This window comes from Camelus ferus, chromosome 12, assembly GCF_009834535.1.
Source record: "Camelus ferus isolate YT-003-E chromosome 12, BCGSAC_Cfer_1.0, whole genome shotgun sequence".
In the NCBI taxonomy this organism is placed as follows: domain Eukaryota; kingdom Metazoa; phylum Chordata; class Mammalia; order Artiodactyla; family Camelidae; genus Camelus; species Camelus ferus.
In genome coordinates, this window is record NC_045707.1 from 61298802 (window position 1) to 61875517 (window position 576716).

The following is a 576716-nucleotide window of genomic DNA, read 5'->3' on the forward strand; positions in this document are numbered from 1 at the left end:
TCCTTTGCTCATAATTGTTCTGGAATACTGGAACGTAGCCCAGGCAGAATTAATTTACAAGATTATAAGTTATACACATCTCTTCTGGGAAAATTACTTTTCCATTATGCACCCTATTTCCTAGAATTTATCATTTTATAGCAAGAAAATATACCTTATATGACAAAGAATGGTATGCTCCAGCTTGTGTCAGGCTAATGAAATATCAGTTAAAGGATAATATTTATTCACCTGAATTAATTGAATAACCATGTAGCTCCATGGTAGGGAGGGAAGGAGTTCTTAAATAGTCTTGAAAATTACATTATAATCTACATCTTGAATTTCTGTTTTCGGTGCATTTTAAAGTAAAGCTACTACATGTGATAAATCACTTATTTTGCACCCTTCTGGCTCCATAGCCAAGATTGGGTCAAATCTCAGAGCTTTTAGGACCTGACTTTAATAATTGGAACAGGCTCCTAGAGGTTTTTGTTTGTTTGTTTATACATATTTATTTATTGCCAAATATAGTAAGCAAGAGAAGAATTGTGAAAATATAAAAAGATGAGTTTAAATACTGCTTGGAGATTTATAAATTTAAGTCTTAGCATTCATCTTCTTATACTTTGCTGTAATTCCGTATACAATTCATCAGTTCGTGATTTTTGATGAGTTATGGATTTTATGGCTTTTTATTTTGGTGTGTGTGCGTGTTTCCTAATAGAAGCATGTGTTTTTGCTAATATATGCGGAGAAGGTGGCAACAAATGGAAAAGGCTACTTTAATGCAAGCCAGTGAAATAGAACTCAGGGGGGCTATGTGCACAGTAATTACCAAATACTGTTAAGAACTTGTGAGAGGATTTTTTTAAGAAAAAAATGTTTGATAAAACAATGCTTTTTGTAATTGGAGACAAAAACATTGGCCTTTCATAAGTTTTGATCCAGGTGTTTTTCAGGAGAGACTTACTTGGGAAAAGGGCATTTCTTCATCTCAAAGCCCTCCTAACTTTGTCCCTGACCCCAGCCTCCTCTCCCAGCCCAGGAAGAGTTGTTCCATTATATTTCCATGGAAACTTGTGCCCATCTGTGTCCCCCAGTATTGAAATATGTATTTATATTTCTTACTTCTCCACTGTACCAGAGGATCCCTGAAGTCAAGTTCTATTTAAACATAAACAGGATAAAAATGATCAACAAGGAGAGAAAATAGTCAGGAGACCAAATGGCAGGGATGGAAGAGTAAGAATGAGAGAGTGTTATCCTTGGGCAAAGTGTGAGGCGTTCCCAGAAACTTCAGGGTGCCTGAATACAGAAAGGACCAAGAGTAATGAAAATTCTCCCAGATGCCTTTTCCAATAGTCAAGAACTTTTGTGAGCAATGGAAGAAAAAAATCAAAATGTCTATTGATTTAAATGCAACACAATCCCAAGACTAGACCACTAGGGAATTGTATCTTTGTATGCCCCCTAGAGAGAGTTTTGTTCCTATTGTGGGATTTCTCAGTGCTTAGAGCAAAGCTTGGCTTATAGTAGGTGCTCATATGGTACTATTGGTTGAATGTTGAACTGAACAGCTTCACGGTGTGACGCTCTCTGCTTTGCATGGGCTTGTTGCCATCCCTTGGGAATGGATGTTTTCAGATGATTCCCTCCTTTGTATTTTGTATATTCTGGCTCCATAGTAAATATTAGGTGATGATCAACTGTTATTAACCCTTTGTTCCCGAAATTTGTTCCAATAATGCTGAAGTTGCTTAACAAGCAAATTTTTCGCTTGACATTTTGAAGAGGCATTTAAGGTTTACATCTGTGTTAGTCCTAAGAATTACAAGTATGGCAGAAACTTTCTCTTATTAGATAAAATGACTGATAACCAGGAGCCTGTGTGGTGACTTTCTGGATGTTAATTTTATATTGTTTTTCTTTTTAATATCTACACATAAGCTAACATTTGGTTACAAGTTTCTCCTTCCTAAGTATTTTAGTGCTAGGAGGCGGTGGCGGGGGGAGGGGGAAATAAATGATGCAGGCAGGTTGATTGAAAGTCCATGTAGTCAAGAGAGAATTTTTAGGGTACCAGACAATGCAGGGGAGAGTGGACTTTCTAAAAGCATTTATGGAGGCTTCCTTTAATTTGAGGTAATTTGAGGCAGATAGGGTCATTCATCCTCCTTTACTGGTTCTGACTATCTTGGCTATTCTGATCTCTTAGCCACAATAGTTCAGTGGGAAAGGTGGGTAGTGATAAGGGCAGTGGAAGTGATACAGAGGGAAGAGATTGTGGTGGGGGTGAGGACTGGACACTGTTGTAGATGGGGTTAGGAGGAGAGACAGGGAGAATAAACATGACCATCTAACCATGGGAGCCTTCAGCTCTATAATGATTAGAATCAACATCCACACTAATGGTCAACTCATTATTTACCCACTATTGGTCCTCTGTAATGACCTTAAACCCTTCACTTTCAGATTCTCAAACTGTTGAGATTAGACTGTTGAGATTAGGGTAGAGCCAGACTGATTGCAGAGAATTTGTGTCAGAGGGCATTCCAAAGTCAAACACAAGTGATTTGAGAACTTTCTTTTGCTTTGTTAAATCTGCCTCTTTCCATTCTTCAGGTATAGTAAGTCAAATATTGGCTCCATGTTCCTGTAATAATAGTAATTTAGCTACTACTGTTGCTTTGACTTTTCCAATTCGCAATCTCCCTAATACTTAAAGCTGAGTCTTACAAAAAGACTTCTGGCTTATATTTTCCCAGCAACTGTTAGTGTATGTTGCATTTGGTAATCCATTTTGAACTTTCAAATAATACCATAGTAAAAATCTCTTGTGGGACGTGTTTGACATCACTAACATTCATTCTGTTTTCATGTATAACCCCTCATATACATTTGTTTTGAATAATATATTTCATGGCTTAAAAAGCTGAAAAGCCTCCTAATATAAATGAATGGAATTGCTTGAATAATGTGTTGAATCTATTTCCTTCAGTTGTTCAGTACTCTGTTATCATTCTCTGGTATTCTAATAGCTACAGGGACAAAGGACACATTTTGCTTTATGGGTTAGATTTTATTCTAAATATTTGGAGACTGCTTTCTCTTCAAAATGTTCATAATAATTTGTGGATATAGGTTTACAATAGCAGCACTAGAAGAGCTTGCCTTCCTAGATTCTTTTGTTGATGATTTGAATATACTGTAAGAAGGTCACTATAGATGTTTTCATAATTATGTCAGTTGGGATGTTTTCAACTGCAAATGCTAAAAGTAATTTAACCTTAACTGGCCTAGGGGATTTGTTCATTCACATTTCTAAACAGGCCAGAAATAAAGCTAGTTTTCACATAAATCCAGGGCTTCAAATGACTTTGGTCCTCCATCTATCAGATTAATTGGCCCTATTCTTAGACAGGTTCATCTCTAATAATTAGAAGATTTTTTTTTGAAGATTTCAGATATATATTCTAGCTTTTGCAACAGTTCCAATAGAAAAGAGAATTTCCCAACAGTTAGGAACAAATGCCAATTCTAATTCTCATTGGCCCTGAACATGCATTTCTCTGAGGTAGCAAGAATGACAATATTCAAAAAAGAAAGAGGTGAAATTAGTTTTATTAATAACAGTTGACCCTTGCACAGCACAGGTTTGAACTGCGCAGGTCCACTTCTACCAGGAGTGTATTCAATAAGAACAGTACCACGTGATGTCTGGCTGATCAGATCCATGGATGAGAAACCACAGATTTGGAGGGACTCGACCATCAGTGTTGAGCATCCATGGCAGGTCCTGGAACTATATGTGGATTTTCTACTGTGCAGCAGGCATCGGTGCCCTTAACCCCTAAGCTGTTGAAAGGTCAACTGTATATTCAACTAATATGTGAAAATAATACAGTTTCAGCACATAATTGATGTAAAACTTATTAATGAGTTTTTGTTTTTTTTTCTGTACCAAGTCTTCAAAATCCGATGTGTCTTTTACACTTAAAGCCAGTCTCAATTTGGTCCACCTGACTTTCAGGTGCTCCATAGCCACATGTTGCCAGTGGCAATGCAGAGCTGCTAGTCTTGGACAGATTCTCCTAAAGAGCAAATATACAGATATTCATACATCTCAGATACACTACTCTTTAGCATGTCTTGCTTAGGAACAATGGTCATAAATTATTCTGTTCTCAAAAGAAGTCATTAAATATCAGGATGATGTTCAGACCCCAAGTTGATGGGGCAGGGAGCAGGGATAGCATAGATTGTCCCATAGTCCCCCCATAACATCTCTATGGACTTCCTTCATACTAATTTTGTTTTGTTTTATCTTGTTTTGAGCTTTAAACCAATTTCATATCAAAATCATTACCTGTGTTTTTTTTTTTAGTGAGACAGACTGACCTGATATCAACCAATTTAAGAAATGGACAATAATCAGCTTCTTAAGACTTATGGTTGGGGAGAGGGTCTAGCTCAGGTGGTAGTGTGCAATGCTTAGCACGCACGAGGTCCTGGGTTCAGTCCCCAGTACCTCCTCCAAATATAGATAAATAAACCTAATTACCTTCCCCTCATGAAAAAAAGAAAGAAAGAAAAAGACTTATGCTCTTGTTTTCTAGGTATCATTAAAAAAACTACTAAGGGAGAAGAAAAAGAACATGTCTCTTCCTATTCTTGGATAACTTTTCTTTGATTTGATACATTTATGCCATTGTCCCACAGTCAAAAATTTGATTAGCCTCATTATTACTTTGTTCATTTTTCCTCTTTTTCTTACATCCTTCCTTCCAGGTAATATGGGTTTGATAAAATGAAACTTAAATGTAATTTTTACCATAATAATAAACTCTTAGATAATATATTGAGGTAACAACCTTATATGAAAACACTTATTGTTAAATAACTGTTTTCCTTTTTATTTCTAAATCTCAGTTTATACCAGAGTAACCTTTTAACAACACCTGAACAGCACTTAATAGTGATTTTTAAATGAAAATATAAATTAGCTTTACTACAATTATTTTGCCTTTTGAAAATGCTTAACAAGATTATTAATAATTTGCCATCCCGATGTTGATATATGATACCTGCAGGAGATACCTGTCATTTGTAGCTGCCTGTATTAGTTTCATATCTTGCATAACAAACTATCATGAAGCTTGTAGCTTAAAACAGCATTCATTAATTATCTCATAATTTTATCCATCAGAAATTTGGGCAGGTTGTAACTGGGTTCTCTGCACAGGGTCTCACAAAGCTGAAATTAAAGTGTCAGCTGAGGTCCCCCTCTCATCTGAGGCTTAGGGTCCTCTTCGAAGCTAATGTGGTCATCGGCAGAATTCATTTCCTTGCACCTGTCAAACACATGGACCTTATTTCTTCAAGACTAGCAGAAAAACTTCTCTCGTGCTTCAAACTACCATTCAGAAAAAGCAGATTTCTTTTTAAAGGCTCACCTGGTTAGGCCAGGCCCACCAAGATGATCACCATTTTGATGAACTCATGGTCGACTATTTAGGGCTTTTAATTACATCTGCAAATCATTTTTGCTATATCATGGTATAAATGCTAGAGAGTAGAGATCATTGGGGCATCTTAGTATGCTGTCTACCATACCTCCCACATGCCTTGAACACCCTCTTTCTATTTGACAGTTCTTCACATTGTGAACTCCATCTACCCAGGACAGTTTACAAAAACCCTGCATTTTCGGGCTCTTCTGGGGCTAAGCTGCAGGCATGTGACCTGGGTATTAACCTTCATTTCATGTCATCTCCCTCCCCTCAATCACACTAATACCCTTAAGAGATACATATGTATAAATCATTATTACTCAATTTTGTGTTATCTTCTTCAGGTAGTGAAAAGTCATCAATTAAACTGACTACAGCTTGCCTGGAAATGTTCCTCCCATTAATGTATTTGTATTTGTTTAATGTTGACTGTCAACAAGCTAACTGTCCATGCCAAATTCTTGTGTAAAACTTTTCTTTACAATTTCTAAAATTCTAGATAAGTTACATTTTTACTACCCTCACAGTTCTTCTCTTCAGGTTTATCATGTATGATTAATTACATTCTAAATTCCATGAGAAAAGGTATGAATAGCTACAGAGTATCTTGTTAACAAACTCAGATTAGGCAAAAATGCTGCATTTTCTTTCATTGACTTTTAACTTTTTAATTAGAATTTTTTAAACTTCTTTTTTTTTAATTTTTAACTTTTAATTAGAATTTATTGGTTTATTTTATGTCTACCATAATAATATTTTTAATCAGTGTCATATGCTTAAACTTCATTTTTTATGGGAAGTGGCTTATCTCTAATGATAAATAATCTTGTCATTACATGCACACACAGATACATACAAAAGACACATTCATTATTAAATATTTTGCACCTGAAGTAATTTCAATTGGTATTCAATTCTTATTCAGGTTATTTAATAAATGATAAATATTTTTGCAGATTGGCCTCAGTATAAGGTAAGAAATAATTTTCAAAATTTTTTGTCAGATGTAGAGCTCTTTCCTTCATAGTCCAGAACTCACACAGCTGTTCATACCTAGATTTGCATCCTGGTGCTGCTGTCAGCCACCTGAGAGATCGTGTTTAAGTTGGTTACCTTGTTGATGCTTTGTTTTCTCATCTCTAAAACGAGGCAGGAGAATCTTTGATTCTAAAATTCACCTCTAGGTGGCTATTATGTATCTATAGTAGTGTTCATAGTATTACTAAAGACATCGTTCTCACCATGTTATCGTTTATCAGCATCAGTTTTGCAAATGTAATGTTTATTGAGAGTCTGTGCTAGTCTACTATTTTTCTTCTGTTCCCTGTTATATTCTGAAAACATCTTAGCTGGTAGATTTTTTTTCTTTTTCAAGAGCTTTTCTTGTGGAGTTGTGTGGAAGGAATCATCAAAAAGATCTTAGGATTAATGACAATTGTTTAATGAAATTACTGTATTTAAATAGTGAGCAGGTTCATTAACGAGGTGCTAGTAATCTATTTGCACCATTTTTTAACAAGCTCCAGTCGCTAGCCAGTGTGTACAAATAAGAGTGGATCTCAGGAATGGAGGGAGAAAATTATTTTACCTAAATGTTCCATTAGATGAATATATCGATTTCCAATGAATATATTTTGGATATTTTAATGACAAAAAGAATATTTTGCCAAATATTCTTTTAAAATTTCTATCCCAAATTGTTGCTGGGATATTTCACGCACAGGGCTAAGTGCCCAGTCATTTCTAAACGATAAAAAGAGGAATATTTATAAGCTTGATGCTTCCTGGACCTTTAAACACCCAGAATCCCTTATTAGATGTTATCAATTAGAGATTGTTGGTCACAAGCTAACATTTAATGACTAAAATAGAAAAGGGAATTTATTGGAAAAGTAACAGCTCAGAGACGTAAAAGAGAAGCTTTAAGAGCGAAACTGTAGAAATAACAGGAAACAGAATAGCTCAATTATCTCTAGGTGTTTATGTGCAGGAACAAACACCTTTTAAGAGTAACAGAGAGGCGTTCACTCAGCACCCATTCCAATCCTGTCTCCTTTCGTCCACTATTGCAGGTTAGGAAATTAACGTACTTAATTTCCCAGTCTCCCAGTGAGGGCTGTCTGTGTGACACAATTCAAGTCTTGGGCAGAGTTTCTCAACCCTCTGTTTTTTTCTACCTGGAAGGTGGGAGTGATGCCTGAAAGTGCAGAAGCCAGGCTATTACCACAAGAGCCTCAACTGCATACTAAGGATGGTGGTGCAAGAAAATAAAAGAGGCTTGGCTGCCTGACAATATCAGTGCTCCGGCATACCTGCCATGGCCTGCCATCCCCAAACTTCTCATTTTGGACCTAAAATCCCTTGCTCAATTATGCCGCTGAATTGCTTTTCGTTTCCTATAAGTGAACACATTTTAACAGCCCCTGGTAAATGTTGGAACCTAATCCCCAATGTGGTGGTATTTGGAGGTGGGGCCTTTGGGGCGATTAGATCATGAGGGTGGAGCTTTCGTGAATGGGATTAATGCCCTTATAAAAAAGGCCCCAGAGAGATCCTTTGTCCCACCTGCCATATGAGGACACGGAGAAGACAGCCATTTATGAACCAGGAAGCAGACTCTCACCAGAAACAGAATCTGCTGGCCCCTTGATCTTGGACCAAGCCCAGGCCTCCAGAACTGTGAGAAATACATTTTTGTTGTACATAAGCCACCCCGTCTATGGCACTTTTTATAGTAGCCCTAATGGCCTAAGACAGACATTGCCTTATTCATCAGAAATTGGAGAACATACACCCAGCTTCCTTGACACAGCAAAATTACAGATTCTCTTCTATACCTCAGCACAACTAAGACCTGTCTGAGAACCGGCTCCTGGTCGGCAGGGGCAGGGAGAGGCTGGTGACTCAGGAGGGGAGAGGAGATCAGACACTCAGGAGGGAGAAGAAGGTCCTCCTTGTGGTCACAAGTTAGTAAACCTCAGAAGGGTATTGATAGATTACCTTACAAAAGGATTACAGTATGTAATTGTTGATTTTAATTTCCTTCCTTGAACTCCTTACTGAAAAGCAGCACTGGAAGTGCTGGCTTTTCTCATCATTCTCTAGTGCCCAGAACAATGCCTGTGATTGGTCCTCAACCTATATTTGTTTATTTTTGTCTGTGCCAGGCACTGCTCTAAGGACAAATTCTTATAAAAAGTCCTATTCAGACAGCTCAATTATCCTGATTTTAAGGATGAGAAAAAAGGCTAAGAAATCTTATGATTGAAACTAAGACCTAAAACTAAGACTGACTATGAAGCCCATTGTTTTAATCATTCTATTAGACTACGTTTATTAGACCTGTGAATGATCCAGGGATAATATCCAGCAGCTAATTGAAAGCAAATAGCTGAAGTTCAAGAGAAAAATCTAGCATACAGACGCGCGTTTCAGAATCATTGGCATTTAAGTTGCAGCTGAAGGTAAAGGTGTAGAATAACATCACTGGGCGGTGACTTACAATCCTTTTGACTACAGTTAGAAATAGAGTTTTTAATAGTGATCCACTATACACATACACACACACACACAGATGCCTGTGCGTCTCCCGTAATAACACCTAATCCTTAGAACATGTGATGCATTCTCTTATTTTTTATTATTTTCTTCAATGCAGTTCTATTTCACTTTTTCACTTAAAAATGCTACTTGCAATCCATTAGGCTGATTGCATGTTTACTATGATTGCATAGTAGATTGTGCTCTGCAGTTTGAACTACTTAAACTACTGCTGTCAATAATCTGTAGCAAAGAAGCCACCAACTGGTGACCCACTGACTGTATCTGCGTGGAGACGTGTTCCCCTTGGCCGGCTCTTTCTGGCAGGCAGATACGTTAGGCTCGAGCAAAATTTTAAATGTTGGAGATTTCATATGAAAGTCTGGATTTCTAGATTCTTTTGAGACATGAAAACCTTTTGCTAATAGTCATTTGACTGACTGGCGGACATTGACTGAAGCTGAGAAGTAGCTGCTTCCTGGTTCCACAGGGACTCAGCCACCTCACATTCCCTCCCTGACACTGAACATCAGCTGTCACTTAAGATTGTGCTGGTAATGGGGTTTTTTTGTTTTGTTTTGTTTTCTTGTAAGAGAAAAGGTAGTTCTTTACTGTGTCAAAAAGCAAGAGAACATTTGTCTTGCATATGACCTGCTTCATTAATTTATGTTACGTTCAGAGCCCTGTAAGCACCTGGGTTTGTGCATCATACTATAGAGCATTAAAGGCACGGCACCAAGGAGGGAAGACTGGGCAATACTCGCCATAAAAGAGGACAAAGAGCCCTAGAAAGATACTAAAAAAGAATAACCAGAGGGTTCAAAGTAAACCCATAAAAATAAGACATTAAGGACATCAGGGGTTAAGAGCATTCAGTTCAGGCTATAAGGTCTTTTTTAAGTCAAAGGCATTTGTGAATTTAATTGGCAAAAACTGCCAAAGAAGATTCTGCTGTCTTAGCTGATTCATCTCAGTTCCTGATCCTCGCTGTCAGGAAGAAACATAAATAAAGGATTTCATAGAGGGATACCTGTCTTAATGTGCTAGGATTTAGAGGATGAGGATGCTAAATGCAGTAGCCAGGTATTACTTTGGTGGTGGGATGTTTTGAATTGAATAAGAATGTGGCTTTCACACATGTTCTGCTGTTTAGAGTGAGGTTCGTGAAAAAGAGGTGGTAACATCTCAGGGTGGGTTGGAACTGAGCACACTAACATAACTTTAGCATCACCTCCCACTGCTGGGTCCAAAAGCCTGGCATGATTATAAGATCAGAAGCATTATTTGATAGTATTCTCATTAAGCTTTGAGTCTGTCCTCGTGGTGGCTTACCATCATGGCAGATCATTGGGGTGTGTATATAAGATGAGTTCAATCAAATGTTAGGAATAAGGCTTTGAGAGGATTTAGAACACATAAGGAAATCATTTACAGACAGCATTAACTGCAGGTACTGCCTATAGTGCCTGGAATAATAGATCATTTGAAAAAAAACTGGAGGTCTTAAATTCCATTGCGTCACCAACCAATCAAAATCCCTTGAGAATTAACAACTAGTTATTGCATTAAACAATTCAAAGGAAGGAAACAAAATAAGTTCTGCTATAATTGTCAGAAGAAGTAAACGCTTTCCCCCAAACAAAAATAATTTGGAAAAGGATTTCTGCCTTACCACTAATCTTTTTGTCTAACAGTAAAGGAAGAAGAAGAAACAAAAAGAAAACACAGACTATTCTTGCCTAAATGTCATTCTTGGAAGCAGGGGAGTGTTTACTTTTCTTTTGTTCTTTCCAAACCCAGGGGAGCAGCTCTGGCTGGAGCATCTCCTTTACCTTGTCATCTGCTGGGAAACAGCACACAAAGCAGGGCTTCTCCATGCAGGCAGAGACATTCGTGTGTTCTTTCTTTCTATTCCCTGTTGAGCTGAGCTTTAAAAAAAAATTGCCCACTGTGCTTTTCTTGTGTTTATTTTTTATGGATCACATTTTCCGTGTCTTACCATGTTAGCAAGTTAAAGGGAATGCATATTTTAAAGTGTTCACAAGTGGCGAGTCTGTGTGTCTTTGATTGTGAATAAAGGCAGAGCTGCTAAAACACTACAAGGGTAAATTTGCCTGGAATTAATACACAGAAAATACTCCAGGCGTTTACAGTCAGCCATAGCATGAATTAGTCAACTCTCCAAGACCTAAGAGTTTACAATGAATAAAATAACGCATCTAGTTATGCATAGACAAATAATACACATTATAACGGGAATTTCATTCCCTGCAGGGGTATTGTCAAGTGTAAGACAGAAATGCCAACATGATATATGGGGGAAGGAGGGGAATGACTTAGTACTTATTAGTCTAAGAAGTTTACTTTCTTATTGCAAACTCTAATCAAATAAATCCCTTCTCCCCTGGGGAGGGAGACCATGAGTATAGCTGGTTTAGCTGACCTCTCTCCATATGAAGCATGAGGTCAAGAGGGAAGGAAGAGAGGCTCTTGAGGGGATCTAGGAGATCTGGTGGAGATCTAGTAGAGATGCTTGTACTCAGGCACGCTGGCAGGAGAAAACAGAATGAGAGAATGAGGGGTCAGGCATGTTTGGAGGACATAGCAGAGATAAATGGGGTCTGTCGTGATTAGACTTCCAACTGCAGTAGAGTCTTGCTACTTATGGAACAATAGTAACTTTACATGCATTGTGCATATCTTTTATTCTTTGAGGCATACTCATGTACTGTCCTATACAATCCTCAGAAAAACTTGGTGAGGCAGTTATAGAAGGCTATTATAATTTTATTAATAGTCTCATTTGGTAAGTAAGGAGACCTGCCCATGGTCGCTCAGGGAGGGTGTGCACTGTCTGGATCTAGAGTCCAAATCTTCTCCCTCTACTGGAAGGGGTGCTCACAGCAGGAGGGCACATGGTTATGAACTCTTGGCTTGCGGTGGAGGTATGTCTTTTCATCAGCTTTTCAAAGCTCCCTGTAGTTACATGAGCTCATTAACATTGTGTAGGGCTTTTTATCTTTTATAGAGTTAATTATGACCAGTCTTGAGATTGTGGTCAACTTTCCACAGTCATTCATTGACTCAGTAACTATTTATTACAAGAGGAAATAGGAGATATTTCATATATGATTACTGAATACATAGGAAGACCTGACATGGGCATGGCTTGAATAGTGTACTTCCAGGTCATCTCTCATCATAAACCATAAAGAGCAATGATTTGCTTTTCACATTTTATGATTTTATGATAAGATCTACCTTCTACTACAAAAGCCCCAAAGAACAGAAACTTCTTTTTTTAAACTTAAGCTTAACTAGGGTTACAGACTATGGCCAAGATTATTGCTGCAAGGAAATGCAAGCCTGGAGAAAAGAGGAAGTAAAGAAACTTGGGCAGTGAGGGTTCAGGCTGATGGTGACAGAGCAGCACCCATCTCCCAGTAGCAGTGATGGCGGGGGCAGCAGTGGTCGGGGGCCCAGTGGCCATGACTAGCAGGATGAGGTATCGTTCTGGTCAGACTGTCTCTTGGTGACGTTGTAGTTAACAATCCTGACCCTCTAGCCTTGGTTCCTGCCTATTTTCTAAGTCTATTCCTCTTCTGACTCTTCTGTGAGTCCCAATAAATATGTTTTCTGCCTAGAGTGGCTGGATTCAGTTTCTGTTGCTTGCAAATTAAAAAAAAAAAGCTAATTGATGAGTGGCACAGCTGAATTTAATTGTTCATGTAACAAATATCTACCAACTGAGTAATAAGAGCTCGTCACTCTCCTGGATGTTAAGGATACAGCAGTGACTATGATCAACCAGATACTTGCTTTTACGGAGATGAAATTTCAGTTAGGAGTAAAAAGACAATAAACAAGAAAGTAAATACGTGAATAAAAGAATGTCAACTTGTGATAAGTGCTATGGAAGAAAACAAAGCAGGCCTATGGGAAAGCAACCAGGGAGCAAGGTGGTTCCACTTTGAAATGAGAGGTTAGAGGATCTCTCTGCAGAGATGACATTTGAGCTGAGGCCTGAGTGCAGAAAAAGAAGGCAGCCACGGGACAGTCCAGGGGCAAAACATTCCAGGAGGAGGGAAGGGCGGCAGCAAGGATTCCAAGGTAGGAATGGACTTGGTGTGAACAACAGTAAAAAGAACAATATGGGTAGAGCCCCGGGAAGTTGCGGGGAGGGTAGTGCAAGATGAAGTCAGGCGGAGCCCAGAGCTCACAGAGTCCTGTATAAGCCATGGTAAGGGGTTCAGATTTTATTCTAAGCACAGTAGGCAGGCATCTGTGGGTTTTAGGTAAAGAAGTGAGAGAAACTGATTCACATTTTTAAAAGATGGTTTTGGTGCTCTGGAGAGAATGGATCCTTAAAAAAACAAGGGTGGAAGCCAGAAAACGCCTGTTGGGTACCTACTGCAAGACTCCAGGTGAGTTAAGACGGACACAAAGGATTTTTCCTTCAGGGCCTCTCAGTTGTACCAGATGGAGAATTTCCAGAGATGAAGTGAGGAAAGTGTGTGCTCTAGCTGCTTATCTTACACCTCTGGAAAACAGTTTTTATTAATCAAGGGCACCGGGAACCAGGGCCAACATATAAATGCTTGAATAAACACTTCCATTTCCAAGCAATTGAGAAGGTCAAGGCAGTTTCTTTGTTCCATTTTTTTGTGTAATTTTCCATTCCATTCAGCTGAAAAGAGTAGGCAGGCAAACATCACTGCTCAATTCTTCGGCTTTGGCATAGAAAGAAATAGAGCATAATGCCCCCCAAAACAAAATTCATTGTCCTCACACAGAGATGTTTCCTTCGTTAATTCAAGGTTTCATGACAAAGAATGTTTGCTTGAGATTGTAAAAAATATAGGCCAATCAAAGTCATTGTACAAACAATTGTCTTAATCTGGAATGTTTATGTACAACTGTATAGTACTGTTTTGTGTATATTTAAACAAGCCAGATATTTTAGAAACATGGTACCTGGTGTACCCTCCAGTTCTTTATCAACTTGGCCAAATCAATTTAAAAGTTATCAGCAGCATATATTAATTACATATCACTATTTATTGATTCTATTAATACATCTGTGAAACTATCCCTAATCTTAAATAAAATAAGAACTCATAAAAACAGTTTAGGAAATAATTCAACAAAAAATGTTCCTTTTTTTCCCCCTTACAGAAATATGGAATTTTTTGGTCCTTTTAGAAATTCCTGATAGTGAAGAAATGCATAATTAGGGTATTTTCTAATTAATAAATTGATTCACTTTAATTGTCTCCATGTGCAACTGGTTTGACTTGTAAATGAAATGATTAGTAAGATCAGTCAAATAATTGTCAATTCAACATATTTTCTACTCCTTTTTGAATGAATTATGTTCTCCATTAATTAACTGTGCCTGAAGGAGATGTATTTTTGTATTCAGCTGTGCCAAATGTCATTTTAAATTTACCTTACGTGGCTCTTACCTGGATAGGGCTTTCTGGAACCAAGTGTTAACTGGCCACGGTGGAAGTGCTGGCTACGTCATCCTGATCTTGGCAAAAAATCAAAACTAAGAGATCAAAAGATAAGATTTCGGTATTAGTAAGGGAGTAGAATCTAACTTCTGTGGAAAACCTACTCTGTGTTAGCCTTTCATGCTAGGTACATGAAATATGTAAGCTCATCTATTTCAGACAAGGAAGAGTTTGTAGCCTACAGATAAGGAAGCTTCGAATCTGATACATCTAAAGAGTGGCTGCACCAAGTTTAAAATCTATGTCTATTTGGCTCCAAATATTCTGTGCTTTCTACATGTGCTTGTTAATTCTCCAGCAATGTTTCTTAAAGTGGTAATTCCAAGTTTTTCCATTAGTTTTACTCACTTCTGTTCTAATTAGAGCCTTTCACACTTTAGATAAGTTCATCTGATCTCTTAAAAAATAGTTGTTTTTCTTCTGAAAGTTGATATATAGTTGCAGAAAACTTGGGAACCACAGAGAAATTTAAAAAATAAATATCATACGTTCTTAACAACATAAAAATGACCTCTGTAAATGTTTTGATCTCTTTAATGTCTTTCTCTTCAGTATTTTTCCTATGGAGTTGAGATTATGTTTCTTCTCCAGTTTTGTATTCTGCTGTGCTTATATATTTTTGTATCATTGTGTGTTTTTTTTTTCCTATTTCACTAAATATCCTTTGAAAATGTATTGTTTGTATGGTGCAAAGCACTCTTTTGAATAGATATACTAGAATATATTTAATCATCCTCTCCAATATGAATACTATTATTTTAATGAACTTATCCTCTTTTTAGCCATATTATAATAAACATACCTCTTCACCCACATTTCTGATTATTTGCTAGAAATACATCCCTGTAAGTAGAATCAATCACTGTATTAAAAACACATATTTTTAAAAGGCTTTTGATACATCTTACCAAATATTGCTGATTGCTCCCCAAAAAAGTTGTAACAATTTGTTCACTTATCTTCAACCATCCTACATTCACAAAATAACTGCAAATTTGAGAAGAAAAATGGCAGCTAATTATGGTTTTAATTTGAATTTTAGGTTACTAGTGCAATTGGATCTTTTTTCATATGTTCATTTGTTCTTTCTCACCCACCCCACCCCCTTTTCTTTGGCTTTTTCCTACTAATTTCAGTTGGGTAATGTTTGTTCCCTCTTTATTTTCTTGAAAGCTTCTTATAAGATTGGAATGATCTGGTTTTTGAATGTTTGTTAAAGTTCACTTGTAAATCCCTTTCAGCTGATTTATGTTTTGTGGGTAGATTTTTAAGTGTTTGTTCAACTTGTTTATGGCTAGAACACAGAAAATATTTTGCGTTAGTTTGGTAAGTTATGTTTTTCCCGAAATATATTAATTTCATCGAAGGTTTACATTTTATTGGCACAAAGTTAACTTTTAAGATTTCTTTGGAGATTAAACAGTTTTCCTGTTTTATTTGGCTCTTTGTTTAGCTTAGAATTTTTATAAGAAACATTAGCTTTTTGGTAGTTGTCTTGTTGTAGGTGGTTAAGCTTACCAATCTTTATTTTCTTTGACAACATAAAAATACAAGATGTTCTAATCAAGGTTCTCAGTTTTTCTTTCTTCTCTTTTCTTTTTTATGTAATATATAATTTACAAATCTGCTGTGGAATTGGAGGGAAGAACCTATCCCATGAATTGATGGACTATATCTGTGTTGATTTACTAGAGCTGCCATAACAAGATACCACAGACTGGTACTTTGGGGGCTTAAATAACAGACTTTTTTAAACCCCAGTTCTGGGCGCTGGAAGTCCAAAATCAAGATGTTGGCAGGTTTGGTTTCTTCTGAGGCCCCCCTCCTCTGCTGTGGATAGCCGCCCTCTTACTGCTTCTGCGCAAGGTCTACCCTCTTTGTTCATGCATCTGTGGTGTCTCTGTGTGTGTCTTAATTTCTTCTTCTTAGAAGCATACCAGTCAGATTGGATTAGAGCCCACCCTAATGGCCTCATTTTAACATAATCACCCCTTTAAAGTCCCTGTTTCCAAATACAGTCAGTTCTGAGGTAATGGATTTAGGGCTTCAACATACAAACAGGGGCAGGACATATAGCCCATATGGCGTATAGCCCATAACACCATTTTAGAGAGACCTGGTCCCAAAGACTTGTGGATTATCACCCTGGAACTCTCTTAGAAAAAGCTCCAAGAGAGGTTAAAAACTTGGATCTTCAACAGAAATGCAAAAAAAAAAGAAAAACAAAAAAAAACCACCCATATTTTCAACATGATTACTTATATTATTCAAAACCTCTATGTTATTTGTTTTTACTACTCCATCTAACATGGACTGATAATAGAGTGAAGTCTCTCACTATGATTATCTGTTGGTTTCCGTGTGAATTTCTAATAGATTCTTTTTATTTCTGATAGGAGGATGCTATATGAATAAGCTCTTAAAAGTGTGTGATGACTAGTTTCAGTTTAGCAGTAAAAATATGTCATGAAATGCAAGGACTTACCTTTTGATCCAACAAGAATACAGTTAAAAGAAATTCCCTCTGAACTTTGATTCGTGGTCCTCTCATATCTTCACTCTTCACTGTTCTTTCGAGTTTTAAACTCTCATTGTGTTTTTTTCATAGGAATTTTAGTGGGTGGCTCGTAGGCATAGTCAGGCATGTCTGGTCTACTTTTTTGTTTAGCCAAAAATCCTTTATTTGATACCTACTAAAGTGACCAGTGCCATCTGGATATATAATGACTGCTTCTTCTATCTTGCCATCACCATATTATCTCCTAGTTTTTATTGTAACTATTCTTTCCTTTTTTCCCTGACTCAGAGGATTACTAAAACTAAACCCTTTACCGACGTTCCTTTTGCTGTTCCCTCCCACCTCCCAGGGCACTGTTCTCAACTGCAGGGTTTAGGTCTCCTAGGAGCCAGTAAGCATTCTTCTGGGGAGCAGAAAAAAATGCTAGAACTACTAATTATATTTATTTTTACGTCACCTCAAATTGTTTTTGTTTATGTTCTATAATTACATTCTATGATAGTCTATAATGCATAATTACATAGTACAGGTATAATTTACCAATAAATAAGCACACAGGCAAATGGTTTTTATTGAATGAACAGAAGTCATCCGGGTGTGCCACAGATCTGATGATTAGTGTGGGAAGTTTATCAGGGAGTGTTCTCAGGATCAACACCTGCGGGGGTTGAAGGGGACAGGACTGCACCATGGTTCTCCCCTGGGGAAGATTTTGTACCCCAGGATATATTTTGCAACATCTGGAGATATCCGGGCATCTAGTGGGTAGAGGCCAAGGATGCTGTTAAATATTCTGTAACACGCAGGGTAGCCCTCAAAACAAAGAATTATTCAGCTCAGAATGTCAATGATGCTGCATTTGAGAAGCCCTGAGGGAGGAGAAGCAGCTGGTGGCAGTCAGAGTCAAGGCTTCGTTTCGTTCAGTAGGGAGCTCTGGGGAGGGAAGGGTCCTTCACAGGGTCCTACATGGACCAGTCATTGGACACAGGCTGCCTCCAAGCAGGAGGCAAGACCTGAGGAATGGCATGTTGTTAAGAGCTGTATAAACGCCTGAGTAGGTATTCTTTTGCTTATGGCTTCTTTTGCTCAGCATTATATTTGTGATGTTCATGTTATTGTTGCTTGCAGCTGTGGTTAATTCCTTTTTATTGCTGTTCCACTACATATTTATATCACATATGATTTATCCATTCTACTCTAGGTGAACATTTGAGATGTTTCTAATTTTTGTCTATTACAAATAATGCTGCTGTGAACCTTCTTACACAGATGTGCATGTGTTTATATTGCGTATATATCTAGCAGTGCAAGTGCTTTGTCACTGGTTTTACATGTTTTTCAACTTTAGTAGATAATGGCAAATGGTCTTCCAAAGTGGTTGAACCAACTTACACTCTCACCAGAAGTGTATGAGTGTTCCCATTGTTCCTTGTCCTTGTGAACACCTGGTCTTATCAATCTTTTTAATGTTACCATTTTGATGGGTTTATAGTGGTACCACAAAGATACCAGTTGCATTTTCCTGATTACTGATGAGGTCATTGTGTGTTCTTGAATCATTTGGAGATCGTATTTTGTGTAAACCTGTTTAAGTCTCTCTTTTTCTGTGTTGCCTATTCTTTTCCTTAATGATTTAGAGTTCATTATTCTGCCTGTAGCCCCTTTATTAGTTATATGTTTTGCAAGGATCTTCTCTAATTTTCATGTTCTTAAAGTCTTTTCATGAAGAGAAGTTGTTAATTTTAATGTAACCCAAATTTTTCATGTCTTTCTACATAGTTAGTATTATTTCCTGTTTAAGAAATAGACTAAGAAATGAAGCGGTACAAACTTCCAGTGACAAACTGAGTCACAAGGTTGCAATGTACATTGTGGGGAATATAATCAATAATGTAGTATCTTTCTATGGTGACAGATGGTCACGAGATTTATCATGATGATCATTGTGTAATGTATAGAAACATTAAATCACTATGTTGTGCGCAGGAACTAATTTAGTGTTGAAGGATAATTATCCTTCAAAAAAAACACAACAAACTCATTGGAAAAAGAGATCAGATTTGGCGTTACCAGAGGCAGGAGGCTGGGGGTGGGGAGAATTGGATGAAGGTGGCCAAAAGGTGCAAACATCCAGTTATAAGGTATATAAGCACTAGGGATGTAATGCACACATTATTAATGTCATTGACACTGCTGTATATTATAATATGAAAGTTGTTAAGAGAATAACTCCCACGAATTATCGTCACAAGGAAAAATTATTTTTTTCTTTTTCTTTTCTTTTGTCTCTGTATGAGATGATGGATGTTCACTAAACTGTCGTGGTAAAAATTTCATGACGTAGGTAAGCAAATCATTATGCTGTACACCTTAGACTTATACAGTGCTGTGCGTCAGTTATGTCTCAAGGAAACCAGAAGAATAATTAATTAATTGATTTTTTAAAAGAAAGAAATAGCCTAGGTGATAAAAATATTCTATATGGTCCTCTAGATACTTTATTGTACTGTCATACTTAGATCTGCAGCCTACTTGGAATTGATTTTTATATATGATGGAAGGCAGAGAGTTTAAGATTTTATTTTGTTTTAAAACAAATGTCCAATTTAGCCAGAATAACTTATTCAAAATATTGACTTTTCTTTATCGTTCTTCATGCCTATTTTGTTGAGTATCATGTACATAAGTGCAAAGTCCTTTCCTTTTTTATTATGTTTTACTAGTATATTTGTCCATTTTTTTGTTGTTATTATAAGTCTTGATATCTGTAGAGGAAATCATCTGACCTTGTTTTTCTCCCTCAAGAGAGTGAGTATTGATGGTTTTTGGCCCCTGGACATTTTCATTAAAATTTTGCAATCAGCATGTCAAATTTCACAAAAGGTACTGTTTGTATCTTGATTGGAGAAAGCAGATATCTTTGTAATGTTGAAACTTGCAGTCATGCACAATGTGTAACTTTCCATTTACATCATTTTTAACTTATCTCAATATTTTATAATTGTCTGTAAAAAATACACATCTAATTCCAAGAGAATGTTTATTTTTTCTTTTAAAAAATATTATCATTTAAATTTTTTTATTTTTCTAACTTTTTATTGCTGGTACATAGAAATGCCATTAATTTTTGTATAATGACTTTATATTCAGCAAATTTGTTAAACTTACTTACTAATTCTGAATAACTTCTAAATATTTTGGATTTTTAATTTACATAGTCATACCCACAAATAATAAAATTGTATTTTTTTTAGTCCAGTGCTCATGCCTTTTATTTCTTATGGTTAAAATTTTTTTGTCTTATTAAACTCACTAGTACTTCCAGAGCAGTGTGGAATAAAATTGATGACAGTGAGAAACTTTGTCTTATGCCCTATCTCAAAAGGAAAGCTCTAAAATAATCCCCCTTAAGTAGATTTTTCTGTAGACTGTGTATGCATGTACCTGCGTGGGTAATTTACTTTAGTTTAAGAAAGTTCCCTTCAATTCTCAGTTTTCTAAGAGTTTTATAATGAATAGATCTGGCATTTTAAAAATGTTTTTCTGCAACTATTGAGTTGAATTGCTTTATTTTTCTTATTCTGTTAATTGCTAATCTTATTCTGTCAATGGACTTTTAAATTTTCCAACATTTTAAACATACAGAGAAGTTGGAAAATGTTACCATTTTGCTAACTTGCTCTGTTAGATCCATCTGTTACCCATTCATTAATCTATTTTGTCTATTAATTTCTGAAAATTTCAGATACTTTCAGATTCATAAACTTCCTCCTGAAGACTTCACTATGTGTATCAACAGCTGAAGTTTAATTTTTTTTGAGTTTTCTTTGGTTCAACATACAATTAAATGCACAAATATTAAGTGTATCACTTAACAAGCTTTGAAAAAATGTATTCACCTGAGTAACCCAAAATCTTATCAAGATATAAAACATTCACGTAACCTCAAAAAGTTGCCTTATGTCCCTGCACCATCAGTCTCTGCCTTTACACTTCCAGAAGGAACACCATTCTGATTTTTTTCCGCAATAGATTAGTTTTAAATCTTCTAGAACTTCATATAAATGAAGCTACATACTATATACTCTCTTGCCTAAGGTTTACTTTTTCAGCATAATTTGGAAATTTATATGTGATATTGAGTATATCAGTGTTTTTTATTACTTTTTGATTGTTGAGTAATATCCCCTGAATGTATTACATTATGTTTATTCTTTCTACTTTTGATGGACACCTGGGCTGTTTCCAGTTTTGCAATATTACAAATGCTGTTATGAACATTCTTATACAAGTCTTTACATAGACAATACTTTTTATTTCTTTTGGGTAAATACCTAGGAGTAGTATTGCTAGGTTATAGCATAGGTATATGTTTATACTATGAGAACAGCCAGACAATTTTCAATGGTTATACCGTTTACATCCCCACCAACCTTAGGAGTGTTCTGATTGTTTCACATTCTCGCCAACATTTGGTGTTGTCAGTTTTTTAAATTTTTGCCATTCTGGTGATCATATAGTAAAATTTCACTGTGGCTTAAATTTGCATTTCCCATATGTATAATTAAGTTAAGAGTATTTTCATACATTAATTGACCATTGGTATATCTTGTTTTATGAATTGTCTGTCCAAATCTTTTGTCTGTTTCTGAATAGGTTGTATGTCTTCTTAATACTGAGAATCTTTTATATATTCTAGATGCTAGTTTGCAAATATTTTTTCCCAGTCCGTAGGTAGTCTATTCATTTCTTAATAGTGTCTTTTGATAAGCAGAAGTTTTGGATGCAGTATAATTTATCAATTTTATCTAGTTGATACTGCATTCTTTGGCTTAACTGTATTATCCTAGGTTTTGTTCTGAAAGCTCTGTGATTTTAGGTTTTATATTTAGGTTTATGATAGGCCTCAAATTAACATTTGGATGTGGTGTAACATAGGGAGTGATGTTCAGCATTTTCTATATCCAGTTGTTCTAGCACCATTTGGTGAAAAACATTTCATCACCCAGTGCGTTTTATTAACGTTTAATGTAATTGTTGACATGGTTGGATTTAGGTCTACCATTTCGTTTTCTGTTTTCCATCTGTCTCCTCTGTTTTCCTTTCCTATTTTCCTTTGCTTATTTGAATAATTTTTAGAATTTCATTTTAATTTACTTACTGACTTTTTGGGGATACCTCTTTGCCTTCATTTTTATTGGCTGCAGTAGGAATTAAAAAATACATCCTTAACTTTTTACAGCATATTTATAAAGTAAATATTATATCACTTCACATTACATAGCAGTTTTGTAACAATAGGGTATATTTCCATTTATCCCCACTCCACTCAGTCCTTTATGTTATAATTTTCATTTGTATTACATATATTTTTTTTCTAAACCCTATAAGACAGTGTTTCAAATTTTGGTTAAACAGTGATATGTATTTTAAAGAAATTAAAAGAAAAAATGTTTTGTATTTACCTACATGGCCAATCAATTCTAAGATCTGTCAAGTCTTTCTTTGAAAGTGTATTTTATAGCATTGTGTTTCTCTTTATTCTATTGTCTTGTTTGTCCCTACAATACCTCATGAATAAATGATATCTCCTAACGAATCACCTTTCCTTCAGACTCCCTGTTCTCAAATTTTCTCTCCCAAACATTGTAATGAGAAATGAAGTGGCAATGAGGAGTCCCTGAGCTCTTCGTTGCAGTAGAAAATGAAAGTCAATATGTAAAATCTAATCCAGTGAATGGCCTCAGACTAGAGCCTGCCTAAAGACGATTTTATATTCTATGCATTGCCTTTTGTTGGGCCTTGCACAAAGAAAGCACTCAATGAATATTTATTAGATTGTTGGATGAACAAAGAAAGTCCTTTTTTTCTTACCCACAATGAAGGAGAACCTGTGTTACTGAAACAAAGTTACCACTCTGAAAACCAATAAGGACAACTAAGAGATGTATGTATTGCTTCTCAGTGCATAAACAATAAACAAACAATAGTACTTCACTTTGTACATAAAATAAAAAATGATTGTAGCCAGTTAAGAGAATCTGATTGGAAAGGGGATGAAAACTTATAAATCTTCCAGAAATCTATCATATATCATGTGTCATGTCATATCGTGTCATATCATATCACTCAATCACGAGCAGTTTAATTGCAGAATGAAGAAAGCTAGAAGTTGACTTTTTTAAGGACATTAAATTATCACCTAGCATTATTGTCACAAGCATAGTGTCAGCTTACGAATAAAACAGTACCTGTTTTATTTTCTAAAATATACGAACTGAGATGCCAAATGGTCTTTACTTCTTTTCCCTTTTTAGTTCTTGTTTTCTTTTTGTGGAAGCAGGTACATTTTATGCTCATTCAGCTAAAATAAACTGCTAAACTTACAAACTGAGAGGAGACTCCTTGAAACAACAGATAGGTGGGGGGGCGGCAGGTCTCAGATGAACCCAACAGCTGGATTCCTACAACTGTGACCTGTTACGAGAAATGAGCTATGGGGAGCTAAAGAGAAAAGGAGGACAGTTTAATTAAAACTGGCTTAGGATGGAAACCTTAATGAATTGCAGTCCTGGGGCAGAGCAGATCTAGAGACCCCCAAACCCTAAGGGAGCCGTCAATAATAAAGATGCAATTATCCAAACGGATTGCTCACCCTGAGACTTCACTTCTTTCTGATAGTGTCACGTGTTGTTTCCCAGGGCATAATGATTTGGCAGAGAAATAACCTGGGCAGAGTGTGCTGAAAATAGCTGCTGTATAATTACATTGCTACTTTCTGTAAATCTGATGATGAGGTAATAGCTGATATGCAAAAATTAATCATGCATTCAGAGAGTTCTATATTAAATGTCACATGAGTAAAATTTCCACTCAGTAGATACAACCTCTGGGAAACTGAGTTCAAAAAACTAATTATGGATAAAAGAAACCAGACTTGCCTTTAAGTCTACAGTGCCATTCTCATTAGATCAAGGGGAATTTTCAGTCTGCTGAAAGGACACAGCCTCATGCTTCCCCTGCAGTGTCCTAAAGGGACCTGAGGGGTGGCTGGAGGCTGAGTGATCATTCGGGGAGTCTTGCAGGAGTCCCGTGTGTTCATCTTGTTGTTAATTAAAAGCTCCTGAGTTAGTTTGCTACGCTTCTGTAACAAATTGCTACCAACTAAGCATTATCATAATAAAAATCTATTATTTTACAATTCTGGAGATAAGACGTCTAAAATGCGTCCACAGGGCAACATTACTTCTGGGGAGAATCTATTTTCTTGCCTTTTCTGTCTTTAGGGGTTGTCTTCACTCCTTGACTTGTGGTTCCTTCTCCCATCTTAAAAGCCAGTGGCATATCATCTTCTTTCCCCTATGACCTCAGCTTCCACCCTCACATCGCTGACTCTGAGCCTCCTACCTCCTTCTTATAAGAACCCTTATTAACTATATGAGCCCGCCCGGACAATCCAGGATCCCCTCCCCATCTCAGGATCCTTAACTTAAGCATGCCTGTAAGATCTCTTTTACCAAGGAAGGTCACAAATTCTCAGATGCCATATTCACAGGTCCTGGAGACAGAGTGTGAACATCTTGAAGGACAATTATTCGGCTTTCTCTACCTCCCAAAAGGGCAAAATGACCTGCAGTAAAAATTGGTGACTTTTAGGAACCAAGGTACAGAGTTCTGGTATTTTCTACTTCCTTGATGTTATGATAGCTGCATCCATTGGGTTGTGTCAGAAAAACCCTACAGAGAGGATTCAGTAAGGTAAGGCGTTTACCTGTCTCAGACAACAGGGAGCTCAGGCGTAGGCAGTCCACGGTTTCTCATCTTCCTCTTTTCCTGCTCTGTCATCCTTATGGGACCTCAGGCATCCTCCTAGCTTTACAGGCAGGAGAAAGAAAAGCAGAAGGGGCAGCACTAGCAGGATTCCACTTACGCCCTGTTCTCTAGAACCAAATAGCAGGGCCCTCCTGCAAGGGAGGCTGGGAAGATGGGTTTTTCACCTTCTGATTTCTGCTTTGGAGGAAAGCAGACATGAAGGGGGTTGAGTCAACAACCTGCCATACTGTCTACAAAAGCCAAGGAGAATCCTAAGCCTCTAAGTTCCGCCACACCTTACCAATCAGTGACTGGATAAAACCGGCTGTCTTATGTTATTTTAAATATGTCCTCCTGGGGGAAGGGTATCGCTTAGTGGTAGAGTGCATGCTCAGCATGCAGGAGGTCCTGGGTTCAATGCCCGGTGCCTCCATTAAATAGATAAATAAAGATAAATCTAATCACCTCCCCTGCCTATTTTTAAATATTAAAAAAGTCCTCCTGCTCACCCAAATTTTCCACAAGAGGCCCCAATAGGCAACTAAAAATAACCAGTGTGTTCACACATGCCCCCAAACTGATGATTTTTAAAGTTATTTAAACAGACCCCAATGATAGATATATATATATATATATTTCAGTGACTGAATCATCAGATCATCTCATCACTTTGTAAGAACCTCTTACAGTGCACACCACTTTTCTTTTCCCCTTCCCCGGCACAATGGCGGGGGAACTCAGGGCAGCCATCCTGTCCATGTCCATGGTCTCGGTCCACAGTTGTTAGGCTGGGTCAAAAAATCCCGTTCTCCTCTCTGGACCCTCCTCCTAAGCCAGAGTTGATGCATTTAAGAATGGACAACTGAAGAAAACTAGCCAGTCTTTTCAAATTGGGACTGAGAGAGAATCAGTCTCTCTCTGGTTGGCTGAATTATGACACATAAATCAGTGAGCTCTGGATCTCCATGTTTCATATGGTGACTGAGAAACGTATGAAGCTAGTCTTCAGAGGAAATCTGCGAAGCAGAAGGGCAGACAGAGCACAGACAAAACCCTGCTTCTAGATCATTCTCAGGGCCCAGCCATATTCCTGTGCTCTGTTCGGTTACTGGCCTTTAGTTTTTGTGAGAATACTGGGGTTAGTTCAATGTAGTGCTCTATCATTTACAACCAGATATAAATGTAGGATGTAGAATTATTACTGGTCCGTAAAAAATTATGTCTGTAAAAGGACTACTTATGTTACAACAAAAGAAATTACTCTGATTAATCAAAAGGCAGAATTATAACTGCTGGGCTATAATTAATCAAACTGTAGTCTTACTCTTTCTTCACTAACTCTTAATACATCATACAGTATAGCAAAATATGAGAAAGGATTTGAAATGGCAATAAGAAAAGTCAGGACATATGCATAATATTTGGATGAGTGCCATAGATCAAAAAGGAAATGAAGTATTTTACAGAAATGAAATAAGTGTTAATTTCAGACTATTTCCAACCTCTAGGATAAGCTAAAGAGGACTTGCATGTAATACAAAAAGATTTATTGTCATGTGAAGGTTTGGTTCAGGATTTGCTAAATTTGGAAACTAAGAAAGTGCCATATTTCCATTTCTCACAGGAAACCAGCTCTTAATATGAGATGAAAATAACATTATCAATCTTATTTTTAATACGGACTTTAAGATGCTGAAATCTGACAGCTCGGAGACCAATTACGTTTCATTGAAACTGTAGCTATAATATAAGGCACTAAAACCTGGGTCTGCAGGGGTGAGAGAGTGTACTATATTACATATTGCATTGCTAATTCATAGCACTTCTTCGTAAAACTGCAAGCAGACTTCTTGTTAATGAGCCTTATTCTGCCTCCTCTGGGGATACAGATGGGGTTTTGCTTCCAGCCCTTCTGGAGGCAAGTAAGGAAATGGAACTGACTAGGTTATAAATCCAGATGAAACCGTCATATGAAGAGATTCTCATCTGTGCCATCTGCTCAGGCTGAGCTGGAGATGAAATATAAGGTGTCACTAGCACAGTCCCTGGAGAACTGTCACCAAATGATCTTCCTTCAAATTTGCCTTCAACTTATCACAGGCTGCTTTAGTTCCTTTCTACCATGTTCATCGCCCTGTCATCTGCCTCAGATTTCTCCATCCCTGACACCGCTGATCAGCCCTTCCCCTGGGCTGCTCTGACACAGAACTTTCTGGGCACACTTCCAGAATTTTATCTGTCTTCTCAGATGCTTGTTTTCCCTCCCTATCTGCTAAATTTGAATATTTTGAAAGCTTTTATCTTTGGCCACCTCTTCCTTAATCCCTGTACTTCTCCCTGGAAGAACACATCTACTCCTTCAGTGTCCACTGACATCTTTGCAAATTCCCAAATCCTCTCTTGAGTTTTACTTCTATTCCTCCACGAGCCAACTGGACACTTCCAACTGGATTGACCCTCCAGATTTAATAAATCATAGACGTCACACATCTTTGAACCCCAAAACGTTTATCCTACTGACTTTGCTGATACTATTAATGACACTGCCATATTCAGTATCCCAGGTTTTAAAGATGGAAGTGGCTTTTTATTTTGCCTTCTCCTTCCCTTCCCATTTTAAAAATTGACAAGTTCTGGCTAGTCTTTCTTAGTAATTTTGCCCCTGTTTGTGCCTTCCTTTTTATTCCACTTTTTACTGCCATAGTTTCAGCCCTTGTTAGCTTACATTAGACTGTTCGGGGAATGTTCACTGCTACCATGACGGCTAAGGCTGAGCGTTCCCTTGGATTGCCATGGTTCTCAGCTCCACGACTCAGCCACTGAATATGCACCAAGGCTTTCCGAGTCTAAGAAATAAATCTCAGGAGACTTTGAACTTGACAAAATCCTGTGCTTACTTGGTCATAGCATCTCAGAGGCCAGACTCAATGGGAAAACAACAAAGAGGACTTCTTGGTGTTGCTGGTATACTGCGAGGCAGACGTTCTGCTACCTTCTTGTAATTTGGCCATATCAGAATAAATGTTTTTCAGTGCAGAGAGGGAGCTTTTAGTGAAACTAAGATACCAGTTACTTGACAGCCTTCAGAGATGTTCGATTAGCATCCTTTTAGCATGGAGTGTGGCTGTTAGATCTCCCGTCTACCTGCGTTTTCTAATAACACTTATCAGAGAGTTTGGTGGGCAAGTAATGATTGTTTACATGATGAGTAGCCCGCAGTAAGAACACTGCTACACTTCCTTTCACCTCTCTGCTTTGTACTCTCTGCGTAGAGTAAAAGCAACTCATCAGATGGTTCCTAACCTACCAAATAAAATAGGCACCAGAACACATTATGACCAGCAATAGTCAATTTTGGAACATATGCTAGGGTTATCCTTGTGGGACACACCCTCTGAAATCTAACAAAGCCAAACAATTTCTGGTATTAACTTTGTTTGCAGACTTAATCCTGTAGCTTTCTGTCTGATAAACCTGTTCCTGCATCTTCGGACTGATTCTGCAGTTTGTCTGGGAAAAGGAGGTTAAGCCTTCATTGCTGAATTAGCTTATGCTTTTTTTTTAACTAGGAAAAAGAACATTTACTAAGAACATGCTAATTATTTATGTATACTAGTATGTGTGATATAAAAAAAGCCCCATTAATTCAGAAATGGTACTATTTCCTTTATGCAATAGTAAATATCTTATTTTAAAAAATTCTATGTAAGACACAATTCCTCTGTTCAGATAAAGTTACCTAATTGTTTTAGTGTTCTTGAAAAGTATACTGAAGAGCAATGTAAAACTTGGACTTATAATCTTAATTTTTATTATAAAATACCTTTCATCATATTTGATTACTTCTAAAATCTGGATAATTTTCCAGCCGTCAGGGAGAAGTTAAGTCAATAAGTAGTTGTCAATGACAAGATACAGACAAATTTAACATGTGTACATGCTGTTAATCATTCAGTTGTCACCTCAGTTAAGAGTTTTGCATGAGTAACATCACACTCTGGTGAATTTTAAATTAAACTCAAATCCCTAACTGTCACTTAAAATTCTTTGTAAAATTGACATTATTATGCAGTCTTCAAATAGAAATTCTTCTGTATCCAGAAGATCATCCGTTTTGCCCCCAAGTGATATATTGAATGGCGGTAGAAAGTGTCAAAACTTGGGGAATAGAGAATTTTCTAAGACAGCAAAGATTGGTGTAGCCAATGTAAGCATCATGGAAGTCTAGTGCCACGGTATTAAACATTCATCTGTTTGAAGGTCCCAGCTGGCTTATAAAACAAGCTATTCAGTTCTCAGTGGTACATCATTTAATTTCTAACAGCAAAACTACAAATGTAGCTAAATAAAAAGTTCAGAATGATTCCCTGGTAATATTTAGGATGTCTCCTAAGATTGTGATCAAGCCTATGAAAAACAGGGTGTCATTATGGTGGTACACATGAGGGTCCAAGAGTGATTTAGAAAAATCTTTATATTCCAAAAGGGAATAAGGCTTAGCCCTATCTTTCTCAGTGTGTGTTGGTGGACTCCTGGCATCAGAATTCAACTGAGATGCTTGTCTAGAATTGATTGCATCCCTGGGCTCTTCTGCTCATCCTCAAAGTTATAAAATGAAGGGTGAGGGCAGAAATATGCATTTTAATAGGCTCCCATGATGAGTCTGATGTACCTTACCATTTGAAGACCCTCCTTAGACTCACAATTTGAGTGTAATCCTCAGAAAGAAAGTGGAATGCAAATATATGTAGCATTTGTGGTTAATTAAACTAAAAAGAAGACTTGTGAACATTTAATATAATGTTTCTTAAGTAAGAAGAAAGCTAAAATGGTGAATCCTACAACCAAAGGTATTTCACACTGAAAGAACTATGATATTTTAACAACAGGGAGCATATATTAAAAGGATGCATTTGAGTTGCTTTATAAATGTTCTCAAAAGAACGATATGATCATGGTCCATGTATAAACTCTAAGCTAAGTCACTCTCGTCACCAAGGCATAAGGTTCAAGATACAGCCTATGGTTAGAACTGGGAAAACTCAGTTTGCTTGTTCAAGGAAGTGGTCCGAGTCACCTAAGCTGGGGCAAAATATTTAAATACTGTTTAGAAAGTGAAGTCAAGGGTAACATAGATGTAAATCACCTAGTCAAGCGCCTGGCAGATGCACTCACCCAGGATGGTTTTAACCCTCAGGAGACATTTTTGGTCGTGACACTGGAGTAGGGGAGAGGAGAGATACTGGCAGCCAGAAATGCAGCTAAACATTTTTGAATGCACAAGATAGACCCCACAACAAAGAACTCCCTGGCCCACAATGCCAGGAGTGCTAAGATTGCAAACCCTAATCTAAAGAAGAACCCTCTGCAACCGCCATTTTTTTTTTTAAGGCTGATTCTGGATTTGGAAAAGAAAAACAAGAATGAAATATTTATTTGTCTTCAACAATACAGCAAAGCTATTATTTTTTAAATGTGGCAGAGAAGAAGCAAAGTCCTGACACTTCTGCCTGAAGCATTTTTTTCCCTCATAAAATGAAAGGCATTCTCAGAGTGGCCAGTGATAGTTATGAAAGACCAACATGTAATTGGGAAAACTGAGATTCATTAAGGAGAATGAGACAGGAGACAGAAGAGAAAATAAAGGGGGAAATGATGATGAGATGACAGGATGAGAGGGAATGGAAACCCACGATGGAAATAGCAACAATTAGGATCAGAACAGAGGCAGACGGACGTCACTACTTTGCTTACCGCAAAGAACTTGTGTCCTGAGGGCTTAAAATAGGAAGACAAACAACATAAAGCACAGCTATGGTCATATTCTACATTGTCTAATTTAATCTTGACACTAGCACTATGAGATGGATACCAGTGTACCCATTTTCCAGATGAGAAAACCAAAATATAGGCATATTGAACTTGGCCAACTGGATTCCTTGGATTCTGCCAAGGAATCTGAATCTGGAGGGAGGAATGCAAAAACAAAAGGATGTTGAGAGATTATTCTTGGAAGCGAGGGCAGTGGAGTGAGTTGGGAATCCAGTGGCCAGCAGCCCCTGACAGTAGTGCCAACAATGTGGATGGAGTAGTAACTGTGCCCGGCTTGGTGTCCTAAGCAGATGCTCACGTCAGGGGCTTGGCTTTGTTCTTTGCTGACAAGGTCCCCTTGTTTCCTGTCAGATTTTTAAGCTAATTCCCTAGCATTTTCATCAGGTGAATAAAATCCTCATATCCTTCCAGTAATGAATTTTCATCTTAAGTCCATCAGGTCAGTGTCAGTAGTTTGTAAACAAGGAGGCTGACTGGTTCAGAGCTGGAAGAAGATGGAGAGCTCTTCAGAGTTAGTTAAATGGCATTTGAAATAAAAATAAAGAACTCTATCATCTCACCTCTCACACTTGACGGACTTGCTCTTCTGATCATGAGGTGTTGATTTTATGCTAGGCAAGCAGTGATTCTGCTGGGGGTCCACTGGGTGGTAGGTGGGGGAGCAGGAGCCCTGCAAAACCTTGATGGTACTCATCACTGGCCTTCAATGGACTTGCATTTCCTTAAAGTGAAATATTTGAACCCTGTCTTTTAAAACTTGATGTTACTGGCCCCAGCTCATCCTTCCCCCAGTTCTTCTCTTGTCTGCTGCTTCCTTTTGTCATCGTGTCTTAGCCTAAATGCGCCGTCCTCAGAGATGCCTCCTCTGACCACCTAAAGGAGGCTCTCTCATACCCTCATCTCTTAGACAAGCTCCTTTTGTTTTTCTCAAGAGCACTTACCATTTCTCCAAATCTTTTTTTTTTTGTATATATATTTTTATTGATGTATAGTCGATTTACAAGGTCATATCAATTTCTGGTATACAGCACAATACTGTCACTCATATAGTAACATATATATATTTGTTTTCATATTCTTTTTAACCATAACTTGCTACAAGATACTGTGCTATACAGTCTAAACTTGTTGTTTATCTATTTTACATATAATAGTATTTGCAAATCTCAGACTCCCAGTTTATCCCTTCCCACCCTCTTTACCCTCTGATAACCTCCAAATCTTTTCTGATTGTTTGTTTACATGCCCCCTACTCTGCACTCCTGTGTGGCCTTTTCTGTCTTGTTTCTAACTATATCCTTAGAACCTAAAACAGCTCTGGCATGAGGTGAATATTTTTGGATGGATGACTCAGTGGATGAAGTCTATTCTTAGCCTGTCATATACGTTCTATAGTTTCAAAATAACTGAAACTCGTGCGCTTTGGTATTCTTGTCATGTGGAAATTAATGCCATGTGGATCTGCCTTAATTATTTAGTTGGATACCACTTCCAAGTGTTCTTAAAGCAGAGTTTTAAAATTAAGGAGATATAAAATCTTACTAGCTATAATTTCTCTATCAAGGCACTTTTGAAAGAAGTTGAATTGTGCCGAAAATCCAGTATTTGACCCAAGTCCTCCTCTCTCATAAAACCTATTTTCATTTGATGTAGCAAAATATCATGATGGGAGCCATACAAAAATTGATTACTGAGCCCATATAGGTATCAGTGACCATGTTAGTTTCTGGAGAATTAGTTGTGAACAAGTTAAGCACAGTCTTTGCCCTGAGGGAGCCTACAGTTTTGCAGAGGAACCAGATGAGAAAACTGTTCAAAACCTGCCTGATAAGTGTGGGGACAGATCTGTCCAGAGTTCCATGGGTAGTGCGTCAGCTGGGATGGAGGGTGGGTGACGGGCAGTGAAGCCATACTTAGCTGAGATCTGCAGGTGAGTTGGCTGAGCCAAGTGGGGGAAGTGGGGACAAGAGGCAAAGGCATCAACAGGTATGAAAAGGATTCCCCTGAAGGCATCCCATGAAGACGTCAGGCCAGAGTGATGCACACCGACCATACCACACAGAACCAAGATCAGTTAGTGGGTTCTGGGCCACTGGGGTCAGAAGCAGCCTGTTTCCTTTAGCTAAATTCCTCTCACCATCATTCTGACATGTGTGTGTCCAAATCCTTTCCATCAATGCACAGTTTAAACATCACCGCTTCCAGGAAGCCTTTCCTGATGTTCCAGATGGGAGACACTTCTCTCTCCTTTACATTTCAATTGTCCATCACTTTTTTTACAGGCTGCCTAGACAACCATGCAGGTCGTGCACTGCACAGCTTACCCAGCCACGTGGGGCAGCTCTCCCTAGACGTATATAGATGTGAATGCACCACGTATTTCCCAGTAGTCTTTAAGCAACTTGAGGACACAATTCTCATTGATTCTATCTACGTATTTCCTTTTGTGACAAAGACATTTCACTGGGTTGATAATCTAATTGTATCAGTATGAATTTGGAATGTCAATGATCTATTAACTCAGCAAAAAAAAATTAAGAAAAGCTATAAATATATATTTTGGAAAATGGATGAGAACTTGTTCACAGTGTGTTCTGAACGCTGTTCAGACGTGGTGGGAGTGAGAGACTGACCTGGCCACATGCCGGGAAGCTCAGTTCATTCAGCCACTTCCTTTTCAAATTTCAGAGTTTGCTTTATGTTGTCTCGTGACTTCATGACTTCAGAGGAGTCACAGGAACCCAATCTATTGAAGTTACTATTGAGTTTATTATCTTTGGTAATTCCTCAAGTGTGTTGTGCCTCTCCGCTGAAAAGTTGTTCCAGTAATGCATATTTAAAACACGAAATTATTTACACGGAGACATTCTAAATTACAGGAGCTACCTTATTGTTTTTTTTCTTTTCTTTTCTTTTCTTTTCTTTTCTTTTTTTCTCTCTCCTTCCTTCCTTCCTTCCTTCCTTCCTTCCTTCCTTCCTTCCTTCCTTTCTTTCTTTCTTTCTGTTTCTTCCTTCCTTCTTTTTCTTTCTTCTTCTTCTTTTTTTTTTTTTTTTTTTTTCTTTGACAGTGTAAGAGTCATTTGAACTACACATCTGTTAACCAGAAGGCCAGCCTGACCTCAACTATTAACTGCCTTCCTGATGGCTGTATTGATGCCATCTGGTGTCGTTACCTCTGAAATCTTTGTAGGCAATCTGAGCTAAAGGCTGTGTGTGTGTGTGGGGGGGGGGTGTTCAAATATATTCTCAGGGTAATTTTTTTTTCTTGAAATTATGTTTAGTAACTCACAGAAGTTTAATGTGCATCCCCCTTCCTTATTCTGTTAAATGATGATGACAGCATTAGGGGTTATAACTGTTAGGGATGGTGTCCATCTCCACGGAATTCAACTTTCCTCTCGTGGCTTTTTCACTCACGTACAGTTTGTTTTTTCAAAAAAATAAACGTCTTCTCCATTAATCTATCTTGGTGGATTTGAGAGGCTCCAGGAAACACGTCCCTGAGTGATGCCATGTTTGTGCTGGTGATCCTCTCTCCTGGTTAATCTTGTGTTTGCAGCACCAAAGGCAGCTGCTAAAAAACAAATATAATCTAAGAACAGCATCACCTTAAGCCTTGAGAACTGAAATTAGTTCATTAAGGAGACACATGGCCCAGGACATGGGAAGCAGCACAATTTAGCCCAGAGCGAAAGAAGGGAGAAGACATGAGTGTTGCCAGATGGTCTCAATGAAAGCCCTGGACACACAATTAAACTGTGTAGAAAAACATACATATGGTGTTGGAATCTTGACAGTAATCTACATTATATTTTGCAGTTTACAATAGACTATACAACATTTATCAACTAATTATTTTTCCCAAAGCAGGTTAAATTTTTAAAAATCAACACATTAACTTTCCTACTGACTCAAAACTTAACCTGCCAAATTCATAGAGAGATGGACTACTCGGGTTGCAGTAAATCCTTCACTTTAGCAGCTGTCCCTGAATGGAAACAGGATATTGGAGAGGTGGTGTTTTTGCTGGGGGTGGGGGGTGGCCATGGGGGAAACACATGATGGATTATCAAGCTGTGCTCCTCTTTCAAAGGGAATGGACATCTTGTCCAGGAAACAAATATCTAGCAAAAGACAAAATCACCCAAATTTGGAGGTGGCTCCTGCAGGGCTTACCTACGTACATAACTATAGAGACAATGCTTGACTGAACTCGAAGCAGTGGAGAGAGTTGCTGTATTCTCTGTCTGGCCAAGAGCAGTGATTGATCAGATTTCCCAGAATAAGCCCAAGTCAGAACATTACAAAAGAATTTTCGATAGGAAACTTCTCTGGATCGTTGAAGACCTCTATGATGTAGCATTTCAGAGGTAAATGTTTTAGGTTTTGAACTTCTAAGTGGTCTTTCTATGATGCAGAAACACTTTTTATAGTGACAACCTTACTATCAGGTCCTTTTCTCAAAATATTTTGAAAGAAAATCTACTCCACAAATGCTTTTTTAAGTGTCTATAATGTGCCAGACATTCTTGTAGGTGCTGGATATGGAGAAATATATGAGGCAAAAGGAAAACAGAGATACTGAACTAAATGAGAATTTAAATGAAAGATTTTATATATAAGGTTTTTTGATGAAGCTACCCAACTGCCTTATAGTTTATGAATATTTAAAAAAATGAGATAACACTATCTTGAATTATGTGCTGATAAAACAGAACTAATTGGCACCACCGCACAGTTTTCCCCCACCTGGCTGGTAGGTAACACACACACGTGAATCAGGACCTGTGTTTCGCCAGGCGGCTCCGCACAGACTCCTGTATTGAGATGCCAATAAGACCAAAGTAAATAGCAAATTGGCCCTGGAGCGTGTGGTGCAGGCCCAGAGAGTAAGTGTGAAAGCCTCTCCAGGGAACGTCTGTCCCCAGAGCATGTCAGATTTGTAATAACAATACAGTTTGCTTAATTAGGAAATTGAATTTTTATTTAATTTTTTTTTTAATTTCATGGGCAGAAACCTCTGCTATCAACTGTCCACATCATTCCAAGGCACTTGGCCAACCTAAGTGAAATGTACATAAAATTGGGTGTCAACCCACCTGGTTGTCTGCAGCCTTGCACATCCAACAGGTGAGTAAGTTTACAGAGTCCCCAAAAGTAGTGACACTATATGGTGTGTAAGGAAGAAGAAGCAAAATTTAAGCAGAAGTCTGGAGGAACCCAAAGCCAAATGTGACTGCTTTCACATATTTAGCTGAATTTGGCCTTGAATTCATTCTGAATACCCTTCAATCATTGAACGGTTCAGAGAGATGCTAAGTGTGTAGAGGGGAAGAAACCGTTGAGTTTGGCTGGAAACACAGGGTTGTGAGGGGGGAGCAGTGGCTGGCAGAATAATTGGGTACCTTACCGAAAGGGTTCTGAATGGCCTGACCAGTTATTTGGACCACAGTCAGTTATTCACTCAATGAGTATTTATAGAACATCCTGTGTACATCAGGAGTTGTTCTAGGCAGTGGAAATTCAGTGGTAAACAAGACGCAGAAAGGCCCAATGTTTGATTTTACTGGAGGTCGGTAGGGATTAAAAAATCAATAAGAAAACAAATGAGAAAATACCAGGGGGAGATAGGTGCTAAGAAGAAAATGCAATGGACAGTGAGAGAGATGACAGCACGGATGGGGTGGCTGTTAGGTGGTCCAGGAAGACCTCTCTATGGAAGTGACACTTAGGCAGAGACTAGGATGACAAGAAGGGAGCTTCCATGAGAAGGTCTTAGAGAAGAACTGTCCAGTGAGAGGGAACTGGCTCTCAGGTGGGAATCCGTTGTCTGGCTGGAAAGCAGTGATCGAGGGGGAAGGACAGAATCAAATGATGAGGTCAAGGGAGGTAAGCAGGGGGCCAGCCCACAGAAGGCCCCCTAGGTCGTGGTCAGGAGTTTCTGTATTTCCCTACGTGCGTTGGAAGGTAATAAAATGTTTTAATTAGAGATGTGTTGAAGTGTGAATGGATAGTTTTGTTTTTTTTTTTTTAAGTCCATTCCATTGCTCTTTTATGTCAAAAGTGGATTTGAGATGGGCACGGCTAGAAATAGGAGACCAGCTTCAGTAATTAACAAGAAGTCTATTTCAAACGTTGAGTGAGGGGTGCCGGCACCTGGAACTAATGAAGTAACAGAGGGAGTGAAGTGAAGTCTTGAAGGCAGATCTGATAGGACTTGATCATGAATGATAGGAGGGAAAGAGAGGAATCAGCTGTGACTCCTGGGTTTTGTTGGAATGGGGTGAACATGGAGAAGACTGGGGAGGAGCAGGTTTTACGGGGAGCCCAGAGTTCTCCAGGTGACTGGAAGCAACTTATTTTAGTTGATCTTTTTTTTTTTTTTTCTTTTTTGAGCAGGAAAATGGCACGATGAGAGTTACACTTCAGGGAGACAGCAGGTATCTATGAAATTGTGTGTGAAAGAATTAGGGCTGTGAGTTTTTAGTCTTGGTTCTAACATTATGACTCAGCCCTATAACAGTAGAGGTATAAAGTAAAAGGTACTTAAGTTCTCTTTGGATTATTTGTATTCATAATTGTTTATTAAAGCTCCCCAAGTACCAACAATTAAGCTAGGAGCTGTGAATGCCAGGTTGGATGAGACGTATTCCCTAGTGGTAGATAAACTATATCTGGAGTCATAGCAAGAACACATCTAACTGGAATATTGAGCTTTAATTTTCACTGTTGTGTTTTTGGCACAAAGCCAGTGTTACGGGAGTTCCAAACCTGGGGTGATTATGTCTGCCTGGGGTGGTTGCAGTGGGCTGGGGAAGTTATTTGGTGAAGTTCTCAGGTTTGGGGTAGGAGAAGAGGAAGTTGGTCACTGTTACAAAGTCACCCCAATGTCCCTCTGCATGATGAGCATATGTGGTCTGTACCCTCCCCACCATGTTTGCATATATTTAAATTTTCCCCATATTCTTCTCCACAGTGACTGATGGCTTTCTGAATTTCTTTTTAGGTCTTCAGGTATTGTTAGGGGGTGATATAGTTAAGAAATAATCAACAGATCACATGCTCTCTTGCAGAGGGATGTTAAGCCACCTTAATGGGCAGAGGAAATATTCTGAATAAGGCCATAGGGCACAGTGAGATACTGAGAGCCTCAGACGTGGAAGCTACTTCGGGTGAAGCCCAACTTCATTTCTTCCTGTGACTCACCAGTTTGTACTGTGAAAGGCCCGAGACTCTGTCATCAAAGATCCTACATTGTTCATCTCTCCAGGGTCCAGCCTAGTAAAAAATGGGCACTCGAGAAGGTTTACTCTTTGTTTCTTTGTGTTGGCAAGTCCTGTTTGTTGTCGCTGCTGTCGTTTTTGTTAAATTGTGCCACTGAGACAACTTGAGGGAAAGCAAAAACTGGAGGCAGGGTGGGGACCAGCAGTCCTTCCTTGGCTTTTCTTGTATTGAAAACAGCTTTCGAGTAGCTTCCTTTACTTTCCAACCCTTCAAATTGTTACCCCTTTCAATGGCAACAGATTCCTCAGGGCATAATCAAAAGCAGGCAGATGTCATCTCCTCTTGGATAGATGAGAAGGAGCAAGGAGGAAGCTGCAGGGAGCATATTGCAGGCACAGGAGCTGCTATTTCTAGAGACAAAGAGGTGCCTGCGGGCCATGTCCCGTCTTGCCCAGCGGAAGAGTGTGTTTCTAATGGGATTATTCCTACCTAATCTAGAAACTGCATACTATTATTCACTCTCTGACTCCATTTTCCACGGGTCATATTCTCTCTCTTTTTTTTCCCCCCAGAAAACCTTTATATTCTGCTTAAATAGAAATCATAGAAGGGCTGAGCATGGAAGTGCTCACCTGCAGAAAAGAATATGGGAAGGAGGAACAGAACGATCACATTATCTTGCTGGGTCATTGTGTCCCTGCTTTTATAAGTGACCCTGTCCTCTTTTGCCTTCTTTTCTCTCTCTTCCTCAAGTGAGCACACTGAAATAAGCATAATTTGTTTTTCCTTTCTTACCAGTTTTCCAAAAAAAAGCACATCCTTATAACTTGTAAAATTTTTATAAGCTCAAGGATTCCTGGTTCAATGGAAGAAAACTAGAAATGCAGATAAACACTAATTATGCAATACTACTGAACTCACAGATCAGCATCCCTTTGTGTGGTATGCAGGTATCACTGTGCCACATTGGAGAGGAATTACGTTTCCCTTGTACGCTGCAATAAATATAAAGAGTAATGTAAAGATGTTCAAGACTCACGAAGATTGCACAATGATTTTTCACTTAACAAAATAAAAGAAAAACAAAGCTTCAAAAAAAAAAAAAAAGAAATACAGATAGACAAAGATGAATAGAATCACTTATGGGAGGATGTAGCTCAGTAAAAGAGTATGTGCTTTACATGCACGAGGCCCTGTGGGCAATACCCAGTACCTCTGTCTAAATAGGTAAATAAATTAATTACCCTCCTCAATTAAAAAAAATTTTTAAATAGAATCACTTATCAAAATAACTACTATGAATATATTGTAAATAAATTTCTTGTCCTTTCCAACACATTCATGCACATAGAAGCACGAATTTATACACGCGCATCCATAAACTGCTTTTCTCTCTTAGCAATACATCAGTTAATGTTTTTAAGTGTGATTATAAAATCTCAAAACAAATGTATAAGTGTAAATTTTGAGCTTTTCTCAAAAATTCCCCAACTAATTCAGAGAGTTTTCTGGGGTATCTTGTGTGAGCTCTAACAATAAACCTCTTGGCTATTTTTTTCTCTCTAAAGCACCAAGCTCTTTTCTCCTTTATTGCTTTTCCTTAGTGCTATGAAGAACAGAAGTGTAACTGTTTTCTCCCCCCCCACCTCCCTCCCAGAGACAGCATCTTTGCTGCTGGTGGGGGCATGGAGTGTCTCGAAGAACGATCTCGACGTTTGATGCTCAAGATACAGCTATCTGCGCTGAGTGTGCTGTGTCCCACTCATATGAACGTAATTGAAACTAATGGAGATGTTGATTTTTTTCTCAATGTACCTGGTATTTTGTTCTTTATTCTCTCTTTTTATCAAAGCCCTCTTTCCCCCAGTACTCACACATTCATCTGTTCAGTCATTCAGTAAGTACATGGGCCAGGTAATAGGGAGACCAGGAAACAAAGCAGAAGTGATCCCTGGCTTCACGGAGCCTCTGGTCAAGCAGAGGAAACAGACATTAAGATGGTAAACACACCAACAAATACATACTTTGATTAGGAAGGAGATTATAGACGCTGAGCAGGAGAATAATAGACGGTGCACAGTTTTTATTGTGGACTCAGGAAAGCTGCTTTCAGAAACAGAGTCAGTGGGTGCCAGGAAGATGATTAGCTCAAGATCCAGCACCATCTTGTCCCAGAATCATCTTCACCCTGACACCCTGGCCCTTTTTCCTCGCAGTCACCTTCTTGCCCCAGCCTCTCAGGGCGAACTCTTCCTCCAAGACTCCTCTGTCCTTTCATAAAAGGATTCTGCCGGGCTGTCCCCCAGATCTCTAAATTTATAGAGTCCTGGAATAAACAGTTTCAAATCTATCCATTTGCATACCTTCCTATACAATCTTGGTTAAAAATAGCTACTCAGTAAAAAAAGACCTAATTATCCAATCTAGATAATTTTTCTTTTTTTCTTTTTCTTTTTTTTTTAATTGAACTACAGTCTATTACAGTGTATCAATTTCTAGTGTACAGCACAATGTCCCCATCATGCATATACAAACATATATTCATTTTCATATTCTTTCATTAAAGGCTATTACAAGATATTGAATATAGTTCCCTGTGCTATACAGAAGAAACTTTTTAAAATCTATTTTTATATATAGTGGCTAACATTTGTAAATCTCAAACTCCCAAATTTATCCCTTCCCACTCCCTTTCCTCAGTAAGCATAAGATTGTTTACTATGTCTGCGAGTCTGTTTCTGTTTTGTAGATGAGTTCATAGTGTTCTTTTTTTTTTTTTAGATAATTTTTATAATTCAAGTGACTGTTTGATGACCTATCTGTTGGAGGGCTAGTGCTAGTTGGTGGTGTTCTGTGGTACAAGGGAAAGATAATCGCTTTCACAGTCGAAGACAAATAATGGATTGGAAGAAAAGAGAAGTTTTATTATTTTTCCTCAAACAGATTTACTTTGGTCCTTTGAATGATAGAAAGCTTTCACATGAGGGACAGAGGAAGACTGAGGGAGGGAGAGAGGGAGGAGAGGGAATAAGGGACAGAGGATGAAATGCTTAGAGCATTCTAAGTACCAAGGCTCTTAGTCTTCCTCTGTGTTGCCTGGTTTAATGACCTAATATGAATGAGATACAGTTATACTCCCGTACCGTTCATTTATCAGACGAGGCAAGTGTCTTTTGCCTCATCTTTTTGAACCATTTCATTTTTCTTTAATGGCATTTCTCTGGACTCTCCTTTTCTAGGCACAGACAGCGTGGCCGGGGCTGATAATGGATAATGAGTTGTTTCATAGTAGAAATTTATGATAACCTTGGCCTCATAAAGTCTTCCCTTCACACAGGAGTCATTTATGAAAATCTATGAAGAAATTATAGATGCACTGTGTTACAGGAGAATGGCAGCTGGAAGTATGGCGGTTTTAAACAGCTTGTAAGCTTCTGAGCATGACTTGTGTGTGGAAATAAAAAGATATATACACACGGCTCAGCGAGCTATCAGTGGGGATGTTGTAAATCAGAGCAGAAGGTCACAAAAATTGGAGGGTATTTCTCTGCTCGTTACTGAGTCTGGGACTGTTTTTTACCTTGGCACTTTGTAATCTTCAATCATCAACTTATCTAAAAATATCTTATAGGAATGTCAAACTGCTTAGGGTTTAATTCCCTTTTTTTTTTTTTTTTAAGAGACACTTCTTTTGGTTTAAGTTGCCTGAAAAGTCACCTTGTTGTATCACTGAATTCTGCTGTGCTGTTGAATTTTTCATCTGCTTTCCTAGACTTGCTCCTGCAGTGGTCAGTGAAGTGAGGCGTCAGGAAAAGGGGGGCAGGAAAGGCAGATGTAAATGCATATGCTGACCTTGAAGCAGACCTTCAACTCTGAATGCTGTCAGGGGAGATGCGATGAGGGCTTAGATCCCTTCCGCTGGGCAAGATGTTGGAGATCCTCTTGCTTCAAGAAAACTCCCGTATCCTTGCTATAATATCTCTTCTCCCTGTTACTCAGAAAATATATAATTGCCTGTATTTAGGGCAATGGTTCTGTGGACTATTCAGTGGACTGTCAGCCTTTCAGCAATAAGAGAGACCATAACAAGATTTCTATCCCAGGATCCGTAAAACCTTGTTAAAAAGACAATTCACAGTTCAAGCGGAATTTTGCTTTCATAAAAAAAAAAAAAAAATTCCTCTGATTATTCAATCAGTTGGTATTGTAGAAATTTGGAACCTCTTTATGAAATGCAGTATGCCTAAATGGACTTTCCATTTACCATTTTGTTGATATAATTGCAAGTGTATTTCATCAGAAATAATACTAGCTATCTCATGGATTGATCACTTACTCTCTACCACACTTACTCTCTCTATGCCCAGTGCCTTTTATGTGATCTTATTTAATCCTTACAAAAACCTTTTGAGTAAGGATGTTGGTACTATTCCTGTATCACAGATAGAGAAACTGAGGTTTAGAAAGATGCAGTAACATGTTTATTATTTTATATGGATAGTAAGTGGTAGAGCCAGAATGCAGACCATGACCTGGGCCCTAATTACTAATTTCAACCTCAAAGAATTAACATTAAATGACAGATTTGAGGAAAGAAAAGATATTGTTAAGGGCATCCCTTGAGGAGGAACCAGGACCTGGCTTTATTGCCACACTATTTTTTCTTGATTGCTCCTCCTTTGTTTCTGCATTACCTCCCCTCCCTAATTAGAGAATGCTGAATCTGCTCTTTGGAACTCAGGGATGGTCCAGGAGGCTGAAACCTTTTTCCTGCAAATAAGAAATGGACCCAGAAAGGATTTGAACCTGGGAGGGCCCCACAGGATCCTGCTCAGTTTCAAGAATATTCCGGAGTTTTCTTTCTAAAGAGAAGGGTAAGTATTCATGCTCATTAATATTCTGCCTGATGTGTATACACACATATTGCAGAATTCTCAAACTGGAAAAATAAACTGGCTTGGGATGAGTAAGAATCCAGGTCATCTTAAAAATACTTCAGTGCTTTTTAGCTCTTTTTAAGTTAAGATATTTTTGTTCTGATAGAAATGATGTAAGTAGAACATATTCAATGGTCCTGAGAGCTAAAAAAAATCCTCACAGTGCTTTCAAGAGAAAGCTTTTGTTATTATTCCCATTTTATGTACTAAAGGACAGACATATTGAAATATGTCAGTACTGATTGTAAAATAATGCCGAATGTTTATTGAGCACTTAATATGTGCCAGGCACTCATTTAAGTAACTCTATTAAGTAAATACTCCCCCATGTTATAGACGATAAAGCTGAGACACAGTTATAACTTCCCAAGGTCATACAAAGTATCACAGCCAGAATGGAAGCCAGCCAGCCATCTCTAGAATCTGTGCTCTGAATCACCCTGTAACATGGCCTCTCCTTCTGTACATGCTACTGTATTTACATGTTAACCACACCCTATGTCGCTGTCATGTTTCAATAATGTATTACATTTGTGTTTTGCAGTTGCCATCCATGGTGACCAAAATTTATAACACTGGCTCAAGTCTCTTTAACGATCCAATCAGTTCAGTAGCATTTTTGGTTTTTATTTCTTTTGGAACACAATTATCATGATCTTACTCGTTCGTTAATTTACTCAGTCATTTTTAAGTTCATTGATTAACTTACTCAGTCAATAAATAGTTATTCAGCATATACTGAAATGCACTATCTATAATTTGATTTGCTAGGCATTTGGGGGAGTTATAAAGACTCTATTAATGGATTCCATAACCCACAACCTAAGGGAGGGCCAGTGTAACAGAGTAAGGCAAATTCAAGTAATAGAGCTAACTTGACCACGGTTCAGGATAACGTATTATTGTAACAGAGTTGAGAATTAAGCGCTGTAGGGATTACAAGAAGGGAAACATATTGTATCAGGATAGAGGTCAGGAAGGATTTGTGAAGAAAATGAAACTAAGAAGGATTTAAGGCTGTCTTAAAGGCTGAATATTTGCTATTGGAGATGTTACATTCAGAAAAGACCTTAGAGACATTATACCTAATTCTCTCATTTTAAATTTGAGAACACTGAGAATCAGAAAGGTTAACTGATTTCCCAAGGTCACATATCCCATCTGTAACCCCTTCTTCAATTCCAAACCTGAATGCTTGCTTAGCACTCGTTTTCAAATAGCTTTGACAGTTTATCTTGAATTCAGTATTGGTTACCTTGTTTAAGTACTCTCAAGAGGCAAATAAAGTAAAACAGACTTTTAGTAATTAGTAAAAATCATTAAGGAAATGTAATGCTGACTAGGCAAATCTAAAGTAGGGTCTGACAGATTTAGTGCCAAGACAGGCTTGGAAGAGAAGAGGAAGTAGCAGATGGAGTTTTATGTTAGTCATGACAGCAGGTGGGAAACAGGTAATAGCAAACAGATGGGCCCCCTAATATAGAAAGACCACCAGCATCACATCTTCCACTGCTTTGTTCCCAAACAGTAGTGAGATTGAATAGATAGTTCATTGCAAAAATCTTATTGAGCACAAACTCTTAGAGGTATAACGCTGAGTATCAAGAGGAAAGTATAAAAATAAGACCGTTTCTTTACTTAAGCTCTGTACTGAGGCTCAAGAAGAATAGGAAGTATAAAACAGGTACAAAAAGAGAGCAACATAATGCAAAAACGGACAAATAAATGCTTAAAGAGAAATATAACCAAAATATTTATGGAGAAGGTGGCACTCAAGGTGGGTCTAGTATATGGGGCCAGAAAAGCAAAAGGAAATGTTCAAAACGAACAAAAGCTCAGAGGTACAAGTGCTGGGAAGGATTTGCTTAACTGCAAATGGCACACGTAGTTACAGACAGGCAAATCCATGTCCTAGGTGGCTCAGGCTGGAACCAAGTCACTTAAAACTCTCTTAATTTCCATTTCTTGATTTCTAAAATGAGCTCGTTTCTACAATCCCTTCCAGGTTTAGAAGCAAGTAATCTCTTATCTAGAATCTAATGCAATGTCAGATTAATAGTTTCCAAAGTGTGGGACAGTCTGTGCTGCCAGTGGACTGCAGACTTCAAGTGGTATGTATGTAATATTTATGTTAATAATTATATAATTTTTAGCTTTTCTTTCTATTTAAAACAAGTGACACTGATTTCCTTTTTTTTTTTTTTTTTTGGTAAAGTTAGACATTTAAAATTTCTGTGTAAGTGCAAAATGTGTACCAAGTTGTAGAAATGATTGTTGTGCAAATGATTTCTCGCCAAAAGAGAAGATAATCCCAAAGGTTATGCTCTGATTGTCATGCAGAATATTAACCAGCTTTGAATCTAATTTAGCCAATCATATTCCAGCATTCTTTCTCTTACTGGCTTCAGTGCTTTATATCTTAGAACTATCTATGCTGCCTTGCTGGTTTCTCATTAATAAAGCAAGTCAATCTTTCCCATGCTCACGATTTGATTTGAGTTACATTTGTAGCTTTTCAAAAATGATGCTTTGGCAAACAATGTATCATTTAGGGTTTAAGCAAAACCATATGTATATTTATTTATATGTTTATTATTATATATGTATGTATATATATAGTTAATTACAAGGATTTGAACTTACTGTACTATGGCAGCTGGTTAGGAAGTCTAAGTAAGGCTGTACGGTTGTTTCTGTGTCTGGCATTAGCACCTGAGTCTGCAGGCAGCTGGGAAAAGAAGATGGATGTAAAGCAGAGCAAGCAAAGACAGGATGGATGAAGGAGAAGCTGGTGCCTTCCATCATGTAGCTAAATATGCACCTGGTCCAGGAGTCAGGGATGTTAATCCAGCAGGAGGACCTGGCAGGGGCCCAGCTGCTGTCCCATGCCAACGAGGTGAGCCTGCAGGTAGGTAACACCACTGGGTGAGTTCCATCAGTGCTTCGTACCCCATATCCACCTTTCAAGCATAAAAAAAAAAAACCCAAAAAAAACAAGACGGCCACTGCTTCCTTTCTACTTTCTTAGTCTCCTGCAAAATATCTTTGAGGCCACACTGTCCGGGCAGAGAAGGGAATTCTGGAAAATATAGTTCCAATGTAGCCAAGTTGATACAATACAAAATCGTCACACACTGTTTATCGTGAAATTTGATGGGGTAGGGGGTTCACAGACCCCAGAAAACCCACCGATAGCTAGCCTGGGGGCTCCAAGACCCCTGGGTTATTACAGATCTCTTTCCTAGTGGCACGTGATAATAGGAATGGTATCAGTGGTTCAATTAAGAAAACACTGCCATCCAAATTTAGGCTTATCAGCATCAATAAATTTTAATAACTGAAAGAAACTATCATATTTGTTGTCTTTCTAATTTTCTCTTTATCCCAGAACAAGAATTTTAAGAAGCTTGTTAGTTTTCTCTAGGTACTAAAGAGTCACATCCTTGAAAATTTTTTTTGCAAATGTAAGCTTTTTTTCCCCAATTTTTCAAGCACATGCACACATTAGAGATTTATCATATCTGCCACTGACTTTAGTTATAATTACATGAAATAAGTGAGTATTTTTTTCTTTGACGTCTAATGTTTCAGATATTTTTAAGCGATACAAATTACTGAAGATATTGCTATTCCTTTTGGATTTTCAAACTTCTTGAATGCTGGGTGCCCTTTCATTCCTATCCTAGCATCTTGGTTTTGAGTCAATGGGAACATTTTAATTAGACTGTCTTTTGATCTTTCAACCAATCTTCAACTCCAGAGAAAGGAAGCAGCCCCTGCCCATCTGCTATCTGTAGAAAGGCTCTAGTACAGAGCTGGATAATAACAGCAAGATGTCAGATTTTTATGCAGCGCTGCTTCATTGCTATGGGAACCTGGACAACCCTCCTTTCTGAGAATTGTTTTCACAAGGAAATTGCTCCATGAGATTTCACTGAACATTTCCATTTCCATTGTCGGATGATTCTGAACATCTCACCTCTTACAGAGGACTGTGATGACACAAAACAGAAAGATGTCTGTCTTTTTACCCATGTTCAAATTTTAACTGAGCTTTCTATACCTTCTGGTGTTATTAAAAAAAATTATGATGGGGGTAAAAAAAATAGCAATTGATGGAACCATGACATCAGGGCAAAAGTTATTTTAGTTTTTTTAAAAATTTATTCAAAAACTATGGCCTTTGAAAAAAAATTCTTAAAACAAAGATATTTAGTTAGAAAACAAATAAGATTGCTTCAGTTCTGGCCTTGTTATCTAAATGGAAAGTTTCTCTTATGTATCTTAGCTGTAAAATTATATTTATAATTTCTTAATCTCATATAAGGACCAAATTTTAGTTACTAGTCTTGTGAACTTATGCATAGTGGAGCATCCCATAATACGCAACACTCAAAAAAAAAAACAAAACAAAACACCTTGCCAAATGAGATGAACACATACCTTTACAATACTATATTGGTTTAGCATCCCCACATTTTCAAAATGAGTCAGCACATCAACTCCTAGAGCACCTTCCCTCAGCTGAGACGCGGCCTCGTTTCTACCCCGGTGCAGCACCACTGCTGCTGCTGAGAGATGCAGTGCAGCCCCTGTGGCCAGACTACAGCCTTGAGCTCTGGTCCGTCTGCAGGAGTCTTCGGGAACTACGGGGAACAAAAATCGTATTATTGCCATCAGTGAGGATCCCCACCTCCCTGAGGCCTTCTCTTCACTGCCTCACCCTGAAGAACTACAAACCTCTATTTATACTGGGCACCAACTAAGCCCCATGAAACGTCTACTAATCCACACTTCTCCTTTCCCTTGTTAGAGAATTTACCACAATACACTTAAGCCCTCGTCACCAGTCTCGGCGTCAGTTTCTGCTTTCCCTCACTCTGAAATGCCTGCGTGTGTTGTGATCATCTAAGACTTCTATACAGATGGACCTATGCAGGTACAGGTCTGTTTAGCAGATGCAGGCAGAATTAGTGCTACAAAAATTAGGAAGGAGGCACCATTTGCCTTGTGTAGATTCCCTTCCTCCACCCCATCTTCTACCGTATCTTGCTTTCAAGCTGTGAAAAAGCACTTTTAACAGGATGTCTGATTATCTTTTAAAAAGGTATATCTGATAATGCCCTTCCTCAACTTTAAGTGGACCACCATTCCTACTAAGATAAAGGCCAAACTCTAGCATGGTCTCCAGGCCTTGCAAACTCTTGTCCCAGCCTGGCCTCTCTAGCCCTGTGTCCCCTTGGTCTCCCTGATACCTCTGCCATCCATCCACACTTCCATCCACATCCTGCCATCCGTCCACACTTCCATCCACATCCTGCCGTCCGTCCACACTTCCATCCACATCCTGCCGTCCGTCCACACTTCCATCCACATTCTGCTGTCCGTCCACACTTCCATCCACATTCTGCCGTCCATCCACACTGGCCACCTTCCAGTTCCAGGAAGGGATCGTGCTCACTCCTTCCAGGAGGAGAGCCTTTGAACGTGCTGCTCTCTCTCTCTTTTTTTTTCCCCCAATTGTGGTAAAATACACATAACCTACAATTCATCATTTTAGCCATTTTAATGTAGACAACTCAGTGACATTTTAGTGGATTCACAGTGTTGTGTAACCAAACCATCACCACTACCAAGTTCCAAAAGGAAACCCCATTCCTATTCAACAGTCCTTCCTCATTCTTCCCTACTCCCGACGCAGGCTACCACTAATCAGATTTCCATCTCTGTGGATTTGCCTATTGGGGATATTTCGTATAATGGAATCATACAACACATGGTCTTTTGTGTCTGACTTCTTTCACTCAGCCTAATGTTTTCAAGGTTCAGCCAGGTTGTGGCCTGTATCAGTACATCATTCCTCTTTATGGATGAACAATATCCCATTTAATATCCATTGAACATATGTTATTTTGCCCTAAATGACTTACCACTCTTGTCTTCACTTGGTTGTCTCCCGTTCAGCCTTCAGCTGTCAGTCCACATCCTCCGGGAACTTCCTCAAGACTCCTGCTGAGGTGAGGTCATATGCACTTTTAGGCCCAGCTTTCTCTTCTGCACAGCTCTCATCTCTGCAATGAAACACTTATCCAGGGTGTCTAATTACCAGCCATCCTCCCAGCTAGAACTGAAGATCCATGAGACAAGGAATCTTACCTGTGTTAGCTGTGTTAGTTCTATACTGTAGCCCTAGTGTCTATTACAGGGCCTGGTATATAGATAAATGTTTGTGAAATAAATGTTGTGAAATTATTTCCTACTAAACAGTAAATAGTTGGCAGCTGCTTAATGTTCTTTCATTATGAACATTTTGGCATTTTGAATCTGAATAGAAACAGCATTTTGTGGAGAAACTCCACGGGGGAATTTCCCTGGCAGGGCGTGAAGGGCAGAGTTGTTCTGGGGGAGGGACTCCTTCCTGCTCCTTGAATTGCAACATCCAGTGTCTATTCCACCTGTAAGTTCAGCTCTCTGAGTCACCATTCCATTCACTCTGAATCTGTCCTGCTTCCTTTTCTTCTGAACTGAAAAACAGACATATTTGGTTTCATCAGCATCCTTATCTCATCTCTCGAAAAACAGTGATCTGTTATAGGTAATTATCTCTCAACCAACCCTCCTCTCCAATATTTATAGCAAAAGCCTGATTGAAATTTGATGGGTTTCTGTGAAGTCTGCCACTGCAGGAGGCTTTTCTCTTAACTGGGATTGTAATTATGTGTTGGAATGTAATCTTCATTAACTCAACGGCAGTGTTTCTTCCCAGTGTTTTCCTGATGTTTGTAATGGGTGTAAAAGTAGTATTTCCTCTTTCATGCCCTTACTTTTCCGCGTATGCAAACCATATCCTTTGTGCAAGCGTTTGCAGTCTACACAATGCTGTCCTGTCTTTGAGTAATTACATCTGGAAAACTGCCAGTCATTATCTTCTTAAAGTGATGGTAAATTCTTCTCTAGTATTTACAGACAGATGACAATTAAATCGAGGCCCTGATACAGTAAGAGTACAATTTAACAAATTTACTTGGTGGCAGCGTTTTTTATTTAATTTTTGTGTAATTACTTATGAGAACATTTCCTCCAGAATGACAGTTCTATGCTACAAATGAGCTGCTTGAAATTTTTCTCAATGAGGCATCAGATTAAGGGACAGTTGTGCCAAATAAATATATCATTTGCATGTAGAATCACTATTATTTTAGTTTTGGTTTAATATCTGACTTCTTATGTCCATCCAATGAAAACTGGATTTTCTGTTGTCCCAGATATAGCTAAAGCTCTCGAATGGTTCTTTTTTCCCAAGGTAGGCGTAGGAGGCTCACTTTAAATAAAGTTAATGGCTACTCTTTGAGAGTTGAGCTGTGGATATATATATATATATCCATATAGGTATATAGTGGCTAAACATAAATTTTTTCAGAAAATCTAAAAAAAAAAATCAAAATGGGTTCCTAAACTCAAGGATTGTCCATAGCCTAATTCATTGTGCTAATGCAATAAATTAAAAAGAAATTACCTAACCATAGAGGCATTGGGAAAAGGAGATCACCAGAGGCAAACATGGGCAATCTAGATCTAAATAGTCAAGGCTGACTGAGATCTTGGTCCAGCAATCAAGATGAATTGATTAGTTGGCCCAAGTAAACAATTCCCAATTGTGTGGCTGGCTATCAGAGTCTGGTTTGGTATATTTTAGGATATTACACAAAATCTTACTTACGCTGATCCTAATTTGGCATCTCAGAAAGCTTATCTCTGGGAAGAGGATGTGCTGGGAAGGCTAACGTGATTGTCCTGTCCACTTGGGTGTTATATTTCTCATTTTATAAATTTAAAGATTGTTTTGGTTTTAAACGCATCTTGGTGATGTTTGAGAGAGTGAAAAAAATATGCTCCATCTATATCAACTTTGGAATGAAGAGAAGATTATATTTTTTGAGCTTGTCAGATTGAGAGCCAGGCCCCTAGCAGTGCTGAATTCACCAAGGCAAAAGCCGACCTTTGGTACCTTTCTGCTCCTAATGGTGGCCAGCTCACTCTCCCAACAAAGAACCTCTCTCTTTTACTGTAGGTCTTCTTTTAATTTATCTATCTTTCTTTTTACCCCCAAGGTTTCTCTGAGGACATAGAGAACCTAATAGGAAGAAAAACTCTTTAAAGAATCCCAAGGTGGAATATTCTTCCTGCCAGTGGTAAGTGACATTAGGCAACTGAAATTTTTTTTTCCTTAATTTCAATTTCATCATATCTTTAAGCTGGAAATGCGATGTTGTGGTTTCTTCTGGGTATTAAATTAAAACTGTTTTTGAAGTGCCAGCTTAAGATAGCATTGACATAATGCAGTCCTCAGTAATTCACCTGACTGGGTTTCAGCTTATTCTTAAAAAAATTGGTTGACAAATACGTACAGTTCTTTGGTTTGGAAAGATAGGATTATAGAAGTGCATTCATGGAAGGCAGCTGATGTTTTTTCCCAGGAAGAAGACTACAGATAGGCACATAGATTTGGTCATTGGGCATCCCTTCATGTCTAGACTTAGAAAATTAGGAGCTTTTTGGTGTCTATGGCACAAAAGCCTAGACAAGTATAGAAATAGCCTCAGAGCATGGTCACGTGCCAGGAATCGCCTAAGACTCTGAGTGTGTGAGAAAAAAATGCAGAAAAACGAGGACAGTCACATGCCTACATTCAGTTCCAGAATATGGCTTTAAGATAAGCATATGCTATCTCATATCCTGATCTCTTTTTTAAGATCCGGCCTCTCTAGTTCTATTCCCTGAGTAACCAATTACTGGATCAACATGATCAGCAGCTTCCTAAGACGTCTGTCTTTCAGGCTGTGGCCAGCACACTCTGGTTTTTAAATCCACTCTTGGTATGCAACGCCATGACTGGGAAAGAATCATTCCATCTACTGTAATAGGATAACCTGTGAAAAGATTTATTTAAAGTTGCACGTCAGAAACTTCCATTTACTCGAAGTGTCCTTTCATGTGGGCACTTTTTTTTTTTTTTTTTTTTTGCTTGAAGGTGGGGTGTCTTTTAATGTTGATGTTGGAAGCCTCCACGAGTGAGGTCTGTGGCTTTTATAATTATACAGGCTTTTAGCAGAAACCACTGGGCGCTTTCCTCTCTAAATCTGCCTGACTGAAAACTGTCTCCAGCCAAATGACCAATTTAAAGGTCAACGTAAATGCTAACATTAGCTGTTGAAGAAAGACATTCAGCTGCAGTGGAAGGTGGAAAAAATGTGGTTTATGTACTGTTCCTCCAATTCTTCACAGAAAAAAAGTTTCTTTGGCTTCTTCCTTTTTCAGACTGGGCTTTTATTGTCTCACATTGTCCGAGGGGTTTTTAAAAATGGGGTTTTTCAATGTCAACACACCCTTGGCATTTAGGGGTTTAAATTACGTAATTGGGGCTCTAAGGAACTTGCAAGGAAGAACACCAGACTCCCTCATTATGTTAATGGTTTCCCTGAGCTGCTAGGCACGGGCCTCTTTGCAGCTTGGCCTCTCTCTGGGGGCTGTCCAGGTGCCTTTTCTGAAGTTCAGGTGGACAGTGAGGAAGCGCTGTCTAAGGGACACCCGCAAGGAGAGCGCAGGCTGCTCCGCTGAGCAGCGCAGGCACACAGGTATTCCGCTAACCGAAGCTGCTCGGCGCACGTAGGGACCGAAACCATTAACTGTACCTACCGAATGTCAGGGAACGTGCCGTTTGTGCCTACACGATCGTGATTCTGAATGAAGCATGGATGATCCTTTATTCAAACCCTCAGGAGAGCTCTAGGACCTCACTTTCCCTTCGCACTGCTGCTGTTTTGATCTTTCGTTTCAGTACTTCCCCGTCTCTGTACGGATTCCAAGTGGGGTGCGTCTGCGCACGCGCGAGTGTCGTGTGCGTGTATGTTTGCGAGCTTGTGTGTGTGTAGTATATATGTCTTCGTATCTTCATAGTTCTCTTCTGGACATGTTATCCTGGATCCCTCAAACTGCTCTCAAGATTATTTCCTCTACAACCTTCCGTTCTTCTTATGCTTCTGGTCTCAACGTATAGCGTCATCATTCACCCATCACACTTGCCTTCGGTCCCATTCACTCTCCCAAGCCCCTTCTGGGCCACCTTATTCACTCCTCCCCAAGGCAGTATCATATTGCCCACTTCATTTCCTCCACATCATTCATCCCGTATTTATACAATTAAGTTAGTTTCTTGTTTACTTATTTTTGTCTGTCTCTCCTACTAGGATATAAGCTCAAGGAGGCAGGCGTCTTTTCTGTGCTATTCCCTGCTATAGCCCTGGGACAATGCTTGACGTGTGGTAGCCACTCAATAAATGTTGATTAAATAAAAGAATGAATCAATACTTACCCTACTGACTTCTATCTCTGTAATTTCTGGCAAATCACTTTTCCCATCCCTGCTGCACCTATGCCAGTTAGAGTCAGTACAATGTTTCAGATTGGCGGCTGCATGGGCCTCCATCCTGCTTTCCTTGCATTCATGCTCACGATTCTCTGAATCATTATCTACCTTGTAACCTGGGATCTTTCTAAACTGCAGATTGGCTCTCGGTCATTGGTCTGTTCAAACACCTTAAGTAGTTCCCATTACAATGTGCTTTGCAAACCTTTCTACAAGGGTCCCCTAATGGCGGAGAAGAGAATGGGGCTGGAGGAGATAGAACCTCCAGTTACCCAGTTACATCACAAGCACAAAATATCTTAGGAATCTCATGATTTATCTTACAAATGAATGCAAATTTTGCAGTCTACTCCTTTAGTAACAGATATTTTAAATGACTCACCACTAAGCAGAACCAATGCTTCAGGAAGACGTTTCTTGTTTATCCTGTGGTTTGGGGATATAGGCCGTACCAGGATATCAAAGTCTTGAGAAACACAAAGGCAGATGAAGTTCAGATAAATTTATCTGGTGCACAAGGCCCTTTGAAATCTGGTTCCTAATTACCTCTCTGCCCTCACCTCTTGCCATTCTTTTACACTCGCCTAAGCCCTGCTTATTTCAGTGCCGCGCTCGTGTTCAAGGCTGGGTTTGGTCCTGGTCCCCCTTCTCTGCTCTCCCTTAGAACCTTGTGCATCTTCAACCCAGGCATTATTCGACCTTACTGTTTATTTCTGTGTCTGTAGCACTAACCTGTGAACCCTTAAGAAAAAAAAAAGATGTACCTTGTTGTAACCCAAACCTGGTACAATGCCTGGTATATCTCAGACACTCCATAAACATCTATGGAATGAATTGGTGAATGAGTGAATGGATTATCACTTGTTCTAAGCAAATACTCATTTAAAGCTATAAGGATCCTTATATATGAGAATAAGTGATACTGGATTTCATTACCTCTCCACCTCCCTCTTTTACCCTTCCTTCCCGATAAAGACATGTGAAAAGATAAATTCATTCAGGGATGATTTGATTGCCAGAACTGAAAACTACTATATTGCCCAAGACCCATGCACCAATCAAAATTTACTAAGGGGTGTAAATTTCAAAGAGCTTCTCTCTCACTTGAGAATTTGAAGAATTTTTGAAAGCACAAAGGCTCCTAGCTTGAAGCATCAGTTAAAGAACGGATTTTTGATGGCATTGTTTTTCCCGATCTAGAAGACACCTCGGAATCAGATGTAATCTGTAAGGGCTTCAGAGGGGAATTGAGCCCAGGCTTAAAAAAGACAGTCAACCTGGCTGTTCCATTGTCACATAATATGTGACAATGTCAAGAATCATAACTTGTCCACCCAGTATCACATCTGTTTCTAACACTTACTATCACATGTTGTCATTGGGACTGTAAAGTCTGATCAGCTGGGTTTTCCTTGAATGGTCTGATGAGCTAATCCTAGGGTTCAGTGTCTGCAAAAAAAAAAAAAAAAAAAAAAAAAGCAACACTTTGCCAGTGAAAGTACAACTAGTGGGGCCCCTGTGCCTTCAGGGTCTCTTAGAATTATTTTGGCTAAAACCAAACATCACCTGCATTTTATGGAGTTTTCAGTCCTGCATGACAGATGCTCAAGAGGAAAGTTCTGCAGCTGCAGTCTTTTTACACAGGAAAGTGGTTTGCTCTTATTAAATGGGGACCAGAGGGAGACGAGGAGGAAGAGGAAGCAACAGAAAGGGGTCTGGCTCCAAGGCCATCCCATCCCTAGGTGCCGGGTGCATATGGCAGTTGGCTGAGAATTGACATCTAGCAGCTGTGAGTCCCATCCTCTGAGAGCTCAGAGTCCCTGACCAACACTGGCTCTGATACATGATTAAGCACCATTCGGCCAACTATACAAATATTCAGCAATCAAAATGGACTGAAATAAAAGTACAAGCAAATAAGTAAGAATTCTCCACCCCCTACACTGCAGTATAGAATATAAATTGAGATGCTTTCTTTATAAATAGCTCACAGTGGACTTTTCCTGAACAACTTCACTCATCACCGGCTCAGAGGGTGTCCTTTCTTATGCACGAGCTATGATTTGGAGGATGTTGAGCACATAGGATTCATCATTTAGAGTGTTTGGTAATTTTGCTACAGTGTTTCCAATCAGTACAGATGAAAAAGGAGTGTATATTTTATTAATTAATGATAATAAATTATTAATTATCTCCGGTTTGGCAAAGCAGAAGCAGCCTATCTGGAGACTGCTCCACAGACTGGTTTGCAGGCACTTCGTCCTGAGATTACCAGAAGCAGGGTCACAAACAGTCTTTTAGGCACCACCATCCGTTTTCCGAACAGTGGAGACCCGTGTAGGCTTCTCCTCAGTCACAGCCAGAGCATCTTTGTTTTTATGTTACATTTTCCAGATGTGATTTTTAAAAAAAAATTTTTAATGTACAGCTGAAAAAGTTTTGGAAAACTACTCAATAATTAGAAAGATAAACAGAGTTAGGCAGACAGAGCGCATATATAGAACACTGCAGTTCTGTATTAAAAAACACTGCTTCCAGCCATAAGACTTTGTGAATTTAAACTCTCCTTCACCAACATCCAAATATATTTAAAATATTCTTTCCCACTTAAAAAAAATAAAAGAATTAATAAATGAATAATGGCCTCCAAATATCCAGTGTCTACCTGTTTCTTTAAATTAGGGGTTATGATTAAGTTACTAAATTTATGTGCCTATTTTAGATGAGTTAATCTGAAAACCATTGTTTGTATCCATTCAAGCGACTTTCACTAATTTATTTCATGGAGGAAGCAAAAACCTGTGACTGTGACATGTAAATTCATAGAAATTAAATGCCACTGAGTCCATCCTTGAAGTGGTCTTTTTCAGGACTGAGATTATTGACTAACCCCCAACACTGAGAATCCATTTCTCAAGCATCCTGACTGACAGACGAGAAAAGCCAAGATCAGAGAGCCGGCTGGGCACTTAAGCAGCCGTGCTCTAAACAGAGGCGAACGTGGAGATAGCCGAGCACTCCATTTCTCTCTTTCTGGAGAGAAGATAATCCTCTGCTTTCTATTGCAGCTTTTTTTATTTTAAATCACCGTGAAATGAAGTTCTCACTACATAAGACGTCTCCGAACTCCAGTTATTGACAGGGTTTTACAGGAATCAAAGTCAGGCATCTGGAGTAGACTCTGAGGTCATTTCTCCCCTATACCCTGTGTCCCCCTAGTCATCCACAATCCTGCCAGGACCATCCTGGAGGTGAAGCAATCTTTTTTATTTGTAATAGTTCCAGCACAAGTTATGCAACAGTTTATTTCTTTAATTTTAATTGGAAATTTACATATATACATACTTCTGTACATTCTATTACCTCCTTTCCTTTAAAATACACAGATACTTTCTAGGAAATATTTCATTTCACAAATGTTATACCCTTTATGAATATCGACTTTCTATTCATTCCCTAAGCTTTCCTTTATTCTGAATTTCTTCCTTTCTCCATTCCTTTTTCTCCTTAGCTAAACCATCAAATGACTCTCCTACTCTTTTACATTTTTACTGATAAGCAGTTCCTGTAATTAATAACCTTATCTTTCTGTCTGTGAGAAAAACAAATTTAATGCATTTTAATAAGGAAGTTGGAAGGCTAAGGAGACATTTTATTGCCATGTTGATTTTGATAAGACTAGAAAAAACCAGGTGGGCTGGTGACTGCTTATAATAATTAGTATTTGCGCACTCTTTTGTTACTCTTGACATTGGCACTTCAGTATTTTTCATAGGTGTGTTTCTAAATACCTAGTTATATAAAGTAGAATTCATTGGCAAGCAAATCTCATTGAACACAGGATGGTGTTAAAGTCACTTTATCTTTATATCTGATTGGAATCTTGTGTTTATTACTCTCAGCTGACCAACCAACAGGGCTGAGCCTCAGAAGACATGGTTCCAGCTCCTCCAAAAATGTGCTTTTGATTTGGGGAAAACAGCCTGATTGTGTTTCCTTTTCTATAAATCAGGAATGAGTGCATGTGTGTGTGTGTGTGTGTGTGTGTGTGTGTGTGCCTAAAAGATCTCTAAAATCTCTTCCAGATCCAGCATTCTGCAATTGCAGCTAATTCATTTGAAAAGGAAAAAAAGAAAAAAGCCTATTTCAAAAAAAAATTTTTGCTTTGAGGCTTTTAAAGTTAAAAATCCTTTGAAATGTGAATAATTGGGTCTCCATTCATCTGGGGCTAAATGTTTGTACATCCGAAAAACAGGCTGAATAAAGCCGATTCCTTTGAAATTGGTGCAGTCTGTGAGATCATGATGGGTCCTGAACAGAAAGAACTCTGTGAGGGCCATCAGAGTGGCTCTGCCCTTATTTCCTGCTCATCCACACACTAAATCCTGTGAAGTGAGTGTGTCTGTAATTTCATTCTACAAAGAGGAACACTTCCAGTGTTGCACAGAGTGGCTAGTTGTCCTGGGCAGGGCCATATAGAGTCACACAGAGTAGGGGGAAGTGGATAAACATCCTGATTGTCCAGGCTATGGTGACTTTTTTGGTACAAATCTTACTTTGGGTGTCATCCCTAGGACTGTTCCCTTCAAGTTGAGGGCAGAAAATGAATGAGAGTAAACCCTCTTCAGAAGGGACTGCCCACCAACTAGGAAAGCAGATGGTTAGTTGGGTGTCTGACAGATCTTCTCCAGTAGGCCGTAAGCTCTCAGAGGGAAGGGGTCCTATTTTATTGAATTAAGTGAATTAAGATGGAAGTAGTACCCTTCATTCCCCCATGCTCACATCTGGCCTCTTTCCACTTTGGCTGTATCCCTCATTTTCCATTTGTAATGTTGAGAGTGTTCATTTATTCTTCAGGGCAGGGAAAAGACAATTTTTTTTGTAACCTCCTATAGTACCCAGCACTTTGCCAGGTTCTCCAATATTTTCCAGCTCTGTGACTCTGAATAACTCCTTGCTGATTGGTGAATCACCTGGGCTGACTCCAGGGAAAATGAGAAGTTTTGGATTTGGAACCCTTTGATAAACTCCTGCTTTAGTCTCCCATGGTAGTCCTCCCCTCCGCCATCCCCACTAGTCTGTTTTGAAAAGTATGAATTCTCAGTTAATCCCTCAGGGTCCCAATCACCCTTAAAGCAGAGGTCAAGACTCAAGGACTGTGGGCTTTAATCATGGTTTAAGGAAACAATTGCCCCCACTTTGGCATCCTGTCTCATTAGTGACACTCTCACTGGAAGATTCGAGCAGGTAACCAAAAGGAGTTTCTTGGCAAGGTTTCACAGTTTTTAAATCTGTCTTCAAATACCAACTACTCCTTTTCTACCTCTCATCTCTTCTTCAGAGGCCAAAGCTTTAACCATTATATAATATATATATATTTGAGCCTGTATTTTGTATTATACATCATGTGTGACTATTACACTAATTTAAAAAAAAAAGATGTTTATTGAAATAAGTTGTTCACTACTGTAAAATTCTAATGATAATCAAACCAGAGCAACAGAGATTACTTTTCTGAGCATTTGGTCACAGCTTCAACAAATATTGTCTCTTTAAGAAATTATTATAAAAGGATTTCACCTACATTTATAAAGATGTCTTCTTTTATTTATTCTTTGGTGCTTCTGAATGTTAAATTTTACTGGCATTTCTTTGTCCGTGCTCAGCAAGTTAAGACAGCATCATCATTGATTTCTGAGGCATCTTAGAGTAAATATATTTATTCCTTCTTTTTCCTCCAAAGAAATAAAATCTATGTGCTGTGCACGTGGGTTAGGGGAAGTAACAATGGGGGGATTGTTCCAGTCCTTGGTACTGCCTAACCTCAGAGGTAAGGACTGTAATTCTTTCAAGCACTGTCCTCTAGTGGGGAAAATAAATATTAGCACTTTTAGAACAAGCATTGCTGTTCAGAGACTAGCACTTGCAAAGTGACCTTCACTAACCCACTCAGAGCTTTTCCTTTTCCTAAAATTGACCCTTTTTACTCATGTGAGTTAAAGTATCTGTTAGTAAGAAAAGTTCTGTCATCACGTGTGCCTTTCCCTGTACCAGCTCATCAGAAACTACTGAATAGATAGGTAAAGAGGGCTTGCAGTGAAGTACAGGTCCCCTGAGCATCATGGTGAAATGCGAAACAAAAAGAGCACAGTGCCTGTATTTTTAAAAATCAGTACTTTAATGGAAGGACTGCTGTGTTGGCAAAGTTGCCATTCTGAAATTAATGGTTATGTGGAACAAACATGTGCATTTCTTTGACTCCACGAACAACTCAAGTCTGGCTGGCCATCTAATGGGACAGCTCAGAATTTGTCTTTATACACGTCCCTTTGGGGTCCAATGATTATTCACCTTTTACAGATGGCTATTTCTTAATGTTATTTAGTGCAATGATTAACTTTGAAATTATGAGTGACTGTAAATCAGGGTCTATCAGATAAAGGTTTTGGGACACTAGAATCAGACAGACCTGAATTAACCAATTATTGGTTAGTTGGCCTTTTAAAACCTCAGTTTCCTCAACTGTGAAATGGGGTTCATAACAGTTCCTTCCTCAAAGAATATAATCATGAACCCAAGAGATGATGCTGGAAAAATGCTTAACACAGCGTCTGGCTTTTCACAAATACTAAATAAACATTAGGTATTCTTTTATATAGCTTTTGTAATTTTTTTTTTGACATGGCCTCTAGAGAGATCTTTATCTCTAATCCATCTCCCAGTAGAGCACGTGGAAGACTATTTAAGAGTCATTACTGAGTTCCCTTTCTCCAGTTCCAGTCTTTGCTCGCTGTGCCTGCTCAGCTGGACTCATGCTTCTTCCTCTCCATTGAATTTTCATGTTTGACACCTCCTTAGGGGACTGTTCCATATCAGGTGTCATTTCACGTCAAGAAGCCAAATTTTGTGACTGCTTATAGACACTCTAGAGCATGCACACAGCCAAGCTGACTGGTCCTGCTATCAGTTCCCAGAATAGTGTTCCGACCTCCACATCTGAAGGAGCACAGACCACAGGCTTGTAAAAAGGGTGCTCCTGGGAAGCTAAGCTGGGGAGTTAACCTGCGAAACAGTCTACTTTTCATGGCCTCATAGACTATGTCTAATGCCCTGCAAGGTTAGAAAATAATTTTCAGTGCATCTCTACCATAAACAGCTTTATCCTTCCTATAAACCAGGTCAGTTGCCCAGCGGGAAATGTTTTCTGCAAGGCTGTTATGGCCAATGGGGGGCTTCTGCACAGCTAAGCTCTGGACACAGTGCTCACCCCTGCTTTTCTCTGAAAGATGCCCTTGAGTCTTCATTCTTGCTCAGTGTCCTGTGAAAGATGCTAAAGTCCCTGCCACCTGATCCCAGTGTTTCATTACTGCCTGACCCTGACCTGCCAGTTGACTCTTCCTTCTTCTTTCCTCATAAACAAAGCTCAGATCTCCCTTGGGCTGGAGAAGGGTTGATGGTTGAGGTTAGAACAAGGGTGAGAAATCCAATTACTTGTTGCAGAAGCAAACCTATTGTGAATTCCTCAAAGACAGGTATACTGTCTTGTGCTTAAGGGGGGGGAAATCCCGAATGGAAGACTAAAGGGAGGATGCAGTGAGGCAATCAACTTCCAAATCTGTTTCTCATAACTGACACTTTGGCACAATTGAGAGAAATGACAAAGTGTGCTCTTATACTTCTTAGAGCTGAGCTCCAAAGACAGAAGGAAAATGAATCACTAAAAGGCCTTCCCAGTACAGGCATACCTCAGAGATATTGTGGGTTCTGTTCCAGACTACCGCAATAAAGGGAACATCCCAATATAAAAGTTACGTTTACGTGACACTGTAGTCTATTAAGGGTTCAACAGCCTTATATCTAAAAGAAACCACTGTACATGTCTTAATTAAAAATACTTTATTACTAAAAAAAAATTCTAACCATCATCAGAGCCTTCAATGAGCCATAATCATTGCTCATGGAGGATTTAAAATATTTTGAGAATTACCAAATGTGACACAGAGACTGTGTTTGTATTATATAGGGATGTATTTGCCTGCAAGTAAGAAAAGTTAACCAATAATGGTTTAAACAAATAGGGTTCTCTTTTGGACTTTGCAAGAAGTCTGGATATATACCATCTCAGAGCTTGTGTAGCAGCTCAGACACATCATGGGAGATTTAGGCTCTCTCTGTCTTAACACTCTGCCATGCTTAGCATCATGCTTGTTTCTCATAGTCTCAGGATGGTTGCTGCAGCTCCTGCCGTTATGTCTGTGCTCACAGCTGGGAGAAGGGGAGATAGGTGTGAAGCCAGCTATGTCTATGTTTTATTTAAAGAGGAAAAAAAAAAACTTTTCACAAAAACTGTAGTAGCATACTTCATATTATGAGTCCTTGACCAGAATTGTGTCACAAGACTTATAGAGAGGCTGAGAAATTGAGTATACAGTATTTATAGCCTTGATAGTGACGGCAATCAAGAAAGAATGGGATTGGGAATGAGTGTCAAGCTAGGTAACCTATAATGTAGATCACAATATTGATTACCAAACCAAAGCAAAACAAAACAGGGACTGCAATGACATTTCAACATAAAACTGGTTGATTTTTGCATCTGCTAATTTTCTGAATGAGTAACTAAATGCATACATGTCTCGTCAAAGTGTATAATGTTCCAGTATGTAGAAACTTGGATAAACGAACGAATGAATGAATGAATGTTCTGAGGAAATTGGCACATAGAAAAGACTTTCTGAAACTCTACCCAGACAGCTGTTTTGACCATTTGACTTTCCATTGCTTATTTCAGTGAAAATTATTAATATGCCTGAATATAATCTTAATTGGTGAAGTTGGCATGCTTTTTTCTCTTTATCAAATTTATTTTACCCATTATAAAAGCAATACATGTTCATCATAGAAAATTTAAAAAATAAAGTAGACATAGGAAATAAAACGTCCTAACTACCCACCACATATAAACTCTAGTTTTTTAATTACATTTCGTTCTAGTCTACTTGCTGTGCATTTTTTTAATTGAAGTATAGTTAATTTATAATGTTGTGTTAGCTTCAGGTGAACAGCAAAGTCATTCATATATATATATATAATTCTTTTTTAGATTCTTCTCCATTATAGGTTACCACAAGATATTAAATATATAGTTCCCTGTGCTATACAGTAGGTCCTGGTTGTTTATCTATTTTATATACAATAGCGTGTCAAGTTAGCATGCTTTTGAAAATTCCATTCAACAATCATTAATCAACCAATGGTTATAAGCTAAGAACTGTACAAGACCAGGGAGATGCAAAGAAAAGTACGACAAGATTCCGACACTGAAGGAGCAAATGGCCAAGAAGGATAAAAAAGTAAGCAAAGGGGTTTCATAGGACCCTAACATGGGCCGCCTAGCTCTGCCTGCGAGAATGAGAGAAGTCATGAAGGGCTGTGTGCGTGCTTTTGCATGGTGTGTGGAGAGGGGGATGAAAGGAAAAGGAGGAAGAGAGAAGAGAGGGAGGCTTTTTCAGACAAAGGGAAAGGCATGTGAAAGGCACAAAGGCACGTGAGTACACATCAAATAAGACACATGTTTGGGTACGGCTGTGTGGCATAGTAAGAAGTTAATGGATGTTGGCATCAAACATACTTGAGTTTGAATCCCAATTCAGGTTGTTCCTTGTGAGACCTGTTAAGCTCCTGAGTGTCTCAGTTTCCTCATCTCTAAAATGGGAAAATACCTCCACGATAGGGAATTTGGAGGATGAAGTGCAATAATATATGCACAACATTGGCTACAGTGTTTGAGACAAAGGACTCAGTGACTGTATGTGGTAGTGGTTGGCGTTTTCATCAGATGAACAAGGCTAGTCATCATCATGTGAGAAGAATGGGAGACAAGGCAGGAAAGGTCAGCACGTGTAGAGCAGGAAGGACACAGTGAGGCATGGTCGACTGCAAGTTATAGCCACAAAGCCCTCACACCCCTCTAGTCATGCCCCTTTGCAATGTGACGCTGCTCTTCTTTCTACTAGGAAGTGAAATCTGTTTCTCCAACCTGTCAGATCTTGTGACTCATTTTGACCAATAGGGTGTGGGAGAGGTGACTGTGTGAGCATCTGAGGTCCCAGGAAACATTTCCAGCTCTTACATTCACTCTTTTGGAATCCAGCTGCCCCACGAGAAGATCCCAGCCAGCCCCCTGGAGAGTCCACATGGAACAGAACTGAGGCACCCTGTCCGACATCCCCAGGTGACTGCCACCTTGGGCCTGCCAGTCCCTGTCTGGGCTGCCACCTGACCAGGAAACACATGAGTGGGTCCTGCAAATACCACCGGGAGACCCAGAATTGTGATGAAATACGTGGGTGTTGTTTGGAGCCACTGAGTTTGGGGTGGTTCGTTACGCAGCAATAGATAACTGAAAGAGATGCCTTAGGAAGTTAGATATATCCTAGGAGATAACGAAGAATTGTTGAAAGATTTTAAACAAGGTAATGACCTCAACAGAGTTCTTATTTTACAAATTTAACTCCCATGTAAGCATAGAGGATACTCTGAATAGGATGTTACTGAAAGCAGACAAAGGAGGCAGGAGGTGTTAGGAGCATAACAGTAAAACTTGACGAGGATTTGGAAGATACCAGGAGAACAGCCAAGACAGAACTACCTTCCTGCACATGCATCCTCAGAAGGGTTTAATGCTCTGCAGAATCCTTCTTGAAATTCTTAATAATTTTTGAACAAGGAGCCTGTGTTTTTACTTTGCACCGGACCCACAAATTGTGTAGCTGGTCCTAAGGAAGGAACTAACAGAAACACCTCCAGGCCTGGCCCATCACAGGAAACAAATGACACAATATATTCCTGATTGTGGCAGCTTTGAATTGTCCGAGGCCCAAGTCAGGATCCAAGTGAAGGTCTGAGTCCCTCAGGAGCAGTCAAGCTTTGGTTACTCCAATGCTAAAATGAGTGGCAATTCCACACAATAGAAATAGCAAGAATAAGAAAAGTGTTTCTAATCTCCCTCCTAAAAGCTTCCTGAGCGGCTTTGAATGAGTCAAGTTTTTCCAGCTTCCTCATTCATGAAATAAGGTGCTGGTCCTGTCCTTACCCAGCTCACCAGAGTGTGACAGTTAAAAGACATGTGAATGAAGCACTTGAAATTCCCCACAAAGGAATGCATTCAACTAAACAGAAGTACTAAAAGTAATTCAAGTAACAATAATAATCCTCACGCCAGTGTCCTCAACCCAGGTCCTCCTGGGGTGGCTATGACTGCATCCTCTTCAGAATACTTAGAATCAAAAATGCCTGTGGCTTTTCTGAGATAAGGAGACAATAGTAAATCGATAAGCACTTGACAGGCTGGCTCTGTGTTCACATGGTGTTGACTGTTTTGTTCATTTACATTGTCTTATACTTTATGTCTTCTGCATTCATTCATTCATTCATCCATCCAACAATTATTGAACACAATTGATTATGTACCAGGCATCATGTTAGGTGCTAGAAAGAAGAACCAGAACGAGTCCCTGCATTTAAGAAGCTCACAGTGTGTAAAGGAGACTGACACACACAGAAAGCAACTAGCGGGTAACATGGCAATGTTAAAACAGTCACAAACCATAAATGTTAGTGGAACACATAGAAGGAAACTATTGTCATTGGAAGAGAGAATGAGAGCCTCCCTGAGGAATTAACATTGAATTGCTAGGAATTAATTTTGGCATGTTAAGAAGAAATAGTGAATTTTTAAGATTAGGGAATTATTCAAAATTTGAAAATAATCCTGCTCTCAGAATGCCATATACATATGGGCATTATTATTTTTTTTAACAACCATGTTGTTTTTGTTTTCTGAAAAGCCAATCAGCCTTATGACCTGATAATCAGTTGCTGTGTGACCTTGGCAATTCACCCAAACGTTTATCAATGAGTATTTTGAGTCCCTTAAACCTTCTGAGCTTCAGTTTCTTCTGAAAATGAGAGATTTAGAAATAGATAATGCATAAGATGGCTTTGAGATTAAAAAAAAAAACAAAAACCAACCCAACAGACTGATCTTACTTATTTTCTTTAATGGAGGTACTAGGGATTGAACCCAGGATCTCCTGCATGTTAAGCATATGCTTTACCACTGAGCTATTTCCCTCCCCTCCCCCACACAAGGCTGCTTTTAAAATGAATAATCAGGACACACTTATGAAACGTTAGCGATTTCAGTATGGTTACTGAATACTGAGGGGTGGTACTTATACTCCAAAGGTGCCACCATTGTTCAAAATATTTTTTGCAGCTAAACTTTGGAACTAACTTAATGATTGGAGGACTTTAGTGGGAACAAATCTAAGGAATAGGGGAAATTTTTTTTCCTAGAGTAGGAAATCCCTTTGTATGGACTTCACCATTCAAAAGATGCTTTCCATAAACCATCTCATTTGAGCCTAATAGCAACACTGCGAGGTATATTTTAATTTTATTCTCAGTTTACAGATGAGGAAATTGAAGATTATCTGTAAAAGGATACTGGGCCAGTTGTTAACCTTCTTGAGCCTTAAATTAGCCACAGGGCAGAGTTTCAGTCCCACAAATCCCAAATCTGAAGTTCTCCCGTGCTCACACACATACTTAGACTACTAGACATCTTCATTTCCCTGATGAATTTATTAAAGCTATGTCAAGCTTGTCTGGATGTCTGGAATTGTCTGAACAGCCGCGTTTTCTCGCCCCCTCGAGATGCCAGTGATCTGGGTTCATGACAAGTTTTCACTCATTGGGGAAGGGGCTGCTTCCTATGATAAGGTTTCACCTGGTGGCCATGTGGCGTATTATGACTAATAGAGGCGGTCTAAGCGTGGCTAGAAATAGAGATGTGACTTGCGCATTCCTGGCCTCCTCCTTCAGTTGTGCTAAGCGCTCACCTTGAATCAAGCTGCCTTTCCTTAGTGCTCACACCGCAGGCTAAACAAGCCAGGGAGGAGGGGCTCCTAATGGGCTCCTAATGGACTCCCGGGCTGCCATTCATCCTTCTCTTGATTTGCCAGCTTCACCCAGAAACTCTCTTGTCTTCCTCTGCACTCCCGTTCTCTTCCTCCTTTTGTCACACACTCTAAGTGTCCACAGATGTCAAGTGTGGAAAAAGACATGTGGTGTTAATGCGTTAGTGCTGGCACAAAGGGACTTCCTGGGGAAGATACGGCCCCTCGCGGAGCTGTTCTGTAGGCTGCGCGTCTATATTTATCACCGCCCGGTGCTGAGTCTCGATTCAAATAGCCTGACAACTTTCGAGCTGGCATGATGCCACCCAGGATATCAGTCAACGGGCCATCTAGCCGTATCAAGTGCGGCTGTTAAGGGCAGGAATCCTGGCCAGGAATTTCTAAACTGCTGCCTGTGAAGAGGTTCTATGCATTTTGGCTGGGGGAAGCTTCCAAAAATAAAAGCTAGATACTGCGGCCATTTGTTTGGGACTTTGTAGGGGCGTTATTAGTCACTGGGGGCGGGGACAGGATGGCAGAGAAGACAGCATGAAATTAAATCGAATTAATCACTCTGACAGGCAGACAGGCAGACGAGAACTGAACCCACGCTTCCCAGAACAATCCATTCTAGGAAATGGAAAAAGAAAAAGAAAAAGAAAAAAAAAGCATTTAGCCTCACCGAATTGTATTTATATTTCTTCAGAATTGGAAAGCCCAGATGAATACGAGTGTGTGGAGAGTAAACAACATAGTGGTCTGAGGAGTGTGTGCGCTCTCAGAATTTAGGTAGAAGAGGGTCAGGCTGAAGTTTGTTTCCATCTTCTGTGATTTACTTACCGCACATGACGTTTGCTAATTGAGACCTTCCTGATGGAGGAGCAAATCCACTGCCTTTTAAGTTGGAGCTCCAAGTGGCTTTTGAGGGTTGCAAGCCTTTGAAGGGTGTGAGGTCTCGCACTGGGGCGTCAGGAATATTATATACTTGTTTAAGAGCGGGGGCATTTGAGTCAAACAAAACTGGAGTTAATCCTGCTTTCTCACTGGCAAGCTGTTTTCCTTCTCTATGCCTGTTTCCCCAGTTGTCCAAAAGTAATAATAGTAATACAACTTCCTAAGACGGTTGTGAAGAATAAATAAGAAATTACAGATAAAGAGTCGCCTGGCTTTTAGTAGGTTCCCAACGGAGATTAAAGAATATCTAACTGACCCACTCGACACATGACTCACATAGGCTAGGAGCTTTTGTCTTTGCCTGCATCTTCTCGTGGGTTTGGATGCCTGTGCTCTTTTTCCTGGTCTCCCAGTGGTGTGATAAAGAGCCAATTGTTAAGTTTTTAGGAATTTTGAGATCTGATTGTTAAATACTGCCAGTATTTCAAAATAAATAATTAAATGAAAAGGAACACATGATTAACTAAATTATATTTAAAACCAACTTGATAAATACTTGAAACTCATCACTTCCTATTTCACTGAATTCTACTACTATCTGTACTCTTGAAGTTATTTATGTCTGTTTCGCCCGTTAACACATCATACAATGGCGTGTTATCACCGCGCACGCTTCCCGGCTTATGTTCAATGACATCCCTCTTGTGGCTTGAAAACAGACATCCCTCTAGTGGCTTCTGTAGGCCATTGCCTTAAAGAATCAGGCAGATACTATAATTCAGCACCTTTTCCCCAAAGAGCCAATTATTTAACACTTACCGTAATTCTTAACTCTACACGTGGAAAAATTGGATTAATTTATGTGAGAACTTATAAAAAGTAATTCTGATAAACTCTTTATGCTTTGTGGGCTCCAACTCTTAAGAATCAAATATATTACATACCTTGGTATCAGTCTTTCATGAAGTAAAAAAAAAAGTGCCAAACAACACAATTTCCATTTTTAGTGAAGATGTAATTTCTGTAAAACGTGCCACTTAATAAACTTTTAAATGAGTATTCATTAATCAAATCTTTTTATTTCTTACTGGTTATTTTTTAAGTACCTGAAAGTTTACCTATTCTTGATTTGGGGTATTTTTGGTTACTAACAATCCTAGAATTACTCCTGTTGGTCTCCAAGTATGTGGAGATGTTTCAAAACAAAAATATTAATATGTAACTGTGCATCCATGCTGCTTTGTTTTTAAAATTTAAAAGTTACCCAGTTCAGTGACTTGCATAGATTAAAAATTGAGTGGAACAGAGGAAGGAGAATGATATTTTCATTTGGAAGATTTGGGTTCAGGTCCTGCTCATCTCTTAAGTGCTGTGTCCTTGGACCAGCAATCAGTTAATCTTCTATAAAGTCGGCATAACGTGGGTACATATGCCAACATACCACGTGGCATTGTGAGGATTAATTATGTGGAGGACTCTGGCACACAGTAGATTCTCCAACCCATGCTAATTTACTGTACTATCTAATTAACATTTATTGGTTAAATAAATTCAGATCAACTGATTATGCGAGAGAGCCTCAGTATATGCAAGGGGAAAAAATCAGAAGACCAAATTACTTTAGAGTAATTCACTTCCCTAATTTTGTCTGATTAAAAAAAAATGTCTCCTAACCCAATAATCTGATGTCTCCAAGTGTTATTTTTCTTCTTGGCAACTGCCCTTCACCTACAAAAGCAAGCTTTAGACTCTCTTCTCCCTGGACTCCTTTACATGACCCTCAAAGTCCTCCAAAATCCTCCTTCAGTCTCCTCTTTCTTAACTGCTCTGCTGATCCTGCCCAAATGCTCCACTCCAGCCAAGCCTGGTCCTTAGTAGTCTTTAATTCAGCAATGTTCTTGATTTTCTCTCTCTTTTTTTTTTTTTTTTTACCTAAAACGTCATCCTCTCCACTTTTCTAGTAGGAAAATAATGATAATCTTTTCAGTCACAATCTTTCTTCCTTTTTTCAATACTTCTTGGTGATCTTCTTATACCATCAGGATTCTCTCTTGATTTCCCCAAACTTTAAGTTCCCAAAGTCCTTACTAACAACACTTCTCATTGCACTGGTGTTTCAGTGGTGCATGAATCAGTGTGAATATATTTATCTCATCACCTAGAGGGTAAACTCCTTGATAGTTTCGATTTTCCGTAACTTCTCTCCTCATCACCCAGTGCCTAGCACTCTGCCAGGCAAACAATGTACCTTTAGTAGATGTTGGAATCTGCATGTGTCTGGTGTTCAATTTGCTTTTTTCCTCCTCAACTATCTTTTTCCTTCTTTTACTTTTTTATAGATTTGAGAGGAAGATTACAGTCTGGGAGTCCAATATTCCAGAAGTATCTAGTTTTTACTTAATATAAAACAATGAACCTCTTGTTATTAGCTAGATTCAAATAACATACGGTCACTAAATTATCTCATGAAAGAACATGAATCAAGATATTTTTCTTACTAGTGAGTAAAAGATAATTTTTGTTTATACAGGGTTCAGAAAGAATGAGTTATGTGAAAAACACTTCTAAGACCAAGATTGATAAATCAATTTGTAATTTTATAGCTATTCAATTGGCTCTCTTTCTAAATAATTGGTCATATCTTTAATATATTCAGAAACTTTTTGAAATTGAGACTTGCCTCAATTTTCATTTAAATGAATAAAGGAAAAAAATATATATATATAGTAAGCAGAGGAAAATTCAAATTTCAGATATTTTTCTATTTGATTCTGCATAATAAATTATAGAGTACTAGGGTAGAATTAGGATAGCTGACTAATGTTCATCAATTTACATTTGATTACATTTATTCTCTTTCTGTCTAGTTGACTTATTTTTCAGGCTTCACAGGTATTGTTCAGTTTAGGCTGCTGGGGATTTTTTCCCTCCTACGGCCAATCCTCTCACCCACAATCCAAAGAGAGCCAGGTGGAAGAGTCAGAAGTAAGAAAGGAAAACAGAGGAATGACGTGCAACTTTTTTTTCCTTACTAACCTCTTTCTTTTTTTCTCTCTTCTTTCTCTCTACTAAGCCATTAAGATAATCCTGGCGCAAGTGCTATGAATACCTCTTTTAAAATATGGCTTGCATTTTCTAAAACAATGCAGTTAAATGATAAATGTAATAGAGCTAACATAGACACAAAGTCAAGCCAGTCCAAGTTGGTTTAAAAGAAAATAAACATGTAAAGAGACAGGGAAAAACAGATCTTTAGTGTCACGCAGTGCTAATGAGATAACAGGAGGTGTGTAGCCTTATGATTCAACCGTATCCCTCATGGCTCCACATATTATGGTTTGCTTACAACCTCATGAATCAAAACATGTGTCACATTCATAAAAGTTTATCCAAGATTGAAAAATAAGAGGGGAGGGTATAGCTCAAGTGGTAGAGTGCATGCTTAGCATGCATGAGGTCCCAAGTTCAATACCCAGTACCTTCCTCTAAAAACAAATAAATAAGTAAACCTAATTACCGCCCCCCCCCCCAAAAAAGTAAAACAGTTTTCAGAAGACAGTGTAGGAAACAGGGTATTTGGTATAATCAAAATTCAACTGGCTTCCAACATGAACTTTTTTTTTTCATGGCAGATAGAGAGGCATCTTTAATTGATAATCCCCCTGGTGTTTATGGAATTAGAACAGGGATAACCACTTGTACTTGCAGACTTTAATTATTCTGTCCAGATCGGATCAGAAAATCATGAGCATGTCCTTTCATAAACATGAGGGTTATACAGAAGCCAGTAAATAGTCTCAACAGGGAGGTCCAGCAAAATGTACTGGAAAGAATAAAGAATTCTGCTGTCATCATTTCTGCTTGTTAACTTGCCATCTCAAAACCCCATATTTGTATTTTTTGCCTTGCACTAAAAATAAAGTCAGATTGCTTCGAACAATCAGTTATTCCAAGTATATAAATGAAACAACAAAAGCATCCCATTGTTACAAGGTCTCCCCTCTGGCTCATTCCCCTTAATTTTGTTTTTCCAGTTTCATCTTAAAAAAAAAAAAATCAGATGCCCTTCTTTATAAATTGCACTGGCTTCATTCCCATTTCCTACCAATTCTCATCTATTTTAAAATCAAGTTTCTGGCCCATTTAGAAGTAAATTTGGCTTACTGACTGGCTGACTGTTTCTATGCCTGCCATATAAATTTAGTACCGCAACTCAAATGGAAGCGCTCAATGTTTTAGAAGAAAATCAGAACAGGAAGAACCCTTTAATTTCATCTAAAGCCCTTCATTTTACTTGTAAATAGAAAATGAAGCAAATCCCTTTCCTTTCCCTTAAAGACTGGTAAAGAGAAAGACTCTTGGCTATAAACTTAATCAGATTTTTACAACTGACGGACAGGAGGGAAGGGGGCAGGGCACGGCCATTAAAACAATGACACAACAGTTAGCACCAAGATGGCGGAAGATCAACTCCTAGTAAACCTTGAGCTTCAATATACACTCATTGAAATACAATAGCATGCTGAATGGTACTCCTACAGGTGCCAGGAGAGTTTTAAGGCTGATAATAGGTCAAAGGGTGGGTGATGGCCCAGTTCCTGGGAATCACCCCACTTCCCCAAAGTAGTTGGAATAACCTCCCACCTGTTAGCATATGCAGTTACCGAGACCGAAAAACTCGCAACACCTGCCTGTGGTGGCGGCGCTCCCTTCTGAGTGAGACCACCCACACTTAGTCTATGGAGTGTGTATCTACTTTGAGCACTTAATCTCCACAACTCATGGCCTTTCTCTTGCCTTCTGAAACAGCCTGCACTCTGTCTATGGAGTGTGTATCTCTCTTAATAAATCTACCTTTACTCAACTGTGGCTCACTCTTGAATTCTTTCCCGCAAGAAGCCAAGGACCCACACTTGGCAGGGTGCATCCCAGGGACTGAACTGAGATCTGGGACACAGCCATCTTCTCACCCCACATTTTTCCTGTATCATGACCACCTCACATTTGAGCGGGGTCTTTGTGTAGGTGAAGGGGCAGCTATAAGGAATCTGTGCCCCAGTCCCCTGATTCTGACTTGCTCTTTTTCATCCTCCTCCACAATTTCAGAGTCTACTTCTTTTGTTTAAAAAAGGATTGCTCATACGTAAGAAGCATCATACTTAAATAAGAAGGAAAAGAAAGCTACTTTAAAATATTCTTCATTGTTTTCTGTTTTGACTAAAAGGAACATGTAAGTCAGAAAAAAATGTTTTCTTCATTTTTGGTGTCGTTCTTTTTTATAATTCAATCAGAGCTTCAAGTTTTAAAAAAAAAATGTTTTAACTTATAAGACATTTGGAGAATACAACAAAGGATTGAGTTGACCTCTGGTACCCAATTGAATTCCATAAATAATAGTTTTTATGAAATGGAAGCTGGGAATATTTGTAGAAAGTAATATACCAAAAGAATCCTAAAGACACTGAAAATCATGAATGTGTCCCAGGTAACTTTGATCTGTTTATGAGGACAAAGTTTCAATTCAGCTTTTTCTTGCCGTCTCCCCTGACAGTGGGAACATGAACTCTCTTAGAGTCTGTTCTTATTTTAAACATTTTTGCTTATGTTGTACATCTTTCTTGAAAAAAACATTTTTCTTTCCATCATTAACTCATGCTAATCAGATCTGTTTTACTCCACATGAGAATTTATAACAGGATAACATAGCTTTCACCCAACGAGCTCCGAGCAAACAAATTCCTCTATGGGACCTCTTCAAAGGCGTCATCAGTCTCCTCTCTTAAAACATGTCTTAAATTCGCTGAACTCCTTATGGTGATGTGTGTTAATTGGTTTAGGCAACTTCTGTTCATTTCATTGACTTCCTGTCCCACTTTCCCACTTTTCATTGACTAGAATAGCCTGTCTTACTAGGTACAGAAACACCGGCAACTTCATAAACAAAGCAAAACAAATAAGCAAACAAACAAAAAGCTGTGACTAGGCCTTGACTCAGTGTTGTTTTGCATTCATGGACGAGATTGCTAATCTCTCTAGGAACACAGTCTTGAGAAACAGCCTAAATACTGCATCAAACTCTTCCCTGCATGCACTCTTCAGCTCCTCCCAATCCCCCTTGCTGTTATGTTTTTCCTAGTTTTGTTTAATGTGGTCTAGGATGTTCTCATAGTTTTAAATGAATACATTAGGAAATTTGTTGAAATGTTTGAGCCTTACGACCATGGAGATACTTTTGAGGTCAAAGGAATTTTTTACCTATTTAAAGAAACAAAAGTCCTTTAGACAATGATTCCTTAAATCAAAGCGTGGTTCTTTAAAACAAACAAACAAACAAAAAAAAACCCCTCTTCAATTAAAGATTTCTTTACCAGTTACTACACATTACATGAGTGATAATAAAACATCCCATGAACAGTTATTATTGGTTAAACCGATTGAAATAAGAGAGAATTATGGGCAGCTGCAAAACACATTCACGAGTGGTGAGAGAAACAGGCAGCTGTGATCCCATTTGCTATAAATATTTTTAATTAAAATCTGCTTCCTGGTTTTCAGTTTGCATAATAGCAGGGATACTTAGTTACGAGAAGGGTAAAGGGATGTCTTTCTTTTTCAAGAATAGCTTTTTAACTCTTCTATTAACAATAACAATAATGGTGGTAATCCCGCTGGATGATAAGAAAATGAGCCAAATAATGAAACTCTCATTCCTTTCTAATTCTGCACCCAAGAATTTCAAGGTTTAATCTGTTTGCTTTTAACACTTTCATTTCTAGATTAAAAGTCCCTGCTGTCCAGCAGGAATGTTTGCAAAGATTAAAGACAGTGCATAGATGTATCTCGGAATGCCTACATGGGACCTGCATTAGAAGCACACATGCACGTGCCCCCCTCCACACACACACACACACACACACACACACACACACACACACACTCATTTTCTCACTGAGATTCTGGCTTTTTGGCTTATAGGACTTTCTTCCCACTTGTAACAGTTCCCTTTCATCTCATCATCCATTTGCTCTCAAACATTGATGCTTTTTAGAATCTAGTTCCCAGGTCATTCCTACTCTGCTTGCGCCACTCCACCCAGATCTACTCAGTTCTTCGTGGTATTAGCCGTTGTCTATATATTAATAATACAAAAATCTCATTCTCTAGCCCTGTCTTCTCTCTTGAGCACTAAGGATGTATAGCTGGAGTCCCCTAAGCACTTAAAACTCATTGTTTTCCCCACATCTGCTTCTCCTTCTGTCTTCTAATACCAGTTAATAGCCCCACTGGACACTACATCACTGCAGCCAAAAGCCTTGAGGATACTTGAGACTTCTCTTTTCACCACATTCTTCACTCCATTTTATGGGTCTCCACATCCTCAAGATTTTACTTCTTAAATATTTATCAGTTCTGTTCCTTCCACCTTTATCTTCATTGCTACAGCCCTTTATCTGGACCGGGAACATCCTTCCCTTGAATGTTACAATAGCCTTGTAACTGGGCTCCTGGTTCTTGGGTTTGGCTCCTCAAATTTATCATCTGCCTAAAGTGAAGTCTGGTCACATCACTCCCTTGCCTAAAATTTTGCAGTGGCTTTCCACCATTTAAATAAATAAATAAACCTAATTACCTCCACCCACCAAACAAACAAACACAAAATGAGATACTTAAAAGAGAAAAGAAAAATATGAAAAAGAACTAAATCAAACTTACAGAAATGATACAAATAAACAAGGAAATGGTGATTTGGAAGACACTTCTAAGGAAATGGCTTAGAATGAAGACTAAAGACACATAGAGACATCAACTGTCAAAGAGTAGTTAGGAGAAATGGAGGACAGGGTGAGAACTGTAAAACTCTAATGAGAATTTCACAGAGAAAAGAAACAGTAGGAAAGAGAGAATATTTAAGTAGGAGATAGATGTTCAATATTAATGAAAATATGAATTTACAGACTGAAAATACAGGTCCTGAGTAGACTAAAGAAAAAAAAATCTTTATATAAATTTATTGTAGTGAAACTATAGAATTCCAGAGGCAAAGAAAAAATATTAAAAGCACCAAAAGGAAAAAGCACAGAGGAACAATCATTAGACTGATGGCCATGTTGCCATCAGCAAAATAAAAGCAAAAAGACAATTGAATAATTTCCCAGGATGCTGAAATACATAAACCTAGAATTCTACACTCAAAAGAATTTCTTCAAGAGTGAGAATAAAATAAAGGCATTATCTGCAGAAGGCTGGGGGCAGGGTTTGGCACCCACACACTCACACTGAAAGAATTACCCAAAGATATATTTTAGTGAGAAAGGAATTGAATGTGTGGAGTGAGAGTGTAGGAGTGAGCAAAGAAATGGTAAATGCATAGTTAGATCTAAATAGGTAATGACTTTAAAATGAATATCTACGTGTGTGTGTTATATTTGAATAATTGGAGGGTATTTTAAAACAATGTGTGATACCTGTATTCAACATTATATTGGATGTCCAAGCCAGCATGGTAAGGAAAAGAAATGAAAGGTTAAGGATTGGAAAGAAAGAAACAAAACTATTGTACAGAGACTACATTATTGATTATGTAAAAATCCCCTGAGAATCTGCACATTAATAGAATTAATAAGTGTTCTGAATGCTTGTTCTGTATGATATTAATATCTAATTATGTTCCTAATTACCTACAATACAGAAAATGTAATTTTAAAAGATATCATTTAAAATAAGAACACAATTGCTAGATGCCTAGGAATACCTGTTAAAACATGCACAAGTGTTTGAAATGTTATGGAAAGACATTAAAGAAGACCTAAGTGAGTCGGAAGATCATACCATGTTATGGATAAAAAAAAGTCAATACATAAAGATGTCAGTTCCTGCCAAGTTAATTTTAAATTCACTGCAATTACAATAAAATTCCAATGTGTGTATGTGTGTGTAACTAGAGAACTGATTCTAAACATCTAATTAACCAACAAAGGGACAAGAATAGCCCTGGCAGTTTTTTTAACGGACTGAGATGCAGAAAATCTCACTACTAGATATTGTACCTGTGTGTGTATATATATATATATATATATATATATATATATACTTTTTTTTAAAGCATGATGTTATTACAGGAATAGCTAAGCAAACCAGTGAAACAGACTAGACAGCCTGTATATGGAAATCGATCTACCACAGAGGAGGCATTGCAAAGCCACAAGAAAGGACAGTTTAATCAATAGTCTCGGGACAAATGGTTTTCCATTTGGAAACGATACAATTTGATTCCCACTTTACACCACACTGGAAAAATCAGTGCAAGATGAATTAAAACCAAAATGTAAAAATAAAGGCCTGAAAGCTATAGGGGGAAAAAAATGAGAGTATTTTATGATCAAATGTTATAAAGAAGAGAGGAAAAATTTTTAAAAGACAGAAAATTGCACATCATTAAGGAAGAATGTTATAAAGTGGAGTATATTAAAATTTTAAATATCTATTCATCAAAGGATGCCACAAAAAGGTGAAAAGAAAAGCTGCATACCGGGAGAAGCTGTTGGCAGCACAATGTAATGCTAATTAGTGACTATCTGATTGGTAAAATGTTGATGAGGATATATACTGAGTAAAAAAGCATGTTGTAAAATATGTTCAATATAATGCTTGTGTAAATTAAAATCGCGCAAAACAATACTGTATGATATTATGCGTGTATTCATATGTTATTAAATTATAAAGAAATGTAAGGCAAAGACACTTGACAGCCTTAGGACAGCGATAGTCTTTGGACATAAAGGATTAGAAATTCTGAAAACCAATGTGGCAAAATGTTATTCTAGGTAGTAGGCACTAGCCAACAATTTATTTTTCCTGTACCTTTCTGTGTGTCTACAATATTTTATAATTAAACAAAATCTAAACAGACATTGACTTTTAAATAAATGATAAATATATGCATGTGTGCCTATATTTGTTTGGAAGAATTTGAAAAACTGTGTGATACTTCTATTCAACATTACATTGGATTTTTTAGAAACAGTGGAAAAATTATTCTTATAAAAGTCTTATGCCTTGATCTGGACAGATTACATACATTACCCAAGTGTTAAAGCTATACTTGGTAAACAGCTTTGATCACTAAAGAATGAACAACCGTGTTCTCAGCCCTGGTGTCCCTCTGTGTCTCTGTGTGGTGCTCTCTCTGAAGGCGATGAGGGAACAGAAGATGGTCAGGATGGAATTGAAAATTGAAGGTAGATTAATCTAGTCTCCGAACAAATTGAACTACTGAAAATGTCAAAAGACCTGTGCCTCACTTACTGATATTAGCCAATTCAGCATAAAGCAGAGAGTTGAGGATGGTGGAGTCAAATTTATGCTTGGAGAGATTTCGGTTTACGTTTTTCTTTTAAATGGTGATGCAGGAGAAGGCATGAAGAACAGGGCTATTTCAGTATTCTTGTGTCTCGGTCACACCCGGCTGCCCCTCTTTAGGCAGGGAGGCTCCAGCCTTGCGTGCTTGCTAATGAGGTGTCCAGCTGCTAAGTACCCTTGGGTTTTTCCTCTTCACTCTCCATAAGCCAGATTTAGGAATGTCTACAGGGGAGGCAGGAATGTCTCAAAGGCGCTGTTGGCGAAGCTGGTGAAAGATGTGGTCTGTCTGAATGAAAGTTACGGGCGCAGTGGTTTTCTGCCATGTGGCACAGGACTCTCAGGCTCTGCCAGATCCCCTCCTCTCAGCCCTGTCTCTCTCACAGTCCCTGGCAAAGACGGCCACCAGCTCCTCTGATTCCCCTCCTCCCCCACCTGTGTTTACTTCTGGGCTAGCCCTTGCCCCTTGGAACATGGTGTGTGTCTTCAGAGTTCTGTGTTGTGGATTTGAGGCTCTATTAGGGCCAGAGCTGCATCTTAACAAATATTCAGGTGACTTGCTCATTGAAGACCTAGGATGTTTGTGAGAAAACATAGCTTTTGAATGGATACAATTAAAAACAGAAATTATAGAATCACATATTTTGAAAAAGTCTTTATTCCAATTTAGTGATCCTGGAAGACACACACATATACACACACACATGTGTGAACATATTTTTGAAACTGCTTTTTTAATATTAGTATCTCTGTTACATCTTCCCTAAGTTGTTGTAGCATTCTATATTACTTTTTTACTTTTTTTTTAATCAAAGTATAGTCAGTTTACAATGTTGTGTTAATCTATATTACTTTTTAAAAATATTCTAAATTGTGACAAAGCTTTGTTATTTAAGGGTGAATGTGAGTTTTGGAATTAGCTAAGAGCTACATAGAGTTCATTTTAATCAAAACATAGCAAAGCCATCTCATGGGATCTTTCAAATCTGCCAAAATTTTATTTAAAATGCATGAGTTTCTCCCTAGTCCTGGAGAGAAAATGTTTATCAAGAATGTCTACACCAATCTAGGACTGCTTAATTCTGACTCCTTTACATGAAAGATAAGTAAACTGTCTAATTTAAGCTGTGACTATTTAGAGTTATTTTTTAATTTGTAGCCAAACAAAATTAATTAATAATAAATAATGTATAGAGTACCCAAGAATATGTCCTATGTCAACAAAGTGGTAGATATCAACTTTTTATCTACCCTGAAGTTCAGAAAATTGTGATTTAGTATCTTCAGAAATTTTACCTTTTTTAACATTATTTTTGGAGGGGCAGGTAATTAGGCTTGTTTATTTTTGGAGGAGGTACTAGGGATTGAACTCAGGACCTCATGCATACTAAGCATGCACTCTACCATTTGAGCTATACCTATACCTCCCCCTTAGGAACTTCTTTATTCTTCCTGTTCTGTAGTGACAAAATCTGAAATAATTTACTGTCTCTCTTTGCAAGAGTTTCTGGCTACCCCCAGCATGCCCAGGGTAATCAGGGACATCTGTTGAACTCACTTCTCTTATCAGTTTATATTTTCATCTATAATTAAAGTTTGAGTTCATGAATAATGAATGCCAGTCAACTATAGCCTAAAAATTCTGAGGGCCTGATGTTGACCAAATAATTTTTTTATGATTTTTGTTTAAATTTATTTCTAAGAGTTTTTGTTTGGATTATTGTTACTAAAAAGCATTAATCTATTGTTACTAAAGTGTCTAGGTTCTATATATGGTGTCAGCAGAAACCCAAAACTACCTTTGAGAATTGATGAAATTTGTTTCTTGTTCTATGTTTCTGCTCTTTCCTGCTTGAGAATGTTAGATTTTAATGAATAATTCAGTGGCTTAAAGTTAATTCCCATACCAACACTATCCCACTTTAACAAACCAAACAACCCTAATAAATAAATAACAAAGAAAACCCAGGCAATTTGAGGTCTTTTCATAATGCTAATAATACTGCGGCCAAAAACAAGTTGTGGGAACTCAGAAATCAATAGAGACATCGGGGCCTTAATGATAGCTGTTGTATTTGGCCCTTCAGAAATGTAGTGAGATTTAAAAAAAAAGGTTCATGGGAATTCCTTTTACCTTCTTTCATAGCATCCATTCAGTTGATTATTTAATAGATGTTTATGACACATCTACTATGTGCCAAACACTAAATTTGACACTGAGCAAAAATATTTCTTGCCTCCAAGGAGTTCCAATGACTTCAACGAGTCTAGTAAGCTTACATTTCATCTATTAAAAATATTACTGATGGTCACTTACCCATAAAGTCTGATGTAACTTAAACAAATGAGAAGAAATTTTATATCAACCTAAAATGAAATATAGACAGAACTTCAAAGTTAATCTTCTAGCATGATAATTATAATAATAGATAATATGTGAAAATCTATAATAATAGATAATATGTGGAAATATATTATACGTTTTGGTCAGTTTGTGCTGCTGTAACAAAGCACCATACACTGGCTGGCTTATAGACAACAGGAATTTGTTTTCTGCAGTTCCAGAAGCTGGAAGACCAGGAATAGGGGGCTAGCATGGGTGGGCTTCTGATGAAGACCCTTTTCCGGGTTACAGATGTCTATCTTCTTCTTGTATCTTCCCTTGATGGAAAGAGGGTTAAAAGAGCCTTTTATGAGGGCACTAATCCTACTCATGAGGGTTCCACCTCCATGACCTAATTACCTCCCAGAGACCCACCTCTCAGTACCACCACATTTGAGAGCAGGATTCGACATATGAATTTTGGAAGGACACAAACATTCCGTCCACTGCACAATATAAACGGTCTTAGGAGATAATTGCTGTTATTACTCCTTTATACAAATGAGGGAACTGAGCGTTACTGAAGTGCCATTATGTGTCCAAAATCACACCACCCAGAAAAATGTAAGTAAGGATTCAAGTCAGGTAGTCTGACTCTAGAGCCTAGAGTGGAGGTATTTTCAAAACTCTTTTTGTTTAATAAGGCACAAAGCACTTCTCATATTCTCCAAATATTTAGATATCTGCCATATGGCTTCTCCAGAGTGAGAACTTGTATTTCATATGTCCCAGATGCAGTTTGTGGCAGCCTTGCATTTTTAAAAGCACATATTTGGGGGAAGGTATATAGCTCAGTGGTAGAGCACATGCTTAGCATGCATGAGGTCCTGGGTTCAGTCCCCAGTACCTCCATTTAAAAAATTTTTTTTAATTAAAAAAACTAAAACATTTATTTTCAGGCTCAGACTCTATCCCTCTGAATGGGACACAGCACCTCACCATTGAATTCAGAGTGGTCACAACTTTGGGTTTCTTAAAATGGAAAGTATTTTCATCTCCTTGTTGAGATAGGTTGGTGCTGGTAGCTTTGTTTCCATTTAGTTTAAATATTTCAATATTTATTGGTTGAAATCTCATACTTAAAAGATAAACTTCTATGAAAAAACCAAGATGATTTTACACCACCCAAACACATAAAAGCATGTGTGATCAATTTCAGGCTCCTGCTAAGTACACCAGGGCTACTCTGAAATTTCTATACACAACCCTTCTGTATATAATAACCACTATTAGTAGATGTTGATAAGTTAGGATGATATTCATCTGTGAGAAACAAAAACCCAGTAAACATTTAAAATATCAGGTTTACTGTAGATTGCCCAAGGCTAAGGCAGCATCTCTAAAATGTCATCAGAGAACTAAATTTGTTCTCTTTCTGCCCCTTAGTGATGACTTTCATCCTCATGGTTTCATGATGGCTGCTATCATTCCAGCCATCACAGGCATGTTTCAAGCAGGAAGAATGGGGAAAAGCAAAGCAACAATAAGCTCTCTCAGTCCCTAGGGACTTCCGTCTACATCTTATAAGCCAGAATTGAGCTACATAGCTACTCTTAGCTGAGAGAAAGGCTGGGAGTTGAACATACTGGTTTTCTAGTTTCAACAGCAGTGAAAACAAGACAGAAGGACTGGAGAAGGGTATTGGAAGAGACTTACAATGGCATTGACTACAGAAGTTATTTGCATATTTACCTCAGAAACTATGGGAAACATAGGGATGCTTCTATGTCTCTGTTTGTATGTGTGACTCATCACTTATTTTGGTAATGAAAGGTCTAAGAAGATAATTTGAGTTCTTGCTAATCCACTTGGTTACTTCAAGGAGAAAATGATAGGGTGCAGCCTTTTGAAGTGGCACCTATGGGGCATGTGACAGCTCATTATGAACTAGAAGACAGAAGTATCCCCACCCAGCTTGGTACACACACAGGAAAGGGGGCCTTTGGGAAACAGAAACTAAGACCATCTAGGGTACCACCGGGACCTTATTCCCAGAGCATTTCCACAAGAGGCTGTTGAGCACCTCAGGATTCTGAATTGGAGCTTCATAGCTGCCACTCTAGAGATGACCGAAGACTTAACTATTATCTGTACTTAATCCCTAAGAAGATCTCAAAGTACTGTTTCAGAAAAAGACCTTAAACATGCCATGGGGACTGAAGAGATTTGAATAGAATTCTAGTGCCTTATCACTGGAAGGAAACTCCAGAATTCATTTAGTCCAAGCCCTCTTACTTTCATCTGAGGAAATTGAACCCCATGAAATTATTTGCACTGGAATGCCCAGATGAGGGTCACTTTGGTGTCTTTTTCTGTTCTACCAGTTAGAAGAAGTAGGAACACTCCTGCAGTGTACCGCCCCAGCACCATGAGTTTCCCCCATGTAACACTTCACTGCAAATCCTTGTTCAGTAGCCTTCACCTTTCCAGCATAAACTCTTATGCAAGTACAGGTTATGTCCACCTCATTAAATTCAGTATTTTTCTAGGGCCCAGTACAACTTTAGGGATAAGTAGACACTTGATGTATTTTTATAAAACAAGTAAATGGAAGAATAGATGGTCTGAAGGATGCTAAGTGACACCTAATGGGGGTTGTAATCTTTTTTTCCCAACCACTAGTATTTTCAAGGCCGTTGTTACTCAGATCATCAGCAGATATTGGGAAAAGAGCCATCACAGTGTTCGACTAGGGAAGATTTCCTACCTATTCCATTTCTGACCCTACTCATCAGCCACTTTCCCAGGACTGAGGAGCCTTGAAGCCCTTCCTGAGTGTGAATCTGTGATTAAAGGGAAATAGATCTTTAGTAAAATGTTCCATTGTCTGACACTGACATAGACCCAGAAATTCTGGGTAGAAATTGAGGCAACGTATACTTTAGAGTGCAGAGTTAAAGAAATTATAATAGTGTCTGTCATGATAAATCCTAAGGAATCTTCATTGATCTGTCCAGGGTGATATGGAATGTGGAACCAGTCCACACAGTCGTACACAGTTCACACAGCTTATATCTGCTATCGAGCTGGAGCTCAGTGATAAAGAAACACCTTATTTTCTTCTTGCCATATCCTTGGGTTATCTTAGGTTTTCAACGGCTTACTTTTGGGAGATGGTGACGTGTTTTTAAGGTTACAGAGGTCATTGTTCTAATTTCATCCCAAACAGAGATGCTCTAGAATGCTGAGGGCCAGAGAGCACCCTCAGATTGCAGACTGCCTAGTCGGCAAGGCATGGGAGTAGTTGGAAATCTTTCAGCCATTTGTTTCCGAAGGTAAGGCTGTTTTACAGGAAGAGGAATCATCTGTTGTTGCTATCTCTGAATCTGTTTACAAACCCTTACGTTCATGCAAGATGAGGCACGAGAGAATTAGGAACCGTACAGATTTTGAAAGATCAGAATGCTTATTTCAGTAACTCTCGAGAGCAGATAAGCTTCTTTCTAGTGGTTAGAGAAGAAAAGTTTGAATCCTCTTAAAGCCTATAGTTTCTACCACTTAAAGAGATTATCCTGTAAATCAAATATCATCCTGTTGTTTCCTGTTCAGTTACAGTCTAAAACAAATGGCTCTTAATATTAAGCGATTATCCTAGTCATAGTTTTTTCTCAGTATCATTTGTTTTAAAACATTAGCAAATCTCAGCTATTGTATGTTCTCATCTTGCCAAATAAAACTTATTGTCTAATTACCTTATTTGAATTTTTTCAGATATTGTATCAATAATCCCTTACCCACTTATTCCACAATATGAGATGAACATAAAAAATGAAAAAAAACCCTCTATTTGTGTCATTTTTTTTCTTTCTAGGTAATAGCCTTTCATTGAAAACATATTTTTTTCTGCTTTTTATTCCTTTATTTTCTACACCTTTTCTTCACGTGTTTTCTTTTCTTTTCTATTTTTAAAAGAATAAAGTCTTTTTAAAGATTTTACTCTTTTAGAGCAGTTTCAGGTTCACAAAAGAATTGATCAGAAAACACAGAGAGTTCGCACATAGCCCTCACCACGCACACATACATGAAGACATATTTTTTCAAAGTATCTACCTGAGGCTTTTTTTCGGCAAGGATGTATCACTTATCCCATTAACATCATGGGACTTTACAATGAGTTTCCCTTGAACAGACATATTACAATGAGTTCTTCTGGTATTAGACTCTAGTTTGTAAAAGGAGTCAAGTTTGCTGTTTCTTTTCTCTGTCCTTCTGACACCTTTGCCTCAGCAAACTTTGGGCAGTACATCATCAATTTAAAATTTAATATTACCGTTTCCAAAATAGTGACTTGATAAATTATAATGGATGCTCAGATATTGCCAATTAATAGTGGCCAAATAAGAAAGTTATCTTAGGTGACGGGAGAGTTTGAAAAGTCACCATTTAAATTTAAAAACATCCAAATTGAATTCTGGCAATAGTGATTGTTCTAGTTCGTTCAAGCTGCCATAACAATATACCATAGACTGGGTGCCTTATAACAACGGTCATTGGTTCTCACAGTTGTGGAAGTTGGGGAGTCCAAGATCAAGGCACTTGCAGATTCAGTGTCTGGGGAGAGCCAGCTTTCTGGTTCATAGGCAGCTATCCTATCAATGTGTTCTCACATGATGGAAGGAGTCAAGGGAGCTCTCTGCCTTCTTTTAGAAGGGCACTGATCCCCTCCACCTGGTTACACCTGAGCACCTCCCCAAGGCCTCACCTTCTAATACCATCAACATGGGGGTTAGGATTAAATATATACATTTGGTGGAGAAAAGAAACATTCAGATCATAGCAGTGAGCTTCACTTTTCCCAGATTTCCTCTAAAGGCAAACAACCTCTTTGTGGGGGAGTGGGGGTGGACCCTACATTTAATTAGCTTCAACACAGACAACTTTTGCATTAATTACATTATATATGTATTATATATGTATGTATGTATGTAGGTATGTAGTTAATTTTTATTACAACCAATCATGTAATATATTATTTTTCCTACTTTACAATTGAGAAGATGGAAATGTAGAAAAATTAAGTAACTAAGAAATATTAAGTAACACGCTGCTAGGAGGTTGCAGAGGTAGAGTTCAAATGAAGACTCTGGTCTCTTTATCCAATATCTGCACATTCAACAAACATTGGTTAAGCATGTGCTATGGGAGGGATATTGTGTGAGAGGCTGAAGAGTCAAAAAAAAAAAAAAAAAAGTAAGTCTGAGTCTCTGCTTTCAAAGAAGTAACTGTTAATTTTAAAAGAACATGGAAGTGCCTGACAGTGGACTCACGGGACAGCACAGAGAACCATGTTATGTATGAAAGGAGTGATTTTGGCATTTGAATTCTCTTATGAAAAATACCCTTTCTTCAGGAGAAAATTAGTAAGTTAAGCCTCCCAGAAATTTAGGACTGTAGGATATCTAGTTCCTGGTTTCTTTGCTAATGCACTTATTTTCTTTGAGCACAGAAGGGGCCATGGCTCAGATACTGCGTTAACAGATGCGCGCGGGGCCAGCACAGCACCTGTTCCCTCGGTGCTAACACACCCACCTGTACCTCCCCCAAAGCTCATTAGGTAGGAGAAGAAACCTTCCTTATCAGATCTGCTTCAGCGTTAGCGAAGCCACAGGCACGAAGTCCAAAATGGGAAGGCTCCGAATCGTGAGTGTACGCCCTTACCAGGAAACTGCTAGTTAGGTTGTGGGTAATTAAACTGTATTACAAGCTCAAGGGGGACATTTTCTTTCTTTTTTCTTTCTTTCTTTTTTGCCTATCAGTTTATTGTGGATACAGGAGGCAGGGACCCTTGGAAAGACTCTGATAATGCTATCACATTTGCAATTGCATTATCATTAGCTGAAATAATCTTTTTGTTGTAGTTTGTTTTCTCTAATTAGGATGTAAGCCCTATAGGTGCCTCACTCAGCACTGCATGTCCAGAACTGTGCCAGATGTACAACAGATAATACATTTATTCAACAAATATTCACTGAGCACGAATGAGTGAATAAAGGCAGGATAAATGCTCTATTTGAACAGAACTTTTATGAGGCTAAAAACTGTATCCTCTAAAAAAGAATTAACCACCTCCATTTTACTGAACTGTGAATTTTTTTTTCATTTTATGTCTCTGAAGGAGTAATCTATTTCACTTAGCAAAGAGAGATTGTCAAGAGAGATATGACCCTATTTAAATTGATGATAGGTGTGTCAAATTATCTATCGCTGTGTAACAAACATTCTGAGGACATAATGGCTTCACAATACCAAGTATTTATTAATTCTCCTGTCTCTGCCATCTGAGATGGAAAGTTCTTTTGCTCCATATGGTGTCTACTGGAGCTGAAATGTCTAAGATTGCTTCTTTTCTCCCTCCTGTCTAGAACATCAGCTTTGATGACTAAAACATCTCTCTTTCTCTCTCTCTCTCTCTCTCTCTCTCTCTCTCTCTCTCTCTCTCTCTCTCCACTTGGCTGGCCTGGGCTGCCTCAGAGTGACATGGTCCCTGGGTATTTGGACTCCTTAAACAGCAGCTCTCTTCTGGGAGAGGAAGAGAAATGGCCAGTCCTCCTGAGTTGACCTGGAATTAGCAGAGTCATAGCCACAGCAACCTCCTGGTCTAAGTAAGTCACAGGGCCAGTCCAGATTCAAGGGGAGGAGAAATAAGCTCACTCTCTTGGTGTGAGGAGTGGCACGTCTGTACGAGGAGAGGAGGGAAGGCATCAGTGGTGGCTATCCTTGGAGAGTATAGCAATAAGCTAGAACAGCAATAAGCTGGTTCTCCTAGGGTTGCCTGTCTGCCTTAGAACTGCTGTGACTACGCACCAGTGTGTGCCGGGCAGGGATGATAATCAAAGCAGTGTGTGAGTTGGGAGGATATTCCACCTGCCTCACTCCTAACTTGATGCTGCTGACACGTTGACATTCATTCATGGCTTTGGTGTGGCCACAGCTCCAGCCAAATCACTGCTGCCAGACACCTGCCCATCTGTCCTAAAATATGACTAATTGCCATTAGAATGATTCTTCAGCTTTATTAAACACCTGTCTTCTGCAAAATCAAATGAGATCCAGAGAGACATCCTCATTAATCATCATAGCGTCCCTGTTGAGAGTCTGAAGGAGGTAGGTGTATTCTCATTTTGGAAATGAAGGAGGTGCAACAAAATGAAGCTCTAGGAAGGTTAACCAAAGTCACACAGCGGGTCAGCTAGAATGAAGGGAAGAGGCAAGGAGGAGAGAGAGAACTGAGAATCAGTCTTCTGGGAAAAAGGGAAAGAGAGTCATCAAAATCATTCTTTTCTTTTCTCTTCCAATGCAATATGGCAACCACTTAAGTATTTTAACATCCTGGAAGATGTTCAGAAATGACAAATTTCTAGTATAATCAAAGACTGAGCTGTTCCCCCCAAAATTATTGTAATGAGATGTAATTGTATCAGATTCAAATTTGGCTTCTTTCTAGCTGTGTGTCCTTGGAATGTATTGATAAGTATAACTTTCAAAGGTTTGTAGTGCAGATTAAATGACATGTGGAGTATAATGTACAGGAAGTGGTTCATAATGGACACCCAATCAATGGGAATTGTTGTTGTCATACCTTCTTTGGGCTTAGGGATATTAATAGCTTAGTTGAAATAGAGAGGATTTTTAAAAGCTTGCTTTCTTTATTCTATACCGAGTGATTAAAAAAAAAAAACAGAATTGATTAAGTTACCTGGTCTGCATGTTATATATGCAGCTGAGTTTGTATGTTTAGACCAAAATCTGTGTGACGTCAGACCAGTTAATTAATGTCTCTGGGCGTTAGAATCCTCACCGGTAACTTGACAGAGCTGGACCAGATGATCTCTAAGGATTTTTGCATCTCTGACATCTGTGGTTCCCTGGAAAGAGAAAAAGCCTTTCAATTCTTTACTTGTCATCATTCGTGACCATTTTGCCCTCTAGTGGCAAGAATCAAGGAAAACCGTTCCTCCCGAGAAAAAGTTTCGCGTCCTCACCCCATCAACATGTGATAAATGTTTTGCTGAATTCTTAGACTTGCTTCAATATTGTTCTAGTTTTGCCTATGCAAAAATCACCCCCAAATTAGCAGCTTGAAATAACAGACACGTCTATAGTTTCCAAGGGTGGGGAACTCGTGAGCAGCTTAGCCGGGTACCTCGGGGTGCTCCAAGCTCTCTCACAAGGCTGATGGCAGGAGGCTTTAGTTCCTCAGCACGTGGACCTCCCCACAGGGCGGCTGAGGACATGGGGCTGGATTCCCCCAGGGTGAGCACCAGGGGGAGGGAGGGAGAGACCAAGCCAGAAGCTGCCATGTCTTTTACAAACTAGTTTCACAAGTAATATGCCCTGAATGAATTTGAATTACATTTCTTCGACATGAGTAAATCTCCAAACTATTCCACTAAAAAAGCAAGTTGTACAGGTACATACAGCATTTATTTGTATACAACTTTGCACAGGTATAGTGCATATTTTATGTGCATCTGATGAATATAAAATACTTCTAAAATAATTAATATAATTATATACATTTATTAATGTACAAATATGTCATATAAAATATTTAAAGCCTATTTCATTTTGATTAATGATTGTGTGTGTGTGTACATACATTGGACCATAGAAACAAAAATACGCACGTTAGTGATAAACACCTATCTCGGCATGGTGGTCACCTCCGGGGGAAAGGGGAGGAAAGAGATTAGGGAGATGTTCACGGGGGCTTTAGCTGACAATATTTTATGTCTTAAAGTTTAATAATGACTAGAAAGCATTTGTTATATTAGTCTGTCTACTTTTTTCTAGGTCTGAAATAGCTTCTTAAAAAAAACCAAATCATATACTTATTGCCTCTAGAAAAGAAAAGAGAAATAGGACTGTGGAGAGGGTGAGTTCATTTTGCATCTATGTAAGATTTTATTATACAAAGATTTATGTAAATCCAGAGCAAAAATGACAAAATTCTAACATTTATTAGTAATAGCTCAAGTGGCAGAGCGCATGCTTAGCATGCATGAGGGTCAGGGTTCAATCCCCAGAACCTGCTCTAAAAATAAATAAGTAAATAAACCTAATTATCTCCCCCCACCAAAACACAAACAAACAAACAAAAAGAATAAAACAAGAAAAAATATATTTAAGTGGAAGGCTCTTAGATGACAGTTGCATTTTCCTTTTTTATTCTTTTTTTCCCCCAAAATTAAAAGAAAAGAATACAGCCATTTCTTGCAGGGAAATATGCTACATGGGAGGATAATCCTCAAAAAAAGACGATTACATCAAATCACCATGAGGACAGCAGATCACCTTTTCAGTATCACCACATGTACCTGGAGAAATATAAATCAACTTATTAACCAATCATTGCATTTTAAAAACCTCATAGCAAATATAGAGAATGATTAACCCCCTTCCCTGATACAGTTTTAGTGAATAATCTCTCCATCTATCTTGTGACTGGCCTAAGTCATTCTTTAAGTGTGTGGCTCATCTTAGTGAAATGGTGGCATAGGACTGAGGGATGAGGATGACAGAGGAACCTGAAATTTTATAAATCCCTTGGTAACTTACTCTGAGAACTGTAGCACACATGATGTGTTTTTGCCCCCCTGGCCAGCATCCATTCCCCTCCTTTTGGCAACAGCTCTCCATTTCCCCCATTCCTTCTCGTGCCCAGCCCACAAGGCTTATGACCCACCGCTGACTCCGGCATGTGACCCAGGCCTGGGCCCGGAGACACTTCCTGGGACTTCTTCTGGAACTCTTAGAAAGAAACTCTTCTTCAGTTGAGGATTTAACCCTGGAGCTGCTGGTAGATTTTACTGCTTCAGAATAAAGACAACAGAGAAAAAGCAGAGCCAAAAGATAGGGGGCGGGGGCCGGGGGGAGGAGAGACAGGGAGAGAATTTCCAGGTTGTGATATGAGAAAGAGCTTGAATGTCCCCATGACACTGTTGAGGTCCTAGGTCCAGTTCTCAGGTATGTAGGACAATAAATCCTCTTTTTCACTTGTTACTTTGAGTTTGTATGACTTGCAGTCAAAGGAATCTTGAGAAGTCTACCTATCTGCAAGTACTAAAGCATACTAAAATTCTAACTGAACAAGGCACATGCCTATTTAAGGTAAAGGGGCCCCTCCATCCCCTCTGCCTACCCTGGGGGGCTCTAAGAGCAGGGAACTCAAGTGCTCATAAGATCAGATTCTGAGATATTCTTCTTGTGTTGCTTTGAGGCAAGTGTCCTTAACCTGATAGCCTCTTCCTCTGGGGGTTCCATGAAGAGTGTGACAGGTGTGTGAACATCCTATCAAATTGTGGGTAGAATGTCATGTGTACCCAGATATATGTGCTCTTCTGAGGAAAAGGGTCCATAGAGTTCATCATATTAGTAAGGGGACTGGTAGACCAAAAGAGGTTGTAATCCCAGTTAGATGGTTAAAGGCAAAGTGTAGTGTTAAAAGTGTTACAGTTTTCATTCACATCTTTTAAGTGTGTCAAGTAGCTAGACTGTTTAATTAGAGGATTTGAAACAGAGAAGAAGCAAAGTCACCATCTTATTAACACCATGAAATGACTTGTTTAAATATAAATCCATTAAATGTTTAAAATACATCATCTAAAAAGTTCATTTCACTGTGGGCCATCTGTGGTTACCACTATCAGAAGGCGTATAGATTTAACAAATGACTAGAAATTGCTTCCTGGGAAAGTTCATATATCCCCCTAGTGATGTGCAAACAAATAAAAAGACTGTGGTTTTCTTGTTCTATCTGCATAAAATAATAATTCTCATCAGTATCAATACATTTCACAGGGTACTGATTAGATCTTGAATATTCATGCATGCGTTAAAAAGCCTTCTGTTGCTAAGGTGGAACGTCATATCATGAAATGTGTTCCAGCGTTCCTTTAGGGAGAAGAATCTTATAACTGAAAATGAAATCAAAAGTTGCAGCTTATCGACAATAACAATCAGGAAGAGAAAGCGGGAAGATTGCCCTGGAAACTGAAGAGGCTAGATTAGATTCCCAGTGAAATATTAATGTCTTGTGGGCCTGGGGCCTGGAAAGACTAATATTCAAGACATTCATTCAATTCAGTGAGTGTCTTTAGATCCCACGCATCCACCGTATGTACAAGTCTCATTGTTCATTTGGGTAATAAGACAACAAAATTCCAGATGGTCGAGGTAGAGTTAAGGGAAATGGAGCAGGACTTGTCCACGGAGGATCCTAGCATAATAACGAACAACCATCTGGAAACACTGGCTTTTAATACCGGGCAAGCTCTCCCCTAGGTAGAAAAAAGGGTGGAAAACAACTTGGCTTTCACTGCATATCTCATTAGGAGTGTAAAACCCCAGCTGTTCCTTTGAGGGAGAACCCCAGAAATTAGGAAGCTCCTGTAGAGCTGTACATACTCATGTCTTACCCTTAGCACTACTGACATTTTGAGGGTTGTATAATGCTTTCTTATCAGGGCTGTAAATTCTTGGACCTGCTGAACTTTAAATCTGGAGCAGGGTCACCCCTCCACGTGATTCTGATGTTGGCTAAAGCTTAAGAAACAGCAGTCTAACTCAACTCCTTCATTTCACAATTGGAGACACAGAGGTTAAGTGTCTATTGCAGAGCCAACCGCTGGTCAGCAGGAAAGCAGTAAGTTCATCACATCTCCTTCCCCAGAGAGGCTGCTATGCATGGCCTTGCAGGAGAGGTGGAAATCCTGCAAAGATATTTCCCAGCACCATGACACATGAAACGCCTTGCCGCACAGCAGAAAACATTCCAAGTCTGGCTGAATATGTTTCTCAAATCTAGTTTCTCTCCTGAATTCCCACATCTCCTAAGCTTTCACGCAGAATACTTCACTTCTATTGACATTATTTTTCTAAAGATAGTTTAATAAAATGATTAGTTTACAGCTAGGCTGCTCAATTTTTTTTTAATTGTTATCACTAGATCCCTTTTTAATGACAAAATCACTTGGAGTTAGAAGAGGCCTCAGTTTCACAGCCACAGTTATTATCACTGTTATTAATGTTGATAGATAATTGTTGGTTTAAGATTTTAAACCTGTCTGTGAGGTTGGCTGGAATAGAAAGCAGCTCAGATGTGTTAGAAAATAAAAATGTGTCAGCCTCTTGTATTTGAGAAACTTTTTCTTGATTGCTTATTTTTTTAATTAGAAAAACATATAGAATGCTGTGAAAAAAATTATTTTTAGCCCTAGTAAATGAGTTTAGAAATGTTACATGGAAAATAAGTCACCCTTATTTGCCCACTTTTTCCACTTTTTAAAGTGAGATAAAGGCACACTTCCCACCCCAGCATCGTTAAGCCACATCCTGACTTCTCTGCCCTCTATCTTCTGGGTTAATTTTGTGGGAATTAAGGTCTCTAATTACCAAGGAGAGTGGGGAGGCCAATTTGCTTTCCATGGGAAAAAGAATAAACAGGGTAAGAGCTGGTGGAACGTGTCATCTACAGGAGGGCGGCTGCACATGCGGGTCTAGGTTGCCTAAGAGGCCAAGGACGCAAGAAATCACAATCAAAATGGGTCTGTCTGCCAGAGAGGGCTTTCGCAGCCTGATCTGTGCCATGTAACTTTAGAAACAGCAGTTTTTCTTTCCCTGTTTAATGATATTTGTGCAGTTTCTGGAAATAACCTTGCAGATCTGAGTCCACATTTACATTCAGATTTCCAAGAAAGTTAAAATAAAATGATGCAAATAGCGACTGATTTACAATTGTTTTGCTGTTTCAATTGCCATCCTTTGAAACATCTCTATACAGAGAGGTAACATAGTCAATATTTTGGTGACCATTTTTTAATAGACTTCCCTATGCACGTGTGCACACACACATAGATAGCATAAATAGATTCATATGTTTGATGTTTTATCATAGTCATCTTTTTCTTTTAGTTTTGCCTAATTCCTTTTTCTTTTCTAATCATCTTCATCTCTAAGGTAGCCCTCCTTGCAAGCTTACTAGATAGCCTTCCAAGTCTTTGTTCATTGTACAATCACATACACACACATAATTATTATTATGTCCAGCACATAGAACAGAACCAAGTATTTAAAACAGTGCCGAAAACATTGTAGTTACTCAATAATATTTGCTGAATGAATGAATGGGTTGCTTCATAAAAATGAGACAATTATATCTGTATATATAATTACTATAAAATTATTATTATTTTATATACATATAATGATCCCATCTTTCTGTATATGGGTTTTATCACTCAATGCCTCTAGGTAATCGCTCCATATAGATTTAATTAATTCTTACTCATGGTTGCATAATATCTCACAGTTATGAAGGCAACACCAATTTAATTTAGCTATATCCCTAATAAATAGTCAAGATGATTTTACTTTCTTGCCACTATAAAGAAATGATAACTAACATTTATTGAGTGTGTACCACATGCAAAGCATTTTTTTGGTAAGCACTTTCATATATAAAGTCACTGAATTAAGGTTATTCTCTCCATCGTAGGAAACAAACAGGGGTAAGAAACTTGCCCAAGGCTACATAGCCAGTAGATGGCAAACTAGTCAGCATGGCTCCAAAGTACCTTTCACTGAACTGATTCTAAACAAGGCAGTAATCAACACAATTGTCCGTACATCCTAATGGAATGGTGCTTTATTTCTAGTTGACAGTTTCCCAGGAGTGGAATTACTGTGGAGGAGTATGTTCATATTTTATATTAATAGATTGCTTTGCAAAAAGGCAGTAACAGTTTACATTTCCACCACCACTGTATGAGAATGAGCTTTCCTTCAGCAGATTATCATTTAAAAATTTTTTTTAAAAATGTTTTACCAATGAGGTAGGTGAGAAGTGATTATTTCATATGTCTGTGCTTTTCTGACAGTAGTGAGGTTGAGCACCATGTTTATCAGCCATCTGGATTTGCTCTGGTATAAACTGCTGTATCAGTCAGGGTTCTCCAGAGACACGGAACATATCATCACTCACGTGGTTATGGAGGTCTAGCAAGTCCAAAACTCTGCAGGGTGGGCCAGCAGGGGAGACCCAGAGAAGAGCTGACACTGCAGCTCAAGTCCAAAAGCTGCAAGGCTGAAAACCCAGCTTTCCTGTCAACACCTTTAGAACAACTAATCCTTTTGGTATAGTAGCCTTTCTAAAGCTGTTAAAGTTCAGGCTGCCTGGATTTGAAGTCTAGCTCTCCACTTACTAGTGACTGAATTCTCTAAAGTAAGGATATTAAAAGCCTGTTTATAGAGTTTCTGGGAACACTGAAGGAGTTGCTTCTCACTTAATAACTTTCACCTGTTGTTGTTTGTTCTCTTTTAGGGATTTGTCAGTTTCTTTTTCTTTTCTTTTCCCTTTTTCCTTTCCTTTTCTTATTTTCTTTTTTAAAGCAAATTGTTAAGAATATAGGGATGAAATCACTGTCTGTCATTTAGAAGATACATAGGATAAAAGCAAAAAATTTAACATAATCATGTGTCCTGGGATCTTCTGTCTCTAAGTAACTTTTATACAGGTACCTCATAAACGAAAATCTTTTATAGAAGACATACAAAGGAGGATTTCAGATAAACGTTCCCCATTTCACTAATGCAAGGAATCCACCTACTAAATATTTTCCCTATTTGTGTTGCAAAAAAAATCTTTTAAATGGCAAGAAATAAGGCCAATCATCAAAAGACTTCTTAACTTTGGCGTATATAGGAACGTTTAGGTTCCTAAGAGTGTAAAAATTTGTAGTAGTGATGAACCTCACATCTTGACGTATGGGTGTCGGGGTAGACAGGATTTAGTTATTCTGAGAACTGTTTGGCTAGGTGAAATATTTCATAAGTGGCGCTCAGTTACTATCCCTCTTAGAAAGAGAAATACCACGACCCTAGAAAGCTTCCCATCAGAAACAATGACTTTGAAAAATTAACTTTCCCCAAAATTATCAATCTTAGGGAGTTTGTTTTAACTTTGTTTTTGTTTTAAGGACTAGAAATAATGTAAAGTGCCCACTACAAAGAAGCCTCACAATAAATGGTAGCTGTTATCATCACTCCTTGCCGTCAAAGACCGTATATTATCATATCCGTACCACCTCCCAACGCCTTGCACGTATTTGACGATCATATAAATATTTATCAAATAAGTGAATGAGCGATATCAATGGGAGGTTGCACTCTGGCTAACGCCTGGAGTCCGGCGTTATGGGTTAGACACTGAGGCCCCGAGAAGACGGGAGATGAATCCGTCTCCAACTTGTCCACTGTCCGCAGTACTACAATCCCCAGCATGCAGTGCATCCCGGAAGAGAAGTTTCCAGCTCTCCATTGGACACGCAGGAGAAACGTAGTAGTTTATGCAAATACGCGGGCTCTAGCGTACGCACGCACGGAGACTGCGCACATCTCCTCGTCTGAGTTCTGCGGAACTCATTTTGAGTACGGGGATTTTAGCCGGTAGAATTTAAGGAAGGTTCACTTCCGGGAACACCGGAAGCAGTTTGAAGATGGCGTCCTCCAAGCTGGATTCTCCCGCCGCGGCGTCTGGGAAAAGTGAGTTTCGTAGCCAGAAACCGAAGCCGGAGAACCGAGGTGAGCTTGTGTGAGAACCGAAGCTTGGTGTGTGTGGATGTTGAGTTGAGATTTTTTTCTTTCTCTGGCTGGGAACGTGCAACGCCGTCTTGAGTCTATTCTGTAAAATTGCTTACCTGTAATTCCTAATGATTGGAGTTGGCGGGATTTGCTGGAACGATTGGCCGGTATGGTGCTAGCTGCGTGTTCCTAGCTAATCGCTTTTGCTAGAAGTCCCCAAAGTAGAGGTGTTTCGGAATGTGTTTTCTGTAAAAGGGTGAGGACTGAAAAATTGAGAAATTGAGCAGGGCGCTTCGGGCCTTACCTTACATTCGTGGCGGTATTGGCAGCATGAAGGATGGGATGAGGTGGGAGTAGGAGGTTATTGAGTGAACGAGTGATAATGAAGGACTAAGACAGGCATAGTGATAGAAAGAAGGAGATACTTGGCGTGTCCTTAGTGCTCGTTTGTCAGCCAAGAAGAAATTTTAGAACGTTTATCATTATTCCTATTTGTTAGGTTGCTAAAATATTAGTCGACGCAACTCCTACTCTTTCGACTGCGTTATTTTTAAATTGCTCTTTTGGTTTGTTGTCTTGTTTTATCCCTTTTGTTCAGGAAAAATGACATGAAGAGAGGCCAGAGAAATAGCCTGGGGCCTGCTCAACCGGTCTTGTTGAAAGTGTTAAAAACCTTAACCTCTCATTCTACAGGCATTAGGGAGGTATTAAAAGTATTTGGTTGGTGGTGTTTTAATTGAGTAAAATATATAGCAGAGAGGACAGTGTATGTACACCTTAAAGAATAAAACCAGCAGGTGGAAAGGAACACTCGGACCGTTATGTAGAAAAGAGCATTACCATACTCTCAATGCCCCATGCATGCGCCTCTCAGGTCATTCTTTTCCTTTAGGGACGCAAAGTAACCTATTTGGAATCGTGTTGATCATTGTCTTCTCTCTTCATAATCTTTACCACCTATGCACAAAATGTTTTAATTTTGTCTGTTTCTGAATTTTGTATGACTGAAAGAGGACTGTAGGCATTCTGTGTCTTGCTTCTTAGGCTAAACTTTATTTTTATTATTCAACAGGGCAGTGCATGTAGCTGTAGTTTATTCTTTTTCCTGCTATATGATGTTACCTTGTATGAATATACACTAATTTATATTTTTGTTTGTATTTTTATTCTACCGTTGGTGTACATTTGAATTGTTGCCATTGTTCGTTGTAAATGATGCTGCTATAAACATCTTTGTACGCACCTCCTAGTTAACATGTTAAGTGCTTTCTCTAATTATGTATATGGGATTGGAATTCATGAAGTGTAAAGTATGTGCAAGTAATGCTAAATCTTTCCCAAAGGAGTTGAGTCAATTTACACTCCCACTAGCAGTGGGTGAGAGTTCTCATAGCTCACCATCCATGCTAACACTTGCTATTATCTGAATTTTGAATTTCTGTCATTTTGGTAAATATGAGATGGTATCTATCTGGTTGGAGTTTTAATTCAAACTTTCCTGATTACACGTCTTTACACATGTTTTGGGGTTACTTGTACTTCCTGTATTGTGAAACTCCTGTTTATTTCTTTAGTCTTCTTTTTTTTTTTTTTCTTTTTCTTTTTTTAAATTCATGACCATTGAAGTGTTTAAATTGGATTGGGACTTGGTCAGATATGTATTTTAAGTAATCACTGTTGTAGAAATTGAGGTTTTTGTTTTTTTTTTTTAAGGATATTGAGACATGAATGGTATATGAAGACTAGCTAATTCTCTGTGATTTGAACCAGAAATAACAAAATGGATGTATCATAAAAAGAAAACAAGTTTATCTGACTAGGATGTGTAACATAAAGATTTGCTTCTCAAATTTCAGTATGCGTAAGAATTTCCTGATGAGAATGTTAATTTCTGGTCCTCATCCTGGAGATTTATATTCAGGAGATCTTTGGAGGAGCCTTAGAATTGCATTTCTAACAAACTCAGTTTATGCTGATGCTACAAGACTATGGATCATATCTTTGAGTAGTACTGAATTAAAGTATGGCTGTTGAATTTAAGAGATTCTTGAAATCCAGGACCAGGACTTTAAATAAATGATAGGGGAGATAATTTATGGCCCTGAGGAGGCATTTTGTTTTAATGAGAGGAGACCTAGCCTGAGTGAGCTTTTTGCTCCCTTGGGCCAATTACTTAAACTTTTTGAACTGAGTATCTTTTATAAAACGGAAATAATAATACCTGTTCTTCCTACCTTTCATAGTTGTCATGAAGGGTATACAGAAATGAGGCACATGAAAGCTCTTTGGAAAAGCTAAATCCCTGTACTAGTGAATATTAACTGAAAGTGTACACCAGAATCAACTTTTAAAAGTTTTTGTTCACACACGAAAATACACATAACACATAGTGTCCACTTCAGTTAGATCTGAAAGGCTGCTTATATTTGAAATAGTCATGTAAGCAAAGTGGTGTTTGAATCTCTAACTATAAGGTAATGTAATGAAATAGAAGTTTCTTGAAAAGCCACTGTCTGCCAGGTATATGCCAATTAGTGTGGATCAAAGGAGACTCCCTGCCCTTAAGGAACTTTGTCTTATGGGGTGACTGGAACATGTAATTTAAAGATAATTTTAATACAGGGTGTTGATGATAATGACAGAGGCATGTTCTTTGACTGTTGAATAATGTGAAAAGCAGGGGAAAGGGAAATGCACTGAGAGTATTGGGAAGCTTGTGGCTGTATGCGTACAAAAAGTGTCCGAAAGATCACATGGAGTCTGATGTGTAGGTTTTTTCCCTTCTGTAGATGAATCAGAGCTGCTCACTGTTCCTGATGGTTGGAAAGAACCAGCTTTTTCCAAAGAGGACAATCCCAGAGGACTGTTGGAGGAGAGCAGTTTTGCAACTTTGTTCCCTAAATACAGAGAGGCTTACTTGAAAGAGTGCTGGCCTTTGGTACAGAAAGCCTTGAATGAACATGTATGCATATTTTATGTATTTCCTTGAGATTTTGCTCTTGCTTGTATCTTTACTCGTAAGTAACTGAATGTGTGCTGATGGATTTTTTTAAAACGTGCTAGCATAGCTGCTTAATTTTGTTCCTTTAGCATTTTAAACAGACTGGGTAAGCTTTATCCTTACTGTTTATTGGTTTTTAATTTTGTGAGTAATAGATTATTTCAAAAAAATTACATACCTTTAAATTTTTAGGAGTTTCACAGACTTCCTGAAACTCAACTGTGAATTCCACATTTCAGAATGCCCACCCTGCTATAATAGTCCCCATGAACTTGTATAGTTTGAGCTGAGGCATGCTCCCGATGTAATTGCTTAACTTTTCATTATAAATGAAATATGTGGATGTGGCCACCTTTCCAGTTTCTTGCTGCTGCCATGCCCCTAGAGTGGTTGTTTTTGTTTTATTTTTCAAACTGTGGATTGAGACCCCTTCAAAAAGTCAATTTAGTGGATATAATGAGCCTTAAAAAAAATCAACGTGTTACATTTGGTAAGGATAAGTATCATTTTATGAAGCTTTTGGTTCATCTGTGTGTGTGTGTGTGTGTTCTAGGCAGTGATGGAAAAAGTATTTCTCAATTGTGGGACTGCCTTCGAGTCATGCATGCCCACTGGATGTGAGCGTGCGCAGCGGCTGCCAGTTGTATTTTATAGCTGTTCCCCCCCGGGGTTGGACTCTTTTTTTTTTTTGTAAACTCAATGACACCCAACCTTATGTTGAATTGTTCAGTATTCACCATATTGAAATATTCTTCAGATTATGCTCACAAGGTAGAAAATAGCATTTTTATTTGCTTTGTTGAAATCTGGTTCTTTCTTTCAAAAATTAATGCATAATTTTCCTAATTATTGCTTTTTTTTAAACCTATGATAGTTTGTTTCTACTTTGTATTTAGCTTATACAGACCAGCTAGAGAAAACTTTGAAAGGGACAGTCCGTTCTTTGGGGAGCAGGTTATAGATTAGAGCTGGGTCCAGCCAGGGTAGGGGAATTACATAGCTTTACATTTTTACCTTATGTAAATATGACCTCATTTTGATAGATACATATTTTTATTCCAATAAGTACAGATTATTATAAAGCCAACTATAAATGGTTTTAATTGCCTGAGTTTCTTATGTTCTTTGAAGTCTGAAAGTAATCAAATATTCATTATTAACTATCCAGTCTCTTCAAGGAGAGATTAATGGATTTTGAGAGATCGCTTAGTGGCACAGAAATGAATAGTTTGGTTAGGATAGGCTCTATAATTTTCTAAAATTGAATACATTTTTAGACAACTGCTTGTTTGCCTTTTTTGTAGCATGTTAATGCAACTCTGGACCTGATCGAGGGCAGCATGACTGTTTGTACAACAAAGAAGACTTTTGATCCATATATCATCATTAGGGCCAGAGACCTAATAAAACTGTTAGCAAGGAGTGTTTCATTTGAACAGGTAAATTTAGAATTACAGAGGCTTTGCTTTATGTGCATCAACATTGGAGAAAACATACAACGCTGTTGCCCGCCGCCACCCATAAAGTTTACGTTTTTGTGCTTGTATATAATTGTGTGCTTAATTTCTGGGTTTGGAAAAGAAATACACTTGTAAAGAATGTTGATGGAATATTTTCTTTATTTTCCCAAAAGGCAGTACGAATCCTTCAGGATGATGTTGCATGTGACATCATTAAGATAGGCTCTTTAGTAAGAAATAAAGAAAGATTTGTAAAAAGAAGACAACGGCTTATTGGTCCCAAAGGATCTACATTGAAGGTACTTCTTATTAGTGAAACAGCGTGTCTTCCTCTATCATTAGTTTTTCAGTGTACTGACCCTCAGCTTATTGCTCTTTTGATATAGGCATTGGAACTCTTAACAAACTGTTACATTATGGTTCAGGGAAACACGGTTTCAGCCATTGGACCTTTTAGTGGCTTAAAAGAGGTGAGGACTATTTGCTCTCTTAAGTTAATTTTCAGCAGAAAACGAATGAAATAACATGGGTGTAATATAATAGTTCATTGGATAACATATTGTTTTGTAATTTTTTTTTTAGAATGTGCTTTGTTTGATTTTCTATTAGTAAATTCTTTGTACTTCATGTAATTTGAGGGAATCGTCACTCCTGGACTCTAACATATCATGGCCAGCCTTTGGTAACTACAGAGATCTGTTTCTGAATTAGAAGGTCTGCACATCATCCCTCCTCCACTGTAGATTTTAGGTGGGCATTTAAGATTGTAGTCTGTCGCACACATGAGAAGCACGATGTGATTGTAGGTCTTCAGATTACTGGAGAGTTGAGCAGAGAACTTGTTCTTTGCAGTAACGTATACAGCCAGTAGAGGTCAGCCTCAGAAAAACTTCCCTTAAGATACATTTTCTGTTTGAATTTTAATGTAATGTTAATTCAGTGTTTTCATGAACATTTTATTTGGCTTGTTACATTAAATGTTATGAGAAAGTTTGTGGAGCAGATAGTGTTCCTGTTAGTTCCTTTTGATGCTGTTGCCTGTATCTGGCTGTGAGGTCTTGCTTCCTTTCCAGGGCCTTTAACAATAATTCTGTTGGACCTGTTCCTCATAAGTTACCTGCTTTTTTCTCATGGGGCAATACTAACTTAAATATATTGAATATTTTATAGTTTTTTTAAGTCTAAATGTATTATCTAATTCTTAGAACAGACCCTTAAGGTAGTTTTATTTCCATATTATAAATGAGAAAGCTGGAACGGGAAAATTAAGTGACTTTCCCACATGAAGTGGCAGTCTCATTATTTGAGCCCATATTTTCTAACTAACTCACTCTTCCCCCTGAATTGCACAGCTGCAGAGTGTTGTGCTAATTCTGTGTATTGCTTCTTAGCAATAAAGTTGAGAAATTTCACTGTATCCAAGGGAGGCTGACTATTATGAAAGATCCAGAAGCCACTCAGAACAGCTGAAGGAGCTACTGTATTCAGTTTGGTCGCCATTGCCTGGTTCATAGGCTATTCTGTGATGTATTAATCCTCTTCTACCAAGTTCACTAAAATATAAGTGACTGATTCATTTTACTTTGCCAATTTCAGGTTCGAAAAGTAGTCCTAGACACTATGAAGAATATTCATCCAATTTATAACATTAAAGTGAGTGTTCATTATATTTTACTGTAACAGTGGTTATCCATTTTTTTTTTAGCCACAGAAACTTTTCTTGAAATTAAATCTTTTATGAAAGCCTCATACACAAAGCAGATGCAGCAGAGCTGCTCTGGGTGAAGCAGGGGTAGAGCTTAGCCCATTCAGCTCTGTCCCAGTCCTGTAGTGGCTGCCTTGGAAGCTTAGGTCTCTGTGGAGTTACAGTTTGAAAATTATTGAAGGAGACCCTGGAATATATTGACATAGTTTTAATACAAAGAAAATAAACTTCATAGAATTTGTTGTACATGGTACCAATCCAGTTTTCTTAGGTTGTGAGCCCATGTACTATATTTAAAGATGTGATCTTTCAGAATTCTGCCTTTTTCTATAAATAAAGTCTGGAATATTTCAGATTGCATTCAAACCTTTTTTGAAATTTAACACTCAAATGAGAGGCTCACTGAGAGAGATCTGCTATATATCTCTGTGTCTACTCCGTTCATGATTGTTCTTGGAAACGTAACCATGGTACAGTGAGCTGTTTTGTGATGGATATTTGTTTAGCAGTCCACTTAAATTTGATGAAATTAAGTTAAAAAGTCACTCAGATTGGAGTGAAAGAACAATTTTGAGTTACATTGGGACATTAAAGATAAAGAGAGCTAGTCTTGCTTTTGATGCCTGGTTTACATCCTCTGATGTTTCAGTTCTATAAAATTCATATGGAGTGGGGCAGTGTGAAAATACTGGTTTTGTTGATCATGAGAAACAATATTTTTTTTTCCCTGTGATATTCAGGTGCCACTGAATGCTTCCTGCTTGTAGGAAATACCACTAATTAAGGACTCTCCCTGCTGTTTTTAAGTTGAATTTTAAAGGTTTTAATGAAATAATGGTTGAAAAGCTGAGTTAGTCTTAACTTTCCTCTCAATTTATTGTAACAATTCTGCATTTCTTAGTCTAAACTTGTAATGGTTTTCTGATTATTCGTTAATTATGCATATTTGAGATTACATATTTTTTCCTTATGGATTTGTTTTAATCCTACTGAAGAGGCTAAGAACTGTTCTTTTAAATTTTATTATTTATAGGAAAAATGTCTATAATGTCTTAGTTTGAGAGATGTATGACTTTTAAAATTAAATATGTTTACTTTGTTCATATATTGCCATGATTGAAGACCTTAATGATTAAACGAGAGTTGGCAAAAGATTCTGAGTTAAGATCACAAAGTTGGGAGAGATTTTTGCCACAATTCAAGCACAAAAATGTGAATAAACGCAAGGAACCCAAGAAAAAAACTGTTAAGAAAGAGTATACACCGTTCCCACCACCACAGCCAGAAAGTCAGGTCGGTATACGGTGCTGAATTTCTTTACATGAAGGGGAAACCATTTTCATCTGCTTTGTCAGAAACGTTGAGGGTACTTTAGGTGCGGTTTCTGTGTGTGTGTGTGTTTGGGTGTGTAGACATACAAGAAACTGAAGGTAATAATAGGCTTATTTCAAACTAAGTGGGGTGAGGAGTAGAGGCTTCACACTGTGAGTGCAAACTACATCACAGTGGTTGGTGTCAGTTGTGAAACTGTAGCCAGTGTGAATGTTCCATGGATATAAAATTCAGTGATTTAGTCCACAGTTCTTTCTACTCTGCTGTAGTGTCATTCGTGTGACCAGGTGCTGTATGATTGCTTCGGTTCTGAAATCTGAAATTCTAACATCTGTCCTTTTTCTAACATATGAATGCCTCTCATTTTGTCAGCTGTCTTCTGACATCATTTCCTTTCTAAAATTTCCTTTCTCTCTTACCCATCACTGTTTTCTTTCCTGCTCCCTTTTCCTTCTGTCTCACCTGCCCAGCAAAACTCTGAAACTTGACTCCTTCCCCATAACGTGGCTACCAGACACAGTTGGAGAAAGTCGTATCTTTGGATTATATCCCCTAAAACTTCTTGCTTCCAGCCTCTGATAGGTCTTCAGTATTGTCTGGCAGCTCTGTGTGTCTTCTTAATTATTAGGCACCTCCCGCTTCTAGCAGATGACGTTGCATTTTGTTTTATTGAAGCATTTGAGCCCACCAGGCAAGAACTCTTTCAACTATCTCTTATCTCAGTTTTTTTTTTCCCCATCTGCATCAATCCTTTCTTTACCCATTTCTTGAATTCTGTCCTCACCTGTCTTCTAGGTGAGGGGTCTTGTGTCATTATCCCCTCCCTTGGCTGCATGTTAGTCTCCCCTCTCTACTAGTCCTTTGTGCTCAGCAGGTAAACCCATCCCTTTCTGGGTACTGTCTTGTCTTTCCCACAGCCCTGTGTTTGTAGTTTTTCAGGGAGGGTTTGGTAAAAGGTCAAAGGGGAAAAAGGAATGATGATTGTCATAGAAAAAAATAATAGTAATGGAAATGTTGGATCATAAGGTCTGCTCTGGAAGGGGAAGAAAGTGAAGCCGGAAGGAAGCTGTTAGTTGGAGGAAAGTGGAGTGATCCAGTAACTAAAGCATGCTTTTGAAACACCTGAAACTTTTTGTATGGCCCTGCCTCTAGTCAGTAGTTGTCTCACCTTCTGCCATCGCTTGAATCAGTGATGTCTCATTTGACTTACTCGGCCACTTCCTTGCTGTGTAATTATGGGCAGTTTATGTAACCCACCCACGCCTCAGGTTCTCCATACATAAAACAGGGATAGTGATAATACCTATCTCAAAGACTTGTTAATGAGGTTAAGTGAACTAGTAACTGTAAATAGCTTAGTGATAGTAAACAGTTAAGAGCACTGCCTTAGAGATAATAATGCTCTGTGAGTATCAGATCAATTATATTATATATTGATTACATATTGAGTGAGTGAGCTCTTGCTTTCTCTGATTAGTATTTAATTAGTCACCGTATCCTGACAGTCCTTGGCTTTTCATTTTGTGTGCCACAGCCTTTATCCCAGGCTTTCATCTCTTCTCCTTTTTTCTGCCCTTTTATAAAGTGCTGCTTTGCTCTGTTGTTCACTCTTCTCGGGAACCTTCCGGCATTTCTGAATCACATCCTACCTCCTTTATCCATCATTCAGGTTTCTTCAAGCTTCCCCTAAACCAACTTTCCAGTTTCCTCTCACACTTTTCTGAATCACTGACCTTCCACCCACCTAAGCAGACTGGATTCCCTGGACACATCACTGCCATCCTCCCTACGTGCTCTCATGCATGTATTCTTCTCAGCTTTGAGCACATTTCCTTCTTTTTACGTCACTACCTGTACATAGAGTTTTGACGCCACTATCTTTACCTCAAGGTCATTGTGACTTTCTTAGGAATTGACCACTCATCTACATTATTTCTGACGTAATTGTAAATACTGATTTCAACAGATTGATAAAGAATTGGCTAGTGGTGAATACTTTTTGAAGGCAAGTCAAAAGAAACGACAGAAAATGGAAGCCATAAAGGTAAGACTGTGTCTAGCTTACAACATTAATTGTAAATTTCATAGAAACTTGAATTTGTATTTAACTATAAAATGTTTTACTAACGTATTTTTTAAATTAATGATGTAGGCTAAACAAGCAGAAGCTCTCAGTAAGAGACAAGAGGAAAGAAACAAAGCTTTTATTCCACCTAAAGAAAAACCAATTGTGAAACCTAAGGAAGGTAATGCTTGTTCTCCACCTCTTGGCGTGACGTCAAAGTCTGTCATAGGAAGAGTAAACCCTCAGTGAATTGTCTGAATCTGAGTGTTACATAAAGAAGTAACCATGTCTTTCATCACTTCTCTTAGCATTTCACTAATCACTGATCCTAAGGACAAGAGGTGACAGGTAATTTACAGTTGAGTAGCAGCAAATGCCAATTTAAGGATATCCCAGATTGGCAGTCCCTTCCTGACCTTTTGCTTGTGCTGAGGAAGGACTCTGTTGTGAAAGATGTCAACCAGAGCAGTGAATCCTCTGTAAAAATAAAAGTTAAGCAGTAAGATCGCTGAGCTCTGCTATCACGGCTCTCAAAAAGAGCTTATCAGAAGCTGTGCTTTGCTTTACGTGTGTGATCTGTGGCCTAAATTTTGATTCCTGTATTGTTAATATGGATTTCTCATCACCTTGGGCTAAAAGACCCCAACAAAACAACAGGAAGATCTTTCTTTTTCAGGGGCTATTTAAAAAGGCACTCAGAGAAAACACTGCATTGCCTTTTTGGCTCGTCCCTAGCCTCATTTTGATCTTTCCTTCCTCTTTAGCATTTTCTTTTCCACTAGTAACACTTGCACTCTTCAGAGTGGTCAGTGGCGCAGTGAGGAGAGGAAGGTCACCAGCGGCACTGCCCATGACCGGTTGGCCAAAGCCAGATGTAACATCGCCATTTTAGTAATTTATATCAGTGTTAACGGCTTAAAAAATACTGTATTCTACTGTCTAAATCATTGGTTATACAAAAGCTAAATAGCATGAGCATGGTAGTTTCTGGCTGGTGCAGTGTGTCAGTTGTGTACGTTGAAGGTACTCAATAACTAGTTTAATCTGTTTATTACTGATGAGAAGTGTGGCTGTTCCCCTGGAGCAGAGGCTTTAAATCTACTCTCGAGGTCCTGGGTAGTTTGTATGATACTATTCTTTTTTCCCCCCTTCTGAATACTGTTCTTTAAATGATAAAGAGAAGCTGCATGTTCTCATTGCTTCCTTTCTCCAGTTTGTTCAAGCTTTTGGCATTAATTAGATGGTTGGGCTCTGTTAGGGGGACCTCCAGATACTCTCAGATTATCTTTATTACCAAAATCTTACTAAATGAAATACTGCTAGTCATTAATTGAACTAATATCTGGAAAACTACTTTTAGTTTTTAATGTAGTATTAGATGAAGTAGATTTTGACCTATAGCTTCATGATTAGCTAATTAAAATGACTGAAGCTAGGAAAACTGCATGTCATGTAATTTTAAATAATTTTAATGTGCAGGATGGAAAGTTGGCATATTAAGGAATACTCTAAAGTTCCAAATGTGGAAAAGAATATAACTAAAATAATCTAATCTCAAACAATTTAAGAGAAAAGATGTAATTTTAATAGTTGAATCAAGTAAATGGCTCAAATAACTATAATGCCATTTTTGTGTATATTTTTACTAACTAGTTTTTTTTAACTGTCATTTTTTAATCAACTTTTGTATAATTTATTTTTTGTTTTTTATATTTTTATTGAAGTGTAGTCAGTTAATAATGTGTCAATTTCTAGTGTACAGCACAAAATACTTTAGTCACACAGGAACATACATGTATTTGTTTTCATATTATTTTTCACCATAGGTTACTGCAAGATACTGAATATAGTTCCCTGTGCTCTACAGTAGAAACTTGTTGTTTACCTCTTATATATATAGTAGTTAGTATCTATAAATCTCAAACTCCCAGTTTATCCCTTCCCACCCAGCTAATGTGTTTTTAAAGTACTTTTCTATTTGTTTTCTCCTGGTTTGAAGTTTCTTTCTAATATCTAACTTACCTTTAGGCAAGTGCTTTATATTTTATAACATGACCTTTCAATTACAACACTACTCTGAAATTACTGTCCTAAGTATGTATTCTTTGTTTTACTTAGTAAAATCTAAAGAATTACATGTATTGTTTTTGATTTGTTTAGCTTCTACTGAAACTAAAATTGATGTGGCTGCCCTCAAGGAAAAGGTTAAGAAAGCAAAGAGTAAGAAACTGGGAGCTCTTACAGCTGACGAAGTTAAGCTTAAAATGGAAGCAGATGAAAAGAAAAAGAAGAAAAGAAAGTAACATACAAAACCCCAAAACCCCGATCTAGAATTTATTAAGCTATCTCCTTTTGTAAAGGATTTTGCGATACTAGGGCATTAGTTGCCTTAACTGTGAGAAGTAATACTCTGATCACTTTTTTCTGTTTGTTTTGTTCTTTATAACAATGCTTCTATAAACAGCTATTCTTTATAAATTATTGTATTCTTCATGTGTTTTTTGAAAAATTTTACACTGGAAAGTGGTATATATGTGTTTGTATGCATTGCACCTAATCTATTCCAGGCAGGTTTTGCCTAATCATGATTTTAGGATTAATTCTTTAGGTTGTCTATGTGAAGATTTTTGGAATGTGGCTATTATAATTCTCCATCAGATCCAATGTCTGATGCCATTGGTTAGTCTTACAAATCATGGCCCAGCATTTGGTTTTGAGGAAAATACATGCAGATTTTTCAGTGCTCTCTCTAATGACAGCAAGGAAACATTTAGGCTTATTCCTTTTTATAATCGCACTTTATATTTTGTCCCAAGATTAACCCCTAAGCCAAAAAGGCAAGGCCTCGTACAATCAATCCCTTAATTGCTACTCCATTCTGTGTCTGAGGAAGCAGTAAGCCAGAACGATATCAGAGTGCAAGAGAGCAGGGAAACGAGATCTTTGGAGTTGAAGCAGCGTGCAAGAGGTCATGCAGAGATGTTTTTACTAATGAGGGTCAGTGCAGTTAGACTCACGTAAGTCTAGCTCACTCATTTTACATGTTTAGAAGCTGAGGCACGCAGGGGATAGGTTATTTATGGAAAGTCACAGCTGTGGCAGCCTGAAAACAATGCTTATTCAGAGAAATTGGAAAGTAAAGATGAGTTTCTCCTATAGCATTAGGAAGTCGAACAGTTTCTTCTTTTGGGTAATAGTTTGCTGCAACTATTTTTTTTTCTGAAATATTTTAAAATTAGAAATACATCCAGTTGTTACTTTTTTTTAAAAAAAAAAGGCCATACATGAGGGGTTTTTTTCCTGTTTTTCTTTTTTCTTTTTTTTTCTTTTTTTTTTTTTTTTAATGGAAAGGAACTAAATGAGGGTATTTGTACTTGACCAAAATGATAATTATAACAGTCAGTAAAATGATTGGTGGACTAATAACGAGAAAGAGAGACAGGTGTCTGTTACGTGGATATATCGGCCAATCTGGAAACACAACAGAATAGTAACCTGTGAAACAAACATAAAATAGCCTCTTAACTGTTGTTGCTCATAATGCAGTAACATAGCTCACATAGATCTTAAAAAATTTAAGGTTTATATACATACGTGTGACTTTATCTCGCTGTGGGTTAGCTGTAAAATCAGAGAGAAGAAAGAAAAAAATTAAAAGGGTGGCTGCTGGCGTGGCTTTTGTTTATTTTTAAAAGCCAAGTCTCTTAATTATAATCATTGACTGTTCCTTTGGCTTTATTGCAGTGATATTCAGAGGTTAATTATGTAAGTTTTTTTGTACTAATGATATTTTTAATCAACTTTTTATATAAACTTAATATATAAACTTTTTATATACCACTATTATAAATGGAAAATCATTTTACATATCATATCTGGCAGATAATAAATACAATTTAAAATAAAATTAAAACATTAGAATTAAAAATAAAAATAACTAAATATTAGTAGTAATCAATGTGAGCAATTTATTAAAACATTTTCCTGAAAGTAAGTTGCTCCCTGGGAAGAATGATGCTACTTATAATCAGTCAGTGATACAGAGACAGGGGTCTCTCATGCATTAATTTATCAGTAGGGCATTTGGTTCTCATAAACTCATAATTACCCCTCTTCTTCCACTGAGCTTTATTCAGATTTTAACATTCAGAGCACCAGGAAGAAAATTCCCCATCTGCCATGGCCTTCCTACACTTTTTTATTAAATGGTCAGACACCTTTTCCACACCAGCTCTGTGGCAGCTGCTGTTGGATTCCTGTGGTGGAATCCATCAAGGAGCTGGCCCTTTGGGTACTTGTGAGCGTCCTCGGTCATCATACATGTGACCGGGCTTTGTCTATGATGAATTGCCACAAAGCTTCTGCTTCTTTAACTTTTCTTGGCAGTTATATCCATGAAGTCAAGGTATGATGTGCTAGTTATATTTTTTTCTTACCCACATTTTTTTTAATGTTAAATATTCAGCTTTTGAATAGTGAAACAAATATACATCCACACACTAGCTAAAATCAGCTTGTGTACTGTTGGTGTGCCCAGCACATTTATGCAAAGCTGCACTGGTCTGGCCTCCATTGGTATTTATTGAACCTACCAACAGTATCTAGAAGACCACAAAGGGATTTTTTTCCTCCAGTGTTTGCCATTATTTGTCAGAGATGGAATCTGTTAGATAAAAGTCTTTATCCTCTAACATTTACCCCCTGTAAATTAGGATGTCTTTTCCTTTGTTTTTCTTAAGAGCCCAGGGGCTTTTCATTATTGGACTACCCCTTAAATTTCTGGATTTTATCCCACAGAATTAGAGACCATTTCAAGCTAGATCCCCAACCAAGAGCAAAAACTGAAACTCCAGCAATTTTCTTCTTCTTACTGTGCTGGTGGTGGTGTTACTAATTATGTAGATTTTTAAAGAGAATGATTTTTTTTTTTTTTTTTTGAGAAACATGCAGTCAAATTAGTGCTTATTTGCCGGCCAGACTAGGCACTTTGGTTACCAAGGTGCATTAGATAGCCGTAATTCCTGCCTGTTTGGAATTCACAGTCTAGTGGGACAGACAGGTAAACCGGTGACAATTAAATTATTCTTTACTCTGATTTAAAGTAATTGTCTCAGGTTTTGTCACTGACTTTACGGAAGCATCATGAGGATTATTCACGAGCATGAAAACGTCACCTGAAAGTTCAGGCATAAAGAAGACACTAGCATACAAGGTAAACCCAAGATTGGGGATTACACGGAGTATGAATTTGGGGATGAAAGACAATGTTTATTGATTGATACTGTATGCCAAGCACTTTTCTAAATATAACTTTTTTCTATTCGTTTCATCAAACCCCTGAGGATGTGCCATTGTCTGCATTTTATTGTTGAGGAAATAGGTCCAGACACTTGCCCAAGGTCACAGTGGTGGAACTGGAGACTGAACTCAGGCATATTGTTTCGAAAATCTGTGATTTTAACTCCTATGTCAAACAGCGTAACTTGAGGGAAAAATAATAATAATACACTTTGCAGTGTTGCAGCAACATGAAAAATTCAGCTAATATATTGATACTCTGAGAAGAGATTTGTCATACTGTGGGTACGTGTCACTGGGTTCTCTTAACAAAACTCATATGAGAGAAAAAAAGGAATGGCTGAACTGGAGAGACATGACCAGCTCAGAAAGCTGGGCGATAAAGTGTTGCTGTACGTGGATTAAAAGTGAGAATTCAGTGTTTACAATCGGGAGGAAAGGAACACACAGTTTAAAAGAATTTTACAATTTTAGACCTGGAGGGGACCTTGGAAAACGTGTAAGCAATGAAGCACTTTTGCCAAACAAAAATTTATGCAGTTAAGTTCAGTCTACTCTCTCCTTTTTCTGCTCTAAGCACCCCTGCAGCCCTGAGGGGTTCAGCTGGTTATAGATGTGGACACAGAAGTACTACAGGATTTGCACAGCTGTAATAGCTTAATTGAGGTTTCTCTTTTCATACCATGGCAAAAACTTTAAAACATACTGGGATGGAAAACTGCGTCTGGAACAGGAGCCGTAAATACATTCTTGGCTAGTTGTGTATTAATATTTCAAAATTACATAAAACATCCTTGGAAAGTTACCTTCACTTGCCTTCTACATGATTCCTCATTGAATGCCTTCTGTCTTACTAGTAAAAAGTGCCACATTGCAGCTTCACTTCATTTATTTAGTCCTACAGATGAAAATGCAAGTCTTGGGTGCTTTGGGCAGGTATCACAAAATTCAGATTCTTTTGGGTGACTTTGTTATACAAAGTCTAATCTTGCTGAAATTAGCAAATCTTGGGTCTACAGTTTCCAACACTAGAGTCTTTTGTTCTTGTTCTGATTAAATAAAAAGGATATTATTTGCTTCTTTAAATTTCTCTTGAACGTGTATTCATTCCTAGGACAGTAAGCCATTGATTTAATTGCTACCTGATGTCACTTTCTGAAAATAGCTGTTAGGATAAAATAAATAGCTCTGTAGAGAGTTACAAGAATTTGAACACACTGTATTACTGGTAGACTGTTTCTTTTACTCACCGCAGAGGTTGTCCAGACACTTGTCATTACTGGGGCAGGCGCTGCAAGTGGACCCTTTTTTGTATGGCCAGGTGGGGTAATTTCCTCTAGGAAGTAGAAAAAAGATGTCCATTAAAGTTTTGGCTTTGTTTTGTTTTGCTTTTTCAATTGCTATTTATTACGAGTCCTTGGCTAGGAGAAAGTCCACCGATTCAGAGGGTTGGAGAGAGGAGTGGAGAGAGGCAGAAATGGAAGCCTGCTAATGTTTGCAGAGTTCATTCTACGTGCCAATGTCTTTGAACCTGTATCTTAATCATCTCACTTAATTCTTAAAACAACTTGGGGAGGAAGTGATTTTTATTTCTGTTTTAGTGATGAGGAAACTAAAACTCTAAAAGATTAAGTAACTTGCCAAAAGTCACAGTGTACACATACCAAAGAACAAAACCTGGATTTGTCTGGCTTCAGGGCAGTGCTCTGTCTGCTTACTGTCTGGCCTGTGGGATCACTTGTCCATCTTAGAAAAGCTATCATGACCCACATTTGTTCTCAGTCTAACAAGCCTTCATAGTTTTTTACTGAATAAGACCCATTTGACTGGGGTAACTGCCTTCCAAAAGAATAACAAGAGATATGGGGGAGTTTCTAAAGTGCAGTTTGTTCTCACATAAAAGATGTGATAGGAATAACACCATAATTACTGAGCACTCTTCATGTGCTAGGCACTGTCCCAAGAATCCCTGAATAAACCAGTCTTCACAGTAACCCTGTGACAAAGATACTATTATTTTTTTTATCCCCAAAGCTAGAGGCTGAGGCAGAGTGTAAGTCATTGACCAAAAGCACAGATTAGAAAGTGAAGTAGTATCCAAACATTTTATATCCCCAGGAATAGCTTCGGCGTAGCCACAATGGGAGGCTGTACGTTTATTTCAATGAACCTGCCATGGCACTGATCTCTTTTAGGACTCTGCTTTTGGAAAGGAGTTCTTAACTCTTTTGTGTCACGGTACATTCTGGCAGCCTGGTGCAGCCTATGGACTCTGACTCTAGTTTTTAAATGCTTAAAATAAAGCTCGTGGAATTATAAAGTTAACTGATTAAATAGAGCTAGTTATTAAAATGTTAAAAAATAGTTGAGATGTACTAACATGTACTTCTCTGTTAAGCATTAGATAAGCTCTAGCAGGGAGCCTGATTATAGTAATTTCAAAGTAGTGATAAATAAAAACTGAGACAAATGCAGTAAGGAGAATGTGATGTGAACATAGCTGTGACATTTACAAAGAAGCGCAGTACAGTCCTAGGTGCTGCTGGTATGACTGGACTGTTACCTTCATTCCTAAAGAAACGTTATTTACAACAGTAGTGAAAAAGATGTTAACTTTTCTAACCTGAGTTCATGGACTCCCCTAACCTAGTACTATAAATTTATCTCCAAAGTTAAGAACCCCCTTAGAGACATTATTTTTCATTAACACCTCATTTCTAACCAAAAATATATGTTCTAATCTTGTTTCGCTCCAAATTAATTTAGGTTGTTTCAGAAATTAAACTTACCCTCCTGCTTATTCTACACTGGAAAATAGTGAAAGGAGTAGAGATTCTGATAACAATGATAAAAGATGTCCAAAATGGACAGTGATCATTGGAATAAAAAGTACAGTAGTCATTGAGTGGTTACGTTCTAAAATGTTTTTAATAAAATAATTTATGCTACTTCATTCTTTGTTAATTGTGTATTCTGTACTATAAAGAAAAGGGGAAACTTGCTATTTCAAACACAAGCTACAAACAAGGCAATTGTGACTTCTAGGGAAATGGCAGAATTTATCCTGGGAGAAACATGCTCCTGGAAAGGCCTGGATTTTGTCTAGATGGTGATTAAGACAAAGGGACCTCAAGTATTCGGCCCAATAAAGAGGCAGAAACTTTCAGTGTTTCCCCTGGTCACCTGAGGGATAAGCGGGTTGAGGCCCTTGGACTCTGGCAAAGAGAAAAGACAGATCTTTAAAGAAAAGCTTAGATATGGTGGCCAGGGTATGCTAGGCACTGTACCACTGTCTGCTCATCAAGGTACTTATTTCCTCCTCAGAGGTAAAATCGCCTCTTCCACTAACCCACTGAGTGGTGGCGAGGCACAGGGGGGTCAGTAAGGTGCCTGTGCTTCCGACGATGCAGGTCAGGGAGACCCCGGGTAGCATGGAAGAGAGGATGCTTATATTCTATAATGAAGATAACTACTTCTACAATAGATTTTCTTTCTTAGAAAGAGGTTAATTTGAGCACTTACGCTGGTCCGTAGTTGCATATAAAATGTGCTAAACCTTGAAAACCTTCAAAGCCAGAAACTCGAGGACAAAATTGCACTGCGCAGCCAACCTTGAAACTATCTGCCCAAACAACCTGAAAAAATATAAGGATTTTTAAGAAGAGAGTTAATAAAATGGACACTTGAGTATGATTAGGCCTTCATAAATATGGTCAGGTATATTCACTCTCATTAGATAGAGCAGTTAGCACCAGGGAAGCTTTAGGCGCTCAGAACTCAGTTGGAAACAAGACTGTGTGCGTGAAATAAACATGTAACAGATAATTAAGATAATTTTTGACAGTGCAATGAAGAAATAAAACAGGGTGGCAGGATAGAGTGACTGCTGGGGAGGAAGGGGGCTCTTTGACTTGGGTGTGCAGGGCAGACGGCTCTGGAGGGTGGAGAAGGCACTGGAGCCGAGCCCTGAAGGATGAAGAGGCAGCCCTCAGGGTAGCCGTGCAGGAGAGGGAAATGCTGAGTGGGAGCCCTGGGGCCAGGGCTGGGCGGGAGTCTGCTTGGCGCAGGAGCGGCAGAAAGAGCGGAGCTGGGACCTGACCCGGGAGAGGGGAGAGTCACAGGCCAACAGGTCAGAGGCAGAGGAGCAACTCGTGGGGAACCTGGTAGGTAAGTGAGAGACGGGCCCTTTTCCAGGTCTTAGAAAGGTCACTTTGGTTGTTACAAACTAAGTGGACTGAGAAGAACAAGGGAAGAAAAGGGGAGGGAGCTTGGGAGGCAGTTTCACCAGTACTGGAAAGAGAAGGTGGTGCCGCTCTCTCGGAGGACGCTGCTGGGGTGTATTCCTTCCCAGCCCACACCCTAGAACCCCCTGGGAACTCCAGGTACCCAAGTGAATTAGCCTCTGTCTCGCTGAGTCTGATTTTATGGCCATTAATTCTCAGGTTTGATCCTTGTACTTTAACGTCCCAATCATTTTTGTGTTTATTTTTTAAATGTCTTAATTTCTATTCACCGCATCTCAAAGCGACTTCCCCTGGGGTGCTTTGTTTAAAATGCAGATTTCTGGGCCGTATCAGTCCTACTGGGTGAGAGTCACTGGAACTGGCCTTGAAATCTGTGTTTTTTTTAATTGAGATATAATTGACATAAAGTTAGGTTAGTTTCAGGTGTACGATATAATGATTCAGCATTTGTATATATTGCAAAATGATCACCACAGTGTCTAGTATAAACACCCATCACCATTTATAATTCTTTTTGCTTATGATGAGGACTTCTGAGATTCACTCCCTTAGCAACTTTCAAATACACAAAACAGTATTATTAACTATCGTCACCATGCTGTCCGTTACATCCCCAGGACTTATCTTTTAACTGGAAGTTTGTACCTTTAAACCATGTTTACCCATTTCATTCACTCCCACTAGCCGCCGCCCCCCCCCCCCACCTCTGGCAACCATCAGTCTGTTTTCTGTTTATAAGAGTTTAAAAAATTTTTTTTAGATTCGCATGTGACTTCATACGGTCTTTGTCTTTCTCCGTCTGGCTTATTTCACTTAGTGAAATTCCCTTTAGATCCATCCATGTTGTTACAAATAACAGTTACTCCTTCTTAAGGAAAATGTGGTGTACACACACATACACCCACTGGAATATTATTCAGCCCAAACAATGTAATCTGTATTTTAACAGTTCCTCAAGTGACTCTTACCTGTGCTGACTGGGTGCAGTGTTGTGTATACGTATTCCTTCCACTGTCATCTGAGTAAATCACTTTACTAGTTCTTATCCTTCGGTCTCTGAGCACTTTTTCCCACTATTGTTATCTTGCGAGTCGTCTTATTTGGGGGTTCCTCCCACACACACCTTTAATGCTTTATGCTATTTTTAAATTCTACTTTCTTTTACCTTTCTGCTCCCTTTTTTCCAAATGTATGCAGGCATTTGTTACCATGTATTTTCTGTTTCAGTTGGTCTTTTTTAAGTCAGGTTGTAAGCAACACACAGGAAAGCCCATCCCTTTTAGGCATATAGTTCTACGTATTTTGACAAAAGCATAGAGTTGTGTAGCCTCCACCATATTCAGGATCTAGAACAGTTCCCAAAAAGTCCCTTGGGCCCCTCTGTGGTCAGCTCCTCTCCCAACCCCCAGCCCCTGGCAACCACAGGTCTGCTTTCTGTCTTTGTAGTTTTGCTTCTTCCAGAAGGCTATATAAATAGACTCAGTTTAAACGTAGCTTTTTCAGTCTGGCTTCTTTCATTAAGCATGAGTATTTGAGATTCATTCACGTTGTTGGGTTCATTAGCAGTCACTCCTTTTTATTGCGGAGTAATATTTATTGCACGGATCTATCACAGTTTATCCCTTCAAGTTGGTCTCTTTTTTAAAAGCTTCATGGGCATTCGGCTTCTGGGCTCAGATTTATGGGCTCTGGGGCCACAAAGACCAAGTTCATACTCCAGCTCAGCCACTCGCTGTGAACATGACCTCAGCTTCCTCCTCTCTCAAAGGCGGATAACCACCTACTCCACAGTCTTACTTCGACATTTTAAATGCGCCGAAGTAATGCTTAGGGCAGCTTCCGGAACATAGTGAGCTCTCAGCAAATGCTCATGTCTTACTCTCTTATGACTAATTTTTTTTTCTCATGACTAATTTTCTTCTGCTTTTAAACTTTTGAAGCTATTTTTTTATCAGGCGTATTCCTGTTGCATGTTTCATTTCTTTTAATATGGTAAACAAAAAATAAAAATTTAAAAAATGAGTTACTCGTTATTGAGAATTTACCCAGTGCCAGGGGCGTGATAAGCACGTTACATGGAACATCATATTTAACCTCATAACAAATAAATAAGTATTGCCTCAATTTTTATAGATAAAAGGTGGAACCTAATTAATTCTACTTGACCACGAAGCACTGTGAGGACCGTCCGTGTCCTGAGCAAGATGCTTCCAGAGTGCTTTCCTTCTTAGCAGAACCAGGGAGGACTCTCTAAAACTGACAAAAACATCGCATTTGGGGAACTCAACCCAGTGTGGGCAGGCATGCTTCTCCTTTCTCGCTAACACTCCCTTCCCACCATCTTCCCCTTCTCGTTCTCAGTACGAGTTCATCTGGCTCATTATCAGCGATATGGTAACACTGCAACATGTACAAAACCAGCTAGACAAACTAAAACACGGCACACTTCCACTCGTTCTGCAAGGGCGTTAAAAATAAGAATTTCAAGGAGCTGCGGCGGGGGCGAAAAGGGTGGGGGCGGCAAAAATGCGATCTATACTGCCATCTAGTGGGCACTCTCCGCACTACCAAACCTGAGCCGCTGCCACGCCCAGATATTTAAGTCGAACTTTTCCGAAATTTTGCAGAGCTGAACTGTCGACATCAAGATATCTAATTCGAATAATCTTCTATATTAATATACCAAAATTCTTCCACAATGCAAATCTGTCTCTAGTGAAGACAGAACCAAAGTGTTGGGTGAACATGTCAAAAAAAGTCACAACTTTATGAGGTAATAATGGTTCTGAACCTATTGCTTTTACTCTGTACAACGACTATTTACTGGCCAAAATCTGAAAATAACTTGCTTTTTATTAACAGGAGACAAGGGTAAGTGGGAAGTTACAAATACCCACTTGAGGTAATTTCCAGCATGAATTTAAAATGGCAACTGAGTAATCATAAGTCACCCAGTGAGATTTCTTGCAAGGGTGAAAACAGGAAGTCTTTAGCCAAGCAGTCAGAGCCTTCTTCCAGTGTTATTGGTGGGAAAACAACTCATGGAAGAGATCTAACCTTTGATCAATGCCTACTGAATACTAGTACTTTGCTAGATAATTTCCATGTATTACATTATTTAATCCTTGCCACATACCTTATATCCGAATTCCAACTCTTCCTCTTACTGGCTAAATGACACCCCTCTGAGCCTGTTTATTCATCTATGGATAATAGCATCTCTCTTAGAGGTATGTGGTGAGAATAGAATGAGTTTGGTTTGGGGTTTTTTTTTCCAGATTTACCTGTTTTTATTTTTTATTATTTTTAACATAATTTTTAAGGGTTACTTTCCATACGAGAACTTAAATGTAGACAGCTAAGTAAAACATTCACGTAAAAAGTAGCTTCTGGTGCTGCATCTTCCCAGACCCGGGGGGATCCCTGGACATTCTCTCCCTGATCTGAAGTAGACTAGTGGTCTCTTAAAGAGAAAGTTTAGGATCACTCAGCTTGGGTTCTGATGCCTGTACACAAGAAACTGGATTTTAGGAAATATTTTCTTTTGTCCCGATTATTAGCCCTTTCTGTTTGTTTTCCTAGATATGAAAGAGGAACATTTATAAGTAAGCTCAGTTAATTTTAGCAGGGCCGTCTCTGAAATCTCAGGCCTAAGTGACATAAAATCAAGTTTCCTCCTCTCACTTGGATGCCCTGGAATGATGGACATGGAGTGTCTTCTAGCTTGCGTGGCTGGGAGTCCACTGTCAATTTAACAGTCTTTTGAGCTCTCTACATCTGGTGTGTGGAGCCACTGCCATCCTTCTGAAGTACAAGTTCACCTGTACGCATTTTACATCTTCCACACCTTGTTCATTTTGCCAGGAGTTCTCTTTCCTTTCCTTTTCACTTGACAGACTCTCACTCAGCTCTCAAGAACCAACTCATGTGTCTCCTGCTGTATGAACGACTCCTACGTCTCCACACCTTCCTCCGACCAGGTTAGCTGCCTTGTCTTCGTGGCTCACGTGGCACGCTGTCAGTTTCTCCGAACTGCAGTGGCCGTGTGCTGTGGTACATCCTCTTACCCATGTGTCTCTTCAGAAAGAATGTCCACTCCTAAGGGCCAGGGGCCATTCCCACGTGTGTCCTGAGTTCCTCGCCGCATTCCTCCTTTCTCCTCCCTTCCCCTTCTCTGCGATTGTGCTCCCCAGTAAAATGTTAGCACATAAGCTTTCATCTCAGGCTGTTTTTAGGAATCTGCACTAAAACATACGACCGGTGCCTTACAAAGTACCTGGGATAGGGGAGAGGCTTGAACACCGATTGGGTGGGAGTCAAACTGATTGTTATGTTTTTTTCAATAGGGGGGAGGTTAATTCGTTTTATTTATGTATTTATTTTTAATGGAGATACCAGTACTTCGTGAGTGCTAGGCATGTGCTCTGCCACTGAGCTATACCCTCCCCCTCAGCACCTTCAAACTAATAATGATTTCTGGAGGTTGAAACACCACAGTGCTTAATGGCACCAGATGCCACTTGTAGGCAATCTGGGTTTTGCTTTCTTGCCCTTTAGGATTTGTGAGAATCCAACCGAATTTATTCTCTGGTTAAATTAATTTGTAAACATAAACCAAAACTGATGGTTTATTGGACATGTCTAAAGGAGACCTTATTTATATTTCCAGGAAAGGGACCAAGGCTACTGATGACTTGATAACCCCTCCTTGATCACAATAACCTTGAGATGAAAACTTCACTGAAATCCTTCCTCTCCTCTCATCGTAACAACCTCCTGTAACCGCCGCATGTGTCACACCACCAGTGCCATCGGAGGTGTTTTATAAAGACTGAACTGCACTGAGAGTTTTCCTACTAACATGCTACTCTTTAGAAACACCTACTGCTTCAAGTTAACTGCCTTGTTAAAAATGCTTCTGCCCTCAGACCTCATTTCAACAAATTTTGGTACATTAAAACCAAACATAGGTTCAAACACAGGTTCACTACCTTTAGTTATTGGTTTGACAAGGACGGCCAGGAAAGAAAAGTAAATAAACAAAATGTGGCCTGTGCAGGGAGGCAGCCTGTTAAGAAGACTATATAGAAGATGCTTCCTGGGGTTTGTCTCCATCATGTTGCCAAATCGCATGAGCTTTGGATAGGAAGACTAAACCAGCTTGAATTAAAAAAAAAAAAAATCTCAGTGGGAGGCTCTGAGTGTGGCTCTGGGGACTAATACTGTAGATTTGGGGAGCAGAACAGCTGCAGGACGGTTTACGTAAGCTTACAGGTTGGCCTCTCTGTTGAGGCTGGGACTGTGGGTTTTTTTCCTCCTTATGTGGTATGTTACAGATTCTCAGTCCAATTTTGAAAGACCAAGAGGATACGGAAGCATCCATTCTCATCGATGCGTCTGTCTGAGAGGCTATTTCTGCCCATTTTATAGCCCCAGAATAACTGTGTCAACTTTCCTAGAGGACGTACCTGGAAATAAATCCATTCCCTCATAAGATCCTTTGATTGCTCACAAATGGAACAAAGTATCACAGGAAGGTAGCTGTCATCAAACTTACTCAAAGCCGGTGCAGACTGGTGGGCCTCAGAACTACACTCTTCAAGTACCATCTCCTCTGGGAGTGGGGTCTGTTCCGTTCATTCACTTTTTTAAGTAAGCCTGTAACTCCTCCTCTCTCACATTTACAGGGACACTAGCTTACTTTATATTGTCTTAACACCAAATTCCCGTTTTCTCCTCACCCTTGAAATGACGGTTTCAAGAGAGTATAGTGCAGATACTTACCTGGGTGTAATGGCCGCAGACCTTGCCACATTTCCGAGTCTGGAAGTCATAGTCCTGAACTTCGTTGTACCAGTCGGTGATGGCTGCAGACACAGAAAAGATGGAGAGAGACCCTGTCCAGAGGTTTTCTCCCAAGGAAGTGAAATTTGGGTGCAGCTTGTGGGGTGGCTTCAGCCGTCCGTTATGAGCAAACTGACAATTTCTTGCCCAGGCTTTTGCAACTTGGGCTAGGCCTGGGTCCCAAGTCTGCCAAAAAAAACAAAACAAAACAAACAAAAAACAATAAAGAAACAGTAGGAGGGTCAGAAATGAAACCTGCTACTCAACAATGTAACTGGAGCAAGCAAAGAGGGGATCTGAATGGGATATGTGGTGACAAGAATAGAGAAGGACCCCAGTATATGTCCTCTGTATGCAGAGGACCATGTGATGGTCTTCAAGTTTTGACCACAGTTCAGAGGAAACAGGATAATCTAGGTTCATGGAATTTAGAATCGGAGTGAGTGACACAGATCAACATTTCACAGAAGGATTATTATGTGCAAAATAATATATGCAGGGTTTCACATATTTTATGTAATTCAATAACCACAATAGCCCCTCTCCTACGATGCTCAGAAAGGTTATACACCAGCTCAAAGCCACAGAGCTGGAATTCATAACCCAAGCCTGACAATCAAACTCCTACTTCTCCAAATGCCAGGCTGCCTTCCCGAGAAAGTCAATACTCTGCCGGCAACAATGAAAAATAAGATTTAGAGACAAAACAAAGAAACCAAAAAAACCTCACAAAAATTAACAGACCAAAAGGAGGCATAAATTCCGTCTATGACCTGAGGAAAGGAAGTGTTCAAAAAGAGAAGTAAAACGTACTTATAGCAAGGTTGGGTCGGCAGAGCGAAACTGGGTTCTTTTTGATCACGGGTGGTGAAGTTACTGCAACACCCTAATCACAGTGACAAAATCATTCAGGGCTGCCAGAAATCCACCTCCCAAATCAGTCCACATCGGCTGCTTCTGGCTGACTCATGCCGGAGTCCTGCTGTTTTTTTCTTACCATGTAGAGCATATCACTGGCCGCTGGATTCACTCCTGATCGGAACTTGTTGTGAATTTGAACACAGTCTTTGATGAAATCTTCATTGTCGATGTCTGGCAAAGTACTTGCTGAATAAGGAGAGCTGGAGACGAGGGAGACCAGCCAGGCAGTCACAGCCAGCGTGACTCGCATGCTCCGGGCGTCTGGCCGGGAGCCTCCCCGGCTGGGCCCCAGGGACACGCAAGGTCCGAGAGTGTGCGCGCCTCCCAGCTTTACAAAGCACAGTCGCCTTCAGCTTTGAGAAAACAGAAAGCAGAACATGAGTTCATCGCAAGTTGGAAGAAAAGGGTTTCTCCATATATGGTGTGCAGCTCCTGTTCTGCCCTTAACCCTGTCTCGTCGGTGTCCGTGACACAGCACCTAGCGCAGTGTGCGCTGTTACCAGGCTCCGTCAGACCTGCTTGTGGGTTGGGAGGTGTTTCCCAAGGAAATTCTGGAATCTCCAAAAATAACAGTCTCAGTTTTCACAGAGGTTCTGGTGGTTAAATAAAAACATATCTCTTACTTCTAGAAATGTCTTGCAAAAATGCTTTACAAAAACCTTTTTTTTTTTTTTTTAAGAGTCATAGCAGCACATCGTGGCTGGGATATCTGGTTAACATCATCACCTGACCTAGAATTCACTCACGACAGTTGAGTGTGATGGGGTTGAGTCAATTCTGTCCACCCTCCTCCTCCAAACGAAAAAAACAGTTATGTAAATTTTTACAGGCAGCTGGCTACCGCCGCCAGTGGATTCCTAACTTTGCAGCCTTTGCTAAACCTCCCTATGCTCTTCTCAGATATCAGCCCAGAGCCTATTTCCTGGCCTTTGGAAGCTTTTTTAAAAATGATATTTAAAAATATTTTTATTGAAGTATAGTTGATTTACAATGTTGTGTTAGTTTCAGGTGTACAGCAGTCCTTTGAAGCTTTATTATTAGCTTCGGGGAGTGCTGCAAGCATTCGAGGACAAGCATGTTCTATAGCCTCAGTCTAGATCCTGTGGCATCAGGATCTAAATGGCAAGCCCTTGTGCGGTGGCTGCAGCTGCCACTTGATGGACAAAGCCAACATCAGTCTCCCCCATTCATCTCGGTGTTACCTGTGCTGTGTCAGCACCTCTCCCCGCAGCCACAGACCACTTATAAGCTGGCCCTTTCATCTTACATTGTTGTAACTTTGGTTTGTTTGGGGTTTTTTTCACTTGTTATTATTTATTACTTTTGGCGGGGGGGGGGGGGGGTAATTAGGTTTCATTACTTATCCTTAAGAGGAGGTACTGGGGATTGAACCCAGGACCTCATGTGTACTAAGCATGCGCTCTACCACTTGAGCTATACTCTCCCCGTGGTTGTAACATTTTGAACTCAGCTACTTTACTTTCCCTCCCTGATGATGGAGAGCCTCACTCTGTCCCACATCATTGCCTCGTAATTGTCTCCAAGCCAGGAGAGTATCTCTCAGACATCTCTTGAGATAACCCAAACTTAATTCTACTTTGTGATGGCTCCTGTCAATGAAATTTTCTGGGGAAACGTAATAACTGGTTATGCCCCAGTTTTCCCCTCACAAGGCTCCTGGGGCTCATTCTTTGCCCACTGTAAAATGACCCCAGGCTGCTGAACTCACAACTCTTACTAGAGCTTCCACCTGAGCAGAAGGGAAAACGGCCACTGTTTACACAGGTTTCAGATATGCTTTTGGAGTCTGCCGTGCTGTTGGCACAATCCCGTGGATTCTTTCCTTCAGCAGGGCCTCTCTCATTGCTAACGGGCATATGCTTGTTGCTTTATTGCAAGATATTCACTTCCCTTTTAACATTGCTATTGTCCATTGTTCAGCCCATAATAAGGAGATGTTATATCTTTTGGAAATGATCGAGCTGACAGTTTCTAAACATGCAGCTCAAAATGGACCCCCCTCCATCCCTTCTCTACCCCATGTTTAAACTTGCCTTTATTCTTGACTGATATCATCAACTATTAAGCGAATCCCCCACAATCTGCAAAAGACAAATGGATGCAAATGGGTGCCAAATAATTACCAGATGGATACATCAGGCTGATGGACCTCCTGGAGCCCCCCTTTCCTTTAACCTTTTTACATGTGCTTATACCTGTCAACTGGGACCTATGTGCAGATCAGGGAGAGCTAAGCAACTACAAGACAACTGGCTTTGCCTTGGCACCCAGAAAATTGCCGACCAAATTATTTCCCCAGTGTACTACTTACAAATCTCACCAAGTTTCTGGGAGAAATCACTAGACCCCAGGAAATCCTCCAAGGCCCACGTTCCCCTTTGTGGCACTTTAAATGGATTTTATTGTTTTTTCTCCCAGCTTTAGGCTAGTCTCACTGTTCAGTCATTTTCTGCATGTTTAGTGGTTGGACTGAAGCCTATCTAACTAGACATGCCGATGCCATGACACTGGTAATGCCATTAATAACTTAGGTTACTCCTCATTTTGGCATTGCTTTATGGATTGAATCAGACCAAGGAATTCATTTGACAATAGAGATAAACCACTTGCTTGCAAAAACTCTAGGGTACTCATTAAAATTTCATACCCCATATAATAGTCAATCTTCAGGGCAAGTGAAATGTAAACATCTAAACATAAAAAATTAAAAAAAAATACTGTTAGGAACAATCTGTCAAGAAACTGGGCTTAAATGGCCAGATGTTTGCTCTTGGCCCTTATAAAGATCGGAATACTCCAAATCAGAGACATGCACTGACCCCTTTTGAAATGGTCTTTGGACACCCAGTGTCTACTCGCATATCTAAACCTTCCATTCCTGGATAAGTGAACATTATGGGAACTTGAGTGAACAATTTGATGATATGACTTTCTAGATACCAGAACTAACTAGTGTGCTTGAAGCATACAGCCAACAGGTAGAAGGGACATGGCCTCCACCCACTGACTGACAAGCCTCGCCATCCTTTCGAGCAGGAGACCGAGTGAACGTCAAGGTCTACAGAAGAAGACGGACGCCGTCACCTCCCTGGGGAGGGCCTTATGAGGCACAGCAGGCCACCTACACCGCCATCAGGAGGAAAGTTCTCCTGGATCCGTGCAAGTCATGGCAGAATAGACCCAGAATGTCACTCTTAAGACAGCTGGGAGACAGATTCCTCCAGGTGCCTTCGAGGATTTCCGGGGCCAATTCCCAGGCCCTGGAAGCAGCCAGCATCATGAAGCAGACAGCTCCTCCCAAGGTCACGGATCAAGAGATCTTGCTTTCACCTGTTTCCCCTTCCCTGCTGTTAAGACTCCCTGTACGTACACGTTAAAAAGAAGAAAAAAACAAAGCAAAACACTTTTCTTATTAATGACTACTTTCTCTGCATTTATTCATCATTTATTAGAAGACTGACCGGACAGTGCTTGTCTCTGTCTATCCCACTTCCCCTCTAAGTCTCCCTATCAGCTCTTTTTCAACCTGTGTCTTGCTCTTACTAACCCTCTCTTACCCCCTTATGCCCATTCACCAAACCCCAGCCATGCTAACTAATCAGTCTGACTGTTGATTATGCCAACATCCAGACAGTGCAAAAGAACTTGAACTTATCTTCGTTCTTGCCCACGTGAATACCTTGGGGGGAGGACTAAGTACGGGACATGGGTGAGCAGCGGGTTGTGGTATCCACAACAAGAAAACCAACACAGCCTCGTCTTTCAGTGAGTCATTTGGGCCCCAGAAAATCTCTGTAGAAGCCCAAAGATTGTCCCTTACCCAGATAAAGACAATAGGTTAAAAATTTCCCTTTGTATTGGAAACAAACATGACAAAGGACCTTTCCTGAGTGACATCCCAGGACAATACTGCAATCAAATTCTGTGGTTTGATTCTACAGGTGGCGTCTTTGGACCTCTCAAGGAAATTGTAAATAACTCCAGCACCACCCTTTTGGGCACAGATGTCTGCTAAATCACCAAATGTTCCATTTGGCTCTTGTACAACTTAAGGATACTGTAGTTGTCCCGTGATTAAGCCGCCCCAAACCACAAACTATGCATGGGCGGATCAGAATTCTGGACTTACTTGGTTAGCTGCCAAAACCAGACTACAGGCTTCCTATACCTGCTATTTCATAATCTGTTTTACTCACACAGATTGACAGAGGTCATGGATTACTCCAGACCCTGGGAATTACAGGTTCCATTGTAACCTTGTCTGTAAACCACTCTGGTCTTTTTATTTTATGTGGCAACAAAATGTGTAAAGGATTCTCCGCTAAATGATCAGACTGATGTGGATTTGGACGCCTGGCTCTGAAGGAAAAACCGGGGTGCTCTAACAAGATAACTCACAAATCTAAGTATTGGAATACTGATCTGAGTTCTGCTGGACTAACTTGTAAATCTAAGTTAATTAGTGTTGGTTTGCTGTTTATGTTTTTTGCTAGCCAGCTGGGTTTTCAAAGATACATATCTGGCTTTGGAATGTTGGTTTGCTGCCTCCCTGCCTCCACTTTTGTGATGATAATGCTGCTAAAGCTGTTCCATGCCTATTGGCCCAATACCCCAAGCTTGTTCTTTACCCTATAAAACCTCATGCTCACGTCTTGGAGGTGCTCAGAGCTTTGGAGCAGAAGCCCCTCTGAGCCCGCCGGCGTAATACATCTGAGTACTCCAACTCTCCGAGTGGTGCTTGTTTCTTGACTGGCCTGTCGTTTCCGTAACAGCTCCAGTAGTCACCAAATACACCACCCGAAATACCAGCCAAATTCAAACCTAGGCTTCTTTGTTCATAAACTTGTGCCCCATAAACATGCTAGCTGAGAAATCATAGAGGATCCAAGTCCTTTTCAGCACCAGAGGTCTAATTCCCAAGCTTTAATGACTATGAATTGGAAAAAGCACACTTAAGTCTCTCTGCAGTAATAGAAGAGTTCAGTACTGTTGCGCAAATCTTGAAAATACTCCAGTCAGAAGTTAATAACTTAGCCTCTGTGCTGCTCCAAAATCATCGTGCCCTACCAACACCGACTGCCCAGGGAGGAGGAGCTTGTGCATCCACTGGGCGGAAATGCTGCCTTTATGTGACTCAAACAGAGCAAGTAACAGCCAACCTAAATCTATTAGAACAGAACATTAGCATATTCCATCAGATAAAGTTCACACCTTTCATTGGACTGACTTAGTCCCAGGGTTGGGGAACTGGTTTAACAGGTTGTGGGCAAATGTTCTCCAGTGTGTGGTTTTCTTTTTTATTTTGTTTTGTTTTGTTTTCATTCTAATTTATGTTCCTTTCTCTCTCTGCAGATCTCTTACCAGTTTATAACTTACTTGTTTCTCCACAGTCACCAGCTCAGCTTTTAATATATGAAACTATTAAGGAAGTCTCAGAGGAGGAAACTGATAGGGTTCAGGGCAGGCTGCTCCAAGATGCAGATTATTTCAGCTGAAAATAAGGAAGGCCCAAAAAACTCAGGAAGAATATTTGGCTCTCCCCCAACTGCCCAAAGGAATTTATGACAGAAGGCCTGTTCCAGGAAGGAGCTATCGCCATAGATAACTGTAGGTGAGGCTCTTAACTCATTCTGGGAAGGGCAGCGGTGGCCTCCCACAAACGGCAGTGGGTTCTTCACTGAGCTGGACAGGTGCTGATCAAATGAAAAAGGGATGGACAGATGAAGGAAACTGGGGGGCATAGGAACTAGATTTCCAGTTATGAAGTTGGAAACATGATGTCATGGCAAGAATAGAGAATGGGCCACTTCCTACTGTCTCTCTCCATAGAGAGGGTCTTCAAGGATGGCTTTTGGCTGGTAGGAAGCATGATACCTGGTCTCATGGAAGTCAGAATCCAAACTGCTTTTACGCCAGTCAGGAAGAGAGTTAAGAGTCAGACCTAGGAGGATTTCTGGATTCTGCCAGTGATTTTGATTCTATCACAAAGGTGATGGGAAGTTATAAGAGAGATTTTTTAACTACAGGCGGGGTGTGATCTGATTTTAGAAAACACTAGTGGGGGAGGTATTACTATCTAATGGAAACTCTTAAAAAGTAAAGAAACATTACTGAACTATAAGGTAGAATTACGCCACACACAAGCATAAAAAATAACCTCACAAAGTATCACATATCATTTCAGTTGTGTCCAGACTGTCTAATTTATGACCAGCATTCCTTTCCATTGTACTGACCTAGGATAAGGATCTCCTTGTGTGTGGCTCAGAGGCAACCTTTTGATCAAAATAGTGACAATCAACAGTGAGACCTTCCTCCAACTTGAGGTAGGAACCAGGCCTGAAGCCTTCTTTCCATCTTATTCTGAGTCTCTGTGAGCTAGATTGTCTGGGTTTTGAACACAACGAGAAAGATGAGAACCTGTGAGCAAGGAAATGCAGTGACGTTTTGCGGTTGCCTGAACAATCCCCACTGTACACGTACCGCTCCCAAGGATTAGCAATGGTATGTTGGTTTAGCACACACTGAACTCCTGCTCTGTGTATTCAGTTTAGCAATACAAGATAAAAAGTCACTGTCCCCAAGAAATAAACTAAATCATTCTTTCTTTAAATTTCCAAAAACAGTATGCAAAATGGAAAGTCTGCCATTACTGAGACCATGTTTACATTACTATGCAGAGCAGTGTAGCTCCTCAGAGCTACAATCCTCAGACTTCTTAATTCAAACTACTTTTCCACAACAAAAAGCCCAGAGAGGTGGTTTGCTCAGAATAACAGGAAGTTTTACCTGTAAGCAAATGCAAGCCTCTACTTCTTTTCAGAAGGTTCACAACTGCTGAGTCCTTCCTCTTCTTAGGTCTTTGCTGTGATCTCCTTGAAAAGTATGTGTGTGTTAAGAAAGATTTGTTTTCAGTGTTTATCTCTGAATAGTGGCATATATATATATCTTTTAAAAATTCTGTATTATTTACATTTTTATAGTGAGCATATATTATCTTTTATAATAAGAAAATAAGCTGAAATTACTTCTATTTTGGAGGACAATAGGATCTTTATAATTGTCAAAAAAGAAAGGACAGACCCAAAGTGGAGTCTTTTATGCTAAGCTCACCAAGACAATACCTATCTTAATTGCAGTTAACAACTGAGGCAGAGGGAAGGGGGCAGGGCATAACCCCTGAAGGAGTGACACAGCAGGTAAGGACTGGACACACTGGTTAGGACCAAGCTGGCGAAAGATGTGACTTCCAGTAGACCTTGAGCCTCTCAGCACACCCACAGGCGCCACGACAGCTCCTAGGCTGACCATAAGAGGTCAAAAAGTAGGTGGGGATTCCAGGAAATCCCTGCCCCAAAGTACCTGGAATAATCCTCCTACCCATTAGCATATGAAATTACTGAGCCCATAAAACCTAACAACTCGGCACACTGGTCTCTCTCTCCCTCCCGCCTTCCCTTACCACCCCCTCCACCCACCTTGCGAGATGGCCCGCACTCTGTCTGTGGAGTGTGTATCTCTCTAAATAAACTTGCTTTCACTTTACCATGCCTTGCTCTTGCACTCTTTCCCGCGCGAGGCAAGAACCTACTCTCCGACAGCACGACCTCCCCGAGATGCAGTCTCAACTGCTCAGCCTGGAAGTCCCTGTCAGTGCCAGTGGGGACGCTGGCCACAGAGCCCCCTTTCCGTCTCTTCCATCTCGTACAGCTCCTCAGAGCTCCTCTCTACTTGCCACTGGGATGCTGCCTGACTCAGGAATCCTTTGATAAAGCCAATTAGATTTTCAAATTTACTCAGTTGAATTTTTGTTATTTAACAGATTTGGTGTCAGTGACAGTGGGATTCAAAGTGATCTGATGGCATTTGGGGACAAAAGAGAAGCCCAGGTGTGGTACCCCACAAAACCTTTCAGTTCACTGTCTTTCCTGTCATTTCCAAAGGCCATTGGCAATTTCGTCTCAGTTCTAAGCTCCCCTCTCTTTGCATGGAGGTCCCAATCTGATTGGTGTTCCACAATCCCCTATGTGTTTGGAAACACTGACCTTGGTTTTGTCCCCAGATCCCTACATTCCAATGGTGGTTACTGCCTGGAATCGATCTGGGTCCAACTTAAAAACCAGATTGAATTTAGGGTTGAACTGGGTCTGACTTGGGCTGGACTAGGCCCAGTAAAGGCTAATTGATAATGAGGGAAACTTGGAAGTAAAAAAAAGCTGCAAACATTGTTGGGCATGCAGTGAGCATTTAAAGCTTTACAGCATGCACCATCTCACCTTAGGAGAAGTCAGCCACAGAATAGGTTAGATTGACACTAGGTCATCCACCAACCTCAAGAAAATTTCTGTGAAACAAGGGACGCTGAAACATCACACAATCTCCAACCCAGCAACACCACTTTTTAGGTATTAGTTTGGCTCTGTGAGACCCAAAGGCTTAGCTAAAAAAGAATAAATACATAAATACACAAACAAATTAAAATTTTAGGGTTTTTTTTTTTTTAATGAAGGTACTGGGGATTGAACCCAGGACCTTGTGCATGCTAAGCATGTGCTCTACCATTTGAGCTGTACCCTCCCCCCAAATTTTAAACTCCTTAAAATCCAAAGACTTAAGTGTAACCTATCAACATATTCAAAAAATAAATAAATAAAGAGGGAGGGAAATTTTTACTAAAGACAACATAGAATTTTGTGTCCTGAGAACTTGGCTTGGTAACCATCAGGTTGGATGTCCCAAAATGTGGCTGGACAGAGATGTGGGTTGCACCCCATTTGTGGTCAGATAGAGCTGGACAGAAATGTAGCTTAATCTCCATTGTCAGCCAGGGTCCTACCAAACTGCTGCCAGCTCTCAGGGGAATTACAACCTAAATTACAATGGCTATGGTGCAGACTGTTCAAATTAAATGAGATCATTTAAAAAATGTGCTTGAAAGTGAGGGTTCCCAAATTAAGCAAACAAAATGGGATACCTATTCTAATTAGCAAACAGAAGACTCCAAAAGGCTTTAAAATTCCAAAATAGCGCCATTAAAAACCATGATGGTAGAAGACTAATGAAAATGTAAAGACACGAGATCTAAACAAAAGTTCACCAAACTATTAGCTTTAAAGTCACGACAGCTCCAAGGCCAGGCACCTGAAATAATACCCGGGCCCCTCCTATTGCCCTTTCCTATGGGTCCATCATTCAAACGCATCATAGGAAGCTATGCTAGTTTCTTAAATAACCAAGGCTAAAATTAAAATTAGTTTAAAAAACAGTCTGCAGAGGGGATCCTGGAAAAAGTGGTAGAAGCCAGTGAAGGGTGAGAATTCTTACCATAGTCAGTTCTCCCAAATCTCTGTCTGTAGTGCCCAGTTGAGACGGAAAAATGAAACTACACGCTGTCCCTTTCTTTCCAAATCCAGACCAATTGGATAGTGATTGATCCTTCCTCTCCCAGGGACTATTGCCTTCTTGCTTGTATTGCTTTGTGTCCTCAAAGAGTTTGACTCTCTGCGTGGCAGGGACATGCAGGCTATTGGTTCTTTGGCAATCTTTGGGAGTGACTCTGGATCTTAGGAATGCAGTAACCTTTGCACCCTCTCTGAGGAGTTATTTAATACTGCCAGAAATATTTACTCTTTGTTTTAGCTGAAACGTGGCAAGATAGTCAAAAGGATTTAATAACTTTATGATCAGAAATTTGGCTGAATTAGAAACGGATATTCAGAGCCTGACAGGAATTTTTTAAGCCTCCTCCCCTAAGCTGAAATGAAACTGTCCCTAGAAAGAAAGAAAAGCTTTCTAAAACCCTTGTAAAAGGTTTTATGGGTGGCTCCCCCTCTGATGTCATTTACATTACAATCCAATTCCGTAAGGAATTGGGAGTAACTGTCCTTATCCTAAAATTCTTTGTAAAACTAGAAATGCAGTTATAGAGGCAGTTCAAAGTCTACCCATTCCTTTCACCAGTCCCCAAACGCCCGCCTGTTTATCTCAAAGAGCTTGTAAACCAAAGTCCTTTTTGGAGGAACTTACATTCCTTCTCTCTTTTTCAAGATAAAAATATTCTGTAAACTTAAAGAAAGTAAGTCTTATCAGAAAGAGAACAAAAAGGTGAAAGGTAATTTGAAACTTAGGCAGATGAAAAAAATCTTTTAAGTGCTTCTCCACAGATATTAGTGAAAGGCTTTAGCCATTGAGCAGGTAACCTTAGCTTGTTCCATCGACTAGAAAAACAGATTCATCTCCTTTTATAATCAGCCAGCTTTACATTTTTGTACCTGTGTCATGGCTGAAATTTTAAAACGAGACAATAAAGTCATTGCATCTGTCTGTAAGTTCATGTGTGTTTATATCTACATAGTAGATGTGTGATACGTATCTACCTCTGGGCGGTATTGCTAAGATAAATTTATAAAATAGCTCTATTTAATTGGCTTAAAACAAACAAGCACTTATATGAATTAAAATATAACAGAAACTAACACAAATGCTTTTCAAGTTCATGTGATCTAGGATTACATTGTGTTTTTACAGCTATATGTTGTAAGTGTTTCAGAAATTATCTGAAATTCCTGAAAATCTGAAATGTCCTGGTGTAGTATTATCAGTCACAATTTCAGTTATTACCTGTTGGGCTGTATGCATCCTGCAGGACTGCAAGCCCCGTACTTGCCCAGCTTCGAGACAGAAGAAAGAGCCCGGAGTCAGTGACAGAGACATCACTTGGTTTCACAGGCAGGCGAATCTTACATGGCTGAAGGAAGGTCCTGGAGCGACACCCCACTGTTATGTGGCAGACAGAGACGAGACTTGGCAGCAGTCTTTATCACTGAGCTGAGTGGAGAGGGAGGTTACCACTTATATAGGAAATTGACATCAGGTTGGCTCATTGGTTACCAGGGAAACCAGCAGAGGCGTACCTCCCTTAATGAGATAATAAGCTATTCTAGTGGAGATGTTCTGATCGAAAGATTAGAACAGTTACCAGCTGGGGCTGGGGCAAGTATGTAGGCATTTACTAATTAGGCTCTGTGATGAAGAGGGAAGGTCAGTCATGGGAGTCAGGATGTAGGTGAAGCAGGGACTGGTCAAGCAGGGGATGTACAGAGAGAAAGAACAGCCATCGTGGGTGGCCAAATCATATACTATCATAAAAATATTATCTGTCACAGAAATAACCAAATTTCCTCAAAAATTCCATTCGATGCATTCTCATCAGCTCTTTAGTAATGGGCATTTTTAAAAAGCTTTGTCATTTACAGAGAGTTTCTGTTTTGCTCAGATGCCTTTGCAAAAGGTTTTCTGCAAAAATATTTTATCTTCAGAGATATTCATGGAAAAGACTTTTGACAAGTGCAGGTTTTTGATAACTTCAAGATCATCAAACTGAGCTGGTTAAAAAATTCCCAAAACTAATGGAAAAACTAGATGCAAGCAGAACAAATATTAATTACATGGGACTGAATAAACTGAGGAGGATGATTATACATTTTATGACTTTTTATTTTCAATATTGCCAGTTCTTTTATGTTCCGCTTTTACAGATTTAAGGAAACTTCTTCTCTCAAGCTAAACAATCCTTTTCTGATACCAATTATCCTAAGATAATTGTGATGGCTACATATAAAAAAAATCATCGTAAATTCAAACAGGATAAATGTACTTTCTAATTCAATCAACATGCAGAAATGAATAAACATTAATAGATGAATGCTTGTGTTTACTAAGTGGGTACATAACATTGACTAATGCTGCTAGACTTGGTCATTCATGAGTTAAACTTGTTAGGCACCTAAATATAACCTGAGCATTTATAGGTAGGGATACAAGATACAAATGGTCAAAGAGATAAAGCAGCCAATAAAATCTTAGTGCACCGAGACTTATCCAGTGTTTACACTATTTAACTAGCCACACATTTTAGCTTAGGTGACGTCTCACTTCTGAGAAGGAAATTATTTTGAACTTGCTCAACCCTAAGGAAATAGCGGTTTCAGTAGCAATTTTGCGGTTTCCTTTGAATTCTTTTTTTCTGTCTTCTTTCTGCAGTTTCATAGCTAAAGCATCTTCTAAAGTATGTTTTCTTAGCTACAGTTCCAGGGCAAATATATTATGCTTTTATTACAGGCCTTATAGTATTATTAAATTATACATAGGTATATCTTTAATATAAATAAAATTTAAGAAATGAAAATGTTTTTAAAAGCTTTAATTCATTAGCATTGCTGTGAGTAGAATACTGTCCTTTGTCTTTGACCCAGAGGTCTTGTATTTTTGTTTAGAATCCTTGCAATTGTGGTTGACTAACTTGTTGACTTGCAAGCAAGATTCAGTCTCAGATCTTTCACAATTTTTGACGTGAAGTCATTTCAAATTCTTTTTGTTATTCTCATGTTGGTTCTCGAAGTGGTTCTTCAAGAATTTACCCATTCTGTCTAAATTGTTCAATCTCTTGACAAAAAGTTACTCACTGTATTTACTTATCATTCTTTTAATTTCTCTAAGACTTCTCTAGTAGCATCCTTTGTTTTATTCTTGATATTGCAATTTTTGTTTTCTCTCTCTCTCTCTCTTTGTTTTTTCTGTCAACTTTGCTCATTGTAGGTAAGCTCAGCCAGGATTTCATGGGGCTGTTTGTTGCAAGGAGGATTAAAAGCTTTGGCCAAAGTCAGTAAGAAAGGCTGAACCAGGAAGAGAGAAAGAGCTAGTCAGATAAGAAACCAAACAGGAAACTTTTCCGTGGGGGGGTATCTGCGGTCATCTGATACCTAGAATCAAAGCTGGCAAAGGCAATTGCACACATGAACAAGTCAGTTGGTACTAAGAGTCTGTCTGTGAGGACGACATCTGTCACTGATGAGACTATAACTTAACAACTTCAGAAGGTCACACTTTGATTTAAAACAGAAAGAACAAGAAAAATAGAATGAAAATATCTACTATCTGTTATTTAAAATAAGATGCCAGCTACTTGGGTAGAGCTGCTAAGATATGCTGATACTAAATCACTAATCAACATGATTGATGCTCATAAGTTTACCCAGGCAGTTAGGCCGGGGAATGCAGTCCATTAACACTGCTGTTTCGTCTTGAGTTTTACTGTCTTGAGGTTGTTCTTGAAGGAAGGGAAGGTTTAGTTGCACAAAACCTCATCTATAGTGGCTTAACTACAATGGGCTATACTTTTTCTAAAATAATAAGAAATCCAGAGGTGAGGAGTCCAGGGCAGGTGCAGCACCAACAATGATGTCACTGTTTCCAGCTCTTCCTCTCTTTCTGCTTCATCATCCTTAGTGTGTGGCTTTTCCACTCATGCTTCTTATCTCACGGTCACAAGACAGCTGCCCCATCTAAATTTCACATCTACACTCCAGGTATGAAGAAGAAGGTAGGAAGGGATGGTGCCGATATCAGACCGGGGAGACAAAGGAGATAGCTAGTTTCTGATTTGTGCAGGAGGAGGAAAAAGAAAGGCTACCTCAGGAGAAGTTATTCAGAGAGATATCAGCATCCCCAGCCAAGGCACCTTTTGGGCTGCACCCTGCAGGCCTGCAAGCCTTGTACTACATGCCCAGCCTCAAGACCAAAGGGCCCAAAGTCTGACAGGGACGTCAGTGGTTTATTTGGATAGGGGATCTTACACATCCTTGGAGGCAAAGATCGGAGTTGGGCTGTTAGAATGCCTTGGGCTGTTGGAAGCGGGAAGAGGCAAGGAAGCTTCACCTCCTCTAGGCTTCAATGGGAAGATGGCCCAACCTATATCTTGATTTTGGACTTCTGGCCTCCAGAAGTATAAAAGAATAAATTTTTTTTGTTTTAAGCCACCAAGTTTGTGGTACTTTTTAAAAAATTATTTATTATTGTATTATTTATTTTACTTTGGTGGGGGGCGTTAATTAGGTTTATTTATTTTTAGAGGAGGTACTGGGGATTGAATCCAGGACCTCATGCACACGAAGTATGTACTCTTCCACTGAGCTATACTCCCACCCCTGTGGTACTTTGTTAAAGTAGCCATAATCCAGCATCTGTCTCAGATTTGGAGGATCTTAATTCCTGAGTGTCAGAGCTCGAGAGGGCAACGATAAAATAGAACCTACTGAGAGGAAGGTTTCCTTGGGTGTCATCCTGGGAGGGTAGCAACATAAGTGTTATTAAATCTCTATAAACAAATCAAAAGTAGAAATAGTAAAGAAGGAATTAAACCCAATGTACTAAGATTTTAGAATAGGACAAAGTTTTAAAATTATTATATTTACAAAAATACTATTTTTTCTTGCTTTTAAATTACATAAATAGTTCAACAGAATACCTTATACTAAAGCTGCAATTATAATCTATTTTTTAAGGAGAGGCAATTGTTTACTACATGTTTAATAAAATTCATGTTCATAATTTTGTTTATTTGAATATAAATAATAAGTTTAGCATTACAATAGGTAAATAGTAATTTTTATGCAAAAGTCCTTTGATAGTAAATAACCTCTTAATTGAGATCATTAATTTTATTTAAGTCTTAATAATTATCCTAATGATTATGTGTAAATGACAAAACTGTTAAGCTGGAGTCAAATACATACATATGCTTATGTTACTGTTGTAATATAAGAATGTATTATGACGGCAGGAGGAGAGGAAAAAGCAAGGAATATGAGGGAGAAGCTCTCAAGGAAGAAATAGAAAAAATCGTGGAAGAAAAAGCTAAGAGGCAGAGCAAAAACTAGTGTCCTACAGAGGAAAGCAAGTAAGAAATGAGTGACAGTACATAAATAAGTAGAATAAATATGGAGCTAATATCCTGAATTGGAAAACCACAATAAGAAGTGTCCATTTTCACTTATTTAAAATATAAATCTCATACAATCACAATGATTAAAAATCCCAATTAAAGATACTAATGGGATTTGTCTGTAACGTGAAAAAATAATCCCAGTAAGAATAGAAAAAAAAATTGAAGAAAGAAAAATAAGGAGAGATTTCTTTAAGAGAGATGAGAAAATGTACTAGATTACTATAACAATAATAATAAGAATCTTACCGGTGTAAAAATGATGAAACTGGCCTCGGGCTCTTCTTATGCATTCTAGTCCTCTTACTCCACTCTAGCAGGAATATTAAATTTGATTAATCATAGTCCATTGCACTGGCTTGGCCATGTTATTTGGAATGGAGCAGTCAAAGGAAAAAAAAAGTCCCAATAAACATGGGTGTGATTTCGTCTCTATTTTTGCGCCATACTTAGGGACATCTCCTTCTGGAGTTGTAACATTTCTATCTTTACTCATACAGGATAGACCTGGGATAGACATCTGCTAAATTCTTTGGCTTCTGTTTCCTCTGGTAATTGGCAGGTAGGTATGGCTTTCAGTTCTATTCAATGGTGAATCCTGAGATCCAGGGATAGGTATTGGGGTGGGAGAGTGCACAGGTCATAGTTGGACAGAGCTTAATCAAGCTCCCTATGGTTCTTTAGTGGGGACAAAGTCCTTGCTAACAGTAAAGTGTTACTTTGCCTTCCTTAAGTCTCATGTAGTGAGGGAGTATGTGTCTGGGAGAGGGAGAGGAGCGAGGCGGATGTGATATTCCTAGTTCAAGAGACCTAGGTTAACAGCATCTCAGCTGTATTAGGGTTCTCCAGAGAAACAGAACCAATAGGAGATATAGAGGTAAACAGAAAGGAGTCTATTATGAGGGAGAGGCTGACACGATTACAGAGGTTGAGGAGTCTTATGATTTGCCATCTGCAAGCTGCAGGCCCAGGACAGCTGGTGCTGCAGTCTTAGTTCAAGCCCGAAGGCCTGAGAACCAGGGTAGCCAATGGTGTAAGTCCCCATCTGAGTCTGAAGGCCTGAGAACCAGGAGTGCTGATGTCTGAGGGCGGAGGAAGATGGATGCCCAGCTTAAGCAGAAAGAGTGAATTTGCCCTTCGTCCACCTTTTCGTTCTATTAGCGCCCTCAGCAAATTGGATAATGCTCACCCACATTGGTGAGGGGGTCTTCTATACTGGCTCTGCTGATTCAAATGCTGATATCTTCTGGATGTACCCTCACGGACACACCCAGAAAGAATGTTTTACCTGCTCTCTGGGCATCTCCTAGCCCAGTCAGGTTGACACATAAAATTAACCATCACCTCGGCATAATCCATTTCTTACCACTAACCTAACTAGACAGATCAATGGAATAAAATTAAAAATTTTAAACTAAATGCAAATGTTTATAAGATTTAATATATGGCAGCATTTACCAAACTATACTCTCTTGAAAACAGACCAGATATGTGAGAAAGCGCTAGATGGTAAGAAGGGTGGAAAACTACTCTTCATATTTTCCACGTGCCCTAGAGATCCCGCATTCAAATACAGCCTATCAAAGGCTCTGAGAATTCTTGTAGTATATAGGAAAGAGATCGATTTAACTTTAATTCAACATTTTCAAGTGCAAATCAAAATTGTATTTGGCCAAAATTGCAATGGGATTTTTTTTGTCCTAGTATATGCCCAAACATACCTGGGGATTAACTAATGATTCAAAAAGTGATTTCAAGACAACTGGCTATCAGTTTGGGAAAAACTGTAGGGGCACGTTGCTGCAATTAACTGTGGGGACTCTGGTGTTTCTGGTTTCTGCGTACAGAACATTTCCCCATCCACTAGCTCTTTATAGCCATGGTTGGCTGTCCGTGTTGGTGACATGCTCTTCCACGTATTGGAATGGGCACAGATCCTAGATTGAGCCAGAGTCTTGCCTGGTCTTTGTCTGCATTCTCTGGGTATGGCCATTTGCTCAGGAATGAGATCATGATCCAGGCTAAGCCCATCAGAGTACTTCCTGAGTTTTGGGATGGAGCTGGTAAGGCAAATTTTTTTCCCCTTCTTTGTAAGATATAAGAACACAGGCCTAGGGTTACTGACTGCCATCTTTCCTGCTACACAGAAAAATTTTAAACAGCACCCTAGACAAGTACAAAGGCAAGTGACAAACTGGGGACAGATACTGCAACCCATATGATATAGCATGGTGTACTGATTCTTTCACACTCTCTCAAGCCCTTAGCTGAGTCCAGGGTAAACAGAAAACCAAAAGGGTGTCACGGTATCATCTCTGTCCCCTTCATGATCCCCAAGTTTTCCCTGCAGAGATTTACCCATATTGAATAGGGAGTCTTTATGTGTCATTTCCATTGGCTGCCACTCTGCACAACTGCTATAGTAACCATATAAATGGACTGACAGATAAACAAGGCCCAAACCCTTGGGAACATCAGACAGTTTTTACTCATGTAAAAGACACAAAAGAATGTCAGGACATACGGCAGAGGGCAGCAATATTCTCCAGGACCAAGAGGGCACAGACTTCCTAGTACTAAACCTCACTAGCAGAGGTATGGTGGCAGAGATTAAAGTATAAATGAATGAAGGATTGGAGGCATATGCTGGGATATTCCTGCACATAATGCGGTACAAACACGTGCTGGAGACTGCCTTACCAGGGCCAGGAGCATCTCAACAGTTTCAGTTTTACAATGCAGAATAGAATACGCGTACTTTAAGAAATTAATCAAATGCTTCTCCATCACACCCAGACCGTCTGTGCTAAAATATCCTGGCGAAAGTACCTTCCTGAACTCAGTGCCATGGAAACAGAACAAGGGTAGTTTTCCCAGACATCTCTGGGATTCACACTAAAATCCCTTGAGCTAGCTGAAGGAGACAACCTGTAACTTGTGTAATAAAAATAAGTATTCTAAGCTATGAAGTGGTACACAAATGCAAGATAATAATAATAATAAATAAAATCACTGAAGAGAATCAGCCCTTTTCTGTACCTAAGGCTTTATTTCAGGAGGCTGGGTTACTTCAAGAGGCTGACTTTACGGAAATTTTATGTGTGTACACACACACACACACACAGCAGAGCTCTTGAGAAAAACAAAATAAAGCAGGTGAAAACAAACAAACAAGCAGAAACTACCAAATACAAGAGAACAGTTCATGGCTTTTTTGTATAATTCTCATCTTGTCCCATTTAAGAACAGGCTTTCAGTATGACATACTTAATAAACATAGAGTTAGTTCCATCTGAGGTATTTTGCTTATGTTAGGTACTTTTATTCAGTTCACTTATTAGTACTACAAGCAGTAAGTTAATTTATATTATTAGCTTATGAACTTTTACTATACATATTGAATAACTGCAAGTAAATAACTATTTTATTTTATTTTATCAAATAAATTTGGAAGCAGCCAGACTGCTCAATCACAACTAATTAAACTTTTGACATTTATTAGCCCTTGGTGGTAACAAATTATATGGCCCAGTAAAGAATTACAGCGAGACTTTAATTAAATATTGAACATGAAGTAGAAATAATAAATTTGTCTCCTAGCAGCATGTACAAATAACTCTTAAACCATTCCAGACATATACTACAGAGACAGAGAATGGTATTAGATGCCTTGATAGCACGTGGAGAAAACCACCACCACCAACACCACTACCAATAACAGTTATGATAGGAATGATGAGAACAAGACCAAAAGTTATCAAATGCTTGTCCTGAACTTGGAACGGTCCTGAGCACCTTACATGTATAATCTTATTTAATACTCGAGAGACTTTTTAACCCACTTAAGAAAATTTTAAAGCACGTAGACAGAAACATAGTTAGAACATGGAAATTTCCTCCTTTATCAGGATAGCATTGTGCGATCTTAAGATTAATTAGACTGGCCAAATCTTTTCTTCAGTATTTCTTTCATCGTATCTTTATTTGTTCTTAGTGTCTAAGAACTTGCCTTACAGTACTTATTATAAATATATGGTTTTTGTTTGTTTCTTTATTTTTTTAATTTAAATTCATTGAATAAATATGGGAAAAAGAAAGGAATAAAAGTTTTTGCAATAGTGGTTTGTGTGTATTCTTTCTCGTTAAAACTCCATGTTGGTTTTTTTTTTTCCCATTTGTTTTTTGGGGGATATTTTTTGCCTTTTTTTTGTATTACATTTTTGTCTTGTGCTAGTGGTAAATCTTACCCCTCCTCATTCTCTTCCTCCCCTACTTTCCCTTCCTCCTCTTCCCTGTCCCCTTCTCCCTCCTCCCCCTCCACTCCTTCTTCCTCCTCCTCTCCCTCCTCCTCTCCCTCCTCCTCCTCGTCCTCCTCCTCTATCGTTTCCTGCCCCTTTGCTGGCCCAGTTACCTCAGGGGCAGACACCATCTCTTCTTCCAATAATATATTTGGAAAATGAGACTGTATTATCAAAACAATTGTGGCACATAGTGAAAAGCACAGAATTCTCAGTAGGAAAACAAATATGCACAGTGGATCACATATAGTTGGCCGGGGCACTTCCCATCTTGGATACCAAAATCGGTAATCTGTAAATAAACAAGCAATTGGAAGCTGCATTTCACAAAAAGTAGCTAAATTGTTCAAGAAATAAAGGACAACAATACATACATATGGCTTGGTCACGATCTGCATTACCTAGAAAGAAAAAAAAGTTCATAAAGAATTATATAAAATTTCTTCTTTCTCTAGAATAAAAGATACTTTTCCCCAACAATAATAACATCATACTCCTAGTGCTTGGGCACCATGCCCTCATCTTTGATGTGCCCCCCCCAACCAGTAGCCAGTTGTAAAGCACAATATATTTTATTTTAGTAAAAGTCAGCCTGGTCCGCTGGAAAGAGCATAGAAGTGTGGGGGTGAAGAGACGAGGATTCTAGTACTGATTCTGTCTCTAAACCGTCCTGTCAATTAAAATAAGCCACTTCACTTGTGCCATCTAAAGATTGTTCCAGCTTCAACATTCGAGGATCCTATAACATCTTATTTTTTAATTTCTCTTTTCCTCCTTCCCCAAGATCACTCCAAATTAATCTTCTGAATCTACTCACTATTCTCATTCAATTATTATCTTCAGAAGCTTTTAGTTGCTCTTCATTTCCTGGATAGCAAGGTTAACCGCAGAGCCTGGTATTCATTGTTTTTTGCTATCTAGCCCAATGCTATCATAATGCTTTTCAGGAAACAGATTTCCTTTACTCTGCTCACCGGGGCAGAGAAGGTCAAACAATCATTCCCAGATTCCACTAGGAAGGCGAGTGGGAGGATAAATGAGGTCTCACATGTGGAGAGCCCAAAGTCCACCAGGGCCTTGTCTTGCAATGATACTACCCTTAGAGGAAAACCTAGAAATCATTCTTCAGGCACCTTGGAGATGAACTGACCTTCTGTTGAGTCTTTCAGGTTATTTTAATCCTCTTGTGCTTGGTATTATTTATTACCTCATATTTTATGAAATCATTTCTATTTTCAAGCTCCTTAGAAAAAATCTTTTACCACGTAGTCTGTATTTTCTCTAATTCATTCTGTGTATTGATTGCTTAGTAAGAGTAATGATGTAATTAGTATGTTTGTTCTTTGACTTTTCAGTTCGCATCACTAATTTTCATTGACTACGTTCTTCCTTTACTTTTGCGCTTGATTAAATATTTAAATACATCCAAATTTACTTACATCTCTATTGTTTGATTTATCTGCCTTAAATAATATCTTTTGCCCCTGGCTATAAAAGTTGAAGAAATTAAGCACATTTTTCTACCTCTGTCTTCTCCTCCCAAGTTTCATTAATTACACCATTTGTATATGCCAGAATTTATTACATGTACATTTAGTTTTGTAATTACAACCTTCAGGTTTGCTTTAGTCTTTATCTATCAGTTAAAATTCAATGCTTAGGGGTAGTTCTTTCAGTGCAGCTTTTTGCTTTTCCATTCATCATTTTGGTGAAAGTCATTCAGTCTTGAGGAAGTGCTCAAGACTACCATATACCACAAGTTACTGCATGTTCCCACAATGTTTGTTGGTTTGCTTATATGTGAAGAATAAATTTGGCTGCATATAAATCCTTGGTTGTCATTTCTTGCATTAAGGACAACATAGGCATCACTCCACCATCTCTTAGCATTGACTGTTATTGTAGAGAAGCTTGAGTCCAGCCTGAACTTTTCCCCTCTGTGCAGACTGTCAAATGCCAACGTGGCATTATGACCACATCCGTGTAATGTCCATTTTGTATTGGAGAGACCATTATTCTTCAGAGGTAGTTGTTAGCCAGAGACCTCAATGGATGTGAGATTCACAGTGGTTTCTTGGTAGAATGGGAAACTGTCCGCTTTGCTGCTGAACAATGAGAGAGTTGGCAGAAGACTTCTCAAAGACTCTTGAGAATAGCAGCAATTTCCTGGAAAATTTTTGAGACCCACCTATTCCTGTCTAAGAGGTCTTCAGTGTCTGCTTCCCTGAACTTTTGACTATGCCTTCTCTGCTCTTTCGTGGCAACTTCTCTGATCTTTGCTACCACAGAGTTTACAACCTTCATGTAAGCTATATTTCCTACTCTAAACACTGTATTCTCAGAATATTTAGAGTGGCTGTTTTTCTGACTCAACTCAGACTGTTGAACTCTCTAATAAATGATTTTACATTTTTGCTTGGATGCTTAAAGGATTCTTTCTTTTCTTCTAACTTATAAGCAATGTCTAAATGGTGACTATTTTGTGTCACTTCTCCCTGGCACACCGTATACACTTCTTTTTTCTTTTTAAGGTTGTTTTTATTTTATTTTATTTTATTTTACTTTAATTGAAGTATAATTGGCATAAAACCTATTGGTTTCAGTTGTACAACATAATGATTCAATATTTGTATGCTTTGTGACATGATCACCACAGTAAGTCTAATTTACATCTGTCACCATACATAGTTACAATTTTTTTTTCTTGTGATGAGAACTTTCAGGATTTACCCTCCTAGCAACTTTCAAATATGCAACACAGTAGTATTAATTATAGTCACCATGCTGTACATTACATCCCATGACTTATTTTATAACTGAAAGTGGAAGTTTTGACTTCTTCACCCATTTCACCCACCCTCCAACCCTCACCTCTAGCAACCACCAATCTGTTTTCTGGATCTGGAGCTTGGTTCTTTTGTTTGTTTTTTATTCTACATACAGATGAGATCATACAGTACTTGTCTTTCTCTGTCTGACTTATTTCATTTAACATAATGCCCTTAAGGTCCATCCATGTTGTCATAAATGGCAAGATTTCCTTCTTTTTCATGGTTCAATAAGATTGTACTGTATGTATATATATATATATATATATATATACCACATTTTCTTTATCCATTCATCCATCAGTGGACACTTACGTTGTTTCCATATCTTAGAAATTGTAAATAATGCTGCAATAAACATGGGGGTGCATACATCTTTTCAAGTTAGTGTTTTCATCTTCTTTGGATAAATACCAGGAAGTGGAATTGCTGGATCATATGGTAGTTGTATTTTTAAATATTTGAGGAACTTCCAGACTAATTTCTATAGTGGCTGTATCAATTTACATTCCAGTGTGTGCACATTCTAGAATTTCTATTCCTGAAGTTCTAATTATTTTTTTAAGTGTCTATCTATCTATAGCTTTATTTTCTGTTCTATTATTTTGGTTCTGTTTTTCAGGGCCTCTAATTATTCACATATTGAATTTATCAGTGCATGTTTATAATTTTCTCTTTAATCTTTTAAATTCCTTGCTTGCAGTTCTCAGTCATGACCTCCATATCCCTTACTGTATTTTCCAGCATTCTTGGTTCCTTGTCTGTTTTCAGTGTGATATTCACTTATGTAATTGTTTTGCCTTTTTTTCCCCACGTTTTTTGTATGCCCTACCAGTGTTTTTATCTTCTGTTATTTTGCCATGCCTTCCTTGACTTTTGTGTCTTTGCTTTGTTCTCTTGTTTTAAGTTGCTTTATGGTATATCTGTTCTCATTTTCTATCTATTCCATGGTACTATATTCTGGTGATTGATGGCAGTATTATTTTGCCATTTTTGGTTTGTTTTTTCTCTTTTTCTTGGGTCTTTTTTGTATAGATGATATACCAGTCTTTTTTCGGTATCATCTGCTTTCTATACTGTGTAACAAATTACCACAAAGTTATGACAACACACATTTATTATCTCACAGTTTCTGTGGTCAGGAGTCCAGGCATGGCTTGGCTTGGTTTTCTGCTTCCAGGTCTCACTAAAAAAACCAAAACCCAAGACAACTCACTGGAAGGACTCATTACCAAAGTAGAGATGACAAGGGACAGAGTTTGTGAACTCAAAGATGAGAGGTCAACAAAAATGATACGATCTGAGTGACTGAAGATTAAAAAAAATGAAGAGAGTCTCAGGGAAACTGTGGGACAACAAAAAGTCTAACACTCACGTCATCAGAGTCCCAGTCAGAGAAGAGAAAGAATGTGTTGCTGGAAAAAAATAAATAGGAAGATAATGGCTGAAAACTTCTCAAGTTTGGAAAAAGATACAGACCTATGGATTCAAGAAGCTAAATATACTTCAAGCAGAACAAACCCAGTGAAATTCATGCTCAGACACATTATAGTCAAACTGCTGAGAATTAAATACAAAAAAATACAATAAAATTTTGAAAGAGGTCAGAAGAGAATAACAAGAAAGAGTTAAATGACTGTGGGTTTCTCATCAGAAACTATAGATGCCAGAAGAGGCTGCTACAATATTTTCAAAGTGCTAAAAGGAAAGGACTGTCAAGAAAATAATTCTATATCCAGAAAAAATAACCTTCAGAAATGAAAAGGAAATAAAAACATTTTTGAATGAAGATTTGTAGCCAACAAACCTGCTCTAAAAGAATTGCTAAAATAAATTCTTCACATACAGCGTAAATGATACCAGAAGAAAACTTGAACTATCAGGAATGAAGGGAGAGCCACAAATGGTTAAAAAAAAAAAAAAATAGACTATCTGGATAAATATAATAGACTACTCTTCTCCTCTTGAGTTATTTAAAATATATTTGAGAGTTGAAAACAAAAAGTATAACACTGATGGCATTTTCAGTGTATGTAGATTTAATATGTAAAATAACTATGGGGGAAGATAAAGAGATCTGTACCATGGTAAAGTTTCCAAATTCCAACTGAAGTGGTAAAATATTGATTCTAAATAGACTGTGAAAAGTACATATGTTGTTATCCCTAGGACAACAAGTGAAAAAATTTTTATAAAGAGATACAAAGAAACCATAATAGACAAATTAAATGAAACAATGAAAAGGGTTTAACGTAAAAGAAGGCATAAAAAGGGAAACAGCAATTAAAAAAAAAAAAAGGAAAAAAAAAATCCAGAAAACAAATCAAATGGTAGACCTTATTTCAAACACATTTAATAATTAATAATTTTACTAAATGTAAGTGGTCTAAATATATCAATTAAAACAGAGATTGTCAGAATAGATTTAAAAAACATGATCCAACCACATGCTGTCTATAAAAAAAATGGGTTGTTCAAACATAAATTAACAGAAAGCTGAAGTGCCTATATTTATATAGACAAAATAGACTTCAGTGTAAAAAAAATTGCCAGGGATAAAGAGGGACATTACTTATTTTTTTCCTTCCAGTTTTATTGAGATATAATTGGTATTGCAATGCAATATAAGTTTAAAGTGTACAGCATAATGATTTGACTTATACACATCATGAAATCACCACAAGAAGTTTAGTGAATATCCATCACCTCATATAGACACAAAATAAAAGAAAAAGAAAAAGATATTTTTTTCTTGTGATGAGAACTCTTAGGATTTAGTCTCTTAATAACTTTCAGATATAACTTACAGCAGTGTTAATTATATTTACCATGTTGTACATTACATCCCTAGTACTTATTTATCTTACAACCACAAGTTAGTTCCTTTTGACTACCTTCATCCAATGCCCAAGAGAAACACTACGTATAGATAAAATGGTCAAGTCGCCAAGAGCAAGTATAAAATTCTAATTGTATATGCACCGAATAACAGAGTTCCAACACACATGAAAAAACCTGACAGAACTAAAAGGGAAAAATAGTGAAATCTACAATTATAGCCAGAAACTTCAACATCCTTCTCTCAAAAATTGATAGAATATCTAGACAGAAAATCATTAGGGATGTAGAAGGACAACCCCATCAACCAACAGAATCGAATTGACATGTATGGAACACTATACCCCAAAATAGCAGAATCACATTCTTTTTAAAGCACCCATAGAATATATACCAAAGTAGAACATATCTTAGGCCAAAAACAAACCTAAAAAACTTAAAAGAACTGAAATCCATATGCAGTATGTTCTCTGACTAAAATGGGATCAAACTAGAAATCAGAAACAGAAAAGATAACCAAAAAGTTTTAAACCACTTACAATAGTTCCAAAAAAAAAAAAAAAAAAAAAAAACTTAAGAGATAACTCTAACAAAACATATACCGAATATATAGTCTGAAAACCACAAAACATTGGTAAAAGAACTCAAAATGTGCCTCCCCAAAATGGAAAAACAAACTGTGTTTATGGATTGGCAGACTCGGTATAGTCAATATCCATTCAGATTTATCTATAGCTTTAATACAATTTTTATCAAAATCCCAGAAAGGCTTTTTATAGACATAGACAAGCTTATTTTAAAACTTACATGGAAAGGCTAGGCACTAGAATAGCTACAACTATATTTTAAAAGTAAAGTAGGAGAATCACTCTACCTGATATTAAGGGTCTTTTATATAGCCACAGTAACCAAAACAGTGTGGACTGGTGAAGGGACAGACACATAAATCAATGGAACAGAATAGAGAACCCAGAATAGACCCACACAAATACGCTCAACTGACTTTTGACAAAAGTGCAAAAGCAATTCAGTGGTGAAAAGATAGTCTTTTCTACAAGTGGTGGTAGAATAGTTGGTCTTCTACATGTAGTCAATCAATCAATCAATCAATCAAATAACTTCAACATAAATCTCACATCTTATTCAAAAGTTAACTTAAAATAGATCATAGATCTAAGTGTAAAACTATAAAACATTTAGAAGAAAATCTAGGAGAAAATCTTCAAACTCAGGTTAGGTGAAGAGTTCTTAGGCACAAAAACAAAAGAACAATCCATAAAAGAAAAAAAAATTGATAAGTTGGATTTGATTGTAATTTAAAACTTTGCTTCATGAAAGTCACTGTTAAGAGAATGAAAAGACAAGCTACAGGCTGGGAGAAAATATTTTCAAATCACTTATCAATCAAAGAATTTACACCTATGATGTATAAAAAACTCTCAAAACTCAAAATAAAGAGTTCAACTCAAAAATGGGCAAAGGATTTGAACAGACACTTCACCAAAGAGGACATAATGAGAGCAAATAGCATGAGAAAAGATGTTCCACATCAGTAGCCATTAGGAGAATGCAAATTAAGAGCAAGATGAGATACCACCATACATCAATCAGAAAGACTAAAATAAAAATGGCAACAATACCAAGTGCTCATGAGAAAACAAAGCAAACGCATTGCTGGTGGGAATGAGAAATGGTACAACCATTGTGGAAACAAATTTGGCATTTATGTACAATGTTCAACACATGTTTGCCATAAGATCCAGCAGTCTCATTTCTGAGTATTTACCCTAGAGAAGGAAAAACATCCACACAAATGTTTATAGGATCTCTGTTCACAATTGCCCAAAACTGGAAAGAGCTCAGATGTCTTTCAATGAGTGAATGGATCAATAGACTGTGGTACATCTTTGTAATGGAATACTACTCAGCAAGGAAAGAATGAACTATCAATATATACAATAACTTGGATGAATCGCAAAGGATCATGTGAACAAAAGAAGCCAGTCTTCAAAGGTTACAAACTACATGATTCCATTCAAATGACTTTCTCAGAAAGACAAAACAAAAATGGTGAAAACAGCTTGGAGCTTGCCAGAATTAGCAGTGGAAGGAAAGTGTGGCTATCCTTATAAAGGGATAACACAAGGGAGTGTTTTTCTGGTGTGATCGAACTGTTTTGTATCTGGAGTGGTGAGATAACTTGAATCTATATATATATATTAAAACTCATAGAACTTTAAATAAAAACATTTTAAAATAATAGTTTTTTACTTTATAATATAATTTCTTATTTTAATTGCCTATCTTCTTAGACTGTAAGTTCAAAGAGGAAATAATGCTCTCTCCTTTTCATTTTATCCCCCTGTGGGGTGCAATATCTGCACACATTTACTACTAAATAAATATTTGTTGATTAGTGAAATGAAAGAGTTTTTATTGGCATTTTAATGGAGAACCAGGAGAAGATTTGTTGGAACCTACTGGTTAGATGCTATTTTAAACTGGAGGTTCCTCAACCATATCTTTTGACAGGGTGATATTGCCCTAGGTTTTTCTATTTCTTCATTTTATATTCACTTTCAACCCCTAGAAATCTGGTTGCTACCCTAACTATTCCTCTGAAACCTCTTTCAGTTCCCTAGTGATCTTCATATTATCAATTCAGTCAGCATATTTTAACGAAACGGTACCATAAGGTACCCTCTTCTTGTTCCTTTCCTGCTGTTTCCTCCATTCTCTTTCAGTATTTCTCACTGGGTTTTTTTTCCCATCTTAGGATTCTATTCTTGGTGTACTACTCTTCTCTCCTTGTACTTGAGCGTGTTTTAACTGAGCGAGTTCTTTCTTTTTCCACATTTTTAGTCTTATCTATATGTTAATGATTCTGAGATACAGCCCTGATTGGTAGCTTAAATTTACTAGTTTTATCTCTCAGATGGTAAACAGGGATTTAAAGCTAATAATGATCAAAGCTGAACCCACTGTTTTCCATAGCTTCCTTTCTTCACATAATTCATATCTCAATAACTTGCTCCATTAGCCACCCAAACCACAAACCTGATATTTATATTAGATTCTTCTTTTTTCTAATTACCATATCAAGTTAGTCTCCAAGACTTGCTAATTTTACTCCATAAACACTAATCAAATTTGTCTCTTTATTTATCTTACAAATATCCCAAAATGAGCCTAATCTCTCCTCTGAACTGTAACAGAAAACTTCAAACTGATTTGCTTTCCTTAGATTTTGTACTTTTTTTTTGAAACTTTAAAAAAATGTAAAAAAAATTTTAACTTACAAAAAAGTTGCAATACAGTACAAATAACTTTTATTTTGAACTGTTTTAATGCAAGTTGCCAATATGACACCTCATTATCCCAGGGTACTTAATATTTCTTACAAACAAGGACGTTCTTCTGTGTAACCATAATCCAACCATCAAAAGCATGACATTAACATTGCTTCTACCATCTAGTCTGTAGAACTCAGTTTTTGCCACTTGTGCCAACAGTGTCCTTTACAGCAGAAAACTCATGTTCAGAATCACGTATTACATTAGGTTTTCATGTCTATTTTCATTGGTCTGGGACAGTTCTTCATTCTCAATTTGACATTCAGGATCCTGACATTTGTGAAGGTAATAAGCCCATTATTTTGTGGAGAAATCCTCAGTTTTTTAAACAAATCTGCAGTTTCGGCTTGTTGATGCTTCCCTGAGGTTGGATTAGGTTGTGCATCTTTGGTGGGAACACCACAGAAGTGATGCTGTGCTCTTCTTGTTGTAGCCTCTCAGGTGGTGCAGGGTTTCAGATCTGGTATTTCCTGTTACTGGTGATGACCAGTTTGATCATTTTATCAGGTTGTGTCCGCCAGGCTAATCCATTGGTAAGTTACTCTTTCCCCTTAGTAATTAAGTATTTCTGTGGGGAGTTACTTCAGAACTATGTGAATACACTGTTCTTCATCAAACATTTAATTTATTCATTTATTAATTTATATCAGTATGAGTCATAGTTTCCAGTTTTATCCAATGAGTTGTAATTGACTGCTAGTATCATTATTTTGGTGGTCAAACTGTCCCAGATTGGACCAGTAAGAGCCCTTTAAGATGGCTTCTATGTCCTTGTCTGTCCTTTTTGTCACATGTCCGCATTACTCTTTGAGCACTTCTTTGCTTTCAAGGACGAAAAGACGTTCTGGGTTTATCTTATATTTCCCCTGCCCCAGCCCTGGAATCTGACCTTTTTCCAATGAGCTGGTTCCCTTTAGTGCAGACTAGAACTTAGGAACCAACATCTTCTGGGTGCTAGTTGTGCTCATTGCTTGCAGGGAGGCACTGTTCCAAGGTCATCTCAGAGCTAGGGAATATATGTATGTAGATACATACATATACAAATATTCACATCTATGTTTATATTTATTGAAACCTTGAAGTTTCAGTACCTCTAATTCCAAATAATCACCACAAGATTCATGCTTGTTTTCTTCCTTTGCATATTTGTACTCCATTCTCTGACAGTGAGAAAAACCAGCTCCATTGTCCTTCATCTATTTACATATTTGATCAAACCTCCAGTATGGTTCCAATCACCCATCACAGCTTCTGCTCCCTCCCCTACATGGGTGCCCTCTTTGTCCTGCTTGGGCTCTGACACTCCACATCAGGGTGGTAGAGTTGCCAGGTTTAGCAAATAAAAATATAGGATGCTTTGTTATATTCAAGTTTCAGAAAACAACAAATCCTTTTTGGTATAAATACATCCCATGCAATATTTTATACTAAAAATATGTGTTATCTAAAATTCAAATTTAACTGGGTGCCCTATATTTAATCTGTCAACCTTCAGTCTGATCCTCCACTTGGACACCCCTCCCACCCTGCTCAGACTCTGAAACCTAGCTTTGGGTTTCTCCAAAGTGTAGATTCCCTTCTTACCCTACGAGGGCGCTTACCCCTCCATTGCCAAGCCATCTCACCCAGTTTGGACTCTGACACTTCATCTGAGGTTACCCTAAAATATGGATGCCCCCTTATCTGCTTAGTTTTTAATACCTCTCTCCAGGCCACCCCTATATATGAATCCTCTCCATTCTTCTTGGGCTCCAGCAGCGTTTCAGACCATACCGCCATGGATGCCTTCCTCACCTGCTCAGACCCTGATGCTCTATGTCAGGCTTCTCCCTCCCACCCCATGTGGATGTTCTCTGCACCTCGCTTGGACTCTGATACCACACACTGAGTCACCCCCGCCTGAACATCCCTTTATCGTGATCTGTCTGAAACCCCAAGCCTGACCTCATGCATGGACACTTGCCTCACTCCATGAGGGCTCTAACTTCCCATTTAAGGCCAGACCCCCTGCAGACACTGTTCTCACCCTGCTTGGGCTGTCTCCCCATGCCCACGGCATCATGTGTGGATCCCTTGTCATCTTGCTTAGGTTCTAACATGTCACATCTGGATGCCCTCTGTGTGGGTGCCTACCTTTTTCTGACCTACCTAATGGCTTTAGGGCTGAACTTTTCAGGAAGTGAAAGAAAAGAGGAAAAGGAAGAGTAAGACTTTGCATCTCAATTCAAGTGAAGCGAGGGAAGAAATGTTACAATACAGTCACCCCAGCGTGGCATTATAATGAAATTTTTCACTAGTTTCTTCAACACAAAAGCATAATACGCCTCTACCACATATATTCCAGGTATAGTTCTACTTTTGGGTTACATGCTCTCGTGTTTGGAAAAACTAAAAGAAGAATTTAATTAAACATATTTTCAGCTTTTATCTTTTGAATGTTCTTGGGGGAAAAATTTAAAATAAAAGGTTATCAAACGTTTGCTACTTTACTTCTTTTCTCTTTAAGGATGTTTTGGAATATCCCATCCTTTAGAGCAGTCATTCTCAAACTGGCTGCTATTTGAAGAATTAACTGTGAAGCTTTTTCAGGGTATAAACAACCGTTAGTTCTCATTCCTTCTTTCAGACATTCTAGTATGTCCTTAGGGGCAGGAATAGAGGTCAGAGAGGGCAGAAAAGGCTGCACAGTTTAGAAAAGTCTAAAGACAATACTATTTGCTACCACCTTTGACAATTTAACGATACCATTCTGATCAAAGGAACAATATTAACGTGACAATGAAAGACTCGCGTTCACCACTTCATGTTCCTGCCATCCAGTGCATCATGGATTTTCTCATGTTTCAGTTATTCTCTTTATCTTACTGCATAGGAAATCTGTGCATCTGTCATGGCTGCCACAATGAGAACAAATTACTCCTCGTATATAAGGCCTTCTCTCCAGAGCTCCTCTACAAAAAAGCAGAAAACGTTTAGTTAGAAAAAATCTCAAACTTTACGTAGTTTAAATAATATGGTTACCAATATTTAGTTAATTTATAAAAGTTATTTAATTTTAAAAAATGGACTCAAGGAAGTACTTAAATTAGACATGCCATCTTCCACCTCTTTTTTCCCCCAGAAAAGTCTTCTGAAATGAATTCCCCAAGACTTTGAAACAAAGTATTGTAATTTAAATATGAGTGAGTTTTAAAGCTTCTTTTATTTTAGTTTGTAGCAAAAGTTTCCTTTAAAAATGGATGTTAAAGAATGTTTTGTAATTAATTGCTTTTTGGTTGGCACAACTGTATAAAAAGATACAGAAATGATATATTAATTTTCTAAAGTGTTTGCAAAATCCTGAAATGCCTATTGTTCCAAAAACCTAGCTGCATGGACTATTTTGAGGTCTACATGAAAAATACATAAGTATATAAACAAGCAAATACATGTAAATGGGATTTTACAAAGTTGTTTTAATCCACTGTACAGAGCACAGGGGAGAAGTAAGAAATTATTACATCAATTGCCCAGAGCTAAGTTAGGAAAAGAAGTCTCAAAATAGATATGAATTGGGAAGCTTATTTTAAAAATCTAGAATAAGAAAGAGAAGATAGGTAGGGAAAAGATATTTTTGAGAGAGGAGAGGGTCATTGATCGTGGTTATTTAAATAAGACTGCTGTTTACTCACTGTATAGTTGTAAACTATAAAAACAAACATTAGGCATTAAGTCCCTGGTTAGGCCTCTCTGGGTCATCTGGAAGAATGGTCAAACCTTAGAAATACATATTCAAAAAACCACAACATCAAATTTCTGAGTCATATCTTAGAAGTTTTTGGTGATATCCAAAAAGGTATCTGATACCCTCAATCAGCAAGCTTTCAAGTACTTCACACATATACAGAGATCTGTTATTTGCAGATCATACATCATTCTCTAATTTCACTGTTCCATAATCAAATCATTTCAAGGAGGAACTGAATTTTGTTTAGATCTCAGCCAGAACGTTAGCCTTCAAGAAATTCAAGAATTGATTCAGTCACCTTTACCTGTACACTCTTCTACTTTTGCTGCGCTAACACTTTATCAATGAAACGGATGCCTCCAACACAAAAGCAGAACTCATCCTGTCTTAAGACCCCAGGGATGGAGGACCTCTGCTCTGCACCTATGCAAAAAAGCTACTCAGTATAAAGACCTCCTTTAAAACCCAGAGCATAGGCCAGTCACCCTGTGATCATGTCTGATAACTGAGGCCTGGAATAACTCTGGAAGGCAAATAAACTAGTAAATATATAAAGAAATACATTAATTAATCATAATAAACAAATTCACACTGTGCTAGAATACAATGGGCCCTCTTTTTCAAAGATACAAATTTTATGTAACTATTTTACATAACTATTTGTATTAGGTAGCCAGAAATGCCAAGCAAATACTCTCTCATGTTAATCTTCCTCTTGTTCTGAGTTCCTAAAAAGCTTAACTTAGAGCAACTTGAGTCTGAATCTATACTTCCACAACTGCAATTGGAATTATTGGGCTGGATTAGGAGGAAACAACATGTAAGTATCTATATCTAGCAAAATCCACTGAAATCGCACAAGTGCCCTGGCAGTGCCTGAAGAAACAGATAATAGTCTCTATCTTTAGGGATTCGCCTTTTCCAAGAAGAAACCCAGTGGTTTGTTGAGACCAAGTTGTGACTCTGAATGTTGTTTTCTGGAACTTTTCTTAGACTCACATCTGGCCATATATTCAGTACATTGCCACCTAGAGAACACATGTCCAGGCCCTAGGTAAGGGCATGTGCCTGGGTGGCCTGATGGGTAACTACTCCCATGTCAAACCCTAAGTCCAGCAGAAGACCACCATTCACATTTTGTAATAGGTGTACACTGTTGCAGAGTGGGAACACAATTCTGTGGTGATGGAAACTTTCATTGCTTGCCAGTCTGTTCATGAAGGCGGTAATCCACCTCCATGAATGGACAACTAGCAATTACAATTTGTAGGTAGATTCTTCATTTCAAAGTTCTCCAAGTGCAGACTCACATAGTCTGTCTATTGTCCATAGACCGATGGCCAGAGTACATCAAACAGATGTTGATTTTTCCATCTTACACAACCAGAATAAGCCACCTACAGTAACTTTTCCCACTTTTACTACCTCCATATACCACTGAGAAATACCATGGTGCTGGCTTCTGGTTCACATCTGGACATCTACAGGTTCTCCAACCAGACTTAAATTACATGTCCCAATAAGCTAGAGAAAAATACAGTGCAATAAGCAGCAAAGGAGGTTACTTTTTAGGGATTCAGTCTGGCTCTCCTTCTGATCCACCTATATATTTGTTTTTGCCGAAAACTCCATGGCTACTTTTTGGACCTATTCAAGATCAAAGAAGGCATGGATCCTTTTGTTTTCTGCCTCAAATTATCCCTGTATGTGCAAAGCTATCTCACTTTATATCACTTTCCGTAAAAATCAGTTGGTCACATCCCCTCCCTTCACTTCCACATCTTGCACCTAAAGGATTAGGGATCACAGTTAAACACCAGTAAAGCTCCTTTGAGGCTGATATTACTCAGCTGTACCATCCTCTGATCCTCCTCAAGATACCGTCTTCCTTCTGATCATGCCTCCTTATTCACTCTGGTATCTGCCTCACCATTTTTCTTTTCAGTCAAACTTGTGCCATTGTCTACAAACTTGGGACCTAGATGATTACAATATGCTTATGGATAATTCATCCAGGAACTTGGTCTCTATGTTACTGAATGCCTTCATCATCACAGAACTTCCCAATATGCCCTAAGTGTCACTTCTGTAGCCACACTCTTGTTATCTCCTAGAACCGCTCCACTTCTGAACTCACAAAATCGCACATTCCACTCTCTGACCGCAACCTCCTCTCCTCCCAGGTTGCTAACTCCTTTTACTCCTGTTACACTTGTCCATTAATCACACTGGTTCCACAAGTCTACTTTCTCTCCCATTTTCTCCCCATCCATCGTGTTGTCTCCTCTCACTCCAGCCTAGGTCCATTGCTTTGCATACTGTCTAGTTTCAGCCCTGAAACTCTCTTGCACTGTTTTCCTTTACATGCACCTGACAGAAACCTGACGGCATTGGAAGAAATGAAGGCATCTTACTGTTTGCATGCTCTGTGTCTGCTTCAGGGCTGCTGGAGGAAAACCATTAAACTAGGTAAAGAATATGTCTATCATTCTCCAATTAGCTTCCTCTCTCATTTTCTATAATAACTATTTCAAATCTTCCCAGTCCTCAAAATTCCAGTTTCACCGTCTCCCCTTTTAATCTCAAGACATCATCTATTCTACATCACAGAGAAACATAATGGTCCTTAGACTGGAACTTGAGAAATATTTTGTCACTAAATATGACAAATACACCTACCCTCTCTTTTCTTCTTTTCTAAAACAGCCGGAGAACTGCTCCTCATTCTTCCTAAGGCTAATCACTTTTGTACACTTCCATCTTCTCAGGGACTTGTATCTTTACATACACCCTGCCTTTATTCTTTATAAAGGATTACTTTCATTCTGTATTAGATCCTTCATTTCAATATTTAAATATGCTCACATCTTTCCCATTTTAAAAACAAAACAAAACAGAAATAGCAACAGTCCTCAACTCATTCCAATCTGTTATCAAGTTTCCTCTACTCCACAGAAATGGCTTCTCCTGCGTTGATCAATGAACTTCTCTTTAAATCTGATATTTTTAAGTCCTGAATTTGCTTGACCTCTTAGAATTTGAAATTTTGGACAACTTCTTCCTTTGAAAAACATTCTATCTCCCACACCTTCTATGACACCATGCTCTTTTGTTTTTTCTTCTACCTGCCTGGCCATTTTTCTTAGGTTACATCTCCCACTGTATCTTCTACTAACTGCCTGTAAGTGTTGGCACAACATTCCACAGGCCCTCTTCTCTTCTAGATTCTCTTGTTAAATAAGCAATCTCATCAAGTCCCATGATTTAAATTACCTATGTATTCTGGCACTCCAAATATTTGTTCTATGCCATTCCTCACTCATGAGCTTCTGATCTATATAACCACCTGCTTACTAACCATCTCAAAGTGAGTATTTCACAGCCAGCTCCACTTCATTATGTTCAAAATGGAACTCATCATCTTCCCTCCCAAAAGGTTCAGTGTCCCTCTTTGCAGTTAATGCCAATACCTTTATGCCTGAGTCATAAACTTGAAAATTTCCCTTGACTATTTCTTCTCTCTCATTACTTAATACAATGACCTACAAATCCTGTTTTTCAAACCCCTCAGGATGTCTGAAATGTCTTAAATACTTCTCTCATCTCAATCCAAATATCCCTTGCTCATGTAAAAGATAAACAAAAGTAATACATATATAATATTTGTAAGTAAGCATATGGTAGAAAGGAGGAAGCAGAAAAGGAACTCTTTTTTTCCCCCCAACAAGATGGGCAATGATTTATTAAGATCACCAAAAATAATATTTTACAGAAAGGAAACCATAACATTACACAACAAAGTATAGCTGTAAAATCTCAAACATTCAGGCACTGCTTTATTTAATTCATCAAAAATAAGGTTTTAAGGAAAAGGAACTGTAACAAGCAAATGTATAGCTGCAAATTTTCTTTTGCCATCAACATGAATTCCCTCTAAAATATTTTGGGACTACTTTGCGGTTTCCAAGCAAAACTAAAATTTGTTGGGCAGTTGCTCAGCCTCACCGTAAGAATGAAAACAGTTTTCAGAACAATTCTGTTTAATGCTAACAAATAACTAAAAAAAAAAAAAAAAAAAAAAAAAAAAATGTGGTTATCACTAACAAATAACTCCGACGTCTACTGAAACAGCCCAACCTATGCACACTGTGATGAACGTTTCACTATGAACACAGCCGCTCTCCTCCTGCCATCACGATGACATGTACCACGGCAAGGGTCAAATGTCAGAAGTTGTTCAGGCACCTAAGAAGTAATCCTTAACAGAAATAACTACAGTCGGTAAGCAACTCAAATAAACGGGTCTGCCTCTGCCAGAGCCCCCTGAGAGTGGTGTAGCATCCACTCTGTAAAGAAGGCCCACCAACTCCCTAGTTCTTCACTGGGAACTTAGAACACAAAGCTAGATAGAAAAGCTGTTCTTCCAGAACCATCAACCATCAAAACCTTTATAAATCGCCCCGGGGTTCTTCGTGCTGTAGCGCGCCTCACAGGCTGCAACACAGGCAGACTCTGGGGAGAAGTAGTCATGATATTCTGCTAAAAATATCAGAAAGAGATCAAAGTGCTTCAGTAAAGCCTTCAGATTCTTCTCAGAAAAGGACATCTCTCTAAGGATCTCTGGAAGTTTCACGAACAATAGCAGCAAGTGTTGAGCCCCATAAACGTAAGATGGTGGAGGTGGCTGGTCAGCTGGTGGGTAACTGTCGGGTACAAATTTCCAGGAGAGGACCCCATTTATTTCATTAGTTCTTCTGCCTTCAAAGCCAGCAAACACGGTACTCCCTTCCCTGCTGGGGGTCAGAGGAACAGGCGAGGATGATCTGCTATGTACAGGTGTCTTCCTCTCCAGGTGCAGAAACAGCTTGGGCACGCCGGCGCCCGGGCTGAGGCGAGCGCTGCTCTCAGACTGCCACTCACAACTGGCAGAGCGGCACGTGGGCTGCCTCAGAGACTGCAGGGCTTCCGGCTCGGCTTTGCGTCTTTCGGGGGTGGCTGGTTCACCTGCGGTTGGCTGGCTCTCTGTGGGCTGTGGCGCGGATGGATTCAACAAAGGCGGGCTTGGAGAGAGCCCCTCCAGGTTCCTATTAGTGTTGGTGGTGCTTTCCTTAATCGGAAGAAAAAAAAATTGGATGAAGTCACCTTTTTATACTGAGCTTGTGCGTATGGATAGAGCAAAACCAATGGGAGAGTGTAATTAAAGGTTATTCTTAATCCATCCACCATCTCCTTACAAAGGTCAACGTTCGTTTCTGCTGGGATATAATGTACGTTCATGTTGGCGTGTGGCATAGAGTGATGGTGACGAGGCCTCTCACTGGCTGAAAAGGCTGCACTGATAGCAAAATGCTTCACGTAAGATTCCGAAATCATGATGATGTGGGTCCGGCATGGAAGTTTCACTAACCGTTTCCTCCTGTTGGTATAGTAACAACCGTCCTCAAGCTGCTTCTTCAGAACTTCAGGGATTTCTATAGTTAAGTGTTCTTTCTTCCATTTCCCTTTTTGCGTGCAGCTCTGGTTCTTCCCTTACTTCAGTCTTCTCTTCAATATCACCTTCTTCACTTATTTCTCCATCCTTTTCTTCACCACTGTCATCAGAGGAACTGTTTATTGAGTTTTCATCATTTTCATCTTTTCCTTCAGAGGGGAGGCTTTTTAAGACAGAGTCTACACCAGGCAACCGGCAGCGCTTCCTCTTTCTTCCTGCGCTTCTCAGGCAAGCTACAGCTTTTCTTGCCAGTTTACGCTGTAATCTCTGATTTTCGTCGGTGTCACAAAGGACATGATCTTCAGCTGCCCATCTATCCCAGCTTCTGTTCCAATCATTAAAATGGATCAGATATTCCGGGATCTTTCTGCCTTTTTCGTCTTTCCCAACAATAAGATCAACAACCTTGGCATCGTGCAGCACTCGCGCCTTGCTGGGGTCAGGCTCGAAGCACAGCACGTTCTCCCGAGAGGAACTTAAATTTCATTACCTCGCTCGCGCTCATTTCCTCATAGTGGCAGCGGGGAGGCTCGGGGGCGGGGCGGGTGGAGCGCTCACAGGGGGAGGGGGAAGGTCAGAAAAGGGAACTCTTAAAGGGGAAAAATGTCTCCATCCTCCACTTTCATCTGTCTCCCCAGAGATAACTTCTGTTAACAGCTTCTTATGATTCCTTCTACAAAAAAGTTTTTCACAAAAATTCGCAGGAATTATACACTTGTGATAGAGACTGCTAGCTGTCAATTTAAATACCTTTTGAAATGCTGCAGTAACAGTATTTTAGCTTGGCACATTAAGGGCTAGTCTCAGTACATTTCCCAACTTCTCTTGCAACTTAGATGTAACCATGTGATCAATATTATATTCAATGGAATGGCAGCAGCATTGACGTGCACCACTTCCCACCTAGTATCCATGCTGCCGACGTCTTTCTTTCCCCTTACTCTGAGCTTGAGCTAGTTCATATTTGCGGGCTGGATTTGATCATTCAGACAAAGACATCGCTCCCAAGGGATGGTGAAGAAACAAAATGGGAGGAACCTAGGTCTTTGAATGATTGGTGGAGCAGAGCTACCCACTAAACTGAAATTTCTCATTTCTACCTTATTGAATCACTACATTTTCTGGTAATAGCATCTGTTGTAATACAAAGACCTTCTATATCCTACATTTTCACCTAACAAGTGAGACTTTTTCCATATTGGTACATAGGGAAAGATATCAGTCTTTTTAATGGTTACACAATAATGCACAGTAAATTAACTGCTTAGTCCCCTAATACTGGAGTCATCAGTTTCTTAATTTCTGTTGTTTTAAACCATTCAGTTTGTGGCAATTTGTTAAAGTAGTCACAGGAATCTGATACAGAATAGAAGAAAAAAACAGATCTGGCAACAGAAACAATACCAACAATCTTGAAACAATCTTGTAAAATTCTCTCAGAACACAGATGAAGAATAGAAGAATATATATGAAAGAAGAAAGGAACCATATAGGGCAGATAAATTTATAAATTAGTGTTTCTAAAGAACAGACAATTAATGAATCAGAAATAATAATCAAAGAAAAGAAAATAATCATCAGAAGAAAATAAAAGAATCTGTAGGGATACCTATGTAAAGATTAAGATAACTGGGGTCTGGGTATAACTCAGTGGTGGAGCACATGCTGTTGATCACAACAGAAATTTGTTCTCTCAATTCTGGAGGCCTGAAGTCCAAAATCAAGGTGTTGGCAGGACTGTGCTCCCTCCAAAGGCTCAGAGAGAGTTCTCTGGTCTGTGAAAATATCACTCCAACCTCTTCCTCCATGGTCACATTGCCTCCTTTTCTTCTGTGTGTCTAGTGCTCAATCTCCCTCTCCCTCTCTCTTATGAGGATACAAGTAATTGCCTTTAGGTCCCACCTGAATAATCTAAGATAAGCTCCTCCTCTCAAGATTTTTATTTTAAACACGTCTTTTGCCATATAAGGCATTAGTCATTCTTGCCATGTATGTTAATATTCACAGATTCTGTGAATTAGGCCCTGGATATATTGTTTGGGTGGCAACCATTCAGTCCACTACACACTCTAATTTTCAATTTGGCTTTCTTATTTTCATTTCTACCAAATATTTTATAGTACTGTGATGAATTGATTTTTCTACCAACTATTTTTAAGAAAGATAGCTATGACTGCCTGTTTTGAGTATGTATCAAATAAAACTTGGCCTTAGTTGACTAATATATGTGCCAATCTAGATCTTTCACAGGTAGACTTGGCAATGTTTGTATCAAAGAAAAAAATGGTTGATAGAAATTTCAAGACAAAGAAGCCCATGGGACAGGTGGGTGGAAAGAAGTGTAATCCTTAACAACCAGTAGCTTTGTCATATCACTATAGTCATGGGATAGCCCTGCATTCACTGTTATTAAGGTCACCAAATGCCTTTAGCTTATCAAATGGAAATGTCATCTTTCCTTCCTCATTTTTTTTTCCTTCTTTCAGACGCATCTCCTAGTTAACCACTTTGGCATTTTGACTCATGTTCTTCACTTGGCTTCCAAGTACCCTTACCACCATTGTTTTGGCTTCCCTCTTATTTTGCTAGTCTCATCATTCTCTTTTGTTAGCTCCTTTGCCAGAAGTTAAAATACTGTAGTGCTCTAGGACTTAGTCCTTAAACGCAGCCTCCATATTCATTCTTTCATAAGGTGATCTCATTCAGGACTGTGACTCATTTCTACATCAGGGTCTTACAGCAGCAGTTTCCTTTATCCAAAAACCTATCCCAGACCATCATATAGCTAGTTTTTTTTTCATGATTCATTTATATTTCCCATGTTTATATTTCTATCTAATGTGTCCAAACATAAAACTCATATTCTTATCTTCTTCCTTATCTTAGTTAATGTTATCATCATTCACCCAGTTGCTCAGACTAACTACGTAGGTATCACCCTAAAATATTCTATTCCTCTTATCACTAAAGTCAAACCCATCAACTGGTATTTTTAGCTCCCACTTCATAACAGATCCAGAAATTGACCTTTCATCACAATTTCCTTGGTATAGTAGGCAGAATTCTAAAACAGACCACAAGATCTCCCATCCCTGGTATACGTGCTCTGCATAATTCCAAAGACAGTGAATATAATGTAATGGACTTTACTTCCATGATTAAGTTATATTATTTGGCACAACTGACCTTAAAATAGGGAAATTATCCAGGTGGGACTGACCGAATCACTTGGGCACTCTAACAGCAGAGAGTTTTCTCCGGCTGGTCATAGAAGAGAAGTCAGAGATTTGAATTGCGAGAAGGACCTGACAGGCCTTTGCTGACAGGAAGATGGTGGGAGCCATGTGTCAAGAAATGTGGGCAACCTCTGGTAGCTGAGAGCAACCCCTGGCTGAGAGCCAGCAAGAAAATATGGACACAAGTCCTAGAACCACATGGAACTGAATTCTGCTAACAACCTGAATGAGCTTGGAAGTAGATTCTTCCCCAGAGTCTCCAGATAAGAACTCAGTCAACATCTTGATATTGGTCTTTGAGACCCTGAACAGAGAATCCAGCTATATTGTGCCTGGACTTTTAACAATAAAAATGGCTGCTCTTTAAAGTCACTAAGTTTGTGATCATTTATCATGCAAAAATAGAAAACCAATCCACATGCTAAAATCCTAATCCAAGATACCAGCCTGTACTACAGAAACAGTCTTCTAATTGTGCTTGCCTTCTCTTTGTACCTTTGTTTTCCTGTACTCCGTTATTGACACAACAGTAAGAGTAATACTTTGTTTTCTTTTCAAAACATAGATGAAATCATGCCATTTACTTGCTTAAAACTTTTCAGTGGCTTTGCCATTATGCCAATAAATCCCCAAATCCTTAACATGGCCTATGGTATTTCATTTGGTTAAGCTGCCACCTAACTCTACCTCAAATCCTAACTCTAACCACAGTCATTCATTTTTCACACTTGCAAACTCATTCTTACTTCTTACTACTTCTACCTGAAATACTCTTTAGCCATCTTCAATCTTTTGTTTTTCAGCTGAAATGCCACCTTCTCTGCAACTGTCTTATCCATATTCCATACTAGGTATTCCCTATTTGCTTATTGCACTTTGATATACAGCATATTTTATTACCTAATTAACTATTATTTTTATGTGTTCATTTATTTATTATTTGTCTCTCTTCCAAGATTATAAACTAAATATGGTCAGTCTTTTTTGGTCTTGTTAGTAGACAGATCAGAGCCTTGTACATAGTTGCTGAGTGCATAAATGAAGACTAGAACCCCAGAGGAACCTCTTCCCTCCTCCCTGTCAGTACCCAATTCTCTGTTTGAATTTTCAGTACCAATCAGTAGCTAATTTTCAAAAGTTTCTCCATGTAATAGATATCATCCCAGTGCTTCCAGTCTGTAGGAATGAAAGGAGGCCTAAAAAGTTTTGCAGTCACTCTACATTCCAAACTTGTTTTGCATGGCTGTGTTCAAAGTCAGCAAAGTTTCCATTTAGGAAGGGGCTTTCCGAATCTAATTCAACTTACATCATAGTTCTGTTGTTTTCCCTATTTAGGGGAAATACAATCATTAATTGGTAATCAATATTTTGAGGTTTTTTTTCCTTTCACTTTTTTGGTTTAGTCCCAGAAGCATTTTAGTTGTAAGAAATTCCTTCTCAATCCTAGCATGTAGTCAATTTTTCTTGACATGTTGGTTAAGACATTTTCTCACTTAATTAGAAGTTTTAATAATATTACTTATAGTATCATATTGACCTGTAAGAAAACTTGAGACTTTCCAACAAAGTTCTGCAGAGACGGAGACTATTTTAGAAGGGAGTTATTTCTCATCATTGGAAAGTTTTTAGGTATAGGTAAATAATCACATGGTAAGTGTTAAGAATTCAAGTTTCGAATGGATAGCTTGACTAGAAGACTTTTGAAGTACTCTTTCAAATCCAAGATATTATGATTCCTTTTATGTATAAGACTAGTCCCAATTAATAATGCAACCTCTAGGGGATAGTCAACTTTAAGTGTCCTTCATGTTATAAAACTGATATAATCCTGAAACAATTCTTACAACATACATTTCAACACACCTAATCTTACTTTCTTTTGAGTTTTATTATAAATACGGAAATAAACTATTTTGGAAAATAATTTAAATCCCATGTTAATTAAGCTAGATATTGTGAAATAATACTAAAGTTAAAATTCCTTTGGCAAGTAGTATTTCACTAGTCTATACGAAAAATCAGTATGCCTAAATTATGATGTATTTAATAACAGAATTTAAAATATTTCAATTAAAAATCTTTAATTAATATCTTACATTTAATTCTTTTATAGTTCACAAAGGCATTTAGAAGAATATGTTGAAAGTAGGAAAACTTTAACCTTGAAAAATTCCCAATTTATTTTTATATTCTTTAAAAAATTTAAAGTAACTTACCCTGGTGCATAGTTGCATATGAAGAGTGCTGCATGTTTAATATGTCCAATTCTTGAGCATGGAGTAACAGCACAACCAACTTTGTAAGACCTGTCCCAAACAAGCTAAAACAAAATTTTTAAATAAAACATAAATTTAATTCTAAACATTTATTCTGTCACATTACAGACAAGACTATATTCAATTCATATAGAACCTTTAACCAAACAATTCAAGGAATATGAATTATTCTTCATTTGGATGCAGGTAGAGAATTATCACGGACTTAGGGAAGCATTTCCAAGTGCATGCAGAGAAACACTTTAACGGATTCTACCAAAACTGTATTCTTAGGATAAAGAGTTTTGAGAAAAACGAATCCAAAATAATGTTTTAGAGCCTAAAGAAGACACACCTGCTGAATCAACTTTCAACCTTCTGTTGAATCTGAGAATTCTAGGTTATTGGCAGAGAGGAAGGGGGAACCAAGAGAAGAAAAAGTTTTGGAAGAATGGAAGTTGTGAATAGAGAGGAAAAAAGAGGGGACAGTAAGAGTACAGAAGGGAAAAAAAAAAAACAGTACAAGGGTAGAAAGTAATTAAATGCTATCAGCATTTTTCTTTTGTTGAGGAAATTCCATTATAAAATAAAACAGAGTCTGAGCCTTCCATTAAAAAAAAAAAGTGAATAAAAGCGCTGGTTCCTATAAAATAATTTCTTGAAAAACAGGTCTTGGAGCAAAAATATGAGAATAATTAAAGATATTCCATAAATTTCTGAATGGCTTTAATATTCTCAATATTTTCAAGTGAACAACAACACCTGTCTCATTTTGTTAACCTCTGCGGGAGAGAGAGGAACCACTTGTTTTCCGTTTCTCTATATCCCAAGCCTTAGTGATTTTAAAAGTGTGATTCCAAAAGAAATAGAGTGATGTATTCAAAGAATAGAGAATAGAATGTCTGCAACAGTTGGACTGCAGTTAGACAAGTCAAATGCAGGCAATGAAAATGTCTAAGAGACTGGAATTAAGGAGGCAAAAAATACAGAGGGTGTAGGTCAGGGAGTAGACATGGCTGGTTTACTCAAGAGAATTGAAGTCTTATTAAGGAGTCCAGGTTTGACATGAACAAGACAATAGAGAACAAGTCTAACTTTCTAGAAGAAAGAACTGATCAAAAAATGTCTGAAACATGATTCATTTGATGGAACAGAAAGACATGGGCTCAACATCAAAAATTCCAAGATTTTAAGTTCTATATCAGAGTCTACTGCTTGAAAAATAATCACCCTTTAAATAAGCTTGGAAATTAATTCACTAACTTCTTGATTCCTAATACAGATATTAATTGAACACCTAAATAATGTCATGTGGTGTTCAGAATATATGGAAAGACAAGTTCCCTGCTCTTAGTACAGTATCAGATATATAAATAGATGATTATAAAATAATGTGATATGTAAAATAATAAATGTACACTTAGAAAAAAATAGTTCAGTATTCTTGGAGCACATAGTGTAAGGGTGGATTGTTAGACAAGCGGCAGGAAAATAATATTATGTATTTGTGCTTGAAATATTTTAATCAGTTAGTTATCTAGTAGTATATGTATTGATCTGTGCAAAAAAATCAAGTCTTTTGCTATGTTTATAGTCAATAAATTAAAAATAATTGTTATTCGGTGGTTTCTTACTTCCTTTTCTAGTGTGCATTATTTTAGAAAAGCACCTATCATCTTTGGGTATGGAGATTAAATTTGTTATATTTAAAAGAATGTTTTAATCACATGGTTCAAATAATAGAAGGAATTGTGAACATTTAGAAGATCTAAGACTAATTAGGAGTTTGATTCTATTAGAGGTAATAAATTTACCATTTGATTTTATTTATAAAATTGAAACATAATCAATAAAAACTTGGTATTAAAGCAATTAAGGAGTCTATTGGATTAATAATATAAAAATTACATACCTGTATATAATTAGAACAGTTAGCAGAGCAACTGTTCTTTTCAAAATTGTACTTTTTCCTCTCTGCAAACCAACTTCTGATAGCAATACTTGCAGTAAATTCATTTTCAGGGCCGACCCAAATATTTTCACCAATGCCATTAAATACAGGATGGGCCATTTTTAGTTCTTCTAAATGAGTGTTACGCTCAAACACACATTTTTTCCCCCATGCTCTAGCAGTCCGTGACAAAGCTACATCCCAGGTCTGAAAAAAATGCAAAAAGTAAAGAAAACAAAATAGTAATAATGAGGCATTTTTGTGCTTAAAATTATTCTCCTTGAGTTCTCATAGTTATATTTAAAGAAAACAATTCTTACTTTGTGCTTATGGGTCTGGTTTGTGAAATTTATATGAGGGGGAAAAGTTTTTTGAGATAATCATAACTAAAACAACTATTTCTTGAAGACAAAGGCCTATGCATATACTTGTAATTAAAAAATCAGATTGTTCGATGATGCAAACGATTATAGTACTTTTACATGTAGTCTGTTCAGAACTGTATAATACTCTTACATGTAGTCTATTCAGAAAATGTATATTTTTAATCTCATGCCCTTTATACATAATTCAAAATATTTATATGATAATTCAAAATATTCATCTAAGAACTATTTATTGAGCAATGATTATATGCGAACTGTTGTGAGTAATAAAATACAAAGTCAACATAAATTTTGCTAGTTGCTTACTGTTGTTAGGAGAATGCTCAGGGATTATATATATATATGTACATATACATTCATATAATTATAATTTTAACACACAGTGGTAGTTGGTAAATGTTATAAAAGTTTTACAGATGTTCCTAGAAATGTGAGAAAATATCACACGATGCTGCTCCCTGGCTAGCAATCTGGAAACACCCAGAAATGTGTACTTTTATTATATTTAGAGGCTCATTAAGTTCATTGTTTAGTAAAGGACAAGAACAAAGACAACACACATAGAACAGTCAACAAAATAGTTGTAAAACCAACATGCCAAGTATTTATGCTACAGTATATCTGAAAGTAAGTAAACATTTCTTAAAAACAATACTGAGATGTCCTTAGAGTTTTCTTAGATAATTTCATAGATTATACATGACTACAGAAAATATATTACAGAAAATAAATCAACCTTTTAAAATATCCCCTCCCTCCCCACACTATTTCCCTCCCCAAAGGTAATCGCTGTAAAAAAAATTTTATGTATACATTTCTCTATCTCTATAGACACACACATTCAAATATAAGTTAGGATGCTTTAGGTGAGTATTTTGTGGTATTTGTCCTTGTGCTGTTTTAATCATACCATACAGAATATTACTGGCCTACCACTTGCAGTTTTCACTTAGAGAGAGGGTTGCATAGTAGCACAATTAGGTCTACCTAATTTTTACAGACTCTACATAGTATTTAATAGGATGGCTAGCATATAATAAATGTTACCAGTCCACTAGTAATGATCTTTCAGATTCTGTCCCATTCGCAAACAATGCTCCACTGTCCTTCTTTCTACTGCCTTACTTTGCATATTATTTGCATACCAGATGCTTACTATGCACTAGTCACTAAGTGGCTTTTTTTTTCCTTTCCATTTTTATTGAGATATAATTGACATTGAGCACTCTATAAGTGTAAGGTGTACAGCATAATATATCATGAAATGATTACCACAATAAGTTTAGTGCACATCCATTATCTCATACAGATATAAAATAAAAAGAAAAAAATTTTTTCCTTGTGATGAGAACTCAGGATTTACTCTCTTAACAATTTAAGATTAACAGACAGCAGTATTAATTATATTAATCATATTGTACATTACATCCCTAGTATTTATCTTATAACTGGAAGTTTGTACCTTTGATCACCTTCATCCAATTCCCCCTCCCTTCAGTGTCCACCTCTGAGAACCACAAATCTGATCTCTTTTTCTATGAGTCTGGGGGTTTTTTTGAAGTGTAGTTTCTGGTAAACAACATAGTGATTGGATATTTCCATTCATTACAAAATGATCAGCACAACGAATCTAGTTATGATCTGTCGCCAAAGATATTATATTATTATTGACTGTATTTCCCACATTGTATGTTTCATCCCCATGACTCATTTATTTTGTAACTGGAAGTTTGTACCTCTTAATTTCCCTCACCTATTTCACTCATCCCCCATCCCCTCTCCTCTAGCAAACACCTGTTTGTTCTCTTTTTCCATGACTCTGTTTCTATTTGGTAATGGTTGTTTATTTGTTTTGTTTTTTAGATTCCACATACAAGTGAAATCCTATGGTATTTTTCTTTTTCTGATTAATTTCACTTAGCATATCTTCTAGGTCCATCCATGTTGTCGCAAATAGCAAAATTTCATTCTTCTCATGGTTGAGTAATATTCCATTGTGTATATATACATCTTCTCTATTCATTCACATATCGACGGGCACTTAGGTTGCTTCCATATCTTGGCTATTGTGAATAATGCTGCAGTGAACATAGGAATGCAGATATCTTTTTGAATTACTTTTTTTTTTCCTTTGGAAAAATACCCAGAAATGGAATTGCTGGACTGTATGGTAGTTCTATTTTTAATTTTTTGAGGCACCACCATACTATTTTCCATAGTGGCTGCACCAATATACATTCTCACCACAGTGCACAAAGGTTCCCTTTTTCCTGCATCCTCACCAACACTTGCTATCTCTTGTCTTTTCAATGACCGACATTCTGACAGATTAAGGTGACATCTCATTGTAGCTTTGATTTTCATTTCCTTGATGATTAGTGATGTTCAGCACCTTTTCATGTGTCTGTTGGCTATTGTACATCTTCTTTGGAAAAATGTCTATTCAGGTCCACTGCCCATTTTTTAGTTGAGTTTTTTGATCTTCGTTTCTAAGTGTTATTTATGCATTATTTCACTTAATGTTTACAATAACCCTATAAGGTATGCATTATTATTACTGTTTCTGTTTCACAAAGGAAGTTACTGAAACACAAAATTAAGAAATCTATTTATAGCCACTTATAGCCAGTTAAATGTGGAGCCAGGATTTAAACCCAGGAAGTCTCTCAAGTCTCAAATTCATAAGCGTTTTATTTCATTGCTTTTCATGACAGTGTGCAAATAAGTTATGATAGTTACAAATTCCTTTGCTCAAACTTGAATAAAATTACAGTTGAAAACAGAGGCTAAAGTTTCCTTTTTTTCATTTATATAATACAATGTTATCAACCATAGTCACCAAGTTTTACATTAGATCCTCAGATCTTATTCATCTTATAGCTAAAAAAGCTACATTATAGATAAATGTACACTTTTACCAACCTCTTCCTGTTTCCCCCAATTCCTACCAACACCTAACCCATGGCAATCACTTGTCTACTCTCTGTTTCTGAGTTTGACTCTTTTTTTTTAGATTCCACATATAAGTGATACCACGCAATATTTGTCTTTCTCTGTTTGACTTATTTCACTGGGTACAGTGCCCTCAAGTTCCATCAAAGTTGTTGCAAATGGCAGAATTTCCTTCTTTCTCATGGCTGAACAATATTCCATCGTAGACATACACATCACTTCTTCTTTGTCCATTTATCCATTAATGGACACTCAGGTTGTTTCTGTATCTTGGCTGTTGTGAATAACTGTGAATTATGCTGCAATGAACATAGGAGAGCAGATATATCTTTGATATCCTGTTTCATTTCCTTTGGATAGATACCCAAGAGTGGGATTGCTGTATCACATAGTAGTTCTCTTTTTAATTTTTTGAGGAAACTCCATACTGTTTTCCATTGTGGTTGCACCAATATACATTTCCACAAACAACACACGAAGTTTCCCTTTTCTCCATATTCTCACCAATACTTGTTATCTCTTGTCTTTTTTGATGATAGACATTCTAACAAGTGTGAGGTGATACCTTATTGTGGTTTTAGTTTGCATTTCCCAGATGACTAGTCATGTTGAGCACATTTTTATGTGACTGTTGCCTAAAACTATAAAATTCCTAGAAGAAAACAAAGGGGGAAAGCTTCATGACATTGGATTTGTCAATGATTTCTTAAATATGTCAGCAAAAGCACAGGCAACAAGATGAAAAATAGATAAATTAGACTTCACCAAAATGAAAAATTTTTGTGTATCAAAGGACACTGTTAACAGAATGAAAAGGCAACCTATGGATGGGAGAAAACATTTGCAAATCATATATTTAATAAGAGATTTTATCCAGAATGTATAAAGAATTCCTTCAACTCCTATAACAAAAAACCCTAACAACCTGACAAAAAGATAAGCAAAGGACTTGTATAGATATTTCTACAAAGAAGATATACAAATGGCCAATAAGCACCTGGAAAGATGCTCAACATCATTAATCACTGGGGAAATGAAAGTCAAAACCATAACAACATACCACTTCACTTCCCATTAAGTGGTTATATCAAAAAAACAGAAAACAACAAGTGTTTGCAAGGATGTGGAGAAAATGAAACCCTGTGCATTGCTGGTGGGACTGTGAAATGTGCAGTCACTATGGGAAACAAAATGGCAGTTCTTCATAAAGTTAAATATGGAATTTCTCCATGTTCTGGCAATGCCAGTTCTGGGTATATGCTCAGTAGAGGTGAAAGCAGGGAACAGGACAGATATTTATTCACATACCTATGTCCACAGCAGCATTATTTACAATAGCCAAAACGCAGAAGAAACTCGTGTCCATTGAAAGATGAATGGATAAACAAAATGTGGTATATACATAACGTAGAATATTATTAAGCCTTTAAAAGGATGGAAATTCTGACATATGCTACAACATGGATGAATCTTGAAGACATGCTAAGTGAAGTAAGTCAGTCACAAAAAGAAATAGTTATGATTCGTACATGAATTACCTGGAGTAGTCAAATTTATGAGACAGAAAGTAAGATGGTGGTTGCTACTGGGAGGAAGGGAGTTAGTGTTTAGTGGGTACAGAGTTTCAACTGGGGAAGATGAAAGTGTTCGGAGATGAATGATGGTGATGATTGTATAACAATGTGATGTATTTAAAACCATGGAACTATACACTTACAGATAACAATGTGATGTATTTAAAACCATGGAACTATACACTTACAGATGGTTAAATGGTAAATTTTATGTTATGTTTTTTTTTACAATAAAAAAATAAATTTTTGAGTTTAAAAACAAGGTAGAGCAAAAATACTAGATGACAACAACAGCATGGAAGTGGATAGGAGACATTCAAAATTTATGTGTTGTAATATCTTTTTAATATTTGGAAGGAGATTATAAATGTTGACTAACTTTGGACTTCATAATGTATATATGTTAAAATGTTAAGCATAATCAATGAAAAATAAAAATAAAATGTATAATTTCCAAATCTGTCAAGGAAAAGTTCTAAGTAGACCATACCATTATGATAGACTATACTTGTTACAGTTATTATTTACATCCTAGTAAAATCCATGGGAAAAATACATACCAACTCATAGAAAGAAGAGAAGGGTAAAATTTAGGGTGGGATTTTAAACTGTACCCAAAACACTATTTCTTTAGAAAGGTTCACATATTAAGATATATATTATGGGGACACTGTATTATTCTCTATACCTTATGTCTGAAATAAAAATTTTAGAGTGTAGGAATACAAAAGGTACAAAAAGTTGTACTAAAAAGTATTGTGTGTTGTGGGGAGGATATAACTCAAGTGGTAGAGTGCATGCTTAGCGTGCATGAGGTCCTGGGTTCAATCCCTAGTACCTCCTCTAAAAATAAATAAATAAACTTAATTACCGCCCCCTGCCAAAAAAAAAAAAAAAATATATATATATATATATATATATATATATATATATATATATATATATAATGAAAGACAATAAAAATTAACATAAAGCAGAGAAAATTATTTTAAAAAAAATTTTTAAGTATTGTGTTTATTATCTGGAGGAAGGCTAACCTCCAAACTTAGAAAAAAGAGAATTAATCACAATGGGTAGGAAATACATAGATATAATTCTCAAATATCCTCAAACTCTAAGATCAAAAGACCAAAAATGGCTTGGCTAAAACTATCTTCAGCAAATACAATGCTAGTTATAGTATATATTTCTATAAGAAAATATATAAACAGAAGTGGAAATTACTGACAATACAAAAGGTAAAGAAAATGAACAAAAAAAGAACGAAAATACCTCCAATCAAAAGAGCATTTTAAAATTAACCTTAAAGTTAAGTACCCATTTATAATATACTAGTTTTGCAAGTGATTGAAAGTGCCCCAGCCAGTTGGATGTGGTGAAAACGGAATACTTCTAAATTGCTGGTATTTGCTTAATTTGGCATATTCCTTTAAAATAGCAACTGCTATGTATCATATAAAGTTAAAAAATCACATCCTTAATTTTTTATCACATTTCTCAATTTTTCGTAAAGAACTAATCGAGAAGGAATAAAAGACTTACAAGCCAGTCCTTACAGTATTTACAACGTAAATTGGAAGCACCTAATTGTCTGATAAGATATTTACTCAGTAAGTTTTGCAGTCGTTTTTCATGACAATCACTACAACTCCATAGCAACAAGGAACAGTTGATGAAATATTAAAAAGAAATAGGGGGAAAATGGGAAAGAAGCAAGTACAACATTGTAAAGAAATGCAAAATTAGGGCCAGGACCAGGGTGAGGTAAATGAAACACCATCTCGGGAGCAAACATTCAGGGTGCATACCAAAGAACTCAATATTCAAAGTAAGTAATATTTTTAAAGGGCAAAACAAAACAAGTGTGAAAACATTTGTGATAAAAATTCAAAATTTTAAATAGGAACAGATTCTGACCTTTCACTTGCATCATCCTGAGAACGCCTCACTTGCCTCCCTCTCCCGAATTCAAAGTTCCCGCCTTTGTTTAAATTGGTCCTGTTTGCATCAATGATATTCTTGCGCTGATTTTTCAATTAACGAAAAGTATTGCCTTAAACGCTCACTTTCTCGAACTGAAACCCCCCTTAAATTTTGCACGGATGCCTCTGCTCAGCCTCGTCCCGGCCCTGTGGAAAATCCTGGTAAATACCTATGTGTTCGAGTGATAGCGGTTTTTACTTCTTGAATGTATAAACTTCACGTGTATTTTTAAACTCGAACTACAAGTTAGGTTCCCCGCGGTCCTTAAGCCTCAGAGCAGCGGCCCGGGCTTCCTGAGGCCGAGGGGGTGCCTCCGGACAAGGGCTGTGGGAGGTTTGGGCAACCGCCTTGGGGCCTCACCATGAAGCGTAAGTTAGACCCTCGGGGGAAGACGTTGCCGCGGAGCTCATTGTGGAGGTTCACGTACTCATTGATAAACGTTACGTCCTCTTCGTGTGGCAAAAACGTCGCGTTCAAACCGGAACTCAGCAGGAGCAGCCAGAACTCACAAAGCCACGCCTTCCAAACGCCCCCCTGCATCAGGGGAAGCCAGTGGGAGCACCACTCCGGCGCGAACGGCCTCGGGGACTCCATGGTGCACCGGCCGAGGACAGGCCAGTGCGCACGCGCCGGCCCGCCCCGATGACCTGCCAATCTACGAGGCGGGGCGGGCCAGCCGGGCCCCGCCTCCCCGGGTGGCGAGGAGGCGCGTCAGCTGGAGCCTGCGTTGCAGGTAGGGAGCGCTCTTGGAAACTATGCAGAACTAACCTGGGAGGCTTAAGTTAAAGGAGTGCGGGCTTTTCGCTAAACTAATGAAGTTAACTATTATTCAGAGCGTATTTCTTAATGAGTCATCTGTAAATGCCAGGTGCTGCATAATTAGCGTGTCTGAGGAAACTACTTATTCTTATGTGATACTGATGAAAATTCGTTTTTCTTCAGTCCTTACGTGTTAAGTTGGGAATTTAATGTAGGACGCTCCCTTTACTTTCCTCTTGGACAAAAGAATATCTTATTTTTGGTGGAATTCCTCTTTGAGATTTTCTCTCAGTGTTTTAATGATCCTTTGTGGGAAACCACACGAGAAATGGAAGCGTGGAAAGCTCAGCGTGTAGTGGGTAGACTCGGGATCGTCAGACCTCGTGAGGTTAAAATATTTTCATTTCTTCTTTCACCAGCACGTATAGACAGCTTGGAATATCAACATGCATCTTCTCTGACAAATTGTCACGTTCACTGTTCACGCTATTGTCAGTAAGTAAGAACTCATTTTTTTGTTTTCATTTCTTTCAGGCAAAAATGCCAGGTGTCCTAGCAAATTTTGGCCTTAATTCTTTGGCTTCAAAAATGTTGCTCAAGAAAACTAACTTTGAAGAACACAAGTTCTAGGCATAGAATAAAAACGCATAATTATTTTAGGGTACATATTTGTGCTCGATAGCATTAAGAAGATATTCAGAATCATTAACACAGGGGCAGAATTTTGCCACAAAGCATTGCAACTGTTTGACCAAAAATATCTAAAAATAAATGTGCTTTTAAAAATTACCTGTGGTGTACACAATTGAAAGCAGTAGACCTCACAAGGTGGTTTCGTTCATGCCTTAATTCTTTTAATAAATATTACCAGGTAATGTGTTAGGTGGATGAGGAAGACCAGTGGACAAGACACAGACCCTGCTTCCAAGTAGCTTAAAGTTTGGTGAGCTAGCAAATCAGTAACTTTTTTTTTTCTTTTACTATTTTTTTTAAAAATTGAAGTATAGGTGTTTTACAATGTTGCATTAGTTTCAGTTATACAGAAAAGTGATTCAGTTATACATACATATAATAATATATATAATATATATATTATTCTTTTCAGAATTTTTCATCATAGGTTATTACAAGATATAGAATATAGTTCCCTATGCTATACAGTAGGACTCTGCTATTTTATATATAGCAGTGTGTATATGTTAATCCCAAATTCCTAATGTATCCCTCCCTCCCCTCTGCTTCCCCTTTGGTAACCCTAGGTTTGTTATCTATGTTTGTGAATCTATTTCTGTTTTATAAATACATTCATTTGTATCATTTCTTAGATTCCTCTTATAAGCAATAGCATATATTTGTCTTTCTTTGTCTGACTTACTTCATTTAGTGTGATTCTCTAGGTCCATCCATGTTGCTGCAAATGACATTATTTCATTCTTTTTATGGCTGAGTAATATTCCATTGTATATATATATACAATGGAATATTGCATGCACACACACATATATATATACATCTTCTTTATCCACTCATTCATCAATGGACGTTTAGTTTGTTTCCATGTATTGGCTATTGTAAATAGTGCTGCTGTGAACATTGGGTGCATGTGTCTTTTCAAACTAGAATTCTCTCCGGATATATGCCCAGGAGTGGGATGACTGGCTCTTACGGTAACTCTATTTTTAGTGTTTTAAGGAACTTCTATACTGTCCTTCATAGTGGCTGCACCAATTTGCAGTCCCACCAACAGTGTTGGAGGGTTCCTTTTCCTCCACATCCTCTCCAGCATTTATTATTTGTAGACTTTTTGATGATAGGCCATTCTGACTAGTGTAATACCTCACTGTAGTTTTTATTTACGTATCTCTTATAATTAGCCATGTCGAACATCTTTTCATGTGCCTTTTGGCTATCTATCTGTTTTCATTGGAGAAATGTCTGTTTAGATCTTCTGCCAATTTTTAGATTGGATTGTTTATTTATTTATTTTCAATATTTAGCTGTATGAATTGTTTGGTATATTTTTGGAAATTAATCCCTTGTCGGTCACATCGTTTGCAAATATTTTCTCCCATTCCATAGGTTGTCATTTTGTACAAACTGGTAACTTTTATACCATGTGATAAATACAAAACCAAAATGCTATTGCAGCATGTGTAGGCCAGCTAACCTCCTTTTTGAGGACCAGGTAAGCCTGTCTGAGGAATGTGACATCAAGAAAGTGACGCACACAGGTGAAACAGTGCATTCTAAACAAAGGAAAAAGCGTGCAATCTGCCATGAGATCCAAAAAGGCTAAAAGTTTTTTAGTGTGACCAGAGTGTTTTGTGGGGGTGAAGGTGGCAAGTGCTTCAAGATGGAATTCCTTTATTATGTTGATACTGTAGACTATGAAAATTGCTATATTAAGGAGGAAGATAAATAGAATAATGCAATCTTAGATTAGGAAGGAATTTTAGACTTCGATTCCTCCCAAAGTATTAGACATATTCTCTGAAACATCACTGATAGGTGATCACCATATCCTCTGCTTAAATAATTACGCTAACAGGGGTCATTATCTCTTAGGCAGCCCATTCCTTTGCTGGGCGTCTTACTCATTAATTTAATAAATGTTCCTTTAGGCCCCCTATGTCTCAGAGCCTGTGCTAGGTGCTAGAGTTACAAATTCTCAACAAGGTAGATATGTAGGATGTCCACATGAAGCTTTTAGTTAAAGGTGATGCAGACAAATCATCAAATAATTACAATACAGATACGATACAAATATAAATAGCTATTTTAAAATTTATTTACAAAAATTCTTATTGTGTATCAAGAGCTGTTTCATTTATTTATCTACTTATTTTTTTATTGTGGTAAAATATACAGAACATAAAATTTACCATTTTAATTATTTTTAGTGTAAAATTCAGTGGCAGTTACATTCACAGTGCTGTGTAATCACCACCACTGTTTTCAGAACTATCTGGCGCTATTTGAAATGCTTTGGAAAATATCAGGTCATTTAAATCATAAAACCTTAAGAAACAGTTATTATTTCCACTTTATAGATAGAAAAGCTGAGAAAAAGAGAAGTCAAGTAATTTGTCTAAAGTCACCCAGCCAGTAAGTGTTAGGGCTCGTTTTCAAAGCCAGGTGACTAACATGGGGGTACAGAGGAAAGGCATATGAAGACATGTAGTTTGGTCTGTGTAGAAAGAGGCTGAGTTTGCTGAAAATGTTTTGCAAATATTCAGCCTTTCATATCTGTCAGTGAGTTAGCTAGCATCATGCACTTCGCACGAGAAATATTTTAAATGTACTATATCTTAAAGTATTTTTTTCAAAAATTTTGAAGATGTGTTTGAGACTTGAGGATTAATCACTAATATATCATGTATTAAATCACAGATTATACATCAGTACCAAAAGATGTGTTAGTTTTCTCATAACTTTTTATAGCTTGTGACTTTCTGAATTTTGAAATTTTGGGCTGTTCAGCTAGCCCTCTAGAAGATTTAACTTTCTTAATTTTGAACATAATAACTTACACATTATGTTCCTTGAAGGCATTGGAATTATTGAAGGATATTGACAGAATCATTTTTTTTTTACAAGCAATGTGAAAATTACATGTCACTACATTATTTCACTAAAGTTCTGCTTCTGATGTACTTTTTGAATATCTATTTATTTTTGTTTTATTTAATAGAGATACTGCTTTCACTTAAAAAATAAGGGCAATTTCAGTAGAGACTTCAAGCCCCTTGCTTGTCTCAGATGATTTTGGACTTTCTTGAGTTTTCGATTTCTGTATGCTGTGCTTGAAATTTTAAGGAAATACTCAAATTCTGTATTCTTTCTGATTTTGATAAAAGCTAGCAAGTTTAAAAATACATTTTTTAATATATATATGAGGAAAACAATCATGAAATAAGGTTAAAGATACTGATGGCTACTATTTTGTTTGCTGTATTGTTACTTTATTGACTTTCAATCTGTCCTCATTTGATTGATCTTTTCTATAATTCAGAAATTCAAATTATGATAATGGTGCATGAGAAGCATTACAAGAGAAAACCAAAATGATGCTGCAAATAAAATCCAATATTCATGAGTGGAAAGATGGACTTTATTAAAATGTAAATGAAGGCCAACTAAGAAAGATACTTGCTAGGTAAATGTCAAAGGATTAAAATCACTGATGCGTCATTCAGGCACACTTAAGAATCATTTAAAATTTCTAAGAATATGAACAGCACCATTAGAAAAATGAATGAAAATGAATGGACAATTTACCACCACCATCAAAAAAAAAAAAGATTCAAAACAGTATAGTGGAAATATTCATACTACACCTGTTCTTTTCACATATTGCTAAGATGGACTATGCATAACCAGATTCTAGGATGAATTTGAGTCTTAGGAACTAAACTGCAGTTTGCCTCATAAAATTGAGTATGAATCTGGGAAAGTTTATATAGAATTTTGACTCCTAAATTTACATTACTCCTGTATTCTGGAGGTTAATATTTATTTGGCATGGCTATATTATGCAATAGTTCCCAGGAATCCTCCCACCGAAAGATAGCATTCCTGCAGACTGTCTTAATAATTCTCAAAAAATATTTTTATAAATCTGAACATTATTTATGAAAATGTTTAAATCTACTAATAGTTCAAGAAATGAAAATTAATAGCATCAGCCTCACAGAATTATTGAGAGGATTATATAAATTCTTATATTTGAAGCACTGAGTCCATTGTAAACATTACTTAATGTTAGCTATTACTATTATTAAATTAATACTGTTAATAAATGCTATCTAATTTTCACTTATTATATGGACAAGAACTAAAATACATTTTAACACTTAGCATTTTGCCAGACACGTTACACATTCTTAATACATAATTATGGAATTACCCTTATGACAATTGGTGTGGTCTCACTAGCTACCAGGAGCAAGTATAATGTATGCAAAGTCCAAGTGGGTTCCTGGTGCTTTGTGACTAGGAGGCAATGTCAAGGGGTATGGAGCTTTCCTGAGGGAAAATGAGAGTTCCCCTGTGACTGATGACTATGGGATTTGTTTTGCTTCTTTTGCTGCAGTGTGTTAACTCATGCAGATTTAATTACAGATTTGCATTACTTAGTTTTAACTAAGCCAACCATCACAAAATGCTCATATGTCTTAAAAAAATAACTGAAGGATTGTAGATTAAAGATACAAGTGCACTCAAATAATATTGATCATTTGATTCTTGTCTTCCTAGTGTAAACATCTCTTTAGCAGTCATTTTTTAAATTCATTTTGTCATTCTTTTCAGGTCAAATTTTTGTGTATTTTAAAATATCTATTGCTCTATTATAGACATACACATGGTACATGTAATTAAATAGTACATGTACACTTTTGTTCAGGCTTAGGGTTACCAACTTCCTGGTTTTTTAAGGAATGTCCTGGGTTTATCTTGTTTTCCTGTGTCCTTGGACCCCCCTCAGTCCCAGGCAAACCAGGAATGTTGATCACTCTCAATATTTTTTGATTTTGCATAATCAAAAAAATACAGAGACGATAGTTTAAATCATCTTTTCACCATCTTTCCCAAGGGATGAGAATGGAATATATCTGGCCCAGTTAAGACTGAAGAGTCTGATCACTATAACTCCAACTGATTAGGCAATTTCTGGAAACTTCAGATATAGCCTAGTAGGACAAAAGGATCCCCAGAAAAATGCACTGTTCAAATCTTGAGTGAGATGCCCTCAGTAATTTGAAAAGGCCAAGTCCAGCGCTGTTTGTCTAGTAATTCCACACGGCGTGAAATAGGAGGGTTACTTATGGTCACTACTAAGAGCAAGATCTGCTCAGAGTGAAAAAATTGAAGTGGTGCTGAGCCTCTAAGATGTTCTGTCAAGAGCCTATGGGTATGATCACAAGGAGAAGACATCCCCTTGGCCCTGAATTTTCCCTTCGTGCTAGTAAGGGGGGAACCCCACTAGTGAGGCAGAGGCATGCCACCTGCCCAGCCTCCGCTCACTGTTTTGGAGTAGGTAGACAACTCTGCATGTAGAGGTCCCATTATCTGACAGCTGCCCTACTTGCAAGTTCTTATAACAGTGCTAATGACAAATATTTCTTCAAAATCAGGAGGTATAATTCTGTAAAAGTTCATTTTTTTAATGTGGTCTGTAGGATTTCAATTAATCTGACTTAAACTTATATGTTCTTTGACAAATAAGTCTGAAGAAGTAATGGAGTAATTATATTAAAAACCAGAAGATATTTTAATTGTTAATGAAAAAGTGTGATTAAAAATCCATGGAGACAACCCAACAATAAACAATGCAGTAAGTGGAAAAGTATACCGTATATGTGTTGATTTATCGTTAGACTATTTCAAGCTGCAAGTTAGGGAGTAGTCAATTATGAATTCGAAATTTTAACAATGCAATATTTAAGCAAATAGCAATAGTTTATTCTACTAAAAAGATAATAACTATATACATGGTGCCGAAGAGCAGTGTGATGGTTAATTTTATGTATTAATGTGGCTAGACTGTGGTGGTTAGTGTTTGGTCAAGCACTAGTTTAGATATTGCTGTAAAGGTATTTTTTAGATGTGATTAACATTTACAATCAGTTGACTTTAACTAAAGCACATTACCTTCCATAACGTGGGTGGGCCACATCCAGTCTGTTGAAGGCCTTATGAGCAGAGACTGATTTTCTGGAGGAATTTTGCCTTTAGATTACAACATAGACATTCTGCCTGATTTCCCAGACTTTGGGCTGCAGCAGTAACTCTTACTTAAATCTCCATCCTGCCAGTTTGTCCTACAGATTTTAGACTTGCTAGCCACCACAACTGTGTAAGACAATTCCTTAAAATCTCTCCTCTCACTCACTCTCCCTCCACCCACCTCCCCCCAACTCCCCCATCCCTACATTGGTTCTGTTTTTCTGGAGAACCTTGACTAATACAAGCCAATTTGAAATATAAAATCACTTGGCTTCTCTTTTAAGAATACTGTCAATCACTCAGCTATGTAGAAATTCCTCGGTGTTTGGTAATATATGCAAAATGATCCTCAACCATGTTAAAAATACATTTTTAAATGGTTTATAATATTTATAACTGAGGGAAGTTGGTGGTTGCTTTAGTTGTGAAGAAAAAGATCTAGATAATTTAGTCCATAGGAGCCAAACATAAGTGAATTTAAAAACTGAATTAATTGAATAATCTTTTTTTTTGTCTTCAGACAACCAGAATTCATCAGTTCTTTTATTTGTAGAGATGTTGTTAACTGTACTACAGGTAATTTTTTATGGGGTTTTGAAAGGTATACCTGCATCCTGTTATTTTACACAGGGCATATTTTAATATAAAATCTCCTAAAAGAGATGAAAATCTCTTAATCCTAAAGGGGTATAATTTTAATCTTCAGAACACATTTACTTTCCAAAGGTTTAAAATTTAATTGATTTCCCTTTTTGAATTTATCTGTTCTTATCTATTTTCCCAACTGTTGATTATGACCATAATATAACATTACGTGCTATCTGAAATGTTCCTTAAAAACATTTTGTTTCTGAATAATGTTGACGGAATTCTTGAAGGAAATTACTAGCAGATAAGGAAAATATCTAGTCTAAATGTTTAAATCTTTAAGTCTGCTGTAATAAAAATGACAATCTGTAATATTAGAGATTGGAACTCTTTTGAATATATGTAAAATTTTAAAAAAATCACCTTACAGTACATCTTTTGGATTAAAAACAGACATTAAATGTAGATAATAGATAAGAATTTAGGCATTTTAATAATTAAGAGTTACATTTAGCCATAAACTGTTCCTTTGTTGTCATGTCTTAGAATTTCTCTTATCTATAAATGGCAATTAAAACATTCTCAGAAGAACAAGAATTAGGCACAGTGGACTACATGCTGTCTGCTGAGGTGCTAGCCCAGGTGGATTCCAGTTTGGATACGCTGTCAATAAAATACAACAGTTAAGGACTCAATGTAGTTTCAAGGGGAGGATGCAATTGAATCAATACTGAAATATTTTGATACGTACTTTGAAGACTATCACGTTCTTTATTTTCTAAAACAGAAAAAAATTAATATAAAATTAAATGCATTCATTTGTGTTTCTGGCTTTTTGAATAAGAGAATCAACTTAGGAAACTTAAAACTTAGCTTGGCTTTTTAATTCAAGAAAATTAAAGCTTCTTCCCCGAATCCCACAGTACTTAAAAATCTGTGTGATGTCCCCTGACAATAATGTCATGTCAGCACATATTTCTGGAACACCTCTCACACTGAAGGCACAAAACCCTGAAATAGGTGAACTATATACCAGTAGTTAACTTTATTTTTGGCACTCTGCCATCCCCATTTAAAGTCCCAGAGATAAGATTATAATTCCTTCATGTTGAGTTTGGAGTACCAGGGTCCTGCAGTTTGTTAAGAATTCATTTATTTCATTTATTTTCATTCATTTATTCATTTTTGAGTGTCTGCTATATATTGAGCATGATTCTAGAAGCTTGGATATAATGGTTATCAGGAAAAAGTAAAGGTCCTTTCCTTTCAGAAAAGTAAGGGGAGAAAATCTATCATCAATTTTAAAGTTGAATAAATGAATAAAAGTGAATAAAAAGTATCCTTTTAGAGAGTGATTAGTGTGAAGGAAAAAAAGGGTCAAATGGCAGAAAATAATGAGGAACTTAACTATGATAAAAGCTAAAATTTGAGAACATCACTCTGTATGGTTTATCAGACATAATCCTCTTAATCACCTCCTGAGTTAAGCCATCTAACCCCAAGGCCTGTACATTTAACCATTATGCTGTATTTCCTGCCTTTCAAAAAAGGAAGTCAAAAAGCTAAAAGCTGATTTTCTATAGAAACTGATCAACAGAAGTCAAAAGTCATAGAACTTAAATAGGTGGAATACAACAGAGCAGGGATGAAAATATAAGAGAATGGCAGTAAAACCTGGATAAAACAAAAATTGGCTAATTTCCCCCTAAAAATCTGAGTATCACGTAACAGTTAAAGAAATTAAATCAGTAATTAAGCTTCTATAAGCATATGCACACACCAGAGCAAAATAGTTTTATAGAAAATTTTTCCCATTCAAAAAATAAATGAGAAGCTTACATAAACTGTAAACAAAATATTAACGTTTCGTTCCCAAGTTTCAACTTCTTTTATGAGACAACTACAACCTTGAAGTCAAAAGCATACGAGGAGAAATGAAGGAGGAAAATTACAGTCCAATCATAATTCTGAAATTAAATGCAAAAGTTATAAGTAAAATGTTCTTAACAAGAGTCTAGCCATCTATAAAAGTAACCTCATGATTAAGTTGGATTTATCATGGGAATGAAAGGATAGTTTAAAATTGGATTACTGAGCCATCACTTAACTGTAGTACCTATATGAAAATATAAATCTCACTGTATTCATTAAATATATGTACAATTTTGTATGTTAATTATAGTTCAAAAATGGTTTAAAAAATAACAAGAGAAACAATAAACAAAATGGAAACAGGAAATAGAAAATGATAAAACATAGATTATAAAAATTTTAAAACCACCATGTACCTACCTCTTTACAATAATTTGAAAACATTAATGAAATGGGCCAATTTTAAAAAATTACATTTATTCAAAGAGGAATTTAAAGCACAAGTAATTTTTTTAAAGATATAAAATATTATTTCCAAAACAATTTCCCAAAAGAAAAAAAAAAACCAAAAGGGAAAAATCCTTTGATGTAGTTTACAATGTTGCGGCATGAAAGGAAAAAAAATTGGGGATCATTTCAAGAGATGCAGAAAAAAATATCTGGTAAAATTAAACATTCATGCAAAATAAAAGCTCACAGCAAAACAAGGAAAAGAGAAAACTTTCATAACCTGACAATGAGGACTAATGAAGAACAATCTAAAGCAAATACGCATAATGGTGAAACACTGTCTAAAGTCAGGAATGAGAGAATGGTGTTACATAAAATAGTTTATGTTCAACATTGCTTTGGAGGATTCATTGACTATTAATATTAATGAAATAAACAACTGATACAAGGATTAGAAGAAATAACAAAACCAGAATTTTTTGCAGATAACATGATTGTCATGGAAAATCCAAGAGAATCAAAGTATTAGAAATAATAAGATAATTCAGTAAGATTCTTGGATAGTAAACCAATGTAAAAAATAGTTTGTATTTCTATGAATCATCAAAAAAAATCAATTAGGAAGTGTAATTTAAAATACCTTTTACAATAGCAACAAATACACGTTACCAAGGAATCTTAGATGCAAGACCTCAAATTTTCAAAACTTAAAAGACATTTAAAAATATCCAAATAAACAGTCTTTATTAATGGAAATAGTCAATGCTGTAAAGATATTATTTCTTCCCAAGTTTATCTATAAATTCAGCATAATTCCAACCAAAATTTCAAGGTCTTCTGTGGAAATGATAATTTCCATTAATTTGCAGGAGCAAATGGCCAAGAATAGCCAGATAATTTCTAAATTTGGAAAAGGAACAAGTTGAGGGAGGACTTCCTACCAAGTATCAAAGCTTTATTGTATGTAGCCTTCGTAGCTTGTACAGTTCTGTCTTGGAGACTCGTCAGGAGCTGTTTAAATCTCTGGGATGGAGTAGTTTATGACAGACAAAAGCTCTCATCAAGCACAGCTAGATAATTCAAATAAAATGCAACAAAAACAATATTTAAGAACATCAGACATTTCCTAAAGCAACAAAGACTGGAGTCAAGATTTCAGAGCAGGACATCCATAGAGAGGAGGGCTGATGTTATGAAAGCTACTATTTCCATGGGAACATGTGTTGATTCTGGGCCCAGGTCTAGGGCGAAAAAACTAGGCTTGGCTCAAGCAGAGGCGAATTTTTGGGAAACAGAGAAACTAGCAGGGCTTTGGTTGGCCTTGCAGAACTAGAGAGATAACATTGGAGAACTGAGTAGTTTAAGATCCAGGTGGGACATAGAGGTGGAGGAAATGAGCCCAAGAGATGTCCATTTTGCCCTCAAGCTATTTGTTTAATTTTGAAGCTGTTGACAATCAGGAGGCTAAAAACCTAGGCTGAAAGCCTTTGGAAATCAAAACAGATTTTTCAGTAATTTCTCTGTGCTAAAGCAATAAGGATTTGAGTTCAGAACCCACCAGGGAGAGGCGGCAACGAACATACCAGCCTCCCAGTGGAAAGCCTTAGAAGTCCATATCCTTGGAAAGAGCAAACAGAGGAAAACCATACCTTGGAAAAATTCTAACCCATCCTTGACTAAGTTGTATTTGGATTAAGGTGAACCATCCTGACTCTATCTGTTCAGCAGAAGAAAAGGTCAAACTCTACATATTTGTTTCACACATGTTGCCAGGGTGTTTTTAGAGTAAAAACTTACTAGGCATACCAAGTGTTTCCACACTCTACTGCTGTGCAACAAACTTCCAAAACTTAATGGCTTAAAAATTTATTATTATTTCTCATTATTATCTGGGTTGGCTTGTCCTACTAGGCGATTTCTCCGCTATATCTAGTGTCAGGATTCAAGGACAAGGCTGCATTTAGTTGGTGCTCAGTTGGGGTTGCAACAAAAGGATGACTTCTTCCCTTTTAGGGCCTTTTCATTGTGACCTCTCCAGCAGGAAAGCATGAATTTTGTTTTGTTTTGTTTTGAAACTTTTTTTCCTTCCAGTTTTATTGAGATATAATTGACATACAGCACTGAATACAGCTTTTTGGAGGAGGGGAGGGATAATTAGGTTTTATTTATTTTTTTTAATGGCAGTACTGGGGATTGAACCCAGGACCTTGTGCTTGCTAGGCAAGCACTCTACCACTGAGCTATACCCTCCAGTAGTCTGCAAATAGGAGGTATACAGTAAATTTATTTTTTAAATCACTTTGAATGAAATCTGATGTTGGAGACCATACTTCTAGTTCATTCTTTATTGAAGTATGACTTGAGTATGTAAGCAGGCGTACCTCATAATTGGAAAAGTTGATGAGCTGTTACCAAGTAAACACACCTAGCTAGCCGTAGCATAGGCCCAGAAGGTCCTGGTACCCTTTCTAATTACTATGTCCTCTTTCCTCTTGAAAGGTAACCCTATCGTAACTCCAAACCTAGATTAGCTTTGTCTGGTTTTGAACTTTATGTAAATGGAATCATTTAATATGCATTTTTTGGTGTGTCAGTCTTCTCTTGTGGCACCATATCTTTTATAGTTTTCAAGATCGTCTCTGTTCACCCTTTTCACCCTGTGCTCAACCAAGGATTTATACTTATCCCTAAAAAGTAGCTTTGTGCTGAGAACCCATCTGCTTCTGAGAATCAAAAATCTATACTTATACTTAAAAAGTCTTTGTCAGGAGAACCAAAAGGCTGATGATGGAAGAAAAACATACTAGTTTTTAATCACAATTAACTTGGACATTGATTAATGTTATTACTTCTGAGCAAGTTGCTCTTTTAATAATAACTAATAACAGGAGATGAAAGGGAGGCAAATACGAATAAGAAACATGGCAGCCAATAGTCATTTTGAATGTGGCACCAAACTGAATCAGTTATGCCCAACTCCTTCCTGTCCTTTAGCCTGAGAGGGAAAATAATCAGTGAAGAAAGGAAGAATCACCTGCATTTAAATATGCTCATTTATGATAAATGATTTATCATAATATATATGATTTATCATATTTATATAAATATCATTATATATCATTATATTTATATAAATATAAATGATTTATCATTATATAGCAGCAATCAAATCTTGTCCGTAAATTCTCTATAAACTTGAGGAGCCAAATTTTAACATGTAGTGAATTTATGAAAACTTTGCTTGCCAAATAGAATGTAATGATTATTTTTTTACCCTCCTTTTTGCTTACGGCAGAGTTTCTTTACGCAAGTGTCTTCATCTGCACATGCAGAGCAGCTTGATCCGATAACGTAAGGGGCCATATTTGGATAATTTCCTCTGTAGAAAAGAGAAACAGTGATTAACCAAATGGCTATTAATTTCTCTAATTTTGTGCATGCATTGATGCAAGTTGTTTTCGTCCCTAATCATGAATGTTGAAAAGGAAAAATAACAACTTAGGTCCCGATGTTAATGCTTATTTCTTTTGTACAAAGTAACTGTTAAAATTGTTCTTTACAGGACATCCGTAATCCTTGTGGCAGTCATATTCTTGAATATTCTGTAGAACAGGAATTAGATGTGAACTCAGTGTAATTATGCATGTGGCAGCCACAAAATTTTTGTTGTAAACACTGTGATTATCTCTTGATTTTGTAAATGGAATACGGAAATTTAAATCACAAATGGAAACATGTGTTTTATGGTTTAATTTAAAAGTACAATACCAGAGTCATTATCTAGTTCTATTTGATGATGTGCCAGAAAGATTTGGCAGCTATTATGCATGCTTTTCAGTAATATCAATTGATACATGGTAACAAACCTCTTTTTTTTTTTCAATCGCTGTGTGGTGAAAGACTTAGAAAAAGATGTTATTTACCTAGAGTACACAGAGAAAAATATTAATAACATGAGTTGTATTCCATTGAAGAATATACTACAATTTATTCATTAATCTGCTGATGGACTTCTGAGTTTTTCCAGGTCTTCAGTGTTACAAATAGTTACTACATACAATTTGAACATTCATATATAATTCTTACCCAAAATGTATACGGACATACATTTTCTTGAATAAATACCTAGGAGTGGAGTGAACAGATCATATGATAGATGCATATTTAATTTTTTAAGAAACTACCACAGTGTTTTTACAAGTAGTTGTAACACTGTACGCCCACCAGCAGTGTGTGAAAATTCTAGCCTCAGGATTGGAAAAATGGCCAGTCTTTCTTTAGCCGCTCTAATTGTTGTGTAGTGGTACTCATTATGATTTTAATTTGTATTTACCTAATGATTAATGATTTGGAGCATTTTTTCATGTGCTTATTTGTAATTTGCTTGTCTTGTTAATCTTTTGTTCATTTTTTAAAATTGAGTTTTAGGTTTTTCTAGTATTGAATTTCTAATTTTTCAGCATTATGAGAGTTCCTCCTATATTCTTGGTCTAAGTTCTTTATTTGATATGTGTTTTGCAAAGACTTACCTCAAATCTGTGGCTTGTCTTTTCATTCTCTTAGCAGTGTCTGTGAATAACAATCACTTTTAATTTTAATGAAATTCAACTTAACTTGTTCTTTTATGGGTCATGCTTCTGGTGTGGTAGTTAAAAAATCTTTGGCTCTCTTAAGGTTACAAAGGTTTCATCTCTGTTTTCTTCAAAAAGTTTTATAGTTTTAGATTTATATTTAGATTTATGATCGATTTTGAGTTAATTTTTGTAAGTTGCATGTTATGTAGATCCAGGTTTACTTTTGTTTTTTATATGTGGGTGACAAATTGTTCCAGCACCCTTTGTTGAAAAATCTTTTTTTCCACTGCATTGCCTTTGTGCATTTGTGAAATATCAGTTGTGCATGTCATGTGTCATCAACCATGGGTGAATTTATTTCTAGATTCTGTATTCTATTCCAGTGATCTATTTGTGTAACTTTACATCAATAGCACAATGTCATGATTATTCTAGCTTTAATAATAACTTGTAAACAATAGTGTTAGCTATTTCAAATTTATTCTTTTTCATAGTTGTTTTGATTATTCTAAATCCTTTGCATTTCTATATGAGTTTTATGATCAGTTTGTCAATTTCTACAATAAAAGCCTGCTGGGATTTTTATTGAGATTGTATTGAATCCATAGATCAATTCAGTGAAAAATTGCCTCTTAATAATGAGTCTTTTCCCTCATTAACAAGATATATCTGTCTAATTATTTGTCTTTGTCAGTTTCTCTCATGAATGTTATGCAGTTGTCAGTGTATAGATCTTTAATGTCTTCTGCTAGATTTATCCCTAAATAATTTATATTTTTTGATGCTGTTATAAATGGTATTGTTATTTTAATTCAATTTATGATTGTTCCTTATTCGTATACGGATATGTAATTGAGTTTTGTATATTGATCTTATATCCTGAAAAATTGCTAAACTTACTTTTTGGTTCTAAAAGAGTTTTCATAGATTCCATTGAATTTTCTATATAGACCTCTAGATCAGCTGTCAGCAAAGTGTGACCCATAGGACATATCTGGCTTGTGGTCTTATTCTGAGCAGTCTGTGAGCTAAGAGTTTTTTAAAGTATTTTTAAGGGGTTATTTAAAACTAAACAAAAACAAAGATGATTATGTAACAGAATGCATGTGTCATGCAAAGCCTAATATATTTACTGCCTAGTACTTTGCAGAAAAAGTATAGCAAAAGTACTGTCTGGTACTTTACAGAAAAAAAACTCTGGTATAATGTTACATACAGGCTTTTCGTAGATACCCTTTTTTAGATGTAAGAAGTTCCCTTCTATTTCTAGTTTTCTAAGAACTTTCATCAAGAATGAATGTTTGACTTTTTCAGTCTATTGAGATGATCATATAATCTTTACTTTTAGGCTGATTAATATGATGAATTACATTTTTTTTTTAGAATGTTAAACCAGCCCTACGTTACTGGAACAAACTCCATTTGGACAAGGTGCATTATGCTTTTACTGTATTGGATTCAATTGCTAAATTTTGTTTAGAACCTTTGTACTTCTGTTTGTTAAGAGATATTGCTCTGTAGTTTTCTTTTCCTTTTATTTCTCCTTTGCAATTTATGTCTTTCAAGCAATTTCTCCATTTTATCCAGGTTGCCTCTGGATTAATTAATGCCATTGTCATTTTGAAATGGCCTTCTTTATCCCTGGTAATATTCTTTCCTCTAAAATCTACATTGTCTGATATTAACATAGACCTTGCTGCTTTCTTTTTTTTACTAATGTCAGCATAGTAAACCTTTTCTCGTTCTTTTACTTTTGTCTATTTGTGTCTTTAAATTAAAATATACTTCTTGTATGCAGTGTATAACTAGTTCTTGATTTCTTATTCCATCTTCCAGTCTCTGCCTTTTCATTTGGGTGTTTGTATTATTTACATTTGATGTGATTACTGATATAGTTAGGTTTGATGCTATAAAATCTTATTTATTCTATTTGTCTCATCTGTCCTTTGTTCTTTTTTTTTTCACTGCCTTCCTTTCGGATTAATTGAATATTTTTTAAGATTTAATTTTACTTGCTTTTTGGCTTACTTGCTGTTACTGTTTTTTTGTTATTTTAGTAGTTACTTTAGAGTTTATGGCATGCATCTTTTACTTATCACAGTCAAGTTAAATTATTCCACTTGACACTGAGTAGAAGAACCTTAAGGTAATACACTTCCATTCTCCCCTCTCAGCCTTTGTGCTGTAGTTATTACAAATTTTAATTTTACATATTTTATAGCCCTCCCAATACACTTCTATTATCTTCAATTAAATAATTATCTTTTGAAAAATAATAAGAAAAACATACTATATATTTACCAATGTAGTTACCATCTCCAGTGGTTCAAACATCTTTCTTTTTTATCTTTAAAAAATATTTTCACAGGATATAGAATTCTTGGTTGACAGATTTTTTTTTTATTCTTTCAGTATTTAAAGATATTACTGTCTTCTCTCTTGCATTGTTTCCAATGAGAAATCTGCTGTCATCCCCATCTTTGTTCCTCTTTTGTAACATGTCTTTGTTCTCTGGCTGCTATTAAGATTTCCTTTTTATTACTGGTTTTGAAATGTTTTATTATAAAGCGAGTTAGTATCATTTATTTTATGTTTCTTGTGATTGGGGCCTGTAAGGTTTCTTGGTTATGTGAGTATAATTTTCCTTAAGCACAGAAAGTTTCGGGCCATATTTCTTCAAATATTTTTCTGTCCCTGCGTCTTTCAGGAAATCAGTTCCCACTAAAGTTATCTCACAGCTGATGCTCTTTTATCTTTTGTACTGCAATTTCTCTGGTATTTATAAAAATTGTACCCTGCCCCAAGCTTTGAGGTTATGTATTCATCATTCTTGTTTTTGCTTCTGACTGAGAGGGAATGGAAGAAAATAGAGAAAGATACATACACATTCATACCTCTCCATAACAATTTTGACATATTTCAGCTTCTTTTTGCCAAACTTGTATGTTTATTCTTTGCCTTATTTTCATCTTTTCTACATTTTATTTTTAAATTTTTGTTTGTTTCAGAGTTGGATTATTAACTGATTTTATCTTCTTCCTTGTACAGATATTTTGCAATTAGAGTTCCAGAATTTCATTTTTGGAGATACCCATTGGGCTTATGTTATATTCCATTTAGATAATGCAATTATCAGCAAGGCAGTCAAAAACTTACGGTATTCTTTTCTTAGAAGAATGTGTTTTTCACTATCATTCTCAATCATTTACTCATTCCAGTTATATTGCGTTATATTATAATTACATTATATTATATTATACAAGCATCTGTCAACCTATTTTGTGCAACAGTATTTAGATATTACTGTGCCAAAGTATTTTATATTACGTCCTTTTTTACTTAACAAACAATCTCCTTCATTTTCACGCTCAAGATTAAATATTTCATGACATGTATAATTTTTTGCACATTCTCTTACCACCTTTTATTTCATCTTTTTCTTTTGATTAGCAAAATGGAGGGAGACTCCACTTAACAAAAATATACTTGTCTCTTTAGTGTAAGATCCTGTTTTTGGAAACAATTCTTAACATATATTTCAATTTAAAATATATTTAATAGCAAAATAACTTACGCAGGTCCATAGTCACATATAAATATTGCAGCACCATAATCCCCAAGGTTAGGACAAGCTGTAAGTGCACAACCAACTTTATATGAATCAGCCCAAACTACCTATAAGGAAAGGAATTTTAAAATAAAATATGCAAAACAACTCTATGTAAACAATGCATTATGGGAACAGGTATAATCTTTGTCATGATACAAAAAAATGGATGTACATAAATATTTATTGGCTATTTTTTCCTAATTTCTAATATTTAGTTTAAAACAATTAATTATTTTGTTTAGGCTGCATTCAAGAGGGCTACCTAACTAGTTTTTTCCTCACAGGTAATTCTCATAAATCAAAAGGAGATTATATTATATAGCCAAAATCATAATTTCTTCTGGATGACTTATGAAATATATTTTTATTTTCTCCGTGGGTATATCATACAAACAACATTGAAACCAGACTATAAGTAAAAACAGTAATTACCTTTTATTTCTTTTTCTCAGAAAAATTCTAAATTAATGATCACATTTTAAATTCTGTGGTCTTAACCATATTCTTACCTTTGTCAAATCACAAGAAGCAGATAGGGATAGAGATTAAGAACATGTTGAGTTTATTGCAAAAAAAAAAAAAAATGCCTGAGATAGAGATGGTGAGTCTTTATTTTTGTCTAGTTGCAAAGAATAGCAAAGTTATTCAAAAGGAAGAAGACTCCTATGGAAAACCAGCCAGGGGGAGAGAGATAAAGAAGTGAAGAATGTTAAGTATTCCTTTGTGACAATGTTAGAGTGGAATTTTTGTCAATTTCCCAGATGAACAAGGGGGAAAAAACTTATTTACTTCATTTGAAAAACAAAATAATCTGAGGAAAATTGATTTTGACAAGATAAATGAATTTCCTGAACTCATTGATTTTACAATTCAATTAACAAAATGTGCTAATATTTTTTATAGACTAATGTATTAGTCACTGTTTCCCATGGCCTTGATGTAGCCAGAATCAACCATTTAGCAAAACATATTTTAATGGCTCTTTGGCTGCCTAAGAGGGAGCAAAGTGCAATAAAAAACACAGTGAAGCAAGAACTAAGAAATGAGTTCTGCTTCTAACCACGTGTGGCTTTGGAGAGTGGCAGATTGATTCAGAGCTTGTTTCCCACCTATTAAAATAAGATTAAGCTAGATCACTGAACGCTCCTTTTCCTTTTGAATATTTTAGAAAGTTAAGAACTATATGACTGCAAGTATATGTATTTTCAAGAAGTAATGTTTAAAAATTTGGTTCATGAATAACTGACTATACCATGCAATTTTACTTGATTAATATATTTAAATTGTGATTCTTTTTTCGGTTTTGGAATGCTAAAAATAAATACTACATATAGGTTTAGAATGTATTGCTTTCATTAAAGAGACTAGATGTAACGTTAATATGAACATTGGCTATAACTTCAACGTGACTATCTGCAAATGATGAATGCAAGAAATTCTTAGCTCATTTTGTTTGGAAAATTAAGCAAGATACAGTTGAACCAATAGAAAGAATGCACCCATACCTAATTATTTAAGCATATAAGTAAATTGGCCAATGGGGAGTGAGCTCCCATTTCTGATGTAGCAATGTGAAGGGAGAAGGGGTATTTGGGAACAGGTTCCTTTTTCCTTGTAACAAAAGGGGACACACTGATTATATAAAGTCTGTGGCTCAGCTTTAATGCCATATAGGGATACAGTAGTCCCCCCTTATTTGCCAGTTCGCTTTCAGAGATTTCAGTTACCTACAGTCAACTGAAGTCCAAAAATATTAAATGGAAAATCGCAGGAGTAAACAGTTCATAAGCCCTAAATTGCGTGCCTTTCTGAGTAGCCTAATGAAATCTCATACGGTCCTTTTCCGAAATCTCATACAGTCCCTTTCCATCTCACTTGGGATCTCCAACCTATTGACATGGTCTGCTCTTGCCATCCAGCCATTGACGTCGCTGTGGCACGTTGATCCAGGATCACCCAAAGCAGATGATCCTCCTTCTGACATGCTGTCAGAAGGTCACTGGTAGCCTGACTGCTACATCACAGTGCCTGCATTCATCCACCTCACTACTTCTCATTATATGATAGGCGTCTTGTTGTAACTGTTAAATTCTATTGATAGTTAATCTCTTACTGTGCCTAATTTATGAATTAAACTTGATCATACGTATCTATGTAGAGGAAAAACAATAGTATATGTAGGGTCTGATACCATGTGAAGTTTCAGGCATCCACTTGGGGTCTTGGAACATTTCCCTGTCAGAAAAGGGAGGACTACTCTATTGCATTTTACTTGTTGTCAGGATACTTGACATTTGATTCCATTCTTTCAACTTTCTCAGCAGAAACCAAACCATATTCTTTGCAAACAACATCTGTCCTGAGCAGGATTTCCACACTTACAGCATTGTTATTGGACAAAGAGTGATGAGAAGAGAAGCATGGAAACTGTTAATTTCTTTGTTCAGTGCACCTCCGATAAAAATGACTTGCTTTAAGGTAGTATACGTTAATTCAGCTGATACAAATGAGTGAGTTTGGAGAATAAAGTTAGCTCTTTCTGTTGCTTAAATTGTTCTTCCAAGGAGCTTGATGCCATGTCTAGGATTAGTTTAGCTAAAAAGTGACTTCCAGTTCTCACTTAAAACTCCCACAGCAAAACGACCAGAAGAATTGGAAAAATTATAGGAAATAATGTTTTTCGACAATGGATAGTGCCCCTGGAGAGCTGGGGGGAAAAGATGCAAGCTGTCCAATTGTTTCATCTTATTGCACTGAGAGAGTTTCCAGGCCATGTCTGGGAGTGGGGCTAGTGGGGAAACCGGGAGAAACTTGAGGGATTCACCTAGCTGAGAGACAGAGCTGAGAGTCTGGGGAGACCCAGGAGGCAGGAGCTTAGAAAGCACAGTACTGGAGAGATGAAAATCTTACAGTGACACAGCTAAGGAGATCTGTAGGGGTTCCTCATCATCAATTCAGCAGAGCACTAATCAGAGCACACATAACGAAAAACTATCCCAGGCCCACGAAAGCACCATTTAGAGGAAAGAATACCGAGTCTTACACAGAGCCAGGGACAGGAACAGTGGGCCTGTTCGCGCTAGCCAGACTGGAAAATTTACTAAATTCTGGGAATTCGGGTAGAGTGTCTTGCTCCACTGGTGAGAGAGAATTAGCCCTCGACTAAACACTGCTTTCATTCCATCTAACATATTTTAAAAGTAGGAACCAAAAAGGTCAAGTAAATTCCAGATAACCTATATCCCAGAAGACAGTTAAGAATATTTATAAGATATATAAATAAATCCAGCATCCAACAGGCAGATATGACAAAGTTGGGAATATAGTAAAATTTACCCAGCATGATAAGAAGTGGGAAAATTTGACCAATTTGACCAAAAATTTCCCACAGTCAACTGTGGGAAAACTTCAAGCGGCCTTCTACATGGGTAACTGGGCTCTCGGAAGAGAAGAGTGAGAGAGACAGAAATATTTCAAAAAGCAATGGTTAACATTTTTCTAAATTTGGTTTGAACTATAGATCTGCAGTTCCAAGAAGCTCAGTAAACTGCAGCACAAGAAACATGAAGAAAACTGCAGGACATTATGGCGAAATTGCTCAAGATCTGTACTAAAGGAAAAACAATTTAAAGGCATTCGAAGAAAAAAGGCACATTACACACAGAAAAATAAATAAAAAGATTACAGTAGATTTCTTGTTGGAAACAATGCAGGCCAGATGATAGTGGAGTAAGATATTTAAAGTTCAAGGGAAAAAAAAAATAACTCACTACATAGAGTTCTATTCCCAGTAAAAATATCTTCCAAATGAGGGGAGTCTTCCAGAGACTCAAAAGAAACTCTAAAATAAAAATGCTAAAAATTTGTCTTGTGATTGAAATATGCATAAATAATTAATAAAGTGTCAAATACTTACCTGTGTAAAATGGCCACAAACATTGGAACATGACAGTTTATTAAAATTATAAAATTCAGTTTCATTATACCAGGCCTCGATAGCAGAGTGTGGTGTAAATATGCTTAATCCACCTAACCAGATGTTCTCTCCAACATACTGAAATTTTGGGTGGCATTTATATGATTTTGCTAAACAGGTGTTGTGTTCGAATTTGCACTTGTTTGTCCACGCTTTAGCAATCTTCGCTAAACCTTCATCCCAACTCTGAAAGGTAAAAATAATTCAAACTGAGTTGTGCATATTTGGTCAGCTTAAAGTCATTCTAATGATTATAACCAGTTAAATTTTTAAAGTTCATTATGTTAATAAAATATAGTTTTTCTTTGGCATTTATTATTTTCACAGTTAGTCATTTTTTTTTTAATTCTGCTTCAGAAGCACTTATGTGGTACCCACTCTGTGACAGTTCATTTTGTATTTCCAACACCAAGCAGATGGCTTGGTACAGTACAGACACTCAACAAATACATTTGAATGTGATTTAAATAAGTCGGAGTTCACAGTCTAGTAATTCAGGAAGTCACACAAATAGAAGTAAATGATAAGTACTCATTTATAATTAAAAAGAGAAAAAAACTTCTTAGCACACTAGGAATAGAATTTCCTTAATTTGATCAAGAGTATCAAGCCCCCTCCCAAAACCCTACAATAAGCATTAATGTATAATGATGAAAAATTAAAAGCTTTCCCCCAAGATTGAGAATGAAACAAGATGTCTCATTACTTCTGCTTAATATTTACTAGAGCTCAGGTAGTGTGATAAAATATGTGAGCTATAAATATATAAGACAAAAGATATAAAATGTATAATGATTGGAATCTATTATTCACAGATGACATGTGAGTGGGTACATAGAAAGCTCAAAGGAATACACAAATGGAACTAAAACAAATAAGTGAAATTATCAAAGTTGTCAAATATCAAGAATACATACAAAATTGCATTTCTATATACACTCCAGAAACAAATAACTTCAAAAATATCAAGCATATATAATTAAATCTAATAAATATAAAAACTATTTCTACACTGAAAACTACAAAATATCATTAAGAGAAACTTTCAAAGACAAATAAATGGAGAGACAGTAAATGTTCATGGGCTGGAAGATGCTAGATTATAAAGAATATTGGTCTTGATTTTAATACATTTCTAATGAAAATCTGGGTAGCTTTTTTAAGGGGGTAAAAATTGATTATAAAATTTATTTGGAAATTCAAAGAACCAACAATAGCTAGACAATCCCTAAAAAGTAAAACAAAGTTAGAGGAATTACTCTACCAGACATCAAGACATCATAAAGCTATGTTAAGACATTATGGTATCAGCAGGAGGGTAGGCAAATAGCCCAATAGAACAAAATAGAGTCCAGAAACAATTTTGACAAAAGTGACAGTGTCTTAGTATAGATGTTATTGGTAAGATTATTTTTTAAAAAATATTTTTATTTTGAAGTAATTGTAGATTCACAAGAGGTTACAAAAATAGTACACAGAGGCCCTGTGTAGATGTCACAGTTTCCCCATTGGTAATGTTTTATATAAATATAGCACAATACCAAAATAAAAAAATTGACATTGGTACGATCAACAGACTGTAAGATTTCAATGGTCTTATATGCGTTCATTTGTGTGTGTGTTTGTGTAGTTTCATGCATTTTTATCACATATGTAAATTGAAGTAACCACTTCCCCAATCAAGATACATAACACATCACAATGATCCCTCATGCTAACATTTTAAAGCCATCCTCACTCACTCCCCCACCCTGTTCCTAATTCCTGGCAATCACTAATATGTTCTCCATCTCTATAATTCTGTGATTTCAAGAATGTTATATAAATAGAATCCTACAGTAGGTAACCATTGTGAGGTTGGCTCTTTTTTCACCCAGCATAATTCCCTTGAGATCCATCCACACTGTTTCATGCATCAATCACTTATTCTTCTTTATTGCTGAGTAGTATTCCATGGCAATGGATGAACCACAGTTCATTCAACCTTCACCTATTGATGGAAATTTGGATGTTTACAAGTTTGGGCTATTACAAATATAAAGCTGCTATGAATATATGTGAACATATGTGAAGAATATTTGTGTAGCAATAAATTTTCCTTTTTCTAGGAAAAAAGGAAAAGGAAGAAGTGCCCAGGAGTGCAATTGCTGGGTCATATGGTAAGTATACATTTAGTTTTTAAGAACCAAAGTGCCAAACTATTTTCTAGAGTGGCTGTACCATTTTATATTTCTACCAGCAAAATAGGACAGACATAGTTCCTCCAAATCCTCTCCAGTATTTGGCATTGTTGCTATTTTTTATATTAACTTTTCTAATTGATGTATAGTGATTTCACAGTGTGGTTTTAATTTGCACTTCCCTAATGGCTAATAATGTTGAACATATTTTTATGTGCTTACTTTCCATTTGTGTATGCCTGTGGTGCAATGTCTGTTCCATCTTTTGTTCATTTTCTAATTGAATTGTTTGTATTTTTTACTGTTGAGTTTTGAGAGTTCTTTCTGTATTACAGACAGTAGTTATTCCTGAAATATGTTGTGTATGTGTATTTTCTCCTAGTCTGTAGCTGTCTTTTCATCTCTTAAAGTAGTATTTTAAAAAGAAGAGTGTTTTAATTGTTGAGGTTGAATTTATTGACTTTTTAAAGCTTGTGATTTTGGTGTCATGTAATCTACCATGTTATGAAGCCTCATTTAGCTTTAGATTCTGAGGATTTTTCTCCACTTTTTGTTCGAAAAGTTTTACAGGTTTATGTTTTACATTTAAGTGTGTGATTCATTTTGTGTTAATTTTTACATAATGTGTTAAGTTTTTATCAAAGTTCTTTTTTTTTATGGATGTTAAATAACGTGCATAGAGTTGTTCATAGTATATGTCAGCAGGTCTGTAATAATTTCCTAGATTCATTCCTGATATTGATCATTTGTGCTACTGTCTATTTTATTGATATTTGCAAAGAATTGGCTTTTTATTCCTTTAAAATTTTCTATCATTTTTCAATTTGCAATTTCATTATTGTCTTCCTTCTGCCAAGTTTATTTTGCTTTCTTTTCTTGTTTCTATAGGTAAAAGTTAGATTATCCACTTATGAGCGCTCCTTTTTTCTGATGTAACCATTTAGTGTCATACATTGCCCTCTCAGCACTGCTTAAGTGCATTGCATTGGTTCTAATATATGTATACATATATATATATATATATATATATATATGTATATATATACACACATTTGATATATGTACATGTATATATACAATTATATATATTTATCTATTTGTATCTATATATCTATCTACATTGATATATTTATCTTTGTATCTATTTCCTTGAGACTTCCTCTTTGACACATGGATTATTTACAAGTGTGTTTAATTTTCAAGTATTTAAAAAGTTTTTTGTTCTCTCTGTGCTGTAGATTTCTGGATTGATTTCACTGTGTTCAGAGAATATACTCTGTATAATTTCTTTTCTTTTAAATTGGTTGAGTTTTTATTTTATGGTTCAGGATATGGTCAGTCTTGGTTAATGTTTCATAGGCGCTTGATCAGAATGTGTATTCTCTAGTTGTTGAGTGGAGCGTTCTATAAATGTCAGTTAGATCCTAGTTGGTTAATGGTATTGCTAAGTTCTTCTATATCCTCGCTGATTTTATGAGAAGAGTTGTGATTGTTGAGAGAAAACAGTTGAAATATCCAAATGTAATTGAGGACTCTTCTATTTCTGTTTTCGGTTGTATCAGCTTTGCCTCCTGCATTTTAAATGTCTGTTGTTCGAGGTATACAAATTTTATTAGAATCTTTTTTGATAGATTGATCATTTTATCATTATTTAATGTCATTTTCTGTCTCTGGTAATTTTTTTTTTTTTGCTCTGAAATCTACTTTAGCTGATATTAATAAAGCAGCTTCTACTTTCTTTTGATTAATGTTTACATGACATGTCTTCCTCCAACCTTTTACTTTCAACCTACCAGTATCATGTTTGAAGTGAGTGTCTTGGTTATGGCACATTGTTGGCTCATGTTTGTTTGTCTGATTTTAATCCATTTAGCCAACCTCTGTTTTTTAATTTATGCATTTAGACTATTTACACTTGATATCTTTATTGATGTGTTAGAGCATTAAGTGTGCCATCTTATTGTTTATTTTTATTTGATCTTCTATTTTTCATTCCTGTTTTACTTTTCCTGACTTCCTGTGAATTTCTTGAACATTACTTAGTTTCCACTTTGATTTATCCATAGTGGTTTTCAGTGCATATCTTTACATAGATGTTTTAGTGGTTGCTATAGGTGTTAAATACTATATGTAACTAACTTATCACAAACTACCGATGTCAGCATTTTACTAGTTTGAGTCAAATGTAGAAATACTACTTCCATTTAGGTCCCTTTACCACTCATTCCACCAATAACATAATTGTCTTAAATATTTCTTTTACATACATTAAGAACCATGTCAAACAATGTTATAATTTTTGCTTTAACTGTCAAACATAATTTAGAAAATGTAAGAGAATAGTTTATTATATTTACTCATATTTTTACTCTTTACCTTGTTTTTTCTCCATTTCTGGTATTCCAAGAGTCCTTGTTAGAGCATTATTGTATTATTTGAAGATCTTTTTTAAGCTGTTCTTTTAGTGTACGTCTGATTATGACAAATCATCTTTAGTTCTCCTGAATCTGAGAATGTCTTAATTTTATCTTCATTCCTAAAGTATACTTTCTCTGGGTGGTATTCTTAGTTGATTCTTTTTTGAAATTGAAATTAAAAGTATTGTGCCACTTCCTGTGGCATCCACAGGATTTGGATGAGAAATCTGATGACACTGAAATTATTGTTCTCATATAGGTAATGCATTGTTTCTCTTCAGCTGCTTTTAAGCTTTTTTTCTTTCTCTTAGGTTCTCTGAAGTTTGATTACTGGTGTATCTTGGCATGAATTTTTTTGGGCTTACCATATTTGGCCTTTATTTGGAAGTATTATTTATATCTTTATCTAAATTTTGAAAGTTCTCGGCTACTGTTTCTTAGAATATAGTCCATCTTTCTCCATTCCTTCTGGGACTCCAAGGACATGAAATATCTAATAGATACTTTGTTATCATAATGTTATCTATGTTGTCCCATAGAGCCCTAATGATTTTTTGTTGTGGTTTTTTGTTTTTTTTTTTTTTCCAGTCCACTTTCTCTCTGTTGCTCAGATTTGGTAATTCCTACTGTTCTATTTTCAAGTTCATTGACTTTTTCCATTGTCAGATTCATTCAACTACTCAGCCCAGCTAGTGAGTTTTTAATTTTGGTTATTCTATTTTTCAGTTGTAAAATTTCCATTGGAATCTGTAACTTTGATTTCCTTGCTGAGACTTTGTGTTTTCATTTCTTTTAAGCCTTTTAAAAATCGCTCCTTGAAGCATTTTTATGATGACTACTTTCAAATCCTTGTCAGATGATCCTCACACCTGTGTTATTTGGGTGGTGGCAGCTGTGGTTGGTTCTCATTCATGCTGAGATCTTCCTGGTTCTTGGTATGTGAGTGATTTTTTTATTGTATACACGACATTTTGAGTTTTATATTACAAGATTCTAAATCTTAATCAGTCCTCCTGTTTCAGCAGGTCTTCACTGACACTGCCCCAGGGGAGGAAGTCTTATTTATCACTGGTTGGTGGACAAAAGTCCCGGGCTGTCCAGGCTCCCCACTCATTCTTTTTTCTTTCTTTTTTAAAAAATTATCTAAATATAGTTGATTTACAATGTTTTAGATGTACAGCAAAGTGATTCAGTTATGCATAAATATATATAGCTATTCTTTTTCAGATTCTTTTCCATTATAGGTTATTACAAGATACTGAGTATAGTTCTCTGTGCTCTATAATAAGTCCTTGTTGTTTGCTTATCTATTTTATACATAGTGGTGTGTATATGTTAATCCTAAACTCCTAATTTTATCCCTCCAACCTCCCACTTTCCCATTTGCTAATCATAAATTTGTTTCTATGTCTGTGAGCCTATTTCTGTTTCACAAATAAGTTTCTTTGTATCATAGTTTAGATTCCATGTATAACTGATATCATGATATTTGTCTGTCTTTGTCTGACTTACTTCACTTGGTACGATACTCAAGGTCCATCCTTGTTGCTGCAAATGGCATTATTTCATTCTTGTTTAAGGCTGAGTAATATTCTGTTGTATGTATATACAACATTTTCTTTTCCCAGTCATCTGTTGATAGAGCCTTGGGTTGTTTCTGTATCTTGGCTACTGTGAATAGTGCTGCAGTGAATGTGGGAGGCAGCTATCTCTTCAAGATACTAATTTTAATTTTTTTTGGATAGACACCCAGAAGTGGGATTTTTGGATCATATGATAGTTCTATTTTTTAATTTCTTTAGGAACCTCCATAGTTTTCCATAGCTGCAGCACAATTGTACATTCCTACCAACAGTGTACTGTGGTTCCAGGGTTTCCACCTCACCAAAATTTATCTTAAAATTTATCTTAAAAACTAGTTACCACCAGGATAACAAACACTTGCAATTAAGAACAACAACAATCTGACTACAAAAGTCATTAATTCAACAAAAAATGGAGATGAGAAGAAAATAAAAGTATGCTAAACCTCCTACTTTAGAATAGCAAAAAGGTCAGTAAATATCCTCTTATTCTTCACATTGGTAAAGCAATTATGTGATGAGTGACTTTGGGGGCTCTTGTTAAACCGCCTGTCAACAAGCTGGCTGAGGTTGAGGGCCCTCCTTTGCCCCAGCTAGAGAGGTTTAATCCTAACTCATTTTCTCTACAACCTGTGTAAGTATGAAATTAAACTTTGTTTTGTTAAGCCACTGAGACTTAAAGGTGTATTTGAAACCAGAGCCCAGCCTAACCTCTTATAGAACTTACTGCTGGGAGTAGGGTGTAGAGCCATAATGAAAACCTAAACTTATCCCACCTGAGACCTAGGTAGGAAGGATCCTTTCTTTGACCCCAGACTTGATAGGACATCTCATGTTACACACACACACACACACACACACACACACACACACACTACACAGACTTTATTATTAAATGAAAGCTTCTCTGCATTCTAACATTAGCATGGGTTCAGCGTGACCCACAGCACTGAATGTCTGCATCTTTTGCCACATGTTTTTAAAGCAAAGGGCATCTGTATCTGCGTGGTAAAAAGGCTTGTGAATATTGTTGCTGATGACACTGGAGACAGACACTGCATCAGAGTCCAAGAAAGATTTGAACCATGGAAGCTCTTAGGGTAAGAGAAAAAGATCAACTTGTCACATCTTTTGTTTCAGCACGAAAGCAATAGATTTCAGGCATAATATAATATTGTTTAGCAGTACTACTGGAGATCTGTTTCCTCACTTCTCTCTTCTTGTTCCCATTTCGGGGGTAAGGGAGACATTTTGCAATGGTAACAATTTACATTACTGTTAAGTAGGGGTAAATGTAGTTCTGTATGTTGTCTGAGTATGAAGCCTGACATCAGTTCTTTACATTGGCCACTAGGTGGACATGAGCACTAGAATGGTGAATAATCTTGTATTTATAAAAATATTTAAGAAGACAAATTTTCCAAAAAATTAAGAAATATTTAAAATACTTAAAATTGATACTCATCCATTTAACTTTGCCTTTTAATTTGAATGGACAGTTTCGATTATTTTAGAGGAAATGAAAAATTAGTTAATAACATCCGTGAAAATAAGCAAAATTATTCTAATCAAATACAAATCTGAGCAGATGGGATGAAACCCCTGAAACCACATATTCTTTACTAAACAAAGATTTAATCATTGAGCAAACAATGAGATTATATGTGGGCTTCCATTTTTATTCATCTAGCCCACTAATGTTAGTGGCAAGCTTGCCTGAACCACGTGGTAGAGTTTAACAGTTAGTTGGCAAGCAGTGAGGAAACTTATTTCAGAGGAATGATGGCAAGCTATGGGATTCAGAGCCCAGATAAGTGAAAAAATGTGACCTATTACTCAGGAGGCAAATCATGAGTCCATTGAACTTGAAGCTCTAAGCAGAGGTTGGAAAACAGAACATTAACATTATTTGTTGGTTGTAGGGTGTGTTCAACAAGATATTATAAAAGTAAAGCATTGGACAGTTTGGAAGCAGAAAAAGAATCAAGAAATGTGGGGCTGCCTTCTGCATAGCATATAAAAAGATTTTTAAAAGGCTTTGAGAGACAAATGTGAAACTTTCATATGATTAAAAAACCTTAGGGCACAGAGGTGATGAAGTATGTAACTCCAAGGAAATCCTGTTAATTGACTAAAAATTGCCTCAGCAAATCCAACAGTTTAAGAGTGTACCCATTTTCCCAAAACTCATGTTTCAAGCTAACTGGCATTAAGATGAAAAAGAAAAGCACCAAGGTGAGGAAACAAAGAAATAAAGACTTGAAAGTTTCTCCAAACTATACTTTAACCATGGTTATTGGTGCTTGGAACTGACTGGAGGCATACAGCTGAAAGACCTTTAGAGTTTTTGACAGAGATACAGTCCCAAAGATATTGTAAACCTGTTGTGAAAATTGTTGTGAAAAGTGAATGCAATATATTTTAAATGACTCTTGGACCTTAAACTTCTGTGGGCAGAAGAAGACTATGCAGCCCTCAAAGATGGCATTTTTCCCAGTGCCCAATTCAAATTGGTCCAGGGAGGCCTTTTAAAGGGAGAAGACAGGACCACAGAAAATAATGGAAGAGGGAACTCCAACCACCTCTAGTTAGATAACTTTTCTGACTCCCAGCATAGCAAGTCTTCGTAATATATACCCTAAAGATTTCAGAATTGCTTTCAACCAGCAATCGCTTTGTGACTCCCATTCTGCCACTTTCTTAACAGAAGTGTTATAGTTGTCTTTGTGCTACCGTTGCATATTGTTTATGTGGAGGACAGACACAGTCACTAGGCCAGCGGTATCCACAGCGATCCCCACCCCCGCAAACCCGAGCGAAAGGGAGCTAGGTCTGGGCAACGAACAGCTTCAAGTTTTCCTTTCTCATCCACTTCTATTACTACTACGTTGGAGGAGATAACCCAGCCAAGGTGTGATTTTCAGCTGCATGCTGGAAAGTCCAGACTGAATTCATACAAATGAGTTCATGAAATTTATCGCCCAGGTACCTTAGGATGAACCAGAGAAGTAAGATCCTAGGCCGAGGTCTTTCTCACCATGTATTTCATGTTGGCTGCGACGGGCTGGACTTTGCCACGCATTTCGTTGTGAGCTTCGACGCAGTGTTTTATAAATTTCTGATCTGTGATGGAGGGGACTGTGGGAGACGAAGTACTGGCTACCAGACAGAGACCTAAGGTCCATAAGCAATTCAGATTCTTCCTCAGAATCATGGTGAGGCGCAGAGAATGCCCTGACTGAACGGACCAGTAACAGCTGGGGCAGCCCGGCCGGGCGGGGGCGGTGCGGGCGGCCGAGGGGATTGGGGGGCGCGGTGTGGCAGTAACCGTTGGCTCCATCCACCTGCCTGGGCTCGAGCCCAGCGCAGGGATTCGTGGGAAGGCTGAGCGCCAAGTAGGGAGGCAGGCCAGACCTCAGGAATAGCCCACCACCGAGCCCTGGGCTGCAGGAAAAAACTTGGAGTCGCCTTCTGGTGCAGAGTTTTTTAACCATCCAAGATGCTTTCTGCAGACCCACTTGGACTCAATGCAGAGGGCACGTGTATTGTAAGCCAGATTGCCACTTGCAGGCAGCACATGTATGTAAAAGGACAACAAATTAATATGTTGTTGACGATGGACCTGGCTTGTGTGAAGCCCTGCAGAGCAGTGGTTTCACATACTTAGCTTCCGTGTATAGCCTTTTCAAAAATTTATTGTTTTTAAGTAAGCTGCAACATCATATCGTGCATTTCGTCAAGAGACTGGGAAAAAAGCAAGGACAGGCATTTTGTATAGTCGATGACATAGAGATCCTTAATCATTACCTTGTCAAACATTTAATTAATAACTTGCTTGTTTTCCCAGCTGCCTAGAGAGACACATGGAATAGCGGGCAAAATCTTTCCTTCTTGAAACTTTAATTTGGAACAGACTATTTAGTGACTAGTAAACTTCAGATAAAGGATTGCTTTAGTTGGAATGCTAAAGACTAAGACAGAGTATATTTGATTGCTTCTTTTACCTACATTGCAATATAAATCAACTTCATTTGGCTTAATGTTTTAAATCCATTATGTCAGTTATATTGTTATTCAATAATAAACCAGCGTTTTTTCTGTGACATTACATGACATTTTCCTGTATTTCTATATTTCAAATAAATATCTTTGATTATGTGAGGTTATTTACAATGCCATTTAATTCAAGTGAACACATATTTACATTCACTGATATTCTAGTCACTTCTAGTGGTCAGGCAACCTTGCCACTAAAAATAAGAACAACTTTGCTACAATTAGTTATTATTTTTTAATAGAAAGCAGAAAATTAAATTATAAAATGGGGGAAAATATAAAGGGAAGGTATTGCTGGTCTACTATCTGCCATTGGAGAATTGCAGTATATGTGACCTCAGCATTACATCCATAATCCAAACTGAGCTTCTAATACCCCACACCCAAATCCTGAGCCTCCAGTTCTCCCTATCTCAGCTAATGGCAGCTCCATCTTTCTGACTGCTCAGGCCCCAAACTTTGGAGGCAATTAGTTCCTTAGAAAATTCTGTTGGCTTTGTCTTTATATTTTCAAGGCTTTGACTGCTGATCACCATTTGAATGACACCTCCTTGATTTCATGAATAATTACAATAACTTCCTAGTGGATATTCCTACCCTACTCTTAACCTCTTGTAGTCTGTTCCCAAGATAGCAGTCAGAATGATGTTCAATAATCTTTAGTATACTTATATATTTTGGATGTCTGCTGTATACCAGGCATTCTTCTCGGTGCTTGAGATTACAACCATAAAAAAGAAAACAAAGCAACCTGCCTTTCTGGAATTCTAGTGATAATAAATAATAATAATGATGATAATATAAATAATAATAATAAATGATAAGCATAATAAACAAATTCTATAGTATAGTTTAAAATGGTGATACTTTCTATGAAAAAAATGCTAGGCTAAGGAGTTCAGGTGATGGTGGCAGATGGTAATTTTAAATGTGATCAGTGTGGATGTCTTTGAAAAGGTGCCTTTTGAGAAAATACTTGAAGGGGACGCAAGAGGGAAGCATGTGGATACTGAAGGAAGAAGATTAAATAAAGTGGAACTATAATACTAGGCAAAAATCATGTAGAAGTTGGGAGAGCTGAGTGATTATTGTTGAACTATTCTAAGGTATTTGTATTGGTGGGAGGAGAGTCGAGGTATTGAGTAACTTTTGACTTTGTTAAGTAATGAACATGTTAACAATTTAAGAATGACTGTTTAAAGAAAGAATACCAAACCAGTAGTGGGAAAATGACAGATGAAAAATATTTAATTAACCCAATTGAAGTCAAGAAATCCGAAAAAATTTTTACTTTTCTTCTTTCTTCTTTTTTCATATATTTATTTAAGGTTATTCATGTCCCCTGATTTACAGTTTAGTTGCAATTCATAAGGTTTAAGAGTGGACTGCTTTTTTGCTATTCAGTTATAAATATTTCATAATTTCCATTATGGCTTATTCTTTGACCTGTTAATTGAGGGCACTGTTAAGTTTTTCTAAATGGGTTTCTAAAGTTGTTTTTTAGTTATTGATTACATTTCATTTTATTTGTAGTCAGAGACTATGAACTAGGTGATAAAAAGGCTTTGCTGTTGGAACAGGGATGAAGAAATAGATAAAATGAAGAGAATGAGTTAAGTATCCATATTTACATCCCAGATCCTGTGTATAACAGACACGGCATTTCTGTTGATTTAGGTGATAAGGATTTTTTAAAAATTATTCTTGTATAATTACTTATCCCTATGGAAAAAAATGTAGGATTTAGTATCTTCCTTCTCCTTACACAGAAATAAATTCCAATTATGACTTAAATGTGAAGAAAAAAACTTCACAGGAAAATATGAGAGTACTTCTGAGTTTTTCCAGGACCTCTTACCATTGCCTTTGTGTATATTTATCTTCATAGTCAAATATTTAAATACTATTCTCAACACAGCATCCAGAGTGATTCTGTTAAAGGTAAGTCGGATCATGTCACTCCACTGCTCAAAACCTTCCAATTGCTGGCTTTCCATGGTACTCAAAGCGAAATTCCAAGTCCTCACATTAGCCTTCAAGGCCCTTTCTCAACAATACAGCCCCTCTCTGATGTCATCTCCTACTCCTCTCCCCTTCCTTTTGTCTCTTCCAGACACTCTGGCCCCTTTGTGGTTCATAGAAAAAGCCAAAGTGCTTCTGCCTCAAGGCATTTGCTTTTGTTTCATTTGCCTAAATTCTTTTTCCCAGAAGGCTACGTGGCTCATTTCTAGCCTCTATTAAATATCTGCTCAAGTTACGTCTTTTCAAAATACCTAACAGTGGTATTTTATATTACTTAATACACCTATCACTTCCTGTTGGTCCTTTTCTGCTTTGTATTTCTCCATAACCCTTATCCTCACATTCTGTGATGTAATTTGCTTATTTATATTGTTATCATAATTCCCCTCAATTGAATGTAAGCCCCGTGAGGCAGGGATTACTTCTTTTTTTTTTTTAAACTACTGTATCCCCAACATCTTGACAGACAAGTTCAATATTTGATGAGCAGATTAATAAATGAACCCTTTATGACTCCAATTAAATGTTAGTTTCTTTTGTGAAGTCTTCCAATTATAAGGGATCTCCTGTCATTAAAACACTTCCTGTTTCTGTATCACTACTTTATTTCTCTTTTCCCCTCTGTATTAGTCAGGGTTATCCAGAGACACAGAACCAATAGAACATATATCCCCATCGTCTCTTTATTCACACACACACACACATACACACACACACATACACACACACATTTTAAAGAAATTGGCTTATACAGCATGGGGGCTGGCAAGCCCCAAAGCTGTAGGACAAGCTGACAGGCTGAAGATTCAGGTAAGAGCTGATGTTGCAGTCTTCAGTCTGCAGGCTAGAAACTCAAGCAGAACTTGTAAATTGGACTCTAGAGGCAGAATCCCATCTTCTTTGGGAAACTTCAGTCTTTGCTTTTAAGGCCTTCAACTGATTGAATGAGGCCCACCCACACTATGGAGAGTAGTCTAGTGTTTGATCTGGTGTTTGATCACACAACTGGTCATCACTTTCTAGCCAAGATGGCACATGAAATAAACAATGATACCCTTTTACTCCTCCAAACACTTCATGTGCCTATCTTATTACTTTGTTCTTCTTTTCCTCTCATGTACGGCAGTCATTCAATGTACAAACCCTGTTAGCTGTACTTTTTAAATAATCCAAATACTTCTTCCCATTCTGTGGACAGCCAGTATCTTGGCTGGAGCTGCCATCATCCTGTCCTGGAACAAAGGCAGTAGTATCTTTCTCGGTTTCTCTGTATCCATTCTTGCTTCATTACAATTAATTTTCCATAGAAAAGCCAGATTATTCCTTTAAAAACATAAATCCCCCTCTTTTCAAAACCCTCTAATGACTTCTTGTCACCCTTATAAATTCAAAGTCCTAGATGTGGCTCACAAGGCACTACTTAATCTGACCATGGTTAATCTCTGGCCCTCATCCTACATTCTCCCCTGGCTCACTCTGCATCAGCCTCATCCATCAGCTTGAAAAGGATGCCCTCTCCTCAGGCCTTTTGCACGTGCTGTTCCCTTTGCCTGCAGAATTCCCCTCAGTGAAACCATACCTTATCCTACAACTTCTCCTACTATCAATGTCTATCTTGTTAACTTATTGTATTTTTCTTCATTGTATTACTTACTGCCTGACATTATATTATTTGTTTATTTAGTGTTTGTCACCTCTATTAGATTGTAACCTTCACTAAAAGAGTGTCTTTGTTTGCTTTGCTGCTGTATCTATAGCACCTAGAATGAATTAAAGAAATGAGCACTCTTTAACTTTCTAAAAATGTTGTATGTAATTGTAAGCTTCTTTAGAAGCTATATCTTATTTGCCATATACACACTAGGGGCTCAGTAAATATCTTAGACTAAATAAATAATTTAAAAGGCAATACTGGATAGGCTTATATACTGTCCTTTTTCTAAAATTGGATATATTTGCAGACAGTAGATATTCAGTGGATGCTTCCTGAGTTTCAAATGCAAATTATTTTGGATTTATAAATAGTAGGGGTTAACATATGGCTAATTTAGTTTTATTTTGTGTAGAGAGAAACTAATTGGCAGTAATAACAAAAGAACTTTTGTAGTGAATTGTTTTGAAAATAGGCAAAAAAAGTACAATTTATGCTATCACCACATAATCCAAGATGATTGCTTCTATAGGAGATGTTTCCTGTATTCAGAAATACTAAAGCAATTTACATGTACTAAACCTAAGTGCCAGGAATAGACAAAGATATGTCTTAACATTATTTTCTTGAATATCTCTTTGTGGAATGGGTAAGGGTAGTTAGGCACTAGAATTTTTTAGTCTTTGATTAGAAGTTGAAGTTTAGCTTTTTTCTTTTGTTTCATTTTTACTTCTTTTCCAGTTTATTTTTGCTTTTCTCTCTGTGTGGGGGTAATGGGTGGATATATTTTAATAGAGAATAGGGAAGAAATAGGAGTGATTACTTCATGCCCATTGACTTCCCTCATTTTATACTTTAAAAATGTGTTTGTATTTTTACTCCAAAACCAGCCCCAATTTGCAAAGTTAGATACATACATTTTGAGGGAAGCTAATTTTGAAAATACAACAGTAGATTAGGAAAAAAAAAAACTTGATTTTGTGGGAAGAAAACTGGATTAAGCTTCAAAAAATTGTAGTTCTGATTTGAGTATCTGACAGTTGGATGTGTAATTCAGGAGAGTTATTGCATGTTAGGGGAGAATGGAACCTTACAAAGATCTCAAACCAGACCCTTCCTTTTACTGATAAATTGATGCCCAAAGACATTGTGTGCAAAGCAAAGAATAAAAGAGAGGCTTCCTGATTCCCAGGCCTTTTCCCTTTTCATTATATCAATATTTTAATTTGTAATTATACATATATATGTATATGTGTATATGTTCACATATTTAAAGTAGTATCTTTGTCTCTCTCTAATACTATATGACAGTCTTACCTTTTTTTAATTGTATTTATTTTTATTATTTTTTTGGAGGGGTAATTAGGTTTATTTATTTATTTATGTTCGAAGGGAGTACTGGGGGTTGAACCCAGGACCTCGTGCATGCTAAGCATGCACTCTACGCTTGAGCTATACCCTCGGTCCCCTCTTATCTTTTTAATAATTGCAGGCTCTTTGAGACCAGACATATGCTCAAATTTCTTTCCTTCTCAAAACATCATCCTGGAGCTGAACACCCGGTACATGCCCTGGAAAATATGTTAAATAGAATTCACTTAAACGCAGAATTGCACAACAACCGCCGTGGATCCGGACCAGGCTTTGGCCTTCTCCCTGCACAGGGCAAGAGCAGATAAGTGAGCCCGCTCCAAGTTCCCTGCCGAGGTTTAGAGGCGCCCCGGAGCTGGTCCCCTGGAAGAAAGAAGGCTTTCACTTAGGTTTCATCCCTTGGGCTTTTCCGTGAGTGCCTCTGCTGGGGCTGCGGGATCTCCTGCGGCACGGACGGGGCAGGGGAAGGAACGCAGGTGCAGCAGTGGGGCGGGAGGTGGCGTGAAAGGAATTAGGACCGAGGACATTCTCTCCCTGGAAGTGGGAGAGGGATCCGAGTCCCAGCGTGGAGCCGCCTGTTGCCAGGCAACCTGCAGACGCGGGCCTGGGCTAGCCAGAGCCTCTGCCGGGAACCGTCCCCTTCCAGCTCCTCCTGTCCGAAGCTGTCTCAGGGAGGGTTTCCTCGGTGGAATTCCTCCAGTTTATACATTTTCCAGCCCTCGCACTCTGGATTTAGTCTTTATCCAGATTGTTGGGTAAGTTCAGGTTGGCTGCCCCTTGAGTCCCACCCCAGTCCATGAATCCCAGGTAGGAAGAGGGTGGAGCATTCTTTCTGGTACGTTGCAGGTGCTCCTAAGTATGATCTCAACTTTTGGGGGAGTGACGTGGGGGTAATTACTCAGCTTCGTTTGAAATTAGGAGTGACCTCAGGTTCTATTCAGACACCCAGGTCTGTTATCACCTAGGCTCCAAGGTAGTCTTGGTCCCCAATTGCATGGAGCTTAAATGCTAAATTATACTTACACATCTCTTTCGTCTCTCCTTGATCACGGGCTGAACTTGATCAATTTATTCTTTGCTTTCCACTATGTTCTGATTTGGCATAAGCAACATTATAGCCACTTAATACTACTAACCAAGAAAGAAGTGATGATAATTGGAGCTGGAAATAATCATTTTTAAAAATGAGAGACATGAGAGGTGAATTCAGTACTTTTTGTCGCAAAAAAGATAATATGGTAAGATATGGATCTGTTAGTGAACAATATTCATTACATGCTAGAAGTAATGTCTCATGACTTGGCAGCTGTGTGCATAGAGACAGAAGCCATCAAGTGCTCTTCCCTCCTCCTGCTACCCCCCCCCCCACCAGCGTACCCCAGCTGAGTATTCAGGGGAGAGTCTGTTCCTGCTTCTTGTAGCTTCTAGGGACTGCTGCTTTCCGTCCATTTCAAAGCCGGCTGCTTAGCAACTTAGCTCCCCTTTGACCTGTTCTCCCATCCTCACGCTTTCTCTTCTCACTCTGATCATCCTGCCTCCCTTTTATAAGGTGAGTAATTGGGCCCACCTGATACTCCAGGATACTCTCCACATTTTGAAATCCTTAACTTTTAAAAAAATTCTTACACTGTAGCTATATTTTGCATAGGAAAGGGGGGGAGGAAACACTACAGGACTCAAAACTTTCAGGAATTATGATATTTAAGGGGAATGATAAAAAGATTAATTCCCCACGTGAGTAATTCAAACTCCATAACTAAACATAGATGCTCCTTCTTTTCTTTCCTTGTTTTTGACTTTACTAACTTTATTTTTTAATTGTGGTTGTTGTTTTTAATTCTTATTTTTTACTGAAGTGTAGTCGATTTACAGTGTTAGTTTCAGGTGTACAGCAAAGTGATTCAGTTATACATACATATGTATTTTTTCAGTTTCTTTTCCATTATTATTCATTACAAGAAATTAAATATAGATCCCTGTGCTATACAGCAGGTCCTTGTTGTTTATCTGTTTTATATATAGTAATGTGTATCTGTTAATCCCATACTCCTAATTTATCCCTTCCCCCTTTTCTCCCTGGTAACCACTGTTTGTTTTCTATGTTCATAAGTCTATTAAAATCTTTAATTTAATCACATTGGAAAAGTCTTTTTTGCCATTTAAAGCGACATATTCACAGAGTCTGGTGACTAGGACATGAGCATCTTTGGGGGACCATTATTCAGACTAGTATTACACAAATGTTGCCTCAGATAATGTAGCTGAGTCACAAAAAGTTGATTTTGGTGAAAGAAGTAAAAGTGATTAACCACACGATTTCTTTCCATGTAACGTTATGTAATTTGTATGGCTTATTTAAAATTAGAGTAAGAGTTGTCATTTTATATTTATTTTACTTTTTTCAAAGATATACCGTATGATACATACGTGAACTTGAATGGATTTAGAGGTTAAAGGAGTTGCTGCTTCTCCTGCAAGTCAAGCTCAGGCAATGTCTGGAAGGAAAAAGCCACTACAAGTATGTGTGTTACCTAATTTTCCTCCTGTAGGATGATTCATTACATAATTTTCTGACTCCTTTCTCCATGTTTTTATGACTAACTTATACTCCCAAATAATTAGGGTTAATATTTCCTAGATTTGAATCATTGAATCAGCAGAATTGAAGATAATCATTACTTGAAAATTGGTCATTACTTGAATTAGTTTTATTTTCTTAATTGAGCTTATTATCTTTGTTTTTTTATTACTATTTTAAAAATCATCTGTGTATGTCTCCAGAAAATATGCAAAATAAATAGTAGAAAGAAGAAGAAAATATCAATATACATTTTATATTAGCTAAATAGGAAGAGAATCTAGGCTTCTAAAATTAGGACTTTTATCCTTTTTAACCTTCATAATATCACTGTTGTGTATATTATTAAGTGCAAATTTAAAGCTGCTTTGTCCCTGTATTCACCACAGGGTTGGGCAAATATAAAATTTAGTTTAGAAGTACATAGAGGTATTTATTTCATTGCTATTCTTACTATTTCAAATATTGAATGCTTATTACTTACCAGCAAACATGATAAATGTTTCTGTGATTTTTATCATTTAATTCTCACAGCCAACCTTTGAGGTAGATATTATTATTAACTTGCTTTTAGATGTGGAAGAACTGAAGCTTCCAGAAATTGTACCCTGCCAAGATTTTGAACTTCAGTTCTGACTTCAGGATCTGTGCTCTTTACTTTATGTTTAGCCTTCTCCCTTATATGCTTGAGCTAGTGCTTTGGGGTTGTTTTTTTTTTTTTATGGTTCACAATATTATGAATTAAATCGGAATTATTTGATAATTTGAATCAAAGCAGCCCTTCTTGGGGGAGGCTGTGCATGTGTGGGATCAGGGAGTACATGCGAAATCTCTTCCACTCAGTTTTGCTGTGAATCTAAAACTGTTCTGAAAAATAAAGTCTATTTTAAAAAAGGACAGCATACAAAAATATCCACCTTTTAAAATAAAGGGTCACATAATAAATATTTTTAGCTTCTTGGGCCATGCAGTTTCTGCTGCAATCTTTTAACTTTGCTGTTATGGTTGTAACACATAGACAATTTGTAAATAAATGAGCAGGGCTGGGTTCCAATAAAACCTTTACCTATGAAAACAGCTGGGCCATAGTTTTCCTAGGTCTGGCCTGGGGGTTTATAAACTATAGTTTATCTTTATTCTGGATTGGCTAGCACAGTTTTGTTGGAATTAGGTAACTTTCATTCTAAAACATTTATGCCTATGACTTCATGATTAAATAGGCCTATTTAACAGATTTTAATAAGTCTATTAGGACACTTTCTGGGGAATAACAATGATGACCATCATGACGACTATGAGAACGACAGCTGTATTCTATTTGGATTTTCTTCCTAAAGTTAGATGATGTTATAATGGCTCCCAAATATAATTAAGAAATTTTTTGATGGGTGATGAAAATGTGCTGCTATTTTAGGCTATGTTTTATATATATAAAATTATATTTTTAAATTATTATTATATTAAAATTAATTAAATATAATATCATATGCTATTATAGCTGTTATATATTTGGTTTTATTTTATTATTACATATAAATATATTTTTCCATTTCAATGATCATCTTGTGAATTTATATTTCTACAGTTTAACTGTTTATTAGGATAGTGCTTAAAACAATGCCATATTGAAACTGATACTGAGCTGAAATTGCTTTCTTTTATTCTTAAGGTCAGACTGATGAGGCCCAGTCTTGCATACAACTCTGATGCTTGCTAGTAGTATCACAAAAATGACCCGTTAGAGGGCATCTCAGAAGTAAGCTATAAGTGATTCTGGGTAAATGATTTCCTACTTTTATTAACTTGAACTTTCCCTAAGACTCACACATATTTCTTAATTCATGGTGGCTAAGCTTACTGTAATTTTCAGGTCTTTGCACCAGTTTCTGGCAATAAGATTGAACATTTCCAAACACATACCTGTAAATATTTGGTCGCCTCCTTGCCTAAATCCTGCACTGTCTTCCCATTACCCTTGGGATGAAGTCCAAGTTCCTTATCTTGTGTTAGAATGTAATAGCTCTGGCCACTACCTCTTCACGCTCTGGATTTCTGCTCTTTCCAACCGCCGACTCCTGCCTGTGGGCCTGTACAGCACAAGTTGTTCCTCGTGGCTGGAGCAATTTTCTCTCTCCCTTCTTCATCTGGCTCCATTTAGAGTTTTCTTTTTTCTTTTTGAAAAAAAACTGCCTCAGTTCTCTGGACGAGGTTGGGTACACATGCTAAGTGCAGCTGCTCTGTCTCAGTACGTATTTTCCACATTGTTTGAGTAAATGTCTTCCCCAGCAGACAGAGTTATGTGGGTTCTCATCCTGTCTCTGTGTCTCAAGCACAGTAGGGAGGCGCTTAATAAATATTTCTTATAGAAAAGAAACTCTTCTTATAAAAAAGAAAAGTTATAATTAGCCTTATTGCATTGACACATTGCTTATCTTTTAAAGTATAAATAAATGATATATGCATACTGATTCTAATTTTTTTTTTAATTAAAGCAAGGATGGACCTCCAAATCATGGGGAGTTGAGGATCCTTGCCTACCTGTGTAAGTCACATTTCTTCACATTTGAGCTGTTTAATGGGTAAATACATTTATAATACATTAACAAGCAAGAAAAAAATGAAAAATTATATATATAGCTATGACTGTGAACCACAGAAAAGTTTATATGCATGTGGATGGCCTGAAAATTACTATGTCAAAATTAAAGTAGATCCTGTGATAGGATGGTAAAATTAAGGGTAATACTTCTCTTATTTTTTAAAATTTTTCTTTAATATTATTTTTACATTTTTCTGAAAATTTTAAAATATTGTTTTACTTAGAACATGCAGCCAAGAGCATTTATTAAAGAAGTACATAGAATCTTGCACTTTATAATTGGGATAGTCAAAATGAATTTAATAGGAGGTATGTCTGTGCTTTAATCTTATCTTGAGATATATTACAGTTTTATCAGTCTTATTAAAATGATTTTAGTTTTGGGCTGGAATACAGTAATTGTTATATATATATTTTACATCCTTGCCTCTTAAAAATTGGAAGGATATGACTTTTATATTCTTTCAAGTATGTTAGACTACAGGGCTTCTTGGAAAATAGAAATTAAAAAGTAACTTATTAGGCTGACTCGTATAAAACTGACATTTTTATAGATCAAAAATGGGCAAATGTCAGCAATTTCATGTGGTGCCACAAAATAGATACCTGTATGCTCATCCAGAGGGAAAAACAGAGCTAGGTGCAGGTGTTAGGTACGAGATACTGAGTGATGATGGTTAGATGGGTGCCGGAAAATGTTTAACAACTGGTTTTCTAGAAGTGTACTGTAAGTTTATTATCAATTGTACTTGTTAATTTTAAATAAAATTAAATATATTTCAAGTTGATTATAAATTTTACACGAACATATCAACCAACGTGAGTATTAGTTGATAATTTCATTTATTGTAGAGTGATGCGAGTGATTTCTTTGCTGAATCAAGTCATAGTTTTGAATACTGGAACAGTATTTCCTGAGTTTTTTGTTACTGACAATGTGACAGTTCCAGACAGGATATGCTTTTCAGCTTAATATGCACTATTAACGTTTTCTCCACCACTTTCGTCTTCCTCAGAAATCAGCAAAACAATACATCAAGTCCCAGTTCATAGCATTTGCCCATTTCTGTGTAAGTGATCCCACTGTGGTTGATTTCAGGCTGTCACTGAACACAGAGTTGAAAAGAGATGACACCATAATATTACCACTCAGACATGATAGGTGTAAATGGCCTCCAGAACACAGATAGTAGCTAAGTACAATAAAACCATTAAGAAGTGATAACTTTTGAGTACTTGTTACCTTTTTAAAATATAATTTAACTACTTAATTTAATTTTATTACATTTAAATTAATTTTCTTAATTTAAATTTAATTTAATTTTATTTTTAATAACTCTGTATTAACAACCAGCTCAAAAAATTACTGAACACTTTAAAAAAAGCCTATCACAGCTTATAGGAGCCAGCAAACCACTGGCTTCAGTGTACCTGAACATATGTGATTTGCAACTATTAAAGTCTCATTTGTAAAAGTTATGGGATGCATAGATTATTTCTTTCAGGGTCCCACGACTTGATTTGGGAAGCCTTGTTGACTCTGATGACGAGGTAATTTTTAATTGGTATTTAATGTAATAAACATTTGAACACAGGGTTACAGATAGTGTATAATTAGTATCATTTAATTTTATTTTTAGGATGATTTTTCACATATGCCACTTAGTATAGCGCATATTCATTTTAACCCACCAAATTCATCTGCTTTTGGTTGGGTTACACCATGCCAAATACCATATACTCAGCACCATCTAAATGACCTGGTTAGTATTTATTTCTTATTACCAACTTTCAGAAATACAGTGTGCATTTATCACTATATTTAATCCAGGAATTTCATTATGTCCAGTCTATATTTTGTTTAGTTTAAGTATGGTATATATTAACATCCCAAACAGTACTGTTGATGAAATAATTTTACTTTGTTTTACATTCTTGCCTCACATAAGAATACTATTTTTAAAATGTCATAAAATTGGCAAAGTACAGGTTTATACTAATGGGGATTTTAAAATTATGGCAGAAAATTAGATCAGATCTTTCTAGCTTAACAATACAAAATTGGTCTCTTGGAAACTGACATACTTTTGGCTACTGGGATCCTATGGGGTAAGTAAGTAACTATACTGATTCCAAGGTGTCTCCTTGGGACATATTTATACTTCAAACAACATATAGTGTTTTATTTCATGTTATGAACACAAGTTCTGACCAGTATTCCTATGAGTAGGGCTTGCTTTTCTGTCTTTGTTAGTCTTTCTCCACTCATGTGCTCTTCAGTCTCATTTTGGGTCAGTTACATGAATAGCATCCTTCTCTGTAGCATGCTGCAGTTTTCACCCTGAAGCCTCGCCCCGTCCTCCTTTGGGTATAGACTCGGATACAACCACTTCCAAGGGTTGTACTGGCTTTATACTCACCTTGGAGCGACTGTCCCTCTCTGGGACAATATGTGTTTGCTTCGTATTCCTTTTTGGTTTCTCTTACCCGCTGGCTCTGTTACCTCTCATCCCATGGAAATGTGGCACGGAGCCAGGTAATAGCAGAAGGTGGAGTATCTCAATATTCTGGAAATGGCAACCAGAGCGTCTCCAATTCCTATGGCTGTTCTGGAAGAAATGATTGGCAGTGGAGTTTTTCTGGGGCAGGAATAAAAAGCCTATCTAAAACCCGTAAGAAGAAAGAAGAGTTATTTTTTTCCTCATCCCTATTTTAGAACCAGGACTGATGTCCAGCTGGGAAACAATACAGGCTTGCTGGTTTCTGAGGCCAGTGCCCATTCTGTGCAGGCTCCGCGTGCTCTGATTGCTCAGTGATGCTGCACCAGCTGAATATTGTGAATGTGACCTCTCTTTAGGAACATTGCGTGTAGTTGTCTGTTTCTTAGGCATAAATGCTAAGGTGGAGGATAAACCTGTTAATGTTAATAAGGAAAGTTAATAATAATTCTGATTTTTTTCTGGCAGATAGTATACTTTTTCTTTTTACCTCTAGGAGCAGGACATAATACCTAATAATTTGCCAGCACCAACCGACAAATATAAACTAAAATATCAGCAATACAAAACTGAAGTGAAAGAGGGACATAAACAGTATAGTCAGAGAAATACAGAAAAGACAAAGCCACAGATCACACATCAGCAGACTACCCAGCAAGAAGATAGATGAAAAGGTAATATGTGTGGCTTTATCCAATTGTAATGAGATCTAAAGGAAACAGTACACATATTATAGAAACATCTTTTTGTCTGATGTCTTGCTACTCGTCATAATAAAGTACAAAAACTAACATTTATTTTCTGTACGCCAGAGATTGTTTTAAGTATTTTACTTACATTAACTAGTTTATTCTTCACAGCAGTCCTAACAGGTTGTTATCACCATTTTACAAACTCAACATGGGAAATTGCCTTTACAATCAGGCAGGGTGGAACTGCTGCATAAATGCTGTTAGAAAATCCTACGATAGTTAGGTGAATTAAAACACTTGAATAGTAATCTCTGGAAATAGAAGAGGTCCGTGATATGAGAAATGTGAGCCCCTCTTGAAAGCAGAAAGCAACATGTAAATTGATTCTTTTGGCTGATAAATAAAAAATAAAGTTAGATATATTTAGAACCCAAGACAATAGCTAAAGGCTGTAGCTACTAACTAATCAGGCTGATACATCAGTCAACTGATAATGTCAAACAGGAAAATAAAAGCTCCACTCTGCTTGGTTCTAAAGGCAAGTTCCCCATGCTGAGTTTTCCTTCCATTTAGTATAAAATGGTGGTGAATCTCTTACTGTCAAATTCTCTTACTACCTAAAATGTAAGCTTATATGTGTGTATATATATATATGTATATATTTTAAATTAATGAAACATCTTTAAATAAAACATGAAAATCATTAAATTTCAATTTTACCGAAAATAATGTTAATTCCTGAATTGTACTTATTATTATTTACTCCAGATAAATCCTTTTTCACTAACTCTAGAAAAAGATAAAACACCTTTTGGATTTAGAAAATGATTGCCCTAATTCATTCATTCATTGTTTACTCTTTCAACAAATAGTTCTTGAATGTTTAACTATGATGCAAGGTACCTTTCCAGACACTGGTGATAAGTCAGTGAGTAAAACAGACACAAATTCCTGCCCTTACAGAGTATATATCCTAAGGAAAGAGTGAGCAAGAGAAAAAAAAAAAAGTGAATGAATGAATGACTCAATCAATCCATCAATCAATTCATCTAGAATGACAGATGGTGACAAATGCTGTGGGTCCAAGGGAACCGAGGTTGGGGTAGCGACTTGTACATGATCGTCAGGGAAGATCTTTTCCAGAAGGCTGCATTTTAGCACACGTCTGAAAGGGGAGAGGAGCAAGCCAGTCAGGAGAAACTAGGTGTCATGAAGTAGGAGTAGGCACGGTGTTTGGAGCAGGAAGAGCCAGGGAGAGACGGGAAGAGACTGTTCAGCAAGATAAAGGGAGGCTGAGGCTGGGAGGCAGATTACAGAGACCTTGTAGACCACTTAAAGGGCTTTGCCTTCTATTTTGTTTTGTTCAGAATGGGTTTCATTGGGAAGAAGGTGTGGCTGGAAGCAGGTGGACCACTGAGGAGGCTATCACAGTGATCCAGGCAAGAGATGAGGACGTTGGCCTGGACCCAGGTGGTCGCAGCAGAGTTGGACGAGAAGTGGTCGTGATGAGGGGTCAGATTCTAGATAGATTCTGAAGGTAGGGCTGAGAATATTTAGCGATGGATTGGTTACAGGCTTGAGAGAAAGGAAAGATGAAAAAGGACTGGAAGGCTTTTGACCTGAGCAGTTGGAAGAGCGGTCTTGTCATTAACTGGAGTGGGGAAGACCAAGGGAAGTCTGATTTGGGGAGGCTACATTTGAGATGCCAAGTGGAAATGTCAATGTTTCCCTTTTGCAAAAGGTTAAAAACAAGCTGAAACAAAAGAAAATGCTTTTGAAAGTTTCTTCCAACCTATAATGCAGAGCTTGGCTTATACTTAAACGTTATCTATTAATTTAATCTTTTCATTTACTGTATATAATGTTAAACATCTTTTTGGTGCCTGTTAAAATAAATCACCATTTAGGAAAAACAAATATATTAGTGGGTAAACAAATAAAGTTATAAGGTATCCTCATAAATTTATTTCCCAATAGAAAATACTTAAACAAGATTTATTATTCATTCGTTGAATAAATGTTTATCAGGTGCTCCCTATGTGTGGCCCTGTTCTGGCACCAGGGCTACTGCAATAAAAAAGACAGTTTTTGCCCTCGTGGAACTTACAGTAGGAGGGGCAGACAACAAATCATAAACAAATGTGTACTAAAGTTTCATGTAGCAATCAACGGTCATGAAGACAGAGAAGGGTATGGAGATGGAATGTGACTTTTCAAGGGAGATCTAAAGTAAGAACAAGCCCTGGTGGAAAAAACTCTTGAAATCTAGTTTTTGACAAATTAAGTTTTTGACAAATTGCTGCCCCTGTTGAGGCATTATTTTGTGTTAAGGTAATGAAAGCACATCTTATATTCAGAGAAAAATCTAGTGTTTATCTCTTTAGGATTCTTGTCAAAAGTTTAGAAAAGCACAAGTGAAGCCAATGAGTCACCGAAGTCATTAGTGAATGTTTACTGTGCACACAACAAAAAGAAAGTTTGCAAACCAGGAGCGCTGAAATCAAACGTGGAATGAGATTCAGGGGTATATTGTTATAAAGCAGTTTTATATAGTGAGAAGGCAGTGACTGTTTGTTCTTCATAGTGATTGGCTGTACTATTAGAATTTTCTTAAATGATAGGGATTGGTTAGTGGTTACCCCTATCAATTTTGGGAAACAGTTTAAGTTACACCTATGATTTCCAGAGACATAAGCAAGAAGTGATCCAAGCCAAGTTAGTCTCACTTGTCTTGCAAAATAAGATAAATTAAGCTTTACTTATATGACTAAACTGATATTATCAGCGCAAGGAATTTTCAAGGCTGTTCTCTGTGTTTGATTTTAACAGTCTCAAAGGATTCACCCCACCTATTAGTTACTTGTGAATGTAATTTTATAAAGTAGTGACATGCCCACATTTATTAACTTCACAAAGACTCAAATGGACAATAATAGAAAGAATAGTTGCTACTTTTTATGGAGTGCGTACTGTATGTGAGGTACTTTTTTGTGTTAGACATGAGTCATCTCATCTAATCATTTGTGTGTGTGTGAAGTAGTTATTCATATTCTCATTTTATCTGTGAGTAAATCGAGGTCATCTAACTAGAAAGCGGGAGAGCTGGATTCAAACAGGCAGAATGATTGTCAGAGCCTGTACTCTTAACCTGACGTATCCAGTGATCATTTCATCCTTTATTTTGTTAAAAGCAAATATTCTGAGTGTGTGTATGAGGGTTTGCTTACTGCTTTCATTTACACTCACACACAGTGTGTACAAGGTGCAGAAGCCGACACAGATGACCTTACAACTCTGGATAGGAAAGTCCTCTTACAGCAGGGATATGCAGACAACCCACCCATCGCACAACGGAGCACAAGGAGATCTGATGCCGTAAGTTATTAGTATTTCCACTCATTTGATTAGCTGTTGAGATAATTTGCCCTCCAAGATTTTACACACTTAAAACTGAGTGAAGAATTGCTACAACTGAACTTGGACTGAGGTGAATATTCCCTAATATGCAAATCGAGCCCTCAGTCTGGCAACTGAAAAATCGTCTTGCATCTTGGGGAGTTTGTAAACGCTTAGTTCATATTGTTCAAAATGTTAATTGGCCACTATTTATGACAGTGGGCTTATTGACCCCACCCCTTCCCCTACAAAGGAATGGCCTGGTTATTTATTTATTTATTTTGAAAGTCATAAGCTAATGAAACAAGAGAAATTCTGGCCAGTTAAGAAAAGGGGAAGGCATAAAGTAGTTTTTCTTTAGGAAAAGGGAAGCAAAGCTCTGGACTCTCAATATTAACCTTAAATTATATCTTTTACAAAATCAGATTGTTTAATGAGTATTGCTCAGACTAGTTTGGTACAAATAGATAATTATAGCATTTCTATAGTGTCCTCAGGTAAGCAGACCAAAGCGCTTAGAGTTGGAGTCCACTGGCTACCCAGACACCCCCAGGGGATTAATGTCTCAGGCACACTTGTAATGGATTTATGGAATATCAGTGTGTGTTGGCTCAAAAGTTGAGAAAACCAAGCTTTAGATGGCCTAAGTAATAATACAGCAACATGGATTTAACTAGTTATATTATCATTACGTGGAAATTCAAAATAGATCTTATTTGCATAATAATCATCCAGAATCAACACATTCAGAACTGACAGCAATGTGTAATCAATCTCTGGACCAGGTGGACTGATCTTCTGTGGATATCCCAAGTTGCTAATTTGTTATAGTTCTTCTGCTAAAACCACATCACATTTTCTGTACCTATCATTATTTAGATATTTATGTTTAATATAGAATAAGGAGTATTACCAGGATTATCCTAAAAATAAAAAAAAAAGCTACTTTGTAGGACAAAATCATGTCTCAGATAAGGCTTATTTTGATATATTCCTGAAGTTATGCTCGAAAGGATGTTACTAATACTTAAGGCCCACTGGGTATTCTTCTTGGCATAATCCAAAGCCATCTGGGTGTTAGTGGATCTCCTTCCCTTACAGACATTTTCTTAGTGTCCTTATGAGTTTAGTGTCCTAAATTCGCCATCAAGCACCTTTTACTCTGTTGTGGTAGCACTGATTTATCAGTTTTTAAAGGAAATGTTTATGTGAGTAAACTTTGAAAGTATCTGAAATTAGTACCAATTTATTTTTAAAATGTAATTGGAAACTTTAAAATTTTTTGTTTCTTAAGTGAACAGAAGCAGTGAACCTGTGGTTTTTGTGTCCATCTTTTCTAGTTTGTTTTTCACTGTTATCAGATCTTTTACATCTTTGTGACTTCTGCTTCTGATCTGCTTTCTGTTTACACAGACCTTTAAATCATGTGCCCGAGGGTGGCTCTAACCTTTCCTCCAAAGTATAAGCCACCGCAAATGTCCACACCTAAGGTGGGCTCTCTGCATGGACTCTGTAGTCATTAATCTTGCCTCTTTCGCTTGCTTCTGATTTTACATCCATGTTCTGGCTGACGTGGATCTTTTCTGTGTGTAATTTCATGTTTTAGTCAGTGTTAGTTAATTTCTGAGTCACCTTTGGATGTAAAATACACTTTACTCTACCTGTCAGTTACACAATTTTTCTAACTTTTAAGTTGCTATGTTAATTTATTCCTAACAAAAATCATTATCAAGTGTCAGCTTAGAGAACACAAGGTGCGTTATGTATTACATGATAGAGACGTTAGATGGGGCATATTTGGATGTGTAAACTATCCATCTTAAATTTCTACCAAACAAAAAAAAAATTGAATTCGATTATAGACTCACATTTAAATAATGGCATCCAACTTCTCCAGGTGTCTTAGGAGTTTCTGCTTTTCAATTCTACGATACGCCTTTAGTCAGGCTTCTTTAAGTGTGTGTCAGTTTCAAGTAGAGCGCTCTCCCTAATGGCAGGAAGCCTCTGTCTGACACAACATTACCTTTCTTGATTTCTTTTATTAGCGGGATCAGTGAGGATGACAGTAATTTACATTCTAAAATAGAACAATCTTTGACATCTTAATTTTTTAACCTCTTTTATTTACCCTTCAAAAGAAACATTTTAGTGATTATATGCATGATACTTTAACTGGAGTTGAATGATTACAAATCTTTCAATTTGCTATGACCTAAAATGTAGGAAAAAGTACTTTTGGAAGAGTTGGGAAAGCAAAAAATCATTTAACCAAACCAGTAATTAAGAAAAGTTGATCAAGCATTAGCAGTGGACTACGTGCATAGAAAACATTACTATCCTCTTAGTGAGAGGAGGCTTTTTTCTTTGTTTTTTGTTCTTTTAGATCTTTTGGTACAGGGTTGAGACATTCAAGTTCAGTTTTAGCCTCGTCTACTGTGAATGGTGTTAGACCAAACTGTCTCTGTGTCACTGCTGGTGTTCTTGGAGCAGGTTAAGATGCCTTTGCAGGGCACCTCTCAAGGGGAGGAATAGCGCAGTCTTCTCTTTATTCCAGCCCCATAAAATGCAAAGGCAGCTGGTGGAAATCTCTGATGATTGGTGCCAAAATTTAAGTGCAGTACTTTTTAGGAAATAGATGTGTTTTTAGATTAAATACTTAGAATTTAAATTTATTGATGATGGCTATAGTAATCTGTATTTAAGAAGGAAACTGGTAATGTTCAATTTATGTTTTAGGACTCTTGTGTTAACTGTAGTATTATTCTGCTTTATGGACACTGACATTTCCTTTATTTTCTCCTCTCAGGAAATCGTGGCTGCAGAGAAGAAGAAGCAGACTGTCACGGAACAAGTGATGACAGACCACTTATCCAGGTAAGAGTAGTAACTCGTCATAGAAATCCACTCAGAGAGTATCCATTAAATTTCATTTTCATTCATGACATCCATATCCTTTGGTCAATCAGCAAGTGGTCAACTCAGAGGTTTCCAGGCTTTCTCTGTTCACTGCACTTATAGTGTTCTAGTAATTTTTTCACAAGACTTGCAGGCCAATAGAAATACCCAACAGTTCAAGTATTATTAAGTATTTTTGTCTAAACAACTTAGTAAATATTTACTTCCTAACAACTTAATGATCATCTGAAAAAAATAATGCACAGAAATTGAAAGAAAAACTATTTTTATTTCATTCTTAAATATCCACAGTTACTTACTAATGGGATGTATGCACTTCTTGGATGCTGCACAATCTCTCAAACCTAAGAATTATTTAGGATGCTCCCACCCTCACTTTCTATTCCCTATGGCATTTGCTTCTTGTCATAGTAACTGTAGAAAAGCCAGCTTTGTGAAGATATGAAATCATGGAAGGAGTGTATGTAGCATGAAACCCTGTTGAGACTGTGAATTACATTGAGCTAGTAGTTTTTGTGGTATCCAACAAATACGAAGTATCACTGTTTCCCTCAAAAATTAAAAATATCTCAGAGTGTCCCCGTAAGTTCCCTGTGACACCCTAGTGTGACTTAGTGCGCAGTTTGGGAACTGTGGGACTAACTGTCAAGAATTTTAAAACCTAACGTAAAGCTTCACAACCTTTAGAAAACTATACAAAGTTTTAATAACTGCTGTGCAAAACTGCATGACTATGTAAATATTGTAGACTTCAAAGAGGCCAGAACCATCTAGGAAGTCTTCAAAAACGAAGTAAGACTTAAGTTTAGCTTTGAAAAAAATAATTGTTATGTGGCAGAGAAAATGATAGTCTACGTGCATGTTTTAATTCTTTGAAACAATTAATTTTACTCACAGTCTTCATTGTATCTCCTTCCCTTATCTTGTGGACTCTGTTTATGTTTGCACACCCCAAATGCTACCACAATGTCTCTTCGTAAGATAACAAGTGACACCCATATTGCTGGATGAATGGTGATTCCTTAGTTCTCATTTACTTGACCCATCAGCAGCATCTGCCTGGGTTGAAATTTTTCTTCTCTTTGAAACACTTTCCTCTTCTCCACTTGGCTTCTGGCGTACCACACTTGGCTGGTTTTTCCTCCTACCTTCTACTCCCCAATCTCCTCTCCTGGTTCCTCTGCATCTCTGCAGTCTTTACACATGGGAATACACAAGAGCTCAATTCTTGGGACTTCTATATTTAGTTCCTAAGTGATCTCATCCAGTATCATGTCTTTAAAAACCATCTACACGCAGATGCATCCCTAATCCACGATTCCAGTGTAACATTCTCCAAACTGGGCTCCTGAAGGTTGTCTCCCTTTCCTCCTCTCCTGATGAAATCCTCTTTAATTTTCCTCCATGGCAACTCAGTTCTTCAAGTTATTTAAGCCTACAAATCTTGGTGATGCCTTTAATCCCTCTCTTTCACTCAAATCCTGTATCCAGTTTGTCAGCAAACACTCTCAGGTCTACCATCAAGATACATTTACTCCCTCTGCTGCCACCATCCCTGTTCACACTGTCATCTTCTGTCTCCTGGATTATGTCAGTCACTTTCTACCTGGACTCATTGTATCTGCATTTGCCCCTAAGTGGTCTGTTCTCAACCCAGCAACCAGAAGGAGTTATTAAAGGACAAGCCAGATCAAACCCTTGTAACTTCCCATCTCAATCAGAGTAAAATCTTTAAGGCCTATATCATTGGTTATATATCATCATAGAACCTGGTGGCTTAAAACAGCAGTCATTAATTACAGCGCATGTATCTTCAGGTCAGCTGTCCAGGCTGGGACTGGATGAGTGGTTCTTATGTTTCGCTTACTTCGGCCAGTTATGTATGAGCAAGAGCAGTGGGCTTAGTCCTGAGCTTCAGTGTTCAGAAACCTCATGTGTTTTATGCATTTGCCTTTTTTGTGCTTCTACCATCTTTGTGAGGAGAATGCAGCTTGGTCAACCCACTGGTCTCAAGAAGAAAGTGTTTCTACAAAAGCAGCTGGGCGCTTAGCCAGGATTATCCTAGACGAGCAGATCCCCCGCCAGCCCACACTTGCACGAGTTAGTCCAGTCGAGATCAGCAGAGCCATCCAGCTACATAGAACTTGCCAAAGCAAGTTAAATAGCTAAGCTTAAAGCCCAAGGTGAGAAATTACACTATACTTGTAATGAGGCTGCGGCAAGGATGTGGATCAGGAGTGCTGAAAAATTAGGGTCAATAATATGTTCTACCCACCAGCAGACCCTGGACCCCCTTTCCTCCTCTCCTTCTCGTTTACTTTGCTCCACCATCCGGCTTCCTCCCTGTTCTGAAACATATCAGGTTCCCTCCTGTTTTAGGAGATAAATACTTTGCATTTATATTCCCCTCTGCTTGGAATGCTTTCCCCCCAGAAATCCATATGGCTGCTTGCTTACTTTGCCTCCTGTCCTTATCCAAAAGTCAGCAGCACAATGTCTGTATTTAAAGAGTAGTAAGAGAAAGACATGAAGCTCTGAGCTTTCTCAAAAATTTCAGTTTATTTTTAGATAGCACTTATGGAAAAAGAGATAGACAATACTCACTTTCTCATGGCCAGTGATTTTTAATTATTAAGTTTATTCATTCAATATCTGACAAATACATAATTCTGCCAGTAGTGTAAGCTGGCATTTGTACATGAGCTTTTCCAACTGCTTATACATATGTGAATGCTGGAGCAATTCATTATAACATTTAATTGTCAGACTTCATGGTTTCCTATGTAGGGCTGTAATCAGTGATCCAGAGCAAAATGTAACTACTGAGAAACAAAGTGCGCGTATCCTTCAGGATTCAAAGATGGCACCCCTTCGAGGGAGGAAAAGGACACTACATGAGACAAAGTAAGAAAGTTTTGCTTAAATGAGGTTTCATTTAAATAGAAATAATTTATTTTTAAATGTACTTTTGTGTCTAATGGAAAAGTTTTCCTTCACGGTTTCGCTTTTTTCTGTATAAAGGGAAATGGAATTTTGGGAGTTCAGATCCCGATTCTGCCACTTTAAGATATTGGAGTAAACTTTGCCCTCCAGATCTTCTATTAATAACTTAGGAATGACAGCCAAAACTCTAGGCAATAATATATGTGAAAATACATAATATAGTAGTTGAGACATTTGTATGTGCACAACTGATACTGGCTGAGTTTTGCTGACATAATAAATTCAATATTAGCATTGTTTAAAAGTTATTATTTTTTGCATTTTACTTTGTACCTTATAAAATCTTCGGTTTGTTATGAACTTGCTCAGTCCACTGGTGTAGTCCACTGAAGTTTCCCAATGATTTCACAGATGGTTGATCTGTGAGATCAACCACGCCAGCTTCTGCAGCATTCTTGCCTATTTTCAGATGGCTGCAATTGTGAGACAGTACTTTCTTGTAACTTTAATTTTTTTTGTCTTACTCTTATATTCTGGAAGCCTTCGTTTCCATCCCTTTTCAGTATTTGATGGTGTCGTGTATTAATTTCCTATTGCTGCTGTAACAGATTACCACAAATGGCATTTTAATGTTTATTTATTTAAGTTTTTCTGGGGGGGAAGGCAATTAGGTTTATTTATTTATTTTCAGAGGAGGTACTGGGGATTAGAACCCAGGAACTCATGCATGCTAAGCATGCGCTCTACCACGTGAGCTATACCCTCCCCCACCACAAACGGTATTTTAAAACAACACAAATTTATTCTCTTAGTGTTCTGGAGGTCAGATGCCTAAAATCAAGGTGTTGAGAGGGTCGTGGTCCTTCTGGAGGCCCCAGGGAAGAATGTGTTTCTTTGCCTTTCTCAGTTTCTAGAGGCTGCCTGTAGCCCTTGGCTCATAACCCCTTCTTCCATCTTCAGAGCCCACAGTGGCTGGTCAAGTCTTTCTCGTGTTGTATTGCTTTCATACTCCTCTCCTGTGGTCACATATCCCTCTGCTTTCCTCATATAAAGACACTTGTGATTGCACTGAACCTATCTGAATAATCCTGGTTAATCGCCTCCTCTCCAGATCCTTAACTTCATCATATTTGCCAAGTCCCTCTTATGATATCATGTAAGTTAACTAATGACTTGCTCTGAGGATTAGGATACGAATATCTTTGTGGGGCTATCATTGAGCTACCATCTTTCTAAACTTCTCTTTCTTAAAGTAAAATTTGAAAGAAATAAAACTTCATTCACAAAGCATGCACTTAAATTTTAAGTGCACAGGACAGGAGTTTTTACAAACTGGACAATACTCATTCATCAAGTTCTAAGACCAAGAAATAGAACATTACCCTGGAACCATCCCCCACCCCTGTGCCACCTCCCAGTTACTATCCACTTCCTCTGCAGTACCAAAGTTAACTTCTTTGCTCTGATATCATAGATTTTAACTGCCTGGTTGTAAACTTATATGAAATCACAAAATTTGGACTCTGTGTCTGGCTCCTGTTGCTCAACGTTATATTTGTGAGTTTTATCTGTGTTGTTATTTGTCGTTGTCCTTTACTCTCATTGCTGTACAGTTTTTTATGGTGTAAATATACCACAGTCTATTTATTCACAGCTGCTGGTGGACATTTGGCTGTTCAGGAAAAGTGCTGCCGTGAACTTTCGTGCACGCCTTTTGGTGAACATATGTACTCATTTCTGCTCAGTACACGCTTGGGAGTGGAATTGCTGGCCCGTTTAGTGTGCATATGTTCGGCTTTAAAAAAATTATTGCCAAGTAGTTTTCCAAAGTGGTTGCTGCAGTGAAAACTCAGTGAGCAGTAAGAGGGTGCTAGTGGCACCATGCCTTTGCCAGTGGTGGGAATTACATTTTCCATTTCAGTTCTTTAGTGGTCAGCTTTTCATTCTCTTGATCATTGTCTTTTGATGAACAAGAGTTCCTAGGTGTAACGTAGACCAGTTGACCAATCTCTCCGCTTATTGTTAGTGTCCCTTTGTATTTTTTTTATGAAATCTCTCCCTACCACCAACTCATTGTCCCTCTGACTTGCAATGCCACGTGCATCATATATGAAGTTGTTATAATGTGTGGTTGGTTTCTAGGCTTTTTTTTTTTTCAGTCTTATCCACCTGTTACACATTTCTGCACCAGCACTATCCTGTCTTAATTAGTATTGTCATATGTCAGAGTAAATACTTAAAGCTGCTTTAGCTTTAATATTGTTTTGGTGTGCTTGGCCCTTTCCTCTTCAATATAAATTTTAGATTTAGCTAGTCTAGTTCTAGGAAAATTTCTATGGGGCTATTGGTTAGAATTATTAAATTTATGGACTTCACTTATATGTTATTCGCAGAGGAGGAGGAGACAGTTCTGCGTCACAGAGAAGCAGGATGGGCGTGTGCAGTGCAGCCCTTCCTCTCCTCTTTTTCACGGGAGCCAGCTGTTCGCAGAAACCCACATTCTGTCCTGTGCACTAAGTTTTACAGGGTCCCTCCCAAATGGAAATGAGTGGGTTAGTCTGTGTAATCCTGAGCATTAAGGACTTAGCTTGTTGTTGCTACATTTCTAAGCCATGGTTTCCAACAGCTTTATCAATAATAAAATTCATGTGTGGGTCTTCATCTGCCTGATGCTTATTTCTCTGTTGGTTAAGAACTTGGAGAAGTATTGGTCTACTTATTGGATACCTAAAACCCCAACACAGAACGTTCCATTGTATAATAAAAATGCCTATTTAATTCTTGTATCTTTTCAAGAAGACTCTAGACTCCTTGAAGCTATTACTTTAACCTATCGCTGTTAAACTGAGTTCTGTTTACCTTGGAGAAGCAATATAATGTAACAATTATGAGCAGTTTTGTTTTGTTTTTTGGCTCTGCCACGTGCTCACTGTAGAATGGTGATAATAGTACTTCCTTCACAGAGTTATTGCAAGCATTAAATGAACCAATACACATTAAAATGATTTCAACACAGACTTGTGTCTAGGAAGCTCTTTATCAACAGTGGCTGTTTTTATTGCTTGTATTTTCTCAGCCTTCTGAATTGTTTCAGGCACATGTTAGGCATTCGATAAACACATTAATTCTAATGGATTAAACTGAATTGAGATGATCAAGCTTTCATGGCTCCACTCCGTTCACAAACGCTCACTTGGTTTACAGGTTCTTGTTTGCTGTATCCTGCTTACCTTTCACAGAGACCTAGGTTTTATAGAGGGATAACGTGTCAAGATCTCAGTGACCTACACACTTACTGTTTACATCACTGCAGTTTCATTATACCTGCAGTTTTATGGGAATATCGTAAAATTACTTAGGAAAGGAAGTGAAGAGACATCACTGAATCTTCAGATCTCTTAATGTTAAAGGAGATTATTGGTGGTTGAGTGTCAAAGTGTTTGTCAGCGGGTTTTGCTTCATATTGTTAAATAGAATTTTAGGTCTGGCAGTCTTTGTGAGATCATTCTACTGCTGTCTGAAGGCCACAAAGATTAGATAAGTGATCTGCAGTCTCACAGCTGGAACTGTGGCCAAGACTGGAACCTCATCCGGCTCTCTTTTTCTCTACTTTATTTTGGCAGAGAATGTTTTCAGCTACTCATAACTGAAAACCTGAGTGACAGTGGCTTAAACAAGCCAGGATTTAGTTTCCTTATATGACCAGCTGCTTGGAGGTAGGCAGTGGCTCAGTGAGACGCAGCTCTGGGCCGGCTTCCTTGAGCTCTCATCGGCCTCTCTGACACGGTTGCCTGATGTCTGCGGTGGATCCTAGCATCATACCCCTGCCACGTTCACGGGCAGGAACCCTTCCCATGCCACTGTCTTCTCAGGACAAAAGAAAGTCTCTCCTGAAAGTTTACTCGTGGAACTTAGTCACCTCTAATTGCAAGAGGCTCAGACAGCAGATTGAGAGGCAGAGGAGGAGAGGGTTAGATACGGCCGTCAGGTGGCCCAGCAGCAGTGCCAGGCACAAATGTGCCACCTCTGTTCAGTGCTGAATTTAGTAGCACTTTGATGCAGTAAGTTCTAACATAAAAGTCATTCATGTATTATATACTATAGCTCAGGGTCGTTTCTGTGTCTGCCACAGTTAACAACCTGGAAAAGTAAAAAAGAGGCTTATCTCTTCATCTTTATCCAGTCTGTGCATTTCAGAATATTAACCTAACCTTTTTTGTGCTTTTATTATTTACGTCAAATATAGATAACTTTGAAGTAATTATTGACCATTGTATTTCTTAACAGGATAAAAACCCATTCTACGCTAACTGAAAATATGCTTTCTCATAAAGTACAATTTGATGGTAGGGTCATATCAAGGTAATTATGACTTTACTAACTTTTTTACTCCTATGATTATAAAAAGATATTTTCTTTTCAAATAGAAATAACAGTAATAAATTAGTTGATTTCATCACATTTAAGTGAAAACCGAATTTAGCACAAACATTTTTAGGTTATATATTAATGAATCTGTTACAAAAACTACAGGAAGTATAATCAAAAAGAAAAATATTTTAATTAGAAGTTATTTGAAATGTGATTTTAAAATGCCCTTCAAAAAGAAACTTAGAAGTGATTTTTAAAATATTTATATTACTATGAGATTCTAAACCATTTAAAAATTGACCTGTATGTAAGATGCTTTATTTAATTTCATTTTAATGGCTTAAATTAACAGTAAATTATTAATAGATGTGGTAAAGATGACAAAGAAGATGATTCTTAAATCTGTTTTCTCAGTCTTATAAAATTTCAGTAATGCCTAATGCTACTTGATGTCCTTGTGTATTAAAGGTAAAGTACATTTTAAAAAAATTATTATATTTGCTCAGTGACTTTAAACTTTCTGTGACAAAAGGTAATAAATGTATATCTATCTCTGAGTGGCTTCTTGCAAAATTAACACTTCTTTTAAGGTCTTTCACTTTATCTTAAAAGTCTGTGCCAAATTCGTAATCTACAATGTAATACATACATATTCATAGCCTTTCCTCTCCATCCAAGTCTTAAATTGACACGTCAGCAAGCGTGTCATGTTTTCCCTGTGGCTTTTCATAACCCGTGCCCATTGCCACACGTTTGAGCAAGTCAGACTATCCCTCTTTGACGAACACAATTCGTGAATTACTAAATATGAAAGTTATCATATTTGAAAATCGTTAATATTATCCTGTTTTTCTAGAAATGGACGTGATGCTTGCAGAGAGCTGGTTGGGTTCTTTTTCACTCACGACCAGTCCCTTACAATTTATGAGTATCGGCAGTTTGGGAAAAATAGGTATGGTGTACAACATTGTTGCACCTCTCAAGATAATTACTTCCCAGAAAAACTGAATAACTTCACATTTTTGTCATTTAACTTCTAGAACAAATGTGCTTCCTTTTATTCAAAAAAACATTTATTGTCATCAGCGTGGACGAAGAAAAGGAAAACAGTACCAACTTGGTGATTTTTATGTTGTAAGTTGTGTGTGTGCGGGCGTGAAAGTTTTACTAACCGGTGTTGGATTCTGAGGGATCCTGTGTGGCCGGAGGAGCAGGGTTTCTAGTCTTCAATTTATTTTCTCTCCTCTTTCCTGAGCAGAGGCCTTTGTGTGAGTGGCCAATGGCTGAGGTTTGTCCGCAGGAGGTTCTGCCTTTCGGGTCCAGATCCCAGTGGTCTGAATCTAAGCATAGCATTTATTCCCTGTAACACTTCCCCACTATCCCCAATTCTGCTGTGTAAGCCCAGGAGAGCTTGTCTCTTGGTGCTTTTAAAGGTCCTGCAAGGCTGTAGCACTGGGTAAATGGCCGTTTTAGTAGTACTAGGACTGATTCTCCACTTAATGCGGGCTTATCTTCTGAGGACACACGTTTTCTCCATCCCGAGGGGACACTTGGCTTCTGGAGCTGTCATATATCTCATAGTTAGCTTATCTTCCTTGTGATTCCCCTGCCTCGCCACAAGTCCTGGCATACGGCCTATCACATGGCTTCCCTTAGCATGGGTCGATCATAGGTAATGCTAGAATTTGTATAGTGCTCTTAAGTTTTAAATTATTATATTCATGTTATGTCATGATTAAAATGTAGCACTGTCCACAACGATCACTCATGTAACAAATATATACCTCATAGGCTAAGCATTGCAAGTGGAGTTGTGAATAACTTAAAAGCATTCCCTACTTTTGTGGGAATTGCAGTCAATGGGAAACAGAGAGGAGGGCCAGATAAGAGGAGGGCAAAGACCCAGTTTTGTGGAGTCAAAGGAGGCTTCTTGGCGAAAGTGCCATCTAACCTTGACCTAAGGAGGCAGGGATAGGTAGATAGAAGAGGGTAGGGAAAGGCTTCCAGGTGGGGGAGACAGCTTGTGCAAAGAGCAAAAGCATGAGAGAGCACGGCTTTTTTGAGAACTGAAAATGGTTCAGTCTTGTTGAAGTCTACTTCAAGGTGGGGGATTGGCAAGAGACAAATTAGAACTTATTACGAGCAGTCTGTTTTTAAAGACTTACCTAAAATGTTCTGGGGAGTCATAGAGAGGTAAGAGGTGGATGGAATGAAGGGAGGTGGCATTATCAAGTTTGTGATTTCAAAAGATTTCGCTGGTTGCAGTGCGGGTAATGGATTGAAGACTAGCACAAAGGACCAGATTGGATTCAATCACATTCATCTTCTAGAAAGGTGGTTATGGCAACCTGAATTAGGTGAGTGACTGTGGCTATGAAGCTAATTAGAAGAAAAAAAAAACCCCAAAACTTCAGGCAGTGGAATCAATAAGATGGAGTGACCACTTGGGTGAGGAGTTGGGGGTGAGGAAAAACTTCACATCTGAAGTGTGGACTTAATACACTATCTATACACTATATAAAAGTATGTCTGTCCCTCAAGCCTGCCTCTTGAGATCTAGAGAAAGTCAGCTCCAACTCACATTTCACAGCCTGCAGAAAGAATGGTTTATGCCTGTCCCAGACAGATTAAAGTTACCTCTAGCTCGGAGCTGCTGTCTCTAATAATTTACAATTTACTCTCACTGTCCCTGTTCCATATTACTTGAACCACATGTGGAACTCTGCTCTCCTTTATCACCTCCGAGAGAGAGACAGAGAGAGAGAGAGAGAGAGAGAGAGAGAGAGAACGCCACACACAAGCCATATATATGATACCTTGGGGATGTGGCAGACATTGTGAAGAGGTATGGAGGGGGATTTATATGGCAGCAGAGTAAGCAACTTACAGTTTATTATTAGACATCCTTATCCTTAAAAATATGTCCTTTGAATATTTCCCATGGTGAAGGCCCTCCTTGCAATTTTCTGACTCCTTTCACCTCTTGTTCCTCCCCACAATCTTCTATTTCTTCATACATAAATATTCAACCTTATCCTTTTTTGTGGGGGGGTGGGGTGGGGTGAGTCTCTTTTGCCTTCCAGATGTTACTCTGGAACTTATATTTTTGTTTCTATATGCCCTATCGAAGTCTTTTTTTCCTAAATACTCCCTAAAATAAATTTTAGTGCCAGCTGTTAAGATAATACTTATAGAAACATGCACTTAACCTCATAGACACACGCATGTAAAACTGCACCCTCGTTTGTTCACTCATACACATACATATGCGGCTTTGGATGCAATGACACAGACCCCACAGATGTATTGTTATGTACACGTGTATGTATACACACATATGCTTATATGCGTGACACTGCTACACATATCACCATCTCTTTAAGTATTTAATATAATAATTTGAGAGATTTTATATACGTTTCAAGGGCTGGAGAAAGTACTTAATAAGTTTTCTAAAGTAAATTCTCCAGGAAAAACAAGAGGAGAGAAATCCCTTCCCTAATCTTCAAGAGAGGTAATTAAGCCTCTTATTTTAAATTTGTGTTTGTCCATATTTGACCACATTTCTTTGAGCAACTCAGAAATTAAAACAATAACAATTTTCTAAGTTTGGATTAGGGACTTTTGATAGGAACTTTTTCATCAAAGCCTTGATACTCTGATTATGTTAAAATTAGCTTTACATTCATGTGCTGTTTGTCATCAAAAGACCGAGTCAAAGAGGGAGATGAATTTATCATAGTTCATAAATTTGCAGCACATCTTTCTATGGATCAATAGCTCTATTTCTGTATTCAGAAGTGCCATCATTTCAATTGAAATAACTTGTTCTTTCTTCCTCTGATTCTTATAAAAAATTAGGGTTTTTTTTTCCCCATGAATTGTTAAATCTAAGATTGTTCTCATTGAGAGATTGATTGGGAAATTAGTTCTGTTATTTTCCTATGTTGTTAGCTGAAGCCTTTGTGGTTTCTAAATAGTCTCTAAATATACTTTTTTACACTAATAAAAAATATACCACATCCAATATAATCAATATTGAATATTTAAAATTAGTTGTGTTTTACTTCTTATATACTTTCTAGCTTTCAATAATTCATTTGTTTTTCTTTAGGGGGCAAACTTGACATTTTTGAGTTCTGATCATCCCGGACTTCCAGGAAGCATAAAAGAAAACACCTTGCTTACACTTCGAATCACAAATGTCGATCAGATCGCTTTGCATTCTCTCAAGTAAGTCAAACATGCGTTTGTCATTTTGGAGGTAAGTGAAAACACTACTTTTTGTTATAGTAAAATGAGATTCTATGCCAAAGCATTTTGGTTTTAGTTATGACTTATTTTTTAAAAAACAAAGCATAGCTATGTATGTCTACTTTACATGCTGTGTCTTGTATTCAAATACACTTCTTGTGTGGGAACAGTTACAATTGGTAAAGATAAAAATGTCCCATTTTAAGTTAGTTAAAGGTAATTTATTAATTTGCCTGTGCTATAACACTTTATTTTATCTAATGCTACCAAAGTAATACATTTTAAAAGATGGGATACACTACAACACTAAATTTTTCCCACAGTTTTAGTGTGATGCTTTTTTTAAGCACGAAAAAAATGCGTTGGGTCCCCATGCGCATAATATTCGTTGATTGATAAAATATATAATGAAAAAATGATGCTATGGATCAACAGCTTTTGAGTGCATTTGAGTTTTTTTAATCACAGAAAATGTATATGATATCCTTGCTGAATGTTTTTTGGTGCTAACTATAATCAGGGTGACAATAATTGGTGTACAATCTGTGCATTAGAGACCACATCCCATAAATTGGCTCTGAGGAAATCTGTGTTTCTTTGTCATTTACTGTATTGTTCAATGTGAATGCAATATGTATATATTTTTTTGCTTTTTAAAATAACATTTTAACATTTTACAATTTAAATGTAAAACTGCCTTTAAATTTAATAGTTTTAATTAAGTATTTTGAAAGAACATTGAAATAGCTGCAAAACTGATGTATAATGTTTGAGGGAGTTCTTAGGAGGTTTAAAGATTTTCACTCTTGATTTTGCATATTTAATTACCCTAGGGATTAAAGCAGCAAGTAAGGGTGGGAGTTGATTAATCTCTAAGCACTCTTCTGATGTTGTTTGAGCAGAGAAGAGCTTAGAGTTGCCATACTCAAGATTGCAAAGCAATATATTTTTATCACTGTGAAAATGTCAGTTGCAGAACTGATTCTGTGGAACACGATGATATAACCAACCAAGAAGCCAATGATAGGCTGGTTTTCAAGGCCATTCAAGGTATGTGTCGTTACTATCTTCTCAGGTAGTTTGAGTTTTCAACCATTTTCTTTGTAAGTAGTAAAGCAGGGTTTTCCAGCTGTTTCTTAGTTTTATGGCACTTGAGTTATATTTCTTACTTGCTTTCCTATCTTTTATAAGTTTATACACACACACGTACATATGTGCATATTTTAAAGAATATATTTTAGCATTTCTCCTACTTTAATGATCCTGTCTAACTGAATGTCTAGTATTACATGATTTATGGATTTAAGAATTTTAGAAAGTGCTGGATAGTACGGGTTTTACTCATGAAATGCATATGAGTACTTTTTGCAGTATGGTGCTTGTCTTATGCATCAGGTGGTACCCTAAAGGCATCTGTGGTGGCTCCACTGTAAAAAGAAATGCTAGACCAGGAGCCAGACTCATGTTTGGACTCTGCCATTGAACAGACGCATGACTTTGTGTAAATCCCTTGCTCCTCTTTCTTTATCTCTAAAATGGGGCTAATAACCTGTTTTATTACCTTTCCAGAGTTGTTGCAGGTAATAAGTGAAATATATATATATATGTATATAACATTTCACAAATTTGTTTCTCGAGTCCACTCTTGTAATCACTGCAGTGTACTAGGTCCCCATAGACAATTCCTTGGTTGAATTTCAGAGTCAAGAAGGGAGGAAGGAGTTAAGTAATCACAGAAATTAATATATAATTTATAAATTTTAAAAAATCCTAATTTATCACAAAAAGATGATATAGGAGTAAGAAGTGTAGAAACAGATTTAAGTTGTCGGGGAGTGTATTGAAACTCTCAAATATTCTTGTTGCCGTTGTCAGTAAATCAGTTTCTCTGTTCTAGCGTGGTCAATACCATATTTGTCATTGTTGTATCTAGTGGCATTAATTTTTTCATCTAATGTATTATCTTTGTATTTAATAACTGCTTTGGTAAAGTTGCCTATATTTTCTTAAGTAAAGATGGTACAAACTGCATCAAAGGAAATCTGTCCAACAAAGAAAATGGGCCTGGGAAGATACCTCCTTGTAAATTCCTAGAATAAAAGGTCACTTTAAATGTACAAGATAGCACTCCAAAGCCTTGATGCTGTTTAATATATAAGCTCCAACTCGAAGATTTCAAACTACTTTAGAAATTTTGAAGGGATACATTGATGCCAAGCAAATCAGTCTGTGTTTGTAGATCAGTTGGGAACAGTAAAGAAAGAGGAAAGAAATTAAAGGTATGGGCTCATTCGATGAAGAGGAAGCCTGGAAAATTTTTTAAAACTAAGATTTGATTTGTAGCATGTAGGTTATTTTCATGCTGTTAAACTGAGCCATTTTTTCCCTCTATATTTAAAGTGTAACACTTCCACCACACAGTGGTGCTATAGTTCTGGTATATTTACATGTGATTTTTAACCCCCATTACTAAAAGCGTTCTGTTTTTCAAAGCCTTTTGTCAGTCATACATATGCTCTGGTTGCATATGCACATCCCTTACATCAGTGATACCAGCTTTAATTTTCTTACCAGAGAGACAACTGCAATTTGATACATTTGTGCATAGGAACAATTCATTTCCATCTCTCTTTTTCCTAAACAGATGTGCTAAGAGAACAGCTACATAAAAGAGGTGTTCGTATTCTGACTAGATTGGGAAAATACCTTCGACAAGTGGACAAGGAAGGAAATGGACTTTTAAATAAGGCAGATTTTAAGCAGGCTCTGGAAGTATTTGACTTAGAAGTATCTGAAAACGTATGTACCACAGATGATTCTCTGCAGTGAATGACATATTATTCTTAGGTGGTCTTATTCACTTTTCTACTAAAATTTTAGGATTTCATTTGTCTCCTTCTTGATGCCCCATTATCAGTGTTAAGCCATCAGGCAAGTCCTGTTGATTTTCTAAATGTCAACATTCATTCCTCCCTCATATAGTTATCAAGAGCCTGAGAAGCAGGCGTTGTTCTAAGCTCTGAGAAGACGTACTCTGTACCCTTAGGGTCTTCATAATCAAAGGAAAGAAAGATAGAGATGATTACAAAACAATATGATATATTAAATAGAGAACGCTCCGAACACATGGGATAAATCCCAAGCCAGGTTATAGGGAAAAAGAAGGAAGTTCGTAGGATTCCTGGAGGAAGATATATCTGAGCTGAGTTTTGAAGGATGAGGAGGAATTAAGCAGGTGAAGGGAGGGGGGAGCATGGATCAGACACTTCGCAAAGGGAAGAAGGAGTGAACGGGTTCCAGGAATTGCCCCAGAGCCTTCACACATGCCGTTCCCGCTGATATAAGTAATCTTAACACTGGATCTTTGCATGGCTGGATTTTCTCATCATTCAGTGTTTCTCTACTGAAAGCACCACACTGACACCTCCTCGCAAGGAGCATCCCGTCTGATCCCTGGTCCTCTCTCCACCATTTGCCCATTTTGTCTTCTTTATGCCACTTTGTAAGTATTTTCCAGCTCTGCCTGCAAATAAAATGTCAGTCCCATCAGGGCAGAGACCACGGTGCTTCTGGTTTCCTGCTCTATTTCTAACACCTTGAATAGAAACTGGCATTTGACAGGTGCTGAATAAATAGACGACACATGAGTTGAAATGGACAGATAGATGGAAGGAAGAAAAAGAGAAGAATGGAGAGAAATAGACCCAGCATGGTGCATCCCATTAAAGCCTAGCATGCCATGTTAAGAAGCTTGGATTTTATTCCAAAAGCATATGAATTTGAAACACATCTACCTCAAGGGTTTCAGATAAGGGATCCTCCCGCATTGTTCTCTCTTGTTTCAAGTGGTCTTGTCACAAGATACAGTATATTTTGTGAAAGGAACACTGGAAATGGAATTTATGAGAGGCAGGTTCAAGTTCTAGCCTTAATACTTGAACTGTGTGATCTTGAATAGGTCTTTTCACTTTTCTGGTTGACAGGCTCTGCCTGGGCAATCCAGATAAAGTCAGAGTTGCTTTGAAGCTCACAAGAGAAAATTACATGGGAAATATGCCTTATCACCTGTAAAATTGTGTGCCAGAATGGTGTTGCTTGTCATTCTTGTGAAGTACCTGTCTTTTGTGTTTTTTACAAAGTTTAATCTTGTGTCCCACCTAGTGACACACACTAGGGATCATCTAACTTCATCTCTTCCTTTTATAATAATAATAAAAAAAAACAGCAATAGAAAATTAGAAAGATGTGGTGTCTTTATCCACAATAACACAGATAATTCATAATTGAGAGAGAACCAGAATCCAGATATTCTGAAACAGTCTAGTACTTTTTCTGAATTACCATAAGACTTCTCTTTGTGGTTGATTTACCTAATTTTTATGATTAGATTCAGGAATAAAAACTAAAATAATTATTTGACCTCTAACATAGGGAAAATATGTATTATGAAAATATGAGTATGTTTCCCCTTTTTCTCATTTTTGAAATAATATTCCCTGGTTTTTTTTGTTTTGTTTTGTTTTGTTTTGTTTTTTGCCCTCTGTAATATCACTGGAGACTGTCCATGCAATGAGAAGCAAAAACAAGAACATAAGAATCACCAACCTGGGGTCTAATTCTGGCACTAGTTTTGGGGGATGGCAAAGTCATTCTTGCTGATTTGAAATAAAAAAAAATGCCCCCTAAATAGCCCAATTGATAAAGAGCTACTATCAATAAATTTACCTTAGTTTTTTATCAACTGAATTATCTTTTTCCATTCTGCACCATACTTTGGAAAGAGAGTTATATGAATCTGTTGTCACTGTTGGCAAATTATTCAATTCTTGAAAGTTGCTTTTTTTTTCATTCTTCAAGCAGTGTCTTTTAATTCTAGTATCCCATGAATTTTTTCCATATTACTTATGATTTTAAAGGTTAAGCTCACTTTCACAGTTAAAGTTCATTTTATAGACCTTAAAGTCTGTTTATGTACAGGATATTACAACAGACAAAAAAAATATATGGGTTGTTGAGAACTGTGGAAAGGCAAGGAATCTTAAGTTTTTCTTATTAAAGTTTTAATTGAAAAAAATAGGAGGAAGTAGAAGAGAATATTTTTAGGGTGGACCCATTATTTGTCAATCATCTTGCTAGACGTTTTATTTACACGCTTGTTTAAAGCTAACAACTTGACAAGAGCATTGGAAATATATTTATTTGAGTTTAAGAAAATCTCATGATGTAATTTTTTTGGTAGGAGCTCTGTGAATAGAATATTCTATTAAATAGCACATTTGCCAAAGAAATAAGTGGCAATGGTAAAATAAACTGGTATAAGGATTTACTCAAAACAACACCTTTCCATGTAAATTATGTAATAACTTTAGAGTCATTCAAATCTATTCTTTCAAGTATGAAGACTAGAAGAAATACAATTAGTAGACCTAATGCAATTGGAGGCATTCCAGGACACGAAGTGACTTCTTAATTATCACAGATATAACACATTAAAAATAATTAAATGGTCAAATTCAAGTAATTGGTAAGGTTTTTTTTTTAATTGAAAGGAATTAAACTTAAAAAACATAATCTGTAATTTATTGCTAAATGGTTCTTAACTTTATGGAACTGTCCACAACAGAGTTCTAAATAGCTTTCTTAGTATCTTTCATTGGATTTAAATGTAACTTTCTGGAATCTTCTTATTAAGTCCACTACCTTGTCTGGGCTACAAAAGATATAACAAAATACTACTGTGAGGATTATTGTGGCCATATATAACTTAAAGGTGTAACAGTGATCTCTACGTGATTATTTCTAGGATTTTGAGTCTCTGTGGCTAATTCTAAATGACAATGACAATGGCAAGGTTGATTACGGAGAATTCAAACGTGCCATTATTGGTGAAATGAATGAATATAGGAAGTCATTTGTTCGAAAGGTAACTTGTTAAGTACTTTTTCAAATAGTTACTTTTAATAGATTGTTAGGTTCATTCTTTTCTTTTCTTTTATTATTTTTTTAAATGGAGGTACTGGGGATTGAACCCAGGAACTTATACATGCTAAGCATGTGCTCTACCACTGAGCTATACCCACCCCTCCAGGTACATTCTTTTAAAACTTTAATGAATTATCATCGAAAATGTTTTAAATCCCTTTACTTGTAATGTATTTTGGGTTTAGTAAAACACACACACACATACCCATACAAATCTACCCAGGATAAAGCAAAAATTACTTGTGCATAAGTTAGGAAAATATTATAAAAGGAAAATAAAATCTGAGATTAAATTTCAGTTCACAAATTACTAATTCCAAAAACTGCTGGCTCCATATAGTTATATGTCTATATCTGTTAGTAAATATCTCCAAGCCTCAGTTTCTTATCTCACAGAGCTGGTATAAGGATTGAATGAGAGGATACATGTAAAATTATTAGCATTATAAAGCTGTCCCAGTGTCAAGGTTCATGCATATTATCTTAGGATGATGACTAAAAGATGTTTCTCTACTTTTTAAATATGAATGCTAAATGTAAAAATGACCATGTTACATTATAATAGAAACAGGAGACCTGATTTTTGTAGGAGAGTTTATAGTACTTAGATTCTGGCAGCCACTTTTAGAGCATACTTTTGAGCAAAGTAGTTTTCTTTTCCTTTTGTATATGTATCTACTGTAAAGTATATATCTACCTAAGGTTGAAACATAGCTATTATGTATAGAGTAGTATAAACAATTACATCAGGCACAAGTCTCAAATAGAAAAATACCAAAATCTTTATCTTTACTGGCCAAAAGACAAAATTAAAACCATGTGTTAAACAAATCCACCACGTAATATGTTTAAATCTGCATTTATTTGTACTTTACATGTCCTGGTGATAGATCTGGGTATCAGGAGTAGAAAGTGATGGCTGGGTTTCTCTCTCTTAAATCTTGGTGCTGGAAGAGAGGACAAAAGTAGACTTACAAAGTACAGTCTTAGTTTGCTTGGGCTCGCATAACATAAACCACAGACTGGGTGGCTTACACAGCAGTATTGTATTGTCTCACGAGGTCAAGGTGTCAGCAGGTTTGGCTGCTCCTGAGGCTACTATCCTGGGCTTGTCACTGGCTGTCTTCTTCCTTTGTGTTCACACTGTCAGCCCTCCATCTGTGTTCTCTGTGTCCTGATCTCCTCTTTTTATGAGGACAGCAGTCATACTGGATTAGGGCCCACCCTAATGACTTCATTTTAACTTAATTACCTCTTTAAAGGCTCTTTCTCCAAATTCAGTCTCACACTGAGGTCCTGGGGGTTAGGGCTTCAACATATAAATTGTGGGGAGGATACAATTCAGCCCATAACAGGTACCATATATCTGCGATATTATTGTGAATAAACAAACTCGATTCTAGTTTCGGCTCTTTTGCAAATGTGGGATGTTGCTTTGGGTCAGTTGTGCATCTCTATGAACCCACTCCTCAATAAAATTTATTTTATGATACTCAGAATTGTGTTGAGTTAGAGGTGCAGTACAACAACCAGCATTTCAAAAGGTAATGTTAAATTTCAGGAAATTGAGTAACAAAACCCATTTAAAAGTTACTTTACCTTCTCATTGATTTTAGTGTTGGAATATTTGCAAGTTCATTTTTTGAGTCAAAATAGTCCTGGCAATTTGTCTTGGCCATTTATCAATTTCATGTGAATCCTAGAGCTGAAAGTTACCTGAGAGGTCTTTTGCTCAACTCCTCAGTATGCAGAAGAGGAAAGCCAGGGCAACAGAGATTAAGTTACTTTCTCAAGGTCAAGGTGCTAGAAAGTGGTAGAATTAATACTTAAGTGCTGGTTACCTAATGTCTCTCTCCCTGTGTTCAGGATGCTTCCTTCATATACCGATTTAGTACTTTAAATTGTCCTGTTTAGAGCTCAAAAATACCCTATTGTAGAATAGAAAAATTAGGCTCTAATGATTTCATAGGGGAGAAAAATAATCTTTCTCTCTCTATTTAGGCTTTCATGAAACTGGATTTTAACAAAACAGGCAGTGTGTCTACGATAGACATAAAAAAATGTTATTGTGCAAAGAAGCATCCTCAAGTAATGTCAGGTAATTACTATGAGTCAAAATGCATTAGATTTCTAAAATGTTAGTTAATAATGGTAATATCTTTAAATTGTATTCATTTATAATGTGGACTTGAGGCCGTTAAGGTAAGAAATAAACAATAATGTTTTAAACCAGAAATGTAAGAGCTATTTGACCTTCTTCATCTAAAACTTCGTAGGCTTGTTGCTGGTACTTAATTTTTTCTTTGATGTTTATAACTGATATTGAACTTTTGTTTCCTGTCGAGGAGACAGTAACAAATCTGAGTTAGAAACACAGAGTAAGTTTAGAGAACAGATAATGACACGTGCAGATTCTCTAGGTAATTTTACTGTACCTGCTTATGCTCGAAGATTTAAGGTGGAATCAGGGAACGTCTTTCTCTAGGAATGGAGCTTCACATACAATGAACATACATAAGTCTACCAAAATTTGAGGATATAGAAAGTAGCTCAGAGTAATTCTAGAGATTCAACACCTGCTGTGTTTCTTCTGGCTTTAATTTTTGCATAATTAATTTATAAATAAAATTTTATTAGAAAGCAAGCATTTGGCCACAGTAACTCCCCTCTTTCCATTACATTTCCCTCTATAGAGGTACGTTATCATTTAATATATATATTTTGGTCCTTACCGTATGAATTTTCATAGCTGTATGTGTAGTATAAATATCTAATACTTTTGGAAGATATTTTAATTTTTTAATTCTTATTTTTTATCGAAGTATAGTTGATTTACAATGTTAGTTTCATGTGTACAAAGATGGCTTTTTTGATGTGGAAAATACACTAACCATATTGCTTTTTACACTTGCCAGTATGTTTTGGTGCCTTTTCCATGTTAATCCACATGGAGTCACCTTATTTTTATCTGCTGCCTATCATGGTTTTTAAAAACCAGTGTAGTACAATTTACCTAGTTAGTCTTCCACTGGTAGACTTTTCATTTCTTATTATTGACGTGCAACCAGTGAGGCAATCAACATGCTTATTCGTTACTCCTTAGGCCCATTTTCTGCTGTTTCCTTGGGGCAATATCAAGACCTAGAGTATCTACATTTCAAATTTTAATTGATACCTCCAAATTGCATTGTAAGACGGCTAAACTAGATTATATTGCCGCTAACTGGAAATTAACTCCCCCCACCACCTCGCCAGCACCCTGGATTTTTGCCAGTCTGATAAGCTAAAAAAATTTTATTTGCATTTCCCTGGTTACTAGGGAGGTTAAGCATATTTTTGCTTATTTGTTGACCATTTGTAATTTATATTTTATGAATACTTTCTTTCTAATGTATAATTCTGATTATATACTGTTAAATACTATAGAATACAACTGCCCTATAATTTTAATTTTTAATGTTAATAGAGGAGTGGAAACGTTCTACTTAATGTCAGAGATTGAAACAGAATGATTTAATCAATGGAAAGTTCTTCCAGCAAAAATGTTCACAGGCCTCTGAATCTGGTGTTTACAGTAATATTTTCTAGCTGCAGTTATGAGTAACCGCCTCATAAAGTAACCAATGCCTTTCACACATTGCATTACTGTGTTAACAGCCTATAAATCGTTGATGTTATTTACTTGTTTTCTTCTTTCCTCATTTTTAATGGGAATGAAACCGAGTCCCCTAAATCATCAAAAAATTACAGGAATGTGTACAGTAGTACTATTATTTTGCCTGCACTTAAAGGATACACCCTGTCAGAGGCTTAAAAGATGCCTCAAATGTGTATTAAAGTCCTCATGATTAAATTCTAGTCCATGCAAGAAAATGCTTAAATAAATTGGAGGGCAGTTTGACATAAGATTTCACATTGTTGAAAAGATTTCAAAAGGTGATGAGTATTTCATAAGGTGACTTAAGTATTTCTTTATCATCATCAATTGTTTTACTGGACTTTTAAGGACATTATTTCACAGTACTGTTTTACAGGACATTTCACAGAGGAAGAAATCAAATCATCTTTCCTAGAAACATTAAAAGATGCCTGCAGCAAGTCTGAAGAAGTGTCATATGGTGAATTTGAAGATTACTATGAAGGTCTAAGCATAGGGATAGTAGATGATGAAGATTTTGTTCATATCTTACGTACTCCATGGGGGATTTAGTTTTTTAAAATGAGTGTGTTATCAGTGCTAAGCATTTTAAAGGAGAGATGAGTTGAATGTAAAGTATCAAACACTGGAATATATTTTTCTAGGGCTCTCTTTACTGTTTGTTGTTTTCTCAAAAAAGTTGAGTCTGGAAAGAGAAACATTCAGAAAGACAGATGTAAGTGTCTGTGTAGGTTCATACACATGTACAAATCCTTGTCTGTTTATACGTTTATAAAGATCTCTCTTTTTTGACTTTTTTTTTTTTTTTTTTTTTTACTTATCTTGAGTGTATTTTAGAGTTCATTTAAAAAATTAGTCTTCACAGGAAAGAAACATCTCTATCAAGTGACAGGAGAACAGCTATATAGTAACCGAGTTTCTTGTCCATTGTTTTTCTGCTCCCCATTCCACAAAGTATAATTGCCACCATTCTCCATCTGATGAATTGGACTTGGACTCAAAGCCTGTGAGAATGAAATAGCTCAACTTGTTTCAACTATCTGAACACATTAAATGAATTAAAGGATATACAAGAGAAATTTTGCATGCAGTGTTACTAGAGATGTTTTCTGCAACTTAACTATTTAGAATGATGGAGATTTACTCCTAAAATGCTTATTTAAACACTGACTTGTCTGGTGAATTCTTGTCTTCTACATCGTGTGCTGCCGTTTGTTCAATAGAGCACAATGTCATTTTCTAGTGACCAGTTCTATCTGTTCTTTTATTCTGTTCTCAACTGCAATTCTTATTACCCTGCACAGAATTATTGTTTAGCTAGAAACAGTACAATATGGAAAGGGAAATGTTTTCTTAAAATGTTAAATAAAATAAAGATCTCTAAAAGTACACTATCACTTATATGGACTAGGCGATAATTAGTAATTCTTCATCAAAATGTAAAAAGTTAATTTGTATCCTAAAATGGTATTCTAAATAACACCTCTTTTTGGTTTACTAAATAACCGAAACATTTTCTTCTAAATAGATATTATTTAACAGTTAGAGGTGCTGTGATCATTCTTTCTAAATTCTTCTATGTTCCTCACTGCTCCTTGGAAATACAGACAGAATGGGAAACTTACAGAGTTGTTTTCAGGTTCATAATTTTTAATTTAAATATTAAGATAACATGAATTAGGAAAAAAAAAACAGTGTCAAGCCAAATAAGAAGTGGTTCAAAAATGAGACTATAGACTTTGTGGAATATGAATTTCAGCATATAACTTCATTCATCCAGACCCCTTGGCAACATTATCAGAAATGAGGTATGTGTGAACCAAATGAATTCAAAGTAGTACTTCTCCAAGAGTTGAGGAGGTAATAAAATTTATTGCTGAAATTTCAGAAGCAAAATCTGTACATTTTAGTGCTATCTTCACTAGCTAAATTCTTTATGCCTTGGGGATTTTTTTTTCCAATTAGGTTATTATAATGAAAACAATATGCTGGAAGGTTTTGACAGAAACAAGTCTAAAACACTATTTCTGAGTCATATTCTTTTTCTTGGAAAAATGTTTCCACCCACCTATAATCATCTTAAATTCTACAAATTGTTTTTATGTTAAAATGACTAATACCCTGGGTGTTCAATATGTATGTAGTATTTTTTACTGATACATTTTTACTTAGTTTTCCTTAACAAATATATTCTTAATACTGTCATGTTTTCCAGTGACTATAATCAGAAAATGTATAGACTGTCATATTGTTTAAAAAAGAAAAAGGAGATTCTTCTAGGATTTAACATATTTGTATGACCACGTAGTCTTAAATAAACCTCCACCCTCTTAATATAAATATTCACATGTAGTTATTTATAGGAATTTTCTCTTTAGGAGTTTAAAAAGACTCTTTTGTAGTTAATTTCTTATTATTTTATACTGTTATTTCCATGTAAAGCTAGAAAATGCATATTGAATATGTTATTTGGCATATTTCATTAAATTATAATTGGTGACACAATAAATCATTCTGCTTTTGCTTCACTGCCTGCATTTTTCTTGGGCTTTGGTATAGTAAAATCTATTTTTTGTATTCAGTTTAAGTTACATTTTCAAATATCCACAGCATAATAACTGACTTTTGAAATTCTATTCTCAATAGTCTTCATATTCTACAAATCTCTTGATTACCTTTCAAATATTAAGTTATATGTTGTGATGATGTTACATGTAGTTTATAGTTAAGCGTATTTTGTTTTCTCTAGATCTAGTTACTTGTTTGTGGTGTAGAATTGCTTCCCAATTAACCATCCTGTGTTATTGAATTCTATATATTGATTTTACTATTTCTATTCTTATCAGTAACGTTTTACAGAATTTTTAGGGAAAATTTACATTTTATTAAAAAGGGGATATAATTTAGGAATTTTTAGCTGTATTTTCATTGGTAAAGATTATACATTTGTATGATGGAACAACTAGAGTATAGTATGGATAAAAGTATATGTTCTTGTTTTAAATTGTATAGTATATAAACATATGTGCTTAATGAGCCAGTGACTCTGCACAGGGACAGTCACTTAGGATGATTCATAATTTTGATACAGCTATAAAACACATCTTAGTTTATTAATTACTTGGGATTTCCAGTCAGTCTAAGTTGTCAGTTACCTCAGGAGAGAATTGTGTAAAATAAACTATGCTTACTGCAGATTATTTAAAATGCATTTGTGAGATTATAGTTTACAGTGATATGTACGGTGATGAACTGTAACCACTGCTAGGTTGACCAGCAAGAACACACATCTAAGCGAAAGTGCTCAAAGAAGTAGAAGGAACTGAATCTGTGTAACACAAGCCAAGCAGGAGAGGGGAGAGAGAACCCAGTGGGTTGACAGGGATGTGTTAGTAACTGATCAGGGAAGGCGCTCCTGTCATGGCCTCCCACTTTTATTGTAAGGATAAATGGATGATTTACTCAGCAGCAATTGTTATGGTTCTTACATTTGAACACTTTTGCATGAAAACACTTCAGCACAGACCATGTAAGTAGTCTGAATGTGCAATTTAATGCAAACTTCAGTCATAGGGGTGGTGTTTCCCTAATAAACAATGCACAGACTGCACTTTATCGGCAAGGCCTCACCACTCAGGGGCTACATTCACTCCAGTTATCTGGGGCTTAGTTGATATGGGATGCCTGGTAATTTGCCTTCTAAGTACAGTGGGTTTTGCTCATGAAAACAGTGTCTTGTCTTGAGTCCTGAATGGCGTTGGGGCCCACCAGTGGAGTAGGACTTCTGACTGACCAGTTGTAACAGGGTAACAGGATCCCTCCCCCAGTGTTACTGCTGCTTCCTCTGGTGAGCCTCTGAGGCGTGGCGGTGGTTGGAGCGCCCGAAGGGCCAACCGCTGGGACTTCACTGATCTTAGAGAATGGGTTGTAGAACCTCTTTGCGCCTCCTTGCTAAAATGTGCTTCTTTAATGAGCGTTGATGTGTGTGGCAGAATTACAAATTTGTATCATTATAACCGGGTAGTGAAATCAGGAAGAGTAGCTAATTCTCACCTACCTCAGTGGTTTTAGGGAGGCTGGGGAAATCACAGGTAAGTACCATAAAGAATCTATTACTTGTGCACAGCTAAATTAGTTACTCCTAATTCAGTCGTCAGCTCACAGCTGCAATTCTCTGTCGACACTGCGGTCAGCATCACAAAACAAAATACGGCATGGCACAATGCCTGAAGGAGTGGAGTTAAAAACTCCAAAGCCTAGTTCATGATTGCTAAACACAGGCATAAACTAGGCACAGTGGAGCATGGAAGGACTGTTTATGTCATCCCAGGGGAATACTAAATAGCTCACCATTCTGAGAACATTAGCTTTATCAAGGTGTTATTGAGAAGCAATTGAAGTGTTCAGCTGAAACAGCAAAGATTTTGGAGATTTGATCACATAGATTTTAGAACTGTATTAGTGGATACACATTTTCAGACTTCTCTCTTTAATAACCCATGTAAGTTGATTTGTATAGTTTTTGGATATCCAAGGCAAGGTAAAGATATTTGGAAGGATTTGAATTAAAAAAATTACCTATCTGGTGACAAATGTTATGCAAGGAGAACCCAGTCAAGGTCCCTGTTGTGTTTAAGTATTCTTGGACAAAAACAATGAGTGGAACAGAGAACCAAAAAAGTCACAGGTAATATCATCAAGGATATAAGAAAAGACAATCTGCTTATGAAACAAAAATGGAATCTTATGAAAAAAGAAAAATCAAAGAACAATTTTTAACTTTAGAAATTAAGAATATTATGAATCAGGTCAAGCTGGCTTCAGCTTCTGCTGATGGCATGGCATTGGCCCCAGTGCTGCCTGGAGACGAGAGTCTGCAGGATAGGTGCTGCCGGTTGGAGGATGGTGATGGGCAGTAGTGTGAAGCTGAGATGTGAGGATGAGGAAGAGATGGCAGCGGCAGGGGAGGGTTGGATGCTTGCTGGGGGCACTGGTGAGCTGGTGGGTCCTTGACCAAGGAAAGAGTCCATCATGGTCCTGTGTGCTCAGCCCTCTCTAGGCCAGATGTTGCATCTCCCACCTGGTGAGGGAAATGCGGGCTTAGGTCTTAGCAATCTGGAAAAAGTCCAGCCCCCTGAGCTGCTGAAACTCTACCAGGTATAGAAACAGAAATTCCAACCACAAGAGAAATGGGCAGAGCCGTAGAAAACGGCTACCCCTGAGAATAATAACATAGTGTGCTGAAGACAGAGACGTGTCAAGATTTCAGAGATTTAACCCATTTTAAAATTTTCCATCTTGCACATCAATTTTTATCCTGGCTGTCAATATTTTGGACAGATCCTTGGCTCGTTTGAAGGTGAAACCTAAAAGTTCTCTTGCATTGGAGTCTGCTGTTTTGGCTGGCTACCAGAATAGTTGAAGAAAAATGCAATGTTTCATCTCCTCATAACGTAATCTGAACTAGTCAATGTAAATGCACTGCTTCTAACAAAAAATCAAGGAAGAAAATTTTTGGAAAAAAATCAGAACTATGAAATGGAACATACTGCTGTATTGAACTTTTTTTTTGCTTACATAAGACTATTATACTTCTTCATATTTCAGAAAGGAAAGAAATATTGAGCCTTGATAAACTGGAAGCACAGCTGAAAGCTTGCAATTTTCTACTAGTCTTTTCAAAAGCAAAGCCATCTGTATTAGCTTTGTGCCTTCTCAATCTGTAAGTAGAAATGTAATTCATTAAATTATTGCACATCCTTCTGCTTGTTATAAAGCATTCAGAGATCAATGATACTGAGTTCTTTTACTGGAGGGAATAAGTTTCTAAATGATTAGCGGAATGTTTTCTCTTGATTGTTGCAAGAAGTTGGTTTGGATTGTTTCTGGGTGCAGAGCCCAGACCCTCCAAGACAACAACTGTGGTGTCCCTGAGTTGTCAACAGTACCAGCGGATAGCTGTCTTGACAAAAGTGAAAGCGAACACTCGGAAGATGTGAACTTGGAGAATGAAGTCCCAGCAGCTGTCTCTCCATCTCAGTGATCAAAGATGCACTGTCTTTTTCAACTTAAAAGTGGCACAGTCCCTGTGTTTCCCATTTTATAAACCTAACTGCACTGTGTCAGAATTTAAAGTATACATGTGGTTTATAAGCAATAAATGGGGATGTAGGTAATGTTTTAGTCCAGCCCCTATCTAGGCAGGACTACAAAGACTGGAACACCTGTTGTCTGTAATTACTCAGATCAGATCTGGTCTATTTTCATATTCTAAGCTCTCAGCTGGGTTAGGACCTCTAAAATGATGGGAAATAATTTAAATATTGGCACATTTGCTCTTTTCCTTTGTTTTTTGTTTGTTTGTTTGTTTTGTTTTGTTTTGTTTTTTGAGTTTCGTGGTTTTATTAACACAAACACAATGTGCACGAGCTGTCTATTCGTTTTCTTCGCTGCGCAGCTGGGCGTTGGGATTGGTGACTCTGATGGCCAGCTGGGCTGCTCTTTCCACAATGGCTTTGCGGTTCTTGGAGGAGACGTTGTGAGCAATCTCAGCACAGTAGGATTTGTTGCACGTCAGCAGTACTTCCAGCTCCTTGACGTTGTGGACCAGGAACTTGTGCAAGCCACTGGGCAGCATGGGCTTTGTTTTCTTGTTGCTCCCATAGCTGATGCTGGGCATCAGGATCTGGCCCTTGAAACTCCTGCGCACCCTGTGGTCAGTGCGCCTGGGTTTCCGCCAGTTCCACTTAATTTTGACGTATCGGTCTGACTGGTGCCGGAAGAACTCCTTGGTCCTCTTTTTGATGATCTCGGGCTTCACGAGGGGTCTGAGGGCGGCCATGATGCCGACTAGGAGATCGCTGCCACCTCCATGGCAGCGCCGAGGAAGAGCTTGTTCTTTTCCCTTGAATAGAAATAATTTTTTAGCTACTTTTCCATACACCTAATAGATTGTGTGGGTAAAGATGTAGAGAGTTAAAGAGAAAACCTTTTTTTTTCCTGATGAAGTATAAAGTAGGAGATTTTGATATCTGAGAATAAAAGAAGCATCTGAGTGAAGATGAGGTGCAAGTTCTGAGTGGGTATTGAGGGGAAGGGTAGAAGGAACTGATCAAGGACAAGTAAGTGTGCAGTGGATGCTGAGGTCCTACCCAAAGCTGAAAACCGTGAATTTATAGTACTGTGAAATCAAAGAATCAGGGGATATTTAAATCCTGCATTCTCAACTATCACACTGTAGAAACAAAGAAGGTTAACTGTCACTGCTCTAGGATTTAGGTTTCGCAGGTGGCTGATGACGCTAAACTTCAGAAGCACAACCCTGAAGACCAAGCTCGGCAAGGAAGGAAGGTAACTTAGGATGGGACTGATTCACCCAAAGGAAAGGGGAAAAGGAAAGGGTTTGCAGATCTGGTGGGAAGGACTGTATGAGGGAGATGAAAAAAACTCAAATTTGTTTACAAAGGATGGAATGTGGAACTTTGAGATTTCTGAATGAACTATTAAAAGGATGTCCTTTGAAGGAGGGCTGTTGTGCAGAGGAGGAAGGGGTACGGTGAAAGAGGTCTAGGGAATTTGAAGTTAGGATGTTATCTTTGTTCACATGCACACTGATACCGCCTAGAATTATGGCAGAAATATGGCAGGTCTGAAAGTCTACATTCACTGACATAAGCTTAACAAGGATGATATAAAATAAATAGCCTTAAATGGACTTATAGGTGGATGGAAGAGTAAAGGTCAGGGGGAAGAATTAGGAAATTGGGGGAATGCCACCTCCACTGTCTCCTAATGTGTACACTTCCCCGTGGATATGGGAAAAAGAATGTCTTTCAGTAGAGAGGCTTATGGGAGTACTAAAAGTCATAATTAATCAAGGTCTGTCTCCCTGTAGCACCAATTTCCATGCTTGGTAAACAATTTCATATGTCTCAGATTAATACCAACTCAGATACATTTTGATGTAGGTTGCGAAATTTAAGTACATGATAATGATAAATCAGCAAATGTCAAAGGAAATTTACACTTATGAAATGCTGCTTTGGGCTAGTCGTCTGGTTCCTTTCAAAGACTCTCTTTCCACTGTCATCTGTGTGGAAAAAAACTTGAAAATTATCTAGGAGGTAAAAGGAGGAAGAGGTTCTGAAAGAAAAGAAGACAGAAGGCAGTTCATTATCCAAAGATAGGAGTCTTGCAGGGCAATAGGTAAAGTGGGGTTTGGAGTCGTTCAACAGAGAAAAAGGTCAGGAAGAGAAATCTGAAAACAATAATATACAGACGCCCAGGAAAAGAAAAGAAGAAAAAGTGTGGGATGTTGCAATCCTTCGGTGATTGAAAAAACAAGAATGGAGATCATTCACAAGTGATGGCCTTCAGATATTTTCCATTCTAACTTTTGCACAAGTCATTTTTGTGTGGGAAGTACTGTACCCTGCTTGTCTTAGGGGTGTGATAAGGACTCTATGTGAGGAGATTTTCAGCCAGTTTCAACAGTGCGGATAAATCCAGGGCTTGTTCATGGTGTCAGAAGCAGTGATGAGTCATTGTTTAGGTCCCTTCATCATAGCCCGTCATGTGTCTTTACAATTAATTGAAATGGTGAAAGACGACTTACTTTAGCTCAGTAACTCTTTTCTGGCAGGTCAGAGACAACAGTGAAGACCCCAAAACATGATTTCCTTTTTTTTTTTTTAAATGGAGGTACCCGGGACTGAACCCAGGACCTTGGGTACATATTAAGCATGTACTCTACCACTGAGCTATATGCTCCCCCACCAATAATTTTACTTTTTAAAGAATTTAGTTTCTCTAACGCCTGTCTCTTCAAACTCTTTATGACATGTAAATATACTCAAACTGCTGAAGAATGATTTTCCCAGCAAATTTAACTTTTAAGTGCCCAAATATCAGATCTTTTGGTCTTCTGCTCACAGTGTCTTAAATCTTGGTTCTTTTGTTGAAACTATTTGCTTTTATCAACAAACACAGCAACACTGGTATTTTTTCCTCCAGAAAGGTTATTTCTTCCTCATGAGAGATCTCTAAACATGTGTCAGGGTAAAGACATGCTTCAGAACCCTTGAAGCCCTTTTTTCCTGCTGTCAAAACGATTGTTATTTTGAAATCATGCAGCATTGTTCAGCTAGAAAGCTTTGTGAAGAAATACTTCCTTCTTCAAATGTTATTGAATTATAGCCCCTGTTTTCCCTATCAGCGAAAGCGATCACGTTACCTTCAGATAAACTAATTTCATAATTTATTAATAATTATATGGCAGTAATTTGACCTGGTATGGCTATGAATGGTGAAATAAAATAAATGTGTTTATGAGAAATTCTGGAATCTAGAGAATTGTATTTCTGAACTAGGCTGAAAGACCTGCAGTCAGTCCCAGAAGGAACTGAAGACAAGGCAGCCGAAAAAGGCTGGGAGTTTGGAGCAATTGACAAAAGGGAATTTTTCCTAAAAAGCAGGCAGTGGCCTTAGGAAAGGAGACTTGCTAGAGGTACTGGGTACAGGCAGGAAATAACAGAATTGCCAAATTCAGTTTTTGAGGATATCCGGATGAGACTTAACCTGGAATTACTGAGTTTAAGTCTAGCAAAAAAGGACAGAGTAACACCTGGGGCGGTTATCAGTGGTTTGCTAGCCTGAAGGGTTAATAGCAGAGTAATGCTAACCTGAGGATGAATTGTTCAATTTTTACTTTGACGGGAATACTTCTCTCAGCTAGGTACTAGAAAGCATCAGCTGACATCTGTTAAACAAAATATGAACTTATTCGATCATTCAAACATCAACTGATTTACTGAATTTTTAAAAAGACTTAAAACTGTCCCAGAAAATTGCACAACTGCTTTGAGAGGAAGTGGGGATTTGTGGTGGATACTTAAAGATGGTGGTACTTAGATAATTTGAAAAAGAAAATTTGTGACATCAGGACTAGGATGAAGAAAGGCAGTAGCTAAAAACAAAACAATGGAAATCATGTTACAAATATTAGGAAGATATTGGAATGATAGATTGTTTGGATTTTTATCTGAACAGTCACAGAAAAACACTGCACATCCTCAAATAGAAAAGTGGCACTGATTTAAAAGTCTTAATCCCTGATGTCACGTTGGGTTGGAGAGGATTATTTGGACAATAAGATGATGGTGGTGGCCACTGCAATTTCTAAATATCAAGAAAACTCCCCTGAGGGGCCAGTTTTGTGATTATGGAAAAGTAAAGGAGTAGGTATGAGAGACTATGGTTGCTGTTGACTGCATTTAAGCCAAGCTGTTTCCATCACTGGATTCACATAGACCCAGTCTGTGTGATGGTGATTAGGTCCACCAGACTCCATCCAGCCTAACTGAAGAGCCTTCTGGCTGAAAACTTAACCGAAGAGAAGAGGGAGTCAGTGACTCAATTTGTAGATATCAGAACCCAAACCAGTCACTTGTCATCCTTGGGGAAGAGTGATGCTGAGTACACATCGTTTTTGCCAGTTCGATTTGTCTCCTCTCTAGATCTACATTTTAAAGAAAAAACTAATTTTTTCAAAAAAGTTTCTAAGATGGGAACAAACAATTCTGCTGTGTAATCCTTTAGCAGAACATAACACAAAAAGTGGAGAGGAGCATTTTCCTTCAAAGAGTTGATGCTTCCAGGATTTGAGTGCCACGCTGCAGTATCAGCAGATGGTGGGCAAGGCTGGGAACAGCGATCCTCTGACAGTATATCACTAACCGGAGGACATGCTTGCATTTAATGAAAAAGGCTAAGGAGGGAAAGAGGGATAATGGTACAGGTGGTATGTTAAAAAAAAAAAAAAAAAAAGAACATGACTTGGTTTAAGTACATGCAAGATACCCGGCAGGGCCCCCAGAACTGCTTGGAGGGAAAAGGATTTTGCATAGGATTGGTCCTAAATTATGAAATAAGGTGGGGGGGGATCAAGAACAGGGGGAGTGATATTTTAATTGGTTTGGATTACATAATGTGATAGATAGAATAATGGCTCCACAAAGATGTCCAAATCCTAATCCCCAGAACCTGTGAATGTTACATGGTGAGGGGGAAATTAAGGTTGAGGTTGGAATTAAGATTGCTAATCAGCTAATCCAGGAAATTATTCTGGATTATTCAGGTGGGCTCAATCACAAGGGTCCTTGAAGGATGGAAGGAAGAAGGAAACAGAAAAAAAGAGAACCGGAGAAATGGCAGCATAAAAAAGACTCAAATAATCATTTGCAGGCTTTGCAGATGGAAGGGAACCATAAGCCAAGGAATGCAGCAGCCTCTGGAGGATGGAAAAGGCAAAAAAATGAATTCTCCCCTGGAATCTTCAGTAAGGAGTGCAGCCCCGCAGACACTGTGATTTTAGCCCAGTGGGACCCATTTCAGACTCTTGTTCTTCAAAACTGTTAAGATAATAAATTGATGTTTTAAACCATTAAGTTTGTAGTAATTTGTTACAACGGCAAAAAGAAATTAATACAGATGTGAATTTATGGGAATTGATGTGATCGATCGGGGAAAGAAAGAGTAAAATGGATATATTAATCTTTATTTTTTTCATTTAAATGGTCAGTTGGGAAAACTGCATCCAGAGAAGCCAATCATTAATTGGCAATGGGAAATGTTCTGGGGTACAAGATAATGAGATTCAGCTGATTTATGTTCAGTTTGAGGTAGTTGAATACTATGAAAGCATAAATATCCAGGTGAAAAAATAGATTTGGATTTGGAAATTGACACCACAGAGAAACAATGAGAAGAGAGGATTAATCTAAAGAGAATTTTAGGCAAAAAAAAAAAAAAAAAAAGGTTGAGTTTTAGAGACTTTCAGATTTAGAGGTAGATTTAAATTGTGACAAATAAAATCATAGAGCAATCAGAGAAGTGGAAGGGGAATCAGTAAAGGCAGGAGTAAGTTCCAAGAGAGTTTGTGGTATGTAATTGGAGTTTGGCAAACACCTGCTGAATGAATAAAAGAGAACTATCTTAGAAACTGGATAAAGGCTGAGACTGAAGTGGTTAAAAACTGGCCGTGCTGGTCAAGTGTGGTGAAACGGCTCCTAGACAACATTAAAGACCTAGAAATGGACTAGTTCATTACATGTTCCCCAAAAACCCACAGATTGGATTTTATGTCCTGAAAAATGTCATCTAACAGTACATGTGAGTGCTTGTTTCACTATGCCCTTGCCCATATGGGATGTTACAATTCAAGGAGGTTCTTAAGTGTATCCAACTAAACTGAGGTATATTCCTTTGTGTGTTATCAGTCAATGTATGACAAACTCTTATTTTATATTTTTATACCCATCCCAGCACGATCCCCTTCCTTTATGCTTCCCTTCCTTGTGCTCAGTGTATGTCCTGCCAATCATACCTCCCATAAATTTCTTTACTTTATCTGTGTCAGTATAAAATATACAGTATTGCTTCATGTGATGCATATATACTTACACATGTACATGTAAATTAAGTCTCACATAAATATCAGATTCATGTATAACTACATGTGTTGTATTGTATTTCTTACTTTTTTTATTCAGCTTATATAAAAATGAATTACAAAATAAATATATTGGAATTATCCTTGTTTAGTACCCACCTAGGTTATCTAGTCTTCTATTGATGGATGTCTAGAGTGCTTCCAATTTTTTACTACTACTGTGGTTCAATGAACATTGGAGGGAAAAAAAACTTCTATTCTTATAGCGTTAGGGTAAGAGTTCTTTACAAGTACATAAAAATCTATCTCATTCATTTAAAAAGCCAGTATTATTAAAAATAATTTGTTGATGGACATTTAGGTTTCCAATTTTTGTTGTCACAACAAAGAAATCATTCAACTATGTACATTTTGGTGCTTGTCTGTGAATATTTCTCTTGAATTGTTTCTTAGAAGTAGAACTGCTGAGTCAATGGAAATGTACAATTTTATTTGGATAAACTGTCAACTTGTTTTCCAGAAATGGTTTTTCCAATTTATATTCCCACTAGAAGTGTGCACAAGTATTATCCGTTGTGAACTTGCCAAGGCTGGATATTATCTCTGTAATTCTTGTCAAACCTATGAGAAACAATTCTTTTTAATTTGCATTTTTCTTATAACTAGTCATGTTGAACATCTTTTTATATATATTTATGTAGACATTTGTGACTATCCTTTGTGACTTGCCTGCTTATATCCTGCCCATTATTTTTATGGTTTTTTAAATTGACTTTAGGAACTCTGTGTGTGTGTGTGTGTGTGTGTGTGTGTATACATATTCTGGATATTAATATATATAATATATACACACTATATATAGATCTATCTATCTATCTATCTATATATCTATATATATATATAGATATATATATATTCTGTATAGTAATCTTTATTAGTAATAATATAGAGCAATAGTTTTCCCAGAACTTTGCTAAAATTTTAACTTTGTTCATGATTTATTATGTTTTAGGGAGGTTTTAGTTTGTATAAAACAAAATCTGTCAGTCTTTTCTTTGGCTTTGTGTTTTACTTAGGAAATATCTCTACCAATATTAACTTGTATTTTCTTCTACAACTTTTGTAATATTGATTAACCTGGAATTTAATAGGCACACAGGTCTCTTCTGTTTTCCTCCAATATGTAAATCCAACAGTTCAAATACTAGTAATTGAATAGTCCACATTTTCATTCTTACTTGAAATGCTGGCTTCACCACAAAATAATTAGAATATATGCATAGATCTGTTCAGGGATGCTCTTTGTAACATAGTTTAGCTTCTTTTATTCATGTCCTTCCTCATTACTTTCACTTTAAAAAAGGTTATGTTGTTCACAGCATCCTTATTCTTTTAATGAACTTTAGAATTTGTTTTTGGTTAATTTCTTTTGTCATTGATGAAGGTGATGAACATAGATTTATTCCTTTGTTTTTCTATTGCTCATAATACATCTCTCCCTTTTCCAGCTCTTTTAGGTCTTTCAGTAAACTTTCATAGTTTATTTTTATTCCCCATTCTTTGGTGTTTTATGGTTTTTCATTATCATCCTTGGTTATTTGTATTTTCAAATTTTCTTATTCTTCTTCAGAAATATTTGACAATTAAGAGAAAATCTTTTAAAACTATGTATTAGGTTAAAATGTGTATAGTGCATTTCTTATCATTTATAATCTCCTCAGTGTATTATTTATTTCTGAAATGTGGGAAAGAATGTGGTTCTTGTTTCAAAGATTTGAGGAGTAAACGGGCTGTAGAAGAGGTGAGAATGTATTGGGAAGCCGTGTCATTCCATAATTCACTGTAGCCTGTCTTAGAAAGAACTGAAGGCTACCTAATTTTGAATGGCAAGAGCCAGATAAAAGTGTGGGTTGCAGAGCAGTTGGTAAGAAGTATGACTTGATCCTAATTAAGCATACCGCCAGAACTTTTCTGGATGCCAGAGTTTATGCAGGGGAGGAAACCTGCTGTACAGATTATTCTCATATTACACTTTTAACTAAATCAGGGAGACAGCTGAGGCTAGTTCCCAGTGAGAGCTGTCAAGCCAGTGAGAATAATTTTATGAAAAGGGTTGGGACTACTCCATAATTACAGAGGAGAAATTCTTCAGTAAAGAGGAGAAAATCCATGCTCTGATTGCATCCAAATATAATGTCCTTGATCACTAATCTTCCAAAGTGAAATTATAATAAACCTTAGTTTTCCTCTTCTTGCTTTTATGATTTGCAGAAGGGACTCATTCAATTTCTCACAGTTCATCTCAACCCCAACATTATTCAAACACAAGCTTCCCTCTCCAAGGTTAAGTAAACCAAAAAGTTGACCAATATATTAAAAACTGCACACTTTAAATTGAGACTAATCTGAAGAAGTAAAACAAATGCCCACTTCTAAAATAAACTTATTTATAAAAAAAAGTAGAGAAACTTAAAAAAAAAACTACATAAATGTATTAAAGTTCAAGAAAACTAGAGTAGGGAGTCTTTAAGATGAAAAAAATATATTTGGAGATTTAAAATATGACTGCTGGATTTTGAAAATGCAATAAAGGAAAAAAAACTGTGCATTGAATCATACAGAATATGGGCAATATATTAGTATTTTTATCCTCCCAAATTAAATAGAAAAGAATGTAATGATAAGCAGAACAGATATTACCCGAAAACACAAATGACCAAATTTACATTGCCAATTCTTTTCCATGTGTATGCTGCAGCCAGGTGTCTTAAGATAATGGATCAGTGTTTCTTTGTGTTAGTGATTATAGGTACAGAGAAACTTCCCAAACTGAAATGCACAGAGAGAAAGAATAGTAATAATTTTAAAAAGACCAGAACATTTAAGACTGTGAGACAACTTCAAAAGATATAACATACATATGTCACTGGAATAGCAGGAGAAAAAGAAAACAGAGCAGAATAAATATTTAAAGTAATCTCTGAGAGCTTTTCAAAATTAATGGCAAACACCACAGATCCAGGAAGTTCATAGAATACAAAGCAGGATAAATATTAAGCATCTGCATTTGGGTATATCTTTATTCAAACTTCAGAAAATCAAGAGAAAGAGAAAATATTGAAAATATCCATGGAGGAGAGGTGGGGGAATGTTACCATAGAGCATAGACATATTTATACACAAAACCCCACAATGATGGAGTAGCTCTTAATGGCCAAAGCCAGAACAATTTGAACAAAAAGAAAAAATAAATATTAGATGACAACCCAAACTATGAAAGAGCCAATACAAATATAAATAAATGAATAAATAAATAAATGGGGAGAAGAGGCAAATTTTCCAAGCAGAAGAATTCCAAGTAACTTATGGAAATACTCTGCCCTCAAGGAGTCAGGACATAATTCCCCACTCAAGTGTGATCTGTCATAGTGACTTCCAAAGAATATGATATGGAAATGGGAAAAAAAAAAAAGTAATTTTACAGTGGAAAAATCTGACAAAGACTACCTCAGCCAAGTAGTCAAGGTTAACATCAAGTGATAAGGATGCTGATCAGTGATACCACTGATATGATGGGATAAGAATCAGACTTTACCTCTGGGGTCTTTTTTTCCCCTAAACCCATAACCTCAACCTAATCACTAGAAAAAAAAAATCATAAAAATTCAGATTGAAGGGCATTTTACAAAATAGCTGACCAGTACTCCTCAAAGCTGGCAAGGTCATCACTAATAAGGGAAGGCTGAGAAAACGTCACAGTCAAGATGAACCTAACTGAGCATGACCACTAAATACTGGTGATATTCTGGATGGGATCCTGCAACAGAAAAACAGACATTAGGCTAATAACTAAGGAAATATGAATAAAGTATAGCCTTTAGTTAATAAGATTAATCAATATTAGTTCATTAATTGTGACCAATGTAGCATAACAATGTACGACGTTATTACTGGTGGAAATGGTGTGTGGGTGCATGAACACTCTTTACTACTGTCTCAATTTTTCTGTATATCTAAAACTATTCTAAACTAAAATGTTTATTTTAAAAAAATCTGTCCTGGGACAGATTTTTCTTTGATTTGTAATTCTATGCTGCACATCATTTATATAGTATAGCCTAAAATAGAAAAGCCACCAAGATGGTCTTTTCCTAATGTAGTTTGTAACTAAATATGCTGGAGAGAAGATCAATGGGAGAAAGAATGTCCTTGTGATATTATTACAGTCAGAGACCCTGCAGGAAACTGCAATATTCCTGGAGAGTTTCCCCAGAGAGCACAGAGAACTTCATGAACCGGGATTGCTGTGCTTGGGGCCCTGAGTTTACCTTTTTTTTGGCAAGTACCAAGGTGATTGTTATTTACACTAAAGATAATGAATCGGTGCTTTATCACGTGATGTGATGTGATACAGACTGCTCCAGAGTCTTTCATCTCTAACCCTCAGATACAGTCATTGAATCCAAGGTTGCTATTCAGTCTAAATGAACCATGACCATCTCATATTTCTCCATCTCTTCTTAGAGGTTTTTATAAAGGACCTTGCTTACATCCACAAACTGCCCTACGAAGAACTTATGATCTGTAAATTTCCCTGACCTGGATGTCTAGAGTATCAAGATAAAAAAGATAGACATGCTCCTCTTCCTGATACAGATTTAGTCTGGTGAGAAAGAGAACTGTTAAACAAATAATTATGCAGACAAGTAATCAATTATATAAGTGATAAACGTTATGAATGAAGAACTAAGGCTATGATGGAGGGATCTGTCCCATGTTTGTGATTCTGTGTTGAGGGAGGTGTCAGTGAAGGATTTCATAACAAAAAATAATGTTGAATCTGAGACATCAAGGATAAATTGAGTTAGCTAGATTAAAGCTGTTGAGTTTAAGGGAGTGTCAATCAAGACACTCCGTGGTTTATAAGCAGAGGGAACAGCACTGCAGAAGTCCTGTGTGGAAAAACCCATTGGAGGATAGCCTTTTAGAGAAATTAAGAATTGAGAAGTGAGTTATCCACTCAACAAAAATTTATTTGGTTTCTATTATGTACCAGGTTTTTGGATGAAAAGTAACTCTATGGTGAGAGCTTAGAAAGAAAGGAAGAAAGGAAAAATATGTTAGTATTAAATCACTTGTCATTAGTAACCTTACTACTATTTCCTAATAATTACAGCTTCATTCCATAAAGCTTATAAATTATACCATTATAACCTGTTCTTGAAATATTCTTCAGGAAAGACAGTCTTCTGGATTTTTTACTTTGTTCTGGGGCATTTTTGATATTAGAGAAACATTAGATTCTCTCCAGGCTTCTAGAAGCTCATGTATCTGCCAGGATTTCTCAAAGATTTAATGCCCATCATACATCCTTCAGCAAATTCCTTTGCAAGTTATTTTATCATCCTCTGGATAATTCATCTGGTCTCAGAGAACTGGCCTCATTTTGAGATGCTGTTATGTCTCTTTAAATATCTTGTGTTCTGGCTTTCAAATTCCTCTTTTTGGTATATTTATTCTATTCTTTAAATATAGTTATTCACCTTGTGGGAGAATACAAATGCAAAAACTTCAGTTTCATTTTTTTTCTCATAATACCTTAACATTTCCCCAAGCTGTTCCTTCTTTGGTTGTCTTTTGCTCCAAAATATGAGCAAAAAGTTGTTTTGGCTGTTTTTAATATTTCTGTAATTTTAAATGAATTGTGACCAAGGCTTCCTGAAAACATTCCTAAGTGACACTATTTTATCAGTGTCATTAATTTGTCTCTTTAACTTGAATGTTTCAGGAAGCTTCCTTTGTGCGAATGTCATCCTTATTGTTTTTGTCCCCATATTCTTTCCCTTCAGTAGCTCTTCCGTAATGATGTAAACAGAATTACATTTTGTGGAACATTTTGAAACCTCTTGAGGTGTTCCCTCTTAGGTTCTGATGGCCTGAATCCATTTTCACTTTGTTCTTAGACTAATAACATTTCCTTCAAAAACTTAAAGAATGTTGTCTGAATGTGCCCAGGATTTTCCTTTTGTTGTTATTTTCAACTCGAAGGTAGCACTGTTTCCTGTCCCCAAGGTTGTTGTCACTTCCACTTTATCAACCAATTTTTCCTTCTTTGTCATTATTAAGTTCAGAGCAGCAATTTCCTGAGTTGCTTCCACTACCCTCTAAGAGGCAAAATTGTCAGTAGAAACAATTTAGCTACTAACTATTTTGTCAGTCCAGGGTACTCCTGACAGTTTAGTGGCCTGAGAGCATTTTTTTTGTAGCCATTTGGGTAGAAACATTATGATACTAACTAAGCTATAATATGGCACCATAACTCACATCGTATTCTACTACAAAAATCTGTAGAACAAAGATAAGCTATTCTTACTATGGCCTACAAGGTTCTAGATAATCCAGACTCGTGTTCCTCTCCAGCTTCAACTCGTTTTCACCTCTGGCTCACACACTTCACTTTAGATGTGATCTGATGACACAGCAAGCTCTTTCCTTCCTGGACGCTGTTTTTCCTACATTCTGCAGAGCGAGTTTCTTCTTAATCTTTACATGTCAGCCTAACATTTACTTTTCTACAATAACCTGCTTTGATTCTCCTCATACCACTTATTATAATCTGAAATTATCCTTATGTATTTGTTTGTTATGTTACGCCAATGAGAAAGTAAATGCTAAGAGGTGGGAAAATCTTGTGTCTTTCTGTCACTGCATACTCATGCACAGTAAATCCTCAATAAACAGTTGTTAAATAGGTAAATAAAAGGGAGGGTAAAAGGAATGCATTTGAAGTACAACAGAGCATTCTCACTGAGAAGAGCAATGCTCTGCCCAGCCTCAGGTGAAACTGCTTAACCAGAGCCTAGCCTGCTGGGATATTATCAGGGTCTAACTGATCTGGAGAAGGGAAATACTCACCCCCAGCCCCATCTGTTCATTCTGTCCCACTTTGGGGGTGGGGTGGGGACTGAGAAACGTGTGAAGTTCACAGTCCAGAGGCATAGGTTCACTAAAAGACGGAGACCTAATCATGGGATTACAGGATGCCTCCCTGAGCACACCTGCCCCTCCCACACGTCAGTGCCACATTACTAAGGGCCTATTTACAGCAGTTCCTTTCACCTGGTACAGCAAGCCTGGTTATCAAGGGAAAAAGTCACCAAGGATAGCAAAAGACAAAAAACACAATTTGAAGAGGCAGAGCAAGCATCAGAACCAGGCATGGCAGAAATGTTGGAATTATTAGACCCAGAATTTAAAATACCTAAGATTAGCCTGAAGACTCTACTGGATAAAGCAGACAGCATGAGAGAACAGATGGGCAATGTAAGCAGAGATGGAAATCCAAGGAAAGAACCCAAAAGAAATGCTAGAAATCAAGAACACTGCAACAGAAATGAAGAATGTGTTTGATGGGATTATTAGCAGACTGGACATGGCTGAAGGAAGAATCTCGGAGCTAGAGAATATACCAGCAGAATCCTCAAAGAGTGAAAAGCAAAGAAAACAAGGACTGACTGAAACAGAAAAGGAGATCCAGCCTGGGCGATGACTACAAAAGGTGTGGCACATGCATGATGGGAATACAAGACACAGAAGGGATAGAGAAAGAAACAGAAGAAATATTTTAAACTACAATGACTGAAAATTTCCCTACATTAATAACAGACACCAAACCACCCATCCAGGAAGCTTGGGTGACACCACGCAGGATAAATGCCAAAAGACCACTACAGCTTAGCATATCATTTTCAAATTTTAAAAAATCAAAGATAAAAAATCCTGAAAGAACGTGGAGGAAAACAACACCTTATCTAGGAGAAACAAATTTGATTACATCCGAATCTTCTCAGAAACCACGCAAGCAGGAAGAAAATAGAGTTAAAATATTTAAAAGGTTGAGTGAAAAAACTTACCAATCTAGAATTCTACACCCTGGGGAATTATCCTTCAAACGTACAGGAGAAATAAAGACTTTCTCAGAAAAACAAAAATTGAAGGAATCTGTTGTCAATATACCATAAGGTTAAAAGAAGTTCTTTAGAGAGAAAGAAAATAATATAGGTCAAAAACGCAGATCTCCATAAAGAAGGAAAGAGAACCAAAGAAGAAAGAAGTTGGATGTAAAATAAGGTAAAATTATTTCTTTAATTGATCTAACAAATAACAGTTCAAAATAGTAATAGCAACAATGTATTCAGTTATGAATGCTTATGTATACATTTTGTGTATATACATATATACACACATAGGTATGCTTATATATAAGTGAAATGAAATGACAGCTACATACCGTATGATTCCAACAATGTGACGTTTTGGAAAGGGCAAAACTATGAGGGCAGTAGAAGGATCAGTGGCTGTCAAGCAAGGTGGTAGGGGAGATGAGCAGGCACAGCACAGAGGATTTTAAGGGCAGTAAAATGCCCTGTATATTATAATAATGGACATATGTCATACTTTTATCCAAATCCATTAAATGTACATCACCAAGAGTGAACCATAAAGTACAGTATGGACTTGGGGTGTTTATGATATGTTGATGTAGGTTTACCCTTGGTAAAAATTCTGGTAGATGATGTTGAATACACAGGGGGCTATGGATGTGTTGGAGCAGGGGTTATATGAGAAATCTCTGTACCTTCTTCTCGATTTTTTTGTAAACCTAAAACTGCTCTAAAAATTAGATCTCTTAAAAAAGCAGCAATGAAAATAAATGACTCAGCAATGTGGGTGAATCTCACAAACATAAAGTCCAAGAAAGAAGCCAGATATGAAAGGATGCATATTGAGTGATTCTCTTTACGTGAAGTTCAAAATAACAAAGATATATTTGGTGCTGGAAGCCAAGGTAGTAGTTGGTAAGGCACTGGAGAAATGTTTTTGATGTGTTAGAAATGTCTCTTCCTTAACTTTACATGGGTGTTACAAACCTAAAAAGTTTTCTTTAAAATGGTCAAAGGTATTCCTAATTCCTAACCATTAAAACAAACAAACAAAAAACAATTAAGATATAAAATTGGTATACATAGTTTTAAATTCATGCATGACTTTGACTCTTCAAAGTAAGATACATTACTGAAAAAGCAAATATGCATAACTAACATTAATTACTTTTTTTAGAGAATGGACTTGCATACAAACTATTTTGTAAATCATCTTGTAGTTCTGATAAAGATGTTTTGTTTCTTGAGGTTTCCCCAGTGATGCCTTGACAAGTATGTGAATTGAGGTTTGGTTATTGAAGGATGGACCAAACAATTTCTACATATGTTGAAGTCACTTTTCAGTTAAATTTATTAATCACAAAGGGCTTTATGTCAGCACATTAAGCTATCTGAAGACTTGAGATTTGTTTCCTTTGAAGAACAAGGACTGTAAAAAAACAAAGTATTTTTTTTTTTCCTATTGGCTTCCTTCTTTTTGAAACCAATAATGACAAGAGATTTCAACACCTATGAGGGATGTTAACAACAATATTTTACATTTGAATATTTACACTTTTCAGTGTTCTTTTATGCTGTTCTTTTATGTATGTGATTTATCTGATTTCTTTTAAAAGAAATCCTGTAAGGTAGACAATACATTTTTTTTTTAAATCACTATTTTAAAAACAGAGGCTACTGAAGACCATCAAAGCTAAATGATATGTCTAATGAATAAAGACATTTCCGCCACGAGTAGGCACTAGAAAGGTCAGGGCTACAAGTCAGTTCTTTAAACTTCTAGTCCAGTATTCCTTCAAGTCAATAAAGTCATTTAATTTTAGGCAATAATGTGTATACTTGAAAAAGCATGGTTACTTGCCCAATTATTTCTCTCTTTTCCTTCAGGGATTTTAACACTCATATTAGACCTTTTATAGTGTTCCATATATCTCCTATATTCTTCATTTTTTATTCCTTTTCCCTGTATGTGTTTCAATCTTGATATTTTGTACTAATTGGCTGAATTTCCACTTCACTAATCATTTCATCAGCTGTGTCTAATGTCCTGTTACACTCATGTAATAATTTCTGAATTTCAGGAATCATACATTTCATTTCTAGAAATTTCTTCTGTTGTAACAACTAATATAATAACAATTAATTCAGACAAAAATAATCCATAAATGCTAAAACAAATAAAATGCTGAGAAAAAGAATTTTCATGTGATCTTAAAGAATCATCCTGCAGATTACTTACTAATTACAATAGTCAAATGTACCTTTACCTGAAGAGACTTGGTGGTCACTTGATTACCAAATGACTAACTTAGAATCACCAATAGTATAATTGGCTATTGATGTATCTTTAGATGTGATGCAATAAAAAAAGTATGCTATATCACCTATGGAGTATTCTTTCCAAAAATGTGTAGTTGAATTTAATAATGAGAAAACAAACAAATTCAGAATGTGAGACATCCTGCAAGACAAATGATCTGGCCTCTTTGAAAATACCATGAGAAACAGACAAAGGGCAGCAGGTTCCAGATGTAAAGAGATTAAAGAGACATAATAAACATATGCAATTGTGTGACCACTGATTAGATCCTGAATGGGAAAAATTCAATATGGAATATTCATTAGACACTATTGAATTATTATTTTATTTCCTTAAGTATTACGGAGATATAGGAGAATGTCCTCATTTATAGGAAATACTGAAATATTCAGAGGTGAAGTGTCAGGTCATCTACAGCTTATTTTCAATTGATTCAGCAAAATACAAACATATACACATGTATGTGTATTTAAAAAAACATATAAATGTAATTAAATGTATGTTTGATGAGTGAGTCGAGTTTGCCAACAGTAAAATAAATATAAGGTAACAAAACAATAACAAAGTTTTTTTCTTCTGTATCAGTAGAGGATAAATTATGCTTCTTCACACAATTTCCTGAAGTAGAAAATGTGAAATATATTGTAGATAGCTTTTCTTAAAACACTGAAAAGTAAATCTGAACTTTAAAGGAATAACTAATTACTAACATAAGTAACTAAAAGTAAATTTGAAATTTAAAGGAGTAACTGCTACACGTCTTGAAGATGTGAAAACTAGAACATTGATCAGCTATCCTAGGTATTAGGAACAAAATCTTAATGTTATTATCTGTTAAGCGAGAGCCTCCACTTTTTTCTGGAAGTAAAATTTCCAGCCCCGTGAAGCCTCCTCTCTTCCAAGGTAGTGTATTTGTAGGAGACAAGTTATAATATCATTTGACAAATAATCTTTCCAGCTGTCCTTGATGACCAGAGTTCCTTCATTCCATTTTCATTGTAAGGGTTTTTTTTGTTCCAATTAAGTAATTTCATCTTCACAGGAAGAGACTCAAGATTTCTATCTTGCTAGCCTGAGAATGGGGCTTCTGGGCACTCTTTCTTAATGGGTTATGTCAAGTTATCACCCTTGTCAAAGCTTCTTTGGTCTAACAATGGCACAAAGATAATTCTGTATTGCTTTTTTTTCACTGTGTAATAGATTCCAGTATGATCCCCATGAGTTAGATTCTGTGGAAACATTTTCCTTACTAAGAAAAAAATGCATGTGAAATGAACTTGCTTCTAAATCCGGGTGGAACTGATGAAACTTGATGTTTAATGATGTTCCCTTACGATTTAAAGTGCACATTTCTAAGACTGGGACAAGACTACAATTAAATTTCTAGTTTTTCCTGTTGCCTGGAGGGAGAATTTATCCAAGCTGATCCAGGTACTGCTTTCTAATAATTTCTTTTGCATCTGCTGTGACAATACAACACGTTGTACTCACAACCACTGAAGTCTAATGTCTAATGTTAATTTCTTATGTCTAATATTAATTTCTAAACTTGTAATTTCATTTGGTGTTCTCTTGTTCAGGTGAGAACTAATGAAAGTTTAAGAAATAGTTTTTGAATGGATAAAAATGCATGAGCATTTGATTTATATTGGAGATTTTCTCTCTTTCATATATTGTTGCTGTTGCTCGGGGCATAGGAGTAAAGCACAACGGGAAGATGGTGATTGACACAGTTGATGGGAGGAAGACTGAGGTGTTTTAGGGCCAAAGATTCTGGTCTATCATCCCCACTTTTTAAAGCCTGCATTCAAACTTATTTCTTCTATTTATAATAACACCTTCCTTAAGACTACAGGAAAAAGGACAAGAAAAAGAAAGAAGTATATTATTACATTTGAGCAACTTTGCTTTTCATAAAACCACAAAGACTGAAGAAGGGAAAACATTTCAGGAAAAAAATTAAGTTATAAGTTACTGTAGTGTCTCATCATCTGCAAAAGGGAGTTCTCTTTTCTTTTGACCTCTCCACTGCACATAAAGTGACATGCCTCCCTGGGTTCTGGGTGACTGAGGCAGGAGGTAACTATGCCAAGACAGTCACTATGCAATGGTGAGCCTGAGCAGAGACTTGAATGATATAAAGGACAATCCAAGAAAAGATCCATGAGGAATTCAGGCAAAGGAAACAGTAAATTAAATGGTCCCAAGGTAGGAACGAGTTTAGTACATTAGGGAATAGAAATAAAATTACAGGGACTGGAGCTTAAGGCTAGATTTGCAACATCTTAGGAATCCTTGTAGTTTCTACCATGATCTGTTAGATCTATTGCTTTTGAAGCCCTGAGCTTCCATGTAAATTGTCTGACTCCCCTGGGCTGCCAAACTGGAAAAATTACAAAGAGACATCCCATAGAAAGATCCTAAGACCATGTAGACAGCATATTCTCAGTCAGCCTCAGCAGATCTAGCCCACAGCCATTGCAATCTTCCAATCTGAGGCAATTGGATTTATCCTAAGTGCAAGAAATAGCCATTGATAGGTACTAAAATGGCAGGGCAATCTTGAGTGTCTTTATTCTCTGAAAGATCATTTTGAGTGATACAGAACAGATTTTTGGGTATCAATATTGAAAGCAGAGAGCTCTGTTAGGGAGCTGTGGATGTTACACAGGTAAGACATGTTGGCTGCCTGGACAGTTAAGAGTGAAAGAAAGTGAGTGAGCACACTTGAAAGCTACTTAGGAGAAAGAATTTTTTTAATTTGGTGACGGAGTTGATCTTGGATATGATAGAAAGCGACTGAGTCACAAATGTTTCCCAAGTTTTTACCTCGAACATATCAATGCCAGGTATAGATTTCAGGAGGAGGTTAGAAAAGCTGAATTGGGGGTTGAAGCTAATGAATGATGACTTTAGTTCTAGGTATTCTGTTTGCAATGCCTTTGGGACAATTTATTTCTTCTTTCTAAGTTGGTTCTACTGCCTAATAATTTTTTTTTTTTTGGTTTTTGCTTAAAAGGGGACAAAATAATTGAACTGACTACCAGTAAAAGCAAAACAGTATTGTATTTAGGATTAGAGAGGAGTGTGTATTGTGAATAGTCTCTTGGTTTATATTTCATTAATCAATTGTGTCACCCATCATGGTAATGAAATGAAAGCAACTAAAGATGCTTTAAATCAGTTTAACTAAATGTCCAAATTTGATTATGGCAATAAAAATATTCAGGACAGTCAGAGAATACTGGACTTGTTAAGATTCTGTATCTTACTAAGGAGTTAAAGCTGATGTTTTTTTTCCCCCCAAAAGAAATTCAAAAAGTATTTATATCTCTTGGAAATAATTAACTGTGTGTTTCAGTGTGTGGCTTAACATTTTCTCTGAGAGGTTGTTTTGTCATGCTAATTCATATTAGAGTTTTAAACAATTTTTCACTTCTGTCCCCAAAATTGCTTGATATTCTCTGCTATCCCACAGTTACATTTCTTGAAAAAATACATAAAAGTAAATTGAAAAGCAGGTTTCCATGGTCTGCATGAAGGAGAAGAATTTCAACAGTGTTTCTCTCTGTCTGGTTCCTCTTTAGAACCGCTCCTGTGCTCTGACGTTATTTTTACTTCCCTCAATTTCGTTTGAAACCTGCATACAGTAGCTTTTCAGAAGCCCGCTTTCCCACCTGTCCAGATGTCTTTCTGAAAAACAAAGCTAAACTGGTGTGCTTGTATCTGCTTTAGTCTTACTGCAGGTCTCTTTCAGCTGTCCTCATTCTTTGAGCTCTCACTTTTATTTCCAGGGGAAACCCACCGGATTATTTCCAGCCTTTTGCAAAACAGTATTTGTGACTTATTGTTTCCATTCTTCTACTCTTGTATTAAATAAATCCAAAGTCCTTTTTAAAAATCTGCTTCACTTACCTATTTTGATTTCTGATGTTTTTCATATGCTGTTTATTAAACAGTAGGAGGAGACAGAGCTCTGAGATCTTGTGGTAACAGGGTTTCAATTCACGGAACAACTGGTATACTTCAAGTTTGCTGTTTATTTTTTTGTTATGTCTATTATCTTCTATTTCCTATTCAAATCAGGGTTCTACATATATTCAACTCATGGCTCTACTATTTGCTCTTTGGGACACAGGCGTTGGAATTATGAAAGCTTGTGGGTTTGACTTAGTACCTGTGTGATACTGGGCAAGTTATTTAAAAAATTTCAGAACCTCAGTCTCCTCATCGGTAAAATGCTGGTCAAAGTATAGGTCAAGGATAAAAGAGTTCATCTAAAGCTCTTAGCATTTTATTTTGTACTTAAGTACTTAAAGTTTTGACTACTGCAGTTATTAATAATTCTTTCTCCTTAATCACTCAGACAATCCCTAGTCTAATATGAAGAAAATAAGTATTTCAACACTTGCTTGTTAGAGTTACTGTAATGGACAATAAAATAATATATTAAAGTATGACGTCTATAGTTTGTCCTTAACAAACATTAGTTCTCTTCCTGCCTCACTCCGCCCTACTGTATTTTGCAGATGTGTGATGTTCAGCTAATTTCCTGTTATGTTTTTATAAACATTCACTTTCATATAGCTTCCTACGGACTTTTCATAAAGTGTAGGATGCTTTTTAAAAACACAGACTTCCATCTGCAGAAACTGGTGCAGACCAAACCGACCGAATCTGAAACTCGGGGCGGAGCCTTTTGCATTTTAAAAAGCCTCTCGGGGGAGTCCGATGCACTTCAAAGCATAAAACTCTCCTGCAGCTGGGCAGTTATTTAGAACATGTAAAGAGAGGGAATCATAAACATATATAATGTAGTAGGGTAAGTTGTATACATCACATACACATAATTAGCAGTAGAAACCAGGAAAGCACTAAAAATACAGATTATACAATTTTAATGAAATGTCTTCTCTAGCATCCATGACCTGTTGAGGAACAATAGGAAGTAAAGTGCACTTTATTGATATCTGCCAATAACTGCAGTCGGTCACCCTAGGAAAAATACTGACCCCTTTGTAAGTTACAATGACATCAAGCACTGTGGTGTGAATAATGGGCTGCTCCATTTACTAAAGTTACCTACCTGTCTATCTAGCTAGCTGGCTATCTTCATCATCATCATCTATTTAAATAAATGGCTGGTGCAGGAGATCATGACTCCAAATCTTTCATAACGAGAAGGCTATTTTCAACTCTTGCTTTTAACGCTCATCAGTCAACATCATCCTATATTCATGGAAAATTTTTCTCATCCTTCAGTCTAAAAATACCTTTTCTCGTGCTCTCGTACATTAATTTTCTAAGCATACAGTAAGCTCCAATTGGCTAAATGCCTGTGTTGTTAGCTGGGTGTTTATGTAGAGCCTCTGGCTCTTGACAACCAATGCAAATATGTATTTCTTACACATCAAATGACTGAGTTGGAAAGCTAGTAACCCATGAACTCTTTATATGCAGGCCTATCTTATCATAATTGTCAGGAGTAAGTCGATTGGATAGTAAAAAGGCATATGGCATAAAATAGGTCATTAAAAGATTGTTAATACATATATTTTTAAATTAAAATAATTTGAGAAGAATGCAGACTTAGTACAAGGATTCTAGAGTTTTGGTTTCATGACATCCTCATGGACTATTCAGTTTTTGAGCTAGTTGGGACCTCTCTAAAAGGCAGTATGCAAATACAGACAGGAGTTAGGACTGCAATCAGAAAACAGGTTGTGGTCCTGTTTCTGCCAATTATTAACTGTGTGATTTTTGGGGTGAGACTTTTTCCTCATTTGACAATGAAAGTTACTATTCATAGATGCCTAAAATGTGCCAGAAACTTTAAATGCTTTATCGGCCTTATGTCATTTAATCCTTGTAGTAAATCATGTCCTCATTCCCATTCTATAGAAGAGGAAACTGAGGCTCAAGGAGCTGGTCACACATCTGGGGAGCAACACTCGGAAGATGAGCTCTATTTCACCTGCCCCCCCAAGGCCTGTGAATTTAACCACTGTAAAATACTGCCTCTTAAAATGTATAACTCGAGGAAAATATATATCATATATTGTTGTTTTTTTAGAATTCACAATACACGATACTCATGTTACTTATTGTTAAAAGGACAAGTAAGCAGGCTCACATTTCTTACTTTTCAGATGAGGGGAAGATGAATCAGCTTGTTTAACAAACCATTCCAAACTTAATAGCCTATATATTGTCTTTTATTCAGCTTGTGGTTCTGTGGGTCAGTGCCTTTGGGCTAGGTTTGGCTGCACAGCTCTTCCGGGCACATGCATAAGAGCAATGCAGTTCTGCTGCTGGGGATCAGCTGGCTGTCACCCAGGGGCAGAGGTAGGGCTTTTAGCTGTAGGGGAGGGGGGCGGGGGTACTTTATTTCTTTCAGGTATTTAAAAAAATATTTTTATTTGAAATCATTTTTCTATTATGTCCTCTGACTTGTTTCCCTAATACTATTTTTCTTTGTACCAAAGAAGTGTGTGTGTGTGTGTGTGTTTGTGTGTGTGTGTGTGTGTGTGTGTGTGTGTGTGTGTGTGTGTGTGTTGTGTGTGTGGCGTATGAGAAAGAGGGGGAGGGAGAGAAAGGTTGGTTTGCATGTTTCTTATCTTTAAGCAGCTAGGGTTTGTTCTCATAGCATTAGGGTGGGGTTCCAAGAAAGAAAGAACAGAAGCATACAAGACATTTGAAGCCAAGGCTTTGAACTGGTACAAAATCCCGTGTACTTTTTCTATCGGACAAAGCAAGTTACAAAGCCAGTGAATAATATTTAAATAACCCTTATACTGGATTTTAAAAGAGCTAATTTGTTTGAATGTAAAACTTTGACAAGGATGTCATTCTGACAGTCACAATGTGGCTTCATGAGATCAATCCACATTTCTGGTGGTGATGCCGTGCTCAGTCTCTGTGGCCTTCTGTGTTGCTGACTCAAGGATATAAAGGAAGCAGCATTTCAATTGCTTCTCTGCAAGAGGTAATGTCCATATAGTCTTTTAAATCCTTGCTCCACACAGACCAACAAAGGAAACCACAACTGTTTTTTCCTCCTCAGTTTTCCATTGCCATCTTTCAAAGACTTGCTTCCCCCCTTTGCCAACTTTTATCTGTCTTTCACCACAGGATCAGTGGAATTAGTGAGCTGGAAGGGCTTTCTGTTCTCTCCTGTCTTACATAATGAAGCCCAGATATTTGTCTTAGGATCTTTTCCTCTTATATTGACCAGAAAAAAAATGAAAGGGACTGTATTTTATTCATTGCTTTGCTTATCAATTCCCCATTGGTAGTTTCATTTTTTATCTTTCCACATTCTTATTTTCATATTTATCTGAAATGCTCTCTAATTTCACATCTAATCCTTTATAAATTACAAGAAAAATCTGGATTCTTCTAAAAGATGATCCTTTTGCCTGTGTGATTATTTCTAGAGAGCTCATATAACCTTTGACTCAAATGGATTCATTAGAGCTTTGTTTTCTCTCCCCTTCACCAAGAGTCCTTGGCATCTTTTTTCCTCCTTTCTTTTGGATTTCTATATAGATCCTTTATAATATGAATTTTTTTTTAATTGAAGTATAGTCAGTTTACAATGTTGTGTCAATTTCTGGTGTACAGCATAATGTTTCAGTCATACATATATATACATATATTCCTTTTCATATTCTTTTTCATTATAGGTTAGTACAAGATATTGAATACAGTTCCCTGGGCTATACAGAAGAAACTTGCTATCTATTTTATGTATAATAGTTTGTATCTGCAAATCTTGAACTTCTAGTTTATCCTTTCCCACCCCTTTTCTCCTGCTGGTAACCAGAAGTTTGTTTTCTATGTCTGTGAGTGTTTCTGTTTTGTACATAAGTTCATTTGTGTCTTTTTTTTTTTTTTAGATTCCACATGTGAGTGATATCATATAGTATTTTTCTTTCTCTTTCTGGCTTACTTCACTTAAAATGATGATCTCCAGTTCCATCCATGTTGCTGCAAATGGCAAAATTTTCTTCTTTTTATGGCAGAGTAGTATCATATAATACAAATTTAATATTATCAAGCTAAAGGCTTTCATTATTGATTCCTGCCATCTGTATGAATTATCTTTCTGGAAGTCTTATAATTTAGTGTAAATATTTCCTCTATTTAAATCAAAAGTAGTAATTTATGCAAAGTGTTTTGTACATAGTAAGATCTCAGTAAATGTCATCTATTATTATAAACGCTGTTGCTTCTACACTTACTATTGCTAATTTATTTTAAAGCAATCCATATGCCTTTTTCTCCATATTGAATTTACTTTAAGGTAAACGAGGAGCTGTCTGGACAGTATGAGAATGCATGTTAGAATTTGAATATAATTTTTCTCTGTAAATTTTCTGGTGATTGAGTTTGCTATCACTGTTATTTTTAGAAGTGCCTCAGTGACTGTGCAAAAGTAGAATCATTCCCTCATTATTTAAGCTTTACACTTTTTTGCATGTACTAGTAAAGCAAATTCATATTTTCACAAAGCTGGACCCATATATCTTTCCTTAGGCTATTATTATACAATTATTGTCATATTGTTAGTAAATTTCTTATAAATGTATACATACCATATTTTCTTGCATTAGTTTCCTAGACATAAGAGTCTTTCCAAAGATCTTTTAATTCCTCATTTTGTTTATTTACTGTCATAATGGGTAGGTGTTTTCTTTAGTGAACTGTTTATATTTAATTTCCTACCTTGCAGTCCTCTGTATTGCTAAAATTTTCTTATTAGTAACTCATAACTCTTGCTCTTTCCAAATCATAGTGTTAATTATCAAACTGTTTTCCAGAGACATCCTCCTACATACAACCTGATGTTTCACCAATTCGGTGGACTTCAACTTCAGTTCAAGCAAACTGTACCCATGGGCTAGGGTCTCCCTCCTTTCCCACTTTCCTCCCTCTCCCTTTCTATCCTTCTGATTTCCTTCCTTCCTTCCATCCTTCCTTCCTTCCTTTCTCTCCTTCTTTCTGGAAATATACACACAGACACAGAAACACACTCTATTTGGTGGTAAGGTCTGATATGGGTTGAACTGGGTCCTAGTCTTCCCCTCAAACCACCCTCCCCCACGAAAAAAAAGAGATGTGGGGGTCTTAACTTCCAGTACCTCAGAATGTCATCTTATTTGGAATAGGGCCTTTACAGAGGTGATCGAGTTAAAATGAAATCGTTAAAGTGGGTCCTAATATGACGAGTATTCTTATCTAAAGGAGAAATCTGACACAGAGACAGGCATGCATGAAGGGAAAATGATGTCAAGAGACACAGGGAGAAAACCGCCGTCTATAAGCCAAGGAGAAAGGCCTGGAATAGGTCCATTCCTCGCAGCCCTCAGAAGGAACCAATCCTGGTGACACCTTAATTTGGAACTTCTAGCCTTCAGAACTCTGAGATAATAAATTTCTGCTGTTTAAACAATCCAGCTTGTGGTACTCTGTTAGGACAGCCCTAGCAAACGAATACAAGGTCCAATAAAATTTTGAGAAAGGGAGAAATTGGTTAATGGAATAATCATTGCTTTAGTGCTTGGATATCTGTACCTTTTCTTTTTGGCTTCTGGTAAACCTGAATTTTTACTTGCTACAGCACTCTGTTCCTGGAATAAACTTTTAAAACTTGTTTTGTTTTATATAACCATGATGTGGTGACTGGAGACCTACATTTGCCTGAAAAGAGCAAGCCAGAGCCATGGATAAGAGGCGAGAAACCAGACTCACTTGTCACCTGTAAGTAGCGCTCTCTTACCCATCAGCTGTCATTAAGGGAAAAAAAATGCAATTGGTCTTAGATTTTTCTCTCACTTGTTGGGAGGGGTAGGGCAGCGGGAAGAGAAAGGGTGCGGAGAGTGGGGTGTAAATAAGGCAAGCAGACGCTCCAGAGAGGGTGGGGATAGGGCTTGGCGGAAGAAAAATAGATGAACCTGGTTGGTACAACATAGCTTCCCCAGACCCACCCACCCACCGCCCACCGTTCTCGAGCTCTGCGCTCCGGCGGCTGTGGTTGACGCCGAGCGGCGCGGAAGGGACGGCTCCGGCGGCGGCTGCTTAGGGGGGAGACACAAAGCCTGGAGGTCCAAGTCGGAGCCGGGTGATGGTCTTACCTTCGGGTGGGTGAGCTCTCCCGACCTCGGGTCAGCTCCGCTCCAGCCGCGGCCGGCCGCTCTCCCCGCCCCCGGCCGGGTCGCCGAGCGCCGGCTGGACCCGCCCCGAGCTCCATGGTCCGCCCAGCCCCGCGCGATGGTGACTCTGGGCGCCGAGGTCGGCACGGGCCGAGCCCACCGAGCGCAGCATGAAGGCGGCCGGCGCGGCCGGCGGCCGGCGGGGGCGGTCTCCGCGAGCCCGGCGCCCCGGGCAGCGGCCCAACCACCTGAACCCGGAAAACGCCAACAAGTAGTTTCTCGCTGGAGAAGGGCGGCTCGGCTGGGTGTCGGGACTCAGCCCGGCTGCCCGGAGAACCTCGTCCACTCGGAAACCAGAGCAGAACCACTTTCCTCTCGGGCTCGTTAAGGTACCTAGGGGCAGGAGGGCAAGGGGGAGATGTGCCGGGACGCGCGTGCTGGCCCTACAAGGCAGGCATCGCTCCTTCGTTCCGCACTAGGTTGGAGAGGGGCTGCTGTGGGGAGAGGCGGCTGGGAGATGGGAAACGGGGACACTGTCAGCCAGGACTCCCAGCTCGGGGACCCAGGGGGTGTGCCTCCGGCAGCTTTCCCCCGGGCCTCGTTCCTCCTGGAAAGCAAGCCCCACCCTCCCCCTCCAAGGCGTTTATTTTTCTTGGGAAAGGGGGATGGGATGCATTGATTACTTCTGCTCCCCAAAATGGATCCTAGTTAGTCGTTTCCTTTTCCAAGTAATAATATTAACAACAACAGCACTAATGTGAAAAGGAAATTGGATCAGGGAATTAGGCAGAGATCTCCTCGTGAAAGGCACTAGCAGGGACGTTTTTGCTGTGACTTGTGCCTTCAGTCCTTTTGCCTGGCCCGGGAGGGAGAGTAGAGGCGAACCGAGAGCAGGTCGCGCAAAGGGCACTACTCCCCGGGGGTCAGGGAGCCGCGGGCCGTCCAGAGTTGACCGCGGGTAGGCGTTTAATGGGGGTCGCCGCGGAGCCCGGGGGTCTCCCACCCAACACTGCCAAGTTGCCTGGGCGGAGAGAACTCCCAGCCCAAGGGAGTTGCCTCCAGGAGGGGGTAGGGGGGAGAGGGTCTCGGAATGTGGACGTAGGAGAGTGACCAGGACTGGGGGGAGAGGACGGGGCGGGGGAGGGCTTTGGAGGGAGAGAGACGGGGTCTGGGGGAGACGGGAGAGGGACAGGGGCTGGAAACAGGTTAGACTTGAGAGGACAGAGGGGAGAGAGAGGGTGAGGGGTGAAAAGATGCAGGAGGCAGAGCCGAGGGGGAATGGTGTCATGGAAGGTCAAGGAAGGTTTGGACTGCTGTCCCCGCAGTTTTCTGGAAACGTGGGAAAGGTGTGAAGCTTGAGGCGGGGACAGGGCCGGGAGCCGAACTCCTCCTGGGAGGGCCCTCTGCCCCGTGCTTCTCTGCCAACCCTGCATCTTGGGACTCTTGGGCTGCGAGTGGGGGTGGGGGTCACAGCGCGGCTCCGCCGGCCGAGTCTTTAACTTGGCGCTGTGTTCGCCTCCCCCAGTCATGTCTGAGCCACAGAGATGGGCAAGATCGAGAACAACGAGAGGGTGATCCTCAATGTCGGGGGCACCCGGCACGAAACCTACCGCAGCACCCTCAAGACCCTGCCCGGGACGCGCCTGGCCCTTCTCGCCGCCTCCGAGCCCCAAGGCGACTGCCTGACGGCGGCGGGGGACAAGCTGCAGCCGTCTCCCCCTCCGCTCTCGCCGCCGCCGCGACCGCCCCCACTGTCCCCCGGGCCCGGCGGCTGCTGCGAGGGCGGCGCGGGCAACTGCAGCGCCCGCGGCGGCGGCGGCGACCACCCCGGGGGCGGCCGCGAGTTCTTCTTCGACCGGCACCCGGGCGTCTTCGCCTACGTGCTCAACTACTACCGCACCGGCAAGCTGCACTGCCCCGCCGACGTGTGCGGGCCGCTCTTCGAGGAGGAGCTGGCCTTCTGGGGCATCGACGAGACGGACGTGGAGCCCTGCTGCTGGATGACCTACCGGCAGCACCGCGACGCTGAGGAGGCGCTCGACATCTTCGAGACCCCCGACCTCATCGGCGGCGGCGACCCCGGCGACGACGAGGACCTGGCGGCCAAGAGGCTGGGCATCGAGGACGCCGCGGGCCTGGGCGGCCCCGACGGCAAGTCTGGCCGCTGGAGGAGGCTGCAGCCCCGCATGTGGGCCCTCTTTGAGGACCCCTACTCGTCCAGAGCCGCCAGGGTAAGGCCAGAATCGCCCCCTTTCTTGCTGCTCCAGCTCCTCCCAACTCCTTCCGCAACTTCCTGCTCTTTTCCACCAAGGCGGATAGGGGCAGGGGCTCCCTGACGGTGAGGTCAGAGACCCACCTGGTGCAGGGCAAACTCAGGGACCCTGCCCCCCCCCCGCCCCCCCATTATCTCCGTCCTCTCCTCCTCAGGTCAAAGTGAGATTTACTTTAGCAGATGGAACCGAAAGGGCAAATGTCGACTTCTCTGGGCAAGTCTGCCTGGAACCTTCTATAAACTGTACGCTTCAAATCACGCTTGAGTTTCTTTTTCTGACTCTTTTGTTCCAACTTTTTCTTTAGCTCGGATGCCCCTTCAGGCCTTCTGGTCATCGCGATTTGACCTTTTCAGTGAGGCCCGGCACTCCTGCACATCTGACTCACCCGGAGCAGTGGCTCCGATTAGGGATTTAATCTGAGGACAGTAGAGGGGAAATAGAATGTGTGCTGTGGCTGGGCTTGGAGAGGATGTGCCAGGAGGTTCATTTTGTGATGAGAATGTCCTGAATGTTATTTGGGCCTGTCTCCTTCCAAGGGGCAGCAGTGCTGGGCTTGCTTGTCCCAGTGAGTTGACTGGATAACCCACCTGCACAGGGAATTTTGGAGTCTGTGCCTTTCCCCTTGTGCTGTTATCTGTGTTTTTTACAGGTTGGACTAAGATCGGTCGCTTTGGTGATCCTCGTTTAGTTGGAGTCCCTAACTCTGAGTAATTTAGATTGTAGACAACTTTATTTTACTCTACAGCTTGTGATCTCATCCTTAATTTTTCTTTCCAGTTTCTAGCTTGAGTGACAGTTCAAATTTAGTCCTTGACACCCCCAATTAATTCTTCAAAACTCTATGCAGGGACTATAAAAGTAACCAAGAATGGTTTCCCTAGTTTTAAAGGAAATAAAAGAAATATAAATAACTAAAAATTATACAGTACGTGAATGGTTTTTAATTATATGTGAGAAGGGAGTACTGTAGTTACATCTTTGCAACTGCATGTGTCTGGTTTGCTTCTGACACCCAGAAAAGATCTCCCATGGGCAGAATGGGAATTCTCCCAGCTTGACTTTGGCTCCATCCTCATTATTGTCATCCTCTGCATGTCAGAGATACTGTGCAGCTGTCTTGAGAATGTGTCAGAAGATGTGCTTCTGACACCACTTTGGAAGTCTGAGAATATGTTTTGTTTTCAGTTTGGAACAGAATATGAAAGAGAAAATTTAAAGCATTGCAACTTTATGGGATCTGGTATTTAAATGCATGCATACATTCTAGTATGTCCACATTCTCATATTTGAATATAGAATTAATAGCTTCAGCTCTGAAACCTTCCTTTTTAAGACCATTCTATAAATTCAACAAGAATTGGCATTCAGAGGAAAAAAAGTACATATTTATTTATTTATTTACTTACTTAAATTAAATCACAGACTCATAACCGTTACCTCTGTGGGTTTTTTTTTTTTGTTTTTTTTTTTTTGGATTCCAACTGAGTGCCACAGTGCTCTTTTCATTTGGTGGCTAAAAAGAGAATCTGAATTTGTTTTCAGGCTCATCATGTAATTTTTTAAATATCATGTGGTATAAAAAGGACAGAATGGTTTATCTTTCCTTATAATAATATAACACATTTTATTGTAGGCCAGATTGTGTAAAAAAACTTTAAGAAGATGTTCAATTTTATTATTGCTATGAAATTGATTCTATTGATTATTGGTCGAAGGGTAGACCATTAACTTGAAAATAGTTTTTTATAAAGCTTACTAAGATTTCATTGTAATAATATTAAGGATTTGACCTGCATCCATTTTAGGTCAGGAAAAGAACACAGATAGATTAGAGATTAATACAAGGTCAAAGAGCCATTTGAAGCAGAATCAGCTGAGAATCGTAGACCTGGAAAATTTCTTTGAGGTCACCTCTTGAGGACCCTACATTTTGTGGATGAGGAAAGTGGAGCCTGCAGATGCTAAGTGATGGCCAAGGTCATACACCTAGTTAATAGCAGAGCCAGAATTATGCTGGAGGTCTTATGACATCCTCTCCAGGCTGTTTCCACCACAACCACTGATTATAACTGACTGGCTTGTGAAATTTCTGCACATCATGTTGCTCTTGAGATTTAGTGCAGCATAGGACATTCACTAGAATTCTAACTTTGAAAGGTCATCTGTGACGTGTGTGTGTGTGTGTGTGTGTGTATTTTTTTTTCCCCCACCCAGGACTTCCGCTGCACCAACCAACATTAGAGTGCAAATATGGGACTGGCGTTTTCTTAAAATGAGCCCTGGTTTAACTTTACGTTTTTATTTACCAGTTGATATGGAATGTTTTCTTTTTTTTTTTTTTTTCAGATTGGCTAACATTTGTGGGACTTGCCTTCAGGAAAATTCCTTTTCAACTTACTAGGGATTGTCTAAAAAAAGAGTAATCAGAAGTCATCATTCTATTTAAAGGTGATTTAATATTCTCATATGGACACTTTTAGTTCAGATGATGGACTGACTTAATATTATCTGACTAATTTGATAAGTAGAATTACATTGGGAGGTCACTGAATGAAATTATATTTTGCATGGACATGATTCTAGGAGACATAAATCAATTATCAAGTGGTTTCTTTCAGCTGTGGTCTTACTGCCAAGAGTCTCATTCTTAATAGAAGTATTTAAATTTTATAAACCCTCTTACTTTTCATTTTATATTAGTTCATCTTTTATTGATATACTTAAGATGAACAATTTTAACTGTCCAAATTCCTTTTTCAATTTGTTATACCTGTTTCATCATTGTCTTTATCCTTTGCGAATATTGAGGAGATTGACTCAATTGTATAACAGATGTGTTTTATTTCTAACTTTTATGATCTAAAGTGACAGGCTGAAACAATAGTGATAGGAACTGGATAATTAATTGAATTTTACAACATTGTATTTTTGCCTTTGTTTGGCATTTCCCCCTCTTCTATTGCTTTTAATTTGTGATGTAAATACGTATTTGAATGGTCCAAATTGTTCAGGTTAACTTCGCAAATAAGTTTATATTTTATATTTATGAATTTGTTCTTAAGAATAGTGTTCCAAAATAGAAATTTATAAAAATTCAAATATAAGTTGTCATGGAAACTTGTTGTGGAGAAAATGAGATCAGGAAAGAAAAGGAGAGATTATTTCTGTTGATGCCACTGAGTGATATTTACAAAAAGTAAAAAGCAAGGATACGTAGATATGTATTTGTGACAATGTTATGCAGTGTGTGTTTACAATTTAATATTGAAGTTTTAGAAGGAAATGAAGTTTGTATGTGTTTTCCTATGAAGGCATACTAGGTAAGTGAACAGGCTCCAGGCAGAAATTCCTTGATAGAGCTAGATTTTTTAGAAGTTTAAAAACAGGGCAAAACAGTAGAGTTAGAAATATATTAAATAATATGTTCCCAATATTAAAGAGCTGAGAGCAGTTATAATTTCTCCTTCTCTGTCTTCTTTTCACTTATCTTTCTAGGGGAGGAAGGAAGGTGACTGAATTGGGTTCTGTTTTGGAGTGTGGCTCTTCCTTGGTGCCATGTATATCTTTGATTACCTGATCAATCTTTTTTTTTTTTTTTAACTTTCAGAGAGCATTTTAGAAAAGAGAAACACAAGAGTAACTGCCATGGAACTTTATTTAAGGTGTTGTCTTTACCATTATGTGCAGATAATCCCAAATATACTTGGATTGTGATACTGAATCCACCATTTTTTTAAATCTAGAAAATATTTACTTTATCAGCATTTTAAATCATTTTATTTCCATAGCATCACTGAAATACACTCCTTAAAACTACTAAAATTTAAATTTCAGTATCTAGAATTGGATTCAGAATTGCAAATATGTAATTTACTTTTTTATGAACCATTTTCCCTTCTACCTCAAAGTGCAAAGCAAAGCAGGAAAGAAGTGATCTAAATTACTGTTTACTGGCTTTGTGTGTGACATTGATTTAAAAAAAATTGTAATAAGGTGAGGACAATTTGAGTCAGATATTAAGATTAAAGAAAGAAAACATATTAATTCTTGGTTTGTCAGCATTGCTCTAGTTAAAAGAACTAGTGGCCAAAAGTAGCTTGTTCATAAAATATTTTGGTTAATTATTATAAAATTTTAGAATGTTTATTTAGTCAATGAACATTGACTATGCAGTCACTCTGGACAAGAAACTGTGTGAGTTACTGGGACTGTGTGGGGAAGATTTAGTGCTTTGCCCTCAATCAGCTCACCACTCTATTTATAATAAAATGTTTCCTAAAACATTATCTATTCAATTAAAAACTTCAACAAACAAAATCCCAGAGATATTAAAGATGTTTTCCTCAAAAAAAAAAATCTCATATGGAAATATTGCCTGACATGTGCAGGAAAATATTCCATTTAGAAATGATACTTTTAAGATATTGTTAGTCTTTATGAAAGTGTTAGGCTATTTCAATCTTGATTTTTTGATTTTCGAAGTGGTTTATAGGCTGTCTCTTTGCAATGTTATTGAAGAATATGATAAAGGCAGTACTTATAGCAAACAACTGAATTATTTGTAGTGGGTCAAGTGTCTTCATCCCCTTCCATTTTCAGTGAAAGTCACGGCCAACCATATGACAATGCAAATCCAAACTTCAGACCCCCTAGAAAGAGTCTGCTGTAATAGTCTGGTGTGCTTGCATTTGCCGTATAAGCATCTAAGTGTCCTTTGACCTTTTCCAGGCCACTAATTATACAGTTCACAAATAAACTTAATTTTATTCTTATATCCGGAGCATTGGATAGGATCAGAGTGTACCTGATTTAACGCATCATTAAAAGAATCAAACAACTTCAATAGGATTGTATTTTTCAGTAGTACATTTGATCACAAACTAGGATATCGGATCCACTGCTGGGCACTGGGCATGCCAAAGGTGAATAGTTGGGCAGGTTTGGTGTGACTCTTTTTGGTTCTGTTTTGCTAAGAGCTCATTTGGAGACCAGAGTTGAAAAAAACTACATGAGAGTCAAGGAAATGGTTCTTCTCCTTGAAGAAGCTTATTTTCAAAGCAGCTGAAAACTAGGAAATGCGTAGGTTTATGTAGAAATGCAGGTCGACCTTTCCCATTTGGAAGTGTGTCTTTACTATTGACTTTTACTACTGCAAATAAAGTAAATGCTGTTTTCAGTTCCCATTTTTTTTCAACTTCTGAGTCATATATCCTTTTTATGATGGCAGCCTTTAAAAATATGTCTAAATTAAATAGTAAAGGGCACTAAAGGACTGATAAAAGGTAAACACAGACCTCCATAAGGAAATATGTAGTGGCAACAGAATTCAAACAGTAACCATCAGCATGTTACATAAACTTCAACTCTGTGTGACGTATGAAGGGCTTTTCTTCTGGAAGAGCAATCAAGATTTTTTATGACAGGATAGCAGTGCTTTTTGCTTTTCTTATAGGTTGAAGGGAGGTGATTAATTTTAATGCTGTGTCGTCAACATTTTCACAGGAAGTGACGAAAATGTGGGTGTTGGAAGGAGAAGAAAGCAGTAAGAAAGAATATATGGAAACAGCACTGGAAGCAGGTCTAGGGCGGGATCCATGAGCCCTGGGCGCTGACCCGGATTTCGCAACTAGCTGTGTGACCTTGGAGGGTTTACTTCATCTTCCTCAGTCTTGATTTCCTTTTGCCTTATTTTGGGGAAAGGAAAAAAAAAAAAAAGGATGACACTTTGGGCAAGATAAGTATCCAAACTTCTTTCCAGCTCTAAGATTTTGAGATTTGGAGAAAAAACAAGGATACTTATTGCTAAAAATCCCTGAGGGTGGGGCCGGGGAGGGACAGCATGTCCGCCCTCATTTTGATTGTACTCTAGGGACCATCACAGTAATAAGGTAAACTAGTATTGATTTCTTTTGGTGTTTTGCATTATAACTTTCTGCCCTCTTTTTTTTTTTTTTCCTACAGCTGTTGGGTAGCTGCTCTGGTTACCATAGAAACAGGTTAGCTCCTAGCTTCCTGTTTCCATTGAAAACAGCTTTCTCTCAACCACATATTGATCTCAGGAAATCATTTTTGCTTTGGCTCTGTCATGAAACCCATAAAGATGATCGGCCCTGTCATTTCCGAAGTGTAAGATTCAGTGCAGGTTTAGACCCATCTACTCACAAGGCTAACTGATTAGATAATCTCAGTTTTATTTCCCTTTGAAAAGAGCCTTGTCAAAGACACCATCCTTTTCCCCTTCCTGTATCTTATATAGAGGGGAAAGTCTTATTCACTCGAGGATTTACAGATATGCCTAACACATTTAAGTGTTTACAAAATAGTGTCAAATTATTCAGTTCTAATCTCTTTCATAACCCATTCTATCAGAATGAGCATAGAGAATACTATGCAGTATAGCATAGTGCTTAAGTTTGTATTTTAATGTACCCATTAATGAAGACTATTTCAAGATAAAAAATATGTATTATATAGTGCACCATATTTCTCTTTTAAGAAAAAATAGTGTTCTATTTCAGGATATACATATTTACATAAAAAGACTTATTCACAGTCATGATGTAGATACATGCCCAGGGAATATATTTATAAAAACTTTATATGGATAAGCAAAGGAAGAGACTCAGGAATATGGCTTAAAGTTTTGATTGAGACTACTAATGTGCGTGCATCTGTATTTGTGTACTATGTATATATACATATATACATATATTATCTAAAATATATGCTCTTTGAATGAGATTGGTGACTGGTGTCTATAACACACGTCTGGTGTTCATGGGATTTTGAATCGGAAGGGAACTGGTGATCACCTGGTATAATTGCCTCAATTCACAGAAAAGGCAGCTGACTTGATCATCGCCAAGGCTAGGGAGTGACGGTGGCAGGGCTGGAATTGAGGTCCTCTGACTCCTGGCGCTCTTCCCGTTCCATCTCGACTGCTTAGTCTGGGTTGGGTTTAACATTAGATGCACAAATTTTAGCTCTTGGGAAGCAGCGAGAGTGTTAGGAATAGTTGGGGTAGGGTCTGTCCTCTTCTACGTCCTGTTACTCAGCAGTAGCAGGGGAGTTGTCACTGTTTTAGGTATTCTCTCAATTTCCAGATCCCGCTCCAGATGCAGCGCTCCATTGCTGCCTTCTCTACCAGGTCTACCTCTTACCCTTCTACTGTCTTTAAAGCCTCCAGACTACCCTGTCTATGCACTTACTTCCAATTTTTTTCCTTTATCCCTGTGTGTGTGTGTGTGTGTGTGTGTGTGTGTGTGTGTGTGTGTGTTTTATAATATGTTTTTCTACTTTAATTGGATTTTACCTTTGGAATTTTTTAACGCAACCCTATTTCAACCTATTGGTGATGACGAATGTATTTTATAGAACATTGCCTTCTCACATGTGATTAACCAGATCATGGTGAGTTTACACAAAAATAACTGGTGAATTAGCGTGTAAGATATTTGGAGCTGCTTTTAAGATCTGTAAATGAGATTAGATGTTGTTGTGAGGTTAGTAATTACAGGACAGAAAAACTTTTCTTTCAACATTTCTGTAGTAGCCAGTTAGCCAAAGGTGGTATTTATTGCCTTGGGATGGGATGTAAAGCAACATTATAATTTTGAGAGTGTTTGAGAGAATGCATTTCAGAATCAAAACAGTTCTCGAGAAGCTGGGCCAAAATGTTGCTGGTAATATTGGGAAAAAATACTCCATTGTTACTATCGTTACTTGACTGACCTTTTCTTCTGAAAGCTGATAATGATAAAGACATCTTTGTAATCTGACATTTATTTCCTTGGTGTTCGTGTATTAAGAAAATCCTATGCAGACACCTCAGTAGTGTCGTCTTTGTTTCCTGTTTGAAGACTGGTGGTTTTGCTATCAGATCTTAGAGCTTTGACCTTCTTTATGGGTCTGACGACATTGTTGACATCTTTAAAAACTGGAGCAAAGGTCAAGATAGCCCTTCTTGGCAATTGTCTGTGACTTAGTCTCAGCAATGGAAGGTGTCCTTGGAGTTGTCTCTATGGAGGAAGTCCCAGTGGTGAAAATATACCACCTTTTGGCCACAGGTGTTCCCTTACTTTACACCAATACTTTGTTCAGAATTTTAAAATCATTCACTAAATGATAAAATGCAAAGAAGTTTGTTTTTTAATAAAATAAAAGTGATCCTAAGTAATATTGTCAAGATATTCAAATGATATTGCTTATCATAAATTTCAGACACCCTGTTTATGAATAACATTTAAGCAAAAATTATTTGGATGAATATAAAGTTATTCACTGAGTATTTGCCAGATTGAGTTCAATGAAAGGGCCAGAGATTGTTCAGAATTTCTGTAAATTTTGCATCTGTGTTTGCAAATTATACAGCAGCAACTCATGTTGCTGTTTATTGATAAATGATAAAATGCTGTTTGCTAAAAAGTGAATATTGTGTAATAATTGTATTGGAAACAATGGCAAAGTAATCATAGCAAGAGGACGCTTCCTTACCATATTAATTTGGATAAAATTGACATTTAGGAAAGCGGAACAACATAGTTACTACAGTTTGATTTATTAAATTGTCCTGCTTCTCTGTTGAGGTGAGCAGTAAGAAGGCAATTATGAAAATTATTAAAATATCCTTAATGAAACCTGTCTTTCATATAAATTGAGTAGGAAGTGGGCAGAACAGAGATTTAGCTGGCTCTTTTGTGTGCAAACAGAATCTAAAGTAGCAAGTAGCCTTTTTTTTAAGCTATTGGAACTTTATTATCAGGCCTGAGTGACCTATCAGAGTCATATAAAACGATTAGTGGGTGCATCAAGGTTGAAAACCTATCGTATTTGTATCATGATGGATAAATATGTGTGAGCTTATGCTTAATTCCTAGATTCAAAATGGTGTTGACTGTTCTTTGATACTTAGACTACAATGCTACAGATATATGAAGTTCATACAAATTAATTAAGTCAAATACTTTTTAATGCACTAACAGGCTTCAAAGACATTCAAAATGGATTAGTCTTAATTCAAAAACAGGGTTCTTTAAGTGCTTCCATTTCTCTTGTGAATCTGCTGTTCAATTTTTAGTTGTAACATTTGCATACTATCAGTTCTTAGTTTTTTAAATTTAGTGATTGTTTTCAATAGCTATTCATTTTTCCATGTATGTATTAACTGTTGATTTAATTCAATCTCAGATTTCTCTGTCTTAAGGGATTTCTTGGCAACTTTATTTTTGAGTCCTTGACTTTGTGCTTCAGTGCTAGGTTTCTTTATCAACAACCTTTTGTGTTTCCTCTACCTTGACTTGCATTTCTTGGTTGAAAGAATAGTGTGTTGTCATCAGACGTTACTACAAACTGTGAGAGAACCAAGCACGGGAGGTGTGGCAGGAGATGGAAACTGAGGTTTGATCCAAAGGCTTGGTAAACTCTGTTGAGGTCTGGTCTTCCTCTGGCAGTAATGGGGAGCTTTTGAAGGATTTTAAGCAGAGCAATGGCATACATGATTGTAATTGGGAATAGCATTCAGAAACCTTTGTACCTGAAGAGGGGACTGGGTTGGGGAAGATGAGTGCAAGTTTGTCAGGAGAGCTACAGTTTAACATGTTATTGCAGTAATCCAGGTACGAGATATACTGCTGATCTCAGTGAAAACGGTGGCCAGAGGGATGAGGCAAAATGAACATAATTAAAGTGGAACTGTTGATTAATTAGGTGCAGTGAATGAGGCGGAGAAGACAAGAATGTCTCCCTAGTTTCCGTTTGCACAGTGGAACAAGACAACCCTTATGACTTCTTTCTAATTCAAAATTTGGTGGTTATATGATTTGAGAAGTCAGTAGTTATTCTTTCGCAGAATTTAACGCTATAATATTTTGTATTTTTTTTTTTTGCTGTTCTTTTATATTTCAGTACCAATTACCCGATTATTAACAGCCATTTCACAGATTTTATGGTTGTGAAATTAAATGCAAAGTATGGCCCTTAAAATTTTTGGTTGCAGTAATTCACCACCATAAAAATGTGTTGAGGAGTAAGAAGTCTTCCCTATAAGAAATGTCAGCTTTGCATTGCTATTATTTTGGTTTAATGCCCAAGAAAATAATATTACTTTTTGCATAATTTGTGTGAAATGGAACTGACTTATTCAACATAGTAGCTCATGTAGCCTCCAAAGCGAGAAGCTTAAATTGAACTGAGGATTTAAAAAAAAGTACTGAAAAGATTCTTTGGCCCTAAAAACTCCTTGGAAAATTGCTTTAAATAAATATTTCCTTTACATAAAAGTCCAGTAAGGAGCAAAGGTAGTGAGGTAGTGAGGACAGTGAGGAAGAAAAACAAAAATGATCATAAGCAGCAGGGGATTTAAACTGGGAAGAAGATGGTGACTCAGAGCCAAGGCAGAGTAATTCCTTCTAAAGCATTAATATACCGTGCTATTTTCTTGCTTACAACCCATTTATCCCTTTCCATCGGCCACGGGTCAGGATATACGTTCCTGAGCCTGGCTCTCTGGAATCTGTCTATCATCTAAAATCCTAGTAATAGCTCTCAAAACTCCACCAGTAAGACCACATGGCTTGCAGTCTTGAATATAAGAGATGTGACTCTTGAGTATGAGAGATGTGTTCACGTTGTACATTTGTGTACAGTGATGTCACAACCTGGAATACTTTCTCTCCCTCGATTTAACAGGTTGATTCAGTCATGTTTCCTTATCTTGTATAATTATCAAGTCTTACTTGACATCTTCTAAACTCTCGCAAAGCAGTGCGTTTCTTCTGAGTTTCCATATCACTTTGTAGTTACAGTATTGTTATAGCATTTAGCTGACTGTATTAGTTTTCCTGAGCTGAGCAAATTACCACAAACTTAATGTCTTGAAACAACAAAGAAATTTACTCTCTTATAGTTCTGGAGGCTGGATGTCTGAAATACAGTTGTCAGCACGATTGGTTTCTTCTGGAGGTTTTTGAGGGAAAAAATCTGTGCCTTGGCTCTCTCCTAGCTGCTGGTGATTTGGGGCAATCTTTGGTGTTCCTGGGTTTGCAGACACATCACTCCAATCTCTGCTGCCATTTTCACATGTTGACCTTTCCTGTGTGTCTCTCAGTTTTGTCTTATAAAGACATCAATTTTTTGGATTATAGCCCATAATAATCCAGTATGACCACATCTTAATTTAGCTAATTACATCTGCAAAGATGCTATTTCAAAATAAGGTCATATTCTGAGGTTTGGAGTAAACATGCATTTTGGGGAGCTACCATTCAACCCAGTACACATTGACTTTTCCATTGGGGCAACATTTTCATAATATCCAGTAAATCTTTTATATTCTGATTTATCCTTTTCCGTATCAGTATGCTCTCATTTAATGGATACAATACCTTCCTGAATTTTATGATGACACTAGTTAGATAATTTTTCAATTCTAGAATTAACTCTGATCCTTCTATGGAATTTTTTCTATTCTTTCACCTTTGTTCTTTTTTATACTATTGATTTTCTTCAAATGTCTTTTCCTTTGAAAGAGGGTAGGATGATTGTGTTATGTGGGTAGATAGGCAGGATCGTGTGGAAACATAGGATTCCCTTCAGAATGGGTGGGGAGGAGCAGGTGGGCAATTGAGGGACCCTCTGAAGGTCTAACAAAGGAAGCTGTATTTGGGGACAGAACTTTAGCGAATTTCAGTTAATGCAGTGACCTTTCCCTTTTCTTCTCCGTGCACTTTGAGGAAATCCGAGGTACTAAGAAATTTGCTTCACTTTCTGTCACACCAACACAACTAATTAGAAACTGTCTTCTCTTCTGTTGATTCTCTGTGTAATTTAGAGAGAGCTATTCTTGCTGCTATATCCTGAGGGCAAATTCTGTAGCCAGCCACTAAAAGAAGTTGGGGACCTCCAAGGAATGGTCCCACAGCCAGCTCCTTGTCTTCAGGACTGTTACCTCTGGGTTTGTGATTCCTCTGGCTTCTGGACCTCTCTGGGGAGAACTGGACCAACCTCAAGGAAAGCTGTCTCTTGCATCTGTATGGAATTCCATTCTCCCCCTCCCTGAATCTGCATTTCCATTAGTTCAATCCTGTTTGCTTAATGTCTTAGTATTTCTGGGTCAATGATAGCAATGTTTCCTGTTTTCTATCCCTGTGCTTTTTCCCCATTATTTTAAATGAGATTTGGCCAAGGAGATGAGGTATACTATCTTCCACTAGAATTTGAGCATATACATATAGGCTTCTTGCTCTTACTAGTTATGAACTTGTGCACAGGGCACCATTGCAGTCTTCTTGTTCTCCAGAGTTATGTACACGTCTGGTAGTTTTCTCAGTGAGATTTTATTACCATGTGAACAATTCCATGAGTCTCCTTGTCTACAAGGATATATTGCTCTGTGGTTCTTCCCCACCAAATCAGTGTTTCTTCTTATCTTCTTGGAGCCAACCTTCTTTATCTACTTTTTACCTATTTGATTCCCAAGTATATAAACCTAGTGAAGAAATTCATAGCCTTTGTAGAGTGTGTGATTTTACCCTTACTCTAAGAAGCTTGTTAGACTAACATTAATACAAAGTCCTAGAAAATGATCACTTGGAGAACAGTGACACTTTAATTTGTCATCTGCCCACTGAGAATACATTTGTAAGAACATGAACTTTGATGGTTTAACAGATGTTTGTGGTACTTAATGTTCCCCAATAAAGTAGCAGCATCAAGTTTAAATAATGTTTACATATTAGTGTGCTTTGATTTTTTTTACACAGGGACATTGCCAGTGAGACCAAATGCCTAGTCATTATTTCGTAGAAAAACATCTGACTGATGATAATTGATGGCACTGGTTGTCCTGCTAATTACATGGAAACGAGTCCTTCACTGAAGGATGCTGTGTCCTAAGAAAAGATGCTGAAGAATGGATGTTGCAGCAGCCAGGAAATTAGGCAAGGAGAGCAAGAAAAAAAAAGATTCCTATTCATCACAGTATTGTTATCTCATTTCATTTCGTAAGATAGAATTATCCAAAGGTGAATTTTTCTCCATGCTATCTAGAATACACTTTATCAAACCAGTGCAGTGATGAAGACCACTACACCTAAAACCTAATTTATGCTCAGATACTTTCTTTGAGTTGTGGCAAATAGCAGGCCTGAGAAAGACATTTAAAGAAACATATTTACATTGTAGTGGTCATGCAAATAGAAGGGATGAGAAAAACCTTCAGTTATACAATGGACTGTGTATATTACAGAGATGAGGTAAAACTGTATTGTTTTTAGGACGAAACACTGTGAGATAGTAGTTCAAATAAAAATGATAAAGGACATTATAACATTCAAAAGAGAATAATATTGGAAGAAGTTTATATTTTTAAGGTGAGGGCTTGTTGCAGGCTATTTATTTTTAAAATAAACATGGTTTTAAATCATGAAATTAGGACAGTTGAGGAAGTATATAAATGCTGAGGAAGAAAATAGCCCTTTTACCCTCCAAAGGCTACTAGAAATTTAGTATAATTATTTTATTTTTATTTTGTCTAAGATAATTCTAACCATAGGGGTAAAGAGAGTTTATTTTATCCAATGTTTAATCTTTGTAATCAGGAACGCTGTACCTTTCCATTTTATTCAAATCTGGTTTTACAGTTCAAAAAGGAATTTCGTTTACTTCAAGTGTTATTACTATATATTTTATGTTTAGTTGATCTTGTTCTTCATTACATTTTGACTAGTTATTGAAGGCATATGAGTTAACTGCTGCTTTTAGTACATTATTCAAATGTATGGTTATCTTTCTGAACCCTTATTGATTGCAATAGTGTTTCAGTTTATTGTTTTAGGTTTTGTGGGTATGCCATATATATAAATGATAATTCATTTGATAATTTCTAATAGTTATAACTAATGTATCTTTTAATTTTTATTATATATGTAATTTATAACTATATTTATGGTCGTAATTTTCAGACGTATTTATACCTTTTTAACAAATTCCCACTATTGTTCTCCTGTCATTATTTCTCATTTTGAGTCAATTTGAAAACACTTTTCAGTGATATGCTATATATTTTTAAATTTATTTTTCAGGAATGACGAGTATGATATGTTTTTGTGGGTATTTGTCTATCTGAGGATATCTTTCTGTTGTGTGCACGTATGAAAATTATCTTGGCTAAGTTTAGAATTTTTGGATATGCAGGTTTGATTACTAAAATCTGCAGTTTCTGTCTGTTATTTAGAAATAATGAAGTGTCAAATAAAAAGAGGATAGGGAAGTTTCCATGTACCGTGAGCACAGGCAGGAGCCCTAAATAAACCTTGGCCCCAAGAAGGACATCTCGTGCTGCAGGTTACACTTTCGCTTCCACCCTTATTCTACAGTCCTCTTGGCATTCTGCAGCCAAGACTCAGAATTGTCCTGAATTTCCTCCTAATCCATCTATGTTGTAGCATAATCTCCCTTTAAGAGGCAGCACTTTGTGATGGCTAAGAGGAGAGATCTTGGCATCAGGCAGAGCTGGATTTGGATATGGTCTTATGACGTGTTAGTTGCATGACCTTGGATGATATAATTCACTTCTTTAAGATTTGTTTCATTATTTGTAAAAGAACCTCCTCATAAGATGGGTATTGTGGGGATTAAATGATATGAGAACTAAATGAGATAATGCATTGAATGTGTATAGCAGAATGCCTAATTAAAGTAAACCTTCTGTAAATGGTAACTATTATTATATGAAACTTAAGGGCAGGCTGATGGGCAAAATCTTGTCTAATAATTGGTGGCTTCTATCAAATGCTTATTGTATGTCTAGGTCTGAGGATAGGAGAGCCTGTTTTCATTGGATCATAGGTAGAAAATCCAGGAAGCTGTGGGAAACTTTTGACGATTATTTGCATTTTTGTCAATAGATTGTGGAGCACAGCTGACAACTTTCTATCATTGCCTTGACCATAATTCCACTAAGTTTGGACTTTGTGTTGAAGAGAAGTAAGGCAACATTCCTGATACTCTTGTTTCCTTTTCTGTGTGAGGTGAAGGGAATAAATGATCAAGAGCACAAGGGAGACAGAGATCACTTTTGTTCAATGCATTACCAATGCCTAGGACAGACTGGTACAGAGTAGGTATTCAAAGAAGTGTTTCCTGACGGAGTGGCCAGCTGACTCTTGTAAGTGGTGGGGTATATACTTCCCAGCATGTGACGCTTCGAAGGCTACTGATTCCCCTACAAATGCATCTCTGAGGGAAGCAACTAGAAACCTCCTTCCCTCAGCTCCATGGCTCCCTGGGATGGTTGTCAGGTGATAAGGAAGCAGGAGGACCCCCAGCCATTGTTCCACTGCTGGTACTGGAGAACTTAACCATACGGGCAACTCTCCACTTCTGAACGGTCGAAATAGTAATGACTAAGGAAAAAATAGTGTTACAGAAGCAGAGTTCTTCTCTCTTATTAAGAGGTTCCCATTCCTTGAAAGATTATTGGTAGACTGATTCTTGGCTAATGTGTTTTCCCCCATCAGAGGTAAAGTCTGCACCAACTGTAACTTCTAAGCTCAAGAGAGTTTTCGTATTTCTCTAATCCTGATCAACCTTCACTTTCCTCCACCTGCTTTCAAGAGTTTGAGCATAAGGTGCTATGAACATCAATTCTTAACTGTTCTCATCAATAGGTATTTTAATTAGTATAAACTCTATCTGGATCCTGGCATGTTGTGAATTTTTGTCCTTAATTCTCTGTGCCTTTCTAATGTGTTATTATTATATGTTTTTATGACTGTAGGGTTGCCAGATAAAATGCAACACCTAGTTAACTCTGAATTACAGATACACAAAGAAATAAATGTTTTTAGTATAAATATGTGTACTAAATTATGGGTCATATACTAAAAACATTTTGTTTCTTATCTGACATTCAAAGTTAAGCAGGTATCCTGTATTTTTATATGCTAAATCTGGCAACTCTACATTGTGTTTTAGAAGAGAATTCAGAAAGAAAATTTCAGTGTCCACACTTTGCAGTCTTTCTTACTGTTTTAGCATTAGTGCCAAACAGATTTTCCAACTGAACATATTCATGGTGCTACGCATTGTCTACTATTCCTCTAGCTCTCGTTTTTGAAACAGTTAGTGTTCAAATAGAGATAGATAACTTCTCCAGCTGTCTAATGACACCACTGCCAGAACAACAAAGATGGTTGGGCCTTTGCCAGAGGTGATTTCTGTGGTCCCAGAGCTGGAGAAAGGGTAAAATTTAATAGCAATTTCAATCAAATGTTATTTTACTAACATACCCCTGTATTCTTTTCTTTTCTTGTTGGCTTTTGTACAACTTCTGTTTGCATGTTAATAGCCTCTTCCTGGTATATTTCACTCTAAAAAGGTAGAATGATTGCAAAAAAGAGGGCTTTTAATTATTACTGAATAATTGCACACCAAGGCTATATCATTGAAGGAAAACTCAGTAACTGCTAATGAGCTATGCAGAAATCCATCTTCTTATTTCAGGTGTGTTTTTAAATTTATAGGTATATGCATTCTTAACTTCTGGCAGTTGGATTTCTCATAATTTTCTTTTATAGTCTTCAGGTTGTTTTATTTATGTTATTAGTTGTGCTATTTTCAGACAGGCAATAGTCCATGGGCAATTAAACGTTAATTAAGGCGTCTACTCCATGACGTACTTTGGACAAAGTTGCTTCTTGCTTCAGTTTGGTTCCACAATCATTCTCATTGGCCTTCACTGTGTCTCTTCTGCAAATAGCTCTCCTCACGAGCGGTGCCAGCCCTCCCCACTGTGAGTTCCTCATGATTCTGTAAGTGAGGAACAAGCAGGTGAAGGAATGCAGCTGAGAAAATAAGGACAAAGAAAGAGGCTGGAACAGAAGAGCATACCCTATAACTGTAATTCAGTAAGAGTGATTTTCTAGGGTTTAGTAAATTGTCTCTTGAAGTTGGTTGCAACAGAGGACTTCTAAAAATGTTTTGAACAATGGCAATGTCATACTAAGGGCATAATCTCCCCAAGCAGAAGTGTGTTCTTCAGTACCTAAGTCCTTTGAGATGCTGCATCATAAAAAACAAATTCGGTTTGAGAAATGAGTCACACTCTATCTCCGCTTTTTCCACTCGATTCACGGTGCACATTGTGCATTAAGCCTCTGAGAATCCCATTTAAAACAAAAAGGGAAATTGCGTATCTTCCAGTTTTTTCCCCCCAATCATACAGTTTCATGGAATATCTTTCATAAAATGCTGTCCTTAGGGCACTTTTTAAAAGGAGGAGGTCATATGATTGTTTATCTGAGTTTTGATTTGTGTGTTTTTAAAGCCATTACTATAGAGTCACATATTGCAGGGAGGGCTAATGAAAGGACAGGGACACCTGGTAGTCATGTATCTAAGTTAAACCACAGGACTGAAGTGAGAAAATACGATTTTGTGCAACTGTGTGCCTTTGAGTTTGGCCACTGTTCAAGACAAAATTTGAGGGGTCTGATCACATGATTCCATAAGAGAGTAAGGAATCAAGAGCTAGAAAATAAAAAAGTAACATGAAAATAAGGATGTCTTCATGCAAGTCACCAGCAGACCTCTCAATCATAGAAAAGGCTGGTGAAATCTGTCACCTTGTAAATAAGCAAAATTCTTTCTCACCTAGTAATCTTTCTTTTAGGATTAATTATAAGAAAATACATGAGATATAAGGAAACAAATTTTTGCACAAAAATGTTCCTTGACTATTTTATATTAGTGAAAATTTTGAAATAACTTTATTTTCAACAAAGGGAGATAAGATAGATATATATAAATTATCGCAACTCATATAATGGAATATTACTGTGGTGTGAAAAACAATGTTTAAAAAAAGTCTTAGTAATATCAAAAAAATACTTGTAAAATGTTATCATAGTAGGTTTAAATTTTACTTATTTGATATATTATTAATAATTTAAATAAATATATGGTGAATAATTCCTGAGAACTAGTAAAAAGTAATTTATATAAGTGAATTATAGAGATTTGAAATCATTTACTTTTTCATCCTAAAAAATTATGTATTTCTAAGTTTTGTCCAGTGGTCATTTGTTAACTTTATAAAAAATATGAGTGTACCAATTTTAAAAAGCATGTTTCTAAGGTATAGCAGGGTGTGCAAATGAAGCTCTTAGCACTGAAGATGTAGCAGGTCAGGAATTCCGTAAGTCTTTCTGCTTTAAAGGAATTCATAAAATTATCAAAAATCTCACCTCAAATGTCTAAACTCTAATGCACACCACAAGAGAAATTATCAGTGAGAAAAGTTAAGTACCCAATTTAATTTTTATGTATTTATTGGTAAGATACTTACTGAGCTTCATGCCTACTGAGTGCTACTGGTGCTGGAGATGATCTCTAGGTTGGGGAGTGATAGAGTCTAACTGGGGTCTGGAGATGCAACAAACAGGTCAACAGACAATTCATGAGAGATGTACACAGACTGTCTGAGGAACCCATAGAATAAGCATCTAACTCAAACTTAAAAATTAGGAGAGATTTCCTCGAGGCCATGCTGAGTCAAATGACATGTTCAGTGTAGGCAGGAAAAGAGTCAGAAGAAAGATGTTCCTGGAAGAGGGGGCAACACTGGGAACTCAGGTGTGAGGGCGCCCCCCGCCCCAAGTCAGTCATTTTGGCTTGAGAAGAGTACAGAGGTGCAGAAGGAGTGGTGAGGAAGAGCCCAGTGTTTTCTTCAGAATGTTCTAGAAGAATTCTCAAAGGTGCCTAAAGAAAATTTCCAAAAGCCTAAGATTTGTACTCTTTTATACTATGATTTCACTGATACACCTCTATTTTCTTTATTGGCATTACAATGAGATTGAAATTAATAACTAAAGTAACACTTGTAGGCGACTGTGATAATAATTCATTTAGCAGACAGCAGATTTTATACTTTTCTGTTTTCAGAAATACATACAGATTGAATAAGTAAACAAATGAATAAATCACATAAACTTAGTAGCATGTGTTACCATTGTGCCAGTCCAAGGATGTCTCATAATTCCTTCCTCTACTATCTGATTAAATATGGCACCTGTTACCATTCCTATAAAGGGTTACACATCAAGTCTTTTTTGTAACTCCTGATTAGTCTGTTTCTTCTATGAGAAAATTCAACAGATCTTATATCATTTCAGATGTAGAATCTACTCTGACCATATGTTCTCTGTATCCTCGCAGCTTTGCACCTCTGTCCCCTTCAAAACAGCTTGCATTCACATGTCCATTAACGAATATTTACATTCTAAAAATTTTCCATGAGAATGTTGCCTGTCATGGCCATGCTTAGCCTTGATTCTGAAAAGAGAGGATTGGGCATGGAACCACCACAAGTATTTAAACTGTTCTGTCTCTGAGGATTCACAGATCATTTCACAAGCAGACACTTAAGTATGTGAGTGGCTCTTCAATTAATGCATCATACAGGACTAGATGAATATTTTGAATATAATCTTTCCCAGGTGCTGTGAGATAATTAAAAGAGATACTGTGCCTGGTGACCCTGACATTTCCTAATTTCAGGAAAGAAATACAGTTTGGCAGCACATTGGATCAGGCAGCGTAAGGGAGTGAAAAGAAGGGCCTGGCAGAGTTAGATCTGGGTTTGCACACCCGCTCTGCCAATTAAGTAACTGACTTCCAGGAAGTTACCGCTCTTTCCTTGCTGAAAAAGGGGATGTGGTAAGGGTTAAGTGAGAAAAATATATAAATTGACTTCACATAGAAAGTACTTATCTAATGGTTAATATTATTATTAGCAATTAAATCCAGTGCTATTAACCTAGGTTTCTTTAGCCTAGTCAGTCGACATTTACGGAGACTCCCAACCAGATGATTAAGTTGGCACTGGTAAGTATCTGCTATTGAATATTACCAAAAAATGTTCAGATTTATTTATTTTTGTATTTCTTCAAAATAGAAGACTCTGTGTTAATGGGGCTACACAAGTTACTATACCAATCCTTGTAGAATTTGCATCTAGAAACTATGAACCTATTATTACAATCAAATCAAAATGTAATAATAGTGGGTATACAGGGAACATATAGAGAATGGACCTAACCAAGCCAAGGTGTTCTGAGAAAACCTACAGGAATTAAAGTTTATAGAGATTCTTTTTGAAAATTTGAAGTATAGTTAATTCACAATGTTGTGCTGGTTTCAGGTGTCCAGCAAAGTGATTGTTATACATACTATACATTCTTTTTCATTTTCGATTATTACAGGATATTGAATGTAGGTCCCTGTGCATAGGGAACTTAGGTCCTTGCTGTTTGTCTATTTTATATATAGTAGTATGTTTATGTTACTCCCAAACTCCTAATTTATTCCTCTCCCCTCCCCTCGCCTTCCCCTTTGGTAACCGTCAGTTTGTTTTCTATGTCTGCACGTCTATTTCTGTTTTGTAAGTAAGTTCATTTGTATCATTTATTTTTTAGATTCCACGTGTAAGTGATATCATATGATATTTGTCTTCCTCTGTCTGACATGAAGTTTATATAGATTCTTGAAGGAAGAGTGTGGATTAGGAGAAAGGGATATGAACAGGAAATGTGTGTGAGCTGCGAGAGGAAGGGTGCCAGGTGGCCGAGGGGTGAGAGTGGTACCCTTGAGGGAGCTGGGTAAGGCTGGTGCTCAGAGAATCTGGTGAGGGGAGAGCGGACAGAGAGGGTGGCCAGTTGCAAAGGCAGATGGAGACTGTGGAGAGTCCGGTGAGCCACGTAAAGGACTTTGAACTTATCCCAAGAGCAATGAGAGTTTAGTGAAGGATTTGCGGCAAGTGAGTGACAGTATCCATTTTAAGTTTTGGAGATATCATTGCTACAGTTTGGAGGATGGATAAAAGAGCAAGGGCAAGAATGGAAGGAGAACAACCAGTGAAGGAGGCGTTACGCTAATCTAGGCAAGATTTTTCTGTGTCAGCATCTTAGTGTCCTTCCCCTCGTGGCGAACTGTCATGAGGTTTTTGCCTATATGGAAGTGTACACAGTGAACAGCACACCTGAACGACTACAGGTTTCTTAAAAACAAAACAACTTTTTACTGGACAATCTGGAGTTTACTCTTTATATTTTTTTAACTGGGAAAAATAATAGCAGCTTCACTTTTCTTTGATCAGTAAAATATTTTATTCAGTTTACTTTCAAATTCCAGAGTAAAACCAATTTCTGTTATTAAAGTTATGGGACCATCTCAGGGGGAGATGACATTTCATATTCTTACACACCTTAATGGTGAGGAGACGGAGATATCATTCAGTTGGACTTGAAAAGAAACATAATGATCATGTTAAAATTCTTAACATATGTAGATAATATTTCAAAGACACATCAAAGCCTTACAGAAATTTCAAATGTAGCTTGCTTTTCTCTCTAGGGTCTTGTCATTTCCTGGTCTTTCCAGTAACTGATTATTTTATTCCTAAATTTGACCGATAATTTTGGTGCATTGGGCACAGTAGTTTTTGCATTTTTTTTAAAATTGTCTGGATACTGAAAAGGAAGTTTACATATTTTTACTATGGTAGATATCTGCTATAATAGACAATAATTTGTTTTAGAAATGATCATGGTTATAGAAGCTCCTGCTTGCTTCGCACAAAGGATTTGTCGAATTCAGGCTTGAGGTCTCTGTATGAGCAGCCTGTTTGTGGGGAACGTTTGAGCTGAGGGCACCAAAATCTCTGCATCATGTTACGTTGTTATGATGCCAGAAAACTTCTAGTAGTGGAGTCACTCCTTTCAGTTGATGCATTGTGGTTTTTCAATGTCTTTGTTGACATGTAAATGTGTTTCCTGGGAGGGATAACTTTGTTGGGCTCTTTTCAGCCACAGACACTACCATAAATTAGTGATCAGGTTGCTAATTGCTCCATCAGTGAGGGTTCTGAAAGATGTAAGAAGCCAAGAACAATGTGTTTTGGGATAGAAAGTCAGAATGATAATGTATTTATTTATTCTGTCCCTCCTGCTCTGCGGTTAGACATCTTGTGTCCCTAGCCCCCAGCATAGTGCCTGGCACAAAATAGCCCACAAACTCTTGTCCTCGATTCTCAATTCCTGGGGGTGGGGGACAGAAATCTCTGGAAAGAGAACCTTTTTTTAGTAATTTTTTACTGATTTTCAGTAAAATTCGTCCTGAAGTGAGGTGAGGCTATTTATAGTCTTTATTTATCCCACTTAGAGCGAATGTTTTGATTGCTGCAGAAATATTAATGTGCTTGATTCTGGAGTGCTTCCCCAGGCCCTGCTGGAGGTGTTATATAACATGTGTTAAAGGTACTGTATTGCTTTTCTGAAATCGAAAAAAAATTCAGAATTCTGAAATACATCTGGCCCTAAGGGTTTTGAGTAAGAGACTGAAGATCTTGGAAAGTACCACATATGCAGTGCTTCCCATGAGTCAGGCAGGATATTGTGTGCTCACACACATCACTTTGTTACAGCACGTGTGAGAGGCAGCTGATGCAGAATGCAAAGAAGAGGGATTTGAAAGCTAAACTCCCTGTCTTGGAGTCTCAGCTCTACTGTTTAACCATCTACATGCTTTTGGGTGCTGTCCTTTTCCTCCTTTTACCTCTGTTTCTCGTCTGAAAATAGAGAGAACATTTCCTTAGTGGGTTGTAGTGGGGATTAAATGATTTAAGAGATGCAAAGCACCCATGGCTATGGCTTCACAGAATTATTATCATTAAGCATTTTGACAGAACTGTGATATTGGCACAATGATCTGCATTTCACAGATGAAGAAACTGAGATCTGGTGAAGTTGAATAACTTGCCCGTGTGTACACAGCTGGAAAGCCATTGAGAATGGTTTGATTCCATATCTGTGATGTCATCAAGTCTGTGCTTTTCAGTGTTGTACTCTATTGCTTCTCTGCAGAAAAGGTGTTTTAATGAACTGCTTGGAATGAAAACACTGAGAAAATGAGAGGCTGCTTGGGGAAGGTGAGGTGGTAGGCACCCTAGAAAGGGGCCCTTGGTCACCCGTGAAAGAGTGGATGCATATATTTAAGGGAGGAGGCAGAAATCAAAGGCTGAGATAAAAGTGTTAAATATAACTCTTGCTACTCTAAGTATGTTTTAGGATTGGTCGTATCTGCTGTGGTGTAGATCTGCAGATATGTCCTGTAGCGGCAAAGAGAGACTGGAAAAAGGATGACTAGAAAAGTGAAAAAATAATATTGTTAGTATTAGGGCAGCACTTTATTTTATGACCAGAGTTAATTATTCTTAAAAGAAGGATAAGGGATTATTATTATTATTTTTAATTTTAATGAGGTTATCTGTCTTCATCCCTGAGATCACAGCTCAGTTGCATTTTAAATGAATTGAACTTTGAATTTTGCCTTCCATTTCCATGGGAATCCTGGAAATAAATCCATCAAGTTCCTTGCTTTACCCTGAGGACCATTATTGTCAATCCTGAAAACCGTCCACTAAGGCTGTCTTTTCAAGTATTTATTTTGAAACATTGTATTTGACATGTTAGAAGAACAAAAAGTATGCAACTATGTGTGAGTAAATTAGAAAATTGTGAAGAAATTGATGTTTTTGAAAAGGCATGAGTTATCCAAAACACAAACTATGGAAGACATTGACAATTACCAAAAATTACACCAAGAACGATTTGAACCTGTCTAGTTTTATAACGTATTCTAAACCTTCAAAGAATGATAATTTTCACAGTATATAATTTATTTCAGAGCATTAGAAGAGATTTTATAAAAAGATATCAAGTAAGTTTATGAAACTCTTGTTTTAACTCTGTTGGAGTAACCCTTATAGCAAACTCACCTACAAATATAGAATGCAAAATTACTAACTGAAATTCTTGCAAATTGAGTTTAAATATATATTAAAATATTGATCTACCATAATCAGGTAGGAGTTATTTTAGGCATTAGAGTGGTAACTTAATATTATGAAATATAATATTAAAATGAATCACACCAATACCTAAAATAAGAAATAATAAACAGTTTACATGACTTGAAATCAATGGAAAAAACAAAACTTAATTGGAAAGAGAGTGTTTAACAATAAATTGCATATACCGTATTTATTAGTTTTCTTTATGCCAAGGAATAATTTGTGATGATATAGAACTAGTTTATAAACAGACCTAATATGTAAAAGAGGTTTCATATTGTTAGAAATTAACAGCACCCATTCAACAACATGGAGACTTACATGCATAAATTAACCAAAATACATCAGTAGGTCTGGGGAAAAAAAAAATCACGTTGACTTTTAAGTCTTCTTTCTCATATAATTGGAACTGATATCCAATCATGTGGATTTTTTTTTTAATTGTAAGTTTCTTCTTGTCCTCTGATTTAGGGGACTTTTCTTGAACTATTTGTCAGATTTACTTCTTAGGTATTTTAACCAATGAGAAAAATAAATCTAAGATTGATAAAAATGATAAATGGTCTTTTTTCTAAGGACAATTGATTTTCACTTTTTAAAAATTAATTGCCCTCTGAATGTTTATAGACAAGCACTGTATCATTTCCTGCAGAGAGCTTGATTTTTACCAGTGCTCTGGTTCAACCTTAGAATTGAACTATTTAATCTTATAATAGTGTATGCACCAAATACTGTTGGAACATGTGGGTGAAATTCTTCAGAATGATGTGATTTAATTCTTACTCCTTCATTATCATTGTTCCTTTAGTATATTTCTGTTTTTCATAGTTAGTCTTAAAAGTGAGATTTCCTTCTGGTTTGTTTTCTATAAGAATGAAACATTCAAGCCCAAAGATAAAATATGCACAGGTGGTTACCTGATCTGTTAGTTCATTGGTCTCAGAACCTTACTATTCATGATTTTTTTTCCTTTTCTGAACAAGGGCTGAAATGCTTGCACCTTTATGAAATGGTAGTGATACTAACTGTATAATATAATTATTGTTAAAAATAGGCAGGATGGATATGTTCCTTAACTCCAAATTACTTGCTTCATGCTGGCAGTTTGGATCCTTCTGTATCAAAGGCAGAAGTATTTTGTGCTATACTATCTTATTTTTCTTCACTACAGTTTTGTGACCTTTTCTGATGGTGGTGAATTTTTGTTATTGTTATTGTTTTGTTTGACTACCTTCCCACATGAGGGCTGCACGGCTCTGAATAAGTTGCATGTTTACAAAGTTGGTAAGCTGCAAAATCAATTTCTAAACTTGGAGTCTTTACTCCAAATCTAGGGTACTTTTCACTTTACAGTGAAGTCTTTAAAAAGGTTCTTAACAGTTAATAAAATGCAATTTCAAGAAATGAACTTTCCACATTGCCTTCACCAACATAACTCTGCTAAATGAATTTGATGTCGATTACATAAAGAGCTTCAGGAAGCATTTTTGCCGGCCCTGTGAATCAGTTTTTCAGTTTAATTCCTACCTACCACCTGATTTCTTTTTGGAAAGGCCAATTTCTAGGGAGAGCTAGTAGACCTACGCATCCGTGCTGATTTGTGTGGTTCAGTAGAACTGCGTCACTAAGCTTAGATGTAGGTTGTGATGAAAGGCAGAGAGTGTCTTGACTACTTCATTAGTATTTCTTGTTGAGCCATGCCTTCAGTGTGTTCCTTGGGATAATTATATTACAAAAGTTGAGAGGATTAACCAATATTCTCATTCAGTACTGCACATTCCGGAAGACATGGCATTGTCACTAGATTCTTGGACAAGGTTTTTAGTCTGTCGGGATATCACCTTTAATGTGTTAATACGTAAGACAAGAACATTGTTGTTTACCTCTGTTCCCCACTTTCTTCCTTCATAAAATAATTCTGATTTTGTTTAGGTAGCCACTAGTTTCTGTATCCAGCTATATGTTTCAGGTGATGCTGACCCCAACCCAGACACATTGGTAGGTGGGAACTTAATTTTCCTTCTAATCTCAAGATGAGAATTTAATTTTCCTTCTCTGTAGACATCATATCTGGATGTGATGACAAACTATGGTTTGATGATAGAGGAAATGAACACAAGGGATCTTAGAGCAGAAAAATTGAATGAATCTGGCCATTTAATGATCTAAGTAAGCTGCTGAGTGAGCCAGCATTCAAGCCTCTGTATCCTCTGGTTTTCATAAAACTTAAGATGAATTTTCTGATGTTTTAAATCAGTTTTAGTCAGTGTTCTTTGTTGATTACAGCTGAAAGCATCTTAGTTTATGCAATTCCCAAATTTCCCTTTACTTAAATGATTCTTTAAAAATATGTGTTATATATTATAATTATTGAGATTGCACAGTAAGCTTACAGAATTAAAAGCACATTTCCTGAACCCTGTGTATATTCATGGAATAACGTTACCTTTTCCTGGTGTTTATTCACTGTTCTTTTTGTCAGGAAGTAGGGGAATAGGTCAGATTTTATTACATAGTCTAATATAAGTTTATTAAATCTTCCTCCTTAATTTTTACTTCATCCTTTAGCAACTTTTCCTGAAAAATAGTTCTTGTTTTTTTATGTTTTCATGTTAAAACTTGATTATACTATTTACAACACAAAATAATAAAAGCATTTCAACTATAATTCCATTGCTTTATATTATGGGCTGAATTGTAGCCCTCCAAATTTTACATGTTGAGGCCCTAACCCTCAGTACCTCATAATGTGACATATTGAAGATAGGGACTTTAAAGAATAAAATAAGTTAAAATGAGTCATTAGGGTGGGGCTTAATCCAATTTGAGTGGTGTCCTTATAAGAAGAGGAGATTAGGACCCAGAGAGAGACACCGAGGATAGAAATGACCATGTGAGGACACAACAAGAAGGTGACCATCTCCTTGTCAAGAAGAGAGGTCATGGAAGAAACCAAACCTTGTCAACTCTTTGATCTCCAGAATTGTAACAAGATTAATTTCTGTTGTTAAAGTCACCTAGTCTGTTGTATTTTGTTACAGCAGCTGTAGCAAACTACTACACTCTAAAACAAGTGCTTTCATTTCTTTCTGTTCTCCATGTGCAAAGTGGAAGCACAGAGTATAATAGTTTGAAGCATTGTTTTACTTCACTTTCTTAAGACTTTCATATTGTTGGAGTCTTCTTTATATTTTTTGATGAAACATGATCTTCCATCAATGTTTCTTTTTTACTATTATACATTAAATTATTGAGAACATTATTGAGGCATTAGTGGTAAGAATATATTTGAAAGTACACGTATTTTTTTCTCTTTGAATTTTTGTGACAAACTCTCAGGACTTAGGTTGGTCACAAATATTTTTAATGTCCTTTAATAAGAATTGCTAAATTAATACACAAAGAGTATATAAATTCACAATATTATTTGAAATCAATCATTCTACCTGTTTCTAATGTTGAAGTGGTAAGGATTCATTGTTAACTGAAGTAGGGGAAGACATAGTTCAATCAGATCAATAGATCACTCTTACTGTAATTAGGAGAATGGGTTTATAGAAATGAAAGCAAGTGTGGCAGTAGGGAGGTAGGAGGCTCCATTAGTGATTAATTCAATTAAGGCAACGCTAGTAAATATGAAAAAGGGACTTGGATTTGATATGTGTTAAGAACATAATTTTAACACAATGTCAAAACGATTATGTATAGAGGGTAAAAGAGAGAGAGTCAGATAACTCCCAGGTTTTGGTCTGAGTGACAGGTATCATTAATTGAGATTGAGATTATAAGATAAAGATGATAAATACATTTTAGGTGTGTTGAATTGATGTGTTTGTGGGACATGCAGATGTATGGGTCCATCAGGTACTTGAATATATGCCTGAAACTTAGTGAGAGGAAGGCCTGGGATATATTAGAGGGCCCAAGGCAAGCATATTGACTAATGAGAATAGTACCCCAAGTACAGAACCCTGGAAGGTGGCAAAATGTAAAGAGTGGGCAGGGAAGAAGTCACACAGTAGCTTGATAAATAATGGTCATGGAGGTAAGATGTCATCATCTAGGACAGGGCCAGCCATCAAACTAAGGAAGTAAAACATTTATAAAAGATTCAAGTAAAGGCCAGCATACCATGTACAGTCTACAGCTCCAATAATATAAATCCTGAAGAATGCCTATCCGATTTATCAACATGGTGATAATTGATGACTTTTGGATGAGCAGTTTCTGTGTGGGAAGTTTCAATATTCCAGTGGGATGAGAGGAAATAGTAAAGTCTAGTATAAAATATTCTTTCAAGAAGATTGTCTAAGAAAGGAAAGTGAAACATAGGGTTTTGATAAGAAAGAATTGCAGATTCAGAGAACTGGATTTGGATTCAAGGGAAGATATTGTTTGAGGTTGGATGTGACTTGAACATATTCAGAGCCAGGAGACATCAAGAAATTGAAAAAAAGGAAAATAAATAGATTTTGAAATGAGTCAAGGAAAAGGCAGAAAATGAAATAACTCACAGAAGACTCTTAATATTTCCTAAATTAATAAATGAATGGATATAGGTGAAAGGATTAATGAATAGCACAAGAATCAGTCATCCTCTGAGAATAAAGATAATTGCACAATATTAGATTTAATTGTAGAGAAAATTCTAAATGGGTCAGGAGATAAGCCAGTTTATGTCTGAGGTTTTGATGATAAAGTAGGAGGTAAGAAGTTGGACAGGACATTTGAAAGGGTGTTAAAGGCTTGTAACATACATTAAATTACTGAGAAGAAGAGAACTTATCAGGAGGAAAGATTGCTATATAATTGTAATATTATTTGGACTTGAAGAGTTTTCTCAATGAAGAGATGAGTGTGGGCAAATCTCTTGATTCTCATCTTCCTCACATAAGGTGATGGCTAATGGGCATTGCCATGGAGTGTGGTACATTGTGTTCTTTTTCTTTGGTGTATAGTGTTTCTAATTTTTGTACTTTTTTTATGAGGGATTTGAATTTGAGGCTGCAAAGAGTGTGAATCAGGAACAATTTATCTGATTTTTATAAATTGTGGCAAAATATAAATGATGTAAAATTTACCATTTTAATAATTTTTGAGTGTACAGTTTTATGGCATTAATTAAGTTCACATTGTTGTGCAGCTGTCCATCTCTAGAACATTTGCATCTTCCCCCATTGAACACTAACTCCCACCCTATCTTCCCACACCCCTGGCAACCACCATTCTACTTTCTGTCTTGGTGAATTTGGCTACTCTAGGAATCTCATATAAGAGGAATAATACAATATTTGTTCTTTTATGACTGGCTTATTTCACTTAACATAATATCCCAAGTTTCATTCATGTTTTGGAAAAATGTCTACTCAGGTCTTTTGCCTATTTTTTGACCAAATGGTTTTTGTTGTTGTTATTGACTTAAAGGAGTTCTTTTATATTCTAGATAATCATTCCCATATCAGATAAATGATTTGAAAACATTTTCTTTCATTCTTGGGTTGTCTTTTCACTCTGTTGATAATGTCCTTTGATACACAAAAGTTTTTAATTTTGATGAAGTCCAATTTATCTATTTTTTCTTTTGTTTACTGTGATTTTGGTGTCATATCTAAGAAATTATTGCCATATTCAACATCATGATGCTTTTCTTCTGTGTTTTCTTCTAAGACTTCTACAGTATTTTATCTGTTCTAATGATAAATTATCACATGAATTACTTTTTAATAGTATAAATAAGAAAATATAATGGCTAAAATGAAACAACTGTAGTAACTAATATCTAAAATTAAACTATTAAAAAATGAAAGTAACATATCTCATGGAAAAACTTCCCTACTTAATGAAAATTAGTCTACAGTAAAACTGCTCCTGGGGGGAGGGTATATCTCTGTGGTAGAGTGCGTGCTTGGGATGCACGAGGTCCTGGGTTCAATCCCCAGTGCCTCTGTTAAAAATAAATAAGTAAACCTAATTACCTTCACCGCTCTTCCCCCCCCCCCCAAAACACACACACATTAAATTAAAACTACTCTTATAGTCTTGAGATAATGCAAACAGTTTGCTAAAGATTGACATGGGATAGGGATGAACAAAGTTGATTGAAATGTGGTCTGCTAAGAGGCAGTACATTATGGAATTTAAAGGGTGATTAGAATAAAGTAGGAGTCACCTATATGGATTAAAAATTCAAACTTATAGTACAATGTTTTATTGCTATATGCATTCCAGTCACATGAGTCTTAAACTGCAGTTATCTTGAAAATTTTTCTATAGTTGTCTCCTTATCCAATTGATTGCTAATTCTAAAATTCTTATCTTACTCTCTCTCACATATATATTCTTCCCATTCCCACAACTGCTGCCCTTTTGATGTTATAGAAATAGCTCATAATGAACCTCCTGCCTCCCCTGCATGGATGATTTGTGGGAAGATTATGGCATTGTAGGGGAGTTGGAACATGTATTTTTCCTTTAAAAAATTTGGTATTAGATGTTTTTAAAATATATTGAAAGAGATATTTTGGAAAAATAATTATAGCTTTATTGAATTTCCTTACACTTATTTTATGGTTTAGTTTTTTAATTATTTATTTGGGGAGTGCCAATTCCTCTTACACTCTGTTGTGAAAGTAATCTTACTAAAGCAAAACTCAGATACTTACTGACGTCAAGCCATCCAAGGCTGTCCTTGTTTTCACAATACTTATGCATTCATTGTTTTTAAAACATTGAGTACCTTCTGTGTGCAAGTTGCTATTTTGGGCACTGGAGATGAAATAATGAACAAAGCAGACACAGACTTTACCCTTGTGGATTTTATATTTTATTGGGGGAGCAGGCAGAAAATAAATGAATAATTAAACAATGTATATTATATGGTGGTAAAAGTATGGAGAAAAATATTTGATGAGATGAAGGCTGCAATGTCATAGCTGTGGGGAAAGGCTTCAGTGGAAAGGAAATATTTGAGCGGGAGCCTGAGGAAGTAAGGTAGGAAGCAGCATGAACGAGTCGGGGAAAGTGTGTTCAGGTGGAGACAGGAGCAAGCGCAAAGGTTCCATGCTGGAAGTGCACCTGGTGCGTGTAAGGAGCATCGGGGAGCCCATCTGGCCAGTGCCCGGTGGGAGGGGACCGGCGGCAAATGAAGTCAGAGAATTTACAGAGCGTGTGAGGGCCCCGTAGGTCATTATAAGGACTTCAACTCTACCCTGAGTCAGAAACCACTGACACGTTTTGAGCAGAAGTGCGACATGACCTGGCTTCTGGCTTCTGTTGAAATGATTACTGCGGCCACTGTGTTGAAACACCTTGTAGGGGTGGGACAAGAGCTGAGTCAGGGTTAGGTGGTTATTGTAAAAATATAGGCAAGACAAGATGGCTTTCAGCAGAGAGGATGTTATAGCAGTGAGCTATAGCCCCGCCTACCAGTCTTGTCCCATTGCAGCCCAGAGGAGAGGAAGGCTGGTGTGGATGACAGTGCTTAGGGCAAGCCTGTAGCATAATGAGAGTAGTATGGAGGATGAAGCCCTAGGAAACAGCGAAATGTAAGGGTAGCTGCCCTTCCAGGTACATGGTGTTAAAGTCAGACTTCCTGATCTTTGAACATTCTTCCTTACTTTTTGGCCTTTGGCCCTTTCCCTGAGCATTTGCTTATCTTTCCGACATGTTGAAAGTATTGTTAAAGATTTAAAGTTCATCTCAGACACCACAGATTTCATAGATAGGGTTGTCAAGTTTAGCAACATAGGAGGTCCAATTAAATTTGAATTTCAGATAAACAATGAATAATTTTTTAGAATAACTATGTCCCAAATACTGCATGGTACATAATTATACTATTTTTTTCATTGTTTATTAAAATTCAGATTTCTCTGGGAGTCCTAAATTTTATCTGGCAGCGCATTCATAAACTGAACTTGAACGCTTCAATTAGGTGTCATTTCAGTCAGGATAGGCTATGTTATGCTGCAGTAAAGTGAAACCCTGAAGTCTTAGAGACTTTAGACAATGAAGTTTTATCTCCTGCTCATACTACATGTACTCTGTGGGGCAGCAGAGAAGACTTCTTAATTGTAGCTCTGCAGAGACTGCCATTTCAAAGTTGCTTCTCACTATGCCAGAGGGGAAAAAAGAGAGCCTTGCAGACTCTCACATTAGCAATTAAATGCTTTGGCCTGGAAGTAACAAACATAACCACTGCTTGCAACTCACTGGCCAGAAATAGTCCTTTGGGCCCATCAACTAAAGAGGAACCAGAGTTCAGTTCTGCCATGTCCTGGGAAAGAGGGGACTGGAACTATGTAGAGAAAAGCACCAATGATGTAATCCCTAAATACAGTTCTCCATAGGCATAATCTACCCTTCCTTGAGCCACTGAGGAACTGATTTATAATTCCCTAATCATATTTATCTTTAACTTGTAGTTCAGCCATCTTCTACTTATTTAATCCTCTTGGGATAAGAAATTATCTGAGAGTCAGATCCTAGAATTATATTGAGAGACTAGAACTTCAGTTCACGTATGTTGAATTGATCCTACATTTCCTGCCTCACTCACCTTCCTGTAGGCCCAGCCCTGTGTGAAGGCGATGTGATGTCGTCTGAATGTTGCTGTTGAGATGTCCACGGTTGTGGTCTTCACTGGTCCTTCAGGTACACAGGCTCCCCACTCCTTCTCATTCACCTGGCTGTCCCCTCTTGCTGTTTTCCTGGAGGTTCTGAATGGCAGGCAGGAAGCAGATCCCTCTGCTTCTGGACACTACAGTTTCTCTGCTCTTTGCACCTCTTTTTATTGCTATCTCCAGCTTGGAGGAATTAATCTGGTATTCATTTCTTTCTCTTAGCCTTTTCCTTCTTTGCTATCCTTTCAATCAGGTCAGATAAACAGATGTTCACACAGATTAAGTGCATGTGTACAAAACTCAGTTAATTCAATAGAGCATTTAGGAAAATACATTGACTACTCAAACGAGAGACTCCTTCCTGAATCCATTTGGGATCATGAACCAAATTTTGGTGGATTTCAGCCAGGAATAGACTTCATTTTCTAATTTCATCATTTTTCAACTGAGAAGACACATTCCAATAAATACCAAGAATTGGGGAATGGAAGAAATTTTGAGAGATTCAGATTCCAGGTGAAGACTGGACCTAAATGACTACTTTTCTATCTGAAAGGAGTGGCTCAGAGCCAACACTTGTACTATGTCAAGGAAAATTTATTCGTGTCTCAGTAAGAGACATTTTCAGACTAAACGACAGTCCTGCAAAGTTTCCATTTCTCTTGTGGTGAGAAGGAGGCAAGATAAGTTTTTGCTGTGCTCTATTTTATATTCACGAGGGAAATCTGTGTGCCATAGAGAACATGAAAAGTGATTAAAGTGGTCATCCGGTTACCATATTTCAGAACACCTGAAAAATTAGTTTTATAAATCCACACCCGTTTTGTGACAGTTTAGCCATCTGTTTAATAATATTTAAGAATTCTGATCAAACTTAACTAATGATCTACAATATTCAAGTGTGCTTTTGTTTTGATAACCTATCTGAATTATGGAACCAGGTTGGAAAAATGTTGGAGCTATGAGGAAGAATAATATTTAACCCAGATTCAATTGAAATCTATATTAAAGAAATTACTGTCTTTAAAATGAATTTTTGTTGTTGTTGTTGGAAGGGATTACATAGATACTAAAAATTAAAAAAATGAAAGTCAGAAGATGAGGAAATGAAAGCATCTTGAAACTAATTGTATTGGTTAAAATTCCTTCCAAACTAGTTTTTTACTTCGTTGTCCGGTGAAGAGAAAGTACAAATGAAGTATGATTAGTTGAGAACATTTTATATATATATATAATTTTTTTTTTGATTTCACAAATTTTAGAGAGAATTTTTATTTTGCACCCTAAATGACACTGTCTTATCACTAGTAATGGAACATTATTGAAGATCTTGTTATATCAATTTTGAGTAGTTTGTGCTATTTCATTAGATATAATTCAGCTTGTTTTGTTCAGAGTTGTTGCATTTTATATCTATTTTGTGAAAGTCAATGATTCATCCATTTATTCAAAAATATTTTTATTCAGTGTTCACTGTGTGCCAGGCACTGTGCTAGGTGCTGGGTAGAGATTTACCTGGGAAAGACTCTCAGGGCCCAGGCAAAAGCTTTATGCTTCAAAGAGATTTTAATTACTGTGATTTATTTATGGTTTCTGGGTTTCAAAAATGGAGGTGACACACAAGTAAATGAATTGCCTGGTGGAAAGAGAACTTTGACAAAAAAATGTCTGCACTTTCCTTTTTGGCACCTGTCTCAACTAAAGATTGATGATTAAAAACATCTACCTGACTTTTGCAAAGGAAAGCCTTTCTGTTAGTCTTACTATTTGCATTATATTTTTGAGCAACACTTTGCAAAGAATCACAGCTATGGTTTAAACTAAATAAAAACATCTTTAAATGAAAATCGTGTAAACTTAGCTTCCAAAAATATTGAAACAGATTTTTAATATTTATTTTGGCTAAATTAAATATGTTTGAACACATTTTAGTTTCTAGCCAATCATAGACTTGTAGATTATTTACAACCCCTAATGATTACAAAATTATTTGGGAATATGATTGATGAGGGAATAAACATCTTAAAAAATATTTGAGCAGTTCTCCTTCTGCTCATAATGGTTTTAAATAGAAAATGAAGTTATCAAAATAAAAGAAACTTGAAAAGCTATATTTATATTTGTGATTCTCGAAACAATTGTGTTTTGTTTGATTTTTACCAAGTTGTATCTTCCTAGTAAGTTTACGTAAAACATATTGTTTGTATGGAAACCATGCAGTTGATAATTACAGAGCGTAGGAATTAGAACAACTCTCTGGGTCTGCAGCCTGGCACTACCACTTTCTAACTTCCTTAGGACGTTGGACAGTCAGCTTCTTTGACTCAGTTTTTTGTTTTGCGGACAGGGCTGATGATACTTTTGCTCTTTTTTTGCTTTGAGAAAGGCCTAACTACAATAGCTGGCAAATAGGCGGGTGCATAATAAGTAGCTCATTATTATTTCTTATAGACTGTATTTACTACATACACCTATTAGACTTACACATAGTAAATACTCAAAAGATATATAAAAGGCATTAAATAATTTTTTTCTCCAAGGCTTGATTGATTTTTCCCAACATAACCTTTCAGTTTTCTCAAATCATTCACTGAAAAAAAGAAAAGCTACAACATTCATTTTGTCTGTTACAGGAAGGTAAATGATGACCAGCAAGAAGAGATTAGATTTTTTTGGAGATAGGAATTCCAGATCACTCAGATGTGGAGCTCCTTTTGGCAATCTCAAATTATACATTTTTAACAAAGAGTTGTCATTCAAATATGGAAGATAAAATGTAGAGATTAAAGCAAAATTGGAAATGATGATTGAGGATTTAAGATAACTTTTTTATGCATTATAGATTAAAGGCCATCAGGGTGTCAGAAAATCTTGAGATACTGTCATATACACAGCCGTGATTAAATTCTCTTATAAAATAGAACTTTTCTGAAAAGAAAGAGGATTTTGAAAATGAAAATAATAAAACATTTATCCAGTAGAACGTGTGATTTAATGACTCAATCTTTCTCAGTGGTACTTTTGAGAATACAGAAACACCAAAAGCATAGAGCCGTAAACACAGTGCAGCAATTGTAACTCAGATTGGCGGGAGAAAGACCTCTTTGCTAAGACAACTCTAATTATCAACGTTTATTTATTTTTAATAACTTGTGTCTTTACATGCGTTAACCTCAAGTTTAGTTTCTTTGTGCAATTTCCTCATTATGTCATTTTAGTATTTATGATTTTCTTTTCATACGTTACATTTATAGATGGTTCTTAGCTTGTAATTATCGTTATTTCTAAAGAGAAAAATGTGACTCATCAGTCACAATAAAAAAAAAATTTATTTTATATTTTCAAGAAAAATGCTAGTTTTTAATTCATCAGCTTACTCTTTGTAGTATTTTCTAAATGAATTTTATTTTACAAATGAAAAAATTAAATATTACATGCTTGTGGTTAAATAGAAACAAAAGGAGAACAAAATACAGGTAACAGAGTAAAAATTCACCCATAACCATATGCCTCCAGATAACCACCATTACTATTTAGATTTATATTGTTTTATATTTTTCATATGTACACATATACATGAATGCACATACCACACTGTTTTATTTTACAAAAATTAAATCATGTAATACAGTTTTGTTCTCTCTCTCTTTCTTACTGAACAACATACATATACTGTCATTTCTGTCTGAATATAGATCTACATAGTAATTTTAATGATACATAATATTCCATAGGAAGCTACATTATTTATTTAACCTTTTTTTAACATTTAGGATATTTATGAAAGGCAGTAATAGATGTATAATAGTTAAGAGCATGGTCCCTAGATCCAGACTTCTTCTGTTCAAGTGTCTGCTGTGTCACTAATGGATGAGTAATCTTGGGGAATGTTTTTTTCATCACTCTGTTGCTGGGTTTCCTCACAGGTTAAACAGAAATTATAATAGTAATGATTTCAAGGTTGTTGTGAGGGTTTAATGGATTAATGATAAAAATCATAACATTTATAAAATTAAGATTAATGTTGGGCTGGAAAAGCAGAGTAAAATCTCATTGCTGATGCAAAATAGTCCTTCTAGAGGAGAGGCCTGGAACAAACATTCTGCAGGGCTCAGCCTTAGACATTTAAATCAGAGATGCTTTGAATCATACAGAAAATGCAAAATACACCTGAGCCACCTGATCCAGTTCAGTTCCGTATTTTTTTTTTTTTTAGCTCCTCAAACTATCTGCCTAACAGCAGAAAGGATAAATCTGCTCTGGAGAAAACTTCAGCCTATGTATTTTTTTTTTCATATACAATGTTTGATATATAAATGAAAACTTGAAAGACAAATGAAAAGGCAAGAAAATCAAGGGAAAAATAGGCAATAGATGCAGACACACAGATAATTCATATGGTAGGACTGGCAGATAAGAACTCTAACTATAATGGACATATTAAACATGAAGAAAATATGAATTTAAAAAGATGAAATTTGAAGAATGGAGAATTTTATATAGACCTTCAAACTATCAGAGAGATTGAAGTGCATATTCTACTAATGGTAAAGTTAAGAACTCATTAGTTTGAGTTCACAGACTAGAGATGTCAGAACACAAGTTTAGTGAAATCAAGAGCTAGATCAATAAAAAACACAACTGGAGCACAGGGGGAAGAAAGAATAAAAAGAAAAGAAAACTTAAGAGATATGTGGAGTGTAATAAATGGTGCAAACATTGGGAAACTAGAGTACTAGAAAGAGAAGAATGAATGAAAGAAACAGTATTTAAAATGATAGTGGCTGAGGGTTTTCCAGAACTGACAAAATACAGGTTCAAGAAGTTCAGAGAACCCTAAGTGGGAAAATGAAACACATCTAGGAACATAATATTAAAATTTCTGATAATTATAAATAAAAAGAAACTTTTGACAAATATTTGACTGTATTTATAACAATTAAGAAACAAGACTCAACTATATGCCAGGCACTGTTCTGTGTACTTGTATAGCATCTAAGAAGACATTATCTAAACCAAGATCACAAGGATTTACTCCTATGTTTTCTTTTAAGTGTTTTATAGTTTTGCTGTTACATTTAGGTCTATTACCCATTTTTTTTGTTGTTAATTTTCACATAGGCTCCAAGTTAAAGAACTAACTTCTCTCATTGCATGTGAATATCCCAGCACCACATACTGAAAAGACAATTATTTTCACCATTGAAATGTATTAGCACCCTTATCAAAAATTAATTGACTGTAAATTTAAGGGTTTAATTCTGGAATCTCAGTCTTATTTCATTGATCCATATTTGTATCCTTATGGTAATACTACACTGTCTTGATTACCATAGTTTTGTGGTAAATTTTGTAATTAACAAGTGTGAATCTTCCAACTTTTTTTTTTCTTAAAATTATTTTGGCTATCCTATTTTCCTGGAATTTCCTAATGAATTTTAATATCAGCTTGTCATTATCTGCAAAAAAGGCCGCTGGCATTTTGTTGAGTCTGTAGATTAACTGGGAAGTATTGCCATCTTAACAATATTGTCTTCTGATCCATGAATGCAGATTATCTTCTTGTTTATTTAGATGTTTTGAAGTTTATTTAAATGTATTTGTAATTATCAATGTACAAATCTTGCACTTCTTTTATTAAATTTGTTCCCAATTATTTTTGATGCTACTTTAAATGGAATGATCTCCTGAATTTTATTTTTGGTTTGTTCATTGCTGGTGTTTAGAAATGCAGTTGATTTTTACATGTTTATCTTGTATTCTGCAAATTTGCTGAAATTGTTTATGAGTTATAAATTTTTCAGTGGATTCTTTATTATCATGATCATGTCATCTGCAAATACTTCTTTTCTGACTCAAAAGCCTTTGATTTCTTTTTCGTGTATAATTTTTCGGGTTAGGACTTCCAGTACAGTGTTGAATAGAAGTGGCAAGAGTGTACATCCTCATCTTTTTCCTGGTACTAGATTCTTCCTGATGTTAGGCTTCTGCCATTAAGTATAAGGGGCATTTATACATGCCCTTTATCAGGATGAGAAAGTTCCCTTCTATTCCTAGATTTTTTTTTTTTTTTTTTACTATTTTTATCATGAAAGTGTTGAATTTTGTGCAGTGCTTTTTCCTGCATTAGTTAAGATGATTATGTGGGTTTTGTAATAATACAATTTATTACATTGATTAATTTGCAAATTTAATCTACTCTTGTATTGCTGGGATAAGTCCACCTGGTCATGATATATAATTCTTTTTAAATTTAATTCAATTCAGTTTATTGGTATTTTGTTAAGGAAGTTTTTTTGGTCTATATTCATAAGTATTGTTCTGTAGTTGTGCATGTGTGTGTGTGTGTGTGTGTGTGCGCACACGCATTCGTGTGTGATATCTTTTTCTGGTTTTGGTATTAGGACAACAGTGGTATCACAGAATGGTCTAGAAAGTGTTCCCTTCTCTTCTATTTTTTGGAATAATTTGTGAGAGATTGGTATTAATTCTTTAAATGTTTGGTGACATTCACTAGTGGAACTATGTAGGTTGGGTTTTTTGGGGTTTTTTTGGTGGGGAAATAGTTTTTTAAATTACTACTTCAATTTCTTTACTTGTTATAGTTCTACTTAGTCCACTGATAACATACAGGAAAAGAGTCATTAAAGGATAGATATTATAAATACTTCTAGTCAGGCTTAAAGATAACAATGCAGATTTCCTTTTATTGGTTTCCCTTGAAATTTTTTATGAATGGGCCCCGTGGATTTGTAAGACACACTAGGAAACTGTACAGGATCACTATTTTGACCTGAACAAATGAGAATCACTAAGAAATGAAACAGAAATTTAAGCATGTGTAGCAGTCATGACTTGGCCTAAGAATAATGGCTAAAACTGCAGTAGTTTGGTGAATCTTCCGGTGGTGAAGTTAGGGAAGCACATAACTGAAAAAATTGACAGTTTCTTAAATGGACTTTCAAAGCATTAATGAATATCCAAAAAATTAATTCTCTTTTAAATAATTCATGCAGATGAATATACTTTTGTTTCAATCATTTTTGATCTATGAATAATGCAGACAAAACTCCAGGTGCCATACTATAGGCTATTCTCCTAGGTAAAAAATAGATTTAGGAGGGGAAATAAAACAGCAGTTGTTATAGGTCTGTGTTTAAGGGACTGTAACTTACTTACCCAGAGAACATTTATGTTCTTCTTGCAGCTGTCTGGGGGGTCCGTTACCCAAACTCTACCTGGCAGCAGTTTAGTCCAGAGGAATGCACTCCAGTTACAGCTCAATAGTGATGCCCAAGTGCATTAAGTGAAAAGCCTGCAGGGACAGTGGCTATTGGCAAAGGGTCAGAAATCCAAATGGTTTCTAGGAACTGGAATATTCTATTTAGAGCACAATGTGAAATGTGTTAGGATACGTGTGGGGCTGAGGGTGTGGCTTGATCTGTGGTACTCCAGGGTGTTCATACGATAATGTAAGCAGAGTACTCCCTACAGTGGACGCCGATTTGTTGTGCAAAATGAAGTGAATCAAATTCAGTTTTAGATGGTGGCGTGTTCTTTGGGCTGAGTGCACATAAGCAGGACCAACACATGCACTTGAGAATTACATGAATTCCAAACCGTTTTCCCCACTGAAAAAATATTTTAAAAATACAAAAAATTAAATGTGAGGCTAATGATGTGCAGATGCTGGCCCTGGTTCTCCTCAGATAACCAAAGAGAAGCTAGTTACACAGCAGGGAGCCCAAGTCAGGTATTAAAGGTGATTGTTGTGAGAGTTTTGGGAATTCGTGAGTTCTGGTATCATCCTGTTGCCCTTCTTTCGTATTATTCTTGCAACTGCCAGTCCAGGGGAGAGTGAGATTTTTCTCCAGGGTAGTTTTAGAATCCCTGGGGTTTGTTGCGCAGTAGCAGCAACAACCTTTGCAGGAAGTTTGGTGGCTGTTTTTGAAATTGGGTCACAGGAGACGTCTAGCAAAACTATAAGTGTTTTAACATAAACACTTAGCATTCAGATTTTTAATTTCAGCAAAATAACTCATCTTCCCTTTTACGTAATGTAATCTATATTTTCCAAATCATTGAAGTTACAGTGTGAGCTTTTCTAAATTACGTTCAAGATTATGTCATCAGTTTTTAAAAAAAAAAAACAAACGGAGCAAAAATAGTTGGGATGAGTTAAATAGCAATAGATATTTCTTACATGGGCCACATATCTCTCTCATACTTTTGAAGTTTAACAATCCATAGAAGAATGTGTGTGCTTAATGCCATATTTAATGCTCAGAATTTTTCAACTGTTAAGTGGCTGGTATTAAAACAAATTATTAATGTGCAGAAATTAAATGCATTTGTTCCAAATGAGAAGTGTTCTTTTTCACCATCTGGTTGATTTTCAGCTTAAGAATCCCACTTGAAAAAATAGGTTTCTCCCAACAACTCTTTGTTTATTCTCTGCAATGATTTTACAGTAGCATCTCTTTTGCCTGAAGCATGATCTGTCAGTCCTTTTCCCTTTGGGGTTCTTGGTCAAGGAATTACAGACGAAAAGGAAATAAAACATCAGCTTTATTAATTAATGGAAAAGCACACATTGATAGCAACTCCTACTTTTCTTTTTTCATCTCCTCCTGACTCCCTTCCTCTCCTCTTGCCTGGCTTCTCAGGGAAGCTGCAGCACTGGCCTTAGGATCCTCCCATCACCCCCTGAACCGAACACGGACTCACATGCTTAGACGAAGAGACGGGTCTGGATCTGCAGACCCACTTTTACAAACAGTCAAGTAGGTCTGCTTTGTGAGGACCGATTACAAGAAAGTTCATCTTACCTTTAATCACAGGAAATGAAGAGGAAGTAGGTCATGGCCTTAGCTTTTTAAATCTCTAGTAAACTATACCTCCCGTGTGAAGGTCTTGAGATGGAGGCAGATAGAGGAACTGGAAATAGCCCCTTTCCACTAATCTCCAAGCAGGGAGAGGGGCTGAAGTTACCTCTTCTACATAATGAAGCCAAAACAAAGGGAGAAAGAGAGGTTTCCTGACGATGAGTAGGCAACACAAATGTCATTGAGTCTGTTCTTTCTCCTCCAAATCTAACATTTCACAGGGCAAGCCTCTTTTTGTATTGTTTTAGCAGGCTTGGTTGTCTGATTTTAAGTGTGCATGTGATTTAAGGTGGGAAATCAGTCAAGGCAAAGGGACTTAGCTGTGTTCGACAGAGCAAAACATAGCCTCTGACAGTGCGATAGCAAGAGGAGAAAGAACAAAAGTTTAGAGGTAATCTAATAATTCCAAAGGCATTGCCACCAGGTGCCATTTTACATGCTGACAGAGTCCCATTAGCCTGAGACAACCGTGATGGCCTCAGGATGTCATGGAAAAGAGGCCTCATTCAGGTTGAAAGCAACAACATTGATCATCAAGAAAAACTCGAAAAAGCAGACCTTGGAGTCCATAGGGCTAAAATCTTTTATAAATGAAGAAACTGAGGTTAGTATTCTGTCAAAGAAGCTGGGAAGATATTTTATAATTTTTAGTAAGATGTTTATACAACATTAAATTTTTTTTTTAACAAAAAGCAAATTTTTGAGACAGGGACAACAGGCTTAGTGGAAAATGTGACCACGTAGAAAGACTCACAAGCAAAGAGAGAGAGAGAGAGAGAGAGAGAGAGAGATTGAGAGAGTGTCTTAGTCTGTTTGGGCTGCTATAACAAAAACACCGTAGACTTGATGGCTTATAAATGACAGGAATTTATTTTTCACAGTTCTGGAGACTGGGAAGTCCGAGTTCAAGGTGCTGGTGGAAGGTGGTGTCTGATGAGAGCCTGCTTCCCAGTTTATAGACAGTCATCTTCTCAGTGTCCTCACATGGCCACATGGCCACATGGTGAAGGGAGATCTCTGGGGTCTGTTTTACAAGGACACTAATCCCATTCATGAGGGCTTCATCCTTATGATCTAATCACCTCCCAAAGCCCCCCACCTCTAAATACCATTACACTGGGGGGTGAAGTTTCAACATGTGAATTTTGCTGGGACACAGGTATTCAGCCAATAATAGAGAATGAGAACATGACCGAAATGTCTTTGTTTATTTTTTATAATCCCAAATAGAACCTCACATAGCACTTTGCTCATGCTGGGTCCAATCATTATTGGCTAATGAATGTTGGATGGTATACAGGTTGGGAATATTTTAAGCACCGAATTAACAACTTTGAAGGAATTTAATTACTATAACATTTCAGTTTTATTAATGATATCACCTCCCTTCTTCTGCATGTTTTCATAAATCTGCCTGAATATTGCTACTTAATTGCCAGTGCCTTCCCCCACCAACACTTTAAGTCAAAAATCTACCATGGGTAGAGGAATAAGGCTATTTTTTCTTAGTAAGAAAATTTGGAGGTAAATGTATTTCCCAGTTAGAAGCAGCATTCATGACATCAGGGGGTTGCAATTCACATTCAAGTCCATGTGAATGACACTCTCTAGAATTGGGCAGTGGCCAACCCGCGTGAGTGCATGTGGCAGCTCTAGATCGTAAAACTTGCCAGAACCATAAATTTTACCAAGGTGTTTAGAGTAATCACATTCTTTCTTTATGTCCCTGGAGGAGAAGAGGCAATACGTCTTCTATTGAGTAGGAATCAGGACACCTTAACTTCAGGTTGTTAAAACTTTGCAGAACTTTATTCTGTAAAAGACCCTGATGCTGCATAAAGTGAAATTTTCATTTAAAAGATATCAGTGTGCTCCATTCAATAGACTATTTTTATGTCTTTGAACTCTTTGCTTTTGGGCTGCTACTTGAAGTAGTACTTGAAAGTAGCTTCCCACGTGGCTTTGGGTAAAATTAGCTTCTACTTGAGTAAATATCATTTACATTTTTAAAGTGTTTGTAGGATAGAGCCACAGATGTTTACAAAATATTTAAGATTTAATACTTTGGTTTAATTCTGAAAATACAAAGTTCTACATAATATTTATTACTGTTGCCATCAGGCATTTTTTTTTTGAAAGCAAAAGCAATCCTGAGTTTATGCTTTAAGATATCTAGTGTTGATCAATCTCTGAAACATGAGATTGAACTTATGGATGTGCCTACAGCCTTCAATGATATGCACTCTTTAATACCCAAATATGTAGATCTGCCACCTCCTACAACAGCAGTGAATAAACAGCAGTGAAACTTACTCTGTTTTAGTTTATTTTTATTTTTATCGTAGCTCCTGCTTAAGAATATGCACCAAACACATATTCTCTTAAAGTTGTTTTTGTCTCATTTGCTTTTCATGGGAGATGCAAAATTTTCGAATCGGCAATACACTTGAAGATTATGTTATGTGTTTTAAAACTGTTTCTTGTCCTTATTATTACCTACTCTACATATCACTTGTGGAGCTATGATAATATATTTAACTGAGATACTAAATGCATGTGTTTCTTCTAGATCTCAATGAAGCCTTGAGTATGTTTATCTTATGGTCTAGTAAATGAAGATCTGAATGTGGAAGAGATCAATGTGCACTTGACAGCATTGTTGTCAGAAATGCATGCTGTTTCTGAACAGATCACCTTCATCTTTTTACAGACTGGATCCTGTTTTGGAAGGCAGTTGTAATTCTGGATTTATTAATAGAAAGGGCACATTCAGGTGCCAAGGTATAACAGGGAGAGGGTCTGAGGTGTAATTACATAACTGCTAAACTTGTGTTCAAACCCTGGCCTTGGAACTTAGTTGGATCCCTGGCTGTGTGATTTTGGGCAAGGTATTGAATTCTTTGGCTTGTGTTGAAATGATTCATGTAGTTAATAAATGTAAAATATTTTGTCAATGTCTAGCTAGCAAATCCTAATACTGTTTGGATTTTGGGGGGTAATTGGTATTAGTTTCCTAGGGTTACCGGGACAAATACGTAGACTGGGGGAATTTATTTTTTCACCATTTGGCAGCCGGAAGTCCAAGCTCACCATGTCAGCAGGTCTCATTTCTTCTGAGGCCTTTCTTCCTGGCTTGCAAACAGCCACCTTCGTGCTGTGCCCTCACATATCTTTCCTGTGGGCAGGCACATCTGTGGTATATCTTTGTGTGTCCAAATTTCCTCTTCTTATCAGTAAGGACACTGGCCATATGGGACTAGAGCCCGTTCTAGTGATTCCATTTTAACGTAACTACCTCTTTAAAGCCCCTATCTCTAAATACAGCCACACTCTGAAGTCCTGGGGGTGAGGAATTCTACATATAAATTTGGAGGGGGACACAATTCAGCCCATAGTAATAACAAAGAGTGTTTTCATGATCTGTCCATCCATTTGTGTGTTTTCAGTTAGCACTCACTTATAAAGTACGTACTCTAGGGCAGATGCCCGTGCTAGGTGCAGGGCATTCAAAGATTGTCAGACACTGTCCCTGCCCTCCATTAACTCACAGTGTAGTTACAGTGAGTTACAAACTTGGTTGTATAACAGAATGACCTGAAGGACTTCAAAATATACAGACTCCTGAGTATGGCAGGGTCTCCCAGAGTGGGCTTTGAATATGTAGTTATTAAAAAACTCTCTGGGAGATATGGGGGTTTGGCTGCCACTGATCAAATGGAAATAGTAACCATGTATATAAGCTGATTTGTAGATGGTTGAGCCCTTTTGTGATCATTATGCCGTCTAGTCCTAATAACAGTCCAGGGAGGTTAGAAGTTAAGCTTAAGAGAATCCCAAGTGCTTTGCCCAAAATTTCACATCAGGTTTGAGTAGGTGGTTGGGCTGAGTCTTATGGTGTTTCCCTAACATGAATAAATATTTAATTTTTTCGTGAGATAATCTTAAACTCTTGACTTGGGTCCATTCGAGTTCTGTATGTAGCTGCCAATCAAACTAGTGTTCCCAAAGCCATCAGTGGAATATTTCTTAAATTCTACTGGAACTTAATGAAGTGTTATTGGTAGAAAAAACCAAAACCTACTTTTTTTTTTCTTGCAATTTTTAGTTCAGGTATATCTTGTGGGTGTTACACTCATCTTTAGCTGCTCGCTGTGCCCCTACCAAGGTCACATTTTCACCCCATATCTCTGAGCCTATTAAGTAGGAATTTTTGACATTCCTGTCTCATTTCTTGGGTCTGATTAGGACAAGGCCAAATTAAATTTTGCCCTGTATTAACTCTATGACTTGATTATATTCAAAGTCTCAGGAAACGAAAATTAAACCTGTAGAAAAAGATAACCCTGCTGCTAATAAAAAGCCTCTTAGATGGCCTTTGCCTTTGAAGTGTTACTAGATCCATTTTCAGATAAAGCTTCTCAGAAGGTTTTTGGGCAAAAAAAAAAAAAAAGAAAAATCAAAGTAACTTTGTTGGCTGAAGCCTTGTTATGGTTTCCTCATTTCACAAAACCCTGTTTCTAGTACTTGAAAAGCCAGATTGATTTTTTTTAAGTAAATGTCATGGGAAATGTCATAACCATGAAAAAACCTTATTTTTGTGTTCAAAGCACCAGGCCCTTTCGGTAGGGAAAACCAAGGTTACACCCAGTGTACAGATAAGAGGATCCAGGCTGTTACTTTGTTTTTGCTCTTAACTGAAAATGTGTGGCTGCTTCCTTTCTTCTTCTCCTTGAAGCATGTCTAAAAATACCATCTTCAGCGATTTGGTGAATGATTTCCAAATATACGTATGGTTTCATTCTTACTAAAGATGGGTATCAAGGCTGTGCAGGTAACTTTTTTCCCACTTTCAGTTAAGGTTAAAAGTTAGATTCTAGTCAGAAAATTAGAACTGTATTTTTTGATTTGCAAAGCAACACTTTATTTTGTTAACTGTTCCGTTTCACAGCTCAAGTTTTGGTGGATGACAGGCATGTTCAGAAAATAATTAATGAGCTAAACGTATCCGTTACTGAACCCTGTGAAAAAATATCTCTTACTAACTTTCGTTGACTTCAAATGTAAATTGTATCTGTAAGGTCCATAGGATTAGATTAATGCCAAAGATTGGCCAAATACAAATGTAACTTGAATCAGTGACCTACTTGAGTAAGTTATGATTTAAGTGACTTGACGTCAATAAAGTCCCCCTGCCGTTAAATCTAATCTTTGCAAGAGAAAAAGTTTCCAGAGGAGTGGGTGAACTAAACGTTTTTTTTTAAGTCTGAAGTTTCCACTGAAAATCTTGAAGTGATAATGTAATTGTATTGCTGATTTGCAGTACAGAGTTCAAGCTCCCAAGTCAGAGATGTTGCCGGTTAAGATTGCCACTGTCAGTAGTCAGCTGGTAGGAAGTCTTATTCAAAATTCAGCATTTCAGATTTATTTTCTCTACTTCTTTATCTTTTCCCCTCACTTTAATGATTGATGCTAGTGGATTATATAATGTTACTCAGACACAAATGACAAGAAGCTGATTAAAATGTAGACTATGGTCTTGTTATTTGGGTGCCTGGACACAAAGAAGTATGTGGATCAAAGAACTCCTTGAGGGTGGATATATTAGTTAAAATTGGATTTGGCTATAAGAAATAGAGAAGCCAAAAGACAAATTGAAGGCTTTATTTTTCCAACTTGCCAAGAAATCTTGAGGTAGATAGTTGCTGGTTCAGTAGCTCAAGGATATCAAAGCCTAGGTTTCTGCAATTTTTTAAACCTTTCCCTCATAACCACAAAATGATGGCTAGAGCTCCAGCCACGATGCCCACAGTTCAGGGAGGAAGGGTGAGGACTAAGGACAAAAAGCATAAGGGGTAATCTAGCCCAAAATGAACCCACCCAGTGGTTCCCACTTACTTCTTATTACCACAGTCATTGCTACCTTCAGGGTAAGTAGGAAAGTGTAGTGCTTTGTTTTAGCTAGGCACATTGCTACCGCTCCAAACTGAAATTCTGTCAGTGAGGAAGAAGGGAGAATGCAACCATCAGGCTTTGCACAGGGAGGAACCAGGGTGGCACCTAGGACTGTCCCTAGACCTTGGTGGGCTTTCAATAGATGTTTCTGGAATTGAGATGATTTATATGGCATAACTGATACCTTACAGAGCTTTAGTTTTAGCTAAGCCATTCTCTGGCTCATTAACACACTGGCCACTTTACTGGAAAAAGACCACATGATGGATTTATTTGAGTATAATAATGATATTGAAAAATTCTAAATGGGCTTATGGAACCTATGACATATTATACAGATGGCAGGCTGTAAAGTTACATGGGGAGTTAGCATTATCTGAGCAGAGTATCTCTAATTTTTTTGGCTTTTATTATGTACAAGATACTAGATTAAGTGCTTTAGGTAGATTATCATTATGTCTCATAATAAACCTTCAAGGTAAGTATCATTTAAAGAAAGAAATTGAGTTTCTCAAGATCACATAGCTACAGAAAAATTAGAATTTGAATTTAAGACCCAATGACTGAGAGCAGGGTCAGAAAACTTTCTCTGTAAAGGGCCAGATGATAAATATTTCAGTCTGTGAGAGTTGTAACTCTCACATGTGACGGAATATTGTTTTTTGTTTTCATGTTTTTTCAACCATTTAAAAATATATGAGCCATTCTTGGCTTGTGGATGATACAGATAGTGGGCAGGGAGTCAGGTTTGGTCCATGCACCATAGTTTGTTACGCTCCGTGATGACAACGTTTTCTCCTTTTTCAATTACAAGTGGTCCCACTTCTTTGGGATTTTGCATTGTTCTCTTCTGCAGATGTTACCTACCTTGCAGCCTTATTGTGAGAGGAAGTGATAAACTATATCTAAAGCACTTAGCTCAGTGACTCGAGCCATCCTAGCCTTGTCGTGGTGGAACAGTACTCTGCTTCTCTTCAACTGCTGGCAATGTCCATCTCATTAATTCTTCACCCGTCCTCTCTCTTGCTAAGCATCCTCTCAAGTTAGGGTCACCTGTAGTCTTTTAAAAATTAAAAAAAAATTGATATACAGTTGATTTACAATGTTGTGTTAATTTCAGGTGTACAGCAATGTGGTTCAATTATATATATATTTATTTATATATTTTCTTTTTCAGATTCTTTTCCATTATAGGTTATTACAAGATATTGACTATAGTTTCTTGTGCTATACAGTAGGTCTTTGTTGTTTATCTATTTTATATATAGTAGTGTGTGTATATAGTAGTGTTAATTGCAATACTCCTAATTTATCCCTCCCATCCCTTTTCCCTTTTCCTAATCATAGTTTGTTTTCTATGTCTGTGATTCTATTTCTGGTTTGTAAATAAGTTCATTTGTATCATTTAAAAAATATTTCACATATAAGTGATATCATATGATATTTGTCTTTCTCTATCTGACTTACTTAACTTAGTATGATAATCTCTAGGTCTATCCATGTTGCTGCCGATGGCATTATTTCATTCTTTTTTTTTTTTTTTTTTTTTTTGGCTGAGTATTATTTCATTGTATACGTATATACCACATCTTCTTTATCCATTCATCTGTAGATGGATGTTTAGGTTGCTTCCATGTCTTGCCTATTGTAAATAGTGCGGCTGTGAGCATTGAGGTGCATGTATCTTTTCAAGCTAGAGGTTTCTCCAGGTATATTCCCAGAAGTGGGATTGCTGGATCATATTTTAACTCTATTTTTAGTTTTCTAAGGAACCTCCATACTGTTCTTCATGGTGGCAGCACCAATTTAGTGTAGGAGGGTTCCCTTTTCTCCACACCCTCTCCAGCATTTATTATTTGTAGACTTTTAATGATGGGCATTCTGACTGGTGTGAGGTGATACTTCACTGTAGTTTTGATTTACGTTTCTCTAGTGATTAGTAATAAGGAGCATCTTTTCGTGTGCCTTTTGGCAATCTGGATGTCTCCTTTGGAGAAGTATGTATTTAGGTCTTCTGCCCATTTTTTTGATTGGGTTTTTTTTTTATATTAAGCTGTATGTGTTTATATATTTTGGAAATTAGTCCCTTGTTGGTTGCATCGCTTGCAAATATTTTCTCCTATCCTGTAGGCTGTCTTTTCGTTTTGTTTATGGTTTCCTTTGCTGCGCAAAAGCTTATAAGCTTAATTAGGTCCCATTTGTTTATTTTTACTTTTATCTCCATTACTCTAGGAGATAAATAAAAAAAATATTGCTGCAATTTATGTCAAAGAGTGTTCTGTGTATGTTTTCCTCTAGGAGTTTTAGAATATTCAGTTTTACATTTAGATCTTTAATTCATTTTGAATTTATTTTTGTATATAGTGTTAAGAAATGTTCTAATGGTATTTTATGCAGGGTCACCTGTAGTCTTAACAAGCCCTCTCATTTTCTATCATCAGTGGGTAAATACAACATAAGATGAACTCACATAAAGCCTTGCCAACATAAAGACAAATTATCTTCATTTAGTTATAATTTTGCAGACATGAACTCTGACTTTGAAGGAGATCTGCTTTCATTGGTTGGGACTCCATCTGAGTGCCGTCATGTTGGTATTGACTTCGTTCTTTTGAATGATTGAGTTTTCTTTGTCTTACTTGTCCCTTACATTTGTTTAAAACAGAATCTGAGACCAACTTTTGGGGGACAAAATAAATTATTGCTATTTGTAGTTTTCTTTGTTTCTATTTTGTTCTCCTGCCTCCAAATCAGCTGTTAAATAGTAGAGTGCGTGAGAGAACATGGCTTCATGACAGGCACCATAGAATACAATTTCCTCAATTTATATAATCAGTCCTAATCCAATTTGTGCATTGATAGTTGTTCCTGCAATACTTGAGCCAAAGGCTTATGCAGATGAAAAGGGGAAATTTTATTGGAAGAGGGAGTTGGGAGACAGGATGGAATCCAGCTTCTTTAATTTCCCTGAATTTGTGTGAGTGCCACACTGTTTGGTGACAGTCATGAAACTCTATACGTAGGACACAGCACAGTGTATCAGTGAAAACGTGTGTTGGAACTTGAAATGCGCTTCTTGACAGAGACAGTAAAGACAGAAAAATTGACTGAAGCAAAGTTTAATTTTTCAAAATGCTTAAAATGTGAAAGAAATCTCACATAGCAGTTGCTGTGTTGTAACTACTGTAGCGAACCACAGACTTTTCTGTTATCTATTTATGTGCTGTGTATTTAGTTTTGTAGCAGCAGTACCATATGATTTATGAAATGACATCAAATGAAAATAGCTCTGAATTCTGAAAGCTTAAAGTGAGTTTTCCTCTCCTACTTATTTGGGTGACCAGCTCACACATTTCATGACTCAAGACACACCATTGCCAGTCAGATTTCTTTTTTAAAACATGATCGCATCTATCTAAGCAGCAGCAGCACCAGATGGGACTGGGAAATTCAGTCAATCTGATTTATTGTAGCTTATCTTCCACACGCCACAAATGCCACACAGGTGAAGAGTCCTACGTGCCTGACACTTGCCAAGGTGTAAAAGCTGCACAGAACGAGAGCCCCTGAACCTCCATGAGAGCATCAGGATGGGAGCCTGGAAACAGACAGCTATGGGGACAGGTGTGATGATCCTTGGAGAGAAGACCTCAACTCAGGCTTCCCAGATCTCAGCTGCTCGGTCTGTAACAGCCAGTTTTGTCTAAAGAATGTGGCTTGTTTGGGATGCCAGTCTTTCGGATGCTACCATCTAAATCTTCCACAGTTATTTCTCTTGATACCACACATGCAGTAGTTGTATGTTTTGCTAAATAATTAAATATCAGGACAGACCCGCAAGGAATCGTCTACTTCAATGTGCCCTATACAGTCAGTTCTCTCATGAAACTACTCAATGGAATGAGAGAAAGTTTCCTTTATGAAGAGTTCTGATAGTAAAGTGTGTTAATTGTGATATATACCATAGTAATGTCACCAAAGGCAAGTCTCTGTGCCCGCTGCACCATGAGGCCAAACAAAATGAAACATCGGAGTTTGGAGCAGAGAAAGAGGGCCAAGCGAGGAGGATGGGATGGCTCATGCCCGAGAAAACCCCAAACTCCCGCAAAGCATATTTAAGGGCCAGGTAAGGGGGGAATTCACAAGGTACATGATCAGCTCGTGCACAATTCTCTGATTGGTTGATGTTGAGGGAACGGGGTGGTCAACACTATCAGCCCCTAGGTGCCTAAAGTTCTGGTGGTTACGTGCTCTTGATCATCAAGTAGTTAATGTCTTTCCTTTAGTGGTGATTTTAAGCATCTGAAAACCTCAGAAGTATGCATGAGATACTATTATCAGAGAGGAGCTACAGCAGAGGGTATGGGAGAGGGGTCTGACCCTGGAAGCCCCACAGGGTGCTGCTCGGTTACACCAATAAGAGTGTGCAAAATTACATGCATACTTCAAGAAAAATGGTAAAATCAACATCATCGTCACATTACTGAGATTATGAAATCGAACGTTGCTTGTATGTTAGGAACCTTCCATGACCCCCTCTCCCATCATATGCCGCTATTTCTTCCTCAAAATATCTGTTATTCCAAATAACAGTTCCTTTAAATGCATCTCTAAACAATCTATGGTTTAGTGTTGGCCTTCTGTGAACTCTAAATCAATGAAATCATGTAGTATTTATTTTCCTTTGACCTTACTTCAATTAATACTTTGTTGTTGTTTTTCCCACTCCCCCTTTGCTCCACCCTCACACTTGCCCCAGTATTTGGGGATAAGTTGAGTTTTCAAATTTGTTTTTATTATGTATTTCTCCTCTAATTTGGGGGCGTTATATGGTCTGTGACTTTTTCTAGTGGTTATCTTAGCACACATGTAACATGCATTCTTTAATTGAGGCCTCTTAATTATGCCATATCTTTTGTCTGCAACAAAACAAATACTTTAGAATTTCTTATCTTGAACCCTTTTACAACCATTAATGTATTATTATTGTTCAGTATTTTAACTCTAACCTATTTACCCTCTACCCACACCAACATACAATTAGTGATTTTTATTGCTAATGTAGACAGTCAGTGTTCATACCCAAATATTTATTAGTGTATTATCTTATCATTCTTTTTTACCTCTCAAATCTTACATCTGGGGTAATTTTCCTTTGTCCTGAAGATACCCTTCAGATGAAAATTCCTTCAGTAAGGGTCTTTCGGTAACACACTTTCTCATTCATTGTTTGTTCAAAAATGACTTGAAATCTACAATACTGGGGATAGAGCTGTGTTAACCATTATTTGCTCTCAGTAAACCAAGGGATTCATTTGTTTTTGGCTCTATTGTTCTCCAAAACCCAGCAATTATTTTAATAACCATTCTTTTGAAGATTGTGTTTTTCTGTCTGGCTGTTATTAAGATCTTCCCATTCATTTTCGTAATTTTTATTTTTACTATATTTCTTTTAATTTTTCTTCTTTGGATTCATTAAGCCTCTTGGACCTGCGAGTTAAATCTTTAACCATTGTCTTGGAAACGTCTTTGGCATTATCTTTTTGAATAGCATTTGCTCCTCTTTCTCTTTATGGGCTACTTTTTTGATCTACAGTTATGCATACATTTGACATTCTTCCGTTATCTCCCTGTCTCATACTCTTTTTTTCATATTTCCCTTCTCTTTGTTAGTTTACACTATATTCTGGATAATGTCTCAGATGTTTACTGCAGTGCACTAATTTTCTCTTAAACAAATGCTTTTAGTGGATCTGTCAAGTAAATTTTTAATTTCATTATTATATTTTCCATTTCTGTAAGTTCTGTTTTTTTTTAGATCTGCTTGATTCCTAGTTATATTATCAAAAATGGAATTTAACTAACTGCTTTAAATGTGTTCAGTAAGTGTATGATAATTCCAGAACCTATTGTCTGTTTTAATTTTTGTATTATTTATGTATCTGTATATCTATCTATCTAGTCTATTTCCTCTCTCTCTCCCCTTCCTCCCCTCCCTCTCGCATCCTCTCATCTATCTATCTGTATATTACGTTCTGCTGGTTCTTATTTTGGCACAGGCTGTGAATTTTTACTGTGAGATATTCATTTCTTTTGGAACTTTTATCTGTGGGGCTTCTTTGAGGTCTGGTTTGAAGTTGAGCTCTTCCAGAGAGGGTTTATATTTGCTTCTGCCAGTCATCTGGCAGTGCACCAACCCAGGACACCTTGACATTCTCTGCCTGAGGATCTTAGGTCTGAACAGATTGTGTGAATTTCAACTGCAAACCTGGGTGAAAGCTAGTCTGTGGTTACAGATTCTCAGCGGAAATTTTAATTTTTCTCTTCATCCACGTCCAGGGTCTAGACAGTTATGTTTGTTTCATGTATCTTTAGAAATGGAAGGGTTTATTTCTCCTGTACTTAATTTTCTGTGCAAGGTTTTCTTATTAGTTTCCCTGTATTGCGAGAACCTCGGGCTTTACCAATCTAGTAATCACAATGGAAACTCCAAAATATTTTGGTTTTAGGTAAAAATTGTCGAGGTAAAAATCATCTTTGGTATTTGCTCACCGCCCCCCCCGAGTTCTTGCCTCTTCCTCTTTTGTATTTTTCTCATGAGCTCAGTGATGTGTCCAAAATAATATGTATAACACACACAAATGCATGTATATAATTTTAATTCCTCAGTAAGGTGCAGGCAGTGTATATAATCCCTTGTACTGGCAGAACTAGATAAACTGAGTGTTAATTTAAGAACTGCAAATGTATAAAAGACTGATTCTACCTCTAATTTTACTGGAGGGTTTTGAAGGTTATATTTACATAGCCAAGTTTTTATTATAATGTATGTTTTATTGGCATAACCATATAAAGAGAAATTTAGTGAATAAAGCATTGTTGATATTCAGAAGGGCATAATTTATTAAAAGTGAATGTACAAAATATTGATAAGTTATTTCTATTAAACACAGCTATAAAATCTTTATTAGAATAACGTGGTCATGTAATATTTTCTTTCTGAAGGTGGTATTTCATATGTATATGCAAAGATACGCTTGGCCAATAAGCCTGTATAGAATTTTTAAAGCTTCTGTTAAAAATAAAAGAATTGTGAGGGTTACACAGTTTTCTTTTTATGAACGATATGTTTATGGTGCCCATAAGAAGGCATTATTTCTATGCTTAGATTCAGTAATAAAGATAACTAACTTTTGTTGAACACCTCTACATGCTAGAGATTGCTCTAAATTTTTAAAACTTATTTACTCAGTTAGTCCTCATCATGACCGTTTGAGAAAGGTACTTTTTAAGTCCTAAGTTATATATGAGAAAACTGAGGTCCGAGAGGGTAAGTAACTCACCCATATTTACATGGTTGCAGCCAAGTCAGATTTAGCACCCAGACAGTATGGTTTCAGAATCCAGTTTTCTTATATATAATGTTATACTATTATATTCTCTGAGTGACTTGGGCATTTATGTAACCATTTATTCCTTATTTTGAAAAATATTTATTGAATGCTTGCTATGTCCCAAGAATTGCCCAAAGCACCTGGGATGTTCCTGCTTTGATAAAGCTCACAGGTTAGTAAATGGATAGCCACACAATCAAATGACTACGTACCCAGAAAGGTATGTGCATGTTAATAGTGCTTAGAGGAAGGATCAGGTCTGCCTGTGAGAGTCAAGGAACTTTAAAGAATGGCCTCGATATTTGATGGGGATCTACCAGGTGAATAATGGGAGATGGTGGTGATGATAGTTTATAAAGGCATAACGTTATGTGCATAGCAGTATAACACAGATCTCTAAGCTCACTGTTACTAGAAAGTAACACTAGTGTGTTCATGTGGACGATGAGGGTACAGTGACAAATGGAGTAAACTGTTAAGCAGAGGTCATCGAAGTTATTTTATTTTTCTGAATCATCCAAATAATTGAGACTGAATGATTTTCTGATTTTTTAAAAAAATAATAATATAGATACTAGCACAAAACCTCTACAGAAATACATACTTAGCAGAAGTGAGCTCTCATAGACTCTGGATTGGAGGTGCAGAATATCGGTTTACATTTGAGGCTGTAATCAAGTGCCTTCGGATCAGGAAGGTAACAGACAGTGACTCACAGAAGATATCAGGGAATGCTGAGCACTGTGGTCAATTAAAAAGTCCATGTCCAACCTAAAGATGTTCAAATTTAGTGTTTTAATAGCACTGTATTTGCTTGTTGAATAAACAGAAATTCTTACTGTATTTTTTTCCCAGTAATCCTCAGTTGTATCTCTTAGTTAAGATACCCAAGATTTGAGTAAGAAGGTGTTGAGTTTTTTCCTGACCAAATTTACTAAACATATGTATGTATTTTGACTTAATATCCTTACTTTAAAATATTACTGGGTAATTATACTAGATTTTTTGTTTCTTAGCAGATAATTAAAATGCCTTCCAATGAATACTTAAATTCTGGGACACAGGTCAAATCATAAATGAAAACAAATACTGGCTGTGTAATCCATGAATGTGGAGCACTAATGGAGATGAAAGATGACTCGTGAGATACGAGCTTAGAAGATCCGTGGAAAGACATGCCACAACCAGTGATTTTTTTTTTTTCATTTGTATTACTTAGAAAACTGGTAAAGGAAACTTCCACAGAGGAAGGTTCTGTTCACATTTACAATGGTACACGTTTTCTTAGCTTTCACCATGTTATAAAGTAAGTTTTGGAGACGAAGCAAATATGTGATCTCCAGAAGACTAGAAGGTAATGAGAAGTAGCTAATATACAGTCTTGATCTGTGAATGCAAACTTGTGGACACAAGTCTCTTATTTTTGCACATTAATATTACTTATACAAGGAGCAGAGTAAGTGTGAAAACCATAAAATAGAATGCCTACATCACACACACGCGCGCACACACACACACACACACAGTTCCTCCAACTTTCCACACCATTACCTTTTTTAATGACTGGATAAAGGTTTCCTTAAATTGCATCCTTGATTCATTGAGTTACTGGGAATTGGTCATTCATCATCTGTACTTCACATTTTAATATTCTGGTAGACAGTGGTAATACCAATTTTCAATTTCCACCAAGAATCTTTTTTTTTTTTTTATTTTAGTGTATCAGTTATCAAAAAGATTTTCACACTCATTGACATCATGAAATGCCTTGTGACAAAAGAAGTGTTGTAAGAAATAACACTGTTTTAGACATTATTTGCGTTGACAGGGAAATCCTCAAACTGTTGAGGCTAAAAAACTGAATTGGGAACGCTGATTCATTCTTTCTTCCCTAGACGGATATTAGGGAGAATTAAGCCAAAAAAAGGATTTCAGTTTTCCTTGAAAAAACTGGGCCAGAGTTTGATGAAAAACTGTAAAACTACAGCAGTGTTTGGCAATGAGCTTGCATTATGTTTTTGATAAAAACAGTTAAATGATGCAATTTTATTTTACCTGTAAGATACAACATGAAACATACAAGACATCTTTTTCTTTTAGCATGCTCAATGGAAAATTGAAATCATAGTCACCAAGTTAATTTTTTTAATTCAAATGGCTGTTTTTAACATTAGGAAGATATATCCAAAAGAGAAAAAAAAAAAAAAAAAAAAAAACACAGACAAAACACTTGGTCTGTATTGTCTGTATAGCTGAGGTCAGGCAGACCTCCGGACCTAAGCATGCATGGTTTAAAAGTAAGTCAAGGGGGAAAAATGTCTCCTGAGAGCTCATTTTAAATGGATAATCGGTACAGATTGGGTGTCAGCCATGGAGGAGTTGTAAAGGTTTGTCAGTTTGGAGGTTGTCTCATTTACTTTTTCACTAGCCATGTGAAGGACTGAACTGGGACTTTGTTAAATGCACATGTAACAATGAGTGGTCGATTTGTATCTTTTGGAGGATACTGTGCTGTTTTTCATTACGATTAGGATGCTAATAGATTCTGAACTGGTAAAATATGTTCTTTTCCAAGTTTTTGTGCAACAGACAAAATTTTACCAATTTTTGCTTGAAGTCCAAGCTCCTAAGCTGGGTATTTAAGGGCTTTTATGGTTGGGATGATTTTTAAAAAATACTTACTTTCTATCCCTCAGACCAAAAACTTTGCTCTAACCTTTCACATCATAGATTGCTGTGCACTTTGGTTATCTGAAAGCCAGCTTGCTTTGGTCTTTTCAGGGGTGGAGCCTGGAAATTGCAATGTGTAAACGTGGTGAAATAAGCCAAGGTCCCTCTCCCTGCCTTTTCCCTTAAACACCGGGTTTACGGTCGAGACGCACATCATGCCTGTGCTGTGTTCAGGCGATTTCACCTTCCCCTTTCCCCTCTGTTTCAGTTTCATCCGGAATTCCACTCCCAGCTTTAATATGTGTAAACATCTTTTCTGACCGCCTTATGTGTAAGTTCTTTTGTAGGATAGCTGTAACTTTCATCTTGCGTACTATTCTTTTAAAACCAGTCACTTCTTGCATTGTTTTAATTGTATTCTCTTGTACAAATTAATTAGAAACAAAAGTTGGTGTAGTGTCGGGCCTTAATTTTCTATTTGAATATGATGGTAAGATAGCAAAGTTTTATGAAAATCCTATTTGGATAGTGATTGGAACAGGATTAAAATTATAGATTAATGAGAGGAGGATTGTCTTTTCTATGAAGAGGATTTAACTCCCAGTTTAATTAGGTCATTTTTAATAACTTTAATAAAGTCTTATGCTTTTCTTAGTAAATATATTAAACACATTTTATTTATTCCTAGGTGTCTTATGGTTTTTGTTGCTATTAATAAAATTAAAATATTTATTTTAAAATATTAAAATAAAAATTAAAATATTTAATTTTTTGGAGATGCTAAGAATTTTTGCATTTAATGCAAATAGTAGGCAAACTTGATAATCTTTCTTACTAGATCTAAAGTTATATAAATTCTCTTGGATTTTGTAAATGTGGAGTTTTATCATCTGCAAATAATATTTTTATTTCCAATTTTTGGTACCTTTTATGCTGTTTATATTTATTTTCTCATTTCTGTCACTGAGGCCTTAATGTTAAATAGACTCAATGAAATGTATTTCCTAGAGAAATGGAAATTAAATCAATGAGTAGATACATTGCATACTCATGAAAAATGATTAATATATTTAATGACACTGATGGTTGGCAAGATGTGAGGAAATGGAAACTTACAAAATGATGATGGAAGTTCAAGTTGTTAAAATTGCCAACCAGATCAACTTATTCATATTTTTTGAGGTTAAAGAGGCCCATACCCATGACTAAGTCTTTCCATTTCTAGGTACTTATCTTGGAGAACCTCATGCTCCTGAGCAGTATGGTAATTGCTGTACTATTTTTAATAGTGAAAATGTGAAACAGCGATCTTGGTCATGGATTACATAAATAAACTGTGATTTATCCACATAATGAATTATTACCTAGCAGTCAGAATTAATAATCAAGACCTACTTTTTATAGCATGTATAAATCTCAAAAGTAAAATGTTGCATAAAATGGAAGGCTCAAATGTATAAAGTAGATGCAATTTATATAAATTCTTAAAATCGCACAAAACTATAGTATATATTGTGTCTCTTTTTTTTGACGGGTATGTCTATATGTTAAAAGTTCCTGCATAGAAAGAAAATACTGAACTACAGGGAAGTGTTTATTTCTGGTGAGGAAGGAAAAAAGGATGGGTTGTGGACTTTAGCTGTAGCTGTTAACATTTTCTTTCTTAAATAAGCAACAACACCAAAAGACCTAAAACAAACATGACATGAGATTGATATACATTAATTCTGGACGGTCATGTAAGTGTTTGTTATATTATATTCAGTAATTTTCTACATTTTTGAAATATTTTCTAATTACCAAAAAAAAAAAAAAACTTAGAACACATATATTGCACTATTTATCAGAATATATGGCAAACAGGATTTTGGAAATGATCTTTCTACTATCCTTGAAACTAATTAAATCACTTGAATCATTACATTCAGTTTTGTTTTCACATTTCACCAAAAAAAAAAAAAAAAAAGGATGATCATCAAGGAAGTATCAAAACGGTGCATTAATTTGATCATATGAATTAAGATTAATGATTTAGAAAAGACGTAGGATGTGATCATTACCTTCTACAACTCATAAGGATGGTACTTGTCATTTTGTTTTTCTGCAAGAGAAAGGCGAATAGGATATAAACTTAGTGAAACCAGTTTAGACCCACTGTGTAAATACGTAGTAGCCAATATAAAATGTATAGAACCTGTGTTCTAATGTTAGGCATCATTGGCCAGGCCTGGGCATTTTAAAATCTTTTTTGGGTGGGGGGAGGGGGAGGCAATTAGGTGTATTTATTTATTTTTTAATGGCGGCACTACTGATGGAATCCAGGACTCTGTGCGTGTTAAGCATGCACTCTGCCACTGAGCTATATATACCCCACCCACCCAGCCTGGGCATCTCAAACTGGGATCTGTGGATATCCTAAAGACAACATGCAGATTCTGAAATTTCATTCATAAATTATTTTAGGTACATTTTTCTGTGGAGAGGTTCCAGAGTTTCTAAGCCAACACATAAACCAACTTCTGCAACTTGAGAATGTATTGTTTACAGTGAGCCTTGTGGTTGAGTATTGTTTCTAATAAAAGCACCACGGAAGGTCGGAAGAAGTCTGTAGACTCTTCAGTGTGAGAGCCGTGATGCTGACTACTGTGAATGGTATGCTTTTCCTTGACTTGTAGTATAAGCTTAATGGGATTTAGAGTTGGTGAGGATTTCAATTAGAGAGATTCTCTGCTTCCGGAGTCTTGGTAATGCAATAGCCATATCCAGAGGAAGAGACCATTCATAAGAGACAAGTCACAACTTGAACAGCAACTAGAGTTTTGAGGGCCTTTTGATGTCTGTAATGTATTTACAAGGTTAGGCTATAAATAAGGACAGATTAAAACAGTGAGGAAACTCGGTAATGTATTCTCAGTGTGTTGTGCAAGCATACTGTGCAGCTTTAAGTGGCCCCAACTCAGCACAGTAGCCAACTGTTTAATGGATTAATAAAACGTTAAGATACTAGTGGAAAAACACTCGTTCCGATTCACTGATTATACCTCCTGTATCACATGTGAATGCATGATAAGCCTATCATGTTGCATTTTAAGGATGTTTAGGGATAACACCCATGCCTTTTAATAACTTGTATTCCAGAATATTTAGTGCCCTGTGGATACTTATGACATATTAATTTAAAAAACATGATAATTTTAAATAAATAATAGGTACCCTCATCAGACAGTACATTTGGTGAATCTGTCTTTGTATAATGAAGCTAGTATTCTGCCTTTTCCCCCCTTTCAGTGACAGGTAAAACTATTATAATCATTAATACAATGTCAGTCATATAAAAATGGGTATTCACCATGAATTGAAGTGTTTTCTTAGGCAATCTTCACTCCCACGCAATAATTCTTTACCTCTGTGTCATTTTTATTATCAGATGAAAAGTATGTCTCCATGCACATTAGAAAAAATATTGCTGACACTTTAATTAGTTTTATATGTCTAATTGAAACTCCCATCAAAACATATTGTGCGTAATAGTTTTCAAGCTGACTTACCGAAAATTTTGTGGAAGGATTTTGCTACTATTTTTGCAAAAAGAAGCAAAAGTCAAGGGAAAAAAAATAGAAGGACTCACTGGATACTTTTGTTAAGGGCAGTTATGGAACGAGAAAGGCATGCAAAATAAACGTGAGCACCCAGGATCAGATGGCGGTGGGGATTTCTGAGCTAGAAAATCAGAGATTTCTACTACGACCTTCTGGAGTAGGTGAAGGTCAGGAGAGGAGGTGTCAGGACTGGATCTGCTATTCTAGGCAAAGGTATGCAGGACCTGAGTCTGAAGATGAGTCTAACAAATCAATTTATGGAAGGGGCAGATAGCTTGGACCTCATCCAGGTCAGGTACCAAACCTAGCCTCCACCTTCCTAGTCAGATGGGACAGCTGAGTGACAGAGGTCCACATGATAGAATCCCAAAAGGTGGGTTGTCTTCTGAGAGGCTTGTTGGAGCAGGTCATGGCAGTAGTGATAAAATACATTTTCACATATTGAGATTATAGGCAACTCATTCTGATTTATACAGGAATTAACTTGAATTTTATGCTAACTAAAATAGCCTGTTTATGGCCTTTCAAACACACATTGTACATCTGCTTTAAGTATTAAAGAAAAAGGCACACTGACCACAAGTAAAGAATGTCCATGTAAAAAATAAAGATTAAATGTCCCTCTTCTCATGCTGGTACTCCTTTGATGACAAGGCCATCCTGGCTCACTATGTACGTGCTGCTCTGTTTTTATTTATTTATTTATTTTTGAAACCTTGAAGAAATGTAACCCTGACTCGTTCCATGTTCGTTGTTCTGACAAGAAACCCTTCCCAGAATAATACGGGGAGCTGGCTTCCGGGTTAGTCCTCAGCGTGGCTCGAGTAAATCTCTTTTCATATTATTGATGGTTTATTGATTATTTTTGTCGACAGTAGATTTTCAGAGGCAGATAAATTCTTTATCTTGATGGGCATTAGAACATGAGGTATGGGACACACATATGGGGGAACGGGTAGGTAAAGAGTTACTTTCGTCATAAATCTCAGAGGTTTTGGAGGTCCCTAGGCCAACAACCATTTTATAGATGAGAGAACTGAGGCCTGCAGAGGCCTGAATCTCACAGCAAGTTAGTGGAATCTCCTAGAAGTAGATCTTGGATCGCCTAACTTCCAGATGAGTGTTCTTTGACTGTTACTATTGTATATGCCCGCAGGTCTGACTCATCACAAAGTCCATGAGCTGCTCCCTCGGGGCTTGGTACATTCTCTTCGCTAGAGACAGACTTGATCTGAGAATTGGGAGTGGGACTAAAACTATTAATTAAGGTTGGAGAACTGTAGCCATTAAAGTAACGTGAGTGCAGGAGTATCATTACTTCATTGCTTTGACACTCCTCCCTCGAGAGGTGGCTGGCTGTGTTCCCTTCCTTTGAGCATGGACAGGCCAACTCGTGACTACATCAGATTGTCACCATGTGACTTCCCAGGCCACATCATAAAAGATCCTACTGTTTCTGTGTAGTTCCTTGGGGACTTTTCAGCTTTTGCATTCCAGCTACCATGCCATGAGAAAGCACAGGCCGTCCATGAAGGCGCTCAGCACCCCCGCCTGAGGTCCCGCTGAGAGTCTGCACCCATCTTCAATCTATAGAGCCATCTTGAAAATAGACTGTCTGGTTCCCATTCAGATTTCCAACAGCTAATGCCACGTGGAGCAGAAGTGGCCTGTTCATCTCAAAACTGAAGATCCATGAGCAAAATAAATGACGTGTTTTAAGCCACTAAGTTTTGGGGGCGATTTGTCATGTGGGATGCAATGTGTTTGCTTACTTGAGTGATAGTTGTCAGTGACACCATATATTCAAGAGAACTTTAAAAACTCTTCAGCATACAGGTTTCCTTGTTTCCGTTATTTTCTTTTCAGAACTTAGGTTTGGACCTGTGAATGACAAGTCTGTCTAGGTAGCTTAACAAGAAATTTCCTTTTGCAGATTTGTGCTCTCTGGGGCCAGAGTCGTTTTACTCTTTTTGTTGGGGTTGTTGCTTTATCCTGAAGCCAGAATGTCCTGGGATCAGATCTTTGATCTGCTATTGACGATACAATCTTGGATAAGTTATTTAACTTTTCCCTGCCTCAGTTTATTCACCTGTGAAATAGAGCCCACGGATCTCTTACAAGATTTCTTTTTGTGGTAGTTGTACAGGAAGTTTTAAGGATTAGGCACTCAGCTTCTTCTGGAGTCTGACCTGGATTTAACTGACATTGACACTTCAAAGGTGTGCAGCATTAAGCCTGTCACTCAATCTCTCTCTACTTGCTAGCCATATTTTATACTAGTTACTTTTAAGTTCATTCTAAGAAAAATTGTCAATTTATTTAATCCCCAAGACAATCTAATGTTGGAGACGTTAACTGCATTGTAATTGTCTTTGGTTAATCACAACCTAAGTTGAAGGAGTCTCCTTTGAGATGAGCGTTTAACTTTTTGAGAGGATTTGGAAGAGTGCAGTGAAAGTAACTTAAGGGTTTGAAAATAAAACATTTTGAGGAACAGTTTGGACAACTGAAAGTTAGTCTACAGAAGAGACAAAAAAAGATATCATAAGAACAGTCCGCGGGTGTATGGAGGGTTATGTGGTTGTGTGAAGGAGGTAACCGGTTTTCATGCAGGTTGCCAAGGACAGGGCTAAGTTAATAAGTGCAAGAAATGTCTTTCCCTCACTGAGAGAATTCTGAGTGGAGCTAATGGAGGAGATGGATGCATTTTTTTCCCTTCACTTTTTTAAAGCACAGGTTTCTTTTATTTTTGGAATGGCATTAAATCGTGTCCTGGGGGAGATAGACAATCTCTTAATTTTTTCCCCATCTTTCTGGGTCTATGACATTAATCATTCCATTTTTTTAACAATGATAAATTATATATCTCTACTTTTAACCTTTATTTCACTGAGTGTGTGACTATCCTTTGTCTAAGGTTTTTATTTTTCTTTTTTGCCTCTGAAATATCAGATATCTTTTTTTGTCTGCCTGCCTTTTGGTCCTTCCATTTCTTCTTGAGCAGATATGTATCCCCAGTGTGTCTCCACTGACATGTACTTCAAGGGGTGTTTTTAAAAAGTGGTGAAATATAAATTAATCAAGTTCACTACATTGTAGGAGATAAGGTCAATGGTCAAGGAGGGAAGGTATTGATAGACTTTAGGCCAAATTTACGTTTATATATAATATATATATAGTTTTACTATTTTAATGATTACTTTTATTATTTTACTACTTTTCAGATTGTATTTCTTATATTTGTATGACTCTTTACAGTTTACTAAATAATTGTAATACATTTTTATTAGATTGTGGTAATAATGGTGCCTTAAGAATCACACCCACCCCTGGCATCTACATCTTTGTAGAGTCCTCTTCCACAGTGACTCTAGGTTTGCCATGTGACTTGCTTTAGCCAATTGGATATTTGTCAATGTGCTGCAAGCAGAAACTTGATAGATGCTTGCACATTGTGACTTGCTCTCTTAGAACATGCTAGAGACAGTTATGTGGAGAAGAATAGAAGTGACCAGAATAAAAGCCCCAGTGACCCACCAGACATGTGAGTGAGACCACTGTGGACTATTCAAACCCAATACATCCCTCTCATGAGTGACCACAGGAGAGACAATTAGAAGACCCTCAGCTAAATCCACCTCAAAGCAGAATACTAAGTTAATAGATCGTTTTTGTTTAGGTACCATTCAGGGTGATTTGTTATTCAGCAATAGGTAACTGATACACACATTGCTATTTGAAACATATGAGGATAGTAACCCTGTGAAGCAGTCAGGGAAGATACTGCTGTCTCAGTTTTACACATGAGAAATCTATGGCTCAAATATGGGGTTGATGTTTGTTTCTCCTCTACTGTGATATTAATTCCTTTAGCAGGTTTAGGAGAAAAAAGAAGTCTACTAATCAGGTTGTCATAAGTTTCTTTAGACACTTAAAAAATTCTAAGGCAAAATATGAATCATATTTTCAAAGTCAAAATTATTTTATTTTATATGTGAAAAGATAGCTTTAATATATTTCTGCTAAGACATCTCCTCCTCAGTGCTGGAGGAGGGTTATATTAGTCACCACCAGAACATACACTTTGAGAAAAAGAGAGGAAGCCTAGGTGAGGGTAGTATTTACCGATGTTGAGTAGCAGTTAGAATTGAACTGAATTCACACACAAAAATTCTTGCTCACGTAAGAAAATTTCACCCTTGATCGTGATCTCTTTTTAAGAGACTTTTGTGTTCTTCCTGGTTGCCAAATTGTATTTCACTTGCTGCTGTTTTTAAAGCAGAGCATTGCTTACAATTTTAAGAGCTTATTTCTAACCATAATTCACAGCTTCCTTTGAGGAAGAGGTAAAATTTTGGTTCATGTTTTATTCTTTTTCATTTCCTTTTCAAGGCATGGCCTTATTATTTATATCTGGGCCAACTTGGATGCCTGAAGTGACTGATTTTTGTGCAGCAGAAAGAAATGAATTGGTTATTTTAACTTTAAAGAGAGCAAAGGCAGTCAAGCTGATCTTAAAGATGTAGATGGTAAATAATGTGATTTATTAGGTCCCCTAGGTCTCTAGGATGTCATGCTAGAATGCCTTCATTGCTTTGGCTTTTTCTCAGGTGAGGAGCACTCACAGGAATCTCCGTGAACCTTCTCTAAATGGATCCCCCCCCCTTTTTTTTTTCTTAAGTAAAACATTTTTGACAACCTCTTCTGCTTTTAATCCCCCTTTCTGATGTCTTGTTCAAAGTCAACTTGGTAACAGCAATGAAAATGTACCTTGTTCTCCAATTTAGTGTGCATAAAGATCATCTAGGAAGTCAATTAAAACATAGACTCTTGCTTCACTGAAAATATTCTGACTCAGTGGATTTTCTGGGGATCCAGGAATCTGGTTTTGTTTGTTTGTTTGTTTTGTTTTTAAAAAGCGTCCAAGTGATTCTGAAATGGTTGGCCAAAGCATAGTTTCATAAACTCAGATATAGTTATATTGTAATTAATCTTCTTCCAATTGATATTGGTAAGTTCATCTGTATAAAAATATTTTAAGACTTGTGATAAAGAGAGTGAGACCATTAAGTAGTAGAGTTTTTGTAGTGGATACAGACGAGCAAATGGCTAAACAGTGGATTTCCTGTTCCCTTGGGAAAGACAAAGTGCATCTACAAAAAATTCGGGTGGTTGCTGTGCTTTCCTGTCAAGAAATAATCCAGATAGTCAATCCTCTTAAAATAAGCATTGCTTTTTAAAATGGAATTAGCAGGATTCTGCTTATGGCCATATCAGTGAGTCCGTCCACTTGAGGACCCAGTATGGGTGACTGCTGATTAATGACCACCCATTCTAAGCAGCCACTACATTCCCAGAGTGAGCTTTCAGTAATGCTCATAATCTTGATGAATTAAATTTTCCTGTTTAGTAAATGAATTCAACGCTGTATTTTCATTTTGGTAGCTATTAAAATAAATGTGAGCTGTTAACAGGCACGTTTTTGTGTATCAAGGTTAAATCAATGGTGTTAGTACTCTGTTCCTTCCCCGGCTGAAGACATGAGAATGTTTGATGGTGATGAATATTTGCTAATGGAAATGTGAACCGAGGAAGGGAATTTAAGCTGACTTTATGTCTTATTTATGTCCTTTTTTTAAAAGGTCATATTGACTGCAAAGCTTTCTTCATTCAGAAATAAGAGTGGTCTGTGCAGAAAGGTTTCAGCATGAAGATACATGTAAAAACAGTGCATTGGGATAAAATGTTAATGATGATCCTGCTATTGCTAGTGTATATGATCATGTCATCATTCCTTTTATCCATCCTGGTTTTTTTTTTTTTTTCCAGAAATATGGTGAGTCAAATTTTTTTTCCCTTGGTCTAGTGAAGAATTTAGTTATGACAGATAACCTCTCTCTCTCTCTCTCTCTGTGTATATAATATATATATTATTGAAGCTATACATAGGATCCTGAATCACGGGGAGAAGTCAGAAACACAAATTCAGCTGTAAAAAGTCTTTATTGTAGAGATGGTAGATAAAATCAGTAGGTTACACGGTTTTTCAGGAGATGCATGCAGAGTGTAAAAAGAGTTGAGAAAAGGATCCTTGAGGAATTAGTATTCATAAAACAAAAAGGGGGGAAAACCCTACTGGTGGAGACTTAAAAAGAATAATCAATCAGAAAGAAGAGATCTAGGTGAGACAATATCCTGAAAGCCAAAGAGAGAAAAAAAAAACCCTAAAAGTATCTGTTAGATTTAGAATTAGGTGATCGCTGGTGACCTTGGCAAAGGCATTTTTGGAAGAAACTGATTGTAATGAATTGAAAGAAAAAAAAAAGAAAAAGGAAGACAGCTAGAGTGGGCCATGATTACAAGTTTGATTGAGGAGGGAAGAGAGAAAGTTGTAGTGCGTTGTGGTGGGATCATCCAGAGGAAAGCAAAGGTGGTTTTGTTTTAGAAAATGGCAGGGACTTTGGTGTCATTGCAGGCTGAATAGGAGATGACAGCGAAGAGAATGGTTAGACATTCAAAACAGAGAAAGGATAATAGATGGAACTGAGTCTTAGATGATTTGGGGAGATCTTAGCACTTAAATGGACAGATTAGTCTTAACTGGAGGGGCACCTTTCCTCTGAGATTAGAGAAAAGGAGGTGAAGGTAAGTTTAAGGTATATTTAATGTATATAATGAAAAATATTTAGTTATTTCTCAATAGGTTACACACTTATCAAAGGAAGAAACTATGTTAAATTAGAATATGAATGTGCTCAGGGTTTATGTAGGGTGCAGTTATCCATTGCATGTAATTAATGATCGAAAATGTGGAATTACAATGAACTGATTATTTAAGGGAGTTGAGATAGGTCGTTGGTATGAGGAAATGAGTGGGCAGAGATCATGTCCATTGTGATAGCCGCAATTCTGTGATGTGTGGAGAGGCAACGCCGTTTGTCACACAACACATGTAGAATGTCCTTGCTTTTTCTCCCTTTGATTTTCATTAGTAAGCTCTCACCAAAAGCTCTGCAATCATAAAACTACTGCTGTAACATCAGTAGTATATCCTAGTTTATACATTCTCTCTTGAACTATAGATATTTATTTTCAGAATGATGTCTAAAGTTTGGATATAAGCATGCATTTGTTTGTTTAGCTAGCTATTCATTTATCTCTCTTTTTTCTCTAGAGAGGATTTTAGGACATTACTGTTAGGAAAGTTGGACAGTGGATCTGAATGCACTAAATGTTTGAATGCAGGATTGAAATAATACAGACCTGCCCTATAGCAAAGAAGGGATACATTAATTTAACTACAGTCATTACCACATTCCCCCAGAGCTGTGAGTTCATAGTGGTCAGGGATTCAGTGGTACTTTTTCCTTATGTTTTTGCTGGAAACAAACACCTGGAATGTTGCCTAATGAACCCAGCTATTCTCCATTTGTTTTGTCCTGGACTTATTCCCATTTGCTATGTAACTGTGCATAGGGATTCTACGGAGAACACGCATTTGTGACCTTAGGTCATAAGAATCAGTACAGTCTAGACTTAGTGACTTGGGCTCTGTAACATTTGAGAGGACAAATGGGAAAATAGTTTGTATTTATTTAGAAAAAAAAGGGTGTGGTATTGACTATGAATAAGTTTACTAGAAGCCGTTCTTTTTTGTGGGTGTAATTAAATTGATCTGAAACCTGGTTAATCAGACTAACTTGGAAGAACTCTAGTTTGAATCTGAATTTTAGAACAGTGCAAATGCACATTGCGTTTAATATTTGACTGAAAGTGTTTTCTAAGAGTAGGCTTTAAGAAACTTCCTCTATTACAAGATGCTTATAATTATATCAATTAATAATAGTTCAATAGTGAACAGTTGTTTCTAGAAAGACTGCCACTGCTTTAAAGGAGTTTAAAATTTTAGCACCTTGCAGAATCCATTGTAGGTCTAACCCAAAACATTTGATTAGTCTATGAAAGGAGAATAATAATGTCCTCTGTGGTCTGTGGATAGGCTGGGACCAGCAACGTTCTCATATACACGTGCTGTACATCTTTGTGTACATCACAGCAGCTTCAAACACTGAACTTAGACATTTAATCATTTCTAAGTCATCACTAGGTTATCCATGCCTATTTTTCTGCAATGCTAGCATCAAATTTACAAAATAACAATTTGTGCTCAATAGAACTGCATTATTCTTGTTTCAGAGAACACAGATATCACACCTTCTGTATTATAAAGGAACATGTGTGTCTGTATTAATCATATGCTTTCATAGTATGAGTAGAAATATAATATAATTATATATTTGGAGTATCACAATACTTTATTTAATGAGTATCACTTAATGTTAATTATAGGCAGTTCATTATGCTTTAATTTTAACTATACCACTTTAAGTAGATAATGACTAACCTGCCAGTTGACTTTGACAGCTGCCCAGGCACATTTTCGTCACCACTGAAGATAACAATAGACTGCTTTTCACTTGTATGGTGTTTCATTTGTTTCAAGCTTTCATGCATATTGCATATCACAGTATACTTTTGAGGAAATTAAGATAAATATTAACCAACACCCTCTTTTGTATGCTCTTGTTATTACTTTTATATACTTTCACCTCTGCCACCTTTTTTTCTTTTCTTTCTGGTTTTTGTTTATTATTATTTTTATTATTATTATTTATTTATTTTAGTTGTTTAGTTCTATTCTGTTTAAGGCAAAGACTGTGTCTGCTTGGCTTATCACTCTATCAGTACTGTCTAGTCCAGTTTCTTGCACAGGGCACATATTCTATAACACTTGTTGGATGAATGAATTCCCATTTTATCAAAGAATGAATTACGGAGAAATCAAAATATTTGCTCAAATTTATAGAGACAGAACCAGAATCTATTTCTTTTATTTCTGGGTCTCCTCTCTCCCCTCAGCCATTGGACCATCTCCATACTGGTTAGCCTTCTAGTGTAGTGCCCAAAATAGTAAGCAGTTCTCCATGTGGAGCTTAGTGACTGATCCTCAATTGTTGAAGAAGTCTCACAGGAAAAATGACATTACTAGTCATCTCAACGGAGAGAAAATTAAGGGAAATGATTCAATTCTAGCATTAGAAATATAGAAGGGGTCCATAAAGAAGATTTTACTTGGAAGTGTCTTAGGGTACACTTTACAATTGGTTTGAGGGGATTCTTGAAAAGTTTCCTTTTATAGAAATCATTAATTGCAATGAATGCTCATCTATCCTAAGTGATGAGGAAGGAATGCCATTGAGCCTCTAGCTTAGTTACAGAGCCCCCTACATAAACCATGCCCAATCAATACCAATGCTTGGTTTATAAATCATTCTGTAATACAAGTCTTAATGTGTATGATGCTGGTAGCCAGATCTCAAAGACTCTTTTAAATATGGAAGATAATTACTGGAAAAAAATCTCTTCCTCTGCTATAAACTTGTAGAGTCGTTTTAGTTGAAGTTATTGAGTCTGGCACATTCTTTAAACTTGAAAATATTAATTTAATACTTTTTATTATTAAAGGTAGATCCAAATAGATACTTCTTCAGTGATGGATGAAATCAGGAGGTCATTTATAACTTTTAACAAATTCTCATATTTCTCCAGCTAGTAGTTCTAGGGAGAATAAAAGCCAGTTAAATAGAAAACTAAAAAAAAAAAAAAAAAAAAAAAAAAAAAAAATCACTGTTGGATGTCTGTAATACAGTGTTGCTGAAATACTCATCATTGGTTTAAAAGATCTTGATCTGTAGGTATATGTCTCCCTGGCCCTTAGACATATTGAAAATCTCTAAAGGAGCTTTGCAAACAGAAATGAACTGTTGATTAATCACAAAAAGGTTTTGGCACTTTAGTCTAAATGTAAACTCATTTTCCTTTAATAAGGGACAAAATTTTGAAATCAGGGTAATTTTGACAAATTACAGTCCTCACATGATACAGGAGCTAACTTGCAGTGCCTGTTGCATTTAGAAAACATTACAGTTCAGGGAATTATCCGTCCCCTAGCACATATGCTTTCTTCCCTTATTTTGTTTTTGTCCAGAACATCTTTCAAAATTCTTTTCCTGTTGGCATTAGAGGAAAGAAGATTTTATTTTAAAATTCTGTCACAGCTTTGCTGTAAGTATCTGCTTAGATAAGAGTCTTTTAATTTAGTTTGTTCAAAGATTCCAACACTCTCTTTAGGTATCATGACTCTTCTGCCAAAACCTCGCAAATAGACTCAAGGGAGATGAAAGAAGTTGATCCACACCAGTTTCAAGGCAGACTTTTGTTTCATCCAAAGTTGAATTATGCTGCAATTAAAACAGGATGACTGGCAATTGGGCAGTTCTTATGACAAGGAAATTATTCGTGAAAGAGGATTTAGACAAAGTTTGTAAGGGATGAGAATTCACTGGTTTACCAGATTCCAACTTTTTCCCGCTATATAAATGTAGGATAACCAAATAATATGATACCTACAGATGTCAGAGAGAAACACTTTTGGGTCTTAATACACTTAGCTTTATATTGCATAGAATGACTAATAGTGTATATTTTAATTTTAACTATTTAGCTTCCACTCCCATAAAAAGTACTCCTCCTTCTTTTGCATTCTTTAAAGCTTTCTCTAGCGTCATTGTCACCAATTTTCTTAAGCTACAAAACCTAGCATCACCAGTGGACTCCTTCCTCTGTGTCCTTCCCCAGATTCAGTGGTATACTCATCAAATCAAAATTATTTCTAGAGTGGTTTTTAAATGCAATCCTTCACCATTTCAACGATTTTCATCCCATTTCGTGCCCTCATCATAATTTTTATCCTGTAATCCATCTTTTACACTGTTACTCGGTGATTTTCTCATCACATAAATAACTGATTGTGTTCCTTTTCTGGGAAAAATACACAAAAGAATAAAAAAGTAAACATAAATTTCTTAGCATGAAATTTATGATTTCTGATGTTCTGAATTCATTTTCTAGAATTCGTGATTTTCTCCTGTTTAACTATATCTAGGCCACAGGGTAGTGATCCCTGAGAGAAGGGAAACAACTGAGGTGAGTTCTACCATTGCTCCAAATGACTCCCTGGAGATAGTTTTCAGGCCACAGGGCAGGGAGAAAGAATTCAAAAAGAACCCAGTAGGGGATTTTTTTTCTTTTTCAGTAGAGGATGCAGAGTCTAGTGTGTGAGGAGATCAAGGCTACTGTAATTTGTGGAGCAAAATATGAAAGAGGATGGAACTGGACAGATTGTTTCCGATACATGCAAATGAGTTTCCTTCAAGTTTGGTTGAGTACTCGTTTGCATATGCAGGAAAAGAACTACTGGAAAGTGCAGGTGGAGCAATCCCAGAGGTCACACAGGACTGCGCATAGCTCATGCTCCAACAAGGAGGAGTGGAAAGACCTAATATAAAGGGAATTTAGTAAAATCATCAAAAATCACACAAAGAAGCAAGAAAATGCAACCCAGTAATCAGGAGAAAAATCAATGAAACATAAACAAAATAAATATAGTGGAAACTAAGTCATAACTCTAATAAGAAAATAAAAAGGACAACTCACATATTGAAATAAAATGTTTGCAAATTGTATGTCTGATAAGGGACTGGTATTCACAATACATACAGAGCTCTTACAACTCAGTAGCAAAAAGGACAAATAACTCCATTTGCTTATGGGCAAAGGATCTGAATAGACATTTCTCCAGTGAAGATATAGGAATGGCCAATAAGCACATCAAAAGATGCTCAGTGTCATCAGCAATTAGGAAAATGCAAATCAAAATCACAATGAGATAGCCACTCTGCGCCTATTAGGATGGCTGCAATAAAAAGGTGGAAAATAACAAGTATTGATGAGGATGTTGGAGAAATTGGAACCCTTATACATTGTTGGTGAGCATATAAAATGTAGCCATTTTGAAAAAGAGTTTGGTACTTCCTTACTGGTTAAACTACAGTTACCATGTAACCTAGCAGTTTCATGCCTAGCTAATATACCCAAGAGAATTGAAACCATTTGTCTACACAAAAAGATAGATATGAATGTTCATAGCAGCATTACTCATAATAAATAAAATGTGGAAACAACCCAAATGCCCATCCACTGGTTAATCGCTAAATAAAATGTGGTATATCCATGCAACAGTACATGATTTGGTCACAAAAACGAACGAAGTACTGATGCATGCTACAACATGAGTGAACTGTGAACACTATGCTAAGTGAATAAAGCTATAGACAAAAGAACATACATGTTTTCATTTATACAAAATGTCCAGAAAAGGTAAATTCATAAAAACAAAAATTAGATTAGCAGTTGTCATGGACTGAGGGGAGGAAGAATGGAAAGTGATTGCTAATGGGTATGGAATTGCCTTTGTAGAGTGATAAAAGTGTCCTAAAATTAGATAGTAGTTATGGTTGCACCCTCTGTAAATATACTAAATAGTATTGAATTAAATACTTTAAAATGGTGAATTGTATTAGATGTGAATAAAATTGTTATAAGAATAAGTTGATACTATGAATAGCCTAAAATTTATTTTAAAAAATGAAATTTATTCCTTAAAAAAAATCTTTCTGTAAAGAAAAATTTGGACCCAGATTCCACCTTCACTTGTAAAGTCTATAAAACATTTTAGGAGGAAACAATATCAATTCTACAAAAACTCTTTAGGAAAATAGAAGAGGAGGAAATGTTTCCACCTCATTTCATGAGGCCAGTTTTATCCATATTCAAAACAAAAGACCTTACAAGATAAGAAAACTGCAGATCAATACCTCTGGTGAACATAGACTCAAATATTCAAATATTGGAAAACTGAACCTAACCATATATAAAAATGGTAATATATCCTGACCAATTGTGATTTATCCCAGGAATGCAAGGTATTTTTATCATTTGAAAACAAAACAATGCAAAAACTGACAATGGAAGATGATATAAATTTCTCAGTAGATGCAAAAAAAAAAAGAGAGAGAGAGAGAGAGAGCAATGACTATATGATAAAAATTTTCCACAAGTTAGCAATAAAAGAAAATATCCTCAGTTAACTGAAGCACATCTAAGAAAATTCTATGGCTAATAACTTCACACTCAATAGTAAAAACCCGAATGCTTTCCAGTCAGATGGGGAACCCTTCTCTCTACCACTTCAGCTCAGTATTGGACCACTTTTACCACTGTGGGAGAGGGCTGACTTGGCTCAGTTCACCTCAGTGGATTTATTGAGCTACTGGCCTCAGCCTGTGGGGGAGAGCAGCGGAGTTCTACTGCCCCGTTTTGCTTCCTTCTCAATGTTTTTACTGCTCCTTCTCTTTTTTACTGTTGTGTTGAGCGATGGGAAACATGTAGGATATTTTTGCTCGCCTCTCCAAATCCTCTCCCCACCTTCCCCTTCTAGAGATGTCTTCATCTTCAGTGCGCTCATTCCTTGCACTCTGTATCCCAGTAGGGTTCAGCCATTTGGAAGAAAAGGCTGAGACCAGAAGAAGGCCAGAAGTCTCTGTGTTTATTCCTCCCCATCCCTCCTCACTGGACCTTAAATTGGCAATAGCTGCACGCCTTGACCAAAGGTTTCTCCTGTGTAGCTCAGGTCTCCCTGACACCGTCCCTTCATTTGCTCTTCAGGGCTATGGATGGCAACCGCTTTCTGCTCTTGCCAACCCCAAGGTGATTCACCATCCCTCGTGGATTTCCTGAACCTCTCCCACACCTGTATATATAGCCCCTCGTTCCTTCATTAAATGATCCTCAAGTATCCGATTTTGAATGGGTCATCTAACTGATCCAGAGAGAAATTAAGATGTCATCTAGCTCAAATGCAGAGGGGTTAAGTAAAATTCAGGTACATCTGGCTCTGATGTTAATTTTGCTATTGTTCATGTGAAAATGTGATTGAAGAGATGAAGATATCCCTGTATGTTTATCTCACTAGTCTTTTCCCAACTCACTGGCTGATGGTGTTTCTGGGGTCAGTACCCTCTTAGGGCTCTGCTTTGCCCCTTGCCCTTCCTACCTATTTACTATTCATGTAATTAGTCCTCCTGAACTAGGAGTAGAGCTGATTCACTTGGCTTATGTATATTATCTTTCTACATACAGAATGCTTACTGACTTGGTCCTAATGGTCCCTACACAAGTGAAATGTGGCTGTGATTAGGAGGAGTGCATTTGAGAATTAAATAGTGTCTGCATTCAGCTTTTAGCAGCTAGGCTATTTCTGCTCATTATGATCAAGCCAAACTTTGTAGAATCAATAGATTTCCTCAACACTGCTTTAATTATGATGAAAAATATTGTCCTTTGGGTTAAAAATTTTCTTTACATTTTAGCTGATTGTGGGAATGCATATTTTAAAGAAAATCTAATGAATAATCAGTCATAATCACTATAATATAAATACTAAAAATATCATTTCCCCCACTCATCTGGGAGAGCAAATAATTCATTACAGATGAGTGAGAAAAAAGTCAGTTTAAATTAGTTTTCTCCACGTATATCTTGAAAGGAGTACACATAATTTTTTTTCTAGGTTATACTAGAAACTGGATCTATTGAGTATTGTTCTGCGGATTATTAATGGGAACCAAGTACATATCAAATCCAGTGTTTATACCTTTCCATTTTGACTTGCTTTTACAGTCTAATGTTGTCATTTTTTAAATCAATTCTTACAGCATCCAGAACATGCATTACATAGATTGAGTTTTGAAACTATCATGTGATTTTTAAGGCCTATAAACATTTTCCTACCTTTTCAGTTTTAGTATACCTGTGTAGAAGGCCTAGGATAATTTTGAAATTTTATGTAAGAATATTCATGTGAAAATCCAATTGCTAAATGATAAAAATTTTGTATATAATCTATACAGGATGGACAGGGGTCATGATAAGATATTTATAATTTCAGAAGCCTGAACTCAACCGCCTATTATCAATTGAAAATTAAAATCCTTGGTTACAAGTAGCTAATAATTATTAAAAGGATTATTACACTTCTTGGTGTCTGATAAAGTCTATAGTCAATCTTTGTAGTAACTTTATTATTTTTCTCTAATAACTCAGAATTTACAGTGATTCAAGATTCAAAATAACCCCATATGCTAATTAATGAACTAGAGGCTGTGGATGTCAGTGTGAGAGGAGTCAGTGCTGGATGAATGAGAGCAATGCTGAGCAGCAGGGATGAGGCAGTGACAGAGCGCGGATGCGCAGTGGAGCTGTCTTTGAATTTATGTTACATTTCTTCAGCAGTGTTGCAGAATCATTTAATTTGATTTAATAAGCTTATTTTAGGACATTCAAATGTATCACTTTGTGAAGAATTATTAATTGTATAATAAAAATATACCATATAACACTTTTATTTGGCATTGAGAATTTGCGTCCCTTATATAATCTGATTCCCTTAACGTCTCAGAGATGGACAGGGCAGAGAGAGAAAAATCAAGGGCAAAAACCAAGGTTTCTTCTCAAAACTTGTAATTTTGCTAACAATAACCATTTGTTTCACCCTAACATAAGGTGTTTTCTTGCTCAAAGGCCACTGGCATGAATTTAGTATTCCAATACCTATTTAAAATCTATATTGTAAATATCTGGGGGTTAAAGATATTATAAAAAGAAAAGTAGATTAATTATGAGAGAAAGTAATAAAACATAGATTGTAGAAGGTGCTCGGTAATAAGAATTTCCTTGTGATGTTGTGTTTGAAGCTGGGATATCCTGTCACAGTCCTAGAAATTTTCGTTGCTATACCACTTTAATATTAAAAAGTTATTCATCACTATCTCCTTTATTAATGAAATAATAAAGATTTTGGCTTGATATGTTTCTTTCTTAGTTTGGAGAAAAGTCATATCCATTAATTTTTAGATTTCTATAACTCTTTGTTCTTCTCCAGGTAAAATCCATGAAAACATTTTAATATTTTACTTCAAGATAAAAGGGATATTCCATTAGCAATTCTATCACTGAAAACTTATGAGAAGATGAATGTTGAGTTGTGAGATAGAAATGCTATACTCCCTTGAGTTTTTTTTTAATTGACTCAATTGACTTCTTCTCATTACTTTGTCTTCCACACATACTCACATTTGTGTCTTTTTTGTTAAATATTAAATTCTGTCTTTTCCCCTTGCCTCCTCTTTGTAGAGTAATACAGTTTGTTCCTCCCTTTTTACGTTTCCGTCATTTCTAGTTCCGTTATTATTTTCATTCCTAAGGGCAATGTGTTTATTTGCCTCATCATCCTCTTTGAATCTTTCCAGTTTGGGAATGAGAATGTCCATGTTTTGATTACTCAATAAAAGACGAGGTTTTTTTTCCCCATCCTTTTTCTTTATATTTTTCAACTGACATATTCAATTATTATTTCCAGACCGTAACGAGACTTAAATAAAACCGACCACTGAGACTGCCAGTTTTCTCCATGGTTCCATAAAGCCAAAGGCAATTTTCCTGAAATACCAAGCTCTTTTTTTCTCTTCCTGTCAACAGCTGGAGGACTGACCGTTTTCTCTAAAAGCAAGTGAGAGATACTATAATTTTCTATATTGCTTGAATTTTATTTGAGCTGCATTTTCAACTAGCGCTGCCCTGTGGCTACTAATTGTCACTTTGCTAAAGTGTGGCTTTCACCAGAACAGAAAGATTGTTACTACCTGTCTTCTATCACTTCCATGGTGAGTTCTCATTCATAAGTCTTTGAGACAAGTGCCAAACCCAAAACATTAACTGAGACAAACTAGAAAGCAAAATTCTTTGACAATATACTGTATGTAGTATATACGATATCCAGTATAACATAACTGTGGTGTATTGTAGAGTCGGGGATGTCTGACACAGCAGTTTTAGTAGGCATGATGGAAAATTTGTTGAAATGTTTGGTTATTATACATGTTTTCCTTTTAATATGTGAGGGTCATTTTGAAGTGTTGGCTGTCTACCATGTGATTTAAGAACTCTGGGAAATCCTTCCTGCCCCCAAATGCTTCTCCAAAGGCATGTTTCTAATTTTCCCTACCGATAGAGTGATCTTTTTGTAGCAGAAGTCTTACTCTGAACTTTCTTCTTTATAATCCTTTGATGTCCCCAGAAGATTCAAGATAAAGTTCAGAATCTTAAGCTTGGCCCACGACCGTTCATTTTTAGCCTCTGCATTGTGCCTGGACATCACGCAGAGCCATGTTGAATGGCTTGTGATTCTTTCCTTATCTCAGGCTGTTTCACACCTGTGCCTTTGTCTGGAGCATCCTTCATCTCATATCACCAACTTCCTCACCCTGAAAAACTCAGCTCATTTGTCGTATTACACATGAAACCTTCATGGAATGTTTTCTCCAAACTCCTGTTGTTTGCCAGCATCCCGTGTAAACCTCGTGTATTATGTATTACTCCACTCTAATCAATGTCTGTCTCCCCTGACATAAAATACTGAGAGATGTAAAAATGTCTTATTCAGGTTGTACCCTCAATACCTTATACAGTGACTGGCACATTTTAAGGTGTTCAGTAAAGGTTTGTGGAATGAATGTGTGAATGAATCAATTAATGCTTGATATTTCAACATTGGAAATTAATTTTTTTGTTTTAAAGATCTAATTTACCAAGTTATTCTCTTTTAAAGTGAACATTTTTGTAAGTGAGATAACATATTAACTCACTGTTAGTTTTACCTCTTTCAGTGCAACAAATATCCTTTTAAAACTAGTTCATATAGCATAGGACTAGGCTATAAGGATGAATTTCTTTACTATTTTTTGTAGTAATAGGTCCATGAGATCAAGAGAAGAGGGACTTAGATTTTAGTCTTGGCTCCGCAGCTCCTATCCATCTCTTGGCCCTCCTTATTATTTAAAAAGAAGAAAATAATGTCCATGCTATGGGGTTACTGAGATATATACATACATTCTTAAGAGATATGTAAGAACAATATTCTAGTAGAATTTACATTCGAACTTTATTTCCCAATGCATGAGTCTAGGAAAGGAGAATTCCTGATTTGGAATAAGAAAGAGAAGTGAATTTAGTTTGAAGATTCTGGCCAATAGCCTGGGTAGATACGAGTTTGACAATAGGGCACATAAAAGGGGAAAGGAATACAGAAGGGATGTTGGGCACATAAAATGGCAATGACATAAAATCTCCTACTTCACGATTCTTCTCATGACTGACCCTGCACAGTCTAATAGTCTTGGCCAAGTACCTTCCAAAAGTGATACTGAAACACAAGTCATGAAGCTTTGGCTCAGGTTTAGAATGATTATTTTCTGAAAGAGAAAGATCCAAACATGAAAGCTTCTGCCATTTCATAAGGGTATGTGAATAGTGCAGGTAAGAAGCGTCTACTCCTCTTTCCTTCACTTGGCTTGGCTCTTCTGCTGAGAAATACAGTTAATTACAGTTTATTGTAAATATATTAAGTCTCTGTTAAGAAGAAGAACAATATAGTCACATGGCCCTAAACTGTTGGTTGATTGGCTCAAATAGGTTGGTCTGATTTTGGCTCAAGTTCAACACTTAGAAATTACTTTCCAAAACACTCAATTTAGATGTGTGCTCTTGCATGCTTTGTTAATCTGTTATCACCCATACTGTAAACAACTTACTGCAGGAGAATGATAGCCTCTTGAGTTTGCCAATTGGCATAGTTATTTCCCACCACAGTGGAATATACCCCAAACATATGAACCACTTTCATGTTCTTTACTAGCTTGGTCATCATTTTTGCCCACAACCTGTGATGGCATTTTGATTAAGGTCTCCTCAAGAGGAACAGTAGTAAAGGTGTCAAGGATGGTAAATTTCAGTGGGAAGATTATAAACTTTTTTTTTGCAGAATGTTGTAATCACTAATGATAAAGCAAAAAAAAATTTTTTTTTATTTTAAAAGTTTTATGAGCCTGGTGTCATTGGAGATAGAGATTTAATCACAATATATGCAAATTCTACATCTTTTCATCCTTCTTCAATACATAGAAAACATTGTTATCTTCAAAGATTCACCTGTGTCATGGCCCATTTCTATAGAATCGTAGGTCTGCAAGGGATCCCTAGAGCTTATTTGTTGTTTCTGTATATGATTAAATATTTAAACCATCTCAGACAGTTAATCCTTAATAATTTATTAAAGCATCTTAAAATCCCCTTCTAACAACAATTCATGTGTACATCTCATAAAACTTTCTCATTGCAATCTCAACTCTTCTTCTGGCCTAGTGAAGGCATAAAACTTCTATAGAGTAAATCCTTACAGAGTTGAAGATTATGATCAATAAGTCTTGAAGACTTTTATCTTTAAAAATACGTTGTAAAGGCATTTTGGGGTGTATAAATCCCTTGGACATGTTTTGTAAAGTGTGAATAATCATATCTTTGGTTTTGTTTGAAGCACAAAAATTGATCAGTAGAGGACAGTTTGTTTTCTCCTCTGGAGTTAGATACAATGTGAACATTGATTTGGGGGAATGAGGATGATTTAAGTTCATACAGACCGAAACTCTGTATACAGAAGATAATCAAATTTCATGTAGCAAGATAGGAAAGGTTTGGGCTTTTTTATGGAATTTTGTCTTATCTTTCTTTAGCAATCATAGGTGAGGTTTTAATTCCTTGACTAGATGAATGAGAAACATATAAGGCTTTAGAAAGTGTGGTGTTTATTGAAAGATGGCTTTATTGTGTTGCAAAAGTCGCATTTGATTTTGGTTTTGAACAAATAGTCTTTGCAACCTTCTCAGATCAGCTTCCTCTGGATCCAGTGTTCCAAGTGCTGGCTGATTTTGAAGTTTTTCCTGCTTTCTGTGTGATTCCGAGAGGTGCTTACTGATCCCTGGGGTTTTAAGACCATTCGATCCCTAAAGGTTCCACCATGGTAGGAAAGAATCGAAGGAGAGAGAGGAGTGGAGGGGTGCACTGTGCTCAAATTGTACTGGACGGACATGCAGGTCAGGGGACCTGGTTCCTCCTAACCCTGGACTTAAACGGACTAGATTCAAGACCTTAAAATGTGTCCTCAGATCGTGGTCATTTTATTCCCAGATGAGAGGAAGGATGGGATGTTGCTGTTTTGCAGAATGAATGATTAGGCAAGAGAACTTCAGGTAGAAGTAAGGATTACAAACTCACTGCCTATTCAGACTTAACAGAGCATTTGGGAAAGGTAGCTGCTTAGGATGGTGGGTGGATACCAATCTGTTTGTTTTTGCTCTTTTTCCTCAAGTGTATTTTTAAAACATTTAATTAGAGGAGAAGTATTTCATTGTATATATTTTTGTACTATTAAGAATAGAATTGGTTTCAAGCGATACTCTAAGATTTACGTGTCATTGATTCTGAGCCAATTAAAATAAACATAGTGTTTAGGCTTAATCCAGGCAGTAAAAATTACCTTGAAAAAAAGAATATTTTGTCATGCATGTCTCTTCTGTACCCAAATTTAAAGCTAAAATCTTATGAAACTGCTTCCATTTTTATCCTAAAGTGGTACCTTAAATTTATATAATGATGTTAGAGAAATATTTATTCTTTAAAAATGAGGATACCCTATATGCCAATCTTCATCTTTTTCCAACAAAATTTGTACTTACTTTTAAGGAAATATATTTAATTTAATGTAATTATATGATCAGGTTAGGTGCAGATTTTATTTTACCTAGGATTTGCTAAACACTTAATTTAAAAATATAATATTTGATGTAGCTTATCAAGGCAGATTGGCATAAGACCTGAATTAAAATACTCTCTGATTAAAATAAATCTGAGTTTCAAAGAATACATTTTTTTTTTTAGTAAAACTATGACCTACAGCACTATCTGATCTTTTTCCAGTTTTCTGGTTTTAACTAGTATCTGATGTTTCATTACACAACCTTAGCAAACGTTAGAAGATAATGAACATTCCATAGATGAACAAAAAAAAGTTTGTAGTTGCTGGTTTGCTTTGATGCCTTTTAATTGTGTTAGTGCTTCTTTGGCCAAACAGATCAAATAAGAGCATTCAATCCTTGAATTTTTCTGTTTTACTTACTAAAAAACATACTTGATAGGTTTTCCTGTTTTGACAATGATTTACTTTGATACTGAAGCCATGTGGAGGAGGTAAATCCTGTTTTCCTTATCTTAAATATAGGATTACTGATCAGTTCATAAGGATTAAATGAATGTCTAAGATCACACAGCCACAGATGGGAAGAATTGCGATTTGAACTTTGGCCTTTGGATCCTGAATTCTGTGGTCTGTTTATTACATGGCTTTTCTTATGTTTTGCTTCAAGGATGTGTGAGCTAGGTTTTCTAGGAGGTTGAGATTTCAACAATGGAATATAAAGTTTAAAGACCCTTAGGATATGTACTGTGGATCTGAGCTTTTATTGAAAATGTGTCATGCTGTATGCTCATTTAGCTGAGTTTTTTCAAAGTCACTTAACACAGCTTCAAGAAACAGTTTCATTCATGTGAATATAGACTATAAAAAGATTGCTAACATTTCCTGAGTCTGTGCCAGACATTGAGTTAAGAAATAAGCCTGCATCATTCAATATGATACTTGAAAAACTTCTGATAGAAAGATACTGTTACTGACTTGATTTTACAGGTGACAGAAAGGGAGATCATAAAGCTAGTGAGCAGAGGAGCAGGGATGAAAACCCAAGGATGTTGAATTTCAGAGCCTTCGGCTTTGAACTTCTATTTCCTGCTCTTCTGACTTTTAAAAATAAAGCTTTCTGTTGAGAAGTCAACATACAAGAAGAAGCACTCCTCAAGGAAATTTAATGACAGTACATATATTAATGGAATAGTACATATATTGCAACAAACTTAACTCTTAATTCATACCCTGTTTTTTCAACACTGCCAGGTGTAATGGGAAATTTGACAGCTTTGGATTCCCACCCATGTGGCTTCTAAAATGAGTGCTGTTTTTTCTACCATATAAATGGCTCTGGGACTCAGTTTCCGTATCCTGGAAAACAAGATCCCATATCCTGCAGGGCTGTTGTAAGATCTGGATGGTAATTTTTGTAGGGTGGTCGTGACTGTATACAACGGCTCCTATTTCCCATTTCCCTTCACACTAACAAATGAACTCTACTGTCCGTGAGTCTGTGGAGGGTGGAGATAACTCCGTTATTTTGGTAAGAAGACAAATGTTCTTGCCTTGGTGCTGGTGGAACAAGGCTTTTGATTTCCCACATTGTCTTCCTCTTTCAGTCTACATCCTTCTGAGTACTTTGGTTGGTTCACTGCAGGGTGTGACTCTTGAGCCATGTCTGCAGCAGCCTCCACGTGATGACTCCGGTCGCTCACCGCAGTCGCTGAGTCAGTGTTTAAGGAGCTCATAACCTAGAGCTCTGTGCTCTGACCTTTTCTCTATCATGAACTTGCAGGCTTCTTTGGATGAGATCATTTAAGCACAAAAGGACCTGACTTTTCTCCTCCATACAGTGGAGATAGCCAAGGATCCCAGTGAATACCAGAAATGGAATGGAGAATTTTACTCTGACATTATGACGGAGCTGACAAATGAGTTGCACTTATTTTAATCCATCAAGTGTGGCCGTGTGAAATGAATGCTTCTGTTCCACTGGAAATTCCAAGAGAAACAGGACCGAGCTCTCCGGGCATAGCTGCAGAAAGTACCTGAATCACATGCTGAATTTTAACCTAGCAAATGCAAGATTCTGAATTCAATAGCTCATAAAAAAAAAAAAAGCACAGTTAAACAAAGAAAAGTGCTTATGGTCCTGTGACAAAGACACTTACTTCCTCGGGGGCCTTCCCTGACTCCCTCCACCTCCTATATTTTTCACTAGCGCACATCACAACTTCCGTTTTCTAGTTAGCAGCCTCTCTTTCCCGAGGGCAGGGATCATGTCTGATTTTTCACTGCTGTGTCCTTAGCGTCTCACCCTATGCCTGGCCCTGGGCTTGTTAACAAATTGTAGAATGAGAAAGGGGACTTGTTAACAAATCGTTCTAAATCAGCTGACTCAGGAGAGAGAATACTTGGCTTCTCTTCAAGACCCAAAAGGGAGGATTTGGAAACAAAGCAGATGTAATACATAGGAAATCCATTGAAACTCACTATGTATTTAAGAGCCAAATGGGGAAGTCCGTAGCACTAGTTAAAGAGGTTGGCAGTATTCAGAACTAGAGGTGAGATGAATTAAGAACTGAAAACATCATGAAAGCTAGGAATGGGAAAATAGAAGGTATCCAGGCCCACCTTGGTGCTGTGGATCACGTGGCCTGTAGGGAGGTGAGCACAGAGGACCAGAGCAGATAGAAGGCAGACACCGTGTGGGAGGCTGCTGCTGGGGAGTTGCCCATATTAACTCACACTAGCTGCAGAGAAGGGGTTCAAATGCTGCATCACTTATCGTTAAAAAAAATGCGTAGAATTAAGTCTTTTGTGGGTTTATAATTAGAGCTATTTAAGGAAAAAATGTTGCAATGATTAAAAGGAAATAAAAAGATGTATGCTGCTAAGTAAGGAACATAAGCTCAAAGTCTTCTGAAAAGGCATCTGTGAAGCCCCTCTCAAGTAAATCCCACACATCCTCTTAAAGAGATGCTTTCTGAGGACCAGTAAGCGACTGCCTTTCCTGGCAGGATAATTAATAACCATGTGCCAAGAAGCGTTTTGTAAGAGACTCTCCCTGTTGCCAGAGTCTCATCAAATTTAGCACTTTCTTGTCAGGGTCAGGACCTTCCTTCAATGGCTTTGGCCTCATTTGTGGCTTCTGTCCACGGAGCTTCGGAATCATAAAAGGGTGCCATTCCCTAGGACTTAGGCTGTATTCTGTGGTTTCTTTCCAGCTGTGAAGAGGATGCCTGGGCTCAGGGCATGGCATTGTAAGGAAGCACTGCTACATGTGGTCCCAGCTGTAAATCCTGCTTGATTGAGACTGTGGGGTCAAAGGAGGCCAGCAGGTGAGGCTAAGGCTCCTGGGGGGAGGCCAGGATAGGGTACTGTTGCCTGCCAAGCCTGACAGCCAGAATGCCCAGGAACCTGCGGTCTGTGCTCTAAAGTAAATAAGTCCTGCAGAGCCACCAGACACTGCAGCCATATTGTGAAGACTCTGCAACTGTCCAGATGATTGAATATTTGGTGTTAGTGGGAACACTCCTTAAATACAGGTGACTAGAACTATTCAGCTGAAACTCGTAAGAGACTTAACTTGCTGCTTTATTCATCCTGTGTTTACTACATTTAAATCCCTGACCTTCTATTGATTATAAGTGAGATGTGGAGGATGGGCTGGAAGTCCTGTATGAAAGTTTTACGCCAAGTATAGTAACTGTCTGAGTCACTTCATCCCTGATCTGGTTTTACAGTTGTGTTCTAAAGACAAGTAGAACATATTCTTCATTTAGTTCTTGAGGGTCATCCATTTCTTAAACTACCATTTATTGAGCCGTTGGCTGTTGCTTAAGACCTTGTGCTGAACTCTTTCTATATATTGTCTTAATCCCCAAAGAACAAACTTTGAGGTGGAGTTTAGAATCCCCATCTTACATATAAGAAAACCGGAAATTTTCAGACGCAGAGAGATTGCCAGTGAAGCAGCAGAGTTTGTGCACAGACTGATGGAGCTAGGTCTGACCTCAGAGCCTGCGTTCTTACCTGGCACCAGTGCAGCTTGCCCCAGGAAGCTTCATTAAAGGCAAGCTGCATCTGCGTGTGCAGAGTGATGGTGCTAGTATGACATGAAGGTTACAAGACCTGGCTTCAAGTTCTAGCCCAGTTGACCAGTTACTGGCTGAGTTTTCTTGGTTAAATCACTAACTTCTCTGAACTTGTTTATTCGTCTCTATATTGGAGATGATGATAATAATTATTGTCCGACATCACAGTGTTAGTTTGAGGATCATAAGAGGCATTGTATGGGAAAGTACTTTACAAATAGTAAAGCAATATATAATATTAGTTATTTTCCACCAAACCCTTTTTTCTATCTCCTTTAGAGATAGGAAATATCTATCTTCCTAGCTGTAATTAGGTTTGGTCAAAGCCAGTTTTTTAAGGAAACCTGAAATTTGAAGTTATGTTCACACATAGTGAGTTATTTGGCAGTCTCTACGAAGAGTTTTTGCTGTATTCCTGAAAACAAATGTGAGCAGCCTCAAGATCCCAGTCTTGAAGTTACTAAGTTGTACCTTTTATATTAATCTATTCAAAAGGGCTGTTGAGTGCAATGAAAAGGCAGGAAAGGATCCAGTGGGCTGGGGATATCCAGAAAACACATTCCATATAACATTTCAGTGGAATTGGTGCGTTGTTTTATTCTTTGTAATTTCAGTGTCTCACTGTGATTTAGGTGGACTCTCATCAGGCCTGTTAACTTCCAGTGAAGTTGATGAAAAGTAAGGGGCAGGAACCACAGTGGGTTTGTAAACAAATTCCCTTTCCCTGTGCCTGTAAATCATGAAAGCATACCATTCAGGACGTCCTATCATTTGGTGCTGCGTTCTGTCCAGCTAGAAATTTCATTCTCTCGTGGTGGTAGAAAGAGAATTTATGCAAAACATAATCTCTTTCCTGCCCCTTGGCTGAGCTTTCTGCCCTTTTCTTACCTTACTTTCTTACATATTAGGGGAGTAAGTTTTCTAAAGTTTAAATCAGAGCCCACTGCTTCCCTGCTTAAAGCTGGCTAGTGGATTTCCAGTGCAACCAGAATAAAATCTACCCCCTTGGCCATGACTTATAATGCCCAGCCTTTCCTTCTGACTTCTTCCCAGGATCTCCTACCTGCTCACAGAATCCAGCTGCCCTGGGCTTCTTTCTGCTCCTTGCCGGCTTGTTATCCGGTCTTGATCCTGATTTCCTTCTGCCTGGGCTGCTCTTTCCCCTGATTCTCCCAGGGCAGCCTTCTCAGCCTTGAGGTTGACATGCAGAGGTCACCTCTTCCCAGAGGCCCTCCCCAAGCTCGGGCTATGAACCTGCCGACCAAGCCACTCTAGACCTGCCACCCCACCTTGTTCTCTTTCTTTCTCATCAGTAGTCTCTGACAGTCTTTTATTACTTGCTGCCCTGCTCATCATCTGCCTCTCCCCAGTGGAAGGTTATCTGCCCCACAGTAAGTTGCATCTTGTCCTTGGCTGTGCCCTGGGAGTCTGGCACATCGTAGGTTTTCAGGAGTGGTGCTTAGTAAACGACTTATAATCATTTAACTGAAAGCTGCTGATTTAGTCACTTGTCTTTTCTGATATTTGTCTTCTTGATTCGTCTAAGGAGAATAATAATTATCTGCTCTATCTAACTCCCAGGAATTGTACGAGCACATAGTATAGGGTTCTTTTAAGGCCTTGCGTTAGGATTGAGGTACATGGATGAAGGATGGGGCCTGTTTTGAGGAGAGCACCGTGCAGTGAGGTAGGCAAGGACATAGACAATGAGCTTGGACACATGTCACTACTGTGCAGGATTGCTGAGTTGCACAACCCTGGGGGTGCCATTCAATTCGTGGTATGTAACACCCAGCTCCATTGCTCTGAATTATGTAACGCTCTGTTTTAAACACTTTCCAGCAGTAACAACATGATGTTCATAAAAAAATGGGGAGGAGGGTACTTTAATGTCCATATTAGGGGTTCACTATAAAAGAGTGTATATATGCCATTATTCCTTATTTATTAGATGAGTTTGAACTTTGATTTTTAATCTATCTTATTCTTCCAAACCTAGGAGCTCTAGTTTTTAGTTTGTTTTCAATTATTGCTGATTTCCTTCTTGTTAAAAAAACAATTCCTTGATAACTCCACAGTGTTACCTCTGTTAAAGAGTAATGATGAAACCTGTAGTCTTCAGTGCTTGGGTACGTAGGAAAAGTAGCATTTGACCATAAAAGTTATTTGGACATTTCAGGACTATCCATGGTTCTAATAATTGCCACAAAAGAAAAAAGTTAACATTACAGTCTTTTTTTTTTTTTTTTTTGCGGGGGGGCAGGGGACAGTTGTTATCGGTCACTAATATAAATTGTCTGCTGTCCTGTTGGTGGCTGTAGTCAAGACAATAAAAGCAATGCAGGGCCAGCCTGTTGACGGAGCAGCTTGTATCTTCCCCACATTTTCTCCTTTGTATATTTTGAAAGGATCAGGCAAAATAATTCAAAACAAAACCTTCTCAGAGCATCAGAAAGCATGAAAAACATTAAGCCTTTAAACCCAGAAACTTCTCAGTGTATGGAGACAAATGTGTAATTAAATCTGGAAGTTACTTCTTTCTGTTTCTCTTTCTTGCTCTTTTAAAACAAAAAACAAAAAGCTGCAACGCAAAAAAAAAAGCCCAACTACCAGTGATAATGAGAGTCAGGGAGTAACTGTGCCCAGAACAGAAGGAAAAATGTGTTGCTATGTGAATGGAATTTTAGGGAGAACAATTGTAAAGGGAAGCTTTCTTACGCTAGGCAGGAAATTATAGCCGAAGCAAGTGAGATGCCACCCTTAAATGGTAGATAATTAAGGCAAAGCTGTTTTCTTTGGAGGTGGACGGGCTGCAGGGAGAAAGCCTGTATCAGCCCTGAGTTGTGTATGGGAGTGGCATGTGGGGTCTGCTAAGGAGTGGGTCCAAATGTGGGCTGAAGTCTCCAAGACAGAGTCTGTTAGGAACGGGGCCATCTTCCAGCTCGACCTTCCCTGCATTACTGTTTTGTTCCCCTTTTAAAATACCCTTTTGTTGTCTAGTGATCTAAATTTCAGGATAAAATATCATGTTTTGGCTTTTATTCCTACTGTTCTTATTTGGCTATTTTTGAACGTTGCTTTGCTTTTAACAGGCTTTTCCTCTGTTGGAATACGTATAGTCAGCCAGCTCCCTCAGAATGTTCATTTCATTTGAATCTGAATAAGAAAATGATGTTCTATGAATTGGAAGAATTCCTAACAGGGATTTTTTAGTAGCTGCTTTTATAGTCTTCTTTTTGAAATCTAATAATATTTCCCTTTGCTTTATTATTGTTACTATTATTTTTATAATGAGCAAGTCCAACAGTATCACCAGGAAGGAATATTCTTCTGATATTCTCTCTGAGGCAGGGAGTATGAAGTCCCAGTTGAGCCCAGCTGTCCCTCCAGCTCCTTTCAGACAGTCCTCGTAAGGATGTCAATCCAGATCCTGCAGCCAGGGTCAGAATTCACAGCTCGATGACCTCGAAACAGTAGGGTTGAACTATATTGCGCTCCGTTTTTAAAGTTATGATCCCCTGACCTTTGGATTCTGCAAAATACATCCAACATTCTTATTTTGCAAGCTGGAATTAGAAGAGTTAATGCTGAAAACTTATCACTCTGCATAATCTAAAGCACAGGATTCTTCGACAGGCAAGTCACTCAGTGTATTTGTTCAGCACTGTGCCAGGCACCGCAGGGAGCTCAGGAGAAAATAAATCAGTTTCTGTTCTCAAGGAACAAGTAATTTTCTTGGTAGTTTAAATAAATGCATTCAAAGCAGGGAGTCCAGGGATGAGTTCAGGTATGCACAATATTGTAATTATGTTCATTATTTTTCTGGGGAGGGTATCTGGGGCTCTCATTAGATTCTTATATAATTTTGTTTAGAAAAAAAGGATTAAGAATCACACAAGTAGCGAAATAAATAGGTATCAATCTGTGCAATTGTGATTCTAAGTGTATTCTGAATTCGGAGACAAGATATCAGTGGGGCATTAACTAATTTGGAAAAGCACTGTAGCATTCCGGGCCCTGAAGAATTTAATATGCAAAGAAGAAACCTAACAGAATTCCAGGTGAGAGCATTGAAAATCATCTATATCTTTAATTTGGAAATCAGACATGGGACAAACTGTTCTTGATGTAGGAGCATAAATAAATACATACATGAATAACTGAAATATATGAAGTTATATGAAACGGGGTTTAGATTTTAGCTTTGCTGTTTACTATGTGTGTGGTGAGAATCTCTCAGAAGATCAGTTCTCTCATCTGTAAAACTGAATAGTAACACCTACCTAATAGAAGTATCATGGATATTAAGTGAGATAACATGTGAATGGCTGTGGGCAGGCATCCTGGTTCATATGAGACATTCTGTAAGTATCACTTCTCTTCCCTTTTGGATTCCGAGTGCAGGGACATTTGGTACAGATCACATTGAGTGGGATAGCTGGTCATGAAAGACAGAAGTTGAACACTGACTAGAGGTTTTCGAGACCTTGGGTCGTAGAAGCATGCGAGGAGCTGACTGGATTCCAAAAGGCAGCAGGAAGGGTGGTGGGCATTTTAGGGAGAGAACAATACAAGCAAATGTCTAGATAAAAGAAATGGTGTAACGTGCATAACTCTAGGTTCAGAGAGGATCCCAGGTCCTTTGCACACACCTGGAGGAAGGCTTAGTTCCACATATCACTGACATTTTGATCAAATGTTACTTCTGCAGGTATAATCCCCATCTAAAATATTACCCTCTAACATTTTCTTGTCCTGATTTATTTTCCTTGATAGCACTTGTATTGACAGCAACAGTACATTATAGAACACAGGCTTAAGAGGGCAAGACTTAGTCTGTTTTGCTCGCTACTATGTCCTTGAATAAATTAATAATGCATGCAAGATATTTAGGAAAAAGAACCCACCATATTTGCCGACAGATTGGCTATAGGTTACTAAAAGAGGGAAGAAAACTGTGGCAACTATCCACAATTTTATCTTTAAATTTTGGATTTTTTTGTACAGTGAGATCCTTTATTAAAATATATCTGTTCATAGCTGGGTTTGAGTCTAACTCCCAATGTCAGAAGAATGTTCATTTTAGTTGAATGCTTTGCATATTATTTCATCAGATTTGTGAGTCTTTCATTCTGCTTCAAATTAAAAATTTAGTTGAGTGAAGTTCAAATGTGAGTTATATTAAGTTGTCTGATTTTTCTTTTATCTATGAAATTGAATTTTCATAACCAATATACCTGTGTGGAGGGGTACTTTGGGTAAGGAAAAATAGATTTAAAATAAATAAGCCATAACTAAATTGGATTCTGTTGATTAAAAAAAAAAATCTCTTTCCTAGAGGAGATTTTAAATGGTTAGACACTCTATGTCTTAGCATCAGCATGGTATTCCTTATGATCCAAGGGAGGAGAATGGACTAATGATGCCCTGTAATGGACACGAAGAAGACTAAACTCCAGACTCAAAATACAAAGTGAATAAGAGGTTTGTTTCCCCTCTCATTTCTATATTGTATTGTGAATTTACAAAAACAGCTTTGTGAGGTTTAGGTGACAGTTTCTCATAAATAGTGGGCAGCCTCATGTCTTCTTAGTCACTCTAAACTCCATTGGAAGAGAAGGTGGTTATGACCTTTGGAGCTGGCAGATACAGAGGTTGGGTTGTAGTGTGGGGAAGGTAACAGGCCAGAATTTCTGGCATAGGATGGGGTGATTCATTTATAACTACGAGCCCCACATGCAGGAATATTTTGGAAGATTATAGTGAAATAAATTCTCTATCTTTCTTTGAAAAATTACAGTAGCCCCTCCTTATCTACCATTTCAGTTATCTGCATCAACCATGGTCCAAAAATATTAAATGGAAAATTCCAGAAATAAGCAATTCATATGTTTTACATTATGCACCATTCTGAATAGCTTGATGAAATCTCATGCTGTCCTGCTCTGATCCCTCCCAGGATGTGAATCATCCCTTTGCCCAGCATATCCCACCTGTTAGTCACCCAGTAGACATCTTGGTTATCAGATCGACTGTGGCCGTATTGCAATGCTTGTGTTCAAGTCACCCTAATTTTACTGAATAGCGGCCCCAAAGTGCAAAAGTGGTGATACTGGCAATTCAGATATGCCAAAGAGAAGGCATACGATGCTTTCTTTAACTGAAAAGGTGAAAGTTCTTGACCTAATAAGGAAAGAAAAAAATTGTATGCTGAGATCTACAGTAAGAACAAATCTTCCACCCATGACATTGTGAAGAAATTTGGACTAGTTTTGATGTTGGACCTCAAACTGCAAAAGTTAGGGCCACAGTGTGTGATAAGAGCTTAGTCAACAGTGAAAAAGGCATTAAATTTGTACAATAAGATATTTAGAGAGAGAGACCACATTCACATAACTTGTATGCAGTTTATTGTTATAATTGTTCTATTTTATTATTAGTTATTGTTGTTAACTCTCTTATTGTGCCTAATTTATAAATTAAACTTTATCATAGATATGTGTGTATAGGAAAAAAAACCTAGCGTATATAGGATATGGTACTATCTTCAGTCTCAGGCATCTACTGGGGTCTTGGATTATATGCCCCACAGACCAGGGGGACTATTGTACCAGGGAATTAGTGGTTTTAGTGTTTGGATGGTCAGAGGCTGCATGTCCAAATGACTAATACATTTGGATCAAGATTGGGAATTCAACATTTAAGAGATAATGCTGAGATCTTTTCTCATGAAAACTAAGTACATCCGCCTTACTGGTCCAAATCCCTTGGACCTTGAGAATTGTGATTAATGTCAGTAAATTAATTTTAAACCATTTAAATTTGTCAAATAGTGGGCACCATCATTTGTATATATTCACTTTGAACACTCCAGATGTTCAGATCTTGGTTTTTTATGTAATTATAAGCATCGTTTTCTATCATATAGCCTGCTTCTGACTTTTGGTGTCTTCTAAAGTGCAGTTGCTTGCTTATTGCTTATCTTTTGAGATAAATAGTAAATTGAGTACAGGTTTTCTAGTTACACTAAATTGATTCTGCTTTGTGTAGATTTGAGAATTTTCTATGGCATTTCGGTTTCCTATCATTTGAATATCAATGCAGTGCTGATTGTTAAAGAAAGTATTAGTTCTTTTCATTTTACATATTTTTAAAAATTTTAGTACGGTTGTTCCTCAGTATTGTTCCAGGACTCCTGTCCGTGGATACTAAAATCTGCAGATACTCAAGTCCCTTATATAAAATGGGGTAGTATTTGCATATGACCTATGCACATCTTCCTCTATACTTCAATGCTAGATTACTTATAAGACCTAATGCTATGTAAATGGCTGTAAATACAATGTAAATGATATGTAAATAGTTGTAAATATGATTCAAATACTACTGTAAATAGCTACCGGCTTGTGGCAAATTCAAGTTTTCGCTTTTTGGAACTTTCAGGAATTTAATTTTTTTAATATTTCTGATCCACAGTTGTTTGAATCCACAGGTGCAGAACCCATGGCTACGGACAGCCAACTTTATTTATCTGTATTAATTGCATCTTTTTATTTTCCTGGTTTATTCATTCATTTATTTTTTTTATCTTCCAGTTTCTTAAGATGAGCACTGTTGCTTTTTTCAGTTCCTAATTATTAATAATGATGCTACTCAAGTCTGAAAGATTTCCTCTGAGAGATCTTTAGCTACTTCTAAAAGAAATCTTTTCATTTTTAAAATACATTTTAGAAATTTAGCTTTGTTTATTTCTTTGACCTAGGGTTTAAGAAAAGCATTCAGAAAATACCATTGTAGTAAGCGTTTCAGTTGCCTTTTTATCATATCTAAGTTTTTTTGGCTGATTCCTATCATTTGAATATCAAGGCAATGCTGATTGTCAAGACTGGACTGGCTATTTGTATATTCTGGGCATTTGTTAGCAGTATCGCCCACATTTTCAAGTTTTTCGTTTTTGGCTTGGTGACTTTTATCAGTATTCATTCTTTGTATGTTTACAATTAATTTATTTCCAAGTTTATTGGTTGATTGATTAAAAATAAACATGAATATATTATCTACTTTGTGGCCTTTTATTTGAAGAATGAGTACATATTTTTCTTAATCACCTGGGTGCAGCTATAGGAAAATTACTCTAAGTTTATTGATTTTATCATTTCTAAGTTTATTAGTTGATTTCTTCTTTTTAAAATACATTGAAGGTTTTTAATTCCCAAGTACATGATGCATTCTTATAAATATCCCTTAGTCATGAGACATTAATAGAATATCAACATTTATAATATAAAAAATAATTAGATAGATACACAGATGGATAGAAAATATAAATAGACATAATTGAGCTTTTTAGTTGTATTTTTTCAGACCTCTCATTCCTTAACAAAATGGTTTTGCTCTGTGTTCTGTCCTATTCAGAAAGATGGAAATTAGCATCTCATATGTAATTGTACATTTATCAAGGTCAACTTGTACTTTGAGTAAGTTTGAGTTTTTATATTTAACTGCAAAGTTTATAGAAGAACTTTGTGAATTCTTTAATGATTACATCATGTGCCCTTTGTCCTGTTTGTTGCTTTGACTTTAAATTCTACTGATACTGCTACTTCTGCTTTGCTTCTGTTTTCATGTGTCTAGTAGCTGATCATCATTTCATTTTTAACCTGTTTTAATGGTGCTATTAAAAAAAATAGAGTGAGGTTTTGTTTTGGTGTTTTTTTTTTTTTTTTACATGCCCCTCTTCTGTAATAAGGGAAATCAGCCAAGTCAGGCACATCCAGCGTAACTAGTGACAGCTTCATTGTATGATTTTTAATTCTGCTTTCTTAATTTTTCTAGTTATTTTCCATTCTTATGTCTTCTCATAAACTAGTACGGTATTATTTTCTGTCTCAACTGATACATTTAGAGTTTTTAATACACCTTTCAATTCTTCTGGTGTTTACATTCCCATTCTAATCATTTGGTTTTTATTTATCTTATAATTAATTATCTTTAAAAAGAAACACGTATAATGTTCCTCTGTCTACAAAGGAAGGTAACTTTTCAGAATGCATATATTCCCCACCTTTCCCTAACTCACTTCTAGTCTCTAGATTTTGAGGCAATAGCTTAGTATTCTTAATTCTGGACTTGTTAAGCTTTCTCTTCTAATGTGTCACTAGCTTTTAAGATTCATTGCTTGGAGAAGGAAGATAATAGGTCCGTGGTAGAGTGCATGCCTAGCATGTACAAGGTCCTGGGTTCAATCCTCAGTACTTCCATTTAAATAAATAAATAAGTAAATAAATACATCTAATTACCTACCCCCAACCAAAAAAAAAAAAAGAAAGAAAGAAAGAAATAGTGGAAATATTAAAAAAAAAAGATTCATTGCTTGATGACAATGTCAAATTTTGATGACTTTCAGTGATGTCAATAGATATGAATAGAACATATATTTGTTAAAATACAATCAATTAATATATTTATCTTGGTATACTCTCTAGAGAAACTATTGCATTCGGAACTATGAATAAAATTTTCTATCGATACCATTTATAACTAATAACCACCAGGATTCTCAAACAAAAAAAAAAACAGACAAACTGTGCAGTGGATTCATGCAATGCATTATATCCTGCAGTGAAAGCAGATCATCTACAGAAAAACATTCATGAGTTTAAGATTCATATTATTGCATAAAAAGTAAGTTCCATAAAATTGCATAATCTAACACCAGTTTTAATAAATCTCAAAAACAAGAAGAGCAAAGAATATATTAAATAGAAATATACATATGAATTTTAGAAACATAAATTTAGAAAAAGCAAGAAAATGTTGGTGGCCACTGCTGGTACAGTAAGACAGAGGCATTGTAGCTTAGATTCAAGGTGTTGGTACAGTCAGGTGGTTGTTTCATGGGTATTTATTTTCTTACTGTTCTTTATAACTTTTAAGTATGTAACATATTTCATAGGTAAAATATTACATTGAAATAGTTCCCTGTAGGTTCATCTATGTGCTTTACAAAGCTCATGCCTCACCACTCTTTCCTCTCTTCACTTTTTCCTGTCCCAAAGTCTCCAGTCTTGCTCATTTGATACGTGGTAACTTCTCATATTTTCCTCAAATGGAAATACATGGGTGACATAATCTCAGAATCTCTGCATTTCCGGAAATATACTTCTGTTCTTTTCGCAGGTGATGGGAGTCTCACTGGGTACGGGTTACTCAATAGTCTGTGAATATTAGCTTCTCTCATCTTTGGGGATTTCAGATAAGTTCGAAAGCTACTCTCTGATTCTTTTTATCGTAAAAGTTACTTACTTTGTACGGAAGCTTAAAAGAATTGACCTCATTTTAGGAATTCAGAATACTTCACCAGAATACGTATAAAAATATATTATTTTTTTTCCATTAGTCCTTTCCGAGATGTGGTGAATCTTTTCAATCTGCAGCTCAAATGTTTCTTCAGTTCAGAAAACGTTTTGTCTATTGTTGGCTTGATTATTCTCTCTCCTCCATCTGTTCCTTTTCCTTCATCTGAAATTATTATTTGCATATCAAATCTCCTGTATTTTTCCTTCAGACTCAACTTTTCTCCCATGACTTTTTATATTCTTGTTTCTTTTTCTGTATGTTTTGAGACATTCCTGTTCATTGATCTTTGCCAGTTCCTAAACGTTGTCATCTTCTCTTTCATTTTCTCTGCTGATTTTTTTTAAAGATTATTTTTTAAGACCTAAGGGAACTCTTTATATGGTTTTATTGCTTTTTATTAGTTTCAGGTCATCATCAGACTCTTCTTAGTGAACAGTGTAAAATAAAACCCTGCAGTTTGAGATCATCCGCTTGGAAGTCCTCCCGTAGGTTTCTGGGTTCCATTGCCTGTTGGCAGCTATCAGATCAGGTTATTAGGGTCCTGTAAGTGCTGGCCAACCAGGATAGGGAATAAGCTCAATAGATTTTTGTTCCTTTGAGCCTGTGGTGAATAGACAGGGGACTTAAAATCTGATGAGTCACCATGAAAGAGCTTCCTGATGCTCCCAGATCTGCTGCAGTACAATGCAAGCCTTAATACCCACTTAGCTTCAAAGACGGCTAACAATGTGGGTCCAATGATGGCCCCCCTATGGGTTCTCAGACCCCACACAAATAACTTCACAGATCTTCAAGGATGACGTTATCTCTAGGTGCATCAAGGTTCAAATGATCACCCCAAACCGCTGGTTTATGGACTCCCATCAAAACCCAGAGGACAGTGAACAGACTGTCTTCAGTGGCTGCTGTCTTGAACCACAGCACAAGAGGGAGTAATGGTGTGAATATTAAGGTTTAAGTTCAGGAGTTACTGTCTCTCCAGGATCTACCAGGTCTTTCTGTAAGACTTAACAGTTTTACATAAAAGATAATATCATCTATCTTGGATTTACTATGTGTCAAGCGTCATCCACTTTTAAATCATCACATCAGCCTCTCTAGATGTGTAATAATTGCCCCACTTTAAGTGAGGAAACTGAGGCTTAGATAACCAAGTAAACTGCTCATAGTTGCATGAATAAGTGGCTAAGATTTTGACTCCAATGTCTGGACTCTAATCTTTGCACACTTTCCAATAGATAAACACTCTTGTTGTTTGAATTATCCTGAACTTGATTGCAGAAAAACTGTGAAAATTTCTGTAATATCCTCTCCTTTTCTTCCAGCACATAGGTGAAAATATTACTTTGGGTTGGTATTTCCTGTAAAGTTAATGGCTGTGTCTGACAGTTTGAATTTCAGTTGAACTACTTGGAAAAAATGCTTAAGTATCCACAACCAAAAAAACTATCTCAGCCTCGAAACTTCCATATTGGATTCATGAAAACACCATTTCTTATTTAGTTTAGAGTGGAATTAAGCAAAGAATCCATTTACAAGAAGCTGTGAGGGCTTGGGTGGGGGGCAAGTTGTAATTGCTGGGTTTATGAAATTTAGCAGCTGTTTTGGAATGGAAAAGGGCAGTTAAAGGCTTAGTCAGGGTAAACAGTAGTTCCACTTTCAAATTTATTTATTTTTTTAAACTGCTTTTAAGGTGAATGGTTAAGCCACAATATTATATACATTGTTCTAGAAGCTATGGAAAGGTAAAAGGAAGAAGATGGCAGGGTCTCCTTTTCTTGCCCCTAAAAAGTCTTCAGTTCAATTGACATAGAAAAGATAGAATTAACAGAAATACACAAATATTAGTAAGTATTTTATTAGCTATAGCCAGAACCAAATATAAGTTATTGTTCTTTCCTCCTCTAATTTTTAATTAAATTTTTTTTTCTCAAACCTACTGTCATACGATAATATAAGGAACTAAGCAGTTGGGGAGATGAGATGTCTAACGAATGGACACAGATGGTTCCGAACCTATTAAAAGCTATGAAATAGGAGGGAGAGATGTATCATCACGGTGAGGTTGGGAAGGGCTAGCCCAGCTCATCATCACTGCGGCAGATACTCTCATTTGGTATCGTTCCCGACCCCTTCCTCAATGCTGTTTATTTGTATTATCGTAAGTTACGGCATAATAACTCATTAAATTAAATATATATATATATTTTCCTATTTGATAGATGTGGAAACTACAGATCAGAGAGGTTAAGCAACTTGCTCAAGGTCACTTTAGTCTATTCCATATCTGCTTTTTAAAGCACTACTCATTCTGAGTCAAAATCAAGGCTGTTAATTAATTTTTCTTGGACATATTCAGTTAGCTTCGGAGAGGTCATTTTCTAAAAAGATTGGTGGGAAATAACCCAAAATGTTGTACCAAATATCTGCTCAGTATTTATTGATTGACTTATTCAGCAAACATTCTTTCTTACTATCGATTGAAGTACTGTGTCAGCTCCCAGAGTTCAAAGGCCTAAGGACGGATCTGATGACTTTTATTTTCTCTGCAGTTGTCTTCTTTCTCTTCCCTCTGTTTTGTTGTTATTCTTTTTCATCTTTTGTGATGTGAATACAGAATTTGAAAGCAAATTAGGCTTATATGCAGGATTCTGCTTTCTACTTTCAGAAAATAAGAGTGTCTGGAGAGCTCACTGTTTTAATATGCATCAGGTAAAAATAATTCTTTTGCAGCCTTTCCTGAATATTTTAGAAAAGGTAAAAATCAGTGACTTAGACCTTATTTTTCTTTTTTCACTCTTACAGCTTACTCTAAAATTTATATTTTTTATGGTTATTATCACATTCCTTTTACTCTTCTGATTTCTTGAAAGATATTTGCAAGAAACATATTCAAATGAGGATGCATTTCATGTTTCCCCCCTGCTCTTCACTTGGAACCATAGATCTAGCAAAGATTTGAGAAGATTGAATGGCCACGTCATCAACAGAAGATTAGTCTTAGAGAAATCTTTTTTTTTCTGACAGAAGTTGGTAAAATAGACTAAACATTTCAGGCAATACATAGAAGATGGAAAATATTATTTGACTTCTATGTGTATTTGATTATATAATTAACTTTATAACAAAAGCTTTTTATAATGAACAATTATTCCTACTCTTTCAACTCTATTCATATCCCTCTGTTTTATTATCTTTTTTTTTATCTTCTTAGTATGCGAGAAAAGAAGAATTTAAATTTGCTGACGGAAAATCAACTTGATTCTAAAAACTACTATTCGTTGGAATATATGTATCAGTGCTTGACTAATGTCGGCTTTCCCTAAACATTAACATGTGGGGAATTAAAAACATATTCTTGAAATTGAATATATACACTGTTTTATTGCTGGTATCAGCTCCCTCCATAGTAATGTTAGGATAGTGTCTATGTTGCGGAAAAATGTGTTACAGCTCAGCGTTATAGCTCAGGGTTACAGCTCAGTTGTGACAGCAACCTGGATCTGAGTGAGAGACCAAGCAGCACTTGGAGAGTTGGAGAACTCAGGTTTATTACGCCAGCAGGCCCAGAGGAGTTAACACTCCAAACTCTGGACCCCTCTGGTCTATAGGTTTACACCGGCTTTTCTAGGCTATCAGTTTACACTTTGCAACATCATTTGCAAATGAAGTATAACAAAAGTTGACTAATTAGGAACAAGCTTTGTAGAAATGGACCAATCAGGAGGGAGAGAAATAACCAATCAGGAGTGAGTTCCTTGCAAATGAAGTACTACAAATGGACCAATCAGAAGTTAGGGAAGTGAACCAATCAGGAGTGAAGGAAATAACCAGTCAAGAGTGAGCTCAGGGAACCAATAGAATTTTAGGGGTAAGCCATTTCGGAGGCAATAAGTGAGATAAAGCCTCTGGGCCAGGGAACCGGATGGTGCTGGCAGGAGAGTAGTGGCCCTTCCTGGGGGTCCTGCCAGTCTTTTTATGGGACTTCCCGCCTCATCTAAACTATAGGAGGTTTAAGTATAGTTAATGGATCCAGCCCTGTGCCTGCTGCATAGTTGATGCTCAGTCAATATTAGTGGTGGTTGGGTTGTATTTTATTCACTTCATATTTCATTAAGAAAGTGGTTCCAAGAAACCTATCTGTGCTTCTAGCCATCAATCTGCACCTGTCACCCATATCCTCATCCTTTGCTTTCCCTCTTGTTTCCATGAATGAACTTGCCCTACCCCCATCTGATAAAGATCTCTCCTCTTGTTCAGTAAATTCAACTCATCTCATCTCATCGATGACACCTCTCCAGCAATTCTCCCTTCTCTCTTGTTTATCAGTGTTTTTTTCTTATCCTGGAATAACTTTCAGCAGCATAGAAACCTCCTATGATGTCTTACTGCCACCACCTTATTTCTCTGTTCTTGTTCACAGAAACATTTCTCAAAGAGTTGTCTGCATTTCCCCTCTACATGCTCTGTTCTACCAGTCCTGCTTGAACCCACCACTCTCAGGCTTCCAGCCCACAATTTCACAGAGACGGCTCTTTTCAAGGTCACCAATGACCTCTAATTGCTGAAACTAAGGTGAAAACTAAGGGGGAATCATTAATTCTTGGCAACACTAACACTTACCAACAGCATTTGGCACAATGCATCAGCCCATCTTGCTTGAAACACTTGTTTTGCAGATCATCTGATCTCCCCCTGACCTCTCTCTGCTCCTTCTCGGTCTCTTTTGCTGTTTTCTCCTTTGCACTATGACTGAATTTTCTAGGAGTTCAGTCCTCAAAGCTTCGCTCTCTCTACTTCCCTCTGTGGGTGCTCTCTTCCAGTCTCAGAAATTTAAATTCCATGTGCATGTTCATGCGTCTAGTCCTCGTCTTCAAACTCTGTATTCTTGTGTTCAGCTGCTCTAATTGACATCTCTTCCTAGTTGCCTTGTAGCCATCACTGCAGACTTAACATGACCCCAAATGAAAGTCTGATAAGCTCTAAACCAGTTTCTCTAAAAACATTCTGCACCTCAAGATATGGGCAACTTTATGTTGTGACTTCAAAACAGTGGAGACAAATTTAACCTCTCTGTTTTCTTATTGCCTATATCCTATTTCTTAGAAAATTCTGTTTGCTATGCTTTCAAAATATATCTGGAATCTGATACTCCTCTCTGTCTATACCACCACTAGCCAAGTCCAAACTACTATTATCTTACCTGTTTGTACAGTAACCTAACAGGCATTCCTGCCTTGAACCTTTTCCTCTTAGACCATTCTTGACCAAAACAGCTTCCAGCTCAAAATTCAAAAATGGCATCTCATTACTCTCAAAGTAAAAGCCAAAGTCCTTCCAAGGCTCTTTGGACTTAGGTCTCCATTTATCTCTGACTTCACTTCTGTTAGTCCATCCCTTTGTTCATATTACTCCTCTCCCACTGATCTTGATGTTGCTCACAGAGGTTAAGCATTCGTTGGCCTCAGGGCCCTTGCACTTGCTCTTCCCCTTGCTAGAATACTCTTCCCCCAGATACCCATGTTTCACACACTCACCTCCTTCAGCCCTCTCCTTAAGTGTCATCTCTATAGTAAGGAGATTTAAAATAGTAAATCTTCACTTCTTATACACCTAGACTTTTAAATTTTACTTATTTACTTTTTTTTTTTTCTCTAAAGAACTGACATGCGATATATGTTACTTATTGGTAATGCCTGTTTTTTGTTTTTTGGGTTTTTTTTTGACTTTCCCCACTAGAATACTTCCTCCCTGAGGTCAGGGACCTTGGTATGTTTTGATCCTAGTTTCATCTCAGGCACTCATATCAAGGCCTAGCCTAAGGTTTTTGGCACTCAAAAAATATTGATTGAATTATGGATTATAATAATTGACATTAATATTGAGAACATGCTTTTATTACTTAAAGGGCAGTACAATCTAGTGGTAAGATTCTTGAGTCTGGAGTCATATGGCCCAGGTTTGAATCTTGGCTCTATCATATACTTTGTGATCTTAGACAAGTAACTTAATTATTCTGTGTCAGTTTCTGTAGGTGTCTATATACTGCACAAGGATGTTATAAAGGTAAACTAATTGATATTTGGAAAACATTTAGAACAGGACCTGACACATAAATGCTAGGTAAATACTACTACTACTTTATTATTATTATTATTATTATTATTATTATTATTATTATTATTATTATTATTATATTTATATCTGAACTAGACATGTTTCAAAACTATGCTCAGAAGTAAAATATATTGATATATTCGTGTTTACAAGACTAGTTTGATTATACATAATCATTAATATTGTTTCTCTTAGATCCTCTTTTATGGGGGAACACGTTGTACCAATCCCTATATACAAATGTCACGCAGTACAGTGAGTGTGGGTTTTGGGAATCAGATTTGTGTCCCCAGTCCTCCCACTAGCTGTGAGGATTTAGGTTACCAATGTCAAATTTTATTCACCTCATTTAAAATAGGGTATTTTTGTACCACAAAACATATAATAAGCAAATGAAGTAACAGATTCAGAATGCCCTGCAGAATGGTTGTTACTAAGGCAGTCAGTTACTCAGTGAGGAATAAGGATCAACCCCCAGGACATGTAACTGTTGTCCTTGCTTCGATATCTTGCAGAAAGTTACTGGTGGAATTTTATGAGTGGCTTTATTTTCGGGTTTCAAGAAAATGAATAAGGACAAATCATAGACTTTCCTCACCAAGTCTACATAACAACAATAAGGAAAGGAAAGCACACACACACACACACACACACACACACACACACACACATATTTGGGAACCATAATAGTGGATATAGAACGCATACATTTAGTCTGACTCGTGGTTGGAAATTTCCAATTACTTTGATTGGTTGGTTTGTTTTCCTTGGAGTTGGATTTAACCCTTTTAATCGTCTTGATTTTGAGAGCTTATGATTTGTCCTTGGAGATTATTTTTCAAGCCATTCACTGCTCTCTGTGGGAAAGCTGGAATGCGTCTCCGGCATTCTCAGTTCTGCCTGCTGGCATCCGGGCCGTGTCTGTCAAGCTTGCTCTCATTGGAGGCGTCTCGTGTCCCAGTGCTCTTCCTCCAACTATGAAGACCTGCTCTGAGGAAAGGATGAGTTACGCGTTTTTACATCATATGGACAGAGTTTAAATCAAAACATTCCATTCCGTGGATTGCTCATTGAACCAAATGATCTTGTAAAATTGAAGGCGTTGTTCCCTGTTAGAAGATCTATTATCAGTAAACATGTATGGGAGGGGATGTGTTTCATGGGCAGTGGTACATTCTAAAAACTTCAGAAAGCTCACCGTGTTATGAGAACCTAATTTTTTCTGCTCTTCCCCTAATTAGCTCCATTAAGAGAAAACTCTTTGATCTTAAAAATTTAAAAATAACATAAATATATACATATATATAATTAGAAATATATTATGTATGTAATTTAAACTATATGTGTATGTATAATTAGAAATATGTGTGTACATATACATAGGCGTCCAATATTAGAAATCCTCCTTGTCTTTGGCTATTGGTAAAAAATATTGTAGAGGGAATTCTAAAAAATACAGACCTTGAAAAAATGTCTAGACAACATATTTATTGCTACAGCTTTTATTGAGGGCCATTCTGGCCGCTGATGTGTCCTCTTCCTGGGCCAGCTACTGGGGCCCTCCAAAATCTTAGGTACATAACCATTGCAGATGTCACCTTAGTCATCAAATTTGCATCTAATGATTATATTTGAAAAACTATTCCAAGTGATGGAATTTTCCTCTGGAAAAGAAAAGAGTCAGGTGCCCCCACTACATAATTCTCTCTTTTGTCCCTATTCACTTTTGGAAAATAGTTTCTTTTTTTTCCTCTCCTGATTCCTATGCATTACACAGAAATTGGCTGTTTAGAAAAAGCTTCCACCACTCACTCTGAGAAAGCAGCTGCTTGTTTCAAGAAGGTAACCTGATTTCTTCTTTCCATGTAAAAAGGCTGAATGTGAATAAAAATCCAGTCTTGTTGCCTGAGAGCTTCACACACTTTCCATGGATGAAGTCACTGTGTGACAAAGCACAGCAGGAGAGCAATGCATGCCAAGAAATTATTCTTGACATATCCCTTGGGCCGTTGCCTTTCTTGTGCTGGGCAGTCTATCGAGATGTACTGTTATTATTTCCCATTTGGTGATGTGTGTGCATATGCTGTCAGTTTGCATTGCAAGGATAAGCACTTTGAACTTGATGATTTGGTGTTTTAAATGCCATCTCTTCCTCTTAAATGAAATCTCATTTTCTAGCAATTTCAAGGCTTGTTAAATTCGGCCTCAGAGGAATACATATGCAATTTTTATTTTCCTTTTCTGTTCTTACTCTCATCATTTTCTTCTGGTGCTGAGAGTAAGGGAAAACTCCACAGAATTACTAGTACTATATGTAAAGCTTTTGGAAAATCTATAAGTGGACAATATGGAACCCTTATTTTTGGTCCTTTTTGATTTCTTAAGTATGAAGTGTGTTTACATTAGTTAGCTTTTAGGAAGAAAAAGTGATCTTGGGAACTAGTCAAGTTTTTTCTTTTTTAAGAATGTTCTTTTTGTAAAAATCAGGGTTTCTTTTTGCTCACACACTGTATCAACGTATTTTTGTTGTTGTTGTTGTTTCCATGTTAAATTCAGAACTACACCCTCAGGGGGTGAAACAGATCAAAGGGTCAACTCTGAAACAAGGTGTGGTTTCTTGGCAAATCACACCAAAACTTCTATATATTCTCAGAATAGTTCCAACCTCTGAAATTGCCCCCAGAATGAATTAACAGGTCTGAACACTGTGGGACCTAGAGTTTAACCATTCTCATTAATGTGAACATTTAATTGTAATAGTCATATTTAATCAAGTAGAACTTGGTTAAACTGCCCTCTTATGCTGTACTGGATTGGATTTTTCAGTATTTGGGTTATGAATTATAAGTCTCCTCAGATAGAAACTTGTCTTATCAATTTTGTCTATATGTTTGTAATTCTAAGATGGGCCTAAATCTATGTGAAAAAGTCTCATGTCCAAAATGGCAAATGAGTCTGCCACTAAAATAACAATTCCCAGTTGAAGCATTAACTTAAAATTACCAATAGTCCTGTAACAGAAGAGAGAAAACATTCTGCTTTTAAAATGTAGCTTCTTTCCCTAAAAGTGAATTACCATACATAATTTGGTGTTATAATTTATTAATAGGCCAGAATGTGATTGAGGATATCTCTCAACCAGCTCCAACTTGGAGAACAAGGCTTATTTCCTTGTTCAGTGCAATAGAAAATTGTTCAGGATATATGTAGGTAAATCTGGCTAAATATTCTTCCAAAGCAGAGATACAACTACAGGTATCCAGGAAATTCAATAATCATCTAAATCATTCTATATTGACAACATACAAGACATGCTTATTCTTCTTTGACCTCTTAACAAATGAGTTCTCATTAATAAGTTACATTGATATATATATGGTAAATATATTTATCTACATACACTTATATATGATAAATATTTAGTTCTCACTAATAAGCTACATTGATTATGAAATCAAAACCAAATTTTAAAATATACATAAACCAGTAACTTTGTGGACTAAAAATGAAGTAATGTATGTGAAGGTACTTTAAAAAGTTAAAGATTTTTAAAATTTTAAGATTTTATTAAGAGTATAATTTAAATTCAATGTCATGACGTAAGTGACTCGGAAAACCATATTTTCTTCCTCATTTGTCAATCAATAGAATTAGGTATTTTAGCATTTAAAGAGCCTTAAAAAAGAATTTGAGTGCCACTGTGGTTAATTGATGGAGAGGTGATAGGGACCTAGTTCCCCTGGCCTTGTTTAGTAATATTCTCATGTAATCTTCACTTTTGACTAGACCCGAGGTTAGAAAAGCCATAAATAGGAGAAAAATAGGGACTTGGACGCAAAGTGTGAGACCTAAAGCTTCAGAAAAAAATACCCACGGCAGACGGTCGACTATATGAATGGAATCCAATTTAACGCAAGCTTTCGAATTGCCACGGAAGCATTGATCTTTTCGTGATTACACACTGGTTTGATGATCCAGTAGTTTCAGAGTGAGCTTTATTCGTATCTTCTGGGATAAACACTCCTTTTTGTCCAAATCATTTGGAAATAGTGTGTTTTCATGACCAATATCAAATTGTCCATATGATCCCCCCCCCCCCCAAATACAGTATCATTGTTTGTCTGTGCGTGTATGCCAAGGGAGACCAAAAAGCACCTTTTTCCTCTCGTATCTTTAATGGAGATATCTGTTTAGCTGCTTCAAGAATTTGGGGCCATGTATTGTAGGGCAAGAATAGAAGTTTTTTAAAATAAGATTTTCATTGTGTTCCCTCGATCCTGTCATCCCAAGGATTTCTCAAAATACCACATCAGCGGTTATTTTGTGGAGTAAACTGTATGTATGATCTGTGCCCCCCAAGAAATATTGCTATTTTTTCTTAAAAACAAGTAAGATCCAAATTGACACTTAAAAATAGAGGATTGTTATTTCATTTCTGTATTTCTTCTTGCGTCTATGAAATAGAGCTGTTTGAAATTTTTTTTAAAAAGCAAGCAAATAAATGAATAGAACAGACCCCCAGATCTGTGACCCCCTAATCAGACCAGTCTGGATTGCATACTCTTGGAACTCTGGTCTGTTTGGAGGTATTCTTTTACCTTCTTTTTTTTTCTTGTTTTAGTTCTTCATAGGTTTATTTCAAGTACGTCCAAATCACACACAGTTCTCTAAAGTGATACTGAAAAGCTCTGAGTAAACTGAAATATTCCATAAATCTTACGTCTGTGCATATCTTTCTGTAATGACTTTTTAAAAACTAGCCCTCTCTTTTTGAACCACAAAAAGCACAGATCTATGTTTTGAAAAAATATGTTTCTTGGAGTTCAATTTTCATCTACAAAAAGCACCCTTTTCAGGTCGGAGTTTGATGAGTTCTGGTAAATGTATACCGTTGAAAGCAACACCTCAGTTAAAATATAGATTTCTATCACATCAAAGTACGATGCCTCTTTGTATTCAGTCTTCCTTCCCTCATCACTCCCAGCCATCTGAGCCCCTGGAAATCACAGATCTGCCTATTCCAGATGTCAAATAAATGGAATCATACAGTGCGTAGGCTTTTGTGCCTGGCTTTTTTCTGCACAATACTTTTGAGAGTCATCAGTGTTGTTGCTTTTTAATTGCTGTATAAGTTTCCACTGTGTGGATCTCTCACAATTTGTTTATTCATTCATCCGTCGATGGAAGTTTGGGTTGTTTCCAGTTTTTGGCAATTGTAAGGTGAAGAATTTGTGTACAGGCCTTTTGTTTGACACGTTTCCATTTCTCTTGGGTAATTACCCTATGGATTATTGGGACACATGGTAGATATGTTTGTGTCTTCATAAGAAACTGTCAAACTGGTTTCCAAAGTAGTTGCACTACTTTGTATTCTCACCAGAAAACATATAAGAGTTCCAATTGTACTGCATCCTTGCATCCTTGTCAGCACTTTGTGTTGTCCTTTTTGTTGCTGTTGTTGTTGTTTTTAAATTTTAGCCATTCTAGTAGTTTTATGTAGTAGTATCTCATTGTGGTTTAAATTGCATTTCCCTGATGACTAGTAACACTAAGCATCTTTTCATGTGCCTGTTCATCATCTTCATCTCTTGTTTGATGAAGTGTCCAAATGTTTTGTCCTTTTTTAAATTAGATTGTTGGTTTTCATATTATTGAGGTATAAAAATTCTTTACATATTGTGGATAGAGGTCTTTATTTATCTGATATGTATTTTGCAAATATTTTCTTATAGGTTGTTGCCTATATTGCCATATTTTTAATAACACAAAAACCAAAGCCAGAAGATTTTATTTCTAATAAAGTCCTATTTTTTTTTAATTTAATGACTCCTGAGTTCTGTGTCCTATCTAAGAAAGAGTCTAACCCAATTTCGCAAAGGTTTGATTCCAGATTTTTTTCTAGCAGCTCTGTAGTTTTGCTTTTACATTTAAGTCTATCATCCAAATTCTGTTGATATTTCTATATGATATTTGGGAATCTGCTTTATTTAAACACCTTTACTGCTTCATAATTCCCACTATTTTTCATGTTGTGTTCCTCTTGATATCTAACTTAAACTCCTAATTTCACTTTTATCTCTAACTGCTTGGACAGAGCTTATAATTTACAATTTAGGAAGAATAAGGAATATTAATTTATATTTAAATTTGTAGAGTTTGTTCCTAAGATAAAAATGTATCAAAAACATGGACAGTCAAGGTTTTGTGCTATAATTCTGAATATAATTCTAATCGTTGTGATTATACTACATTGAGACTTTGTAAATGTATAGTGTCACTAGTCAATAAGACAGGGGGAACACTGAAATGGTAGTAGCGATACAATTCACAAAAAGGTAATTATAGGACTACACAATATCTAAAAATATGTGTCTTGTATATATCTTTTACATAAATATTATGTCCACATAAAATAATGTTTTATATTCAGTATGCAATGTTATATATCCAATTTATAATATCTTTAGGGAGCTTTATTTATCAATATAGTTTCACTTTTCCTTACTGCCTTTGTGAGCTGGTTTGGATTGTTAGAATATGCTGTGTGGACGTGCTGTAATTTGCACAGTAAGTACATGTTACCATAAGAACAACAATGAAACCTAAGAGGGAGCAAGCCTCTGATGTCTGTCTGTTTGAGGGACAGATTGATTATGATTTATCTGAAGTTCCTTACATTTTTTTCTGTTTTGGCTCTTAGGTATGCAAAAGACTGTAGAAGTGGCCTAATCATTTAAAGCATGTGTAGGGAAGGAAACATTTTTATTCAACTAAATCTTAGGATAAACCCTAAGAATAAGAAAGATAAGTTCAGAGTAATTCTAATGGCAAGAGGAGTGAAAATCCTATCCAGCTGAACTTCCTTTATTTCTCTTTCCTTCAACCTTAGCCTTCCCTAAAATATTTTAATAGAACCTAGAGGTTCTGGAATACAATTTGAAAATCATTTATCCAGTCCTTTCCCCTCAATTGTTATGTGTAAATGGAGGTCCAGATAGTTTCCAAAGGTCACACCATTGTTTGGGGTCAGGAGAAAGCTCTTCTGACCCTGGTCCATGGCTTCAGGCATCCACAGCCCACAGTTATTTTGTTCATTCTGACAAATGTTACAGGTCTTAGAAACATGACATTCTTTCTTGTGATGTATTTCTTTTGTTTGTCAATTTGAAGTTATTCAATAGAGACTTGAGATTGAAATGGGAATAATAGAAATCTACTGTTTGAGCACAAGCTGAGTTCTTTATCTTGAGATGATTGGTCATTCAACAACTGTCTAATGAAGCCATAATAACTCAATCAGGATTGAATTCTTAACAATCTCATATCTTTGTATGTGAAACATCTTCATGTTCATAGAGTCAGAAGCATTTCTGTGTGATCTTCAAACAGAAAATATATGCCTACAATTTTTAGTTCCAAAGGAAATAGCAGGAGTACAGAATCCCACCAATAAAGCTGTGATCAAGAAGGACTGATAGACAGCTGGGCAAGCAGCTGGGCCTTTCATGGGCAAAACAAAGCAGAAATGTGTGAAAACTGAATTTTATTTAAATGTGAACCAAATTCAACTCCAAAATCCCTGGATGCATTGTACAATTATGTGTTTGTGTGAGCAGTATTCAATTTCTTTCTCTCATTTGAGTCTTAGAAATAGAAAGTAAATTTATCTCAGAACAAATGGCACTTTGCATTTGTGCCAGCCCCCTAGACGCTGCTCATAATTGTTTTGAGTTAATACATTCCCGTTTTCTCATCACATTTTGCATAAATAATAGTAATACTTCGCATTTCTTAGCAGTACTTCTTTTTAAGATTTGTATCATAAGACAAAGTTATTAATTCATAAGTTGTCATTAAAGGATGTAGAAGATAACTGGCATTTTTTACTCATTTTCTACCCACAGTGAGGAAAAGTCCTTGAGCTAGGTCATACAGTGAGTCAGCAGGACACTGAGAAAAGAATCCTTCCAGGTTCTCTGACGGCAAAGCCCCACTCTGTGCCTCAGTAGCTCTCCCATCCTTCCTCAGACCACACTTGGCTTGTGATTTTGTGCAGCTTCAGAATTCTCCCAGTAGGATTTCTGAGAAATCATTCCTCGAACCAGACCAACACAATTTAAGAATTCCACAGAGATAGGGGATTTAAGATAGGTTTAGAGTATTTGAAAAGCTTCTTTGTAGTTCTCCATGGAAATAAAACCTGAATCATCCAACCAAGGTAATGGTAATATGAAATAAATATTTCACAAATAGCAACAGATTGCAATGTAATATAAGTGCCCAGTGAAACATGAGCACTCCGCGGGCTTCTCATGCATCTTATTAGGAAGATCAGAAGCAAACTTCTCTCCTATTAAATGCTGGTAATGTGTTTTAACATGAAATATTTAATAAGATAATCATGTCCTTAAGTTGCCCTTTTCTGGATGAGAATTGCATCTACTTAATGAAGTTCAGATTGGAGCCTTATTGCTATAAATTCACCACCTCTTTAAGGCTTGAAAATGAGCAAGACTTCTTAATTGTACATATTCATAATAGTGGAAATAATAAGCTTTCTTATTACAGAACTCGAGCAGGCAGAAGGTAGTAAATTTAAACCAATGGTTCAAACTGAGCCATCTCATAACATGATACTATTCTTATTTCCAAAAGAACAAAACAAAAGGATATTATTAGTTTTTAAAATATTACATATTGAGAAAAACAAACAGGGAGAGAAATAGGTACAAATATCATCTTTATTTTGTAGATGATGAAACTTACTTTTTGAGAGGTTACAAACTTTTTTTCCCCACAAGGTCAAACAGGTGGTAAACAGCAAAGCTTCAACTGAAATGCTGGTCTAGCCATCTTCAAAGTCCTTCTTAAAAACCATGATATATATAGGTTTCTAATACTTTTTTTTTTATAAAGTAGAATTACTTCACTAGTGTGCTTTTATTTTCTCTTTTCGTTTTTATGGGCCTTAAAAATAGACTTTGTTTTTGAGCTGTTCAGGTTTTCAGAAAAAAAATGAGCAGAAAGTAGAAAGAGTTGCCATATGCGTCTTCTCTCCACTCCTCCCATTTACACATCTTACATGAATGTGGTACATTTGTTACTACTGATGGGCCAATATTGATACATTATCATTCATTAAAGCCCTTAGTTCACACTTGTTCTCTGTGTTGCACATTCTGTAGTTTTGATAAATGCATAATGACATATATCCATCATTATAATATCACACAGAATGTATTCACTCTGCTGAAAAATCCCCTATGACTGTGCTCCACTTTGTCATCCCTTCCTCCCTCCCACAAGCTCCTGGTAATCATTGATCTTTTTACTCTCTCCATAGTTTTGCCTTTTAGCAAGATGTATTTAAGTTTCTTCCATGTCTTTTAGTGATTTGATAGCTTATTATTTTTCCATCACTGAATAATATTCCATTGTGGAAAAGTACCACAATTTGTTTATCCACTCACTTATTGAAGGTATCTTGGTCATTTCCAAGATTTAGAAATAAACGCCGATACAGACTTTTGTATGGACAGATTTCATTCCTTATTTTTTAATTTTTTAATTTTTTTTTCTTGAAGTAAAGTTGATGTACAGTATTATATGTTACAGGTATACAATATAGTGATTCACAATTTTTAAAGTTATATTCTGTTTATAGTTATTGTAAGATATTGGCTATCTTCCCTGTGTTTTACAGTATATTCTTATAGCTTATGTTATGCTAAATAGTTTGTAACTCTTAAACCTCTCTCCCTGCCTTGGCCTTCCCCCCTTCCCTCTTCCCACTTCTAACCACTAGTTTGTTCTTTAGATCTGTGAATCTTTTTTCTTTTTTCCTATATTCACTAGTTTGTTGCATATTTTAGATTCCACATATAAGTGATATCATACAGTATTTGTCTTTCTCTGACTTATTTCACTTAGCATAATCCGCTCCAAGTCCATCCATGTTGTTGCAAATGGCAAAATTTGATTCTTTTTTATGCCTGAGTAGTATTCCTGTGTGTGTGTGTGTGTGTGTGTGTGTGTGTGTGTGTGTGTGTGTGTACGTACCATATTTTCTTTATTTATTCATGTGTTGATGGACACTTAGGTTACTTCCATATCTTGGCAATTGTACATAATGCTGCTATAAACATTGGGGTGTGTGTATCTTTTCAAATTAGTGGGCTTTCTCTTTTTAGACATATACTCAGGAGTAGAATTGCTGGGTCATATGGTGGTTCTATTTTTAGATTTACATTTCTGTAAATTAAATTATTCTCCATAATTTAAAGTGGAAATTCCTTAAGGGCTTGAGAATAGTGAGGATATTACTTACACTTTAAACATTATGAGTTGAACTTGACTTAAAATTCTTCTCTCAATCTATGAATTGCAGAATTTTTTCAAATTCCTAAGTCTGGCTAAGCTCATTTCCTAAATGCTTAAGGGTAGTAGAATAATGATAACAGGAGTGAGGATGTGCTTTTGCCACCTTTTCTTATTCCTTGGTCTTTTATTACACATCCTTTTAATCTTATTATTGCATAATTAGTCACTTGCTTTTACAGTCACTCAGTCTTTCTTCTGAAGAAATAAACCATTTTTTTTCCCTTTGATATGGGTCCTTTGAGTAACAAATTGACCATATGCTTTTTTTCTATATGCAACAAAAATATATTACTTAAGCATTAAGAACCATAAGGGGACTTAGACAATTTTTATCAGAAGAATATCTTAAACAAATGTTATGAGAAAACTCAATGACTAAAGATAAATACAGATTTGCTTTGGTAGAAAAAAAGGAGAATCCACTGGGATTCTTTCCTACTTTCCCCACTTCCTCAAAACTGTTTCTAAAATATTTTCATGAAATCAACAATATTAGAAAACATTAATCTCATTCACTCTTCTCAGTCTGAATCTCCTATAAGCATGGGGAATTAAAGTGTATCTTTATTTCTAAAGGGAAATAAAATTGAGCTGAGCTGATTGCAGTTGATTTGGTTGGAAGTGGCATTAAGTGGTTGAAAGTGCACATTGTGGGATTTGTCCATTTTGGTATATGGAGAAAATTAAGGACTCCAGCCAAGCTGTGGATGGCCTGTTGTAGGGAGAGGGTGAAACTTGAACTCTATTGAGTCAACCATAGCTTCACCCTCTTACCAAAAGCCATTCTAAGTTACTTCCTCAAATAATTGTGTCTTTGAGCATCTTATTTGAAATAGATTCCTATATAGTTGGTGAAATCACAAAGTACCCATCCACATTAGTATCTAATGGAATAAGAATAAAATATTATAATTATAATAGGGAAGTGAAAATTAGGAAATTAAAGAAAACTAAGGTTACTTGTTAGATTAAGTAAACCAATTATTTAAGAACATGATTAGCTCCATCCCTTCATTCTCTCAACAGTTGCTGTTGCAGTCTTTGAGGGATGCTTATAAATAACGTTTAAAAAATTTGTTCTGAAAAATAAGACAGATAATGAATAGACAGAGATCCAAAAATATTACCTCTAGTACTAATAAAGGTGGAAGTGGGGAATATAGCTTAGATGCAAGGGCAAAGTGGGTTTCCTAATCCTGCAGACCAGGCGCTGAGTAGAAGTCATGTTCCCTGTAGTTAGGTGGCTTTAGATAAAAGGAAGAAACATTTATTCAATTTCACAGGAGGAGACCCAAGTTTATATTTGTACAGATGTAGGCAGGTTGCTGAATATGACTGCAGCAGGAGGTGGAAATTCTCTTCTGATTGTTTTCATTTTCTTTGTAGTAAAATAATATACCATCAAACTGAGAGCAAGAAAGAAAGGGAAGACACCTGTAAAAATAAAAGAAAACAAGTGCAATAATTATTTGGGAGGGTAAAGAGTTTGAGAGAGAGATTTGACTAGGAACAGCACTGGCAACACAATTTGCAGGCCCGGGGAAAAATTCAAAATGTGAGAGTTCTGTTAATAAATTATTAAAAAATTTAAGACAGTGACAGCTGTGCATGAAACCAAGCATGGGCCCTTCTAAGTGCAGGCCTTGTGCAAATACACCTGCACATCTTAATGTGACTAAGAGAATACAGTAGAATTACCTGCTGACACTGGGGGATCACTTAAGGATTAAAATCATAAATTGGACATGAGTGCGGTCAGTATGGCTGTATAATTTTCTTTGTTAACAGTCAGCTATATTCCGCTCTCCATCCTTACATTTCTCTGCCCTTACACGTCTGTTATCTGTAAAACAGAGATGAATAAACACAGATCTTCCTTCAGTATTTGAATGAGCTGACAATGTACAGTCCACCATGGGAAGCACAATGCCTTTAAGACTTTCTTCTAGCAAGGGGATATGAAGTGTTGTTAATTTCTGGTTTTACCCATTGTTATTTTTAAAAGATCTAGATGTTCCTAGACTACACTGGTCTGTTTCCAAGCACAGCAGGTCACTCATCCCCTATCTCATTGTAACATCATTTTCTGTAAAGTCTTTGCAGTGGGGATTTGGGTTTTGAGAGAGAGATGCAGTTAAGTCTTTATCACTGCCAATTTCTGTTGAAAGAGCTTTCATTTGATTATTGTTCCCCCATCAGGACTGTCATGAGGACAAATACAGGTAATTAATCATTATCAGTTCTGATTCAATTAAAAAAATTCCTGGAAACTTCTCAATATCTGCTTGAATTGCCCTTATGGAAATCTTGCTGTTAGAAAGTTGAAAGTTCTTGTTAAATGGAAACAAGGATTTTATGAGCCAGACATTTCTCTGGAAAAGGGAAGTGCTATAATTGATTTAAATGAGAAGGCAAAATATTACTGAATATAATTTTGAGGGGATGGAGGAGAATTTTGCTATTCAGGTTCAACTTCTAAGCTAGGAGAATATGAGAATAGGTACATTTATTTATATGCATACAAGAGCAGAATAATTTTGCTGTATTACCTTTAACAAGCAGGCTATTCACTCAACTTGAGAATGACAGTTCATTCAAACTATGTATTGTCTTGGTAGCAACGTGTTACGGTGATCCACTTATAAAATATTAGTTGGTGGAATATTTGATGTTAGTGTAGGAGGAGCAGACAACTTTAATTTTTACTATGTACTTTGTGTACATTTACATTTTATGTAGTTGAAAAATCAAAAGACAACTTTACAAGGGAAATCGTATTTAACTCTACTTTTAACAAGCAGAAAGTTTTACACACCCAAACTGTGAACTAGTCATTAAATATGCTGGATTGGTGTTCTGAACCTCAACCCAAAAGGGAGGCAACAGTGTGCTATTCAATGAATTGGAAAATAACCAAAATGTACAAAAGAAGACCTAGTAAAGCATTACACTGAGCCTATGCGTTGTTATAAATTAAAAATGCGTTAAACTGAGCTTTTAAAGTGGGACCTTCTAGTAGAGCAGCCTCACATTAGCTGTCTTCTTGCAGGTCAGTACATATGTGTTTTACTAACTGGAGATAATAAGGATTCTAAACTTTTTTTTTTTTTTCTGAAAAGCTTGAATCTTTTGTGTGTAACCATAGGCCTTAGTGGCCATTGGTCATTTAAATTAAAGCCAAATTAGTGCACTAAGCTCTAGTCAGTGCAAGGTTGTGCTCCACACCTAAATATAGGCCCTGATGTAAATTTAGTATCTTTGACAACTTTATTACCTCTTTTAATTTAAGAATAATTTACTTTCATTATGCTCCTGTCTATCCTTCTGGATGAAATTAGTGCTCTTATCCCTGAATAAACTGAAAAAGGGCTTCAAGTCTCTTACTCTTCCACAAACCCATGGGTAACTGATCAGTGGTGAAGAGGTCTGATTTTAAAGAATGAATGTTCCATCTGGAAACATCAGGCTCGCTGGGTCATTAGCACCTCACAGAGATTGACTTTTCTACAATCACGTGATGGCAGGAACATATTTTAACATAAGTTTTTCTTTTTATGGGTATAAACTGATCTCGTAACATATGCGGAGTTGACACAACTGAGACAATTGACACTGTGAAAAAAAAGAAAACAGATTTAAAAAAAAGATCTTCTTGAATTTCATTTAATTTATGAATTGCTGCCATTCTGTCTGAATATGCACAATTTCTTCTTATGTTTATAGTTGTCAGAGTATTTTTGGGTCTTTGAGTTCATAAAGTGATAAAAGGAACAATTTTAGTTGCTGTATTGGTTTCTCTCCACTCTCTGTCCTCATTATTTTTTCCCAGAGGTTTTAAGTATAAGGGAGGGAACAGATATCTATTAAACCAGTTAACCAATTTAAAAAAAAACAATTAAAAAATACGAAGTTTAAATTACAATCACATACTGGATTCATGACCTTTTAAAGTTACAGTCATTCTCATGGTTTGTGGTGAACTGATTTGATGAACAGATTTGTGATGAACTGATTGAACAAAATATGCAAGAATGACTTCTACTGCAGTATGATAAGCTTGTTCATATATTAGGTTTAATTCTGAGCAAAGCTATTAATTTGTGCCTTTTATTCAAATATTGTTGTCTTCAGGACTAAAATGTAGTATTTGATATGTGTTTCCTTTGGAGACTGTGACAGAAATATGAAGAGGTGGGGGAAGGGAAGACTGACAGTTATTTGTTTATTTTACTTAACTGTAAAATTTTAATTTTTTAAATCATTATTGCTTTGAGTTTTGTACAACTGGTTGTCATAATCATCACTTTCCCAAGGGAGAGTCTCATTCTTCAGAAATAGATGTCTTTGCTAAATTTTCCTTGAAGATATTTATACGAGTTGTCATCAATGAATTTTAATGCAAACTGGAGTAAAATATATTTGAATATGTTTGCAAGGCAATGAAAAATAAGCCCCAGAGAAGTGCTACACTGATTAATACATTTTTACAAATAACTTTATGTTGACTATGTAAGCATTAGTCTGTTTCCCTATTTAAACTATCAAAATTTTGTCAAGAAAATTTGAAAACCAGATTTTTTTATACTGCAGGGGAATTATACATGCTGACTATATCCTGTATTTAAATTAAGGACTTCAGTTGTTCAGTGTGATCTTTTGGGGAGAGACATGGAGAAGTTTCACCTGGCCTTTCATCTGCCTTTGACTTTGTCATTTAATCGTTGCTTTCATCCTGAATAATACAGGGCAGTGTTTTTAAGTTTTGAGTTATCTGGGGAGATTGTTAAAATGCAGATCAGGCCCTACCTCCAAAATTCAGATTCTTCCAGGAATCTGTACTTCAAACAAGTATTTCAGGTGGGTCTGAAATGTGATTCAGGGCACACGTTTTGAGGCATATGATTATAACAGAATAAAGCTGGTATTTGAGGGAAATCTTATAGAAGTACAATGCTTATATTATTTCCTTCGATTAACTAGTAACCACAATTGAGTTGTTGAACATTTGCCATAAATGACAAAGTAATTGAGGTCTTGTAATTTCTGGCTTACAACCAAAGTAGGTAGTATTTGCATATATCTTCAAGGACACAGTTTTATATTTGCCAGCAGTCCTTATGGCATTCTGTTCTGTTATGGTTCTCAAAAATAACCGTAAAGATTTTTGCCACCAGTGAGAGAGAATTCTCTACATATTCTAACAACTTCTAAATTCTGTTTCAAAAGCAAAATGAAACAAAAATAAACACATAGTTTGCATTGTACAAACTGAAGACCTTCCAATTGGAGCAACTTAATACCTGAATTTCCACCTATTTCTATGAGGACAAAAGTACTATTTAAAAGACATCTCTTTTTATAAATTGCTTTTCGATCACTAAAATGTTTTTCAAAACAGGACTGTGTGTGAGGAAAGCTGAGATTCAGGAAGATTCACTTGTTAGGACAACCTCAAATAGATGTTATGGTCATTCAGCCAATTTCTTTCTTTTGCTAATAACAAGTTGCCTTTATTAAATCAAAAGGCAGCTTGTTTTTGAAGGCTGTTCCTAAAAATTGTTGCTACATGAAGAGCTGAAAAAAATAAACTCAAATAATTAAAAAGCTTAAATGAAAGTTAAGAATGAAAATGAGTGAAGGTGGTCAAAATGTACGAAGTTCCAGTTATAAGATAAGTAAGTGTTAGGGATGTAATGTACAACATGACAAATATAATTAACACTGCTGTACATTATATATGAAAAGAGTAAATCCTAAGAGTTCTCATCACAAGGAAAAATATTGTTTTTCTGTTTCTTTAATGTTGTATCTATATGAGATGATGGATGTTCACTAAACTCATTGTGGTCACCACTTCATGATGTATGTAAGGTCAAAACATTATGCTGTACACCTTAAACTTATATAGTGCTATATGTCAATTATATCTCAATAAAACTGGAAGAAAAAAAGAATGAAAATTGAGATAAACCCTGTAGTAACAATATTCCAGTAATTTTTATTTAGTGGCAGTGAGGTAACATAACCAACTGGATCAGCTCAGTATTGTAATGTGTCCAGACAATGAGGCATGCAGACTAGGGGTGTGATCTTTGCATCAGGAAGTATATGAAGTGCAATAAAAATTTTTGCACTAAATTCAGAAATCTTATAAGAAAACAATGTAAGGTTGTGTATAGCACTGGGCTTCAACAGCGTTTGAGTTAACTTTCAGAAGGTCATTGGTATCCCGAGGCTACACCTCAGTGATATGATTGGTCACGGCAAGTGGATGGTGCCTTGTCTGACCTATTTTCCTTCACTAGTGAAATGAAAACAGAGGGATCTTTACCAATTTGTCTATGCAGACTTCTTTCAACACGCAACTGGCGACTTGGAGGCTAAAGTCAAATTATTGATGATTTGAGGAGGAGGATGGCTAATCAACAGCAATTTATCACATGGTTTAATTTTATGCTCTAAATTATCCCTGACAGTAAATATTCTTTCCTCCACTTTATGATGGAAGAACTGAGGGTTACAAAGATGAAAGACCTTGAACTTATTTTCAGGTATTTGGAAAAGGTTTCAAAAAACCCTGAGTAGTTACCAAGGCATTGTGAGGGGTGCCAGTCGTGTGTGTAAGGGTTTATGAAGCCTCTTAGTGCTATGCTTGGGAGTTCGCCTTTCATTTTGTAGGTGGATCTGTCTTCTTATCTGTGTTCTAGGAAGGCTGCCACGGCTTTTGTCTGGGAGATAGATTAAAGTGAGAAAAAGATTGATAGGAGTGGCAGTGAGGGTGGAGAAGAGGACAAAACAAAACAAACCAAAAAAAGAACTATATGGTGTATATATAAAAATAGATAAAAAAAAAAAACCAACTTTCTTCTGTACCAGCACAGGGAACTGGATTTAATATCTTGTAATAACCTTTAATGAAAAAGAATATGAAAACAAATATATGTCTATTTATGCATGACTGGAACATTATGCTGTACCTCAGAAATTAGCACATTTTACCTGACTATAGTTCAATTGAAAAAAAAAAAGAATTATGTGGTAGAAGAAATGGCACGATGAGCATTTAGAGGTATGAGGAGAGAAAGAAGAAGAAATCAAAGATGTGATTTTGAAGATTTATGCTGAGATGGCTATGGAGATGGTAGTTCCACAAATGTAAATAGCGGAAGAAGGAAAACCGAAGCTTCCGAGAACTGTGTGTAGCAAACAAGTGGAGTTTCCAAAAGCAGTGACTTTGATGATATTTAGAAACTTCTGGCAGAGATGTCAGGCTGTTGAAATGAGAATTTGGAGCTCCTTACAAGGTAGCATCCAAAACCTCATGGTTTATTAACAATGATAGCAATATATAATTTAAAAAAATCCCTTTCTAGCTTATTAGAAGGTAACAAGCTGGACCTTTATACATAGGAAAATCAATGCCAAAAACAGTTGCTTCTAAAGCCTAGTTAGGGGCTGTCCAATGGCTGTTCCGTATTTGCACTGCCCAGTATGGCAACCACTAGCCACAGGCGTTTATTAAATACTTGAAACATGGCCAGTGAAACTGAATTTTAAATTTTATTTACTATATGAAATAAATGTCTTATTTATACATTTATATATTTATAATTGTATAATTTATATTTATAATCTATAACTCTAGATTTTTATAAATATTTTAATCAGATATTTTAATATAAAACAGCATATTACTAACAATTCAGAGATCACAATTTGATTTGTAGTAATGCCACCCAATTCATCACTGATTAAGAAAATGGAAGTGTTCAGTTAAGTGTAAAATTGTTAAATGTTGCATCTTCTTTTAGTTGCCCATCTCCCACTGATGTTAATGAAACATGTAGGTAAAATGATGTTCAATATTTAAAAATTCATAAATCACATTTTAATTCTGACTAGGTTTGCATTTTTATTTTTCTGGTTTCACCATAATTAAGATAATCTTTCAAAGCAGAGCCCAACTCAATTACTTATGAAATTAGAGTCTATCTTATAGTTATATTGCACAGTGTTCTAATGGAAGGTATCAGTTTGGGGGTATTTCTTAGTGAACGTGGAGACTGCAATGACGGTTTCTTATTTAACGTAAGTTTATGCGTTGATGGACTGCACGTTAAATATATTCCTTTTGTACATTACAGCAGAATTAAATAGGCACTTAATTTTCAGTAGAATATTAACAGCAAGTAAATTACCGTGATGTACCCAATCTCCACCCACTTTTTTTTTTGCAGTTAAACTATCTATATCTAATCTACCTGTATCAATGGAATGCTAATATAGAGCATAGTGATTTATCCTTAATTTGTGAAGCTCTTTTGCTATAAAAAACTGTAGTCAATCTTCCAGATAACAAATTAAGCCCTTTGGGCTTCAGTTCTAAAGATGGTATTATATTCTGTTGCTCACTACAGTCTTTACATATTGTGTCTTCATTATGTGTGGCAAGGGAGGCTGTTATCTAGCTACTGAGAGCAAGGACTTCTGTTTCAGGCACATTTGGGTTAGTGATATAGCATTATTATTTATTAGGTGAGTGGACTTGGACCAGTTATCTCCCCACAAGGCTATTTTGAGGTACATTGGTAATGTTTGTATGTGAATATGACTCTAGTGACAAATTCCACATTTTATTTTTTGCGTTCGCTACAATTTTTACTTTGAATTTCTGTGAATGAGAACAAGAACTTAAACTTTGGATGTAACGAGTACAGAAACTTCCACATTTTCAAAAACTCTCTAGTCCATCTCCTGATCTTTTTAAGTTTTCTCTCTCATGTCCATTACTATAGAATTTCTCATTAGTTGATGTAGAGTTTTAATTAAATTAGATTTAATCCCATGGCATTTTCATCAGTTTTTGTAAATTTTAATTGAATTATGAACATACAATACTAAGGAAAACTTGTATCAACAGCATTAGAAACTAATACAGGGCGTTCATGGAGAGCATACAGATATTTTGGCAGGGATGGGAAGGCATGGGTGTACTTGTAGGGTGGCCATATAATTTATCATCCAAACCTAGAAGCTCCTGAGAGTAAAAGAAGATATAAATTATGACTGTCCTGGACAAACTGTGGTTTATGGTTACCTACACACCCTAGCTAGAGGTTATGTAACTAGCCATACTTTGGGCATTGGCTCATATGTTTTACACAAAGAGTGGAATTTTTAGTTAATCTAGGCAATTAATTAGAGATTTGGAGAGCTTCCACTGTAACTTTATGCTTGTACAATATATTAATATTGAGCTCATATTATAGACCTGACACCAAGCAAAATAATTTCATACATTACCTCATTAAATTCTCAAAGCTTATGGAGTAAATTATTTTTATTTACATTTCACAGATGTGGAAATTGAAACTTAGAACTTCATCTTTGTACAGTTTGCTGAATCCCACTGATTTCACTATATGCCAGACATGTGCTAAATACTTATGTTCATTGCCTCATTTAATCCTCATAATTACCCAACTGAATCAAGTCTCTTTAATCTCCAGTTAATATATTACCCAAATGTGTATGTGTATATATATATATATATATCTGATAAATGTCATAGACTGGATATAGACCCAGATCTGTCAAAAGGTTATTACTCAGTTATTCAAAATATTTCTTTCCAAAACTGACTTCTGTTATCACGAAGTTTATGTTTCTGTCACTTGGGGCAATCAAGAGCTTAAAGGGAAAGAAAAGGGACAGTACTGGGGGCCAAAGGGTTTTAACTGGAACACAGTCTATGTCATAGGCTTTCTTCCTCAAGATGTGTTTTGGAAAGATTCTTTGAATCAGTTTCCAGACTGTTGGGGGAAAAGGCAGCTTTGCACTGGTCTGTCTTCATATTCTCATGCCTGGTCCCCTTCCCACCTGTGCCCATGCTTTGAAATTATTAGACTCCACAGTAACCCTGCACTCATGAATGGGGATCTGCAAATTAACTAGCACTGTTAGCTTGGGTTTCCCCAAGATTAATCGGAAAAAGTTTAATGTGGCCAAATGGAAGTAAGGCCATGGAAAAGAAAAAACAAATGGTAACTTCCTTGAGTGATAAAAGTCATGAACCTCAAAATGAATGAAAATATTAGGAAAGATTAATTAATCAAAAAAAAAGTATCATGTCTTTACACAATTATTAGAGGTTTAAAAATGATTGGCATCAGAAATTGACACAACATTGTAAACTGACTATACTTCAATTTTAAAAAAAAGTTAGGAAAAAAAAAGATTGAAATGACCAATCATAAGAACAATTGCTCATAAGATGGTGGTAAGACCACCAACATGTATTACTCTACTCACCTAAATTAACAGCCAAAGCCAAAGGATATATAAATCTAAACCTCTAGAGTATTAGTTTACTCATTGGAAGAGGGGGCACATAGTAAAGCTGAGATGAGTGTTAGAAATGAGAAATCTCATCACAATTCTGCTTTCAGTTAGCTCTCAGGCCTTAGAATAAATGTGCTACGCCTCCAAACACCAGTGCCACGTTTCCTGTGGGGATGCAAGCATTAACTCTCTCTAACTCAAGGTTAGTGTGAAGATTAAACTGGCTCAACACTTTGAACATTCATTATAGCCTGTCTCACACAGGGTTACAATGATTTGTTTATGTGTCTTCCTTCTCAAACGCCCAAGTTCCAGAAGCACAAAGGCTAACAGAGTGTTACTTTGCATCCCCAGGACGTAACAAAGACCTTGGTACAGAGGAAGTATTTTGACGATTTCCTTTTTGTTGAATGACTGCACGAATTTAATGAAATGAGTCTCAAAATGCTGCCGAAAAGCATTGTAAAAACTAAATTTTATAGCTATTCAATTGCAATTTATGGGTTGAGCCACTTACAGTCGACCCTTGATATCCGTGGGAGATTGCTTTAAGGACCCTGTGTGTGGGTACCGACATCAATGAACACTCAAGTCCCTTCTGTAGAATGGTGTAGTCCTGGGCCCTCTCTATCAGCCAATTGGGAATCTGACGTTTTCAATACAGTTGGTCGAATCTGCGGATGCGGACCCGCGGATACAGAGGGATGACTGTGCTAAGTAAACCTACTTAATTTAGAATGTAATATAAAAAAATTTATATATTAATGCCTAATGTGGGACATTTCAAATGTTCATGTTTTCTTCTTGAACTTTCCCTTTTCATTTACCTTAAATTGTATGTTTTTGCTGAACGAATCTGCTTTTTGAGAGACTATATTCTCCTTGCTTGAAGGTGAACCAAGCCGACCTCAGCCCGGAAGCGTGGTGCTGACTCACTGACACCCTGGGCTTGTCTCCTGCCTGACCAAGTGCAGGATGAGAACAAATTAGAAAGATCTGATTGAGTCATATACATTTTAGTATTTTAAGAGGAAAGCACCGAGGTAGCAGAATATACCAAGCAAACTAAGGTTGGAAAATGCTTTTTTTTTTTTTTTTTTTTAATCTCGGCAGAATTCTTTTCCTTATTCTTTTGTTATCCATATTCTTCCAGTTCGCGTAAATGATACACTTTACAGATGACAGGGTCTGCAGATGGCTCAGCAGCCAAGAACCATTTGTGGCACATTTGCCACAAGGTCACGTCTTCTAATGACCAGATTTCTCACCCATTGCCCCCTCCACCCTTACTCCCACACTACCCAACACACACGCCAACAAAAGCCCGTCCAAGGAGTTTCAGAGCAAAATGATGGCTTCTTGAATTTTGGGGGTAGAGAAATTTTGCGGTAGCTGTGGATATGTCCTGCACCCCAAATTTTTCCTAGGATATGAGTGGAACATACTAAAGGCAGAAAAAATATTTATCTATAAAAGCTGAATTATATGAAAATGATAAGTTTTGCAACCAGAGTGAGCATGAGTTAAGCTCCTACCTTCAGCAGAAATTTCACCAAGAACAAGAAGTATTTAAAGGGTGGGAAATCAGGTCTTTTGAATCTTAACGTAACGTTCCTCTGTGACATCCATTGCGTTAATGACACGGCTCTAAATTCATTTTTAATTTTCTAATTTTCTCGTTCTTTATATTTTGAAGTGTGACTATTTGGAAAGTTGCTAGAAAAGTGATCATAATCAGTTAAAAGAAATCTGTCTTTAGGAGTACCGGTGTGAGAGACTGGTAATAAAAACATTTTATTGGGCCAATAAACTCCCTAGAATCACTTATATATTATTTGAGACATGACTCTTAAGCACACTCTGATATATGTGACCTAAGAGAGTTAATGGAATTTTCAAATATGTCAGCCCCTTTGTAGATGTCAAGAGCGTAAGCTCTGAATTTAAATGACAAAGGTTTGAAACCTAGCTCCACCACCCCCTAATTATAGGAGCATAAGAATGGTAATTATTTTTATTGTTTAAAAGGTACTAAAACTGAGACAATGACCTATTTTTATGAATTCCTACCATGTTCTGTTTTTTTTTAAAAATCCTACTGTTTTGCATATTTGACTAGTGTATATATGTGTGTGTGTGTGTGTTTGTATTTTATTTATTAGGTAGATAGATACAGGTATAAAATCAACTAGATGATGAACTCCTGGAGAGCAAGGTTTCCATTTTATACTGAATTTGATAAAGAAGATGCTCCTTAGATACCTTTGGGTGAATTACTTTCTTTGACATCCACATTTTCCAACTTTATTTGTGAATACACTTCAAGTGGTTTAATTCTAGGATACTTCAAGAGAAGTATGAAGCACTTATAATCAAAAATGAAACAGAGGGTTCTAATTAAAAGGATGCATTCAATTTAGGAACATCATCAGTGCTTACATATTCCACTTGGTCCAAGACTGTAGTATGGAGGGAATAAAAATGAATTTATTCTTTGAATTTAACTAAACATCATTTTATTTTATATATCTTGATATATCTGAATTTTTACTAATAAGAGCACAGTGCATTCTAGCCTATAAAAAAAAAGAAGGGTAAGAAAAACATTAGAAAATCATGTATTTTTTACAGTAAAATATCTTCTTAAAGGCTGAGAAATGTTAAATATTTTGTACTGATTTACAATCATGATAATTAATTCACATTGTCAATTTCCTAGTTCATTTTTGAATAATGATCACACTGATTGTAATGCCTATATAATCCTTCTGTAAATTTTATGAATATTACTAGAGTCAGTGCTCACATATATCTGTTATGGTAGAAGGGCAGTTATTTTTAGCCCAATTTTATAAATGAAGAAAATGAGCTGTGGAAATTTATAGGAAACATTTAAGGTTTTCATGCCTGATAAATAGTAAAAGTAGTATTGGAGCTCTTACTTTCATGATTTCGAATTTATGATTCTCTTTTGGCTTTAATGTGTACCCTCATTAATTTCATCATATTAACTACTAAGTAACTGCATTCTCCGCACATTGACCTGTTAAATGCATTCAGGATGGTTGTCTCTAAGGATTTTTCTATAAACCTGAAAATATTCAAATATGATGTCAATTAATTACCAATACAAGTAACAAACAAATTAAATTGTGGTTGGAGAAAACAAAAAGTTTGAGTTTTTCTTCTTAATCCTCACTACCTATAGATAACCACTTCTAAACTTTTGCTGTATATATAGAGTCATATATACATACATATATATATATATATCTATCTCCACACGTATATATGCATAGCTATATACATATATATTTCTGAATTTGTAATTTTATCTCTGTAGATACATTTCATTACTCTGTGTAGATATCTCTATATTTTATCTCCATGTCTCTCTAGGTAGATGTATCTTTCTGTACCTACTATCTGTCTTTCTCATTTTATCTCTACCTCTGTCTCCACTGTACAAATTTGTTTTGGTCTTTCTATTTAGATATCCTTATCTCTGGATGCAAAAATGAAATGTACACTGTCTTTATATAAACAAAAATAGAATCATCCCCAATATCCCAAATTTGTCCCCTGATTTTTCAGTTAATTTGTGAACATTGTTTTCATGTCTTTAAAGATTTTTCCAGAATATCATTTTAAATGGTTGCAAAGTAGTTCAATATATGAATGCCTCAGGATTTATCTAAATTATTCTGTATTATATGGATATTGAGGCAATACGCATATTTTTACTATGAAAAGCAGCACCACAGTGAACATTCTCATGGCATATATACATACATACATACATATATATATGTACACATACATACATATTTATATATATATTTATATATATACTTATTTATTTATTTTAAATAGAGATAATGGAGATTGAACTCAGGACCTCGTGCATGCTGAGCATGCACTCTACCACTGAGCTATTCCCACCCCCTCTTGTAGCAAATAAATTTAACACATTTGTAAGCTTAAGCCCTTTAGGTGACTTTCTAAGAACAATTTCTGGATCAAATAGAACTTAAATTTTCAAGATTTTGAGTTTATATTGCCAAATTAATTTTCTGAAATGCTGTACCAGTTTACACTCCAACTAGAAGAATAAACATCCCTGAATTATATAAACATTGGTTCAAATATGCCTTTGATTGACAGCAAATATCTCATCGTTTTGAATTGCACTTTCTTTTTATTACGAGTGAAGCTAAACATTAAAAAACACATAATGGACATGTGTATTTCTTCTCTGATAATTCACTGCTTATGTTCTTTGACTCATAACTCACCTTTTAAAAATTGTGTAATTAGTTTAAGAAACAGAGTTTTTTACATTTTAAATATCCTAACCTAGGTCACATATGCTGCAAGTATCATTGCCTTCTGAGATGGCTTATTGTATTTTTATTTTACATGGTATTAACAACCTAAATTATCCTTCTGCAGAGTGGTGGTGACAACTAAATTTTAATTGTGTACCTACATATAGGGCAATATCTACCTGCACACCAGGGGATATCCATTCCCACTTAGGGAAGTTATCTTCTCTTATATAGAGCAATCTCTCTAATTTTAGGAAGTTTAAATTATCATTAAATGGGAGAAATATTAATTGTACTTTGGTCAATGACCATTAAAAATAAATACGACGTGTTGAAATGCCAAGAACAAAAGAAGTAGATAGAAATCCTGGCTCTGGTAGTTAAAAACTGTTTGATTTGAGCACATTATTGATCATGCTTGGGACTGTTTCATCATGTCTGAAATCATTAAAACTATACCTATTTACATTAAAGACCGTTGTAAGTCTCAAATGAGATCGTTATGTAAAAACAACTGGCAGAGGATCTGGTATATAATATAGTGCTTAGTAATTCATGCTGTCTGTCCTTCCTTCATACATGTGTCAAGAGTGCTATGAATTGTATTTTTCTAGAGATGGTTGTGTATGAAAAATATGCCTTTTACACAAAAAACTGGCCTTGATGGTAGTAGCAGGGTCAGGTGTAGAAATCAGACTTCCATTGTCATTCTATAATTCTAAGTAAAATCATTATTATTATTGTTGTTGTTGTTGTTATAATTTCATGAATTTTATAGATGACTCCAATGCCTTCTGATGCATCTTTAATTTCCAGGATTTAAAACTTCCGTAAGATAACTTGTTGCCTTTTCAAAATTGCAATACCTTGTGTTTGTATAGCACTTTTCAAAGTTGTCAGCTTTAATTAATCTTCACAACATCCCTAGGAGGTAATAGTAGGAGATAAATATCATTGTGCCTTTTTTCCACATTCTGAAAATACATGGCAGAAAGGCAACTTATTCAAGCTTAAACAGAAATTAAGTGGTTCTTAGGAGAGTCTATGGAAATGCGCACATCTAGGAAACTGGAATCATCTTTTAGTTTCATAACATAATTATTCTGAAGATGCCTAGTATGAGTAGAAATGGGTAGAAAGGTCCTTAAGGGATTGGCTTTGGGTTCAGCACGGGCTTCTAGGCACAGAACAATTACATCAAAGGATGTCTGCTACTATGGGTTACATTTGTTTTCTAAACTTAGCAGATATGCTCAGGATTTTCAACTTGTGAGTGTTTCCACTGAAGCATTTATGCTTCTCTTTTCTGAGGTATAAATATTTCTCATAGTCTTCTCATATTTTCAAACTGTTATATAGGCATGACTCCATTACCTGCAGTGGAAATTTTTATTGCTAGCATTTTCCAGAGTTGCTGAGGAAATTTATTACAAGAAGTGAATCAGGCTGTTTGTAGATAAAATATTTAGCAAACTATCCCCAGCAACCAAATTATTATGTTAAGAAAGCTATAAATCTATAGAACAAAAAGGTATTTTGAGGCTAGTCAAGTCAGTCTTAAATTTTATTGTCTCTATAAAGCTAGTCTTCTGCCAAAGGATCTTCTAAGGTCAAGATAAATGTTTAAAAAGTAGCAATTTGGAAAAAGAAGAAAGAATAGGCAGTATGAGGTGTGCTTCTGCTTTACTGATACAAACAAAATATAAATTTCCCAGGAATTGAGTGTGACAGAATACATTGATTAAATGACACACTAGAGTCCTGGTGTGGAAAAAAATTCTCTAGGATGGCATTTGTTTTAGTTTGAATATTGTTCCAGGAAGTTTAAAAGTTATTGGGAAAAGCTTGTTAAAGATACACTTTCAATAGGATGGAGACTGAAGATACAATTAGTGTGCAGGGTTATAGGGAGGCTGTAGACTTGAATTACAGAAAATAGAAAAGTATTCTGAAAACCGCTGATTTTACCCTACGCTAGCATATATCCTTTCCAGAGGAATTTGCTCTGAGAAGATTAAGAAGCCATAATTGATCCATTCATCTTTTCAATTAATGTGACTTTGGATACATGCTCAGCCCTGCACTGTGAGCTGAGGGTTACGCCATCAACTCAAACAACACAAACAAATTCAAACAACTATCTAGGAATGAAATTCTAGTGTAGACATATCACAGTGCTGTGTGTGTGTGTGAGAGAGAGAGACAGAGACAAAGACAGAGAGCTCTAAGTGACTGGCACACGGCCTGAGAATAGAGAAAGATTCTGGGTGCTAAACGGGCCAGGGAAGGCTTTAGAGTAAAACTGTTCCTTGAGTTTGTTGACCTTGAAAAATAAAAAGCCAGTTATTTTACCAGCAAAATGAGTGTTTTGAGGAATAAAGGAATTTCAACTTGGGACGTGCAAACTATGGCAAGCCATCCACAGGCAAGTCCGAGAAGACCCCTGGGAGGTCAGCCTTTATGGGGTTTTAGGAGGAAAGCGGGGGGCCTGTGGTGGCTCTTCACCAGCTGCAGGTGGCAGGCAGCTTCTTGCTGGGTCAGAAGGAAATCTTTCTTTCTGCTGGGGTCCGTTAGCTGTGCTGGGTGATGTGTGTGTGAGAGCTCCCCGTCAGGGCTTCCCGACTTTATTTTTCATTATTTTTCTTCTGGTTTTGTTGAAATATAATTGACATCCGGCAATGTATAAGTTTAAGGTGGACAGCATAATGATTTGACTTACATGCATCATGAAATGATGACCACGATGAGTTAGTGGACACCATCATCTCATATAGATACAACATTAAAGAAATAGGAAAAAAAAACTCTTTTTCCTGGTGATGAGAACTCTTAGGATTTACTCTCTTAACAGCTTTCATATATAACACACAACTGTGCTAATTATATGTATCATGTTGTACATTGCGTCCCTGTAACTTATTTATCTTCTACCTGGAACTTTGTACCTTTTGACGACCTCCAGCCAACCCCTGCCTCTGGGAACCACAAGTCTGATCTCTTTTACTGAATTTGTTTTTGAAGTGTAACTGAGTCACAACATTGTGTTAGTTTCTGGTACGCAATATAGTGATTCGCTATTTCTGTACATCTCAAAACGACCACCATGATAAGTCTAGTTGTCATCTGTCACCAAAGATATTACATAATTATATACTACATTCCCCACACTCTAGGTTTCATATCTTTGACTCATTAATTTTGTAACTGAACGTTTGTGCTTGTTAATCTCCCTCCTCTACTTCACTCCTCCCTCCACCCTCCCCTCTGGTAACCACTTGTTTGTTCTCTGTATCTGTGACTGTCTTTCTGTTTAGTTGTGGTTGTTCACTTGTTTTTGAATGAGGATTCCTTTATTTATGTTCACAAGTTAATTCAAGGATAATCATATCTTTAAAATTGATCTGTTATGTGTCATTTTGTACAATTCTAATCTAGTAGAACATTTTCATGTGTAGAGGTGTTACACGTATTCAAAGATGCCTTGTGTTTGTTGTGGAGCGGAAGCTCTGACGTTGGATTGAACTCTGTGTTCTCTTTATGCATGGCTAGTTGGTTTATATCGAGGCAACTTGAGTAGTTCCTTAGAGTTTTTGTTTTTCTTCTGCGTTACCACTCTAGATGGAGCTTATGCACGATCGTGAACACACATGTTCCCTCTCTCACACATATGCAAAACAAGACAGTTTCCAATTCTCAGTCTTGAATGCACAGATGCCCCAGATAAATGATTATTTGCACAGTGCATCTGCTTCTCTTAGCATGTTATTTACTTTTTTTTCTACATTTGTGATTTTAAAAATTATTTTCAGTGAAATTCTTGTTGTTTTAGAAGACTAACTCATTGCCAACAGAACTGATCATCAGATTGAGCAAGGAAATAGGAAGAACAAAGCCAATATATTTTGAAGTTAAAAAAAAGGAAAATTTTCCTGTAAATTAAACTGATTGGAAGAAAGTTTTCCCTGAAGGATGAGTGCAGTCATAGACCCAGGCTCCTTCTCCTGCAGGAAAACTCATCCCCTGCTACAACCCAAAGAGTTGCATCCTTGATGGAAATGCTATATATCAAAGAGAGAGCTGTACATTTTTCCCTCTATCTCTAAATTGTTAAGAAAAATATGTCTTAGAGATTAACTTTTGATTATTTGGTTATTTTATTTGGAGAAGCTCTGAGGAAGAGCTGTAAAATTCAGCTAGCCATTTATATGCTTAGACCTATGCCAGATTTCAGCGTCCAGTAACTCAGTTTTCATTTTATTTCTGTTTAGAATTCTAGCCTTGTGTGGAGACTGCTGACTTTCACGATGCATGACAAGATTTAACTCGCGGTTGGTTATGATGATCAGTGTGTAAACATATACACACTCTAACAAACATACCTGTTTTAAGTGCACAGATACACTAGCAAAGAGGTTCAGTATGCATTTATTCATTGACTCATTCATTTAGTCAGCCAAGTATTCCTTAATATTATGTGCCAGTTACAGTCAATATAATGCCTTAAGATTTTGAGACCTCAGTTTTTTATTTTTCACAGTTGAACTTTTTTTCTTTCAAAATTGAAATTTTCCATTCAGGGATGAAGAAAATTATATTCCTGTAGTAGGTCACTGGAGAATTTCTGGGAATTCTGGAGAAATTGTAGCTGTAGGGCATTTGGAAATATGTCCATAGGAGAGATCAAAAGTTTGATCTGTTTTCACATTTAACAGGTCTTCTCAGTGGAGGAGGCACGTATGGTTTAACATATTCGCGTATACTCATTCACAACACCACAAAAAACTTATCTAAGTTGCAAACACCATTTAGTGTTATATTCTAGGATCTATTTAAAACAACAATTCTAGTTTCTCTAACCTCCTAATCTAATTTCAGCTTCTCATGGTAGAATATGAAGCTTTTGTGTTTAGTACATATTTATCTCAGTGAAATGAGAAAATGCACTTTAATAAAGTTCTCTCTGCTCTTACATTAAACTTGAGTATAGATAGAACATAGAGGAATTTATGCTACTAGTCATACCCAAGTTGATTAACTTGCGGTATTCAAAGACCATCTTCAGTGAAGAGTGCTGAAACTTCAACACAGTATGGATGTGAATTATGATAAATGTACCCTCAGTACGCTTCCAGGTCAGTCCTTTGGCTTTCCAGATTTATTCTCCTGGTGAATACAGAAGCTGACTGACTTGATTGGAGCCCCAGCCCTACCACTTACTATCTGTGTGATTTTGCACAAGTTAACGTCTACGTGCTTCACTTCCTTTATACAATGAAGGGTTTCCCTGAGGATTGCGGGAGTTGACACAAGTACAGAACTTAGAACAGTGCTGGTTTCATTGTAGGAGCCTCAGTAAGCGTTGACTATTATGATGATGAACACTGATCCTTCTGAAGGAAATTGCTTTTACCATCAACAGCTCTTTCTGTAGTCTCCGCTCTGCTATTACAATTCCTTGAAAGTCATTATACTGACAGAAGATAGGTTTATGTGAAAATGTTGAATTGAGCGTTCAAATGCTTAAGTTTGAGCAAAGGCAGGGGTTAAACTGGACACTGAAGTTCTAATACCGTGTCCTCCAGCCAGGGCTGGTCTCCCACTACCACTTTCTGTGCCTTTGAAGGAACACTCCCAGCATTCTAGTCTTCATTCCGGACTACTTTTTCCTAGCACTTACTCACAGTTTCAGGTTTCTTATTCTTGACCAACCTCCCTAATGAATATTATATACAAGCTTCCTAAGATGGGTTGAATATATTCTCTTTTATTAAACATAGTCACATGCAAATAGAAATAGCAACAAAGAGCATGAAAACAAGTGACAAGAACAGTGCAGCCAGAGACCCTGAGTTCTGAAGCAGAAAGGGAAACGTGATGGTAAGGATAACCAGGGGTCTCCTCTTACAACTCAGAGAGTAACTGAAGGTGTGATATGTTTTCGCAACACCAGTCTCCTACTGGGATGCGTGTGCACTGTGTATATCTGCTCTTAAATAGTCTACATTCTGTCCCCCTTTCCTGTCAGAATTACCAGAGGAAGTGCAGTTCAACTCACTAGTCCCTTTACTTGTAAATTTGTGTAATAGATTTTGGAGGCCTTATCCTATTATTACTTAGATCTTCTAATAAAGGACATTACCTAAATAAACCTAGGCTTCCCTTCTAAGATTCTAATGGTGTCTCTGTTTGTTTTAAGATAGTCAACAGATCCATAGTTACAAATTAAGGTGTATTTGGAATCTTTTAGAAGAGAGGAAATTTGTGTCCTTCAAAGTTATCAAGGACTAAACAATAAAAGAACAAATGAGTACTGCCAAGAAGCTGATTTGCATCAGAAACCTTACCTTGTTTTCTCAACTGTAGTTACTAGGAGCCATGGAATATCCCATTAGGAAACAAACTTAAATTTGCTCAGACAGCATGTGATGAGTTATTACCAAGATGATCATGTGTAGAAAGTAATTATTGTGTGAGTCATTCAGATCCATAAAAACAGGAATTTATTAAGTCTTAGAAAATTGACTGATTTTAATAGGGTTTATCATCTAGATATGGTTGCATTTTTATTTAAATAATGATGCCTAGAGTGATTTTTTTTTTCTTAGCAAATACTAATGAAATTAGCACTGGCAATAACAAGGTGTGTTACTGATGTAATAAATTGATTGTTAAAAGTTGGTGAAACTAAAATTTTTATAAGTTGACTCATGTTTTTTCCATTAATTAAATTTGGAGATATTTCAAACCACAAAAAAATCTTAATCTTAAGCCTTATTGAAACTCAGTTAATAGTGCTTATTTGGATAGGTAGAGACAGATATATTTAACTGGAAAATAAGATAGTAAAATAACAGAAGTCAACAATTTCCATGCTGAAATTACAGTAATGTGCGTTGGGGTTACTGAAATGAGTAAGCTTCAAGGGTCTCACATTCTGGAGGTTAATCATAATATAAATAAAAAAATCTTATTGCCGGTACCTAATAATAGCGCTGCCATTTATTGTATAGAAGAATAAGTTGATTGAAAACTCTGGGCATGTGAAGAGGCTCTGGCACTGTTCTAGAACGCTGCATCAAGAACAAATTCTGGCATTGGTTATGTGTTTTGATATTTTCAAGTCTAGTCTAGGTAGGCAGGGTCCAAAATGTTTGTATATCAGGCCTTACTATAGTATCTCCATCTGAAAGTTCTTTACCAATGGTTTGATTGTTAGGAAAGTTTATTTTTAAAGTTAGAGTGTGTCATTGCAAATGTTAAATAGAAAGGTTATCTTTAAGATAAATTTAGATAGGAATGAGTCAATTTATTCAGGTCCTTCTAAAGGAGGCTTGTAAAAGGATGGGGAAAAAAGATCCTGTACTTTGGCTCTTTACAAGTATACTTGAGTTATTAACATAAGTGATGGTATATAGTTTTATTTAGAGCATGAATACAGCTTTAATTCCATTCTTTTAAATTATAAAGTTAGAAGTTTCAACATCTAAGTCAGAACTCTGACATTTTAGAAATTAATAATACAGTCATAGCTGGGTATGTGTTTTTCTTCAAAGAGGTTTCCATTAATCCCCTTCCAGTCTTCAGATTAGAAGGTACACCTACTGAGGACTTTTTGCGTTTTGTTCTTCTGAGATTTGGACTTAATGTTCGGAGACATTTAGCTTTTCCACAAGGAGGTTAAGGAGATTATTCAGATCTTGAAGGGGTGTTTTCTTCTGAGGAGAGGAAGAATCACAGCATCTCTTGACCAGAGCAGAGTTTAACCACCAACATTGGCCTGGTGGGGTGGGCTTGGGATACGCAGATAAAGCAAGACTAAAAACCAAAAAAAAAGTATGATTAGTTCACATTTTGATAGAGTTCTAAATTATAGATCGGATTCTGTCACGCCCTTGCACTGACCTTCAGTACTGTTTTTGGCTTAGAGTTTGAAGTCCGTAGATTAAATTCAGATCCCTAATTGATTTCTTTTTGGTCTAATCTTTCTAGACTCAGATTCTTTTACTCCACGTAAAACTGTTGCCCAGCAAGACTACACATCCTCCTCTCTAACATTTTAGTCCTTCTCTTTCTTGATCGAGGGACACCCCTGTCTCCTTCAGCGATCTGGACTTTGATTCCAGTGAGCCGTCCCCACCCTCCCGAGTCAGATATGCCTCCTGCTGTGCTTCCACGGGCACGCTGTGTTTCTCAGACACACACTTATTGTACCGTTACATTAAGTGTTCATTTACGTATCTCACTTGTTTGGCACTTCAGTCTCTTTGAGGTCAGGGAATACATCGTATACATCTTTGCAGTGTCAGTATCTTGTGTCTAATGTTTGCAGCACTGTAGGTGTAATAATTAATGTTTACGAAATGAGTAAGACTGAGTGAAGCTTAGTTCTTAGGCCAGGCTTTTATCTTTAAACTTGAAAGTGGTCTCCAAGATCATATCCAAATACTGAATTACACACAGGACCCAAGAAGCCAGGACTTTAGTGACAGACTGAGAGCAAAATTCTAAATGAGGCTGAAACTGAAAGGGTTGATGGAGTTATTGACCTGAGGCAACTTGATTTGATGTTAAGTTTCCAGAAGGGCGAGGAAAATGGAATTGATCAAGTAGTAGAAACTTCATAAAGATTTGGGTGTCAGAATGAGTATTCTAGGGAGAGAAGCAAGGCTCTGACCTTTCCTCCTCCCCTCCTCCCTGTTGTTGGCCTCAAATCTGGCCATGAGACTCTGCTACATTTTCTGTCCTGGAAACTGGCCACAGATGACTTTTGCAGAATTTCAACAGTAACTTTACCCAAAGGGCAAAACAAAACACAAAAGCTGTGAGTCAGCCTTGGTGAGACTCTTTTTCCCAGCTTGCTGATTTCCCACTTAATTTCTTTTACAACTAATATCGTAACAGATTGTTTTCTTTTTCACTTAGATAGGTTCTTATGACAATCTTAAAACAAAACCACCATTTTAAACTCTAAATCTATTTTTTTTTGTTGATTATTCTTTTTTATGAACCATCCATCTTTCCTTTCAAAATACTTCAATTTCAAAAGAGCAGTGGAAGTGCTACTATTTGTGAAATTGGCATAGGGAAAAGTCACTTGTCCAGGATACTGAGGAAGAACTTCAATACAAAACAGCAACTTTAATTAGGTTAAGTGTATCCAGCTTTACTTAGATTCATTGAGTTAAAAATCATAAATAGAGAGACATAGCAATATCTTAAGGATAATTACTACCTAGCTCTAGATAGCTCATAAATTTATATGCTTTCTAAAATCATTGTTATGGTTTATTCAATAGATGCATTCAAAAATCATCTATTTCTGTATTTTTGGAATTTTATCTTTTTTCTCCAAACAGATATCTCAATTATGCATCGTTTATATGAGTAATACACAGTCTCCTAAATTTAGGTTCAGCCTTTCTAATCGTGTAGAATATTTTAAGCAAGGAAACATACAAAATACTCAAAATAAGATTATCTGCATCTACCTGAAACTAATGTAATAATGCAACTATAGAGGGAAAGTTTTTATTAAACACGTTGACAGGACTCAACTGAGGCATCATTGTGAAATAAGTTTAATTTTGTGAAAATCTTATCTAAGGAAGTGAGAAGACACGAAATTACAAAGAGAATAGATTTCAGAGATTGGTATAGAAATATTGCTTTGACTTTGAAAGCTTTTTAAAATGTATTTCCTATTTTCAATCGAAAGTTCTTTTCAGCAGAATTTAGCCAGCCAAGAATTTATTTTAGAAGAATGTCTATTTTTAAGATAACAGTATTGTTATTGTTATTACTGGATGATAACATTTGTTTCTGAGAAGCTGGAGAGTTGTACAGATGTTATATACTGAATCATCAAAGTTACAGCAGTAACTCTTTTATGAGGCTAAAATGTCAGGTGGCAACAGATAAACAACCTGTGCAGAATTATGAAACGCGAGAATGAGATTTACAGTTCTCAGTTCAGTTTGCTGCAATTTAGATCACACTTGTTTTTCTTCGCCAAAGAAAAAAAGACATTTTTGTAACGAGAGATGTATTTCTATTCCTTTGAATGGGCACCATTCTGCCCACTTCCAGTGGAAACTGTCTTGTCGAGAGATCCTAAACCCCTTAGTAGTCTAGAAGTTATATTTATTTGGCAATTTTTGACATATTTGTGTCTTAAAATCATGTCAGATCAAAGCCATTTCAAGATCCTTAGTTCAAAAACCTTTACTGAAATAGCATTAAAGGTCTGATTTAAACTGACAAGTGAAAGAAAATTGCAAGTTAAGGTTGTCATTCCCAGGCATTCAGCAAGTTCTGGAGAAATTTTTGAGTTCTATAAAAGAGTTCCTGGAAAGCCAATCATAAAATGACCTTTTGTATATAGGACTTACTCGATTTTTCTATTGGCTTTCCCTTTTAAATATTCTGACATTTCTTATCTTTGGATTTCCCAGATGTTAACCATTTTTAAGACTTCAGCTATGTAGAGAAATTAAACATCTGTAACACACATATTTAAATGGACTTCTTGCAGGATCTCAGACATATTTCTGAAGTATCATTATTTTTGTAATTACAGAAGAATACATTTCTTTCCTTTTACCATTTCCTGTTTATCTCCGTAAATATCAGTTTGAATTAACTATGTTGAATCTACTTACCAGTGATTAGCATAATTTAAAACCTTAATTGAATCAAATTAGATCACATTCGACTTGCCACAGTGCTCACAAATGTCAAGGTCACTTTAATTCTTCTCCCTTTTGATTACATGATGTTCAATAACAGCTATGAACCGTTAAGTAACGGAGCCACCAACAGAAAGATAGAGAGGGCTATATATAACTTCGCAACTAGCTCAGTGACATATTAATTCTAAATCAGCAAAGTTGCATATATCAAATTGACATTATTTCAAGGAATACCCCTATTTGAGATTTCATTTTAAGAGATTTATATGAACAAAATCTCTGTATCTGGCATTCTATTGTCCAGCACCTTAGCTAACTCTCACTTGGATGGAAGGTTAATTATTTTCATGGTGATAGCCCTGAGGAATTAGAGTATTCTGAAGTGTCTGCTGAAGGATAAAAGAGGTTTATTTGGTGGGATGCAGCATTAGTAGGAAGCATCAGTCACTGTTTTCTAATTCTTTGAAAACATATAATATGCATAAGGTACACAGGCTCACTCCCAGTAAGAATAAGTTGTGAACCTGACCAGTTAAGACAACAAAGAATGTGTTGGGTTTCCTTTTGAAATGTTTATATGAAAAAATAAATAAATTTTAAAAACAGACACCAGTCCTTTTAGGATACTTCTTTATTTATAAACTTGGTATGTAAAAAAGAAGAGGAGAGGAAATATAATATTTATTAAGTACCTCCTCAATAAATGTTCAGGGCTATAATTTAGGTTTTCAGGTTGTGCCCCATGCAAAGAGTGTGACTGGGGATCTGAAATCCCCTCACTTAGTTTTTTAAACTATGGACCTGGTGAAACATGGGAGCATTTTGGGAAATTCATCTGCCCAGACAAATGTTTATTTAAATTGCTTCCAAGACATCTCGTATTCTAGAAGAGACCCTGGCATTATGCAGTGCTTTTTACATAGATCAGATAATTCTGAAGATCAAGTAGTAAATATATAAGGAGTTTTATTCTCTCTTCCCTTAAAGTGGGACACGAATGGCTTAAGTAAATTGCCCAGAATTACATACACAGACAATAAACGGTGAAGGTTTCTGAAAATTTACATTCCTGAAAAATTTGCATTTTACTATGCCATGAAAATGTGATTAGGTACAGGAAAACCATGTGAAAGATGAAAATAAAGAACTTAGCAACATAAATATAAGAATTAGTGTGAAAAATACATCTGTTGGTAATAAAATAGACTATTAATCTTAAAGCTTGTATTTTTAATATGTAATTTTCTCCCTCTGCTTTTATGTGTCCTATGGGTATATTTTATCACCTCAGTCTGAAAAACAAGTTTTTCAAAATATTTGTACTCTCCACTTATTTCCCACAAATGCTATTTTAATCAATATTTATAATTTATAAAGTCATTTTCTTTTAAACTAAATTAATACATATAAGTCTTATAAAGGGTACATATGAATTAAGTTTATTATAAATGCATTTACACATATATTATGACTTTATAGTTCTATATTTAAGAATATGTAAAAGATTTTTTTTAAGTTCTATTTGTGAATATCACCTTGAGGACTGAGAATGAAATGGCGATGTAGATATCAAATGGTGTGGGAATTTTCTCCTGAAAATATGCAATCCTCCTTGAAAGAATTTGCCATTGTAATTTCTAATGCTATGCAAGAGTGACTATGCTTTGTCTAAAAAATATCATAAAATCATATTATAAAAATGTTTCTTATACTAGCAAGAAGGATATTCTTATTTATTAATATTCTTTTATTGATTAAGTGCATTTTCTTAAATTAGCTCATATAGCTTAGCTAATGATTGTTAACAGCCCCATTTCTATGTATGAGTAAAGGAACCAAAGAGGGAAATCTTTCACTCGTGAAATTTGTTGCAAAGGAGTCCCTTAGATCTTGTTTATTGTTTTCCTGATATAAAGATGGAGCTACTGAAGTTGACTTGTGTGCAGCCTCACAAATTGACCCTCTGAGGCCCAGCCTTACTCTTCTGGGTCTCCCTGAAACAGGGGAGATGCAGGCAGTGTAGCTGAGGCCTGGAGGAAGTAATAACTCCTCATTGGCTTGAAGCTTCTTTGAATCCCCTACATCTGCACGAAGCTTCTACCCAGAGGCTGAAGGTGTGGGAGGGAATGCCTTCCCTTCCTTGATATCGCCAGTAAAGGGACTTCCTTTCCTCTTTTTAAGTGTTTGGTAATAAAGAATGGTCAATTAACCCCAGCTATGCTTAGATAGGAAGAACTGAAATAAGATCTCTGTAAACCACCAAAATTTGTCCACAGTAGTAATTGTGAAGCAGCCATATTGTATAGTGAAATTCTAGGCCACTGGAATCATCCAGTGGAAACAGTACACTAAGCCTGAGATAAAAATTGTTTTGATTTTTAGATTATATTAAATTGAAACTATGTTTTAATTCTTTTGATATGTTCCAATGTTTTTTTTTAATTTTAATTCTCTAAGATACTTTCACAGAGAAATGTGCTTACTCCTGTACATTCAAGCTCTCCCTTTTCCCTGATTTCTTTCCTTCTGCCTATGAACATACTCAAAATATCTCCTGAAAAAAAAGAGCAAAAGCCAAGCAGAGACAAACAGACCATCCTTGAACTGCTCCCCTTCAAGACTTCAGTCTTCATGTTATGGTGAGTTTTGTGAAGAACAGTTAGCCCTTCTTCCTTCTACTCCAGTCATTGCTAAACCTAGTTTGCTTCTGGGCTCAGCACTCCCTTGAAAAGATTCTCATTCTGGTCATTGATTACTTCCCATTTTCCAAGTCCAAAGACCCATCTTGAGTTCTCTTTGAGTTCTCCCTGATATTTGGAATTGTTAATCACATTCTACTCCTCAAATTTTGTTCCTCCTTTGGCTTCTTGGAAATTAAACTTATCAGTACAAATATAATCTTTTTGTCAGTAGACAATTCCCATAGAAGTAAGGCACACTTAATTTGTCTGTATAGCTTCACTTCTTGTCATTTCTAACTTCTGCTTTCTACAAATTGTTAACCTCATTAAAAAATTCCTAACAAAATACGTGCACACATTTTTGTCTGATCTACCTCAGAAGTATATCTTGAACCTGTTTCCTTTCTCCATCCTGATGGCTGCTGCCAGAGCTTTAACCCATGCCTTCATCTTCTCTTGCTTAGTTAACTGGAATATACCTCATTTGTTTTTTCTCCCTCCTCATTAATTAAAAGTCATTAAAAATATTGACTATGTCATTACCATGCTTAAAACATTCCTTGGATACCTGTAGTAAACAGAAAAACAGAGTTTATTATGGCATCTAAGACCATTCCCAGTTTAGAGCCAACTCATCAGCTATCATTTACTTCACAAGCCACATGCCCCCACTTTCCATACCAAGGTTTGCCCCTCCAAGGATGCATAATTTGCTAAACTCTCCCCCAGACTTACTACAGTCTTTTATAACTCTGTACCTTTTACATTTTTTTCCTTCCTTGGGAAATCATTTTCCAGCTTCTTTGCTTATGAAAGGTAAATCCCATGATCTTTCCATTAGACTTAGTTTACTTCAGTTCAACAGAAGTTTTATAGGGGGCTCTCTATGTGCATAAGACTGAGAGTATAAAGAATAAATGATTTTCTCAGCTCTGAGAAAGTTCACAGTCTGTCAGGAGTAGGGGCAGGGAGAATGTGGGAGATTGACTTCAGGGTAGAATATTATGGGAACCTAAAAAGGGGGGCGATAATCATTGACATAAGGAGTTACAGAGATAGTCGCTACTGCTCTTGAGTACATTCTCCATATTGATTCTGCAGATCTTTACAGCCTTAGAGCAGGTAGTTAAGGGTTGGAATCTATTTTCAGTGCTGCTCTAGTAGATTCGGGATATGATTCTTCTTCTAACACAACTCGCCATGCAGAAGACAGTCAGGGAAGGTTTTTTAAAGGAGTAGAAGGAGTCCCACATCTTCTCCACAGTGAAGCCGTCCATTTTCTCCCAGTAAGAATTCATATTTTCAGTCTGTCCGTTCCCACAAAACTCTGTTTACATCTGTCATGTTAGTTGTATCATGAGTCTTACCTAATTACAGGTGTTCAGTAAGTGTAGGTAAAATGCACATATAATACGTTTCTTGAATAGGACGTAATATACTATAATTCTTTTGATTCCTCTGTCTACTTGTGTGTAAAATTTTAAAAAGAACTGTCTATAAATACCGTGGTGGGTTAGAGACTTTGCCATTAACTGTCTAGGTGACTTTTTAGGCTTTTTATCATCCATAAATTAAACAGGTTAGACAAAATGCTTTTATAAGTCTAAAATTACCTTTTCTATTAATTTGTAATAGATAAAAACCAATTGGAATACATTTACTTGCTATATTTAAGGTAACAATATCACTTTTAAACCACATCCTGCTAACTTCAATAATCTTTATTTATTTGCAATTAACTAGTAAGAACAAGAATACATAGATCAATTCCAGGTCCAAATATATTGGATTTATTGAAATTAATATTTTAATTTCATTTATTAAATGGTGAATGATTACTTAAGGAAAAAGAACATATGGCTTAAAGTCAGGTCCGTATAATATAATTACCTTATTCCAGTAGTAATAGACTGCTATTTATTTCAGTAACATTAACTGAAATTAAGTGAAGTTATTTGATTTGGCTATTATCCAAATCTTTCATTTTTTGCATGCAAATGAATTATTTCAATTGAGCATCAATTGTAGCCAAAGGCTTAAATTATCTAGGAAATTTTAATTTAGTCATAGGTTGTGACATCTGTATAATCCAAATTATAAATTATCTTGCTCCTTTCAAAAAAAAAAAACAACTTACTGTTACTTCTAATGATGGGAAGAGCACAATATAGTTCCAGCTTTGTCTTTGTAGGAAAATATTAATCTTTACTATATTAGACATTATATAAAAACAAAATTTGTAGTATAACTCAGGCAGACAAGAAATTCTATTGTGACACTTTAAACATTGCCTAACTATAAAAAATAATGACAGTTAAATAGTAAAGAAATCAAAAAAATGATAAAGAAGTCTGAAGAGAAAATATTACTCTCATAAAGTTAGGTAGTTCTTGAATTATTCTTATATTTCTATAAAAGAAGAATAATGTCTTATTTTTAAGAGACAGATATTTGATATTACATGCTTCAAGATAAGGTTTTGATAATATATTTCACTTTTTTTATTGGTGCATTTTTATTTTTATTGGGATGTGTAGCATATTGAAAACACGAATGTAATTTTACTTCAGGAGGTCACGGGAAGCTGGTCATACCAAATGCTGTCTTTGAGCGTTTACAAAATTTAAATTTTAGAGAAACTGAAGAACTGACAATATATATATATTTGTAATATTATAATCATGATACTTATAAAATCTATAAATAATTAAATTTGAGTAAAATCACATGGTTACCAATTTTTAAAATGTTAGGATTAGATCAAACTGGAACTTCACCTGAGGCACACCAGTATACTGAATGACTATTTTCCCAGTACTGTTGACATCTTTTGGAGAAACTGAGCCAAAAATTGTTGACTCTTAACTGTTTGTGTCCCCACCAGGTATTCACTGAATCCCAGTGATTCAGCCTTGCATTACCACTGAAATCCATTTTTTCGAGTGTTGATAATGATATTTAATTTTGTATTTTGCTTTTGTAATGTAAACACTCATAAGAATCAAATTAGTGAATAAGGATTGTTAGATCGTCAAATAGGAAAGGAAATCCACTGATATTATTTTCCCTTTCCCACCTGTCTAGTTGCCTATGCTATTTGAGGAAATATATACCAATTTCATAAATGTATATAACTTTTGTATATTTGTTGATGTTGTGCTACACACAGATGGATATAGTGGAGTATATATACTCACAATCCTAATAATGCATACTAAAAAATTTTGCCTGGAGTGAAAGTTGTAAATGATATACTTTAATGGAGAGTTGAGTTCGCAAAATTCAAGCATGACGCATCAAAATTTTTAAAAAGGGAACATTTTCTGATCAGTTACATTCAAAGTTAAAGGCTATGCACCCTGTCACAAGAAATAAATTTGGAAATGACATTTTTGAGCATAATTTCTATTGTCATTTCAAAGTCCACTTTTGAAAGCATTCAGCTTGTTGGGAACAGTTGCTGCTGCTGACAACAGCGAGCAAGATTTCGATGGGAAGAAATTTTAACCTGTCTTCTAATAACAACAATAACAACAACAACAACAACAACAAAAAATCAGACGTCATTTCTGTATCTTCTCTATAATTCCTATAATTTAGAGAAATATTTATTCAGCTTTCCTAATACAATTATATGAAACACTTAATATACTTCTTGATCAGAAAAATGTAGTGTAACTCATACTTTTTTCCAGGAAATGAAAAATTATAATCATTTCAAAACAAATTGGGACACCTTATTGAAATAGTCACAGCCATAACATGGTGCTGCCTCAATGAAAGATAAAAGATGTTATGGAGAGGTGATATTGTTTATCCAATGTGGCTTCTTTTTGGCTTTAGAATCTTTTACAATCTAAAAAGAGAGACTGCATTTTATAGCACCTTAAACTAGGGTAGTAATGGAATAAAGGAACAAGGGAGGTAATGAAAGGTTATTTCGAAATAGAATTTAAAAGAGATTAAGTGACCTACATACCAGTTTTTGCCTCTCCACATTTATCTATCTTGGAATCAGTCTGGTTTTAACAACTTAATAAAGGTTCCAAACATGATGGGAAGTTTTTTATATTGTATTTACATGTTAGGCACTGATAGCTAGGAAATCATTTTTGTAACACCAAGAAAGTGAAAATTATGTAATTTTTTTGTTGTAAAGGTTCAACATTTATCCACAGTATTATGAATCAGTTTTGGGGAAAAATAATAATTAGTCGTGAAAATTAACACATTGGCAAGCTAAATAAGGAAGTGCAGGTGTGCTTGACCAGTCCTGCCTCTGCATCTTACTTTCCTCATCTGCTTCTCACCTGCCTAAACATGTTCATCATAAATTGTCAAAGGATTTGTCCCGTCTCTGGCCCATATGTATCTTCTGCTGCCAAAATGTGTAAAAAGAAACTTAAGGATCTCAAACTTTTCTTTTTTTTTTTTTTTTTTTTTTGAGTTTACCGCCAAGATTCTCAGTGATTGTTTATTGTGTGAAGTATTTGAGGTGATTTAGTTCATGAAACGACAACCTCCTGCTGCTTCCGCCCCGCTCTGCGCCCAGTTCCGCCCTCAGCCCGTTGCTAACTTGCCCCATTACTGTCCTCCTCCTTTCATTCTGGGCGTTGAAAATCATTTTTGTTTGCAGAATAATTGCCCTTCCAGGATCACACAAGTGGATGCTCGGGGGATGCTAATCATTGGGCACCAGTTCAAGTTTCTAATATATAAATTGAACACATAATGACTTTTAATTTCCAACTGCTCATAATACTCACTCAACATGGTGTTTTCTCCATCTCATTGCACTGCCTGCAATTTTTTTCTTGCTCATAGAGAAAATGCCACCCAGCTACCCCAATCCTGAATCTGCTTCTGTGTCCTTCCTTTCCGGTCTCCTTCCCCGTTGTATGTTCCCAGCCTCAGCCTGTATTCTGACGCCTTCCTGTGCCTGTAGCAGCCTGGGCCATGATGCACTTTTCGTTCACCTGGTCCCATGAAACTCCCAATCCATTTTTACTGTGAATTAAATAATTCAGTATTGTAGACTGAATTGTGTCTCCCTCTCACTCCCAAATTCGTACGTTGAAGCCCAAACTGCCAATGTGACTGTATTTGGAGACAGGGCTTTTAAGGGAGTCATTAGGTTAAATGAGGCCACAAGGGTGGGGCCCTAATCCCTTAAGGCTGGTATCTTATCCTAAGAGGAAGAGATCCCAGGAATGAGCACACACACACAAAAAGGCACCAGAGAGAAGGCAGCCCTCTGCAAGCCAGGAAGAGAGGTCCTGCCTTAGTCTTGAAGCTCCAGCCTCCAGAAGGAAATAAAGGAAATAAAGTTCGTTGTTTTGTTTAAGTCACCTAGCCTGTGTTACTGTGGGTAATGGCAGGTTGAACGGACTAAAGAATCCAGATTATCGTTCATTTCCCTGTCATTCTTCTACCGCCTTGTCTAAGTGAAACCCAGCTTCCCCTGAGATTGCTTTTAATTAGCAGTGCCTCCTTTTGCCATTCCTTGAGAAGAAGTGCGTTTTTACTTTCTTTCCTGCTGCGAAGTTCATACCACTGTTCTGAAGCTTTCATCAGCCTTCATGAAGTTTCTCCAAGTAGTTTATGCATTTAGGTCATCCCCTTTCATTGAAATTACCCACAGAATTTCTGAATCTCTTCCAGACTTTCTTGTAAACATTGGACTTTTTCACCTAGATTTTAGATGCTGTCCTCTGTGTCAGTATCTATAGAAATTCATAATTCTTGAATTTAATCATTTTCTGAACCCTTTAATTCCGCTTTCTGTATGTTACAGTGGTCTTCGAGTTGTTTTATGCAAAGGCTCTGAACTCTGGACAAAGGAAGGCTGTGGTGGTTTTAAAATACTACCGTAATTCTTGATATTTCTCCCTTCCACCTGTGGTATTTGATTTCCCCCCTTTGAATGTGGGCTGGATTTATCTCACAAATAGAATATGGAGAAAGTGATGGTACATAAAGAAACTGCTGAGACTCGGTCATAAAGGCGTCACGTTTTCTCCCTTGTTCTCTCTCTCTCTCGGATCCCTCACTCTGGGGTGGGTGGCTGACATGTTGTGATGTTGTGAAGACACTCAAGGAGCCCTCTGGAAAGGCCCTCCTGGTAAGAAACTGAGGTCTTCTCTCAATCGACAATGAGGAATTGAGGTCTCCTGCCAACAGACGGTGACTGAGCTGTCTTAGAAATAGATCTGCTAGCCCCAGCTGAACCTCAAGTAACCATAGCTACTGGCCGAAATCTTGACTGCAACCTTGTGAGAGGCCCAGAGCCAGGCCACCCAGACCTGCCCTGACTGATATGAAATTGGCATATTTGTTGTTTTAAGCTGCTAAGTTTGGGGGTAATATTTACATAGCAGCAGAGAACTACAACAATGTCTGGAAGCATGGGAGCATGGAGATTAATTAAAAGACTACGGCAGTTTCTCAAAGAGGTGATTGTCGCTTGGCCTCTAGTGAGTTGGTGAATTAGACACTGAAGAGAGAAGGAAAGGGAGGCACCAGGATGACCTCTCATTTTTGACTTGAGTAACAGTGTTCCAGCTACTGAGATGAAGAGGATGAAGGGAAGAACAGATTTGGGGGGAAAGAAATTTAGGAATTTGGTAAACCTATTTGGCATCATGTCCAGTGATAATGACAGGAAGACAGTTGAGCAAGAAAACAGTCTAGAGCTCAGTGAGGTCAAAGCTGAGGATGTAAATTCAGAATCAGAGGCAAATGGATTTAGGTTTTAATAATTGGACCATATCAGGTCACCTAGACATAGAAGAAAATTTGGAGCCAAGTTCTTTGTTTCTCCATCATTTGGACATCAGATGGAGGAGAGGACCTAGCAAAGAAAACTGAAAAGTATTGTCTGGAGAAGTGGGGAGGAAATCAGAAGCACATGGTATCCTGGAAGTCATTTAATGAGAGTGTCTCAAAGGGAAAGGACCCTTCACGTTTACTGCTTCTGAGAGTGAGAACTGAAGCACATCCATTGGAATTGGCCTCTGACTTGCAACTGATGGCCTCTCCAAGGGCTAGCATCTCTAATTGGAGAAATACCAATGGAAGGCAGACTAAGCTGGGTAGATGGCTAACTTTAACACATTTTGTCTCTTTATTATTGAACGGGCCATTTTTACCTTTATTTGAGGCATTTATTTCTTTATATCATTCCCCCCAAATAGATTACATGCTCCTGTGCACAGGAACTTCTCTTGGTTTCTCCAGAATCTCACAACAGAGAGCCTTCAACTTAATTGTTGTACAAGAAGTATTTATTAAACTGAATTAGATTCTTTTACAACCAATAAAGAAATTGCAGAGCAGAGAAGAAATAAAACTGTAGGACATTAAAAAAAAAGTCCTGTGAAAGATGACTATAACCATTCGAGACGGACTTTTAGGGATACAGGTTCCTTCTTCAGTCCCAGTCCTTTCAAAAGCTTACCCTGTCTTAAAGGAATTTTTACATTTGTAAAATCAAAATCAGTGAAAGCATGTTGGATGTGCAAAAACTGTTAAATGGCTTGAGATGGCTGATTTGCTTCGTATTCCTAAAATGTGTCCCTCATTCAAACAAAACAGGGACAAAACCTACACAAAATTCTTGATATTGCAAAATTGTTTTTTCTTAATTATTATTTTATTTTATTTTCTTAATACATTTTTATTGAAGTATAGTCAGTTTGCAATGTTGTGTCAATTTCTTGTGTCCAGCACAGTACTTCAGTCATATAGGAACACACATGTATTTGTTTTCATATTCTTTTTCACCATAAGTTACTACAAGATATTGAATATACTTCCCTGTGCTATACAGTATAAACTTGTTTATCCCAAATTGTTGAAGTTCTAAAAAAAGAAGTAAGATGATAAAAAAAAAAAAATGTAGGCTATGAATGAAACCCTAAAGCACAGGTCACACTTATCTTTTCCTAATTAACTACTTTCAGCATATATTTTAAAAGAAATGATTTACCTTTAAGAATGAAACCAATTGAAGTTGTGAGTGTCACTTTAGAGTTTACAGCATTTTAGAGATTGTATAATATGGAAAAGAGACACTGTAGGTTTCTCTCTAAGTCAGCACTGTGCAAGCACAAGAGACTATTAACTGTAGGATTTTGTAGCTCTATTAAATATTCAGAAGCTTCCCTTCTGTTGTCTCTATATCAAGGGCAAGTCCTGTATACCTTGTTCTGAAAGCTTTGAAATGAGCTAAATAACCTGTGAAAACAACTATTTCTTTCTCTAACTAGAAAATAGAAAAAAATTTTTTAAAGTATGAAAAGGAGGCGGAGGAACCCAGCTCATACTTGTCCATTCCTATAAGTTTCAGGCTTTTTTAGATACTTTTAGGATCAAAATGTTGTAGTTAACTTTGTCCAAATAATGAACACACAACTGTTTTCTTTCCTGATACCCATTCGCCTGGTTATCTTTAGTTATATAGAACCAGCGTTTGTTCATTATTACCATGGGTGACTGACCTTGAAAAAGTACTACATATAAAGATCTGCAAGACAAATCAGGAATAAAGCTTAGTGATTTCATTCTTCTGGTTTTGTTGCTTTTGCACAATTGACTGGAGTTTAGCATTTGTGTGTGCATGAGTGTTTGCACATACAAATGTGTATGAAATGCTATTTATTGGAATATTGTAATATTTATTTTCTAAATATTTGTGTTCAGAAGTGTTGAACATTACTGTTTTTAAAAAAGTGAATTTGGAGAAGCAATATATGTTACAAAACAGAGTTTTGACCTTAGTCTCTACACCTCAGTTTACTTTTCTTTAAAATGGGAAAATAGAATTCTACTGTGCAATATGTTTACAGGATTAAGAGATGTAAATTATTTTTTAGGACAGATGCCCTCACTGAATTTTACCTTAATAAGTAAAACCTCTTGGTTTTAGATTTTTGTTTTTAATTGCTACCTTTTAAATGACTAAAGCAATATTGCTCTTGGCAGTTTAAAACTATTCCTAGTATTTTAAATTATCACTTACTAATCCAATAAACTGTAATTGGTGCCATGGCCCTGATTTACTTTCCTGATACAACAGGACAACAGATATGGAATTAGATTTGGGGGGGTAGACTTAGTTAAAAACAGGATAAACTACAATTATGTAGTTGCCAAAGTTTGCTGATTGGTTATGGATAGAAAACGTCTATGATTTAGACAATTTTGGTGATAGTATTTAGAAATATCTGGTATTTCATTACTACTCTTCACATTTTCAAAAATACGGTATGGAGCTGTATTAGCTAAATAACTTTTTCTGTCTTTTAGAATTAGCCCATTTTGCTTATTATTATAGCAAAGCTAAAAAAATTTAAAATTTGTAACGATCCCTATGAACCCTACTGGCTCACTGTTGTGAATGCACACGTGTGTATGTGTGTGTGTGTGTGTGTGTGTGTGTGTGCATAATTCTTAACACTAGTTTTGTTAATCCCTTGAAATCTGGGTTCTCTCTTGTTTCTTTACTGAGAGTGCTTCATCAAGGGAAACTAATGATGGCCTGATCATCTCATCTAAAAGCCCTTTCTCTAGTTTTATCTTTGAACTCTGCAGCAACTGGCACTGTGAATCCCTCCTTGAAGCTTTCTCTTTCCTTTTCATCTCTGACAGTTGCCGTGCTCTTATCACTCAAACTGACAGTCCGTTCCCTTATTAGTCTTAGTTTGTACTTTTCTCCTAATCTATGAAGTTTGTTGTTTTCATAAACCTTTGTAAAAATCCATTTGGGGGAAGTGGTTGGGTGTGAACAAGTGAACCAGGGTTGAGTTAAACCTTATGTTTGGTGTGGCCGTCATCTTCACTGTTGCTTCTTGTCAGTGTTTATTGAGCACCATCTCAGCGCCATTGGCATAAAATGGGAATAAAAATTTCTGCTGTCACAAGCTCGTGTTCTACCAAAGGGGCAGAAATAAAATATTGCAGAAATGAGGTAAGTGCTGTAGTAGAAATATGAATAGGACCCTAAGAAGAAAGTGCTCAATTTTGCCTCAGATTTCAGGGATTTGTTTCAGAGACCAGGTGGTTTCTGAGTTGAGTCTTGAATAATAAGTAGTTCTTTGCCAGTCATACAAAACAAAGAGGTGTATTTCAGACAGACCTGCATGTGCAGAGACATGAGGATTGGAGTGCTTTATACATCATAGAAGATGATGAGATTCACAGTGGAAAGGAATGTAAGGTCCACATAAAGAAATTTCCTGAATCACATATTAAGAACATCGTGTGTTATCCTGTAATTGGGAGCCGTTAAACTGTGTTAAGCAGATGAGTGACATAATCACCTTTGTTCCCTTAAATAAGTGCTTATTCCTAGTAATCCAGGAAAAGCTAATTAAAGGTAAGTTAAAAGCTAAGCCATTGGCACTGGAGGGAAGGGAGAAAAAGACTAAAGATACTTCAAGTCTGAGAATCTACATGATTCAGTGACTCAACAGCCAAAGCTATTTTTGGAAAAAAAATAAGGAGTCTAGGTACCAAGCTGGTTAATTGGTGAATGATGGTTCAAAATAACAGAAAATGTAATGAAATAGGAAGATCAGATATTGGGCAAGTAGAGTTTGAAATTCCTCTGAAAATAATAAAATGTATAGAAGTCACTGTGATAGTTCATTTTATATGTCAGCTTGACTGGGCCAAGGGGTACCCCAGTTGCTGGTAAAACATTATATCTGGACGTATCTCTGAGGGTTTCTGGAAGAGCTTAGTGTCTGAGTCAATCCACTGAGTAAAGAAGATCCCCTCACTAGTGTGGGTGAGTGTCATCCAGTCTGTTGAGGGCCAAATAGAACAGAAGGGTAGATTACCTTGAGTGGGGACTCCCGGCCTCAAACATTGGCACTCCTGGTTCCTGGGCCATCAGACTCAGACTGGGATGTGCACCATTGGTTACCCTGGCTCTGAGGCCGTCAGACTTGGACTGGGACTGCGCCACTGGCTTTCCTAAGCTCCAGCTGGCAGACAGCAGATCATGGGACCTCTCCACCTCTGTAATCCTGTGAGCCAGTCCCTCATAGTAAATCTCTTTTTGTATACCTATATATATTTTATTGGTTCTGTTTCTCTGGAGAACCTGGACTAACAGAGTCATTCTTTTAATTAATTAAATTAATTTTAATTGCCTTCAAATTATTTGTTATTTAATTGAGACTGAAGGAATTATGGGGAATTATGATTATGAATCACAAAGAAAAGGCGTAAGTTGAAGGCTGACATTTTATGTATTGATGGCAGTTGGAATTGTGGAAATAGCTGAGATTATGAAAGATTTCCAGAGATTCCAATATTTTAAAGCAGTGGATGCAGATATTTTCTGATTATTCCAGATTTCTGTGAATAGTGAGAATTCCTTAGATTATGGCTAACTTTATTCTTAAGTTTCAAAATTACTAAAATAATAAATGCATTATTTATTTATTTTAAAATCTGGTGAAGCAGCTAATTTAATTGAAGATCACCTTGGAGACCTTGTGATCTTGTATGGAGTCACTGGTGGGTCTCATTAGTTATATACAGAAGGGGTAAGAGACACCTGTCTTCCTGGATTACGATATAACCCAGTGATGTGAGCAAAGGTATTTTTAATGGAAAATAAATTTTTGAAAAGAATAACATTTGTAAAAGAGAAAAAATGAAGTGAGAAGTGTGGTATTGTTTTACATTTTTGCAAATCTCTTTCATGTCTGGCTTAATAGAAGTTGGCTGGATACTCATATCTCCTTGTGCATTGTCTGTTGTAAAACCACGTCATGTAGCCTCTGGAAAACTTCCCTGTAAACTGGTGAGACAATGACAATGTAAACTGACAAAAAGTATTTTAATACTATTGCAAGACTAATTTTGATTTTATAGACGTGAACAAAGGTCTCAGGACCACCAGAAGTCCCCAGGCCACACTTGGGTAGCTGTTGATGTAGTTAAATTGCTAAAGCAAGCAGCATTAATGTCGACCCTACTGAGTTTCCAATTACATAGCCTATCAGTCCCCTCCTGATTTTAAATATGGCTTTTCTGCATCTTGTAACAAAATTACTTTACACATGGGCTTTTGTTTTGTGAGCTATGAGAAACTTGCCTTTGCCCTCTAGGCAGAATTTGCAACTATTTGTGCAAATAGTGCCCAAGGCCTTCAGGTAAAGGAGGAAATGAGACTCTCGTGTCCTCTGTCCACATAGGGATACCTGTGGAGATAGACTAGAGTGCACTGGAGGGGTCCTGACCCAGGCTGGGTAGCAAGGAAGAGTAGATAGCCACTAAACAAAGTGATCTCGAGGGGAGAGGATACCAAAGTCCTAACTTAAATATGTAAATATGTTTGGGGAAGGGTCAGCTCCATTGGAGCTATGGCTGGGCTTGGAAGACTCTCGGGACTCAGCTACCTGGGCATAAATCACGTTTATAGAAGGGATTGCTGGGCAAGCAGACATGGAAAACGAGAATAATAATATTTGAGACTGAAGCTTGGGACACCCTGTGGTGTATATACAGCAGAGGTGGCACTGCAGGGTAGACTGACATATGCATCACTGGGTAGAGTGTGTTTTACCCACAATGCATAGTGTCTGAAGAAACAGATTTATTGGTCAGCAAATCTTTGGCAGGTGTTCTTAAGCTAGTCACCTCCCTTCACCTTCAGCTAACTCTCTGTTCACCTCCCTCAGTTTCAACTGAGTAAAATCAAGGATTCTTAAATGTTCATTTTCGAAAGTAATTGTTAGCCTAAAGAAAGATATACTGGGACTCATGGTTAATAGGGCTTAAAATGTGACCCCCTCAGTAATCCTAGGCCATGGTGGTGCATGTCACATCATTCCAAGCCAAACTGAATCTTTTAGAAATTAAGACAAATTAATATATGCTAAAGATGGAAAATCTGGGGAGAGTTTTCAGTATTTTGAATTCAAGAATTACAACTCATGTTTATGTTGTGAAATGACTATAACCTATTATTATTATGACTGAAAGGTGTAGACTTTTTCTTCAGTCTAATGAAACAATTATAAAAATTATTTTCATGAAATATGTCAGTTGCACACTAAATTTCATTGTGAGACTTAGAGAAGTAAAATGATATTGTATATTTATATTTAATGGCTTTTAATTCTAGTTCTCTAACTTTGAACACCATAATGCATTATGATAATATTAACATTATGTACAGTCCTCTGTTGCCTGTATCCTGGAAAATTTTACTTGGGTATGAGTGGATAGGTCCTGATGGTAAAAAAAACAACTGAATTTCTATGATATCAGTCTGTGGCATAGAAAAAAAATGTAGAGAGAATGGTGTGTATGTTGGATAAAGATATCAAAAACATGGTGGAAGATATTTATCAGGAGCCATGTAAGTCTCAGTGGCCAAAAGTAATACTTGGATATATTTTCTTGATTTAAGGAATCTAAATCTTATATTGTTTTATATCAATTTCTATATCTGTCTATATAATTTCTATACCTAATTTCTATACCTATCTATATTTAATCTATACCTACTATGTATAGTACATGTCTATTCACACATATAACACATTTTACATGTAGATATCAGTATACAACATGACATGTTATAAACACAGATTATATAGTTACCTGTAGCTTAATCTTCTTCACCTTCTTCACTGAATTCTGAATTTAGTGATCATGTGGATGTATTGCGGCCCCATTAAGGAAAGAGCAGTTTTCTTCAATATAATTCAGTACTGCAAATGCAGTAAAGTTTGTGGAACTTCTTTTAAATGTTAAAACTTGGATGAAGAGAAGTTGATTTTACCAGCCTCAGAAAAAGGCAACGTAATTGTCAACTCTGCATGGAACCAGCTAATACTGGGTTCTGCTTGTTCCTGTTTGGCTGGCCCTTGAGGATAGACTTACTAATGAAAGAGACTTTTTCTCTCTCTGGAGACCACAGTTCTGTGAACACCACCATGCTTTTGTTAATTACAGCAAAGCTAGTGTATGGGACTTGAATATGTACATAATTAAGAGCATCTGCTGAGTTTCAGGTGCTGTAGAGAAAGAGAAAAATTGCAGACTGCCAGCATATAATTTTTATGGACAAATAAAATCAGCTTAATGATCATTGAGAATGAAGATCCAGGTTTAATCCTTTCTTGGTCATTATTTTCTTTGAACTTTGTTTTAAAATTAAACTTACATTACATGATTAAAAATTTTGTGAAAAAGTTACACTTCGCAGACATTTGTAAAATTAGTTGAGATTCTCCATTAGCAATGCAGTCACTCAGCACCACCCTTACTACATACCCAGGTGTAGCCATTGTGGAGAACACAGTATTTCTATTTATTTGTGTGCACTAGTCATACAAAAAGAAAGAAATGGGATTAGGCTCTGCATATTGTTGTGCCACAGCCATTTAGAGTAGAATCTGGCACATAGTTGTGCCAGGTTGTTGTTGTTTAATACGTTTCATTGGAGATCATTCTGTATTAGTACGTGCTGAGCTACGCCATTCTTTGTAATGGAATATTATGATATACCATTGACTCATGGACATTTACATTTTTTCTGGGCTTTGGGTTTTTTTGGTACAAAAATGCTAAGTGAATGTCCTTCTACATATATTCTTTTATTTTTATATACATATTTTACCAAGGTAAATTTCTAAAAGTGGAAATTTTGGATCAAGAGGCACTGTGAGCTCTTTTACTTCATCGTTGTAAGTCCTTGCTCTTCTCATCTCTTTTTTTCATTTAAGAGAGAAAAGCAGACTGAGAATAATAGGCATGACGTTTTCCCATTTGGAAAATATATAATATCCTTGAAATGAAACTAAAAATAGGTGTGCCTCTTGTGGAATTGAAAAAACGAATTCTTTGGCGTGTAGTTTAGGTAACTTGTCTTAAAAATCTTCTTGTAATGCTCATTTCCAAGTATTAAATTATCTCATTGACTTTCATTAAAAAAATAGAGGTGAGTTTAATTTTTCTTCAAATATACACAAAATGTTATGATAACTCACAGAGAAAAAAATGTGACAATGAGTGTGTATATGTCCATGAATAACTGAAAAATTGTGCTGAACACTGGAATTTGACACAACATTGTAAAGTGATTATAAATCAATAAAAAATGTTAAAAAAAAAATAGAGGTGAGTTTAATTTTTCTTCAACCTTTTCCCGCCTTTAAGATTTGCAATATCCATCGATGTTTCTAATTGTGAATTAATAAGATGAAGTGATTTTTAAAGACAGAGTCTGTGTTGGGGCCAATGGAATTTTACATAACAAATTAATATTTTTTAAATGTGTTCCTTTACTAATTTCATAAAAACTGAGCACCTACTTCTTGCCATGGGTTAGGCCCTGTCCTTGGCTCTAGGGATAGATGTTAAGTCCTTTCCTTTGAAGAGCATGTGGATGTGTAGAATCAGTAACAGAAGTGTGTGAAAACTGCTGCATTATCGTCAGTGATCCTGGGCCAGGGCACAGAGGAGGGTCACTTGGTCAGTCTGGTTCTCATTGCATTTTGTAAGTTCTGGTGCTTTTGAGTTAGTCATTGAGTTCAGCTGTATTTATTCTTTTTTAAAATTATTATTTATTTACTTATTTATTTATTAACTTTTTTTTATTGAGTTATGGTCATTTTACAATATTGTGTCAAATTCCAGTGTAGAGCACAATTTTTCAGTTATACATGAACATACATATATTCATTGTCACAATTTTTTTTTTTTTTGCTGTGAGCTACCACAAGATCTTGTATATATTTCCCTGTGCTATACAGTATAATCTTGTTTATCTTTTCTACATTTTGGAATCCCAGTCTGTCCCTTCCCACCCCACCAGTTGTATTTATTCTCATGCTAACAGGAAAGGGGAAATGGTGGAACATAAAAATAGACTGCATTTTCCACCTTCCTCTTGGCCTGTTATACATACCCGGAGATTCTACTTGCATGTTTGCTTTGAGGTACACTGACATACTACCTTCTGTGTAGAACCTGGAGTCTGAGGACATCTGCATGGTCACTAATTAGGGGGAAAAAAAAGAGTGTTGGGCATTCTGTGTAGCTAAGCATGAACACTAAGATGCTGGGGAAAAAGTAACTACTCATGGACCTACAAGCCGATATTTTAGTCAAATATTCCTACCCTGAGACTGCCTTGGGTGATAGATCAGTTCTGTGAATTCAGCCAACATGATACACCATGTCTGGAAAGCTTTCTTATGTTTTAATTAGTATTTAACATGCCTCTTTTTATTTTCATTTAATGCTTGTAGGATTTTGTGGTCTTATCACAGGGGAAAAGGAAGAGAAAGGTGGCAATGTGATTTTTCTTCCCCAACTCCCTGGTAAGACACAGACTTCAGTAACAGAATGGTTGGGAGCTAACATTGGCATCATTTGGACCTATGAACCAGTTCAGTTAGCTTCTGCTGTAAATTTGGCTTTTTTGCTTCCTTATACATACTTTTTTTGTTTCATTTCTGTTATTTCCTTTTTTCACATCCTTTTTTTCCCCACTAGAATGTAGTCTGCCTTATTATTTTGTTCATTTATTCATTCTTTTATGAATTCTTCCATCCTTCTATTTGTTCATTCAGCCATACTATATGTTAACTACTGTGCCAGAAGTAGGAGATAAAAACATGAATATGACATCATTCTAGTCCTTAAACAGTTCCCAGTTCAGTGAAGGAGAAAAACAAGTAAAGCCTTCCTTTTCTCCCCCATTTATTTTCTTCTCAGTTTCTTTTTCTTCATATTAGCAGTCTAGCTTCATATTTACCCATTTTGGCTTAACTCAGTGAATCAGGAAGAAAAGAAGACATTTTTCTGTGTGCAAGGCTGTTAGAATTAAGTTCAGATAAAGTGCACAAATTCCTTGTTGAAGGAATCCAAATGTGTCCTCTGGAGAGTTCTAGATCTTCAAGGCTTCTGAGGTTACCCTTTGATTTGATACTCAAACTAAGATCCTAATACCCTGAGCTCCTGTTCATTCTCATGGAAGCTCTGTCTCTCCCAGTATCTCCAAGGACTTTCACGGGGGCTGCATTTCTCCTGATTACCTTTTACTCTTATCTGTTACTTTCCTATATTTTTGAAACTTACTGTGTATCTCGCCTTCCGTGGTTGACTGTCCCCATCTTTTTGTCCTCTCAGGGTCTAATACCTTCATTATTCAAAGCACCTTCCACTGAGCTGTTTCGTACAGCCATGTCTTGCTGAAGGTCTAGCAGAGCAAGCATTATCTTAAAATTTATTGTTCTCCATTGGTCTCCCAAAGTTCTGCTCTGTACCTGTGGAGGGACTTCTCAACTGTTTGTCCTCACGTTGTGGGCCTTTCGTCCTTCTCCTTAAAGACCTTTCTCATTTCCTTCTCCTCAGAGTTCAGTTCCCAATGTCCTCACTTTCAGGCTGACAGAAGCCAACTTCCAATTTCCTACCATGTTATTTATGAATAAAACATGGCCTTTCTAGCTGTTGTTTTTTTTAAAGCAAAATGATCCTCTACTTCTAAAATGAATGTTGTATCTTTCCAAGAATATCAAAATTTGCTTCTCTTTTTGATACTCTTTTTATTTTCCTATTATAGTATTATCACACTTCAGCAGATTTACAAAGTCCTTAAAAGCCGAAGAGAGACTGAGTTATAAAGACTACAGTGATGAATAATAAAAATATAAAAATTATGTAGTTATTTAAGTGATGCTGATAAAAATATTGATAAATGTAAGTTCCAAATGACTTATATAAACAGGCAACTTTTGTTTTACAAAGTTTTGTGTCTTAGAACTGTGTTTATTTAGAAATTGTTTAGTTGCTTCATTTAATCACAGATATTTCTGAGTCACAACACACACACAGAGGCAGACACACACACACACACACACACACACACACACACACGTACTAAACATCCCATTACATAGGAGACAGTGAACTGTTCTTATTAAGGTTTAGGAAGATTCCTTTAAGAGTCTACAAGTGCCTGTAATTTAAAAACTGATAACAGTTCATTTAATAATGAATGATCAATCTTGTAGAATCAGTCTGTTGGAAAAAACACTAGAACAGTGGTTTCAAACTTTACTTTGTATAGCAATCACCTAGGAAGCTTGTTAAATGCAAATTCCATCTCCCCTAACAAGAGAATCTGTATCTGATGTCTGATGTGGGGGTAAGGACTTCACAGTGTGTAAGCTCCCCAGGTGTATTCTAATAAATGTGAAAAAAAAAACTCCTTTTCTGGGAATAGGGGTGGGTAATTTAAATGATTTCCAAGTACAAAATGACTTCATGTTACTTAAATTCCAACCACCAAGTGTGGTGTCTTAAGACGTTTGTTGACCTTTTCCTGACAACATAATAATTTGTTTAATGAACACAAGCATCAACATAAAGTAATGGTTATATTTTTTTAAGTATACTAAAATATATATAATAATGATTTCTAATATTTGCATGGTTCCTTACATTAAAAAAAAATCTTAATATGTATCTTTTATTTTCACTTTATCCCAGAAAATGGGACTGGTACCATAATTTAAGACAGATGTCTGAAGGTCTTCCAATAGATGGACAAGTTCAAAGGAGCTCTGCCAGCAATCAAACTGTTCTCAAGTCACTTTATGGCCTTGTTTTAAATTTAAAACCTGGGTAATGTTTTTGATTGATTTACAGCATTTCAGAAAAAGAGGTTAAAACTCAGGGTCTCTGCTCTAGTTTGGGATTTATTCATCACAATTTCCTTTGGTGTCGTAGTCAAGGCATCCCTTGAGAAAGTGAGGTCAGAAAATCCGGACCTTTCTGCCAAAGCTTCCCTGCCGTGTGATGTACGTCGCCCTTTCCATCAAGTTACCCCTGTTCGTTCCTCAAATTTCAGTCTATTGATATTTTTAGAGGTTTCTGTGACCTCTTGGCCTAACTAAAGTCTTTAAGTCATTTTTTTTCTTTCATTGCATTTATTATGATTGTAATTATATCATTTTTGTGTGGTGAAATATTTAACGTCTGTATCCCGAGTAGACCGTGACTTCCTCAAAGGCAGGGATTGTGGTTTGTTAACTACTGTTAAATTAAGACCCTAGCCCTGTGGCTTGGCATAGAGAGGCACCTAATACACAGTTGTTCAGTTCATGAGTGAAGAGTAGGAAAATGTGTGACTGGGGAGATTCCAGTGTTCCATATTGGCAAGCATTAACATATACTAGAAAACTGTCTTAGTTGTACGGGAGGTGGTCAGGCAGCCCAGGACTGATAATGAAAGAGCAGTGCTGGGAAGTCCCAGTCAGTGCTCTACAGGAATGCAGGTGGATGGAGTTTGAGACTGCACAGTTGGCTGGAAAAAAACACTGACTCAGGAACACTAGCAGCAAAAAATAAAATTGCAGTTTACTTTAACTGCCTTATATTCTCTAACTGCCTCATAGAATTTGTCCACTAAAACTTTAGGCACTTTGCTGGTGCCTAGGTGGGGATGGTGGAGAGTGTGGGACGTGGCCGTTGGGGGAGTCAGTACAGACTGGCAGGGCCCTAATGACAAAAGAAGATTACAGGGGGAATCAGAAACAAATATGACTAAAATCTATAGAAAACACTGTGATTGGATGATGAAGTAATGTATAAATCAAAAATAATTGATTCTTCCTCCAAAAGTATCAGTGGGGTCCTAGTGATAGTAAGTATTAGTTGATTTAAAAAGAACTGTAAATTTTTTTTTATACAAAGGGAAAGCTGAGTGGAAAAAGCATGCCATTATCTTGCAATATGTCTGCAAAAGATAATAGTCAAATCATAATGTCAAAACCAAGGAAAGTTGGAAGATATGCATGGAAAAATAAGTCAACGCCATGAAAATGACATGCCTTGTAATAGTATATAATTTACTAACTGGCACACTGCGTAGAAACAATTCCATAATTTGAGGGTGGTTCTTTCCTTTTTCATTGAAGTATAGTTGATGTACAGTATTAAGTAAGTTTCTGGTGTACAATATAATGATTCACAATTTTAAAGATTATATTCCATTTATAGTTATTATAAAATGCTGGACAATAATCTCTGTGTTGCACTATATATCTTTGTAGCTTACTTATTTTATACATAGTTTGTACCTCTTAGTTCCCCTACCCCCATCTTACCCCTCCTCCCTAAGGTGATTCGTTAAGACCGATAATCTCAGTCTTACGGTTTTTTTAAAGATCCTTTTATATATTACACTTGGTGAGATTTGTATGTCTCTTACATTGAAACTCAGCCAGGGAAAACAGGAGATAGTTTCAGTCTCTTCCTGAAACTTAGATCTTCTCAGTGGCACAGCTGAGAAGCAGGGAAGAGCTCTGGATTGGGGATATATCCTATTATTCCAAAATAAGGGCCTCCCTCCCTTGACTGATCACCTCCTCCTCCTCCTGAATAATTCGTTTGTTAGACACTCAAGGAGCAGTCAGTCTCTCAGTGCTCATTAAGCGTGCTCAATCCAGGAGACTTATCAGAGAGCACCAGGAATCTGCCAGCTTCTTTGAAAGCCTCTGGTAGTGACAAATGACAATGGTGCCATTTGCTAAAACAGCTGGGTTTCATGTCTTCAGATCTTTAATATTAAGAAGTAGGTGATCCTAAGATAAATAAATGTTTCAACATATCTGTGTTCTGCATTTGAGAGTCTAGTAGTTGTGGGAACAGAATCGGGCAAAATTTATCAAATGAGAGTCTCAGGTCTATCACTTTGTAACCTTATGACTGGAAGAATAACAGACTATGGCTATTCTGGAACTGTAAAGGCAGAGGTATAGTGTTTTTATGAGTATTAATAAAAGTTAATTATGTAAATTGCTTTTAAGAGTGTCTGGTACCAATAAGAACTATGTAAGTGAGAGCTTTTATGATTATTCTGTATTAGATGTATGTGTTCATATATTATTGACTGAAGAAATGTAAAATTAAAAAAAACCCCAAAACTTTATAACACATTACTCTGACATTTGGAGTTTTTTTCAGGAGAGCAAGAAAATTGCCTTTTAATTTGTTCTTAATTCTTTCCGTCTCTTCAGTCTTGATGCCTACACTTTCTCCCTAGAGTCGCTCTTTCTGACAAGACTCCGGCCTTAAGTTGATATAAATTAAACGGTAACTTAGCTCGAGTATTTGTGTGTGTGTGTGTTCATACCTCATGACAATCTGAACATTATAGATAGAAAACTACAGTTAAATATGAGTGGCTTCCAAATTTCCATGAGTGGACTGTACCTTATATTTATGGTTGTAAATCTTGATCTAATACATGAAGATTTCCAGGATCACAAAAAAATATCTGGAGCCATCGTCTACATTTATTACTTTTTTCCAGCCTGCTGCCCTTAAATTCTCTCTTGCAGGGATTTTTATGCTCTCTTCACAGGTATGGTTCCCTACACAAGAGAGTCAACTTACTTTCCAACAGAAAGCAAAACTTTTAATCTATATAAGCTGAAAACAAAATTTGAAGCACATTACCTATGCAACTCTAATGAATGTTACTGACACATCTCTTCTTACACTTGAATAACATCCCAAGTGAAATCTCCAAATATGCTTTTATTTTATTTTTCATCTACAGGAAACGATGTGCTTAGATTTGGATTGAAGTACATTTATGGTTCAGATCACTCTATGTTTCTTTTTTCATTTCTCTTTTTCTCTACAGTTTATCGCTTTTGCTTCTTTATTCTTCATCCTGGTTTCAATCACAACCTTTTGCCTGGAGACGCACGAAGCTTTCAATATCGTTAAAAACAAGACAGAACCAGTCATCAATGGCACAAGTGTTGTCCTACAGTATGAAATCGAAACGGATCCTGCCTTGACGTATGTAGAAGGAGTGTGCGTGGTGTGGTTTACTTTTGAATTTCTAATCCGTATCATTTTTTCCCCCAATAAACTTGAATTCATCAAAAATCTCTTGAATATCATTGACTTTGTGGCCATCCTGCCCTTCTACTTAGAGGTGGGACTCAGTGGGCTCTCCTCCAAAGCTGCTAAGGACGTACTTGGCTTCCTCAGGGTGGTCAGGTTTGTGAGGATCCTGAGAATCTTTAAGCTCACCCGCCATTTTGTAGGTCTGAGGGTGCTTGGACATACTCTTCGAGCTAGTACTAATGAATTTTTGCTGCTGATAATCTTCCTGGCTCTAGGAGTTTTGATATTTGCTACTATGATCTACTACGCCGAGAGAGTAGGCGCTCAGCCCAACGACCCTTCAGCTAGCGAGCACACGCAGTTCAAAAACATTCCTATTGGGTTCTGGTGGGCTGTGGTGACCATGACCACCTTAGGCTATGGGGACATGTACCCCCAAACGTGGTCCGGGATGCTGGTGGGAGCCCTGTGTGCTCTGGCGGGGGTACTGACCATAGCCATGCCGGTGCCTGTCATCGTCAACAACTTTGGAATGTACTACTCCTTGGCAATGGCGAAGCAGAAGCTTCCACGGAAACGGAAGAAGCACATCCCTCCTGCCCCTCAGGCAAGCTCACCTACGTTTTGCAAGACAGAATTAAACATGGCCTGCAACAGCACACAGGGCGACACGTGTCTGGGCAAAGACAGTCGGCTCCTGGAACATAACCCATCAGGTAAGGCACGATTTCAAACGCATGCCTTTCAAATACTTTATAGACCAGTATGTCCCTTAGGTAGAAGGCAACCAGTCTCATTTTCTGCAAATGTTCATGAGTTTTCAGTTCCACCCCTTCACAAGACGTGTGTTTGTGTCAGGCCTGTAGACGGCTAGATTGTAGCTTTTCTAAGTGAATTCCAAGTAGAAGTCTGCATAGCTGGTCTATAGAGTTTTCCTGCTTTGGTGGGAATGCCCTTTGCTGATGGTGCCAATATTTTCTTTTGCCTGTTTGTTGCTTTTGTGCCGATGTTTCTTTGTTTCCCTGCACGATGTGATGGTATGATATTGGACATTTTCCATCCTTCATCTTCAAAACGTCGATCTCCATATCATTTGGCTTGGTGTGTCTGTCTCAGTTTTATCTCTGCCACCTGGGGCCATGCATTTTGACCTAATTCACAGGAAGCGGTTATTTAAGAAGAATGGATGTTTACATTTCAAAGGTCTAAACACCAAAGAGGTGATATGGAAGATACCCCTTTTGAAAGTAAAGGTCTTTGTCAGTAATATTATGGAGAATGGATTAAGTTTTCATGGTTCTTAAATCAGTTAGGGACTTCAGTATAATCATTTTGGATTGGGTAAGGCGCTACGTAATAACCAGCCCAGCATTGTTCTGGGAATCGATGACCGGCTTTGGCTAATCAATGGCTAAGTTGAGTTTCTCTGTGGATTTCCTTTTTCACGCACTCTGCCCTGGGCTCTATTCCCTCCCAGAACTGAATTTTGGATGATGTACTTCTTGAAATTAGCTGAATCCTTGCTCCTCTCTATTGCCGTAGTTAACCTAGAGTTGATTGTAAATTGACGTTCAGTTTGCCAAAGCTGATAGTCAACGGTGTCATCTCTAGTCTATTACGTCTGGTACAGATGAAATATTTTGTAGATCACACAATTTAATTAGCTTTTTTTGTCCCCCAGGAAAAGTTAAGATCTATGCATTCCCTGTAACTTAGATAGGTTTAATCTTTTCTTGTAGAAAAATGACTTACGACAATCCCATGTGAATAATTTTGCATAAATTTAGAAATAACACCGATTAAGCAAAGCAAACAAGCCAGCAAACAAACAAGGCAAATGACATTTTCATAGGTTCCCTCTGTAGCTTCTAGAGGTTATTATGGGATAAATGGAAAAGAAAGTGGCTGGAACTGAATTGCTTTTTTAAAGATTTTGTTCACAGGCCTGCTGTTTATTTAGTAGATTGTTTTGCAAATTCTGTCAGTATGCATCTGAGAACTATTATGCTGGGAATGTCGTTACGGAAGATGGAGTTTAGGTGATGCTGCTGCTCTCATGAGACCGCTCTCAGAGGACCTGTGCAGAGCCCTTATGAAGGGCATAGAAAAGGAGGACACGCTCTCAGCCTGGGTAAACACTGTTACAAGCTAGTATCCAGGCTGATAGGATGTGAAAGTCTTTGGCAAGCATGTAGAAGTAAATAGCTGTTTGAAGGACATCTGGAGAAGTTGATCTTGTTCCATTGTTATGCTCAAAGATACTGTGTCACTTCAAAACAGGGAAACTGGACACAAAATTTGTGAGCTTTGGTGTTACTTTGATTACGATTTGGGGGGGGGGGAATTACTTTCAGGAAATAGTAAAAGCATATGTCTTAAAGAGGTGCAAAGACAAATATTTACTTAGAAGCTTTTCCTTCAGTGGGCTCCACTTTCAAAGATGCTTATTCACAGTAGCTAGATAGCATGTCAAAAACCGAAGGGTAAGAATTCATGTGCTGCTTCATTATCACACTTAATTTGGATTCATATTAATTTCGTAGAAGTCAGCGTCCTCTTAGATAAAATCTAAAATGAAATTAAAATTTCCCAAACAACATTTCTCTCCTTTTCAATACATTTCCATTTTGCTCCATGTAAATCTTTGTAACGAGTGATGAAAATTCTTTTCCTTACCACGATGTGATTATTGTTTTTTTGTATATCGAGTGACTGCACTATGGACATTCGGCGTAAACTCTTTGTCCTGTCTCATTTCCTCATCCATCACTGTCTGTCAATGGGCCTGGTGCTGTGACCAGTGTTATCAGGTGACGACAGTACAGGAAGTGAGCCGCCATTATCACCCCCAGAAAGGCTCCCCATCAGACGCTCTAGTACCAGAGACAAAAACAGAAGAGGGGAAACATGTTTCCTACTGACGACAGGTGATTACACGTGTGCTTCTGATGGAGGGATCAGGAAAGGTAGGCGTGCATTTAATCAGATCCTAACAGATGACTTAACAGTTAAGTGCTGCAAATCTATGCAGTGATGTAAAGTGCTCTTCCGTCATTTTCTACAAACAACTGCACGTAGTGCTGGCTCCTCCTCATCGCATCTTCCCTCATGAACATGTAAAATACGTATCATAACAGCCTACTTGACTGTCACATCTGGAAGGCCTTTCACCCTTCTTTCTTATTTTATTTTTCATGTGTCTATAGACAGAATTAGAAAGAAGTATTTAGAAGCTGCCACTAATCTATTTTAATATATATGTACTCAGCCATCTGTGGAAATTATCTTTTTTCCTACAATGCATTAAACTCATTAATTGGCTCTCTGCATATAATTGATAAGTAATTGATAATTATAAAACAATAGTAAGGCTTCTCCCCCGCCCCCAAAGTAAAGCATTAAACATACTGTCAGTCTCTTATCCGGTATTTGGGCAATTTTTCCCTAGTGGTTTGTCTGACTGTCAGAAGGTTGCAGGGGTACAAGATCCTCAGCCAGGCAGAGCAGTATATCCCGTCATGGCTACTTATGTATTTGCAAAATGTACTTAGAGAATTTCTCTTCAGAGCAATAATAATTTTAAGTCTATTACTATTTTTTAACTGACACTGAACGGTCTCTGGCACATAGAAGACACTCAATACATATTTGCTGAGTGAATAAACTGTACTGGGCAGTCATCCTGGATAAGGATTATAGCCGGATACCGACTCCACTCCATCCCAGGGTTTCGTTTTCCTGGGTTGTGCCACCGTCTGTGACTGTTCCTTAGGTGCTATTATTTTGGCTTTGTTTTCGTTTTCATAAACCATACCGATCTGACAATTGGACCCTTTCTCTCCTCCTTAAGAAATAGTTTTGTGACCCTTGTGACCCGCCCTTGTCAGAGTGCTGGTATTTTCTTAGATTACCTCGGTAATTCCAGTTGCTTTAGTGCTGTGGTTATTTTTCTCTCTTTTTTGACAGAATAGGGAAAGAACTAGGTATAATAATTTCCTATGCAGTTGTCTGCATTTGAATGAAAAGCCTCTCCAAAACTCTCATATTAGTGTGTTTTTAAAATATTGTGCTTATTTGCTATTCATTGCAGTTTCTCCCTATTGAATAGTTTACCATCTTAAGCCTCAAATATTTATTTTGTGTTGCCTACTTTCTTTGAAATAGCTCATTATTGCCCATGTTGTGCTTCTCTTTCATTTCTTCTGAGCACTTTATATTGTTCTATCTGTTTCCATTCCTGTGGGTCTCAAAAGAGAAGACAAAGGCCTCTTCTCTTGTTTCTTTAATATATAATATTTTAAATACTTCTTCATTCCAAGTCCTTGCGTGCTCTGCATCTGTCTCTTGTACCGAAATGTATTCCAATTATCTGAATAGGTTTATTTGGTTGTTTTCTATTTTACATTTAAATACTCTGTGTCAACAATTTTTAATTTTATAAAGATAACTAATATCCTCGCATAGTACTTCAGCAAAATATATGTACATATTTTAAATAATAATATCTAACAATATTTTATATAGAACATATTTTAAGTGCATTGTAATCTTAACTCACTATATATGTATATACATATACATCCATATGTGTATATATGTATTTTTATGTAATATGTGGTTAAATTTATATATATTTTGCGCATCATTCAAAAAAGTATCACATGCAATATTTATACTAAGTTTACATGTTTAAGAATCTAGCTAGAATTCTTCCATGTTAGACAGTGTTTTGAACTTTAAACTGTCGAAGGGGGTCACATATGAAAAAAGACTGCAGATTATAAAGCACTATGTAAATAGAGAGTTTTTCTGTAAAATGGCAAAGTTTCGTGAGCAAAGCAATTAATAAGATATTTAGTTTACATGACAAAATTATGCAATCCTTTTTCAAAAATACAAATTCCCTCTATCGTCAGAGCATCTTCAAAAACTCATCTGTGAACTTTTTATTCTTGTCATTTTTCACCATAATCCATTTTTCTTTTTCATTGTGGCTTAACTTTCACAAATTTGTGTTTTTTCCCTAAGTCTGGTAACTTTTCTGGCTAATTTCACTTAGTCTTCTCAGTGTCTAATCTTGTCATGTCTATCAGAAATTCATTCATTTCTTCTCCTATTTCCTTGATGTAGATTACAGATGTCTCTTATTACTCCTAGTCAGATATTTATTTCCTACATGATTTCTTCATTACCTTTCACACTGGTCTCTATATGATCTGATTTTAGAGTTATGAAAATTCTCCTCTACATAGATGAAAAAAAGACTGGATTTATATTGGATTCTTTTTGTATCAACAAATATAAATATAGTTGGGCATACATTAAGAAAACATATGGATTCCCTAAAAAGAGTGAATTCCTGGAGGTGAGAACCTGTGTTTTTATTTATACAGTAGTTTTAGGAAATCATATTACATAAACACAAACATACCCACTGACAGTACATACATAGGTAGTTTCAATATTGTCCCAAGCAAATGTGTGCTCTTAAAAACTGTGTAAAATGTACACCATGTGTTTAGATGTTAGTTCAAATTAGGTTCAGTTTTGTTACCATGAATTATATTTTCAGTGTGTCATTCCATTTAGTGAAAGTTTAATTAGGCAAAATTTTGTCAAATTTTCTAGTCATAAAAGAACCTGCAGAATAAAGAAAGAACATATTTATATAGCTAACTTATAATTTTACTAATTAAATACTTGTTACTGAATTATAAGGAAAGCCTTCTCAATGGTTATTAAAATAAAAGGACCTATAAACAGAATGAATAATATATTAATAACTATAATTCAGAAAAGCAAACATTTAGAATGGCAACCAAGATTTACATGCAAGTAGCATGATTAATATAAATTGACAAACAGATTTTTACCTTTTGGAGGTCCTGTGGGGAATGTGGCAATTGTAGGGAACAAGTAAATTTTTATAAGGATGATTTGTAGGTATTAGCAACCTCTTTGGTTCGTGCATATTCACTAGTTTGCTTTTAATCAAAGCCAGTCAGTGTTTATAGTCTAGTTTACATTTTTAGGTTACACAGTCAGCTTGGATAAATGATTCTTTCTACAATTTCCAAAGTTACATTTCCAGCTGCATTACAGAAGAGCAGTGGTAGCCAGCCCTCCAGGCACATGAAAGTCTCTATGTAAGGATAAACGACCTGCAATTCTTTTTTAATTATTTAAGACATTCTCCCATTAACTATTCCATCATCCATCAGAGTAGAATGAAATACATACCACCTCCCATTCTTTATTGCTCAAAATACTAACAAAACATCAGCAGATAATTCTTCCATTTGCAGAAATTTTGTCCTAGAGAACTTTACTATAGTTTACAGATGGCATAAATTTCCACCTACCAAATCTCAAAGAAGACATCTAGTCTGCTGAAAGTGTGTGTGTGTATATAGAGAGGGGGTCCTGTTACCCTACAGTAGGACTATTATTGCAATCTGTATCCTTATCTGTCTCAAATGCTCACAAATCAAATCATCACTAAGTCACTTAAACCACTTCTCCCCTTCCAGTGAGGGGAGAAGAGAGAGCATTGGCTTCTTCCCCAGGAGTTCCATAAAAATAGAGAAGTAAAGAAGTAGCTGGGAGGGACAAGAGGAAACACAAAAGACCCATTTTCTTTTTTATGTACAGTCATCAAGCACGCTGAGGGCTCTCAGAGCCCAAGGAGTGTGCAGTAGTCTAAGGAGACAAAAATTGTATCTACTTGCTCGATTTTGGCTGCCCTACAGAGACTTTCATCTTGCTGATCTGCAACACTGTTTCAGTGGGGCTATCAAAACATTTATGTGCTAAGCTGTATAATATGACTGCTTTTCCAGTCACTAGTTGCCCTGCTTATGAGACAATTTTATGTCTAACTTTACAATATGTGCTCCCTACCTCATTTAACTGCCTCTAATCTTTTCTAATAAAAAATACCACAATATATGAATCCTTCCAAAGGTGACCTCGATGGGGTGTTGCTTGAGTAGCTAAAGCAATGGGTTCAGTCTTGTGGGAAAGACCTTTCATTCTGTAAGTCCCTGACTATCATGAACAAAAGGTTAGAATGCAAGATAATAGAAAGGAAAGGTGAATTAAGATCAATTTGTTCTCAGTTCTTGGCAGGGGAGAGTCAGCTGAAAATATATAATCAAAATCAGACTTTAATTTACTGAAATTATGACTCAATTTATACTCATTGATTTTCTTTTTTTCTTTTTTTTTTTAATCCAAGGGATTAGAAATGGGCATTCATTCTGCATCATCTAGATAATGGCATCAAATGTCATTATTTAGGAATCATCCTTTTAATCCCATAAAGCTGGAAGATTACATATGCTGGAAAAAGGGTTGTCCACTTAAGACTGCTTTATTAGCTTAGCAAATAATAAAAAAATGAAAAGTGAAGAAGTAGCTTTTTTTTTTTTAGGAACATATTCTGAAATTTAAAAATATTAGCCAAATTTATATCTTACTTAAATTGCTTTGCCTAATTCTTAAAAGATTCCTAATATTGTATATGCTGAAATTACATTAATACAAACTATGATCTGGGAAAGAATAGATTTTGAAGTATTGCAGCAGTAATTTGTGTTAGCTGGTTAAATCTTTCGGGAATGACAGCTACAGTGAGCTTCATTTTTTTTTTTTTTTTTTTTTTAGAGTTGTAAATTGTCTCCATATGGAACTCTTTGTAAACAAATTCTCCTTTGAGTTCAAAAATAGCACTTTTGATTACCCTGCATGATATTGTTTGTCTGTGTCTATTTTCTGGTTGAATTCAACTGATGTCTGTGCATTTTTTCATAAAAGGATACGAAAAATCTCGAAGCTTAAACAACATAGCGGGCTTGGCAGGCAATGCTCTGAGGCTCTCTCCAGTAACATCACCCTACAACTCTCCTTGTCCTCTGAGGCGCTCTCGATCTCCCATCCCATCTATCTTGTAAACCCAACTGCATCAGTCGGCTAAATTGTCTTAATTCAAGCACTGTTTGCCCCATAATGGAAATAATTAAACGTAGAGTTACGCCAGGTTCCATTCATACAGTATAAATCCTGCATGATAATACTATCTGAAGTCCGAAATGCCATCCGGATAGCTCACGAATCTTATCCTGGCTTTAATGATTATCTAAAATAGCGCTACACTTCTCCAGAATTAATTGCCCTGTTCTCCTTTTGCAATAAAATGATAGCGTCAGATATTGGCCAGCACCCTAGTAAATAAACTTATCTTCAGGGAGATAACTTTAAACCAGTGTGCTTCCAAATGCCAACCACTTCATGGGAACTTCATTTCTTGTGACTCTTTAAACCATTCGGAAGATGTCTGGGATTCTATTCTGATTGCACACAACATGACTCTGGTCAGCTCATTTGCATGGACCATCTTGTCTCCATCACCTGAAAGCAGTGTCGCAGAGCTCGGGACCGTGGATGGCCCGGGATGGGTGTCCTTGCATCGAACCATCCTGCTGATGTGAAAGCACTGATTGACTGTTCTGCATGTTGGATTGTGGGGCAGGGAGGGCGAGTTTCTCCTTGACAATTTTTTTTTCCTTATTCTTTGAAAGAAATATTTGTTTTAAATAGCTTAACTTCTTGATTGATATACTTTTTTTTTTTTTCCAAAATGCTGTATTGGAGTTCTGAATGTCTCTGGTTGTTTGCACACAGATAACTGCAAAGAGGTTGTCATTACTGGTTACACGCAAGCCGAGGCCAGATCTCTTACTTAATGGCTTGGGGAAGGCACAAAACATGAGAGAAAGGTAACTGCCAGCCAGGCTTGCATTGTTTAGCTAGGAATTGCTGCTTGTAGGGACTAGACTCTTTTTTTTTTTTTTTTTTTTTTAATACCAGGATTTGTCATCATTTTCAGAGGCAGAGTGCCAAATAGCACTCTAAAACTCTTGTCTTTTTTTTAACCCCCTTCCTTTATTTTTATTTACTATTATTTTTGCAAACAACAAAGAGAGTTGTTGTTCACAGGAAGCTTTCTTGACCAGCCTTAAATTTCTGACTCACAAAATTGATTGGATTTTCAGGCAGTGTTTAATTAGGTGCTTTGTCCTGTATGTTGTTCTGTCCGTCTGTCCTAGCTCCCTGTCTTAAGTGTATATGCCATCTGTCTCCATGAAGCACAGAAATGCCTTGATAAGGTGTTCATGATTTTAAGACTGGGTCTTCTCCCCTGCCCCTTGCCTTCTTTGCTACTGGGAACAGCGTCTCTGCTTTGTGTGTACACTAACGATGCCCCGTAGACTACCTGAGTTAATCAGTACTGTGAATCGTTTTGATGAGCAGGATTTGAGCAGCAGCTTCACCATTGCCTTTGGTTGCCTGCTGCAGTGCCAGTTTCTACTACCTAGCAACCAGAATCCATTACCACACTCCAGTGAAACCCCTAGGGTGTCTTACTCAGTCCAAGTGGAAGATATTCTGTTTACACATCCCTACAAATGCAACAGCAGTAGTGTGTCTGTTGTATCGGGCATGAGAGGGAAGAAAAATGCCACGCCATAAACTGAGAGATAATCAATATTCCTAAGGCATTTAGGATCCTTGAGACTGCTAATTCCTAATTCTCATGGTTATTTTTTTTGTTAGGAAGACAATTGTCACTTCTATGATTGGCCACATAACATGTACTGTTTTATATCCCCGAGTCCTACAGCATGACCTGCATGTCAGAGATCTTGTACAGCAATGTATTTACCCAGACGTAAACATCTGATATTTAGAGATTCAGTGATCTTTTGATAATACCACACATAGAAAGTTATAATTACACACAGCTTTCTGGTAAAGGAATTAATATACTGTCTGGTACTGCTGTTATTGACTGCAGTGTTGTACAGAATTTATCATGGATTTTTGACTGCTGAAAAAGGGACAGTGGAATTTAGCCATACCAAGGACTGTGCTGGAAACAGACTTCTGCTGCTGAACGTGCCCTGAGGTAACCAGGTTGCACTTGGAAGAGATCTCCGCATCTTCGTGAGGCACTTAAAGCTAATTATCAAAGAACTGTGGCTGGAACTCATTTGGTGCTCGCCATATGAGTGGTCTGCTCATGGACTGGCCAGTGTCCATGAAACAATTGTAAATACCAACGTGTGTGCATGGGTCAACAGCTTTGGCCATCTCACACCAAAGCAAGCCAAATTCATGATCCACATCTCTGGAGCTTCAAGTAAGGCACACACCTGTGTGAATTACCCCTCATGGACCCGCAGTAGATTGTGCTGTGAATCATACAAAGCAGTGATAATTGGTGTCATATAGATCTGTCTTAATTTCCCTTATCTCTCCTTCGTTGGTTGGATCCATGAACACTGACCTGTACCGTTTTTTAAATAAACTGCTTATACTATGCGCTTGTCATATTATGTTGTGAAATTTTCAGTGCCTACTTATTAAAGCTGACCTATTTTTAGTCCCACATTTGTTTAGTTCTGAACAATTGTCATGACTTAAAAAAACTCACTAATATTATTCATAGTTTAAGTCTTTTTGTCATTGTTACCTCAATTATAAATATTACAAAAAATAAAATTCTGGCAGTGAGAGTATTTTTTTATTAAATGATCAAGGAATAATGTCCGTATATAGTAGAATATTAATCAAATTATATCCTAAAATGTATATTTTGCATAAAAGAGATATTCTTCAATTACTTTTTTGTGAGTTTTGTGGCAAATGAAGCTTGTACTTGTCTTTAAAACTGTTGCAGTTAAAACTGTGTAAAAATTCCTCATCTTGCTTAATCAATATTTCCAGAATCTATTAATTCCCCTGGGATTCTGAATATAATAATATAACCCAGTTATGAACCCCTGTACCGTGGACCTTTTGTGAACATCTTGAGGTGCATGCACAACCTTGGTGATAACCAATGGAAATGTAACTAACTGAAATAAAGAATAAAAGGCCAATAAGCTGGGGATAAACTCGAATCTGCTCTGATTAAATTATTCATATTCTTTCCTTGACTCTTCTCTTTATTTTGGAGTTTTCAACAGGCTTTACTATTTTTATGCATTAGGATACCAAACCAGACACTCATACATAATAAAGAATTTGAGATGAAATGATGTGTAAACATACATAGCTCACATTTTCATTCAAGTCGTAGGTCTGTATTCCTCTTCTAAGTGCTTTGCCTGCCTGAATTTCTCTTCTAATTTCTGAGATGGCAAAATTATTAATTATTATGGGATTCAATTTTCTTATGGCATTTTATGAGTAATACTGAACTTACACTTTCCAACTTCATCACCACAGCAGTTCTGGAGGTAATTTTTCTTGTTTTTTCATTGTATTGGTGATGAAGTTAAAGATCACAGAAGCAAAACTGTCCACTTATATTTTTGTCATGGATAATCTCCCCTGCTGTAGTTTCTTATGGTTTAAATATTTACTGACCCTCTTGCTGTAAATGGTTTATCTTCTCAAAATGGCTTCTGTTCCACTTTTGGGTAATAGACCTCTGTTTCAGCAGCATACCACATGTATAGCTGGCACCCCACTTACATTGAGGGGTTGTGTGCAAATTTACCCTGTAAATTCTATGAAACCAACAGGATTAGAGGAAAGATAATATGAAAAGGGAAATAAAGCTGGCGAATCCAACACTTTCCCATTACGCATCAACAGAATCTTTTTCTAGGTCTGAAAGTGCTCAGTGTTGATTATTAAGAGACTGTTAAGAAACAGATTCAGAAAGGGAAATCTGTCTAAATATAATTACTGATAAAATGTTTTTAACAGTGGTGTCAGGATATACTGTAAAAAGGAAAAACGTGTAGGAAGGGGGAAGAATGAATTTTAATAGACGATAACTGCCATCAAATTTTGATTAAAAAATTAAGATTAAATAGTAATGAATGAAAAGTGAAGACATTCATTTTATCTTTGAAAGAAATCACAAGACAGACTAATGGAATAGCGATAGTGAACTTAACTAGGAAAGAGACAATGAATATATTAAAAGGCTATAATACAAAGCAGGGACTTTGAAGGATTTATAATGTGTTTGAAGACATTTAGAGCTAAATGAATCTGTTAAAAAATTGAAATCCCTAGTTTATGATGATTAAACTTTCCTTTAAAAATTCAGGAAAAAAATTTTCCTTAAGAAATTTTCCTTACTGAAAAAAAAATTGTCTTCCTTCCTTTGTTTCTCCTGTCAAAATTTAATTGTTTAAAAACTTGAACATTATTAAACTATAGATTTACACAAACTTTCTGTAATATGGATGCAGTATTATTAATATATTGTTCTTAAACCTTATAATTTCCTGTTCTCCCCTAAAATAACTGGTTTTGAGGATATGATATTTTTCATTATTGTCTAAAAATTAAATAATTTAACTAAATTAGTATCATTTATTTATCATACTATCATGTCAAAGTAACAGACCACTGAATGTGCATTTTGAATATTACAATATTCAAAGACTATGAATTAATTCTCCATTGAGAATCCCAGGTAACCTAACACAATTTTTTTTAAATGAACTATATTTTAAAGCAGTTTGAGATTCATAGCAAAATTAAACAAAAAGTACAGAGTTCCCATTACCCCCTGCCAGATACATGTACAACATCCCTCACTATCTGCTTCCAGCACCAGCGTTACATTTGTTACAATCGATAAACTTGTGTTGCTACCTCATTATCCAAAATCCAGAGTTTATGTTAGAGTTTATTCTTGGTGTTGTACATCTGTGGAACTTGATAAGTTGTATAATGACATGCATCAATTATCGTAGTATCATACAGCATAGTTCCACTGCCCTAAAAATCCTCTATGCTCTGCCTATTTATCTCTCCCTTCGTCTTGGCAACCAGTGATCTTTTTACTATCTCCGTGGTTTTGTCTTTTGCAGAATATCATACAGTTAGAATCATACAATATGTAATCTTCTCAGATTGGCTTCTTTTGGTTAGTGATGTGCATTTAAGGTTTCTCCATGCCCTTCCATGGCCTGATAGCTCATTTATTTTTAGTGCTGAGTAATATTTCATGGACCAGAGTTCTCCCACTTACCTCCTAAAGGACATCTGGTTTGCATCCAAGTTTTGGCAATTATGAATAAAGCTGTTACAGATATTTGCATGAGAGTTTTTGTGTGGGCATATGTTTTCAGGTCATTTGGGTAAAGACCAAGGAGCACAATTGCTAGATTTTATGCTGCTTTATACTCGTTTTTTTTTTTTTTTTAATTTGGTCCCCTTCCATAGTTATCAAACTCCTGTTCTTCTAATTCATCTTCTCATTGTTGATTATGTGAACCACACAGGATATTTATAAACCTGTCACTTCACGCCAAGCTGTAAATATAATAAACCTGTCACTTCACGCCAAGCTGTAAATATATTGGTTGATTATTTATCAACAAATTCTCTTCAAAAATAAAGTTGTTTATTTTTTACAAAGATAGTGCAAGCTCTTATAGAAATCAGTAAAATTTTTAAAAATTAACTATAATTTCATAATTCTCCACTCCATAGATGAGATGTTTTTGTTTTGTCAGTTTGCTGCTTTTTGCCCTTTTGTGATTCTCATTTTACAATATTAATGTCTGTGTGTGTGGGTGTGTTTAATCTATCATACAAGTCATGCTTCAGTTTGGGGTACTACCTTTCTAGCCTCTGTTCATTCTTGCTCATGCACTGTGTTCTAACTATGTGTGTGTTGGAGGAAGCATCCCAGGGAAGCACAGGTGAATATCCTTCCTGCCTTTGAAAATTCCATCTAGTGTGTTGATCTGTAATCCTGGCTCCACATCAGAAAAATTGTCAGTGCCCTTTAAAAAGAAAAAGGGCCAGTGCTCAATGCTAAACCTTTGGAAATCATATCTGGAGATGAACCCTAGACGTACATATTATTTTTTTAAAAAGACTTATCATGTATATTATTAACAAACGAAACAGAACAAAGAACAAACAATCCTCCACAGGTGTTTTTCTTGTCTAGAATGACCTACAGTCTTTCCTACATATTTTCCCCCCTTTGGAAAGATTTACTGCTCATACTGTTTTTTTTTTCTAGTTCATTGAAGTATAATTGACATACAGCACTGAATATGTTCAAGGTATACAGCATAGTGGTTTGACTTACATATATCATGAAATGATTACTATAGTTTTAGTGAACATTCATCATTTCATGTAGATACCATATTGAAGAAATGGAAAGAAAAGAAATTTTCTTGTCATGAGAACTCTTAGGGTTTATTTACTTTGTTAACAACTTTTGTTTATAACATACAGCAGTGCTCATTATCTTTACCATGTTGTACATTATACCATTAATACTCATTTATCTTATAACTGGAAGTTTGTACCTTTTGACTGCCTTCATTCAGTTCTCCACCCTGCCACCCCATTTGGTGGCCATAAATCTGATCTCCTTTTCTGTGGTAATTTTATGTGTTTGTTTTTGAAGTGTAGTTTACCTACAACACTATGTAAGTTCCTGGTACACAAAACAGTCTAAACTTTTTTTTTTTCCATATAGGTACATTGTGTTAACCATTAAGATGTAAAAAGATGCATAATATCACATTAAATTAGTGTTTTGTACATATCCATTCCCCTAAGCCACTCATGAGTTCTAATTTTTTCTACTTTCTATTATAAATCAAAAAATAATGACCATTTTGTGCATATCCATTGTTATTTTATGTTTTGACAGGGAGAGTTTTGTTTTTTCCTGAAAAGTATTCCTAGAATGAAATTATTAGCTTAAAGACTACAAAAAATTTTATGCTTTAAAAACTGCTTTTCAGTAGTCATATAATGTTGTATTTCATCAGCAATAAGTGAAGTAAACATTATCAGCACAACTTTCTGAGCTGCATTATAATCTAAAAAAAATTCTTCTGCTTAGAGTCATTTTGTGCATATGGTTAAATATTCTATCAATGTCTTGTGTTTTGACAATGGTTATTTATTAGTGATCTTTAAGTTCAAAATATAATTAAGTTCAAATATAGAAATTAGCATGAATTAAACTATTAGAGATTTTAGAAATATCATGTCCCTACTTACTGCATAGGTTAGTCTTTGCTAGCAGGCCAGCCAAGTACCTTTATTAGAAAAGTCTTTCTTTTCATATTCATCAAGTGTATTTCCAAATATGAGATACCATTTAAAAAAAATTTGTGTGTGTATTATAAAACCACAGTTTAAATCTTCATTTTTCAGTGTATTTCTTATAATAAATGATATAAGGACATTCCTTGTAACTCAAAAGCAAGTAACTTCTTTTTGATGGAAAATCAAGTTTTTTTTAATCTTTATTATAAATTTAGTAAACATTTAGAATTTTTTCTATGAGCCAAGAAGAGTTATCATCACACCAAAATGATTAACATTACTTCAGCATTAGTGAAAATGTCACATTTATCTTAGGAGTAGTGAATAGTGACATGAAACAGCTAGTATATGAAAACGATTCTTAATGTAATTTGAATGTGCTAGTTCCTGAAGCCTTTGATTAAATCTTTCTTCAATCAATGGTCTCAGTGTTTCTACTTATTTCCTTTTGAGATCTGTTAGCAATGGTCTAAAATGTTATTTAAAACCAGTTTTTTCTTAATGGCCAAGAAAAGCTTTATTACTTAAAGCTATGCCTAATTTGCTGATCAAAAAATAAAACCAAACAAAGCCAAACATGTTATTTTATTGCCAAGGATTAAACATGAGCTCAGTACCTAAGGACAGGCTGTCTATTTCTTTTTGTCTTTTTTTTTTTTTCTTTCCATGAGAGCTCACGTTTTCCCAGTAATTTGGTCTCTTCGGAAACAAAGGGCTCTGGTTTAAATGCTCTACAAGGATGTTCTCTCCTGTTGCATTAGCAGTTTCTTATCACACTGGATGCTGGCAGGAAACTTAAAAAAATTATAGAAATTCTGGATGGATGGAAGGTAGAAAGCTCCATAATCTAAGATAATAATGATTAAAAAACACACATACATACAGCTGGGATATACAGAGACAAAGAAAAGCCAAGATAAAGGAGCAAAAGACTGATTATTGCCTGAAGCAAGGTCATTGCATGTGAAATGAACAAAAGGACAAGTCAAAGGTAAAGAAATAGTTATATAATTCTGCTTCATAAGCCATATTAGAATAAATTCTGCACAAAAGGACCAGACATTTTTTTACCTGGAGACCTTTAAAAGTTTGTACCACATCACAGGAAGGTTAGAGATGAGACCCCCAATTTTCACATTCCAAATTTTCTCTTAAATGCTGTTTTTATTTGCTTCTTTCTGTTTTTGACAAAGAAATATCCTTTCTTCACTTTTACATTAATGTTAATGTCTTCTGGTACTTTTCCACAAGCTTACTCCAGGCTTAGAAACTCAACCACTTTTGTTCAGTGGAGTTGAGTTCAGTCTCTCCCTTATAGCAATAATCTTAAAGTCTTCCTTGCCTTTTTAACTGGTTCAATGCAATTCTTCTTTAACAGTTTCTTTGTAAATGTTGTAAGTTGTGAATCACACAGACACAAAAAAACAACTTTGAGGATTTACAGGGATTGATTGATTAGGGGTTGAGAAGAATTCCAACCACTCTGTTTGTTACTTTAATTTTGAAATAGATCTTTAGGAGACTTTAATATCATAAATATAATTAGAAAATTATTAAAAATCAGTTGCTTGCTTTCCTTTTTTGAAACGGTTAAGTTTCCTCTTTCTGAAATGATTAAATTGAAAGGAAGCTGTAAGTAAACTGATAAGTTGCTGTCATTCGTCTGTTTTCATTTTACTGCCAAGAGTATGATAAAATGATTTAGTAAGATCTGCTCTTTTTCTGGACACCGTCCCTTAGAATCCCCCAGCAGGCATTCATCACTCTTTCTATTGCCTGGCACACTACCAGGCTCACTGAAGAATCTCCATATATTTGTATAATATAAATATCTGTAACATGTTTGTTAAATTGAACTGTAACTTAGACTGATTTTTCTGGAATTTGTATCTCACCATGGTCTCCCCTAGTTGATCATCTATCAACGTCAGAATGAAACACTAACTTTTAAGCTTGCCATTCAAAACATGTCATCATTTGATTCCTTCTTGCCTATCTAGAGTGTCAACTGTTCATTCTTTTATTTTTCCCTTGGTTCAGCCTCTCCAGGGCCTCACAGAATTTCTGGTATATGGTAGACACAGTGTTCACCATTGTCCCTGGACCTCTCGCTGCCCTGCCTCGCCCATTGGACTAGACCTTCTTGGACAGTAATAACTGTCTGGATTAATCTTCAATTTACCATAGATTATATAGTTGCTATGTTTTAAACCTCTTACATGTTTGTCTAATCTTTTTCACCAGCAATGCCAGAATTCATTCCCAGGACCAGAAATTCACTTTACAGATTTCCCCGGTGCCTCCTTTCCCTAATCAGCACAAGTAATTACGTCCTATTTTGATTTGTAGATAAACCTACTTAAACTGTGGTAAAGCAAATGGCATTTAGAGTCAAAGGAATCTGAGTTGGAATCTTGTTCTCATCTTTTACCAACTATATGATTTCTAACAAGTAATTTAAACTCTAAATTTTACACAAACTTATAAACTGTTGAGATTAATAATATCTACATCATAATTTTGTCATGAGTTTTGAATGTTGTACTTAGCAGAGTACTGTGTACAGATTCTGCTCAGTAAATGTGAACTACACTTATGATTATAATCATTGCTGTGTTATTGATTTTTTACAAAGAATTTTTATAATGTGGCAACTTGTAATTTTTTTCTGTAGTATTGATTTTTTTTTTGTGGTAGGCATTCCTGAACAAATGTTGGCAAGTTTCTAAACCCATTTCCAATTGCTTTTTAAGATAATGAAGTCTTCTTTCAAATTCATTGTAGCAGCAACAGGAACATACTTTCAATGGTTTTTTTTTTTAATTGTTTATAGACTAAATCTCCAGAAATTAAAGTATTTACAGTTTATAATATAAATAGAAATCAGCAGTTTCTTTGGTAATTTAAAGATTCAATATGATTGGAAAGTCTTAGCATATCTCCTGAAGAATTTGAAAATAAATACATAGTTTCTATTTTATTCTGCAAAGTAGGCTTAAGAGATTCCAAGATTACTCCCAGGGTCACACAAAGACCACCCAAAATTAGACATAATTTTTGATGTGGTATTGGTACTTCCCTAATGTACTGAGGGTTCTTTAGAAAATTACCAAAGCCACAAAAGTGAATTTGTCTTTTTTTTTCTTTTTTTCACATTAGGAGGGAGTTCTGTTCTCAATTGTTTAAAGTAATGATTATAATCACACGGTTATTTGCTTAGTTATTTCTCACAATCCTATGAAAATGGAAAACATGCCCTCATTTAGCGTGAGAAGGAGGGAAGCAGGGCCACTCTTGTTAACAATAGCGGTAACACAGCTTTGGGGTTGTTCTTTTCTGAGATAAAAATTTGAACAAAGATAGGCTAACCCTTCCTTTAGGCTTGTAACTTGGCATATTTTTCTTTGAATTAAGGAGAATAGAGTATAGTTGGGAGAAAACTTATTTAAAGCTTTTGAGACATGATTTACTGATTTAAAAATTACATTTTAGAAAATCTATGTGGCATTCTCTCTAAAATCTTCATATTAATCTGTAAAAGATTCAATTATTGAAGAATTGGCTAGGCACAAAGAGTGTATTTATATTTATTACTCATAGATTGCTTCCTAAGAAAATAAGTGGATGAACTCTTTATTTTTGGTTCTTAGGGAAAATGAATTTTTAATTTCTTTAGTTATATTTATATTTATATCTATCTAAAGTATAGTAAGATTTCCACTGAACAACTAAGTGGATATGTATGCAGATGGATGTATGATCAGTGGTTATTAGGTAAGAGTTAGATTAGTTAAGAGGTCTGGGATGAAGACCTACTTTTGGGAGTTGTTGGCATAGAGATGGCATTTGAAGCCATCATGGGTGAGATCACCAAGTGGGTATGTGTAGACAGGAAAGTGCAGAGTTCCAAGGACTGATTCCTGGGCACTTCCATATGAATAGGTAAGGAGGAATTGTCGGGACCAACAGATGGATTGAAAATGAGCAAACCGTGACATAGAAAGAAAACTAAAAGAATAAATGAATGAAAGAGGAGGGGATCGTCACTGGTGAGAATAGGCCACTGGATTTAGCACTGAGGAGGCCACCGGCAACATTGACAGGATCAGCTTTGGTGGCTCTGTGGAGTGAAAGGCTGAACAGAACACGTTTAAGAGAAGGGAGGAGAACCGGAGACAACACACAGAGAAAGTCTTTTGAGGAAATTTGTTACAAAAAGGAACAGAGAACTAGGGCAATTGCAGATGGGAAAAATGGAGTTGAGTGATGTTTTTCCCTAAGATGAAAGAAATGACAGCATATTTCTCTTTAGCCAGAGAAAAAAAATGAGGCATTATTCTTAAATATTCTGCAAACAAGTTCTGCTTATTTGGAGACAAAAAGAAATGTTTTTAAATTGTACTCGACATGAACATAATACATGGGCTCTGGATTGAAGGTGATTTAAAGAGTCTAACATAAAGTTGAAATGGTGCCTTTTTTCTTTCATCCTTGGTGATAAAATCTGTTTTCAAATTGCACTTTGGTTGTGTCAGTGATTGTCTTTTATAGGAGAGGTTAAGGTTCGAAATACAGGAATTTGTTCTTTGGTATTTTAACCAACAATGTATTGCATGCGTCTGTCATTCAGTTGATCGGTAGCTGAGACAGACTCTGAAATCATCATAATCATGCTTCTTGTGACTGATTTATGTGATGGAATTAAAACCACAGCTGCCACCCAGTTTTATATGTTCTAATAATGACTCTGATAGCCTGAAATCCCAATCACAAAACAAAATCAATTACTGATCTTTCAGTTGATAGTATAGAGGTAAAGTAGCATAAAGTAAAACTTGCACGTAAGTATTTAGGTATTTGTTGATGCTATTAGCATGTTTTTATCTCCAAATATTTTCAACTAAACATGATTCAGATGATAGTAAAAACTCAGTCTTCTGCAAGTGTTGACTGCTGAAAGCAATAATTAGAATTTTACAAAGTGTCATAAGCCAAAACATTTTTACTACTGTCTTTTATTTATATAAAACATTATACACTCTAAGACATTTGCAGAAACATCATACCATATTCATTGATATGGCATTAATTCAGTTATATGATTCCTATTGCGACTTGCATAGTACTTAAATTCTCTTTTGTTTCATTTATTAACAAATAATTATTGAACCCCCTGTCATCTTCCTGGGCATAGTGTTTTAACAAACCAGGCAGTCTTTGCTTTCATGGAATTTATATAAATAAATGCTGTCTATTATATGCTGGGTGGAGATGATAGGTATAAAATAAATAGGGATGTGAAGGAAGGGAGTGGGTGGTGTGGATGCCATGTTTATAGGGTAGTCAAGACACCTGGTCCTGGTAGAAGTCTGGGACAAGAGTGTTTCTGGCTGAGAGGACAGAAATGCAGAAATGTGATTGGTATGATCAAGGAGCAGGAAGGAACCATTGTGGCTGGAGCTGAATGAGTGAGTGGAAGAAAGATGGCAGACAAGCTGGAGTATAGAACACCTAGGAGCATTTTAGGCCATGGTCAGATCTTCCTTGACAAAAACAAGCAAAATCTCCAAGTTATGATGTTAGTTGATCTATTAGTTGACTTAATTCTTTGTATACATAGTATAAAGCAAAACATGTTAACATGCTTTTACAATACCCCTTGGATAAAATTAAATTGCATAGTGATATGCTTTTTAAATACTATAGATACATAAATTAGGCATGTGTAAATGTATATGATTTGCAATGGTTGTGAAAGTGTTGACATTTTTTGTCTTTCGAAGTTGAGTCTGGAGCCTCCATACACCTGCAACTTTAGGTTAACTACTCAGAGAGAGTGCTAACCTGTTGTGTGGGTAGTGTAGGCAGAGCTGCCTACACAAGGTGATTTAGCTCATGTCAGGCCCAATTCTTGTTACTCCCACACCCTATGATTCAAAAGCATTTCTCCCCCTAGCCCTGCCACAGGGCTGGAAGTTACCACATTATTCATTCTCTTGAGTTAAGGCACTGGAAGTTGCTACTAATTATCTAAATACCCTTTGAGAAGGAGGCAAATTAATCACTGTCTATTAAAAAAGTCCCCTCAAATCCCATGAGCTGGGCAGTCATCTAGTAAGACACTGTGGAAATGAGACAGACATGTGGTTTCACGAGACTGCAAATGTTAGTTTGTGAATATGGCATTTCCACTGAAGTTGTATTCAAATGTGATCCCTGGGCAATTGGGAATCAGAATAAGGGCATTGGAAGTAAAGAGGCAAGTGGTTAACTTATATCACTATTTATACTTGGAGTTAATTCTGCTCACTCTGCTGTGGTCTAGGGGAAAGCACTGAGATTCTGGGAGCAGAACTGGATAGGTTATTTCACTTTTTTGTGAGGCTGAAGAATCAAACCAAACAATGTACATAAAAGCAGTTTCCTAAGTGATAATCAGAAGTGTTGTAGTATTTAGACTTACTTGAAACAAAAGAACAGAAGTTTGGATATAATGATACAGAATAAAAGATATTTCAGATAAATCTTAACCAAAAGGAAACTAGATTAACAATTTTAATAACAGACAAACAAATTTAAGAGGACTTAAAATTTTTTATCATATAGATGTTTTTATAAAAGGAATAATGGATCTAGAACACAAGAGTTGGAATGACTATATAACTTCATACATTCATTACAAACCCACCCCTAGAAATCAACTTTGTTTTAAGCCTCAAAATAAGCTTCATAAATTCAAAGAATCAATATCTCAAAAGTTATCTTCTTTGATCATAATACAATGAAATGAGATTGATAACAAGAGAATAGCTTAAAATCCAATACATCTAGAAACTTAAAAGAATACTATTGAACATTTTTGTGTGAAGACGATCTCATAAAACAAATTTGAAAATACATGGAATTGTGCAACAATGAAAACACAATATACCAACACTTGTATTTCACAGCAACATTCTGCTTAGAGAAATATTTTTAGCTTTAAATTCATTTATCATAGAGGAAGAAGGAATACAAAGGAAAAAAAAAAACTGAGACAAGCATTCACTTCAAGAAGTTAGCAAATCATTGACAGAATGATTGAGAAACAAATCCAGGTGAAGAAGAAGAAGGTAAGAGATCACTGAAACAGAAAACAAAAGTTTAACCAAGCAAAACCTCATTCTTTGAGAAGATTCATAAATAGGCAATTATCAGGTAAGTAGTCAAGGAAAATAGAAGCAATTTATATATAAAGTCCAGAATGAAGAAAAATGTCTAATTACAGGTACAAAAGTGATTGCAAGATAGCAAAGGAATATTATGAATAATTATATGATAAATTTTGAATATTGAACAGAAATGTTTAAATTTGGGGAAAAGATATAAAATACCAAGATAGTGCAGGACAAAATAGAAAACTTGAGTAGACCATTATCTACCAAAAATCTTCAAGTGAACATTAGAGAGTTCTCAATAAGAAGTTACAGATCAAATGGCTTTTATTGATGAGTTATTCCAAAAGTGAAAGAAACAAGTTATCCTTAAATATTTTATTGCAGAATATGGAGATAGATGAGAAGTTTTCCACTTAGTTTTATGAAGTTAATATAACCTTGATTCCAAACTGGAAAATGAAAGAACAAGAAAAAAAGAATAATAGACTTACTTAAGTTATGACCATGCAAAAGTCAAAAAAAGTATTCAAAATGTTTCACAATGATCAGTTTAGTCCTAGAATGCAAAGGTTATTCCACATCAGAAAATTTATCAACTGACCGCATGAATTGAAGGAAAACAATGATCTCAATAGAATCAGAAAAAGAAGTTGGTGAAATTAACACTTAATTATGGTTTTAAAACTCGTAGGAAGCTACAGATAAGGAGAATTTTCAATAGCTTGCTACAAGCTGTAATATCAAACACCTGCAGGAAATTCAGGAATAATTACTTTCTAAGATCAGCAATACTAGAGATGTACCTTCGTACTATTACTCTGTAACATTTTACTAAGTATCTTGACTAATTTTATGAGAAAGAAAAAAGGAATGCAATGTATAAGGATTAGAAGAGAAGAAAATACTATCATTTTTTGTGGACTATTTGATCAACCCTACAGAATCACTCAAAACAATATGGAACTAATAAAATAGTTTGTAAAGCTTCTGGATAAAAATAAATTTGGCATAACTGACTTATAAAAAATCAATAATGTCTTTTTATACTACAAATAACCAACTAGCTATTATATTAGAAATGGAAAAGAATATGGAAACAAATATATGTATGTATATGCATGACTGGGACATTGTGCTGTATACTACAGATTGACACATTGTAACTGACTTACTGCAATTAAAAATCAGAAAAGAAAAAATGTATCATTCTCAAACAACAAAAATTAAAAATGATTTAGTAATTAATTCAAGAAAATATGTAGACAAGCTCTATGGGAAAAAATTGAAACTCTACTAAAAGACATAAAACAATAAATAAAGATCTTTTCTTGCTCACAGATAAAATCTCACCAGAGATGAATTAATTTACCAAAATACGTTAATCCCCAACAAATTAGTTTGTAAATTAAATCTGATCCCAACAGAATTTTTGAATCATTTAATGAGTGTATGCTAAAATTTATATAAAAACATAAAATATCCCTGAAAAACTAGGCCAATTTTTAAAAAGAGCAACGAAGGGGACTCATTATACAAAAATTAGAATATCATCCAAAGATACAGTGTGGCACTTATGAAAAAAATAAACATAAGGCCAATGAAGTACTCAGACTCATGTGTACAGAAAAGATGGACTGTTTACTAGGACACAGTATTGACGAATTGACTCCTTATATGGAAAAATTAGTTGGGACCACTGTTGGATTCCAACTGTATTAAAAACATATTTTGAAAGGAATAATTCTGAGCTAATAAAAATGTAGTTGATAATCACAATGCAAATCTATGATGGATTTTACTAAATTAAAATTTTCAGTTCAAGAAATGATACCTTATCTAATATCTAACAAGAGGCTTTTCTTGAAATGTCAATTTTAAATTCTGAAACTTAGATTTCAAGGAAATATGCAAATACCACACACACACCAGGAACTTCTATTGAAAAATGGGCAAAAGAGGTAACTCATCGAAAGAGAAATACAAGTGACTAATAAGCTTATGATGAGATGCTCATAATCTCATGGAAAAGAATAAGTTAAAATGACAGTGCAGTGCTACTTTATCCTGATCAGTTGGTAAATTTTACAAGTCAGGTTATCTCCAAGCACCGGTGAAGGGTGGAAAGGCTGCATTTCTAGTAGGAATGTAAATGGACACAGTTGTCTTACAGGCCTCTGCAACCACACCCAGTTATAGATCCCAAAGAAAATCTCACACAGGTATGTTAGAGGGCAAGCATGAAGATTTTCATCATAGTACTAATTTTGGTATCAGAAACCTGTAAGTAACCTAGGTGTGTATTGCTGGGGCAATGGAAAAGCAAACTGTGGGTCACCAAGAAACAAATGAAGCAGTAAACAGAATATTAGATCTTAAAAACTCAACATCAAGGGGAAAATGTAAGAAAGAATGAGCTCTATAACACAGCTTACACACACACAAGACAATGTCATGTGCTCTCCATGGACAAACTATTTTTCGGGTTATAGAATTAAATATTTGAGAATAATTTTCTATGTGGGAGACAGTAATGGGGTGTAGATTCTGGTAAATATACAAAATAAAATGAAGTAAAATCAAAAGAGATCTGTGCACTGTTGAGAGTAATTAATTTAGTTCTTTTTATCTGGGGACCAAAGGGAAACATGAACTCAGGTAATGCATATTTTCAAAATAATTACCCCACATTGCTTTTTTCAGGAACAATAAAAGGGAAAAAAAATTGAGGTAGTGGGAAGGGGAAAATTGAGATTGGTAAAGGGGGAAAGGAAAGTATTAGTGTTGGGGAACTTGGATTCAGTGGGATCTACAAGGAATCCCATTTGTGTGCTTCCTTCAGTGAGGAGAAACTGATCAGGTGTCTGTAACGTTTTGCATTCTCTCTGGAAGCAGACACAGGTTTCTTTGGACCAAATTCAAAAGAACACATAGTAAGCACAGCTGTAGTTGACTAGAATGCTCTGTATACTTTATATTTAAAAAACGCTTTGCATTTCTAAAAATATTTATTTGTTTAAAGATATATAGGGTTTTTTTTTTTTTTTTTTACATTTATTTATTTGAAGACCTATAGGTATACAAATGAAAATCCGTTAAGGTTGTCTAGGGATATTGTCTGGGAATTTCTTATCTGGGCTTATGACTTGGAAGTTTGCAAGTGATTACTCCATTAGAAGTAGCCACAGAAGTTGGCAGCAAAAAAAAAATGGAGTGAGAATTAGGGATGACACGAAAGTCAGGAAAGAGGGGAGATTTTCCCAATGGTCTAAAAATATAGCCATTGAAAACCTGTGTCAAGTGTCATCTTTGAAAGTCTCAGCACTGAATAACTTTGTTGAGAGAGCAGAATAAACAAAACACATGCACACAGAAACCCAACCATAGCCCACATCCAAATAATTGGTTTAACGTGTAACGTAGCTTAAAAAATATATAGCTGTCTGAGGTATATACATTGTCTTATTTGAGCAATATCAGAATGCTGACTATGTCCCACTTACAAAGAAACCACATACTAGATACGCACACTTTTACAATATTTGTGACTAAATAAACCTACATGAAATATATTTCTTTAGCATTTTCCCAACACATTCATATATACAAACTATTTTTAAAAACCTTCAACACTGTAAAAATAAAACGTGTTGCTAGTGGAGGAATGAAATATTCTGAGAAATGCAACAATTATGTAGCTTCTCTCATATTTACCACATTAATAATAAAACATGCACCCACTCTCTTTTCTCTAGAATTCTGCTGTGGCAGTGGGGTTATGTTATATATATTACTATGAATACACTTTGGGCTTCCATAGCAGTGTATAGTTTGTGTATTAAATATCAGTAATAAAAAAGATGTCATGTTTAGGCATACATTTTTCAAAGGGCCATTTTAGTTTTCAATTTGCAGTTTATTTTCAAGACCTAACATCTTTATCCCAGAACAAAACAAAAAATATGACAGAAACAGATACCTTAGATTGTATCATTTTCTATGAGAATGCCATATCAGCTAAAGAATCGGAGCTCTTATTTTCCTGAAATTGAGGGGATTGGAGGAAAATGGAAGCATAAATCTACTTCAGAAGCAAAATCCTTCCTATATGCAAAGTGTGCTAAATAAAAAATTCATGTATGTAGTTTTTAAAAATGGAAGCAGCCTCAAAGGCAAAATTTAAAGACCTTTATCTTTTGAAATTTCAACTTTAGAAAACTTTTTCTCTTGATGAGCGTTGCTGCGGTGATTATAAATCTATTTTTTAAGACACATAACTGGCACTTAAAATAGAATTGAGAAGTAACTTGAAGTAATATTGAATGCGTATTGTAATATTATATTTTGAATTTCTGATCTATCACATCAAAAAGAAAAAAGATAGAAAAATTCAAACATTATTCCAAAATGTTTATTATATTTGTATTAAATATATTTATTGACATAAATTTGAATAGAATGAATAAACGTTGGTACACTGCCATCCAAAGATCAGAGAGATGATGGACTATTTTATGCAAATTTTGTTGAATATGTGATGACTTTAGTTCAGAGTAAGGTAAAAACATTTACTGATTGCTTGTCATTTTTCAGGCACTCTTCAAAGTGCTTTGGTGTCAGTGAACAGAACGGATTAAAGAGTGTTTCCTTTGTGAAGCTGATGCTCTAGCATACTTAACGATTTAAAACCATTAATAACTTAAATAAAATGTAAATAAAACTTTAATATTTAAGAAATATTAAACCTCTCAAATTGGCTCTGTCAAAAAATCAGCACAAATCAACAGTTCCCTGATCTTCTCCCGAAACACTGATTTTTGTATTACAATTAATTGACAAAACAATCAAAATAACAGCTAATGTTCTCACCCGTTCATGCAAAGACTATAACATAGAGCTAATATGAAATATTTAAAGATCATATTCTGGGCCTTTTTTTCACTGTAAGTAGATTTATATTGTTGGAGCATAATTGAATACAAGTTGGCTCTTTTTAATTCCATGATTTAGTGATATGATTTTTCGATCCAAATTCTCTCATTTTTCCTTGTTTTCCTTAAATCCATCTCTGGTTTGGAGACTATGAAAATGTATGGTAGTAGCCAAAAAAGAAATTTCCCAAACTTAAATTAATTATGTAGCCCAGAAGCAAACTTGTTTTATAATCCTACGGACAATATACCATATTTGGCATTAGTAGCCATTTTCTTCAAGAGTATGAGTTCTCAAAAATGAAAGTAATATTATAGCTATTGAAGCTATTTAAGTTTCAAACAATTTGAGGTCATTCAATTCTATAAATGAAAATGTAAGAAGTTGCATTTGTCTTTAAAGTAGATATAAATAATTTTATTTCTAGGACAATCCACATTGCAGTAGGAAACTGAGTAATAATGAAACACCTACATTGTGTGGCATATATGAAGCTTCACAAAAAAAAAAAAGAAATCTTGACTACTGAAATAATATGGTAAAAAGATAGATAATATGCTTATTTTCTAAAAACTCTTTATCTTAATTATTGTAGGCTGTTTAATGACTCAGCATGGCAAAATTGTGAGTCTTACATGAGCTCCATTTTTACCAACAGAATATAAAAGATATTGTTTTATGTGGCAGTTCAGATGAGGTAACTGGGCATCATGTATTTCTCTTGCGAAGTTTAATTAGGTACAATGGGTGTATCTATCTATAGGTAAAAAAGGCCTGACTTTTGGACATTTTTATTTAAATCATCAAACTCTGCCATAACTCAGTTCCATTCAGGCACAGTATCACTTTTTTTTTTCTCTCTCTCTGTATCTCTTTCTCATGTTTGGTTATAGTGTTGAGGCTATCAGTAGAATAGTAAAATGTTTATGTTTATGAAAAACAAGTCATTTTATTTTTCAGTGTCTAACTACTGTGAGTGGATAGCTGTTCCCCACAAAGAGAATAAAGCTAAGGTTATTTGCTTGAACTCTCCAGAGGAAAGGATAATGAGAGAAGACTCAGAATATTTTTGCTGGACTTCCTTGTTTTTCCATTCGATCTGAGTTTACTTCATCCTGACTTGACAATCTGATAAGAGTCTTTCAAAGGATATCAGCCCAGAAGACAGTATCCCTTAAAATATTGTGATAATTGTGTTCCTCTGGAAGACCTTTTTTTAAAACTCTTTTTTGATTCATCGTCAGTGTAAGGAAAATAGCCCATCTTTGGTGGCAGGATTGACTGACTGATTGACTGACTGATTGGTTGGTTGATTTAGGTATTGGCTTAGTTATTCCTCATGTTTCCTGTAAACTATGGTATGACATTTCTTTTTTACCAAAAAGGACATTCCAAAAACACCTGTTTTCTAACTGAATCATCAATATATTAGTTCTAAATAGATTTTGAAAGTATTCTCTGAGGTATGCAATTAAGACAATGGTTTTCATGATAGTCCTTTGAGGTAATTTTATTTTATCTCTGTTTTCCATCTAAGACATCCTGCCTGAGAATTTAGGGCTTGAGTTCAAAGATGAAAAAATCGATTGCTAGGTTTATTTTCATTGCTAATTTGAAAAGAATGCATCCCTCAAACCCTTATCCATATTCCTTAATTCAAGGTGGATACTTGAATTAAGCACCTGTGGGTGCTACAGCCTAGTATAAGAACTACAGGTGTGGACAAGTATGTGAAATACAGCAGCACCACATACATCAGTTTCATAAATAATAACCCAATCAGTTGGTTGCTCATTAACTTAGAAGCTGACATCTCTGGGCACACAATTTCCTGCTTTCTTGGAAAGAAAAAAAAAAATGATGACAGATTGATTAACATTCCAGAGGGATATTTAACTCTTTTTTTGGAAGACAAGCTATTTTTTCCACATTCTGGAAACATCTCTAAGCATACAAACATAAATAGGTTGCTCATAACCTTGACATCATTTTAAGAAAAAGAGCTCAATACTTGAGAGCTGTGACTTAATTAGGTCAATGATATAAATGTAAAACTCTGTGCTTGATAAGTATCTTATAATTCAGATTTTCTCATCTTCAGGTTTGTCTTCTCCACCTTTTTAACACTCAGGACTAATCAGGACAAATAATTCAGATTATTATTAGACATCATTAGAAGTTATACACCTTTGGGAAATTGTTATTTATTTAGATAAATTAGATGATCACTGTGTCTCTTCCAATTAGTTATGAATTATCTAGGAGGAAGAGATACTTCATGAGCTGTTTTAATTAGCAACAGCAATAAGGGGTATTACGGTCCTAGGATGAATCCTAGGTACAGACTGGGACACAAATATAGACACATTCAAATGGGTTTGGCTCTGGATCTAGGAAGCAACGAGAGAAGAGATTCTGGGAATAGGGGGAAAACAGCCCTGCAGATGAGATAGTTTGGTGAGTGATATGAGCAGAGGCTGAGGGAAGTGATCCTTCTTTGCAGTGTTACTGGAAGCTGTGTCATCTCTAAGGCTGAGTTTTCCAGTGTTTCCTGTATGGGAGCACTTTTCATTTCTTCAAAATGATGATATCTCCACTGAATAATGGAAAACCCTAACCACCCTGCAGTAAACTAGGTGGAGTGGATTTGCTAGCAGTGCTAGTCACTGGTGCGGTTAGGGAATCTGTGCAAGTTGTTGATGAAGATGAGAACTCAGAGGCTAAAAATTGCTGAGAGACGTATAAGTTAAAGCTCGTGTATTAGTGTCCTATACACTATAACAAATGTGCACAAATGTAGTGGCTGGAAAGAACCCATGACAGTTCTGCAGGTCAGAAGTCCAACGTGGGTCTTGCAGGACTACAGTCAAGGTGTTGGCGGGGCTGTGTTCCTTCTAAGGTGTCCAGGAGAAAATTTGCTCCTTTACCTTTTCTAGCTTCTAGAGGCCACTTGCATCCCTTGGTTCAAAGCCCTTCCTCCATCCTCAAAGCAAGCCCTGTAGCATTGTCAAATATCTCTGACTCAGACTCCTCTTCTGCCTCCTTCCCCTACTTTCAATGACCTCTGCAATTACATTGGGATAATCTAGAATAATCTCTCTGTTTTAAAGTCAAATGATTAGTGATGTAGTTCCATTTACAACCCTAATTCCCTGCGCCATGTAACACAACATACTCATAGGTTCCTAGAATTATCATGTATGTATGTGTGGGGGGACATTATGTTACTACAACTTGGAAAACAATGGTGGAATGAGATCAATCATCATGTCTTCATTTTGGGGGGGGGGAATATTTGCAAAATTAAGGAGGCATTTTGGAAAATATCATGGAGTAAAGACTGCATGGAAACAGTGATATAGCTAGAAGACCAACAGAGACAAATTTGAGGGTGCAAACAATCTGGGGATGAATGAGGATTTTGTTTTAAAGTCAGGGACAAAGTAAAAGTGTGTGCATAGTGTTAGGTAAAGATGATGGAATTTGGTGAATAAATTCATTAGAATAACAATTAAAATCAAATTGAAAGTAAATTAATAGGACTCTTCAAATTAGAGTTTTGAGCATGAAAATTTTGCTTCCCACTTACTTTGTAGTCATGTTACTTCAGATGTTGCCAATAGTTCATTTTATGATGACATGGTCCTTATTAGAGTCTTACTTAGATCCTGTTGCATCAAACCAGCATCTTAATCTGGACCTGAAAATTCAGCATTGAAGTTTTTCACAGGGAATGTCTGGGTAACTAATGCCTCGAAACAAAAGCAAACAAACAAAAAACTATTACATTCTTCTTAAGCATTTCTCTTGGCCTGCCCTCCATAATTCTTGAAAGGCATTGACACAGCATCTCTAGTTCTTTTAAGCAAGTTTCAGGTGGAGGGAAAAGCCCCAGTTTCCATTTCAGAGCTGGATCTCTGAGCATGATTAGGGTTTCAAGTGAATATCACAACTCATGAAAAAAATTGCTGGCTGGAAAACAGGGTCTGGAAATAGCAACAGCAGTAAAAGTAGATATGCTCTAGAGAGTGTGCGTCATTAAATTATTCAACATCTTAATTACATTTCCTTTCTCGATCCAAGAGCCTACTAGGAGATATCTTGTCACTGTTCTCACTGCTTCCTAATGACCAAAACTGTCAAAATAGATATTTTTCTGTGCTTTATTTCCTGAGCTTTTGTGTGTGTGAGATTGAGAGACACGGGTGTAATATCAGCTGGAATGTGAACTATCCAAAAGCACTAGGTTTTTATATACAAATATTTGGCACTGAAATCCAAAACTGGGAGACCCCCCCACCACCACCACCAAAGGGTTTACTGTGATAATTTCTTTAAAGTTCCTGGGACAGCGTATGCTCTTGTTTCTACGATATATTCTTAAGCAAGGAAATAGTATGTAAGTGTTTGTGTTTTTACTTCCATAACCCTTCATTCTTTCTCTTCACCATTGACTTGGGGGTATGGTACGTCAATAGGAGGCCCCCAGCTCTCTGACCTCACTGCCGATGAGTTTCCTCTCCACTCCACCACCCCATTCAGTCTAATGGAGCATCTCGCTGACTTGCTTCGTCTTCTATCTGAATTAAAGCGCATCCCACTCTGATCTCAACCTTCTCCCATTCTGGCGGCTTTTATCCATGACTTCCTTGGCCTCTTAAGTCCTCTGATCACCCACCTTTTGTTCTTCCCTGCCTTCAGTATGTCCAATTTCATTAAAGTCTATTAGCCATATGTCAACACACTCTTGAGAATACTCTCCATTCCCTGGCCTCTTTGGTTGTTTTGTCACATCCATCAAACAAAGCCCCAGCTGTGAGTAATTCAAACAGCTTGCTTTCTCAGTAAATGCACTGGATCAGCCACATACTGTTGAGACCAGCCACATATATTTCACAATACAGCTGAGTGGTCACCAAAGTTAAAAAGTTCTGAGTGCTACTCAACAATTCCACTATCAAACATATGCAATCACTCAGAAATTTATATTTATCATCCTGAAATTTCTGGACTCCAGAAATATGTTTCCAATGAGGGGTTCCAGTATCCCTAATTGAAAGCCTCAAAGGCACCTACAAGGCAACATCTGTGAGCTCACTATTGTCCCCCTAAATTGGATCTCCCCAGTGTTTCCAGTGTCAACATCCTTTGCCTTCTCCTTTCTCTAACATTTCTCAGCTATGTGAATAGATTTTACGTCCTAAATATTTCTCAAATCAATCTTCTCTTCATCTCCACTGCCACTGTCCTAGTCAGAATAGTATTGCTTCCTTCCTACTGTAGTTTTCCCCAACTCTTCTTCCCGTATCCAGTGTTGCACCATTAAATTTCTTCCTCACACTGAAGCCAAATGTTCTATGACATGTAAATTTAGACATGTGGTCTCTTCCTTCAAAACCTTCAAAGGTTCCATTACTTACAGGGTCAACATACTTGGCAAGGCCCACAAATAAGGCCTTCAAGGTCTTACCTTCACAGCTTCATTTTTCTTCATGTTCCCCTTTGCTGTCAGAACTCGAGCCTTACTTGTCATTGTGTGGTAAGATTATTTTTATCAGACTATATGGATCGGAGAATTAAATACAGAAAAGTTACTATACTCAACCAAAGTTGCATCATGATTAGCTGACAAAACTGGAAGCCAAATTTTGATGCTCTGATTTGAAGTTCAGTGCTTTCTTTTGGTATATGTGTATTTTTATTGAGGTATAGTCAGTTTACAATGTTGTGTCAATTTCTGGTGTACAGCATAATGCTTCAGTCATACATGAACACACATATATTCATTTTCATATTTTTTTCACCGTTAAGTTACAAGCTGCATCTTCAATAATAATTTTTGCTCTCTGCTAATTCTTTGCAATTTATAATAAAAAAATTTCTATTCCATTTGGGGAGCATTTATAAAACACCCAAATCTAGATTTTTTTCATACTTGGAAGTCATTTTGAGAATATCTGACCAGCATGCAGTGAGCCATTAGAGAAAATGAAAGGAAAAATGAATGTGCACATAGAGCGTTTAGTCTTACACAGTATAAAGCCACAAAGATAACAAACTGACCTGACTAAGCATGTTTAAATGTAGTCTTAAAATCTTGTTCATCAAAGTAATGGACTGTAGTCTCCTAGGAATTACACGGAGACTCAGGGAACAGCAGACTGCATGGCTATGTATTAGGTAAAACTATTATGGTAATAGTCTCTTGGTTTCCATACAGTTTCTCACAACAGGCTTTATTTCCAGAGGCATTAAAGTGTGATTTTTAAATAGTAAAGACACTTAGCCTCAGAAAAATTTTAGACATAAAATCAAGAGGTTATCAAGTGCAACAGACAATAAGGCTAGCCCTCCATGAAGACTAATGTAGAATATGGCACCACAGATAAAATTATTATAATTGCTATTGCAGGTCACTATGGAATGAGAGTTTGGGGCTGTTTGGTTTTTTTTTTTCCAGTTGTTTGTGTTTAAGGATGAATAGAGTAGAAAGATAAGTTACTCTTAGCTTGATTCTTTTGATTCTGAGAATTAAGAGTAATTTTTATTATATATAGTATATAATTTTTTATTTTATTTAACTATACCATGTATATAATAAGACCTATGTATTTGAAGTCACATTTGAGTTGGGTCATCCTTCATTGCTTGTTTTTCAATTTACTTCACCAAGGTTTCACTAGAAGATGGTCTGGAAACAAAAGAACGTTAAGACCCAGTTCCTGTTCCCCCCACCCCAACAAAAATGCAGTTTTAGAAAGATATGAAGTATCCAAAGAAATGTTTCCATATGTGGTTGTATTTCCAAATGAGTGGTAAAGACATTAAGAGTGCTACAAGAATTCAGAGAGGGAAGAAATTACTAAACAGTAAAATTGTCCAGTGGTAAAGATCTGTTTGTTGAATTTGAGAGAGGTAAGGGGCTCAGAAAGATGTAAGAGAAGTGTACCCTGTAGAGCCGGGCTGTATTTACAATGAAAGATAGTAAGTATATCCAAGAAATATTTAGCGATCTATGTGGTCCAGAAGAAAAATTAAAAAAAAAAAACATAGACTTGGGACACACGTATAAATAAGAATGAATGATCTGAATGTTATTCCAACAGCTTGCATGGGAACATGCATTCTTGCAAGTAGCCTGAGAATCAAAGAGCAGCAATCAATAAGGCATCTATACCAGGGTGTTTGGTTAAGGGAAAGAGTGCTTGTATCGCATGACCTTTGAGGGACAAGTACACGTATCCTGTTTGACTAAAGTGGGCTAGTGTGAGCGGAAAGGAAGGAAGTAGCATGTGGCTAACGAGAGAGTGCATTAAAAGACCTAATTCAAACTTAAACTGTGCTAACAAAATATATCTGTGGGTCACAGTGAGCTGAGTCTACCACCCTCTCTTAACTAGGCATCTCTTGAAATTAGAGGATGTGCTTTACATATTTTGGTAACCTCTACCTTGGTACAATATTTGAAATGCATCAGTGTGGTTTGAATGAATGAATGAATGAATCTCATCTAAAAATCAGCCCCTCTTCTGAGCATGGCAGTAAAGCAAGTCACTGCTTGCAAGAGACTCTTGGCTTCTACTCATACACACGGGTCATCCCTAGATAATGTAATAGCTAATTTTTTACATTGTTTAATTTACTTTTTAATAACCTACAATATAATCAGAGTTGGTATTATTCTTTCCACTTTATAGAAAAAAAAAATGAAGTTCAGAGGAGTTAAGTGAGATGGCCGAGGTTATTTAGCGAAGATGAAAATCTTAAGTAGCAAAGGTGAAATTCAAAATTTTGTGTGTTTATATGTGTGCTTGCCAGTTTCTTCTGACAATAAACCAATTATGAATTTTAGTGAAACCTAACCTACATGTTTAATGTCTTATCATACAACAGCATAATGTGATATACAGCCCCAGACTTTTCAGGAATTACGAGATGTTTTACTGGAATATTTTCCACTAGCCCCTGAAACAGAGTCCACGGAGAAAATGGAATGACTGGTTTGAGGCTTCCTTGCACTGTTGTATATGTCATGGGACTTTTAAGATCTGTGAACACTCTTCCTTCAACAGATTCTGTTTTATAGGTGGGACAGTTAATACTCAGTGACTTATTTGCTTAGAGTGACTTACTTAAGGCCAATAAGTTGGTAAAAGGCAAAGTTTATCTTCAAACCTGTATCCTCTGATTTGACATCCAGTGAATACCCCATTGCCTATCCCCTCAAAGATATACTGATCTAAAAGGCTAATCAAGAAGTCTTAAGAATTCTGAAATCTGCCAAGATTGGAGGTGAGATTGTTTTAGGGTAAAGCAACTTGTTTGTGCCCCATTTATTTCACGGAGCATTTTAGAGACTTATGCACTATCCATTTGCAGAAATGCATTGCCCTTCTCCTTCAAATTTATGATCTATGTCCTCCAAGAATTCAGATCAATATGATGACCAAGTGATTCATCTCCCCATGTCTTACTCACTTATAACTGTCACTTTGAGAAACACTTACCTCATTCCACCTTCTTAATATATCCTGGATACCCCGTGGTACAAATACTGCTAAAAATTCTTTAAAATATCTTTAAATAGAATAGTATCAACCTGAAAGCCAGTCAACTAGAGTTTCCAAATACTAGGTTGTTAACCTAAAAAATAACAACTTATAGCAGAGCAAAGTGAACACAGCTCTAGAAGCCAGAGGAACTTTAAAAAGTATCAGTTGTGTGTTTTCTATTATGAGTTTTGTGAAAAAGTTCTGTTAAAAGTCACCCCATTTTCAGAATTCATTAACTACAACTGAAGTTTTTAGGAGGTCTTGGTTGACTTGTCTCAGAATGTGCGGAGGAAGGAATAGTCAGACCAGAAGCAAATTCAGTGGAGAATGGCAAAAACCTTGGCTCTGTTGTATACACTTGATCAATGGATACTAAATAAATGATTAAAATGACAACAGTAAAAGCAATCGTATAGAAAAAAATGAAGGGGACTATTTCAATGAAGATAGATTGTGTATTTTACTACAAGTAAAAGCATTTAAAAATACTATTTGAGAAGTTTGCAAAGACCTTGGGGAAATGACATTTATTATATTAGGTTTATTTGGAGCAATTTGTATTAATTTAGCATAAGAGAATCCATATAATAATTACTCTAAAAACATTCTCCTTTAAGTGATAATTTTTCTTATAGGCCGTGAAAATCATATATAAGTACTGCCAAGAAAATTATTTCTTTTCACATGAAGAGCAGTTAAAAAAAAGCTGAACAGGAAAGGAACAGCAATCACAGTAAACACCTGGCACCTAGCAGGGGTTATCTAGCTTTTCATGGCCAATACATCTTCAGTTTTTTCCAATGTATTCATTTTAATATATGTCCTGCAGTAGGATGTCTGGTATCTATACTGCACCATCACGGTTTTAATATTTTCTTTAGGACCATTCCTCAGCTTATAAGAGAGAGTCTATAGTCTTAGAGAGTCTATTTTTAAAGATCAGTATGAAACAACCAAGATATTCAGAACTGGAGACGAATTAAGCAGTGTCTCTTGAAATGCGCCGTCAAAAACTTTAAGCTGTCTTCCTGTTTGTAGACAGGAAAATGTTTTGAAGCCAATCAAGGAGCGGTGTACATTATGTACATTGATTGCAGCCAGGGAGGATGCTAGATTGAACATCTGCCTCTGATAGAAACTGAAAAGGGCAGTTGGTAAATGAAATGATATCAGTAAATCTCAAAGATAAGATGATGCTAGGGGGTCTCTACAGGGAACGCCAGGAAAGGTAGAATGGACTCCTAAGTAGAAATCAAAGGTGTTAAATAACAAAATGAGATATCTACATTATGTGTTAAATCTCAGTGCCTTTAAGAAGAAAATAATGCCTGTGCTGGAATTTTTAGCAGTTGGGAGAAAAAGCTGGAGTAATAGGATTAAAGGGAAGCTGTGGAAAGGTGATTGGATCTGTCGTTAGCAGCCTTGAGCTGGAGTTCTGATTCAGCCGGTTACCGAGAGCCTTGTGGTCTTGGTGACCACAGTTTCTCTTCTCTGCCATTCTAACCCCTCACCGTACTTCATCTCCAATATTTCAGGTTTGAGAGTCACATTTTGATCAAGAGACAGAAAGTACTCAGGGCTATAACAAGCAGGCATTAAATGTCCCAAAATACAAAGAAATTCATATTTTTAAATGATAAATATTTATTCAAATGAAGAAATTTTATTGAACATAAACTGGGTAACAGGTATCTTTCTATAAGGTTAGTTAAAAAAAAGAAAGAAAAGAAAGCTCTATTCCCAGGTAGTACAAAGTCCAGGGTGGGAGAGAGACAATCAGACAGGCAACTGCCAAACACTGAACAACTATTAGAGAAATGGGCTCCATGTTCAAATGCACAGAGACAGCGCGTAGAAATATGCCTTGGAGCCAGTTAAAGAGATAACTCAAGAGAAGATGTTACCTGAGTTGATTCTTAGAGGACAGGTAGGCACTGGTCAGATGGAGAAGATGGACAGGTCATTCCAGGAAGAGGGAACAATAATTACAAAGAAACAAAGGGAAAAAAAAGTGTTCCATCTGAGAAGTTGCAAATAGTTCAGTAGGGCTGGAATGGACTGTTTGATATTATGTTTAAAGGTCAGTCAAGATAGATTCAGTATATTTTCATTGTGGACTATGATTTTTTTCTAAAAAAGCAGGTAATATATGTAACCAAAGTGGCTTTGCGAACTGCAGCTGCTTTTTATCCCACCTCAACGCAGTGGTGCGCTGATAAGTGTTTAGCCACTGGTCTCCAAAGCTGGGTAGAGAACCTGACTGTTCAAGCTACCAGCAAGATGCCACTGAACTTGAAATCGGGAAGAGATGTGCACACTATTTCTCTAGAGCCAGTCCCAGCCACCTCCAACACACCACTGCCAAGTCCTACCACTACCTTTGTGTACCTCAAAGGAGTCCTGACCTGACAGTCAGCTCATCATTTAGGAGTGATGAGAATTGTGCTAGTCTGGAGAACATTACATTTACTACTACAAAGCCCCAACTGTAATCTCCCAGTGTTGCCACAACTTCCAGTTTTTCAAGAAATACAGAATTATCCATTTTGTTTGTGCAGTACCCCAAATCGTAACTTCGATAAATCATAGTTTTAAAATCCTATGAATGCTAATAATAAATAGACCTAAGAAAACACGCCTGTCCCATACACCCAGTGTGGAGGCTTTGAGTTGGAGTGGGCAGTGCAAGCCTCTCCAGGTTTAAGCCGGGAAGTGAGTGACCCAGTTAGTTCTACTGGGTAAATTTCTCCCCCGGCATCATCAGGGGTGGCCGTCTTTGCTCCCTGTGGGTTTTCCCCATCGCTTGACCTGCTTCCAGACAGGAAGGTTTTTTTTCTCCACGTTTTCCATATGCCTTTCTTTTCATCTTTTTCCTTTAGAAAGTTGACTCAGCTTTACGTTTTCAGCACTGAGTGTGGCAGAGAGGAACACAAAGGCTTGATTGAATAAGGCAAATAGGGAACATTGCTTGCTGTATGCTCTTCGGAGGCAAGGCCAGCAGTCCATAACCAGTCATAAACCAGATCACGAAACTGAATTAAATAATCAAGAGCTAAGTGTACTGAGCTAGAAAATAAATTCTGTGTTTACAGTGGTTTAGGATCCTTTCTCCAGGTCTGTCTCCAGGACCTTCCTTTATTAGTGGTAAGTAGTTGCTAGGCAACCATTCCAAGTCTATGCCCCTACTGCTTCCTACATCCAAGCTAGAGAAACAAATTACATGCCACTTTAAAAGCCAAGATTTTATCTTCTTCACCAAGGTATTTAAGCGTGTTAGCTAAAACTAACGTGACTGTTGGTTTATTTACTTTTCTGTCTTGGGAAAAATATGCATGCGTTGGTGCAACAAGCATGCATTTATTAAGTGCCTATGCTAAGTCACACTCTAGAAGGTAAAGATATTAAAAAATGTACCTCTCCCCTAAGTTAACTCACAACATTGAGGGGAGGGGAGATGCTGAGAAAACACACACACACACGAACATGCACGCAGTATAAGAAGAGAATGGAGGAAATAAGATCTGGTGCGTCTATGTTATGTCTGCCTTCAATTCCTGTGGTTATTTTAGGGTCTTTTCTAACTGCTCCGCTGATAATAAAGAAGATAAAGAAATTCAAATATCCTTTGTCTAAAAATAATCCTTGGTCTCTGCCAACCTCTTTACTATCCTGATTTCTTTGATATTTCAAAGGCTGCATTCTTTCTTTGAAGAAGCTGAAAATTGGTGTGGGACTTAGAAACTCTAAGAGAACCCCTTCTTCCTTTCCCTGCCCCAAGTTAATGTAGCGCTTTTTTTTTTTTTATGCCCAGTGATGTCAGGTTCAAGGGGAAATTATTTCCTGAGCCCACATCTAGGGCAGATATCAACAACAGAACAGAAAAGTTTGATTTGGCGCTGACTCAGAAAATCCAGGATTATGTGACTGCTCCAACCACGTCTCAAAGCTGAGACTATATGAATAACATAGTTCAAAGGATCTGAGTCACGCTCGGAACCTTTGACAACAAGCTGTGTTTCCTGTAACTAGAGACGGTGACACCTTGGTTGTTTGCTGTCCCCTGGCTAGATCTAAAGAACTTGGGCTGTTCCTTCCTGGGTTGCTTTCTTTAATCCTCTTTCCTTTCCATTAATTTCAAGAAAGCTGTGTTCTTTATACTATTCTCTTATTCAAGGGGAGAAGCAGACAAGATTCAACACGTAGATCAGCTCTGACATTTGCAATCCAGGAATAGAAAACCAGACTGTCAACTGGAGTCTTTCCCAGTAATTTTATTTCACACGACCTGAAATATTGATTAAAAAAAAAAAAAAAAAGAAATCCCAGGAAGTTTCATAGGTGTCCGGGGTAGTATGTTTACCATTAATGTGTTCATTTGACCCTGACATTTACTGTACCACTTGTTCCACTTCACGTGTAATTGAACTATTAAAAAGTACTGAAGAATTTTGAAGTTCAAAAACCAAGATCCAGAGAATTCACCCCATTTATCCAGGGCTTCCCCATGTTGTTTTTACATATATGAGCTAAAGCTAGTTAGTTATAAGATACCGAATCAAAAGTTGCCTTTGTGTTTTTATTTTTACTCTAGCCTCTCCTCCTGCATCTGTGGTCCTCATTTTTCTCAACCTGCCCATTAACTTCATTCTCCAAAATGAATTGTCTTCACCTACTTAGCTTAATTCAAGTCTGTTCGTTTGTTCGTTTCCTTCCTTCCTTCCTTTCTTTCTTTCTTTCTTTCTTTCTTTCTTTCTTTCTTTCTTTCTTTCTTTCTTTCTTTCTTTTCTTTCTTTCTTTTCTTTCTTTTCTTTCTTTTCTTTTCTTTCTTCTTCTTCTTTCTTCTCTCCCTCCTTCCCTCCCTCCTTCCCTCTTTGCTTCCGTCTCTTCTTATTTTGGGAACACAATCCTTCTTTCTAGGACATTTTTATACTCTTTTTAGAGAAGACTTTTAATCCCATAATCATTGACATCTCTTGCCTTTTTATCACGTTCAGGGAGCCGGTAGCCTTGACAACTCATTTCTCATGACATCTTGAGCACACATACTAGGGCAGGGGCTAGGGACAGTCTTGAACAGGTCAGAGAATTAAGCTGTTGTAATATGAGACCTCTGCGGGCTCAGTGGCAAGGGCTTTATGGATACCAGACAGAGTGTCAGTTCTAAAGAGCATATGAATGAACTTGAAGAGGTTCCTGCTTTTCCTCTGCCCTCTGCAACACAAACCTTTTTGAAGGATTGAACAGCTTTGTTTTTGAATTACTCTGTTGACTCGGCAATTAAATTTTGAAATAAGAATTCCCAAGATGGCTATGCCATAAGTGAGAGCAAAAATTAAGGTTATAGAGATAGTTAGACTAGAGTCTGAATTACTGTTTTTCATTTGTTTTCCTGGAACTTACAACACTTTACTGTGCAGTGCCACAGTGAAATATAAAAAGAAACATTTTAACCCATATGTTAAGCTTCCAGTTCCTTCTGGGCCACATGTTGTTCAATGAAATGAAGTGAAAAAAAAAAAAAATCTGCTAGGCACCTTATTAGCAATTTAGCGATCTTTCTGCCCTTTTACCTTGGAAAATGTCCTTGTAACACATGGACTCAGTAAGAGCATGGAGAAAAGACTAAGAGTAAAGGCGTATCATCTATAGAAGAGGTGTAAATATATCTCCCATTGCAAAGGATATTTTGAGATGAGATTTTTCATCTTCCAATTCTCTTAATCAACAAATAATTATTTAACACCTACAATCTACAAGTGCTAGATCTGTGGATGTAGTGGTAAACAAAGTCACTGATCTCATGAAACTTATATACTAGGTAATGTTTGTGTCATGATGCAAACCACATCAGTTAACATTATGATTCGTAATTCACCACTACATCTGTGTCTCTTATGTGTTTACCTGATTGAGGTAGGTTTCCACAAATATTTATCAACTGAATCTTTTTTAATGCTTAGGAATATTTTTCTCAATTATTTTGAAAGGTCTTCTGTCTATTTATTTTAGCCAATACACTTGTTTGTTTTTGAATTGATTTCTCTCCACCAACAATATTAATTTATCAGTTTGCCGTGAAATAAGCATTTTAGTAGGGAAGTTGTTCATTTGATTACTACCATTATTCAGTCCCTATAATTTCGCCTTTGCTATTAACTGCTTGAAGTTATCTTTCACAGATTATTACTACAATAATTGCTTCCTATTATTGAAGATCATCATTATTTTAAATTTTAATTATTGCTATTATGAACCACTTTGGAATGTATGTTCGGGAGAAAGCCTCAGTAAATACATTTTTTAAAATGGCTCAATATCATAAAATTGTATTGGAAAAACTCTACTACAATGTCTTTCAGGGGTAGATTTAAACGTGTATTTGTATAGGATGTATACATGTTTTATTATATATATATATTAACTTCATATTCAACACTTAACACATCATTTTCACAGAGCATTGGTGGCAGTTATCACATTGCACATAACTTAAGGTAACGTACACACATGATGAAATAAAACCTGAGTAGTGGAGGTTAGTAACATCTTCCCATTCTACTTTTTGAAATATGTTTGTAAATTATGGAACTATTTTTATTGGCTGTGATATATATCCATCAAGTAGGCATAATTTCTAGTATTTTTATATCATTCTGTAACAAAAACCAGAGGTATCTGTAATTAGATTTATCCTATCTATATATATACATACATGTGTGTATATATAAATATATATATATTTGTATATGTATATATGCACACACAAGCAGATATAGATTATATACACAAATAACACTTATAAATATTTTAACAACTTATACACTTGCTCTAAACTATATGTTTAAAAAACCAGGTAGAGACCATGGCCTTATTTATATTAAAAAAAAATCACTGTCATTGAGCAAGAAATGACAATATTACTTGAGGCTTCATAGCACGAAATTGTTTCTGACACTTTTGTAGTAACCGAGGCATTGACTAACGTTTCCTGACTCTGATGTAAAAAATATGTCACCATCATGCTAATTCCTAGGATATAGATCTCTTTAATTATATACCTATGCAACATCTGTTGAAGAAAGTTGATCTACTTGAAAGAAATGTATTTCCTTGCTCAGGCATTCATAAGGTGGCTTTTTGGACTTGCCAACAGCAATTCAAGGTATCATTTATTCAGGGTACTTCCTCTAAGTCTAAAAGAATCCAAATCAATAGAAATTTTATCTCTTTGCAATCAGCATTTTTAGTAGTAGCTGAGTTTGTTTTTTATCTTCTCTAAAAGATAGCTGTCTTTGGCTTGAGCTGCAAGTTACTTTGATTTACCTTTTTGTCCTCCCTTAGGCGTTCCACATGAAATGTTCTAAATCCAAATGCTTGGAATTTCTCCTTCAAATACTTGTTTGCATCTTCCTCCACTTCTGCCATTTTCTCTTTTCTCCCTTCTTTTCTCCCATCCTCTTTTCTTTCTCCCATCCTTTTTTCCTCCCTTCTTTTCTTCCTTCTTTCCTACCTTCCTTCCTTCTTTCTTTCTTTGAAATAACTTAGTACATTAACAACTTACCTGAACCTAAATCGTTCAGTTTATATTTATTTTTGCTGATTAATTATATACAATATTCAGTGAAATAAATGCATGCTTTGTAGTCACAGACTCACAGGTTATTCATCTGACTTTGCCCTTAGTATTTACATCACCTTGAACAACCTGCACAAATTCTATTTCATCACATGTAAAACAGGAATATTAATATCTATTTCTTGGGTAGGGGTGAAGGTAAGTATTTTTCAAATGATTAGTTCCATAAAGATACATGTTAGGTGCTCAGAAAATGTTAATTTCCTTCCCTTTATCTTGCATGAGATAGTTGATACCGTAGTAAGCGAGGTGCATTCTCTGCTTATACCTGACCAATGAGGATAAGCTAAGTACGTAAGTAATATAAACACAGATCATGTATATAAAAAGCATCTTAACAACTTATCATAAGGTTCATAGAAAGAAGCTATTATTTCTGTCAAGGAGAATTAAGAAAGTTTCCATGGAGGAAGTCACTTTTGGAACAGACCTCAAAAAACGAACAGAAAAAACAATTAAAGGGTATTGAGCTAGTGAAATTTGCATTCTGGGTAGTGAGAGTATCAAAAAGTGCTGAGAGAGTACAATTAATAAAAAACATACAGAAGGCGGTCCGGCTTCCTTGAACTCTACAGTATGTTGGGAGACAGTGAGGAATAATGCTAGAAAATTAGTTTGAAGCCCTGTTGTGAAAAGTCTTGAATTTTGGTTTTCAAAATTTGCAAATTAATTCCTTAATTTTTCTTTTTACTCTTCCTCCACTTACAATATCCCTAACCAAGTCCATGAAGTCAGAATTTGCTTGGTGTTTCTGATACTGAAGCTTGCACGTTTGAACGTGCTCTTTCCAATTTCCACTTAATAGTAAACTTTTGTGTTGAATAGGCAAAATAGTAGATGCTTTGTTATATTTTAAATAAATTATAAAACCCCTCAAATCTTATTTTTAATTTACCTACATATTTACCTTTTTTTTGTATTCTTAATTTTTTTGTGTGAAATTAAGTTTTTTCTATGTGGAATTCATTTTGCCTTCAGCCAGAAGACTTCTTTTGTCACATCTCATAGTGCAAGTCTGCTGGCCATTAGTTCCCTCATCTTTTGTTTTTCTGAGAATTTCTCTATATTACCTTTATTTCTTAAAAATATTTTTCCTGGATATTAAATTTTAATTTAATAGGTTGTTTTCTTTCACTATGATAAATACATGCCATTTCCTTCTGGTTTGCATTGTTTCTGAAAAGAAGTCGATAGAATTCTAATCTTTGTTCCTCTGAATGTAAACTTTTGATCATTTCTTCAAATATTTTCACTGTCTCACTTTTCTCTCCTTCTGTGATTTCAACCATATGTATTTTAAACTGCTTGATATTATTCTATATACCACTTAGACTATTTTTTAAGACTTTTTTTTCTATATGTTTAACTTTGGATAGTCATTTGTTTAGTGTCTAATCTAATATTAAACCCTTCTAGTTAGATTTTTCTCAGATATTACATTTTTCATCTCTAGAAGTTCCATTTGATTTTTTAAATGTATTTTGCTTCTCATTATATTCATATTTTTCTCTAAGTTCTTAAGCAAAACTATAACAGTTTTTTAAACGTGTTCTGTTACTTCAACTGTCTTTGTCACTTCTGAGTCTGTTTCTAACGATTGATTGTTCTCCTGGTTATTGGTCACATTTTCCTGCTTTTTGGCATGTCTAGTAAAGTCCTGTTGGATGCTGGATATTGTAAGTGTTAAATTTTCTGATGTCTGGATTTGTTTTTTTTTTTTTCTTTTAAAGATTTTAGCCATCTTGTTTTATAACAACTTAAGTGACTCCTGGATCTACTTGCTTTTTTTTTTTTTTTTTAATTTAAAGATTCTAACCTTTGTTAGGATGCGTGTAGAATAGCCGTAACTCCTAACACCACCTTAGCCTTTTCACTAAAGCATGGCATTCCTGGGTCTCTAATGAATGCTTGAATACTCAGTAAGGTTCTTCCACTCTGGCTGTTTGGAATTTGAGTATCTTTCTGTCCTGTGAGAGCTTTGGGAATTATTCAGTTTACAGCTCCATGGTATTTTTTTTGCTGAATCTTAACCCCTATCAAATTTCTGAAGCTCTCTTTCTGTGTATTTTTCCCTCTTATCCATTACTTCTGGTATAATAGTTGCCTCAGCCTTCCCAAACTAGATTCTCTATCTCCTAAGTTCAAGGATACAACTCTGCTCTGCTGGGATTCCCCATGCCATCACTGTGGTCTGCAATGTGGCTGTAGACAGAAAGGCAACATGACCATAATGCTCATTTCATTTGATTTTCTTATCTCAAAGTTTAGCGTTCTGAGTTGTATTTTGTCCAATGTCTGAAAAAAGTTGTTTCATGTATTTTGTCCAGTTCCTAGTTCCAACTGGATATTTGGCACTTAGTTTCTTGGAGGAATTGCTTTTTGCCTTCCTGTGTTGGGTAACTGTATCATTTTGTTTTTGCTAGAATATTTGGAAGGTGGGCTTGAGTTAAGAGTTGTTGATGATACTAACTACTATATATAAAATAGATAAACAACAAGGTCATACTGTATAGCACAGGGAACTATATTCAATACCTTGTTGTAACCTATAATGAAGAGGAATACAAAAACGAATATATGTATGTGTATGTATGACTGAAACATTATGCTGTACACCAGAAATTGACTCAACATTGTAAACTGACTATATTTCAGTTTATAAAAAAGAGAGAGAGAGAGAAAAAAAGAGTCATTGCTGTAGGTGTCAGTGCAACCAAACGGGCACAGTTTTCTCATCACGGCTAGAATCACCAAGATCCTTGTTTTATTTTAAAAAATTTCCCCGTATCATTATCTATCTATGTTTTTATTTATCTATCTTCACCAAAAAGGTAAAGATCTTGGAAGTATTTCTCTTGGGAAGGGTCTTAATTTTGAAGTAAATCAGATCTAAGTTCGTACTATTGTTTTGGCATAAAATGTTTCAGAATCAAGACATAATCTGCTTTCTTCAACATTATTATGAGACAACTCAAATACTGGGTTCACAGGACTGGACAATTAGAACTCTTTCCATTATTCCATATTTGTTCATACAATTACAAACTAAATGGCTCTGTCTTAACTACCATTTTTTAAAAATAGTTTATATTGACTGAAACATGCTTTTTTATTAAGGCGTTTTGGAATTTGATAATTACAAAAGCTTCGATTTTGCCCATAGAATGCATTTTGCAACACTAGGTGAGAAAAAAGAGAAATTCATCTTTCTTAGTAGCCCTGAGGGGAATCATGTACTGGAGTATATTTCCTAGAAAGGATATGAAATTGTGAAAGTCAATGGGAATGTATAATAAGTCCATGAAAATTAATTACACAAAAGTGAAGAAAGGTTTGGTAATTTAAAAAACAGACAATGAAAATTTTTTGGGTATTTTCTGTGTTTATTGTGGGTTTTTTATTTTACACTTCACAGAAATAAATTATAAACAGCTTCTAAATAATGCCATAGAGTTTACATACACTTGTACACAAAGGTGAGAGTTTAATCTACTGTTGAAACACACAGGTTCATGTGTCCGACCGTCTGAGGTGAAACCTAAAGTTCACCAAAATCAGTTCACTGATTTATTATAGTTTTTTTTTCTCATTTGAATATTAGATTTATACTGTGATCTTTATTATCTAAGAAGTAGTTCTTGTTTGGCTTAAACACTTAATAATACAGAGTGATTATTTTAGATTAGTGAGTGAAGGGACAGAGATTGTTCTTCTAAGTAATGATGGTCTTTTGCCTCCAGCCCTCTTACAAAGCAGACTATAGATAATGCAGAACATTTCCATTTAGAATCTAAAGATTACCAAGTCAATACTTAAAATGAAACAAAGAGTGACATTAGCGGCACATCTCTTTGGGGTGAGAATTTTGCCAAGTAAAACTGTTCCAGGTCTTTAGAGTTAAGACTTGTTACACTTTAAAGAAAAGCATTATGTAATATTGTATGGTTTTCTATTAATAGTGGCAGTTTTAAGTTTGTTGGAAAAGGAAATAAAACAGATTAATATAAAATCTAAGACTTTCCAGATGCTTGACACTTAGGTTTTTAGAGACGTTGCTTTTTGCAGTCCTGTGTTAGGTAACTGTGTCAGTTTTATTTTCACAAGAATATTTGGAAGGTGGGCTCAAGTTAAGAGTCCTGGCTGTAGGCTTCAGCACAGCTATAATTTATAAGGCACTTGCCAAGCTTCATGTCTATGGCCTGGATCTGTCATAAAATGAGTGCATGACAAAATCTGACTACTTCTGACACGTCCAGCGTACATTTTAAGCTAACAGCCTTACTCAGTTTTGCTCTGAAGAGGGACCAAACCATCCTTAAATAATATAATGAGACATTTGCATTGGAAGAGACAGGACTGGAAAGAATGATCTGGATCCTGATCCAGGTATATTTGAGATTTGTCTTAGAAGAGTCTCATTATACAAAGGTCCCTTGCTTAAGACCTTTGGTAAATATATACTTCATCGGCCTCTATATGCCACACCCACTGTGAAAGTCAGCCTAGAATTTGGCGCCACTTATCGAAAATAATTTTAGCATGAAGTTCTTGAAATATTAAAAATAAGGACTTTGATCTTAGAGTGAACAAAGGTGATCAGTATTTTACAAACTTATACATATTTAATCATAGTTACTTTACATACATCTTTAGACAATACATTCTGCCTCTTTCTACTGGACAGTAAACCTCTTGAGGAAAAGGACCATTTCTTGTTTGTTTTATAATTCGAAGCACCCAGCAGTGTCTGGCAAATGCCTCAGTGGTTTTTTTAATAAATAAATAGTGCATGAAGAAAACCCTAAATCCTTTTGGTACTAAGAACTATGGCTGTTTTCACCACGTGAGGAGAGTCCTGAGATAATTTTACTTTTATGCTTTATGTGAAGGCTTTAGAATAACTTCTGTTTGGAGCCTTGATCCAAGATGATTATATCTCATTGTTACAAACTCATTCTTTTATACTTATTGAACTTTCTCCTCTATTTCTCATTCATCCGAAGGCCTCTTCAGGTGCCTCAGGCACCTCTGTTCCTAGGGAACTGTGTTCCTTTCATTGTTCAGTCTCCTCACAGAACACACTGCTGCTTCTTGCTGTAAATAAAATGTGCTGGTTCCCAGAACACACGACCCCTTCAGCCATGTCAAGTTGCGACTGTTTGCTCTACTAACTCCCACTTAATAGACAAATGCCAGGCGTGGTGGTATTTTATATTTCCGCTAGATCACTCATCCATCTTCACCATCATGGAATGAATCCTTATGCTAATTACCAACGGCACATTCTACTGATTACCATCTTCAATTATCATCTATTGTTATCACGTCACTCACACCTGCCTCTCATCCTTTCTCCCCTCCAAGGCCTGATATCATCTCTTATGTCAATGTCACTTTGTACGTCCCATCAAAATTCCTTGACCTCCCAAATACAGCGAATTCTACCTGGACTTCACTTCAGGTAACCATCCCACAGATACACTGTAAATATATGACTTACCAAAGCATGGAGAACAGTCTTGTATCTTTATGTATTTAGTTTGCCCACCAGATCTCCTACTTCCTCAAGGCTTCTAGTCACTTTACTCCATTATCTAACAATTTATCAGCCCCTTTCTTATCACTTCCTTACTCAGAATAGCTCAATAGCTTCCTATTATGTTTAAAATAAAAATTTAGCTCCTTACATTGGCCTACAAGATCCACGAGGATCTGGTCACTCCCAAAGTTCGTGATTTCATTCTCCTCTGTTCACCACCTTGTTCTTCATACTCTAGACTCATTGGTTGTGTTCCTAACTCCAGAATAGAAAATTGGCTCCTAACTAAGAACCTCGCATGATTTTTTTCCCATCAAACTGGATGACCCTCCCATTAGATTTCTAACATGACTCCCTTTATCACTCAAGTTTTAACTTAAATGCCACCTCATCAGACCCCTCTCAGTAAAGCAGTCTTCCCCTTCCAAACCTCACTGTCCCTGATTACCCTCTACCATATTACTCTAACTTCTTCATAGAATTAGTGTCTGAAATATATTTATTAACTCTCTGTGTTTAATATCTTTCTTTTCCCTCCTCAGAGCAAAGACCTTTTCTGTCTTAGTCATTGCTATATACTCAGTGCTTTGAAGACCTTCAGGAAAGATGGGTTAAGCAATCGACAGACACACACCACAAGTTAAGCTCCTAGAGGAACAGTGATCTTGTATCATCCAGGACATCCTCTGATGTCTTTGGCACAAGTGGTCAATGACAAATATTGGTGGGAAGAATAAATCTTCAAACAAAGGAACAAAAATGGCAAATAGACATATAAAATTTAAACTCTAAATACAGATTTTTAAAAGCCATTGCATTTCCATTATTGTAGATTAAAATGGCAAAATTGAAACAAAAATATCCCTGTACTGATCCAAAGTTGTTTAGAAAGACCTCAAAGTATTCTACCTCCAGGAGTCATCCTTGGCATTCAAGATTGGTGTACAAATATTTATTAAAACATCACTTGGTATAGTAAATAATTGTAAATGGCCTTTATGTCAACAGCAGGAAGTTGGTTACAATAGTTCTAAGATGGAGTAGAAGTCATTTCAAATGACAGAAGGACATTAAGATGTTTTCCCTTGTCCAGAAGTGAGAGGAAGATTCTCCTTTTTCCTGTTAAATATATTCTATTCAACAAGATCTTATTTTTAGTTCAAATAAAAATTCCACGTCTTTACACTGTGAAAGCTTTTCCGAAGCTCCTGGTAGCCTGTGGTATGTGTTAGGAAGCATTAAAAGAGGTATTACAGATTCTCATGACAAAGAATCTAGGATAAGGGAGTTGTAAGGATTTTTTTTTTTTTTTTGACATCATGAAACATTTAAATTATAAAAACCAAATCAACCTGAAGAAATATAATACACCTATCATGGGATTTTGATAAAGCCGCAATGGTACGGTCAATATACACCATTATAGGATAGAGATGAGTATGTGAGTAAGATAGGAGAAGAGAGCAGAGCTAAATTGAGGTCTTTGGTCCTCACAGGAAATAACCAGCCACTCCACTGATTACCAGTCCACAGTCCCCCATGCAGCTGTTTCCCTTCCTCCATGTTTTCTCATCGTGAGAGTCATGTTTCTAAAGAGGTTTCTGCAGACCTAGTCAAGCATTTACTTCTAAAAAAGGGAGTCTCAGCGTATGGCAGAGATACCCTTGAGGCCCTGGCATGCAGGGATCTGGAGAAAACACCTTCCCTCCCTGCTGAAACCTCAGAGATTTTGGCAGAAGATACTTTTAAAACTATGGATCTGAGGATCCATTATTTTGTATGAGAAATATGTTTAGCTGCTCACCTGGAGCAGGTGAACTAAGGTAAACCGAGGCCTGCGGGCCAGAGCCATCTGGTTCACCACTTGCTTTTGTAAATGAGGTAACACTGCTCCACCCATTCATCTATGTATTTTTTACAGTCCGCTATGGCTAAGCTCCATAGTTGCAACAGGGACCATATGGCTCACAGAGCCTAAAACATTTACCATCTGGCCCCTGAAGAGAAACACGTTCATAGACCTCTAGCCTAGAGCATTCTTCTCCTCTAGATTTCAAATTAACTTAACGAAAGTTTTGTGTAAGGTATTTCCCATGGTCTATTATTGTTACTAATCACTTGACACCGTAATAAAACATAATAAATTCTTATTAGAAAAATTCCTCTCTTAGTCTCTTTTCTAAGGAAAAAAGAGAATAGTGAATTAAGTCCTCATATCTCTTAACTGCAGTTTCTTCTATTTGTATTAATATTCTAATAGTCTGTTGAATATGATAATTCATATCAGACACATTCTCAGTGAATCTCTTACTGACACAGAATTCTGGAATTATAATTAAATTCATGTCCTACTTACAAACTGGCTATAAATATTTTATATGGGCATCATACAAACTAGAACCTTATAGATTATGTTCATTAAAATAAATACAAATATTCGGTGCCCAGAGTTTTTCCATAAGGGTCCATGTGAAATATATTCATTAATTCAATTTGTGAGTAGGTCATTTAATTCTTGTACTTAGTTGAGAAGAGCTTTTCTTCATATTTAGATATTTTTAACCAAATTTTGATTTTTTTTTCCCCTTAGACTAGCTGTCTCTGAAAGGAATCTAGAAAAACATTTTCAACCTGATGAAAATAAATCTGGATAAGACATAAAGGGAAAATTTTAGTCAGTGCTTAACGTAGAACTAAGCTCTTTCTCTCTACAAAGGTAGATTCAATCTCATTCAAACAGTAAATATTTCTTGGTAATCAGTCTCCACCACCAACACACAAACACACAGACTTTCAACAAAATGAATGCTATTTCTGAGATAGTTTGTCATAATAAGAATCACTCGTTTGTCACTATATTCCAGAGCTTAAGGATGATTCTTATTCTCAAGAAGCATCAGGTTGACCATTAATAGAGCTATACTTGAAGAATTCAAGATTAAAGGAAGAGCTAGGAGAAATCAATCAATCCAACTTCCACCCCGCACTGAAATTGTTTCATGTGTCCATCTAATAATATATAACCAAACAGCTTCTGTTACTTCTAGTAATGGAAAACTCAGCTCTCTAACAGCAAACATACTTACTTTTTCATATGTGACAACTAGTTTACACTGGCTGCTCATATTAGTCTGGTACTTAACTGAAGGACTCCTGTTAAGCCAGTTGTCTTAACTTAAAGTTCTTAGAGCTCAGTGTTTCATGCATAATATTAACACTTTGTACATAATTATCACTTTAAATTTTCACAATTTTATAAAAGTATATGATTCTTTTCTATTGGTAAGAAAACCAAGGCATTATATGTACAAAGAAATTAGTGACCATCTTCTTTTCTCTCCCACAGACTCTTTTCCATGCAGATGACTTATTAAAAATGTCGGACTGTTTCCTTTCCAAATCCTAGTCATCCTTTAAGGCTCAGAGTTCAACCCTTTGCAATCTTGAAAAAATCGTGTGTGACACATTATTTCTTCTTTTCTTTGAACTCCTACAGACCTATAGTTTGTACTAAACAGTTCAGCACCGAATCACAAACTATTCTAGATTTTCTAATTGCTTCATGTATATCAGTCTAGTTTCTCCAAAACCATAACAGACATTTTACTTACTTAAATCTTACATACTTCATTCTACCATTGTCTTCAAAGCATTTTGCAATTCAAAAGAGCAATTGACTGAATTTTAAGGACATATATTTCAAATGGTTTTAGTTACCAATTGTCAAGCTGCCTGTAGTTCAGTCTCTTTCTGTTACAATTCATCTTTGTTTTTCCTTTTTGTTTTCAATCAGATATTTGAACTTCTTTTGATTTTCAGGAATCAGTTACAGGGGCACACCACTTTTTTTTCTCAGTACCAAGGAGATAGTATATAATGTTTGAGTTTTGTTTCATACTGCCAAGAGGCACTTCCCTTGTAGTAGTAAAGAGAATTGATACTTAATAATCAATCATAACATTATATTCATGGTGTCTCGTGATCATAGAAGGTATTTCTTATGTTTCTTGCAGTTAGAATTTGTTGTTGCTTAACATCACTAACATTGAGAGAGAAGCAAATCAAAACCACAATGATATATCACCTCTCACCTATCATTAAAAAAAAAGATAGGAAATGTTGGTAAGGATATATAGAAATTAAAAACCTGGCACCCTATTGGTAGAAATATAAAATGGCGCAGCCACTATGGAATACAGAATAGAGGTTCCTCAAAACAATTAAAAATAAAACTACCACATGATCCAGCAATCCCACTTCTGGGTATTTATCTAAAAGAATTGGTATCAGGATCTCAGAGTGACACCTGAACTCTCATATTTATTGCAGCATTATTCACAATAGTTAAGGTATAGAAACAACTCAAATAACCATTGACAAATGAATGGATAAAGAAAATATAGTACATATATGCAATGGAATATTACTCAGCTTTAAAGAAGAAGGAAATTTTACCATTTGGGGACAACACATGGGTGGACCTGGAAGACATTATGCTAAGTGAAATGTCAGTCATAGAAGGATAATACTGCATGACTGCACACTTATCTGAAGTATATAAAATAATCAAGCTCATAGAAATAGAGAATAGAATGCTGGTTGCCAGGGGATGGGTGGAGGTGGAAATAGGGAGTTATTCAGGGGGTATGAAATTGCAGTTATACAAGAGGAAGAAGTTCTAGAGATCTGCTGTAAAACAGTGTCTATAATTAACAACACGACATGCATTCTAAAACTAAAAAGGGTAGACCATGCTAGGTGTTCTTAATCTTTTAAAGGTGCTGGAAATATTTAATACCTTGATTTTTTAGATGGTATAAAGGTGTATGCATGTGTCCAAACTCATCAAAATGGATACATTAAATACATGCAATCTTTGTATATTTGACATACCTCAATAAAGCTGAAAGGATGTGTAGATGAACTAATTGTTTAGGATGACAGACACTTCTGATTTTGAATTCTCAGTCTTAGTAGCTCTGGCAGTATTTGAATCGTTTATCTAAAAGTGAGTGAGCAGCGGGAGTGAGGGAACCATTAAAGGCACATTTTTCACTTATGAAAACTGACAATGACAGGCTCAGCTAAAATAAGTCTCTTTGGACTCAAAGGAGAAGCTACTAGGTACAGTTGACCTGGTTTCTCAAAATTTGGGTTCAAATAAAAAACACTTTGATTATGTGCGATTCTGTTTGTACTCTGGACTCCTAATCATATTTCTGTAATGTAACACAGCCACTTCAAGGCTCTTAGCAATTTCTTCCACATTAACCATCCTGTTTCTGGTACCAACTAGGTCTTTGTTAAATAAGAGGATAATTTTTTTTTCATACAAATTATCTTAGGTAATTACTAAGCAGGAACTATGTTTTAACTTCATAGAGCGTTCAGCAGTTGGTGCATTGTGAATGCTTCTTAGAATTAGAAGGAACGCACGTCTAACAGTGGAAAGGATTCCCTGGTAATATTCCTCACGTTATCAGCTGACCTTTGTTTGGCAATGTCCAGGTTTAATCTCTTTTTTTTTCCATTAAATAAATAATTTTATTATGTAATTCAAGTTTTAAAAATATTAATTAAAAGGATTACATTGATATTACTGTTTATCAATAGGAGCAAGCATTCTAATTGACAGATACTATAAATGAAAAACCTCTAAATTATTGGTCCGTTTTCACTGCTTAGGTTTTCATTTGTGAAATAGTGGACCTCTCTATTTCAGTATCCCAATGACAGCTAACTTTTCTATATACCCCATACAGAATTGATCTAATTAAAAAAAACACAACACTGCAAATAGACAGTGAGTCACAGCCTCTGTAAGAATATTTAATAATATAAATTTTATTTTCATGTTATTTTTACTTTACTTAAGAATTTTTTATTTTCTGCTGCATCCTGATGTGACTTGTTTTTTTGTGGAAGGCTATGAACACATACTAAAAATTCTATATTCTTGAAATATAAAAATTAGATTATTTTAATGGCTCTTTTGTGGAAATTATTCCTAAAGTCTACATCTTATAATTAAAATTCTAATGATAAATAAGAAATTGTTGAGTGAGTTCAATTATGATACAAAATGTATATATTAAATTTATTCATTAACTGTAATTTCATTGGAAAGTTACTCTTCTCTTAGGCAAACGTGTTTAGTTACAAATTATGCAAACCAATAGGAATCCACACCATTGAATTTGAAAGTGAAAAGCAAGGAAGAAATTCAGACTCGTTTACACACATTCATATCGTCTGAATATAAAAATGAATATATGCTGGCGAAAGAATGTTACCGTTGTTCAGTATCAAGCCAGTGGAAATTGTAGAGCTTTAATTCTTCCCTATGAAACTATGCAGCTTGCCATCGAGAAATGTATTTGTTTCTGCAAAGTCATTCTGTCCCTAGATTAATGTCATTTATGTCTTATTGCCATTTACCAAACGTAAAATGCCTTAGGAGTTTGACCAGTTAATTGTTGAGTACTTACCGTGTGTGAAGAACCATAGTAAGTCCTGTAGAATATAAACTAAAATTAATTTGTAGGCTCTCTATTGTTTAACTGTAGGGACTAAAGTGCAAAAAAATTTGGACACATTTATACCTAAAATCACTGTAATGCAATGAAAGAGAAAAGAACCTTGCACAAGCTAACACAATGTATTGGACCCAATTAATGATTAGTATTTGAGTCTTTTCACAAATTCCTTCTCTCTTCACTCCTATTAAATGATGGCAGACTTGCTAGGTTCTCAATATCCCTAAATAAACCCATCCATTACTGCTCCATGTTCCCTAGAAATGGAGCATGAATGATTCTATCTCTGTTATGATACTGGACATTGACAGATTAAATTTCACTTTCTTTTTTTTCCATCCTCAGATCACACTTATGATACCCAAACTACACACAGTAACCACAATTAACTCTAATTTGGGGAAGGGAAACTTGACATTCTCTAGGCTCTTCTCAGACATCTCCCTCAGGGCCACGGCTGTACCAGTGTGACCCACTGCAGCAGCCACAGGTTCCTGGTGCCTTTTGTCGCTTGTGTTTCAGGATAAAGAGTCAGTGGTGGGGGGCTAAACAAAGCATTAAAAAAGGAAAACTGGTTCACGGGTTTGGAGCAAGGCAGGCTTGAGTTCAAATCCCAATAGCGTGACCTTTGGACCAATTTCGGATGTCCATCTTCTCAATCTGCAGAGAAAGGATAACCTAAGTCACAGAGATACTGTTGGGATTAAATAAAATGGCCAGTGGGAAGGACCCCACATATAATACAGTAGCTGCTCCATATTAATCCGTTCCCCTTCTCTTCTCCTTTCAGGCTCAATAAACAAGCATCCAGAGTGAGCCTGGCTCTGTCTATTTAAGTGAGAAATTCAATGAGGACTTCAAAGTGTCTGTGGAAAAGATATGCTCTGCAGTCATTGGACCATGATAATTGATATTGTTATGCAGAATGGCCAGATGAGCTACAGAGCCCTTTTCTGAGGTGATGCATAACAGCTTTGACTAGCGAGCAGGAACTCGGTGTAGACATGTGGCTCTTAAATATCCATGTAAATGTCAGAGTATGGAGCAGGAAGTTAGCAGGAGATATCTTTCCTCGTCTTCTTTTTTATACATAAGATTGAATATATATATAAATAATCTCACTTAGTCTAAGTTATGTAATCTTGTGAGCTTAAAACATCTTTATTGCTTTAAGCTTTCTTTTTCTTCCCCCCTTTCCTTAAAAAGTATTCTCACTAAAGTAATTTAAACGATTTGGGGATCTTAAGACATATTTCTGTAGATTATAATGAAGACTGATAACATCTATTAGTGTTAGACCCATTTGGCTGCAAGAGATTGACACTCACAATACTTTAAATAATGGAAAGTTATTTCAACCATCTGTGAGGAGGCAGGGGATTGAGGAAATGTGAGGGCGATAAAAGCGAGAGGGTCACCTGGAGACTGAAACTATGCCCAAAGCTGAGACCTTCTTTCTTTTCTTCTGCCTTTGACTCAGAAATTACTTTTCCCAACACTGCTTCTCTTAGACTTCTGCTACTGACTGCCTCACCCTCACTGGGTTTCTACACAGAAATTCTGCCAACTGCCCTTGTCTGTTGCCTCACAACCTTGGACAATTTGTGCCTCCTGCTGTCTCTCTCTTGCTCTTTCTCTCTGCAGCCTTTCACACTGCCACCTCTTTTCCTTTTGGAGGAGCAGAGGCAAGACTGCCTTCTTTCACTGCTTTTGCAAGAGATCCTTGAGACCTTTTTGCAAGAGGTCCTCCTGCAAGGTCAGGGCAGAGGCCACCATCAAGTTCAGGAAACAGCTGCACTTGGGCCAGACCTGTAGCTTAGACAAGTGGATTGGGGCATTTTCTCTTAAAAGACCCATGGTGGTAAACAGGCACCACAAGTGGCATATTTCACACAGTTTGAGATTGTGGGGGATATTCTTGTCTACTTATTAATCAGAATGATAGCTTCTCACTTATTCGGATTCTTCTAATCACCACATATACCGAGAAAGCTTTTCTTGCCCTCTCATTCAAAGATTACATTTTTCCTAGGTGCTGTCACAGTGCATATCAGGTGGCCTTGCAATCGCCTGGGTGTCTTCTCCTTTGGAGTATAAATTAATTTAGAACAGAGATTATGCTGTATTTATTATTAAACCTCCATTACATGTCTACAACATGGAAAGTAATATATATGTGTAGGTACATAATATGTATTTTAAATAGTGAATGAGTTGAGAGGATAAAACATATTTGATTTGTCCACGTCTATGAAGTAGCTATGAGGAAACATGGTCAATTTGCTATGTCATTTCATATGTTTAAAAGCATCAACTCATTATCTGCCACAAAGGTTAAGAAACCATATTAATTAAACATTATCCCTTAGGACACACCCTAGTCCTTTATAATCTACACTAAGTGACTTTAATATAAACGGCTAACTTTTAAATGATTATTTAAAGTTAATCAATTTTCCCCAACCCTCTCCTGTACACTTTTACATGTTCGGAACATTTTCGCTATTATTTAAAAATGTGGAGTTTTTTGTTATCAGCTGGTTCTGTCATTTCTCCTAGCCAAATGTTTGACGGGAAAAAACTTTCCTCAAGTTGGCATATTTTTCCCCAGTTCAGAAATGTTCCAGTGACATTCTAGGCTCATTTTATTTTTACCAGTCAAAAAATTGTCCTTTTCACTGAGCAAGTTTCATCGCCTTGGAAGATTAACAGGGGCTGTCAAGAATAAGAAAACATGCCAGACATTTTGTACTTCTTCTGTCAATGGGTCATTCATTTATTCAGTCATTCACAAGGTTAGTTCTTTCTTTTAGAAGCAGTGGAGTCCTAGTTTACATTCCTCATCTATTTAAATGAACTAATTACTGAGAGAACAGCCATAAAATAGAAAACTCAGCCTGGTGGTGTGATAGCAAATGTGGAAGCAAAACATGACAGTTGTCCTTTCCTTAAAACTGTCGAGGGATCTTGATACGAATACCCACGATGCACTGGAGCTATTTGTGAAAAACAGACGTTTCTCCTGCTGCCAAAGGCGGATTATTTGTTGCTTTGCTCTACTTGGGTGTTGCCATTTGTGGGAACTCTCTGCTATGGCTGTAATCTTCACCTGATTAGAATATTCATGAAGGGAAGCTCTGCTATTCAAAGTGCAGAAAATAAAGAAATCAGATCTGCCAGAAAACATAAATAACACTTTTATTTCTGTCTAAATTCTTAAGAATAATACATTTCCCTGTTGGAAATGTTGGGAAATAATATCTTACTGACATTACACTAAGTGTTCTTGTCACGCTGATGATCACGTCCCAAGTGCAGAGAGCTCGTGTCCCCCAGAGGGCAGGCCCTGAATTCTAATTCTTCCACTGAAGCATAGCCAGGCTCTGACATCCCTGAGCCTGGATGGTTTGAGGGCAGGAAGAGGTGGCTGAGCGCATAGAAGGAACCCCAGACTTCACCTTATCTTAGCTTGCACACTCCTTCCTCTATTATCTTTCCATCATAGTGTTAATATTTAGTGCATCAGCAGATACTTTAAAAATACTCAAGAAGCACCTGTTAGAAGAATGTTCTCAGACGGGGAGGCTGATTCCTCTATTTCTCTCTTAGCTTTGCCTTACTTTTCCCATTAAATTCTCAGGAACTATGACCAGCAGTTTTTATGAAAATCCAATATCCTACAGTCTGTTTTTTAGGCATAATAACGACATGCTAAAAATGAATATGTTGTTTCCTTATAACAAGTGTAATCCTGCTCTTTGCTCTGAGGTCAGTTTTACCTTGAGTCATATTTCCAGTAGGTGCAGAACTCCAGGAAGAGATTCCTTGGAAAGTCAAGTTTTCCAAAAATGGTAGTCAATATATTAATAAAAAGTTTAATGAATAGTCATATAAGAGTAACATCTTTCATAAACTCACTATGTGCTGGTAAATACTGTTCTAGCACTTTATAAGCAATAACTCGTTTTTAGATGAAGCAGATAAGATCCAGAGCAGTTAAATAACGTGTGTAAGTTGGGACAAGAGGAAGGTGAGTCAGGTGTGGCACTTGACTCTCGTGCAAAACTGAAGGATGCCTACAAACCCAATAGTCAAGATTAATAATACTTAAAGCAATGCATTAAAATCACAGTCAAATAAATCCATGATAAGCAAAATATCCAAATTTTAAATAAAGACAGGTTGCTGTTTGTCTTATGACCCAGTGTCACTGTGCAACTGGGACAGCTGTTTCCAATCAATTCCTTGCTTCTGAGCATGTGCAGTTGTTGTGTCCCCTGGCTGGGCATGTTTATGAGAGTTGACGGCCGTGTGCGAGTAGAACTGGCAATTCAGAGATGTATCTCTCCCTATTTATCTATCCACCCATCTATCCATACACACACACACACATACAGACTCATATATACAGTATATATATATATAAAAAACCTGTGTGTGATAACTGTATCCACTTGGTTCAAAGTACCAAGAATAGTTAGATAAATGTATATAGAGACAGGCATTTTTCTTTTTTCTGACGCCAGCATGGCTTGGCAGGGCACTCTACCCAAGGATGTACAGCCAGTAATTGGCAGAACCAAGATTTAAACCCAGGTGGTCTGGCATTGGAGTGTTCGTTTTAATCTACAGACTGTCTCTCTACTGATGAGAAATGTGCAGAGTTCGCATAAAAGCACAGATTTTATTCCAGTGTCTCTTAATCTCCAACTTAAGAGACCGAGGAATGGGCTGATGTTTACAGACGTACCGATTATTCAAAACGTCTTCGCTGATGCCTGTCACTTGGACAGCCCTTGCTGACATGTGGCAGCCAGTGTCGTTTCCCTTCTCTCCTTGGGCTAGTTTATCTCCCCAGATTCAATCTCATTAATTAAAAGTTTGCTTGGAGAAAAGGAAATATGTAATTTTTAAATATTAAAAGTGTAACGATCATCTGAACTTTATTTTAATGTTTAACTCATGAAATTAACGATATTCAACCTGAAATAAGGTAGTGAACCTAAAAACAACCTAGTTAAAGAGACAGGGGAAGTCTCATATACTGTATCTACAGTCACATATACTGTATCTACTGCAATTTCTCAAAGAAACAGACCTCCGTGTAATATATGAGATATACTGGTTGGTGCTCCTTTTAATAAATGTCTCAAACAAAATAAATACTGTATAAAATACGTATTATCAATGTGTGGGTGTCACACGCAGTTATTAATTTACATTGATGTCACCGTGCAGAGCCTCACCTAAGAGTAGTCGGAAAATGTATTTCTTCTAAAATCGTTACACAATTTGGAGTTATTTCTATTCATGGCAGTGTTTCCCTTCCCTCTTCTTTCTTTACTTTAGTTAGTGGAGGCGTACCGTATTGATGTTTTTAGTAGTTCACAGGTATGTTCCATTGTTAGCATAACTTGAAAATTATTGATTCAGCTCAACAAGTTCATGCAAGTGAGGATTTATTTTTCTCTTTTCTAATTTTCATTGTGTTTTTCAATAAGTCCTTCCCAGGAACTTTGCATTTGTACAAAATTGAATACATATTTACATAAGTGAAATATTTGATTTTCATTTTCTGTTGATTGAACACTTCACAGCATATATACTCCCCAAATTTTGTGTTGAACTGTGGGATTCTGGGACTTTTTTTTTTCTTTTGGCATCTTATTTAAGCTAAGAACACTTTTAAGTTAATTTAGGGGATGATGGCGCAGAGATGGATTTCTCTAACTCTTAGGCAATCCTCTTTAGTGGTATGGAAAGTGATTGGTATGAAGCGTTGAAAGCCAGGCGTCATTACTATGAAACAGTCCTGGTGTGTGAATTTGGGTTGGACTTTAACTTACTGTCATTCTCATTGGCAAAGTACCTATTGTCGCGTTCAGTAGGAGCTTCAGGGAAGTGGTGTCTCCCTCCAGTTAATTAGTTGAAAGCTACACTTGCATTTTTGTCGATAATAACTTTGTATACTAACCAAAAAACGTGACAACATCACACCTTCTTTTTCTGGATAGGAAGAAAACTTCCCCTGTCTCTTTAACTAGGTTGTTTTTAGGTTCAAATAAGTAATTTGTGAGAAGAACCAGTGTTTGGAATTAACAAACCTTATTTATGCAAGAGGCAAACCGGCTGCTTTTTTCAAATTGCTGTTTGCAAATAACTTTTCCTGATAAATCCTCTTTCCTTGGCTCTGGTTGTAGCAGTCTGTTAAGTTTGTGCAGAACTGGAGCAATTACTCTAGAATATTCAGTCTTTCCCTTTCTTCTCACTTTTCCACATTTACATGCATTGCTTCACTCTCTGGCAAAGTACCAGGCTATTTTCAGACTTTTCAGTCTCCTTTGTTGCATTCCTTCTTCTCCTTTGCTGTGAACAGAATGAAAATTTTCCAAAATAAGCTTATGAACCGAGGTTTTTCCAAGTGCTGTGTAATCAGCTGACCTATTTCAGATGCAGTCTTTGCTTTTTTCTTCTCCACGTTTCCTGCACTAACATGTGGATTTATTTCCAGACAGAGATATCTGTGTGCAATGCCCAAGCAGTTATTTTCATTTCCTGACATACAGAAGGCACATATTTACGGATGTTAGTTACTTCCTTTTGCAACTTCTCTTGTGCTAGGTTTCCTTTAGGCTTGGCTGCTTGTTATTTTTCTGAATGTGGTCTGAGATTCTTTCACACCTCTGTGATTTTATTTGTACCAGTTCCTTCTCCTAAACAGGAGATTCTTCCGACATGCCTACCGCAATGTCCATTCATCAGTTCCCAATCCATTCTTTACCAGTACGTTCAGTTGTCTCCGAAGTGCTTACCATGAGACTCATCCTTTGCTTTCTCTGGGCTCTGGCATGTTGTTGGCATTCTCTGTATTCAGTAGAGCATAACTATTCTCTCTCCACCTGGCTTCTCTCTTTACAAGATATCGCCTAAGGAAAGCTAAGCATGCCATCTTTTTAGCCGAGTATGTAATACAGCTTTCATTTTATGATACAACGTATCCATATCACATATAAAATATGAAGATCATATGAACTGTTAACCAAATGTCAAAGAAGACTGCATCTACAGGCGTTGTAATTCGGAGGGCCAGTGAAGACAATTTCTTCCTAACCTTGGGTCTCGACACCTGGTTGCCTTCGTGCAGCCCACATCTAATAGGAGGCTCTGAAAATTGAAGAGGGACTCTTCCGTTTACAACCATGTTTCTAACAGTTCTTTCTGAGAAGCACATATTTTCTATTTTCTAGAAACACAATTGTGTTTGCCAGACTTTCACAAACTGTTATTTAAAATGTCATTGAATAAACACAAAGATTTCTGAGGGCTAAAGTACAGAATACATATATCACCTGTTCTTGCTCTATGTATAAATTTAGTTTCTATTTTTAAAATATTCACTTTATATCTGGGCCTCTTCTTGCAAATGGAATACTAATATTGTGAATAAGCCACCTTGAATGCTTAACAGTGAGAAAAAAATGTCTCTGGAAAAAAAAAGTCTCACCTACTTGCATTCCACTGAGTGGTAAAATTTCACCAAAATTGCTTAGAAAGAAGATTTTCAGCAAAATAATTAAAGAGGAGTTTTAGATAGTTATAGTGGGTCAAGCTTGAGAATTGAACTGCGCTGCTTCAAAGGAATCTATTAAAACTGAGCAAAACTTTACGAATAATACAATTAACTCGTCAAACGAATGTTACCAGTGGAATGGCCAATGAATATCGCTGAGTAGGCACAACTTAAGAGAAAAATTAAATTTAAAAAATTACAATAGAAAGTGTGTGCACCTGTTGATGAAAAGCTACTCATATAGGATGTCTTTAAGTTGAGTCCACCCATATGAAAAATACGTGCCTGGAATTTACACAGTGTATAATGTTTGGAGTACAAGAGGGACCACTAGATTTTTCAACTCAAATGGACAGTGATGAGTTCATTTCTTCAACTAAGTGTCAGGCACTGTTCTAAGGCACAGGAGATACAGCTGTGACTATTTATCTCTTTTACATCATAAATCTCTAATGATTTTTGCATATGTGGTCTGTTGACATTACTGGGAGTTGGGTGTTCCACCGTGAAGAGAGATAAAATTCATGGCACTGCAAGGAAATGAAATATGAGACACATCTGAGAAGAAAAAAAAGGTTTGAATTTTCAAACAAACAATAATGTGGCATTGAAGAAACTTTCCATAAACAGTACAATGTTTCTGGACAAGAATAATTAGGTTGTGATTAAAAGTTTTCGTTTTTACTTATCTTTATTCCCGAGAGTCATGACATCTCTTTATGCTCAAATACCCAAGTAATAGATCATTAACTGTAACCATCCATGTTTGTTCCTTTTCACTGCAGTTCTATTTTAAGCATGACAGAGAATCAAGAGGCACGGTACCAAAGGGTAAAAAAATTAGTGCAGATGAACGATTTTAGGACAGCATGAGAAACTACTTTGCATCATAAAGGTTTCTGCAAAATATTTAGAGATAGAGATAGATGGGGGAAACACGTCACCATTTTCTCCTAAAGAAATATAACATTTATCACCTTTACATTATGTGAGGGATGTGATTTTAATGAGAAAGAACTCTTTACAAGGTGGAAAGAATATTTACTTAAGTTATTGAATTTATTTGAGATTGTATAAACATCAGGAAACATGGCAACCCGGCTCTTAATTTTTGTCAATTGATAGGAATCTGGTAAAATACTGCTGGAAGGTGTCTCTAGTGAACATGGCTTACAGACCATCTAAATAGCATTTTAGGCATTTCAGCATCTTCAGATGCATCCATTTGGCACAGCTCCCCTCTGCATAAGGGATTTGAATTTAGCCCCAGACCAGCAAGTGTAGAACCTAGATTAGACTTTACACAGCCAGAGGCTGTCTGTATATGCTGTAGAAAGGTGAATAATGGGGTAGAGGATGAGCTCTGAATCAATATCAATAGACTACCAGGAAAAAAGAAATCTTCAGAATGTTTTCTCCTTGGCTGGAAGGGGAAATCTGACTGTTCTGTAGATCTGTGGCTTGTTAATGGCGGTAACTTCATATTCTGCTCTTTTTTGTTCTCACACTTGGTAAAGCACTCTCTAGTTCCTGAGCATGCGAATACATCTTGTTGACCAATTAATAATTAGAGAAAGGAAAAGCATAAAGTCAGAAAGCATGAATTTTTTTTGCTGTAGATCTAGAATGTTAAAAGCTGAAATAGACACGAGGTTGAGAGAGACATTATTATCAGTAAAATCAGCCTGAATTTAAAATATTTTCATCATTCAATAGTCTGAGGGCCAGATTCTCACAACATTTATCCTAAATATTTACAAAAGCAATGCTTCGTTGCATAACGTACCCATGTTCACTTGGAACTGAACACGTGCACAGTAGACAAATGGCTTAGCTATCCCAGTCTCTACCAGCGGTACCAGTAACATGGCTGGGGAGGCTGTGATAGTTATCTTTTAAGACAACAATTTCAAATAACTTGGGAATATATTTTAAGTTTCCATACATTTTTTTCTTACTAACCTGATGTTACATTAAAATGTCTAAATTAATCAGACATTTTTGTTTTAAAACCGTACAGCTCTGTGAGAATTCTTTATTCATCTATTCAGTATAGAAAAACAAATATGTAATGCTAGGAAAAATACTTTTTGAGAATATACTTAGAATTTTTTAAAAAAGAATACTTTAATACCTTATTGTGAACATATTACTCTTCACTAAGGATTTAACTAAAGACTTTTTATACAAAGTTTTCTGTATTTTAACACAGCCTTTAACTTTTTCTTTCAGATATATAAACCAGCCATCAGTAAGCTTAAACATTAATCTAAGAAAACTGAATCTAGTTTAAAAACCACAAAGAGCAATTATTTCAAAGCAATGTTATATATTTAAATAGCAGTTGAGCTTTCCAAGTATCTTTGCATGTGTAATAATCAAATGAGATTACGTATTCCATGGAAATCACATGAGACACTTTAATTTCCTCTGCAAATGAGAAATCTAAGTCTCATAGAAATCTAAGGCTCACTCTTTTTACATCGTCAGTAAAAACTAGAGCCAGAATTTGGATTAAAGTCACCGGAATGCTTATTCAGTGCACTTTGGATGACCCCATATTGCTCTCACGTTAGCCATGCAAATATGCAGAAACTAGTAATTTTTATAATTTGATTAGTTGAACAATTTTCATTATTTTTATATAAAACTATGTATGAATTATATACTTTCAAGAATAGAGAAGCAAAATGAAGTTAGTAAAATTCCCCAGTTATATCAAACCACCTAGCAATAACATGTTAACTTTTAGGTAAATTTTCTCACAGACTTGGTAACACACTTACGTATGTATTAAAAAAACAGAATCACAATTCACATACTGCTTTATAATCCGCTTGTTTTTTCTGTTTAGTAATATATCGCAACCTCTTTTCCATATTATCACATATCCCACAGAATCATTCATAGAATCTTTCCCCTATTATTTTTTTCTCTTGTGTTTAATAATGTCAGATACACAAAGGGATCTTCTCCAACCTGTGGTGAGAAGTAATCTATCAATAAACCTCACCATGTCCCAAATGAACATTAGAACTACAGAAGGTCCTGCATTTTCACTTCTGACTGAGTTTTCCAGGAGCTTCAAGAATGAACATCCTGTTCAGTTGTTTCTCGCAGGAGGTAGGAGTTGGTGAACAGGATAGAACATTTCAGAAGGCAAAGTCAGTGACTTGTAATGAAGCTCACGTCTCCATCAGACATGGTAAATGGCAGATACATTTGTCTGGATGCCCGCTGTCCCTTTGATAACTTGCATAGCTATTTTCAAGACAGGGTACATGCGGAGATTTTGTGAAAAAAAAATTTAAATTTCCTAGGTTTCCAGGTGAGGGATTCATTGAATATTTGAGTATCTATATAAATAGACGTTGCAATATACCAGATTATAAAAGGAGATCTCTAAAAAGTAAATAATTTGACTTGACAAGTGATAAAGAGATAAAGATTGATAAGCAGTATTTCATACTCATTACACCTTAAAATGTTAGCCTAAATATTTACAGAAATATATACTGTGATTTTCCATTGTGGGAACCATATTTCTAAAATAATATAATCCTACTTCATGGATGACCAGCACCCCTGTTATTGTGGGACTGAGGGCTTTTGAAGACGTGGGATTATGAGGGCTAAAATCAGGGAATGTCTGGAACAAACCAGATGGTTGGTCACCTTACCTGCTTTGGTCTCACTGTCCTGTCCACAAGGAAATAACTGTAGTATTGTTGGAAGTGTGAGGACAAAGGCCTGGAGGGAAATTAAAAATCAAAACTAACAGAAACCATGAAGATAATAAGGTCCACAAGCAAGGGTTGACTTCTGGGCAGTCTAGGAAATAATTTCCAAGGGAGTTTCATTACCTAGAATTTCTTAGAGGACCCTAACTGGCCACAGGATGATAGTCTACTTGGGTCTTAAAGGCACAGCCCTTTATACTTAGCATCTGATATTTGTGGCAAATTGAAAATCTTTAGGGAATCCCTAAAGGATACTTTAATTTCTTTTAATCTAATGCTGAAACTAAGATGTTCAAACGTCCAATAAGAATTCTAGTTCTTTCTCAGGGATTTATTGAAATTATTTAGAACATTAGAAATAAATCTGTTTTTATTCATAGACAACATGATTGTCTACTTAGAAAATTCTAAAGACTCTACAAGAGAGCTTTTGGAATTAATAAGTGAGTTTAGTAAGTTCACAGGATACAAGGTCAAATACAAATCAATAGTGTATCTATAGACTAGCAATGAAAAATTGGAATTTAAATTAAAAAATAGTAATACCATTTATTAAACGAAAAAGCAAAATACCCAATGTTATGATCTGAATGTTTGTACGCATCCCCCAAATCCGTATGTTGAAATCCTGAGCTCCGAGGTAGTTGGAGGTGGAGCATTTGGGAGATGGTTAGTCATGAAGACGAAGTCCTTGAGAATGAGATTAGTGCTGTTATAGACAGGGCACCAGAGGGCTTGTTTGCCCCTCTGCTACGTGAGGACACAGCAAAAGGGCTAGGATCCAGAAAAGGGCTTCACCAGATATTGGACTTCCCAGCCTCCAGAACAGTGAAAAATAAATTTCTGTTGTTTATAAGCCACCCAGTTTGTGGCATTTTGTTATGGTAGCCTAAACGGACTACGAAATGTAGGTACAAATCTAACAAAATATAAGCAGCATCTGTGTGGTGAGAAATGTGAAACATTGATGAAATAAATTAAAGATGACCTAAACAAATGGAGAGGCATTCTGTGTTCATGGATTGGAAGACACAATATCGTTAAAATATTCCTTTTTACCAAACGGATCTATAAATTTAATGCAAACGTAATCAAAATCCCCAAAGTATATTTTATAAATATTGACAAACTGATTTTTAAAATTTAGCAGCGGTTCAGATGTCAATGACAATTCATATCCTTGACAGGAACATTTGCATTTGTTTTATCTTATTTTTGTATTGGGGTAGAGTATTCAAACACACTACTTCACAAAGTCGATTTGACAGACACAGTTTAACAGACAAAGTCAGTACTATTGGAAAACCCAGAGTAATAAATTGAGGGTTACAAGCACCACAGAAATTATGTGTCATTAATCATGCCCACATATGCCTGGTTTTCTTTCAACACCTCCTTTCTGACCCTTTGGACAATTTGCCTGTCCCGTTACCATAGCATTCTAATCGCTAGAACCTAAAGTTGTTTTGATGTCTGGTAAAAGTCTTCCTACTTTGTTGTACATGATGTACATCTTACATGTTACCTTGGGTTCTGTCCGTGACACCTGCCTCCTGGTCCCAGAGATGCGTGCTCCACTTGACGCTAATGCACTAGATTAACTGTGTGGGACACCTAGGTTCACCACTGATCCGTCATCACCTTTGATCAGGTTGAGGAAGTGTTTTATCAGGTTGTCCAAGGTGTTTTATCATGAACGCATTATGAATTTCATCCTATGCATTTTCTACACACTGCAACAATGTCATTAGTTGAATTTAAAACTCAGAACTCATCTTGAATTCCTGTGATAAACACAAGTGAATACGATGTAATGTTATTCGCCTGTGCTGTGCATTGCTTTGTTTATGTTTTGCTTAGGGTTTATGGAAAAATACTGGCGTGTCATTTTCTTATATTGCTCTTACCAGATTTTGACCAGACTGGGTTTACATAATTTATTATGAAATGTTTATACTTTTTGTATTCTCTGACAGAATTTTATATATTATAGACAATATATATTTTTTAATATTTGGATATGGAACTTAGTTGAGAAAACCATGTGTTCAGGTGGAACATTTATGAATCATTTTGTTTAATTTTTTTCATTACACATACTAAATTTATTTAGTAGTTCTAGAATTATTCAATTTTTTTATTTACACTTGTGTCAGTTTGGGTAATTATATTTTTAATTCATCCATTTACTGGGGCATAAATTTATCCATTATCTGGGGCATAAATATTTTATAATACTCTCGGTTGGTTTATTTAATATATGAGAAACCTCTAGCCATGTTTCCTTTGTCTCTTCTGACTTGGGTTATTTAAAACTCCTCTCACATTTTTATTGTTCGCTCATGCCAGAATAATCACACTTTAATTAGGTATTTTAAAATATGAATTTTGTTGATCCTTACCATTGTTTAATTTTTATTTATTTTATTAGTAAGTATTATTCCCAGGATTTTCTCCCCTCAGCATTTTCCAGGTGTACTTTGCTATTTTTCTAAATTCTGGACTGGTATCTAAGCTCTTTAATTTTCCTTTTTTTTTCATTTTTCTAACATGCATATTTATTTATTTTTCATTAATTTCAGGCTTTTATTATAAATTATTTTTATTAACATTCCATTGAAATTACTTAATTTTAAAATTTGATAACCTTTTTTTCTTTGCTTTCAGATTGATTGCCTATATCTTACCATTATACCCTACTTTTCCATATATTAGTTTAGAGATATATACTGTTTTTATTCCTTTAAAGGTTACCTCAGTGCTTACAGCATGCATAACTCTTCCTATATATTCCTTCTCATTCTGGTTGCAGAATTAATATGCTTACACACTTTGAATGGTGCCCTAATAATTACCAGATAAATCTAGAATCATTTGTTGATTTTAGGCTTCTGATCTGGATGACATTTTCAGTCTTATCTACCACAACTTTCTTTAATGCTCCATCATTCTAGATTGAACTCTTCACTATTACTCCCTCTTTGCTCTGTTTCCCACCCTTGGTTCCACCTGTAATATTCTTCTTTAATATCATAACACGTAGTGATATTGTAGTCTTCAGCCCCCAGTTCACAGATTGTCAGTTTCTCATAGGTTTCCCTGGCCTCTCCAATCAAAAACTTAGTTTTCCTGCCTTGGCACTACATGTGTAACTCAGTTTCAATCTTAAATTACCATTATTTGAGTACGTATCTTTTCTACACTCCTAGAGAACATGCATGAGTTTAAATGATGATGTGTTTTATCATCCTTGGATGCCCATTGTGTTTGGCCAGTTGCCTTGCCTGAAGTAGGTGCAGTTGAAATGCAGAAGGCTGACTGAATAAATGAATAAATGAATGAATGAACCAACCAGTTGGCATAGGGTAATGCCACATTGTCCTTGGCTGATTGGAAATTGGCATCCATTCAGTGAGACACTCGAAACTGTTTCCACAACAAAGCTGCATGCTTCGTATAGTAGATGGTCGGTGATTGATCCTATTAAATTGCAACAGCACCTGTTTCCCTTTTTAATGTATTTTCAGTGCATATCAAGCATGCTTGATAATGCGGGCTTTAATTGTTCTAAATTGGTTTGAGTCCACTGAAATAATAAATGAGGCAATTTTGTCTTCAGAGACAATGGACTTTAATGAGAATATTTCTGTATCTGGCAATTTGCAGTCATAATTTATTTATAGCAGGGCTTATGATTCATCGTTACAATTTCTTTCAAATTTTGTAAGAAAAATCATCTCCACGAGTACAAGTGTCTTATTCTGGCAGCTGTTCTTCACTAGCTGATATTTTCTGCAAGCTCTAAGCTTAACATTAGCAGCTTTCAGCTTAATTTTTCTTTGTTTACATTTGGAATATGTTCACCATATAAAAACAGTCTCAACATAAGAATGCAAGAAAGATATAAGTGTAATTGTAGCAGGGCCGGGCAGCAAACTGCAGTCTTTGATCCCAGGTGAGGATGAGGGATACAGAAATCATTCCTTCCCCTTGGTGAGAATCTATAAATAGAAACTGGATCAAATTTTTTTTTTCCAGAAGTCTTATTGTACCCCATGGGTTTCTCTAGAAACGTTTGCTTTGTGAAGATTTAGCCACTTCCCAAGGTTCTAAAGAATGACAATTATTTTTTATTGGTTTTTTCTCCCCCAAGTAATTGTAATCTCTGGTTGCTGGGGAAAGAATGGGTTGACGTGATTGCAGCATTATAGTAGTATTTTTAACCAGTTTCAGTCTCTATTTATTACTTTCATTCTATCTGTGCGCATTTTGTGACAAATCCATCAAGTATCTGTAAAGCAGTTCAGAGGCTGGGAATACTTGGATAACGGCCGACTACCTGAAACTTTATAGCTGCATTCAAAACACTGGGAGACAGTGAAAGGCCCTGGCACAAAAGAAGGGGATGGAAGCAGTGGGTGGCTGCTCAATTTGCTTCCTCTTCTTGCAAAAATATTTGGCTAAACTGATGTCCAGTATATGCAGGTCATAATAATTCCCTTATCAGTTTGTTTTAACTTCAATTATTCACACACAAACACACGCATTTGTCTTCATCTGTATTGAAAAAAATTCCTGTAAATGTTAAACAGAAAAGTCAGGAACTGATGCTAAGAAAAGGCTTTCCAAACCCAAGACAGAGGTGGGGGTGTTAGCCTCGAATTAAAACAGTCAGACAAACGCATGAACATGCAGACATGAGACATGAAGCAACCACGTTTTGTCTGAATGTGTATCTGTCTGACCACAGACAAGAGATAAATATACCTTATCCCTTGAAATAACCCCCCACAGACAGACGCTCTAGAGTAGTGGGAATAAAATACCCTTGGGAGTTGGACAGAATTATCCATTGCAGATACGTTATTTACTAGCGTTGACAAATCTCTTCACCTCTCTGAACTTCAGTTTCTTCTTCTGTTAAATGGAGTTAATAAAACCTACATCATAAACTAATGGGAGGATTAATGGAAATGACATGTAGAAAGTGCTTGGTGTATAGAAGGCATTTAGTAATACAAGCTTCACCTCCCAATTATAATTGTCTAGCTTCCCATTAGAAAATATAGAATTCAGTTGCATTGAGAAATGCTTGAATATAGGATGGTTTCGGTCCTCAATATGGACTGTCTTAGGACCTTACCACCATTGTACTATAGTGTATCCATACAAGGACTGCTCTAAGCTGCTTTTTGTCTACATCCTTAGTTTTGATGATCCACTGTCTCCTTAAAACTTGGTTCCATGATTAACATTCAATTTCCTGGCCCCTTCTTTAAAGTTCAACTTTACGTTGGGTTTTAAATTTCAATCTGATAATGTCATCTTCAGTTTCTCACTGGCTCCTTGTTGAGATATATCTGTTTCTATTTTCCTCACTCTTAGCCCTTAAGGATCCCTGAATTTCTTGATTTCTCCAGGTTAAGACACATTTTTATAATCAGATATAGCAAATTTCAGTACCCTTAGTGGTAGACAGTGAACTCAGATTCAACTTTAAAATTCTTCCATATCATTAAATTCATCATTAGAGTGAGCATAATTGAAAGTCAAGGAATTGATGGGTATTGTGGAGGATCTGGAGGAAGTAAAATCTAGATGGTGCTTTCATGGTATCAAATATTCTAGTTAATTAATGTTCTAGTACAGGTAGAACTTTTGAAGACTTTTGAAATAAAGTGAATGTTCCGAATTATCAGTGCCTTTTGTGGCCAGTATTTGAGATAGCAGAGCCTGAGTGGGTCTGAGAAGAAAGGCAAGCATCACCAGTTGTGAATAAGAAAATGCAGATGAAGTGATTGTGAACAGACGATACATCATGTCCCTAAGCATCAAAGTAGGAATTACTGTTGCATGTACTAGGGGGAAGACGACATATCTCTGGGTGTAGTTCCTAGGAGTAGTTCATATAGGTCTGTGATTCTTTAAGACAGCCTCTGTGACTTCTACATTTTGTTGGAATATTTGGCAATGGATTGACAATCCAAATTGTTAAATTGTCAGCTTAAAAAGCAGACATTGTCATACCACTATTTCTGGGATGGAAATTAAGATAGTATAAAGATGATCTAAGAGGTGACTGTCATTGATGTCTATGCAAAATAAACTACCTTTACTGTTTGAAATGACCAAAGACACAGTATGGAACTGGTCAGTTTTACATGTGGATAGCCAGTTTTCCAACTTCATTCATTGAAGAGACTCTCATTTCCCCGCTGTGTACTTTTTGTACCCTTGCCAAAGATCAGTTGACAGTGTATCCACGGCTTTTTTTTTCTGAGTTCTCTGCTCTGTACCATTGGTCTAGTCATCTGTTTTTATTCCAGTACCATACTGTTGTAATTACTGTGGCTTTGTAATTTATTTTCAAATCAGGAAATGTGATGGCTCCAGCTTTGTTCTTTCTCAGTATTGCTTAGGCTATTTGGGGTCTTTTGTGATTCTACCTGAATTTTAGGATTTTAAAAAATTTTGTGAAAAAATACCATTGACATTTTGATAGGGATTCTATTGATTCCTAACATAGCTTGGGGTAGTATGGATAATTTATCAATATTAAGTGTTCTGTGAAGACCGATGTCTTTTGATTTACCTGTGTCTTCATTAATTTCTTTCATCAATGTTTTATAGGTTTCAGCATACAAGTGTTTCAACTCCTTGGTTAAGTTTATTTTTCAATATTTTTTTTCTTTTTGATACCAATTATAGATGAGATTGTTTCTTAATTTTTCTTTTTGGACAGTTCACTGTTAGTGTCTAGACACACAAATAATTTTTGCATGTTGATTTTGTATGCTGCAGCTTTACTGAACTTGTTTATTAGTTATAAGTTTTTGGGGGGAGTCTAGCATTTTCTATATGTAAGAACATGTCATCCGCAAACAGAGATAATTTTTCTTCTTCCTTTCCAATTGGGATGTCTTCTATTTTTTTTTCTTGCCTCATTACTCTGACCAGGGCTTCCAGTACCAAGTTGAATAGAAGTGGCAAGAGTAGGCATCCATGCCTTGCTCCTGATCTTAGAGGAAAGCTTTCAGATTTTCCCACTGCTTACGATGTTAGCTGTGGGCTTGTCATATGTGGCCTTTATCATATTGAGGTAGATTCCTTCTATTGCTAGTTTCTTAAGACTCCTTAACATCAAACATTTGTATTTTGTCAAATTCTTTTACTGTACCTATTGGGATGATCATGTGAATTTTACCCTTTGTTCTGTTAATATGGTGTATCACATTAATTGATTTTCATATGTTGAATTACCCTTGCATCCCAAGGACAAATCCCACACAGTCATGGTGTATGAGCCGCTCTCCTATAAATAGGTGTTGGGAAAACTGGACAGCCACGTGAAAAAGGATGATATTGAACCCCTATCTTATGCCATACACAAAGATCAACTTGAAGTTGATGAAATATTTAAATGTAAGACCTGAACCTGAAAAACTCCTAGAATAAAACATAGGAGAAAAGATTTATGACATTGATTTGGTCAGTGATTTCTTCCATATGACACCAAAAGCACAAATAAGAAAAGCAAAAATAGGTAAATGGACTCCATTGTAATAAAAACCTTCCGCACAACAAAGAAAACCATTAGCAAGAGTGAAAAGGCAACCTGCAGAATGGGAGAAACTACCTTCAAAGCCTATGTATGATTAAGGGATTAATATCCAAACATATGAAAGGAACTCTTACTATTCAATATTTTTAAAGTCATATAATTGGATTAAAGAACAGGCAAAGTGCTTGAATAATTTTTCCAAAGAAGATGCATAAATGACCAACAGGTGTATGAACAGGTGCTCAGCATCACTAATCATAAGGGAAATTCAAATTTAAAACAGTGAGATATCCTCTCACACAAATTAAGGTGACTATTTAAAAAAAATAAGAAGATAACAGAAGCTAGATTTTTTAAAACAAATTCCCCTGTCATTCACTTTGTGATGATAGTATTTGCACCATACTCCAGGCCATAATAGGAATAGCTAAAGAGGGCAATATTCTCTGTAATTAATGACATGGAGAATTCCTCAGGGAAAAAACAAAATTATCTAGGTGTCACATCTGTAACATTTTGAAGGGGCTTTAAATTTGCCTATAATCATTTATTCATTTTATGAAAGAGATTTATTTTAAAAGGGTTTAAAGGAGGATTTAAGAAAAATCTGTAAAATATTACATTTTATCTACATATAAGCTATCGAATTGGTGACCACGTGTATTTATCCCTAGTAGAGTGCATTCTTCAACCCTGTTTTAGCACAAAAATAATGGTAAACATTGGTAGAGGAGTTAATGTGGATAATTGCCCGCTTCAGCTATTACTGCTGACAGATAAATCCCTAGTAAAGAAATGATTGCAGTCAAGAACATAATCACCACACCCCAGGGACCTCTAAAGGCTTAATCAAAATTGTTTTTGTAAGTCATTTTTAACTCTTACTTTTACTATTTGAAAAGTAGTGATCATGATCTATTGAAGAGATATTTTCCTCTTTCAAGTTTGCAACATTGTCTATGTGCCAGCAGCTCTTTCATTCTTTTTCAAATATTATCTCCTTCGATTCACACAAAATTCCTCGTGATAGGTGCTATTATTTCCCCCACTTTGCAGAAGAGGGTACTGAGTAACTAGTGTGGTTAAATCATTTGTCCAAAATTATGCTTCTAAGTTGCAGACCTGGATTTGCACTAGGGCATTCTGACATCTTAGTCTGTATCCCCAAAAACTATCTGCCCCCAGTCCAAGTTAAATTTGCGTTATTTATCTGTTTGAATATGTTTTTTGTTGCTATTATGTTTTAAGAAAATCATTAATTTTGGACATTTTAATGACACAATTTTGGATCACTGGAGGTGCCATGCAGTTAGTCTGCTTGAGCGTTAGGGTGGATGAAATCATCAGCCACAATTTTTAAGTTTCTGCTCTTGCTTGTATCCCCAGAACCCCTGTGGCTAAGTCATGTAGAGATGGGAAAATAATTGATACCATGGAATTCTAGGAGCCAGCAGACATAAAAACTTAAAACTTTCCGGAGCAAGCAGATCTGCAGAAAAGAAATTGTTCCATTTATGAGGAAAACTAATCTTTGAGGAAGTGGAAGACTCCTTTTGTTACTGAGTCCAAACTCATTCTGCTCATCCCACCACAGGCCAGTAAATCAGGAGATGAGGTGTTGGGGCAAGGAATATCGACTTTATTCGTAAAGGCAGCAGACCAAGAAGATGGGGGACTAATGTCTTAGAGAGCCCTCTTCACCAAGTCAGAATTTAGGCTCCTTTTATACTAAAAAAGGAGTGGGGGTGTGGCTGGTTGTTGCAAACTTCTTGGTGTCAGAATCTGTTGTTCTTGAAGCTGTCCCTGCAGGTCAGGTCATGATGTCCCTGTAAACCTTCAACAGGACAAAAGTTATTTTCCATTCTGCAACTTTTTAATCTTTATATGGATGGGAAAAATGTCATACCCTTAAAGGTTAGAACCAGCAGGACTAAGCAACAGAAACAGAGCACAGGGTTAAAGCCAAAGGAATAGCCCTAATATGGAGTCAGATTTGTTCTTCCCTATTAGACTCCCTTCACTGAAATGAGTCAAACACAATCTAGATTTATTTCTTAAATTCTAAGATTAGATAAATGTGTGGCATTTGGCTTCATTTCAAGGCATTTATAAATCATTTCTACTGATTTATAAATGACCTGGAAATATATATACATAAATGAGCACCTAGAGTTGAAGGACATAAATCAGCAAAGGATTGTTTCATTGGAACCAAGAGAAGAGAATGTCTCAAAGCAGGATAGTCAATAACATACAAACTTCCTCAGAGACAAAGAAAAGACTTTACCCATTGGATTTTATACAAGTTTGTTGTGAATTTTTTTTATTTCTAATACTTTCATTAAAAAGACTCTGCAACATTAACAGGCTTTATAATTGGTGCAAATGTAAAATTTCCTACTTAAAGGGAAATTGTCTAACATTATTATACCTTAATTTGCATGTTTTCTTATGAGAATAAGCCAGGGTATTAGGACTACTAATGGAACTGAGTCTGTACAAAGACTTTGGGGTCTGTGTGGGACAGTGATTTGTGATTATTGCCAATTCCCTTGGGAGCCTGAGTTTGGATATTATCAGTTTTGAGCAATAGGTTCTACAGAGTAACCCTCTAGGAATGCCTCTCAAGGAGCAGGCGAGCTCACCATAAGCCAAGGGAGAGTGAGCAGAAAAGAACGAATAATGCCTAATTTGGTTTTACTGTAGAGCATTTTTGTACACTTGCTGGAAGGAATGTTATTGCACTGCAACATCTTCTAAAGGGCTCATCGTGGACACTGTTCCGAACTGGCACCATAATGGACTGTCCTGTGTCTTGCCCTTGTACGTTTGCATAACTGTTTTCCTCTGCTGGATGTGCTGCCTCTACTCCACCTTTTATGTATCACAAATTAGCTCAGTTGTCTCCACTGGGAAGCCTTTCCTGATCTCATAGACTGGATTAGGAATTCTAATTTCCCGTGACAGCCTGTGCATGATAGAAGCAGACTCATTGGTTTCCAGAATAGCTTATGAACTTTTCTAAGGCATTGTTCATCATTTTATTCTAGTCTACTGCCTGACACATAGTATGAACCTCAGTAACTATTGTTTAATTGAACTAACCTCCTGAAATTGTGTTAAGAGAATATCACTGTTGTAGGCATATTCTGAAGGCTTCCCAGTGACTCCCATCTTCTCAAGTCTATACCCTTGTGTGGACTGGACCAAGTGACTTGCCTCTACAAGACAGATTATGGCAAAATAAATGGGATGCAAAGATCTTGAATTCTATATTGCTCTTACTTGCTCTCTGGCCCTCTTGTTTACAAGTTCTGATGGAGTAAACCCTGATCTTGTGAGCTGCCCTATGGAAAGGGCCACATGGAGAAGTGTTAAGGGTGGTCTCCAGTCACCAGCCAGTGAGGAACTGAGACCCTCAGTCTACTAACCCATGAGGAAATGAATCCTGTCAACAACATGTAAATAATCTTGGAAAAGTATTCACCCCAAATCAAACCTTAAGGTGACTGTAGCACAGGTTGACACCTTCATTACAGCCTTGTGAGAAACCCAGGAGACCTACAGATAATAAATGCTCTTGTTTTAAACCACTAAGTTTTGGAGTATTTGTTATTTAGAAATAGCTAAATTATATAATCATTAAGCCAAAAGCCTAAGATAGACCTCAAACTTATTTACTTGATTCGATAGGAGATATCAATCACCTTAATGTGTTATGTGCAAGACCTGGAAAGTGAAACTTACCAGAGAGGATGGGACATCACCGGTATCTGGATACAAAAGTAAACCATTGCAGAAGAGGGTCCATGATCCTGTAGAAACAAAATGTATCCTACTATTTGCATTTTATGTTCTTGAAAATTGGTCAGAGGACATGCCACAAGTGTAAAAATCAATCATTTCTTATCAGATATGATCAATATTTAGAATGTTTTTTTTCAATAATGTGTTAAGTGAGGTAGAGAGAGGTTCTGTGATAAAGAATTATGTATCAGGCAATATAACACAATTCCGTATGATTATCAAATTTAGGTCCTTTCCACTGTACTTTGCTGTCCAGACCCATATCAATTTCCAGTCCACCAAGAGAGAAAAAAGTAATATATGCTTATAGCCTCAATTTATCTATCAATGATTCAACTAGAATTCCCTGGAGCTAACATTCATATCTGAGATCCTACTTATCCTAGAATTGAGCAAAGAAGAAAACTGAACAATAAGACTTGATTGTAGGGATGTAGACACGATTATACATAGAGGAAATCGCTCGGTTAGTTACAATATAGCTGGAGTGCATTTGTATCGTACTTCCTTGGTACAATGTAGAGAGATAAGAGGAACAAAGCTCAAATAGAACCAAATAGACCCCTTAAAGATGGGGAACACAAAATTGGACATGGAAACTGACATTGGGGAGATGAAATTGGGGAGGTGAAAGGATTACATAAAATACTGCTTTGCTCATCAAATTCATCCCCTTTTTACTTATTATTACTTACAATGCTTTGTATTCTATTTTGTTCTTACTATTTTTTCAAAATTCTTGTCCAGCATTTTTCATCTCTCTCTTATCAGTAAACTTTGCATCATTTGATCCTTCCTACCAAAAATATTTTGAATTTTTAATGCCATCACTCCAAATTCCACGTTCTTCTAAGTCCATAAACCTTAATTCAATGTTTAATCATTTTCACTGTTTAGAGATACAGAGTAATACAGAGGAAAATGATAAAGGAAAGTAAATGCTCATCTTTTTAAATTGTTATTCTTCTTCTCAAATTCCCTAACTGCATTTATTTCATTAGTTTTTCCCTCCTGAATTATAGTTGGCCGTGGATTCATCGTAAGATTAACTAAGCAAAGCCAAGACCATTAATTTATGAGTAACTTCTATTCATTCTTCATTTATACTGCTGCATAAAAGGTCATGTTTTCCTGCCAAACTAAATGCAACTGTAAAAAGCAGGAAGACACTTACTAGCAAAACACTCATAAAACTCTTTGCTCTACGTGGTCAGAGATGGTGTAATACTAGGAACAAAGCCACAAAAGAAACCAAATCTTAAACAATTACAAATTTCATGAATCAGGATGATGGAGGAACTGGGAAGGTGTCAAAGTAATTCCTTAGTACATTTGTGTAATTTAGAATAATATAATTGCCTCTTAATATGTCTCCCTATCTATAGACCTTTCACTTTCTAATCCAGTTTTCATAAGGCATGAGAAGGATCTTGTGAAAACAGAAATTTGATCAAGTTAATTTCCTATTTAAACTCATTAATGAGTCTTCATGGGAATAGTTATAAGGTTCAAATCCCTCCGCTTGATTTAAATCCTTGCTGCTCCGAGTATGGTAAATGGGCCAGTAGTATTAGCATCACTTGTAAGTTATTAGATATTAGGGCCCTACTCCAGACCTCCTGAATCAGAATCTAGGTTTTAAAAACATCTCAGATGACTTCTATGCACATAAATTTTTAAGAGGTACTGATTCACATGGTCTTTTAATCTGTCTTCTACCTACCACTCCAACTTTTGACATATGCTTTGACATACTCTATGATACAGCCCCAACAGTTTTTAAAATCATTTTATTTAAGACGTATCTAACCAACTCTGTCTTCTTGTAGGACTTCGCATATACTGTTTCATTTGTCTGGAGCAGTATTACTTACCTTCATCCCAGTGCACCTTTTCCAAAGTCCAAGTCTTTTATTCAAGTCTCTTTTCCTCTTACAAGTCTTTCAAGAGTGCTGTCCTGAGCCCTATTACCTGTTACATGCCTCTCCCTTTTGCTTCCGTACTTCTCCCATCATAATTCTAAACATAATCACATAATAATTCTTTTGTTCCAATGACAGTAGGATTATAAGATAAATCAATGTAAATATCCTTACTACTTTACCCTCCATGATATTTTCAATGCCTAGCAGAGTGACAATACATGACAAATGATCAATAACTGTTTGTTAAACAAATGATAAAAATATTGAGGCTTAAAGTGTTTGAAGAATTTATCCCATTACATGGTTTACAACTGGGGAATATTAAAGTGTAACCACATTCTCAGCATGCAAGTTTCCTCCCTCTTATCTCAGAATAGTTTCCCTTCTTAAAATGATAAACCCTTTAGGTTTTCCTTAATTTTAAGCCCATCAAATTTCTCTGGACCTGTATTTAACCAATCATTTGGTCTCTCATTTTTAATATTTCCAAACCCAGCTGATTCTTCTCCTCATTCTATAAATACACATGTATTTCTCTCATTTAAAATAAAATTATAGGAACATCTGTAATTTTTTCTTAGATAATGCTTTCTCAGTGATGTTTAGTGTAATACTTGTGGCCAGATAATGTCAAAATTTGGTCTAGAAAACAAAAAAGAAATCTCCATCATCGTACACATTGTGGAGCATTCCAACATATATACCTCAAATGAGGAGTCACAATTTTTATTTTTTAAATATTTCGTAGAAAATCTGGGGCCAATGTTGGAAGCAGAGTGACCAGTTAGTAAGCTTTTCTGATATCCTAGAAAAAGAATTGTAACAATATTTAGAGTCAACACAGTGGAGCTAGAAAAGTGTCAGGTCGTGGACATTTTTCAGGGTAGAGCGGAGAAGGCTTTTGATCAGTGGTAGGTATAAGCTGAGTTTTGGGCTTCTTATGACCAGTGTGAACAGAGATAAAGATGTGGTTAATTCTGAAAATTTTCTATGAAAATTGTTGTGATAATGTAAGTGTTAGGATAGAGAGTACTGGAAAAGAAGTGTGTGACTTACCAGGACTGTATTTGTTTAAGAAAGTGAATAACTGGTTTCTACAGGAAGCTTTCAAAAAGGTATGTTGAGTAATATAATATTCTATTATTGGTTACATTATAATTGAAAGATATATTGAAAGTCACAGATATCCAAACAACAAAAGCATATATAAGCATAACTCTATGGCATTTACAGGGAGGAGTAAGTGAACAGGGAATTATAACACACAAAAGATACAATCTTAGAAAAATGCTTTAATGTACCAATGTAATGTATTGCTTCTAGATCGTTGCTTGAAAAATATTACTCATCCATTTAGTGATTTTAAGGCATTTGGAGAAATGTAGGTGGAAACAATAGAGTCCAGCTTTCTGAGTGATAGGGGGAAAAGGACTATAAACAAAAGCAAAACAGAGGAAGTATGCTAGACACACACTCCTACCAAAATCTCTCAGGCATATTTGCTGACTTGATATTCAGATATATACGCTAGAATAAAACAACTAGGTCATTCATTTATCCATTTATTCATTCAATAAACTTACATCTGGTAGTTACTGTGTATCAGCAAATATGGGAACAGTGATGTTACAGAGATTAAGACAGGAAGGGAGAGTACTATTTAAGCAGATTATGGAAATGCAACACTGAATAGTCTAACAGTGTTGATGAACAGAGCAGTGAAAACACGGAAGAGATTGTGTCTGATCTTTTCTGAGGATGCTGGAGGAAGCTTCACAAAGAGCTCTAAGGTGCTTCTTGAAGAAGGAGGAGCTTTGCAGCTCTAAGCAGAGAGAAGAACATGAGCAAAATAGAGATTAGCCCGCAGCCACTGTTGCTCTGTGCATGAAAAAGTCCAGAAAAATGTGGGATGGGGACCAAGAGGCCACAGGACAGGAAAGGCGAACATAAGAGTACTTTAGATATGATGGGGTAGAAGTCTGTGTTTTCATCTGTAGGTCTTTAGGAGTCAAGAAATTTATTTAAATAAATTATATTTGTGAATCTGAAATAATTCTGTCATCTGTGTGTTCTGGTATGAGTGGGTTAAGTGGTGGCCAGAGAAGGGTTAGAGAAAGTTATAGAGAGTTTGTTGTTTCATGTAGCGTTTGGTCAGTTGAAAAGATGGTGTTTATAGTGGAGGAAGAGAATGAGTTGTCCATCAGCGACTAGTACGGCCCTTGCTAGGGTAGGTGGCCCAGCTCATTCCTCCAGCTACAGGGAGTGTGACTGATGATCATAGCTTTCCACTGATAAGAGGAGCTTCTTCACTGGAAGTTATGCACTGTCAGTGGGGGCAGACTTGGCAGCCCACATCCAATGACTGGTCTCTTTAAGGCTGCAAAGACCCAGTTCTCTTGCTCAATTCAGGGCTCTTTAGAACAGCCATTCCAGCTCTAGATCTCCCTGTGGAAGCGTGTGGAGCCTGTTAGAATTTCATTGCAGTCCAACTTCTGCCTCCAACTTACCCTAGTTCCCTCCTTCTCTTACAGGTGTTGATAGTAAGAGCATTTCCCAGTAAACCACCTACAAATAACTGGCTCCTGAATAACATAAGGTATATGTTAAGTGACATAAATACAGGAATATAGGGTGGAGATAAGACATATATAAGAATAACTCATAGGAACATTACTAAAAGTGAGATTTGCTGTTGACAAATGAGGTCTCATGTTTGTCACTTCCCTTGAAATATGAAAAATTCCCTTGGTCTGTATTCTTTCTGCATGCATCTTTTGTTCCCTCTTATTTTTTCAGCAAATATTTATTAATTTTTCTGTGTACAAGAGACTGTGCTTGGCACTGGGGACCTATGTACTGCACAAGGCACAGCCTTCTTCCATTAGAGATTGTGATTACTTCAGAATGGTTAAGGATCAGGGAAATAATGAGGCCAAATGGTATGTACTCAGTTCTTAAGTGAGCTTCGCATGATCCAAAAAATGATAGGAGCCATGGAAGGATTCTGGGTCCTGTAGAGCATGGTCAGATTTATATTTGTGAAAAAATTCACTTTGGAAAAAGTAAAAAGAACTTATTGGAGGAGAATGAGGCTGGAGGTAGAGAGCCCAAGTTAAAGGCATGTTTAATATTCCAGATGATCTATGTAGGGCAGAAGCAAGGTGATGAATGTAGGCATTCAGACGGGAGGACACACTCCAGTTATAATTAGGTGCAAAGAAGTAATACAGCTTGGAGCATTTATGAAATAAATGATGGATACAGCTGGATGGACCATGAATCTCAGGATTCTATCTTGGCCCTTTGGTTGCCTCTTGTTATCACTGAACAAATAAAGATGAAACTAGAAAATACAGTTTGGTGGAGGAGAGGGAAAGTAATTGGTTAAGATCTGGACAATCAAAGCCATTAGAATTGAGATCCCCATAGAGGAGAATACAGAGTGAAAGAAAAAATGAAGAGACAGTAGGACAGAGTAGGGCCAAAAAAAAGACATGTGAATGAGGTTGCGAAGCAACTAAGAGCAGAACCAGGTGAGCATGGGATGATGATATTCTGGATTCTAAGGGCTGAGACAGATTTTAAAAAGGATAATAACCACCATTGAAAGCCACAGTCAAGTGAGAAGACGATATAAAAATTACTTTGGATTTAGTGATCAGAACATTATTGCAAGGCTTAATTAGTGCAATTTTATTGGAATAATGAGACAATAGTAAAATTTCAAGCAACATGGACTGACAAATGGGAAGGAGGTATGTAGGAATATGATGAGTTTAGACTATTTTTTGGACATCTGAGAAGTGAAAGGAAGAAGAAATAATAGGTAGAGAGAAATTAAAAGGTAAACGTTCAGTTTTTCTTTTATCATATTTCGTTTTTTAAGCACAAAAACACGTAAGCATATTTATAAGCAGAGGGGAAGAAATTAAGCAGTAAAGGAAAAGACTGTTAACAGACGACAACAACAGCAACAACAACTTACAGCTGGAGAAGTTCCCTGAGGTCAGTAAAGGGTAGTGAACACAGTATCAGAGTTGAAGTGTCATACTTCAGACGTAGATAGATTTATTTTTTTTCCAAGACAAGAGGAAAAGAATTATGGATGTACAAAAGTTTGTAGGTTGGATAAGTGGAAGCAGCTGGTGATGGACGCACCTGATGACATTTACTTCTCACGTCAAATAGAAAAGATGTTTTTATGCTAAAGCAGAAGGGTTAACAAGCTAGAAGGGGATGTGGAAAATTTTGAACACTTGCTCTGAGTAATGCGATGATTGCGAATGGCTAAAAATAGATGAAGTCCTAAGAATCACTGAGAAGTCGTCGTGTGCATTTATGAACCATAATTTTGTAGAGTTACCAAACGGCACAGTCGGATGATTTTGACCAGTTATTTTGTGCAAAAAATAAATGAACTATTCAGGCAATGAACAGGATCATTTGGAAGTCTGAAATGGAAATGCCCATCTTTTCGGCCAGTACATTGGCCCAAGATTGGTTTTCACATACCCTGACCATTAACTTTGGGTGATTCAAGGGAAAATCTAGTGAGTGTGTGTGTGTGTGTGTGTGTGTGTGTGTGTGTGTGTGTGTGTGTTGGCAATGTGTACACAAAACACAAATTCCAAATGGTAAATAGTACCCACCATCATGACAGTAAGAAAAAACTCACTGAGAAGAAATTTTGTAATCTAATAATTCTCCAACATGATACCAGACGTCTGACTATGAAGTGTTGTGAACAAACAGTGAACAATCTGAATGAAAACTGAGTCTTTAAGATCTGCTCATAAAGATGAAAAAAAGGTACCATTCTTTAGGAAGCAACCAGTCTGATACTTGGTAAACAAGCTAGTGTTACTTTTCCTAAAAGCATTTTCCCCCAAATCCTTGGAGAATCATTTTCTTGACTGCTCTGATGTGAGTGTTCCCATGCCTATAATAAAGCTCTGTCAAGGGTTCAATTCAGTTGTTCCTATTTCTTTAACTCTGTGTGTGTGTGTGTGTGTGTGTGTGTTAGAAGGGAATCTCTTGTTTTGTTTTTTATTTAATTCTTTTTTATTTTATTTTATTTTTTGAGGGGGGAGATAATTAGGTTTATTTATCTATTTACTTAATGGAGATATTGGGGATTGAACCCAGGATTTTGTGCCTGCTGAAGCACGCACTCTACCAATTGAGCTATCCCCTCCCCCAGGAATCTTTTGTGATTGTAACAATTAGGCAGTTGTTTTTTTTTTCCCAGAACATGAAGTAGCCCTATAAAAAAGTGTAAGAGCTACAGACTCAGGTTGATTAAGTGGGAAGCCAGGAGACTTTGCTGGTTCGAGAAGAGTGATTAAAAGGCCATTGTCCACGGGAGACACAAGCCGTTTAGTCTTGTAGATGCATGCGACGGCCATCACAGAGCGACAGCTAAGAGAACCCACGTGTGTGCACGTGTGCAAGCATGCGGGGAGCATCAGCAGCGAGGAGAAACCCTAATCACTCCAGGGTACGTGTCTGTATTTGTGCGCGAAGCAGAGGTCTCTCAAAGCTTGGATCAGATTGATTGTTTTCACAGATGAAATGTCAACTCCTCATCTTCTTGAATGAGCTAGTCGTTAGTTTTACATAAAATATAAGCTGAATGCTCAGTTGCGTACAATTAATGCTTTGATTTTTTTTCCCAATTCGAACCTCAAAAATTACTCCTATGTAAAATTGCCATTGAATTTTCAAAGGCAGGAAAGAAACCACAGGCCTAGGCTTATATAACCAATAGAACTTATAAATGCTGCATCAAAGATCAGCAAGCCTTACTGCGTACATGTAGGTTAAGACCGCAAAAAAAGTCTAACTCTGCTTGAGAGCTAAACTCTGGTTGCTGTGGCAACAGAGATTAACTTTAAGGTTTTACACCATGGTGCATTGAAAATTTCAAGCCGACTGTGCAGTAATGTCAGCTTTTTCAGTGAATGTACAGCATCCGTTACAGGAAATACCATGAATGGAAGATAATGAGTTTTTAAGGCTGACGACAATGTTGAACATGCACACACAAGCACACACACACATTTAACTTTTTAGAAGCATCATTACATATTATGTTTTTGAAAAACATTTCGTTTTCCCTTGTCTTAGTCCATTTGGGCTGATATATATAACAGAATTATGCAGACTGAGTGGCTGATAGAGCGCAAACATGTATTTTTCAGTTTTGTTGGCTGGGAATTCCGGAATCAAGGTGCCTGCAGATTTGGCATCCAGTGAGAACCTGCTTCTTGGTTCATAAACTGTCATCTTTTTGCTGTGTCCTCACATGGCAGAAGGGGTGAGGAAGCTCTGAAAGATCTCCTTTATAAGGGTACTAATCCTGTGCATGAGGGACCATCCTCATGACCTAATCACCTCCCGGACCCCACCTCCTAGTAGCATCACACTGAGGGTTACGATTTCAACATATGAATTTTGCAGGGGGAGCACAAAAATTCAGTCCATTGCATTTCTCTGCTCTGTTTTTCTAAATCATTTCCAATGGAAAATTTTCACTCATGATGTTTATAATACTATTCTAAAAGTTTCTTCTTTTTTTTGATTTTGACAACAGTGGTAATGGATAATCTTTAATATCTCTCTCATTAATGATTCGACTGGTGCATTAAATAAATCATGGAGGCCTTAAGCCATGAGCATTTTAAAATTATTTTGTCCTGTGGGCAATACTGAACATGGATAAGTTTGAATAGACATAGGTATACAGACATAGATATAGATAAAGAGAAAGTTATGGCTTTTATAGACCAAATATGTAAACAAAATACAGCTACATTATTAAATACCTGGATAAAATAGTGCTCCTGCATAGACAGATTGCGCTTTATGTAAACCATTTATCTAATGTCTCCTGAATTCCTCTATGATACTTGTATCATCCACATTTCCCAGTGTGACCCAAACAGGAAAAAGGAAACGCTAGGAGATAAGGGAATAACAAAAGAACTCTAAAAGCAGCCTCTGGCACAGACGTTTCCCCCAGCACTTTCTCATTGGAGTCACACAGTGGTCCAGCTCCAAGTCCCTCCTTTCTCTTACTGCAGTCCCCAGGCTACTGAAAGTTTCTCATCTCAGCCGGTAATGTTCTCTGATTCCGCTGATGCCAGCCGTCCCTCCTCTCTTTCCTGTGGCCGTGGTGGTGCTTCCTCTCCTCTCTGCGTTTGACGCTGACTCACCTTTCTGCTCACCTTGATGGTGGCTACTGTTTTCTGGTCAATCATCCTGTTGACATAGGGCTGGCACAGTAACTATTGCGGATGCCAAATTTTTTTTTTTTTTCACCATGTTCTTGCTGCTATTAACTTTCCAGTCTCTCTTGCATTTCTTGGATCACTGCACTGAAGTCAGGTGAAGACTCCATCAACAGAGCGAATATTTCTTTAATTAAACACTCAAACAGGGACCATGATTTTTTTTTTCTGTGAGTAATCCACATTTTTGGTGCTATAGTGCTTTGATTTATTGCTTCAATGTAATACTTAATCATCCTTCACTATCCCTTTTTGAAAATTTACACAAATCCCACTAGGACATGAACAGAAAGAAAATATAAATAGCAGTTCAAGGTACAACATTCAAACGTATTCTACCTTATTATGGACAATGAACCAACTTTTATATCTAGTATCCACTCAAAGCACTGGTAGAAGAGGCAGTCCTTACAGCAAGGCCCTGCCCTAAGTACTTTACCTGCATTAACATTTGACCTTCACAAAAACGGTCATCCCTATTTTACAGATGAAGAAACTGAGGCACAAAGAGCTTAATAACCTGTCCAGATTCTCATAGCTAATCAGGGGCAGAGCTGTGATTTTACAGCCCTGAGTCTGTGATCTTTTATTATTCTGCCTCTTTATATCTGAGATAAGAACAATTGAATTTCCCATCAGGTACAGTTCCCTGAAAGTTAAAGGACAAGCCCTTGAAAATTGTCTAATTCCAAGGTCTCCATTAGCGGTTTCACCATCAGCTCCAAGAGTTCCTCTCAAAGTATCCATAAGGGTTTTATGCAAAAAACTTCATTGATACCCATGCTGAGAAGTGTGTAATAGTAAAGGAGCTATGAAAATGAGATGTCTTGTCTGGAAACTCCAATACAGCAGAATCTCATTTAAGTACTATTTTACAGTTATAATTAAAATGGTACAAGGCTCTATTTAATGCAGTGATACATAGAATCTTTCGTAGTATGAATTTTTTCATCTACCCCAAACATCAACAAATGTCAAATAACGTCTAGGCCATGACTGCTTTTATTTGGCCATTTAAAAGGGTTCCTCTACACATCCAATTTTGAACTCAAATCTTTTTGAAATTCATATATAATATATTATGTTAATATGACCACAATTAATTGGGGGATTAAAATGATGAAATCATAAACTAAAATAATTGTACATTTTTAGGAGGTGTTTGTCCTTAGAAATGAAAAGCAAAATGTGTCAAAGCAAATATCTCATTACTGTTTCTTAAGCAATGTAGTAACTGAGATAAAGAGAAGCCATGAAGAAGAAAATTCGTTTTTCCTTAATCAATCATCATGAGTGACCTTTTGGAATCTTCACGTTATCTCTGAAAATTCCCTTTCCCTATTCTCCAAACTCAGTCATTTTAAGGTTTCTATTTATAGAAATTTCAATTTTCACCTTTACGAAAATATACCATATATATGGTATATGTCATGTATAGTTTATATACATATATGTATATATATATCATGTCAAAATAATACACAGTCATAATGTAAACAGTCATGATTTAGCATTAAAAACTTCTCCTCCAGGGCATTGGCTCCTTGTGATCGTAATCACATTGCGCCTCTGCTCAGGCCTGAGGGGTAGCCACGGCACGCAGGCTCAGGCTTGTGACTTGCTCATCCCTGGCCATGGTGACCTATTCAAGAATGGGTGCGCAGTTCCAACGGCTCAATTCAGAGCTTTAGCTGGCCTTTGATTTATACAGGCCGCGGGGAGAGAGATTTATGCTCCTCTGGGTTCATAAACTGTTAGCACTGTGTCAGCCCGGAGCTGCTAACAGTTATGTCCCCTGGCCACGTGGCGGATGCAATGCATATCAAGTGATGTTGCATAACGATGCAAACACAGACAGGAAAATACACGTAGGGTTAGGAGAGAAAGAGACCTAAAAACAATGTTTTCACCTCTAGAAACATTTCCTCGTCTATAGAACTATTTTGAACTGTAGTTTTCTGTTACTTACAAAAACAAAAGAATATTTATGAAACTCCTTTTTTTTTTAAGTTGATGAAACTGAAAGTAGAGAAACGAATCGCCTCTGTCTGGTCACACATGGTGAACGGCAGAGGCAGGTTTACAGCTCTGGCCTTTTCCCCTAACGCACTGTAGCTTCTGGTGTGTCACGTGCCAAAGCACAAACCCTGAATCGTGATGAAGTTCAGTGCTACGGCTTACTGCCATTTAGTCTTTGCGCATTTATTAAACAAATCGCCAAAACACAAAAATAATAAAAAATGCAGTTAGTACCCGTCATGTAGCAGTCGGTGTGTCTGCCACATTTTCCGCTGGTTGGCTGTCAGATTCAAATATAAAATAATTATGAGGAATAAATGTACATATATATAACGACGTCATGACGTGCACTTCTCTAGGTACATCTCTCATTGGTCTTCAGGAGAACACTGTCCAGAGACCATGAGACAAACTTCAGGCTCCTAGATTCCTGCACACTCCCACTTCCCCATCACTGTGTAAGTCATTCTGCAAAGTTCTAATGTCCCTTAGCTTCCCCATGACATCTTTCCTTAGTACATGTTGAGAAGATTAATCCAAAAGTTCATCCTATTTTGATATATGTATCATAAATTATGAAATAAATAATAGCATTGTGCCAGTTGAACTAGACTTGCTTCTTTAAACTAAAATCCCAGTGATCGTTTTTTTTTTTCTAGAGTTGTATTAATTTTGGGGGTAAAATATTTATTTTGGAAGATTATTAAATATTTTGATACATTTTCTTTAATCAAAATGACAATAGAAAACTTAAAATAATGAATAGCACTGTCACTACCTGCCCTGCATATTTTTTTGTCCCTTTAGACATTTTTCTACTTTATGATCTTGTCAAAGGAGATAAAACAAGACTAAACAAGAAGAGAAATCTGCTAAAACGTGGCAAAGAGAGGATAACTTATTACCAACGATGTCAAAGAATGTTTATTCTTATTTTCCTTGGTGGGTGTTTAATCAACGTTGTCATGATTTCGACCTAAAGTCACATGAAGGCTTCATCAAAATACCTTCCTTTGAACTATTCAATATACGACCATAGTTTTCCATTTTCAAATTGGAGAAATTCTGATTAAATATGTAAGTTTTTTCTTATGAAACATCTTCCATTCCGGAGTTGAAATTCCCTTAAGTATCTTTTGTTTGACAGCTTAATATAGTGAATACTTAATAATATCTATAAGATGTGGCCTATATTTTAGGCGGTGCTAATTGGTCCATTGTGGCATATGTTTTTATTTGCAGATGGGACACTTTCAGGCTATAATGGAAGTACACAGTAGCAGATCACAAATTTGTATAATATTTCTCTACAACCTGCTTCTCAGTTTCAGAAATAATTGTCTCTAGAATGCCATGACGTAGAGAGGTGGCTAGGATTCCATCCGTTTTTCTGCACGTCTGTGGGGTTTTGTAATGTAGCTCACGGACACTCCCATCATCAAAGCTCCGGGATGATGGGGCATCAGTGGTGTACGCAGCCCTTATAGTGAGCAAGAGTTTGGGAAAAGTGGAAATTCATGCCGGTACGTCTGCATTCCCCTGCTCTGGGCTACCCTAGAAGAGTAGAACTGGTGTTTTTATTACGAACTGAATGTTTTTGTGCCCCCAAAATTCCTATGTTGAAGCTCCAACCCCCAATGTGATGGTATTAGAGGTGGGGGCCTTTGAAAATAGTTAGTTTAAGACGAGGGTGGGGTCCTCAGGATTAGCGCCTTGTAAGAAGAGATCAGAGAGCTCGCTCCTTTCTCAATCTCCATCTCTCTGTGTCGCTCTGTTTCTCTCTCTCTCTTTCTCTCACCCCCACTCCAAGTGACAACACAGCCAGAAGACAGCCATCTGCAAGCCAGGAAGAGGGCCCCTCCCAGACACTGAACCTTTTGGGACCTTGATCTTAGACATCCCACCAGGCAGAAGAGTGAGAAAGAAATGTTTGCTGTTTAAGCCACACTGTTATTGGTATTCAGTCATAGCAGCCTGAACCAAGACAGTAATGGGTACTGACCTTGAAGGACTTCGTGATCAATAGCATATTACCTGTGTCACCTTGGGAAAGTCACTCAAGCAGGGACTCATTTTTCCTATGTATAAATTAATGATTGTTAGGATAATACAGATGTGAGAACAAAGTAATTTGTATCTGTGAAGTGCTTTAAACAGTGCTTGGACCATAGTGTCAGCTGTGTAATTGATACAGTTCTAAGAACAGTTTTCATTTAAAACTACTGTCTTAACTACCCCCTTTAGGTAACATCGCTGTTTTAAAAATATGAATTCTAGTTTTAAGTTCAGAACACAAGGGGCAGTGAGGTAGTTAACACACTTTTGGCTGGAGGTGATGGTAGTCAAATCAACAGGTTGATCAAATGAATCGTTTCTGATCCGACATGACTGAGCAGAGCTGAATTCGGGGTCCAGAGATTCACGGATTTGAAGATATCATCAGTTTATACCAGTCCATGATGGTCCTCTCATTCCCAATTTTTCTTCCTTTTGTGTTGACATTATTCCAAACAAGAAGTCTGCTCGGCTAACTATTTCAAGACTGCACTATCTCCTCGGTTTGAGATCTTAATAAAAGGGATAAAGACGACCCTACTTTTCCCAGAACTGCCCCCAGGTGATCCATTTGGCCCCTCTTGGTCCTTGTGCCTGTCCCAAAACTGTTCCTAGGGAGTGAGAAGTATTTCTTGGTCATAACCCACCTCTGGAGCTAGGCAAGTCTGTTTACTTAATTGTAGTCTTGCCAGAATCCTGTAGACTCCTGTGAAATAGGAGAAGAGTACATTCTTTTAAAAAGTAGCTTTAAGAAAGGAAAAAAAAAAAATGTATGGATGTGAGCATAGCCCTCTGCCATCCACACTTTCTCTCCACTTTCTGTCTGTCTCTTCCTCTAACATAGCTTGGCAGCTGCTCAAAAGGACTGGGCAAATCCCAAAGTCTGTCCAAGAGCTTGGCTGAGTCATCCTTGTGGCTACTGCTGCCACCCCTGTTTTACCTCTTGAAATATTACAAGTCCTGGGGCTGTTTCTTAAGAAGTCAATGCGGTTCATGCTTTGCAGCAGGAGTTCTGGATTCAGGTGTTGAAATTCTTTGCTATGGCACCTACAGTGTCCCCTGGTCAGACAACTTAGCTTTCATTGGTCCACCTGGAACACGGGGCTTAAATTAGGTACTGTATGTAAAATCTCATTATTTACTAATTTTGATAAAATTATCACTGCTTCCTGGGCTACCGAGAGACCAAGATAGAAAACTGCACTATATGAGACTCCTTACAACAAAGAAAATGTTGAAAGAGAGTAGAATTTGGAGAGTATTAGTGAGAGCAATTAATCGTGATCACGAGAGCAAGAGTAACTTCACTCGTTTCATTTTAGGATTTGGTATGATCCCTGCCTCTGCTTTCCTTCTTTTTATTTTTTAATTTTTTGCAATCCCTGGCAAATTCTAATATTTGATGTATTCAGAACATGTAATTCTTGTTTGATTCCAGAGACTGTCAAATGAATAAATAGTATGTTCGTACTTTAGGTTTCATCTGGTTTTATTCGGTGTTGCTATTTTTGCTCACTGGCTGTATTTCTTTGTGCCCTACTTCCTCCTCTACCTTTTTTTTTTTTTACAGATAAAATCTTAGGTGATTTCCTTTCATCTTAAAAAGCTTTTCATTATGGTGAAAAAATATGTAACTCTGCAACTCAGAGGCCAGGTAGAATTTTTAGTTCTCAACAGTGACGAAAATGCTTTCCTCAAATGCTTTCATTGTATGGAGATCCGTTCAGCAGCCTTGTTCTTGCTTCTGCAAACCTGTGGAGAGGTCATTCACTTCATTCAAATTCAATGGATCTGTGAATTTGCAATGTGTATCTAGAAAGGCTACGAACCCTCTTTACTTTCCCGAGCTCAACTCTTTCCTGACATCGAGGTATTTTATCAAAATCTTTCATGGGCTTTTTTCTTATTTGCCTCCTATCTTTATCAGTGTCATCATTAATTTTTCATTCTGCAATGAGGTGGGAAAAAAAAAGACTTAAAATAGTCGTTTAAATAACCCAGAACCAAATATTGTAAACTTCTCTGAAAATACTTCCGTCTTCATTTCTACTAACAATTTTTCCTTTGAAATTGTGCTTCTAGAGTAGGAGGGAGGGGTATCCACAGCAGCTGGTCATTTATTATCTGTCTTTGCAATAGCTGAGAGACAAGATCAGTTAATTCTCCTTGAGAGGCAACAGAGGAGAAATTATCAGGGCAATCTGTTTCTTTCGGATGGGCACTTTGAATAGCTCTCTCTAACCACACGACATTGAAGTTCACCTTAGATGCAGATGATAGTTGACCAAGGAAATGTGGGTTCACTGAAATATAAATTATAGGGTTTGCAAGCTCGAAACACTGGCCTTGAAAAGGAAAAATGGACTCTTGGCAAGTCTATAAAGTTTTCTGTATCCCATATTTTGCAAAATGAAGAGGGACAAGGGAGCTCAGTCTTAAGACACGGGACCTGAAACCTAGTCCCAGAATGGCTTAGATAATTCTCCAACTTGAGGAAATTGAAATTTTGGGGGGGATAACTCATTCTCCTATTACTTAAGATAATAGTGTTAGCACCAGATCCTCCTCTGTAGTGTTATGAAGATGAAACATGGATTCAGTATTTTGAAGAGACTGAATAAATAATATTGCAGACCTACGTATGTTTATTTTCTACATTATTCAATTTAATATATGCTAGCTGTATGTCAGGCCAAACGCTGTCTATGCCTTATCTTTATCCACCATAAAAACCTTACAAGGTATCCACTTTATAACTTTAAAACTGGAAGGTTCCAGAGAGGTTTCTAATATATTTTCATGCAAATGATCATGTTTCCATTATCTTTAGGAAAGATAACTGAGAAGTTAGGAAAATCACTCGCTTACAGATTTTTTTTTTATGAATGACTATCTGTTATGACTAAATGAGGTCATTTGCCACATATTCTCATTCAGTGTGGTCCCTGGACCAGCAGGATCAGTATCACTGGGAACTTGTTAGAAATATAGAATTTGAAAACTTACCCTAAACCTATTGCATCAGAAAATCTGATGGTAGAGCCTGGCAATGAGTTGAACAAGGTCTCCTGATGCACCATAAGCTTAGAACCCCTGTTCTAGCGGACTTGTAGTTCATTAACGTTAGCATCTTTAGGGTACCATGCAGACCGCTAAAAGTAAACATTTTAGCCACACTCAATAATTCTGATTCAAGCTACATGATATGGGTCCCAGATAATTGCCTGAAAAGGAACAGCCCAGTAAACCTGACGTAGGTGGTCCTTAATAATTATCTGGATTAGAGAGAATTGCTTAACACTGAAGTTGTTCAGCTTTCTGTAAGTGCAAAATGAAGGCCTATTCATATTATGCTTATGTTCCATGTTAGATTTGTGCAAACCAATTCACTCAGTCCCCCAAAGCAGAGTTTTCAAATTATCGAGTGAATTTCTGCACCGTGATTACAGCTCTCCACACTGAACGTTCAACGTTCCTTCTTTATGATGTTCCTGACGATGTACTTGTACTTGGAATGTAATTTCGCTCTGTGTGATCGACTTCACCTGTATATTGTATTACATTAATCGGTCTCGTTTTCTTGCATTTGTTAAAGAGTCTTCTTTTAAGATTTGAAATCATGTTTTTTTGGCCAAAACAAAAATCTTTGATAATTCTGTTTTAGGTTGCTTTCAACATTGGAGGTTAGTTTACATAACTATGTTAATATTCTCATCCCATAGACTGATGCTGAAAGAAAAGGAAGAGTTTGTTGGTTTATTGCACAGGGCTGTGGCACCGATGGTATCACAAGTGTTTCTTTAGTATGGTAGCTGCCGGCAGAAATACCAGTTTTAATGAAGCTTTGCGCGGGCTCTTATCTCTTGCTGGGACCGACTCTGTTATAAATAGCTTGGCCATTGACTCATCATTAGACTCATATCAGGAACCAGCCTGCGCTCCTCCAGCTTACTCAGAGACCTGCTTTGCTTTATGATTCATAATTTTATATTCATGTAGACTGGCTAACACGCACTTAATGGTCTTATTTTTCTTCACTATTTTGTATTACCAAATGGAGTTGTGATCATTTTGTAATTTCTGGGTGGCTGAATTTTTGAGATATGCTCTGGCTGTGTGAGCAACTCGTCAAGCGTAAATGGTGTTATTCTACTGCCTTACCATCATCAGACGGGAATACCTCAGGGAACGAGCAACTCTGTGTGTGTGTGTGTGTGTGTGTGTGTGTGTGTGTGTGTGTGTGTGTGTGTGTGTGTGTTGGAGAGGGAGAGGGGAGGAGAAGAGAACTTGAATTTATCAGAATTTTCCACTGGGAAAAAGGAAATGCCAACATCCTATTACTGTAGATTTAAGAAGCAGGTGATTCTATCTTACCTGCCACTAGCTTTGTATAGCTCTGACAGCCTTTCCTGTGTGACATTCAGGAGTTGGCACTGCTCAATAACCATGAGCACGTAAGCAGGATTCGGGTAAGACACCGATGGGTATATGAGTTACGTATTAGACAGACTAGTACTGCCAGCTGCCATAACAAACCTCCCTCAAATCAAAGTGCTTTAATATATATTTTCCTCATGTCATAGTCTCTTGTGAGTAGTGTGGGTCTCCTGGGAGTGTTTTTGTTTTTTTTTTTTAATCTTTTTTTATCTTTTTGTTGGGGGTAACTAGGTTTATTTATTTATTTATGTTGAGGGGAGGTACTAGGGATCGAACCCAGGACCTTGTGCATGCTAAGCATGCACTCTACCACTTGAGCTATACCCTCCCCACTCCTGAGAGTGTTTTTGAAGGGGTGACTTAAGGATCTCGGTTCCTTGTATAGTGTGGTTCCACTCTCCTGAAGTCATTTGCATATGGGGAGGAAGAAAGGAAAATCTGGAATTTTAGGGTTTACCCTTGGAAATGGGAGTGCTTCATTTCTTCCTGTGTTTTATTGGCCAAAACTAATCACAAAGTCACAATCTCACTGCTAAGAAGGCTGGCATATGTCCTAAGGTGTGCTCCAGAACAGTCAATAGAATTGGTGGGTATCCAGCCAGTCCCATCTGGTCACCAATAACCTTTTCATTATTCCTCTTGCATGGAACACATTCAGCCTTTCCCAATGCTATCAATCCCCAAATTCCATCAGTCCTGGCATCCATCTTGAAATCTAGGTTCTTTAAGTAATATTTGGACCAAATATTACTTCTTTTAGTCTAGAAACCTATTGTCAAAAAGATGTATTATTTGCACACACACTCCTTCCAACAACCACTTAATTATTTAATGGTGAAACAAAGCAAGCACAAACACAAAAATATTCTTATTCTGGAAGTTAATGAGAATCACAAAAGTTATTGGTCTGAAGCAGCTGAAGATCCTTCCATTCAGATTATGTAAAAGCCCATCTTCTGGGCTGGGGAACCAAGTCAACTGTCTGGTAGTAACTTCCTTGCTAATTTCCCCCTGAATTCTCTTTGATCACATCTCTGAGATGCTTCTCCTTGCCCAAACTCATCCTTAGCCTTATTTTTTCTCATAGGTTAGGGGCCCAAGAATTATTTTAATTATTTCCAAGGATCCTCCACCGTCCGCCACCTTTTAAAGCCAATTTCTTTGATGTTGCACTTTCTTCAAAAACTTAGCCTGTTTCTGATCTGTTCTCTCTCAGTAAGTTCCACGTGACCGAAACCACGCCCAAGGTTCTCCACCAGACACTGCTCTCCAATCTGTTCTATTTATTTTTCTCTGTGTAGTCTCCATTTATTTCTGGGCCTATTTCTGGTCAAGCTCTGCCTCAGAAAACAATAAGAATAAATCCAGAATATATGGACAATATTAAAAATTGGACAGAATTTTTTTTCAGCTAAGAATAATTGACCAAAAAACCTGCTTTCGCTTGCTATTCTCCCCTCATTATAAAAACAAAACAAAACAAAAATCCTACTATTACTCATTATTTTTTATCCAATATTTTATCCAAGAATTCTGAGTGAGACCCTGAGCATAATTCTTATGCCTAGTGATACTTAGTTTAGCCACCATTCTTTCTTATAGTCACTGCCACTTACTGTCTCTTGGACATATTAATTAATCTCTCTAAAACGTGGATAATAGTGATATCCTCTCCCTAATGTCACTTTGAAGATTAAATTCAATAACATTTCTTAGTTAGATTAGATTAGCATCTAATCCCTCAGCATATGATAATTAATATTTTTGTTCCTTTTATCTTAATTGTCATCCATACTTTGAGTTTTACATGTATGGTATCTGTTGTACATTTCATGCAACTGATGTTCATTGACCTGGATATAAAATAACAATTAAGACATGACTTCAAAAATCTCTGAGTTTTGTATCACTTTATGAACAGTCCATAGCAATTTGTGAAAAGTCAGTTCTTATGTTCAGCACTACTTTCCTTCACCTGATCAGCTTATAAATGTCTACAGATTAAATCAACACTTATTTATTCAATAAACAGCATTTGGAATAGCAGATGGCTTTGAGTGGCATGCATATTATTTCTTTGGGCCTTAGTGATATATTGAGCAATCATTTTCTATGTAATGATTGCTTTAGGAAATGGAGCAATTTATTCCAAAAGTACAAGGCAGACACATGGTACATGGGCACAATGACACAAATAGACATATGCAGGTGGCAATGACATCAATACAACCAGTGTAAGTTCTGGCGACAGCTTTGAAGCACCAATCTGCCTTTGGGCTACAACAAGCACTACCCATATGACCATTCTTGATTTGTTTTAAGATGATATTAACTAACTTTGGTTTTTAACTTTTCGTTTGAAACTTAGTCTGCCGCAGCAAGGTTCTGAATAATGCATAATGGCTAGCCTAGTTCTTCAAGTTTTATTCTACATGATGCCTGACTCAACAGACACTTCAAGGAAGAAAAATGCCTACTAATTTACGTACCACTATGTACATAAATATATTTCTTTCCTGGATAGGACTTGGGACATTGGATACCAATAACAAACCCTCTTTAAAATGAATTTCCTGGAATATATTTCTGGTTTCCGTACAGAAATATAGTGCCTACCATAGTACTTGAAACTGCCAAATTTGCTGAGATTTTGGGATAGATATATTGGCATCGTCCAAATCTGACCGATCCTACATCTGTGATACAATGGGAATTACAGGTTACCACTCCCCCCTCCACCACAAACCTTGCTGTTTGCTAAATAAAACAGATCTCTTTCTCTGACTTGCAAGGGATTCAGGATTGTACAATTCAGTCACAAATGCTGACAGGATAAGAATAATATCTTTTCTTCTTCAATCATCACTTTTCTCTCTTTTGGATTTCTTTTTCTTTTTTTTTTTTTTTTTTAATTTAGCAAGTCAAGACACAATATTTTTGTGCTCTAGAAAAGAAACAAAAGCAACTCCAGCTTGAAATGCATGTCTTGAATTATCTGTGGGACCAGAGCTGGAAATCATACTCTCACATTCACTTTTCTCCCGCTGTCCTTATTTAATATTTAATCATTACAACTTGCCATAACCTAAAAAGAAGAATTTAATAAGACTGGAAGTAGTTTTTCCTGTGTGCGTGTGCTCAAAAGCTATTTATTTTTAAGTTAAATCTTTTTGTCCAGGGGCCAGTGCCTGTTGGGTGGGAAGAGGGTGCGGCTACAGACTTCTGGAAGATCAAGGTGAGCTTGTCAACTTACAAATAGACTTGATTCGTATTCTGATATTTTCCTAGGTTTGTAATTTGTTCCCAAAGAGCTCCTGGTTTAATGATGTCAGCATTATGATTTTATCAGCATGAAACATACCATTCATTTTCTGTTAAAAATTTCCCCTGACCCACTCCTTTTCATCTCTCAAACTACACTCACATGAGGCAAAACATTCCTGAAAAAAGTCTCGTCCTTAGCTTCTCCACTTTCTTTCAGCGCTCTCTTTAATGCTTTCCTTCTGGTTTTCACATACTCCACACCTACCAGAGATTGCTTTTAAGGGGTCACCTCTCACCTCCCTCTAGTTTGAAAATCTAGTGGAGAACTCCCCATTCTCCTCTTTTGCAGCTCTCAGAGACTTCTGACACAAGTAAGCTCTTTATTCTTCTGAAAGAATTTTCCTCTTTCAGTCTCTGAGAAACTACAAAAATTTTTCTAGTTTTGTTTCTACCTAATTTCCCTCTTAGCTTCTTGCCTGTTTTTGAAATCTTCTACTATCAAGAGTAATCCCAGACTCATTTCTATACACACACACACGATATGTGAATTATTATGATTGCTGTTATTATTAAAAGTGTTTGGACCTTTGTTTCTATAATTCTATCCTTGAGTTTACCATTGAGATCCAGAGTTGGTACCTACCTGACAACTTGATACTTCCACTTGAATGTCTAATAGCAATGTGAAATTGAATGAGTCAATCAAAGTTGTTTATTTTTAACCAACCTAATTTTTTTTTCCTCCTTCGGTGTTCAGTCTCCTTAAATGACACCACTTTCCATCCATTAGCTCAAATCAAGATTTTAGGAATCATCCTTGAGTCCTCTCTCTTTCTTATCATCTGACCATGTATTCATTTTCTATTCATCCATTGAATAAACAAATAGTTAACGAGCAGTAACTATGAACCTATTGCTCTGAGCCCTAGAGGTCTGGGAGTCAGCACAACAGTTAAGTTCTCCGCTTGGATGGAACTTACATGTAAGTAGGAAAAGCTAGTAACAAACACATAAATGAAATATTTGATTGTAGTTAAGTGCTATGAGCAGCCTGGGACAAGGGCAAAGGTGACTCCTTGAAATTGTAGATTCTGAAGAGTTCTCTTTAAGAGATGGCATTTCATTTTGAACCTAAATGACAGAAGAAGAAAGATGAAGAGGAAGAAGTTGAGGATGCAACTTAACTTGTTTGAGTTAAATAAAATGGCTGGTGTGGCTTTATAGTGGATAATGATGAGTGTCACTGGAAATGAAGCCAAACAGGTCATGGGATCACGAATAAGCTTAAGGAGTTTGTAAATCATTCTAAGGGATACAGCGTTGGAGGATTCTAAGCAGGATGCTGATATAGAAGGACTTAACCTCGTAAAAAGATCAGTACTCCTCTATCTAATCTATAGCCTGTTTCTTTTTTGCTCAGAATCTTTAATGAAATTCATAATTGAATAAATGAGTGCCTTGCATATAGCAAATGCATGAGAAATATCAAAAGAATGAATGATAAAACAAGCAAAAATATATCTTATGTAATTTTATGTCTGTGAATTAAAAAAAACTCAATACTTTAAAATTAAATTGTAATTTGGAGTTTTCCATTTTATCAAAATTAGTAGATTTGGGGTGAATTTAATTAACTTCAATTCTCAAAAAATACACATTGTATGTTATATATCTTATTTATTTAAAATGTTATGAAAAAGGAATCAGGCATAGTCTCTGTCCTCAAGGGACTCAAACTCAAATAAGGCACATTATAGTCCAACCTGTGAGTTGATCACAGCACTTTCCCAACACAAAGGCAAACATGGGCTTTCTAGTTTTTTCTTTCCTTCTTTCCTTCATTCTCTTTCTCTTTCTATAGGAAAGCTACCTTAGACTAGGCATAGAAGCAGAACAGAAATACGGAAAGAGTTTTAAGCAATTAAGGAGAGTGTGAAGGATACTGTTCATTTACAGGCATCAGGTGACTTTAGTTCTTTTGGCATCTGAGACTGATACATCACTAAATTTGGTTATAAATTATTCTAAGCTTGATTGTAGAATGGCTCTGTACTAGCCAGCCTGGGTTGCCATAACAAGATACCACAGACTAGGTCACGTGGACAACAGAAATCTGTTTTCTCATCATTTTGGAGGCTGGAAGTTTAAGATCAAGTGCCAGCAGGACTGGTTTCTGCTGAGACCTCTCTCCTTGGCTTGCAGATGGTCACCTTCCCACTGTGTCATCACATGACCATTTCTCAGTGTGTATGCAGAGAGAGAGAGAGAACATACTGGGGAGTGGGTTCTGGTGTTTCCTCCTCTTCCTAAAAGTACATCAGTCTATCAGTCTGCCCTTATGATCTCACCCTCAACTACCTCCTAGAAGCTTCTATCTCCAAAAACAGTCACACTGAGGGTTAAAGTTTCAATATGTGAATTTTTGGTGGGGACTCAATTCAGTCCATAACCCGCTCTAAGCACTCACAATTGACTACTGCATAAATTCTCTCTTAAATCTTCCGTAAATCTAGCTGTTTAAAACAACAAAAAATTCATTGTCTTGACGTTTCTGTGGTACAGGAATTGGGAGGAGGCTTAGCTCGGTAATTGTGACTCAGGGCTGCTAATGAATTTGCAGCCAAAGCATCAGCTGGTGCTACAATTTTCTGAAGGCTCGACTGGAGCTGCCGGATCCACTTAAAAGATGGTTCACTCACGTGGGTACAATTTAAAACTATCACAGCCACCTCAAATAATTCTTGGTTTTATAAATCTTCCTGTCTCTAAATAATTTAATTTCAATGTAGATACATGACAGTGCTTTAAAACTAAAGCGTGTTGAAATTTATAAGAAATGGATGAGTTAGGCTATTTACTCTGAAATTCAGAAAGGAGTTCCTCGGATGGGTCAGTCGCTGGTGGTAGCAATAATCAATCGAAAAGAGAGGAACTAGTATTTTTGTCAGTATAAGATACAGGAGTCTGATTTTTACTAGTTCATAACAGTTTGTTCGCATTTTAGCAAAGGAAAAAAAGGCTGGTAATTGATTATACTTTAATGTCATACATTAAATACTTCATTTTTTACCGAAATGTTGCTTGAAGTATCGTTATAAAAAGACACTGGCGCTCACAGAAGAGAGCCACAAATGATTACTACAGTTGTTTTGCAATGTATGTTCATTGGTCCATATGGTGTAATTTTCTGAGGCTGCGAATATGAGCTTTGATTTTGGCCTTGCACAGTAAGACAGGGCACATGGGTGGCCCTTCACTTTATTGAGAATACTCAATGGATTTTTTTTTTTTTTTAATTCTTTTGACCTGCTAGGCTATTTCAAGGACTGAGAACAAAGCAACAGCTAAAGATGTGTTTTAGATGTTATCACTGGAAATGCTTCTTCAGATGTCAACAGATATTCAGAGGCCAGGAAGACCTTAACCTTGCAATGTTGACATGAGGACTATAATTGCTTTTGAAATGGTAGTGTGGTTGGCAGTGAACTTTCACGAAGTGCAGCATTGCAGTTTACAGCCTTGTTTCAGAATTGCAAGGAATCTCTGATCTTGTAACTATATTCCAGTGGAAAGCACCAGGAGGAGAAGACTGGCGATCTGGGTTCCAGCGATGTGAGCAGGCCACTTAGCCCTTTTGGCCTGTCTCCTTCACTACAAAATGAAAAGTTAGGGCTCATTGCTTTCTGAGGGTTCCCAAAGTTCCACAGTTCTGCGATTATTTTGAAGTAGGAAACATAGAGTATTATTAACCTGATTACTATGAAAATATCAGTGAGAACAATGAGCTGTAAAAGATGCAATTTTAATTCCTATGTGACCAAGCCAATTTAACACTGAACCTTTATAAGATTTTTTATGAAATAAAGCTATTCAGAATATAATTTACATCAATATTAAAATTCCATGGAAGCAGCGAGGTTGACATCTAAACTAACAACAACTTTTCAGACATTATGATGACCAAGAGCTGTCTATTAATTATCTATTTGTTACCTATTCCTGCTATAAAATTCAGGAATTACATAACATAAACGCTATCTCTGTAACATCTAGTATTAGCATATTACACAAGACCAGAGATATGATCTTATAATAAATGTTACCGTGTAATGATTTCTAGTGAGGTGATGACAGATAACACTTTTCTAAACATATTATCACCAAAGAATTTAGTGTAAAAAGGGAACTAAAATTTTTTGAGTAAGCTATGTTTGAGCCATAGTGCTCAGATATTTATTTATATAGCATGTCATTTAATAAAATTGATTCATAAAATTACTTAAGCTAAGGTTGAATGTCATTAGCTTAGGTAACGTTTTGCTGTAGACAGAAGGTCAGGAGAGTTGACAGTAAATACTTGCTATGTGACCTTAAACGGACCATCTAACCTGAATTGACCTTAATGCTCTTGTCTTTGCAATTAAGGGTTTGGAGTGATGGATCGCCTTGTGCAGTTGGAAGATACGGTTTAAAATTAAACCTGTATTTGATTGTCTGCTCTTTTGCTTACTGGTTACATAACATTAAGCAAGTTAATTAAACATATTAAGACGATTTCTTTAGCTGCAACATTGGGGTAATATGGTGCTGTTTCAGGGTTGTTTTAATATTTGATTACATGAGACACTGCACATCAACTATCTCAGACTGTTCCAGCACATAGTAGGTGCTTTTAAAAATGGAACCAGATCCTTATGTTCTCCTTGGCCTCAAAAAAAAAAAAAAAAAAAAGACTAAATTAAAAAAAATTAATTTATATTTTCTACTAATTGGACTAATAAGCTTGGAAACTACAGGGAATTAGGTCATTCATCCATCAGTGTACTTTGTTAATAGTGAAAGGAATTTTATATTTGTAAATATAAAATATTTGTTTTATAATATATTAAAAATTCATGAATATACATGTATGAGTAGAACAGTTTATATCATGTGATGCTGTCACTTTGAAATCTCAGGATCTCAAGGAGATGGGAGGTCACTGGCAAAGGATGACACTTAAGATGCAGAATTGATAACCTGGTTGAGTAAATGCCAACTAATTTTCACTAAAATTAGAAAAGCCAACGACATCAAGATAATGCATCTGTCCTGCCGGTGGCACCTCCTCTCCTGCCAGCCCCTCTCTGGTATCAGATCGTAGGCTTGCTTTTTGGTGACCGATGTCACTGACCTGTGGGACACAAGCAAGCTCTGAAAACGCCATACAAAGGGCATTTATGCCTGAACTTATGCTAGGTTAAGATTTTGCTAGAGAAATCAAATACACAAGTGCCATGTTTTGTTTTTCATAGTCTGATGCTCCCCTCTGAAAGCTCTCGGGTGACGGCAGGCCTCGTACATTTCAGACTAAAAGACATTCATTGTGGGATAAAATGCAAAACAAAACAAAACAACAAAACAGGTTTGTTATTAATAACACACACAAAACAGCATGGAAGTTAAGGCAAATTAAATACAATCCTGATAGTTCACGTGGGTGGTAAGATGCTCCAGTTTCTGACGGACCTGCAGCAAAGGCCATTGCCATTTTTGTTTTATGGGCTCTAATTGTCAAATGCCCATCTGGCTCCATGGCTCACCTTCTGCCGGCAAAGCTGCCCAGCTGGCCATCCATATCATCTGGAGCCCAGGTGCTTATATCCTGGACCAGTGAAGTGTTCACAGGACCACCTGCTATGTTCACAGTGGTGCATATAGCATTTTAATTTTAATATTAAAAAACAAAACATGTGAAGGTTATTGGATAGTTTTACTCTCAGTATCTTTCTCATGTCCCTGTAATGCTAGTTAGGCACAACTAGCCATCCCACGGCAGCTACGATATGTCAGTTTAAGTTGTGGGAAGACAAACAGGTACTAGGGCTTGCTTTGAAAATGTCCTTCTGAAATGCTGAGTTATTGAGTAACCATATGCCCCCTTTGGTCTTGGACAACCCTTAGTTCAGGTCTGTTGTCACAGCATAATTATTGAAAACTTTTTTGTTTACCCTCAAAAGTTCCTGATGTGGACAACAGATCTTGTGGTTACCCCATAATCTCCTTAACAATGACATCAAAGCACCCAACATTCTTCCTAATATTCTACCCCTTTCTACTTTTAAGCACCAAATTCGGAGCTGGATAAATAAGCAATGCAAATATGACTAAAAACAGGTGGACGATCCTAGAGCAATCTTACACGATGAGTTAGTCAGTGCTGGTGCAGGCACGTGCTGGAAGATGCCGACTGGCATTGATGACCAGTGTGGTAAATACTAAGGCAAGTGAAGGTGAGGGATTGAAATGACAGCGTTAGGGGTTCTTATTAGCACTGAGTAGGCTTGTTGCCAAAAAACCCTACTAAGTAGCAGAAGGAAGAGGGCTGAAGCAGGAAGGTAAGAAAGAGGCCACGGGAAAATGGACTCCAATGAATTAGGCTGAGTGGGTGGTAAACCAACAAGGCAATTTGTCAGGGGCAATACTTTGGGTTATTTTTTTGTGAGAAAAAAATGGGTTAGCAATTCTTGTGAGTAACAGAAGCAGTGAATACGAGGTTTAGGAAGAGACCTTTAATAATACTGCTAGCTCCTTGCCAAAAGTACCTTGGACTTCCCATTGAAAAATTATGTCTCTGTTATAGAAATGAATCATGTCTGAGTCATCAGCTAATCTTCTTTTTCCTAATTTGAAGCTCACTAAGCAACTTTTCTTTTTTCCCTTTGGGGAGAAGCACATTATTTATATTTCTCAGTATAATGAGTATATTAGCATTCTAATAAATATATATGAAAGATCTTGCCAATTCAGTTTCTTAAACATTTAATCAATGTGAAGACATTCCTAATTTCAAGCCACAGTGAGGCAGGAGCACCACTCAGCAAGCAAAGATCATCGCTGTGCCCTCTTTGTGATTAAACATTCAATATTGCCCTGGGGAAAACTTCATTTCATGGTTTTCTTTATCATTAAAAAAAAAGCATATGCTTATCTACTGTTGTGAAGTCAATAAATGCTAAATAAAGTAAGTATCGCCAAATTTACATATTAAAATACTGGAATTTGAAAGTACTCAAAGCCACAGAGTGAATCCCTAGAAATGTAAAGTGGAAATAGATCATAGGTCTCCCAAATTCTTATTTATTGCTCAGCTTATTAGCATACACATTTTAAAGCTATGTATTAAATCGTCAAGGAAATGAATGCTTATACCTTTTCAGAAAAGATACAAAAGTACTTAAACATACTGGTCAGGATTTCTTTTAAAGAAATACATATCTCGACTCTGTCTTGATATTTACAGGGCAATGAGAGCCATTAACCTAAGATGACATTATTTTGCGGTAACATTAAACATCTTCAGCCTATTTTAGAGAACATTTATATCCTAGACTTAGTTTAACAATTGACTACATCTTTCCAATGATGAATGCTTTTCCCATCTTTGAGCACTCTTAAGTGTAACCTGCTTTAATTTTTTTTGCAAAAGCAATACATTCATACAATAAAAATTCAAAAGGAGTGAAAGGAAATAGAATTAAAATTGTCCTCTTCTCTTCTTAGCCTTCACAGAGTTTCCTTCCCCAGAAGCAAGTACTATTATCAGTTTCTTGTAAATTCCTTCCTTGTATATTGTTTGAGAAACACACACATCCACAATTTTATTGTTTTTACACAGAGAGTTACTATACTATACTTATTACTTCATGCCTTACTTTTAAAAAATGTTTCCCTCTATAGCACAGCATTCTTTTTTAATATCAGTTCACACAGAGCTGTCATATTCTTTTTAAATAGTGCTTAGTTTCTATAATGACTACATGAGCACAACCGACATGAACCACCCTCTGTTGACAAACAGATATACTATTTTCAATGCTGCCTTGGATTTCCTTGCACATCTGCTATTTTGCTGAGATGTGAGGAAGCTAAACAACAGGGTATAGACTATCTGGGTAAAGGGACATGTGAATTTAAACGTTCTGTAGATGTTGTCTGCAGAGGTTGCAATAGACAGTATTTTGGTTTACATTTCCTCTAAGTATGTACGGGAATATGGGACAATGTCCCTGTCTTCCACCCTTGCCCACAATGTGTGGAATGAAATCTTTAGTTTCTTTGGGTATATACTAGGTGAAAACCGGTATTTGTAGTTAAATTTTAGAATTTTCTTATTATGAATTAATTTTGGCGTTTTACTGTGTTTAAGACTCAATTTCCATGAAATGTTTTTATCTCTTTCCCTGGAGGAAGAAAATGCCAGTGGCTTCAATAGCCAGTCTTCTCTTTGTCATTTATTAAGGGAACAACTTGCCTCCATAGGCAAATGTCTGAATTCTTAATGAAGAGATGTGACCACAAATATATGTGTAATTTCTGAGTTGTATTGTCTCGCTGCCTTTTCTCTTTAGAAATGATGAATGTTTGTACAAGATGACGAGACAGACAAGCTACGTTAGATCTTGGATAGAAGTTACATTTGTAGGGAAGCTGAGCAACAATATAACACTTGGGCTACTTATATACACGCTATTATATGAGACAGGAAAAAAAAAACCCCTAATTTTAAAGCTATCTTGCTTTAGCAATTATTATTTTGATGTTTTTTTTTAACATAAACTTCATCTGTATGTTAATGAATGTGGACAAATTATATTGAGTCATTGGTATTTTTCTAATTGACTTGTAGATGCTACTATATGCAAACACTAAAAAGCTCTGAATAATTCATACAAAATTTTCCTCTCCAATTTGGTGTTTGTTGTTCAGATTTATGATTTTTTGCTAAAGTGAATTTTTTATATTTGTTTTATCAAATTTATCATAAAAGTTTCCTTTTATGGAATCATGATTTTTAGCAGTTTTTAAAAAGATTTCCCCCATGGGGTGCTTATTTTTTAAATTGCTTTGTAAACACATACTTTTTAAAAAAGTATGACATTTCTACTATACACAAAGATCAATACAAGACTGACGGCAGACATGGAAGTGACAGATCAAACATAAAGGTTTTATAGGAAAAGTAGGAAAGTAAGTTGTGATGGCAAAGTGTGCGATTTTTAAATAATAAATTAGAAATGTTAACACTTAAAGAAAAAAATATAAATATTACCAAGATTAAGAACTGTTCATCAGATAAAGAGAAAAAGTGAGTAAAAAGGGCAAGGAAAGTCCAGGAGAAGATATTTGTGTATTTTTGGAAAGATATTTATATACGGAATAGCTAAAGTCCTAAAAGGTAATAGATAAAAACAGACAACACAACAGATAAATGGAGAGAAGACATTAAGTCACTTTGCAAAAGAGCAAAATCAAATGTGCCATAAGTATATGAAAAATGCTCACCATCATTATTCACCAAGGAAATACAAATTAAAGTCACAATGTGATATCACCATAAATCCACCAAAATAACTAATGTTTTAAGATACAATATAAAAGCATTGGTGAGGATGCAGAGCAACTGAAATCCTCACAAACTTATGGAAATGTACAATGGAAATCTATATGGCAGAAACTACCACAGCTAAACATATGAATATCCAAGAATACTAATTTCCAATAGAATTATGTACATATGTTACCAAAAAAGGTGTAAGAATACATGTAATACCCCAAATTGAAAATGATTATGTTTTCATCAATACTAGAATGGATAGATAAATGTAGTGTATTCTCACAAGGAAATACTACAGAACAATCAGTAGAGATGACAGTACATTCAACAACTGTGTTTAATGATATGGATGCATCCCACAAACACATAAGCCATGCATCTTTAACAGGGCTGAGATTGCCCCCAACAGGGCAGATGAGAGATGAAAAACTTATTCTTTTTATATACATAAAAAGCACAGCTATAACAGGATTGGCGAATGCTTCTTAAATGCTGTCTGAAATCTAGTTTCTACTAAATCCCTTTTTATCAAGTTGTGTTACCTCCTTGGCCACAGGGGAGATTCTGGTGAAAGAAGACTTGTTCTGAATTTTCACTATCACACCATGAAGCAAACAGAGGAACGATGCCTACTTAACCTACCACAGAGCCCAGCCTTACAAGTATAGGGTGAATATCTGTTGGTTGGTGCTGACCCTTGGCCAAACCTAACTAAAATGTATCAGCTGTTGATCAATGCAGTTACAAGCTAGGGTCCAATGTTGGGGTAGTCTATGTTATCCTGTCACCATCATTTATGAACAGTGTGCAGAATGATGATCTTCACTTGGTTTTTGTTATGCTATCTTGTTTTCCTTTCCAGCCTGGTTTGGCTGGATAACCAGGTGGGATACAAAAGATCTCTCCTTGAATGAGATTGTGGCTCCCTGGGAACCAAAGTTATCACACGTATTTTGTGGTTTGTGATCCAATAGCGAAGCATGTTTTATGTAACCAGAAACAGACTTTAGAAGCTGAAGCTGGAGATCTCAGATTTTCATGATGTTTGCCCGTGCTTTCTCCTTCTTCTGTGCTGTACCCCTCACTTTCATCAAAGCATTACATGCGTATTGCTTTTCTTACTGATCATTGCACTAATTTCAACCGGCTTAACTGATGTACCATCTTACCACTCAAATGAATCACTGCTGCTTCTAAGGAATAGAACAAATGCGAGGGCTAGAGAGAAAGCAGCTCTCTCTCTAAACTTCCCTAAAGTCAAAGTTTCTATATTGTGGAACATGTTAAAATAATATGGAGAAAGGGAAGGAATGATTAGTTGACACTCTATTCTTTTAATTTGAGTCCATCCAATAACATAGCTGACCCATGAGGTAAGAGAGTAGTTCACCAGGTAAATACTTCTCCTGTCTTTGAGGGGTATTTCCTGGATAGTAACTACTGCTCTTCTCTGTGTCTTTCTGGGAACCGCATGAGCAGTTGATCTTTTGCCCTCGAAGCCTCATAGATAGGCTAAAAGAGAGTCTAATTATATTAAATCCAATCATATAAATGCACTCTTGGCTGATAATTCTTTCCCTATTTTTCCAAATTCAAATTATACTCAGCAGTGTTGTCGAAAATATGTTAGCTCACAAAAGATTATGCAATAGGCTCTCAGATCAGAGTCTGAAAATGGCTGTTAAATAAGACAACCTCAGGAGCAGGAAAAATGCCCTAACTGTGAGCATCAAGTCCCCACTTTCTAGGGAAAGCACTAAATAGAATCTACATGGTTTCTTTAATTTGGAGAACACTATCTTCAACAAACAATATTGTACACACTACCTCAAGTGAAAAAGTATTAACATGTTCTATATTTTACTCCAGTCTTTTGTAATAAGTGAAATAACCTATTACTGATAAAGTTGGAATCTCTTTCACATGCTCCTACAATTCTATTTCTTTATTTCTATCCCTGGAGAAAAATCATTGCCTAGAATTTGGTATGTGTTCTTCCAGTACATATTTTATTTTATTTTTAAAAAATTAATCTTTATTTTGAGGGGGAGGTAATTTGTTTTGCTCATCTATTTATTTGATAGAGGTACTGGGGTTTGAACCCAGGACCTGGAACTTGCTAGCATGCACTCTACCACTGAGCTATACATTCCCTCCCTCATATTTTAATAATTTTCCTAAATATATATTTATCCATAAACGCAATGTAGCAATATATCTTATGCTTTCATTTGTATAATATGATTCACATCTTTTAGATACATATGGGGTGTTTTTTCCAATGTCACATTAGGTTTTTGAGACCTATGTATCTTGAAACATAGATTCAGGAGATTCAAGCCCTAAATTCTCCACAATTCTATTTCTTGTTTTTCTCTATCTGCAAAAGTATCAATTGCTCTTAATCACTTGTTAATATCAGTGGTAGTATCATCATATAGTATTATAAATTTCATACTTGTTAATATTTTCTCTTCTCTCTCACTTTCTCTCTTCCTCTCTCACTGCTTTAACTTAACGGCTGACGCCAGGACGGCCAACTATCAATCATGGTATAATCTTTTCTACGTAGAGTAGAGCTTTTACTGGGAAAAGTGGGCTACATGAGCATCTGAAAATGCTTCAGAGTCACAGAGGTGAAATGGGTGTCTTATTATTCATTCATAACAAGGTCCTTTCCACTACAGCTAGGTTTGTGTTAATGAGGTGAGTTTTGGAAAGCACCTGAGGATGGGGGCTGGTTGCCAGGGGAACTAGCCAAGAATAGAGAGATGAAACTTTCAGTCCCCAACCCTTGATTTCTAGGGAGGGAAGAAGGGTTGGAGGTTGAATCAATCACCAAAGGCCAATGAGTTAATCAATCATGCCTATGTAATAATGCCTCCATGAAAACTCCCCAAAAAGTGGGTTTAGAGAGTTTCCAGTCTGGGGAACCAGAACACTGCGACATGTAACTGTACCAGGGGCCTCAAACGCCATGAGGACAAAGAAGCTCCTTTATTCAAAACCTCACCCTGCATATCTTTATCTGGTTGTTGATTTGTATCCTTTAATACCCATGGTAATACATCGATAATGTAATGAGTAAATAGGTTTCCTGAGTTCTGTGAGCCATTCTACCAAATTAGCCTATCGCTAGGATGGGGTTGTGGGAACCTCGGTTGGTCAGAAGTACATGTAACAACTTGGACTTGCAACTGGTATCTAAAGCAGAGGACAGTCTTGTAAGGCTGCACCCTTAACCTGTGGGATCTGATGCTTTCTCCAGGTAGATAGTGTCAGACTTGAGTTGTAAGATACCCAGCTGGTGTCCAAGATTGCTTGTTGATGTGGGAAAACCTCTCCCCAGTACATTGAAATTCGTCCCAGAATCCTTTTAACACCTTAGACTTATACAATGTTTCATGTTGATTGTATCTGAATAAAACTGGAAAAAATAAAAGTGTATAGTCTACCTTATTTGACAATCATCACCAGATTTTCTTGGGCAGATTTATGTGTGTCTTCTATGTACTTCTCATAGCATCATTTTGTTGAATGTGCCCCTTCTTTCTCCCATATAGATTTTGAGCTTCTTAAGTGCTAGTACTGTGTTTACTGGTATCTTCCCAGTGCCTGGGTTGCTTGACAAGTATTTTCATAGAAATGTGTAAATGTGTTGTCCCTAAAACAGATAGTTGGTTTAGAATTCCATTTCATTTTCTCGTAGAGACAATTAAATAACATGCGGAATTTTTTTCTTTTTAGCAAGCACTATTAATAATAGAGCAGCGTTGCTAGAAAATAAGTGCATTAGGTATTTTGATAGCATTTTGATTAGGATCAAAAGTGTACATTTAGCCTAATTCAAATGAATATCGCTTAATTATTTTAAGAGTAAAAACCAAATACCCGAGGTTATTAGCCGTTTGAGATCCAGGCAAATCCTTTCAGAGACAAGGAGAGAAACACTATTTCACTAATTTATAAAAAGTGTCAGACTTCAGTGCAATTCTAAATGACATATAGCTGAAAAGAAGAAAGTGTGCGTCAGTTAATGCATTTTTCATACGAAGCTAAATAGCCAAATATTTCTGAATATTAGAATCTCTTAGAAATTATTAGAAACAATACATATTTGCTAAAAATCAATTAGAAATATCTTCTAGTATTTGGCAACGTTGGCACTAAATCTAATCTATTCAGATTTGCTCTGCCCCAAGCCCTGAGACTCCATTGTACTGCTAGACATTTGTTGTTAAAATTGTTTCAACTATTCAGTGTCTACTCTCCCTTCTAGTAACAAACTCCCCAAAGACAGTTTCTTTTTTCTTCTTGTTTGCATTTTTGGAGAGAGTATCATTGATATTCATTGTCTGTCCCTAGATAAGATGTAGGCAGGCAAAGCCTATTAGATTCTATCAAGACTTTAAATCATAAGCTAAGTGACCCAGATACGGGGGAGGGGAGTCGAGCTGATTGACCAAGGCAGCAACAGAGGACTCAATTTGTTCTTGCCCCCTCGACTTCTTGCCTTGTCCTTGCCAAGGTCTTCAGTTCTTCCTTCAATGAATTCCACCTTCTCTCATATTAGTCAGGGTAGAGTTCTGTAAATTACAGCTAAAGTACCATGAAAAGACTTCTTTGAATGATTTGATTCCAGCATTATTTGAATACCTTTGGATCATTTTATTAGTCCATTCTGAATAACATGACTCACATTTGTCAAACTCTTTCCAAATACAAAACAACCAAACAAACATGGTAGCTGACCCCAGATCTCCAGTGCATGGGTTTCAGAAAGGACCTACCTACCAACCATGGTAAATAAAGTCATGATAAGAATGCTTAGTGTTTCTGGAAGTTTATTTTTTTTTAAGATTTTTTCACATTATTACCTTATTTAATCCTCATAAGAACTCTGCGAAGTAGACAGAAAAGAAAATACTGCTCCATTCTTCAAGGGAGGCAATTAAGTTTGAAAAAGAAAAAGAGACATCAGAGAACTATTGAGTTAAAGGAAAATGTCACTTAAATAAAATCAAGTTGCATATCAAGTCTAAAAGTATATTGTAAAACCACATCTAGGGAAGTCCTTTATTTTAATGTAATTATTTTATGTATAAGAAGCCATCCTGCTTTAAAAAAAAAAGACAAAGCCTGGTGTTTCAGTTCAGTGTTTGATTCCTCAAGCTTCCTTTCCTCAACCAGTGCTATTCCTACTAGTCTAGCTAACAGTCTTTACTTTACAAAACCTGATAATAACTTTCTATTTAAATAATGTATAGTGACTTACGGTATTATTCTGACTCAAGGTTGAAGTTGATGAGGGTCTTTTAACTCTCAGTGAGGTCATGAAGTTCTGCACTAAAGAGACTGAATATGGGAAAGGGGGTTCTTTATTTTCTGAAGCCCCCAATAGCTACTCAACCAGCAAACGTTACAGAACACAAGCCAGGAGTTGACAAATAATCATTCAGGATCTATCTACTTTTAGAACTGTTTTGTAAATTACCACACACACAGATATGTATGTATGTGTATGCATACATACTTATATCTTAGAAATAGATTCAGTCACTATTACTAAAAAAATCTGGGAAATGACATTTTATAACTATTATAGGTTAAAACATTCCCTTTTTATGGCTTACAGCAAGTTTGCTCCATTTCTTTCTGTTCTTTTCTTGCTGGAAAAAAACAACTAGCTATCACCATTTCTAAAATAGACTTCATGTTTCTGAAGACCATTCTTAAATTATTCCTCAATTTCCTTTCCCCCAGGCTAAATTATCCTTTTTTATTTTTACTTTTTTTTTCTTATAGGCCTTGCATTTCAAGCTTTAATCATCTCCATTGCTCAGCCCCTGACAAAATCACTGCACATATTAAACTGCCATTGATTTATTCATTGGGGTGCCCAGTGGGGGCACAGAACATTCTACAAAGTGTCTTTCATTCATATTCTTGTGATTTCAGCCAAGAACAGAAATTCTGATACAAATTTAAACAGCATTCCATATACTGTGTTAGAAGTTAAAATATGAGGCCTGTGAAGGGTTGACTTTGTCAGATAAAACCTGCCCGCACCAAGGATTTTTAAGTTAATGTAGGACTAGATACTTACATAAGTTCATTTCATTATTCAGGAAAGTATTACTTTCTTGTCAGATTATCCATGCCCATTGTATCTGTGATTTTTCGGTTTACATCACAACATTTTAGACATTTCCCTTATAAGCACAAGAATAAGAGAAGGAAAAAAATCTAAAATTCAAATTGGATCTATATTTACTAATTTGTTTTCACTACCAAGCTTAAAAGTAAGTTAAAAAACAAGCTTGTTTTGTTTTGACTGACAACTATTTTTTTAACAGACTCAAGCATTTTGACTTAAGCATTAACACACTTTAGTTTTCCTTTATTTGTTTGAAGTAAGAAATTCAAGGGTTCATATTTCAGCATTCAAGATCATCTTTCCTTCCTCCAATCTGTTTTGTTTTTCCATTTTCAGTCTGAGATAATCAACTAATGCTACTGGGAGACCAGATGCTCGTAAAACCACCTTCCGTGTATTTCTTAGGAATGGCTATTCAACACTTTATCCACTGTAACTATTTCTGTGGGGTCGGTCATAGAGCTGTAGTCACTCACCCCCTGGAGCCTGGTAAAGTGAGTCTGCTGCCTACGAGTTCTGTGACTTACCTAATTCACATGACCACTTTGATCCTCTGTTTCCCCTTGATTTATATTTAGCTTCCGTATTAGGCTAGTGTGCAGATTAAAGGTAAAATATTGTATATATGACTCCATGCCCATTGCCTAGCATACAGTAAGTACTACCAAAGTGAATGCTATTATAATACATACTATCTTAATGCCATTAATCATAAAACGGAGATACCCAAGCATTGTTGCATAAGTCTAGTTGCTATCAATGATAATCCTCAAAAACTCAGTGGATTAAATAACAGTTTATTTTTGTTTTGGGGGGCAGTAATTAGGTTTATTTATTTATTTTTAATGGAAGTACTAGGTATTGAACCCAGGACCTCATGCATGCTAAGCACACACTCTACCACTAAGCTATACCTTGCCCCTAATAATAGTTTATTTTATCACACTTAGTAAAACCATAGTGGAAAATATAGAAATACCAGAGTACATGGTTACCTCCTAGGGAAGAAGATAACAAAAATCTTACTTGACTATTAGATGTGAAATTTACTGTCGTATATTTAAAAGGAACTGCTTTAGAGAAACAAGCATAAAAGTAAAATAGAATTTAAAATATTCAAATGTCAAAATCACATACTAAACTTTATGTACCCTGCAGCTAACTTACCATTCTTATTACTAATTAGGTTCTTAATACCTTCAAAATTTTAAGCTGCATTTTTAGATTTTAAGGAAGCACACTGAGAACTACTGGGAAACATACCATAGTTTGTTTCAGGTATTAGAAAAGGGCCCCATGCTTTCTCTAACTGTCTTCTTCTCCCTTGTAACAGTATTAACTTAAAAATCATTTCTAAATTGCTCTTATTTACAAAAAATGCACACAAAGAATGTCTTTGCAAAGCCAGTGTTTTTGTTTTTTGAAGAAATAAGGTATTTTTATTTTTAAAAAATATGGCATGTGAAATGTACAAAAACCAAAAGTATACGTTAGTAATTGAGAAATCTATTCATACACTAGTATGAACTAGTAAGTTAAAAAAAATTTAATGACCAAATGATGAATATTTGGGTTTAGATTTCATGGAACTGATAAAATATAAGATTTTATAACATTTACAAATAATATTCTATCACTTCTAAGAAAATATCTGTACTTTAGATTTGACTTTGAACTCTTACTGTCGTGGAGAACTTGCTAGATTAAATACCAGGAGGCCTGGGTTCTAACTCAGATTTTCCTGGACAACTTCTGGGACCTCAGACAGACATTCTAAGCTTCAGCTGTCTTACCAAGAAAGCTATGGTATTTAAATGGTGAAAATGATATAGTGTAGTGTTTGAGTGACTGTTAAATGAGAAAATATATATGGAGACACCAAGCATGAAGTTAGGTGCGTGGTAGACATTTGAAATGCCCGTTCCATCAATTGCCCATTCCCTAGTTTAATTCCCTTCTCTCTTTTTCCTCCTCTTCTTCATCTCCTCTTCTAACCTCTAGAAACTCACAGCTCTACCTAGTTTCTCTAGACCTCGAGAGACTGTAACTTTGAACGTCTCTGGTTTCCCTTTAAGCTGAATCTGCAGGCCAGTACATGCAGTTACCTCCTTACATTCTGAACATTTTTGTATGCTGTCTTGTTTTGTGCTTATATAACTTCATAAAGTGACTTCAGTAGGGAGGAGTGGATGTCCAAGATGTACAAATTGTGTTCAGTAAATGATTTTTGATATAAGAACAGGTGCTAATGGAACCATGATGTAGATGGAAGTAAAGCCAGACAAGGATCAGTCTGAGGGATCCCTAGATGTTTTAGAAATATGACTATTCCTTTTCAAAGGAGAATAATTACAATTTTGTTGACTCTTTGAATGATTTTAAAAGTTAAAATGCAAATAATTCCAAATACTGCTTTTTATAAAATATAGGTATTTAAAATATAAAGTGTTTACAATTTTGTGAAATGTTTTCATATTTTGCATCTGCAAACAATGTCTAATTAACAATTATGTTGGTTGAACCTAAAATTTTTATTAATGCAATATAGTTTTAAATCCCCAAATTAAAAGTAAATGTTTTTACTGATACAGAGAATAAATTTCTATTGTTTTCAGCCACTTATTTTGGGGTACTTTGTTACAGCAGCTCTAGAACACTGATACAGGCTATTTTAGCTTCTACTTTTGAGTGTACATATATCACAGGAAAACACTTCCACGTATGTCCATAAAGGGACATCTAAGAGCCCATTCACTGAGGTGCTGTTTGTGGAGATGGGGGATGGTAAGCAGTTTCTAAGTCTATCACTGGGTAATTTTGAAGTTTCATGGCTTATCCAGCGTGCAATCCAATACTTACTGTATTGGATGGTGAAACTGAAATGCAGGAGCAGGACACGATTTGCCCAAAGCTACCTAGCAAATAATTGATAGAATCCAGACTCTTTTAAATCTAAATCCTCTTCAAATGATTCGTAAAGATGTGCTACAGGGTAGATATTTAAAGTCCCATTATTTTAATATCTTGTTCATCATTTTGCTTATGAATAATTGATTCAAGCGTAAAAATAATAGCACTTTGAAAAATGCACAAATGCTTTATGTAGTTGATTTGAGTCCAATAGTAACTATTATTAAGCTTAGTTGATTGGAGGCTGAGAAAGGTACAGCTTTAAAATAAATACTTTAGAGTAAGGCACAGATTATGGCAAATGGAGTAGTTATGGCTTCTAAATAAGCTGTGATAGTCTTACAGCATAATTATTTCCTATTAAGAGGTAGAAGTAGATTCAACTGTGAAAGGCTATCATCAGCTTGATTAAAATTTCTGATAGTGATTCTCATTTCTTCAGACTTCTCCCTGAAGACAGAATAATGACAATGTTAACTACTATCATAACAATTGTCAGGCCTCCAGGTATACAGTGTTCCTGCTCTTGAAGAGATTACAGCTATATTAGGGAGACAGAATACACAAGAATGTCTGATAAAAACATAAGTGATAGTGTACTACAAACACTTTGCAATAGCACAAACAAAATAATGGATTGATATGCAGTCCAGGTTAGTTGCCAAAGTGTTCCGAAAAAGCACGGTACACAGGAGAAGACATGGACTGATTGCTCGATAGTTGGAGAACATTCTAAGTGTAAAGAAGACCACGTATTATGGAACAGTGTTGTGGTCTGGAAATCCATGAGTTGATGGGGGTGAAAGATCAGGCGTTTTAAATAAAGTTCACAGTGGAGACTTCTCTAAAACCATTGTGGAGGAGAAATTGACAATGTTTTAGGATAACAAATATAAAAAGTTTAGAAGGCTAGTCTGATTTCTCTAGATTTGTTCCTGGGAGGAACGGACAGTAATGGAGAATTTGGGGAATGATACTGGGAAAATTCTAAGTTTGGTGGATATGCTATATATTTGCCAGGCATTGTTCTATGAAATTTGCATACATTTGTTATTAAATCCCCACAATTATCCTAAGATGGATGCAACCTCATTGCCTCATTTTACAGATGAGGAAACTAAGGCACAGAAACTTTTAGGAATTCTCCACGGTCATTCAGATAATACATGTACAGCCCCAGTTTTGAGCTCAGACGGTTCAACTCTGAACCCACACTCTTAAACACAGTGTTAAACCATCTCCTTTCTGGTTACCTAATTCCTGTGCATGTCTGTGAGCTGTTATTTTCAAATTTCACATGCACAGTGATTCAACATTCATAAAATGGGTCATTTCAAATACTACTTCCCTTTTTTCCCTTTGTCAAGAAAATAGCCTCTTTATATAATTTTTGTTAAACAATTGTTTTTCTAATTCCCACCTTTGCTTTTATCCCCTTATACACCCCTTATACACAGTTCCTTAGAAATTAGAATGTTTATGTTAAATAGAATGAAATTCTAGTCTTGCAGATATTTTCTTATTGCAGCAAATGTAGTAACTCAATCTTAATTCACCTTAGAAGACATTAATATGTACTGCCCCTTGAAAGAAAGACAAAAAGAAAAAGGGAAAGAAAGAAGGAAGGAAGGAAAGAAGGAAAAGGACATTTGTTGAAAATAAAATTTTCAACAAACATTGATAAATTGGACTATATTAAAATTACCAAATTTGTTCTCAAAGGACATCCTGAAGATAGCCTCCTGACTGGGAAAAGATATTTATTATTTGGTAGTACCTCCTGAAATTGAATGTACCTTTACCCTATGATCCAGAAATCTTAATGCTAGGTATATACCCTACAGTGTTAATCATATATGTGCCTAAAATCACCTATAAGCAAAATAGAACATTTTTTATTCACATTTATTGAGATCATATGTTTTATTTCCTTCAAATTTAACATGTTATATTATATTAATTGATTTACTAATTTTAAATAAACATGAATCCATGCAACAAACTCAACAAGATAGATTATATTGTCTTTTTTATTCATTGTTGAGTTTGGTTTGTTAATATTTAGGTTTGCATTTTTGCATCTATGTTCATGGGTATGTAAATTTACTTTCATGTGCTATCCTTATTTGTCTTAGATATCAGGGTTATGTTAATCTTGAAAATACTGTTGGTATACATATGTTCTTTTCTTATTTTCTAGAACAGCTGGTGTAAGATTAGAATCATATGCCCCTAGAAGTTAAAATTTATTACCGATGCCATGTAGACTAAGAATTTTCTTCAAAGAAAATATTTAACTATTGATTTAATTCAATTATAGGATTATTTAGAATTTATAGTTCTTCCTTTGTCAATATGCAACTTGTGTTCTTCTGAAGATTTGTCTATTTCATGTGAACGTTCAGATGTATTGGTACAAAGTTGTTCATTATATGTTAATGTATTAAATATCATTGAAGTTTATTGTATTAGATTCCTCTTTCATGAACCAACTTTGAGCTTTGTTGATTCCATTTGGTCTGTTTTGTATTTCATTAATTTTACTTCATTTACTCTTTGGGCTTATTCATTTTCCTTTTCGTAATTTTTGAGTTCTTACATTTGTAGCCTTTCTGCCTTTTGATTTTCTAACTTAGGCAAATCTTGGATATTCTCCTCTAACTCCTAAATGAACCCTTAAATTCACTGTATTTGTCAACTGCCTTCAAGGCCTACGGTAATGTTGCCATGCTTAATTCTGGATTTCTACATCAGTTAGATTTTGGCCAGATCATGGATTATTTCCTCAGTATCTTATTAACAGCTCAATGCTAATTAGGTTTTTACTATTTTTCAGTGGTCTCTAATCATTTTAATTATTTTCAGCTGGATTGATGGTCCCAGTGCTTAGCCCAAAATAGTCTTGAAGGCACAAAATTTTATTCTTTCCATAGGTGAAGCCATCTCTTTATTTTGGATTTTTTTCTTAAGACATGTCCTATTCTTTTCTTTATGTGTGTTGCCCTTTTTCACGCTCTCTCCCGTTTTTATTTTATTCTCAACATTGAAGCAAACATTGAATACAATATGCAATGACTACATGATATAAAAACTTGAAAGCTTCTTTTTCTGCATTTGCGCAGCCAGTGAGTCCATGTATCTGAAATATGAACTTTTATCTTCTAAAATATTATGTATCTTTTTTCATGGTATCAGAGAATGCTACGGCTGAAATAGGCAACCCCAGAGTCTCTTTGCCGTACAGTTAGAATATTTATCCCTCACTCAGATTTATTTATTTCTTACTCAATTGGCAGCCAGATTCCATGTGGTAACTCAGAAATCCATGCCTCTTCCATCTAGTAGATTCTCAGATCTTCCCACTGGGTCCTCTGTATCTGGCTGTGAAATGACTGGGGATTAGCGGCTGTCATAGGACATCTGGTGGGCCATACCTGGAAGTGTGTTGCATTTCCATCAGCAATCCATTGTTCATAGTCACATAGCTTCATATAGATAGAAGGCTGGCTGGGAAATGTAGAAACACTCGTTCTTTCTACAGCCAGATTAAACAGTTACCAACACAATAGTGAGTTAATTGAAGATGACAGAAACAAATAACAACTTGGAAAATTGGCTCTATCTGTGTGGCTAGGTTGTCTATTAGCAAGATGACATGACACACAGCCAAATAATTCAGACACCCATTGAACTATAAAATTAATTACAGTTATTTGCATGGTATCATCTTCAAGAATATGGTCATGGATTTGCTTAGCCCCTTATGTTGCTAGTTGTGGAATCTTACCAAAAGAAAAATAGTTTTTGATTTTTTTTAAACTGAGTACTAGAAAAACTGCCAAGATATCTCTTTCTATTTCTATATAGATTGCAGCTATATAAATAATACAAGCTTAGCCTGATTTGATTTTCTAGTGATTCTCAAAGGATTAATTACTGTTTTGCTTCCTTTCAAACTAACTGACCATTAGCTTTTCATCTTTCTTTCTATTTTGTAGATTTCTTACATTAATAATAACAGCCACTCTCATAATAAGCAGTCATTTCAGATTTCAAATTGATAAAATCTGTCCTTCATTTATTATTTAAATTCATTCACCTATATATATTCGCAGATTTGGGGGATAGTATACGCATTCATAGTACCTGATAGACTGTTTATTCATCATAGCAATAAAATCAGATTAAAAATTGTGACATTTGACTCCACTAAGGTTTCTAGGCTTCTGCAAAAAAGACTTAATGTGGTTTCCAGTCTTTCCTGCTATTGACCTTAACTCTATTCCTATATATTGTATGCTGACCATTTTAAATGAATAGCAAAGAATTATAATTCTTGTTTGGAATACATATTTATCTGTGGTGTCCTTAATTTGGTTTTACTAAATTAGAGTAGGGGCTATGTCCTTTTTTTAACCTGTTTTAAAACAATCTTACACCACCTTTTAGCATTCTTATATACTCCTTTATTAGACTTATTTTTATGACCATTTCCCTGCTGGAATATGAACTTTTTAAATTCACTTCTAATTTTGACATATTTGTCTATTACAGGGTACTAGAGCTATTAAAGTAGGCATTTTCAAAGTACAGTTAATTGTTTTCTACCTTCTCTTGTGATATTACCTGTCTTTCCAGAACTTTATTCTTCAAGATTCAACATTCTATCTACATCACCCTGACATCTTCGCCCCACCTCCCCTTTTGAATAGACTATACATTCTCTTCTATCCCAGAAAGATTTTTTATATTTTTGTCTTTGTACTTACTTTGTCCTGTCCTGTATTATAATTAGGGGTCACGTGAGTGTGCACTGTTACTTCCCTCTCTCGCCTCTTAAACAGTCCGTTTTACTAAAGGCAGGCAGAAAATATTAGAGTTAAAATCTTTAGTGGAACCACAGTGAAGCCTGGGAAAAAATGATGTCTGTTATTCCCAATGTATCTCTTTCTGTCTTTCATAGTACCTACCATTCAGAATGGCTTAAAGACTTAAACACAAGACGAGACACCATAAATCTCCTAGAAGAGAACATAGGCAAAACATTCTCTGACATAAATCTTAGCAATGTTCTCCTAGGGCAGTCTACCCAGGCAATAGAAATAAAAGCAAAAATAGACAAATGGACCTAATTAAATTTATACGCTTTTGCACAGCAAAGGGAACTATAAACAAAATGAGAAGACAACCTATGGAATGAGAGAACATATTTGCAAAATGATGCCACTGACAAAGGCTTAATTTCCAGAATATACAAACAGCTTACACAACTCAATAAGAAAAACCAAACAATCCGATCCAAAAATAAGCAGAACACCTAAACAAGCATTTCTTCAATGCAGGTATGTCCAAGAGGCACATGAAAAAATGCTCAGTATCACGAATTATCAGAGAACTGCAAATCAAAACTATAGTGAAGTATCATCTCACACCAGTCAGAATGGCCATCATTCAAAAGTCCACAAATGACAAATGCTGGAGAGGCTGTGAATAAAAAGGAATCCTCCTACACTGTTGGTGGGAATACAGTTTGGTGCAGCCATTGTGGAAAACAGTATGGAGATTCCTCAAAAGACTAGGGATAGACTTACCATATGACCCAGCAGTCCCACTCCTGGGCATATATCCAGAAGGAACCCTACTTCAGGATGACACCTGCACCCCAATGTTCATAGCAGCACTATTTACAATAGCAGCACTATTACAATGGAAATACCTTAAATGTCCGTTGACAGATGACTGGATAAAGATGTGGTATATTTATACAATGGAATACTATTCAGCCATAAAAATGACAACATAATGCCATTTGCAGCAACATGGATATCCCCAGAGAATGTCATTCTAAGTGAAGTAAGCCAGAAAGAGAAAGAAAAATACCATATGATATCACTTATATGTGAAATCTAAAAAAGATTCCTAAAATCTAAAAAATAAGAAGACAAATGAACTTAAATATAAAACAGAAACAGACTCACAGACATAGAATACCAACTTATGGTTGCCAGGGGGGAAGAGGGTGGAAAGGAACGGACTGGGAGTTCGAGATTTGTAGATACCCACAGGTAGATATAGAATAGATAAACAAGATTATACTCTGTAGCACAGGGAAATATAGCCAAGATCTTGTGGTAGCTCACGGCAAAAAAGAATATGAATATGAACATATGTATGTTTATGTATGACTGAAAAATTGTGCTGTACACCAGAAATTGACACAACATTGTAAACTGACTATAACTCAATAAAAAACAAACAAAAAAACCAAACAAACAAAAAAACAAAAACAAAAACAAAACGCTGAAAGAAGCCAGTCACAAGAGACCGCATATTGCATGACTCCATTTCTAGGAAATGTCCGGAAGAGAGAAGTTTATACAGAGAGAAAATGGATGACCGGGGGCTGAAGGAGGACGTTGCGGGGGCAGAAATGGGAGTGACTGCTAAAAGGAATTACGGGGGTACTTTTAGGAAAAGTTCTAAAATTGATTGCGGGGTTGATGGTTTTCCAACTCTGTAAATATGTTTAAAAAACTTATTGAATGGTACACTTTAAAGGGACAAATTGTCTGCTATGTGAATTATATCTTAATAAAGCTATTTTTTTTTTAAGTTAAAAAAAACAACAAAAAACAAAACCAAAAAATAATCGTTAAACAGAGCAAATGATAATAAAAATGTGTTTTGTTTGTTAGAATGTGTTGTATCAATTACATTTTGAACTGAATTTCAGTTCCCTAAGTGCTTTATCTCCTCTAATATCTGTTGGAAACAATCAAATCCCATTTCTTCTTCCTAAGAGATAAACCAAAAAAGACACGTTTTTAGTTTAAAATTATATCAGGGATAGAAAAATCTCCTCATTTAAGCATCCTTGTGGAAAAAGGCCAATTCCTTGGCAATGTTTGCTGATAGAAACCAAGGTGTGTCTGTGCTATTCTGTCTTTAATTTCAGGAAAGTAGAGGACATTCCCCACTGTATTTCCATTGTCTAGCGTAAATAAATGAACAAATCATGAGATAAAAATTTTCAGAACTCTCCGCTTTTAAACATTTACCGCTCCTATTTTTCAAAGCACTGTCAGAATTTTGCTTTTAATTTTTTTCTCAAAACTTTAAATGCTTTCCAAAGATATATAAAATAAAGTGAAAATAAAATTGTGAGTGGCATACACGTTAGAGAATACAGATAAGGAGGATGGCTCTTGGATTAGATTTCTTACATTTGATCCTAATCCTGATGCTTAAAATCTTCCAGACTCGGTATTCTTTTTGATTTTTTCTGGATATAAAATTAGTACATCATCTCTTTGGGTCATCGTGAGTGGATGGTATGCAGGAGTGACCAGCTAATGTTACATACTATTATTTTTATTCTATTCTACTTTAGACCTCCTTCAGCTGACAATGAAACTGCTTTCCCAGCTTCAGCTCTCAGTAGATTCTCACCATTCTTTGGCAACTCCTTGTTAATGACCATTTTAAAAATATTATTCTGCAAGTTTTACATCTCTAGGCCTGTTTATTCTAGTTTAAACTCTTTCTCAAGGTACAATTTAAACATCTTCTGGGATAGATTACTGCCTCCAAGTCAATTCCTCCAAGCACATGGAGTTCTGTGTCAGGAAGACTATTTTGAAGGTCATAAAGACAAGGAAAGAATAAACATGCATATGTGGACAATTTATAAAATGCAGATGCAGCTCAGGTGTAGGATAGAAGTTCTTTGGAACTTGTTCCACTTCCCTTTGTTTGTCTCTAGAGAAAAAGCTTTCAGCTCAACTGCCAGCAGCCAGCTAGAATGATGAGCACCACACACGTCTGTATTTTTTGTACTTCCTTGCCCCTTAACAGAAATCGGGTGCCATCAAAAAGCCCAATCCTAGACCACATTAAACAACCAAATAAAAACCCCATTACAGATGCCCAGATTCCATTTCCAAAATGATACCATGCCATCTTCAAATTTCCTGATCTGACACTCCTTGACTTGTACTCTTGATTTTTTTTTCCCTACTAAACACCAAAAACTTTTTGAAGCACTAGAAATTTACCATTAGTAAAATAAAATCTCTGAGGGTCATGTAGCTTACATTCTAATAAAGAGGTCTCCATTCATTATTCAAAGTATGAATTCATTTTAGTAAACTTATATTACATGTCACTCTCAAATTTGATCAGCATGACGCTAAACTTAACTTAGCAGGGAAAACAGCTCCAAAAGGGCCAAGGGTAGAGGCTGCATCAGAAGGCGGGAGGTTTTCCCTCAGATAAAGCAGCAAATATTTACAAAAATGAATGAAAATGGGAAAAAGGAATGAACATATAAAAATGAAGAAAGAATGAGGAACTAAGGAGGGTGTAAAAGGATAAAGAAGGGATAGAGGTTAGAGAAGGGAAGAAAGACGTGCAGAATGGATGAAGCCTCAGTCTGTCTGTCCCTCCTACCTGTCTGTTCCTCCCAATAATCAGGTCAGCTCAAGGGATGCACATTTAAATTAGTACCAGCCTAAAATGTAATTAGGCAGTATATCTGCTAGGGGGAGAATGAAGTCTGTAATGCATTCCAAAACCAATGATTTAGATCATCTAGGTCAAAAATTTTCTTTACGTTCTCGGACAGTGGTAAATTTCCTTTACTGCATTTCCTTAATGTATTCCTGCTTGGAGTACACATTTGATAGCTATAAATCAAACTTTAATTCATTTTTTATCAATATAGGATGTGGTTTTGATTGTGATATTTGAAAGATGTTAAAGTCAGCTCATTGAGCCATTGTAGGACCATGCTACAAAAATAGCAGTAATTTATCTCTTCAGAATGGCGGAGTTGGAGAATGGATTCTGGGACTGTGGCCTGTTTGTGATTGATGAAGCAACATTGTCAATTATGAGACTTAACAGATCCCAGAAAGGCCCAGCTCTCCTGGCTACTGAGCCTTTCCCTGAAAACTAATCAGATTTGCTGGATGCCAACGTATGGATTTGATGAGATTCAGAATAAAAATGCGAAGGGAATAAAACTTTTATGAATGCAATACTCTTATAAATCAACTACATATAGGGTTAATAAAAAGCCACATTTCTGGTAATAATATTTCAAGTTTTAGAGGAAAGTGAAGTATTTAAGGAGTTTTATTTATCTAACAGGCTTTGTGTTATAGTCCAAATTGTGTCTAAATTTGGTAGCATCCCACTGACAGCGTAGTCAGAAGGTCTAGGATAGAATAGTGAACTCGCTATGGGATGCCCTTATTAAATCTTAGTGCTGGCTGACAGTCTGTAAAATCTTGCTACTCCAAATAATGAAATAATACATGGGGGAATTTTTGTTACATAACAATTATTAAGTTTCTTCATGAATTGAAAGCCAATCTTATCAGGCTGTTTTCAAGAACTACGTTACGTTTCTGAAAGATAAAAACTGACCAGAGGTTGAAAATAAATATTCCATTCTGCTCTTTGCAATTCCCTTTTGAGATTCAGAATGCCTTCTTCTGACTTCATTGTGAACTCCCGGCTACAGGTTTATGCTTCCTATTCTCTTGGAGCTTAATCAAGCCCTTCATATATATACACAAATGTATGTATGTGCATATATATATGATTTTTTTCTTTAACAGTAATCTCTTTGAATATGTAGAGGTATGGTTTAATTTATGCAAGACATTCACAAAGCCTGCATAATTTGAATTTTGTACAATGGATTATCTTTTTATATATTATATTAAAACACTAGGTTTTTGTAACTGATTTCCATTTTAAATGATTAATTTCTCAATGTATTTTCCAAATTATTTAATGATATTAACACCAACAGGATGTTTTCTTTATACAGGAGAGCAAAACTGAATTTTTTCCTAAATAGTAATTTTCTTCCTAATTATCAAAGTAAGATGCTTTTGGCAGAAGAACACAGAAAATAGAGAAATTTATAAGAAAATAATACTCATTTATAAAAGTATTATATTTCAGTGTTTTTCTCTCTAACATTTTCCTTATTATTGAAGTAAACAAAGCACTAGAAATCTGGCATATTAGTTATTTAAGTACTATGGTTAAGAGTTATTAAAGACTATAAAACTAAAATATTACAACTAATATACATGTTAAATATCAAACATAACTAGTAATTGAGATCAGGTAAAGTGCTATTGTCTGAATGGTTGTGTCCCCCCCACCCCCACCAAATTTACATGTTGGAACCCTAAAGCCCAATGTGATGATTTTAGAAGGTGGAGTTAGGGGTGATGAGGGTGGAGACTTCATGAATAGGATTAGTTCTCTTGAAAAAAAGATCCGGTAGAGCTCCCTCGCCCCTTTCACCATCTGGGGGGATACAATGAGAAGTCTGCAGCCCGGAAGAGGGCCCTCCCCTGACCATGCTGGCACCCTGATCTCAGACTTCCAACCTCCAAAACTATTAGAAATTAAATTTCTATTGTTTTTAAACCACCCAATCTATGGTAGTTTGTTATAGCAGCTCACATGGACTAAGATATCAAGTAACTTGAAATTATACTGTCTAGCACAGGGAACTATATTCAATATCTTGTAGTAACCTATAATGAAAAAGAATATGAAAATGAATATATGTATGACTGAACTATTATGCCGTACACCAGAAAATTGACACAACATTGAAACTTAGTATACTTCAATTAAAAAAAAACTCAACAGTTTAAAAATTCATAAATTAGAAAGCCATCAAAAACCAATGTAAACACTCTCGCCCACCTCTTTGAAATAGAGTGAGACTTTGAAATATATGTAAGAAGGCTAAAATGCGTATATTCCTTGTCACATAGAGAATTATCTCCAGATCTCAATCTCATATTTTTTGACTAAATTATTTCTGTCCTATAAATTTGTTATTTTCTATGAGAAACATCTTCAAAATATATAGGAATATACCTACCTCTCAAGAGGTGCTTCTGGATAGGGGATATCTGTGGGATGGATATCTGTGTTCAATAATCACTCTGCCATGGTCCAAAGAATATTTTGTTGAGGGGCAGGGAAATCAGGAAGCTCACTGGGAGGCAGTTACAGTGTTCCAGACAAAAGATGATGGTGGCTTGTAAACAGGTGATGGCTGTAGAGATTTGAGAGGTAGATGGAGACACAGAGAAAGAGACGGAGACACAGAGAAAGAGACGGAGACAGAGACAGAATGAGAGATTTCTCTCCATCAGCAACTAAGATGCTCTACAGTAAGTTATTCAGTAATTTGTTGAGTGGATTAATCAATGAATAGATTGACTAACAATGTAATAGAGTATTTTATAAGTGTGAGTAACTACTTCCAGTCTTCTTTAATTTAAATGAAACTTGATTGTTACCTCCTATCAAAATAATGAGTTTAAAGCAAGAGCAACATTGATTTCCCTTAATGTTTTTAACTATGTCCTTGGTTAAAATAATAACAAATGAACTGATCCAAAAACATTAGTAAAGCATAGTGAAAATAATTAAAAGAATTATTGGAAGTGTCTTAGCTCTGTGAATTTAAAAATAATCACAAGGTTTTGAAGAATTCAAACATTGTAAGTAAATTCATGATGATGTGTAAGTTGGGATATACTCCATTTCTTCTTACTTCTTACAAAGAAATACAAAGCCATTTTGAGAAAGAAGTAAGTAACAACATTTTGGATGGAAAAATGAAGCTTTGAGCTTGTTTTTATTTTATCGTCATTAATGGTATTTATATACAAAAGGACTAGTGTATCTAAATAAGCAAATGACAACCCAAATGCATCGCTCTATTTGCTTACATTCCAGAAATCTCAAAGAAGATAAAATTTTCCCCCTTTTTTACCTACAGTCAGTTTCTTCCCAGTCTCTGCTAACAGTGCCCAGAGGTGCCAAGACTTGTTCAGAGTGACCCTCACCCCTCCTCTGTGTCCTCATTCTCCCTGTGCCTCTTTCTTCTCTTCTTTGCTGCTTATTCACCATTTGCCTTGCCAGGTCCTCTCCCTGACCTTCTTGGCCTTGATTCACGCTTCTGAAGTTTGCCCTGTGCTGACTGGTCACCCAGGCTCTCTTGTTCTTGATTTCTGGATAGATTTTGCCAGTGGGAGGCATGGGCAGGGGATCAGAGGATGGGAAAGAAAAGAGACCATGTATTTATGCTCCACAACCCAGCTCCCTCCCTGTTGCACCACCATGGCTGTATTCCAGCTCCTGTCTGCTGCCCTTGTCCAAGGAACACCGTACCTTCCATTTGCCCCTTCAGGTCTAGAGCTGGTAACCATTTTCTTCTGTAGCTTTTTAGTCCCTTAGCCTCTAAGTTCATATGCTCTCAAATTATTTTCAGTTACGCATTTTTGAGTGTGTCCTTTATTTTTCCTATCAAGACAATGACTGATGTATTTTGCCCAGCCTCAGATATGGGTATTATTTCCTGTTGCCTGGGGCCAGTGTACTTTGCCTGGACATGACTATGGAGTCCTCCTTCATTGCTTTTTCTAGGTAACGTTAGATGTTGTGTGTTTATTTCTGTTCACTGAAAACAATACCTTCTCTGTTTTCTTCATGCAAGTCTTTTTTATTTCGGCTCTGCTGGTTTATTAATTAATGTCATTAACTGTGGGAAAGTGAATAGATTGTTTTTTCTGGAAGTCCTCAAGGTTTTAATTCAAAGAAATGAAGTAAATTTCAGATAATTTAATAGGAGTCATTGATATGGAAAAGTGTTTAATTTTTTCCTAATATCCGCATACTTTATGATGACACATAGCTATTCAGTAATGACTGCTGTGATTAAAAACTTAAAGACATAGACAAAGCCTGTATTTAAAGCTTCTGTAGACTCACTATTTCATTTTTATTTTTTAAACTGAGATATAATTGACATATAACAAATGTTCCAAATGTACAACATAATGACTTGATTCTTCGGACCCTCCATTTCATACTTAGCACAGCAATTAATATGCTTTAATTTCTGGTCCTTACTCTCAGAAGGCCATGATTTTATCTATTTTTTTCCTGATTTGATTTTTGTCAGCTGGTTTTTAGTTTCGTTTTCTTCTGCTTCCATTTGTCGACTGAAATAAATGCGCAGCCTAAAAGTTGAGAGTTACGTTTTATTTGGCGGGAGGACTTGAGCAGGGATGACAGCCTCTCAGATCCTCTGAGGGACTGCTCCCAAGAGGTAGGGGAGGAGCTAGGATATATAGGAGCTTTAACACAAAGACCAGGTAGTTCGGAACAATAAAAGATTGCTTGTTAACTAAAGAAAACCAGGCATCTCAAGTTAAAGAATTTAGTGCTTTTCTATGTATGGGAGGAAGCAAACATTTGGGCTCACTGAATTCATTCCTTTGACAAGCACCTAGCCATCTAGGGCCAGTATACTGTCCTTTCTTATTCTGAGTCCCCTCGGGGTGCACCATTGTGAGAGGCTGCAGAGGCTGGGCTGCAGGCCCGTCCCCACTGGGGGGTGGCGGCAGCCGCTGATGACTTGGTTTCAGCATTCTTTGTTTAGTGATACGGTTGCAGTATTTTCGTTCACACTTTTTACATTTCTTTACCTAATGAATTTTTACTTAAACCTCAAATCAAAGTGCAGATGGTCCCTTCTCCATGAAGCTTTCCCTGATTCTGGCAAGGAAAAAAAACTAATAATTTCATCCACTCTAATTCAAAATTGACACATATAATTATCATAAAACATAGAATGTTCTCTAGCAATAATTTTGACAAGCTTACATTTGAGTACATCTTTTGACTTTTTCAAGGGACAGGCACTGTATATTGATTCTCACAATAATCTCAACAAATAGTTGAACTCTTACAATTTGAATTCAATTAATATGTGCCAAATCAATGAATTAGATAAAAATTAGTAGATTAAAGGAAATGGGAACTTCTAGATTGTTACTAGAAATTCATTATTGATATGTTTGCCTTTATTTTTGCTTCACTCAGACAATGTTTGTATGATCTTCTGCATTTGTTTTAACATTATAAATTTATATTATAAATTTAAATTCCTATATTATAAATTTAAATTCCTATATTATAAATTTAACATTCCTTAATATACATATTATGTATCAAAACAGTGACGGCTTTGAATCTACTGCTGTTTTCATTGCAAACCATTGATAGATTTTTGACTCAGTCTGGCCTAATTTTTAAATTTTAGCTTGGGGATTATGAGATTATAAATTAGAAATATTAGTAAAGCTAAAATAAGTCTACAGGGTAGGATGACACATCCAGTTTTCATTGCAATGAAAATAATACTTTCTACTAAAAATCTCAAAGTGTCATCAGGATTAAATGAATGAACACAACATAAAGCACTTGTAACAATGCCTGACACACAGTACTCCTAAAATAAATATTAGCAGATTCTTTTTCTTATTATTAATGTCATTTGCGTTAAGAATCAAAGAGATTTCTAGGAGAAGTTATCTATAGAGAAAGAATGGCTGTTCTGAATAAATCCTGTTTGTTTTTTTCCAGACAGTTCTTCCCTGTTCATCACTCACATGGGCTCATGTTTGAACTGCAGAGACAGGAAAGGCTGTAGTAATGTCTTTGTATCAGAACATGAAAGTTTAGTACCCATTCTAGAGGAATGCAACATAAAAGAGAAAATAAGCATTTTCCTCATTTACAACTCAGAACATAACATAAAGATAGCACTAAGGACTCCAGATGTCCAAGCACCAGCGTCCTGGGGAGACCAGCCGTTTTCTGGGATCAGGGAAGGGAGTGCTAGTGCCTTACATCAGGCCCAGGGGA

General features: G+C 36.7%; 8 protein-coding genes, 1 long non-coding RNA gene and 1 pseudogene across 19 annotated transcripts; 5 read left to right on the forward strand and 5 right to left on the reverse strand.

Moving 5' to 3' along the window:
* Positions 1 to 42603: 42603 nt before the first annotated feature.
* On the forward strand, positions 42604 to 45854 carry LOC116667772. Its single transcript, XR_004324811.1, has 3 exons — positions 42604 to 42808; positions 44877 to 44982; positions 45581 to 45854. It is a non-coding gene; the product is annotated as an uncharacterized LOC116667772 (long non-coding RNA).
* A 49487-nt stretch (positions 45855 to 95341) lies between these two features.
* KRR1 (KRR1 small subunit processome component homolog) lies at positions 95342 to 107563 on the forward strand. Of its 2 annotated transcripts, XM_006191098.3 has the most exons (10): positions 95342 to 95471; positions 98261 to 98433; positions 99777 to 99911; positions 100106 to 100231; positions 100319 to 100402; positions 101529 to 101585; positions 102760 to 102930; positions 104936 to 105013; positions 105122 to 105215; positions 107195 to 107563. In XM_006191098.3, the coding sequence occupies exons 1-10, from the start codon at positions 95387 to 95389 to the stop codon at positions 107335 to 107337; spliced, it is 1146 nt and encodes a 381-aa protein (XP_006191160.1). In that variant the 5' UTR covers positions 95342 to 95386; the 3' UTR covers positions 107338 to 107563. The 2 variants fall into 2 exon arrangements, with proteins under 2 accessions (XP_006191160.1, XP_032349639.1); XM_032493748.1 differs by lacking the exon at positions 101529 to 101585.
* A 729-nt stretch (positions 107564 to 108292) lies between these two features.
* GLIPR1 (GLI pathogenesis related 1) lies at positions 108293 to 130881 on the reverse strand. 2 transcript variants are annotated; one of them, XM_006191110.3, is made up of 8 exons: positions 130687 to 130881; positions 128152 to 128237; positions 121418 to 121694; positions 120361 to 120606; positions 113855 to 113967; positions 111583 to 111668; positions 108629 to 108655; positions 108293 to 108529 (listed from the first exon to the last, which is right to left on the reverse strand). In XM_006191110.3, the coding sequence occupies exons 3-8, from the start codon at positions 121589 to 121591 to the stop codon at positions 108375 to 108377; spliced, it is 801 nt and encodes a 266-aa protein (XP_006191172.1). In that variant the 5' UTR covers positions 121592 to 121694; positions 128152 to 128237; positions 130687 to 130881; the 3' UTR covers positions 108293 to 108374. The 2 variants fall into 2 exon arrangements, with proteins under 2 accessions (XP_006191172.1, XP_032349643.1); XM_032493752.1 differs by lacking the exon at positions 128152 to 128237.
* Positions 130882 to 132000: 1119 nt separating this feature from the next.
* On the reverse strand, positions 132001 to 173646 carry GLIPR1L2 (GLIPR1 like 2). 5 transcript variants are annotated; one of them, XM_032493751.1, is made up of 8 exons: positions 173377 to 173646; positions 166083 to 166328; positions 164132 to 164235; positions 152327 to 152412; positions 140817 to 140843; positions 140556 to 140734; positions 136394 to 136457; positions 132001 to 132189 (listed from the first exon to the last, which is right to left on the reverse strand). In XM_032493751.1, the coding sequence occupies exons 1-8, from the start codon at positions 173608 to 173610 to the stop codon at positions 132182 to 132184; spliced, it is 948 nt and encodes a 315-aa protein (XP_032349642.1). In that variant the 5' UTR covers positions 173611 to 173646; the 3' UTR covers positions 132001 to 132181. The 5 variants fall into 5 exon arrangements, 3 of the variants coding, with proteins under 3 accessions (XP_032349642.1, XP_032349640.1, XP_014420184.1); XR_004324812.1 differs by having other exon boundaries at positions 136394 to 140734; positions 173377 to 173645; XM_032493749.1 differs by lacking the exon at positions 132001 to 132189 and having other exon boundaries at positions 135846 to 136457.
* LOC116667773 (male-specific lethal 3 homolog) lies at positions 156914 to 159777 on the reverse strand. The gene is given in 4 exon segments (XM_032493747.1): positions 156914 to 158313; positions 158316 to 158669; positions 158671 to 159139; positions 159141 to 159777. Coding segments are annotated over 4 exon segments (1560 nt in total). The 5' UTR covers positions 159185 to 159777; the 3' UTR covers positions 156914 to 157620.
* A 44-nt stretch (positions 173647 to 173690) lies between the features above and the next one.
* Positions 173691 to 249647, forward strand: CAPS2 (calcyphosine 2). The gene is given in 20 exon segments (XM_032493746.1): positions 173691 to 173749; positions 174195 to 174270; positions 197680 to 197730; positions 213259 to 213369; positions 215922 to 215971; positions 217534 to 217579; positions 219023 to 219175; positions 219177 to 219200; positions 222471 to 222593; positions 225421 to 225488; positions 228318 to 228434; positions 232761 to 232835; positions 233701 to 233796; positions 233885 to 233978; positions 236959 to 237077; positions 238069 to 238148; positions 239743 to 239897; positions 242902 to 243021; positions 245082 to 245178; positions 247115 to 249647. Coding segments are annotated over 18 exon segments (1707 nt in total). The 5' UTR covers positions 173691 to 173749; positions 174195 to 174270; positions 197680 to 197727; the 3' UTR covers positions 247291 to 249647.
* On the reverse strand, positions 181557 to 205283 carry GLIPR1L1 (GLIPR1 like 1). Its single transcript, XM_006191112.2, has 6 exons — positions 204789 to 205283; positions 195512 to 195757; positions 191560 to 191660; positions 186702 to 186790; positions 181841 to 181867; positions 181557 to 181752 (listed from the first exon to the last, which is right to left on the reverse strand). Exons 1-6 carry the CDS (start codon positions 205089 to 205091, stop codon positions 181661 to 181663), a joined length of 858 nt encoding a protein of 285 aa, XP_006191174.2. The 5' UTR covers positions 205092 to 205283; the 3' UTR covers positions 181557 to 181660.
* Positions 249648 to 251640: 1993 nt separating the features above from the next.
* Positions 251641 to 252914, forward strand: LOC102516059 (annotated as a pseudogene).
* Positions 252915 to 253126: 212 nt separating this feature from the next.
* LOC102511915 (60S ribosomal protein L32-like) lies at positions 253127 to 279643 on the reverse strand. The gene is made up of 2 exons (XM_032493753.1): positions 279586 to 279643; positions 253127 to 253642 (listed from the first exon to the last, which is right to left on the reverse strand). Exon 2 carries the CDS (start codon positions 253577 to 253579, stop codon positions 253172 to 253174), a length of 408 nt encoding a protein of 135 aa, XP_032349644.1. The 5' UTR covers positions 253580 to 253642; positions 279586 to 279643; the 3' UTR covers positions 253127 to 253171.
* Positions 279644 to 279853: 210 nt separating this feature from the next.
* Positions 279854 to 455344, forward strand: KCNC2 (potassium voltage-gated channel subfamily C member 2). Of its 5 annotated transcripts, none has more exons than XM_032493740.1 (5): positions 279854 to 279992; positions 281129 to 281834; positions 444172 to 445099; positions 447185 to 447349; positions 452199 to 455344. In XM_032493740.1, exons 2-5 carry the CDS (start codon positions 281148 to 281150, stop codon positions 452333 to 452335), a joined length of 1917 nt encoding a protein of 638 aa, XP_032349631.1. In that variant the 5' UTR covers positions 279854 to 279992; positions 281129 to 281147; the 3' UTR covers positions 452336 to 455344. The 5 variants fall into 5 exon arrangements, with proteins under 5 accessions (XP_032349631.1, XP_032349632.1, XP_032349633.1 ...); XM_032493741.1 differs by having other exon boundaries at positions 453066 to 455344; XM_032493742.1 differs by lacking the exon at positions 447185 to 447349.
* The last annotated feature ends 121372 nt before the right edge of the window (positions 455345 to 576716 follow it).

Excerpts from the sequence above, each read along its gene's own strand:
- KRR1 (XM_006191098.3), top strand. The coding sequence starts at position 95,387 with ATGGCGTCCTCCAAGCTGGATTCTCCCGCCGCGGCGTCTGGGAAAAGT. Across the intron at positions 99,912-100,105 it reads GGAGTGTTTCATTTGAACAG|GCAGTACGAATCCTTCAGGA; the intron begins GTAAATTTAGAA and ends TTTTCCCAAAAG. Across the intron at positions 105,216-107,194 it reads AATTGTGAAACCTAAGGAAG|CTTCTACTGAAACTAAAATT; the intron begins GTAATGCTTGTT and ends TGATTTGTTTAG.
- GLIPR1 (XM_032493752.1), bottom strand. The coding sequence starts at position 121,591 with ATGCGAGTCACGCTGGCTGTGACTGCCTGGCTGGTCTCCCTCGTCTCC. Across the intron at positions 111,669-113,854 it reads ATATGCAACTACGGACCAGC|AGGAAATTACCCCACCTGGC; the intron begins GTAAGTGCTCAA and ends TCTACTTCCTAG. Across the intron at positions 108,656-111,582 it reads GTGTCTGGACAACCTCTGCG|CTAACCCACAGCGAGATAAA; the intron begins GTGAGTAAAAGA and ends CTGATTTTACAG.
- GLIPR1L2 (XM_014564698.2), bottom strand. The coding sequence starts at position 173,610 with ATGGAGTCCCCGAGGCCGTTCGCGCCGGAGTGGTGCTCCCACTGGCTT. Across the intron at positions 164,236-166,082 it reads ACTGTTCTAATTATATACAG|CTTGTTTGGGACAGGTCTTA; the intron begins GTATGTAATTTT and ends ATTTTGTTTTAG. Across the intron at positions 140,735-140,816 it reads AGATCGTGACCAAGCCATAT|ATTACCGATTTTGGTATCCA; the intron begins GTATGTATTGTT and ends GTTTATTTACAG.
- GLIPR1L1 (XM_006191112.2), bottom strand. The coding sequence starts at position 205,091 with ATGGAGCCAACGGTTACTGCCACACCGCGCCCCCCAATCCCCTCGGCC. Across the intron at positions 191,661-195,511 it reads TTTGTGGCCATTTTACACAG|GTAGTTTGGGCTGATTCATA; the intron begins GTAAGTATTTGA and ends CTTTCCTTATAG. Across the intron at positions 181,868-186,701 it reads TTGCGTAAAGAAACTCTGCC|AAAATAAAGAACGTGATAGT; the intron begins GTAAGCAAAAAG and ends TTTCTGTTTTAG.
- LOC102511915 (XM_032493753.1), bottom strand. The coding sequence starts at position 253,579 with ATGGCCGCCCTCAGACCCCTCGTGAAGCCCGAGATCATCAAAAAGAGG.
- KCNC2 (XM_032493740.1), top strand. The coding sequence starts at position 281,148 with ATGGGCAAGATCGAGAACAACGAGAGGGTGATCCTCAATGTCGGGGGC. Across the intron at positions 281,835-444,171 it reads ACTCGTCCAGAGCCGCCAGG|TTTATCGCTTTTGCTTCTTT; the intron begins GTAAGGCCAGAA and ends TTTTCTCTACAG. Across the intron at positions 445,100-447,184 it reads CCTGGAACATAACCCATCAG|TGTTATCAGGTGACGACAGT; the intron begins GTAAGGCACGAT and ends TGCTGTGACCAG.